The 576,716-nt window shown below is 40.6% G+C and overlaps 5 protein-coding genes across 15 annotated transcripts; 3 read left to right on the top strand and 2 right to left on the bottom strand.

The window, feature by feature from the left end:
* Positions 1-34,231: 34,231 nt before the first annotated feature.
* TECTB (tectorin beta) lies at positions 34,232-69,827 on the top strand. The gene is made up of 12 exons (XM_084635227.1): positions 34,232-34,255; positions 49,993-50,092; positions 52,055-52,245; positions 52,780-52,922; positions 53,026-53,098; positions 56,582-56,685; positions 56,773-56,856; positions 57,432-57,594; positions 59,208-59,277; positions 60,371-60,403; positions 60,870-60,991; positions 69,766-69,827. Exons 1-11 carry the CDS (start codon positions 34,235-34,237, stop codon positions 60,920-60,922), a joined length of 1,035 nt encoding a protein of 344 aa, XP_084491353.1. The 5' UTR covers positions 34,232-34,234; the 3' UTR covers positions 60,923-60,991; positions 69,766-69,827.
* On the bottom strand, positions 62,472-110,545 carry LOC311523264 (guanylate cyclase 2G-like; the record flags this gene model as incomplete). Its single annotated transcript, XM_084633034.1, has 22 exons — positions 62,472-64,910; positions 68,181-68,288; positions 69,736-69,827; positions 70,785-70,883; positions 72,763-72,937; positions 73,296-73,488; positions 74,369-74,509; positions 75,743-75,920; positions 77,260-77,415; positions 79,742-79,910; positions 83,433-83,588; positions 84,149-84,253; positions 85,156-85,239; positions 86,175-86,324; positions 87,605-87,768; positions 88,582-88,685; positions 91,027-91,162; positions 92,376-92,520; positions 93,074-93,259; positions 93,528-93,637; positions 99,934-100,282; positions 110,174-110,545. 21 exons carry the CDS (start codon positions 110,543-110,545, stop codon positions 68,205-68,207), a joined length of 3,348 nt encoding a protein of 1,115 aa, XP_084489160.1. The 3' UTR covers positions 62,472-64,910; positions 68,181-68,204.
* A 12,089-nt stretch (positions 110,546-122,634) lies between these two features.
* ACSL5 (acyl-CoA synthetase long chain family member 5) lies at positions 122,635-164,151 on the top strand. Of its 3 annotated transcripts, none has more exons than XM_084635280.1 (21): positions 122,635-122,770; positions 140,085-140,272; positions 141,024-141,132; positions 143,154-143,218; positions 143,319-143,420; positions 143,841-143,940; positions 145,356-145,534; positions 147,398-147,430; positions 147,711-147,762; positions 148,435-148,508; positions 149,221-149,298; positions 154,411-154,545; positions 155,171-155,305; positions 156,697-156,792; positions 158,052-158,124; positions 159,903-159,991; positions 160,078-160,194; positions 161,007-161,150; positions 162,403-162,504; positions 163,006-163,077; positions 163,516-164,151. In XM_084635280.1, exons 2-21 carry the CDS (start codon positions 140,117-140,119, stop codon positions 163,627-163,629), a joined length of 2,025 nt encoding a protein of 674 aa, XP_084491406.1. In that variant the 5' UTR covers positions 122,635-122,770; positions 140,085-140,116; the 3' UTR covers positions 163,630-164,151. The 3 variants fall into 3 exon arrangements, with proteins under 3 accessions (XP_084491406.1, XP_084491404.1, XP_084491405.1); XM_084635278.1 differs by having other exon boundaries at positions 163,489-164,151; XM_084635279.1 differs by lacking the exon at positions 122,635-122,770 and adding an exon at positions 123,880-124,015 and having other exon boundaries at positions 163,489-164,151.
* Positions 164,152-169,406: 5,255 nt separating this feature from the next.
* On the bottom strand, positions 169,407-188,879 carry ZDHHC6 (zDHHC palmitoyltransferase 6). The gene is made up of 11 exons (XM_084634876.1): positions 188,805-188,879; positions 187,462-187,948; positions 185,269-185,360; positions 181,973-182,132; positions 180,820-180,981; positions 179,151-179,204; positions 176,611-176,778; positions 171,887-171,928; positions 171,247-171,392; positions 171,114-171,157; positions 169,407-170,019 (listed from the first exon to the last, which is right to left on the bottom strand). Exons 2-11 carry the CDS (start codon positions 187,726-187,728, stop codon positions 169,916-169,918), a joined length of 1,239 nt encoding a protein of 412 aa, XP_084491002.1. The 5' UTR covers positions 187,729-187,948; positions 188,805-188,879; the 3' UTR covers positions 169,407-169,915.
* A 283-nt stretch (positions 188,880-189,162) lies between these two features.
* Positions 189,163-532,518, top strand: VTI1A (vesicle transport through interaction with t-SNAREs 1A; the record flags this gene model as incomplete). Of its 9 annotated transcripts, none has more annotated exons than XR_014712499.1 (9): positions 189,163-189,355; positions 199,156-199,214; positions 209,776-209,886; positions 262,873-262,950; positions 269,307-269,327; positions 274,128-274,212; positions 397,906-397,976; positions 454,675-454,775; positions 529,216-529,295. XR_014712499.1 is itself a non-coding variant. In XM_084635043.1 (9 exons), the coding sequence occupies exons 1-9, from the start codon at positions 189,262-189,264 to the stop codon at positions 529,307-529,309; spliced, it is 675 nt and encodes a 224-aa protein (XP_084491169.1). In that variant the 5' UTR covers positions 189,163-189,261. The 9 variants fall into 9 exon arrangements, 8 of the variants coding, with proteins under 8 accessions (XP_084491169.1, XP_084491173.1, XP_084491172.1 ...); XM_084635043.1 differs by lacking the exon at positions 454,675-454,775 and adding an exon at positions 402,842-402,903 and having other exon boundaries at positions 529,216-532,518; XM_084635047.1 differs by lacking the exon at positions 454,675-454,775 and adding an exon at positions 402,842-402,914 and having other exon boundaries at positions 529,216-529,300.
* Positions 532,519-576,716: the final 44,198 nt, after the last annotated feature.

Here is a 576,716-nt window from a genome sequence, read left to right as displayed (position 1 = left end):
CTGATCATGAAATGTCCCAGTTGCTCTGTTCTCCGAAGGTGAAAAAAATATCAAGCAAGAGTGAATATTGCTGTCATTTAAAAGTATTCCACTTCTGTTCCTTATGCCCAGTTCTCAGACCTACCATAACTAGTGCATTGAGGAGTCAATGTCACTGGCTTGTTTGCACATGGCCAGTCCAAAAGAGCAAATAGCTTTATGCACATACTCGTACTAATGCTTTAAAAGAAACTGATAAAAAGGCAAGTCTCTTTTCATCAAAACGGTAATCACCATAGCTTACAAGACACCCTAAGAGTCATACCCTATTGGGCAACCCTACATTTTTTTACATAATAAGGAAAGCTCACCTTGCAAAGATCAGTGTTGGGTTACATAATTTAATTGTATGGTGGGTGGTGGTGGGTTTTTTTTTTGTTTTTGTCCTTGAGGGAGAATATTCTTGTGGTGATGGATGTTTCAAATCCCCAAAACAATAGACACAGCACAAATCTACACTTCGAAAAATAGGCTCTTTATATGATCATGCAGTTTTTCAGGTGATGCCTTATTCATAAGTGATGAGAATATGACATTAACTAAAGCAGTCAAAATATTCTGTGCTACACCATATGTGTTTTAAACTCCTAGATTAACTCTGGCTGAATTTTTTTTAAGGATGTGCACAGCATCTTTAATTTAAAAGCATTATTCTATTCATTACTTAACATTATTTAAAGTTTTATTTGGCATCTAGGCCTCAATTCAGGAAAGCACTTAAACTAGGGGCAGCTTTTGTATCTGGATTCACGGCTTCCATAGAAATCAGGAAACAAAGGGTGCAAAACCAGGCAAACATACACTTCTCCCAGCCCGGTAGGGAAGGAGACCCTGGAGGGCAGAGAGTAGAGAACAAGCCCAGTTCTCATTCACCCTGCATCCAGGACAAGCATAGAATTGCAGAATCATAGGACTGGAATGGACCTCAAGAGGTCATCTAGTCCAGTCCCCTGCACTCATGGCAGGACTAGGTATTATCTAGACCATCCCGGACAGGTGTTTGTCTAACCTGCTCTTGAAAATATCTGATGATGGAGATTCCACAGCCTCCCTAGGCAATTTATTCCACTGCTTAACCACCCTGACAGGAAGTTTTTCCTAATGTCCAACCTAAACCACCCTTGATGCAATTTAAGCCCATTGCTTCTTGTCCTGTCCTCAGAGGTTAAGAAAAAGAATTTTTCTTCTTCCTCCTTGTAACAAACCTTTACATACTTGAAAACTGTTATCATGTCCCCTCTCAGTGTTCTCTCTTCCAGACTAAACAAACCCAGTTTCTTCAATCTTCCCTCATAGGTCATGTTATCTAGACTTTTAATCATTTTTGTTGCTCTTGTTTGGACTCTCTCCAATTTGTCCACATCTTTCCTGAAATGTGGTGTCCAGAACTGGACACAATACTCCAGTTGGGGCCTAATCAACGCAGAGTAGAGCAGAAGAATTACTTCTCTTGTCTTGCTTACAACATTCCTGCTAATACATCCCAGAAGGATATTTGCCTTTTTTGCACCAGCATTACACTGTTGACTCATATTTAGCTTGTGATCCACGATGACCCCCAGATCGCTTTCCGCAGTTCTCCTTCCTAGGCAGTCATTTCCCATTTTGTATGTGTGCAACTGATTGTTCCTTTCTAAATGGAGTACTTTGCATTTGTCCTTATTGAATTTCATCCTATTTACTTCAGACCATTTCGAATTTCAAACCTATCCTCCAAAGCACTTGCAACCCCTCCTAGCTTGGTATCATCCGCAAACTTTAGAAGTGTACTCTCTCTGCCATTATATAAACCATAGATGAAAATATTGAACAGAACCGGACCCAGAATTAATCCCTGCGGGACCCCACTCATTATGCCCTTCCTGCATGACTGTGAACCTGCTCTCTGGGAACTGATAACTGCTCTCTGGGAATGGTTTTCCAACCAGTTTTTCACTTACCTTTCAGTAGCTCCATCTAGGTTGCATTTCCCTAGTTTGTTTAAGAGAAGGTCATGTGGGACAGTATCAAAAGCTTGACTAAAGTCAAGACATACCACATCTATCACTTCTCCCCTATCCACAAGGCTTGTTACCCTGTCAAAGAAAGCTATCAGGTTGGTTTGAATGGCACTGAGACCCTGTGTGCCAGGCTGCAATGCCTGGAGCATGTATCCAGGCCCCAGGAGTAAGGAACAACCATTGTGGGGTGAGTACCGGGCCGACTTACTCTTCAGCAACACCCTTTTCCACACCAGGTTGGAATTAAGGTTTTAGTGTTGCAATGGAGGGCACTGCTGCCAATGATCAGTGCCCCTTCAGCAGTTTAGTGTAGTGCACCCATTGAATTGGGCATCTACATCCACCTAGACTTAAACACACTTGTAGACCCATTGATATCAGTGGGATATAGCACTTAAACACATGCTTTTACTGGATGGGGGGGCTTTCCTAAATGTGGGGTTTTGCCACAGGTTAGGCCTGGTCTAACACAGAGTGACCTGGACAAATTGGAGGATTGGGCCAAAAGAAATTGGCGGTTCAACAAGGACAAGTGCATGTAGGACAGAAGAATCCCATGCACTGCTAAAGGCTGGGGACCGACTGGCTAAGCAGCAGTTCCGCACAAAAGGACCTGGGGATTACAGTGGACGAAAAGCTGGATATGAGTGAACAGTGTGACCTTGTTGCCAAGAGGGCTAACGGCATATTGGGCTGCATTTTAGCAGGAGCATTGCCAGCAGATCAAGGGAAGTGCTTATTCCCTGCTATTCCCCACTGGTGAAGCCACATCTGGAGTACTGAGTCCAGTTCTGTCCCTCCCTCCCCCATTACAGAAAGCATGTGGACAAATTAGAAAGAGTCCAGCAGAGTGCAACAAAAATGATTAAGGGACTGGGGCACATGACTTATGAGGAGAGGCTGAGGGAACTTATTTAGTCTGCAGAAGAGAAGAGTGAGGGGGGATTTGATAGCAGCTTTCAACTACCTAAAGGTGGGTTCCAAAGAGGATGGAGCTCGGCTGTTCTCGGTGGTGGCAGATGTGAGAACAAGGTCTCAGGTTCCAGTGGAGGAGGTCTAGATTGGATATTAGGAAAAACTATTTCACTAGGAGGGTGGTGAAGCACTGGAATGGGTTGCCTAGGGAGGTGGTGGAATCTCCATTCTTAGAGGTTTTTAAGGCCTGGCTGGGATGATTTAGTTGGTATTGGTCCTGCTTTGAGCAGAGGATTGGACTAGATGACCTTCTGAGGTCTCTTCCAACCCTCATCTTCCATGATTCTATGAATTTTTATACTAGTAAACCTGTGTCATTTGGGGGGGGTGACTTTTTCCCCTCCTGATCTAGTTATACTGGTACAACAGTATTGATGCAATTATACTGGTATAAAGATGCCTTATATCTGTGTAGTTTATCTTCCTTCCCCACACTAGGGGGATTGTTCCACGTTAACTATACCAACATAGTTAAAGCAGTACAGCTTGTGTGTGTAGGCCTCGTCTCAGGGTATGTCTATCCTAAGAAATTAGGTCAATTTTATAGAAGTTGATTTTTAGAAATAGATTTTATATAGTCAATTGCGTATGACCACAGTAAGCGCATTAAGTTGGTGGAGTGCATCCTCAATACCATGGCTAGCATTGACTTACAGAGCGGTGCACTGTGGGTAGCTATCCCACAGTTCCCGCAGTCTCCGCTGCCCATTGGAATTCTGGGTTAAGCTCCCAATGGCTGATGGGGCAAAAACATTGTTGCAGGTGGTTTTGGGTACATGTCATCTGTCGCCCCTCTCTCCATGAAAGCAACGGCAGACAATCGTTTCGCACCTTTTTTCCATGCAGACACTATACCATGGCAAGCATGGAGCCCACTCAGCTCAGCTCACCGTCAGTGCTGCTGTTGTGTCCTGGGTGCTGCTGTCAGCAGACGGTGCAGTATGACTGTTAACTGTCATCATCCACCACTTCTGCTGCAACTCTGCTCTCCTGCCCTCCTGGTGCCATGAATCCACCTTGCAAGTCCTCTCGTTGTTCTGTATAAATATCTATTCTCGTGGCATCCACCACTTCTGCTGCAACTCTGCTCTTCTGCAGACACCATGCCACAACAAGCATGGAGCCCGCTCAGCTCACCGCTGCTGTTGTGAGCATTGTAAACACTTTGAGCATTATCCTGGAGTATATGCAGAACCAGGCTAAGAAACGCCAGCATGAGGACGATTTTGATGAAGACATGGGCACAGACGTTCCTGAAAGCATGGGCTGTGGCAATTGGGATGTCATGGTGGCAGTGTGGCTGGTTGATACAATGGAACACTGATTCTGGGCCCGGCAAACAAGCACAGACTGGTGGGACCGCATAGTGCTGCAGGTATGGGATGATTCACAGTGGCTGAGAAACTTTCGCATGCGTAAGGCCACTTTCCAGGAACTCTGAGTTGCTTCCCCCCACCTTGAAGCGCAGGAATACCAAGATGAGAGCTGCCCTGACAGTTGAGAAGTGAGTGGCGATAGCCCTGTGGAAGCTTGCCATGCCTGACTGCTACTGGTCAGTCGGGAATCAATTTGGAGTGGGCAAATCTACTGTGGGGGCTGCTGTGATCCAGGTAGCCAATGCAATCATTGACATTCTGTTATCAAGGATAGTGACTCTGGGAAATGTGCAGGTCACGGCGGATGCCTTTTCTGCAATGGGTTTCCCTAACTGTGGTGGGGCAATAGACGGAACGAATATCCCCATCTTGGCACCAGACCACTTTGCCAACCAGTACATAAACAAAAAGGGGTACTTCTCAATGGTGCTGCAAGCACTGGTGGATCACAAGGATCGTTTCACCAACATCAGTGTGGGATGGCTGGGAAAGGTGCATTACGTTCACATCTTTAGGAACTCTGGGCTGTTCGAGCAGCTGCAAGAAGGGACTTACTTTCCAGACCAGAAAATTACTGTTGGGGATGTTGAAATGCCAATTGTTATCCTTGGGGACCCAGAACACCCCTTGCTCCCAAGGCTCATGAAGCCATACACAGGCAGCCTGGACAGTAGTAAGGAGCAGTTCAACTATAGGCTGAGCAAGTGCAGAATGGTGGTAGAATGTGCCTTTGAATGTTTAAAAGCTCACTGGCACTGTTTGCTGACTCGGTCAGACCTCAGCGCAACCAACATTCCTATTGTTATTGCTGCTTGCTCTGTGCTCCATAATATCTGTGAGAGTAAGGGGGAAACGTTTATGGTGGGGCGGGAGGTTGAGGCAAATTGCCTAGCGTCCGATTTTGAGGAACCAGACACCAGGGCGATTAGAAGAGCACAGCAAGGCACGCTGCGCATCAGAGAAGCTTTGAAAACCAGTTTCATGACTGGCCAGGCTTCAGTGTGACAGTTGTGTGTGACAGTTCTCCTTGATGCAAACCCACCCCGTTTGTTGATTTTAATTTCCTGTAAGCCAACCACGCTCCCCCCTTTGAAATAAAGTAACTATTGTTTTGAAACCATGCGTTCTTTCTTTATTAATTAAAAAAAAGGGGAGATAATTGACAAGGTAGCCCAGGTGGGGAGGGGGAGGAGGGAAGGACAAGGCCACATTGCTTATTGTAGCCACACTACAAATCAAACCTAGCCTCTAACACTGAATGCCTACATGCATTCAGCTGTGCCCTATCAGTGCGGGACGACTGATATGTATGACATGTATGAGCTCAGAAAACATGTCATCATGAGTGCATTTTTTTCGCCTTCTAATCTGCGATAACCTCAGGGACGGAGATGATAGGGGGAACCTGGAATCATTTGCACTTGCAGGGGAGATAAAAAGGGAGAGTAAAATTTAAGATGGTACATTTCTGAGAACAAAAGGGAGAGTCTTTCACAGTGAATCAAGCAATTCACAGCAAACAGCACATGTGCTCTAGGTACAAGGTTGCATTTTGCCTTTTATATTGAGCGCCTGCTGGTATGGTGACACATCACACATGGCTGGGCAACAAAATTCGGTTTCCAGGCAGCCATGGTAAGGCAAAGGGTACGTGGGGTTGGCTTCTTATGCATAACATGTGGGAATGGTTTCAAACTGCAGCGCCATCCTTTCGCATAGCAAGCAATGGGTTGGGTTTCACATTTAAAAGGAGGGACTGCGGTTTTTGGGTGGATGTACAGCACACACCTCCTGCCACCCCACCGCATAGCTATTCTCCGGGATGATCCCTTTTAGACACGCTCAAACAGCCCAGCATGAATGGGGTCCTTTTACTGTTCCCTTACAAAAATTCCCTTATTTCAACCAGGTGACCATGAATGATATCACTCTCCTGAGGCTAACACAGAAAGCTATAGATCGAATATTGCTTGAATGTGACCAAAACCCAGGACCATACACTGCCATGCTTTGTGCTGCAATGATTCCAGAATATTTTCAGAGTACCTCCAGGAGAGCTTCATGGAGATGTCCCTGGAGGATTCTCAGACATGTGAACAGACTTTTCCAGTAGCTGTACTGGCTGCGAATGCATCCCAATTCTTCAGGACAAATCAAACATTAAACACTATTGCTTTTAAACCCTGTACTGTAGGGTTTAAAATGTGCACTCACCAGAGGTGCTTTCTCCAGCTTCAGGGTTGGGGATCCCGCCTTCGGAGGGTATTGGTTCCAGGGTGATTAAAAGGTCCTGGCTGCCGAAGAGAATGGATTCACCGCTTGCCTGCTGTGCATTCTCCTCCTCCTCCTCATCCACAAAATCTTCCTCCCTGTTGCGTGAGACTCCCCCCTTGTTGGTGTCCATGGACAGTGGTGGAGTAGTGGTAGGGTCCACTCCTAGAATGGCATGCAGCTGATCATAGAAGCGGCATGTGTGGGGCTCTGACCCAGAGTGACCGTTTGCCTCCTTTGTCTTTTGGTAGGCTTGCCTCAGCTCCTTAACTTTCACGCGGCACTGCATTTCTTCTTTTTGATTAGTTTCAGAGTAACAGCCGTGTTAGTCTGTATTCGCAAAAAGAAAAGGAGTACTTGTGGCACCTTAGAGACTAACCAATTTATTTGAGCATGAGCTTTCGTGAGCTACAGCTCACTTCATCGGATGCATACCGTGGAAACTGCAGCAGACGTTATATACACACAGAGATCATGAAACAATACCTCCTCCCACCCCACTGTCCTGCTGGTAATAGCTTATCTAAAGTGATCATCAAGTTGGGCCATTTCCAGCACAAATCCAGGTTTTCTCACCCTCCACCCCCCCACACACAAACTCACTCTCCTGCTGGTAATAGCCCATCCAAAGTGACAACTCTCCCTACAATGTGCATGATAATCAAGGTGGGCCATTTCCTGCACAAATCCAGGTTCTCTCACCCCCTCACTCCCCTCCAAAAACCACACACACAAACTCACTATCCTGCTGGTAATAGCTCATCCAAAGTGACCACTCTCCCCACAATGTGCATGACAATCAAGGTGGGCCACCTCCAGCACAAATCCAGGTTCTCTCACCCCTCACCACACACACACACACAAACTCACTCTCCCGCTGGCAACAGCCCATCCAAAGTGACCACTCTCCCCACAATGCGCATGGCAATCAAGGTGGGCCACGTCCAGCACAAATCCAGGCTCTCCCACACACCCCCTCTCGGGGACACACACACACACACACAAACCCACTCCCCCACCGGCAACAGCCCATCCAAACTGACTACCCTCCAAGTCCAAATCCAAGTTCAACCAGAACGTCTGGGGGGGGGGGGGGTAGGAAAAAACAAGGGGAAATAGGCCACCCTGCACAACGACCTAGCCACTCCCAGTCTCCACTCAAGCCCAAATCAACAGCATCCAATTTGCAAATGAACATCCAACCAGTGTTCCATCTCATACTGAACATGTACATGATGTCACAGGAAGAATGAGTAAGAAGGCAGGTTTGCAGTGCCTTCAATACATCAGTTATAGGTAGCTGTGTACTAACTGACAGTCCTATGTGACTAGATTTTAATTCATGGAAAAGGTGTGGAAAGCACTAGATGGGCAGCTATATCGCTGTATTTTAGAAACTTGAAGAAATAAATGTATGCATGTCTCATCAGATCCAGCCAGTGCTATTGAGTGCCTGATCCAGGCTCTGGGCAAGATTAGTGCATGGATAAGAGATAACTGGCTGAAGCTCAATCCATATAAAACAAAGGTGATGTTAGTGTTCGGGGAAAGAAACCAGAAGATGTGGCAAGGATTTTCTCTGCCCCTCTTAGTCTATGTAAGGTATTGTTATGGCCTCCATTACCTCACTATATGAGGACCTCACAATCTTTAGTGTATTTTTGCTCACAACACTCAAGGAAGGTAGGGCAATGCTATTATCCCCATTTTACAGATGTGAATGGAGGCACCACAAGACTAATGGTATGTCTCCATTGTGGAACCTATGTCGGCATAGCTAAGTCGGCATAACCCCCTAGTGTAGACGCAGCATACACTGACAAGGATTTTTTTCCTGTCAACACAGGAACACCACTGTCCCAAATGATATTAGCTACATCAACCGAAGCCCTCTTCCATCAACACAGTTGCGTCCACACAGGGGGTAGCGTTGGCATAGCTATGTCAGTCAGCAGTGTGGCGGTTCAATACAAGACAGGACACGGCTTTAGGCAAGCAAGCAGGCTGGTTTGCTGACTGGATTGCCCCTGTCAGCTTTTCCACCTCTCTTTTATTTCTCTCCCCCCTGCGCATTACATACTCCGACAGCAAAAGGCATCAACAAAGGAAATAATATGACTTTGATTAATATTCTTATTTACCAGCCTTTATCTACTACAATTCTTGTTCTCAGGCCTTGAGTCTAGTCCAAGGAAGCTTCCTACGGTTCATGTCCTTTAATTGACTTCCCAATGGTCCATGTTCCCATGGTCCATGTCCTTGAACAGAGCAAAATGTGTGCATCGCTCCTACACAACAGTCAGGGTGTGCCCTGACTGTTTCCAGGTGCATGAACGCTACATGAACCCTTCACAGCGGTATGGTTTCTTCACATCCCTAGCTGACATAGCTATGTCACCATAACTTTTAAGTGGAGACAAAGCCTTGGTAACTTTCCCATGGTTACACAGGAAGTCTGAGGCAGAGCAGGTAAATGAACTTGGGTTTCCTAAATCCCTAATCACTAAAGGGTGTGTACCAACCATTTCTAGCTGTATACTTTTATGGCCCCCATTCCATAGTATCTGGGAACCTCGCAAGTATTTAAAAATGGAAATGACAATAAACAATCATCAAAATTCCCGTCTGGGGGTATTGTTGAATCTCCAGATGATCACACAGCAGCAGTGTCTAGACAACCATTTTTCCTTTTTCATCTGGCCAGAAGATTGTGGCCATTACTTTTGCACACAGATCTTACTACTGTAAACTGTCTTTGTTGCCTCAAGATCAGACTATCACAATGTGTCCCCCAGGTATGTTGACACCGCCTGCAACAGTGAGTCTCTAAGCCTGAGTAGACAGACTCGGGCTTGTGCTACTGTTCTAAAAATAGCTGGGTAAATGTTGCAGCTCAGGCTGGAGCTCAGGATCTGAAGTCCAACCCCTTATCTTGGGTTCAGAGCCTGAGTTCTGGCCTGAACTGTTGCTAAAAGCACTGTCTACACCCCAGCTATTTTTGGAACGGTAGCACAAGCCCTGAAAGCCCAAGTCTGTCGAGATGTGCTTGGAGGCTCGCTGCCACTGGGTAGACATACCCTATAATGTGGCTACATCTTACAAACCAACCTGGAAACTGAAGATGGAACAGAGTGTGGCAATCTACTTGTTAAAATATGTATCTCACCAGAAGCACATGACACCAATTGTCCAGGATATGCATTAGCTGCCTATTGATTTCCATGTGGTTTATGGTGGTGTTTTGGACATATACCGGCTCAAGACCATCTCCTTGAGAGGCCATCTCAAAATACTTACATACTATAGTCAATTAATAAGATCAGAAATGTAAGTAGTGAGATGGCACAGGAACAAAAACATGTTTTACTCTCAACTGAGTGGTGCAAGTCCAAGCTGGCTGGAAGTAAAGGGTCTAGTGCATACAGTGATGCATAAAAAGACAGTGTGGCCTAATAGCTAGAGCATGAAACAGAGTCAGGGGTATGAGGTCTATTCCTGGCTCTCTTACTAATTCATATTGTGACCACTGGCAAGACACTTAGCCTCTGTATGCCTGGTTTACCACCGCTGAGAAAATAATGCCTTTTGTAAAGCATTCTATAATTCTTCTATGAAGGTTGCTATAAAATTGGGAAGTATTATTATGATTAATTATTACTTCTTGTGATGCATCCCAGCATAGGTCAGCAAAGTGTCCGTACATGGACACAAGTGTTTGTGGTAAAAAACTTGAGGTCTACAGTAATTTTTCAAAAAACGTTGAATGACTGAATGATATAACCCCCACAATGTCCATCACTAAGTATGGTAATTTTATCAAGTGTCCATCACGCAACATGGTGGTGCCGACCCCCACATCCCAGCGGTACCCAGCATTGTGAGGCACCTTGCTACCACCTGTCCTTAGCGTGAGGAAGCCTTGGTTGAGCCTGCCAAGATCAGCTTGCCATGGGCAACAGAAGCATTCCCCTCTTAGCCGATACAGGCTCCTTTGTCACTCTGCCTTTTAGCCATAGGCACACTCCAACCCCCAAACCCTTCAAGTGACCCTCTGGAGTGCTTAGCCCCTGCTTCACGGGACACCCACATTGTTTACAGATTTACTGCTCCCAAATAAATAGTACACTCCAGCTTACCAGTTACACCTCAGATCACCACTCCACTTAATGCAAAGCACTTAGATAAGTTTATAGTGAAAACAAGTAAAAGTTTATTTAATAAAGTATAGAGATGCAAATGATAGCAAGAAGAAATGTTGGAAACAAATGGTTATATATAAAATAAAATCATAACATGCATTCTAGAGGATAGACTTAGTTAACAAGATACTCTCATTGGTAATAAAGTATTACTCACCCACGCTTTTCAATGAGGCAGACTGTGATCCCTTTCTCACGAGACAGGCCACACTGTCTTCTTGTCCCCTAAGTGAAGGATACTTTGCCTCTCCTTGCATTCTCCTCCTGTACCATGTATTCTCCTTCTTTGATCTTAGTCAAAAACAAGGTACTCTCCGGCAGCATATGCCTTCCAATAGATTTTGTGATCTTGCAATTGATTTTGCTATCTTGATTAGCTGGTGGCTCTGGTTAGCAAATAGACTAACCTTATGAAGCATACAGTATACAATGACCAGACAGAGATAAGCATCTACCTCCCACTGCCTGACAGAACCTGTCTGAAGCACATCACCTCCTGGTGACCTGCCTTTAATGTCAACGTTTTAAGAACAAAATTTCTAGTATAGATACATAGCTTCTTATCCATGCAACAGTTTGCCATGATTATGACAACCAGTGGGCTACTGGCTTTCAGTAAAGCCACCGTTTGGTGAATTATTGTCCATAAACTTCACCCAGAGAGTCCTGTAAAACTCTATGCTTCCCTGTGCCCTCTGCCAGTTGGCACAAATAAGTTCCTGGGTTACACCACTAAAGTGGAGAAATACTTACTTTCTAGGGTGTGGTTGTGTCTAATTAATTGTTGTTTGTAAAAATCTTCAGGATAGTTGGATGAAAGTCTCTATAAAGGAGAAGTATGCAATACATTGAAAAATGTTTAACAAAACAAACACCATCATCATTAGAGGATATTGCTTCTCAGGATGATAGGGAACCCTACCCAAAAGACATGAGCAGGGTTGGGTTGCTTTAAACTAATCATAAATTTTCACTTGTTTGGCAATTCAAAGCCATGAATTTTGTGTGTAACGCCTTTTTCCCTACAGCTGTGGGTGCTCCAGGTATATTCTAGACTTATTTCTATTAATCCAACATCTTTCCTTCAGGCATTATACTTTAGTGCAGGGGTAGGCAACCTATGACACTGCCCGGATCCTGGCCTCCGGTCCGGGGGGCTCTGCTGCTGGCCTGGGGTCCCGGCCACCAGCCCAGCTCTGCAGCCGCCCCCAGCTGTGGCCCACTGGTCCTAGCCGGGGGCTCTGCAGTTGCCCCCAGCTGTGGCCCACTGGCCCCAGCCGGGGGCAGTGAGGGGTGCAGACAGGGGCAAGAGGGGGCGCAGCTCAGCACCCCCACCTTAAAAATTGTTCCAGTGCCACTGTACTGGGATATTTTTAAGTCCTGATTTGCAGCTTACATCACTATCACGCCACATGGAACAGCGCCCTGCGTTTGACGTTGAGATTAGAATGTACACGCAAGAACTGGAATCCGAATTTTCTGACAGATTTCAAGATTTCCAGCGATTTGGCCCAATTCATTCTTTTCTAATTAACCTGAAAAGTTCAATGAAACCGATTTGGATTTGTCTGTATTTCAGGGGATGGGTGTTGAAGATTTCGAATTGCGTCTCATTCAGTTAAAAAGCTCAGAAATGTGGGCATCAGTGTTTGGAGATCTGCGGAGTGCATGAGAGAGATCATGGGGCCTCTGTTCTGACCTGCTGGTCATCCTTGCCAGTGAAATTTAACTGTTTGAAGAAAACTGCATTTGCAAGCCTTTCAGCATTTGGATCCACATACCTGTGTGAACAGGTATTTTCACACAAGAAATCTGTCTTCTGTCCCTCTCAGAGCCGGTTAACAACTGATCACTCAGGAGCCTGTGTGCAGCTTAAAGTATCCAAATACGTGCCAGACATTGGAAAACTCAACAAGGAAAAGCAAGGGCAAGGATCACACTAAACTGATAAGATCTGCATTTTAATTTAATTTTAAATGAAGCTTCTTAAACATTTTAAAAACCTTATTTACTTTACATACAACAATAGTTTAGTTATATATTATAGACTTATAGAAAGAGACCTTCTAAAAACATTAACATATATTACTGGCACGCAAAACCTTAAATTAGAGTGAATAAATGAAGACTTGGCACACCTCTTCTGAAAGGTTGCCAACCCCTGCTTTAGTGCATTTCAAACAGTTTACTGATGCCAACATGTGTTCATTACTTGATGGATACAGTAGGCTATAATTTGGTTTAGTTCTGGACAAAATTTTAAAAAACCCCACACACACCTGCTCGCTTCTGTAGCCTTTTAATGAGAAAGCCAGCACTAGTTTTGGGATTCATAACCTATAACAATGGCTATTGATACCCAGACATTATTCTGTCACAGGACACATTACCAATAAAGATACTGATGGGAAAAGGAAATATGCTGTATGTAAACTCTAATGCTAAAGGCATTGTAAAAAGGATGAACATACCAGCTCCAAGTCCGTTATTACCAAGGACTTTTCTGCCCTTATCTGTTTGATTTAATTAAGCATGGCAATATCACACTGCATTTTGCTGTTCTATGCCAAATAGCCTGTCCTCTCTGCATATCCCCCCTCTTTGCATATCCCCCTGACCTGAGCACTTTCTTTTATAGGCCTTTTCTTCCTGTTGACTGGTTTGCAAGCGAACAATGTTGTCATTATTGTAGCAGCATCCCTGTAGCAACATAATTAAGGTTGTCTCACTGTGTCAAAGATACTATCTGAAGTGATTTAGACTTTCCAGTGTACATAAGGTCACAAGATTTGGATTGGCGCTGACTGAAAACATTTTTAGAAAAGTTCACACAGAATTGTTGACCAATGGGGACCTCAGAGTTGAATGATTTTATCCAGCATTCAAAATTTCACACTGAAATACCACAGCAGCCATTACCACACTGAAACACCACCGTATCACCATCACAGTCTAATCGGGACTGAGGCGATGTCTAAACCTGGAGCTGGAGGTGTAATGATGTATGCTAGCTCTCAACAATATAGTGTGATAAAATAGTGTAGCTGTGGTAGCAGTGAGCAGGAGCACAGAGCATCTGACCAGAGTATGTACCCATGGGGTCCGGGCGAGTTTGTACTCGAGGTAGCTAGCCCATACGGCTGCTCACCTCTGCCCAGGCTACCTCAGTGACACTACTATTTTTATCACACTCGCTCTCATCTAGCTAGTGTGAGGACCTTCACTTAAGCTGGGAGTCAGACCCTGAGCACCAGACATAGCCTAAGTCCCAGGCTCTATGCCCATAACAGGTATTTTACTGATTTGGTTCAGTTTTCCTAATACTTTTCCTGGCCTGTTTACAGGGAAGAACATTGTCTGCCAACTTATTTCTGTCACTTATGAGGACCACACTCCTTAATAGCTATGTATGAATTATGACTCATCAGGGTCACATATTATGTGAACAATAAATGATAGTGTCTTTCCTAAATGTGCTACACGCATGAGGTTGTTTAAAGTGAAGGGGTTGTTTACTAAAATATCTGGGTGTAACCCAGAAGGAACTGCAATGCTCTTGCAAGCAAACGATGTGAATCTGGTTCCTTTGGAAAACCTGACAAAAAATACTCTTTAACAGCAGAGTAGCTGTATGAATTCTATGCCTCTCCGGCATGGTGATGGCCCATAGACCTGTAGTGATATCTCATGGACCACAAAGCATCTGCCAAAGATTGAAGTGTTCACCAGGAAGGTTGAACCCTCTAACATACCGTGGGTAGAGCGTCCCATGTGAAAGCATGGCTTCCTCAAGTCCACACGACCAGTGCATCCCTGTCTGCAGCTTACTCCAAACTCTCCTCCGAGGCAGTGTGAATGCATAGAAATGAATGCCAAAAACTACTGATTTGCCCACTTCTCTTCTACAGTTCTGCACCCGTTGCACTCAACTCTATCTCCATGCCCTGAGGAGCTCCAGCCAGGCATAGTTTATATGGAAGATTTTCCAAGGGGTTGGAGAAAAGATGGATATAACTCCGCTTAAGAGGCCTCTTTTTCCATGGATAGATTTGTGAACAGTGGGTTTTCCTACTCATGCAATAAGCCTTTGGCAAAAAAGTCAGCATTTCACATGTGCAGTACAATATTTCCATTAAATTCAGTTACTGTGCAGGACTGCTTACTGCAGAATAATATAATTTACTCAGAGTAGTGAGAGAAGTCCCACTAAAAGACTTGCTGCATGAGAAGTGAGAATTATTCATGTAAGCAATGGTGCAGGACTGGGAATTAGTTACATAAGTGTAGTTTCACAATGCTGGAGTTTTTAATACTGGAGCTAAGTAGCTATGTATGTTTTGACTACACAGCTGTAGAAGTAGAGTGTTCAAGCATTTATAACTTTTTAATTGGTAAATGTTAATTTTCCAAACTTAGCACACACACAAAAACAAACAAATAAAAACCCAGTGCTCATTAAGGCTTACTTACATACTGTAGTGAATAGGATACCCTTTTAAATAGTTTGGGAGTCCACAGTTGGCCTCCTGGTTTTTTGTATGTTTACAAACAGCTAATAAACATGGTTATTTGGAAGCCAGCCTTGTCCATGAGGTTTCCTCACTCAATGTTGTGTAAAGAGCAAAGACCAAACACAGCCATTTTTAAAGTTATCAGATTTTAAAACCCGACAGAACCTAAGTATTATTTATATGATGATGTAATTTCTACTAACCAGTGGAAATCTAACTCTACGACCTCAAAAGCCAATCAAACAATCTATGGCCTCAATTTAGGCAGGCAGAGCACTTAAGCATATTATCATGGTTAAGTGCTTAGCTGAATAAGGATGGATTTAAGCACATGCCTGAAAGTAAACGTATGCTTATATTCATTGTTGAATTGGGGCCTATAAGGGGGAAAGTATCTTGCTACACTGACACACTTTATAGGACATACAACCAGGACACACTGAGTAAGCAGAAAATGAAACAACAAATGGGCCCCAACAATGCTCTCTGCAGTACTCATCTAAGCATAATTGTGCTTTCCCTTGTTTTACAATTTTTAGTCTGTTACAATATTATCACTGGGAGGTACTTGTTATTTGGGACAGTTACTGGCTGGTCCAGCAGGAGAGGAAAAAGTTAATGGATTTTCAAGGAGAACTAGTAGAGCAATCAATAACTGCCTGGATACACGGCTATGGCCACAGACACAACGGTAGTTCTGTTCCGTTCAACAAATGATGGACTTACGATGAACTGTGAATTCATAATGATCAATGAGTTAGGAGGTGGTGTTAGAAATATACCTGTGGAATTCCATAGGGTGGAGTTCTATAAAAGGTTTTAAATAACATGAGACTGGGATGGGCTCCTGGCTCCAAAACAAGTTTCATTAAAACCTTTACACTGTATCACAGCATATTCCAACATGCCTCATATGTAATAGAGATAGTCCAACAAGTACTGAGAGATCAAGTAAAAGCTGAACTGAACTGATTGGTAAATTGGATATTATTGCGTGGATTCAGGTATCATCATGGTATAGCTACCACAATAAAAGCAAATGAGTTAAGGGTTTGTATAGATCCAAGAGATTTGAATGAAGTCCTCAAATATTTGCCTACCCCATGAGAACAGCTGAGGAGGTGATGTCTAAACCTCGAGATACCAACGTATTTGCACCTCTGGATTCAAGCCAAGGGTTGTGTCAGCTCTGACTCAATACAGAGAGTGTGAAGCTCTACAGGGGAAATCCTGGCTTTATTGAAGTCAGTGGCAAAACTCCCATTGACTTCAAGCAGGCCAGGTCTCTACCTTACCCAAACTCCCCCTTTTGTCAATATAGTCTTAAGTATCTTCCTTTCAGGATGGTCTCAGCACTTGAGGTGGACCTAAGCATCAAATCCTGGATCTTTGGAGACCTGGCTCGGGTGGATATAATTATAGATGATCTGCTGATTTGTGATGAAAATGATCAACAAACAGCACAATTAGGAGTTGCATTGTGTTCTGTGACACCAAACGAAAGAACCTGACACTGAATGGAATCAAAATACCAGATGGACCTGAATGAAATCAGTTATGTGGGGACACACTTAGAGTATGTCTACACTTACCGTGGATTGACACTGCTGCGACTGATCCACCGGGGGGTCGATTTAGTGGGTCTAGTGAAGACCCACTAAATCGACCGCAGATTGCTCTCCCGTCAATTTCAGTACTGCACCAGAACGAGAAGCATAACGTTGTTAGGATATAAATATTCAGGCCTGTCTGTAAAGGCCTTTCATTTAGCTAGCTATAGAGGTGTAAAAGAAAGAATCAAAATCATTGTCTGCCTGTGTAAGGGCCTTCTCTCACTGTGACAGTCTGAGGCCCTGTTCCTAAGCTAAGGCCTTTGGCTGAGCAGAGGGAGCAGCCATAAATTGGGAAGCGAATGGTCACATCCTCACATTCCAACTAGTCACATTGAAATAAGGGGCTGTTAGAAAGGTGATCCGATCTATCACCTCCAGAGAAAGGGAAGAGCCTAGAAGATGTAAAAGGAAACTTACTTTGATGTTTGGTAAGATCTCACTTATCAATAGACACAGCTAGGAAACCCTTTTGTCTTTACAGATGTGGTTGTGAAATCCTCACTTCCGTATTGTTTTGTCATTATAGTTCCCACTTTGCTATTGTTTACTGGCATGGTCTCTGTCTGGTTCTGTGATTGTTTCTGACTGCTGTACAATTAATTTTGCTGAGTGTAAACTAAGGTGGTGGGATATAATTGGTTAGCTAATCATGTTACAGTATGTTAGGTAAATTTCAGTAGAATGATTGGTTAAGGTATACCTGAGAATATTACTATATAAATTAGGGGAAAACAAGAAGTAAGTTGGGATTCAAAAATAAGGAAAAGGGAACTTGGATTTAAGCTTGCTGGAAGTTCACCCCAATAAATATCAAATTGTTTGCACCTTTGGACTTCGGGTATTGTTCCTCTCCGTTCATGCGAGAAGGACCAGGGAAGTGAGAAGGTGAAGGAATAAGCCCTCTAACAAAGGTAAATTGACGGGAGAGTTTCTCCCGTTGACCCAGTGCAGCGTAGACACCGCAATAAGTCAACCTAAGCTATGTCAACTCCAGCTACGTGAATAACGTAGCTGGAAGTGCGTAACTTAGGTCGACTTAACCTTGTAGTGTACACCTGTCCTCAGTGACAACAGAGTTCAAGTAAACACACCAAGAAACAAAAACAAAACAAGCTCATAAGCAAATGTACAAATGGAAAAGCCCTGAAATAAGGAAGCTTTACTAACACATCTCAACAAATTCATTCCTAATTTATCCCAAGTGCACCACTTTGAGTATTATTTATTGTTTTATGACAGTAATGCCTAAGGACTCAACTAAGCTCAAGTCTCATAATGTTAGGAGCTGCACAAATACCTAGTAAAGAGCTCCCAATCTAAACAGGCAAGACAGACAGAGGGTGAGAAAGAAAATTGAGGCTCAGAATGCTGAAGTGACTTTCCTGTGGTTGCACAGCTGGTGATCAACACAGCTAGGAATAAAACCTGAATCTCATTACTCCCAGGCCAGGACTATTAGCCATTACCCTATGCTCCCTGTCCTAGAAGAGGGAAAAGAAAAGTCTTGGAGAATTAAAAAAAAGTTTTGTCATAGCACCACCTCTACTAAAATGTTTTTAAGATCTCAGCTGATGCAAGAACACATGAGTTGCTGGCTGCCCTTCTGCAAAATGATCTGACGGTGGCATAAGATTCTACTTCACTGACTGAATCACAACAGAACAGGATGATAAAGAAAAGCTAGTAATGGGATCTTATTGAAAATGGTTTCATAAATGATTTTATGGGGAGAAAACACTAGAAGCAGAGTTCATAAAACTTTGGAAGCTACGTTAATAGAAACCTTTGTGCAAATCACTGGGTAAATTTCATAAAACAACATTGACATTGCAAAAGCACTTGTTAAATACAATATACAGGCCTGGAAATAAGTTAATTATAGCAGGGATGCTTTCAAAGGTGCCTATAAATAGTGAATGCAAGATGCTGCAAGAACAGGAGGATGCTGTCAGTTGGCACACATGGCCTACAGCGCCCCTTCTGCCTTAGTGTTGCTTTATAGCACCCTGCTTCGGTTCCCTTCTTTGTGCTCCTTTAATAAACTCCAGGCAGGCTTTATTTTTGTCCAATAATGCCCCTCCCCTTTCTCCCAGAGTCTATTTTCCTGGAATAAAACACAAAACAAAACTCAGTCTTCTCCCACTTCAAGTCTGCTCTCTGCAGCTCTTCTCGCCACCCTCAGGAAGTTTTTCCTACTTCCCTGGAGTCTGCTCTTCCTGGCCCTCAGCCTTCTTCAGCCCTCTCTCTTTCACACCCAAACACCTTCCCTTACCTCACTGAGCTGAGAGAGAAGTCCACAGGTAGCAAATTTTTGCTGCCTGCAGGGATCTTTCTCAGTATCTGCACCTTTCTGCCATATTCCCTCTTTCATAAGACCCAGGTGCCTCAACTGGATAGCGTGGAATCAGTCTGGTACACTTCTTCTTCTTAAAGGGGCGAGTCACCCTGTGATAGATGTATATACAACACAAAGATTACCCAATTCCCAAAACAATGTTGGCCCAAGCTCAGAATGACTTAACCTTACAAGAGCTTGAGAGAGTAGCTCATGATGAAACTTTAATGTAAAAGCACAAATACCTCCACAAATACCTCTAACCACCAAATCTTGTTGAGATTATCAAGATGAAATTGCTGCACGTGATGGAATTATGTCATAATACCTACCACACAGCCTGAGCTCAGAAATGCAATGCATAATCCACTGTGGGTGTTGGGATGTGTAAAAACAGATCCCAAGATGTCCTGTTCTACCCAGTTTTCAATGTTGTCATCAAATATAATGCAGCCAAGGGTGATCATCTGCAATAAATACTGGAAACAGAGTGTTCAAGAACCACTGAAATCATGTGAGATTCCTGATCACCCTTGGAAGGCATGAGGTTTTGAAGGGAATGAGGGGCTCCAGGAGCAGGATGACTTTCTACCCTGTAACACATTGCCCTGCAGACCCACTATGTTCTCATCCTGCAGAGAGATAATGCAATTTAGCATTACTAAACAGCTGTAGGGGGAACACAACTATGGCAGCATGACTCTGGAAGCAATGGAACTATGGAGCAATGCTACTAGGGTAAGGGGTCTAGGCAAGAAGCCTGTTTCAGCAAAGAGTGGAAGGCCTCCCTGCTTCCCCCTACCGAATTCTCCGGAGCAGATAAGCTGGTAAGCGGAACACTCAGAGAAGGGAATCAGCGTGGGTAAAACTGAGACTACACACTTGTCGGTAGATACATTGTGCAGCTGTGTAAAACTCTGAAATGACACCCAGTTAAATGGTGTGGATCAAATGGAGGTGTTGCCTTTCATGTTTTGTTTGGTTTTGAATTGCCTGTAACAATATTATAATTACACTGTTAGTTTTATAAGTGATTATAAAATGAGTTTCATAGAAATGATTTACACTTCAAACTTGAAACAAGGGCACCGGTACCTCCTAATGAGGACACATCACTGGGTAAGTTTGTAAACAGGAAGAAAAAAAAAGGGGGGGGGATAATAACCAATTAAATATTTCATTTATAGCATGCACAGTATTAAATGTCTATTACTTTTTGAGGTGCCTAGTCTCTGATGGGAACCTACGGTGATGTATTTGTGATGGTTCACTGTGAGTCACCTTGTTAACCCCGCCTTCACTGTGAGGGAGAATTGTTTGCTTAGCTGGGTTTGCTAGCCTGGTTAGCCACTCAAGCACTCCCCTCTGGGCAATGGGCTTACTTTGCAGGTTAACCATAGGTGCACCCCAGTCCCTTTCCCTGCGATATCCAGCTCCTGACACTGACTACTCACAGAACTACTAGGCCTGCTGTTCTTAAAGGAACAGTACACATACCAGCTTGTACAATTCATCTCAGAACCAGCACTTTGCTTAGCAACAGCACAGCTATATTTATAGTGAAGCCAAGAATAAGTTTATCATCAAAGGCTAGAGATTCAGGACACAGTAAGTGAGGATATTGAAAACAAATGGTTACCCATAAAACAATCATAATACGCTTTCTAGAGACTAACTTTAACTATCAGGTTAGCCCCCCGTCTAAAGAAGTTTATCTCACCCGAAGTCCTCTGCAGCATTTTCAGCCAAGGTTGGCTGAGATCCTGTTTCAATGCTGTAAACGCATTGTCTGTTTACTTCCTAGGTGCAGAATGAGGGGGTGTCATCTTTTTCTCCGACATACACCCCCAAAGTTAATTGTCTGCACTCAGAAACAGGTAACCACCTGTGCATTGTTTTTCCTACGTACTGCTTCCCCATTAGTTTCACATCTCTTCACTGACTTCATATGTACATGGGCACCCTTTGTGCTGGCTTACAATGCTTAATTTACATCTAGATAGACGGAGGTGAATAAACATCTCGTCTGACAGAAAACCTGTTTTTTCACTTCTGCTGGTGAGTCATACCTTGATACAGACTAAGCCCATATTTTCAGTGTATATACACATAGCTCCTTACATAATATAGGTACATATATTTCACAATGATATTAATGACCAGCGTGACTGCAGCTTTCATTTAAGACCTCACTATACATTCTTTGATGAACCAGAATCAGGACAATCCCATAATGTCCTTGCCAGTTGGCATTAAGGAGTTCTTGCCACTCTTTACCACTCTTTCAAATGAAACAACTCCACTGACGTTTGCCAGCAGTCAGTTGGGCTTCCCATATTATTTCTTTTTTTCCTATTCGTGAGTACCCTTTTTTTTTCCTTCTCCTTTCACCATTTTTGAAAAATGGAGAAAACTCCACGCAAAGAACTATATCAACTATCTCAAAGTTAAGGTTGCCCTTGTCAGCAAGTCAGGAAAATGACAGAAAGCTTTCTGTCATACAAGACTAGCAGAGTGGTGACATTAGATGCAGCCAGCACCTGATGGTCGTAGAAGCTCTGCATAGCAAAATATAGGGCAAAAATTCCCCAAACAGAGAAAATTAGTCCGAAGTGCTTGTGCTGCCTCTCCTGATCACACGGGTTAGGCTCTGCCAAACAGGAAACCAGTGTGTGACTTGTGTAACTTGTGACTTATTACTGTGAGACTTGTGTGACCAATCTCAAGTTTGAAAAATTTCCTTCAGGATTCTGAAAAATTTTGCGACACTGAAAACAAACCTTTTCTTCTAGAAATTTTTTGCCCAGCTCTGATAAGGATGCCCATCATGGTGGGAGTGTAAGTTAAAGCAGGGAGCGGAGGCTGCTTTATTTTGCACTCCCCCATTAGTCACTTAGTGACTGTTTATGCCACCACTAGATTGCTATAGCAGATTTTGCCCCTTGAAAAGCTCTTGGATTGGCCACGCTGCCTTTTCCAGCCATGCCTCCCCCCTTCCTTACCAACCCTGTAGAGTGACTATAGGACATAGACTCCTGCTCAAGTTTCAGACTGGCACATCTTGAACTACTTTGGTACAGAGGTATTTTTTCTAACTCACACTCAAAATGCACTTGACACAATTATTTGCATCACCAATCAATTTAGGCTAGAGACGTTGTGCCAAATTCTGCTCTGAATTTCACTGCTGCGGTCCAGATTTACATAAGCAGAATTTGGTTCCCTAATTCTACATTTCCTGCATTTGGACTGCTTGATTTCTCAATTCTAAGCTTTTATGAAAGCTGGGTTTTTTGCACACAATAGAAATAAATAATATGTCAGATAAGAATTAAACAGGAAATATTTTAGAAACCTCACCCCACAACTCAAACCGAATCTAAACTAAATTTGGCTTTGAGATTAAACAAAGTTTTTTTTTAAAGTTTGATTAACTCCTTTTTTTCCCTTCCCCTTCCCACCCCTCTCTCACACACTTATTTTTCACTGTAACATAATTTTGATCCTATGGTTCCAACTGAAATGCTGCAAGAAGAGCTTGTCTTGTGGATTTCTGTCCAAGACCAGAAGCAGGAAGAACCAGAAAAATCTCACAAGAAAGCTTGTTTTCAGAAGATTTCCAGTTCATTTCTGTAGATCCAAGAAGTTCAGATAGTTCAGCTAACCATGTGGGGCTAATTAATTCCTAGTATATCTTCAACATCAATGGGTTACAGAAGGAATGAATCTTGGCAGATAAAGTTCTTGAGTGCTTTTCTGAATCAAGTTCCAAATCTTTATCCAGTCTCACACATCGTTAATTACAAGCCTTCCAAACAACAGAACCACCAGCATTTTTTGTGATTAAAACACCAACAACACTTCTAATGTAATATTACGTCCAATCTTGCATATCTTGTGCATCTAAAACATTCATTAATTTCAGCTGGAGTTTTGAATGAGCATAGAATTGGGCTAACTGTTTACTAAAAAATTCAACATATGTACATATAACACATAGACACACAATGACAAGAAGAAAAGCAAAAACACAATGGAAAAATTTCCTACAAATCAAAGGAACTCCTTGCAATCTTCATTTTATACATAAATATATGAAATTCATTCTAACTAAGAAGCACTGGAGAGAAAAGAAAAGCAAAATAAAGAAAGAGGGGAAGAACTGGTGTCTGGAATCTAAAGTCCTACTTCTGCAATTACACATTAATTTAAATATCTCCCTTTGTAAATTGTTCTTTATTTCCAGCATTTTCTTCCATTTCTCTCAAAAATATATCATTCAATCTACCAAAAAGATGCTAATTCCCCCATGCACTGAAAGCGATCTTTCCAAAGAGGTGGATTTGGACTCCACCATGTACACAGCTGCAAATGCATATTCATACGTAGAACAGCTCATGCAATTCACTTTTCGTTTGATTGTGATCATTCTTTTCCCCAGTTGAAATCAAGCGAGATATTTTCATGGCACATGTAATTCATCTCTGGACGTAAATAATATTATTACTCCAATACCTTTATAATTATAATGACTGAAAATAGTTCCTATACACCTGGTACTACCATGGCTATGCACCGAAACCAGCCACTGACACTATGGGAAGGTTGGATGATAATTTATATAGTTAGCCTGGATTTTTTTTTCTAAAACATTTCCTTGCACATGCACTCTCCAGAGTTCCCCTCCCACCTATCCTCCACCATCCCCCTCTGTCACACACCAGTTCATCCTGGTCCTGCCCTCCACTTTCCCCTCCATGCACATATGCAGTTTCCCCCACCTTCTTGCTCTCCCTGTTGAGTTGATGATGGAAGAGAGAATTTTTGAAAGGAAACATTTAGGATTAATGAAACTGAAAGTTTATCTGTCAGCACTGGCCAAGAAAATATTTTTTTCCAGAGAATTCCATGAAAAAATGCCTTTTAAAAATTCAGATATTTTTAAATTGGTTTCCATCCTGAAATGGTGAGGATGAGACGCTTGATGCCTGAAATCCAGGTCAGGTATTCAAGGCAGTGGAATAGTATAGTCAGAGTCACAGGCAAGAAGTTGATTTAGTGGCAGGTGTGGATGGATTTGAAGGGAGATAAGAGAGGAGGACTGTGTAGTACTGATAAGAAAAGATTTGGCATGGAGCAGGGCATTAGCAGTGGGAATGGAGGGGGAGGGCATGAGAGGTTTCAGGTATTAAATAACTAGAGCTGTCAGGATTTAACAAAAACCTGGACGTTGTAGCAGCGAGGAGAGGTGTGTTGGCTATTCACTCAGACAGCCTTATAACTGATGTATCAGCAGTGCTGGAAGAGGGAGGGAAAGTGTGGCATTTGCTCCTCCTCCGAGAGGAAACAACATTCCAGCCCTACTCATTGCTACCTGCCCTACTTAAGATTTGGAACAGGATTCTAAAAATCCTAGGATCTTGTGTCATTCAATTCCCCTCAGGGTCAATCTGCTCACTCGAAAAAAAAAATCCTTTTTCTTTAATATGACCGGAGTTTATTGGGACATATAATAAAGTGAAAGGGTTGTGTGATCCGGTCCACTGTTTGTTTGCTCCAACTAACATGACGCAACACTAAATAATAATCTGGATCACTTTGTGGTTAAGGCAGTCAGGGGCATGGGATCCATTCCCACCTTTACTACAGATTTCCCATGACCTTTGGCAGGTCACTTAGAGAACCTGAATCACAGAAAGACTATCTGTAAAATGGGTTAATAATATTTATCTAAAGGACAGTGGGTGTTTTGAGGCTGAATTAATTCATGTTTGTAAAGTGCTTTGAGAGTCTTAGATGAAACATGCTGTATATATGCAAAATAGTACGATATGCAAATCCAAAATCTGTCCACCTCCAGCTTCAAACCATCACAACACAAAATAAAAATAATTAGCTCTGAGGTGCAAATGTAACCCACACACCTCCTAGATGTGGTGTTCTGTCCCATCTAGTGAAACCGAGACCACTTAGAGACACACACGCACACAGATTAATGAGTCTGCTCTACAGCCTTAGCTAACAAGCAGATGGCTTTTAGCTCATGCGGAAAAGACTCATTCACTAAGCTCCACAGGCCCCATGTTCGATCCTGCCCGCCAATAATCGGGGTCTGTCGGTGTTACAAGTCAGGGCTCGTCTGGGATTTCAACTGGAAGTCATAAGACCGGCCATACGGGGTCAGACCAAAGGTCTATCTAACCCAGTATCCTGTCTTCTGACAGTGGCCAATGCCAGGTGCCCCAGAGGGAATGAACAGAACAAGTGATCTGTTGCCCATTCCCAGCTTCTGGCAAACAGAGGCTAGGGACACCATTCCTGCCCATCCTGGCTAATAGCCATTGTCATAAATATAAAGGGAAGGGTAAACCCCTTTGAAATCCCTCCTGGCCAGGGGAAAGCTCCTCTCACCTGTAAAGGGTTAAGAAGCTAAAGGTAACCTCGCTGGCACCTGACCAAAATGACCAATGAGGAGACAAAATACTTTCAAAAGCTGGGAGGAGGGAGAGAAACAAAGGGTCTGTGTGTCTGTCTTATACTGGTTTCTGCTGGGGATAGACCAGGAATGGAGTCTTAGAACTTTTAGTAAGTAATCTAGCTAGGTATGTGTTAGATTATGATTTCTTTAAATGGCTGAGAAAAGAATTGTGCTGCATAGAATAACTATTTCTGTCTGTGTATCTTTTTTGTAACTTAAGGTTTTGCCTAGAGGGATTCTCTATGTTTTGAAACTAATTACCCTGTAAGGTATCTACCATCCTGATTTTACAGGGGGGATTTCTTTATTTCTATTTACTTCTATTTTTATTAAAAGTCTTTTTGTAAGAAAACTGAATGCTTTTTCATTGTTCTCAGATCCAAGGGTTTGTGTCTGTGGTCACCTATGCAAATTGGTGAGGCTTTTTATCCAACATTTCTCAGGAAAGGGGGGGTGCAAGTGTTGGGAGGATTGTTCATTGTTCTTAAGATCCAAGGGTCTGGGTCTGTAGTCACCTAGGCAAATTGGGGAGGCTTTTTACCAAACCTTGTCCAGGAAGTGGGGTGCAAGGTTTTGGGAAGTATTTTGGGGGGAAAGACGCGTCCAAACAGCTCTTCCCCAGTAACCAGTATTAGTTTGGTGGTGGTAGCAGCCAATCCAAGGACAATGGGTGGAATATTTTGTACCTTGGGGAAGTTTTGACCTAAGCTGGTAAAGATAAGCTTAGGAGGTTTTTCATGCAGGTCCCCACATCTGTATCCTAGAGTTCAGAGTGGGGGAGGAACCTTGAAAGCCATTGATGGACCTATCCTCCATGAATGTATCTAGTTCTTTTTTTGAAGCCTGTTATAGTCTTGGCCTTCACAACATCCTCTGGCAAGGAGTTCCATAGGTTGACCATGCATTGTGTAAAAAAATACTTCCTTTTGTTTGTTTTAAACTTGCTGCCTATTAATTTCATTAATTACCCCTAGTTCTTGTGTTATGAGAAGAAGTAAATAACACTTCCTTTCTACTTTCTCCACACCCGTCATGATTTTATAGACCTCTATCATATCCCCCCTTAGTCGACTTTTTTCCAAGTTGAAAAGTCCCAGTCTTAATCTCTCCTCATATGGCGGCCGTTCCATACCCCTAATAATTTTTGTTGCCCCTTTCCAATTCCAATATATCTTTTTTGAGAGGGAACGATCACATCTGTGGATGTACCATGGATTTATATACGGGAAAGATGTGGGTGTACCATGGATTTATATAGAGGCAATATGATATTTTCTGTATTATTATCTATCCTTTTCTTAATGATTCCCAACATTCTTTGTTAGCTTTTTTGACTGCCGCTGCACATTGAGTGGACGTTTTCAGAGAACTAGCCACAATGACTCCAAGATCTCTTTCTTGAGTGGTAACAGCTAATTTAGACCCCATCATTTTATACGTATAGTTGAGATTATGTTTTCCAATGTGCATTACTTTGCATTTATCAACACTGAATTTCATCTGCCATTTTGTTGCCCAGTCACCCAGTTTTGAGAGATCCTTTTATAGCTCTACACAGTCTGCCTGGGACTTAACTATCTTTTATATCATCTGCAAATTTTGCCACTACACTGTTTACCCCCTTTTCCAGGTGTATATGTTGAATAGGACTGAGCCCAGTACAGACCCCTGGGGAACAACACTATTTACCTCTCTCCATTCTGAAAACTGACCATTTATTCCTACCCTTTGTTTCCTATCTTTTAACCAGTTACAAACCCATGAGAGAAACCAATCCCTCTTATCCCATGACTGCTTACTTTGCTTAATAACCTTTGGTGAGGGACCTTGCCGAAGGCTTTCTGAAAATCTAAATACACTATATCCAGTGGATCCCCCTTGTCCACATGCTTGTTGACTCCCTCAAAGAATTCTAGTAGATTGGTGAGGCGTGATTTCCCTTTACAAAAACCATGTTGAGTATTCCCCAAAAAATTATGTTCATCTATGTGTCTGACAATTTTGTTTTTTACTATAGTTTCAACCAGTTTGCCCGGTACTGAAGTCAGGCTTACTGGCCTGTTATTGCCAGGGTCACCTCTGGAGCCCTTTTTAAAAATTGGCATCATATTAGCTATCCTCCAGTCATTTTGTACAGAAGCTGATTTAAATGATAGGTTACAGACTACAGTTAAAAGAAAAGGAGTACTTGTGGCACCTTAGAGACTAACCAATTTATTTGAGCATAAGCTTTTGTGAGCTATAGCTCACTTCATCGGATGCATTCAGTGGAGTTTCCGATGAAGTGAGCTGTAGCTCACGAAAGCTTATGCTCAAATAAATTGGTTAGTCTCTAAGGTGCCACAAGTCCTTGTTAGGATATAGATATTCAGGCCTGTCTGCAAAGGCCTGTACTTTAAGAATTTAGGGGTATTCTTATCACTTGGCTAGTTCTAGAGGTATAAAAGAAGAATCAAAATCACTGTCTGCTGGTGTAAGGGCCTTCTCTTACTGTGACAGTCTGAGGCCCTGTTCTTAGGCTAAGGCCTTTGGCTAGGCAACAGAGGCAGCCATAAGCTAGAAAGCGAACAGTCACATCCTCACATTCCAAACTAGTCACATTGAAATAAGGTGCTATTGGGCTGTTAGGCACTATCAGGACAGGATTGTATTCCTATCACCTCCAGAGAAAGGGAAGTGCCTAGAAAATGTAAACGGAAACTTAGTTTGATAGCATCCTGTCTGGCAAGAACTCACTTATCAATAGCTGGGATGTGAAATCCTCACTTCTGTATTGTTTTGTCATTATAGTTCCCACTTTGCTATTGTTTGTCTGTATAATCTCTCTGGTTCTGTGATTGTTCCTGTCTGCTGTATAATTTAATTTTGCTGGGTGTAAACTAATTAAGGTGGTGGGATATAATTGGTTACATAATCATGTTACAATATGTTAGGATTGGTTAGTTAAATTTCAGGAAAATGATTGGTTAAGGTATAGCTAAGCAGAACTCAAGTTTTACTATATAATCTGTAGTCAATGAGGAAGTGACTGGGTGTGGGTGGGCGTGGGCATGGGCATGTGGGTGGGGGGATGGGAACAGGGAATGGGGGTGCGGAAATTGGAATCATGTTTTGCTAAAGAGGGGAAATGGGAATGGGGGTAAGGAAATTAGAATAATGTTGGGCTAAGGGCACGAATGGGAACAGGGACACAGGTGTAAGGCTCTGTGGTGTCAGAGCTGGGAAGGAGGATACTAAGGAAGGAAACTGGAGTCATGCTTGCTGGAAGTTAACCCCAATAAACATTGAATTGTTTGCACCTTTGGACTTCGGGTATTGTTGCTCTCTGTTCATGCGAGAAGGACCAGGCAAGAAAGTGGGTGAAGGAATAAGCCCTCTAACAGTCCTCCTTTTCTTTTTGCGAATACAGACTAACACGGCTGCTACTCTGAGACTACAGTTAGTAGTTCTGCAATTTCACATTTGAGTTCCTTCAGAACTCTTGGGTGAATACCATCTGGTTCTGGTGACTTATTGCTGTTTAATTTATCAATTTGTTCCAAAACCTCCTCTAATGATACCTCGATCTGGGACAGTTCCTCAGATTTGTCACCTAAAAAGAATGGCTCAGGTTTGGGAATCTCCCTCACATCCTCAACTGTGAAGACGGATGCAAATAATTAATTTAGTTTCTCTGCAATGGCCTTATTGTCCCTGAGTGCTCCTTTAGCATCGTGATCGTCCAGTGGCCCCACTGGTTGTTTAGCAGGCTTCCTGCTTCTGATATACTTAAAAAAAAATTGCTATTTCTTTCTGAGTCTTTGGCTAGATGTTCTTCAAATTCTTTTTTGGTCTTCCTAATAATATTTTTACACTCCTTCTACCAGCTGTTACAGTCTTTACCCTTGGGCCTTGAGACTAATCAGAGACAGAAGAAGTAGAGCAGTCCTTGGATGGTTGCCTCACTCCATTCCTTTTCTTTGCTGAAATTAAAAAGTAAGCATCTGGAATCAGCAGTTTGCAGTGTCGCTGTAGCCTTGTTGGTCCCAGGATATTGGAGAGACAAGGTAGGTGAGGTAATATCTTTTATTGGACCACCTTCTGTCGGTAAAAGAGACTATCTTTCGAGCTTACACGGACAAAGAGCTGTTCTGCAAACTAAACTTGGTTTCTCCTCCATCCAACTCAATTGGAATGGAGTGTTTGCAGGGAAAGTGTTCTACATAGCAAGGGTCTTAGAAAATGTAGTATTGGGAAATCTCACCTTTCCCTCTGAAGCTGAAATATTAAGCTGCAAGTGTTAAGGCAGGAAATTATTTTCCCATCCCAAAATATTTTTTGAGGAGGAGTTTTAACTTCAGCTCCCAGTTCCTGCAGACTGCCATTTTAGCTGTGGCGGGTGAAGCTCTTCTGTGAGGCTCTCCCAGTCACCAGACACAGTGAGAGTATCTGGCCTTACAGGAATCGACTCCTTGCGGGAGAGGCACCTCTTGGAGCAGGGAGAGCCAGGTATGCCCCTGGGTGGGGGGCTGTTATCTTCCAGCAGTGAGGAATGCAGAAAAAGGTCTTCTTTACTCCTCTTCTTCTCCCCCCCCGCCCTTTTGTTTTAAACTGAAAAAACTTTGAGCAGGGGTGGCCAACCTGTGACTCCGGAGCCCCGTGCGGCTCTTCAGAGGTTAATATGCTGCTCCTTGTCTAGGCACCGACTCCAGGGTTAGAGCTACAGGCGCCAACTTTCCGGTGTGCCGGGGGGTGCTCACTGCTCAACCCCTGGCTCTGCCCCCAATCTACCCCTTCCTGCCCTCTCCTCTGAGCCTGCCATGCCCTCGCTCCTCCTCCCCCCCCCCAAGCCTCCTGCACCACATGAAACAACTGATCAGGAGGTGCGGGGAGGGACAGGGAGGCGCTGATTAGCGGGGCAGCCGGTGGGTGGGAAGCGCTGGGAGCCGGGGGGTGTGCGGGAAGCTGATGCGGGGCTGCTGACATATTATTGTGGCTCTTTGGAAATGTACATTGGTAAATTCTGGCTCCTTCTCAAGCTCAGGTTGGCCACCCCGACTTAGAGTCTACTAAATGCCCAGGGGAAGGGAGGGAATGCCCCCAGACGGGGCAGGAAACTAACATTCTTTTCTCTCTCTCTCTCTTCTTTTTTATTTCTTTAATCCCAACAGAGTAAAACAAAGGAAACACTACTTATTAAGGAGAATAAAAGAAACAAAACCAGCTACTACTTATGCTACTGACGCAGATAAGCAAAGGATGACTGCTCCCTCCATGAGGCCAAAGGCAGTTGAGAAGGAAGGGGGGGTAGATAGCCTCAGGCAGACCACAATGGAGGGAGAGCACATGCGGGGACTCAGCAGACACTGCTGCCGAAACTCTCCAATTAGAGGCGCAGAGGAGCATATACACATATAGTGCCGCATCCACAGGGACACTCTCGAAGAAGCAGCCAGGGCTCCATGCTGAGAGGCCTGTGGTTTTCATGTTGCAGGCTGTCCCCGCATCATAGGCACAGGAATTAGGTGTGCAGGGGGTCCCAGCCCCTCGCCCCATGCCCAGGCACTCTGCTGCCAGCCCAGTCCCAGCTGCCAGCCCCACACCCGGGGGCTCCGCTGCTGGCCTGGGGTCCCAGCTGCTGGGCCCAAATCTGGCCACCGGCCCCACGTCCAGGGCTCCGCTCCTGGCCCCGACCTGGGGCTCCGCACCCTCCCCCAGCTGTGGCCCCAGCCTCGTCCACCTTACCCCTGTCTGCATTCCCCCCCCCAGTTCCCGGAGCCACAGCCCTGCTGGTGGTGAGTGGCACAGACTGGGGTAAGGGAGGGCGCAGCTCAGCACCCCCATGCTAAAAAACGTTCTAGAGCCACTGGCCTGCATTTGTATTCCTGAGCCCCTAGTTTCTCACCAGACTACATCCCCTCCTGCCACATCCCTCTCTTACTCCAGCGCTACTCGTCATCCTGCACAGGGCTCCCAGGCCATTGCAGTTCTGCTCGCTGCCTTCCACGGGAGGCAGGGGCTGGCAGTAAAATCAGGCGGCTAGTGAGTGGAACTTCTTTTCCTTGGGGAGAGGCACAGATCTGAGAGAACAAGAGGAAGAGCTCTGAGCTTGGCCTAGATCTTCTCCCTGCCCACACCAGCATTCCTCACAATGACACGACTTTTGTTCACGCTCTTGTGCCATTAGCTTGGTGAATGGCAGCCATCCACTCACAACCCACAGCCAGGGAAGAGGAATCTCTTCTGCACAGAGCAGCAGTTCGTTAGGCTAGTTTTTGCACTCGAGAGGATGATGTCCCATTAGGAGTAGCTCTTCACCTTACTTCTCCCCAGATTCCCAAGCCATGCAGAGTTCAGCTCCAACGCAGCAGCAGCTGCCGTAGCGGGCTTGTCTACAGTCACCTGGCAGACTTAGACATGGGCAGTAGACATGGCAGAAGCTGTAGTGCAGACAGGGCTCGTGCTTTTTCACATCAAAGCCTCAGCTTTGCCTACAATACAGCTTCAGCTGTTACCACCACTAATGCAGCGGCATGGGCTGTGAGTTACGACTATGAAGTTTGCCAGCATAGACGCTGGCAGAGGGGGGAAAGGTGGCTTTGCAGGTTGGCGGGGGGGGAGAGAAAGGGGTGTTTTGCATGTCGCCACCACTCGTCTGCACACCTTCAAACCAGGCAATAGAGGGAATCATGGACTCCTTAAGAAACTGAGATGTTTTAGTCATAGATTGCAGTAGCTCAAGCACAGAGTCCAATTAACTCTCATAACGAAACATTTCTAAAGTTCGCTCCGGGGCAGATTTTAACAGGAACCCTGGGGCAAAAATAAAAGTGACTAATCCCCTGAATTGACCCAGTACTCAAATCCATCACTACAAGCATTTCAGATTCAGTTAAGCTTGATAATGTTCCTACATTGTTCAAATCTTCACTGCTGACTCAATACAAAGATACCTGTCTAGCTTTCCCTTTAGCTATTAATTTTCACAGTGCTACCAGCTGCACTGAATTCTATGTTCCTGTGTTAATTATTTCAGATACCTGGGTCCAGATTCTAAACTGATGGCAATGGAGTTACTCTGGATCTACAACAGTGTAATTGAGGTTAGAATCTGATCTGTTACACTCTGTTACACTCCTTAAACTCCATGTATCCCTTGGAAATTAATCAGATTCTGTACCACTTAGGAATTTTAATGGAAGAAAAGAACTTTGATAAATTTCAGAGACGGTAAAACATTATCTCCTTGAGGCAGGGAGTGATAAGGAATGGCTTTGATGTGCAATAATTGAAAAAAAAAATACCGCTTAGATGACCACAATGTTCCCTTGCTCTCTTGGATTAAAATTACATTCTTTCTGCCACTAAAATGCCAGATCACATACTCTCTGCAGTTTCATCTCTGCCACTATGAAACAAAGCAAAAAGAGAGTAAGCGCTTACATTAAAATATAATACATATACATTTTCTTTTCTTTTTTTTTAATATAACCTGGTTACGCACGTGGGGCGACATTCTGTGCTGGTCTCGCAGGAGGAACAGCGCCAGTTGCAATTGAGATGAGGAAAGGGCAAAGGTGGCTCTAAACTAAACTTAGGTCACTCAAGGAGTGGGGAAATAAAACCACCTCTCAGCCTGAGCGACGTAAGTTTCACCAGTGTAAGTGGTGGTGTAAGCAGCACTATGTTGGTGGGAGAGCTTTGCTGAGGTGACAGAGATGGTCATTGTCAATTCAAGATTCTTTCAGGGCAGATCCAGGGGTAATCCCTGGGGATCTCTGCCTCACTTTAGAATCTCTAGCCCTGTGAGAATTAAAAACACCAAAGATTTGTGACTTGGACCACAGCCCCTGCACAAAAAAACAGAGCCTAAATTACCTATTGCAAGTTTAGGGCCAATCCAGTGCCAACAATAGGAGTTCACTGACCATTAGATCAGTCCCAACATGATCTCAACTCAACTTCATACAAAGCCATTTCTTGTTTGCATTGGTGTTGTACAAACATATTCTGGAGAAAGCCAGTCCTTGCTCACAAGAGCATACAGTCTAAAGGAGAAGCAAGGGATACAGCATACAAGCAAAGCAAAAGCTATTTATATTTCTAATGACCACCATTAAGTATGATGCATGATCTCAAAAGAAAGGGCACCAGCACTCAAAAGCCATTTAACAACTCTTCATAATGCATTTATCAGACCCTCGACAATAAGAGACTGTCTCCATTTGGGATGTTATCGACCTGCTGGAAATCACAAACGTTTAAAAAGTAGGACACTCGAAGGCTAATGGTTACAGTGTATTAATAAAAGTAGGTCTAAGAATGAACTAGTGGGATTATGTGGCTTGGAAAACATGAACACTGATTCTAATCAGCAACGGCTATTGATAAGAGTGCAAAGGTTCGAGTTTACATTTTATACGGGCGGTGATTTGAGAGGACAGCACTATAGATACTGATGGAAGATTGTTTGATAACAGTGAGTAACTGAATATTAACTGGAGGTATGAGAGAGTGGACTAAGGTCTGAGTGTAATAGGGAGACTTTACCCTTCTATAGCACAGCATGGCCAAACCCAAACTTTCAAAAAATCATGATTTTTGGAGCCTAACTTATGAGTGGCTTAAAAATCATGAGAGTTTTAAAAGAATGCATTTGGAGTCCTGTTATTTGCCTTCCAGCTTTTGAATCTTTAAGGTTCATGTTTTCTTGTGCAAGGGCTAGAAACTTACTTTTTAGAAACAAAAATTAAAGCTGAGATTCTGTTGGATGCTGAGGCCTTACAGGCTATAAGGGAAAACATCAAATGTTGCAAAACTCACAATAAATTGGTGAGAGTTTGCAACACTGGCTGGTAGAGACTTTCACTGAATCATCTTAGAGCAGGGGTGGCCAACATGTGGCTCTGGAGCCCCATGCGGCTCTTCAGAAGTTAATATGCGGCTCCTTGTATAGGCACTGACTCCGGGGCTGGAGCGACAGGAGCCAACTTTCCAATGTGCAGGGGGGTGCTCACTGCTCAATCCCTGGCTTTGCCGCAGGCCCTGCCCCACTCCACCCCTTCCTGCCCCCTCCCCTGAGCCTACCGTGCCCTCGCTCCTCTCCTTCCCCCCTCTCCCCGCAAGTCTCCTGCACACCATGAAACAGCTGATCAGGAGACACGGGAAGGGAGAAGGAGGTGCTGATTGGCGGGGCTGCCAGTGGGTGGGAGGAGCTGGGAGTGGGGTGGGGGGAGCTGATACGGGGCTGCTGATGTATTACTGTGGCTCTTTGGCAATGTACATGGGTAAATTCTGACTCCTTCTCAGGCTCAGGTTGGCCACCCCTGTCTTAGAGCACTGTGCATTAACTGGATTAGGCCTTGGGTTACCTCTTCAGCAGCAAGGCCCAACTTTTGAAAGACAACTTTGTTTAATCTTGGAATTCAGACTGTTTTGTGAGAGTCTCCTTCAGCACGCAGCGACCAGTCCAAGTCCTCAAACAGCAGCACACATGGGTGAGAGGCTCCTGTGAGGGCCCATTCCAAGCCACCCCCACACTACTTTGAAACAGGCAGCTCCCAGCTAACGTAGTTTACAAAGCTAATCACACACACACATATATACAGAGCAATAAAGTATTCAAACAAACTCAGTACTAAGAATCAGCAATATGGACCCATTTCTAAGACTCTCCCAAGGGCCCTCAGGCTTGCCGTCCGCACTCCAGCGCCACACACGCATAGAGCAGGTGTGCATGGTTATACCCACAGCATCATACCAGAGGGTCAACCTGAGGCACAAAAAGCTCAAAGGCGACATTTTCATACTTGGGTGGCAAAAGTTCAGCATCTAAATCTAGATAGAGGCACTGAAATAGATGTGCCCTGGCGGTCAGAGATGCTAAATAGGCACAGCTCCCACTCAAGTCACCAAGTCTAGTTCTATATCACCATATCCAAGATTGTAGGCTAGCCACCACTGGATAACATATGGGAGTGGGGAAGGTGGCTGTCTCCAGAGTGCCCCCCTTGCAGCAGGGGTGGCCGTGCCAGAATCCCTGCCTCAGTTTCCCTTTAGTCAGTCTTCAGCCTATTCTTGTTTTAGTGGCAATTTGCTGCCATAGACATGACTTGGCCTTCCTGCCAAGCTGCTAACAAAAGACCACCCATTCCAGGGGTCCACGTCCAAACCATACCCAGTGCAAAGTCTTCGCTCCACTCTCCAACTAGCGCCACCTTCCCAAGGAGTCTGTCTTTTCTGTTCTTGGGGCTCAGCTTTCACCATTCCTAGGCTCCTTTTCACCTCTCTCCTCAGTCCCGCCTGGGCTCCTTTGGGTTGCCCCCTGCTCTTTCCTGAACAGCCACTCCCCAGCCTTCCTGACTGGAATCTTCTACAGGCCTCTGTCTGCCTTGTACTCTCCTCTGGCTCCTCAGAGTCTTCTGCGCTCCTCTGCAGCCAGCTCCCCACTACTGGACTTCTTTCCTTTTAAGTCCGACCCTGTCCAGTTGTAGCCAGCAGAGCTAAATGAATAGAGCTGACTGGCCTCAAGGCCTCCTGGTCCTTAATGGCGCAGGCCACCCTGTTACAGCATCCAAAGGAACAGCGTGCACTGTGGTTTTCTCCTCCCTGCCGACTCAGATCAAAGCAGTGCTGTTGTGTGCCCATATTCCCAACATCAATGGTCCTGCTGACAGCTGTTTGCCTAGATTATACCTGCTCGGAGAACAAAATCTTCAGGAGAGAAAGCATAAATTCTCTGCCAGGTCAGGGTGTACATCCCCAAAAGCACAGACCAAGCCCAGCTATATTCCACCCCAGAATGTTCCTCCCTATGTAAGCAGTGTCAGGATGAGCTCCACCCTGACATCTGGTGGTGAGGTGTGGCAAGTTGTGGAAAAGAACTTCAGGGGCCGATCTCATTTGCATAGGCACACCCCACCCCGCCTAGAATGAGGCCATAGCTGCCCAAATGGTCACTTTGGCTGCTGTGGGATCCCCAGTGTCTCTATTATTGGGGCAGGAAGAATAAATTGTTATTACCCTGATTATGGGAACTGTGCTTGGAACTATACTTGGCCTTTTGTTATGATGGAGGGACTCACCATCAACTAAGTAGCACTTGCTAGGCAAGGGTCATGGGTTCCAAAACTCTGTGAATTGAGAGAGGTTGGGGACAAGTATTAATATTTGGTGGCATGAGCCCCTGGGTGAGGGCCTTACATGCTAATTGCACTTCCTCCTCTCTCCACTGTGGAATATCAGAGCTAATTTTGATTCTATTAGGAGTCTAGTTACAGGCTGCTGAGCTCACTTTGGGCTAATGGTGCACCAGCACGGAGGCTCCCCGACTACAAGCTGAATTCACCTAAGAGCTGAAATCACTGAGCATTGTGTTAAGTAGTGGGGGAGCCTGAAGATATATTGTGGAGCAGTTTGTGGGATGGCTGGAGTGCCTTGCAGACAGGCTGGTGGAGCAGTTCGGAGGACGGCGGGAGCTGCTTGTGGGATGTGGAGCGGAGCAGTTTGTGGACTGGCTGGTGGAGCAGCGGAGCCGAGCGAAGCAGTTCGTGGGGTGGCTGGCAGAGCGAAGGCCTATGGAGTTGTGGGGCGGTCAGCTTCAGATTATGTAAGGTGCCCCCTACCTCTCTCCCCCCCACCATCTCCACCCAGGTTGGGAGGTAAAGCTCACAGATAAACTTTCGAACTCTGGGGCTGCCCTGACCAGGGACAGACACTTTTGGGTCATTGGACTTTTGGGACTTTGGGTGATTTGGGGTTGCTGGACTCAAGAACCAAAGGGAAAGGACATGCCCCAATTTGCTTGGGGCGGTTTTTTTTTTTTTTTTTTTTGCTCATGGGTTGTGTTACGAATCCTGTTGGTGGTGTTTCCCCAACATAATGCCACATTGTTTCTCTCTGTTATTAAAAGTTTTTTTGCTACACTCAGACTATGTGCTTGCGAGAGGGGAAGTATTGCCTCTTGGAGGCGCCCAGAGGGGTGGTATATATTTGTCCCAGGTCACTGGGTGGGGGCTCGAGCCAGTTTGCATTGTGTTATTGGAATGAATCCCCTAGATATTGAACCTGGCCTTTGTTGCTGCCAACTCTGATGGGCAGAAGGGTTACACCTATATTCCCTCATGGGCTTTTCTGGGAGCCTGAATCAGAGCAGACATATCTGTGCCTTGCCCCCCTTACACTTGCGAGTTTTCGAGCCTGCGACAAGCAGGACATGGCAACCAGGATTCATCCTCTTACCTGTTGGGCTCCATTTGCTTTACAAATCTAATACAATCTCTGAGTTATGGCATATTCAAAGATAATCTAGGGCTTGCAGAAGTGCCTCCAGGAAACTGGTGAGGGAGCGGGACAGCAGAAGGAGAGTGAGGTTTCTATTATGTATTTATATTTCAACAGCACCCAGAGGCCCTGGCTGAGATCAGGGCTCAGTTGTACTAGGGTGCTGTACACACACAGAGAGTCTCTGCCCTGAAATGAAGACAAAGGGTGGGAGGGGAAACAGAGGCAACAAGGTAAAGTGACTTGCCGAAATTCACAAAGCAATTTAGGATCAGAGCAGACAACAGAACCAAGTTCTCCTAACTCCCACTCCAGTGTCCCATCCACTAGATCACACACCTTTCCTGGTATCTGTAGTAAGAGGGAAGAAGGGGGCAGGGGAATGGACACAAATAACAGCTATAGTGAGCCAAAGGGGAAGTCAGTCAGAGTTTTTGGTGCAGAAGGGATTCAGGCTCACAGCATTGACATGACTATAACAAACTGATAAATCTAGCTTTAACAAAATCACACTAATTTGCTACAGTTCTAGCACCGATATGCTCTTGTCATGATAAAAAAAAAGTAGGGCTGTCGATTAATCGCAGTTAACTCACGTGATTAACTCAAAAATTAATCACAATTAAGAAAATTAATTGTGATTAATCGCACTGTTATACAATAGAATACCACTTGAAATGTAGTAAATATTTTTGGATGCTTTTCTACATTTTCAAATGTATGGAATTCTATTACAATACCGAATACAACGTGTACAGTGCTCACTTTATATTATTATTTTGGATTATGACTATTTGCACTGTAAAAACAATAAACAAAAGAAATTGTATTTTCCAATTCACATCATACAAGTACCATAATGCAATCTCCTTATCGTGAAAGTGTAACTTACAAATGTAGACCTTTTTTTGTTACATAACTACACTCAAAAACAAAACAATGTAAAACTTTAGAGCCTACAAGTCCACTCAGTCCTACTTCTTGTTCAGCCAATCGCTAAGACAAACAAGCTTGTTTCGATTTATGGGACATAATGCTGCCCGCTTCTTATTTATGCTGTCACCTGAAAGTGAGAACAGGCATTTGCATGGCACTTTTGTAGCCAGCATTGCAAGGTATTTATGTGCCAGATATGCTAAATATTCATATGCCCCTTCAGCCACCATTCCAGAGGACATGCTTCCATGCTGATGATGCTCGTTAAAAAAAGAATGTATTAATTAAATTTGTGACTGAACTCCTTGGGGGAGAACTGTATGTCTCCTCTTCAGTTTTACCTGCATTCTGCCATATATGTCATGTTATAGCAGTCTCGGATGAAGACCCAGCACACATCCATTTTAAGAGCACTTTCACAGCAGATTTGACAAAACTCAAAGAAGATACCAATGTGAGATTTTTAAAAATAATAGCTATGGCACTCGACCCAAGGTTTAAGAATCTGGAGTGCCTTCTAAAATCTGAGAGGGACTAGGTGTGCTTTCAGACATCTTGAAAGAGCAACACTCAGATGTGGAAACTACAGAACCCAAACCACCAAAAAAGAAAATCAACCTTCTGCTGGTGGCATCTGACTCAGATGATGAAAATGAACATACGTCGGCCTCCACTGCTTTGGATCGTTATCGAGCAGAACCCCTCATTAGCATGGAGGAATGTCCTTTGGAATGGTGCTTGAAGCATGAAGGTACATAAGAATCTTTAGCACATCTGGCACATAAATATCTTGTGATGCCGGCTACAACAATGCCATGTGAACGTCTGTTCTCACTTTCAGGTGACATTGTAAACAAGAGGTTAGCAGCATTATCTCCTGCAAATTGTAACCAAACTCGTTTGTCTGAGCAATTGGCTGAAGTAGGACTGAGTGGACTTGTAGGCTCTAAAGTTTAAATTGTTTTATTTTTGAATGCAGTTTTTTTGTACCTAATTCTACATTTGTAAGTTCAACTTTCATGATAAAGAGATTGCACTACATTACCTGTATTAGGTGAATTGAAAAATACTATTTCTTTCATTTTTTACAGTGCAAACATTTGTAATAAAAATAACTATAAAGTGAGCACTGTACACTTTGTATTCTGTGTTGTAATTGAAATCAATGTATTTGAAAATGTAGAAAACATCCAAAAATATTTAAATAAATGGTATTCTATTACTGTTTAACAGCGCGATTAATTGCAACTAATTTTTTTAATTGGGTGATTAATTGCAATTAATTTTTTTAATTGCTTGACAGCACTGAAAAAATGGAAGTAAACAAGAAGTCCTGACATAATTTAATAACAGCCGTATACCTATTTTCCACAGCAAGATAAAATAATAGCTGTGGAAAGACTGATTTCTAAACCCTAAATCAATATCTGGATCATGATAAATTATTTGAGAACAGTTTGTGTTCCATCCTCCATCTGCCTCCTGTCATGATCAGTGGCTAGCGTACCTACCTCCTTTTCTATTTCTTATTCTATAACATGGGTATTTTGGTGGATTAGGATGATGTATAGATTGTATAATAAACTGGGATGTTGTCTTCAGCAGCTCTTAAAAATAAATTCAGCTCGTAAACTGGGAAAAAGTGCAAGAGTTCTTGTTCAGACCTGCTGGAAGATGTATGTTCACTTGCATTAGCCCACCCCCTGTGAAAGGGCTGGGAGCTTAAGTTCCACGTTAGTACTGGGGGTTTTGGCATGAAGCCTTGCAGGTCTGGAAAACCTGACTCTCCAGACACTAAAGAGTTAAAAATACAGTCCAAGACCTTCGAGAGAGAATAGATATTTTGACCACTTCAATTTTTGGAGTGACCAACTTGTGATATTAAAAAGGGGCTTGAATTTCAGTCAGTGCTGAGCATCTGTGCTCTGAAATCAGGTTCCTTTTCACACATCTCAGGTTAGGCACTCACAATCACTAGCCACATTTTTGGATCTGTACATTTTTTTGCATATGTAAAACACGTTTCTGAAATAGCTAAGCATATGCTGGTTTCTTTTTTGAAGACCTGGAGTGGTCTTTGTTCATTGTCTTCAGCCGTATATCAAATCAAATGCCATGTTTTAAGTCAGCTGGAATGATCAGACATTACAGGAAGGCCAAACGCTGTATTTCAGCCCCTTTCCAAAAGAACTAAGCAGAATCAGCTACAAAGTTACACTAGTTAGTACATTCGGTTTTTCCATTGGTGCGAACAGAAAAGAACTGTAGATTGGATGCTTTTGCAGCCCCCTCCCTCACCCCGGATGACTCCCATAGTGCTAATTTAGGCCACCAAATATGGGACACTTTGGGGAGTGTGTTCAGTGGAAAATGTGTCTGTCTTGTGTTTCTATCCTCCCCTAAGTGTCCAGGATGTGGCCACTTTAAGAAGCATCCTCTTTCACTAGACTGAAAATTCCCCAGCCCTGACTCTGAGCTACTCTGAGTTTTTACTGGGTACCCAGTTCTCTGTATTAGAACAGTGGATTTGGCATGCAGGCATTTTAAGCAATGGGGCACGAGGTAACAGCACTTTCATGTAAGCCTTTTAGTTTCTTTTGTCGCTACCACAGGTCTTGATCTTTTTGCAATGTAGAAGAATTTTTAGTGGAAGGGGAGGAAGGAGAGAGAATGGGTCCCTTGTGTCGTTCATTACTTTAACTGATTTTCTCAGGCTGGCAGCCAGCACTGGCCCCATAGCTATTGCTCCAGTAATGTTCTTTTTCTGGACAGTGTCCCCGTAGCACTGGAATGTTGCAGCAGATATGGGCAACAGCACTGTAATGCCTCTAACTCGGCATGCGATAGTATGAGACAATCCATCAAGCCTTTCAGAGGGAAATCTGTAGCAGTTGTCTTAGCCCATCTCTGCTCATTACGTTTCAGAAGAGAGTGAGGCTGCATTCCCCAACTTCTTGCTCTGCAGCAACACAGCTGGAGAAACAGTGAGATTGCAGTCCAGCAAATTTAAAAAAATATGAAAAGCCAGGTCCTTACCTGGTGTAACTCAGTGATAGCTTCCCTGGCATCAGAGGATCTGGCCCTAAATGTGCCTTTTAAAAAAAATTAATAGGAAACTTGCATTGAAACCTTATAGTTTAATGAAATGAAATCACCACCCAATGTGACAAGTTAGTAGAGCTGAGCAAATACTGGATTTTCCAGTCAGGGACCAAGTCAACAAAAAATTCAGTTCCGTTTGAACCAAAACCAATTTTTTCCAATATTTGTCATTGAGTCAAAACCTTTGTTTGAATCAACCAAAATAGTTTTAGTCAACTCAAAATGAGGAGCTGGGTTTTTTTAGTTTTTCATTTCAATTTAGGCATTCGGGGTGTTTTTCTCTTTTTTTGTGTGGTTTTTTTTAAACTGGCCAAATTTGGAAGTGAAATGACGTGTCAAAATGGAGAGTCAAAATGAAGCATTTCAAAACAAAAAAAACCCAAAACATTTCCAAATGGTCCAAACAAAACATTTTGTCTATTTTGAGAAAATATTTTTAGGGTTTTTTTCTTTTTGGCCAAAACTGATTTGCAAATATGGGTTGAATTTGACAAATATTTTGGAGTCCCCAAAAATGCATATTTTGACAAAAATTCTATTCGCTGAAAAAAATATCACCCAGCTCTACTAGTTAGAACTGAAAGGGTATGTCTACACTGCAACTAAAAACCCACGACTGGCCTGTACCACCTGACTTGGCCCTCAGGACTCGGGCTGAGGGACTTCTAATTGTGGTGCAGACATCTGGGCTCAGGCTGGAGCCTGGGCTCTACGACCCTGTGAGGTGGGAGAATCCCAGAACTCAGGCTGCAGCCCGAGCCTGAATATCTCCGCCGCAATTAAACAGCCCCATATCTCAAGCCCGCAAGCCTGAGTCAGCTGGCACGGGTCAGCTCCGGGTGTCCAACTGTAGTGTAGACATACCTGAAGAGTCCCAATGGAAACAAATTCCCAGGCAAAAACTTTGTAAGAGAAATTTTAAAAGAATATTCATTTAAATTAGATGATAAAACTGGGTATATACTACAAAAAAATCACATTTGTGAGCAGTCATTCTGGTTACCAATAGATGTTTACTTCTAGCATGTTCACACCACTTTTAATGGGTCATCATGAACATTCAGGTGAATGACTGGTTGATATAAATGTCTGGGGTATTTTTATTCTTCTCCTGTATTCACACACACGACACATCAGGGAATACCTGCATGAATTAGAGTAAATGCTTTCCATTATTCACCTGTCTAATTAGCTCAGCCATCCAATCAGGAAACGGAAACACCATCATGAGCTCAGGTGATCGACCAATCACACACCATGACTAACATTATGAAGAGCTGAAGCACTCAGTTCCCAAATACTCCATGAACTGAAATGTATTTACACTACCTGTTAACTGAACAATCATTAATAACAAATACATTCATACAAATCAGGGCTTGTTGCTGGATAATTCACAAGAAAAGAAAAGGTCTAACTTTCTGCGTAAACTAATGGATAATTGGATCATTGCTTTTAGAGGTTAATATACTTTGTACTTATGTAGATCTCCTGTCATCCAAGATCTCAAAGCAACATACGAAGTATGAAAATAAGCCTCACAACATCCCTACAGACTAACTACTCTCCTAAATAAGGACTACTAGGGTGAATAAAGATGACATGATCAGGCTGTCAGGCCCAGAACCTGCAAGGTATTGGCTTCCAACTCCTGTTGAAATCAATGGAAGTTAGGAGCTTAGATACCTTTGAGAATCTGGGCCTTAGTTTTTAATCAGTCATCTCTCTCTTAGGCAAAACTCCATGGAAATGAATAAGTACTTCAGTATTTGGCCCAATTTCTCTATAACGTGCTTTGAAACATAGTGCTCAAAACAACATCAATATGAAGTGGAATCTAGGGTTCGGGGTTATAGGCCCGATCTAATTCTCATTGAAATCAGATAGACCCTTTCCATTGACTCCAGTTAGAGTTAAATTAGGCCCCATAAGATCATTGCTTATAGATCTGAGCATCCATCAGCTTTATTCTCTTATCCAGTGTAATAAAAACCAGATGTCATAATATTCATCCCAGCATAGACTAGTTTCCATCATGTAACAGCCGGACAGTAAATGTTTGCTCAGCTCTCAGTCGAAGGGGGGACCAAAGCAAAAGAGACAAGCTGCCCTTTTAGGTTAGGTTCACAACAAAGCTTTCATTTACTCTTGGTTGAGATTTCTACTGATACGTACACTGTTAAAATGTTGCTTAAATTAAGGGGAGGGGCTGGGCAATGAGTCTCAGTGGTGTACTTTGCAATTTAATGAGCTTTTATTTTTTTTTAAATTACTCAGAGAAATACAAACCTCCCCCAGGTCTTAACCTTTTATCAGCCCAGGTATCAAACACCGGTTGGCCTAAGTACATTTTGTGCAGTCCTTGTTTCTTATGCAAATGGAAACATCTATAGACCAGTCTGCACTGTAGTCGAATTTGTTTCATGGACTTCATTCTGTTTTGTACTTTTCACCTAAAAGGAGTATCAGGTAGCTGGAGGCTTTTTCCCCCGCCATGAGGAGATTGTGGGAGATTTATTTTGTTCCTAAAATTATTGAGATAAATCCATCTGAGTGCAATTCCACTGAAGTCAGTTGGGTTACCCAAGGGGTGAATATTTTTCATCACCCTGCTTCAAAGAAAAAGCACTACTATGTAGTCAATCTTCATGTATTTTAAGTGTTTCTACTAATGCTATAGGATGATCAACCAAAAATATATATGCTACTGTCTTTGTCAGTCAGGGTGTTTGTATTATGTCCGTACCTACATAGCTCTTGATCAAATCGCAGTTAAACGCCTTGAGCCCAAATCCAACTCCACTGAAGTCAATGGAGTCACACTTTATCTACCACAGGGCTGAATTTGGTTCCTTGAGTCTGAAGAATTGGGATGGGCAGACTTGCAAGGACAAGCTTTCTCATGAGATCCTTCCTCTTGTGTTTGGGCTGCACGTATCCTGTCTCGTGATGTTTTGACACTTATGTTGATGTTTCCAGTCCTAAGCAAAACTAGGAAGTAGAGAATCACAAAAGCAATGACAACAATAAGTTAACCACTCTATCTCAATCTCTCTCTCTCTTTTTTTTTTTTTTTTTTTTTTGTTAAAACACACACCACAAATGTTCCATTTAATTTTGGATCAAGAAATGAGTAGATGTTTGAATTTGGGCTTTATAAAGTGACATATAGATCTGGATTTTCAATATCACTAATTCCAGGATTTTTGGTCTGGGCCCAGGCTCATCTGTAATTGGATTAAACCAGCTGACTCATGCTCTCTGTTCTTGTATAATGAACTATTCTTTAACTCAGTTGCAATGACAGTGGACTAGGGTGGAGTGGCCTGATCTTGCATGTCAATACATGTGTAAGTAATTTCATTTAAATCAATGGATAATTATTTACAGAATTGGGCCCATAAGGGCAAAAGGACCAGCCTATTTAATATACTCTGGTCTAGTCTTGCAATTGTTATCTGACTAAAGTTGCAGAGTCAGGCTTGTGGCTTATTGTTTGAAATAGGAAATAGGGAATTGTTAGGTCCAGTATTCCACTATTTTTACTTGAAATATCATGGGCTATATTGTACCCTCACATTATAATGAAATCAATGGGGAGTTCTGCTTAAAAATTCATAGCCTGAGATGGCCCCAACATTTTTACTATTAAGAAAATAGTGTTTATATTACTATAATTCCACATTAGAGAGACAAGGTCGGTAAGGTAGTATCTCTTATTGGACCTGTTTCTGTTGGCAAGGAAGACAATGTTTCGAGGTTACACAGAGCTGAAAATTAGGACTCAAACTCATCTCTCTCACCAACAGAAGTTGAGCCAATAAAAGATATTACCTCATCCAACTTGTTCCTCTAATATCCTGAAACCAACACAGCTACAATGCTGCATACTAGAATTCCACATAACTGATTGCTTATTTTTAGACCAAGTTCCCCTCCAATACACCCCAAGGACAAACTGTTTGTGATATTGGTGACTAACTCATCTCCTTAGGAATGAGAAGGAGGAAAAAATGGCAGGAGTAAAGAGAAGAGGGAGTTGCACATCGCATTAGAAATGTTAATACACATTAAAAACTTCCCTAATACTAACTCACCATGTAAGGAATTACTTTAGTTGTATACATTTTATTGGGAAAATCTAGGCTGGGTTTTTGTGGGGTTTTTTTTGGTAAGTTTTATGAAAAATTCAAAATGTGGAAGTTGTTTACATTTTGCAGAATTCAAAACAGAGCAATTTTTCCCCATTTTTACAAAATTGTTAATTGACATTTTTATTGATACCATTATCAAAACATGTAGCTTGCTGAAAATTAGGTTTTCAGACAGCTTAAATATTTCAATCAACATTTTGATAGCAGTTTCCAGTGGTTTCTGATACAAATCCTTGACAAAAAATTTGTAATTAAAAAAAGGCAGCAAGAGTTTTGCAAACAAATAAAAAGGATGGGGGGGGGTATTTTTTGAATAATTTTCATTTTGAATGAAAGGCCGTTTTTTTTTTATTTAGCTATTTTGCTTTTGAAAACTGTCAACCTGCTGTAGGCAAATCCTCACTGGACATCTGCACCCTCTGAAGTCCTCAAACACAATGAAAATGCCAACTTCCTGCTGTATAGCAGGCTAAGTTCCCTGTAAGCTGCGCGACTGCGCAGCAGGCTATCAAGGGCTGTGCAGGTGGGGAAAGGTGCCAATCCCCCCACCCAATCCAGCCCCACAGGAGCTGCTGGGGAAAGGAGCCCCTCCCCGACCCAAGCCCAGCCCCACAGGAGCTGCCACAGCCCAGGAGAGGCACCTCTCTGCCAGAAGTGCCACGGCCCAGCCCAGTCCAGCCCGGCCCAGCCCCACCAGAGCTGCCATGGCTGGGGAGAGGCACCTCTCACCTGGCCCCAAGCTGCTGCAGTGAGAGAGGGCTGGGGGGAGTCCTCTATCCCCACCACAGCCCCAGGGCAGCCTGGACCCCAAACCCCTCATCCCCAGCCACATCCCAGGGCCGCACCTCCCCGCACCCCAACCCACTGCCCCAGCCCTGAGCCCCCTCCCACACTCTGAACCCCTAGGCCTCACCCCTACCACACATCACCTCCATATTGGTGCACATAACAAAATTAATTCCGCCGACAGACAAAAGAAATTAGAGGGAACACTGGTAACAGGGATAGGTGGTGGGCTCTGCACCTCCTAGCATACAGCCTGGTGAAGGACAGAATGTGGATGAGCTACAATCATGATTATTGGGTCTCTGTATGATCTACTGTCTCAAAACACCATGTCATGGGGAAGCCATGGGTTATATGTGCCGCTACCCACATACATTTGCAGACACAGCTGGCCACAATGTATGGTGAATATAGGCCTTTTGATCTGGCTCTCCGCACAAGGGTGACTTTTACCCATTATGGACGCTTTTCTGGGATTAGGTGCAAAAGGCAAGTCCCACCTAAGGAAATATATTCCATCTTGGATTCATGTGAGCCTCTGCAAAAGGATAATAAAATCTACTGAAATATGAAAGAGCCTCAATGCTGGAAAATAATCTATTGAATATTGTCTCCTGTGTCTATCCGAGTGACATTAGAGGGTGGGATTTTCAAAAACACCCAAGCGAGCTAGGCCCTAACTCCCATAGATATTCAATAAGAGTTGGGCACACAGTGTCCGTGATGGGGATGTGGGCAGTCAGGCCTAGTGGTCAGAGCAGAGAGGTGCCCAAGCCAAGGATCACAGACAGAGGCAGAGCCAGGGTCAGAACTGAATTCAGCAGCCAGATGCCAGAGCCAAGGGTTAGACCCAAAGTCAGAGGTCAGGAATCAGAGCCAAGGGTTAGGCCTGGTCTACACTGGGGGAGGGAGGGGAGGAGAATAGATCTAAGTTACGCAACTTCAGCTACGTGACTAACGTAGCTGAAGTCGACGTACTTATATCTGCTCACCACGGTGTCTTCACTGCAGTAAGTCGACAGCTGCCGCTTCCCCCATCGACTCCGCCTGCGCCTCTCGCTCCGGTGGAGTACCGGAGTCAATGGGAGAGCGCTTGGCGGTTGATTTTTCGCATCTTCACTAGACGCTATAAATCGACCCCTGCTGGATCGATCACTCCGGAGGTAAGTGTAGACATGCCCTTAGACCGGGTTACCTCGTGTGAGGTAAGGCAAGAGCAGGGCTGGACCAGGCAGGCACAGGACCTATCATAACTGTGGGCAAATGCTTTGAGCAGCCAGTGAACTGCTGCTGCAACTGGTCTTAAGAGCCAGTCTGCTGATCCTTCCAGGTAATGGAACGAATCATGCAGCCTTCTAAAGGCTAGCTGCACTTATTAGATTGTCTGGAGAGTAGGTCTGCTGCAGGCCCTGCTTCCTGACACATAGTACCCTTGTGCTTGTTTGAAATTCCCACCCAATGGGCATTCAGTGTCTTTTAAGTAAGCAGATTTCAGCCAGCAGGCAACTGGCTTCCTGCCAATAAAAAAAAAGTCCACATACTATCTTCCAAGTTAAGATGTAAAACAAATTTGGTGCAACTTTCATACTGTTAGCAGAATTCTGTTTGAAGACCATAATAAATAGGTTTAAACCTCATTCAGATAGCATGAATAATGTCTACCCTAGAGCAGGGGAACTGAACTTTCCATTCAGTTACTTTGTACAATTCTTTTTGGCCATCCTACCCTATTGGATACTACTGGTTGATTGAGATTTAACCAAAGATGGGTCCCTTTCACAAGATGGCCTATATAAAGTGACGATAACGCCAGCTGGATTCATTTGAAAGAAGGACATCTTGGGAAGAGCAGATACACAGCTAACAGAATAAAACGGGGAGAATGAACACCTGAATCCTTTGCCTGTTCTTGTCTTGTAGGTATTATATTCCTTAAACTTCTAATGGGTGCATGTGATTTTTTTAAAGGAATTGTCACTTAGATATACAGTATAAACATTTAATATATTATTAGAAAAACAGGCTGATTGATTGAAAATGTTTTTTGTGTTGAAAATACTAATTCCAAGGAAAAAATTGTTTTTCTATCTGGGCACATTACTGGCTAAATGATACTTGTTATTTCTGTCTGCTGAGTGATCTGTGTAAGCTAGAGGAATTACCTAAAAAGTGTCTAGTATTGAAAAATACAAGTATTATGGCCCTGATCCTGCAAACTGTTCTGTGCTGGGACCATGCCTGCATCGGTGCAGAACAGCTTGAAGGTTTGAGGTCTGTGACTGAATTCGTAATACTATTAATTCACATTGCTATTTTGCAAACTCAGAGGCTAATATTAAAGGAGAAATCATATCATTCACTCAACAGCTTTGCATGAGAGAGTGAGATATATATTGCAGGATAACAACCATCCGGACTGAATATGGGAATAGTTTCTCTGTTTGGCTAATAAGTAAAGTGTATTTTTACTCACCTCTACACTTCTTCTTCTTCCTTCCAATTAGCTCTTCTCTCTCTTCTTCTGATTTCCTTGCTTGATTTTGTTTTTCCTGCTTCTCTTTTTTCCTTCAAATTCATTGTCTAATTTTGATTCATTCATGTTTGAAGCTCTTTTATTCTGTGACTTTTATAGGAACAAAAAAGAAATCCTTAGTAGTGACACAGATCCATTACTAGACTCAGATGCTGAAATGATCAATAATGATGCCAAAGAGGCAGACGTGCTCAGGAAATATTTCTGAGTGGCCATTGCAATCAAACTGGATGACGTCTCAATATCACAGAATGATTTTTCCAGCAGTGACTAAGGAGCATGTTAAACCACATCTACAAGTCTATAATTGCACTTGATGGAATTTCAGAGACATTTTCTCTTTTTTAAAAAAAATTAACATTTTAAAAAAATGCGTTAAGACCCAACAGCATTTTAAAAGGCAAACTCTGCTTTTGTTATCAGTGTATTCTTGGCCCTTTGGAAGACATGGTGATTGTTGCTATTTATCTGCTGGACATCTTGGTTCAAGCCTTTGCAGCCCCCTGCAATCCAAATAAAGCAGGTAAAATAACTTCAATTTATTTTTCTAAATAAAATCTTCTCTCACAGTTAAAGGAAGCCAAAGGGTTTCTGGTTAGGTAACAATGAAATATCTATCTTGAGGGATTTAAAGTTTTTAATTCTGGCACAGTTTTTATTGGTCTGACTTTAGTCTCAGCTAACACAGAAAACAAACTAAGGCCAAACTAAGGAGCGGTCACAGTGCATAAAATTAAACATGTGTGAATCTCTGCAGGATCAGGGCCTAAAAGAGTCCTGAAATTAGAAATGAATCTAAAGCATTCTAACATATCAAGGGCTACATCCTGCAAATCCTTGCCACATGAGCAGGCATTACTCATGTGAGTAGTTCCATTGACTCCAGTTGGACTACTGACGTGCATAAGGGTTTGTAGGGCTGAAACCTAACAAATATAACCAGGGTACTGTATTAGGGGGGTGAAAGTAACTTTCCGATCCTCCACTGAATTCTGCCTGGGAGCCCAACTGATTTAGTGCAGGACTGGGACCTTGGCTTGCAACTTTCAAAAATTAGAGAACATATATTAGAAATTTATCCAGGATCCCTTAAAATATGAAGTATCACTTTATCTGCATGTCCACTGTGCTTGTGTCAACAAAATGGATAAGCAGGAATCATTTCCATGAGCTATTGATGAATTTTAACAGTTGCTCATGAGTAAGGTGCTTTACTCATGTGAGTAGTCTGACTGAATTCAATAGGCATACTAATGCGTGCAAAGTTACTTGTGGGTGGGTGCAGGATCAGAGCGCAGTTACAAGGAGGATCAGGCTGGGAATTTTGAAAGTTCATTGATTTAAAAAAAGTGGAAATTATTAATGTCTCCACAGCTACATTCTCAATCCTGTCTTCCTTGAGCACCCACAACACAAAGCAAAGCCTGTGGCTATGCCGTGAATTCAAGATCAAGCCCTATGTATCCCATAAGCAGCAGTGTGCTTTGGGTTGGGGGGGATTTTTTTAAACAATATTTTGTTTCTGTAGCTAGCAGTCAAATTTCAATTTTCAGCCCACTAATGTTTAGGCTGCTTTTACTTTTTATGTATTCAAATTCATGCAACCTGTTTCCATGTAAATAAGAAGCACTATCACTGCAAGACCAAGTAAGCAACCCTATGCTGTGATGTGTAATATCTGTACTTCATGTCTGGGTCCAGCCTCTGTACTGACCGTTATTAAAAAGTTTGGTCTGTTTGTTTCATCTTTTGCAAACTGCATTTTGGCTTGGAAATTGTGACAATTATGTTTACATTGGCCCTGTATCGACAGCAATGGATATTAATATAAGAACTTTTAGTAATAGTATGGCCCAGATATAAAGCTGCTATGAATAGATGTACGTCTCCTGAAGACAACAAACACACTTGCCCTGGTTATTTTCAATGAAGTCAATAGTGATATGCTAAGTGACACCAGCTAAGGATCTGGGCCCATAACATTAACATGCGGTAATATGACAATTTTCCTTGTAGTACGATTTCACTTCATTTTTTCTTTGTTCTTTGATCAGCTGTTCTAATTGTAATAAAATTTACACAAAGGGTGAAATTCTGGCCCCTCTGAAGTCAAAGGCAAAACTCTCCCAGACCCCAATGGGGACAGACTTTCACCAAAAGAATTTTGATTATTATGGTTTGCTCTATAGATTTAGGCTGGTGGATTGGATTTTCAAAGAGACCTAAAGGGGTTTAGCCAGGCAAATAACAATAGATATCAAATTTAAATCCAATGGTATTCAAATGCCAAACTCCCATAGGCCCCAAACCTGCTTCCTTTAAAGTTAGTAGATAAACTTCCACTGACATCAGATCCTTAATCCAGTTTGAGATAAAGGTAGATCCAAATGTAAACTCCAGATGCAAACACTACCCACAAAGTTCAGATCTAGATCAGTCTTAGCAGGAGAATGGAACTTAGAATACCTGTATTTTTTCCTTTCAGACATCATTTTGGTGTATTGCTATCCTAAAACCATCATTACAAAAATTCCCGAATGTCCCTATGGATGGGAGGTTAATCAGTTGGCTCTTGGAGGCGTTTGCTACAATGGGGTTCATGATTCAGGATACTACCAATTCACGATTCCAGATTTATCGCCTCAAAACAAGTCCTACTGTGGAACTCAATCAGAGGTAAGTACATCATGAGCAAAAATTCGCTTCCCGTGCATTGGCAGCTACTTTGTACAGCATGGGCCCATTCCAAAGCCCACTGAAGTCAGTGGAAAGATTCCCATGACCATTAATGTTCTTTGGGTCAGGCTATACATGCTGTAACTGAGGCAGGCAGGATGTAAACTCAGACGATTTGTCAAAGGCTCTAGGGCTTTTCAATATCATGGATCATTGACACTTATGTTGGAAGTCAGACAGCCCTGCATCCCTGGCGCAGCCAAAACGCACATGGGATTAGGTCCACATTCAATTCATCTACATGTACATGTACTAACATTACCGTCTTCTCATTTACTTGTGTGCTCAGCTCTCGGCAACTGGGGCCTCAAGACTCTACTGTAACAGAAATGCATAAAGAACCAGAACAGATTGTTTTGCTGATCATTTATGTCACAAGAATGGCCTTTTCCTGTTTCAAACATCAGGCAGAGGTCCCTGTTTGCATCCAATTTTCACTGCCAGCATTTCTCTCATTGTCCCCCCCGACTGCAGTTTAAAAACCCTATCTATCACTTCTACAACTCCATCGTCTCCAACGACAGTTCGGTAATTGTGAAGAGCCAGCCTGTGAATTACTCATTCACCTGTACTTACCATGCAAACTACTTGGTCAACCAGGCTGCCTTCGACCAAAGGTAACTCCCCCAGGAGGAACAGACTCCCCCATTTTCAGCACAGGGCTGGCTCCATTATCAATAACATATGTTTCAGTCATACGAAATGTTCTCAATTTTCTAGAGTGGCGACAGTCCATGTGAAGAATGGGAGCTCCGGTTCATTTGAAAGTCAATTATCCCTCAACTTCTACTCTGTAAGTGCTCCTTCTCAGCCGGTATTTAGTCTGTCAGAGCCTGCACAATGGGGTGAGTCCACTCACTTCATGGGAGCCGTTCCATATTTCCACCAGCGTCCATGAGAAGGGAATCCAGCCATAAGAGCGCCTCTGTTTTGTACGGTATTGAGCACACTGTCACCACGCAGCAGATAATGAACATGGGATTTATGGGGGGGGGGATGTACTTATTTCTAATAAATTAATAAGGATCAATCTAGATGGAACAGAGTAGCTCATATACCATTTTTAAAACATGTAATGTCCCTTTGTGGCACAGATTTCGCTGACTAGAGGCGTGTTTCTCTCTTGCATGGTTACAGATTTGATGGTGTCAGAAGAAACAGCCAAACTTTGCTTTTAGGCTAAACAAAGAACTGTGTGAATCCACAGACACTGCTTCTATCCTCCAGTCTCACAAAATATAGAAGCCCCTTTCATTCCTCCTGAAATTTGCTTAGCTGTTCTCCGATGAGCTGGCTGCTTAGTGTTCCCCTGAGATCTTTAGTTCACACTGGATTTGATTTCCAATGTTTGCCCCATGCCAGCAAGATTTCCTTTTAAAGTTCTACCACCTTTTCGGGGGGGCGGGGGGGCACGCGGGAGTCTGTCTGCATTGGCAGAGCAGCAAACCAACCCCTGAATCTATTTCCAGAAAATCACAGTGTAAGTGGAGGGTAGCCCAGTAGCCTAGATTTTACATGAATAAAACACACTAGTAATGATATGGAGCCAAATCCTGAGGCCAGGCTATGGGGCGGCTTTGCATATGGATCCTCTACAGGGCTTGGATGGATGGAATCTTCCCCTATACCTACTGGATTTAGGGTACCAGTGGAATCTTCCCCATCCCCGCTGGTTTTAGGGAACCAACAACCAAAGGCTTTGGTCCCTGCTTATTTGTGGTGTGTGAATGATCTGTTAAATACCTCAATCCTGTTGCTAGTTCCTGGCTGAATGATGGGAGAATAACAAATGATGGAGAACGAACAAGCTATTTCCAATCTGTTCTTTAGCCAAGTTAATTATTTGAACTAAAATTCTTGAGGCTCCAAGGAGTCACAAACAGCCAATAGTACTCCTTGAGTACTCACAGACTACAAATAATGACCACTGTGAGTAAGTGTGGCGCTGACTCATGACATGTATGGGCAAAACATGGGTGAATCACTACTTTGTTAGGGCTGCTCAAAATGTTCTGAACAAAACATTTTCTCTTTAGAAAATGGGAAAAAGCTCAGTTTTGATGGAATTTTCCATCAGCAAAATAGCTGCCATGGTGCCTCAGTGGAGTTATAGTTCTGGGTCGCTCATGCCCCATTTGCCCAAGTGGGCCCAGCTTCCAAGCCAGACTCACTTTCTCATGAGACAGTGCAGTTTCTTTTTCACCCCGAATTCAAGATGAAAAGAAAAGGTCAAAATATCAAAATTTCCTGCAGGATGAAAATTGTTTTGCAATGAGCTCCATTCTTTGTACTATTCAAACAGCTCTAGTTTGGGGCATAATATTGCTTTATCGCTACAGGGATCCTTCCACCTCTGCTAATCGCTGTCACGGTGATGCCAAATGGCTCAGAGTGAAACTAAAAAGCATAAGGGGCTTGGGCTTTATAACCATTTGCATGCAACGACTTTGATTGCCCAAATGGCCATTTGTGCGCACAGACTCAGTAACCACAAGCCCACATAAACATTTTCACCTGCACAGTTTGGTGTCATAATGAAATAAACAAACTGGGGGAAGAAACTAATAGAAAAATCAACGTCAAGTGGTACAGGTCAGGAAAAGCAGCTTCAAAAGTGTAGCTCGTTGCAGGGTAAGGATTAATGACGCTCAAACCACTTGTGGCTTCAGCATGACTTAGAGATTCCTTCTGTTTCTTGACAGAGAGTGTCATAGTATCTATGCTGGCATCTTAAAAAAACATGTTGAGTTAGGCTTGTGGCTGCCTCATGCCTTCAAATATGTTAATCACCTCAGGCCAAAGATAACAAATACCTTCCCAGTGTTTTCAGGATGGTTAACATTACCTTGTGTTGTAAAAAAGGTTGTAGAAAATTCTGCTTTCTCCCAACAGAGGGCAGCAGGGAGCCTTACATTTCCCCTTCCAGGTCTTAAACCCGGAGGAATGTGCCAGGGCCCTCCAAACAGAAAGCACCTGCTGTTTTACAAAAAAACCCATGTCAATAGGTTGCTACTGGAACGAGGCCAATGCAGCAGATGTGGTGGAGCGAGTGTACTTGACACGAGGGGCAGGGGTGCGCACTTCAGCAGTTCACTGCAGGAGGGATTTTGCCTGACTCAGAATTCTTCCGGACGCTCCCGGGCCGCTCACACTGGAGTAGGAGTTCCCCCATCCTTTCAACGGAGGCAAAGTACATGTCTGCCTCCACCAGGACGCTATTAGCACTTTCAAGGGACTAGGTAGCAGCAGGAACTTTGTACCATGATGCGTTTCCTCAGCCACAGAGTCAGGCAGGATTAATTCCATCCCAGCCATAAGTATGGTGCTCTTATCCTTCATCCCTTGCCTCCTTCTCTTGGTCATCTCTGCAGGTAGTGAATCTTATAGACCCTGTGAGGATTGGTACATCCAGTTTCTGCATTCCCCGTCATCCATTCTTCCTTCTGCAACAAGGCTAAGCAGTTATAAATCAGTGTAAAGTTCTTAATGTCACAGACATCCCATGGTTGTTAGCCTAGGTACAGTCTTTAGGTTTAAGTTCAATACAGGCAGCCTATTGGATATTTCAAAGCTATGGCTACAAGAGACTGCTGTAATGTCTCTAGGCTTTTGTTGTCCAGAGGAATGTGAGAAAAACAGTGCTAGAGAATGAGAAAGTTAGGAAACAATTCAAGGGAAGAAACAGATGAAAGATGGTTCTGTGGAGCTTTGGGGCTGTGTATCTTTCTATCTAACCAGATAGACAACGCTTTGAACTGTACACCACACTTTCGTTTACACAGTTTCAGTCTCTTACTAGCTTTGTTTTACTACAGTGCAATGAGAAGCTGCAAGGCTCAGGGTCCCATGGAGACATGCTTTGTCTGGACATCAGCACGCAATCCTTGTCAGTTCAGCAAAACACATTTTGCAACTCAGACTGTCTTTTACAGAAGCCTCTTCTTTCTTGCTGGACATAAACATAAGGTAGCTGGCTAGCCCCTTTCCTGAGAAAAGGAAGATGGTTTCTTGAGCCCTCCTGCAACTCGACTTTACAATTTAAGCCTTAATCATGTCAATGACTGTTGTAATCTGACATTATGGGGGAAATGCTGTTAGCAAAGATGGATGGATATAGTGATATGTAAAGCTAATCGTGTCTGACCCCATATCAGAACACCCCTATCAAGGGAATCCAGACTTCTGAACTCCATTTTTCTGTGCTTGGCTTTATTACGTAATCACATGTCTTTGCTTTGGTGGTGTTATTAATGCACGCTGCTTCTTTCTCTCAAAGAATGCCAAGTTTTCAAGCAAAAAAGAAGCCCCCTTTGTCGTTGAAACCTCAGAAATTGGTTCAGATGTATTTGCTGGAGTAGAAGCCAAGGGGTTAAGTAAGAGGTATGAAAGGTATTGATTTACAACTGGGAACTGTCGCTGACAGATAGATTGTTGCTGATGTCAGTGTATTGGTTGGTTTCCTCACAGGTTTAAAGTAGTTCTGAACAACTGCTGGGCAACACCTTCATCTGAGTATTTCTACCAAATCCAGTGGCCACTGATCACAAAAGGGTAGGTAATTATATGAGTGAGGCCAAACGATGTGTTACATGGATGAGTTACGTGAATATCAAATTGGGTGTTTTTAGGTCATGTTTGTACTGGTTGGCAAAGCATGATATTAGTGTCTACAGTCATACAAAGTGTGCACAAGAGGGATTGGTCTTGCGGTTTGCGTAGAAGCCTAGCAGTAATGGTACTGAGGCACATAGTCCAGGACAGATTAATAGGTAATAGCTTGTTACCGAGAGGACTCTGTTGGGCCTCCAATGTTTGTAAAATCATCCAAGGATTCCAAAAGTAAGAGGGTTGCATGAAGAAGCTGTATCACATTCTGCTTTCACTGACACCCAAGCAACCCATGTATTCCCCTACATGTCATAATGGTGCAGCTGAAAGCAAAATGACTATCAAGATGGGCTCAAGAAGAGCGTTATGAATGCCTGTCTCACTCCAGTCTCAGGCAAAGGGAGTATCCTGATGCTGCTTTTCGGAGGAGGCTAAAGAAAGCAGAGCATCAGAAATCTAGGGCCGTTAGACCTTGCAGCTGTGTCTGTTCTCATGACACTTTTCAATGTGCAATTTAGGTGCGCAACGGACAACTCTATCTTAGTGCACGAAAATGGGAAAAACAGCCGGGCCACCTTCCAGTTCAATGCTTTCCGGTTCCAAAACATCCCCAAACTGTCCAAAGTCTGGCTGCACTGTGAGACACATGTCTGTGACAGTGAAAAGTTTTCCTGCCCTGTGGTAAGTCCTTCCGCTAAGGCTAAAAGATGGGCCCAAGCTACAAAATTCAGACTCACGGTCAACAGCCCCCAGTCAAGTGTTTGGAATCTGGGGGTCTGGTCTGTTTCTTTGCTCTCAAGAGAAGTTTCTTCATTGTGTAGTTATGTTCTGTCCACTAGAGGGAGCCAAAGCAATGCACTTGTAAGAGGAGTCAGCACATACTGTCCCTATATTGAGTAGGCTGATGTCTGCATTTCAAGTTTGATTAAATGGTTTGGGGCAAATTCAGTTTTGTTTTGTTTTTTAAATGGAAAAAGTTCAGTGAAAGATTTGTATAGAATTTTTTTCAGTATTTTTCACCAGCAATAGAGCTGAGTGAAAATAATTATCCCAGTTTTGAAAGAAACGGTAAAAGAAAATAAAAATCACAAGTGTTTTTCCAAAAATGTTCACTGTTTTTTCCACCCCGCTCTATGAAACTTTTGTCCCCCTGACCCATGACATGCAACTAAGGCCAGGAAACAGTCTCCTACCAGTCCTCCTGGGTGTCCCAGTTATCATCACATGGAGCCAGGAGTGAACAAAATCGTTTATGAAAATAAAGCAAACAAAGCCCCCTGAATCCCTGGGCCTGGAATGGAACCTGACAGAGAGCCACGCTGGTGGTTGCAGTACTTCCAAGTATTCCCATTATCACGCAAAAAGAAAAGGAGGACTTGTGGCACCTTAGAGACTAACCAATTTATTTGAGCATGGTTCAGCTGCCACAAATCTTCTGCAGCCAGCCTGAGGGTATAGGATGGGGATTGTCTCATTGGCATGCACAAAGAGCTCCAGGAGTCTAACAACTAGTGGAGCCCATTCCGACCAGGAAGGCCCACAGCCTGTCTGCTGCAGATAAGCTTGAACCAAGGTGGTGGCTCTGGGGTTACAAGCAATGTATTTTTCTGGAAACCAAAGTTACCATGTGCAGCTTGTGTAAAAATAAACAAGTTATGTGATCTGGAAGGGCCAAGGAACAGGCAAGATCACTCAGGCTGTAGTGCACTGGTTCCAAGACCAATAGTGACAGAAGGCATTATGCTACGTATCTGGCAGTCTATGAGGAATGAATTTGGTGGTTTCAGGCCACTCCCCAGTGGACAGGAATCTCAGCTGGCAATAACCATAGCAGTATCCTCAGTGACCACCTTGCAGAGCGGCCAAGTATTGAACACATGGGGATCAACCCTGCTTTCCCCTCTAGAGGGGGTTTCTCCAAGCTATTGTAGAGAGGGCAGGTTGGCCAAGTCTGTGGTTCAATACAAGACATGGGTTTTGATGGCAGCTGTCATTTCAGCACCTTAAAGTAGCAGCAAATTAATTTGAAGGTCATTTTTTAAGGACTGCTGCCTATAGCCCATTTGAATCCACTCTGGGATTCTCAGAAAATATGTAACAGGGATAGTCTTTGAAGCATGAGAGCTGGTCCTGCTCTACCCCTCCCAGGAGGGGTGCAAGGAGCTAGTAATTGGAGTCTATCAGGTTTCATTTTAAAATGCAAAATACAGGGACTGACCAAGATTTCATTTTCTAACAAAGGAAAACTTCAGGGTTTCTTTTTTTAAATAAATGACTCTGTCTGTTCTTTTGAGCCATGTGAAAAACGAAAACGACGCACCGAACAAACCGGAGGCGTTCTAGCAGCGGAATTTGCAGTACACAGTAAGTGTGAATGTTTTCTATTTGGAAAAGAATTTCTCTCTCTTACGAAGTGTCACATATGGGAACAGTCAGTCATTCTCCGAGCAGGGATGACAGTAAGAGGGAGAGGTACTGCTTCCATATACATTTATCCCTAGTCAGAGAATGGAGAAGATTAGCAGCAATTAAATAACGATCTTTAGACTTTGGTGGTTACTTGGAAGGGTTGAATTTTGCTACAACTGCTGTAGAAGGACCAGTTCCAAAGTCCCTCCATAGATAAAGCGACCGTTTAGTTCAACTACTATAATCCTGGAATACCCATGCAGCCTGGGTTAAGGGGCTCCAGGCAGGGATGTTGCACTGTGTGTGGAGGGGAGGGTTGGGGGGGGGGGGGAATCTCCCCTAAGTCTTCTGTATGCCAGTGAATCTGTGCTTCAGGTGTTTCTATGGATAAGGCTCTTTGGCTGGTGGATCTGCACAACTGTGGATCCACTTGCCGCTCCATCCAGTGATATCCCAACACACACACACACACACACACACACACACACACACACACACAGAGAAATGTAGCTCAAACCCATCATGTCCACCTATACCTACTTCTCCCTAGAGGAGGGCCCAGAAGTTAGCACTCTTAGGACTGTAGGATCCAGCCCTCACGTGCAAGTCTTTTCGTGTGGATTCTTTGAACACTATGGGCCTAATTCTCATTTACACTAGGGACCCTTTACACCACGGTGACAATTAAATCAACACCAACTTTACAGCCCCTTTATGCTACCTGAGCAGTATAAAGAAGCCTTTAGTGTAAATGAGAATTCTCCTCTCACTTACCCTGGTGTAACTTCACTGACTTCAGTGCTCTTGTTCCTATATGCACACTTACATCAATGTAAGCAAAAGGAGAATTAGGCACTGGAGATGGAAGGAGGATTAGTCCTGTTCAGCTTGAAATTCACAGAGATGTTAAAGCCGTGAGAGAAAATGCTTATCAAAATGTGACATATATAGCTGCATGTTATCTGTTCTGTTCCCCCAATCATACTGCTGGATTTTGCCTTCCTTTAAACAATGCCATCCAATTGTTCTCTTTTCTAATATTATACAGATGGAGGTTTATCCGGTTACTACAACTTCTCAGGTAAAGAGCAAAATAAGACACCAAAAATGCCCATCCCAGAAAGCAACTGTCCATATCGATCCCATATGCTTTTTTAAAAACTTGTAAATCTACTCAGAACAAATGGAGTTCCTACAGAAGAAAGAATTTTCAATATCGATTTTTATTTTGCAACATTTATGTGGTTTGTTTCCTTTTTTGGTACTTAGGGTACCTTGGACAGTGAAACTAGACCTGTCAATTGCACTTTCTTCTAGTGTCAGTTTCACTCTTATTTTCATGCTTAGAAAAAATGCCATGAAAACATTTCTATTCTTGTTCGGATTTGTAAAACACATTTCAAAAGCCTAACACACGGACCGAGTCACTTTAGGGAGCTCAGATGCCAACGTGATGGGCACAGGATCAGAACCTAAACAGAATTTAATTTAAGACGTTTGAAGATTTCAGCTGAGAACTTACCTTGCTCTCTGTGATTTCCTTGCAGCTATTCTCAGTCATCTAATCTTCCTGCTTGGAATCTGTGCTGTTTTACTGTGAGACACAACCCAGCTGCAGTTCTCAAATCATTCCCCTGCTCCCCCGCCAGCCCAAACACACTTTGTAACGGTACTTTACTACTTAAAACAGTGTTTATTTTACTAACGGGGGGTGGAGGGGGAACTGTATTGTTTTACAGGAAAAATAAATAAAACATGGCTTGATTTTTGTTTCTATAATAATGGGAAATAATGACACTGATCTTTCTTTTCCCAGCCTCTGCAGTTATTTTACAAAAGCGAACAGCAAGGGCTTACATGTGCTGTTCACTTCTCCCCTTTGAACGTGTGTGGTGTGAAACAGGGCTTGTTTCTAGTATGTAAGAAACACAGGGACATGTGAACTCAGCACTTCCCAAAGCTGAGCCCCCTTCAGAAACAAACGAACAAACAAAAAGCCCACCAGTTGTAGCCCCCTTCCACTGGGTCTTGCTAAAGACTTCCCCAGCTCAGTTAAGGACTCGATCCTGCAAGGTGCTGAGCAGTCAGCCATGATCCAGTGAAGCACTTTAAGCACAAGAGCTGTCCCATTGAAGTCATGAAGTTATTCATGTGCATAAGTCTCAGGATCAGGCCCAAATGCTCAGCACCATACAGGACTGAGCTCTCACACATCTCGTGCACCTCACCTCCTCTCCCTGCCCCTGTGTGTCCAGCAGGGGTCTGAGCACCACACAATGGGAAATGTTGCATTAACTTTTACCTAGACCTATGTTAGCCATAAAAACTGACTCGGTGGAGAAGCAGATCAATATAATCTAGCATGGCTCCATACGAACAGACACCACTGTTGTCAGCAAGGGTCACATGCGTGATCAGCAGCACAAAAGGCACAAATCCTCACCCCTTGAATGAGAGAAGTATTTAAAGTGCAAGCTTCTTGGGGCAGGGACTCTCTCTCACTATGGACAGACAGTCGGAAGGTGTGACGGCAGCACGTGTAGGCATACCCAAGTTAGATGTGATCAAGATAGCTCACTAGAAATATCAGTGGAGGGGCAGCATGGGGCCAGCCACTCCTACATATGGAGGGTTCCAGGCAGACTTATAACTGGGGGGCTATACTGCTATGTTGCTTTTTTTGAGCGAGCTAGCGCAAGCAAATCTAACTCCGGTTCGTTCAACTCCTGCTGTAAAAGTGCCTCATGACTACAGTGTTCAAACAGCATCTCGTACAATGGGGCCCTGATCTCCGTTGGGGCCCCAAGATACTATCACAATACAAATTATAATAGTAACAACAATTCTGAGCTGTCAGTAGGTGGATGGTAATTATCACCTCTGGGGATTCCCACTAGTGGGAGACATGACCATTTCCCAGGAGCGAGATGTGTTGAGCTGTAGAATGGTGTCTTATGGGAAGTGATGGAAGGTCCATTGGTTGACACATTTGAAACCAGATTGGACAAAACACTTGAAAATGTCCAGAAAGGAACATTCTTCCAGTGAGCAAGGAGCTGGATGGAGGATCTAACAGGTCTTTCCATCAAACTTTTATGTATTTATGATAAAAGAGACTAAAATGAATACACTAGGTATAATCAGTTTTTATTTGCCCCCATTAATCCCAGTGCCGGCACTACACATATCTATACATACAGTACAGTACAGAACATAGAACATGACTAAAACAAGAACATAGACAATACCAGACTGGATCAGATCTGAGATCCACCTAGTCCAGTATCCTGTCTCCAACAGTGGCTAGGACCAGATGCTTCACACAAAAGTGCAAAAAGCCTTGTGGCAGAGAGATGGGGTAATCTGCCTCACATGCCAGTTTTATCCTAATCCCGAATCAAGTTTGGTTTAAAGCCCAAGGCATCTGGTTCTATCTCCTTTCCAATGCACTTTGCATTAACTATCCTACCTCTGTCTGTTCTTTGTTAGCTAAGTAACCATGCTGCCCCTCTTTGAACCCTGCTAAATTCCTCTAATAGCTGCATTCTTTTCAAGCTACCATTTTAATGTGCTTGCCTTTTTTCCATTTCATTTATTGGGATCATTGCTACTGATGCTATAATATTCTGTTATGGTTCCTCCATTCTTCCTTCCCACTCCCTCCCAGCTGCACCCGTTTGATACATCTTGTCTGACTCTTTGGGGCAGGGGCAGTCATGAACTATGTAATCATACACAGCACCACCACAGTGAGGCCCCATGCCCTGGTTGAGGCCTCTAGGTGCTACCAGAATTATAGAATTAATAACAATAGTTGTTAATAATTCATTTGACGTTGCACATATAGTACTTAACCACTGTAAAAAAACTAACATACCATTTCTGTGTTAACCTATTACATAAACTATGGCAGCACATGAAAGTCAACACCGCTAAAGCTAATGCCGGGGGGAAACCCTGAAATAATTCCAGTAAAATACCTTTCAAACTTATTGTCCTCCTTTTTCCTTGCTAGAGTATTCAGAGATGATGCTGTATGTCTACAATTCTCAAATTCTGTATAGGTTCTCTCTCACTCTGGGCACTATTTGCGTAAATAGGTGTAAGGCATCTAATATAGGTAGTTTAATTTATAAGTAGCTTAAAGCAAGGATTCCTATTAGCTAAAATAAGTGACAAGCAGAATCCACTATGACGACCGCTGAGATAATAGTATCAGATCCGACTGTATTTAGCCTTTTGAGCCTAGAGTGCACAGTCTCCAGCCAAATTGTTCTAGCTAGGTTGGGTTTACATTAGGTGGATGGCTTTCCTCACTTAGGCCTGTTCCTATCAGTAAAACTGCCCACGAGAAGACATGTCAATGAGATTTTACTGCTTTGAGATATTTCCTAGACCCCAGCAGATCCTGTTGAACGTTTCAGAGATTCACAGAGCATCTTGACTCCACAAAAGTTTCACGTGGCTTTTTTCATTCTTTATTTGCTCACCTCCCCTAACATTAGCAACTCCTCCCAGCTGCTTTCTTGCCTAAAGCTTTCCGCCTGTCCATGCCAGAAGGGATTAACATGCTCATGTCATGAAATGTGAAGGTTAGACAGTATTGGCTCTGGGTCTACCCTGCACCTTCACCAAAGGCAGGTTCTTATGTCCATGTTGGTTATCTATTCCTGTATCAGATTGTCTGGTTCCACAACTCTTGCGTAGGAAGCCTGAACTGAGCTCCCTTGATAGGTTCATTAGCGCTGCTACTGATGATACAGCAGCTGTTATTTTGCACCACGGTGAGTCTCGCACCCATGTGTTCCCAGGAGCTGAGTGTGTCACAGAATTCCCATAGTCCCTGCCCGTTGTGGAACCAAGCGTCTAAGTGCCAAACCTCCCAGCTGATATTACACCGCTCCTGATTTAGCCCATGCAACTAGCTGCATGTGGTCATAACACAAGCTACGAAGTTTGGATCCTGATCCAAATGTGGATCGGTTGTTCCCCAAAGTTCAGAAGTGATTTGGGTTTGGGCTTGTGACTGGGTATACAACTCCTTAGGGGGTTTCAGCCAAATCAGTCCCCATCCCAAAGGGGGCAACTCAACCAGTCTGGAGCAGCACGTACAGGCTGCAGTGGTGACCCAGCTGCTATTCCCAGGGAATCCAGGAGCGTTCTGACCTACAAGGGAAAGACCTGAAACATTATTTAATGGGGCCTGTAATGCAGAGAAGGGAAACTGCACTTAACCTTCATTTTGCTCATCTCCATATTGTTCATGGTTGTTAATTTCCAACTTATTGCTATTTACATTGCTAGTATCTGAGGGTTCATTCTGGAATGTGGCTGGTTGCAAGAGATTTTAGCCCATTTTGTTCACAACAATCTATTTAGCTTCTACAAGAGATCACCTTCCAAGACAGGAGAAGACGGGGGTCTGCTGTGGTTGGTGGGGAAGAAAGATATTTGTCTAGTTCTGAAGATTTCCGCATTCATCAGTGCAGTGTTTGAACGATGATATTAGTCTTCCATTCATTCCATGTGGCAGTCAAATGGCCTCAGTTTGTATTGTGTTCAATAGTCCCAGCAACGAGATCCTCCTACTGCAACAAGAAGGTGATGGTGATCCAAAGTGTCAAGAACCTCAGGGAGAAGTGGCACAATATGATTCAATTTTCAATGCAGAGGAGATGAGGACTTCCTTTATATGGGTGACTGTAACAGGGTCAGGCCTGATCCAGCATGGGACCCTGCTGCTGACTCAGTTTCCCCTTCTTGAGTTTCTCAAAAACTGTGCCCAGCGAGTCTAATACTACCCCTTCTTGGGGTCTGGGTTTATTAAGACATCATCACAATTATAAAAAAGCAACAAGTATAGTAGCAGCTAAAACAAGTCTTTCTCCTGTCTCCCCACTCCAGTTTCTTAAGCCTCTCGCTGGGCTTCTTTCCAAAAACCCAGCTTCTCCTGCCTCGTGTTTCCTCAAGCCTCTTCCTTTTACAGCTGTTACATCTCTTAAGGTTTCTGCTCCTGCTGCTAACTGCAGGTTGCTCCAGCCAGGCCTTTTCCCTTCAGTGATGAGGGAAGCCCTTTTCCTTGGTATCTCCCCCTAGATCCCTGCAGGCCTCTCTCCCCAGATTCCTTTATATCAGAGGTTCGGACCTCAGCTCTCTCTCTCTCAGCTCCCCGCATCCCTTTGAGCAGGGCACCTCTGCCAGGTCCCCTCTGGGTTTGTCTGGAGAGCCCTCTCCCAGGTCTGTCTTTGCTCCTGGCCTCCCTTTCTCTGAGGGAGCAGGCTCTCTCTTATCAGAAGCCCTGCCAACGGGCTACCATCACATGATGCCTGGTCACCAGACCCAACCATTGGCTGAAGCCCAAACTCATCACCAGGGTCCTGAGGACAAGGCACAGGTGGGGCTGGGTCCAAATCCCTCAAAGGGCCAGCCCATCTTGTGACAGTGACTTTCTTTCAGAAGGATCCCAAAATGTTTTACAAATGGATTCAAAACCTGTAGCCCCAATTCTGCAGTCTGGGTGTGGGAGTTTTGTTCATTGAAGTTAAGAAAGGTTTGGCCACATGAGCACTTCAGGACTGGGCTCTTAACACATTATAAGAATTATTTCACCTCAGTGCGTTCTTGGTTTGAATGTGGCATATCAGTGCATAGCCACCTAGCCTAGGAATTTAAGCTGGTCCTAATTCTTCATTCCCTGAGCTGTACTCAGCTATCATGGAGATTAACAGCTGCAATGGCTCCCCCATTTCAGGGCTGCCTGTACGTGGTATAATGGGCCTACACCAGAAGAGGATTGGGTGTAGCAGAGCTCTTCCCTGCCCCATCTCACCCACATTCTCTCATTCCCCTTACTCTGGGTAGGAGGGGGACGCTGGCGTACACCAGTAGAGAATTCTCCTGAACAGGGCGGATTCTCCACTGGCACTCTCTAGTTTTACGGTCACTTGCAGCCATCGGCGCAACACAAAAGGGCCTTTGCAGACCAGAAAATCTGGCCCTTTGGGTTTTACATCTCAACCAAAAGGCAAAAATATCTTGAGAAGAAAAATGCCAGTCTCCAAATTCTTGATGTGCCACAGCACAGCGGTGCAAATGTTTCCTGATCTTTTTGCTTCCTAATTATATAAAGCTTTCAAAATGCATAACATGCTTTCTGTTTCCAGGATGTTTTTGGTGGGCTATGCATATTAATGCATCATCAGCTTACAAATGGTGAAAATGTTTCTCTCCCTTCTTAAAGACTACGCTGCATAGGATTGCAACACACTCTCTGTCTTGTCTTCTAATCAACTAGTAAAGGAACATAAATAGGAAGATACAAAACTTCATCTGCTTTGAAAGGGCATCTCCTGTGGGTAGAGATAGGATTTGCCAAGGTTTTAATGCAACAAGCCAAATAGTCCTCATATTGGGAAAGACTGTAGACCAAATGAATTGCTCATATAGAATCACAGAATCATAGAATATCAGGGTTGGAAGGGACCTCAGGAGGTCATCTAGTCCAACCCCCTGCTCAAAAGCAGGACCAATCCCCAATTAAATCATCCCAGCCAGGGCTTTGTCAAGCCTGACCTTAAAAACTTCTAAGGAAGGAGATTCCACCACCTCCCTAGACAACGCATTCCAGTGTTTCACCACCCTCCTAGTGAAAAAGTTTTTCCTAATATCTAACCTAAACCTCCCCCACTGCAACTTGAGACCATTACTCCTTGTCCTGTCCTGTACTATAGATCTTACTTATGTCATCTGTTTATGACAGAATTGAATTTTACCCAGTGAATATGCTATAACGTGGTGCAAAGACTAGTTTAATTCCCTCTATTTCTTATGTACCAAAGGTCATATCCTACCATTGCTTTTAAAGGAGAACATCCCATTGGCATGAATGGAGAGTTCTTCATGTGCACCTGTGACAACTGCCATTTTGGTCATGACCAGGGATTGAGCCAGGGAGCTCCAAAACCTTTACATCTTGAGTTTAAGTACTGTCTTATAATTGGGAGCTTTAAGAGACTCAGATGCTATGTGGATTGGCCATGTGGCGGTGGGCTGCGTAACACACACTAAACAGTTGGTTACACTTCTATGCCAGCATAGATCCCAAGTGGATTGAGTTTCAATTGAGTCTAGGAGTTAATGGGCAAGGAATAACCTGCTGTTTTCAGATTTAACAACCAAAACAGTGTGGCTTGAAAATGTTATTGTAAGTGATAATCCCATCTCATAGCCCAGGAATTGTTATTCACAATCCTCATGAACCACAATGCCATTATCCCGCCAGGCCTCTGTTGAACTCAGACTGTCATGCCGGAACTAGAGTATTTGGATAACACACAATAGGTTCAGATCCTGAGGTGATGCAGAACAGCATAATTCCACTGCAGTCAATGGTGCAACACTGATTTAAACCACCCGAGGAGTCAGGTTAATCACTCCAAAATCTCGTATATTTCAATAAGGATACTTCTGCACTGCATGTCTCCCGAAGCAGACAGACAAACACTTGCTTTGCTCAAGGCAGCATGCTAAAACTAGCAGTGTGGACAGCGTAGCACGGGCTAGCCACCCGAGTACGGACCTAGGGGTTCAGGTGGGCTTGTACTCTGGTGTCTAGCCCGGGATGTGCTGGTATTCTTAGCTTGCTAGCTCAAGCAGAACTAGTGCATGCCCGTCTATCTGGACGGGGAGGCATGCTCCCAACTGCAGCACAAACATACCTCCTAAGAGGCAAAGCCACAGCTAGTAGCTTCAGTAGACCCACATGTTAGATCACTCCTCCAGTCCTTGAACTGTATAACTGCAATTATCAGCATATGGATTTAACACCCTTCCCTACAGAAATCTAATCACTTTCTTACCTGCAATGTTTCCTTTAAACAGCCTCACAAATTGTCACTGAACTCTGGGAGAGACAAGTCAAAGCCAGCTTTTCCTTTTAACCAAAACGTTCTTTGCTCTCCTTTGCCCTGACAACAGAAAGAAGTGAAAGTGGAGTTGTACAAAGGAATCGGGGGGGGGGGGGAGAAGAAATGCATTGCTTGAAAGTAGAGCTGGCCCAAACTAGAAATGTCTGGATTGTGGGATAATTTGGTATTTCAGAATTTAGTTTTGTTCCAAATTTTTCAGTTTCCCCCAAACTGGAAATCTTGGGGAAAAAATTGTTTTAGAAACATCGACACGTAGCATTTTCAAAATGAAATAGGCTCCCTGGAACCATGGCCACCCCTAGGTGTTCTGTCACCCAGGACGGAAAATATTTTTGGTGTTCCCCATACTTAAAAGGTGCAATAAAAAAAACAAAAACAAAAAACAAAACAAAAAAAATCAAACCAACTCCCTCCCTGCCTCCAGGGATTTGGCACCCCCAAGTACAATGATCCAGTGCCCCTCAATATCGGTGCTCAGGGCAGATGTCCTGACTTCCCACCTCTAAGACCAGCCCTGCCTGAAACCATGACTGCTACTGACTGAAATTCCTACTGTGCTCATGAAATTGACACGAATGTCAATTTCAGTCAGCACCTGCCTGGACTGCTCTGGGGCAGGAGACCCCAGGCCTTCCAGATTCCCTGACCAGCTGGGTCGTAAGGTAGCCCACTTGGAAGCCCAGGGTCCCTGGCCCCAAGGCAGTCTGCATAGCAGAACTGACCCAGAGCCATAGACGCTGGAACTCAAACCATTTTTCTCAAATATTTCAGGTTTGAGAAATGGGTATTTTCCAATGAAACTGTTCCATCAGAAAACTTCTGGCAAGCTCTAACTGTAAGGTCTTTGGAGCAGGAAGCAACTCTTGATTATACTTTGGCACAGTGGCTAGCATGATGAGGCCACGGTCCCTTATTGGGGCCTCAAGGCACTCCAGCAACATAAGCAATAAAGAATAATAATATCAACATAGAGCATGACAAGGTAAAAACCATGCACAGGATCCAAGGATGTCAGATGCTGAAAGGGCTGTGGAAGCACAAAGACTTCACAGCATTGAGTCCTGTTTTTCTGGAATGCTTAATTCTAGTTTGCAAAGCACTGTCCTATGTTAGGCAGACGGTTATCATATACAAAATGATGGAAGTGTCTGATTTCAGTCACACCATAGTACTGAACACTTAGGGTGACCAGATGTTCTGATTTTATAGGGACAGTCCTGATTTTGGGGTCTTTTTCTTATATAGGCTCCTATGAGCCCCCATCCCCGTCCCAATTTTTCACATTTGCTGTCTGGTTACCCTATGAACACCTCTACATGTTTGTTGTTTTGTTTTTACACTGATGCATTAACATTAGTTCATACCCAGGAAAGCATATGTTCTGCATACATTGTACGAGTTCGAAAATTCCTCCATATGCTGTCTAGGATATTAGACCTACCTACTTGGCATGATAGGCTCCCTTCTGCACTCTTAATGTTCATACCTTTACTGTTATGGTCCCTCTTTCTTGTAGGTCATACCCACCGATGGATTGCAAGGCATTAGCAGTGGTTGCGGAGACATGGATTCGGAGAGCTACAGCAAAATAAATCTATTTACTTATTTTATAAATGTATATGACTGGCTGACTGGGGAGGATTAACCAGTTAAAGGGGCAGGATCAATCTGTTTAGAACTTAACGTTTATCTTCCTAAAGGTTGTGTTTCATTTTTGGCCCAAATCTTTCCTCCTGTTCAGAAGGGTTTGTAATTAAGATTCAGGCTTTAGTCTGACTCCATTTAAAATGAAGTCACGTGACAGAAACGGTCCCCAGGGCAAAAGCATGGTATTTATTATATAAACCTCAAACTTTCTCTTTTAATATTTGGTATCGTAACATCCATGGCTATCTAGGTCTTCACAGTTGTCACTACGCTGCACAATATGGTCATTCAGAGCTTCATGGCATCAGCAGAGAAATAAATGAGCAAGCAAAGACCTCTCCATGTAGCAGTATAGGGTCTATGATGCACAGCCATGTGTGTCTGAGGGCAGTAACACACACACAAAGCACCATGTTCATTTTACGTTCTTCAAAGATTGGACATCCCAGCTGGTTATGAAACGTGAAACATTGTCACTGTGGATAGCAACGGACAGAGCCATGAACTGGGACTCCAGAGACCTGGGTTCTATTCCTGGCTCTGGCACAGGCCAGTTGAGTGAGCTTGGGCAAGTCACTTCACCTCTCTGTCCCTCACTTTCCCCCACAGTAAAATAAGGATAATGATCCTGACCTCCTTTGTAAAGCGCTCTGAGATCTGCTGATGAAAAGCGCTTTGTCAGAACTAGTTGTTGTTATCTGACAACAATGATCTCAGATGTAAGAAACCCTCAGGGTTCATCAAACTGGATTATCAGAGCATTGCATGGCAAACGTTTGACACAAAAAAATGTCAATTAACAATGGGTTAAGTGTAACACTGCCTCTGTTTGTGGTTAAAAAAAATTCCATGCAGGATGACTGCAAACTCCTCGAAAATGGTACCTACGCAAACTGGTACTTTCCATTCTTGATGCCATATTAACAGTGTCTCCAAACAGGCAGTACCGTGGCATTGTGATTCCCACCACTCCTGCAACAACAGGTCCTAAAGTACAAAAAAGAAAGCACAAACCATGAAGCTATCAAGACAGAAGGTGTTATGCAAAGCAACTCTGCCCCACACTGGGGCTCCAAACTAGGCACTGGAGAAGGAGTTTAAATGAAGGAGTGTCATTGTCTCCAAGCATGGGCATGGGCAACTCCTAAATTCTAATCCCAGTTTTGATACCAACTTCCATTCTTGACTTGCGCAACTCATGACTTATTGTCTATGTTTCTGCGAACATGGCAATAATCCCTAGCTCGTCTGACTGTTGCTGTAAAAACTAATATGCATACAATTTCTAGCTCTGCCAGGGGCCCGCTGGGTGACCTTGGACTAATCACTTAATCTCGCTACGCATCTGCAAAATGGGGATAATAATACTGACCTCTTTTCTAAGGCTCTTTATGATCAATGGAGGGAAAAGAGCTAGGGATTATTAAAACAGCATAGAAATGCTTAGTTGTGTTATTAGAACTGAGACATGTATGAAGATCAAAACATTCAGACAATTATTTCTCAAAAGTTTGCAGTTGTCACTGAAACACCCTCAGAAAGGAACATAGATATTGTCATACTAGAGGAGATCCGTGGTCCATCTACAACAACATCCTGACTCCAACCGTACCAGATGCTTCAGAGAAAGTTTCAAAACGTTCTATAGCAGCAGGCAGTTGTGTAATAATCTGCCCATAAGGGAGATTTCTTCCTGACCTCTGTCAATTTGAGAACCTAGGCCTCCCACATCTCTGGTGACTGCCCTACACACACTGGGCTAAAAAGTTATAGGGGACGTGGCCTCCTCTTCCATTTTTGCAGATGAAACTTTTTCACACATTTGCGTCAAATTTTTGAATAAGTTTCATGTTGTCTGAAACTGCATTTTTCAGCAAATAAACTATTCATCCGAAAAATTTTGCCCAGCTGTAGAAATTAGATCACATTCACTCCAATGGCAGGTAACGTTATAGTTTTAGGCCAGTATTTGTGAGATGACCTTGGATACATGCATTATCTTTTCAGGAAGAGTCCGACCACTGAAATGCACGTCTAAATGATCTTGCTGGTATATGCTGCACTGAGCTTCTGTCAGCGTAGACGCCAAGCTGTGCCGGTATTACTTGGATAGGAAATGGAAAGCACCAGCTGAGAATGGAGGTGTCATTCCTTAGATGGGTACTAAAGCAGAAGCCCAACATGACTACAGTATAATCGTTGTACAGTGCTATGTAAACATTTTACATTTACACAGTGATTTACAAACACAGGAAAGAGCACTGTACGCACTTCTGAATGTCTGATATTAACGTTCTACACCTTTATAGAACCTTTCAACCAAGGATCTCCAAGCGCTTAAAAATAGAAACTAATTAATCTCCCCCGCACCCCGTGAGGATACTGAATGTTAATATTGCCAGCTTGCTGATGGGGAAACTGAGGGTACAGAGCAGTTCCGTAAGTAGCCACGGTCAGACAGCAAATCACGGCCGAGGTATAAAGAGAATCCAGAATTTCTAACTCCTTATCTCATGCGGTAACTGCTCAATATGTGCTACAGTGAATTAAGGATGAACCCCATACCCATACCCAAGATTAAACCTAACATTTGGCCACCAGTTCTCTAGTCTTTACTCAGGCAAAAATCCAAATTAAGGTGGGGAGGGGAATTTTGGCTGAATCGAGGGGAATTTTGGCTGAATTAGTACCGGAGAATAAGCCCCCTTAAAAAACACTCTCCAGTCTCATCTTAGCCTGATGCTTGACTCATCCTGAGGTGAATTACGAATTCATGCAAACATGTGAATTATCTACTTGTGGCTCAATTTGTATAGACCGAGAACAAATCTCAGTATCGGAAGCAGATGAGACTCATGCTACTTACCTGTGTTAATGCCAATCCGCAGCTTCAGCTTCTCATTGGGCATGTGCCCTATCTTGAAATGGATCATTGCACTAAGGAAGTGCAAAGACATTGTAGCAATTTCCTCAACGTGCTTCATTCCATTGGGGATGGGAAGGCCACTGGCAACCATGTAGGCATCTCCAATTGTTTCAACCTGTAGCAAGGAAAACAAAGCACTTAGGCAGCACGTTACGTGTCTGGGGCACAGGGCAAATAATAGCCAATATTAGAGACAGTGCAAACTAGTGAACTAAGCTTAAAACCGGGAGTTAAGATCTTCTACATTCTAGTCATGTTTCTGCCACTGACTGCACTCAACCATCAACAACTGGAACAGCAGCAAGTCAGTGATATTACTGGTTTTGGATGCAAGTGACTACAGAGAGGGGGCCTGACTCTGTGAGTGCTCTCTCTCCAGGAAACTTCCCTTGATTTTGATGGAAGTTCTGCAAACACACTGCTTGCAGCACTGGGCCCAGCAACTGTGCTGCCTGAGAAGCGGCATGTCTCACCTTGTATACGTCGTACGTTTTAATGATGTTATCGAACAGGCTGTACAGGTCATTCAGGAGATTAACCACATGCAGGGGGTTGCTGAGAGAACACAAACTGGTGAACCCAACAATATCTGAGAAGAAGATGGTCACGGAATCAAAACTCTCAGGCTCCACGGATTTCCCAGCAATGAGCTGCTCTCTGACGAAGCTGGGACAGGAGGAGAAAGCAATCATTTCCTTCATGTTTGTTTGCTTGCTCGCTCTCTCCCTCCACCTCAGAATAAATCCATTTGGCCTTAACGTCCTGCGTGTTTGGGAAATACACCAAATGGCCTATTTAAAGCACTTTGAAGGCTGCCTTAAAGATCCCCAAACCAGATTCAATCTGGATTTACACCAGCTTCCACTTTGGCAAAAGGTCCCCAAAATAAAGCATCTACTGGAGGGGAAGAGGGTGCAACAGAGAAAAGTGGCCACTTGCCAGAGAGGTGTGGGAGAGTGAAGGTCAGTGGAGCAAAAAGAAGTTGACGGCATTAAATGCATTTTAAAATGATGCTGCCTAGCATGGATTCAGGCTATACCTACAAAATATTTGTCAAGGATTAAGGAAGCTGGCGCGCTGAGACCACAACTTCTGTTGAACAGTTCAGTCTGATTGTTTCCTTCTGCTCCTCATGTTTGGTGTACCCAGCAGTAGTCCTTTGTCTTAGACTGTCAGCAATTTGGAGGAACAGTCTTTTTTTTTTATGTTTGTACAGCACCTAGCACAATGGGCTCCTGGTCCCTGACTGGAGCTTCTAGGCTCTATCACAATATAACGAATAATACTAATTAATTGCTTAATTACCATTCATTAGTTAGAACCCAAGGCTACAATGCACAAGTTTTTCAATAGAATGAGACCTTTTGTCCAAAGCTGTTGAGCATGTGATTGCCACATTCAGCTTCAGGAGACACTGTACTACCAGTGGTTCAGTGACTCCAGTACTTTGCAAAGCATTCCAAGACGCACTGAGTAGGAAAGGCTCTGTCTTGCACCAAATTCTATTGTCGACAAACTTATGAAAATACAAAAGCAGTTTGATTACCTGGGCAACATTGCTGACAAAAGTGTATCCGTCTTTTTCTTCTCTGCCACCAGCTGGGCTGTCCTTTCTTCCACCACATCCTCCAAGTGATTGGCATACTTTTCCAGTTTGTTTACCATGTTATCCAAGATGCTGATGTGGCTAATTGAATTGTTCAAACAAATATTGCTTTTAATTTACATAATAGCACTAAGTAATACAAAATATTGATGCTCTAGATGCTAGAGGGGATCTTTGATGGAAATGGATTCCACTTCCATTTCCATCAAAGATCCCCTCTAGCATCTAGAGTCCATGGGGCAGAAATGACTTCTGATACTTGGCTACTCCCCACTATGGGCCTTTCATCAGATCTCATCATTTAACTTGGATAAGAGCAATCCATGGAGACTAGACAACCTGCAGATAGTATTAGTACTGACCCAATGCCCCCGCATAGTCTTTGGGAGCACTGTGCTGCCAGAAGGGACAACCTCAAACCAAAGTCCCTTACAAGACTCAAAGTGGTAGCCTGGCATCCCGGCCACATTCTGCTGTGGACAATTACATACTGACTACTTAAAAATATGATCAATTTAAATATATTTTTGTCCGATTGGTTTTTTACATACTTATTACTGGTAACACTTAAGACACTGTAAGTGAAAAAGATTAGAGCATAAAATGCCTGTTTTTTTCAGTCTACTTTGGCAGTACTCTGCCTATCATTAGTTTCATGATTCCTCCTGTATAGCCCACAGTTTCCACCCTGTGGGTCTTTCACTCAAGAGAGGAAAGAAAAACATTTCACCATTAGGAAAAATGTCATTGCAAAAATGCAAACATTGACAGGGAGGAGCTACAGTACTTGGAAATAAATTTAAACTCTCTTCTAAAAACTGACTAGATTTCAAGTTAACTACATCCATTTAACCCCCCACCCCACCCCTCAACTGTGGTTTCAGGTGGACATTATTCATACCATCACAGAAATGTAGGACTGGAAGGGCTTTGAGAGATCATCTAGACCAGCCCTTTGTGATGAGAAATGACCAAGTAATCTAAACCGTCCCTGACAGGTGTTTGTCCAACTTCCTGTGACAGGATTCCAAAGCCTCTCTTGGAAGCCTATGCCAGATCTTTATTATCCTTATAGTCAGAAAGGTGAGATATTGGGAAAATCTAACTCTTTATCTTCCTGTTCTAAACTATCCTGCAGTGGTGCTGTGGGCTGTTAAACAGCTGCTACATCCTATCTCTGATGCAGCTGCATTTCAGCAGTGTGTGAGTAATCCATACATAATGGATGCCATCTATAAAACACTTTGGGAGCATGCTGGATGAAAAGCACAATGTATATCTGGTATCATTCTCAGACAGGTAAGAGAGACTCACCCTTCGGGGGTTGCATCTCTTAACTCTCTCTTCACAGAGGAGAACATTGGCCTTCTCCCTGGATCTTCATCCCAACAAGTTCTAAGCATTGCAATGATCCTTTCATTGCATTTCTCTGTTGACAGGGATGGCCGCAGTGGGACAGGCACAGTTGGGTCCCTGAGATGGTTTATTATCTCTGTATTTAGCAAATGTGATCAATCAGGATTTGAGTCTATTCATTATTTTAATATCCCTAACTTTGGAGCAAATTGTCCTAGTCCTTAATGCAGAAGTCAGAGGAGGAGGAAAAACAGCATGCATGGAGCTTCCTTTTCTCTTATGCACCTAACATAATGGTCAGAGCAAATCAGTCTTTCACCTGGACGAGCTTAGGGTCTGCTTCTTCTATGCAACCCATGCAGCTGGCCAGTTTCAAAGAAGGAAGCCTTTTGTACCATCCCCCAGGTGCAGTGTTCACATGCCCTGGAGCGCTGGGGGAAATTGTTCCTCCAAAGCTACAGGCTAAATCTGTCTCTATAGATGAATGCTTTCTCCACTCAGAGACAGGGATTTCAGAGTAACTAGGTACATGCCGTATTACTGCAGGCTGCTGAGTAGCTCCAGCATGTGAATGGTGTGGTGTTTTCATTGGTACTATGTTCAGCTGAGCAATTACTATACTTCACTTTGCTGTGATGCATTTAATTTGCACATAAAGTCAGATAAAAAGGAGCATAGAGCCCTATTATCTGAACAGAATAGACAGCGTGGAATTTATTCAGATCAATAGAAGGTCAAACAAGAGAGAGAGGTTTTCCTATGAGCAATGCACCTCAAGGAGATACTATCTGTGGACTATAGGAGTTTGTGGGAGAAGACAGCTGCTGCTGGATTTGAAGCAACACTAAACATAAAGCCACAGTTGTTGTTGTTTTTCTTATAAAGTGGGAAGCAATGAGAAATAGTGACAGGAAATCAGTACAGGGTTAGGAAACCAGCATGGAGCACTTGCTCGGATTAAGTTCTAAATTCTTATGATTTATTAGGTAAAATTGCAAAATCATTTAAAATATATAGGCAGTTAAGCCTGTGTGACTTTCCAAAGACCAAAGGTGTCTATCCTTAGCAAGCAGATAGTTAAGTGACACAATTATCTGCCTATACTCATTCATAATGTTCAATGTACAAAAAGTCTTTTGCTTCCAAAGGGTGCATCTACTCTGCAAATTAAAGGTGTGTTCCTAACTCAGAGCAGCTAACCCGCTCTGGCTAATCTGGGTTAAACTAACACAGAAGAGATGGCAGTGCAGGTTAAAGCCTGTACAGGAGTCTGGGGTTGAACTACCTGCTAACCTGAATTAGCTGTGTCTTCACTGCTATTTTAACCGCAGTTAGCTAACATGGGTCACAGCAAATCTGAATTTTAAAACACATTTTATTTGCAGTGAAGACATGCTACATTTAGGGTAACTCCAGGATACAAAAAGGTGCTCACAGAGGGAAGATCATCTGGAAATGTGAGGAACAAATTCTACCTTCTGCTTCCTTGTTCAGGTCTTGGAACGGACCATCCTCATTGTTATAAATCAGTTCCCTCATTATTATAGCAAAACTGTAGACATCCCCCTTTTGAGTCCCATGGAATGGAAATTCCCCCATCCTGAGCAGTTCTGGGGCTGTCCAATAGAGATCTACAAGGCAAAATAGGAAACAGCAAAGAAGCCTGTGCTCCAGCTGGGTCAAACTCATCATTGGCAAAGAAGAGGCTAGACAGCCTTTTAAAATCCTAATCACGCTATGGGATGGTTTGTGCTTTTATAGTGCCATCAAACTGAGGATTTCTCTGCTGCTTACAGGCACTCATTCATCCACACAACACCACTGCCTGGTAGCCAGCAGCAAGGGCACTCCTTCCTCCCCACCCCAGAAGTGGCAGTAAGATCCCCTTTGGGAGAATAGAGATAAAAAGCAGAGTGGCCTCCCAGCAGCTGGGAGGGGTAGGCCCACATGTGGAGTCGTCTGTCAGGGTCACAGTGTGCATAAATGAAGCAGACCTAGCTCCCTTGTGCTAGAACAGGGTCTCCCAGTTCAGCCAAGGAGGGGAGAGCAGCACCTGCAGCCATAAAGAGCCAGGCTGTCTGGAAGCAGGGGGGACAGGAGCAGCAGGAAGTTCCCTGGGAAAGGCTGCCAGAGCCCTCCAGGAGGCAAGGCAGTGGGAACACACTGGGAAGTGGGGGGCTCCAGGAAGAAAGCCAGGGGAGGTGGAGCTCTGTTAAAAGAGCACAGAAGGATCTTGCCACAGGCCCTGGAGCCCCACAGTCTGAGTAAGGCAAAGGTGGAAATCCCCTGGGAGCTGTAGCCCAGAGTGGGCTGAAGAACTATTTTGGGATTTGTTAGCCTACATCTGTGAAATAAAACTGTGCCTCGAAAGATATTAGATGGTGGTATTGGCATGACTCCTCACAGCTGTGGCCCTTGGAATAAGCACCCTATTCGGATGCATGGGGCTGTTAACACATCTCAGAGCGATTGTTTCAGCCACCTGGAGACTCTGGCAGACTTCACTACATCAGTTGCATTTGAGTCACATTTTCAAGCTTTTCTTTGCAACTATAAAGGCTAGAATTGGGTTGGGTTTTTTTTCTTTTCTTTTTTTATAAATAAAGGCAGCGATTTTCCTGTAATCAAATGATTCCAGAAGCTGGGGCTCTAGGCACAGGTCTAGAAGAACATAAGAACGGCCATACCGTGTCAGACCAAAGATTTGTATCCTGCCCAGTATCCTGTCTTCTGTCAGTGGCCAATGCCAGGTGCCCAGAGGGAATGAATAGAACAGGGCCTCATCAAGTGATCTATCCCCTGTCACCCATTCCCAGCTTCTGGCAAACAGAGGCTAGGGATACCATGCCCATCCATCCTGTCTAATAGCCATTGATGGACCTATCCTCCATGAATTTGTCTGGTTCTTTTGCGAACCCTGTTATAGTCTTGGGCTTCACAACATCCTCTGGCAAGGAGTTCCATAGGTTGACCATGCGTTGTGTGAAGAAATACTTCCTTTTGTTTGTTTTAAACCTGCTGCCTATTAATTATCCCTAGTTTTCATGTTATGAGGTGTAAAACAACACTTCCTTATTTACTTTCTCCACACCAGTTATGATTTTATAGACCTCAATCATATCCCACCTTAGTTGTCTTTTTTTCCAAGCTGAAGAGTCCCAATCTAATTAATCTCTCCTCATACAGAAGCTGTTCCATACCCCTAATAATTTTTGTTGCCCTTTTCTGAACCTCTTCCAATTCCAATATATCTTTTTCTTTTCTTTTTTTTTTTTTTTGAGATGGGGTGACCACATCTGCACACAGTATTCAAGATGTGGGCATACCATGGTTTTATATAGAGGCAATATGATATTTTCTGTCTTATCTATCCCTTTCTTAATGGTTCCCAACATTCTGTTAGCTTTTTTGACTGCCACTGCATATTGAGTGGATGTTTTCAGAGAACTATGCACAATGACTCCAAAATCTCTTTCTTGAATGGTAACAGATAATTTAGACCCCATCTTTTTATATGTATAGTTGGGATTATGTTTTCCAGTGTCCATTACTTTGCGTTTATCAACATTGACAAATGTCTGTAGCATTTATGCCTTAATTCATCCCCAGCTACAGACCAAGAATTATTCACCAAAATTATTCAACAAACATTTTCAAACAACAAATAAATTGGAGAAAATCATAAGCTGCTCAGAGACAATTATTGAGCAAAATAGAGACAAAAACTGATCATATGCATTATTTGCTGCTATTTCCTCATCCATATGCAGCATTACTGGAATAAAAAAAACCCTCTGTAATTTCCAAAAGCTGTGTTCCAATCACCAATATTCAAAGAGGTGTTGTAGATAAAATCCGTGTGAAGACCATTATGAAGAAAAGCATCCGCTAGAGGAATCCATGAATCGTTGTTTTGTTGCATCTCTCGTGCTTGTAATTCTTGTATAATCCTCTTACCTGCATAGTTGGTATTTTTCTCAGTAATTACTCTGTATTTCGTTCCATACTTAAACTCCCATAGCCCAAATCCACACAGTTTCACTTGCATGCGACTATCCACCAAACAGTTAGTAGGTTTCAGATTTCCATGGGAGTTCAATGGGCTTCTGTGAAGAAACAACATCCCCTACAAAAACAGGAACAGGGTGACTATAGAATGGTGGCTACAGAAGCACCAGGCAGAATAAAATACCACCAATGGAATGGCGGGATCTAGTTTTGGCTGTCAATGCAACAAACAGCAAGTGTAACCAGCTCTTGGCTCAGCTGGTTCTCATCAGAAACACCATCCCTAAATCTCATTGTATCTATGCAAGTCTTTTTTCCATTACATTGTCCAAGCTATCTGTAGCAATGGTCTGCTTTGGTCAAACCCATCCAGAAACCTACTAGTTATGCCCATACTTCGTCTGGAGAGCCACTTTCTCCTATCACTGCTGCTATTGTCCTCATTCCCTCCATTCACCTAGGGCATCTGGTCTTACGTTAGGCCCCAATCCTGGATATTATTTCCATATGGACAAATCCCTTTGCCCACATGGAATCTCTGACCTGTCTACCTAGAGAGCTTGGGTACTTAATATGGTCCCTGTGACAGACTGACAATATCATGCAATACCCTGGACAAACCTGATGGAATGAAGATAAACTTTCCTGAATTAAGTTAAACCTTATGGAGTTTTGTTTGATACTTTTGGGGTCCATTGTATTAAAAATGCAACGGTGTTACTGTGGAATTGTTTGTAACTCCTCTAGGGGATGATAATGTAGTTCCTCTGGTTATTGAAACCATCTGGTGGGGTCCACCTATATTAGTTCAAACTGGATCCTTCAGGGGCCAACAGACAAAGAAAAGATTTTTGGTTAAGTAGCCTGTTTTCAGACAGGCTCAGGACACCATTTCTGATAAAGCAAATAGACAGGACCCCTGCTCTAAGAAGAGCCCCAATTCTTAGAGAAGGATTGGAGGAACTTGGCTTGCTAAGGGCTCAGCCCCAAAAGAATGCATGCTTGTTCTGAGCTGAAGCTGTGATGAGCTTGGTACCGCAAGGAAACCCCTTGGGCACAGAGGTGCTGGAACGAGGGGCGTTGTCGCACCCCCTGGCTGGAAGTGGTTTCCATCATATACCATAATTTGGTTCAATGGCTCTCAGCACCCCCACTATCAAAATTGTTCCAGCCCCCCTGCTTGGACGGAGTAGTGAAGGACTGTCCTTACCAGAGCCCATGTTAGGGCTGGGGTGATCTCTGGTAAGCTGGTTAGCATGTGTGTAGGGTCTCGTATTGATTTTAATATGTTTTCTCTGTAATACTTTTTGCCTTGAGGCTCAAACAGGCTTACTTAGAAAGAGCTGTGTAGTAACATATAACTGTAGGCATTCGTACTGCTAACTGTCTCTGAAGACAAAGCAAGCAGGCCTGCTTGGGCAGTCTGTCTCTGCTGGGAATAATACTGTATAGTCATGGGACTGTGCAGGCTGGAAATACCCCAGTCAGGCAAGAGTGAGACTCCTCTCTCCGACCAAGAGAGGTCATGGGCATGGGAGCTGGAAACCTGACAGTGGGTGCCCTTGCTGGACCACTGAAGAGAAATACAGGTGCGGTTGCTCTGAAATGTGACACTCCCCATCACAACAGTATGTGAGCACCTCACATTCTTTATCGTATTTATCCTAACACCCTTGTGAGGTAAAGAAGTACTATTATCCCTATATGGATGGGGCACTGAGAAACAGAGACTTAATGCCTAAATACCTGTAAAAATCTGGGCCTGTGGCACTCAGCATTGCAATGCCCAGCTGGTTTAGGAACCTGTCTTGTTTTCAAAGGGGGTTAGGTGCTTAGAGCCTAAATACCATTGTAGGACTCTTAAGTGACTAAATCACTTTTGAAAACAAGACAGATTCCTAATCAGTTAGATATTGTGACACTGAGCACCACAACACCTTTAAAAATCTAGGTCTAGGTGTCTTGCCCAAGATCATATAAGAGAGTCTGTGACAGAGATAGGAAATGAACCTGTCTCTCCTACCTCCCAGACTTATGCCCTAATCATTGGACCAAAACTTTAGATTACAAATTCTTCAGGGAAGGCACTTATTCCTACTGTGTGTTTGTATAGTACCTAATACAATGGAGCCCCAATCCAGAGAGGCCTTTTTACACTGCTGTCACACAAACAAATCATTTTATTTAGCACTTTTCATTCATTCCTTATTGAAGAAGAAAATTCATGACTAGAATGGTGTGGCCTATTCCTTTGGATGTGGCAGCATAGCCATACTCTTTCCTGCCCGCCTTGGGATCATGAGCACCCCAGCAAGGGGACAGTTCCCTCACTTCCACAAACCAGACAAAGGAATGTAGCTAAATATTTGCCAGGGCCAGGTGAATAAAGCCAGCTTACAAAATGGCTACGTGAGTCATGGGCCACGCACTACAGGTCTTCAAGTAAATGACCAACAAGCATCCGAAAAAGAAGCAACCTTCTGTATCATTTGGTAATCTTTCCCCCTTTCTCCTCACTCCCATCTTGTGTCTTAATAACACACACAAACCAGAATCAGACTTTAACAACAAAATCAGAATGGTAAGAGCTGCAACTCAACATTGAATTCCCTCCCACCCCGCCCCTCATTTAGTAGCACCTATAAATTTTCAAGCAAGAATTTTTACTTTTGGAAAACAATTCTGTACAAATGAGAAGAGAAACATGTTAAAATAATGGTTTTGTGTATTATTTATTACTATTGTTCATATTGCAGTACTGTCTAGAAGCCTCAACCAGATTAGGCTTCCTTTGTGCTCAGTGTTGTACATAGTGAATACATAAGACCGGCCATATTGGGTCAGACCAAAGGTCCATCTAGCCCGGTATCCTGTCTTCTGACAGCGGCCAGTGCCAGGTGTCCCAGAGGGAATGAACAGAACAGGTAATTATCAAGTGATCCATTCCATCACCCATTCCCAGCTTCTGGCAAACAGAGGCTAGGGACACCATCCCTGTCCATCCTGGCTAGTAACCATTGATGTACCTATCCTCCATGAACTTATCTAGTTCTTTTTGAATGGCTGGTCCAGTCCTGAAGAGTTTACAACGTCAAACAATTTTCTCAAAACTTTAAAACTTTTTATGTTTTATTTTTAACTGTCTCCCCCCCCCCCTTTTTTTCCCCTATGTGTAATAAATGTTTAATTTGGGGTTTGTTTAATGGTGTAAGCATAGGTCACTGCAACAGAACTCCCAAATTAATAAAATAAATACACGCAATAAAATAAGGAAAGGAGTACTTGTGGCACCTTAGAGACCATGCCCGGTATGCATCCGATGAAGTGAGCTGTAGCTCACGAAAGCTCATGCTCAAATAAATTGGTTAGTCTCTAAGGTGCCACAAGTACTCCTTTTCTTTTTGCGAATACAGACTAACATGGCTGTTACTCTGAAATAAAATAAGGGTAATTTGCAATTACAACTTCCTCAACCCTCTATCAAATGCAAACCCAGCACTTCCATCTGGCTCCAACGGGATAGTGATTATTCTCATTTTTGTTTCTGACATGTTCAAAGTCCAGAGCAATAAGCATTTCTAGGCTCCATAACTTTTTTAATAAGGTTTTCTATTAGAAAACAACTCAATGTCATACTCACATTGACTATATCATAGGCAAAAGAGCATTTGAATATCCAATCCAATCCAATATCAGAGTTCCTTAAAATGTCCTGAAAAACAAAAACGTTCAAAATGACATTGGACTGAATCTCATCAGATGGAGATGCAGTGAGCACATGGAACTGAACTATTTGCTCTGTGAACGTTTATTGGAAACGAAAACTTATTTCCTAATACATGTGTACGGGTCTCCAAACCAGCAGTTGCTGAGTCTGTACATATCACTATTGGGCAAGTGGTAATTACAAACTTGATTCAATATTTACATACAAATTCTGTAGAGCTTTATTACACAATAAGCTGAGTAAATAAGATGTTTTTTGGTAAATAAGATGTCCTAATACTCACTGCCTCTGTGGCGTAATGTCTCTGGTTTTTTATTTTCTCCAGGGTGCTACTCTGCTTCTCATACCTGGTATTCACAAAATGGTTGCACATAAGAAAGAACTGAGCACTAAAGCAATGAAGACTCATAGGAGTAGGAAGGGACACATGCACTTGAAGTCGTAGCTATTAGATGCCAATAAAGTCCTGATATCAACAGAGCAAGAGTAGGCAGCAAAAAGAGCTAACAAACAAAAAGGAGGAAAAATCAGTCCTTGCTGACCTGGCAAGAGCTCAGAACAGCTCCTTTGCAAGCTCTCTTACAAGTCAACCCGAAGGCTATTGATGTAAATGATGCTGGTATTCTCACCTTCAGGCTTCCTTTCTTGCAGTACTCTGTAATAATACAGATATTTGGAATTTCAGTGCATATACCAAAGACGGCCACCAGATTCTCATGCCTCAACTCGCGCATCTGAAAGCAAAGAGGCCTTGTTAAACACATTTGTTTACATTACAGCCCCACCCCCAAGCTGTTCCTTAGCCATTGTTTATTACAAGAATCCTACAAGTTAGAAATGAAAAGGTCATTAGCTCATCCTTGTCCAAGCCTGGCTAGTTTAGGAATGTCTCTGCAATATATTTTCTATTCCTGAGACTAGTCTTGCTTCAGATGATTCAAGCATTTGAGCTTCCACCATTTCTGGGAGTCTATTCCAGCCCTCAGGAGTCTATTCTAGCCTGATAGATCACCACTATTAGGACAATGCCCATTATTTCAGCTTAATATCTTCTTCACAGCCCCTGAAAATACTCCATTGGACCACCCTAGACAATTCCTCTCCCTTCTTAATGTTTATACCTTTAAGATGGAGAAGGCAGTTATTTCCCTGATTTATCTTCACAGTATAAATATTTAGTTCTTTGCGGCCAGATTCTGACACTCTTACCCACATTGAATAGAACCTTGAACCATGATTAGAGCCGTTGAAATCAATAGGATTACTTCTGGAGCAAGATTAACACTCAACATGAGAAAAGGTATCACAATCTGGCCCAGGATCTCTCCTAAAAAGTCAGTCCCTCCTGTCAGTCAGCTAAGTCCTATTTGTTATTGCTCTTCTCCAGCTTGTCAATATCTTTTTAATGTAAAGGTGTGCAAAACCAAAATGCATGACACTGATGAAGCCTAAGTAGAATCCAATCTTCTCCCAGATTCAATACCAACAAAATACTGCAGGCTCTGGATGTGAATTTCAACTTGCTAAAGATAGCGGACCAATTGCCCGATTCAGCAGTACCTACAGTATGTTTGTAACATAATTTGCATTTCATTTCAGTCGGGCGTAGGAGGATCATGTTGAGGTTGAACCTTACCATCTGAACTTCATGAAGGACTGACTGTTTCCGAATCCAGGCATCTATTTGGTTATCTATATACCTGAGTGCAACAAGAGTTCCCTGAAACGAATATTCAGAAAGGTGGAATCCAACATACAGTACTTTAACATAGAAACTGTTTGGAAGAGATCTGCACAAAAAGGTTATGAAGGGACCTTTGAGAAAACATAGCATGTGCTTAGAAGTTTAGAACTCCCATATGTTAAAATGGTTAAAAGTATCCTTCCCTGTACAGACACGCAGCCATAAGAGATGACCAATATGAGCTTCACTGTACAAGGTACTGGATTACTAACTTGCCCAATGACAGACAAAGTTGAAATTGCCTGTTAAATCAAATTTTAAGGGTTCTGAAGGGAAAGATGCCAAATTTATATTGGGAAGCCAGCTGACTGTAACAAAGCATGGTAGTCAAGTGAAGACCCTGTGCTAACAGTCAAATTAACAATGGTTGTCACAGACGATACAGTCCAGAAGTGATTTTAATTTAGGTTCTCTTATATAACGTGCTGCACAATTATGTTAATCGATATAGCATATATTTTCAGAACAATTTTCTGCAGATGACATAATGTACTCATGTAGGAATTACCAAGAACTGCAATGCTGTCATAGGAAAAATACTATATTATATAGCCAGTAAGTTAAGACTGATAAGATACGTCATGCTTTTTGGAAGGCCAATTATACTACCCAAAAACTCTGACTCCATCTCTGTCAGAATTTCATATAGGACATTTCTGCAATCTGCCATTTTTGGCAAAGCAGAGTTGGACATTTATCAGCAACCTTAGTAAATTAGCACCATCAGTTTCACAGTCCTACCTGTGAATCCTGAGAACTACTGTGGCTTTTATTCTTTTGCCAACTTGTGCCCTATTTACCTGTAGGGAGCACCCAAAGCCGCACAAAGGAAACCGAAAAGGACACAGTTAACATAACAGAGCAGAAAGTACACCCACTGAAGCTCACCTAATCTCCCTTTGTAGTCGTACCTGGTAAAGACCTATTGTGGTATAAAATACGTCTTTCTCCTGCTTGTCCTTCAGCCCAGACCGCCAATTGCTTGAAAATATCAAACTGGACACAACACTTTCTTGTCCTTGAGACACTGGTGTGCTTGTTTCTGATAGCTCAAAACGATCCTTTAGGAGAAAACACAAGAGACGTGATACTGTTAAAAATTCATAAATAACCTAGGTAAATTTTGACAAACCTAAGACTTGCCGATATTGACAAAGACAAACTGATGAGGAAGAACCCCAGTAATGGGTTTTCCTACAGTGCCTACCATAAACGATAAAGACAAAACACAGGTAATGAAAAGCAAGTTGCCATCCAAACCTGATGTAGAAGGAAATCACATATGCTTGGGCTTCACTCCTATACAGAGGACCAGCACAAAGTATAGGACCCACATAAATAGAAATGGGCACAAAAATTTCATGAGAAAGCGTGTGGTTTTTTCACACAAAAAAATGCAGACTTGGGTTGATCAACACAATTCACAAATTCAGATCAATTTTGGCTAATTGTTCCAGTTGAAAAAAAATTCTGAAATGTCAAAACAGGTTCAGTTTGGGAATTTCTGAAATGAAACCTTTTGACTTTTCGTTTTGGAAAATGTTTCATTTTGGTATTTCTCTCAATTTTACTTTTAATAAAACCATGAAAACATTTTTAAAAACGATTTTTTTTTTTTTTACTTTTTCAGTTCTCTGAAAAAAATTGAAAACAATCATTTCCGATTAACCTGAAATGAATTTTTTAAATTTTTCGGTTCAGCCACTGAACTGAAAAAATCGGTGTTCAGAAAGCTCTATATTTAAAGCCTGCGGGTTATGTCCACCCTCAGGGTTGACATAGGACTAATATGAGCCCTCTCCAAACTATTCTCAACTAAGGTGTAAGTAGAACTGTTGGTGCTGAATATGCCTTGTGCTGCTCCTCTGGATAGCCGTGAATTTCACCCATTAGTGAGTAACATGCTGAGAAAATGTTTTAGAAATCATTGGGAAAAAGTGTTCCTGACCTAACACTGCCAGGCAAGGATCAACGACTAGTCAGATCAACGCAGTATAAGGACCCAGTCCTGTGCTGAGCATCTACTACTACAAAGGAATCACTCCAGATCCCATCATTGTGACCACAGGCATGGTTTGACCCATTAACTCCTTAGGCCCTGATACTGCAAATTACTCAGGTGAATGCCTAACTTCAGGCACAAGGCCTATTGATTTAAATAAGACTGCTTAAGAGCTTAAAGTAAGGACATGCTTATGTACTTTGCTGTAAGTAAATTTCTACAACTTCATGATAAAAGCATGGTTAATTGTTAACATGATCACAAACTTATGGATTCCTTCTCGCTTAGAGTATAATTTATAACTAGTGTGATCCCTGGTATTTCAAGGTCTTGCTTTACCTTATGATCTTGAAGCATACTAATATCATTGTAGTTTATTTTCCACCAGATGTCATCCATTTGCTTTTGCAGCTTCCTTTCCTGGATCTTTAAAAACACCATTATGCTGGCAGCTCCTGAGGCTGTTAACAACAGGACGACAATCAGAACGGTCACTGGTGTACCTGTTAAAGACATGATACAGATCATCCCCAGCTATATGGAGGTGGAGAAAAATCTTGATGGCACAACCAAACTGGTGATTTTTTTTCCAGGAGTGAGTGGTCACCTTGCTTCATATTGATATCATATGCTTGGTTGATCCTTGGCTCCAATCCAGGGGCTTTGCACCACTCAGGCAGCATAAAACAGCTGGAACACCAGTTTAATTGGCTCCTAGTGGAGAATCCAGTGGAATAATGCCCTCCTAACATTTCCTACATAGCCACCCTCCTTCTGACTTTCAGAGATGCGGATTACTCACTGCTCATACTGGATTCAACTGGAGATGTCGGTGCGCACCACCTGTGACAATCAGCCCTAAGTGTCACTAGTTGTGAACCCACCAATGATTAGCAGACACCTTTGAAAATATTAGCCTAAATGTTCAAAGAATGCTTAAATATGGATGTAGTACTGACACCTAAATAATAGCCTGATTGCCAGAAGTCCTGAGCACACAGTAGCTCTACTTATTTAAGCACATAAATATGGATTTAGGTATGTAAATTTAAGTATCCATTTTTGAAAATCTTGGCCTTAAGTCTTAGGCTCTCTTTGCCTCAATTTCCCTATAAAATGAGGGTGGTATACTGCAGACACACTCACAACGTTTCTCCTTTTCTGAGGTATCATGAAATTTCATTAATCAATGTTTGCAAAAAGCTTCTTTGATCTTTGAATGAAAGATGGTAAATAGCAGCAAAGTATTTCCTTTGTCTCTTTCCCCTTCCCATGTGCCCAAGAGCGCTGATCTCATGAAGTATGACCATACTCACTTATAACTGAAGTTTCACACTGTTCATTATAAAACCCACAGTACGGTCTGTCTTTGGGAGGAAAGCCAGCCAGCCAGCTGATGTAGGCAATTTCCATGGTTGGGCTATAGATGGAGATAGATAAATGTAAGTGCCCATTTCTACTGCCTGTCCTCCTTTCCTAAAGTTATTTTCCAGTGGGGAACACAAAACTGGCATCATTTCTAAAAGCTCATAAATACTAGAGCTGATTGGAAAATGTAATCCCCACCCCACCATAAATTTCTACCAGGAAAAAAAAAAATCCTTTTGAAATGTTTTGATCAAAAATTTCTGATTTTCTGCAGGGTTTTTTTTAAACACTTCCTTAACATTTCCCAACCTTTGTCTGTTAGAAAACTGTCAAAATGTTGAAAACAACACATTCAAAGAGAAACACTTTCAGCGCATAACAGTGCCCCTTATACTTTGTTGCTCTTATTCAGCTGCCAAAGGTTGGAAAAAAGGCAGAAAGTGTGTGCGTGGGGCGGGGCGGGGCGGTGCAACTACCAGTGAAATGAAAATTTAAAAAAAACCAAAATATTTTGTAAAAATTAAAAATTTTCATTGAAACCCTTTTTTCCAATGGGAAAGTGTTTCAGTGGAAATTATCCACCTGCCTGTAATCAATACCCTTTAAAAGAAAAAAACTTGCTAATTATCAACATGTGCCAATCTCAAACCTGCTAACGGACTCTCAGATACATTCAGTTAAGGTTGGCAATTGATTGCCTTTCAGCAGAGCCATTACTTTCAGGTGATACTGTCTGCTTGTGTAAGACATTTTCATGTTGACAAAGTGTGCCCTAATAGAAAAGGCAAGTGGAAACAAAGATGCATGTAACTTATGTGTGTGACCTGTATTACAGAAAAGAGGCCACTTTCATATGAGTTCAATATCAGAGCATATGCTGGTCATATACAATAAGACTAAAACACAAAACATATTCTACTTATATAAGGCTACCTCATTTGCTCTAACTAAGCTCTGCGAAGTTATATCTGCAGCAGTTCCAAGAACAGGGATTCTCAAACTGGGGGTCGTGACCCTTCAGGGGATCACAAGGTTATTACATGGGGGGTGTCAAGGTTCCTTCCCCACTCTGAACGCTAGGGTACAGATGTGGGGACCTGCATGAAAAACCTCCTAAGCTTATCTTTACCAGCTTAGGTCAAAACTTCCCCAAGGTACGAAATATTCCACCCTTTGTCCTTGGATTGGCCACTACCACCACCAAACAAATACTGGTTACTGGGGAAGAGCTGTTTGGAAACGTCTTTCCCCCCAAAATACTTCCCAAAACCTTGCACCCCACTTCCTGGACAAGGTTTGGTAAAAAGCCTCACCAATTTGCCTAGGTGACTACAGACCCAGACCCTTGGATCTTAAGAACAATGAACAATCCTCCCAACACTTGCACCCCCCCTTTCCTGGGAAATGTTGGATAAAAAGCCTCACCAATTTGCATAGGTGACCACAGACACAAACCCTTGGATCTGAGAACAATGAAAAAGCATTCAGTTTTCTTACAAGAAGACTTTTAATAGAAATAGAAGTAAATAGAAGTAAAGAAATCACCTCTGTAAAATCAGGATGGTAGATACCTTACAGGGTAATTAGATTCAAAACATAGAGAATCCCTCTAGGCAAAAACTTAAGTTACAAAAAAGATACACAGACAGAAATAGTTATTCTATTCAGCACAATTCTTTTCTCAGCCATTTAAAGAAATCATAATCTAACACGTACCTAACTAGATTACTTACTAAAAGTTCTAAGACTCCATTCCTGGTCTATCCCCAGCAGAAACAGCATATAGACAGACAGAGACCCTTTGTTTCTCTCCCTCCTCCCAGCTTTTGAAAGTATCTTGTCTCCTCATTGGTCATTTTGGTCAGATGCCAGCGAGGTTACCTTTAGCTTCTTAACCCTTTACAGGTGAGAGGAGCTTTCCCCTGGCCAGGAGGGATTTCAAAGGGGTTTATTCTTCCCTTTATATTTATGACAGGGGGTCATGAGCTGTTAGCTTCCACCCCCAAACCGCACTTTGCCTCCAGCATTTGTAATAGTGTTAAATACAAAAAAAGTGTTTTTAATTTATGGGGGGGGGGGGTTGCACTCATAGGTTTGCTGTGTGAAAGGGGTCACCAATACAAAAGTTTGAGAAACACTGTCCTAGAAGAATTAACTCTGTAAGGCAGTACTCTCAGAAAATCTTGTGTTAGCATCAGCCATTGGGCAGACATGTTCACAACCAGTGAATTTCACCCCCCGTGGAGAGGATCTGACAAGGCCTATGTAACACATAAGCCCAATATTAAGCAATATTCAAGGACTTGTGCTTGCACTCTGAACTGGGGTGACTTTTATCACCCATAAGCTACTTTCAATATTGTAGTTTCACTTAAAAATATGACCCGCAGTACCTGATTGTTTTTCTCTCGACATCATAATTAAGAACAGGAACAAACTGGGATGAATTCCCAGCTTTCTGCAGACCATATACAGAGTAATCCATCCACCTCTCACCTGATTCATCGATATACACCAGGCCAGTAACCCCTAGAAAGATAAAAGAGTACATAGCATACTCACTCAACACTGCTGGGCTTTTTCTGGTTCACGGTTAATTCCATGTTCCTTCTTTAGCACTAGTAGCTAACAGGCTGGAGCTGACATCCAGCGAAGCACAAACCAGGCACCCTCCAAGTGAGCTTGCCTGAACCATAGCATAGCCCTAAGGAGGAGGTCTGTGGGGCCCTGGAACCAAAGGGAAGAAGTGTAGGAGTTCAAGAACCTGGGGACTGGTGGCTGGAGAAGCCTGCTGGAATTGCAGTACTGCCCCATGAAGGAGGACTATGGAACCCTTTAAACCAAGGGGGAAGGAGTTGTCAGTTCAGGAGCAGGGCAGGACTTGTCTCTGGAAAGTCCTTCTGTGAGAAAGCCTTTCCAGAGAAGCCAGGGGCTGCAATGAGACTGGTAGAGTTGCCCAGCTCAGAGGGAACTGGAGGGGAACCAGGAACCTGATTTGCAACAAGAGTGAACTGGAGCTGAAGTTGTCCAGTGCCCAAGTAAGCTTCAAGGACCCGTTTTCAATAGAAGACAACACCCTGCTAACTATGGAGCTTGTCAATATTTTTCAAAGTTAAAAATTTCAAAGCAATTTGGGAAACAAACAGTTTATAAAGACAAGAAACAGTTCCAGCTAAAGCAGCTCTGGGTTTGTAGTGCCCACCTACACCCCTTCCTTACTCTCTTGGTATATAAACCCCAACACAATAATGCTTTGTTACCATTTCTGCAAAAAGGGGAACATGGGAAGTACACCTTGGCCAGCACTAAAACTCTTTGTTTGTTTGTTTGTTTGTTTGTTTGTTTTTAAATGACAGACGTGGGGGTTGCTAAGAGCTGGTGTTTTGCTAAGGCATAAAAAGAAAAGAAAAAGGAATGGTTACAAGCAAGCCACCATTTTAGCAAAAATAAAGTAGGATAATATTTCTAGTTCTCTGGATTGAGTTCTTCTGGATTTACACTCCAATAACTGAGAGCAGAATCCAACCTTACATACCTTTGAAAAACTTCTACAATTCATCAGTATTTAAAAAAAAATTTTTTTAAAAAAGGATTAATTTGAATTAAGATGTTACTTTGCACACTGCCCAGAGCAAATCAAGAATATCTTCTCTCTAAGACAATAAGAAGTGTGCTAACTCATGAGAGGCTTAGTTTAAGTCAGTTACATGTGATTGACAAAATCTCCACATCAGCAGCTTACCATACAAACGGGTTTTGTTGTAGCCTTTCAAAGTGTTGACAAGTGCTCGTCCATCTCCGATATCTTTCCCTTCTTTTAACATTTCCCTGATGGACAGGGCATAAAGCAGGACTGCATCATGCAGGTAGGCAGAGTAAGAACTCACCTGAAAAGTGCAAAATGGAAAAGCAATGTTTCAGCTTCAGAGATAAAGGACTTAGACAGAAGGGCCTTCTCCCGAGAGAATGAGTATAGGGTTTGCTTACAAAATTTCCATATAAACGTTATAGCACTGATACTAAACCTTGGGACAAAGTCAACAGTGAATTTCTGAGCCAAATTCAGCCCTGGAGTAAGCAGGTGCAATTTTCCATTGACTGCAATTGGAGCTGTGTCTACATACATACGAATTTGATCCTCTGTATAGAAAAGCAACCAGGATCACTGTCCAGATAGGGTGGCATGAGAGTGAAAGAAAACCTCTATAAAAATGGTTCAAGTCACCCTTCTACTTAACTGGCAATATCATCACCACCCACTGAAAATCAATAAATGGGTGACCCACATATGTTTCTGATCTCAGGCCACCTCATTCAAGTAAGTACTCCTGGTGGAATCCACAGAACTCCACATACAAGTTGCACAAGAGGGAGATGGCCCTTGGTATGACCTGAACCCAGTGGCCGCACGTGCAGCAATTAGAGAGGACCATATCAAACCTCTTCTTCTGAAGAAAGTGAGCTGTAAAATGGCTGTCCCTTCAGTTTTTCATGGACCTGCTTCAGAAAATCTGAATACATAGTGTATCCTCCATAAGGGCTGAGGGAAATCAGAAACACTGGCTGGTAGGCTTCAAGCACACTGCTGTTCTTCTCGCTGCTTAATGCCTCTTTCCAAAAATTGTCCTGAAAGAGAAAGATGAGGGTACAGTAAGTGGCTTAAAGTGATGGTGCTCTTAGTTCAAAGTGCAGTTATTGAGCTTGGGCTTGAACTGTGATCTGCTAGCACAAACTGTGGTGCAGAGTCAGGGCCATCGTTACCGTACGTTGGTTGATAAAGTTTTCTTGCTACAACATGTTCAGTGTCAATTCTCTGCTGGTGACAGGTTCCAGATAGACAAAAACAAGTGCTAATAAACCAACTTGGAGCAATACTCGCCAGGTTGCCACTGACCTCCAACTGCTGCAAAACGAAGAACACAAATTTCCCATTCAACAGCCCTAGATGTTTGGCCTCCAGCATAATAGACCTGGCATCTGAAGAGCTGCAGATTAAAACAATAACTGCAAGAGAAAAAGGTGTGTTTAGTTATTTGCTCCCCATCCATCCACCAAATTAAAAAAAAAATGGACAAGACAATCAGAGCTGCCAATCAACACTGGGATGATTTTTAAAAAGAAGAGTTAAATTACATGGCTCATGATTACACATTGATCATATTTATTGCTTTAACCAGCATGGACCAATGTCAATCAAAACTCTTTGTCATGGTCTTGTGTAAATGAAACATGCATGGCTCACTGAGGCTTTCAGTGGTAGCTAGAAAGTAAGGAACGAGGATCCTACACACTTTACCCACTACTTACTCATGTGAGTAGTCCCATTGAAGTCAATGTGATTTGTCATGTGAGAAAGGGTAACTGTTATGAATAAGAGTTGCCAGGGTCATAGGCATCTCTGTGCTTCACAGTAGAGAGGTAGAAATATCTGTAGTAATTTACTCCAGGGAAAAAAAGCAAATCTACGGGGAAGCTCAAAACACACTGAGTGGTACATTCCCATCAACAGACGCATGGCAGCAACCAAAGACAGCCAGGAAACCTCTGCAGACGTAGGTCACCGGCAAGTGGCAACTTGAGATAGTCAATACATTTCCTCACACAAAGTGTTTTTTTGGGTATGTTTGGGTATTTTTGTCAAGGGGGGTTTCAATAAAAAAAAATTTAAAATTGTGGAAAAAATTATCACAGACTTTTTTTTTTATTTGCACTATTTTAAAACAAAAATCCCTGAGAAGAAAAAAAAGAGCAATTTTTTTGTTCTGAAATTCTGGATTCCTGCCTCCACCACTACCCCCTCTCCCACCGTGACTTTCTGACCTTTAACTAACTTGTGTCAGTTGGAAAACAGTAACGAAATGTTCTCTCTGGCAGTAAAAGAAAGTAACAATTTCACTTCTAAGTGGTAACTGTAATAGTGTTACTTTTAAACATGAAAAGTTATCCCACCCCCCCCCCAAGCAACTCTCCCATAATTTCTTACTGTTTCCCAGTTGGAAAAAAGTGGAAAACAGCAAGAAAGTGAATGTTGGGGGAACCCTTACTCACAAAAACAGAATTTCCCAAGAGGGAAATTTCAAAAATATATTGTTCTTGTGCACATATTTTGCATGCAGGGGTTGGGGGGTCAGATTTCCAGCCACTCTAGCAAGGATATGTGTAGAAGTCCAGCAAGCAGATGCTACATAAGGAATACTCCCCATGTAAGAATATATACTTTCCAGATGGAGTTATTTGTATCACTGTGGTGCCCAATGGAAACAAACAGGTTGGGGTCAGATTACACTAACCCTTATAGTTCCATTGCATGCAAACATTTGCTAATGCTGATAGCCATCTACAACCTGAGTCCTACATATACACACAGATCACATCCCACTGTTGTCGGTGGGACTGGATGTTCGAGAGAAGCTCGGGGGCCTGACAATTCGAGCATCACACGAAGAGTCCTTTTCTCCTGAGTAGGTGAAAGTCAGCAGGTTGGGGCATGCGCCCTCCACAGGTTTCCTGTTTCCCTTCACATTGCTGACCCTCATGTCAATGAGTTGTCTGACCACAACCCCAATTCCTCCCGCTCTTTATGATGTACACATTATCTCTTCCCCCTCTGCACTGATTTGTATTGGCATGGCCCTAAACAGTCAGATGCACCTCTGTAACGGATCAGAGGAATTCTGCTCCTCTTCTGATCCTTTGCTCTTCAGAACAGTTCCTCTGACTTATGCTACGCATCTCCTATGCAGCTCAAAAAGGGGCAGTCGATTCTAGTCTGCCTTGTATTCTTCTCTTCTGAAGTGCTAACTTTGGTGTCATAGAATGGCACTTGTAGAAGGGATTTAGGTCACAGCCTATTGTATTGTCAGTTTCACATTTGGATATTTTCTATGTAGTAAGAGCAAAGTACTAATCTTCAGTAAGGAGAGCAAAATCCATAGGCTGCATCTTGTCATTGTCGTCTAGTTACAAAGGGAAAATCAGAACACTTTCAAGATGCTGTTGGTGCCAAAGAGAAAGTCAGCAGGAACCCTGTCAAAGATCAGCTTCTCATGAGCCTAAGAGTGAACGGAAATGACTCAGCTGGGGTCTGTCGCCAGCAATACAATTGTGCACCGCAATTATATTCAGCTTCGTAAGTTTTCTAATGTAACATGTTTATTTGAGTTAGTATCTTTCTTCATTTCTCCTTAAAGATGACGTGCTAATAAGGGAAAGGTGTGGAGGCTAAATATGAGGAAAGCTTTCTGTAATCATGCCTTTCAAAACACAAGCAGAAAAAAATTCTTATTGTAGCTGAAAGCAATAGGCACAACTTGCAGCTTGCTGCAGAGCTAAACCATGTGCTGTTGTGAAATCATTCTGATCTACCCAAGCATTTGCATATTGACATGCCAATGAGCACACAAGCATTTTGCTTCAGAATTCTGCACTGCCAAAGCAAATAGCTTTTAAACCGATGAGGTTTCTGTATAATACAGATCAAGAAGAACCTTGATCACATACTTCCAGGAATAAAACAAAGGTCTTCCATTGTTTTAGCGGAAATTTTTAAAACATTCTTTTTTCCCCCAAACTTTATGATGGTTTTCAACCAAAAAAATAAAAAGTTGTGTGATTTCAAAACCTGGTTTTAGTAAAATTTAGTTTTTGAAAACAAGAAGTTTATCAAAACCCAATATTTTTAATGAAAACCAAATTGTGTTTTGCTTTTTAACAGAAAATGTTGGGGGTTTTGTTGCTGTGGTTGTTGAAAATTTAAGAACATGTTGACAAACATTAAAATTGTTCACAAAAATATTTGAAAAAATTGGTTGATGAAATATTTTTGACCAGCTCTAGTTGACAGGTCAATTAATTTGTTTTGGACAGGTTGTCTTCTCCTCTCACCTGTGACCAGATTTGGAAAAGTTGTGTCCATAGGCAGAGTTTTCATGAATACAGAAAGCTGACCTGTGTAACTGTGCCACCAGGGAATACTGACACACATTGTCAGCAGCATGGTGGGAAGGACACATTGTCCATTGAATGGCAGGGAGAGAGCTCTCTCTATTTCTATGAGCAACTGGAGCTCCTTGTGTGATTCAAGTGCTTTATGTAATCCTATGGGCAAGTCCCTGCATGTGTACAGCCCAAACAATCAGGCTGAGCCCTGGGGAGAAGGATGCCCTAAGACCATGGAGTGGTAGAGTGTTCTGTGCACAGGGGACAGCATGGAAGAACATATGTGTGGAAGATGCAGACAAGCAGGTGAATGGGGTTGCTATCTGTCACGGATCCACAGGATCAGTGCTAAGGCCCCAGATTTGGGACAGTCTCACGAAGGAACTCTTTCAGTAAGCCAGCCCCTCGAGCGATCTCACACATCCTCCAGGGTAAGCTACATGGCTTCACCGCCTTCTGCAGCACTCCTGCTTCACACCCACAGCTCTGTTCAGCAAGTCCAACTGAAACATACCCCCATGGAGACTTGTACATTTTTTGGGGACTAATGCGCCTCTCCAAGCATGTGCCGTGACCCTCACACAGCATAGTCAAAAGAGTAGGGTTTATTAGTCATCTGGAACACAGCATAGGAAGTCCCTAGGTTAGCCTAGAGGAATGAAGGTTAAAGCACAGTCCATTCTGGTTAGCCCAAAGCCCAGCCAAGCCATAGAGAAACCCATTGTTCAAGCTTCATCTCTCCAACCTCCTCGATCAGAGCCCCAAGTGTGCCCCTGATTGCCTCTCTCAGCCCACACTTGAACTCCACCCAGTCCTTTGTTTTTGAGCTGGAAAATGCCATTCAGCCGCCCTGCTGAGAGGCGGGGAAGTTCATATCCCTCTGCCGCGTTGCTTGCTAGATGTCAATGACCAGGCAACTGGATCTGCCATTGTATTCTCAAGAGCTCCATTGATATGGAACCTAAACCCCAGACAATTAGGCACAATTCACACCTGCGTCTTAGCCTGGCCCAAGAGCAAACAGTCTCTTTCCACCCACCAGGAAACAATGCAACATACAGGGGAAACTGAGGCACAAACAGAAGTCATAAAAATATTACAAAAAATTCCCACTTTGTCACTGGTGAAGCAAAGGGGTGGGGGAGGAGAGGGACCCAGACAATGAGCTAAGAGATTGGCTAAGTAGGGTGGAATTCAGGAAATTTTGATATTTTGCCATTTGCTTTTATTCCAAATTGGGACAAAAAGTTGAAATCTCAAAACATTCTGTCGAACAAAAAGTTCCAAATGAACATTCTGATTTGGAAATGTCGAAGCATTTCAATCAATGCTCCTGAATTTAAACATTTCATTTCACTTTGTCAACTTGAAACAAACCCATTACATTTCTGTTTGGGTCTACACTAACCTCTGTGTCTGCCCCAGCTGTTGCAGTTCCTTATGAGTGTAGTAGTTCTAGATCTCTAATGACCCCAGTGATTCCCTGTCCTTGATGTGCCACGAGGGTATGGCAACAGGGAGGGACCATAATGTTATGGCAAATGTAGTCCAGGCAGGCAGCTGGGCTGACAGAGGACAACGGGGGCATGAGAGACCTGGAAATACAACTCCCTGGAGGCACTGGATTGGATTAAGACACAGATCAATGCTGACCCAGAATAAAATGTTTCTCTTGTTCATTTAGATGGAAAAATTTCATTTCAACAAAACCCAGCTTTCTTATGGGAAAACATTTTGTTTCAAATTTTTCAACCGGTTCTAGTCATTCCCCGTTCACAAGCCACATTTAACCCTTTGATTGCTGGAGAGAAATCTGTAGCTAAACCCTTTAGAAGTCAGTTTTAACGGGGACATACCAGCTGCCAAAGGGCTATTTTAGAAAAAGACTTTTAACGAACAAACGAGTTTATCTCACAAGTCTAGCTAACCAGACTTGCAAATTGTTGTTGGTCCATTTGCATGTTACACGTGGCTTTTAGATCCTTTTTCCTGCAGTAGTTGACAGTCACAGCAGTGCTATGCACTTCAAACTGAAATGAGATCAGTGTTGCATATGGGGAGTTCTTTTGTTTGCTGCTGTTATGTAGTTATGATTGAATTTATTTAAATTAACAAGGATGCTGAAATAAAGAATAAAAAGAGTTCTCCAGTTACATTAAAAACAAGTCAACATCTGAATCACTCTTCATATCCCTCTGGGGTGTGTCGCCTGTTTAGGAGTGTCGCCTATTCATAGACTGTATGGTGCGGAGCACAATGATGTCTATGCAAATCACAATGAACCCATTTAAGTCAGTGGTTTCCAGGTTCCACCCACACTAAGACACTCTTTCTGCAGTATTCTCACTCAGAGGGGAATGTTTCCTATTTATAGAGCCTTGCCTGCTTTACTCCACAGCTAGTGAGAACATATCAACCCCCTCTAAGTCACTCAAAGTTGACCTTTTGAATATAATAATTCTAAAATAATAATGCAGCATATACACCAAGAAGTAGTCAATTCAAGCTTCCTGCTAGAGTTTCTTTCCTTAAGCATAAAAATGAATAAGCCCCAGGCAACGCTGTGCATCTCATTTCCTCAGACCTACATATGTGAGAAAAGCTAAGGGCAAAATTCTGGTTCAGCCAGGTTGATTTGACAATCACATTCCACTCCCATAGCCTATTCCCATTGACATGTTATTACACAAATACGAGTCAAGCTATACTCTGTGGGGGAGGAGGGAGAGGGGTATGAGCATATTTTTGCTTTAATATGGCGGGCCATATTTTGCTCTCCAATTGAAGTCCACAGGTAACTAAGGCTATGTCTACACTGCACACTAAACCTGGGTCTTTGGGACCTAGACTTCTGTCTTTAATATTTCCAAGCCTGTGCTTGAGCATCCACATTGGATTGTAAACCTGGGTTTAAAATGGCTGGAGTCTGGTCTCACAGCCATGCTAATGCATCTACACTGTGCTACAAAGACTTTCTGACCTGGGTCTGCAGCTTGATATGCATTCACACTGCAAAATTACTGGACTTAAAGCGAAGTCTCAGAGGGACTCAGGATCTGAGCCACCCACACCCTCGGCAGGGTCTTAGGACCTTGGGGTTGAGTGCTTGATAACCCAAGTCAGACTGGTTTGTTTGTGGAAGGAAGGGAGTGGACTGAACCCTGAGTCAGAGCCTGGGCTTAGTATGCAATGTAGACATACCCTAATAGCCCACTGTGTTTAATAAAATTATACCAGATAAGCTTCCAGATTGATACAAGTAATGTGTTGTAGTAATTTTTCATTCATCTGTATTTGGCAAACTTCTACATGTAGTCCCTTTAAAGCCAGACAGTATAAAACACTTTTAAACTGGAACTTACTTCTGGCAACAGACAATATGTATTTGAGGTTTTCCCGATGGAGAGTTGGATCTTTTGTGTTGTATTTGACTTTAGCAGTGATAGTGATATTGACTTTGAGTTGGTTTTCGACAGACGTCCAGAGTTCATCCATTTTCTCCCAGGTGGAAGCATCAGATGAACCTCCAAATAATCCAACGTATTTCCAGCCAAAATACTGCAGACTTTTATGCAGAACTTCCCCTATTCTTTGCAGAGGGGAGACAAGTTTGACATAGGTGTCATATAGATCTGCATTGTCCAGCTTTGGACTCTGGCCACCAAATCCAAACCAGGGGATATTCCAATGAGAAGCCAGCAAACCAGTAATCTAGATGGCAACAAAAAGGGTTTTTTCAGACGTTGTTATTTAATACCAGTATTTAAAATGCAAAGGTTAGACTGATAAGTAGCAGTGAATTGTTTTGATTAATAAGATTTATTGGCATCTGCTTCTCCTCTCACACCAGTTTTACAGCCACTCCATTAATTTTAATTGAGTTATTCCTAATTTACACCAGTGTGAAATCAGAAATAGCCCCCATATTGTTATAGAACAATGATGCTGTATAGCTGAAGAACTAGCTTATCCTGTGTAAAGCCTAAGAATTGGGGTTTAATATTGTATGGACCAAATTAATCCCTGGTTAACTCCATTGACTTCAACATTCCAAATTCTTCCCTCACTCCTCAAATTAAGTGCTAAGAGCTCGACTCATGCCACAAAATGAGGATTCAGATCAAGATTTTGGACATCCTCATGTCTGTGGTTGTTTCAATACGGAGACTTAGTTTGATCTGTTACAAAAGGTAGGAATCATTTTCAAAATTCAGAACAACAAAAGATCAGTAATGACTATGCAAGTTACACAAATTCATACTGTGCTGGTTACTTACATAAACCATGCTGCATTGTTTCTGTTCAACACAGGCTATTTGAAATTAGCGCGTAGTCAGGATTGAAATTCACTTTTCTTGAAAATTCATAGTATTAAACCTCAAGTACTCGGAAGTTTTTAGAATGAAAACATGGAAGTATCAAAAACATGGTCAAATCAAAGTTCACTTTCAAATTCAAATGAGGACACAGAAATATTTCATGCTGCAGGCTCTATTCTGTGATAAGAATGATGTGAAAGAGAAAAGTTAGTGGTGCCAATTTGACATTTCATTAATGAAGTCTATTAAAGGAGTCCTGATGATATAGGGATCCCTGTAAAAGTCCAGATAGGTTTCTCTATTGCTAAGGTAACCCATACCATTGATAATCAGGGATAATAACAGGTTTCAGAGTAACAGCCGTGTTAGTCTTTATTCGCAAAAAGAAAAGGAGTACTTGTGGCACCTTAGAGACTAACCAATTTATTTGAGCATGAGCTTTCGTGAGCTACAGCTCACTTCATCGGATGCATACCGTGGAAACTGCAGCAGACTTTATATACACACAGAGAATATGAAACAATACCTCCTCCCACCCCACGGTCCTGCTGGTAATAGCTTATCTAAAGTGATCATCAGGTTGGGCCATTTCCAGCACAAATCCAGGTTTTCTCATTGTCACTTTGGATGGGCTATCACCAGCAGGAGAGTGAATTTGTGTGGGGGGGTGGAGGGTGAGAAAACCTGGATTTGTGCTGGAAATGGCCCAACCTGATGATCACTTTAGATAAGCTATTACCAGCAGGACCGTGGGGTGGGAGGAGGTATTGTTTCATATTCTCTGTGTGTATATAAAGTCTGCTGCAGTTTCCACGGTATGCATCCGATGAAGTGAGCTGTAGCTCACAAAAGCTCATGCTCAAATAAATTGGTTAGTCTCTAAGGTGCCACAAGTACTCCTTTTCTTTTTTCAGGGATAATACTTTCTCTAGTGAGCATCTCATATGATTCTGGCTGCCAGCAAAAGTCAGCCTGAAAGTTTTTCTGCTCTTCTCTCTACCCACAAAGTCAAACACACCTAACAAATAACATAAACACACATCCACAAGGGTAGCCTCCTTGTAGGCTTTATGAGTCACTTCTCAAACAGCATTTAGCATCACCTCATTGCTGAGCAGCTACTGTGGGTCTGTGATTAAAATTATTGGGCAACTGAAATTGTGTAGACCTCCGGCAGGGCAGGGATTCACTGCTGTTATATCTGAACTGGTTACATGGGATGAAATTCACTGGTGAACAGAGGAAAAGAAAAAGACCACCATGCCATATAAGTCCCACAGGCACCGGCTTTCTGCAAAAAAAGCACAAGCTTATTCAGTAGTTTACACTGAGTCATATGACAGGTTTCAGAGTAGCAGCCATGTTAGTCTGAATCCGCAAAAAGAACAGGAGTACTTGTGCCTTTGTCAGTCTCTAAGGTGCCACAAGTACTCCTGTTCTTTTTGAGTCATATGCCGTACCTTTACTGAACAGTGCTTATTTCCCATATCTTATCCCATGCATTCATGGCCATGTATCTCTTTAAATATTTTCCCCATTGACAAAAGGAATTTACATATTTGAAAGAGCTGGGGATCACGTAGAGCTGAGCACAATAAAAGGGAATTTTTTTTTTCCCTCCCACTGCTCCCGGAAGGATATTCACTCTGCATCTATTAAGACTCGATGTAAATATCACTATGGTCGCTTTGGTTAACGCTATGACAGAGTTCCTGCCAGAATTTCTTTGTAACCTACTTTCACACACTCCTAATTGGTTCTGAAACCCACTTTTAAATGTTTATTTATTATTTGTATTAGTACAGCACCCTAGTGACCCCAGCGAAGATCAGGACCTCACTGATCTCCCTTCGGGGGGAGGGATAGCTCAGTGGTTTGAGCATTGGCCTGCTAAACCCAGGATTGTGAGTTCAATCCTTGAAGTGGCCATTTAGGGAACTGGGGCAAAAATTGGGGATTGGTCCTGCTTTGAGCAGGGGGTTGGACTAGATGACCTCCTGAGGTCCCTTCCAACCCTGATAGTCTATGATTCTATATGCTAGGCATGGTACATACACACAGTAAGAGACAGTTCCTACCCTGAAGAGTTCACCATGTAATTGGATACAAGATGCAATGAGTGAGCGTGACGAACAGGAGGAAAATCGGGGAGAAGGAAAGACAAAAGTAATAAAATTGGAGCAGATGGTTCCATAGGTAACTACTAAACCATTTAGTGGCCGCAGATGGACCAGCTTTTCATACTTCATCTTAGCAAGGAGATGTATGTTCCAGTAACTCAGAAATGGCTGAACAAAAATACTCCACGCTTAGAAAGCCGTTCGTCTTCTATGAGGAATTTCTTTTAGGTTTGGGAATGGTTAGTCATGGAGAAATTAAAAATAAAACAATCATAAGTGGTTAAGCAAATACAATTGTTATAAGCAATTGCAAAATCACCTTTAAGCATGCTTTATAGGCGTCCATGATGAGGCCGATTGCACTCACACCATGCCCTCTGTGGTATGATGCAAAGGGGAGAGATGGCTCCTTTCATGGCTAACATTTTCTTATCCCACTGACAATCTTCCCTAGAAATCAGGTTACATTTTGGCCACGTCTAGACAAGGATTCCACCTTGGACCCAAAATCTAACCCACCACTTTCAATGCCAATAAAACCTTTCTTTGTGGTGTTTACAAGGAGGCATGAACACATATAGTGGAAATTAGGTTCAAACATAACTACACACACATTACTCAGAGTAGCAAGTGTGTGAAGGTACAGAACTGGTTGACAGACTGTTCCCCATTACAGCTGTATTTCTTTGTTTGAAAGCTCTGTGTGTAGGCTGGGTTAACAGTATAGAAGAGCAAACTATGCTTAGTGTCACAGGTATAACAGGTGTGTGAGTAAGCACACTGAGTAGTGAAGTGGAAGAGTGACGCTAACAACAGAGATTCAGGGAGATTACACGAACAAACAACTACGGATACTCTACTGAAAGTGGTCAATGACTGAAGATAAGCATTTTTGTGGTGAGCTGTGTCTTTTACAAACGGAAATCTACTTGCCGAGGGCTGCAGAGGTGAACATCAGGTAAAGGAACTTCTGAAAAGGGAGAATGTATATGAATCAGCTGGCCTGGGTGAAACAGCTTTTAGAGTGTAAAGGGAAACAGTGAATGAATTTACATTTGGATTTAATTTTGAAGCTCTATGGAGACACCAGAAGATTGGGGGAAAGCAAAACAACATACCAGCATTCAGCCAAAGTAAGAAGGGTGATCCTAGATCTAATTTAGATCTAATTTCTAAACATAGTAAAATATTGAAACAAATATGAAGAGAGAAAAATAATCACTAAATATCTAAAAGCAAAAGGTGCCAGAAACTATAAATAGTCTACATTCATAAGAAACTAATCTTGCCAGACAAGCTTGATTGGTTTTTCTCTATTTTTTTAAACACAGAATTGCAAAACTAGTAGCTAAAAGAAGCACAGTAGAGATGTTATATATCTGGATGTTAGTAAAACGTTTGCTAAAGAATCTTGAAAGAGCGTACTTGTTGGATCATATTAGAGAAGTTCTGTATTAAAATCACAAATGAGTTTGATTCCCCATAGTTTAAATTCCAGGGTATTACTAATTAAGAGATCTCTTGGCTTTTGGTACTGTTTCTCTCCCTCTATGTGTGAAACTTGCAAGCTGCTAACTGGTTTCAGAGTAACAGCCGTGTTAGTCTGTATTCGCAAAAAGAAAAGGAGTACTTGTGGCACCTTAGAGACTAACCATTTTATTTGGAAGTGAGCTGTAGCTCACGAAAGCTCATGCTCAAATAAATTGGTTAGTCTCTAAGGTGCCACAAGTACTCCTTTTCTTCAAGCTGTTAACTGTGTTAGTACATTCTAAGACAGAGTCTGTTCTCAAAGCAATTCTTTGTAACAACAACTACTCACACAGAGAGAGATTCAAAGCAATACTCTGTAACAACAGAAACAGCACCCAGAGACTCCCCGCCTTTTTGTTGTATTCATCTCGCTTTGTTACCAATTGAGATTAAAATAGAGATAGAGGATGTATGTGGATGGATGCTTGGTGTGGATAATAACTGAATGATCAGGGAGGTGCCAGCCTAAGAATCCAGTGTCCATCAGCTGAAGAAGGCGTCAAGTGGAAATAACCAGAGGACCCCCAGAGGGCAGACTGGAATCCACCCAACAGCCTCAAGAATGGGAGAACCAAAGAACAAGATAACATCTGGCAGCACGGAGCCGTCAGGAATGTGCCATCTGCTGATTGATTCAGCAACAACATGATGAAGCAATTCCCATAGACTGGCTTAGGAAGAAATTCCTATAAAAATGGACTCTAGAAAGTGAGAACTTTGGGGTCTGATTCTGCAAACCAACTTCCAGGAGCATCAGACAAGGTCCTGCTCCCTCCTCATGTCCAGGCCACCTGGCCAATGGCTTGGCATGAGCAACTCTAAGGCTGGTAACTATGATAACAACCTTGCAGAATCTGTGTGTGTGTGTGAATGAATGTGTGAATAAATATGAAATTGAATGGAATGTTATAGCTATAACTAACTGCTTACTATGATTCTTTCTGTATTCACAATAAACGTGGCATTTTGCCTTTTCCCCTTTAATAAGATCCTGCTGGTTTTTATTTTATTGGTATAACATACTCTGAAAAATCATTTAAATTGGTTTGGGTATCAGCACTGTTTTGGGATCACAGCTGGACGAAAGGTGGTAAAAGACAGTAGTTAAGGCATAGGATTTAGGAGAGCTGGGTTCTATTCCCAGCTCTGTTGTGGGACAATGGAAAAATCATTTCACATTTCTGGGACTCTATTTCCCCTTCCATTCCTGGGCTGTTTAAACTTGTTGGGATAGGGACTATCTCACACTGCATTTGTACAGCAGTTAGCACAATGAGGTCCTGATCTCAGTAATTAATATAAGTAATAAAGTCAAGGTAATTACAAAGAGCAGTGTAGGAAAGAATATGACTGGGTGCCATGGACAAGTCCTTTGCCCATTCGCATTCCATCCCTGCGAGCCTGGGGATGGAACCTCCATTATCTAATCCCGGCAGTTGCAAAAGATGCTGCCTTGAGCTGAATCCCCCAGGCCTGCCATGATGCCATCCCTGGAGCATGCTGCTATAAAGGAGTGGTAGGAATAGTGAGAAGGTCCAGTGCACTTCTGCACCCAGAATGTGACTAGAGTGTGAACACTAGAGTTCAACTGGCTGGCATGAATATTCTGTTATTAAAATCCACACTGATCGCGAGCAGATCACAACTTTCATGAATTTTTCTGTCACTTGAAACTATTTGCTGGATACTTTTTCACCACCGTATTTCAGCCTGCAAGCTTCATCCTGGCAGGGCTGCTTTGACCATCAAGCTATTTGGATTGGACGTGCAGGTCATATTGTATGGTTCTGGTCCCTGCGTAGATGGGTATGATTCCCTCGAGTCAGGTTTCCAGTGTGGATCCTTGCAATTGCAAATGTAACACTAACAGATCCTGGTCGTCGGCAGGCGGGATGGAACCTAAGACCTCTGTAGCTAAATGCATGAGCCTCTACTGCATGAGCTAAAAGCCACATAGCCTTTAGCTACGTCTGTAGCAGACTCATTAATCACTCTCTAAGTGGTCTGAGTGCCACTAAATGGGACAGAGCACCACACCCAGGAGGTGTGTGGGTTACACAAACACCGAATTTGTGTTCCAACATTCCTGCCAAGAAACTCACTCCTTAGCTCACACATGGCAAGCAAATGTGAAACTGCTGGGAGCACAGCCACGACAAATCCATTTAAGAATTCAAAGGCGCATTCATGAATAACCGTGTTCAGCATCCATTAGCTACCTCAGGAGTGTGTCACAGACAGTGAGGAAGGCAGGGAGATAGAGGAATGGGGGGGTGGAAGAGAGGAGCCTGTCTACGTTAGTAGTAGACTCACTGCTAACAGTGGGTGTCAGTGACAGGCAGAGCTGAAGCAGTGATGAGCAGAGCTTGCCTATAAGCGTAGGCCAGGACAAGCCAGGCTCAGCAGTGTTAGCCATGGTTAATACATGCTCAGAGCAGGGCTATGGTGTGTTATGGGGAGCTCTTGAGGACTTCTCTGAGGGCATTGGCGCGAAGGCTCCAGTATTATTTCCATCTAGGACACCAACCCCACTAAGGCCTGCCTGGAGAGAGAGTATGAACAGCACAGATCCAGAAGGGAGCTAATTAAGCTCTGACTTCCTTTTTATTAAAGAGAATTTTCACCATATCTCCTTGCCCACTCTTGGGGTCAATGTGCTACAGTGGAGAAGCCAAGGGTTACTTGCTCCTCGATATCTCAAGCCTTTGATGTCACAGAACTGCTGAGAAGGAAGCTCTTTCCCTATGGGCACCATGCTCCTCCCACGCCCCAATTCTCCAGCTTCGGCTCCCTCCCGGTTGTATTATTATTCGTTATTACAGGGGTGCCTAAGGGCGCCTGTCCAGGATCAGATCCACTTGTTGGACCCGTCTCTGCCCCAAAGAGCTCCCAGAGTACATTAAGGCAGGATGCAGGGGATGGATGAGACAAACAGAGAGATGGGGAAGTGAAAGACAAGCAAGCAAGTTTTTGTACATTAAGTGTAGATCTCTGCTCACCATCCACCTAGCCAGCTCCTCTGCAGCTCCTCATCTCCCTCTCCACCTGCCTCTTTCCCGTGGCTCTTGGTAGGGGCCATCTGCTCACTCACTACCCCTAACTGTGTGGGCCCTTCGCCCTGCACAAACCTCTGCCCTCCAATTGTCTTTACAGCTCTCCCTGGGACAGCCACCTCTCCTTTACATCCCCCAGCTCCTTCCCCATGGTGCTGCTCCCCGCAACCCTCCCTTGCACTCTAGCGCCCCTCCCACTGCACAGGAGCAAAACCCACCCCACTCGCATTTCCCCGTACACCCCCTCTCTCCCGATATCCAGGTCTGATTATTTGAAATATTTTGCAATGAGGGAATTGATATGGTCTGAAAAACACTTTCCCAGGTAAACAAGCCCTCGATTTATCACAGGAAGAGAGCAGGAATAGGCTTGAGAATGGGAAGCAGAAAAGGCAGGGTCAGGAAGGAAGGGGTCAGAAAGGATCGGGGAATCGGGATCAGAAGGAAAGGGGTGAGATCAGGGACTGGGAATGGGTGGCTGGATAGGAACTAGCAAAGTCAGGGAAGCTCTGATATGCCCCTGGGTCCAACTTCAATACAAACATGTCCCAAGCAGGTGGTGCCCCCTTGGAAACTGGCTGCTCCCTCAGTGGCCTCTAAGACAGCTGGCCCTAGAAGCATCTTTCTGAGACACCTGGGCTGCTGTCTCAAAGTCTGATCTCTGACCACTGCCTATGTAGCTGAGCCTTGGGAGCAAACGCTGTGGCCTCAGAGACAACAGGGGATCTCCCAGGCCAAGAGACATGAAGTTAACTGGTGTGAATGGGGAACTGGGGACAGCGAATTAAAGAAGAAGAAAAAAAGAGAGAAAAGAAGACAGGAAAGAGAGAGAAACTACAGAATAAAGTAGATCTGGTGGTATCTATACCAGGGCATAGCATGAGGGGCAGAGGGCCTTAATTAATCATCAATCACCAGCACAGGGAAATTACCCTGTTACATTGATGAATAGTCCCAAGGAGAGGAGCAGAAACACCATCAGTTGGTATATTTAAACCAGATGGGACAATGCACCAAATGGACAGGTCTAGGGAACAATCCTGCAGCAATGGCATGGAAAGTTGAACAAGAAAGACTATTCCAAACCCACTTCTATAATTAGAAGCAGAAACTGTGAGGGGTGGGGGGTAATCCCACAGTATAACAGATTCTGCTTATTGTGAACTTTGATATGGCAAAGCTCTATTTGTAGTCAAAGTCCCACATTGTTTTATTGCCATGCAATGTGCGAACTGTAGCTCTGACTATAGTGCAAACAAACCCGCACTTTCTCAGGAGGAAATGAACATCTCAAAAGAAAGCTAGTTCTGATGGGATTGGCAGGCCAAAGAGATTCAGATGAACCTTTGACCGTTTGGATTCCAATCCAAATAGAACAAAAACTCTGGGCCTTTTGCCTATCACTGCTTACAAGTCAGCCACCTTCTTAACATTCTTACTAAAAGGTCTTCAGTTGTTTCCAGCAGATTTTAAAAGAACAATTTTCACAACAACAACAAAAATCAATCCTGTTCAATGTCACTGAGGTTTGGCTTTTGACCCATGAAACTTACTGGTGTAAAACAAGAAGATTTGACTTACAGAAGTAATTCTATTAACTAGCCATAAGTAGCTTCGTAAGCAGAACAGCTGAGATTTTCAAAGCTGCCCGTAGAAACTGGCAAACAACCCCGGCAGGCAACTTTTTATAGCCTATGGGAATAATTTAATATGGGCATTTTAACAATAGACAGTAACTTATCATTCTTCTATCCTGAGATAAGTTGGGGGGGGGGAACTGTGTATAATAGCCTGGATATATCTGATAGACACAATGTCCTAGACTTAGAATAAGTGTTATTTATTAGGAAGTATCACTTTTATCCTTTCCATGATTTTCATTAACTTTCAGAACTGATAGTTGCCCCCTCCCCCCCCTCCAAGGAGCAAATATCTTAATTTTATTTGCAAAAAGAAAAGGAGTACTTGTGGCACCTTAGAGACTATTTGCTACAGCTCACTTCATCACAAAAGCTTATGCTCAAATAAATTTGTTAGTTTCTAAGGTGCCACAAGTACTCCTTTTCTTTTTGCGGATACAGACTAACACGGCTGCTACTCTGAAACCTGTCATTAATTTTATTTTTTCCCTTGATTTGTACACTGTGCCCTAAGATCTAAGCACACATGCAAACCAAAATACATTTTGGACTGACAGCACAACTAAATGTTCCCTGCCCATCAGAACTAACAACATTCTCCCCCTTAATTCATCCCTCCACAAAAGCCTGTGAAAGGAGATCAGCTTTGCAGAATGCTCTGAAAGCCAGCAATCTCAGGCTGTATCAGACCAAGGATGAGGAAAGCAAGTTCCAGAGTTGAGAAGAATTCAGGGGAAACATCTTCCCAGGAGCCACTTTCCACAAGCAGCTGTTAACTCAAGCACCAGGGCTAAATTCACATCTTTAAGGTAGCCCAGTTAGAGATTTATAGGTGAAACACAACTCCCTGAATTAGTCAACTCATAAGAAAAGCAGAAATATACACAGTACAAAGAGTGGCAAGGCTGGGAGAGAGAAAGTGGTGGGAAGTCATACCTACCTCAGCTGCTTCTGAGCAGACAGGTCCGAACAGGGCCAAAACGTTCTCCTCCTGAACCTGATGGATGAAAGCATTGACGGACTTCTTGGCATCACAGCCGCAATCAGCATAAACAAAATCCAAGGTGTAGTTACCCAGGTAAGATGGGTCTGTATTGACTTTATCAATGGCAATCTGGATAGCTGAGCCCAGCTTTCGGGCACTAAGTGGGTGGGAAGCATTCCAAGGAGCTTGAAATGCCACAATAAGCTGAGAAGTTTCCAGTCCACGATCTAAAGCATTAGCAAAGACCACAGCAATAAGTGTGATTGCGGTAGCACTGTGGAGAGGAATCAAATTCAGAATGAGCCTGCGTATGTAACAAGGACCCATTCTGAGATCCACGCCGACCCTTAACTAGCTGCACATCAGCAATATGGAAGATTTCACTTTCCTCCTGCTCTGAGTGCTGCTTATACTATTGGCTCCAATGACAGCACCAGCTCCTTTGCCTGTGACATGATTTTAATTAAACACTGCTAATTAACTGAACCCTTGCTCTCCAGAGCATTTTGCAATCTATCCTTTCAGCAGGGTCCTTACTGTGGACTTGATGCTGCAAGTCAAGTCTGCTCAAATATTTTACAGCTTTCCGTTTCATTGCATTTAGGAACATAACATAAGAACGGCCATCCTGGGTCAGACCAATGGTCCATCTAGCTCAGTATCCTATCTTCCAGTGCCAAGTGCTTCAGAGGGAATGAACAGAACAGGCAATCGTCAAGTGATCCATCCTGTCATACACTCCAAGCTTCTGGCAAACAGAGGCTAGGGACACTCAGAGCATGGGGTTGCATCCTTGACCATCCTGGCAAATAGCCAGTGATGGGCCTATCCTCCATGTACTTATCTAGTTCTTTTCAGAATCCTGGTATAGTTTTGGCCTTCGAAATATCCCCTAGCAATGAGTTCCACAGGTTAACTCTGCATGTTTGTTTTAAAAGGGACAGCATGGATCTCAGACTCAGTCCTTGTTATCCACTCAGGCTTATTCTGAATTTGATTCCTATCACAACACTACAGTAAAAACACATATTACTTTCTTTCACACTCTGGCCTAGTTAGAAAGCAAACAAATGTGTATGCCTCACATAATGTAATACTATATGTGAAAGAGAGTGGGACAGTACGTAACACTACCATCAACGTGTATACAGGCTTACTGAGTAACTGTGTATCGTCACCCTTGTTCTTCGTCACCTTAGTTTGTTGTGACAGCTGTTGTGTCATGTCAAATGCAGATTGTACCTTCTTTGAGGAGGAATTCTCTCTTTGGTTTGTGGAACACCTACCACCTCTTTGAGCACTCAATAAGTAATGAGGAATTTTACAAGCAAATGGAGTTGGCTGGGGGCAAGAATGGGGGAGGAGGGGAAATTCTCACAAATTTCCCTCCCTGCCTTCATTTTATGGTCAAAATTTCAACATGCATAGTCTTTTTCAAGCCGCTCTAGGAATCAATGAACATGCACCATTGGAGAAACCATTTATACCTAAAATGGAAGAGTTTCCATACAACACAGGTGAGACACCTGTGTAATTTGGGCACCCTTGTTTGCTAACAAGAAAATACTTTGTGTGTGTGTATTCTGCGCTAAGAGAGGGTGGCAATCGATTTGAGAAGTCTGAAGAGTAAAGTTCTCTACCTGGAACAGCTCAGGTGGTTGTGAAGTGCAAGCTTCCCCACCTGCACCAGCAGTGAACTAGAAGGCCCATTTCCAGGCATGAAAGGCTATGCCAGATGAAGCTGTAGACAGAACCTTTTCTTCTCTATGCCCATCACAGTGTGAGGCTGGAGGTTACATTTCTAGGAAGAGATACAAAATTAACATCCCCAAGGCCCGGTGGCAATTTTGCCGTTCAGCCCTATCTGTTCACTTTGAACATGAAAACTTGAAGAGATCAAGAGCCCATGGATAATCGGATATTATGCTGACAGGGGTCACACAAATACCTAGACAGAATGAGTTGCTTCTTTGCTTTCATAAGTGCATTCTGCCTTCCGGACTCTCACATTCTGCATTTTCTGCATACTACAGGACAGGCCCAACAAAGAAAATAACAGAACGCCACTAGCCATCACCTTCAACCCCCAACTAAAACCTCACCAACGCATCATTAAGGATCTACAACCTATCCTGAAGGACGACCCATCACTCTCACAAATCTTGGGAGACAGGCCAGTCCTTGCTTACAGACAGCCCCCAACCTGAAGCAAATATTCACCAGCAACGACACACCACACAACAAAAACACTAACCCAGGAACCTATCCTTGCAACAAAGCCCGTTGCCAACTGTGCCCACATATCTATTCAGGGGACACCATCACAGGGCCTAATAACATCAGCCACACTATCAGAGGCTCGTTCACCTGCACATCTACCAATGTGATATATGCCATCATGTGCCAGCAATGCCCCTCTACCATGTACATTGGTCAAACCAGACAGTCTCTATGCAAAAGAATAAATGGACACAAATCAGACATCAAGAATTATAACATTCAAAAACCAGTCGGAGAACACTTCAATCTCTCTGGTCACGCGATTACAGACCTAAAAGTGGCAATATTACAACAAAAAAACTTCAAAAACAGACTCCAAGGAGAGACTGCTGAATTGGAATTAATTTGCAAACTGGATTCAATTAACTTAGGCTTGAATAGAGACTGGGAGTGGTTGTGTCATTACACAAAGTAAAACTATTTCCCTGTGTTTATTTCCCCACCACCCCCCACCACTCCTCAGACGTTCCTGTTAACTGCTGGAAATGGCCCACCTTGATTATCACTACAAAAGGTTTTCTTTCCCCCCCACTCCCCCACCTCTGCTCTCCTGCTGGTAATAGCTCATCTTAAGTGATCACTCTCCTTACAGTGTGTATGATAACACCCATTTTTTCATGTTCTGTGTGTATATAAATCTCCTCCCTGTATTTTCCACTGAATGCATCCGATGAAGTGAGCTGTAGCTCACGAAAGCTCATGCTCAAATAAATTGGTTAGTCTCTAAGGTGCCACAAGGACTCCTTTTCTTTTTGTGAATACAGACTAACAGGGCTGCTACTCTGAAACCTTTCAGTACTCCTTTTCTTTTTTCTCAAACCTTTGGAGTTCTCGCCACTGCAGTCGCAAACTCTGGAATGGATTTGTAGGTCACAGGACTGGAGTCACATTATAGCTTTACTTGCTTCAGTGCATGAGACACACTTTTCACAAAGCAGCAGATCCTTGTGTAGCAGCTCAAGTGGTCATATATGCTTGCACATAATAAGGCTCTCCTATGCTTGTTTAAGCAACTGACACCATACAGAGACCCAAAACAGATTAGAACTGAAAAAGAAAATCTCTTATTCCAGTACAGGTTCACATAGAAAACTAATCAGGCTCAATCTTGGGAAAACTTCCTCACATACATCCCCAATGCCCTGCAGCAAGCTCAGTACAGCCTTGGGGCTTCTAACAGTAAATCACTATTCTCACATTGGCCACAGATAGCAATAAGCATAACAAAAATACCTACATCAGTACAACAACAAACTACTGTACAGATATCTGTTCTAGATGTGGCCATAAAACTTCTGAGGAAATATACAAGTTTGGTTTTGAACTTTGCTAATCCCATTTAAAACCACTCCATTTATTCACTACCCTTTCCCTCCTCCCACTCTATTGTTTTGAACATTGTTCCTTGCATCGCACAAATTTGTCAGCCACACAGTTTGCAAATATGGGCTTTACACACTGCTTTTAGAAAGCGATAAGCAGATGAGTTCCATCCAAAACTACAAGGTACAACTCACCAAGGATTCTTTTAACAGGTGGATCAGCGAGAGTAAAGCAATGTGTTTCTGTCTTTTTATTCCTTTGATAATAAAATCTATCTGGCTTCCCAAAAATCACTGCTCTTGTAAGAAAAACAAATTCTCCCTCAGTCAAACTTCAAAAAAGGGCCAATTTCATCCATGAAATCAATGGAGTTACACCAGCCGTGAATTTGGGCCCAATGTCTATTCTTCGGTTGGTGGCAACTAGATTAATGGGAACCCAGCTTGAAGAAACAGAAATTGCACAATTTCCAGGGTATTGGAAAGTCTTTGAAAGCTATTTTGGTGGCAACAATTGCATCCCTACAGAGTATGATATTGCACATAATAAATTCAGAAATCTCATAGATTGTTCGCCGGATGAATCAGGCAGGTGGGAATTGTTTAAACCATGTTCATTGGAATAACTGTCTTTTCAAATACTTTATAAAATCAACTCCTAATAAACATGACTTATAGGTTACCAGCCATGGGAAACATTAATTCCTCGAGTTAGAAATCAATCAATCTCCTTTTTCTTGTCATATGTTTCCCTAGACTGCAGCATATGCCTAGTATAGCCGAATACAGATTTTTCTATCCAAGAAAATTGTTTCTTTAAAGAGAGACAGGTAATTTGAGCCCAGGAAGCCTTATATGACTGCTCCTTTGCTTCACAACCAGTGAACGTGAACAAAGCCTGAATAATTCATGACTCTTAATGAAATAATTTTAAGGCATCTAAGTCTGGGGCTTAGGTCCCTTAAGTACCTTTGTAAATCCCTCCCTATGTGCCTAAAGATAAGCTTCTAAATCCACATTTAGGCATCTAAATACAAGTGACATCAGGGAGATTTGCTGCCAGCACCCCTGAAAGGAGGGTCAGTTTTATTTCAGTGCTTAAGTGTAGATTTAAAAGCCTGATTTTAGGCCTAAGGAATTAACTTCTTCATTTCTTGATTGCATGGCAAAGTAGCCTCAAAAAAAAAAAAATCTTTTGAAAGCAGTCCCCAGTGGTTACAGATTGGAGACAGTTTTGTGAGGATATAGGGACTGTTCCAAAGCTCTCTGAAATCAGTGGCCTCTGAATAAGGTCCCTGAATCTAAATCCCAAGAAGTGCTGGGCACTTGCAACTCTCGTTAGGCCAAATCTTGAACCTCATAGATTCTTTCCAGTCCTTACCCAGGCAAAACCCCGAATGATTCAATGTCAAGAGCTTAGCCTATGTAAGGACTAAAAAAAGAATACTTAAGTGGCAGTTATAAGCAGTTCTCAGGTTTTGGGTTCTGGCGAATACTGTAAATACCCTCTGTGTTTATAATGTATACACATTTGGGTAGTTATGGCAGGTTTCTCTGCTCACACCAATTTTACCATGTTGTAATTTTACTGACATCAGTGGAGCTATTTATTCAGTCCTTAAATCAGAGATGGACCCAAACCAAAGCCTCAGATCTAAACATCCCAGAAGTTTGGATCCAAATTTGGATCTTAACTTCAAGACTAGGCCTTGCTTTAGATGGGGCAAGCCTTGGTGTCGATGTGTATTATAATGGAGTATAATGGACATTTGTGCAAAAGTTAATGTCCTAGACAATTTACAGTGCTAAGACTTAGAAACATTCCAAATGGTCTTTAATCTTGCCTCATCGAAATATTACACATCAGATATTGCTCTCTTTGAATGCTAGCTTTTTTATCAGTGAATAGTCCCAAAGTCCAAAGCCACCCCTTGCTTCTACTTTAATTTTCAGTTGAGTGGTCAATAATCAAAGTCCCGTTCAAAAATTGTTTGCCTGCTCATGCTGGCCATGTCAGATTTCTTTCACATGCTGTATGCTTACAGCGGGGAAAGTTAAATATGCTAAAATATCCAGAACAGTATGGGGCCAAATTCTAAGCGGCACCTAACATGTAAAATGAGAGTTTTAGGTGCTCAGCACCTTTTAGGATTTGGTACCTGATTAGTGAGAGTCAAAAGGATCAAGGCAACACGACCAAGCCACATGTGAACACTCAACAAAAAGTAGAGATCAGTTAGCTTCAGAGGAATGGCCGAGACTTCTCAGGGTCAGCAGTGTTCATTCTCATTTGGAAACTGGGCACGCTGTAATCTTTACTAACTGCCGTAAAACAGGACTCGAGCACAGCTTTTTGGGGCCATTCACTTTCACCTGCCTCCATTACAGCATTAAGCTCTCCAGGAGGAGACGCCTGCGCAGTGTTTCTTTGCAATGAACATCAGTGGATCAAACAGCAACAGCGTCACTGAACTCCAGAGTGCACATTCTGCATGGCCGCATTGCTGTTTCTGCAAGTCACATGGGACACTGGAACCCATGCAACAGTTGCTAGTGTTGTGCTGTGAACTACATTCATTTGATGGAGATTAAGCAGAGTCCAAAATCTTTCATTCTTGGGATTCCCATTAGGGCCACAGAGATAACACAGTACGTTTTTCCTTGGGAAAAAGCTAGACAAATTCTGACCTTGGTTTTGCCAGGATAAGTCCAGGGGAACGCCGTCTATTTCCTGAATGAAATCAATGGAGTTACTCGGTCACACGGGTGTAACTAATTCTACGTCTACGCGACAAGCCAAGAGCGTGGGTCCGTGCTTTCAAACGCACTCTTGCGCTAGCTTGAGGAGAGCGAGCATAACTATAAATAGTTACTGCAGTAGTACAGGCAGCCAGCCATAGCAGCAAGTACAATCCCACCTGAACCCCGGCCCTGAGTACATACTCAGCTCAGCTAAACGGTGCCTCAACTGCCCATGCTACCGTGGCTACCCCACTATTCATGCTCATGTTACCCTGATAGACCCCGGGCAGCAGCCGTGGCTGGGGTCAAACCTGTGACCTCTGAAGCATAATTAAGGCTAAGATTTAGTCAAGGGTATTTTTAGCAAAAGCCACGGATAGGTCGTGGGCAATAAACAAAAATTCACGGCCCAGCGACCTGTCCATGACTTTTACTATAAATAAACTGACAAAAACTTAGCAGCTCCTGGGGCTCCGGGGCGCTGCTGCTCTGAGGGCCCCCGGAACACCGCTGGTCTGGGGCGCCCCAGGTGCCGACAGCTAGCCCCTGCCCGGGCGGCAGGGGCTGACGGCCCCCAACCCCCTGCTGCTTCAAAGCCCCAGGGACTGCTGCTCCGAAGGCCCTGGGGTCAGCCACACCATCCGCTGCAGCTGCGGAATTCACGGAGGTTGCGGAAAGTCAGGGAATCCGGGACTTCGGCGACCTCTGTGACAGAATCGCAGCCTTGAGCATAATGCATGAGCCTCCAATGCCTGAGCTGAAAGCAAGCTCACCAATTGCTAGCTGCCAGTAGAGGGGGACAGAGAGCCACACCAAGCAGGGAATCCGGGACTTCGGCGACCTCTGTGACAGAATCGCAGCCTTGAGCATAATGCCTGAGCTGAAAGCAAGCTCACCAATTGCTAGCTGCCAGTAGAGGGGGACAGAGAGCCACACCAAGCAGGGAATCCGGGACTTCGGCGACCTCTGTGACAGAATCGCAGCCTTGAGCATAATGCATGAGCCTCCAATGCCTGAGCTGAAAGCAAGCTCACCAATTGCTAGCTGCCAGTAGAGGGGGACAGAGAGCCACACCAAGCAGGCATGGCTTACAGTTGCACTAGCTCTCGTTCAGCTAGCAGGACTGTGTGTGTATGTAGGAATTACACACCTAGCTTGCAATGTAGTTGTAGCCTAAGCTCAGACTCTTTCTGGCAAGGCTGGCATTAGAGACTTTTCCGTTCCTGCATAGCGCCTCAGTCCTATGCCCTGTTCTGAAGCCTTCACTAGCCTCTCATGCTGCCCTGTAGAGCTATTTGCTGTGGTTCAAGCCATTGAGCCTACTTTACTGACACTTTTGATAGAAAACCTGCAGCATAACTCCACCGGAGCATAGCAGAGGGAGAGAATGGAAGACTCTCAATAGCACAGGGTCAATTCAGTGAATTCAGAAGTGGCATCTCCAGTCGTATACACTAGCATTGCTAATCGACAGCCAGATCAGAGCAGCACATCCAGGAAGCATACAAAGTGACTGTAAATATTCAAATATGTGTGCAGCCTAAACGACCTGGGCCGTTTAACGATATGTCTAACTTTTTATGTTTGATGTAGCAAACATAAAAAGATAGACGGATAGAAAGATATTACTGGTTATAAACTATTGGCACCGAATTAATGTTACTATGAATCAGGCAATTATCGCTTATTTAAGTGGATTACGGATTAGTCTTTTATTGTTTAATAGCCAATTGCATTTTAACAGATTGCACAAGACTAATAAAGAAAAGGCTAAAGCAATGTGCTTTCTTGCCTATTAAACATATATATAGGAGTGAGGGATTAAACTTCAGCCCTATGCACTAAGTAGAGATCTAAAGGTCATTACATCCTACCATCTTGGGCTGATTGCACAAGCTCATCAAGACAGCTGGTCAGGAAATTTTTGAAAAACGTGTTTTTTCATCAAAATATGCTGTTTCATCGAAACCAAAATGGTTTATGGAGACCTGCTGATTGCAACACCGTTTGCAACGCGAAGGTTTCTGTGGTCCAGGGTGGACTCTTCCGTAACTTCCAGAGACACAGACACAATTTGAAAAGCTTGATGTTTTTGATCTGACACCAATCATTCCGCACAATTCCATTTTGCAAAATATTTTGAAAGATTTTGTTTCCATTCCAATGTGGAAGTAAAAAAAAAAAAAGTCAAAATCTCAAAAATCAAAACCAGAGGAGTTGTCTGGCAGACAGTTCTACTCAGCAAGGATGGGACTGGGTCTGGAAGTACTTTCTTTCATAATACACATTTACAGTAAGAGCTCTACAGATGGATACATAGCCCATCGTCTGTACTACAGCCGGATGAATGCTGGAGGACATTCAGTTGGCTTTTTAGATGCAGTTTCCACAGTAGTGCTCTGACCCCTAGGTTCATGCTCCTCTGTCAGTCAAGCTATCAAATTTTACAGGCAGAAATTTCACAGAGGGCAAGTTCTAAAGTTGCTTCCACAAGTCTTGGACAAATTTTGAATTCTTATGCTCATTTAAATATTCAAGGTGGAATTGGTTCCTGTCAGGAAACATAAATAAAACTATGTGATTTATATCACCAATCACAACTAGCTGCCATAGGCTAAGTCACCTAGGCAACAACATTACCACTGGTCCGCATTCACAAAGCTGCCTAAACCCTCACCCCTACCCACAGCTAAAGAGCAGCTCAGAGCCCTAGCTCAGCCTAAAGCCTCAGAGGCCTTGAGAGATTCTCAAACTAGGCAGGGGAACACAGCAGGACCTGATCCTGTAAACATGCTCTGAGTGCACCTAAGACCTTGCACGTGTCAGACCCTGCAGCAAGAGGGTCAGATGAGGCCATCGATGGATGTGGTGGCTGCCCCACACTGGTACAGAAGACAGTTGTGGGAAACCTAGAACAAGTGTGAAAGAGGTATCAGGGGTGCGAGCAGGAGACAGAGGGACGGTTTCAGCTGCTAGTGCACAGGCTAGCTAAGCGCTGACCTGGCTTAGTGACCTAACTCCATGAGAGGGTTTGCACCTGACAATCCAGAGCAGAGGGAGTCTCCCATGCCCCTCTCCTTTCCCTGCCATTTCACGCCTGGTTACAGGGCTGAATTAAAGAATTTTGGAGCCCTCTGTACTATGGGAATTGGGGGTCCTCCTACCTTCCCTATCCTTGGGGTTGGGATCAGATCCTGCCCCAGGGGGCTGGGAGACCTTAGGGAGATTGGGCCAGGTAATAGCCTTAGGGGGGTGGGAGGCACTGGGGTTGTCCGATCCCCAGGGGATTGGGTCCTGCCTGTAACTTTGGGAGGCCCTGGAGGATGGGAGGGAGAGTGTTGGAGAGTGAGCCCACCCCACACGCAACCAACGTCAGCTCCAGTCCTGCGTGGCTAACCCAGTTCCCTGTTCTGGCCCTTTGGTTCTCACTGCAGCATGTAAGTGAGGCCCTGGCCCCATGACATCCCCACCCCCCCTTCCTGGCCTCTGGCTTTCCCCCATCCCAGTCATTGGGGTCCCCCTGAGATGGGGACCCTGTGCAAGTGCACATTGGTTAATCCAGGCCTGCCTGGCTTCCCCCTCAGATTGCTGGTTTTGAGGGTCCCTTCCTTAAGTATCTGTCTGTCTGTCTGTCCCAATGCATTGTATAGGGAGCCTGGGTGCTTACCTTGGGGCTGAGGATTCCCCTAGGGGATAGGCATGAGTAATGCCTAAATACCTTTGAGGATCTGGGACTAAGTGCCTAAGTCACATTTAAAAATGGGACTTAGAAACCTTAAGCACTTCTGAAAATGTTAGAGATAGTGCGTCTTAGGTCACTTGTTCAGTGCTTTAGAGTTCAGCTGTTGACCGGAGGACACAAGCACCAGCTGTGAGGCAACGTTCAATCAGGAGCAACGGCGCACACGTACAGTACACTTAATAACTCTGCACTGCAGAGTCTCAACTTAGAAGCATTTCAGTGTTTGCAGATATGTCCGTTTAAAGCTGCTTTCAAAAGGGAAACTGGCTGGATAATTGGTAACTGTTGAGTCAGTAATTCAACAAAACACTTGATCCATGCAAGGCCCAATCTGCCTGATTAAGGGATGACAAATCCACAGTTCAGAAATGCTTCGACTTCCTGGGCCATGTTAGTAGTGAATTTATCAATGGTGTAGGTTGATCATAAAACAAGTCTGAGCGGGTGTAAGGTCATAGTAGAGGAACGAAACTTGCATTGATTTGGCCCTCAATGGATGTACAAAGGCCAAAGGAAAAAGGGTGTTGAAGGAAAAGTAATTATCAAGAAAGTGTAAGATCAAGTGTGTGTATGTATGTATGTATGTATATATATGGGGTGGGGTGTAGGCATGGGTAGACTACTTTATCTTTTTGTTAGTACTTTTTCTGCTATGCTCTTCCCCTACACCTCACACCTCCATGTAAGATACTCTCAGTCCAGATCCTGAGCATAAATCAGTATACAGTAGCTCTAATGAAGTTGATGGAGCTACGCCAATTTACGCTGGCTGAAGATCCCTGGCTGTGCACCCCCATGAAATACCATATAACTCTGTCAGTTGCACATGGGGATATAAGAGGCAAAGTAGTGTTAAGTTATGCTATTATGCCACCACTGAATTTGGCCATAGACTGCTGTGAGAGTTGTACTTGCTTACATCAGGCTTGAATCTTACCCATATTTATTTCCTTTCTGCTCAAAAACTCCTATAATTTTCTCAATAGATTAACATACTACAGTGAGTGCAATTACATGAGAGAACTACCCTCATGCTGGGCAACAGTCACTCAACTTTTAGGAAAAGCCTCTCTAAGGTCTATCGTGGTATTTTGGATTAAGACTACCCAAGGCCTTAATGAAAAGGGTCAATATTGGTTCACTGGTTCACATTAAAAATAAAAGACATAGATGCACAAGGCTGCAGCCAGGCCTGAATCAACATGAAAACTGTACTATTGTAATTTGTAACGCTTCAAAAAACTCTGCTGCAATAATGGTTTAACAACTTACACACAACATTGTTGTTTCTGGAGCCAACCCCAAAATCACTGACTGAATGGGACACCTGCTTGAGTAAGGACTCGGGATTTGATCTGTAGTGTTTCAAGCTATTAGAGGTAAATCCTGAACCAGTTCTTGGCTTGAGTAACCAAACTGGGCTCTGACAAACGCACGGACATGGTGGTAGGCCCTTTCCCCAGGCTCTGAAGCAGTTACACAGAGGATATATCTATCTGTACGTAATGACCACCCATCACCATAATATCTGAGCACCTTACCATCACAGCACTCCTGGGAGGTAGGGCAGTGCTATTATCCCATTTTACAGGGAATCTACGGTAAACCAGGGAATTGAACGCAGGTGTCACTGGACCACGCTAACACTCTAAGCACTGAACTGTGCTTCCTATCTACAATCCAAGACTGACGTGACCCACTTACATAGCACCCCATGCTAGTGGGGAAAGATAAGGAACTCCACAAATCAGCAAGTCCTTGGACCCTACTGTGGCCATGGCGCCTCCATTCCTTGCGCACTGCTGAAGTGGGAGTCCCTAGGGACCAAACTCCCTGCCAAAGAAGTGCACTACCCCATTGATTAGCAAAACTGCACAGGTTCCACCGCAAAGGGAATCTACACCTCTGCTCAGGCAGGGGCAGGATTTGCCCCTCCCTGAAATGTCTTAGAAAGACTCTTCTCTAATGAGGTTGTAAAGGAGTAGGGTATTATAATCTGGTTGCCCTGATCACAAGCATGTAAGAGGGTCCCATTCTGAATCAAGCCTCTCTTATTACATATCCCAAGCACTCAAAACAAATGAAAGCCCTATATAAAGCATGAAGCTTTCTCTGGGCTGGTGTTAGCTTTTCAGGGTGTGCTGTTCCTTTGTAAAGCCATTGCGTAAGAATTGTATGTTTAACCTTTTGTCTAAATTGACATTTCTAACTGGCTGAAATTACTGCTCATAATTAATCAGGGACAATTACTGCCTTTGAACCTGTTGCAATGCCGGTTCAAAGGTTACTGAGGAGCGCTGTCAGCTGTTTATTAAAGCAGCACTGTTGATTATTTCAGATACAGTCCTGCCCCAGGAACAGTTTGTGAAAAGAACAAGCCTTATACATCCACTTGGAGCTGTACAGCAACCTGAGTAGGACATAAATCCCACACAATATATCGTGTCCCTCTCTTGGGAAAACAAGGTAAGCTCTGTAACATTCTTTCTCCTGATTGGAAATGATGATTTTAAATTCCTTTATGGAAGAATTTTAAAAGGGATATTAAAATAGTAACAGTCCCCTCCGTTCTCCCATGCAAATGCAAAGCTCCCATAACAACACGCAATATATGTTGTTAAAGGCGAGAGCTGAGTGATTACTGGGCTGTTTAGATTTCTGGGTTTATGAAAGGAGTAGTGCTGAGGTCAGAAGCAGCATGCAAGCCAATCCCAGGAATACTAAATGCCGGAGGGAGAGCTATCAAATAAGCTTCCCCTTACTGTTGCAGTCTTGAATGTGAAACCTGACTCTAGTCTGGGTTATAGCCACATTTTTATATGTTTGATGCCTTTATCCATTCAAAGGCATAGTGCATACCTTGCCACCATCCAGATCCAAGTTTACTCCTGACCTCCATGCAAACAAACTAGCATTCCTCCAATTCTGTTACTTAAGTGATCAGAAATGACAGATTTTGAAGTTAAGTGATTGACAAATCCATGGACTAGATTATCTGAAAAGATGTGTAGCGTCTAGTCCAAAGGGACCCTGATCTTTGACTGGGGTTCAGAGGTGCTATAATAGAAATAAATAATCCCTCAAATTTTTTTTTTTTTTTTGAGCATGATACAGTGTAAGGTGCCTTTCCAAACTGACAGTGGCACCAAGATGGTACGGAAACACAGCTTCCTGCAATAAATACTTCGCTTTTGCTGAGCACTGTGAATATGAAGATCTCAAAGAGTCTGACAAAGTATCATTATCCCCAATGAGCAAGGGGGAAACTGAGGGACAAAATGAAGCATTTTGCCAAAAATCAACTAGCAAATGAGAGGAGAACTTGGGTCTCCTGAGTCCGAGCCCACTGCATCACACTGCCATCTTTGAGCAATGGAATAACTGGTTTCAATAGCAAAACAAAGTCCTTGTGCCTATCTGTTTTTATACATACACAGCAGTGATAGGCACCATAGAGGAGACCCATTATGATCTATTTTCTTAAATATACAAACCAGAATGGATTTACACAACACGTGGTTGTTCCAAGTGCAAATGATTGACAAGGGCAGGGGAATTACTTAAACTTTATTTCCAAGAGACGAGACAGAGCTAAATCAACACATGCACACACCTCAGAACACTCACTAAAACTTAGGAAAGTCCTACTCCAGATCTGGAATCACCTCCGAACACTGGTGTGGCAACAGTACAGAGGGAACTGTGGACTAAGTGAGTATTTCTTGCTTATTTACATACTCTATTTGCTTTAGGTAAGTAGGTAACTTTGCCACCTTTGGACAATTGCCCTGTTTCCTTGTGTAAAAGCTCATCCTAACCACTCCTCCATCACAAACACTTCTACTGGGGGGAGGCAGTCAATTACACAGCTGTTCTCAGAACATAGTCTGCGCCACTGATTTGAATTACTTACAAGTGGGTGTAAGTACAGATGGGTTTTTTTTCATTTTAAGCCCATTAAGAAGGCAAGAGACTGAGATTTGTGTACTTGTGCTTCTGGTCCACTTTGTCCCTTTGAAAAAAGTTGTTAACTGGAGTCAGTGAAGCTTGTCCCTCCTTTTCTGAGAGCTGGATTTGGCTCAAACCATGTTTGTTTTTTAAGCTGGAAAGTCATCATGAAAAAATTAATATGAAGTCCCACAACATTCATATCACTTTCTTACTCATTTGCTTTTAATAAACACTCCATTTTCTGAATATAAACGCACCTGAAGTGGCATCCAGGAAACATCTAACATAGAAGGCCTGCTTTTCCTATTTGAGCATATATACCTGTGTACTGACTGAATTCGAAGGAGCAGCTAGTGCTGGGCAAAACTGAACATGGCCAAGTTTCATACACAAAACAAGCTACATTTGAGATACGCAACTATTCTTATACTAGAAATGGGGAAACAGAGGGGTTAAATTACTTGCTCAGTCACACAGCAAGTCCATGAGAGAGCCACTTCCCTGTTATGTGCTTTAATCACAAAACATCACCTCCCCCTTCCCCAACAGAAAGATTAATAATGGCCCACATCTGTGCTGATTTATATCTAGTTTAGCCCCATTGAAGTCAAGGAGTTTGTAGGAGATACATTTAGGGAAAGACTATGTACAAAGTTGGTGTATTAAGACAGTACTTACAACAGTGATTTCTTTTAAGTACCTTGAGCCAAATCCACAGCTGGTGAAAATGAATAGCACAGCTCTGAGTTCAGGATCTGATCTCTGGGCTTAAAGGAAGAGCACTAGGTGAAGTATAGCCACCAAACCTACAACAAACAGCTGTGCTGTTCCCTTACCTTTAGGAAGGGAAGGAGTGTCAGAGGTGTCTACAGGCCTTTAAGAAAAGAGAAACCCCAAGGATTTCTCACATGCAGAAAGGCACTAAGGGGAAGAAACCCAACTTCACTCTTTAAAATCTTAGGGTCCAATTAGCTACTACCTTATACCTTGCAAGGTTATTTATATTTGTGGGAACAGGGAAACGATCACCAGATCAGAATATTAGCACCCTACACAGGTGTAAGCAACCAAAAAAAAACCAACAGCAATAAGGAAAAATAATAGCATTGAGCAAAGGATATTCTAATAGAAAGGATTCTGTTTTTTAACCTCACAAACAGTAGAGAAACCCTATTGTATCAGCATACAACACTAGAAATACAGAAAATCCCTAATACTAAAAATACAACTGGGCTTTTATTAGCAAAAACAATCTCAGAAAGTAACAACTGCATCAAACTCTCAAGTTTTGACCTTTAAAGTCTTTCTTATCTTTCATCTAGTCCTTCAGAAAGGTACAAACTCAATCTCTTCCCTGTAATTATCTAGAAACCACTATGTTCTCCAGCCTAGGTTCACTCTTTTATAAGATCCTTTCCCAGCATGCTCTTCTGATTACTGGTTATTTAAACCTGGCAGAGACAAACAGTAGCTAGTCTTGAAGTATGTGTTATGGTGTTCTATAGGTGACTGTAACAAGTAGCTAGTGCTGTTCTTCTAGAGGTAAGTTTTAAAGTTTTTTTTGTTTTCCTACTTTCAGTTCTTGAGGTATTAGTACCTTTTTTCATTAGCAGTATTTTCTTTATAACTATATTAAAAGGTTTAATTTATAAGTAAAGTAAATATAAATTTATTTCCTTTACTATTAAAGGGTGAACTTCTACTTGTGGCTATGTGTAACTGTAAAAATATACTTTGCTCTAAAGAGCTACTATCCCTATGGATAAACTTAAGGGTGCTAAAAAGTGCACAGAATAGGTAAAAAGACCTTAATAACTCATGAGTCTAAATAACTGATACTTACACAAGGAACTGAGCAGTAGTAACTATAAGCAAGATGTTTAACCACTCTAATTTGGTTTCCCCACTAATAACACTTCTCTGCTTTCTCTCCCTTTCTACTTAAGGCATCAAATAAAAGGATTCAGAGTAACAGCTATGTTAGTCTCTATTCACAAAAAGAAAAGGAGTACTTTTAGCACCTTAAAGACTAACCAATTTATTTGAGCATAAGCTTTTGTGAGCTACAGCTCACTTCATTGGATACATACTGTGGAAAGTGTAGAAGATCTTTTTATATACACAAAGCATGAAAAAATACCTTCAAACCCCACACACACACTCACTCACACACTCTCCTGCTAGTAATAGCTAATCTAAAGTGATCACTCTCCTTACAATGTGCATGATAATCAAGGTGGGCCATTTCCAGTACAAATCCAGGGTTTAACAAGAAGGTCTGAGGGGGGGTAGGAAAAAACAAGGGGAAATAGGTTACCTTACATAATGACTTAGCCACTCCCACTCTCTATTCAAGCCTAAGTTAATTGTATCCAATTTGCAAATGAATTCCAATTTAACAGTTTCTCGCTGGAGTCTGGATTTGAAGTTTTTTGTTGTAATATTGCAACTTTCATGTCTTTAATTGCGTGACCAGAGAGACTGAAGTGTTCTCTGACTGATTTATGAATGTTATAATTCTTGACATCTGATTTGTGTCCATTTAGTCTTTTACATGGAGACTGTCCAGTTTGACCAATGTACATGGCAGAAGGGCATTACTGGCACATGATGGCATATAACATATTGGTGGATGTGCAGGTGAACAAGCCTCTGATAGTGTGGCTGATGTTATTAGGCCCTGTGATGGTGTCCCCTGAATAGATATGTGGGCACAGTTGGCAACGGGCTTTGTTGCAAGGATAGGTTCCTGGGTTAGTGGTTCTGTTGTGCGGTATGTGGTTGCTGGTGAGTACTTGCTTCAGGTTGGGGGGCTGTCTGTAGGCAAGGACTGGCCTGTCTCAAGATTTGTGAGTGTTGGGTCATCCTTCAGGATAGGTTGTAGATCCTTAATAATGCGTTGGGGGCTGAAGGTGACGGCTAGTGGTGTTCTGTTATTTTCTTTGTTGGGCCTGTCCTGTAGTAGGTGACTTCTGGGAACTCTTCTGGCTCTATCAGTCTGTTTCTTCACTTCCGCAGGTGGGTTTTGTAGTTGTAAGAATGCTTGATAGAGATCTTGTAGGTGTTTGTCTCTGTCTGAGGGGTTAGAGCAAATGCGGTTGTATCGCAGAGCTTGGCTGTAGACGATGATCGTGTGGTGTGGTCTGGGTGAAAGCTGGAGGCATGTAGGTAGGAATAGCGGTCAGTAGGTTTCCGGTATAGGGTGGTGGTTGTGACCATCGTTTATTAGCACTGTAGTGTCCAGGAAGTGGATCTCTTGTGTGGACTGGACCAGGCTGAGGTTGATGGTGGGATGGAAATTGTTGAAATCATGGTGGAATTCCTCAAGGGCTTCTTTTCCATGGGTCTGGATGATGAAGATGTCATCAATATAGCGCAAGTAGAGTAGGGGCATTAGGGGACGAGAGCTGAGGAAGCGTTGTTCTAAGTCAGCCATAAAAATGTTGGCATACTGTGGGGCCATGCGGGTACCCATAGTGCTGCAGATCTGAAGGTATACATTGTCCCCAAATGTCAAATAGTTATGGGTAAGGACAAAGTCACAAAGTTCAGCCACCAGGTTAGCCGTGACATCATCAGGGATAGTGTTGTTGTTGGCTTGTAGTCCATCTTTGTGTGGAATGTTGGTGTAGAGGGCTTCTACATCCATAGTGGCCAGGATGGTGTTATCAGGCAGATCACCGATGGATTGTAGTTTCCTCAGGAAGTCAGTAGCTTCTCGAAGGTAGCTGGGAGTGCTGGTAGCGTAGGGCCTGAGGAGGGAGACTACATAGCCAGACAATCCTGCTGTCAGGGTGCCAATGAGTCACTAGTGTACAAAAGGCCCTTTAATGTATTTAGAGTACTAAATATTAACTACCTATTGAATCTATTTACTTAATGTTGACAAGTAGGTGTAAGGATACTTATCACTACGTATTTTCCTGCTAATAGCTCATCTTAACTAATTAGCCAATTACAGTTTGTATAGTAACTTCTAACGTATCTATGTGTGTGTGTGTATATATCTTACTATATGTTCTAATCTATGCATCTGAAATGGGCTGTAGCCCATAAAAGCTTCTACTCACATAAATTTGTTAGTCTCTAAGGTGCGACAAGTACTCCTGTTCTTTTTGTGGATACAGGCTAACACTGCTGCGACCCTGATACCTTAAGAAGCTTGACTATCTAAAACTGGCTAAACAAGGCCTAATTAGTATATAGGTGACAACCAAGAAAGATAGTAAACTCCTTCTGACTAGGAACCTTAAAGGGAGATCACCTATATTGGTGATTACAGAATAGGACTGATCAGAAGACCTAGGTTTTGTTCCTGACATGTTTTGCTTGAGATTATATAAACAAATCTGTCTAGCCCCTCAGGTTTCTTTGTCTACATTATAACCATGTGAGTAAAGCACTTGTCATTGGTATAACACTGAGTCAAAAAGCTTTAGGACATCAGATTAAAAGGACCCTTAGCCTTATTTGAGCAATACTGCTTGGAGTTGTCTCAATTAGTCAAGGCCCAGAAATCACTGCCATCTAAAAGGTGAAGTGGTGTTCACAAACTTCAGAAAGGGAATACTCTCCTGAAGTTTTGATTTCTGCAGTAGAGAAGACAAATGAATGACCTTCAAAGAACATGAGTTATAGCTGAGAGCTGGCCACAAGGAGGGTGTGTTGTACCAAACTCTCCATTTTGAGAGTAAAATGACATATCTGAGAATAACTCATGCATTTCTGAATGCCTTGAAGGTTTCTTTCCCTGGTTGTAAGCTTACTAAACTGCTAGACAGGACCCTGAGGAAAGCAATCCATGTTAAACATGAGGATTCCTTCCCCTGCAGCCACCCACCCCACTACTCTTTTATGCTAGTGCAACTCCAAAAATGTCAGCTGTACTCTTCCTGACTTTCATGTGTGTGAGGAGAATTGGGGCCCCTCTCATCCTCGGAAAATATTTAATGCTTATGTTGTATTTCATGTGTCCAAAATGCCAAAGTAACTAATTTTCATATAACATCTAGGAGGATAACTTATTTACCCTATTTCACAGTTGGGAAAACTGAGCCAGTAGGCAAAATGACCTGCCTTTGATAGCAGATACAACTAGCAATTGTTCAATCACAGCCTTGTATTCCTCCAACCAAGCCACTCTGCTTCTTGCTTGTAGATTTCCTCTCTTCTATGTGACTGGCTGGATATTGAAAACCTAATAGGCCCAGTCAATCAGCTGAAGGAAAGTCTAATTTTCTGAAGCAGGACTGAGCCCTAAAAGGGCTTTAGGACATCAAAGGCAATTGGCAGTGAACTTACTTTGGAATGAGCACTACTGCTATCACTTGTAGGTGCAAATAACAGTGATGGGTACCCATGTAGGGCCACAATCCTTCTGTTCACCCTCTTCTCACCCTTTTCTAGGCATGCCAAATGGCCACCATGAGTAAAACTCCTATGGTGATAGAATCATAGACCTGGAAGGGACCTTGAGAGGTCACCTAGTCCAGTCCCTTGCACTCATGACAGGACTAAGTATTATCTAGACCATCCCTGACTGGTGTTTGTCTAACCTGCTCTTAAAAGTCTCCAATGATGGAGATTCCACAGCCTCACTAGGCAATTTATTCTAGTGCTTAACCACCCTGACAGTTTAGAAAATTTTCTAATGTCCAACCTAAACCTCCCTTGCTGCAATTTAAACCCATTGCTTCTTGTCCTCTCTTCAGAGGTTAAGAACAATTTTTCTTCCTCCTGAAAATTTATGTCCGCTCTCAGTCTTCTCTTCTCCAAAACCCAATTTTTTACAATCTTCCCTCATAGGTCATGTTTTCTAGAACTTTCATAATTTTTGTTGCACACTCTCTGGACTCTCTCCAGTTTGTCCACATCCTTCCTGAAATGTGGCACCCAGAACTGGACACAGTATTCCAGTTGGGGCCTGAGTAGAGCAGAAGAATTACTTCTCGAGTCTTGCTTATCACACTCCTGCTAATACATCCCAGAATGGTGTGTGTGGTGGGTGGCTTATTTTTTTTTGCACCAGCGTTACACTGACTCATATTTAGCTTGTGATCCACGATGCCCCCAGATCCCTCTCCATGGTACTCCTTCCTAGGCAGTCATTTCCCATTTTTTATGTGTGCAACTGATTGTTCCTTCCTAAGTACAATGCAGTACTTTGCATTTGTACTTATTGAATTTCATCCTATTTACTTCAGACCATTTCTCCAGTTTGTCCAGATCACTTTGAATTTTAATCCTATCCTCCAAAGCACTTGCAACCCCTCCCAGCTTGGTATCATCCACAGACTTTATAAGTGTACTCTATATGCCATTATCTAAATCAATTAAGATATTGAACAGAAACAGACCCAGAACCAACCCCTGTGGGACACACTTGTGCCCTTCCAGCATGACTCTGAACCACTGATAACTACTCTCTGGTTAGTCTCTAAGGTGCCACAAGTACTCCTTTTCTTCTCTGGGAACGGTTTTCCAACCAGTTTTGTACCTACCTAATAGCTCCATCTAGGATGCATTTCCCTGGCTTGTTTATGAGAAGGTCCTGCAGGACAGTATCAAAAGCTTTACTAAAATCAAGATATATCCCATATCTACCACTTCCCCCTAGCCACAAGGCTTGTTACCCTATCAAAGAAAGCTATCAGGTTGGTTTGACACTTTGTTTTTGACAAATCCATGCTGACTGTTACTTATCACCGTATTATCTACTAGATGTTTGCAAATTGATGGCAGCAACATCTCACTTTGCAAATGATCCGCATCTCACTGATATGTGCCCAATAACCTCTTAAAGGTGCCTATGAATTCAGTCCTGGTCTCTGACTTCCAACTGAAGAGAATATAATAAGAGGTTGTCCCATATACTGTATTGCATCCCCATTCCCTGTGGTGCCTATGCCACAGGAATCCACATATCCTCTGATCTTGTAGGCCATAGGGTTCACAGATTAACCCTTACCTCTACATGGCTAAAGATAACTCTGACCACCTGCATTGCCCTCTTCATTAGATTTTTTTTTCCCCCCTCCCTACTATATCTCCACCCCTCAGTGGTTTTTTCTCCTAATAGGATAAATCAACTCTAAGTCGAACTTTCAAATCCACAATGAGTAGAAGCATACAGCCTTATTTGCTTTAACTTTCCACAGAGCCTTTGGAAATCCTTTAAAAAAGGAGTAAGGTGCAATTAAAAAAAAAAAGTAACCTACAGCCTTGAGTACAGCAGTGCAACTGGTACCACTGTAATAAAACTGTTCTGATAAAAGGTAAGCCTTTGCACTCTGATTCTGGTGCACATTATCCCTGACCATTGATCAGGCTCAACAGTCCTGTGTACCTTGGTGGTCTATCACTCAGTTAAGCAAGACAACTAGCTGTGACCAGATTGAGGGGTACTGGCAATGCCAATTAAAGTGGAATTTGAGCAGCTGAAGCCAATGAGTTCCAGGTGCTCAATGTTGCAGGATGTGACCCTGCATTCATGACTGTCTCACACACATGATGTATCTACTCACATGCCCTTTTCTCTCTTGTGGGAGAACTGCCTCTACTGGACTCTAGGCTCACTACTAAGTAGAGGATTTGATTTCAATGCTATGTATTCCTGGTTGTCTTGGCATTTATGGCCCAGACTTGACCCTTGATACTCCATGGTCCAGATCCTGGCTGGAGCTGGGCAACTCCTCTGCTTCAGATCCGCAGATGATTAAGTGAATATGTAAGGAGAACTGATTCTCTCACTGTAAGGTGTGGGGGATGACCTCTGGACATTAGCAGTGTCTTCAAGAGTGACAGGCAGATGGATGAGGGGACTCTAAAGAGGCCACATACCCCTAAATTTTTATTCCTGGGGAGACTAGTCAGTTGGCTTGAAGATTCTCTTCTCCCAGCCATCCTGTGGATCAAACATCCCAGTGATGCAATCATTAGGTGGGCCACAAGGGATTTACAGCTTTCTGCTTCTGTAAAACACCTCCTAATCCCTATGTCTCTTCAAAAATCAAGATGGGGATGGGGGGGGGCACAATTTCACTCCTTCTCTAGTCTCTGATCTTTGTCCAGCATAGTTAATCTGGCTCTGCCTTGGACTGTTAGTGAAGGTGAGAAAGCAGTTGCTCAGTGAATCAATTCTTTACATTTTCTGTTTGAGTAGTAAATAACAGTTGAATCAGGTTAGAGTTCACTGACTAACCTAGATGTTGGCTCTCCGAGCAATTTAGACTCTAATGAAACTGCATGCACTTGGCATCTCAGGACACAGTGCTGAGATTGAGATTTCTTTGGTGATAAACCTGTTAAAGATCAATTTTTAAATGAACTTTAGCACACTTTTTCAGCATGGTGCCTTACTGATGACAATAGTTAGCAGGTGACTGTTGGGAGGAGGATCATGAAGGCAGTGAGCAGATGGCCTTGCTAGCTTCCCATCCAGATAAAATCTCTAACAGCCCACATTGGTCAGTACATGCTAGAGGGCAGAACCCCACAACAGGACCTGAAGAGTTGGCTTGTTTCTTCCCTATCAAGGGGCTGCCTGGGACCAATTTAGTCCCTTGTACTAGCTAGATAAGCCACTTGCTCTGGAGCAAGCTGGAGAGCAGGAAAGTGCTAATAGGCTCCAGTTTGCCCTGGAATGCCCCAGTGTCTGAAAACTAGGCTCAGAATGTGGATTGTATATCTAAAATGACTGTGGGCTGCAACAATTAGCTATCAGCCCCACCTATTTAACATTTCCTGATACTTCCTATTATAAGATGAAGCTTGGCAGTGTTTTAAGGAACTGAAAAATAACTATTTGAGCTGAAATCTTCCATGCCAGATGTCTGCCTGAAGCTGTTTTTTGGAAAGTATCAGCTAAAATCAACTTTCCTCAAGGATAAGGCTAGAGGAAAGTTTGTCCATATGAAACTCTGAATCCTTCTGTGGGAAGTTATTTCCTATATGCTCTGGAGCAGGGACTGCTCATTTAGCAGGAGGGGAGTGGTAATGGTAGGGACAGGAAGAGGCCTATCACATAAAAATATCATCAAATGTGACCAAGTTGTGAGCTTTTGGAGAAATTGCAGTTGGCACATGCTCAGATGCCACAGTTTAGGCTCTGAACAGAGCATGCTCCAGCTTGGGATTATGCAGGATTTTCCTCACTATTGCACTTGTGGGATGCTTCAGTCATGTTGGCTCTAGACACTGGAACTGAGATTCTGTCTGCATAACCTCCATAGTGTAGACAACCTACACCAACAGAAGGGGTTTTTTTCTGCCAATGTACACACCACCTCCCCAAGTGACCACAGCTATGTCAGCAGAAACATTTTTTCCACTGACATAGTTGTGTCTACGCTGGGGACGGTACATTGTAATAGCAATGTTACGGGTGTAGCTGTTTTCCACATGTACCTCAGCTAGGTGTAGGCAAGCCTCAGAGCAGGGGGCCTGTCTCTGCTTTCATTCATTGCCTCTTCCTCCCCATCCCTGATGAGCCTTCAGGCTCCAAGGAGGAAGAAGCTGCCTAAATTGAAAGTGGAGGGACAAGAGCTGAACCCAGAAGCAAAAGCATGGGATTAAATTGGGAAAAGGAGCCTGTGGGAAGGGGAAGACGTTAATTAGAGGCTGGGAAAGGATCCTGGGATTGCAAAGAACTGGGCTGAGGTGAGGCAGAGATCTGACAAGAACTAGGCTGGAGGGGGAAGAATGGGAACTGGCCCTGTGTGTGTGCGGGGGGGGGGGGGGAGGAGAAGACTTGGAGAAGGGGGACTGGGATGTGAGTATGGGAATGCTTGGGTGGGGGTGCAAGAGATGGAGCTGTGAGGGAACTTCAACTAGTGGGGCTAAGGGACAGTCATGAGAAGCTTGATTGGAGAGTGGGCTCCCTTGATGAGAATAGGGTTGGGGCAAGGAGCTATGGGTGGAAAAGACAAGACTGGTACAGGGCAGAAGGGGTCAAGTTTAGGGGAATGGACAGGCATTTGTTCCCACTAGACACTCTCCACAGCCTGGAATGAAATGTGTGAGAGTTCACCATTCCTTTGCTTTCAGCAAATGTCTATAAAACCCACTGGCCAAGTGTCTCATCCCCATATAGTGCTAGTCTAGAGGATGACTGCATACCAGTGCTACTATACAGTATTCCATTAGCTTAGCAGAAGTCTGTGTAGTGAGACTAAAGGTCCTAACCATGCTGATGGCCCATGTGGGTGTCAATATGATGTTGCAATGGAGTTTGACTTCCCTTAATGTGGTTTGTGTGTAACTTAATGTTTTCATGCTTCTTGTTAAGAAAACTAATAAAGTTGCAAAGTCCAATATCTGAAGGCTAAATGGCAAAATTAAGGTTGTCCATAATGTATGGTGATGCAACTGAAGACTGTAGCATAAGCACAAAGGGACTGAATTAAGGTTTTTGAAGTAAATTCCAGAATTAAGGCTGCCTGCATGCTCACAATCTAGGTGAGTAATGGGGTAAGAACATTCTCAACTACAACAACCAGAACATACAAAACAGCTTATTGGCAAAGTGAATTCTGGGCTTTTACCTTCCTCTGAAACCTTATTGGCCATGACCAGAGAAGGTGGATGCCAGTTGAGGTGGTCCAGATGTCTGACTTTCATACAAGATATGAATAACACATGTAAGAAATCAACTGCTCCCAAATAAGTGTCTTGGCATCCATACCAGCTGATCCTCTAACTTCCTTTTCTTGGATTAGGAATGGGACAGGGTTACCTGAACATCATATTGCCCACTTTGGGGGGTTATTTTAATCTCCCTTCCTACTTTGACTAATTTACAAGGAAGCATTAATCTCTTGGATTGAAATGGTAATTGTTGTATCTAGAACTACCACAGAACACCACTTACTCAGCTTTGCTAAATCCTGCAGTTGGCATGATCAAGCTGTCTCCTCAAAGGCAGAGGAGTGAATTAGACTAATGGGACACAGAAATAGAGGAGCAGTGTTGGGACATTGCGAACATGATGTACATATTTCTCCCTTTCCTGTACATGTAGCTATGATGTATGTTAATAGGAGTGAAGGTTGACCATTAAAGATGGTGAGACCTCAAAATGCATGTACATACATCCTTGGGTCAAACACTGACAGCCTCAAGACTTTTCCCTGAATAAATACCACTGTGGGAGTCCACTGGTCTGTTATCTCAATCACTTGGTCTTTGCAATCCTGTAATCTCCTGCCTCTAACCATAAGGCAACAGGACTAAATCCTGCTCTGTTAAAACCCATGTAAAGCCACTGGCTTCAGTAGGGTTGCCTAGTCATAAGCAAGAGCAGAAATTGTGCTACAACAAGACTAAAACCCAGAGTGCCCTAGTTGAAGTGAAGGTGTCTGAGAATGAACTGCCAAAAGGATTTAAAAGCTGTAAACCCCCCTCCCCCTCTTTTTTAAAATAGGGAACCAAATCAGTTCCTCTATAGGCCAAATTTTGCTCTGATTTACAAATCATGCAGGGGCCACCACTCCTGAAAAGGAGCACAGAACTTACTACTGTAAGGTGAAACTTTCAAAGGTGACCAGAGGTGCAGAGTAATCTGCTTAAGATGCATTGAACCTGGCTCCTCAAAGTGCTGAGCACTGACCACTAACTGAAACCAGTAGCAGCACAGGTGTTTGCCATGGGTGGAAAATCAGATGCCAGGTGTCTCAACGTATCTAAAATGGCACATAGCATTTCTGCTGCACATCTCAAGTGGCTAGTAAAACAACCTGGTGTAAACAAACAGAAGCTGGCTTCATATCTCAAACTGTATCTTAAATACATGGTTCAAAGAACCAGTCAATATGAACTATTTGTCCTAGGTCAGACTTGGTACTGGGAGTGTTCTGTTTCAAATATGCCCAGGGAATCCCCTACTTCCTGTCTGGAAAACCAGTGTAATGGAAATAAACTAAATGTGTATTTTGGACTAAAACATAAAAATGGCTAGGGATAGTAAATGTAACCTGAAGTCTGACAGCTTATGTTTATGACCCAAAATAAAGCATCAATTCCTGTTACCTGCCATGTGCTTCTTTCAGAAAAGCTTTAACAATCAACAGAACTGACTTAACAATCCTTTAGTTAAGGAAAGACTGCAGCTGTGGGCTCCTTCTAATTAGCCTTTGTGTTCACTGCTAAATAAGTCTGTACATGCAGGAGAACTAACACCTCAATTAGATGTGAACGAGGACACAATTATTTCCAGGCTGTAGAAATAAGAACATTGGGGCAAATTTATGCCTGGTGTGACCCAGCTAACATCCTTTGTTTAATGCCAAGGATGAGTTTCAACTACAGTAAAACCTCTGTTACAAACACCTCTGGAATGGAGGTTGTTTGTAACTCTGAACAAAACACTATGGTGGCTCTTTCAAAAGTTTACAACTGAACATTGACTTAATACAGCTTTGAAACTTTACTGTGCAGAAGAAATATTCTGCTTTCCCTTTATTTTTTTAATAGCTTGTTTAACACAGTACTGATTTGCTTTTTTTGTCTCTGCTGCTGCCTGATTGTGTATTTCCAGTTCCAAATGAGGTGTGGTTGACTGGTCAGTTTAACTCTAGTTTTTCTAACTGAGGTTCTACTGTACAATTTTAAGATGTCAGTTGCTTGTTTTCAAAATCTTTACTCTTTGCAAAAAGGAGCAATTCCTAAGCACAGCTGGTCAGAAAACTAACTTCTGACACTTGTCCCAAATAGGACAAAGTCAAAACACCTTGCAAAACCAAACCAAATGAAACACATCAGCCTTATTGGAGTAATTTGATATTATCCAGATAATGTGCTCTTGTCAGAAATGTACTTCTGTCCAATTTGATATTTCAGTAAAACTTGATAACTGGTCTGTCAATTTTTTGACCAGCTCTCAGACTAAATATTTGTATTATCATAGTAACTAGCAGCCCTAATCCTGGACCAGGGCTACACAAATGCAGGGGGAAAAGGGGATCCCTGCCCCAAAAAGCTTACAGTCGGAGTATAAGACACAGGCAGACTGCCTCAGGAAACAATGGGACAATATTACTCAGCATGATCAGCTCTGGTCTGAGCATCCCTGTAGCCTAACTGAAGTCAATATTATATTCATACTTAACAATTTCAAAGCCCTTGTTCTGTCCTAATTTTCACTTGATCGATCTCCAGTAGTTCATGTAACATCTGACCTTCTCCCCCCCCACACCCCCTACCCCAAAAAAGTGGGAGAAGCATGCTATTTTGGAGCCTTGTCCTCCCCACTTTCTTTCAGGAGCCTGCCCTTTCTCCTCCACTCGAGACATTTGAAAGCAGGTGGGCAAAAATAGCATGAAAAAGTGGACTTGGCACAAACTTGTGCCACGTGTACATTGTGATCTTTTACATTTTAAATAAGTTGGTTTGGGAGGCGGGGTTGTTGGTTCTGAAGCATGTTTCAGGAAATCCAAAAACTGACAATTATGGCACATCCTGCCCTGCTCATCCTTTACTAGTCTCCCCCCCCCCCCCACATAAGACTTGGCTAAAAGATACTAGTTCAGTTACTAAACAGAGTGAAGAAAATACATTTGGGGAAAGGAAACAATCCTGCCCATGATCAGAAAACATTAGCCACATAGAATGAGAAATAATACCTACTTGTTGGCAAAAACCATGGCATCCCCTCTATTTGAAGCTACCAGGAAAACAGCATTGTACTCTGGCACTATACAAAGACAAACATGGAAACTCAGAACTAGATCTAACATCCCAGTGATTAGTTGTGCTTAAATCCATGGTTATGGGCTGGCCCATCATAAAGATAGGCAGTACCAGCAAAATTCCAATTCAGATGTGGATCTCATACACCCAAACTCAGAACTTGGGGTATTCAGATCTAGTTTGCTGTTACACTTAAGAGGCACTGGAAGTCAGAATCCAGATCTAAGTTTGATGGGAACTGCAATAAGGGGTCTGGTTCAAGCTCATGGCTAAAATAATACTTGAGCAAAATGCCTAGTTCCAGGCAGCAAACTTGGTCAGCTCATTTTAAACACAACATGAAGTTAAGGGTTGAATCAAGAACAGGAACTAAATTCCTTATTCCCATTAGTCTTACCCCCAGGTCCATCCTTGTCAGGAGCTATGGATGCACCACATTCTGAATCACCTACAGAAAGCTGTCGAGACATAGCCTATGTCTACACTACTGTTGGATTGATGCACCAGGTGTTGATTTTTAGCAGGTCTTCACTCGACCTGCTAAAAAATCAATGGCAGAGTGCTCTCTGGTCAACCTAGCAGTTCACTGGGAACAAGAGGAGCATGGTGTAGAGACTGCAGTAAGTCGACTTAAGCTATGTCCACTCCAGCTACATTATTCACATAGCTGGAGTTGTGTAACTTAGGTTGGCTTACCACAGTAGTGTAGACATAGCCATAATCTACATAAGATGCATTTTTGTAATAGACCCCAAGATGAGAGTACCTAGCCTACACATAAGCAAAGAGCTGAAAAACTATCCTTTCTGCATCCTATATTAGAGGAAAGCTTCACCTATTTTACCATTTCAATAGCCTATATTTAGGGCAGTTCCACTTTCAGTTCTCTTCCCCCGGTACCATTTCTGAAACAGAACTCTGCCATATTTAGGGTTTTCTTGTGGTGGTTCCTCAGTCTTCCTGCTTCACTGATACTGTTTTTACAGAAAGCTTCTATGCTCTACAATGTGGGCATCATGCACTACTTATGCATGAAACAGGTGGCCAGATCTTGGCTACATGTGAGATCAAGATGTAGCTCCTTGGCATTTCAGAAGTGTACTAATTTACTAAACAAATACCTCAGTAACAATTCTTTTGTGGTTTTCAGGACAAGATTATATCAACAAAAATGACCAGACTTGGCATTTTTCCTGTAGAGGGAATAGATACTAACTGGACAGCTATTAAATGTTTCCCTTGTTTTTTAATGCAAAGATGAAATCCACAAGGCAGAGCAGTGACCATTTTAACCTAATGTAAGATGATAGGTGTTGGGGACAGAAAGGGATAAAACTTCTAAATCCATATAGCTGCTCAAGAATATCTGAGAACCTGCCCTTCCAATCTAAAATACCTTTTCTCAGTGATAGGGAAAAGGAGTCTTCATCTAGTCTCTGCCTCAACCCTCCCCCACTCCTAGCCATTTGCCTTCCTTGTCCCTACTTCCTTCTTAGCAGCTACCTTTTCTTCTTCTTTCTTAACATGCAAGAATGCTCTAGCAACCGGCATCAAAGGAAAAACCTACCTTTGACTTCTTCCCTTCCACTCGTGTGACTCCCATCTATCCTTAGTCCTTTTACCACTGAACTCCTTCAACAAGCAGCTTCCAGCTCTTGCCTTTCTTCCCCTCTCATTGTTCAGTCTAGTGCTTCTGCTAGATCACTGAAAGATTTTGGGGCAAGATCTGACTAAACTTCAAAGCCTCTAGCCCCTCCAAATCTTAACACTTCCACTTCTTTCAATAGTGGTAATCATGCAGTCCTAATGATACTACTTCTTCCTCTCAACCTCCTAGCTTCCCCCCCCCCCATTTAAAGTTCTTGATCTTCGTTCCTGAATGAGGAGTCTATTGGTGTTCACAGTGGGTGGAGTAGGCTTACTGGATGGGTGACTTGAGAACTAGACAGTGGACCTACAGCATTGCATAAGCATGGTGTCAATTACATACTGGATGAGGGGGTCTTCAAAGGCAACCCACTTAACTGATTCATAATACTTGGCACCCATAGCACCTGTCTAAACATCTTGCATTTTATTTTGTACTTAAAATTAGCCATTCACATTAATCAGAACACTCTGCTGAACCTTCTGTTTCTCTGCTCAGGTCCAACACCCTGGTGGTGCTGATCCAGCACCATGATTTGGATACTTCATTTCTTGTTTTCACCACTCCCAACACCAGCATTGATTGGCCTTATTACTCTTGGAGCTACAATTTTCTTATGGGTAATAACCAGACCAAAGACCATTACACCTCCCATTGACCTGAACAACCAGTCAATAGGAATTCAGGTAATGCTTACATTGATTAATAAGCAAAATGCTTAATTCTTTTTGACTTTCAATGGGATCTAGCCACAACTGAAAACTTTGCCATAGGTGAATGAGTTTTTTTTTTTAAAAAAAACCTGTTTTTGTTTTTATATGGGGGCTAACTAAAACAAAAGACTTAAATTAGGGGAATTTCTTTCAGTCCTCCAATCAGAGATCTGGCCAGACTTCTGATTTGATGCCTAAACTTTAGGGGAGTAGGAGCATGAAAGACCTTGGGTAAATCTCAAAACTCTCAATCCACTGTTCCTTTAATCTTAATAGGGGGTGTGCTGTTAGCTGTGACCAAACCAGCACCATTTTAGATTACTTGAGTGGTACCAGTGGCAATTACTCAATTTATTGATGAGTTCATTGAAATAGCTATCTGATAACATGTCCGTCCTGAGGCTAAAATAAGTGCAATATTTCAGAATCTACTAGTTGTGTAAACACCCTGGCTGTCTGATTATAAAGGAGGATGAAGTAAGTTTACCTGAACTTACAGTGGCTTTCTAGTGTTGGAGACTACAGTGGATGGATTAATCAGCAATGAACAAGCAGACGTTTGGGAGGAATTTAAACCCCCCTAACTGATCTTAGGCTTGTGTGTTAAAGCTCCCCCCAAGGGGTTTTGGGAGAGGTTTGGAGGAGGAAGTAGCTGCCTGTCACACACCTGACTTTCAGTTCACTGCTCTGCAACAACGCTTACAAACATGTGCTCTGACCCTAGGGAGGTGCCCGAAGAAGTACTTTCTTGCCAGAGAACAAGCTGCTTAGTTATTACTATGAGGATGCCAAAACTCTGTATGAGGCCTTCCAAAGAGGACTCCATGTGTCTGGTAAGTAGGATATTGTTCTTAATCATCTTGGTCATAAGAAGTAAATGTTTGTTCCAGCTACACAGACTTGAAGCCAGAAGGGATGTTGTTGTCTAGGCCCAGCTAAATTGTCCTCTCCTCTTCTGGACCTTCTCTAGGAGAGGGTTCTAACTGTGCATAGATTGAATTCAGTCTGAGGTCTGTGGCTCAAGATTGTGCTTTAAATACAGCACACCAGACATAAAAAGCCTGGCATAGTAACACATTAAATAAAGGAAAATCAGTAGACTTCCCAAGTCAAAGTATCCAAATAAACAGTATTGCATCTTTCCTAGCCCTTCAAATGGCTCTCAAGATACCAACACCTCTCTATAAACTTATTAGATCAGACCATCTCAGATCCTTTGATATCCTGCCAATGTAAAACTGCCTTCAATAGACTGGACAAAAGTCTTGTCTAGCCAGGCTAATTCCACAGTCCAAAGCAATGAAGATTCCATCACTTCTCTTGGAAACATTTGGCTGTGCTGTAAGAGATGAATCAAGGCTTTTCCTGATCAACAAAATCCTTTTTTAGATTCACCACTGGTGTCTGCTTTCAGGATACTTGGCCACTATTGGGGGGGGGGGGGGGGAGTGAAATTTTCTAGTGTTAATGCAGCCTATGGCTCATGAATAAAGCCTTGGGATAATACTATGCTAGGAAAGAATTTTTTTTGTTGCTGAACAAACTAGCCCATTGCACAAGGTACAAAAGCAGTGTAAACTATTCACATGCAATTGAGTTCTGGAAGAAAAGCCCTTCCAGTCACTTCAGTTTCTTAGCTAGCTGTGCACCTAGTTGAGTGGGAAATGCATAGTGCTCATTGAGGCTCAGGGCACGAGCCTACGGTTTCACATTAACCAACATGAGTGGGTGGAATTGCTTGTAGCTAACTGTGTGCAATCAAAAAGCCCTCTTTGTTTGAAGGTGACTTCCAGGTTTGCTAACTGAAGATCATATCCTAAGCTTAAATTTCAATGTCTCTCCATCCTAGTATAAAGGCAAGAACCTGAACTCTAAAACACAGAGGATGCCATTATTCTGAGGTCAAATATTGGATTTGACACTCAATTGGAAGAGTGCACCAATAGCTAGGTAGCACTTAGCATTCCATATAAGGTGACTCAGCTAGGGACTGCATTGCCAATTAAACACTGAAAGTTGTTTTGATTTTTAGCCAATTTTATCTGCAAATCCATGAACTGACTCTGACTTTGGAAAAAATGGGCAATGGCCGTAACTGCCTGTCAGGATGTCTCTTAAAATCTTGTGAAGGGCCAGCAGAGTTGGATGGTATTGTTGCAGCTACCTGACTGGGTGAAAAGATCTTAAAAAAAATAGTGAATGAGTGGCAAATGCTAATTTTTTTAATGCATTTAGTGTGTGTGGTGGGGGGGAGAGGCAGGGCAGGGGCAGCGTGCTGGTGTAGTTAAATGGGTGTTGGGAGACACAAAGAACAACTCCCAAAAAATTTGAAAAATCAAAGCTCAGAAAAGAGACATAATCACAGCCAGAAGCATTCAGAACTCTAATCAATAGTTGAACACTTGATCTGTCCTGAAGATAAATTTTGTCAGAGATGTTGCAAAAACTTCCACTAAAACTCCATTTTTCTCAAGTTTCTCTTGTACTTTCCTGAACATTGATACTCATCTCTATTTCTGGAGTCCACTGAGTACCTCAATTCTGGCTATGCTTGGGTAATTGCTACCCAACTCTCTTGCTCTCTAGACAAATAACTTTTCCAAGAAACATTCTTTATGGGGCGCACAAATTCTTGTTCTCCTTGATCATTTAGAAGATTGATCTCTTGTGCAGTCTCTTCTCAGGGTTAAAGATACTTGTCTAAATAAAGATTCTAGCAAAACACTTAACTACATAAGATTGAGCCAACAAAGCACTTACCATGTTTTACTGAAGACAGCCCAATAAATGAAGATAAGTTTTATATTAAAAACTGATGTAAATTTTCATAACAAACTTTCCCAACTTTTCTTAGGAAATGGACCATGTTTGGGGTATAGAAAACCAAAACAGCCATATCAGTGGTTGACTTACAAACAGGTTAGTTCCACTTATTTTATATACAGTCCAAAGAATGGATCAGCACCTTGTAGCAGTCTCCAGTGGTAATGAGCCAAAACTACTTCCTCTATTCCTGCAGGTGTCAGACAGAGCTGAATACCTGGGATCAGGGCTCTTGTTCAAAGGATGTAAACCATCACCAGACCAATTTATTGGCATCTTTGCTCAGAATAGACCAGAGGTAAGTGACAAGCAGAACCCTAGCTATGGGCAACTGTCCAGCACTCATGGAAGTCTAAATTCAGTGGAGTGCCCCCAATTTATTTAAACAGGGTTGGGGTTGGATTGGGCTCCAAGTGATGATCTGCGAACAGTAATCAGATCTCCTACTGGGCTTAGGCTGTCTTCCTTCCAATCGCCTTTTTGTATCTGTTCATTAGTGTCCAGGTGGCTGCCTAGGACTACCCATGAAGATCTGGGTTCTGGATGCCACAACAAGCAGTTCATATATAAATCTATACTAGATGTATATGTGTGAGGGGCTACTCTACAGGCTACTAAACTTGCTCTGGCAAAAGCATTTGAACAACCATACATCTCTGGTAACAAACTCAGGGTAGTTGCTTCTCTAACAGTGCTATTTCTTACTACTTTTGTGCAGTGGATCATTTCAGAATATGCCTGTTACACTTACTCAATGGTCGCTGTTCCACTCTATGACACTCTGGGGCCAGATGCCATTGCATTTATTATTAACAAAGGTAAAAACCTTATGTACTCTTCCTTTCCACTTTCACTGACCTAACAATGCTTCTCTTCTGCTTCAGGTTTCATAGCAGTTGTGGCTTTTCAGAACTGTTAGACCTACACTAGCTAACAAACCTAGACCTCTTCATTTCCAGCTCTGCAACTTGGCCCTAAACTCTCAGCACACTTGTAGCTACCACTACTTTCTCAATGCCTATCCTGTAAGATGACATGACCTGAGCAATAGGCCTACCACCACATTTCTTGGGAGAATTCTTGTACTAAGCTTTGGTGACTGTCCACTAGATTCTAAGGACTGGGAAGAGATTGGAAGGAACTGGGTCATCTGTATCTCACTTATTAATAAGACCCCCTACAAACTTTCTCCAACCAGAAAAAGCAAACCAGTGCAGTATCCTCATAATTTGAGGTGAGACTCTAAACAATTGAAACAAAGGGTAAAACAAAGGCCCAATCCTGCCAACACTTAAGTATGCACTTAATTTGGTTTGCCTGAGATCCTATGCGATTAATTGAAGACAAAATTGTCAACGTGATTAGATCCAAAGTTAGTAAAATGAATGAGTGCCCTCTTGTCTATTTCAAGTCTTCCCTTGGGTCACTGATTCTTCCACTGGTCTTTATCTTGCTTAGTTCCTTGTCAGAACTTTGTTAAAATTAACCAAAGGCAAGATTTGCTAAACAGAATCAGACCATCAGTCAACTTGTAAAATCTTTACAAATTAAATTACAAGCCAAGCTAACCTTAGCAACAGGTTCAGTCTTCTGGGACAACAGAGCTGTAATCTAATTAGATTCATTTGAGTCTGAACATGTCACTTGCTCATTAGTGTTCCATTACTGTCTTACCACAACATGCAATTACTAAAAACACATGTAAAAGGCTTCTGTAAATTCAGAGTATTTGAGGCCAATGCTCCTTGGGATATATGCTAGCTGGAAAGAAGCAAGTATTTACAGTGGGATATTCAGTCACTCAAAATGACCAATTCCCATCTTGGACTTAAGGAAAGAATTGATGGGCATTAAAACTTTATCCCCTGTTGAGAAGCTACACTTCTGTGTGTACAACTAAAATGTAAAGCCCTTTTTGGTGGGGCAGGGTGCAGTGGTTGACACTTGTATATTGTAAGTCAAATCCAGCCCTGGTATGACTCCATTAGTAGAGGCCCAGACTTGTAACCCTAGTAATTGAGTGCAGAGCATTTGTTAACTTCAACTATTGGCTTTGGCTGCAACCTTTCAAATGAGAACTTAACATGTTGAAAGATCTGAAGGACAGAACCTGAATTTCCTTTAACCTCTAATCAATCCATGGCTAATCTCAATAAGGGTCAGATCAGGGCTCCTATAATTTCAGCAGGAGTTGGATCAGGTTTCTGAAGTGTGGGCTCTTCCCTTCCTGTAGGTGACATCTCCATTGTGATCTGTGACAAACCTGAAAAGGCACAAGTCCTGCTTGAAAACTGTGAGCAAGGGAAGATCCCAGGTCTGAAGACCATCATTCTGATGGATCTCTTTGATGATGAGATCAAAGATAAAGGTGCCAAAGAAGGAGTTGAGATCCTGTCGCTTCAGGAAGCTGAGGTATGTGAATCCCTCACTGACAGCCTATCTGGTGACTTCAGGGAAAGGTCAATACAGCTACTTGGTAAGAGAAGGATTTTGCTTACTATATATGCTCATTCAAGGAGACTTGATTTGAAGCCAGAGTCAAATTTCACTGCTAGTCTGAGAGCTTCAGACTGAACATTCAATGGTATGAACAAACAATCTGAAGAGACAGCAATGTATTGACTAGGTCAATACTGACACTAGACATGTTTACTACACTGGTAACTGGAGTTTCCCTAGTTTTACACTCCATGGCTCTGTCATGTACCACCTATTAAGAAGCTGTAACTTAGTATTATCCTCTTTAGATACAACACTCCTCCTATTACAAACTCCTCTTTTTTGTGTTTTAAGTAGGCATACTTGGTATTCAAAATGTCTAGCTTTTTATACAATAGCAATGTTGGGGTTTATCTGTGCTCCCTTAAATAACAACATACAGACTTTTGAATAAGAAATTCAGTCAAATCAAACTGGTAAGCCTTGCAGAAACTCCTTTTTGAATGGACAGACTTTCTGCAGCTCTTGAACAATAGCCAACTAAGGTATGTCTGTACAACCTCTTGAGTTCCCTCATGCTCTCCAGAAATTAACTGGAAGCTCCTTCTGGAGAGAGCTAGCCCTGGAGATCTAAAGCACAAGATTCTAGAGCTGTAACTTGTAATATGCATGGGCTCAGCAAGTTTTACAGCCTAACACAAGCTGGCAGACTTGCTGGACCTCTTGGATAGGAATATTAAGAACCTAATGGCCATATTTGATAAAAACCAATGATCCATCTAGCCCTGTAGCCTGCCTTCTAACAGTGGCCATTGCCAGATGCTTCAGAGTGAATAAATAGAACAGGATGACTATCGAGTGGTCCGTTCCTGACATCTGGTAGCCAAAGACTTGGGGAAAATACAGAGCATAGGGTTATATCCCTGACCATCTTAGAAATAGCTAGCAATGGCTGTATCCTCCATGAGCATATCTAATTCTCTTGTACCCAGTTATACTCTTTGCCTTCACAACATCCCCTGGCAACAACTTTCACAGATTGACTGACTGCATCTTGAAATACTTCTGTATTTTTGTTTTTGTTAAACCTGCCTAACTTCACTGAATGACCAGAGTTCTTATGAGAAGGGATTATATAACCTTTCCACTCATTCATGATTTTTCTAGACCTCTATCCTATCCCTCTCTTCTAAACTGAATAGTCCCAGTCTTCATTTCTCCTCCTATAGAAGCTGTTCCATACTCTTAAATTTTGTTGCTGTTCTCTGTACTTTTCCAATTTGAATCCTTTTTTAATGGGGAAACCAGAACCACACCCAGTACTCAAGGTGTGGGTGTACCATGGATTTATATAGTGACCTATTTTCCATTGTATTATCGTTCCATTTTCTAGTGGTTCCTAACATTGTTAGCTTTTTTATGGCTGTTCTACATATGAGCAGATGTTTTTAGAGAACAATCCACAATGACTCCAAGATCTTTGAGTGGTAACAGCTAATTTAGACCCTGTTTTGTACATGCAATTAGAATTATTTTCTGCTATGCACTTAACATAGAATTTCATCTGACATGCTGTCACCCAGTTTAGTGAGATCTGCTGTAGCTCTTCACAGCCAGCTTTGTACTTAATTGTTTTGAGTATGTTGAAGAGGGCTCTGCAGTAATTGCTGTGGCAGTGCAGGGAAGGCCTAGCAATGAGTTTACACCTTGTCACCAGCAAAATGCATGCTGGCTAAACAATCACATGCCCCATCTGGCTTGTTTCACCTGCTTACATTGCATTTACTTTGATATTACAATGTGTTAAAGCTGTCTTTTTTATCTATCTTGACACAGGAGCTGGGCAGGAACAACTTAAGAGAACCTGTTGTAAGTTACTGAAATTTTTAATCTTTCTTTGATGAAAGCACTGCAAACCTGCCTCTCAAGAGGCCTCTCCACCATAACAATGAGTCAACAATGATCCTCTCCTTTCTACCTCAAACTTACAAAAATAAAAACCCAAGCAGGGCCTTGCTGGAAAAGGGAGAAAAGCTAGGGATTTGGCTACTGGCTTGTCCAAGCACCTTCCAGATATGACAGTAATGGGGAGAAGGATTTAAAAAAAATCTTGATTATGAAATTAATACTGCTTTTGTCATCTTTTTAGCCTCCTAAACCTGAGGATCTTAGTGTTGTCTGTTTCACCAGTGGAACCACAGGTAAGTAACAAGCAGAGTTCAGACACTAAAGTCTGTTTTGTCATTTCTGAATTTTTTCTTCCCTTGGATCAGGGGAGACTATTAAATCAAGAGGGGAATACTGGAAACTTCTCAAGACATGAAATGCAGAAAATATAGCTTCCTTCTGTGATGGTACTTGCAATCAAATGAGACCGTCTTGCTTTGTCATTCAGTAGTGAATAACTGCAGGAGGCTTCATACAATACACTAAAACCATAAAAATTGAAGCCATTATAGAGGGATAGCAGATATGAGCCAAAAACCTCCTTTTGTTACATCCATGCAACTCCACTCAAGTGAATAGCTTCACCAGTCTCAGAATCTGGCCTTCCATCTCAGGCATGTTATCCCTTAAACCTACAGCTCTCCCCTCCACTTTAAAACATGCCTAGCCAGAGACACTCCTAGACTGAACCTCAGGATTCTATAGGCCATGTTCTGGGCACACTTGCATTAGATGTAATTTATGTAGTGGTGATTTTCATCTCTGATCCAAAAGCTCTGTCTCATGACTACATAGTCATACCACAATCAATCTCCTGAGGGCTTGCAAATGTACAAGTGACTGAGCAAATGTAAACTGTAAAACTTGCCAGATCCCTAGTGGCTCTGGCTGCCATGAGTTTGTTCTTTCCCCATGATCTTTGGCAGGTAACCCAAAAGGAGCCATGCTCACACATGAAAACGTTGTTGCAAATACTGCTGCTTTCCTTAAAAGTACAGAGGTAAGTTGCTGCTTTCACATTTGCAGACTAACTTGGTGCTTATTCTTTTGGAGGGTCAGGCTTGAAGTGGCTGTAATGCAAGATCTCCTGTCTAAGCCACCCAGCTCCACAAAACTATATTCAAGTCCTCCTGAGTTGCCACAGTCAACTTAACAATAGCCTACACTGTGTTCAGGGCTTTGAAATGGACAAGTCTACACTGTAGACCAGCCTAAGACCACTAACCTCACTCATGTACAAAGCCAGAACATGAATGTATCTTTTACAGAAATTAGTAGTCAGTCCTAGGAATGGATCTGAGCCAGAACACAAGATCTGAAATATTTAAATCCTGGCTGCTCCTATGAGGATCTGAACTTCCCATCTTGGGCCTTTCCTAGGGCTTGTCTAACTTTCCTGAGTGTCCCTATATGGACATGCTCCTAGAAGGAACACAAGACACGCTTTCAAGAGTGCCTGACTTGGCTCCAAACCAGGCGGGGAAACCTACTTCTAGACAAGGACTGCAGATACCATAGGGGATAGAGGGAGTGTGGCTAACTTCAGTGGTATTTTTTTCCCCAAAGTTCTGACTCCAAACCTCTGAGTAGGATGGAGCAGGTGTAAAATTACCTGCTGTTTCAATACAGAAGTTAACAGAATTAACAGATATGTTTAACTGCTGTGGCATGACTATCCTCTCCTGCCTCAATGCTGTTCTGTTTCCCTGTAGACTACATTTGACTGCAAGACTTCAGACATCTCCGTGTCCTATCTTCCTCTGGCTCACATGTTTGAGAGAGTAGTACAGGTAAGAGTAAACCAAGCCCTTAATTTATGTATGTATTTCCTTATGTTCTACCAGATCATTACAGGAAGGACCTTGGTATAGCTGTTCTAGTCATGCAGCCAATCCTACAATAAATAGTACACTTAACTCAGTAGCACAGTTAGCTACTGATTTATGTGAGTGGCCAATACCAGATTGGCCCATAGGGCAACCTCTAAAACCATTATTTAGTGATATTAATAGTCATGTTCCAAGGCGCATACCAACCACTAAACAAATGTAACGAATGTTCTGATTAGCCATATAAACTCTTTTGAAACTTGCCAATAAAGGTTTGAACTAAATATTTTTGGCAACAAGTTCTGCAGGCTACATTACACATTATATAAACTTTCCTTTAATTTGCTAACGTGTTGCCTTTAGATCTAAAGGCATCAGGCCACCCAGTGAAGTTGGCCATTCTTGTACTCTTCTGAGAAGGTTAATAGCCTGCCAATTTACCTTCTCGACATCTCATGTAGTCTATATTGTGTCCTAACTTGTCTGCTTTCTAAAATCCTTCACTATTCAGCCAAACTGTCAGACAAACAAGTCTTTTCATTAGAAGATACTGCTGCCTGCTGCTTGTTTATAATCTCGCCTGAAAGTGAGGAACAGGCGATGGCCTGGCACAGCACTCTTGTAGCTAGTTTCACAAGATATTTACATGCCAGATGTGCTAAAGATTTATATGTCCCTTGATACTTCAACCACCATTCCAGAGGACATGTGTTCTGCTCAATAACAATCCAAAGCAGTGCAGACCAATGCATGTTCACTTTCATCTGCATCAGATGCCACCAGCAGAAGGCTGACTTTTCTCTTGATGGTTCTGTAGCTTCCACATCAGTGTTGGTCTTTTAAGACTTCTGAAAGCATGCTCCACACCTCATCCTACTCAGATTTTGGAAGGCACTTCCGAATGTTAAAACTTGGGTTGATTGCTATCTCTAGAAATCTCATGTTGGTATCTCGTTTGCATTTTTGTCACTTTCAGTGAAAGTGTTCTTAAAATGAACATGTGCTGGGTCATCTGAGACTCACATAACATGAAATACATGGCAGAATGCAGGTAAAACAGCAGCCATACAATTCTTGGCCAAAGAGGTTAGTCACCAATTTAATACATTATTTTTTACTGAGTTTCTTCAGCACAGAAGCATGTCCTCTGGGACAAAGGCTGAGGCATGTGAATTTTAGAACATCTGGCGCATAAATATCTTGCAACACCAGCTACAACAGTGTCATGCCAACACCTGTTCTCACTTTCAGGTGACATTGTAAATAAGTGGGCAGCATTATCTCCAGTAAATGTAAGCACACTTGTTCATCCAATTGCTACGAGAAACAAGAAGTAGGACTAAATGGACTCGTAGGTTTTTTGTTCCATAATGGCACTCAAAAAACAACCATGTAAAACTTCAGAGCCTAAATTTGTAAGTAGTGCAATCTCATTATCATGAAAGCACAACAGTACTTAGTACTTTTCAATTCAGCTCATACATCTTATCCTTTTTTACAGTGCAAATATTTGTAATCAAATATAAAGTGAGCACTGTAAACTTTTAATTGTTGTAATTAAAATCAATATATTTGAAAAGGGTAGGAAAATCCAAAAATATTTAATTTCAATTGGATTCTTTTGTTTTAACAGTGTGATTAATTTTTGAGTTAATGAGTTGAGTTACCTGCAATTAATTGACAACTCTAATCTAAATACATATGTGGACAGACAAACTGGTGCATTACTCAAACATACTATAAGCCCTCTGGATGAGTGAACACACAGACCTGTGAATATCTCAAATTGGTTTACAAAACCATTGCAGCACAGGTCAGGAGACTGATTTACCAGGGTATGATCCAAACTAATGTCACCTCTGTCCTGCAACCTTGGGTGCCTTACAATGCCTTGCTGAAGTAGCTCCCACATGGATTGCTCTCACACACACCCTTTCAGCATGCAACTATCTGCATAGTTGCAGTCTGCTAGCCCCACTTGGGTTACATTTTTTGCTATAAGAAAAGGAGTACTTGTGGCACCTTAGACTAACCAATTTATTTGAGCATGAGCTTTCGTGAGCTACAGATCACTTCATCGGATGCATCATGAGCATTTGAGCTCATGCTCAAATAAATGGGTTAGTCTCTAAGGTGCCACAAGTACTCCTTTTCTTTTTGCGAATACAGACTAACACAGCTGTTACTCTGAAACCTGTCATTTTTTGCTATACTAAACTAGTGGATTCAAGCAACACTTCTCACCACATGCTTTTAGCTATCTGAGCCCTGCTCTACACTAGGAGTTTAGGTCAAATTTAGCAGCATTAGATCGATTTAATCCTGTACCCATCCACACAATGAAGCCATTTTTGTTGACTTAAAGGGCTCTTAAAATCGATTCTTTTACTCCTCCCGACAAGGGGATTAGCACTGAAATCTACATCGCCTGGTCAAATTTGGGGTAGTGTGGACACAATTTGATGGTACTGGCCTCCAGGAGCTATCCCAGAGTGCTCCATTGTGACCGCTCTGGACAGCACTTTGAACTCAGATGCACTAGCCCAGTACACAAGAAAAGCACTAGGAACTTTTGAATTTCATTTCCTATTTGGCCAGTGTGGTGAACTTGGCAGCACAGGTGACCATGCAGTCCCCTCAGAATCATAAAGCCAATGTTTCTCTGCTCCCCCTGTCATCTCCATCCCTGAGGTTATCACAGATTAGAAGGAGGTGGGGGGAACACTTGCAATGACCTGTTTTCTGAGCTCATGCAGTCCTCCTGCACTGATAGGGCACAGCTTAATGCATGGAGGCATTCAGTGGCAGAGGCCAGGAAAGAATTGCTGTTTGCAGTACCGCATCTGCCATCAGCACCCAGGAGATGTACAGGGACAGTGAGCTGAGCAGGCTCCATGCTTGCCATGATATGGCAAGCGTGGCCACAGGCTGAGGAGGACCCTGGCAGCCAGGACCCCAGCTGGCAGAAGCCAGCAGCCAGAGCCACAGGCAGACTCTGCCCACTGCTGGTCTGGGGCTCCATTCGTTGGCCCCGCTCAGCCCACTGCCTGCCTGGGGTTGCAATCATCCAGGCAGACAGCAGGCTGAGCAGGGTTGGCAGACAGGACCCTGGAAAAAAGGCATGAAAGAATTGTCTGCCATTGTTTTCACAGAGGGAGGGAGGCAGGGGGGCCTGATGACATGTACCCAAAACCACCCCCAACAAAGCTTTTGCCCTATCAGGCATTGGGAGCTTAACCCAGAATTCCAATGGGCAGCAGAGACTGCAGGAACTGTGGGATACAGTGCACTGATCTGTAAGTTGATGCTAGCCAGGGTAGTGAGGATGCACTCTGCTGACTTAATGCACTTAGTGTGGACATACACAATCAACTGTGTAAAATCAACTTCTATAAAATTGACCTAATTTCATAGTGTAGACATACTGACAAAACTCTGTAGGTCAGGACCCCTTCCCTCAGAGTCCAACAAATGCACCTGAAGCAACAGGAAAAAGTAGTGTATGAGATGGGCAGGAAGAGGGGATGCCTTGACATGTTTGTCCCTCCTTTTTATAGTTTCAGTCCCCTCACTTGAAAAACATTTCCAGTTGGGCACAAGGAGATAACCAGTGGGGAACATCATTGCTCACCTGTTTCCCTTCCTGCTTGACACTTTTATTGCTGAAATGCAAATTTAAGCACGACACACATTCCTTTATTTTAGGACAGACCTGTTCGCCAACATCTGCTTGGGTGAGCCATGGCATTTGGAACAGGTGTTAACATCATACAGAGAAATCTTTGCCATACATATTTTATGTAAAGTTATGTTGTATCAGCAAATTGAGTTTTCAAATGATTACCTTACCAGGTGTACTTTGCACAAAAATATTACAACAGGTATGAATACTAGGGTCTAGTCCATCACACTGACTCTCCAACATTCACCTGCAACACCTTAATATCCCCAGAATATCAGGCCCAGAGCTCCTTATATCAAGGGCCTGATCCAATAGGGGTTGAATGTGAGCAAGATAAAGGAAGTAATGGGTTAGGGAGGAACTGGGGCTCTCCTATTCCTAAGGCACAGAAAAGCTCTTCAACCAGATGGCAAAAGAACTGCACTGATCCCACAGAACTTGATGCCAATCATCTTACTGATATCACTAAGATGGATTCAGTCTCATTTTTTTCACATTTCAATCAATTTTGAATGAAGTAAGCAGTAAATAGCCTTTTGTCAGAACTCTAGCTGACAAATGTAGCCCTGCTTGGTATCTGCTACCTCTGAAGGGATTGATGGTGGGAAATACCCACCAAAGCAACACTGTCACACCATTGCAAAGTGTAGGGCAGAGGACACTAAGAAAATACCTAAACAAATGACACTGTGAGAACATCCCTTAACACTAATTCCCCTGTAGAAGCAATAAATCCTCCCGGACTAGGTCCAGAAGCCCAAATGTACATTACATGTGGACCATATTGTAATATCCTTTCACAAAGTACACTCACTACCCAACTTCATCTTCTGTTAAATCCTTATTCTGAGCTACTTCAATGACCTTGAACAAGTCACTTGGCCTCTTTGTCTCCACTTCCCTATCTGTAAAATGGAAATTGCAAGCCTTTATCAATCTCAGGGATACTGAATCTTATTACTTCTAAAGAACACTGAATACAGGAAGCACTTAGAGCTAAGAAAACAGCAGTGAATGTAATATTCTTAAAGATCTTAATATCACTAGTCACTGTTTCTTCACTTGTTCCACTACAGTCTGGGCTCTCACAGTAGAAACTAAACCAAATGACATCCCTCTTGTAGGTCAACAGATAAAAGTAACTTGCCCATCCATAAAATGGGGATATGTTGAAGATTAAGTGATTTCATCCTTAGCTCCCAGGTCATACACAAGTACAAACGATAACAGTTTCACTCCTCCAAGGAAGTTGCATGCTACAAATAAGACAAGCCTGCATAGCCTTAGACTCTTGAATTGTTCTGAGACTTCTAGTCATGTGAGGCTGGGAATTCTTACCCCAAGCAAGGACTTGCAGGACTAAGCCCATTCTCTGTATGTTTCCTTTCTAGACTATAATGTACTCCAGCGGAGCAAGAGTGGGTTTCTTCCAAGGAGACATTAGACTACTAACAGATGACATGAAAACCTTGAAGCCAACTATGTTTCCAGCAGTACCAAGATTGCTCAACAGGATCTATGACCAGGTACTCAAAGCTGCAGCTTTCCTAGATGAATTTACACAAAGGGGGATATGCACTTAAATCTGCTTCCAACAGTTGCAAATTCACACAACTTAGCACTCACTGGAAACTTGGCTTTAAATGTACTGACTACCCACAAGTTGGAGGCAGAGGCTCTGATTAGAGGAGTGAGCATTGTCTTTGCCCCAGAGGCTATAATGGGGGGGCTTGGGGTCATGATTGTAGCTCCTAGATGCTTCAGTACTAGAAATACCTCATACTTCCCATGAAAATCAAATTAAATGTGGATCATCAACTAACACTCACAGCAGGAATGTCTGCTCTTAGTTAAAGCACAGACCCTGTTGGCAGTCTTTACTGTCATGGTGTACTATGCAGATTTCTGCACGGCCCAATCTCTACCACAAAGGCAGGCCCTCAAGGTCATGGCTGAGGTGTGACCACTGTACCAAGTGGCACCATTATATTTCCCAATGTCCATGCATCATCTAAATGGATGAAGATGGCACTGGACACTGAATCTAGCACCCTTCAAATTTTTAAAAATGTTTAATTTATCATGAGAGAACATGAGGGAAAATACCCTGGTGAGCTCATGAATAAACTCGTTTAAACATTTCACCTGCAGATACAAAGTGCTGCACAGAATCCATTGAAACGGGTTCTGTTAAGCTTTGCTATAGCCAGAAAACTGGATGAAGTGAAGAAGGGCATTCTCCGAAATGACAGCATCTGGGACAAAATGATCTTTAAGAAAGTCCAGGTATGTCTCAAAGGCATAAATTCAGAAACAACATTCACAGTAACCACTCCAGGCCCAAATAAGGTGATAGATGAGCTGGTGGAGATAAGCAGAGCCTAGAACAGCATGGTAAGCCACATAAGGCTCCCATCTGCTGTAAGGCTGTTTACCTTGGATCAGAGCTGAAAGCAAGAGTCTGACATGAGCTGAAGAGCCAAGCTGTCTTGTAGCAGACTTAGAACATCTGTAGATCAGGCCCAGAATGGGAAACATGTAACACTGAGGTGAATTACACACAAGGACTTCTAAAAACACTACACTATTTTATAGCAATAGTTTAAACAATGCAGAAAAACTATTAGACTTGCAGTGATTGACTTCATTGTACACACATGCATGAATGCAACTTTGAGTTGCTGTGTTCCAGTTGGATTGAAGTGTCCTGGGGGGGAGGAACACTCTGCACCTGTTTAGTCTGAAGGCAGAGTTGAGCTGAAACTGAACTTTCTGGAAGGTGGGACTTCTTCTCTCCTTGTCCTTAAAATCTAGAAGTTTCCAGTCCTTGGTGACTGCTCCTTGTGGTGGTGTTAGTGTAAGGTACAGTACACTAGATACTCTTCTGGCATCTAAGAATAGCCTAGTTCTTTGTTCAGAGTGAGCAGCCCCTGGATCAACAACCAAATTGGGGCAATAGCAGCATGGGTAGGGGAGGGAAATGAGAGCTGGAAGCGAAAGCAGGTGATGAAGGTAGAGATTTAATCCTTGAGTTATCACTGGCTGCCCATTTAAAATGGATAAATGACAAGCATTCCCCACCTCCAGCTTGGATTTTACTTGTAGCTACCTCAGGTGAGAGTGTAATTCTTGGCACTTTGAAAAGCACCCTGAGACCCTTGCCAAATTAGCTTGGGATGGGGGAGGGGAATGCTGATCGGACTTCAAGGCAGCCATGTCTAGCTTAGAAGTAACTTCAAAAGGTAGCCTCCATGTTCTAGAGCCAAGTGGGACAGAAAAGTGATGTCTCAACTCTTCCTTTGAGAAGCTTGATGCTTGCACCACTGATGCCTGTTAGATAGGAAGACCTGTTGGAATGTCTTGTGATCCTCTGCCTTCAGTGAATGGCACACAAGCCTTAGTCCATTTGCTGGAGCCATATTCAATTCTGTTCGAGAGGTGGTATCCTGCCTTTGGAGGGCTTATGTGGCATAGAAAATGACTAGCTGCTTGTGGCAATCCTCTCCATTAAGGAGAGGAGGAAGAAATCCAGAAAATGGGCATACCTTGAATGAAGTCACAGGTTCCCATACACAGCTTTAAAGTGAGATACCATTAAACATGCTGATTAGTCACAAACCCTTGACTCTTATAGATGGATCAGGCTCTGCTTTGACTACTCTAATCATTTCTTGCAGGAGACCATGGGTGGGCAGGTGCGTATAATGGTAACAGCAGCTGCCCCCATATCTCCCTCTGTCCTGACACTTCTCAGAGGAGCATTGGGATGTCAGGTAAGCCACCTTCTCTGAGACTACTGTCAAATCAAGTCTGAAGTTAGCAGAACACTTTAGATGGCACTTTCACTGACAAGTGACACTGGCCCAGACTGAGTAGTGGGGGATGATTTTTGTATGAAGTATGGACTTCTCCACATGCTGAGAAGACAAATGCAATAGCATTCCACACTGCAGAATAGTCTTCATTAAAAGACCTCACATCTAGAACAGACTCTCCATCATTGACTCTGGATCACACTAACACTCTTCTCCCCTATCTATGTACCTGCATTTTTCTAGCTGGATCCAACATCATACAATCTTTAGAGTTCAGTGCTATATAGAATAAGGGCCTCTTCCTGAATGAGTGGAGGATGAGGTAGCTTGGAAGGCTGATGCTGTCAGGCACTTCATATAGTCAAATCCAAAGACTAACTCCCTATCATAAAAAGCTTAGTCCAAATAGAAAGCAAAGGAGAGTGGAGAGGAGCAGTGATTCAGATGACTGAATTTAAAGCATCTCATAATGCCACAATCCTATAAAGACTTGTTGGTTTTTTTGTACATGTTTATCTCTGAAAATTAAGTTTGCAACCCCCCCCCACGCTGTAGCATTAGTATAGAAGGGGGAGAACATGAACCTTTTGTGGCACACTGTTTTTAGTGGCTTGTAGTTCTTCTCTCCAGAAGATGCTCCCTGCAATACAGCAGTCAATGTGCAGGGGAGTATAATGGGGTGCCAGGAGTCTTCTAGCAACTTGCCCTGTTGGCAAGTGTGTTCACTTTATGCAGGCTTCTCTGTGGCAGGAGTGCACCACTAGATCTATGCAGGATGTGGGTAGTGGGAATGGCTCTGGAGGGAACTGGGAAGGGACTCTGGACAGCTCAGCTCAGGGAGGAAACAGATTTGTTACCTTTTTCTTGCCCATAGGAAGAGTTTGGATGGGATCTCTACTCAAATCTGCACTTGGACCATTAATAGGGAGGCCTGCACTAGGAATTCTGCATTTATGTCAAGGGACTGGATGTAGGCTCAATCTTCTAACTCTGACCATACAAAAAAAGTAGGCTATTGGATCTAGGTGGTTTTTACAATAGCTGTACATAATATTAATTTACTTCTATTCCATATAAAGGATGGATAGGCCAGAAGTGGCCAAAGACTTCATATTGCCATGTAAAGTGCACCTTGACACTCTACCGATGGGCACAACTCTTGTGTGACAGCACAAGGACTCCAGCACTAAAAGGGTATTTGTTTCCATCTTATCCAGATTTTTGAAGCCTATGGTCAGACAGAATGTGCAGCTGGCTGCACCTTCACTGTGCCTGGAGACTGTACAACAGGTATGGCTGAGATTGAAAGTCTTCTCTGAAGCTGCCAAAGGCAGATGGCCTCACTTCCATGGAAAGTGGGCAACTAAATTGTCCTAGGAGCCTTTGAAAAGATCACCCTGCTAGACACAACTTAAATACTTTCAGCTTCTTGCTGCCCTGTAGTGTACACCACTTCTCAAACACCCGTTAGCACCAGTTAACCTTGCTTTCACTTTTCTATGAGGGCTGGCTAGCCTGAATAACATCTCTTCATGTGATGAACAGAACTTACTGACCAGGTGGCTTAATTGTATAGCTCTGTTGGGGGCAGAAGGATAGAAATGTGTTCTTTGGGCATATAAGGCTCTAAAGGACCAAAGCGCACGCACATCTTCCTTGCTCACGCTTCTCCCAGAATCTCTTCAGTATCTCTTCTGAAACACAATTGGAGGTCCTACCAAACTCCCAGCCATGAAAAAATGTCCCAAATGACACAATCTAGTCTCCCCTGCAAAATCTGGTCTTGTGTGCTTTTATCCTATACAGATTTCACAAGGGAGACCAGTGTTCCTCAAATTCGGGGGTTCTGTCCCAAAAGGGAGTTGTGGGGGGAGGGTTGCAAGGTTATTTTAGCAGGGTCACAATACTGCCACCCTGACTCTGGCCTTCAGAGCTAGGTGGCCAGAGCAGCAGCTGTTGACTGGGCACCCACCTCTGAAGGTAGCACCTTGCCAGCAGCAGCGCAGAAGTAAACTGTGGCAATACCATACTATACCATCCTTCCTTCTGCACTGCTGCTGGCAATGGCTCTACCGTCAGAGCTGGGTTCTCAGCCAGCAGCTGCCGTTCTCCAGCTGCCTAACTCTGAAGGCAGTGCTGCCACCAGCAGTACTGCAACCCCCCCCCCCAACAATAACCTTGTGACCACCCCCACAACTCCTTTTTGGGTCAGGCCCCCTACAATTACAACACTGAAATTTCAGATTTAAATAGCTGAAATCATGGAATTCATGATTTTTAAAATCCTATGACCATGAATGTGGTGGGGCCCTAAACATAATCCAGGGAGGCACTGTTACGTGTTCAGGTGTTTTTACACAACATATGGAATACTGAATCAACTTCCATTTTGTCTCTTCCTGGAGGAATGCAGAGCTGCTTTATTGTTGCTCATAATACCCAATATTTAGATTGGGTTAACTAAGCCTCAATACAACCCTTATTCAGGAAAAAGCTAGATCCAACTTGGATCACTTCATCACTGTGAATTGAAGCTACTAGGCAGAAATCCATTTACCAGCACACAGCAGCCAAGACTTAGGACAGGGGAAAATTTCAAATAGATGAGCAGGGGCAGGGCGGGAGGAGTTTACCCTAATTAGAAAAATGCCAGGACATGAGATGGAGGGAGCAAACTCACTTACACATGTCCTAGCATTTTAAACACTCAGTGGCAAGGACCAATGACTTGCATTTCAATAGATGCTATAGCTTCAGCATGAATAACCTGGCAGCTAAAATGCTCTTCACCTCTGATCAAGATCTGTTGGGTTTGTTCTTCCTGCAATGGTGAAGAAATCCCTAATCCAACCATTGCTTTCCTACCTTGTATAGTACACAGATTAGAAACTCCAAAGCAATATAGGGGGCCCTCAAAATCTCAATGCTTTGAATTCCAGACCCTCCAAGCAAAGTAGAAACTGACTTTAAATTGACACCCTCAAAATACCTTGAGGGTGCAAGGAAGTAACCTCTGGATTCTGCAAAAGGTTACAGACCTTACAAATCTGCCTAAATTTCTCCTGCAGGCCATGTTGGAGCCCCTCTACCCTGCAATATCATAAAACTAGAAGATGTGGCTGACATGAACTACTTCTCTTCCAATAATGAAGGAGAGGTAGGCAAACCTGTCTCTGGAGTGATTCTGTGTGGATTGGTGCAATGCTACATGTGATGACAAGTGCTCTTGTTTGTATGCTGTAGGTCTGCATTAAAGGACCAAATGTCTTCAAGGGTTACTTGAAGGATCCTGAGAAAACAGCTGAAGCTATTGACCAGGATGGCTGGCTTCACACTGGAGACATTGGGAAATGGATGCCAGTAAGTTGTCACTGGTTTAATTCCTGCTATAGGAGGAACACTTCCCTAGTTTGCAGAGGAATCTTTGGGAAGTGATTGTCCCTACTAAACTTGTAGTGAAGGCAAAAAGTATTGGACTGTCATAGGCTACATAATCCCAAATTGTTAAAGATAGGCCTAAGCATCTTTCTTTTGGATATGAACTCCAGTTAACTCTATTTAGTTAATCTGGGGGTTTTGCTTGGCATACTACAAAGATAATCTAGACATAGAACTGGTGTTTGGAGTTGGAGTCTGAGTCTTGGACTCTACACTCTGACATCTAAGTTAGAATCATCTAAGGACCACTTCTCACCACTATGCTTGGCACAATATGTGGTTAAATAAAGAGGCCAGTAATTGTTAAAGTTGCTGGGGTGAGGGTGGAGTGCCCAAGACCAATTAGCTCGGATAAGGGAGACTTCAAATAACACCTGTCAGGCCAGTAATTTAACTCAAGAACATGCCATTGCTTTCACAATGATCAGGCAAGGTGAGATCTTTTTATTAAGAGAATAAAGGTGCTGCCTAATCATGTCCTGAGATAATTACAAGAATAACTGAGGGGTTGGGGCTACAGAGAAACTGATTAACTTAACCAATTAGTACCTCTCAACTTCTCTGTGGGGTTGTGAAGATGCAGCTGTCTGAGACAAGCTGCATGATTCCATGCAACAAAAATGAAACCCATTACAGAAGGGAGTAGGTCTTCTTTTTAGAAGCAAGCTTTAATTTGGGGGAGAAGGAAGACTCCAAATACTAGGAAATACCCTAACATTAAAACATTACTGTAGAATGGAACTCTGAAGATCATTGACAGAAAGAAGAACATCTTTAAGCTAGCACAAGGAGAGTACATTGCACCAGAGAAGATTGAAAACATCTACATCAGAAGTGCTCCTGTAGCCCAAGTTTTTGTACATGGGGACAGTTTAAAGGTAAACTGCTTCTTTCCTGAGTGCTATACTCCCTAAATAGGAAACGAGTGCTCAGCCTTGAAGAATCAGGCCTTTTGAAGCATTACCTTGAGTACTTCAGACCCATCAATTGCTCTGAAGCTCATTCTGTGTACAAGCTGCAGCTTCCCCTCAAGAGCCTCTGGGTTTAGTATGTGGGTATAGCTGGCCTGTGATATACAGGAGGTCAGATTACTGGTGGACCCTTTTGGCTAAACAGGCTGTCTCTTGCTAGCCCTCCCTATTAGAGGGCAGGAATCTTCTCTTCAGCAGTGTTTGTCAGGATGCTGTCCCACAATTTTTGTGATCTCTAAGTAGGCTGGGAGGTGATGAGTGTGGGTTTTGAGTGATCAGAAGTTGCCTGAATATCACAGCAGTTGATAAAATTCCCATGTACTTCAATGGGAGCATTTAGACAAATGGTGAAACATCTTAAAAACCAGAGGGCAATCATCAAACTCTTAAGAAATAAGTGCCCAGAGCATAGGATGGATGGCTATAGACTCTAATTTGAAGCCGCCATTAAACTGTAGCTCATACTTAGAGTTTTGCATAATGTAAATAAGCTCTAACAGTAAGTAGTTGGTGTATATGTAACTCACCCTAGCCAGAGAACTCAGGCAATTGTATTATAGACTTAGACTTTAAGGCCAGAAGGGACCATCATGATCATCTAGTCAAACCTCCTGCACATCACAGGCCACCATTTCACCCACTCCTGCAATAAGGCCATAACCCAGGCTGAGTTACTGAAGTTTCCAAATCATGATTAAAGACTTCAAGTTACAGAGAATCTACCACTTACTCTGGTTAAAACCAGCCCATGCTGCAGAGGAAGGCCCCAAAAAACCAAACCCTGAGGGTTTCCATCAGTCTGACCTCAAAAGTTCTTCCTAACACCAAACGGGGTAATCAGTTATGCCCTGAGCATGTGGGCAAGACTTTTCCAGGTGTCTGGCAATGAATTATCTGCAGTAATTGCAACTGTTTAAAAAAAACAACTGATCTTAACTAGGCACTTCCTCTGATCCATGATGCATGTCTTCTTAGAAGGGAATCTGTCCATATCGGTGAGAGGCAAAGTGAGAACCCTAGAGTTCTGCAAAGTCTCTTTGGGTTGATTCTAGGTAGGACTCCTGTACAGAGTCCAACAGCTTAATGCAATCCTGTTCAACATTTAACTTTTGACACTTTCACATCATACATCTTGTTCCAAATGTGACTCTTTTTCCAGTCTTCTCTAGTGGGTGTAGTGGTTCCTGACCATGAAGTACTTGCAAAATTTGCAGCAAAACTTGGAATAAAAGGTTCATCTGAAGAAATTTACAAAAATTCAGTAAGTGACTCTTTATCTTAAGATTGTGTCTTCTGCAGCACAAGTATAATGCACCCAGAAGACAACAGTCCTGCAGAAACTACTTTAAGGTGGACTTAGGATTTTTCTTTAGTGTCTTTAGAGTTCTATAATTTAAGCTTCCATTTAAAATACTAGTTGCTAGTCTCAACCATTTGAGTGTCCCGGAGCAAGCACTGGGTTGAGGTGGCAAGCCCTGAGTTCTAATCTTAACACTGCCATTGCCACAGGGGCTTAGGAAGAGTAAGGCAGTGTAATGACTTCCAATCTGGCAAATGAGGATAATGCTCTACTGGCCTTCCTAGGGGTGTGGCTGATGTTTATAGGGCTCTGAACACAGCACTGAGTGGTAAGTATCCAACACCTCTAAGCATAACTTCACAAGAGGCCCGCTACCCCACCAAGAATTTAGAAAGGGAGGTAGCTTTAAACTTCTGCTTGCTGTGTTGTGTGAGGTCTGTTTTTCAACTTGGTGTATTCTAGGTATTGAAAAAAGCTATTTTAGAAGACATGGTCAAAGTAGGAAGAGAAGCTGGCCTTAAGTCCTTTGAACAAGTGAGTATTTATGAACTTTCTGTTAACAGGCATTAGCACAGGCACACAGTGGCTGCCAAAGGCCTGGGAAGTATGCATTGCTGTAGCTTATACTAGTCCTGAACCTCCTTAGTAAAGAACCTATCCAAATGGAAATTCAGTGGCTTTTCAAAAAGAAAATAAGTACTTGTCACCTTAGACTAACAAATTTATTGAAGCATAAGCTTTTGTGAGCTACAGCTCACTTCATCAGCTGCATTCAGTGGAAAATACAGTGGGGAGACTTATATACATAGAACTAACATGGCTGCTACTCTGAAACCTGTCAGTGGCTCTTCAGTTTATCATGGTACTGATGATCCCCTCAAATGCTGATCAACTAGCTGTCAGTGATGTGCTAGAAAATGTAAATGTCTGTCTTTCTACACTCAGGTAAAAGACATCTACATTCATCCACAGATGTTCACTATTGAACAGGGACTCCTGACTCCAACCCTGAAGGCGAAGAGAACAGAACTCTCTAAATACTTTCAGACTCAACTTGAAGCCCTCTATGCAAATATGCAGGAATAATAGGGTGGCATATCTAAACACCTTGAAATTTCTGTGGAATACCAAAGCACTCCCCAGGACAGTAAGTCACCTGCTGAGAAAGATTTGAACAGAGGAGCAAGAGGAATCTTAACAGGAAGATGATACGTTTATACTTGCCAATTTTATGCCATGGCTTGGACTTCATCATAATGATGACCGTAAGCTATTGTGTTCCAGTTTCCTCATCTCTGGAATAGGCACAAGACTCCAAGTAAGGTGGAAGCTCTTGCTTTCAGACTGAAGCACGCTGATCTCTAAAATGTGCTTATGAAGCAAATGGGCAGGTTCTACTAAGCTTCATTCTGTGTCAAAAAGTGGTGGTCACACTCCATGCCCTCCACTTATTAAACTGAAATTGTCATTGGCTGGAAGACTGACCTTCGTTCATAGTTCCTCCAGCACTTTCTTAAGCCTGAAATTATTCATATTCTGCTTCAGCTGCCTTCTGGTAACCACTGCTAATGTGAAGCAATAAATTTTAATTGCACATTCAAAAAACTATCCTGTAGGAGTGATCATTTCTGCAGTGTGTACTTGCCAAAATTCAGTCACTCAGACCACAGTGGTAGAATGTCTTTGCAGAATGCTTTGTTACACAGACATCTTAGCTCACATTATAGCTGACCTACTGGCTTCATGCTTGCATGCATACCACTGGGCTACAGGACAAACATGGGGTGATAAAAACTGAGACCTCTCTCCATCTGATAAGTTGAGTGAAGCTGTTTTCTGTTGTCCTTGCATATGGAATACTGAGTCAGTCCAATGTTAGTGCTGGAGATTCCAGCAGGAAGCTGTAGCCTTCAGGTAAGGCCACAAGAAGTGTCCTTTCAAAGCTCTCCAACTTAAAACTTAATCATAACATGAGGTAATATTAAGACAACTGTATGACTAAATCTGTCAAATTGTCTCCTAACCTACCAGGATAGGTTAAATAGGAAGAGAAGTGTGCAACATGAGAATTTTTTATTTTTCTAGTAGCTATCAGGTGAGAAGTGCCTCTCACTATTGTGCCCTTCTCTTCCATTATGATAATGGGAAGCAGCTGATCACAGATGGCAGGTGGGTGGGGCTGAGACAGCTAAGCAGAGATTTCTATAGAAGTCCCTCCCCACATAAAGCAAACACTCTGTAAAACAAGGAATTGGGGAACCTATCCAGTAGCCCCTTCCTTCCAAAAGGATGCTTCTGCAGAGGGAATGTAAACTTCATTTGTAAATCTTCCTGAGAAGGCTGAGACCAGGTCTACACTGGTATAACTACATTGCTCAAGGGTGTGAAATGTCCACACCTCTGACAGTTACACCAACCTAAGCCCCAGTATAGACAGTGCTATGTCAACATAGCTACTACCTCTTGTGGCAGTAGATTAGCTACACCTATGGGAAAGCTCTTCTATCCACATAGCACTTTAGTGATGATGCTACTATGGTAGTGCAGCTGTGTTGGTGCAGTGCTTAAATGTAGACCTGCCCTTACACTTTCCCAGTGCCCCAAGGAATTTCTGGGAATGGTTTCCTAGATGCCTACCCTACCAACTGTGGCAAAAATTAATCTTACCTGTAGTAAGCTGACACCAAGGGCCTTGGCTCTTTGGATGTATTGACATGAACTGGGCACAACTGGGGTGCATGGTCAATATGTATGCTCTCCTTTAGCATGAAAGGCATACCTGTTCATGCCACAACCTTCCAAAGGGGGTGCTAATGGTTAAACCAACAAAAGGATGGGCAACAACTTCCTGGGAATCATGGAACAGCTTCTAGAATTGGAATCTCCTTATTCCCAGCTTTTTTCCCCAAAAGAGACACCTCTCTACATTCTTTCAGAGGTGGTAGTGGCTAGTCTATATTGCAATAAACCTTCAGCAGTGAGTTTCAGAACCCAGGTCAACTGACTTAGGCTTATAGTTTACAGGGCTAAAAGTAGTAGTGAGGACAATCCAGGCTTGAGCCCAAGCCTGGACTCTGATTTCCCCCCACACTGGATTTCAAAGCAGGGGCTCCCTCCCAAGACAATGTCTACACTGCTGCTTTTAGCCACATAGCATAATCCCAGCTCTGAGCTGCACTACCATGTGGCTCTTTTTATAGGGGTATAGATGTACCCTAGAAGTCAAGCCAGTTTTGTCAAACACTCTGATTTAACCTAGACCCCTGATCAGGTGGTGAGTCTGATATGCCTGCTTAAAGGATACTGTTAAGGTTGCCACACTTCCATGGTGCTTGGTTGTCACTTACTGTCCCAGAGAAGCTCTAGTGTAGTTGAGATCACCAGGACTTTGCGGTGCTGGGGTTGTATGACAGTAACATCTAAAGATGGGCCCACTAGTGCTGCATAGTGGACAACTAAGTAGTCCCTGCCCTAAACACTTGCTGTTTTTTCTCCACCCCAGAAACATAACTTGCTCAATGAACTTCAGGGTGAGCTCTACCTCGATACCAGAATGCATTAGAGGCTAAGTACAGCTCATCATGGATTTTTCTGAACTTACACTAAGCAGCCTGGTTGCTGAAAGTGTTCCAGGTCTGGATGAGAGTCCCTGCTTCAAGAGTTCTGCTGGCTTCTGTATGTGCTGCCAAGTCTAAGTGCCTTCTGTACCAGAAGAGGATTGCCACTCTGTTTATATTAAACAGTCTTGAAAAATGACTAGTTCTTTGCCCAGGATGCTATTTGTTGTTATGCAGAAGATTTGACCTACTTATCCCTTCCAAAAGCAGGGAGTGACACTCATGCCTAGGGCCCCCCCAAATTCAGTCTGTTTTGGTCATAAGATTTTAAAAATGAAATTTGATGTCAGCTCTTTAAATCAGGGATTTCAGTGTTATAATTGTAGAGGTCCTGACCCACAAAGGAGCTGTGGGGGCAGTTACAAGGTTATTGTAGGGATTGTAGTACTGCTCCATTTACTTTGGTGGTGCTGCTGCTGGAGACAGCATTGCCTTCAGAGCTGGAGAGGAGCAGGTGATTGCCACAAGCCCAGTCTGAAAGCAGAGCCACCACTATCACCAGCATTGCAGAAGTGAGGATGGCATAGTATGGGCACTTAGCCAACAGCCACTGCTCTCTGGCTGCCCAGCTTTGAATAATGCAACTCCCTTTTGGGTCAGGATCACCAATTCTGAGAAACAATGGTTTCTCCCCACCACCCCCATTAAATCTATACAGTATAGGGTAAAAGCACATAAGACTAGATTTCAGTCCATGAGGTTTTTCATGGCTGTGAATTTGGCAGGGCCCTATTCATGCCTCAGGCACAAGCCTTATGTACCATGAGGTAGACTTTTCCAGAACAGAATTGCCTTCATGTTGCTTTCTGTCCCTTTGAAGTAGCCAGTATTGGCCACTGCCTGGCAGGACACTAGATTCCATAGACCACTGGTCCAATCCCACTGAGCCATGTTTGTGGTGTGATTTCTTCCCCCCAACACCGCTGGGAGCTGTTGAAGTGAACTAAAACAGCTACTCAATTTTGGAACCTTTTTATTTTCAAAATATTCTTTCCCTGTGAGTCTCCCTTACAAGTATGTAAGGGTCAAGAGTGAGAACTGCTTTAGCTTTCAGTATATTCCTACTGACAACCCAGAAAGGGATACAAAGATCTGAGAATTATTTAACTTTGCATTCCATCAGGTGCATGGTTCTATCTTCTCCGAAGGAATAGCTTGAAACCCACACAGGAGCTGAAGCAGTGAGGGTTGGTTGGCTCTGAACAGGCAGCCTGCAACGCTAACCCTTCCTCAAATAAGAGTTAGCAATTGTAATGTTAACAGAACTACTTGTGGGTTTACTTTGAACTGTTTGCACAAAAATCTCCTGAGTGTTCTTTGCAGTTCTAATTCTCAGGGTCCACACTGTCTTGCATTTCTAGTAGGTGGGTATTAACTCACATGTGGCTTCTTCAAAGATGCCTGACACACACTACCAAAACATATTCTATCCTGTACTCTGCAGGAATGCCAATGGGAAGTTAGGATACTGCAGCAAGTTGCTTCCATCTTAAAACAAGTTTTATCTAAGCAGGGAAAAAAACAAGCAAGTTGTTCCTACTGCCTATAAGGTCAAATTCTCTTCCTTCCTTCCATAGAACTCTTAACCTACTCCAAGAGTAGGTAACACTGAGATGAAGTTATGACCTGACTCTCTAGGAGTAGGTCATTGCAAAGGAAAAATACATAGTTGTAGTTACTATTTAACATCCCTTCAGTAAAGAAATTCATACTTGAAAACCAACCATGTTTTATGGTTTTTAAAGTCTTATTAGGATTTAGAGGATGGGTATCCTGTATGCATAGTTTCCTTTGGTGAAACTTGGACTGCCTACTCAGTTTTCATTTAAACAAATTCCTGGCCCTTAGAGTTGTACAGACCTTCATAAAAGGAACATTGAGTAAATGTAGGGAACTCTCTCTATAGGCAGAGATTTGAACAGTCCATTCAACTGACAAGTTCATAGCCTCCACAGATCCGCCCCCACAATGCTACAAAACTGAGCATCTTTTGATGCAATGAGACACTTTAGCCAAGACCTGCTGCTTCTCTAGGCAAAATTAACTGCATTCTTCCTGCATTAGTCCATGGAATCCTGTTTCTAGCTAGAGCCTAGGGCAGCTAGGAATGCAGGCTAGCTAAATGGGCTCAGAAAAAGACATTCAAGTGAGTCACTGCAACCAGCTACAACCATCTCAATTCTCTACTAACCATGAAAGAAGTCTCTGAGCTAGGGTGCCTGGCAAACATTGCAGAAATTAAGGCCCATCAAGCAGTTTGGCTCATGCCACTACACACCCTTATGTATAGTGTCATCAGAACCCCTCAAATGGTTGAAATCATTAAAGTAAAACCTAGCCAGAGTCAAAGGTGGGGAGGGTATATCACAGCAGTAGACAAGTATAGGAGTGCTCTTAAATTTGTTTCTATTATATAGTGGCCTGGCTGTCTACATATAGCTTTAACTCAGTGCTTCCTAACAGAGGACTATTGGGGATGATCCCAGAAGGAGATGATGGTTCAAACTGGTCTGAACTGCTTCTACTTAAGGGACTCAAGGGAGTCTAATGACACTCTCTCAGCTCTCACCCCCTGCCACTGATTTGACCAACAGCTCCCAGAACAGCCTCTAGGAGAACAAAAAACCCTTGCTGGCTTTAAAAGGATTCCCACTGGGTACAAAGGAGAACTCAGACAGTGGAATTTGGAGGTGTGTTCAGTAGCTAAGCCTACCTAGGCTATCATTATGGATTGTTAACACTTTAAAACATGGATCCTGCTTAGCATAAATCATTGAGGTTTTTTTTCCTAACCACTAAATAAAATCACTTTGTAGTAAGAAGGATGTTAATCACCAATCACAGGATCCCAAAACCTGTTGCCCTGCAGGCTGATAAACAGTTGATCTATACGGGGCAGCAGTCCCAGTCCCAGCCTAGGAGTGAAGGAATTATGAAATTCCACCCTGAGACAAGTAAGGGCACAAGGCCCGGCACCTGTAGTGGGTGCTCCGACCAGAGAGGAAACAGAGGTGCTGCTAACTCCATAACTGTCTCATTAATTAGGTGGACTTTGCTCCCTTACCAGAGTATACAGAGGACATTGATAAGTTAGTAGTGGAGAATGTTTCAATTCTTGATCTTCCTATCTCTAAAAGCTCCATCACTGTAAGTTCCTTTCAGATCCAGATCTTTTCCCATTTTTGCACCTGTAAATTGACCAGTGTGACATTTTAACCATTTAAATGCACAATCAGAATACACATCTACAGAATACACATTGTTTATTTGTGATTGACAAAAGTCACATTATTAAAAGTCACGGGTAGCAAATCATACTTGCATTGGAATTCAAAGTTTACTCTATAGCTTTTAGGGGGCACTTGGGACACACGGCCAAGTAATATACAAAGGAAAAGCGGCATGCATTAGCCACAGATACTGTTGTGGAAAAATTTAGAAATAAAAGGTCCCTCAGTCTGCAATTAAAAAAATCCTTCATTTAAACAGTAAAGAAAACACAATCAAATCTGTCCTAAGGTGGAAAAACCTTTGTATCTCAAAGGCATCCATGTGGAATGGCTTCTTCAGTTATAAAAACATTAATAAAAATATATGCAAACCATGGCACTAGGGTACCCTTTAATTATGAGAAAAAGAAGTCACTTTCACACCATATTTCCTGCATAAGTCTAAAGTAATATACAGAAGATTTCAAGTAAAGGACTGTGGTCTGAAAGGAACATTTCCATTTCTTCATAAAGATGACGAGATGGCTATCTATTTTTCTTCTCTCCATCCAATGGTTGATCCATTTCAGAGTCATACAGGCATTTTTCCACACATTTCCTTGGGAACCAGCCTCTGACTCTCATTCCAGCTGGTGGTAAGAAAAGATAAATCAATTAGCTATAATATAGCAATTACCAGAGATCCTCCTCTGTATTCATTCTAATGAATAAACATCATGTAATCCTCAAAATGCAGGACTTGACATTACTCACTCTGATGACTGGCTTAGGATCAGTGTTTGGAAAAGTTTACTGGAGTTACATGCCAAAGCATGTCTAGCCCTAGGCAGTCTCAAACCTTCCAAGAAAGGCACATATCATCATAACTTATCCTCATCTTTCCTTGTTTCCAGTCTGATTCAGAGCAGCCAACATTTGGAACTTAGACATTTCTATTCTGAAGCTGCTTTTCCATTATAAAGCATTAATTCCTAACTGTTTGAGATAGAAGCTGCTAAAAAAAGGCACTGGAATTTAAGTACAGATGGAGTTACGTATAGCAAGATGACAGTCAGAACTACCTCACTCTAAAATCTGATACAACTTGTTAGAAATTAATTTTCTGTAGAATTAAGACTGTTTATAGTTATGATGGTTCATAAGACATGGACTTAGAATCAGTCTTGATTCAGGGACACTAACAAGCTCCAGATGTTGGAGCAGTCTATTTGCATTCGGTATATATATATATTTTTAACTAAACTATTTATTTAGAAGGTTTACAAATCATTGCCCTCTAAATACCAGAAATAAAATGATAATCATGACAACAGTGAGGGTTTTTTTGTTCGGAGAAACATGCAGTGATATATTCATCAAATCTCTGTTTAATAGGGTTTTACCAAACTACAGAATGAGCCTCTTAATACCATCCAGGATATGTTTCTGTAGAATTTATTAAACTGAGTGAAACTACAGACTTTATTCCTTTATAAAACCTGGAGTACCTATCAGATGTTAATAGTCAAAAAAGTTGGATCGGTTTGCTGGGTGTTTTTTGCAGCTGAATGTACGTCAGTTCTATATTCTGAGGATTAATATTTACTATTTACCATATTTTCGTTAATGGAATTATCTAATTTATGGTTTTTATCCTTGCACAGTGCACCAACCTAGACTATACTGCTAAAACTATAACACCGATTTGCTTCTTGAAAAATAATTAAAAGTAATTGCTTTGTACCGTCAGCAGTTGAGTCAAGAACTTTGTCTCCATACATCCAGTGTCTGAAAAAGGTGCAAATATATTCATTAGACAGTAGGGCTAAGTCACACAAACTTCTCTCCATCAAGTTTAAATGTATAAAGCCACTAACTTTAAGCCTCTGGTGGCCAAAATCAGATCCCCCTTCCACAGTGCAATTCTTGGTTCTTCAGTGCATGGGGTTGTGAAGAATGTTTTAACACCTTTAGTCACAGGGCAGCAGGCACCACTGTAATCTTCTACTGCTCGGTACCGCACCTGCCAATTTAAAGAGATCACAGTCGTGTTGTAGTGCAGGAAGTCACTCCTTTGCTGTCAGTCTCACTTTTCCATTAGCCTTAATTTCATACTAAAATCAATTCAAGCATACTGAGAATCTGACGTGTAATGACAACTACTGTCACAGCCGCTCTGAAGTCTATGTTAACCGTTTAAAAAAAGAAGATTGGAGTCATCCTTATCTTGTATTGTCATGGATGCATTTGTGTGCCTTGGGTATATAGTACTTGACTCTCCTGCTTATCGAATATAATCTAGAGAGTAAGAATTTAGTGTAAAATGAGATCAATATTTGAATTAAATAGGATTGCAGCTTTCTGTTTCTGTGAGAAATCAAAATTTGTATTTCCAGAGTGTTAAACTGGATGGGTGGTATTAAAGCTCCATTTTACCAAGAACTAGTATGCCAGTAATAACTTACATTTATTAACATGGGAAACGTGTTAGACTCCAAGCAATACAGAAATACTTACACTTCTTACTCGCTTGTCTGCTTTTTGTTTCAATTGCTCTATCTGCAAAAGATTATAAACAGGACTTTAAGGCGGCATTTAGTATAAGAGCACTTACCAATTTTAAATACAAACTAAATAGTACCCTGAAATCTATTTCCTCCCATTTAAAGTCTATTTATGGACACTCTGCCTTAAAAGCTTTATCTGTGGGGTAAAGCTGGATTTAAGAGCTGAGACCTTCATGGACTTTCTTTTTCTCTATCACTATTGTGTCGAAGGGCCCGCTCCCATTCCCACTGAAATGAACAACAAAATCTCGTTGACTTCAGTGATGCCGGGTCACCAAATTGAACACCTCCTTTAGTTAGCACTATTGACATTTAGCCATCAAATAGTTAACCCATCCATTAGTTAACAGATTATAATAAATGTGCACAAGAACTAAAAAAGTCTGATCCCAAACCCATTTTCATTCACAATGCAGAAGATGACATTTACCGGTCCAAAAGGAAGCACACTTACTGAACAATCAAGAAGACTGGGCCTTGGCTTTAGTTTTAGCGTATACAAGGAACATAAGAATGGCCATACTGGGTCAGACCAAACGTCCATCTAGCCCAGTATCCTGTCTTCCGACAATGGCCAATTGCCAGGTGTCCCGGAGGAATGGACAGAATAGGTAATCATCAAGTGATCCATCCCCTGTCGCTCATTCCCAGCTTCTGGCAAACAGAGGCTAGGGACGCCATCCCTGCCCATCCTGGCTAATAGCCATTGATGGACCTATCCTCCATGAATTTATCTAGTTCTTTTTTGAACCCTGTTATAGTCTTGGCCTTCACAACATCCTCTGGCAAAGAGTTCAACAGGTTGACTGTGCATTGTGTGAAGAAAGACTTCCTTTTGTTTTAAACCTGCTGCCTATTAATTTCATTAATTACCCCTAGTTCTTGTGATATAAGGAGTAAATAACACTTCCTTATTTACTTTCTCCACACCAGTCATGATTTTAGAGACCTCAATCATATCCCACATAAGTAATCTTTCCCTGCCCCTCCCCCCCCCCCAAGCTGAAAAGTCCCAGTCTTACTAATCTCTCCTCATGCGGAAGCTGTTCCATACCCCTAATAATTTTTGTTGCCCTTTTCTGAACCTTTTCCAATTCCAATATATCTTTTTTGAGATGCGGCAACCACATCTGCATGTAGCATTCAAGATGTGAGCATACCATGGATTTATATAGAGGCCATATGATATTTTGTCTCATTATCTCTTTCTTAATGATTCCCAACATTCAGTTCACGTTTTTTGATTATGCGTATAATTGGGATTATGTTTTCCAATGTGCATTACTTTACATTTATCAACATTGAATTTCATCTGCCATTTTGTTGCCCAATCACCCAGTTTTGAGAGATCCTTTTGTAGGTCTTTGCAGTCTGCATGGAACTTAACTATCTTTAGTAGTTTTGTATCATTTGCAAATTTTGCGACTACACTGTTTACCCCTTTTCCCGGATTCTTCATGAATATGTTGAACAGGACTGGTCCCAGTACAGACCCCTGGGGGACAACACTATTTACCTCTCTCCATTCTGAAAACTGAGAATTTATTCCTACCCTTTGTTTTCTATCTTTTAACCAGTTACCAATCCATGAGAGGAACTTCCCTTTTATGCCATGACACCTTACTTTGCTTCAGAGCCTTTGGTAACGGACCTTGTTAAAGGCTTTCTGAAAATCTAAGTACACTATATCCACTGGATCCCCTCTGTCCACATGCTCGTTGACTCCCTCAAATTCTAGTAGATTCGTGAGGCACGATTTCCCTTTGCAAAAACCATGTTGAGTATTCCCCAACAAATGACGTTCATCTATGTGTTTGACCATTTTGTTTTTTACTATAGTTTCAACCAGTTTGCCCAGTACTGAAGTCAGGCTTACCGGCCTGTATTTGCTGGGATCAACTCTGGAGCCCTTTTTAAAAATTGGCATCACATTAGCTATCCTCCAGTCATTTGGTACAGAAGCTCATTTAAATGATAGGTTACAGACTACAGTTAGTAGTTCTACAATTTCACATTTGAGTTCCTTCAGAACTCTTGGGTGAATACCATCTGGTCCTGGTGACTTATTACTGTTTAGTTTATCGATTTCTTCCAAAATGTCCTCTAATGACACCTCAATCTGAGACAGTTCCTCAGATTTGTAACCTGAAAAGAATGGCTCAGGTTTGAGAATCAGCCATGAAGACCGATGCAAAGAATTAGTTTAGTTTCTCTGCAATGGCCTTATCATCCTTGAGTACTCCCTTTAGCATCTCGAACATCCACTGGTCCCACTGGTTGTTTAGCAGGCTTCCTGCTTCTGATGTACTTAAAAAAAAATTGCTATTACTTTTTGAGTCTTTGGCTAGATGTTCTTCAAATTCTTTTTTGGCCTTCCTAATTGTATTTTTACACTTCATTTGACAGAGTTTATGCTCCTTTCTATTGTCCTCACTTTTTAAAGGAGTTTCTATTCCATATAAGTTCTTATACCACACTCATCCCCACAGCATCTGAATATTTCCAGATTCTCACAATTAGATTACCAAAGGGATCCTTTGGATTGCATGCCTGCTTTATTTAATATACTCATTTTAAGCGCTCTCTCCCCTGTGACAAAGTTCCTCCTCTACCTTGGTGGGTCTTGCGCTTATTGGCGGATTTGCTCACCTTGGAGCTTCACGACAGCCCTCAGTTTGGCCGTTTTCGTGAACCCACAGTCCAGGTCAACTCCCCCTGTGTCTGATCAGGAGTTGGGAGGTTTGGGAGGAACCCGGGCCCGCCGTCTACTCCGGGTTCCAGCCCAGGGCCCTGTGGATTGCAGCTGTCTAGAGTGCCTCCTGGAACAGCTGTGTGACAGCTACAACTCCCTGGGCTACTTCCCCATGGCCTCCTCCCAACACCTTCTTTATCCTCACCATAGGACCTTCCTCCTGGTGTCTGATAATGCTTGTACTCAGTCCCCCAACAGTCTGCGTTCTCACTCTCAGCTCCTCGTGCCTCTTGCTCCCAGCTCCTCACACGCGCACCACAAACTGAAGTGAGCTCCTTTTTAAACCCAGGTGCCCTCATTAGCCTGCCTTAATTGATTCTAGCAGCTTCTTGATTGGCTGCAGGTGTTCTAATCAGCCTGTCTTAATTGTCTCCAGAAGGTTCCTGATTGTTCTGGAACCTTCCCTGTTACCTTACCCAGGGAAAAGGGACCTACTTAACCTGGGGCTAAATATATCTGCCTTCTATTATTCTCCTGTAGCCATCTGGCCTGACCCTGTCACACCCCCCAGGCTTAAAAACTGATCCATAGTGGGACATACTAGTTTGCAATTATAAGTACCACTTGCTTTACCTACACCTCTTGTAAGTAAATACTGGAGAGGTTAGCTTTTATTGTCAGTGTAGAGGCAAAGAAAGTGTTTAGTATCAAATAATAAAACCAGAGTAGCTCCTCAGGTAATTGTCACTTTTGATGGCTGTCTTAGCAGACACCAAGAACTTGAACTTCTGCCTAGAAGTCCCTTCATAACAGGGTAGAGGCACTTTAAAGGAGAGGTGCACAGGAAGTTTACACTGCTGATATCCATGCTATAACTATTTTAATGGATTAATACCGTCAGTGCCTGTCAATCCATTAGCATTCACAAGGACAAAATTTACAATTTATTCCATTATGTTAAAATGAGATGTCGATATTAAAATGTTGCAAAACAATTACTACATGATAGTTTTAGTAGTAGCAAAAAGAATAATTTATAGCTGTAAAGATAAGCCCGCAGTGAAAGAGTGAATTACATCCTTAGCAGATACTGCTTTCTAGGGCTGAGCAATTTAAAATACAGGGTAATTTAAATTAGGATAATAAGATATAAATGAATAGATGCTTCCTTAATCAGATTGTGAAATAAAATAAAAAACAACAAAAACACACTTTTGTTAAGTGAGGCTGAGTTAATCAAAAGTCTTATATAAAAGTGTGAAGTATGAAAATAAATGGTATATTATTCTGCACTGATAAATCTGTTATACTGTTTACAGCATATTTAAAGTTTGATCAAGGTATACAAGGCAAAAAGTTAAGGATTTATTTACCGAATACAGTAGTCATTTATAAGAAAAATAAAGGTCTTCTAAAACTTTTGATATATTTTTACACTAGACACCCTATTTCTATATCCATTCTCTCTGACCAAACAGTTCAATTGGAGACGCTGCAGAAATCTGAATAGGATGTACTGGAATTGTGAGGAAAAGTTACACACACAAGTTAGATGGGCAATGACGACTAAGCCAGCTGGAATGCTACATTTAACGTTTCTTGGAAGAAAACTGAGGGTAGGAAGAAAAAACTCATGCGCACCTTTTATTCATTTTTTCAGTAGGAACTCAATTTAAATGAAAAATAGAAACAGATTTAATCCATGCGAAATAAAGTCAAGTATAGCGACACTTAACAGCAAACATGAAGTCGTATGATGGGCATTTAAAGTTCTTAAACACAAAATTAACCATTTTGAATCTACTATATTACAGATGGGGGAGGATTTGACAGAGCTTATATTTCCACTGTATCTGTGATATAGTTAGCTTTGTGTGGGGTTATTTAAAAACAGATTCATAATGTGTGAAGTTAAGCAGACATCTGAGGGGGTGTGTGTGTGTACGTGGAAAATAGTGGCGAGATCTGAGAAGAATACTTACTGTCAAAGTATATTGATGACAGCTTTCTCTTACTGGCCATTCGAGGCCATCTCCCTCAGGAATCCCTGACCACGTAAACACTTGTTTGAAGTTCTTCCATTTACTTCCCATGTCATAAGGAAAAATAAAGATCTCTCCCGTTTTGTAATATTGGATTCTGTCTTTGGCCTGCACACAGAAAACACATACATGACATTAAAAAAAAAAAAAAAACCCCACCACACAACATGACTTAACAGCAAAAACTAAGTGTGCCAAGAGAAGGGTTGTACAGGCCCTACAGGGCCATAAGGCCAAAAATGTGAGAGAGACCGTGAAATCCTGCTAGAGTTTCCCTAGTTTGTGACATTTTATAGCCTCATATACAATAACTGTTGTATTTTGGAATGTGTTTTACTCTTTTATAGTATCCATACTGTCACCGGGTGCATGCATGCATATGGATGCGCGCGCACACACCCCTCCACACAGCATGGCAGTCGTGCAAGGAGGCTCTTGCCTCATTCCCTTCACAGATTCCCAGGAATAATCCACAGGGGCTTATGTCTGGTCACAAACCTGCTTTCTTTCCACAGTAAAGTCTCCTCCATCCCAGTCTCCCACTGAACATGAAAATGGCCATACTGGGTCAGACAAATAATCCATCTAGCCCAATATTCTGTCTTCTGACAGTGGCTAGAGCCTGATGCTTCAGAGGGAATGAACAGAACAGGGCATATATTGAGTGTTCCATCGGGTTGTCCAGTCCCAGCTCCTGGCAGTAGGGCACATTCCCACCTCCTGCCTGAGTCTGGCTCCAAGCCTCTCCATTAGGCACAGTTATTAGCCTGCTCCCAGGCTCTGCTCAGTCCCTCTGCATGCAGTCAGTGGGGTGCACAGGCCCCCTTCTTGGGCCTGTGTTCGTTGGACTCTCAGGCCGGTCCTCCAACAGGTTCCCCAGCTGCTTCCCTGCTGAGCCCTTTTCAGCAGCAGCTCTCCTCTCTTTTCTCCTGGTTGCAACCACTTCCCTTTTTGTAAGGCCCAGGCACCTTCCCTTAAGTTTAACTGGACAGCAGGTAATCAGTCAACGGTGCACGGGACCCTACACCCTCTCTTAAAGGGGCCAGTTACCCTATGACACCTAGCAATAGCGTCAGTTAGATACATCACTGATAAGCAAATATTTGGACCATAGTGTGAGCTAGTTTTAAAAAGGCTGATGTCTGGCTAATTTTCAAAACTTGGTGCAATGTGTTGCATAACTTAGAATTCATGGACTTTTCAGATTATATCATAACTTTCATGATGTGTGCGCAGTTTGGTATTATTTGAAATAATGTCCACACCTCTCAAATGATTTCACATACATGTACATTCTAAATTTTCTCTTTTATTATCTAACGACTTTTAATTCTTTAAGTAATAGTGACATCTAGTGGTAGTCACAGAAGGATAAAATATATTTAATACTGCACAGTTTGGGCAGTTTGAAATTTAAACACATTTCTGTGGGTGCATAGTTTTCAACAGGAACATATTACTACTTTATGAAAACTGTACAATCTGTACTTGCAGAGAGTCTTACCACTATGACTCTGTGTTTGCACACAGAAGCACACAGGCGGTTCTCTACTTCATTTTAATATGAAGCTGCCACACTTGGAGCCTCATTTTTTATTTGTACCGTGGTTGCGCTCCAAGACTCAAATTAGGATTAAGGCCCAATTGTGCTAGCTTCTGTGCAAACATGTAGGGCCTTATTGTGCTAGGTACTGTGGTAACACACAGTCTCTGTCCTAAGGGGCTTACAGTCCCATTTAAGACAAGAAATAACAAGTGAATGTGACAAACAAGAGGAGGTGGAAAGACGATGATAATAGGTCAGTTAGGTGCACAGTTTGGTGGTTCCAAGTACTTATGTTGTTTTTTAAAAAAAGCATCACCATCACTGACATCCTCAAATTTTAGCTGTTGTTAGTTGGCTGATTTCTTGTTAAGTGTTATAGAAAAAGTGGGTCTCATGGAGGGATTTAAAGGCGGTGAAGGTAATGGCCTTATGGATTAGTTTAGGGAGGGCATTCCATACTGAATGAAGTAGTCATAAAAGAAAGCACAAAAATACTTGTTTTAACTTATCTCCTAGATGAGGTCAAAAGTGGCCCCGATACCAGAATGCGTGAGGGCGTGTGACAACAAAGTGGCATGCCTGGATAAAGAGATAATTGAGGAAGGTCATCTTTAGTTCCAGATACAGAGCCACACGCTTCAGGTAGTGCAACTGTCCAAAGGGAAATAATTTATTTTCCAGGTTCATCTCCTACGCCCCAAATAAAAGGGGCATAGGAGGGTCTGTCTTCTATTTAGGTATGTTTCAGTGACTCTTGGGTCCAGCTGTGTTTTGTAGGCAAGCTTAAATCTGCGGTGACCTGAAACAATGTTTTACAGTGCAACAATACCTTGGTTTAAAGTCAGAGGCGCAAAATAATAAAAAAGAGATGAATATACTGTGCAGTAGTGTCATGATAGAATATACTGCAGGGTGTACGAGAATTAAAGCCTACCTTATCTTCAATCCATGATTCGATTGAAGTTTTATTCCTCAGAATGACTTTCATCTAAAAAAAGTAAAAGAATTAAAGGAAGTTGGCATGGACTACATCTAGGAAGTACATCAACCGGGCAAACAGTACTTCATTTAACTAACAGTCATTCCAACACCATCAGAAAATGTTTAGGTTAAAAGTTCATGGCAATTTATAAAATATTACAAATATCAACACTCAGCATGAATAAAATATTTTCTAATCCCATCCTTATAGGGTGGATGTGTGATTGTAGCATGGTAGTGAAGATGTGGTGGCATGGGCTAGCTGCCCGAGTATATGCCCGCTGGGAACCCTGGTACGTACTTGGGTTTCTAGCGCACATTGAAGCTTATGCCATCACATCTTCACTACCCTAGTAATCCATGTTATTCTAAAATTAGCTTGCATATGCCGACCCCAGCTCCAATCATACCTTCACTTGCAATGTAGACATACTCTTAAAAAGGTATATTGTGCATAATAGGGGAGGCCTAAAATGTAATACTTTGTACTTGTACCACTCCTATCAGAGGATCTTAAAGCACTTGAAAAACAAAAAATTAATCACCACAATACCCATTATTATCTTTATTTCAAGGATGGGGACACTGAGACAGAGAGAGGTTAACTGATTTACTTTTTTGGGAACAGAACCCAGGAATTCTGACTCCCAAATCCTCTCTACCCATTAGATTACACTCCCTAAATTCTTCAGTGAAAGAAAGAAAATGATAGAAGGAATGAGGGAGAAAATGAAGGAAATGAAACAGCACAAAAAGAAAAATTAAAAGAAGAGTTGCACACAAAGTTGGAAACATAGTTTTAATTTTAATGCTAAATTCTGTTCCTCCCCTTCCATTAGGAACCATTAAAAAAGGGATAGATAATAATACACTAAATATCATAACGCCAGTATATAAAGTCATGGTACACCCACACCTTGAATACTGTATGCAGGTCTGGCTGCCCCATCTCAAAAACTATATATAAGAAATGGAAAAGCTACAGGGAAGGGTAACAAAATCCTCTCTCCAGATGAGATTAAAGAGACTGGGACTATTCGTTTTAGAAAAGAGAAGAGTAAGGGGGGATATGATAGAGCTCTATAAAATCATGAATGGTGTGGAGAAAGCGAATAAGGAAGTGTTATTAACCCCATCACATAACACAAGAATCAGGAGTCATCAAATGAAATTAATAGGCAGCAGGTTAAAAGAAACAAAGGCAGTACTACTTCACAGAATGCACAGTCAATCTGTGGAACTCATTGCTAGGGGATGTTGTGAAGGCCAAAGCTATAACTGGTTCAAAAATGAATTAAATAATGGAGGATAATATAATGGAGGATAGGTCCATCAGTCGCTATTAGCCAAGATGGTCAGGGTTGCAACCTCATGCTCTGGATGTCCTTAAGCCTCTGACTGCCAGATGCTGGGCCTGGATGACAGGGGATGGATCACTTGATAATTGCCCTGTTTTGTTCACTTCCTTTGAAGCATGTTGCATTGGCCACTGCCAGAAGACAAGATACTGGGCTAGATGGACCATTAGTCTGACCGAGTATGATAATTCTTATGTTCATCAATTGCCACCCCAGTAAATCTTACAGCCTTTAGCTGTTTGTAACAAAAGCTGTTAAACTCACCTGGATAATAAACAACATACCAACTGCTATGGTTGTTCCTAATGCCAGTCCCAACGCGAATAAAGATGCAGCAAATGCAGACAATCCAAAAGGAATAATAGGAAGTGGGTCTCTTTTGGCTGCACTCATATCAATCTTTACAGAATTCCACCCAAAAGATATCTATTAATGGAAAATATGATTAAATTGCTGTTATTTTCCAATGCCTGAAACAAAACAAGTTACCAATAAGAAACCTGACTTCAAGCCTCTGCTAAGGTTTTTAATGCAGTAACAGTGATTCCTAAAAGACACATGTGTAGAGTTTCTCAAGTTTTTTCACACGTTTGTTCTTTGCCAGAAGTAGGTCTTTGTTAGATTAAAAGCTTATACTCTAGAGAACTACATACACTCACTATCCTGTGGACTCCATAGCAAGCTGGTCCTAAATTCTACAACAAATTCTCCAAATTCTGTGGCATACTAGTAGAAATTCTTTGATAACTTCAGATAAGTATTATGGTGTCCACACATTTTCTGTTTACAATATGGCACAGGTTTGCACCTATAGGTTTAAAAAAAACAACCTAAAATGATGAAGGGGGCAGGTCACACATCTACATGCTATTGCTTCAAGTTGTCTGCAAACTCAGCAGAGGTCCTTTTGCCAGTTACACTCAACTGGTATTTTCAAGCTTTTCTTCACAACCACGCAAGCTAGAAACAACTGTGTTTTAAAATGAAAGCTTAGAACTGGAAACATAATTCTGTGAAAAGGGAAGAATTCCATGGCAAATACTGCTTTTTTATTTGAACTTCTCTTGATTTAAATTAAATTGCTTTAGGTTATTTTCAGTCTTAGACTGTTCCTGAGATAATCAATCTAGTCTGTTCTTGAACACAAGGGAAAAATCTCCTGACTTCTGGCAACAGGTAGAAAAAAAGCAAAAGATGACTGACCTGGTCACCCTCCAAAGCATAAAGCAAAAAATGACCTGACTCCCAAAAGTGCTACCCAGAAGCTGTATCCAGTCAATAAAGAAACAAAGTGGGAGGAAAACACAGTGACTGTGAGGAATGACAGAAAAAAGGACAGATTACAGAGGGTTGGGGCACCTTTACTTCCACTGTTTACTTTAAACAATGCTTTGAACATTCAAATGTATTTTCTTACCCTGTTATAAAGCTGAGAGTACATGGTCATAACAAAAATGAAAGAAGCATGGATACATCCAAGTGGAGCTAAAAGGAGAAACAGAGTGAAGGATGCGTGATTCTGATACCCACAACAATTATTGATCCACGGACAATGATGGTCCATTTTCATCACACACCTAAGAATAAAAAAAATTTACTGTTATCATTCAAGAACTCTAATGATATTTCACTGGACTGTATATCAGAAGTACTTAAATAAAAAGCAAATTAAATTTCTGGCAATTCTCCCTCCATACATTAAAGCCTACTTGAGTTTCCTCTAAAACAGCCTAGAATCATAGAAATTAGAGAAGGTGAAGATTTAGTTGATCATCCAGCCCTCTGGTTTTCAATTTTTTAAAAGACAATCCATGAAACAATCTCCATCTTTCCCCCCGAGTCCTGACTCCCTGCTTTCCATGTGACAGCTCCAATTTTTGATTATGTGAAAAAGGTATTATTAGGAGAGTAAAAATGAAAATAAACCAATTTTAAAGCAATGGGTGTCGCTGTTCAATTGGATGCATTACTCTGTATCTTTAATTCCCCTCCCTAGGTGTGTACTAGATCTGTATGTTGCCTGCAGTGCCCACATTTCTAATCTGTCCAGGTCACTGCAGTTTGTTCCATCCTCATATGTACTGGCTGCTTCTCTAATTTTGATCATATTTGAATTTACACCAAACACCTGGATATGACAGTAAACAGCTAAAGGATGCATAGGTTCCCCCCCCCCACAATTTCTTTTTTGTTTTCATTTAAAGGTACAACTTTAATTATTAAATGATAACTAGTTTCACAATAATCAGTTTCTAACAGAGCACCTTTATGGCTTAGAACTCTTAAAAAAAACAAAAAGGATTTTTCAACTCCTCTGCAGATGTAGAAGCGTCTATAGGAGCCACACAGGACATCCCCAGGACACACAGGACATCCCCAGGCACTGCCCTTCCCAGTTCCTCTTTCTCTCTGTGCACGATCCCACTTGCTGTTTTTTTGCTTTCAGCTCTGCTGCTGGTAAATACCACGTTGCAGAGCCAATAGAGCCACCATCAACAAAATAGTGGACTATACAAATACCCAAAGTAAACAATCTGAAAAACCAGAGGGGAAAAACATTTTTCTTTAATCTCTTTCAGCTAGATTGTAAGCTTAATTGTAAGAACAGTAGGATATAAAATTTGCATATGGAAGTGTCATTTTCAAAATTACAGTGTCCCTTTAAGTTTAGTTTAAAAGCTTCTGGAAAACCCATACACACAAATTGCACCGATTTAAGTTAAATTAGTTTAAAACGCTCTTTAGTTAAATGAATATAAATCCTTGTGGGCATTCATATATCAGTTTAAAATGGGTTATATTGGTTTAGCTTGTGCCTACAGATACAAATTAAACTGCTATAAGAATGTCCATACATAAAGTTGCATCAGTTTAATGAAATACAATTATAAGTAAAAAGAACAGGAGTACTTGTGGCACCTTAGAGACTAACAAATTTATTTGAGCATAAGCTTTTGTGAGCTACAGCTCACTTCATTGGATGCAATGCTTTAACTCACTCAATGCTGTAGCTCACGAAAACTTATGTTCAAATAAATTTGTTAGTCTCTAAGGTGACACAAGCACTCCTTTTCTTTTTGCAAATACAGACTAACACGGCTGCTACTCTGAAACCTGTCATTATGCAAGACAATTATAAGTGTGATTTTTATATGTATCATTGAAACTTTGTGTGTAAACCAGGTTTCAGAGTGATGGACTGGGCTCTAACAGACCAATATACTTCAGCAGTGTAAAAAACAGGTTCTGATAATTAGTTTGAAAACCATGGTCAATTCTCTGCAGCTAGTCCCCTTACCTTAGAAAGGTTTAGAGTTTACTCACAAGCTATGAAAAAGTTAAGTATGCTCTACTGATTGTCTAAATTCTTCAAATATGTTCTTTTGTGAAAGCTCAACTGTTAAGCTTTAGATAAGCTATTACCAGCAGGAGAGTGGGGTGGGAGGAGGTATTGTTTCATGGTCTCTGTGTGTACATAATGTCTTCTGCAGTTTCCACGGTATGCATCCGATGAAGTGAGCTGTAGCTCACGAAAGCTCATGCTCAAATAAATTGGTTAGTCTCTAAGGTGCCACAAGTACTCCTTTTCTTTTTGCGAATACAGACTAACACGGCTGTTACTCTGATAACTGTTAACAGAACTTCATAGTTCAAGCGAATATTACTAAACTTCTGCCATCTCTTTCACAATCAATTGTTCTTGGAAAAAATAGTAACTTGTAGACAGGAGTCTAATTTTAAGTTTTTTAAAAGAGGAATCATATACTAATGTACATACAGTTATGTCCCTCAGTTTCAGACTCCTTACTTCCTGTAAAGCACACAATGATGGAGCTCAACACAGCCTTGATAAAATGGACTCAATTTAACGCAGCAAACGTTAATAGAAATAAATCTATGGGTATGCTGTAACTTCCTTCTTTTATGTTCTCAAATGGCTTTCAGATCAGGCACTGCTGAGTTAAACAAGTGAACTGTAAATACATACTGCACTGCAGATGGCTACAAGTATTTGTGCATCTTTCAAGCCACATTCCCATCCAGTGCAGCTATTTGTGCTCTGACAAAACTATTTAAATTTGAAACAAAGCAACTGAAAGATTTATGAAGTGGCAGTTCACTGTGACTCAGAAAGTTTATACAATGGGTTTATTATGCTGAACCAGCAGGTTTTTGGGTATGCTTACAAAAAAAATTAGCTCTTGTTTCCTGACAAAGATTTCACAAACTTCCAGCCCAAGACTCCCATTAAAGTGAACAGTTTATCCAGGTATAAAGATGGAAGAATTGGGCCCTCACTCAAATCAGCATTCCTGAAGTAAATGAAAAGTAGATGTTTGGGGTTTGTTTGAGGGTTGGGGGGGAGAGGCTCACCAGGAGATGAAAGTTTCCTAGATGCTTTTGCCCACCCACCCCACTATCCAAATACTTTCCAATTTAAAAAATTCTTAATGGGAACTAATATTCAAATTAAAAAAAATAAGCATATCTAAAGATGGCTGTTTTAACCATATATGCTCTCTATTGTCAGAACAGTAAGAGAAATTCATTTCCATTTTCAAACAGTGTATTTTGACATTGGAAACCAGCACACTGTTCTAAAAATGCACTACACACAGTGCAATACTCCAAACAGTAAACATGAATAACTCATCATTAAAATAATAAATTGCTTTAAGCCAAGAACAAAAAGGAACACAAGGAAGACTGTACCTGTTACATTTTCGGCAGTGGTGCGAACGTGGTGCCTTGTAAGACTGGCACACTTTACAGTACTGGACATACATGCAGTCCTGAGGTTTTTCCTTTAAGCATAAGAAGAGGCATATCAGAAACAAATACGTAATTCCACTAGCAGAATATGCCTTAGCACTTTCATACTGACTATGATGCGTCTGCGCTTTGCTTTGTCTGGGTGTGGCTGGTCTCCACCCTTTTTAAATGGTAGGTAGAAGGGTGTATGAGAGAAAGCAACAAAACTTTTGGCTACCATTCCAATTAACTCTTTGTTAATTGTAATGCTTTACAAAAGAAATAAGTTTCCGCCTGAAAAATGTAGGCCCTCACCCTGCAAATTACTCTGCACAAACAGGCTTCTGCGTAGGTCAACCTGTGTGCAACAATTGGCAGCGTTGAATCCTTAGAAATTTGCTTCTATTTATATCTCTGTTTTTCTCCCTCCTCTCTCAGCTCTGGACCAATCCGGACCCGGAAGGAGGTTAAAGCAGCCCTAGGGCTGCTCTAATTTATGCCAACTGGTAATGGCCTGTAATGGTATTTTATGCTACCAGTGATCAAGAGTGCAAGGAGTTCCAGCCAACCTCCCTGTCAACCCAAAATGCTCTCTAGAGATAGAGGAGGGGCCAGAAGGGGGATGGCATAAAGCCTGTGATTTCCCTATATAAAGTAGAATGCCCAGCTACCCTGTTAGGGCAGTTTTAGGATCCCCCTCCCTCACCTTTCTATTGAAAAGCACTGTAAAGCCAGAACCATGACCACCCCACGGGCACACTGGTGAATAAGATTCTGGCCCACTGCCTTCAAACGTTGTACCAAGGGTTGCCAAATTTGTAATATTTAAAAACTGAACGCTAGCCTTTCCCTGAGGCCCCGCCTTGCCTCTTCCCCCCGAGGCCCTACCCTCATTTGCTCCCCATTCCCCTCATCGCTCGCTGCTCTTCCCTTCTCTCCCACACCTATGTCCTGGTTGGGAGGAACTCACCTGCAAAGCGGAGGCTGGGAGCTGCAGCCACCCGACACAGGTACGAGGCAGCCCTGGCTAAGTAGGGGCTGGCGTGGGTGCTGACTTGGCACCTCCCCACCTGCAGTAACCGGATTTCAAGTGTCAGGTCCCCTTTTCGACTGGACTTCCCTGTTGAAAACAGGCCCCTGGCCACCCTAGTTGTACCTCTGCCCTTCGATTGTGTGTGAATACTTTTTCAATTAGCTTGAGGAGATTGTCAACTAAGAACAAAAGAAATGCAACCTCCTACCTTAGCTTATAGAAGTGTGTTGAACATATGGCCATGGAGCTGGATCCAGCCCACCTAATGTATTTATATGGCCCACATAACATATTCACATTCACCGGAATCTAACTTCTTCTTTTTTTAAAATTAAAGCTAATTTTTCTAATCTTCATGACTGCAGATAATCTTCCAAACGTAAATCAAGTGTAATAGATACAGTGACGTCTGCATGAGTGTGCAAACAGCCTGAAACAATGATTCAGAGAACACCACTGTTCCCTATTAATCTGATTGAAGTATCAACAATAAAGCCAACAACAACACTGCAGAGTCAACATGAATTATTTAACCACTCATCATTTTAGTAGATGGAATGGGGATAAAAGGTGGGACTGAAGCACACTGGATTGGAAACTGGGAGTTGCTGGAGCGAAGGAAATTCGGACACAAGAACAGAGAAGAGGGTAGAAACTGGAAAGCTGATGGCGAAGGAAGAGAAACAAAAGGCAGAGCTAGTAGATGCCCAAAGGACAGATTTTCTCACTGAGCAATATGACAAGAAAGTACTTACCAAAAAGACAAGAAATAATAATCAAATGTTTAATTACTACATAAAATCATATTCTCTTCCTTGATCTCTGTGGAAACCTCCTACTGACATCAGAGAATTTTCTGTAACATATTTTGGATACTATACGATCCTGAATTTATACACCAACGCATTTATTGTATTGAAATGGAATCCAGCCCTCTCCTTCCAATGAGTTTGACACTCCTGGCTTACAACATGCTACTTTCACAGAATTTCTTAATCTGTGCTGACAAGGCAAGCGAGGTTTGAGTTTAATTTCTGTATTGCCAGACTCCTAGCAAAGATTAATATTAAGATTTCATCATGAAAATTAACTATTAGTGAAAGTTTATTTTGTTTCCTTACCGGTTTCCATCCTAAAGGAACATATCCAGGGCCAATAAACATGGCATTGAAGTAATTGTAAAGAATCATGACAGTCCAGTTTATGAGCATGATGAAATTCACACTTCCTCCTGTTGTGTCCAAAGGCCAATACCACATAACAGCATCTATCATAGCCATAGTAGAACATATTGCTATCACACCAAGGGCTATGATGGGGCCCCAATGACAGAGTCTCTTCAGTTCCTGGAGATTCTCAAACCTGATTACTGAACACAGTGCACCCATTTTGAAGAAGAGTATTTTCCTATTTCAAATAATATTCAACGTTCCTATTTTTAACTACAGTTTTCCATTTGTCATAAGTTTTCATAACTCCAATAATGGTCATGCCTCCAAATACCAGACAGTTAGCTGTGATCTAGACATTTCTAATGTTTGGAAGAGTCATCAGTTGTAAGAGCTCTTCACATCCATCTCAAGAGGACAGTTTGGTTCTCTACGTGACCTAGAAACACAGAAATAGAATTTCAAAATAAATGAAAACAAAATGTGTTTTGTAAGTCAAGTGCAATGAAAGAATTCAATGCACAGCCCAGGGAGTTGTGTTGTCACTTAAACCAAGCTCCTATGAAATGATTACTTTCACATTGCTTTGACTTTATTGTGATATTAATGAGAGGGTACCTAGATCCTTGAATAGGTGTCTTTTATACTTTTAAAATCTAAATAAAATGCAATAATATCCGTTAAAATCATGAAACACCACATCAGTTATTTGGGATAACTGGAAGTTCTCACAAGAGAACGACATCACAGGATTAACAGCTCAGTGCACATACAGCAGGAGACCAGCAGCCACCGACAGCATTTCTCCTGAAGGGAAGCGGTCTCTGAAGAGCCAGAGAGGCAGTAACGGCGACAATAAGCAGCAGCATTCAGCAGGCCTTCAGCAGAGCCTGTCCTGCTCCCAGACCAGAGAGCTGGATTACCTTCTCCAGATGCTACGGTCAGACTATTGGGAGAAGACATCTGAGCACCCAACTCTGGCTCCCACATCCAATGGGGGCCCCAACCGCAGGGCCGGCCTGCCTGCCTGCCCGCCCCTGGGTTCCCCTCACACCCGCGAGCCCAGCGTTTCCCGCGAACCGCTATGAGCCCAGCCCAGCGCAGGGAGCCCACTGGGGCCTCCCCGCGCTCATTCCTGGACTCCCCCTATTGCCACCCCTCCCCCTCCAGCGCTGGATACCCCTTTGGCCTCCCCTCCCCCGCAGCAGGCTCCCCACCCCGAGCAGCCTTCCCCTCCCCCCGCAAGCCCCGGATCCCCTAGTCGCCTCTTTCCCCAGCCGCCTCCCGCTGCTCACCTCAGCCCCTCCGAAAGCTCTGGCCAAGCCATGCCCCGCTGAGCGCTTCCAAACACTTCCGGGGGCGCTCTCACTCGACCCGGAAGTAAGACTCTTCCTTTCCGCCCTCACTTCTTTTTTTTTTTCCGGCCCTGGCGGTTGCGCTCAGAAGTGGGTCCCCTGGGAAACTCTCCTGCCCATGTTGATTCCGGACGCAGTTCGTGGCCCCTGAGGGGAAGACTGTTCCCCGGGCCTGGGTCGGGGACGCGGCGGGCAAGCGGGAGGGGGATGGGCAGCTCCAGGGGAAGGCGGCATCGGGGCGGGGTCAGGGTCAGGGTCGGAACCATGGTCGGGGGTTGCCGATGCCGGGAGGGACGCTTTTGGCTGCGGCACAACGCGGAAGCCTCTTGGCCGAGAGCAGCTGAGGCCGGTTTCTCCCTCCCGCCGCCGTCTCCGGGCCTGGACCCCCGCCGCTACCATGTCCTCCGACTTCGAGGGCTACGAGCAGGACTTCGCGGTGCTGACAGCGGAGATCACGGGCAGGATCGGGAAGGTGCCCAAGCTGCTGGGCGGTGAGTGAGGGGGCTGGGTGCGCGGGGGGCAGGGAGTCGGGGACGGGGGGGCTGGGCGGGGAGTAGGGGAAGACTGGGGGCGGGGTGCTGGGGGTGGGCTGGCGTGTGCGTGAGGGGGGTCGGTGGGGAGGGACCCAGCTTCTTTCCAGCCCCCTATGGCAGGTGCCGGGCACGTATCCCGGACGCCTCGTTATCTGAGAGGGTCTGGGGTCCCTGCCCGGGTGAGGCACCGGCCGCCTTCCACCGCGCGGAGGGACGAGGGGTTCGTATCAGGACCTGCCCCAATATTGCATCGGAGCGTCCTCCTTTCTTTGTCAGACCGTAGCTAGTAAGGGACTGCTAAACATGAAACGTCTTCCCCTTTGGTGGGGGGAGGTCTGAGCAGCAGCAGATGCACTGGAGCGCTGCCTGCAGGCTCAGGAAGGGGACAGTAGCTCAGTTTGCACTCTGGTCACAAGTGGAAGGGTATTTTGGTAACCATGGATGCATAGATTTTTAAAAGCTAGCAGAAGGGTCCACTGAGAGCATATCGTTTGATCTTCTCCATAATGGGCCATAATTTTCTGGCTGATACAGAGTATGTTGTTTAAAAAGGCATTGCTCTGTGGTTGTACAGTATTTAACACAATAAGGCCCTAGTCTGTGATTGGATGCTATGTAGATACTACCACAGCACAAGAAATTGCTTTGATTTTTTGTAATTTCATAACATCATTGGAGACTGGCTGGATAAATACATTAATCTTCCTAGCATAATGTCAGTTGTTCAACTAAAAAGAATACAAAAAGATGAGGAGAGATACATGTGAGGTGGCGTGCTTCAGCAGGCTTTTGCGAAAGACTGCTAATGGCCCTCTCCCCCACTCTGAAAGCAAGAGGATGGGGGTGGCGGGTGTAGTCGTGCTGCTTCTGCATAATACAAATTTCCCTTTATATGGCAGAGCTCCTGAATCCTGCTGACCTCCTTGTTTCCTTCTGCTGCACGAGATGGACCTGCTAGAAGCTTCCCTTTGAATTGATTTGAATGGGAGAATTCTGGTTAATTTTTTCTCAGCGTTCAAGAATTTAGCAGATGTTGGGATACTATTGTTTCATTTAGAAGGATGACTCAACGAACAGTCCTTATTGTCAAAATACACAAGTGTCCCAGCTGGGAACTTAACAAAGGCTGTGTGGTATTATGGAACCAACAAGCCATAGGAACAAAAGACCTCTTGAGGAAAAAATATCTTCTGTGAAGGCAAATTGCGTTAAAAAAGCCCCAGAAAATTTGGATCAGGGAAGTGACTTCTAAATAGGTTTTCTGTGAAGCCCCAGCAGGTCTTAAGGAAATTAAGCTGATGGCGTCACATGTTTTATTAATGTTCCTTAGTGTCTGAGAACTCTGTTGCTCCTAGGATGTGAATCAAAAACATACTAATAGCAGTTTGGCTGCTTGAGCCAAAGGAGAATATCCCTGACTGATGATGCTTTTCTAGAGCTCTAGCATCTAGGTGCTAAAACCATTACATGCTTTCAACACTGTCTGTTGTCTGAGTTCTAATACTTTTGCCTGGCATGCTATATATTTGTAGGCAAACAGTCTCTCAACCTCTTCTTCAGTTTTCTTTGGGTGTGCTTTTTTCTTTTGTATTAAATGAAAGAGGAAATCCTGCTTGCCTTCTTTACTTGGGAATTGTAAGGATTAGTTATTTCAGGACTTGAAAAATTTGCTAGTTATGGGGGGAGGGAAGGGGAGGGGAGGGAAGGGCCTAACTTGTCATTTTTGGTAGGACTCAAACTTTTATTTAAAATCTTATTATTATTTTTTTTTTTAAGAATTGTACTACTTAAGCTTGTCCAGGCCACCTGGCCAGTAGCTTGGCATGAGCAACTCTAAGTGAAGACTACTTCCCACATATAAACTGGTTTTGCATTATTTTCCTGAGCCTACAGACAGACAGCACTCTTTCTTATAGATGTGATGCCTTTGCAAGGCTATGATGGTGTTAGGTACATCATAAGAATTTGAGAAAACAGAATAAGATGGGAGTAAAATGTGATTTAAAACATGTCTTACTAAGCAGATACAATCCTGAATACATTCAGGGAGCAGATTTCTTCTTTGTTCGCTTCTCAGGGTAAAACTTCATTTTAAAATGACTTTGTCATTTATATATTCTTTCTATTTGAACAACTGAACTTATTACCAGGAAGATTAATTATTTTTCCAGCCATTCACCAATGACATTATAAAATTACAAAAATCAAAGCAACTTCTGGTTCAAATTAAGATTTTCTTGGTGAAATATTACTGTTCACAATCTAAATTTAGTGATAGAGGATTAACATTATTAGAAAACCTATTGTAAAATCTTTAAGCATTTAGGGCTTTTATTAGTAAACAGTAATTAAGAAGTTAAAGAGCAAGCTGACTGGTGAAAGCCAATTGCTAACAAAAGTTAAATGGAGACCATTATATTGGTTGAGAAATGTCCCTAATCTAGTATATTTAATTTGTTTTGACATCACTTGCATTTTCCATGTAAATGTCTTGTGTGCATTGTGAAATCCTTATAATGGTGCTGATTGTCTCATTTCTGTGCACGCACACAGTTGATTTTTATCTGCATGTGGTTGGCAGTGGAGGCAATAGACATCTTGCCAGCATCATTTTCAAACCGAGTTTAAAAAAAAAATTATTTTTTTTCAAACTGCTGTCAGGCAGCACGAAGAAAGCACTGCTGAGGATGATGATTCTGACCATCATTAATGCAAACAGGGTGCTCCAGATGTATTGGAATTCATGCAGGCTTTGGAGGAGATGTCACCACAGGAACCACCATGATGTCGTGCGGATGCTGATGGAGGAGCAAGAGGATGAAACCTGGCCAATACTTCTACATGACCTTTTCCTGAATTGGCTTTCCTCAGTAGAGCACCACTTCTGGGCTCAGCCAGCCTGTACTGACTGGTGAGACAGGACACTCTTGCAGACTTGGGTTGACCAGCAGTGGCTGCAGAACTTTAGGATGCAGAGGCTGCTTTTCTGGAAACCTGCACAGACCTTATCCTCAGCTTGCAATGCTGGATCACCAATGACTTCCTCGGTGTGGAATGGCATGTGGCCATCACCATCTGGAAGCCTCAACACCCTGATTGCTGGTGGTCAGAAGCTGACCGATTTGGTGTTGATAAATCTACTGCTGGTGTGGTAGTCATGGAAGTGTATGCTGTTATTAAGAGGATGCTACTATCCTGGATAATGAACCTTGGAGATTATTTTTATTATTGATGACTTTGAACACTTGTGGTTTCCATATTGCATAAGGGCCATTGATGGGAGCCAATGCCTGACCCCACCACCAGGCATTGGAATTAATCAACAGATTATCCATGATTATACAAGGCCTTCTTGGTCATTATGGCAGGCTTGTTAACCATAACGTAGGATGGTTTGGAAAGTGCCACGGGGCCAGGATCTTTCGAAACTTCCCTGTTCTTTGTAATGAAATGAATTTTTTCTTCCAAAGCCACTATGGGCGTTAATGGTATTGTAATTCTATCTGTTATGCTGGGAGACCCACCTCACCCTTCGCTTCCATGGTTTGCTAATCCTTTTACTGGACACTTGAATAGCGAAAGGAGCTGCTTAACTATACCATGAGTAGCTGCAGAATGACTGGAGTATGCATTTGGAAGACCGAAAGGAGGGTGGAAGCGACTCATGACAAGGCTGGACGCTCGAGAGAAAGATCTGCCTTTTGTACAATGCACAACGGCTGTGAGAGCAAGGGAGAGCCTCTCCAAAGGGTAGGAAGTGGAGAGACTTCAGAACATTATGAACAGCTGGAATGGAAGGGAAACACTATCTATATGGGTTGCACTCGGAAGTCAGCACTATCTTGTATCGTGTGCACCAAACTAGACTGCTATCTTTACCTAAACTTCTCATTTTAATACTGCCTGATCAGTGCAAAGTGCTGTGTGAAATAAATAGGATTTTGCAGCTTCAATGCACGTACTACAGTAAGTTTAATAATGTTAGGTCCTGCAACTAGTGAGTGCTTGAGATGCCTTTTGTAACACTTGCAGCCACAATACCTTATAGAATCTACGCAATGTGAAATGACTAAGAACCTCTCTGATCTCAAATGCCCAGCCTACCTCGGTTAACTTCACATGTATTAAAATCTAACATAGCTCAAGGTCATGATCAAATTATGGTCTTAAGTGCGTTTTTGACTGGTATATTCCTTGCTATGTTTTTGGCTACAATAAAACTGCACTGGTGTAATGTGTTTTGTTTTTTGTTTGTTTTTTTTTTTCTTTGCTTGGTCACCATCTTGCTCAGCTCTAGAAGGACAGGCAGAGGTGGTTGAGGACTAGGGATTGGAAACATCAAGGTGCATGGGGAAGGGAAGTGATGGTGCCCTTTTCTGGAAGCACCAGATTAAATATATTTGTGTGGCAGACTGGGTGAGGGGAGGAGGTTACTTTTAATTCTCCAGCCTGGCACTGTTTTGGGCATGTTGTGGGGGCTAGAGAAAAGCAGAGTGAGCAGAGGACGGAAGATGTTGCCCAGAGGTGGAATGTGACTGCCCTTTGTTGTAAAATCCACCAGAACTAGTAATGTGCAACCAGTCCCTGGAAGAAAAAACTGGTTTAGAGGGGCTATAGGAACCCAGAGGACAGATAATTGTGATATAGCCCACTAAGGGTTTTTTTGGATGCGGTTCCCTACCCAGCATTGTCACTGTTTTTGTCTGGGTCTCATGAGGTATCTTATGCCCCAGTTATTTTACTATCTGAGCACCTCACAATCTCTTCAATGTATTTATCCTCACAACACCCCTGTGAAGTAGGAAAGTGATTTTTACAGATGGGGAACTGAGGCACAAAGTGACTTCGGGAACATTGACACAGCAAAAAAAAGACCTGTGGCAGTGAGTCTCAGAGCCTGGCTCAGCTGTCCTGAGCTGGGGCTGTAGGGCTAAAAATAGAAGTGTAGATGTTCAGGCTCATACCCTTCCCTTTATTGAGTTTCAGAGCTCAGGCTCTAGCTTGAGTCCAAACATCTACATAGCTCTTTTTAGCTCCACAGTCTGAGCCCGAGGACACTGACCTGGGCTCTTAGACTTGCTGCCCAGGTCTTTTTTTACAGTGTAGAGGATACCCTGAGTGACTTGCCCAAAGTCACGCAGGAAGTCTGTAGTGGAGCAGAAATTGAATCCAGGTCTTCTCAGTGGCAGGTGGACAGCCTTCCTCCTATCCATCCATGTCTCTGACTGGGTCATCACTGGCTTCTCCAGCTGGTTTTCAGGCAAACTGAAGAGATCTTGGCTGTCCGGTTCATTTGCTTCTGGTCAGGGTCTGTGGTTGGCTGTATGGCTTTTGAAAAGTTTCTGCCTCATCACAGATCATGGCAAACTGTCCAAAATTTACTGGGATTCTGTGATGGCATCTCAGGCAAAAATCACGTCCAGCTCCTTAGAGTATGCACATGTGCTAGGAATGTTACTGGAGGTCTGGTGTTTTGTCTTTGGTGACTTTGCAATTCTTTTGCAGCTTTTTGGCTTTCCCTGATGGTGTGGTCTGGGAACACCCCTTCTCCAGTATTTGCTCTAATGGTCGATCTTTGCTTTCTGGCAGCTACTGGAAAGATGAGACTGAATTTGCTTCTCTACCCCGAGGGCAAGTAATCCCTCTCCAGATGGGATCATGAGGAAGTGGTGTCTGTGGCCTTGACATGAGTGAATTGTAAACAAAGCGGGGGGGGAGGTGTCTCCAGTCAGGATGAACCTGGAGCAGTGGAAGGCGCACAGGTAACCAGATAGAGTAACAACCCAGATGTAAAGTAATGCAGAGTGAATGAATAGTAGGAGGGCTACCTGAAGTGATATAGTTCACTCAAACTGGGGATGCTTCCCCATGACCCTTGCAGTGGTATAACTCATTCTGAAATAGTTGTCACTTCCAAATTGGATTAATTATACGTAATGGGATAAAAATCAAGATGAAGTGAGAAAACATCATTTGTGAACACAAGGCAACTCACGCTGAAAAAACTAAAGCTATATGGTAAAAACTTTTTATTAACAAAAAGCCTCAGACATCGCTGTAAAGAGGAAATGTTGCAGTTACTCTAGTGTTGTGCTTTTTTATCAGCTATGTTAGACAGGACAATACCATTTTCTACAATTTTGAAAATAGAAGTGTTTTAGAATGAGCATGGGGAGGTGGGGAATCCTTGGAGTTTTGCCACTGGTTTAGCTGGATCTGGGTTGTCACTGCTTACTTGATTTTTGCCTAATGTTTGAGACTAGTTGAAAGTTAGAAAGGTCTTTTGCAGTGGGTGTTGTTTTTGAAGACTGGCTGGGCTATAGTGCTTTTTGGGGGATCTGGCAAGTTCACTTCTGTGAAGGAGACCCTGATGGCTTCTGTAGTTGACTGCATAGTTCTTAACTGTCTTTCACCCTTTTAAAATTTACTGATTTAACATTTTATTGTTCAGTTGGTATGCGGGCTTTGTGTGCATGTCTGTGTCGTGTTGTTGTGTCGTGGCTGACCCACGCAGAGATAATGGATTTATTAGTAATACTAGTAAGAGGATCATCTCCCTTAGCTCTGGTGTTAAAAGCCTCTTGCCTTTTCTTGAAGTGAGAGGATCCTGGTTTTAGTCCCAGTCCATGAGGACAGAATGCACCCCTGTATTCACACCCTATACACAATTGTCATAAACTTTGTACAAGGCATGTCACGTGAGGCATCATTTGAAAACTTGTAACACGCTAATCAGTAAGGCTACATTTTAGTCATGGGTATTTTTAGTAAGTCATGGACAGGTTACGGGCAGTAAACAAAAATTCAAAGCCTGTGTCCAAAGACCTGTCCATGACTTGTACTATACACCCCTGACTAAATCTTGGTGGGAGGGGCGGCCCAGGGGGGTACTGCGGGAATTTGGGTGGGTGGGGGTGGATCACAGGGGCCTCTGTGGGTACTCGGGGTGGGGGGCAGCAGCGACCCAGACAGTGGTGTGCGGCCCAGTACGCCTGCTGGTGCTGGGGGTCGGGGGCACAGTCAGCAGGGATGTCAGTCTCCCCGTCTGGCTCTGCGCCTCCCTGGAAGTGGCAATATTCCCCCTTCCTCAGCTCCTAGGTGAAGGCCCTGGCTTTGCAGCTCCAGTTGGCCAGGAATCATGGCCAACTGGAGCTGAGGGGGCTGGTGCCTGCAGGCGGAGGCAGTGTGCTGAGCCCCCTGGCTGCGCCCCCACCTAGGAGCCGTGGGATGTTGCTACTTCTGGGGAGCCCCTCTCCCCCACGAGATAAGTGCCTCTCTGAGCCCTCACTCCCTCCTGCGCCACATCCCTGAGAACCTTCCCACACCCAAACTCCTGTTGTTGTTGGGGAAGGGGGGGACACGGCGGCCCAAGACTGCCCCAACAGCGGCCGGTGTGGCTGACGCAGGGGCTTAGCCAGACCCACCGGCCACTGCAGAAGTCACGAAGGTCCCGGAAAGTCACAGAATCCATGACAAACTCAGTCTTACTAATCAGTAAAATGCATGTAGCACCATCATGTATAAAGTTATGAACTGTGATGTTGTATATAAGAAAGCTGACAATTTATATCACTGTTACATAATTTCCATAAATCTTATACAAAATGTATCATGTAAGATGTCAATGGAAAAGTTGTTTTGCTAAGCATGATTATACTGTTTATAGGCAAGTATCATCTTTGTATCTGATGTTTATGAATATTGGCTATGTGCTTGTATCTTAAACCTGTGTTTGTATTCCTGGATGACACCCTCTAGATAAATTTACATCATGTCTAGACAGCTATGTATTGATGGCCAATCAAGGACACTCAGCTTACACAATGGGCCATAGGAGAAACTCATCCTGCCCAGATAGCTCTGCCTGAGGATGCTTCAGACAGCAAGGGGCCAATGGCCACATACTGTGAATCAGCAAACGGTGATATGCTCATGTGACCCTGGACGCCATCTTGGGCCAGTAACTTTCTGCACACACAGTCTATGGGCTTCATTTGGGACCGTCCATTTCCATGCACATGGCAGAGGATATAAAAAGACACCTGAGACATCTCCATGTTGCCTCTTTTTCCTGCGCTAATTGTATGGTCTGTGGATTTACAACTAAAAGGAGCATCCTGAACTATAGACTGAAGACCTTCCTGTCTTTTGGAAGTTACCAGAAAGACTTTATAAGCCAGCAGTCTATTCCATCACTGCTTCAAACCTGATGTAAGGACTTCGCAATCATTTGTATGTATATGATCTGTTAACCATTTATAACTCCCTTCCTTCTTTTCTTTTATTAATAAATATTTAGTTGGCTTTCTGAGGGTTGACTGACAGCATCATATTTGGGTAAGATCTGTGATTCATATTGACCTGATGGTATGTGTGTGATCCTCTGGGATTAGTAAGAAACTCACATATGATGAATTAGGTTTTCAATATTAGACCTCTTTATCTGGATGGGAGCCAAAGGCTGGAATGTCTAAGGGGGACTGTGTTTGGCTTGTAGTTAACCGGTGTGTTACTGCAGAAGGTCTTTTGTTACTGGCTTGGTGAATCTAATTATATAATAAACCACCAGTTTTGACAATTGTCTGCCCTATTTCTTGCAGTCTGCCCTGAGTATGGCATTTGCACTGTGGCTCATCCCAGGCACCTGGTCACATGAACATCAGCTGAAATCATGACTGAAGTACGTTTCTCAGATACGTCTGGGGAGTGGTTAAACCTGTTCCTCAAAGACAAAGGACTGGCGCCCTAGCCAGGTGTCAACAAAGCTGATGGGCCGTTACTTACCAAGTGGCCATTCTTTGGCAAGAAAGGGAGAAAGGGGCAAAGAGATCTGCATCTTATCAATGAAACAGCATGGAGTCTCCTTCCTCCAGCAGACTGCCTGTCTCCTGATTCTCAGCTGGAAATGCTTTTCAGAGAGGGATTAAAAACTATAAAAAGGAAGGGCAAACACCTCAAGGCATTCCTCTCTCTCTCCTTGTCCATCTCCCTCATTGCACCTGAGGAGACAAAAGGAGCAGTTGAACTCTACAGGAGTATGGTCATTTAGTGCTGGAAACGTGATAAAAAACTTTGCTTGAATTTAATATACTGTAATTTGTTAAGTTAGGCACTAAAAAGCATTTTATCTTTATTTTCTTGTAATCATTTCTGAATTTTATGCCTCATTGCTTGTACTCAAAATCTATCTCTTTGTAGTTAATAAACTTGTTTTATTGTTTCATCTAATCCAGTATGTTTAAATTGAAGTATCTGGGTTACTCCATTTAGGGTAGTAAATTGCGTGTATATTATTACCTTAAAGGAATAATGGACTTCATATATTTGGACTGCTGGACAGTATATGACATACATTTCGGGGGGGGGGGGGAATCTGAGATTGGGCGTGTGTTGTGGTCACCCAGCAGGTGAGAGCCAGAGGGTAACCCAAGTGTGGTTGGCAGGCTGCAGCTACACACAGACACTCAGGGTGTGACTTGCATGCTGGAAGGCTGTTTGTGAGCGGTCCTGGTGGGAGCTAATACCAGCAATGTATTATAAGGCACTCAAGGTTTCAGGGCAGGAGTGACATAGCCCCTCACTAATCTGGATTGCACCACAGTATGTCACAATTTTATACACTAATTTTACACCAAAAAGGATCCTTTGTGTCAGATACTAAGAACTAGCACAGATAAGGTTTTTCTAAAATTGTATACATAACTTTTTTTTGCTGGGAAGAGCAAAATTTTATTTCTCTCTTCATAATTCTATTTTAGATGAGAAGAAGCAGATGGTTGCAAATGTGGAGAAACAGCTAGAAGAAGCAAGAGAGCTGGTACGTCACAGAATTTTGAATGTTATATGAAAATTCCTGTGGAACAAATAAATGAAAGTACCATTAATGTAATATTCAGCGTATACAGTATTCAGAAATAATGTCCTATCCATAGTAATGTGAGACTTTTATTAGAATATGAAACACAAGCAGAAATGTATCAAACAGTACAATCTTCTGTTAAGTAACATATTCTCTGTACCTTTGTAGTAGACTTTTAGTAGGGTTACCAATATCCGTATTTTCCCGGACATGTCCCCCTTTTTGGTTCTTAAATTGCCGTCTGGGAGGAATTTTTAAATATCTAGAAACGTCTGGGATTTTGCCATTATTATTTTTCCCCAAAGAAGAATTGATCAAGAAAGAGAGTGAATGTTGATCACTCGAGAGAGTGCCCGCTTTTCCCCCCGAGCTCCCAATGCTTGCACCACGAAACAGCTGTTTTGCACGGCTGGGTGGGAGGACGGGAAACGTGGCATGCTCAGGGGAGGAGGCAGGGCCGGGGCGGGGATTTGGGGAAGGGGTCCAATGGGGCAGAGAGGGGGCAGAGTTGGGGCGGGGACTTTGGGGAAGGGGTTGGAATGGGGGCGGGGAAGGCGTGGAGTTTGTGCGGGGTGCAAGCAAATCCTTCCCCACCCCAGGGTGGAGTGTCCTCTCTTTTGAATGTTCAAATGTGGTAAAGGGGCTTTGAGGTATGTTTTTAGAAATCTGTGTGTGGTAACGTTTTGTATTTCTGTAATGCCTTAGCATTGGAAGATCGTAAAGTGCTCTAGAAAGCCTAGTTAATATGACCTGCCTAATATGCTTGTGAAGTAGATATTGGGTAAATGGAGGCACGGAGCTGTTAAGTGAGATGCCTGATATCTTACTGGGATTTGGTGGTAGTACTGGATATTGATCCTAGAAGACATTGTCTAGATATTGGATATACTGAGACACCACATTCCAATAAACAGCTATGGGGTTTTATAGTATTCCCACGATCAACAGTCATATTTCTTATGATAAAAAATAATGCAGAAATTATAAGAAGGAAAAATATAAGTGCTAGAACAGGAAATAATGGATTTCAGATGGTAAATATCCAGATATGTGGCTTGGGTGTGCCCAGAATTTCAGGGCAGTTATTTATTGTATGTATTTATGCAGCAAGTTATGTAAGAGGAGTATGTGTGTGTGAGAGAGGAAATGCTGCTTGTAATAACATCCATGGATGGAAGGCAGTATAAGAGTGCAAATTCTTTTTCTAATGTTTGTTAGATTGATATCAACATGAGTAATGTCATATTAGCCTTTCATCAAAGCATTAACTTCTCGTAATATGTAGCATGATGAGAATTTCATCTGTGCACCTTGTGTGGGAGGTTTGGAGCACTTCAACTAAAGTATACAAGTCTTATTGCTTGTATTCTTGTTCTTTAGGCTAAGGGCTGGGTTCTACTTTTATTGTGCACATGTGATTCCTACTGACCTCACTGGATGGCCTGTACTTGCTTCTGGTGGCTGAAATGGGCCCTTATTCTCATGAATTCTCAAGCCAGGCAAAGTCAGGGAAGCTCCTAATTGTCTGAACTGTTTTTCCTCCTTCCTCCTCTTCCCAGTATAGCTAATAAGGCTCCCTGTTGAATCCTAGTAATTACTCAGGAAGGAGCTTCATAATAAATGGAAATAAATTTTGTTTTTTGCAAGTCCAGAAAACAAGCTTTCGGTTTCTCTTTGCCTAAATGTCTGGGGTGTAGTTTAAGTTGTGGCTGAGGGGACAATGAGATGTGGTATTCAATTGCACCTGCGATTGGTTTTTTCCACATGGTGAATAGCAGTTTGCTTGTGGGGGATTTGGGCTCCCTGTTACAATTGGATTATGAGTTTGATCTACTAGTTTCAAAAATATAGCCTGAGCATTAGGCTATGGAGCTGAATTTAGTGATTCCATTCCTAACCTTTCTAAGTAATTATGTCAGTGATCCTGTTACTGCTTGTTATGAGCACTAGTTGATGAGTTCTGTTTAAATTGTACACACTCCAGTGCTGGGACTGTGTCATATTCTTGTCATACATTTTATGATACTTTAGAAATGCTTTTTTACTCCTGAGCATGGGGATACAAGAGGGTGATATGGCCAAAGCAAATTCATGATGTTTGCTTACACAGCTGGAGCCCTTGTTTCACAGTCAGATCCCTCCTTTGGATAGAACCGTAGGCAGGAACTTGGGAGATTTGGGGTCAATACCTGACTCAGCCACAGACTTTCTGTGTAACCTTGGGAAAGTTACCTAATAGCTCTGTCTCGGTATCCTTATTCTGAAAGAGTGATACTATTATTTCCCTACCTCGCAGGTGTGTTCCAAAGATAAATTAAATGATTGCTAGGTGCTCTGATATTATGATGATTGGAGCAATGTAAGTATATAACAGACCTTCTCTTTTTTTCTCTCTCCCTCACAGTATTAGTACAAGGCAATTACATTGTAAGTGTTTTGGTGACAAATCATTCAAATTTTGGTTTTCTGTGCAAAGTAATTTTCTACCATCACTTGTTGAAATGAGCAGAAATGGACTTAATGGACTTATTTTTCTCCGTGCATCATAATACATACAAATTTGGATGATATTTTCCCTGAAGATTAAAAAGAAAATCCTCTTTTAACATTTTCATCCTAGTGATGATCTTAATTTAATGTACTTCATTTTTCTTTCACGCTTTTGTTTTTAGATCTCCTCACTAATGCTACTAGACAGGTGCTTAATGCAATTATTGGCTTTAAGCAATTACCGAACATGTCTGTGATTAATGCCAAGGCTTGGATTCAATAATCAATGTGAACAAAAACTGCTAATAACAGAACTGATTTTAAAAAGTTTCCTTTTAAACTAAGGGCTACCATAGAAAAACAAAACAAACCATTGCCCTAAATTGCTACCACTTGTAGTCTTGGTACATAGATTTGCTCAGTTGTACTGTCTGATCAAAGCACTATCGTTGGAAAAATGTTTCTTGTTTTAATTCACTTTATTTTGCTTCCTTCTTGGTAACAGAATTTGACAGTGCTTTTATTTATGCCATTTATGATGCCTAAGGGTTAATTGTGGTAACCAATATTTTCTGCCTTTTAGCTGGGTCAAAGTGCAATGCCAACTGATTGAATAGAGTTGGCTTTGGATAAGTAATTTCTTTCAGCCTCCTAGACTCCCTTAACAAGGGTGAGATCTAAAATAAATGATCTCTCAAGTAAAAGGTTATACTCTTAACTTTCTATCTGTAGGAATGCTATTTTGATGGTATTTATGCTTTCAAAAAAACACAGTAGTCCAGTTCTGATGCCATGCTTCAGGAAAGATGTGGGCACCGTAGAGTCTAGAGGACAGCAATAGAAATATGTTAGGTTTTCTAGAATTTTATTTTGAGGAAAGGTTAAAAATATTGGGCATGTTTAGTCTTGAGAAAAGAAGACTGAAGGGGGACCTGGTACATCTTCAAATATGTTAAGGGCTGTTTTAAAGAGCATTGTTATCAGTTCTTCTGTGTCTACTGAAAGTAGGACAAGAAGTAATGAATTTGAAGCAAGGGAGATTTAGGTTAGATCAGTGGTTTTCAACCTTTTTCACTTGTGGACCCATAAAAATTTTTGAATGGAGGTGTGGACCCTTTTGGGAAATTTTAGACGTAGTCTGCAGAGCTCCATGGGACTGTGGACTACAGATTGAAAACCACAGGGTTAGATATTAGGAAAAACTTCATAAAGATAGTTTAAGCTCTGGAATAGGCTTCCCATGGAGGTTGTGGAATCGCCATCACTGGAGGTTTTTAAGCACAGATTGGACAAACACCTGTCAGGGATGGTCTAATTTTACTTGATCCTGCCTCTGAGCAGAGGGTTAGATTTGACGACTTATCGGGTCCCTTCCAGCCCTGCATTTTTATGATTCTAGGGTACTTGAGAATTAAGAGGTTGTCTTTCTGAAGCACAAGAGATAGCATGTAGGTTAGCCCTCCGGTTATATATGCATCTACTTTCTGTGATGATAACCTGGCTGTATAGTACACAAATTTCACATTTAATAAAGTTGCATTTCAGAATGTGCTAAAGTAATTTTCTCATATTGTTAGAAAATAGTATTTGTGTGGCTTAGTTTTGTTTGCTCCAAACGCTTATTGTTTACCTCAGGTCTTTAGAATCCAAACAGTATTACAGTTCACATAAAATGCTGAAAAAAACCAGGCCTGAACAATTTGTTTGCGTAATTCTGTGCAACTAAGAGAGAAACTGCCACTAATGGAGCTGTAGGCCTCTGTGAAGTCTCTCTCGCTGCTGGCTTTGAGAAATCATTGTTCGCAGATAAGAAATTAACCTTTTATGCAGAAGGTATTATCCTCTCTGAGAATAAATTGGTTAACATTGGATAAGAATTTGTTGCTCAGTAAATGTCATAAAGGAATGACCTGCTGATCGTGACATTATGAAATGAAAAGGATAACTTTGGACCTAAATATAAATGTATATATTTATGACAACAACATCATGGTAAAAAAAATCTGGATATTTGACATTACTAGCACAGAGGACACTAGTGGATTTTCTTTTTTAAATGGCTATTTGAGGGACCTGCAATCATTACGTACTCTTTTGCCTGAAAAAAATTGGAAGGACACTAATATGATATTTGGTAATCTGTTATTCCAATAAATAGTCTAAAAGCAGTTGTTGAACTGTTCGGTAAGGAATCCCAAGTCCTCTTTGTGACTCTACTCCAGCACTAACCAACATGTGGAAGGCTTTTTGTAAGAACAGCAAGTAACTGAGAAGCCTTGGTTTTATCTATGCATCTTTGTCACTTACCACTATGGTACCTACCTGGTGTTAGGAGTAAGGCTCACTCATTTTGGATAGACTCTGGATTAACTTCCAATGTCAAGCATATTTTTGGTCTGTGGGTGAAGCTAAATGATCTAACGAGGAAAGCTCATGATGTAACGAGGAAGGGAGACATGTAAAAAGAAGCTCCTTTTGAACCTGCTGTGGGAGTATTTATTTGTATTTGTTTTTTTATTATGTTCAAATGCCAGATTCCACTTGTATGGGCTAATTCTGCTAGTAGTTATATCACCAGGTTGGCTTTATGAAGTATTAATACTACCATATCTGTACTTGCATAGGGTGCTGTCTGTCGCTGCGTTTTCATCAGGAATAAGTAGGCACTTTCCATGGCACATGCTACCAAGTAGTTTAATTTGCTTTAATAGCGCCAGTATTTGTCAAGTGTGTGTACTTAGTAGCAGAAAGCTGCAAAACATTCATGATTCTTTGAATATTGGGGTGCTTCTCTCCTTAAGCTGCATTGACTAGAGGAGAGCAGGTCTGCTGTTACCTGCAGGAGAAGGCAGCTGGTACACAGTACAAGGACAGACACCAAATAGAGCATATTATTGGATACCTATCATGTGCAAGTATGTGATTGTCATGAATTACTGCATTAGAAATCTGTTTTTTAAAAAAGTAGGAAAATTGGGTAAAATGTGTAACTCTTGCTCCTGGTTGAGATAAAGCATTTTGTTACCGGTTGTATTTTTAATTTGTTTCAGGGATTCTCAACCCATTTATTGTTATGGGCTGCATAAGCAGCTCTCTGTGTGTTATGTGGGCTGCATCCACACAATATATATACTACCTGTATGGCTGTGACGATGTCACATGGGCTGCAGCTGTGAGGTGATTGGGTCTCAAGCGGCTCCCGGGCTGAGAACCACGGATTTATTTGCTCACTGCATCCATCCTGTGGCATCCAATTCTTTCCCCAGTAAATCTGATATTTTGTTTGGGGCGGGGGGGAAACCTCCTCTATGCATAGTAAATTCTGAGAGAATCAGTCTGCACAGAGCTTTGGGAGAGGAGGCAGTGTATACTGGCCCTATAGCATACTTCAGTAATTTGCCCATTCTTTGTTCTTTTGCAGTTGACTATCAAGATATTCTAAAAACTAATAACTAAAGGACACATCACTTTTGATAGGCTAAGTTTTGTACCAGAAATGGGCAGGAGTGTTGTGCTGTATGGTCTTCTAAGCTTGCTGTGGTCTATTCCTAAGCTTTGTTCTTAGCCAATGAGGGTATGGGTAGGTTAAGTTGAAACATATATGAATCAAGAGATGTAGCTATATTTTCCTATTGTCTAAATTTATAATCTGTTCCTGATTATGAAATAAGAGTAGACAGTAATACTTCTGTTGTGGGAATGATTCTGAACAGCTGTCTCCACCATTGCACTGTAAGAACTGAAAGACTGTATCTCCCAGGATTACATGTTACCTACTTTTCCTTTAGCTTCCATTGCATTATGATTGAACAAGTAATAGTAGGGCAAAGATACTTTTTAAGTTTACCTTCAGTTTTCTTTTTTCATGCTTTTCAAGAAAAAATGTTGAAATCTATCATCACTCACCTTGATTGTATTTGAAAGACCAATATTTGTAAGCATGTATGCTGAAATCTGATTAAGCATGAAATGTGATTATATTTAATAGCTGCAGAATGAAATCTGTTTCTCTGTTATAGTGTGTATATATACTGCATGCCTCGAACGATATTCATGAAAAGTTACCAGCTGGGGGGGTGGAATCTGCTTGTCTACTCTCATGATGACAGCAAGGAAGAAACATCATTCTTTTTCACCGAAGCATGTAAACTTATGCAATGCTTATATATAGTTTGGGACAGCAAAACCATGTTGTTTGCATAAAGAAGGACCAATGCAGATTAATCCAAAATTTTGAGCAGGATATACTGTTCCCCCTCTAAAACTGCTGCAAGCTCATTTAATGTGAAAACTAAAGAAAGTGAGAGCCAATAAGCAACTCACAGACTCCCATAATGATGGAGATAGCTCAACTTTTCACCCTAACTGATCATATCTTTAACCCTGGCCATTGTTTGGCTATGGAGGGTTCTCAAAAGAGAGAGTAACTTAAAAACTATGCAAATCCTCACAAATTTATCCCAGAAACACTCTCTCTTAATGAAAAGGAGTACTTGTGGCACCTTAGAGACTAACCAATTTATTAGAGCATAAGCTTTCGTGAGCTACAGCTCACTTCATCAGATGCATATCGTGGAAACTGCAGCAGACTTTTTGCAGTTTCCACGATATGCATCTGATGAAGTGAGCTGTAGCTCACGAAAGCTTATGCTCTAATAAATTGGTTAGTCTCTAAGGTGCCACAAGTACTCCTTTTCTTTTTGCGAATACAGACTAACATGGCTGTTACTCTGAAATCTCTCTTAATGGAATCAAAATCTGATCTCAGATCAACAAAGGCTGAATAAAACTTCCCTTCTTGGAGGAACAAAGTTTATAAATTGGGTCAGAGAGGGCAAAATAACTGTTGGTAGAGCAGTCCTTCCTGAAATCGGCTTGTTCCTCAACAAATAAATTACAGCTCTTTCCAGTCCTCTAATCTCCACAGGAGATACTTGGTATGGATATTAAAAACCATGTCTAAAAGGTAAATAGGTCAATAATTTCTAGGGTCATTTGTCACCTTTGGTGGGGAAGTACAATCCCTATTTATTTTTATTAGTAAATAATTTTGCTAACGCAGGGGCCCATCAAACAGTATAGTCCTTACAGACTTCTGCTGGGATAAAATCGTCCCTTTATTATATTGGGTTTATCAAAATTCTGATTTCCATGGTGGAGACTGTCGGCCATTCTGGATAAGGATAGCAGGTGAGGTCCATCAAGGTAGACCAAACCAAAGGGTTAATAGATGGATTATTATTATACAAGGCAGAAAAATGTTTCACCCCAGACATGCTTTGGAAAGAACGCCCATTTTTTCCATTAGTCTTGTAGTAGACCATTGCTGCCATCATCCAAAATAGAGGAGATTTTGGTTTGTTTGTGGCAGTGAATTCACATTTCTTCCAAAGGACCTTTTGATGATCCAATTTTTTCTTATTCAGCATTTTTTTATAGTTGTTTCTAAGGATAACTAATGTCTTAATAGGATAAGAGGAACTATTATTTCTCACAGCCCTTGCAATCTGAAACTGTTTTTTGTAAACTGAAGCAATCCGAGTCATGACAGATTCTCTTATCTTCTAAAGGATAAAAGATCTTTTTTTTTTTTTTAAATGGTAGTCATCCTGTAATTTAACAATCTCAGTTTGTGTTTGTGCTCGAGAATTAAGATCCAAAAAGCTGATTCTTCAAAACTTGACACATCACTGGGTACGAGCTTCTCTCCGACTTGAGGCTTTACTACTACTGCAATCTAGTGCTTCTCATTAGATCTCAAATTGCTTCAATCTTTAATATATTTATCCACAGCATCTCTGCAAAGTTGGCAAATGTTAGAAACCCTATTTTTACGGATAGTGTCTATATTAATTCCCTAAGTGACTTGCCAATGGTGATATAAGAAGTCTTTTTAAAGCCTTTTGGTGGAGTAGGGAACTGAACTTGGTCTCCTAAGTCCTAGGTTTGTGCCCTAATCACTGTTCCAAATAACAGATTCCACTTAATATACCTTGAGTTACACTTTCAAAATTAGGAGTAAAACAATCTGTCAAAATCCCTTTGGGAAAACGTGGCTGAAGGGCAGAAATTCACCTCCAGGTGTTGATGATCACTGTCTGTAAAAGCCACTATAAAACTAGAGAAACGAGACCACCTTAAAATAGAAATTGCAATATAGTCAAACACATTGCCCCATCTAGAAGATGAGTGTAAAATGACCCTCCAGATCATTACCATCCCTACCATTCAAAGTCTCCAGGCAAAATCACTTAAAATTACAGAAAATTTACAGCCTGGAGTATTTCTTACCTTGTCCTTAGCATGTCTGGGGGAAGTGAAGATCACACCCTGTTAAATGAGGTACGGGAAAAACTAAAAATATTCCTTATCCCCAGAACTTGGTTGGTCATAAAAAATTCCCAAAAGAACAAAGATTGCTGATGAAAACTTTTCCATAAGCAAATCAATGAGAGATTCAAGCCCTACTCAGAAAGGCACTATAGAAAGGGTAGCTCAAAGGGGCAAATGTATATGCAGGGCTAATGGAGTACATTTATTTGGGAAAATAATACTAGAGGCTTGAAAATAGGGATTGCCTGGTGTTATTTACTAGTTATAACATTTAACTTAGAGATGAGCAGGGCAAGACCATTTGCAGGTTTACCCCTCTTTGCATGCTTAACACCCTCAATTCAAATACAGATTCAAAGCCCCGTGAATCGGACTCATACTTAGAAACCAAATTTCTTGGAGGAACACTAAATCAAACTGAGATAAACAGTTACTGAAATCCAAATCCTGGAAGTTACTTTTAAGGCGAGCCGTATTCCATACACAGCTTTGATAAATGTTTTGGTGGAACCCCTGTCAGGCCCATCTAGTCAATCCCCTTCCCTTTCTAGGGTCTCATTTGAAAATTTGTTATGAAAAACTGCACTATTGGTTTTGTGATTGGGCCTAAATGTCCCAGGATAGTGATCTTCAACTCTCCTGGATGGTACGTAGGACTTGAGTAAAAGGATCTGAGGTTGAGCAGAGAAACAGGTTACAGTGCAACAGAATTTGCTTGGTGGCCTGGTCGCTCTTTTTTGTTTGCTTATTTGTTAAAAGGAACAAAGATTCTTTCCAGTTGCATTTCATAGGTGTTTTCCCTTTGATCTTTTAAATCTGAGTATCTCTATAGTTGAGACGAGGTTTCACATGACAGATTTTCTTAGCTGTCCACTGAAACTGGTAGTATGCAAGCCATTTAAATTACAACCACTAACTTTCAGTTTTGGAAAGTTAGGCCTAAGACAAAGAATAATATAGAAGTAAAACTTGCTTTATATATTTCTTTCTTTCTTACCAGAAAACTATTTAGTGAAACTATGCTGACCAACTTCCCATTCAGTAGCATATGTGTTCTGAATAGATCAGGCTTGAATGGCTTTTAAATGACTATTTTGTAAACCCACTGATTAAATCAGGTGCCTTTCCTGTGGCATGTTACTGAAATCTCACCGGAAAGAGTTTTTTCTGTATAAATGCTTATCTGTCTCTTACCAAATTCTGCAAATACTAGGTTGGGACTTTACCAAAATGGAAGACATTTTTCTTCCCATGCCATACTGCCTGGCTGAGATCAGTGGAAAATGAGTAACTATTGTCCAGCATGCCTACCGCTATTATGGAAAGGTACAATTTTTTTCTGTGTTTTTTTTTTTCAAGTGAACTGAAAGCAGTATTTTAAAAAGCAGATAATGGATTCTTCACTGTAGCAAAATACCATTCCTAAACAGGCAGTAGCATACTAAGGAGGCTGCATAGTCCAATGGGTAGAGCAAATAATTAGTAACTACACCATTCCTGGGTTCTAATTACTTCTGATTCACTCTGACTTTGTGCCGTTTCCTTGAGCATCAGCAAGAAGGAGGAACAAGTAATCAGAAGATCATGCTGAAAGCTAGAGGCTGTCACTGAAATTTCATAAATAAATGTGAACAAAACAAGGATGTAGATGGACATAAAATAAACTTAAGTCTCTCTCCTGTTTTTCAATTACTAGCTTGAACAGATGGAACTTGAAGTTCGAGAAATTCCCGCCCAAAGCCGAGGAATGTATAGCAGCAGAATGAGGAGCTACAAACAAGAAATAGGAAAACTTGAAGCTGATTTTGTGAGTATATTTACGTATGATAAAGGATGGCATTTAAGACAAAAAGTATCTTAGTGTAACTGTGTTCAGAGTGAAGTAATCACTTTCTTCCATTTCCCCAACTTTCTTCAATCAACTCCACATGGGCAGACTTTGGGGGAGAGAACAGTCTTAACTCAGGCAAGGGTGAAAAGAGCTCTCCTCTCCCTGTCCACAAATGCAATAATATCTGTGCAGAGTTCTTATGTGGGAAAGAACCTCCCTAATTGTTTGCTAGTCTGCAGTCCCAGTTAAACTCTGCAGAACCCTTGCTCCTACCACTGTGTGTCCCCTGTCCCCCACCCAGTCTCTCTCTCTGTCCACACTCTTCTAGCCCCGCTTCTTGGCAAGGACTCAATAGCAGACCGTTGTAGTTATACTGTGAGAAGTCACTTAATTTTATAGGGTATTATAAACTTATGAGACTAGTACGAAGTATCATGTTACCAGTTATAAACTACACTTTTTAAATGAAATGAATCTCAACTTCACTTCATTACTCAATGTCCATGGTTTCTTTTCCTTTTATGTTTGGATGCTCATTGACTATTTTGCAAATCAGTTAGCCTCAGTGGATCTTTCAGGTACCAAATGCAAACTAGCATGGTTCTCCTGTCCGGGTGCTTGTGTTATGGCCTGCAAGCCACCAGTCCTGTTTCTTTTGACTTAGAAATAGTGAACGGACTTGTGTACACACAAAATTGCTTCTAAAAGGGCTGGCTGAACACTTCAAAGCCACCTGCTATTTCTTTCTGGGTGTACGTAATACATGTGACTCTATAGGATAAGCAGCTTAATGCTCCATTGCATCCCAAGGTTTGAGCACCAGGCTGACAGACAGTGCTATCTGTAGTTGAGGAGTGAACTTTACTATGTATGTTGAGAACCCTCTGTGTTCCCATGGAAACTCCTTGCCCCTTTCTCACCGCCTGCCATGCTCTAAACAGCTAAGAGAAGGGAGATTGGCTATGTCACCTTCACAGGGAGAAGAAAGGGAGAAACTGGAATTGAGTACAAGGTGAGGGCCCACTGAGAACAGACTGGGATCTTTATAATGATGAAACATGGTTGCTTGGGGGAAGAGAAGGAATTAGAGTGGGGGCCTATGACTAAGCAATAGAAAATAAGTGATGGAAGAGCCTGGGATGGGGATGAGGGAATACAAACAGCGCAGAGAGAGAGAAGAAAAGAGGGAATAGATCGAAGTGATGGAAAAAAACAAGCAGGAAATTTACCAGAAAAGTGGAGGAAAAGAGTAAAGGATGGAAAAGAGAATGAAAAAAGCAATAGTTATGATTAGAAGTATGTTAAGAGAGCTGAATGGTTCAGTTCACTGACACGCCACTATAGCTAAGGTGGCACAAGCATTTGCATTCTAATACTTGTTTTCAGACACTGATAACTTTCACAGGTTTTCACTTACTGGGCTGAGATTCTTTCAGTCTTGCTCTTTACCCAAAGGTGAAGTTTCAGGAAAGTTTATGTAACCAAGGTTTGGCTGTGCGTTCGAGGAGACAAGGGAGGAAAATGCGGCATAAATTCTCTTGGCTTTTTGAGCTGCTCTAATAGCATAGTGACTGGGGGGAAAACAGCTGAAAATTTTCATTGAAATGGAAATGCCTTTTGAATACTCTGGTGAAAATCATCTTGATTGAGTTGTGATCTGTTGGTTGTAAGCAAAGAGTTTACAGCCTAATAGGAGCGCTAGATGACATCTGGAAAATTCACTTTACTGCAGCTGAGGGTAAGTTTCTAACTGGGAACACTGTTGGCAGTTTATGAGCAGGATTGTCTTACAGACTCACTTCTTGAGGTTCACTGCTCTTCCAAAAGAAGCATGCACATGTAAGCTGACAGATTTAGACATCGTTCTTTATAAGGGAAACTCAACCTGGATCCCATTTACGTTGGCTACTCCTACCCTTCCTTACTGGGTGAGGGAAAGCGAAGCTGTAAGCGGGTATTTATCAATCAGCAGAATACCGGGGCTAGAGCCTAGTACTTCATTTTGGGACTAAACACAGGGGCTCAGAAGATTTTTGTCTGATTTTTAAACTGAGAGGACTTTAAACCAAAGCACGAGTCTGTCTTAATCAGTTCTCTTCCATGTTTTGTAATGTAATGATTATAGCTGTGGATGGCCCTCTCTTGGCCACTTACCTATGTAATTTAAGTAGAAGGATGTGAAAGCTGATTTAAGACTAATACTGTCTCTCCAAAGTGAATTGCATAAAGCATCTGGATCAGCACGTCTCTCAAACTTTAAAATGAATGACATAACTGGGACTGCAAGTTCAATTTTATACACTTTGTAATGAAAAAATCTATTCTGTCAACTTTTTTGTATGCCTGACAGAGTCCTGAAAACTTACCCCAGCTCAAGCAGTTATTGAAACCAACATTTTGGCAACATTCTTAAAACTTAAGAGCAGGATGCATTAATTCTGCAGACTGTTAGATCCTTTATTTATAAAGGAGAGGGCATTTAGGTTGAGTGATGGCAGACTATTTCCAGATGGAAAGTCCACTTGTATTTAGGTTGTGCTGGGCAAAGTGGCGAGAGACTGGGTTGACACTGGACTGTGAATGGTTTCCTTTACCTCATTGTGTGACATTGTCATATGGTCACTGGGCATCTTGATGATCGGATGATACTTCTTGTAAACATTCATAAATGTTCTACACTTGCTAAGTCTTGAAGTATATTTTGAAATTATATGAATCTTTTAACCTAGTGCAGTCACACTCTAAAAGGTGACTCTAAAAACAGCCTTGCAGGGTTTTGTTGATTGTGCCTCATAAGCTAACTTCCAGATCACATATGAACGGATCACAAATACATGTTGTTGTTTTTTTTTCTTGGTGCCAGCCTTGCTAGCTGAACCTGAGCTTTCAAAATCTGACTGTTCTTTTCTACACATCTCTGCAACAAAGATCATGCAGTCCGAACTAATCTTCCATATGCATCTGTGCAGTTTTAAATTCAGATTATGCCCCTAGCAATCCCTGTGCACCTTCACAGTTTTCAGTAGGATTGCACAAATGTAACGGATAGCTCTGTAGTTGCAATAAATGATGCCCGAGAAGGAACACCATCTAACTCACTCACTCTTTGCTGTGTTGGCTCTGCAGGACTAATGAAACTTAAAAACAATAACTTATTTTTGTCATTCAAGTAAGCAGATTCCATGGGACTCTGAATAGATACAGGGGCAGATGCAGATGGTATCGTTTTTTATTAGTCGCCTCTCACAGTTTAAGAAATTTCAGCCATTGAGGGTCTGATTCTGATATCATGACTTGAGTTGTACAGCACCTTATTCCTAAGGAATCCCATTAATTTCAAGTAAGTTCCTTACTTGTGTAGTAGGATACTATTCATCATGAGTAAGGACCTGAGAAGCTGGCCCATAAAAGGTCAAGCTATATTAAAGTTTCATACTAAAAATACCATCAATAAACTCTTACACTGCCCTTTTATGTGGATACAAGTAATGTAGGTAAACTTTAGTGTTAATAGCTCTTTTAAAATGAAATACATCCTAGTGAGTATCAGCTAGGAGTGAACCTTTATTGCTGTTGAATCTGTAATGCTAAAGGTAATGTAAAATATCACTACTTGTTTATATTGTGGAATGTGCTTGCAGCTTATAAGAAGTACTTGTGGCACCTTAGAGACTAACCAATTTATTTGAGCATAAGCTTTCGTGAGCTACAGCTCAGCATCTGATGAAGTGAGCTGTAGCTCACCAAAGCTTATACTCAAATAAATTGGTTAGTCTCTAAGGTGCCACAAGTACTCCTTTTCTTTCTGCGAATACAGACTAACACAACTGCTACTCTGAAACTTGCAGCTCATGTGTGCCATGGTAAGGCATAGCTTATCTAAAGGGCTCTATCTTGTGGCCAAATGTGGAGTTGCATGCTGCTTGTTTTTTGCTTTGCAGAAAATCTCTTAACTAAAGCCCTGGGGCCATCTCTTAAAGTAGCACTCAACTTGAAATCCACTCACTTACAAGTGGCTTCAGTTACTATATCTGCCTCTCAGTCCTTCTGCCACTGTCTTTGGTTTTCCAGTTGCATTTGTTAATGTTCTTTTTCTCTCCCTGCATGCTGTGTGAAGGACCCACCTGAATAGTGACAAGAGACTATGACTGGCTTTGTTATCAAATGCTCAGAAGTCTAAAAGTGGGAAAAAAAGTCTTTTTCTGTAAACTTTTGGTTACTGTTCTTAGATAGTAATACCTCAGAGAAAAATAGAGCATGCTTAATTAAAAAAAAACACTTTTCTCTGTTTGACAATATCCCTTTAAACACTGATTTTTATAGAACTGGCTGGCACAGATAATGGGATACTGACCCTTTTCATCTGAATCCATCCTAAATTGGTGTTGGCCGCAAGTTCTAATTCAGAATTAGCACTAACTGAAAATTATTATTAATTTATTTGTATTACTATAAAGTCTAGCAGCCCCAGTCATAGACCGGGACCCCATTGTGCTAGGTGCTGTTGCAAACAAAACAAAAAACCTCCTTCCAAAAGAGTGTACAGTCGGAGACAAGAGATAGCAGATAGACAGGGAAGTACAAGGAAACAAGGAGATATTGGTCAGCATGCTAGGTTGTTGTTCAGTTTCTAGCAAACAAGTATCCATGTTACAGAAATGAGTACCAAATAACCATTACTCAAAACTGGGCTGAACAGATCTATCTAAAACTGCCAGCATGCGTTCCAAAGAACAGCAGACGTAGGACGTTTGTCTACCATTATTCCCTCAGGATTGGATTGAGACAAAACTTTAATGGGGGCACTTTGGACTGTTGCCTCTATTGTTATATCTTTTCTGTGGCTAAACAGAGCAGGGTCACGAGGTTTTATTTCAGCATGTTCCAAAGGTAAACATAAATATTTTTTCCTCCACTCTAGGAAGTCTACGTATGTGCATGTTATGTAATTTTTATTTTTTACTTCCAGTCCACATTGCTTTCACATGTGCATTTTGCAATACTGGCTGCATGTACTGTGGAGAATTTTCTCACTGGAAAATACTTTCCTTCTGCGTGCAGTGCCAAAGTTGAGCTAGCCACCCCAAACTGCTCTATGACTGTTGGTGCCTTCATGAAATAAATCTTGCAGGTCTCCTTACTAAATGAGCTTCCCATTCAGCACCGAATAATGTGCAGAGCTACAAGATACCTCACCTAACTGAGAGGTACTTTAACTGGAAATTTAGTGGACAGTATTCTACATAAAGAACGCTTCTCTGTAGGAATATAAATAGTTGTTAGTGCCAGCTGTCCCAGTTCGGGTATTTGCGTAAATAAAAAACCCTACAACCACAGTTTACACAGATAAAGAGGGCACATAAGCTACATTTTTGTCTTGATCTATACGCTAATTTTCTTGTGTGCGCATACTCTGCTTGTACATACCATTTTACACATTCAAAGTACTGTGGAAGCATTCCAGTACATTTGTTTCTCAGTGTTTTTATCAATGGTCACTGTATAATATTAAAACATTGTATGTACTGTAGCTGATTGTTCCCACGGCACCCTTCATATGTCACTTGCTGTCTTGACTTAGATTATGAGCTCTTCGGGACAGGGACTCAATTTGTATGTTTCTGTAGAGTGCCCGGTACAATGGGGCCTTGACCCTGGTGGAGACTTCTGTACTGAAACACAAATCTGAAGTACAAAAAAATCAATACATGAAACAATAATCATTCCTTTAACGCCCCATAACTATTGCTGAAGTAAAAACGACAATAGAACACTTTGAATATCAAAGGAAACTTAAATGGAAGATATGTAGAGAAGAAGGTAGCATTGTGGACAAATACGTTATGCAAGGATTTTAACTGTTACAGTAAAAAAAACTATTTTGACGTTCTTGCACTATTGTAGCATAGCTACATTTTGGCCAATAGCTTGATTTTTTTTTTCCCCCAAACTTGTAACGGGGGGAAGTCTTTCCAATTGTGATGAATATTACAAAAACAGCTCCTATCAATAAGCTTTAAAAATACTTAAAAGGTTGTCAGCGAGGCCATATCAAGGAGGGTTATGTCAGCTGGAGTTAGCTTTTTGTCATGTGACTTTAGTAATAAAGTACCATTTGAATCCAGAAACATTGACCTGGACCATGGTAGTAAGTACACCAGTCGAATCCTGAGTTATCAGATACTACTTTCATGCTCCCACCCCTAGTCCACTCTTGTGCACCCTTACTGGCATCCATAGTACTATGTGGGAAACAAAAGAACATTTGCCAAACGGATTAGGTAGTGCCAGATATATGTGAGCCTGAATCCCCTTTCATTTTCTGGTTTAATTCAGATATCTAGGTGAACTCTTCTGCACCACCTTGTTGCTGATACATCATGTTTTCAATTGATTTGTAAAATAGCAAGACAGTGTTTTCTCTTGCGTATTTACAAATTGTGTTTTGAGCAGATGTAAAATAAAATGCAGCTTGGAGCTGCATCTACTTTTAAAAAAAGAATTAGTCAAACTTAAGCCCCATCTACAACAGGAAATTGACTGATTGCAAACAAGTTGTTTGACATTTCTGAAATCATTTTAATCTTGTTCTCACTAGTAATAGAACTGTTTTCAGCACAGGTTCAGAGGAGAATAGGTGCCGAAGGCAGTTTTACTGTTCATATGGACACGATGAAGCTGACCTGACAAATTTCAAACTCTCTTCTTAAACTGATTTTCTTCATTGTTTGGTAGCAATTAAACCATTTTCGGCCCTAATTCAGAGGAGCATATTACATTAAAACGTCTGTACTGGGTTCGTTTCTTACTATGAAAAGGTCTTGTTGCATGTCACCTGTCTTCAATCATTGTCAAACACGCTTTTCTTGGGGAGAAGAGAAGTTTATTTTAATCACTTTAAAGATGGGGATGAAATCTGGACTATTGACAGGTTTTTACTTACAAAATGACTTAGACTAAAGGTGAAAGAGGGCCATGTGGATTTATTACTGTGTTTGTGCATGTAGGGGACTCTCCACCCTTTGATCACCTCTTCTCATGCAAAAGGTTGAGAATGCCCCTGGTATATCACTGTATGCTCAACAAGTGCCCTGTGTGGAAGGAACAGAGGAATGGCCGTTCTCTTTATAACCATCCTCTGCAAAAATCTCCTATAGGAGCCATGTTGCTAGTTGGGGCCAGGAGCTGTGGTGGGATCAGCAGGGTACTGCATACTCTCCAGATTACTGAAGTTGTGTGGCCTTTCCTGTCTTTGTACTGTTAGTTGCTCCCCGTCCCCAAAATACTCGCTCTTACAGACACACTGTCAGGAAAATTCAAGAATCTCATGAGGTTTTTCCATACCTGTGTCCTCCTTTGTGGGTCTCTCATGTGGGAGGAGACTAGCCATGGATTCCCATTCAGTAAATTATATCAGTTTTAATATCAGTTAATTAGATATGACACACAGGGGTTGTGAGAAAGGGGAAGGAGATACAAAAGATTACTCTAGTGTTATCCAAGCCCCAAACTGAATTTTTAAAGGGAAGCTAAGCTGTAGAGTAACCTGGCTCAGTAGTAAAGCCTTAGGTACCTCTAGGGATCTGGAAAATCCACTCCCCTCTGCTTGCACTTTGAGAAAATTTATGGCGTGTGTGTGTGTGTGAGAGAGAGAGAGAGAGAGAGAGTGAGAATAATAGAGCGGCTGGATGGAATTATTTCTATGTGAAACTTACCAGTGATGATTCCCTCTTCTTAGAGAGAAGAGTGAAAAAGAAGAGTTAATATGCTTCATTTATAATCAGTCTAAGGGGTTATCATCATCTGAATTGAGATTCCTTAGGGACCAGTTCAATGAAACAGCTTTTATTTTTTGTTTTATAAACTTTAGGTATTATTTACAAAGATTTCTTCTGTGCTTGGTCAGTAAGCTATGTCTAGTAATATGATTCTTAACAGGGGTGATGGAGAGGGTTGGGGAGGAGGGGGACAAGTAAAACTGAAAGTAGAGAACTGGGGTTATTGCTCATCTGATGAAGGAATATTAATGCTCTCAACTAATTTCACCTTGATATTCTTGTACAGTTCTTAATAAGGCTATTCAAAGATGTACAAAAGTCTTCACTGTGCCAACATGCAGGCATCTTGTTCTGGAAGAACCATCTCTAGAGCCTTCAGTTTCCATGACATTATCATTTTTCAGTCTTGGAGGGTGTCAACAACTGTAATGCCAGTGTGGTGATGGTGATTAATGACTTTAATAAACCTCTGCCCCTCAGCAACTGGACTGACTCACTTATTTCAAATAAACCTATCATCAGATAGTGACTGAGGGATCCTGGTGACCTGTCTTGAATTTGAACTAGTGATCTAGAGATGAAAGGCATTGGGACCCACGACAGGCATTGTGTCTCCAATGAAACATCCAGTGCATCCCAGTTTTCTTTCTTTGCACCCACAAAAAAGATACTGCATCAGAGTAGGCCTAAAATCACTCAAATTTAGCATAAATTCCCTTGCAATGTAATTCAATGCCATTTAGTGGAAAATCAGTATGATTGTAATTTGGACTCTAGTGCAGAAGCCGTGTTGATTTCTGTCACCTGTCAATCTGCTCTGTTACTCAATGTATAAAGATGCCTGGATGTTGGCAATGACCGGACTTTCGTTCACACCATCCTACATTTTTGTTTTCCCATCCGTACATAATAGTATATGTGTTAAATCTTCCTTTGCTCAGCAAAGCTTCAAATCTTTTGCTTGCTCTTTGTTTGTTTGTTTGTTTGTTAGTTCACATTGGCAGAAATGGCATCCAATCTAGTTAATGTACTTCTAACCACCCACAAAGGTAACTTCATATAGAGGAAGTGTGATTCTGGTGGAGGAATGTGACTATAAAACTGACATCATGGCTTTAATATTTTATTCTCTCTCAGCAATTCCTTATCTGAGTGAAATGATACTCTTCTACCTGTAGCTCCAAAAAGAATCAAGCTGTTTTCTTTCTGCCTCTGATATCCTCACCAGTAATAAAGTTGGAACTTAGCTGTCAGTTATGATGATGCATGAGGCAGAACAGAATCTAGCTTGCTCTCCCATAGTCACATGGGCTCCCTGGTACTAATAAAAGTAGAAACTTTTTGTCTCAGGAAATGCTAGTAGCTGGCAAATTGAGCAAGAAATATCAGTTTTACATGGTCACTTTTCTGATTATATTCACGATGTTTAAAATTCCTTAATTAGGGTATCTCATTTGTGTTTGGCAACAGAATAAGGAGAGACATGAGCTACTGATATAGCTAAAGCTAAGGAGCAGATAATGTTTTGACATTAGAAGGATTAGTTACTGTATAGAGCTTTTTTAACTTCTCTTTTAGTTTGTTCAGTGACTGACATTAGATGGCACTGTTTGTTTGCAAAGCCACTGTTTTTTTTTTCTTTCCTTTTTTCTGTTTGGTAGTAACTGAAATTACTGTTTCATGAATAAAATATTTCTGGTGGGATTTGCATTTCTATATTGGCTGAAGATACTGTGTTGTATGTTTTATTAACCAGCCCAGTGCAACTGTCAGCCTATTAAAGAGATCCAATGGACCCTGTTTAGCTAAATAAACTAAATAAATCCAATTCGTCAAATTGTGTTCCTGGCTGTTTGTTTTCCATTCTTTTGATGTACAGTTTATTTTAAGTTAAAGTTGTGTAAGTTTAAAAATTAATGGGGAAAATAGAATTTAGTGTTTGGAACATGGAAAGACTAATTGCTATGGTCAAAAATAGCTTTGCTTTTAAGGTGAAGTTGCTCTTTGGCAAATGGTGAACTTTTTATTGATGACTGATTAACTGTCCCCTGGCAAAAATTGTTTTGATAAATAAATGGTGTATGGCCTCTTTTATCTGCTTGTTGAAGTCTATGTGGCTTTCATTAAACAAAACTTTAAATAGGAGCATAATAGTTACTTTTTAAAAAATCATGCATAAACAATTTTATTGCAAAATGTGTGGGGAGGATTAGTATTGATATGCTTCCCATCATATTTTAAGGAGGTATATTTTCTATGTTACTGAAATAACTATTGCATGATAGTAGTCATTTTACAAAGTAAATAATACTGACGCTACAAAAATGCTGTTGGACTATTTCTTTATATTGTATGTTGCGGTGGTGATACTACTATTGAGTATTGAAAATCTTTGTTCATTATACTCTACTATTTCAGAGCTGTTTTACTTAGCTTGTTTTTACAGCAGAATTTTGCTATAGATTCCTGTAAGGTGAAGTATATATTTTGTGCTAAAGCTGTTAACATATGGAGAATTATTCTATGAAGCCTCTTTAAAGATTGTTGTCAAAAAGCAAATATATTTCTAGTTTTGTTAGCATGAGAAGGGGGAGGAATGGTGATGAGTGGTAGCTATTTTCCTTTCTGGTGATTTCCCCAGTGCTGTTTTTGAGATGTTCAGTATTAACTTTTGCATGTTTTCCAGGAAACTGAACTTGCACAGTACCATGTATTGCATAGTTGTACTTCTGTATTCTTGTGTTACCAAAAACGGAACACTGGGTTTTAATACAACAAAACCCACGTTTCAGTTAAATTGCTTTTTTTAGTTTTCCAGATAAATCCATGATATAATGGAGTAAAAGCTTTTGCTAGGAACTAAATTGTATGCCTAAACTTTGTAGTGTTAAAGTTTGTCAACAGAAATCACGTGATCAGTAAATTCTGCTGTCTCTCTTTTTTCATTACTATACTGGAATATTGTCAAAGTTGCTGTTCACTTTAAAGAGAAATTTTACAGATATTTCTGAAAACGCTGTCAATATTGAGTGAAATACTATTTTTCTATACAGATGAATTCCTGAAATAAGTTTGAGTCAAATGCAAGTCTAAGTCATTCTATTTAATTGCTAAAACATACAAGTGTCAACTTGTTATCCCTTTGATGTAGCCAGCTGATTATGTATACAGCATTGATATGCCATATATGGCACAGAAGTAGAGGGTACTTTCCGCTATATTTTAGCGTTACATAATCTAGTAGAATTAGATGATGTGGACAATACCTTGAAATGGACATGTGTTTTTATTCATATGGGAATATGTCCTTGCTTTTCAGAATGAGATTGGTGAGGGCATGTGGGTTAGATTCGTTGTTCTCCTACTGATTATTCCTGATTTTTTTTTTTTTTTTGGACATACCTCTACTCATTGGGATCAGTAGGATCAGAGTTCCACTGTGCTAAGTGCTGGAAACAAACGCAGAACAAAATTATGGCCCCATGGAATTTACAGTCTGACATTGACTTGCAATGTGCACAGAGTTGGAGAATAACTGGCGACTTCAGGAAATTCAGTTTCAAAAATACATATTCTGTGTATTATGCGTACCTATTATGCGTACCTGCGTAACTTTTGTGTACATTGATAACAAGCAGACCAATAGACTTGGGCCTCTTTAATCCTTCATCTCCATTTTGTATTTGGTATCAGGGTAGCCATGCTGTGAAAATTAGGGGCATTCTAGCACTTGACAATCGTTGCGGTGGCCTCGCTCATAAACAAGGGGATGCTCAATACCAGAAAAAATTAGAAAGGGCAGAAGTGTAAAAGTAGACATTAAACAGCCTTTTCGCCAACGTAGATTAACAGGTCAAATCCAGACAGAGTTGGTTGAACAGGAAAACTGTTGCCATCTGATGGTTATTAATGCCTGATGTGAAATGAAGTTGGTGGCCTCAGTCCACTTCCCAGTGGACAGGTGTTCGCATCACATATGTGCCACTGTTGGCAAACTTGTCCTCTGTGTTATGGACTGGGACATAGACAATCTGGCTTACTAGTCAGAGCAGGAGTTGGGTCTAGTGGGCAGAGCAGGCGTCCAGGTTGCGGAACAAAGTCAAAGGGCAGCACCAGAGTCAACTGCCAATTACCAGAGCCAAGGGTCAAGCCAGAGTCGGAACCAGGAATCAAAGCTGCAGATCAGAGCTGAGATCAGATAGCAAATGCTGGATCCAAGGGTCAAGTCTGAGTCAGAATTCGGAGGCCAGGGTTGGAATCAGGGCTGGCAACTGATGATTGGAAGCAAGGCATAAGGGCAGGAGCTGGAGGAAAGGCAAGGATCAAGCACTCAGCATGAGCATGGTGGGAACAGGAGCGAAGGAAGGGGTGAGGCAGGAGCAGAGCAGGAATAAGAAATGTCTGGGTGCAGGAGGAGACCGGCATGAGCAAGGTCCAACTGAGCCACAACAGGAAATCACCATGTTGCTCAGATAAACTTTCTGTGCCACCTCCTGGCTTAAGAAGTGTAATTGGACCAATTGATGGAGCTCAGTGTTCCTCCAATCAGGGGTCCTGTGGGTAGCACCTTGGCTGAGGTTATAGTCCTTCTGGTTTCTCCGACCACCAGGTTTTAGCAGACATTGAGTGAAGGCCAGGATGCGAGTGGCTGTCTGGGGACTCCCAGGCCTGGGTTCAAGATCTGGGACATCACACTCTGCTACAGTGACTTGACCAAGTAGGATACCTCATTACTCACTCACCCCAGCCTTGGTCTCTTTTGGTCAGAGTGGAAACACATTATCTAGGCTGTAGGGAAAGGTTCTGTTCAGCTGCTACACTTGTTCTGTAGGGAGCCCAGTACAAAAGCCTGTTGAAGTCAAAGGAGACAGATTCCTATTGTGTTCAGGTGGGCGTTGATCAGATCCTACATAAATAGAAAACTACAGTATCTAAGGATGTCTGTATAGCACCTTTCAGACCCATCAATTCACGTGCACAAACCTTTGTTCTAGGTTTAAATCAACTATTTATGTGTGACCTTCAACAGCTGCCTGGGCTACATAACCAGACGGTAGAGAAGCCATTGGTTTTTGATTGATTCAGAAAAGTTGTTTTTTATATCTTGTTTTATTTTAAATTATGCATTAACAGAACTTCATTAATTTCTAATTGAGCAACTTTTAAAAATGAGGCAAATCAGTTAACACACATCAGAAGCTGCGGGCTTGCTTAAGTACTTACACTTTGCGTGTAAGCTTTTTGGGGCCCGAACCATCTTTTTGTTCTGTATTTGTACAGCACCTAGCACAATGGGGTCCTGATTCATGACTGAGGCTCCTAGGTTCTACAGTAATACAAATCACAAATAATAGATTAAAAAATATTTGTAGTCCCATGTGGTAAGAATAAGGTTGCCAAGTCCACAGGTTTCTTGTAACTGTGGGTATTTTTTTTCCTTCTCTGGTAATTATAGGTTAGTTTTGTTTTTATGGGTAACTATACATTAAACTATCATTTAAATTACCTGGGGCTTTATAAATTACATTTGCCAGCATCCCCAAAAGAGTAAAATATATTTTTTTCTAGGATTATGGTAGAGAAAGGTCAAGGTTAAATCGGGGTAGCTAATCTCACTTTTCTAGTCTAGACAGAATCTTAGTATTCCCTTTGTATTCTCCTCAGCGTTATACCTTTATAAGACTATCCTTTTTGGATCCTCACCTCAGCCCAGAACATTTGAGTGCACCTCTCTTCCTGCAAATACGGGATGCAGTTCAGACTTGTTCGTAAGGCTCTGAGACTTAGACCTACCTTTTCCATCCTTGATTATCATACACATTGTAAGGAGAGTGATCACTTTAGATAAGCTGTTACCAGCAGGAGAGTGGGGTGGGGGGAGAGAAAACCTTTTGAAGTGATAAACACCCATTTTTTCATGGTCTGTGTGTATATAAAAAATCCTCACTGCATTTTCCACTTTGTGCATCCGATGAAGTGAACCGTAGCTCACGAAAGCTTATGCTCAGATAAATTGGTTAGTCTCTAAGATGCCACAAGTACTCCTTTCCTTTTCCATCCTGTCACTAGATACTCAATCTTTATAGGAATCCTACTTTAAATAGATATTTTTAGGGCAGCAATAAGCAAAATCTCTTCGTATTTTCTCCCCACCCTCTTTTTTTCTTTCCGAATGTTAGATGTTTTGCCCCTCGAATAGGGCCACCCTTGAATTCCTTTTCTGTTTGTTCCATTATGGTGGGAAGAAGCCAAATGGAGCAAGCGAAAGGCCAAGAAGTGCTACTTTAGCATGGGGACCTTCCCAGGAGCCACAGAAGGAGTATTCTACCATAGCTGCTTCCTGCCTGCAGAGCCTTGCTCTGTCGTGGGGAGGGGATCATAGTTTTGATGTTTTCTTGGGGTCTTCTCATCCTTCCTGCATCTCACCAGCTCAGACTCTTCAGAAAACAACTCCATAAATGTGTTCAGCCTTTTTCAGCACTTCAGGCTCAGCAAGCAAAACCATCTTCACTGATTTCATTAGGGGCACATCAAAAAATCCCCCTGCCACCTCCCAGTCTCAATCCACGTGGAAAGGGAAAAGCTCAAAGATCCCATCCTCTGTTCTTAAACAGGTAATTGAGTAATTTTGTCAGGAATCTGGCATCCTTTAGATACCTTACCTTCTTCCCAAATGAAAGATTTGGACTCTGTTTGGGAGAGTCCCCTCCACTTCTTCTGTTTTGTTTTAGATGAGGTGCACCAGGGCTTAGGACCTCCTTTCATTGCCTCCTGCATTGGAATATAAAAACAAAAAAGAAGCAGCCCTTGTGAGATGACCACTGTCCCCACCAAAAAGCACAGAAAAATATCCCAAAAGCACTCCAGAACCTCAACTTTTTTCCTTCAAGCTTCCCTAAAGGAGAATGACTCTTGCCTTCAGATTGTAATACCAGCCAGAGAAACAGGACAGGTTCTCTCTCTGATCTGTTTCAAGTCTTCAGATTCAGCCAGGGAAAGATAAAGTACAGGCCATAAACGTTAGTGGATGTTTTTCTTAATTCCTTGGCTTGTTCAGTATTTCCAACACCAAGCATTCAGAAATCTTGAGTTCAGCCCAGTCAAAATCCTGACATGGGCTTAAAACTCATGATATTTTATAAATAATAATTTTTAGGTTCTCTTTTATTTTCCATCGGTATTTGAACTTTTAGCATTTGTGTTTTTGAGCTTTTCTCTACAACCCTGAGGGCTAGCGACATGCTTCTTCAAGAAAAACACCACATTTCATGAAACTTATAATAAAATCAGAAGAGTTGGCAAATTTGTGGCTGAAGTATATATTGTCTACTATAAAAATAAGTGTATGCCACTTTTCCTCATTTCAATAACTGGATTTTGAGAAAAATATCTCCTGTCTCGTTCGTATGTATGTATGTAAACAAACAACTGTGAGGAACTCTCCAGCATGACGTTATTGTGTGGAATATACAGATTTGCACGCCACTGATAATTATTGTCTTGGTAGAATCTGGAGTTTTAGGGTTTTTTTCAAGAGCTACCTGGTTAATGGCAAACAGTTTTGTGTTAGAGCTGTACCTTTATTAAATGAGTTTGCATTGTTCTCTTGGCTCTCAGGGATAATTCCATGTTTTCATGGTTTCACTTTTTAAAAATCTGAATCATGATTCTGTGTCTGCACATGTGCATTGATCATATATGCAAACATCTTTATAAACAGGACTTTATTGTCCCATCCCACTTCTGTAAACAACCACTTCTGTTGTCCCACTTCTGCAAACAGAGTGGACTTGGGTTGGGGAAGTGTGCCTGAGCAAGAAGACACAGGGCAGAAATACTGGTAGTATTTCCCCAATCTCCAGGGAAGGCTTTCCATAGGCATGCAGCTATGCACATGACAGGGAGACTATGTTGGACAGGCTACCACTTTCTACAGTATCTCACCATCCCCAATGCTACACAGTAGTATAAGATAGTGCTAACTTTGCCATGCTGTCTTGAGGACTAGAAGGGAGTGAAGATGGCCTTGCCTCTGAAGACCTCCCAAAATCTATAGGCTAAGGGGTCTGAACTCCTTCCATGCCAGTTCTGCAGCAGATGGTGATTAAAGCTATGGAGTCCATACCTGAGCTACTTCTATAGTCACTTGCTAATGAGGTTCTGCTTCCTTGGAACACTCCATTCTCTGGTCCCTCAACTGAGGAATAAAATGTTTTTTTGTGTTCCAGGCCCTTAAAACCAACCAACTTTGGATTGCCAGATGTCTTGTATTTTAAACAAAAGGTTTTTATTATTTTAATTGTAATCATAATAGAAAATTTCGTTTGAGAGCTACCCTCATTATTGTGAATTTTAGTTTGTTTTGTGGCCTGCTCATAGCAACCAGACAAATTACTAAAGAAAATCAGTGTTCAAATGCCTATCACATTGTCCTGATGCTGGCTGTTTTTAGTTGGAGACTGTGACAACATAGATGCTGGTCAAATATTTCCAGATAGAAGTTTGGTGACTTGCAGATATGACTGTTGTTGGTTTTTTGTTTTTTTGTTTTCATTTTGGTTAATTTTTCAGTTACCTGACAAGGACTGGCAAGAAAACAGAAATAGATGGGAAGGTGTATTGTATATCAAGTTTTTCTCACTTTTCTCACTTGTAATTTGAACAGCGGAAAAAAATCAGGTTTCCCACATTTCTAGTGTATTTCGGAAGTCACAGAATCCCAAAGTATCAGGGTTGGAAGGGACCTCAGGAGATCATCTAGCCCCACCCCTTGCTCAACGCAAGACCAATCATCCCAGCCAGGGTTTTGTCAAGCCAGACCTTAAAAACCTCGAAGGAAGGAGATTCCACCAGCTCCCTAGGTAATCCATTCCAGTGCTTCACCACCCTCCTAGTGAAATAGTGTTTCCTAATATCCAACCTAAACCTCCCCCACTGCAACTTGAGACCTTTACCCTTTGTTCTATCATCTGGTACCACTGAGAACAGTCTAGATCCATCCTCTTTGGAACCCCCTTTCAGGTAGTTGAAAGCAGCTATCAAATCCCCCCTCATTCTTCTCTTCTGCAGACTAAATAATCCCAGTTCCCTCAGCCTCTCCTCATAAGTCATGTGCTCCAGCCCCCTAATCATAGTGTTAATGTCTGGTTAGTCATGTATTGATTGTCCCCACTGTCCTTTTTTTATTTTTTTAATGCCACCTAACTGAACTGGTAAACATTCCTTGTTTCTTAAAGGGAAAAACAAACAAATCAAATTCTCTTTGGTGGTATCCTTGGCAAAGCTAGTGTATTCTGACAAATCAGTGTCCTTTATTTTGATATAAAGTTGCATTTGGAAGCTTTGAAATGCTTCAAAATATTTTGACATGTAGTAGCACTGAATGGGTTAGACTCAGTTGTAACTGTTCCATACAGCACATTTTATTGAGGTGTACGCATGGACCTGGTCAAGAAAAATGTTAGCTTTGATTATGCACTTACAAAGTGGACCATCCTAATACCAGCCTCCTTATCCAATATGTTTGTTCTCCTTTGAACTGATTCATTCTATTTGCCTTTGTTGACTCAACTCCAGATATGTTCCATATTTTAACCAGCTTTTGAAAGTGTTTCAACCGATAGGCTAAGGAGTTGACTCTTGCTTCGGGTATGCTTGGGTGTGTATTTATAAAGAGTTGCATTAGTACAACTAGAAGGTCTTTTGAGTGCCACAGGACTGTGTTATAGAGGAAAATGTATATTTTTGTTGCTTCAAGTCAGACTCACAGTCCACTCTGACGTAACCCTGCCATGTCTGGACATAAGCAAGAGTGGGCTGTCCGTCTGACATTACGAACAAAGAGCTGGCAGTACAGAAGCAATGTCACTGTGAGTTGAAATGCGCCAGACACCTGTCACAAAACAAGACAGTAAGAAATGTTTGTTCCACTGCCTAGTTGCAAAGCTGTATTCAGGCTAGATTGTACATCAGATTTAAACTAATATCCTCATTTAATGTGTCCCAGATAATTTCAGAAATGAAATCTTGTGTGTGTTTAAATATAAGAGAACTACTTTTGTGATCTTAATATTTTAAAAACCAGCCAAGGGTAACTATAATTCTTTAAGAATTTTAGAATCTGTCTCTAGATTGCACTGTTGGACAAATCTCTTAGAAAATAGCCAGGTGAAGAAAAACATATGACACGCTTATTGACAGACAAGAGCCAATAAACCCAATTGGATTCAGGAAGCTGAGAAACATTTTAATAACTTTTTGACATTTTCCTGTAGTCCTTATTTACCTTATCAATAGTTGTGGTGACATATGATTGTCAACTTTTTATATTAAACCGTACTAATAAATTAAACATGTTGTGTTTATACCTGATGAAAGCTGACGTTTTGGAAAGGTGTTAAAATATACTGACAGGTCTTGTTCATAAGCTCCTTTGGTATAAATATGTAGATGACATCTTTAGATATTGTTTGTACATAGGCTGATAGGCAGGAAGCGTTGACAACGTAACAAATGCAAATGTCAACCCCACAATTTAACCTTTCTGTGTAGGAAAAGATGTTAGTTTTAAGTTACATGTATCTTTTAACTTTATTTTCAAAGTTTTTTTTTTTGAGCCTGTTATCATTGCTGTTTCATGTGCCACTGAAAGCAGCAGTGCAATAAGAAAGATTTGCACTTAAGAGCTTTTCTCTGTGGTGTTCCTACTTAAATGACGACGGCTGAGAGTATGTTTTTTTTCTCTAATTCTTTTTATTTCTCGTGCTCATCTAGTATCTACTGAATCTCTCTGTAGCATCACCTGCTCATATTTGACTTGCCAAGCATACAATGCTTGTGAGGGTGGCTCAAGGGCAATACAATAATTTAAAAAAAAAAAAAATTCCATTCCTCATGTTAGAGCAGCTATTGTTACAGTAGCCATGTGGCCTTGGCTCCAAACCAGGACAGAGCTGCTTAATGTACAAAATATTACTCTCTTGCATGACTCGACCCCTCCCAAGTTGAAACCAGTGGTGCCACAAACCTAGCGTACATCCCCTATTTGACTCCCCCCCCCCCTTTTTTTTTTATTGTAAGGAAGCTCCATAGCTATCAAATCTTATGAAGAGCTGAGTACCTACAACTCCCAGTGAAATGCCCTCATGGTCCCTCTGAAATTGTCTAGACTACATTAGATAAGGATACTGGGGCATTGGCGCGTCTCAGGATCAGGCCTAAAGACTACACCACTATATACTTATATTACTAATAAGCCATTTTCAAAGGAAGGTATTTTGGCAGGTGTTTCCTACATCTTGCTCTCTCTACTCTTCCCATCCCCACTTCCCCCCAAAATAGTAGTTCCATAGCTTACGTATGTCAGCTCCATAAAACAGGAGTTTTCATTAGCTTATAGCTCTTGGGAGCTGCATGAGTCTGCCAAATCACTTATCAGACCTGCAAGCTCTCTTACACTCAGTGGCCTTATAGAACTATTTGGGCCAAATCCATAAAGCTGTTTGGAGCAATACTGTTACTGCAGTAGTTTGGGCCATGTGTATAGCTGAATCCATTCCATTGGCTAATGCATGTGTAATTTAGTGGTAACACAAGATCAGTTGCATGTCTCACTGGGATATTTCTTACGAGATTTGCATTGAAATCCTACGCACAACAGCTCTTCTCTTAAAATGTTAAACCTGTACTTGGTCCTGGTGCAAGTGGGCACAGCTCCCATTGATGTGTTCTGAATTTGGCCCATAATTTCTCATTTCATTTTTATAAAGTTAGGAACTTAGGGGTCTGGAGCAGCCCAGTTGCTTTGACTCTCACTATTTTGATGTTAGTGATCTTTTGGCGACCATCATGTCAGAACTAAAACACACATCCATCATGTTACTGCTTTTTCTCCAAAAATATTCTCCTCTTCACTCTTAAAATGTATCTGTCATGGTGGAAGTTCTAAGAGCTAGGAATGCTGAATAGGTTGAATATTAGCCCTATAATAACAAATGATCTAGTTGTAAATTAAGGATAAAAATGACTCCTCCTTTTTCCTTTTAGGGTAGTGTATGAGATAAACTGAGAGTTTGAAGAGGGAGGAGCTTGTTGTTAATTGTTTATGGTAGATGGAGTTCTGGAGGAAAATCTTGCCTGTTGTGTTGGAGATGAACGTTTTCTGGAGGTTTTTCTGTTGGTTTTGTTGTGTTGTATTATTTTATATAATGTAAAGGTTGGCCAAGAGTAGCAGATGGGACCTTTAAATGTTATGAATCTAAGTAAAATAAATAATAAAAATACCAGTATTGTTATCTAAATGCCTGTAGTAGTACTTGGTGAAACTCAAGAAAATGGAAGGTTGGTGTTGCCATATAAAAATAGACTTGAAAGACTTCATCTATACTAGAAATAGTTATGATTGTAGTTGAATAACTATTGTACTTGGTTTTGTAATAATCAACCAATTAATAGTCACGCTTTTATTACTGGAAACTTTGGTAGTGTGCGAACCAACAATAATTGTTTTAGTCATAATATACCTGTGCCTATAAACACAGACTCATATTGTATGTATTATGTACAAGATGTTTTCAGGTGTATTTTTCATTTTCTGAAAATGCTGCTTTTCCTTCTGTCAGTTGGATGGAAATGTACTCCCCTCTCCCCCCGAAACTGTCCAACATTCTATTCAGTATTTAGCAATTGATTGTAATGGAATGAATTCTATGATACTCAGACTTCAGTGGTTCAGGAGCCAAATTAGCAATTAATATTACCCAAAAGAGCTACAGTAGTGTAAAATCATTGTTTCATATTCTCTCTCTATAAATAAATTATTCTCACAGCAAATTGACTGACCAAGCATTCTACAATTGGTTAATAACATAGTAAGAGCATCCTGATTGGTTAATAACTTAAATTGGTTAATAATTAAATCACACAGTGTTTTAATATCATGTGCTGCAAAGAGTCCCAGGGGACACATTAAAGAGCCACTTGCATCTCCTGAGCCTCAGTGTGAGTACCACTGTTTTAGCGTGTATATATATATGATGTGTCTTGAATACCTGAATGCTCTTTGTTGAAACAATTACATATTTGAGAGCTGTCAAATTGTTGCATTCAGTTTTTGGGGGAGTGGGGAAGAATTAAGGTTACTTAATATACATTACAGCCATATTGTATTCAATTCTTATACTGTGTCCATCACCCTATTACGTGAGCAGCTTCCAGTGATACATTAAGCAGTGTGACTAGTATCTGTCACAGGGTTCCTTCTCCAAATCTATCTCTGGGTAGGAAATTTGAAAGAGGAGTGGGAGGGGGAAGGCGGCTTCTTTCAGATGCTGTTTAACAGTCTCTGTGTCATAGTCTCCTGAGTTAGCCAACTAAATGGCTCCATCAAGATGACTTATTTTATATTATATTTTAAACATAGGCTTGTATCAGAAGAATCACCCTAAACGTGACCATTTATTTGGAAAGATGTATTGCTTAATTTCTAAAGCACTGTTTAGGGATTTAGCGGTGTGATTTCTGTTGAATTCAGCGGGTGCTATGCTGCTCAAATTCTATGTACCTTTTTGGGAATTTATCCATAATTAATGTCCCTATTCTTTAATCTAATTTTATTTAGTGCTTTTACTGGACTGAGTATTACTTTTCCTTTTTTTTTCTAGGTTGGCTTTTTGTTGTATATTTACCACTGTACCAAATGTTTGTTTAAGCAGATGTAAGTGTAATGCATTTCCTGAAAGTTATTCATTGGGGAAATTTAAATGAAATTTTAAAATATCATTAAAAATGCAAACAATAAATTCTTTGATTTGCTGTAGGCATCTTTAGGTTGGAATGACTAGGAAAGGTTCTGGTTAATTAGAAGTAATTTGTTAGAAACCTGAATCCTTTTTTTTTTATTTCCTAGATTAAAACTCAGTTCCCAGCTGGATGCTTATAAGTGCAGGAAATGTAATTGTGAGATGATTAATTGCAAAAAGATGGATAATTGGAGTTCATATGATATGTCAAATATGGCTAAACCACAAGGTTTTGTGCATGTTGAAAGAGATCAGCTGAAACGTAGTTTGTGTAATACTGAGGAAGAGGTGTTCTTAGAGAATAATAATCACACATTGCTGCAAAAGGGATGGACAGAACTTGACTCCAAAATGTGACATCTCTCCCCCAGTACCCTCCTTCCTTGTGACTTCAGTTTTTAATTGCAGTGCTTTGGCTTTTGGTCTCCTCCCCTTTTGTTGCTGATAAGTAGATTGGAGGTTAGGGAAAGCAGTGAGAAACATACATCTAACACCACTGCTTAGAGGTGTATATTTCCCCTCTTTTTTTTTTTTTTTTCCCACTGCAGAGGGCTCAACTTGCTGTAGGATAACTGTTCCGAATGGACTTGTGAGTTTGTTTTGTGCCTTCTATTCCCATGAATCGTGTCTTATCTCTTGCCACCAAATCAGATTATTTTTCTTCCATTTATTTTGTAAATGGACTCATAACATTTCCTTTCTCTTTTCTGTGTGTTTTGTAGTTTGTCAAATATGCGACAATAGAAAGAAAGTAAAAGATGACACGTGTAGTTTACATTGTGCTAGTGGCATTTTAGTTTCATTATCCCTCCAAGATATTTAGCAAAATAGCTCCTAATGTTTTAAATTACTTCTGCTTTACTTTAAAACTGTTGAACGGTCTATTGTTTTATGAGCCACTATAATGCACTTCAAACCACATAGTGTGTTTCTATGCACTGTATTTTGGGATCATATAAAATGTTTGTTCCCTCCCTCCTCTCCCCCACAACCTCATAAACATTGTATCTTCATAAAGAGTTTCAAATTCTTGGAAATTCTGCTTTGCAAATTCAGTTAATGACCCAAATACAGCTTGTTTGTTGTGTATGAGTTATATTAAAATAACGCACTGTATGTGTATTGTCATTAATGATATGCTCATTTTGATAATGGAGCTGCAGTCTCTTAGTATGTAGTCCTTGGGGAGATGCTTCATTTTTTTTAAGTAAGTATTGTTCTGGCTCCTTTCCTTGATTGGCCCAGAAATAGCAATCAGCTGGGGAGCAGGATGACATGCCTCTTAGCAATCCCTTTTATCTTTGAGATGAGTATCAACATTGTATGCTTCCTAATGGAAGTGTAATTTAATGAAATCTATTGGGTAAACATACTTCAGATGTTCAAAGGAGGTGACAAAATTTTTGCTGGCAGCCAGGACCTGGCTGGTTTCCAGCTTGCCTTTAGCTGCTATGCATATAGCATTGAGAAAGGCACTTAAAATAGGAACACAAAGTATTGTCTCACTACCCCCCCCCCAATCCCCTGTTTATTTTCCTTAAATTTATTTTTGTGGTATTTGTGCTAGTGCCCTTTGACATATAACTTCTCCTGGTAAATGGGTATGTGAGATCAGTTTAAAAAAAATGTGAAAATCTGGAACATAGCATTGGACTCGGAGGGGTTCTTGGCACAAAATGTACTGCACATCATGTGTGTGTGCCGAGGGGGATGGGGGGGAATCTAGAGTGCCTTTATTCAGTAGTCCTGTGAAAGAGAACAAGTTTCTCTGCAGGCCAATGAAATTAAACATCCTGTTTTAAAGATTATGGTTCAACACTTGTGTTTCATCGATAGTAATTGCTGATTCAGAACTGTTCTTTATTACGTTTACAGTAGACAGCTGGGCATGGAAGGAAAGCTCCTCAGACCTCCACCTCTTCAGCTAGAACCAAGATAGCTCAAAGAGAGGCAGTTTCCCCAGTTATCATCATTCCCTCTCAATATCTCCCCCCTGTCCACATGGTAAAGTAGCCAGAAGGATTGCAAAATTGGAGCAGCAATATTGTCACTATAAGTGCATGTTAAACTGGACAGCCGATGGATCTTATTGCTCAGATGAGAATAGATTTGTAAATCAGAAGAAACATTTGAGGGGAAATACATTACTGTTCAGATATATTTGAATGTAATCAATGTGTATTTGAAACATGATTTTTTGTTAAGATGAAAGGTCTAGGGCAGAAACAACGAGGAGTCCGGTGGCACCTTAAAGACTAACAGATTTATTTGGGCATAGGCTTTTGTGGGTAAAAACCCACTTCTTCAGATGCAGGGTCTAGGGCAGGTAGTCTTTCGCTGAAGTCTTCCACAGTAGAGAGAATATGGAAACAAAGAACATGCATGTGAAAAGCAATTATGTTGCTAGTCACTTTGATGTTCCCTTTGCTATTCTTTCAGATATTTGTGCTTGGATCAGAGCTCTTTACTCCTAGCCCAGCTTCTTTTCCTGCTTCATCCTGTAATGAAATCCCAGACTCACGTTTGTGACATCATAGTCATGAGACTGTATGACATCATAAATTAACCATTATGATTTCAATGCAGTAACAAGAGTGAACTGTCTGGGCAGAAGAAAAACCCACATTTAGTAATAGGGAACTTATTTGATGTCATTTGGAATCCACACACAATGTTAATGGTTTGACTCCAGTTGAAACATCATAGATTCATGTGCCATTTAGTGGACTGTGGAAAGGGGAAGCGGCGGAATAAAATAGTAGGGTATCAAAAGCAACAGAATGAAATACCTAGAAACTAAGCCAAAAGGGAATAGAGAGGGTGTGAGAAATTGATGAAAAATTACAAATGCTTGCTTGTGTGTTATATAGTTCTATAATTATAAGCTATAATAGTTATGTACAAGTAAACTCTAAATTTATGAAACTCCTTTTATCCAGAAATGCCTTTGTTTCTCTGCTAGGTAGTAGGCTATCTTATTTCCTTACAGCTTTTACAAATGTTTTGTGGTCCCCAAGAATTATGTAAAATTAAATGGCGGGGAGGGGCCATGTCTGCATAATATGTATATACAGTACGGTGTAATGTTTTATATGGCATTTACACAAATCTGGCTTTTACCAGTTTTGTACTCTTACTATGGTTACTAGCACAGTCCTTTTTAAATTGCAAAAGTGCTTTATTTAATTTTGTACTTGATTCTCCTGGGAAAGTGTGTGTGGGGTGGGGTGGTGGGGCAGTAGAAGCAGGAAATGGTTTAAACTAGGGGAGAGTGAAAGGTATATGAACTTGAATGAATTTTGTGAACCCCAAAATAATGAAAGTGTTTGCTAAGCTTTGAACTTGACAAGGTTCACCCCATCGCTAGTTCAAACAATTTTTTCCAATATAAACTAATATAGCAAGAATATTGAAACATGTGTGAATGGAAAAATGGCATAAAATCTGTTACTTTTGAAATGATCCTGAATATGAAGTTGTTGGGGTGTTTTTAAGGTGGTTGTGTTGTCTCTATGAACAAATAAATACAATAGATATAAATAAGTTGGAGTGGTAGCTTGGCAGTGTGTCATATTGCCTACTAGAAAGGAGTGTGGGCCAGATAGTTTGGTTCTACACTGAAACCAGAATTACAACTCAAGCATGAAACTGGAAAAGCTGCAAAATAAATGATGGTATCCATTCCATTTAAGCAAAGAGTGTACTGTAGACGTTAGATAAAGGCCCTACGAGTTAGACCTTCTGGTTCTAGTCTCCCTCTACCATTGATCAGCTGTGAGTCCTTGGGCAAGTGATTTAACCTCTCTGCTACATTTCGGTGGTCTGATGATATTTACTAGCTTCACATTAATTATTTCTTCTAATGAAAGGCACTGTGTTTGAAGCATTTTCCAATTTTTTATTTGTCCAGAGGTCTCTTCTCCATTCAAACATTTGATCAGATAGTAGACAGTCTTATGGTTCTTCCCCTCCTCCTCCCCATCCTTGAATTCTATTCTTTATGTTAAGAAGGATCTTATTCTGTGATCGTGAGAACTCTGGGGAAGGGTTAAAATATTTATATGAACATAAAGAATAAGCATTGACTTTCAGATTCAAACTTCCAAAGTGTTGTCACAAGACAGAAGGGGAGAGGGGCTGGGAAATAACTTTTAAAAATGAGACATACCTTTGCCATCATCTCTTTAAGCTATTGTTACATTGTGAATATATAATTTTCTTGAATTGTAATTAGTATTCATAGCTAAAGATCAGAGCCATGTGTTCTAAACTTAGTTAATAACCTGAAGTTTACACATTTTAAGGCTAACAACTTGTTTTGTTTAATGAATTTTGAGAGGTGAAGTTGGAGGGATTTCTGTCTTGTTATTTTTTGGAATTTTAGTCCATGTTGCCTTTTTTTATGAAGGCATGTTTATGATTATCTTTTGTAAGGCACCCTGAGGCCCTGCCAGTAATAGTAATAAAAATGTAAACATATTTAATAGAGACATGAACCTTCCCAAAGCCAATGGGGCTTAAATAGCTGTGGGGGGTGGGGAGGGGGTTAAAGGATCGAACTGTAGATCCTGGAAGGATAACTGGAGCACTTGCAATGTGATCTTGGTTAGGACATGCTTTGGCAGATTATGACCTTTGAATGGGACTTGTATCACTCAAGTCCACATAAATCTATGGAAGCTAGGTTCAGATCCCTCCTAAAACAATACTTATTCCATGTAGTCCACAATGAGCGAGTTACCTTATTTTTAAAATCTACAAAATATGAGGATGATGACATCAAGATGTGTATGTGACAAAAATGGAGCTGAGATGTAATAAGCTAAGAATCCTAAAATGTAACAATGTTATGAATACTCTGTGACCTGGTAGGGAAAATTATTAAAATTGGCTTATAGACTTTCTGGGAAGAATGTATTGATCTAGTTTACTGGGTGGAGGTGTGCACGGTGGGAAGAACAAACAAGAAGGCAACACAATTGCTCTCCAGAGAAGCAACTTCCAACCAAACACTTGGGCTAGCAATTGTAAGACAATATGGCCTACTTCCAGGACCCAGGCCAAAATGACAGCTGTTTTTCCAGGCTGGGAACTAGAGATCTGAGTAAACTGTTAAAAAGCACTTTTCAAGAGAAAAATGGGGGTCAAATGTCAGAAGCTGTCAAAAGGGACAGGCTGGTACAGGGAGAAGGCATGTGAGAGTGGTAGATCTTTTCCCCAGATCTAGGGAACAGGGTAAGCCTTAGGGAGAGACAGGCAAGTATGTCGTCTGTTTTAAGATATTTTCTGGGAAATGTTTTGTTCTAATAAATATACTTTATGTAAAGTCGGCTGTTTGGTCTCTAATGACCATGGCCATTGCTCCCAGAGCGAACAGAACTGCAGGGTCTGAGCCTGTTATACCTGCTGAGGCAATCATGGTTAGTACCAGAGGAACGCCACCCAGGTCCCAGTCTGAGAGTGGGAGAACTGTGGGATTCCCCAGGGATTCTATCCCTGATGGATAGAGTCCTGAGATTTGATGGGTGTGTTTTGGGGTGGTGTGTGGTGTGTGCGTGCCCACTCAATGAAACCAGGAGGGTCCAGAGGGGCAGTTTTCCTGGTAACACTGACCATGCACATACTAACTTTCTGTAACCTTGTCAGTTGTAACATATACCCACCCTATTGTTTTATTACTTGTTGCATCCTATCTGAAACTAGTTTATATGATCTTCAGAGGCCATGCCATGGCTTTTATTTGGTCTCTAAAGCTTCTAATATATTTGGGCTCTGTATAATTCATATTAATAATTTGTTGAAAGCAGACCATAATGTATCTTGACTTTAATGTACAGTATTCTGTATCTGGTGGATGTGTTTGTTTTTAAAGACTACTGTTATCTACTTAAATTTGAGTACATGCCCTACTTAGATTTACAGGACAAAAGAGCATATTTGTAAGCAATGGGGTGCAATCTCATATATCATACATAAAATTTAAAAATACTTACTATTTTTGTGTGTGTTTCTGTGTGTATATTCTCTATTTGGATATGCTTTTCTTTTCATTTTAGGCAATAAAATATTCTGATGCACAGCTTCCCCAAAGATAGTAAGAAGTACAATTAATCATTTATCTGCTAGGTGTCAGCAAAGGTTATCTTTAAGACAAATAAAAAAGCTGTATGCATTTATACAGCAGATCTGGGAGCTGTGTGATTTTTAGATATTTTTGCAGGGTGGGAAGAAACTCCTTGGGACACATGCAGGGGAATGGATCCTATACTATGTCCAGAAGTGTCAGCTGTTCTTCATACACTACATTCTATTAATTCACTACATTATACATCTGTGTTGATGCCCGGAACTTTGATGGAGTTTTCTTTAATCAGGTAAAATTAATTAACAAGTTTGCTACCAATGGAGTGAAATAAATCTGTGGTATGTAGAGCCCACATGAGGACTTTGCATTGGGGTTATACTCCTTACAGGCTGACTGTAGACTTGTTTCTATGCCCTCTATGCACAGAAGGGAGTGCAATGCTTGCTCAGGTTGGTACTTACAGGAATTTGGGATAGGTTGGGGCCATGGAATAAGAGACCAGATCCCCTGGCACCAAGAACCTGGAGAAACTGCTTTGAGAAGCTGTTGTCACTTTTCCAGCCTATGAGCTGGAGTAGCGGCCATAAAATGATGTGTTGCAGCTGTTAATGGTGGTTAAACCCTGTCTGATTACTCAATCTCATTACTTAAGCTTTTTGTGCTGGAATGGTCACTAATTCTACAAATACTGTAAATAAAATTGGTTAAACAGTACACTAGGATTTCTGCAAATGATCATTTGGAATTTTACACAAATGAATTTCAGCTGTACACATGTACCTCTTCTGTTCACTTTCCATGAATATTCTAGAAAACCTACCTCTATTCATGCAAAAAGGTTAAGCTTGAACATTCAACAGATGCAAATTGCATACCTAATGACGAATAGTACAAATATAGAGCTATTGATTTTACACAACATGGTTTATTATATAAATCATCCAACAGGGACCAGGACATTATTACATGACCTATGTAACTCACAGCACACATTTTGAATAGTCAATAAATAATTTGTGAGATATCTGGGAACCTAAAATTACTTGCTGTAGGTATACATGGACAATTTTGTATTCTGTATGTAGACCTTTTGAACAGAAAGAATGATCATATTTTAAAATACATTTGTTACAAATTGTTCATGTAAGAATGGCCATACTGGGTCAGACCAATGGTCCATCTAGCCCAGTACCCGATCTTTGACAGTGACCAGTACCAGATGCTTCAGAGGTAGTGAACAGAACAGCGTAATTATCAAATTATCAGCGTAATCCATCCTCTGTCTTTCAGTCCCAGCATCTGACAGTCAGAGGGGAAAGAGTCATCTTTGTGTCTGATAATTCTGTTCTTTACTATAGTTTGAAGCAGTTTATCAGATCTTGTACCATTTGCATTACCACTCAATAAAAATACTCTGTGTGCAAATCAGAGAATACTACTAATTTTGACTATTAACTGTAGCGCCCCGATGTCTGAAATCTAGAACTATTTGAACTTGTATGGGTAGCATTTGTCTGTGTGTGGCGGTGGGGGGGAGAAGGACTGAAATAAAAAACTTTTAGTAAAATGTTGAATATGACTGGGTTTTCAGGCTGAATTATAAGTTCGGTGATTTTTTTTTTTTTTAATGTAACTGCACATATAACCTCACTCTCTTTGCCTTAGCTTTAGCATAGGCCATGTTGGCTATTGTTACTAAATTATTTGTAGTCCAGCCGTGCTCAAAGATCTTGATGAGGACTGGTGGCCCCATTGTGGTGGATGCTGTAGATACACACAAAAAAGAGGTGGTCCCTGCTCCAAAGAGCTTAGCACAGCAGAAGGTGACCTCTAGTAGGATCTGTTAGTAAAGAACAAAACCTACTTTTGTCTGTATGCAGCTTTATTGAAAAGGGATACTTTTAACCGTAGATGATTCTCCCTTCGTTATGTTACTTAAGGTACATCTACACTGTGAACTCGGGTTGCGATTCCCCTGCTTGCGTATGTATGGTCGAACTCGCGCCGCGTAGCCAGAGTAGCACAGGTGGTAGGGGCAGTACACACTGGGAGATTGCAGGCGGGTTTGTACTCAGCATGGCTCAGCTGTACCTCCGCTGCGGCTACCCGTACTGTTGTGGCAACACAACTCTTTAGGCTTGTGCTAGCTTGATCATAGCGACTTCAGCTCCTCTCCCCTTGAGCTGCAAAAGTTCTACGTTGCAGCCCTCACCGAATCGCACTGATAGGGAGAAGCGGGCCAGATGTATTGGATTTCTGATACTGCTACTACGCTACTATATGCACTGAATGATTTCTGGAGATGATTTCTGTGCATAACAGAGGATTTTAAAAACCGTTGTGGGCAATACATCAGGCTAGAATGTTCTTATACTCTTTGACTCTCTCAGAATCAGATCATCTTGTTTTTACAGGAAAGGCATATTGATGGTGGGAGCAGCTCGAGCTTGGAGGGCTCCACATACGTATGCATCCTTCAAGGCTTGGATTTGCAGGGGATTTCAACACACCAGCCTGGGCTGTTGAACTGCCAAAAAAACACATTTTGAAGAAAAATCTACAATTAAAAAATAAACTACACATGGAACATGGGTTGTACATATATATTAAAATAATAAATTTGAGTTGACCATGTCCTGTTAAAACAAATATACAAAGAATGCTTATGAGTAATGGCCATCTTTTTGGCACTCCACTGCTTATGGATGATTTCTAGTCCTTCATGACTTCTTTCAAAATTAACCTTCTGCAGTTGGATTGCCTGCACTACAGACGACCAATCTTGGCTGTTGGCTTAGCACAAGGACTCTAGCTTGACTGCCATTTATTTCTTCTAACTACGGTAGTTTAGTAGAGGGTTGGTGATATGTTAGTTAATTTACAGTGTTCATTTTCATGTTCTTTTCATTTGCACAAATAAAATCTGTTGCTTCTCGTAGATGTAATTTAATGTAATGTGTACATTTGCTTTCATGTATCCCTCTATACATTTTATGTGCAGTACATAGTATCAAAATATACGTATATCTTTTTATATAATTCATGTTGGCTATAGTGAGCTTTTGAAATGCAATATATTTGTTTTTGTTTAAATATTTGCTCCAGTTTCAATTTTTGGTTCCCCTTCATCTGAATTTCCATTCAGTCTGTAGGGGGCTCAAATCCATCATTAGCAATGCTATACTCAGTAGCTCTGTAATTTTTTGCTGCTCATGTTCAGAATACAGGGTTCTCCAAGGAAAAAATCAACTGCTGGTCTCCAACTACCTTTTTCTTAATGTTGGCCAGGTAACAATTGCTACACATGAATTTCTGAACTTTTCCAGGGGTGAAAAAATCTTGCATTTATTAATTCCCCATGTAGGAGATGTGCAACTTAAATCTAGATTTTTTTGTAAGTTGCTAATGATGCTAGGTTGTTAAAGTTTTATGCATTGTTTTCTGAGTTTCTAGCATAACAGGGATTTAACCAGAAAGAGCCTCATTCTGAGAGATGCTGAGTACCTATAACTCCCATTGAATCCGGCCTAGGGCTGGTGAAAGCTGTTTTTCACCTTTTCTCTCTGTCTAATTTAGCTTATTTATATACAATGAAGTGTCACAAAGGCTTATTAAGTCATTTATTCTATCTTTTCTGCCAAGCAAAATTGTTCCTATTTTTCTATATTGTTCCATATTTTCTAGTGCTTTTATTAAGTTTATTTTTATTATAAACCATTCACACATACAACTGTTAATATGGAGTTAGAGTTGTAGACCATGTGCCCTGCCCTGTTTCTCCTGTCTTTTCCAGTTGTGAGAGCTTAATTCCCCAAACTAAAACAAAGTCAAACAAGGACATGCTGAATTAAGGTCCTCTTATGTACCCCATTCTAGGAATTAGTGTTACAAAACCAAAACACAAACATTTGAAAACCAGGAAATGTGAATTAAGGTGACACTTCCCACACAATACAGCCTCTCCCCCAACATAACCCAAACCAAAACAGAAGAATCCTTGGGACTCTGTCATGGACCTTGAGGACTCTATCTTGGGGTTGAGGGTTGGGGAATGATGTAACACAGTGATACTGAACTTTCTCCATACGGTTACCATCTTCTACATGCCTTAACTGAGATCTGCTGCAGTCTCCTTCCTATTTTGCAATACGAGAAGGTCTGTATGGTCTCAATTCCCAGATTGAGAGCCCCTCTAATAAATCATCCATACCAAAATAACTCCTCTGAAAAGCTCCTCTGAGTAAAATACATCCAGTAAACTGGGCAAAAGCTGTGTACATGTAGTGGTGGTGGGGACGTGGATAAGAAGCTCATACAGCCAATTTCCAGTGAAGGTTTATGTGGCAGAACTGAAATGCTTACTGTCTGGGAAAGTAATTCCTATTGGAACACATGCAGAAATGACATTATATAGGTTCTGTGGTTTTGTTTTTTTTAACTATTTTATTCCTTTAGCATGCTGGAATACGGTTGGGACTATGCTGCTGTATTGTATTAAAGAAAACAATACTGCAAGCATAACAACATAGATGTCAAATGATTCATTCTTCCATTACTTACCAAATTGAGCAGTGGAGAAAACAGCCCTAATGATGGAGTTCAGAATAACTTTACTAGCATACAATTGTTTGTCATTTAAGAGTATTGGTTTTTTTTAGTATTTAATGCATTTACGATTTGTATTAAGTTAGAGGTAAGGTACAATGGCCATATACTCTCTTGAACGGCTTGAAACAGGAAAATTTTATTTTTACATAAAAGGTACTGTTGTTTTTTGACCCTGTAGCTTTGAAGTGCGTATATACATTAAATAATGTATACGTAGGAGTGAACCAACAGAACTTAACTTTGAGAGCAAAATCAAAAGAGGTGTGTGCAATTCTGGTTTGTTTTTTCTAGTGTGCATTTTAATTATTTACTAATAGTTTTTATTCTAGATTTTGTCATCTTCTTACATTAAAGTCTGTCTGATGGAGGGAACTTTCAAACATACGAGACGTAAACTGTTTATTTTTCATAAGCTTTTTTCATTATTTCTGTATCATTTCAATTATTGGAGATATTTGTGTTCGGCAATGGGCTTGCTCCCTTCTGTGGACTACTTGATTTTGCATTGTAACTTTGTTGGATTTGTGACATTACAATCATTTTGAAGGGAACAGATTGTGACATTCCAAAATCAGGATTGTGCCTTCACTGGTTCATCGGTCAGAAGGAGAAGCTGGGCTCTGAGTATATAAGCTCTTGCCCAAGTAAGAAAAGCCCTGGAATAATAACAAAAGGAATATTGAAAATAGCAGATAGACACTTAGGACTGGTCTACACTGAAAAACGTATATTGGTATATCTGTGTGTCTCGGGGGTGTGAAAAAACCACACTCCTGAGAGATGTAGCTATGGCATTTTAAAGATGGAAGAATTCTTCTGTTAACCTCTCGGGGTGGTGGATTAACTACAGCAATGGGAGAGCCTCTTCCATCGCGGTAGTGAGAGTCTACGTTGAAGTGGCACAGTTGCAGAGTTTTAAAAGTAGATGTACACTTATTTAGACAAATGTCATCCTAATTAGTTCCAAGATGAAATTTTCTTTAAGTACTATAATCCATAAAGAAGGAATAACTTCTAGTTCAAATAGTAACGTCTATATCTGGTAGCATACTACCAAGTTATAGAGAGAAAGTGGTTTTCCAGGTCCGTTCATGATTGGAGTGGTATGGAATGGAGAAAAAATAATAATGGTGTGATCAGAAGATTTCTTTGAAAAGATTTTGCTAAACCTGTGTGGTTTCTGGAGGAACAGAATCAGTTTTGTTCGTAGGGTGAGCTAACAAAATATATTGTATGTATGCAGTTACTTCTGTCTTTGCCCCCAAAAGTGCGTGCATCATCTCAGCAGTGCACTCATCTTCCACAGGGTCATTGCTTAGAAACATAGAGTTATTAGAAGCACAGCACACTAACGCACCATTTGGTCAATTGCAGAAGTTTGCTTTTGAACTTTAACTAGTCCCTTCTTGACTACTGTCTTAGCATTATTAATTATGTAATTAATCTTTAGTAATATCTTTTTGTGTGCTTTTATAAATGTATTTGTATTAAGAAGCAATATACTCCGCCTTTTCCCGTTGCTTCAGACCACAGAGCTGCTATACAGAATTAATTCCAAGAATACTTTTTCATCTTTTGTATAGTGTTCATACTTAGGAACTGTGATCTACAGTAATTCTTATTCATTTGGAATATAGTAATTTGTTCCTGTCAGCACAGGGGCTAGTTTGTTGTTTTAAATTGCTGACTTTTGTTTTTGTTGGCATGCTCCCCAATACAAATTGAACGGCTGACAAAAGTCTATTTGTTTGGGAGTTCAATCTTGATAGGTGCTCTCTGTTGCCGAACAGTACAATTTGGGGTCCCCAAGATAAAAGCTGACTGAATGCCAACATTGTAGCGGAGATTGTTCGTGCAGATAAGAAGTAATACGTATTCCTCAGGTCTGCAAATCAAAGAAAGGAGAAATATGTATGCACACCATTCTGTTTGAGATGGTGGACTAGTAGCTTCTTCATAATAACAATTGGGAATATCTAACCTATGAGAACAATAGAAAAGATATGAGAGATTTTCAATCTGAAATTAAAGAGAAATGTGAGAGATCTTAAAAAATACTGACTGCTTTCTGTCCTACCTTTTTCTCAGCATACGGTGGCTTCATTTAAGAAATTATTGTTCTGTTCTGACTTATAACTCTCTTTTTTGCCAGCTTCTTTTTGAGGGGCTTGTCATGAAACCTAAACCTGATTATGGATCTTTGGCAATGCCTTCCAGCCTGGTGCATAGAATGAGGCTGTGTACCATCCTTAGTGCCCTTCTATGGAACATCATTGTGGGACCTGCTGATAAGACTAAACAGGTACTCTGATGAGTTAGTGCCTACATCCTCTGGAGCTTGCTCTGATTCATAGTGAAAAATATGTTGTTGCTAAGGTCTCCTTTGAATAAAATACTAAGCTGAAATCTTTTCTGCCTGGTGGAGGTTAGATTTGCATGACATTGAAAATAATAAACCTTAATTGGTACCTCAGCCTTGTGGTCTGGCCAATACCTTCTCAGTAAAATAGGTTTTAATTCTAGGTTACCAATCTTGGGGTCTGCAGTTGTGGAATCAACAAAGTACCATGGCACTGCAGTGGCTACTTTGCATCCTGAAGTAAGAGTGCCTCTCACAAATCAGTTGCATATAACTTAGGCCATGTCTGCACTACAAACTTTGGCTGATGCAAGTTATGTAGGCGGAAAGCCACCAGAGTTAGTATATTGATTGTGTGCGTGCATATTGGTTGGTTCCTTTGCCACTGTGTGTACTAATCAGGGGTTCTTGTGTCAATGCACAGCAGGTGCACCATGGACAGATACACCAGTGTGCCATTTGCCCACATCCAGCACAATGTCTTTTAAGAAATTTTTCCAGTGCATAATGGGTCAGAAACTAAGGGTGCAGGGGATCAAGTTTCCATCATGCAACTTTTTCCATCTCATAATGCCACCTATATCCCATAGTTTTTTAAAAATCCCACAAACTTGTTCTGCCATCTCTGAAAAAGGCATGGAGCCTGCAGAGCTCTACACTATTGTCAGGAACGTTGCAAACACAGGGCAGTGTGGGGAAACTTCACCAATATCAGTGTAGGCTGGTCAGGGAGGTGCATGACACTTGCATCTTTAAGAACACAGGGCTGTTCAGAAAGCTGCCAACAGGAACAACACCAAGGAGAGATTCAACTACCAGCTCAGCAGGTGGAGAAAGACAGTTGAATATGCTTTTGGTAGATTGAAGGGGTGCTGACATGATGTACTGATAAGATTGGATCTCGTGAGAAAAGTATCCCAATGTTATAGCTGCCTGTTGTGTCCTACATAATATCTGAGGCAAAAGTTGCTGCCATGGTGGAGGGCAAAGGTGGAGCGGCTGCCTGAGTTTGAACAGCCAGGCACAAGGGCCATTAGAAGAGTTCAGCATGGAGCTATGCGGCTAAGGAAGGTATTGAAAGAACACTTTAACCATCCGCTACAGTGGTGTGATGGACTGTGCTTTACCTGACCCTGAAGTTTTGGGGTCTGTTAGGAATTGTGCAGTGCTTGCTGTACATTTATGAATACAACGCTCTTTTAATGAATCTAGGAATTATGAGGTGCTTGCTGATCACACACAATTATTACACTGTTTTTCACTGAACCTATGAGTCCTGAGGTCCTGCACAATTACAAATAGTGGGTGCTTTGAGTAGTGCGAGGCATTCTGTGGTATATGTTGTGAAGTAATAAATATAAGTAAATATTAATAATTAATAAACAATAAATATGTATTTCTTTAAAATAGAACTTGTGTACCCAAAACAGTGCAAAAATTGTATGCAATTTAAAAAAAACACATGCAATAACTTCTTAAATAAGCTAACAGAATAGAACTTTAAAATCAGAATGGTAGAAAATATTCCTCTCCATTTCAGTTTGGTTATACATATACCATCCGTTGCTCTCACATGCTTATTGCAACGTCAGCTTTGGAGTGGCTCTGCACAGCACCAGTCTCAGCCATGGCCTGTTGGAGCATGGGATGGGGAAGTAAGGAGGGAATTTTCAGTTGCTTGAATCAATAATATTTTGTCCCCTATTTCCATGGGTACAAGTACAGGGCAATGGCACTGAATACTGGCACTGTTTTCCACAGGCAGTGGTGATTTTAGCTGATATCTCACTCCTGAGGGTAACAAAGGTGCACAGAGAGCACAGCTGCTGGTGGTGTCCTAAAACCAGCTGGGCCTGTATGTCTCTAGCCTTTTTACTGTAATGGTGGATGCTGAAGTCACACCGGAGAGTGTCCTTTGTGGGCGAAGAAATAAGGCTGCCATCCCTAGAAACGTTTGGAAGAGGATTGCAGAATACCTTCCTCCAGGAACATTTAATTGATATCTCTTAGGGATGTCCATAGTACCCTCCTAACTACATAAAGAAAGTGCTTCACCTGGCAAACCTCCTGCCTAATCCTACAGGGGAATAAAAAACTGATACCTCTTCCTCTGTTGTACCTCTGCCTCCTCTTGTATGAGTAAAACAAAGAAAAGTCATCGATACCTGTGCCCTGCTAATTTGGGGATGGTCCGGACACCATCTTTGTTTGAACGCTGTAAGGAAAAATTCACTCACAAACCCAAGATTCCTTCCCCTTCACTGGGCTCTTGCATACTCAGCTGGTAGGATATGAGAGACTGCAGTGGAATCTCAAAAACATCCTGGCTTGGGGCGTAGCTGGATTTCCCTCCCACAACCGCAATTGTCCTCTTCACCTCTTCCTTCTCGCTGTTCATGTCTGGGCTCTGTGACTTGTGCTCCTCAAAGGTATCCACAGTAGTCTCTCGGCTGCTGATAGAGTATGGCATGCAGCTTGTAAAATCCGTAGGTTTGCAGCTCCATGCCAGATTGATTTTTGGCCTCCTTGGTCTTGTGGTACACCTGCTGGAGTTTCTTCACTTTCACACAGCACTGTTACTGATCCCTGTCATACCCCTTTGCCTGCATCCCCTGTCCAGTCTTTTTGTAGATGTCCATGTTTCAATGGCTTCCATAACTGTGCCTACGCAGCCTCTTCTGCCCACAGAACCAGGAGATCTATTACCTCCTGTCTTCTCCAAGCAGGAGTGTATTTAGTGTGTGGAGCCGACATGATCAGTTCAACAGTTGCGCCCAACAAGGGACAGATGCTAGGTGTGCTTGCCAAGCTCAGCAATCAGCAAAAGGCATTTCAAAAATGCACAGGAGTTTTTAAACGGGGCTGGGGATGGCTTCCAGTCTCCATGGCGCCTGGTTAGTGATTTCACAACTGTGACCAGAGCAGTCATTGTTGGGCATGAACAGCTGCTGGAGGCATGTTGTGGTTGACATAAGTCACGCAGTGTCTATGCTCTCACTGTGTTGACCTCAGTAGGTCAACCACAGTTGAAAGCCATTCAGGGAGTTGTTTTTGCTGCATCGCCATAATGGGGTGCTCATGTCAGCCAGAGACAAATTTGAGTAGCAGAAATAGGTTGATGCAAGGTGACTTAGGTTGACCCATCTTTGTAGGTAGAACAGGTCTTAGGCAACCACCCACATCTTCTCTCTGCCCAGGGATGGATCTCTTTTTCCACACAGTGGACATTTGTCAGGCACAGAGAACGCTCAAATCCTTCTAATTAGTCGGGGGTGGGGGGCCAGTTTCTCCCTCATCAAAGAATATACTTAAGCCTGAAGACCTCTTCCTGACTAATGGGAAGCTCATTGGACCATTGATACGAATACATTGCTTGTTACTTTGTGAAGTAATTTGGGAAAGGCGTATGATTTTTATATAGAAGTTTTATAAAGACAAATGTACTAGTTCATTACTTAATATCCATTTCTTTAGAAGTATTTCCTGAAAGATCTTAACCTTGATTCTTTCACTCTCTATAGATTTATGGACCCATTTGATCTAACTTCTATGATCATAAATTTATTTATGTCCTTCAAAATCTGGGTGGTTTCAGTAAATGAAAGCAAAGTCTCTCTTGTATGCTTTCATCACATGAAAGTGGATTATGTGATCTATTCTACATCAGCTGAAGTTGCATGTTTTCATTTGGTAGCTGACCTTTCAGTACAAGCACGTATTCTGTGTCTTGGTTTCTCTCATTTGTTGTTGAACTTGCCCCACCTCTGTCATGTAATGTTCTTTAAACAAAATGCTTCCGGCCTGCATTTTGATGTTCCATACATCTTTATACCAGGAGTGGTTTAATGGGTTTCCCAGCAAGCTGCTGCAGAGAAGCAGCCTGTAGGCATTTTCAGAGGTTCTCACTCTTGCAGTAACATCATGACTTAAGATATTTAGCTAAGTGTGTACATGTTCTTTTAAAAAACAAAACAAAAATCTCTAAACTTCATATTCTCCTCCAGCAATGTCACAAACTTTTACTCTATGGCCACTGTCTCCCGTTACTTTGGATGAGCCATTATTCCCTGCCCCCCTCCAATCCCCATTAATATGGCTGCCATTCTCCTAAAGCCAAATTAGGCTGTAGCTAATGGCCAACATGCTGAAATTTCAATGGCTCTGAAGCCAGACTGGGCTCACTTAAAATGGTTACCCCCATTCATCATGTACCAATTGATTAGTGTATGGGGGATGAAGGGAGAGGTACAGAGAGAGAGAGAGAGACCCAGGAATCTGGGGGAGCTAGTGGGAGACTGAAAGGGGATCAGTAGAATGTGAGGGAGGCTGGGGTAAGCGACAATGGAGTGAAAGGGGAGTGAAGAAAACATGAGGGCACATCTTGCTGTGAGAGAGAAGGGAGACGCAGGTGACTATAGAGGTAAATGGGTTAGTAGGGTGGGAGGTAGGTAAGTGGTGGAGAGGGAAAGAATGAGAGATCCACCACCTGAGGGATTAGCAGAGTGAAGAAAAATCAGTCTGTTGTGTGCATTTTATGGAACAACAAAAATATTTGTGTTCATTTTAAGGTTGAATTTTCAACCTGAAGTCGTTACAAACCAGTGTATTGTACTATTTTCTATTCAAATCTTATTATTTTAAATACAGTCTCTTGGTAATTTTTATTTTGCTTCTTAGGGTGAGGTTTTGTTTTTTTGTGACCCAAGGACCTCTTGATACCAATTGGAATAGGGCATGGGGTATATAAGGGTAACAGAGATCCCTTGGATCCAGGTCTGCCAAAGAATGTTATATAAGATCTCTAATGAAAGCCTATGGCACACTGGTCTTCATAATCATTGTGAAATGTATGTACAGAGAATATGTGAAGAGGGGTGTGTGTGTGTGTAAGAGATTCTTATTTCCCTCCACCTGATGACGTGCAAATTGAGTACTATATGGGTCACAATGCACACTCATTTACAGTCTGAGGAAAAGGCCCATCAATAGATTGAAAGGGCTGGAGGAAAAAATGAAAACAGCAGAGGTTATCCTGTTTAGAAGTAAGATAATGAACTTTTGAAACTATATCTGGGGTGCATGTGAATACCCAGGGATTACTTCAGTCTGTGAGGGCAAGCTGCCTGTAGGCTTGATCTTGTGAGACGGCTTCTCAGCCAAACTGGTTGAAAACACTAGGAAAAGGACTTGGGGTAAGTTGTCTTGTAAGAGATAAGGGGATGTTATTAAGTTAAGTTTAGGCTCTAAAAAGCATTATGATAGTTTTTATAAGTAACTATTTGTTTCCAAAAAGAATGAGGAGTACTTGTGGCACCTTAGAGACTGACAAATTTATTTGGGCATAAGCTTTCATGGGCTAAAACCCACTTCATCGGATGCATGCAGTGGAAAATACAGTAGGAAGATATATACACACAGAGAACATGAAAAAATGGGTGTTGCCATACACACTATAATGAGAGTGATCAATTAAGGTGATCTATTGTCAGCAGGAGAAAAAACCTCACTCTACATCACTTGTGTATCTGTTCTTTTATAAACTTATTCTTCTTTTATAAAATATATGTACTCTGTGCTAAGTAGTGGGGTGATCTGAAGTTGATTCTTGCAAACTATGCGCTATTCCTTTGAGAACAGCAAATCTGAAAGTTCTGTGATCCATCAGTGGGAGATTTCAGAGTAGCAGCTGTGTTAGTCTGTATTCTCAAAAAGAAAAGGAGGACTTGTGGCACCTGAGAGACTAACAAATTTATTTGAGCATAAGCTTTCGTGAGCTACAGCTCACTTCATCGGAGCTGTAGCTTATGCTCAAATAAATACATTTGTTAGTCTCTAAGGTGCCACAAATACTCCTTTTTTCTTTTTATCAGTGGAAGAGGGGCTGACTGTTCCAGAGGGAAGCTTGGAGGACTCGGGGGTTAGTGTTTATGCCTATCGCCAACCTGCGGAGGGCTGAAAGGTAGCTTGTGTTGCCAGAAGCTGGTGGTTTCAGGGAGCTGATCCACAGCAGGCACAGACAAGACTTCCTCATGCTAAGGGCAGGTAGTGGTTAGGTGTTTCACAACCCTGGATATCTCTGGGAAGTGTCAGAGTTATTTTGAAGTATGTGGGGTTGGCAGTACTACAATCACTGTATGCTTCCTGTCTGTCTCTATGTAGCACATAATTTTTATTTGGTGAAAAATGGTCTGGTAAAACATGTTCCTAAACTATGCTCTGCAAAACACTCGGTGGCGGTGCATGGAGAGCTGGTTGATCAGGTGGTACTAGCTGTTTTCCTTATTTGCCTTATACAGCTGAGAGGACCAGAGTAGATGTATCATATGGCTATCTGCATACTTTTGCATCTAAGCAATTGCTATGTTTGCTACAGGATTGTTACATGAGTGGGAGGGGAAAGGGTCTGTATGAACATTAATTGGGAATCATATAATCTATGATGATCTTTCTAATATTGAGAAATCCAAGCTACAAAGAACTTTCAGAACCCTGGTATTTAATTCATATGGCCCAGAAATGTCCAGTAGAAGAGATGTTACAATGTTCTGCGACACTGTTCATAGAAATGAATTTGGCTTGATGTTATGCCCATTACTTGTGACTTTCTTGGGAGTTTCATTTCAGTTTCATACGTGTAGTGGTTGGCATGCTAGTATGAATAGTTGAATTTAAAGAAAAAATCACAAACTCTGAGGAAAAGTATAAAGGGGACAGGGTTAAATCGATAAACTATAGGCAGTGGATTATTTACTGACTTTCATCTGATAGAGCATAAAGCAGGAACTGCCAGTCATCAGCTTGTGGAAAAAAAAAAGCTAGAAAAAGCCAAGTCTGAGCAATTGACCTAGTATTTTATCAAGTTAGCTATCGATTCAGCACAGCATGTATCTACTAGTTCTATCCCAGCAATGCCTGCCTGCAGCCTGGTATGTTGCCATAAAGGTGGGCATGTACTCCTCCTTCAATATGCTGTGAACTAGACAGCCTAATTTTGGCCATTAAACTGTTAACATTATTAAACACAAAGGAGTGTGTGTGTGTGTGTGTGTGTGTGTGTGTGTGTGTGTGTGTGTGTGTGAGAGAGAGAGAGACTGACCTCTGTTAATATAATCTGAGTGCTAATGTTAATAAGAAATTCTGGAAATTTAGAAATTAGTATTCAGATAGCAATGTTAACTTGGACACACGTAATTTTTTGTTTTTTTTGTTAACTGTTTTACTTAATGTTAGGGTGACCAGACAGCAATTGTGAAAAATTGGGTTGGGGTAATAGAAGCCCATATTAAAAAAAAAAAAAAAGCCCCAAATATCAGGACTGTCCCGATAAAATCGGGACATCTGGTCACCCTACTTAATATACTTACTGTTTTATACTCTAAAATTGTAGAATGTGCAAAGTGGCAGATGTATTGTTGAGCTTGCAACCTTTATGCTACATTAGACTTTTTTCCATTTAATTATTCTTTTTCAAACATAACTTTATTATACTTTCAATGGAGATATTAGAAATTTTTCTCCACTGTGCTAATGGGATGTTTGGTTTCTTTACTATTCAATGATATAAAGCAATATTAATAATGTTTAACTGAGATTTTCTTCTACCCAACATTGAGTAGCAAGAGTAAAACATCATATGACCAAAACAGTGATGATGATGATAATAACATTGGGGGACACTTAGAAGTAGCCAGAAGGATTCTTTTTAATATTTAACCTTTGGAAAGGCCCATTTTAAAGGCTTTAATATTTTAAATTAGGTCCTATCAGATGGTATAATTTTCACAGTACTTCCTCAAATCCTGTGGTGAGGACAAAAGTGCTATAGGATGTCAGTCATAGCCAAATCTGGAGAAAAGTGGGTGTTCCCTATGTGTTATGCAAGATTCCCTTGGTAATAAGAGAAGAGATCATTTTGACTCCCAATGATGTTTAGACAACAGATAAAATATGCACTCAACAGGGTTGAGATCTGTGACAGAGTCACAGTAACCGAAAAGTGCAAGATCGAGGTTTAAAAATCATGTAAAGACATCAGCTTTCAAGAGGTTCCTCTGCTGCTAGATTAAACTGCTATGTGTTCATGGCATAGGAGAGTAGAAAAAGAGGGGGAAAAAAATTCTAGCATTCACAGATAGCAGCCACTTCAGACCACTTACATGTAGACTTTCATTACAAACCCCTATTTCTTCAATACCCAATTATGAGAGCCCAGGCAAAGGATAATAAGCCACTAATCAACAGATGGAGGCAGGAAATAAAACTGACATCATTTCCCTTTCTGAAGGGGAATGACCTGGCTGAGCATATCAGCAGGTGTTCCAGTATCACTAGACACAAGAACTTGGATAGATAGCAGATGGCTATGCTAGCTGAAACTAGGGTTTGTATACATTTTTAGCTATTCTGATATCTTTTAACCCTTTACCATAGCAGCATTGGTTAGACAATTGGTTAGACTCCCCTGAAAAATATGTTTCTCCTTGCCCGTGCCACTTTAAGGAGCACTCTGTAAAGAGCAGTCTCAATACCCTTGACATCACCACTTCATTTAGAGGCTTACAGGAAAACAGCACCTTATTTTCACATTTCCATTTCATATGTCTGTCTAGTCCAGAGACTGGAATTTAGCTGGACTTTCCACAGCCCCACAGTAGTGTTCTCAGGGCAGACCAACAACCCAAAACCACCTTGAGAGCTATCTTATAAATGTACTCCAGCTAACATCTACTGGTGAGGTGGCTCAACGAAATCTAATGGTCAAGCATATCAAGAGATGGATTAAAAGGATCCAAATGGACATATGATCTCTGTTAGCAGGAAATCAGTGAACAAGAGTGGTGCAAACTTCATACCAAAATCAGGTTGAATTTCAAATTAAATGGGATCATGGAAACGCAATGAGATGACCCCAGAATATATCAGAGCTGCCTTCCACCACCTACTCAATAACCTTTCCCCAAAGAGGAGCAAGAGAGAGGTTGGTAGTTGGTGATATTGTCCGATTTTTTGGGGGGGTGGGGGAGGAGGGGAAGGGTATTTTTTTAGCAGGGGTCTATTGTAAGTATAGCAGAATAAAAACAGTTCTTTGAGATGTGTTGCTCATGTCCATTTTATGACCCACCCTCATATCCCTGTGTTGGAGTTAGTCAGCAAGAAGGAACTGAGAGGATGCGGGGCCAGAACAGAAAGTGCTTGGCACTAAAGCCACCCCAAAGGATACCACTGAAGTGGTAATTCTCCAGTAACCGTGCACGCACACACCTAACATGGAATGGACACGAGTAACATATCTCCAAGAACAACAGTTACGGAAAGGTTAGTAAATGTTTTTTCTGGGGCCCTCTGGAGAAACAAAGGAAGTCTAGTGATTGTATTTAGGCCCTGCTTACCAGGAGCACTTCTGAAGGATAACAGGTCACAGTAGACCCTCTCTCATAGACAAGAGATTTCACTTGATTACTTAATCAAGTTTGCCTCTGTGCTCTGGTGAAATTCTGTCATCCTGTCTTCTTGACAGGCCGCCTGAAAACCAGATTATTTGGAAAATGGTGATGCTTGTGGGCAGTTAGTGTGGTAGTCTGTCTCTTAACTTGAGAGAGAGGGTCAGAAATGTACACACTGAATATTTGTGTTCCCCAACACAGTGCAAGTTTGACCGGGCTTGTACCTTTCCACAGTGATCCAGGTTCTTCAGAAAATAGCACAGCTTCTGATGAAAGTCATCATTCTGGTTTTCACAGCTGTACTCACAATTGTCTGCCTATGGGACGGGCGACATTGATGTCTTCAGGCCTAAATCTCTCTGATTATTTGTGTGTCTGCTGTCATTGTCTTGAGCAGTCAGGCATAAAAAGGGGGGTGTTTTGGAACAGGTGCAAACAGCTGCTAACTCAGTACTTAGATTCTATGGTGAGAGGAACCTTAAAAATATCTGTTAATCATTAGGCTGCATGCATATATGTCTGCTTTCTGTCCAACTTGGTTTGAAGTGTTTTTCAGGGCATAGTGCAGAGATAGGCAGCTGTGACCCCTTAGATGACTCATCCTGGCCCTCTTAACTTTTCTCCAGAATGGTCTGGACAAGAATTTGAATGCAGGTTTACCTGTCACCTTTCTGTTCCTGGTGAGACAGGGTAGACCAGATCTCAAGAGAAAACTACTCAATAGCAGCAGCTGAGACGTACAAACTTAGTCCTCTGGGTGTTTAACGTGGCTCTAAATACCCTGACAAGATTTTCATTTAAATACATGACAAAAGTGAATGACATGCCACCTCAGTCAGATGTCTAGTTATTTACTGGAACAAAGTGACATTGTCAGTCGCTTTTTCTTCCTAAATTTGTCTTCTCCCCTTCAACCTCACTCAGTAGATGGTCTTTCCTTTCACCCAAAGTCGTCGGATGAAGTGTTTGCAGTAGATTATAGAATAGTTCCCCAAGGGAAGCAGTGGAAGACACATTGTATAAGATATTGAAACTAGATTGAAGTTCTAATGTCAGGAGGAATCCTCTGTTGGTAGAAAGGTGGTCTAGCTAGTATATTCTATGTCTAATTTCTATTTTGTGAAATTTTAATTTAGAAATGAACACTGTCAGAGAGGCCAAATACTCGTCAGAAGACTGTGAACAAAGGCCAGTGGTAATCAAAAATTAATAAGTCAGGAAGGTGTCTTGTGGCATGGGATTGGTGTTAACTTTGTTTTATTGTGACAGATTATTCACACCCTACACACTAGTGTAATAATCTTTGTCAACTGTGTGCCTTGCAAGGTATCATCTAAAAACTAATAATTTGCTAGTCAGGATTGTCCTGATAAAATACGTGTGGCAACATGGTATGTGAAGTTATGAGATATCCCTGTATGATGTTAAGAGTTTATGATCAAAACAGGTCCTGACTTGAAGTGTTTGGTCAGTAACTTTGCCGGAAGCACGTGATGAAATAGTTTGCTTCAATCTAATATTATTTTTTAGGCACTAGTAAGCTTTTTTAAAAAAAATCATTTCTGACTTTTATGCCTCAGTACTTGTACTCACTTAAAATCTCTCTCTTTGTCGTTAATAAACTTCTTTTATGGGTTTATCTAATCCACTCTTTAAATTGGTGTTTGGGTGATGCTGTTTAAGACAATAAACTGGTATACTGCTCCCTTCAAGGAGTAAGGGACTTAAATATTCGTACTGTCCAGGAGAGGTACAGAACCTACCTTTCTGGGCAGTTCAGGATATACATTTTGGGGCCACCCTGCAGTACAACCAAGGCTGGTGAGAACCAGAGCGTAACTGGCAAACTGCAGTTACACACAGACACTCAGGGTGTGGCTTGCATGCTGGAAGGCTGTTCATGAGCGGCCCAGGTGGGAGCTACTTCAGCAAGGCATTGTGAGGCACCCAAGGGTTGCGGGGCAGGATGACATATCCCCTCACTAGTCTCACTATCTCTACCCATTATGTCATGCTTTTTAAACACTTTTGTTTATATATTGGAAAGGGAACAAATAGCACGTGAATGAACTTTGCAGATGAAATTACATTGAGAGGTTTTCCTTTGTAAAATAGAGGAATTCTACAAAAGGGCATAGAATGGATAGAAACATAGGCAGAATTTTTTTAAAGAGATTTAACTTGGGAAAAATACAAATGAATACATCTGGGGAATAATAATCAGAAGTAATTTTCAATGGAAGGGAGACATCTGGACTGTGGGAATGCTTCAAGAGGCCTGGAGGTAATAGTCGATAGCTGATTAGATATGAGTTTGCAGTGCAAAAGGCAGGTGAGGTTTCAGGCCACATACAGAGAGACACCTCTTAGTTTAATAGTAATTTTCTATCTATCTAAACTCTGGTGAGATCACAGCTAGAATGCTTTGACCAGATTATGGCATCTGATTGAAGTTGTTGACAAACTGTTGTACAGCACTTATAAGAACCAACTACATGTCTAAAGAGACTGAAGGAATAGGCTTCTGATGAAGGATTAAAAGAATTAAATATACTTAACTTGCTTAAGCAATGCCTAAAATTGCGAGAGGGAGTGTGGTAACTTCAAAAACATCCAAAAGGTAAAAACACCAAGTAGAGAGGAGCTATTTAGCATGGTTTTTGGGGATACATATGTAATCAATAGTAATGCAGTGCCTTTCTTAGCTTTTTCATGTTTACATTTATATCCTTAATATTGTATCACATCATCTTTTTGTATGCAGTGTCCATTTGAATTAGAAGTAGTGATGATGAACTTTTGAGCACCATTTGTAAAGGATGCTTTTGGTCTGTGACCTTTGGTTTTGGGAAAGCCTTTTCTTTAGTAAGTTATTAACATTAGAAAGCAGAGTTCAGCTAAATGTTGGACTTTTTTTGTGAATACAAATGTTTCTTCACATTAGAAATCTGCTTCTGTTACTCCTAATGTGCACACAGAAACAATGAATTATAATTATCTCACAGGTGACCTGCATTCTTCCCTAATTATGTGTATAATCTAGTAGGTTGTTTTAACATTGGCCATCTTGGTGACATGCATAGTCCATTGGTCATGAGGTTTGTGGTAGAAGTTGTTGTTTTGTTGGCAGAAGCTGCATTTTTCACCAACAACATAATACAGAGTGTGTATTCTTATGGGGGGTTATCTTGACCTTCATGCCTGCTCTCACCCCATAATGAAGCTGAAAAAGTATCTGATTGTTGAAAAGAAAATTTATAGACCTGTGACTTCTGCGTAGAATGTGTGATGCTCTCTGTCTGCATTAACTTCACATTAACATTTTTACTGATGGTTTGATTTGGCTGTGCTCTTGTTGGAAGACATTTGATTTTGTGAAGTGGCAGTGTTCAAGTTATAGGTTGTAATCTTGTCTTCTGTAGTTTACCTGTAACAATTTGGGGGGAGGAGGGAGATTTGAAGTGTTTCAGGGATTGACTTTTGTCATCTAAACAATTCTGTTGGATTGATGCTTTCATTCACCTTAGTTTTTATTTGGGGAGGGGGAGTGATCAGAGCGGTTTATTTTCTATGGCTATAAAGCATATCATCTTTAAATTTTAACTTTTCTTTGAAAACAGTTGAAAGTCAGTTTTTTATTACATTCCAGATTAGCAATGTGGAATCAGTTTCTTGCCTTGTAGACAGAACTGATCAGAAGTTAGCTTTCTACACTTGGTTAAGCCCCTTTTGGATTGAGGTCTGAAATAGTTTGATAAAATGACCTCGTTGACATACAAATATAGAAGTTCAATTTGTTGCCTTCATGTGACCTGTTTTTGAGACCATCTGCTGAAAAATGTTTTTGAAGCAGTTAGGATAAGATCTGTTCATGACACTAAAGTTGAATGCATTTTCTTTAAAAGGTTGTCAATATGATTTAACTCTCCATAAAAAGACACTGTCCACTGAATACTTTAAAAGTAGACTAATTAAAAAAGCTCTGTTATTTCTGTGAGAGCACCTTTTAAATAGAGAGGCCAATTTTTCTCTCCTAAAAAAATCAGAAAACACGATTGAAGAGCTTTCTGCTTCACAGAGGATGCTTTAAGGAACTAAGGTTCCAATTCTGCAACATATAATGTGTGAGGATAGCAGTCTGCTCAAACATGGTACATTGCTGGATCAAGTCTTAGCTCTCCAACTTTACAGGGGCAACGTGAAACTGTCTATGTACAAAGTACATAAATATGTTTTTAAAAATAGAATTTCTCCCCACTAACTGTATTAAATTATAGTAATCTTAGATGTTCCTGATATTTACAGTAGGTGCAGTTTTCAGACAGAAATGTGATTTTTTTTCAAGTGGGCAGTGTTTCTTTAACCATCTGAAATACTCTAGAAAACCGTATATTGAAAAAGAAAAAAGTATTGGCAAAACTTTTTATTGTTTATAGATTTATCACATGATTTACCAAAAAAAAAAAAAAAATCCTTGTAACCATTCTGAAATACATCGAGGTGGAAAAGTACGGCTGGGCAAAAGGAATAACTGGGCTAGAGTGGGCCATTTGTCTGAAATATATCTAGCTTTGGGCGTCTGTAGACTAGTTCGATTAGTAATTGGGAGAAACGCTGTTCCTTAGTTTAGTTTTGAAAACATGCAATGCTCTGCATCAGTTATTTGGCTCACTGCTGAAAGTACATAGAAACGAGGAGCAGGGGCTAGTGGTTTCCCTTACCAACGTGAACATTGTGGATGAGTAATTAAAATATAGAATGTGGAAAAGTAGGCCGGAATTGACTAGAAATGAATAAGCATGCATTCTGTTGTACAGATGTTGGGAACAGATTATTTCGGGCACCTCTATCTAAATCTTATTGGATTACTATGTAAAATCAGTCATATGCCATGTAGATTGTTTCTCTTCCCATTGCTGTTTCCTTCTTTATTTTGTGATGTAGCTGTATAGGTAGTTATTTAGCAAAATATCCTGTCTGCCAGGTGTGGGAACTAGCTGATTGTATTGTAATACCAGATCATTACTTAATTCATATGCAACATAGCCTAGCATATGGAAAGCATTATAAATCTATTTACAGTGTGGCTGGTCTGATGATAACATTATATTACATTCCCAGGTGAGGCAATTTAAGCAATTGGTTTGCCATGTGTAGGCTATGGAAATTAGCTTCTAGTATGCTTTAGTAATAGACTAACTTCATTGTTATGCTCAGATTAGTATAACAGAATTCTTACACTTGGGTTGCATGTACCCTGCTTCACATGTAAAATCATACAGGGGGTGGTACTGCAGATCACAGTTCTTAATTAGTTTAAGCTGAGTTAATTCATTTTATTTCTAATTTTAACTGTGGCTGCCCATGAACACATTCAGTTCAGTAGGGAAATGTTAAGGCTTGGGTCAAGTAGACGGATTGTTTAAAGCCAAATTGCCAGACAGAACTGAGCAAGTGTATCTGTGTGAACAGGGCTTTAAGAAAATCATCCAATCAGTATGCAAAAATCTTGTTCATAAACCAAGTGAGATCTGCCTAGAATCAGAAATTATTCCTTGGCAGAAGGTCTGAGTACTGTAGTACATTTAAAGCAGCTACTGAAACTTTCTTTGTCTAGAAGTTCTTCTGGCTAGTACCTTAGGCCCTTTGTGTAACTGTGTGCATTATACTATACCGCTTATGATCTCTGAGCGTGTACAAGTATACCGATATACTCAGTAACGTTAAACACTTGTGCACAGAACTTAGCACATATACATACAAAATGCAAGGAAAACTTCTGCTGTATTTGACAAACCTTTGCAGAGAAAAACTGTACATAGAAGCTCTGAAACTCATATTGAGCTGCCCAGAAAATGCATTGGATTACAAACTCAGTAAAGCTTCTGTCTTTTCTAGAAACATACATATAAAGTACCAGTAGACAGTGGTAACTGACAACTAAGACTAAAAATGTTGACAATTTTTTGATTTGCCTGGTTAGCTTATGTATAGAAGTCATTAACTATTTATAAAATGCATTATGAATTGGGTTCCTTCAAACTGTAGCAGAATGTGTGACATTTCCAGCTCAAACTATCATGCTTGCATTTGGCTAAAGTACATATTTGTATACTGTTGATAGTTATGAAGAAAAAAAAATCTTAAAATATTTATAATCATCAGATTTGTATTAATCCGTTTTCTTGTTTTTAATTTTGATTAGTCAAATATAAGTATTAGCCAAATCACTACAATCATTATTTTTATTTTTTGTTAACGAAAATAAAGTATTGATGTTTTGTACAAATCCTGATAGAACAAATGAGCACTTTAGTTCCAAGGTCCTTTTATATTATTGATTCAGGTGGTGGTGAAACTGTGATTAAAAAGTAATATCAAATTATTTATTGATTAAGGCAAAGAGTTGCACCTAGTCGTAGTCAAAAGATTATTTCTTTCAGTACAACTGCTGATTTTCTGATCAGGCCAGATCATTGTAATAAAAGAACAATGGTACAGACATTATTAGCTGCACTTATATTGACATGAATGATAGGTATAGTGTCTTTTTGAGGGGGGGAAAAATAGAATGATTGCAAAAATGTTGCGATTCTTTGTCATAAAGCACACTTTTTCTCATACAGTCCCTTGTAAATTGGAACAATCACCACTTTAATCATTCAAATGAATTATGTGAAACCAAGAACTCCTCAAACTCTCTATAATTAGCCAAATGGTACACCTGACAACAAACTAATGGAGCATGATGTTTACCATTGCAAGGTAACAGTGAGAAATATGGTTAACATTACCAATGTCCATGGTGCTGCGCTGTTAGGTGATTGTGTAAGACTGTACACTTAGATTGCTGGACCTCATATGTAGAGATTGGATCTTAACCAAAAAAGATTAGATATTTATTGTAGTGTTGTAGCTGTGTTGGTCCCAGGATATTAGAGAGACAAGGTGGGTGAGGTAATATCTTTTACAGAAGTTGATCCAGTAAAAGATACTACCTCACCCACATTGTCTCTCTAGATATTTATTGACATATATTTGTAATTTCCTTCCTTGTTTGATGTGTATCAAGTAAAAATATGAAAATAATATAATTGAGCAATCTATGCCAATTTGTTGGCTTTTTGGTGAAAAAAGAGAAAAACAAAACCCATCTCCATATGATTTCTTGCATACTGTGGAGTGTTTTAGTCCCCCATAGTGATGAAATGAATAATTTAAACAGGCAGCTCTGATACCACAGCCTGTTTAAAGGTTCTCATTTCCTTTAATGCTGTAGACTACTTTTGCTTGGATAGTATGAAACTGCTGCGGCTGAGATCTCCAAGTAGGGAAAAAGAGATTTAGCGCAGTTCAGTTCTTGTAGTAGGTTCATGGTATGCTTTGTCCTTGCTATGTATAGTTGTAGTTTTAGTATATATTCTAGTATTAAACACGAGCAGTTGCACCACAAATTGGTAAGCATTATGATGATGATGATCGTGAAAGGGCAAACCTTAATCATAAAGGATAAACAGCTTAAAAGTGTTGCAAGTAAGCTGGGTGGTGCCCTGGCTCAGTTCATTGGTAGTCTTCTTCCCAGTGGTGACCTATTTTCATATTTTTATTTGGTCACAAATGCAATGAATTTCCCTGGGCTTAGTCTACTCTCTAGTGAACTGTCTGCATCCCAAACTGAGGCAAGTTTTTGGTACAGTTGGCAGCCAACTCAGGTAAGGTCTAGGATTGCTGTGTTTCATGAGTTGTTGCTACAGGTACTACTGTAGGTCGGAACTGGAGTGCTTTGGCAGAGCTGTGCAGGGAAGCTTCCACAGACAGTCTAGTTGTTGGAGTATTCGTTCTAGCCACTTCCTTTCATGTATATTAAAACTTGTCATATCCACGTTTAATTTAAAAAGCGATAAAACAATCAATTAAAATACCTTGTTCCCTTTCAGTGGTAAATGTAAAAAATTGAAGCAGGAAAGTAAAATGGTACTGTACAGTTCGCTGGCAGCCACAAAACTTTAAGGCTGAGCTCTATCTCTGAAATTCTAACACACCATGGTGCCTAAGTGACCTTGGGATGGTTGTTTGAACCTTTGTTTTCAACTGTTCATAACTTTCTTAAAAATATGCTAATTTGGAATCAATAGGGATGAATATTTAATGAGACAGTCTGGAGTTTGAAGACAGTACAAATCATGACATGGTCTCTTAGGCCCATATTTGGCTTTCTAATTTTACCAAGTTTTGATGTGTTTATATAAAGTGAAGCAAACTAACATTTCCCAATACTGTTGTCCCTCTTCTTCCCTCCCCTCCCTCCTCCCCTCCCCGCCCACATACCCAGCCCTCAGATTTCTTATGGTCTTTTTTCCCCATAGGCCTTTACAGTAACAGCAAAGAAAACCTTATTTATTTTCTAGATCTGTCATTTTAAATCCTTTTTGGCCAATGTACATTGTTAAAAAGTTATCTCTTTGATGTAGGAAAAGCTCGGCTTTCCCTTCCCTGTTTCATGACATTACTACTGTTTTAGTTCAAGAGTTCCCATTCCAGGTAATAAGATAGCTTCGGATAAATACATCAATGCCTCCATAAACACTTCTGCGGTAATATGTAAAATGTTCTAGTTCTCAAAACTTGAATTGCATACTGTATATCCATGTATTTTACTAGGCAAGTTTTGTAGATGAACGTGACTTTTTACAATCTCCTCAAATATGTTAATATTTTTCCAATAATATATGTTGAAATTCTGCAGTTAAGGAACTTTTCAGTAACTTTACTTGCAGATTTTTATCAAATAGGTATCCATTAGGGGGCTCTCGAGGTTTAAAATGATCAGCCTTGAGACCGATGGCTTCCAAGGTTTACTTCCTAACCCTTTTTTCTTTTTGTTTTACAGAAAAGGTCACGGATTGCCTACAGTGACGAGGTGCGGAATGAGCTCCTAGGGGATGATGGGAATTCCTCAGAGAACCAGGTAGGATGCTAATCAAGAAGCCCTAGTGGGTGGCTGGAGGGTGAAGGAGGTCACTGGCACACTGGGCTTCTCAAGCTGCTCCTTAACAGCATTAGCAACAACTCATGTGGAAATGATACTGTTTAATGCAAAGCTGGGGTCTTAATCAACTTCAAAATGTTTCTTGGAGATCTTACATTTAACCCTTTACCTTGTGATCACTGTCTGCTATCTTTAAAAAAAATCTTTTCTTCTCTTTTCTTTATTATTTAGTACTTAGGGAATAACTTGAAACGCACTGTTTGCTGACAAAGCCAGGGTCTTCACCTCAAACACATGTAAAAGGAATAAAAAAGTACATAATGCAGCTTTGATAATAATGCAGTATAATTAAATCAACACTGGCAGGCAAAACAAATGAAAGTGAGCTCTCAGAATTGAACAGTACCCCTCACTTTCCTTGTGTGCCTTCTTTTCTTAACCAGGTTTTCTATCCATGTTCCAAAAATGCAAGTTGCACCAGTAAAAGCCTGTAATTCTCTCTCACACATTGTATTAGCGTTTATAATGTTATATACTTCTTTTTATGAAAGGGTGCTTAATTACTATAAGCCCTCCTTGAGTTTTATCATGAAATTGTTATTCAGGGCACTATCATCATGATTCTTATAAGGTCATAAAAATGATAAAGGAAACACTATTTTCAGAGGGATCTAACCCACCTATTAATACTTCATCTGGGATTCAAACTTGTCTTCCAGGTTTTCTATCTGAAAACTGAATTTTATTTTAAATCAATTCCCTTGTCTTCCCTCACACCAAAATTAGCATGTGGTACTTTTAAATTAGAAGTTATTTTAAAGTTTACTTGAATAATAATTTTTTTTTGCTGTGGTAACTTTGACTTTACAAGTGAAGCTTGGTAAATGATTACTTAACAATAAATTCAATTATTTGGATATTGTAAATTGGGGAGAAATAAGGACCAAATTCTGGAGTTCTATTCAGTTCTGATTTCAGTATGAGTTTTGCCTCAGGAATAGCTGAGTTAAAACTAAGTTAAAGACTTCAGGATTTGTCCCTCAATGTCCAAAATATTGAGATTAAAAAGGTTGAGTACTGAGCAAGTACAATATCAGCAGAACAATATTAAAAGGATAATTGGTAATTTACATGATGGACTTAATACGTATATTGATGAAATCATATATTGTATTTAATATTAATGTATAATATAAAAAGAGTCTGTAATAGCTTTAGACACCTATTTAAAGAGGCAGATATACAAGGTGTGAGTTGAAAGTTGTTTTTTTTAAATACAAAAGAGTATGATTGTTTTAGGGAGAGAATTTTCATAATTTGCATGTCATCATCATAAGTTCAAACATATAAAGGTGTTAAGATAGAATTTGGGTTTTCACGTCTTTTAACAACACCACTGTTTTCACATTTTAAGAGAAATTTGTGTGAGATCAGACATAAAAAGGCAGGTATGATAAGAAGTTTTACTTATAACAGAATACCTAATGTGTGAGTGCGATATAAAATGTTGTTTTTGCTTTTTAAGGAAAGGCTGAATAACTGATTCACAGGAGCACTTTCTGTGAGATGTGATCTCTTTTTGAAACTGTCAGGGAGGAAAAAAAAATGGTCTCCCCTAAAAGAGTTATATAATAATGTAATTTTAAAATTATATGCCAGCGTGGGGTTTGTTTGTTTTTGATCTTTGAAATGACCACTTGTTACCTAGGGTAAAATGTGGAGTGGGGAGAACACTTGGTTCTCTTCAGAAATGTAAATCTGTATTTGCAACTCATGTCTTAAACTTGACACACTTTGTACCACCACCCAAAAAAAAATTTTTTTTTGTTTTCTTTTTTGACAAACTTTTTATAAGCATGAAACTCTGCTGTGAAACTGGCTTATTTCTTTTAAATACATGAAGACTAATGTTCACAAAGATCTTCCTCATATTTATTGGATTGCTCCAATTCTTTCTATCACTTTTTCATATGAAAATAGAATGATGATTATACTTGTTACAGCTAAGAAAATACTTAATCATAAGAGTATCATCTTGGGTACATGCATCTGGCTGGTTATCACACACACAAACGTTTTAGTCTAAAGTTTGACATACCTTTTGGTGCTGTTTTTTTAAATCAACCATAAATGTAAGTTTTGAGTATTTTTATGTGAATAATTAGCCAACTATGTAGAAGTATTTAATCCAATAACCCAAAAAGCTGTTGCCCTTTGTACTGATATAAAAAGCAGTTTATAAATATAAAACTTTACCTGTCCAACATAACATCCCAATATAACTGAAAACTATATGAAATATTAGGGGTATCTTTCTCATGTGCAAAAGTTTGTTTTAATGTTTGACAGAATAAGTCAGGTGGAAGGACTAACCCTCAGTGTAATCCAGGGTTTAGACTAATTAATTATTTGTTATGTTTGGATTAAATTGACTAAATGAAGTGCTGTTTGTCTTTTCCTGCAATATTCAAACCTAGTTTTTTCTTAATGATTAAATCAATGAAAAACAGGTGTTGTCTAAGAATTTCTGCTTTAGCAAACTAGAAATATTGGTAAAATCCATCACTGGAGGAGATAAATATCAGGGTAGGCTTGAGGGTTAGCCAGGTGAGGGAGAGAGAAACTTCTAAGCTTGTACAATTCTTTAGATGGAACATTGGCAGTCACATTAAACTTTTTTATAACTGTTTCTTGGAGAGGAAAGGCAAATGGAATTGAATATATTTATATATGATAGTGGATTAAGTTAACTGAAAATAAGATTGGGGAGAAAGTGAAGGATCAGTTGCCTGGTTAGTCTTTTGTTTATTCAACTGTTAGCTCTTTATTCATGTTTCAAAGATATAGTTGCAACGATATACACAACTTAGTTAGTGGATACACAGAATATGCCTGAGGTTATGCAGGTAAAGAAGTACACAGAATTCAGTCTCCAGTTGTTCCTCAAAACAGATCTGCATAGCAACAATTAATATTGCAAAACATTGCAGATGAGGGTGTCCTGGTCTTTTCCCCGCTTAAGAAATTATCATCATGTGTACAGACAACTATGTCTGAGAATATGGTCATGACTCCATGCTTATGCCAAGATACGGCTAGTGTATAATAGGTACAGTATATAAAAGCTGCTGGTGTTGTCAAAATATGTACAAATTCCAGCAATCAAAATTTCTTTTAAAATTAATATATCATTGTTTGGTATGGTAGATACAAGTGATGGCATGCTGTATTTAATGAAGTAATTGCTTGCTTTGTATACATTAATTTTCTCCTAATTTAAATCCAGTGAACATAATCAGATAAAAGCACTTCGAGTTATAAAAATATGAGACAAAAAAAACCAGCCACCCTATTGAGCATGTTTGGGGGTTATCGTTTTTTCCAGGACCGTTGTCTTAAGCAGGACTTTTACTTTCAAGACATATTTGTCATTCAGACTGGCAATATTTATCAAATTCCTTGAAAGACTTGAGCGCTTCAGTGCAGTGCTACAGTGCTTAAAGTTGTGACTTCCATTTATTAGTTATATAGTTGTTTTATGTGATGACTCCATATATTTTTAGAAAGCATCTATAGGGTTAAATAAGAAACCTTTTTATGCCAAAAATATAGCGTGCAGATATTTATAGCATTACCAATCTGTTTGTTTGAAATATAATACTATTGCCTTCCATTCCCAAACTAGATTTGCTAATATGTTAGAGTAAATACTTATTAGTTAACCAGAAGGTTAAATTAAGTGTGTGTGTGTGTGTGTTTTACATCACACACTGTATGTGTGATTTGTGGTTAAAAAAAAAAATGTTGTGGCTACTTAATTTCGGACTACAAAGTTCTGATAATATTAGATTTGGGCTTGCTGTGCATAAAGTATGTCAAACTTCAGTTACAGACCAGGGGGTGAAGTTGGTCAATTTAATTCCCCGAGATCTAAAGAAGGTTGGTATCATTTCATATAGCCCTGGCAGAGCAGATCATTACCAGACACAAATCTGTTCGTTACATGCCGAGGGTTTATAGCAAAATAGACAGACTGTCATCATAAGTTCAGAAAATTGCGTGTTCGACCCACGATAATGTGTAAAGGGCGTTTAATAGAGTTCAGCATTTATTCGTTATCTGTATGCGGACAGAGACAACAGTAGCGTTATCAGTTTTTTCAAAAAAACTTGGGTAGTTTTCTGTGTCACGTGACACGCCTCACAGATGCACACACACGCACACACACACACACACACTGCGGCGCCGTTTTGATTTTAGTCACAGCAGAAGGCTTAGCCACAAGAGATTCCGCTGGTTCAAACCAGCATAAACCAGATTTTTTTTCTTTTTTTTTTTTTTTTTAGCCTACAAAGGAACAGATTACCTCTTGTATCAATTCCGTATTGGGAGGGGAAAAAATCTTTGTTTCAAAAATATGCTGATTATCATAAACTAAAATGGTGGCAGTATATATTTAAATGCTGTTTACAACTGAGCAGCAAGCTTAATAAAAACACATACGTAAAAATTAAAAAGGCAATATGTTTCCTTCAAGTGCATTGTTAGATGGCAAAAAAATACATCTTTTGTTAATTTGAATGAATATCTCTCAGACAACATTTAAAAAAAAATCTCCCATTACCTAGCTTAGCTGCAAATCCTATGCAGAGCTTAAATTCAGCCATGCAGCACAAACAAGATAGAACATTTTTTGTTTGGAACCTATTGAAAAAACAAATGTGCAGCGTTTTGAAACTCTCTCTGATTATAGCAGGGTGGCATGCCCCAAATGGGCTCTATTGCAGGAGAGTAGTTTTAAACTTTGGCCCTTTAAGTATCATAGTCAACTGAAGAATGGTGACCTCAGAAAGAAAAGATAGCTATGTGATCAACTCCCAGATCATCTCTTTCTAAAGAGACGTAATGTTTGCCTTTTTGGGGAAGGAAGGGGGGGAAGATAGAGAGAGAGAGAGAGAGAGAGAGAGAGAGACTGATTTATGCTAGGCCAAGTACTTGATTTTAAGAAGTGGTTTGGTGGGTAAAGAGTGTGGTTTTCTTTATATCAAATTCTTGGAAGTTTCCTTTATCTTTCATTTTAAGTTACTGCAATTACCCTCCTAATTTATATGGTTAGTAACCTTTTGTCTCTTGTTTTTTGGTAATGGGTTGAAGTATAGGTTTAATTTTAGACCGACCATATGAAATACTAGGGAACCAATGGATTTTTATTTTTGGTCGTCTCTCTTGCTGGAGATTCTCAGTATTTGTAAACATTCTCATCTTATATAGAAGTTGAATATTAGTCTTGTGAAATTGTAAATGAAATATGAGCATAGACTGAGATTGTCACTGTCCAATTCAACTGGAATCGGTGAGAAAGCTCTGTTTTTTCATACAGACCATCCCTTTGCATACACTTATTGTGAGTAATTGTACTATTTTGTTCTAGTACAACAAACTAATGGATCGCTCTCCATTTTGAGAGATACATGTTACAGTGTAGTTGGTATACAAGCTAGTTGGGTTTTTTTAAATAGTCCTGCCAATACAATGGTATTAATAGTGTTAAAAAGGTAGATTGCAGTGAACTGGACTGATTTACGAACACACCTTTATTTAAAAATATATAAAATATAGTGATCCTGAATTAGAATGCATATGCAAAGTGGATTTTTTTTTAAATAAATCATGTTTCATGATAGCCATTATTCCATTTACCTATTATTAAATGTATTGTGCACTATATAAGTATTCTCTTACACTAACCCACATAAGCTGGGTTGTTTTTAACTGGAAAAAAGGTTGCTATAATAGGTTCAATAATAATAATGCATTTACATTCTGAATGAGAATTATATGAATTGGTGTACCAGTGACAAACTATAAAGATACTATAGTCTATTAATAAGTCAGATCTGTTAGTAAAATAAGAAACCAGTTGTCACAACTAAAAAAATACAGAAAACATTCTGAAAACTTGTATATACAAAACCACTTCAGCTGTACAATCTTAGAAGAGAGGAACAGTAAACTTGTTTTTTTCTTTATAATATAGACTTCTATGAAGTCATTCCCCTTTATTTCATGATGGTGTCTTAGATGTGGTTTAAAAGAGAATTTCACACTATTCTCTTTGTTTAATGTGACAGTGTGAGAAAGTGATCTTTATTCGTTCAAAAAACTCTGCATGTAGTCTATGTTTAGGTTCTTTTAATGTGTTTGTCTGTGATTTTTAAATGCTAAACATGTAAACAGATAAATTGTCAATGTTAATTCTGTATCCTGTCACACAACTGATCTTTCTTTCCTGCCATTTCTTTCCTTTTTATCTTTTTTGTGCGTTCATGTTGCAGTTGATAAAATTACGTGAAGAGGTGAGTACTTTCTTGCTTTTTGTTGTCTAGCTTTCCCTTTAAAGCTGAGTTTCCAAATCTGAAAGTAGATCTTTTTGTTATTGTTGCAGGGAAATCTACACAAAGCAAAAATATTGATTACATTGCTTAAAAATATTCACTGTTATGTGTTTCCTCTCCCCCCCACCCCCCTATACACTATACACTTACATGGGACTCCCTAGATCAAACCTTAGAAATTAAAATTCTTTGATAGCAGAGAGAATTTTTAAAGGCATTGGAAAAAGAAGGGAAAAAAAACTATGATTTGATCTGTTCGAATATCATGATCAGATCACGTGTAGTAGTAATCTTGTTTGCATCACAAAATCTTTGATGGGGTAAATACTTTTGTACATTGGTATTGTAAATGTAAGCATTGCTTTGATGAAAACCTATATTGTAACACTATCAAACATATGTAATACTTCACTGTGCAATGAATTTAGTTTAGAGCAATTGAAATACCTATTGTATGAACTCACTGCATACACAGTGAAAATGTAGTACAAGTAGACCTGAACACACAGATCAATATTTATTATTTATTTGTGTGTATGTGGTAGATCTGTAGGTGTAACACGAAAGATCAGTATTCTGAAGTACCTGTCCTTTCACTTAGGAAATGGCTCATAAATATTTAGAGCCAGAAGTCTAAGTTTTTTATGGTCAGTTACTGAAATTTTATTGTGTATTTTCTAAAGATGCTGTCCACTGTAGTGTGTTGTTGGGGTGTGCGTGTGTGTGTGTGTGTGTGCGGGGGGGGGGGCATGTGCAAAAGCAGGTACTTGCACTGCTTTTATTATTTTTTTCTAATTACTACCAAGAAGGGTTTAGGAGAGTCATAGTTGCTAGCAGGCCAAATTTCTGAGTAGACTCCTAGAGAGAGCTCCTACTAAACACAGTATTGACATTTTCGTATGGTATGTTAGTCTTGTCTTTATTACCTTCTGACTGAACAACACGATGATGATGATGAACTGACAAATCAATAATGGACATTACACTCTGGAAAAAGTATTTATCGTAAGTTCTAGGTGCGATGATGGGAGAGAACTGGGAACTAACCAAATCAATAGCAACAAAGGGGAGTTCTTGATTTAACAAGGCTTTAATTTTTTTTAAAGAATCTTTCACCAGTGTCCTAGTCACACTGCTTGTCTCTCCTTCCCAGTCCAAAATGGATCTAGTTGATAATGAGAAGAAAAAGAAAGCTTAAAAACAAAGTAAATATATGAGACAAAGTGAAAGCCCTACCTAGTTCCCCTCCTTAATATTTTCTTTATAGTCCCTGTATTTAAACAGATAAGAACGTTGTTGCAAGGATTCTAATAATGTGATTTCTGACTATTAAGACCAGAAATGACTTGTAGCAAAGGATAGTTCTTTAGACTCACACTTGCCGAGCCCTTTCATGGAAGCACGTAGACGTGCATATGTGTGTAGATTTAGAGAAGGCTGCAATAGGAGCATTTTGCTAACAAATCATGTTTTTTTTAATAAACAAGGTTACTGACCATTTGCAAGATACTTTCAAAATTGAATGCAGACTATGAGCACAACTGCCACTTAAATAGTACATTTTGTATAATAATAGTGATGAACATTAAAACAACCACATTCCAACAAATTAGGTAATTCAGCATTTGTTGCACAAGGCCATGCCTTTGTCTTTAATCAAATCTTTGAGACTTTAAATCCTTTTGTATAGCAACCTAATGAATCACGTTGTATGACATACGAGTAATTTCTTCATCTTTCATTATTTTGTAAGTTTTATCAGTTACCTTTTTTGTCATCTCACTGCATGTTCTGGGAGCCACCAAAGTATATATCCAATTAAAGAATTATAATTCTGGATAGACTGTGATTGAATTGACAGAGAAATAATTTAAAATGTATTAAGTTTGTGTTCTATCTATACAATAGGTTATAATTGTGGTTGTATTTTATGTTGAGTGCGAAATGCACATTGGAATCTAAATGAAGCATTGACTCAGGAATGGTTCTAAACTAGTCACATAGTAAAACATCAAGGCTTCCCTAATTATAGTTCTCCTTAGGAGGTATGAACTGATTTTAAAAAAAAATTGTGATTTGCCATACTGTTTGTTAATAAAAAGTACACTTCCTCTCATTCCAAGGCTCTCTTCTAACACACATGCAGTACACAGAATTCTATGGAGGCTGTGTTGCTCTGTCTTTTTAGTGTCTGAAATCTCAGTTTGAATCCAGCCCACATGGAATGATTAAATCTCTAGTGATAGCATGCCACTTTGCAAAACTTCCTCATATAACTCCAGATGGAGGCTCTTTCTGAAGCTACAAGACAGACCTTACTACCCACCTTACAAAGGGTAGGGGATAGTGTGAGAGAATGAGTTTGGGGAGGGGTGGGAAGGAGTTGAAAGCATCAGCTGCTACTGTAGTTCATTGCCTTTCATGACCAAAAGGACGGTATTCATGCAAAACCAAACACAGAATGTAAATAACACCATCCCTTAGAACAAAAATTAGATTTTATTGTAGAATGACTTAGGTGCAAAGGTTTTGAAATCAGAGGTAAAACGCAGCACTGAGTTCATGTTAGCTCTGAATTCACAATACTCTAGTGTTCTAATTGCTTAGAGTAGGGCTCGGCTGGACTCGGGTGTCTTGCATTGCTTTTTCAGTATAATTTTTTCTTATCAACTGTATACAAACACACACTAAAATACTCGCATTTTTGATTGGATAAGTGAGTTGAATTATAACAGCATACAATGTGAATTCTGATTTCCTCCTCACATGCACACTTCATCAGATCAAAAAAGCTTTTCAATTTTAAGCATATGACAACACTAAATAACTCTCCTGTGATTAGAAGGTGCTGTGGGTTGTGCTGAGTCCTGGAGACTGTAACTACAGTATTTGAAGTGTCTCTTCTTAACTTTTCGAATTCTCATCTTTTAAACCCCGAAGTATCTCTGCTGATCCTATAATCTCAGCTTTCCTTTCTTAAGGAAAATATTTTTGACACATTATTATACAGATATGGCTCATTCTTTTTAAAGTTTAAACTAACATAAATTGAGTCTCAATACAATTTTTTTTTTACAAATTGCATTGTAAGCAGATACATTTCTTTAAACAGGGTGTATGAGCCATAGAGAAAAAGAGGCTGCTATTATGAAAAGCTACCTTTTTAAAAAAAAAAAAATTACATAAAATTAACACTAATTATTTAGATTGGCCAGGAGTCCTAAGAACACGCACCACTCTAGCTGCCATTATGATTTCAATTAGAACACTGTAACTTATGTTTTTAAATGTTAAGTGCTTGTGCTTCTTTTTTTTTTCTTGGTGGCCTGCCCACCATGAACGTAAAGGCTTTTGTGCAATTTACGCTTAACCTATCCACTGTGTATTAGACGACTCTATTAATTATTATAGACTGTTATTGCAGCTTTCCTGACCTTCACTTTGGGTCCTATCTGTGCTGATCTAAATGCATTGTTTTAATGATTTAAAAAAAAAATTCAAGGCAAGCTTTGATGTGGCTTTAGCTGCCTCGATCGTCTGGCCGCATCTCAGAGATGTGTCACCTATGCCGGGAGGGAATAGGAAAATCACGTTTTGAATGGTAATGATAACATACTAATCACTTCCTTTCTTTGAAGATAGAAGCGAGATATTCTGTCAGCATCCCTGGCTGCTAGAGCTTGGAGGCATTGGTCTAGGTGTATTAGCTTAAGTGTGCATGTCAATACAGCTTGCATCTCCCAAGATCCATAGGGGCTCATTAGAGCAAGGTAGATCGTTTCGGTAGACAGCCACTCAGATAATATGTATGGCACCTCCTTTTTATTATTATCATCAGAAAGCATTCCTTCGATATTTTTTTTAATGACGTCTGTCAACAAGGCAAAGTTGTAGGAGTTGTTTTTGACACATACCAAAATTGTTTTTTGGGGTGAAGGAAGGGTTGGTGAAAGCAGGAGTCTGATTAGTTTATACATATTTTTGACAGCTTGACTAGAACTAGTTTAGTATTAGTACTCTAAAAAGAGAGTGGTTTATGGGTGGACCATAAAATAGTGAAAACAATCATTTCACCTTTGCACTATCACTAATTATTGTAAAAATGTGTACAGTGTTATATTTTTGCTGGAGTTCATAAAAAAAAATCTCTTTATGTACATAAACAAGCATGTACCTTTTTAAAGGGTTTTGGTATATATCTTTAGCTATAGACACCAGTGTTTTGTTGCTGTATGTGTTTATATCAAGCAGTCCTAAAGATATATCTGCTGTTTACTATTCTGTAAGAGTAGAATTTTGTTTTTATACAGTAGTACTTTCCATAGTAATACAGACAATGTAGAAATATACTCCACTGAAAATTGTTAATATTAAAAATTACCACCTGCAATAATAATGATGATTTGTGAAATTATTGTTCAGTAGAAAATGTGGATGCTTATGTATGATAAAATGGGGAATAAATCTTGAAGTTGATCTTCAGGCAGTGCCCATATATAACAGAAGCACTAGATTTGATCAGCGTGCTCATGTAATAACAATGAAGCACATATTCACTCTTTCAAAACAAAATGATTGGTACACATAATTATGATTGATCACAGAACCTGCCTCTCCCAATGGTGCTTGTAATAGGCTATTCTGTGAAATATCTGTAGATATTTTTATGTTTTGGCATATGAAAGCATAATTAAAAAAAGTGTCGGGGGGGAGAACATTGTAGACTGCAGTCTGATTTTTTTTTTTTTTTTTCTTTTTCAGAGGGCACATCTGCTCGATAACACAGAGAGGCTGGAAAGGTCATCTCGGAGACTAGAGGCTGGATACCAAATAGCAGTGGAAACCGGTAAGAATTCTGAGAGTGAGCAAATTGTCTTGCTTATGCACAGCAGTCTTCACAACACATGACATTTCAGGGAAACTTCAAAGGCGAAGCAGAGACAGCAGCCCGAGATGTGGTTTACATATTGGGGAGACAATTGGGAGCTTATTTGCACTTATCTTTTTTCAAGTTAAAAGGCATGACATCTACTGAAAACAGTTCCTGAGGTTTAAAAGTATACATCTGAAAAGAGATGGAATACTTTGTCTAAATTCTACATTTGTCTTAATGTGCAGTTACATATTGTCAGTTTACCCACCCGCAATGATTGCTAGCACACACTGTAGACTCTAGTTGTTTTCGTCTTTTACTTTTATTGATATATGTAAAAATTATTTTAATAAATCTTAAATAAATTTTAATAAATATTAACTAGAGACTAATAAATAATAAGGTTGCCAACTCAACTTTCTTGAAATTGATTCTGCAACAGATTGTTCAGGTTTTTTTATATAATGTAGGTAGCAGATTGTACTTTATTTTGTTCAATTTTTACAGATTCAAAGGAAAGAAGGCTAAATCAAAGCTTAACTTATTATTTTTATTACTGATAGTAACTCTTTTCAATTGGTACTTTCAAAATGGCTTCATTAAATTATACCTATCAGTGTTTTAACAACAACGCAACAATAACTAAGCCCCCAGAGTCTAATCTTCTTAATTTATGAATACATTTATGCAAAATTATGGAAAGTTTCATGTCTATTTATATTTTAAAAGTAAAATAATTTTCTGGGAGACGATTCTAATTAATTGATATATGCTGGTATCCTACAGAATCCAGTATGTATTATTTAAAAGGTAAACTAAGTTTAACCCTTGTAAAGGTAAATACTGTTGTGTTGTTATTGTAAATAACATATAATTAATATGTCCACATTTAAATTATTCTGGACTTAGTGACATGAAAAATAATGTAAAAGAAGTTGGCAACATACCATATGTGAAAGGGAAAATTAAGTAATTACTCATGAAGAGGTCAGAAAAATGGAAATGAACACCATATCAGTAAAGGTAGCTTTGCTGTAAGTTCTCAGAACGTCCTAGCAGTGACCACAACTCTTGTTGAGAAGGACTGTTTTAATGAGTTAAAAATTCAGCTCTCTGCTTTGTTATCCTATCATGTTTTTTCCCAACCAAAGGCTATGTAGAATTGCTGTCTCTCAGTTACAGGTGAAAGTAGTTTATTCCTTCCTCCCACCCTTTGGAATATGGTATCTTAAAAAGAGCCATCCTGTTAACTTCCATTACCTATGTCTCCATGGCCATCTCTGATATGTATATATGAGTATGGGCCAGGTCCTCAACTGTTGTAAACTGATAATTTCATTGACTTCCCTGGACTTACACCAACTGACACCCGCTGTCCCTATATATCCCTCTCTGTGATCTAAGGTGCAGTTTTTGTTTTATAAGCTGCACAGGCATTTTCACTTGGAAGTATTAGCATCACTGGAATGCAATTTTCTTCTGCAACTTGTTGTGGGAAGAAGATTAGTAAATTTTCCCAGTGTTGACTATGAGGATTTTGGGAAATAATAAAATTATATTAATTCAGTACAATATAAGAGTTAACTTTTTACACACATGTGGAGCTGTGGTATAATCATTCTGTGTAGTGTTGCCACAAAAGTACAAAATCTCCATTTTTGAACCCCGATTATCACTAAATTGGCTTTCAGACCTAGATCTCCCATGATGATGAAAGGAGAAGGTGACAACCATTAGATGTCCAGTGTATTATGTTTTTTTAATATGTATGAAGCCCTTTCTAATTAAGTCAGATTACTTTCACTTCTGAAATACTCAGTAGTTCAAATCCATTTTAGGACTCTCTATAAAATATTTTTGTTATATTCATTGGCAGTTCATAGCATTAAAAAACCCCAAAATATATTATACTGTATTAAACCTCCTGTGATCTGCTAAGGATTAATCTGAGATCGCATAGCAAATTTCATACAGGGTGCTTATTGCCACATGTTAAATCAACTGCCATAAATTGGAAGTTTTTTGTCATTTGTCTCTTTAAATTGTTTACCTCTCCAGTCATTCATGTATTTGGGAATACAGGCCAAGAAATATTGGGTGTAACTTCCTTCTGACTTCCATCTTTCAGTGGGTAAGCACCTAAGGGTACTGGATCCTCAACAGGAGGCAACATACATCACCTTAGCTAGGATCCAATCTGAAATCAACTGTTAGGACTTCAGAATTTACAGGTTGTGACCTATGGAAATTAAATATATGGGGAGACCTTCTGAATGATTAAGGATTAAATTTGCCATATTCCAGGTGGCCCCAATGGCACCCCATGACCAATTAACTTTAGTAAAGCCAAAGGTAGTGTGGATCACTAGTACTGGGATGCATTTCACCGTAAATATTAATAGGGATTCATTCCTAACTTAACAAGTGTTGGAGTGTTGATGTAGTAGCACAGCAATTGTACATTCAGTCCAAGCTCTATTTAATTGCTTCTTAGTCATTTAAATGTGTTGAGCTGTACTTCACATGATTCAAACTACACACAGGTCTCATGTCATATGATTTTTGCAAAGAAACCATTTCTTATATGGATTATGTTCTTGATGGCCTCAGTGTTGTCTGTAATAATTAGGATGAGACATAATAATGGCTGACAGACTTGTAAATTCTACTTGCCCCCGGCAAGGATATTTTTTCTGTTGATCAATGGGGAAAAAAATGATTTGCACCTTTTTTTCCCCCCATTGTTGTTCGCCATCCTGGTAAAGAGGAGACAAGCAGGTAGATTCTTCCTATGGATTGGCGGGAGACTTTTTTTCCAATTTTGAATGGAATACATTTTATAACTCCTTAGGGTCAAATTTTAGTTGCATCCTAACTGAATTCTAGAGTTTCCTGCTCTTCCCTGTAGAAATTATATAATTTGGGAGTGTATCTCTCTCTATCCAACTTTATATATAACTTTTGCAAGCAGGATAGCTTCTCTGGATGTGCAAAAGTTCAAAATGCCTTGTTTAATTCATCTTCAGAAAAGTAATTGGAGTGCAAGTAGTCAGTAATGTGTTGTGTCAGTGGGGGGAAAAAAAAGAACTAGCTCAAACCTCGTGTGAGGCCATCGTGGTTGGATAGCTTTCAGCAAGACCTTCCTGACTGCTAAATGCTTTCTGAAAGAGAATACTGAAATTAATATCTAGACTAGGGCTGTCCATTAATCAGTTAACTCATGTGATTAACTCAAAAAAATTAATTGCAATTAAAAAAATTGCAATTAATCACACTGTTAAACAATAGAATACCCGTTGAAATTTAGTAAATATTTTTTAATGTTTTTCTACATTTCCAAATGTATTGATTTCTGTTACAACATAGAATACAAAGTGTACAGTGCTCACTTTATATTATTTTTATTACAAATATTTGCACTGTAAAAATGATAAAAGAAATAGTATTTTTCAATTCACATCATACAAGTACTGTAGTGCAATCTCTTTATCGTGACAGTGTAATTTACAAATGTAGGGTTTTTTGTTACATTATTGCACTCAACAACAAAACAATTTAAAACTTTAGAGCCTACAAGTCCACTCAGTCCTACTTCTTGTTCAGCTAATCACTAAGACAAACAAGTTTGTTTACATTTATGGGAGATACTGCTGTCTGCTTCTTATTTACAATGTCCCCTGAAACTGAGAATAGACGTTCGCATGGCACTTTTGTAGCCAGAGTTCAAGGTATTTACGTGCCAGATGTGCTAAACATTTGTTTGCCTTTTCGTGCTTTGGCCACCATTCCAGAGGACATGCTTCCATGCTGATGACGCTCATTAAAAACAATAATACATTCATTAAATTTGTGACTGAACTCCTTGTGGGAGAATTGTATGTCTCTTGTTCTGTTTTACCTGCATTCTGCCATATACACCTCTACCCCGATGTAACGCAGTCTGATATAACATGAATTCAGATATAATGCGGTAAAGCAGCGCTCTGGGGGGCGGGGCTGCATGCTCTGGGGGATCAGCACATTAGCCTGTCTGGCTCTCACACGCTGCTCTGAGTGGTGTGTTAAGGGTGACGGGCCAGGGCCAAGGGAAATAGGTGTCAATTCAGATCTTCGGGGCAGTGCAGCGGGGTGGGGGGTGGTTCATGGCTGGAAGTTCAGGCCCCAGCCTGGGTGCCTGCGGCTCGAGGGAACGGGTCGGTGCTGCAGCCCCGGCTCCACGCCTCCCACACCCTGGACAGGGGCTGCTGCGTGCTCCCTCGGCTGGGCGGTTTTGCTGTTGCCGCCGCCGCTTCATTTGGCTCCTGCCTCCTTCCCGTGCCCCCCACCTGAGCACCTCTGCCCCTACTAACAAAAATGATTTAGTTCGCAAGTTTACAACCACTTTTATCCTAAAGGAATAAAAATATCTTTCCTTGTAAAATTTCAAAGCACATTGTTTCTTTTACACTCTAATCCCTCTACCCCGATATAACGCGGTTTCACTTATAACGTGGTAAGATTTTTTGGCTCCTGAGGACCGCGTTATATCGGGGTAGAAGTGTATATCGTGTTATAGCAGTCTCGAATGATGACCCAGCACACGTGCATTTTAAGAACACTGTCACAGCAGATTTGACAAAACGCAAAGAAGGTATCAATGTGAGATTTTTAAAAATAGCTACGGCACTCAACCCAAGGTTTAAGAATCTGAAGTGCCGTCCAAAATCTGATCAGGATGGGATGTGGAGCTTGCTTTCAGAAGTCTTTAAAGAGCAACACTCAGATGTGGAAACTACAGAACCCAACCCGCCCTTCCCCCCCCCCCCCCCAAAAAAAAAAAAAAAAGAATCAACCTTCTGCTGGTGGCTTCTGCCTCAGATGATGAAAATGAACATGTGTCGGTCCACATTGCTTTGGATTGTTATTGAACAGAATCTGTCATCAGCATGGACGCATGTCCTCTGGAATGGTGGTTGAAGCATTAAGGGACATATGAATCTTTAGCGCATCTGGCACATAAATTTCTTGCTACACCAGCTACAACAGTGCCATGCAAGCGCCTGTTCTCACTTTCAGGTGACATTGTAAACAAGAAGCTGGCAGCATTATCTCCTGTAAATTGTAACCAGAATTGTTTGTCTGAGCGATTGGCTGAAGTAGGACTGAGTGAAGTAGGTGGTGTGAAAGTTTTACATTGTTTTTTATTTTTGAATGCAGTTTTTTTTGTACATAATTCTACATTTGTAAGTTCAACTTTCATGATTGCACTACAATACCCATATTAGGTGAACTGAAAAATACTATTCTTTTGTTTTTTACAATGCAAATATTTGTAATAAAAATAAATGTAAAGTGAGAATTGTACGCTTTGTATTCTGTTTGTAATTGAAATCAATATATTTGAAAATGTAGAAAATATCCAAAAATATTTAAATAAATGGTATTCTATTATTGTTTAACAGCGCGATTAATTGCGATTAATTTTTTTAATTGCTCGACAGCTCTAATCTAGACCTCACCATGTATCATGTTTCAGAGTAACAGCCGTGTTAGTCTGTATCCATAAAAAGAAAAGGAGGACTTGTGGCACCTTAGAGACTAACAAATTTATTAGAGCATAAGCTTTCGTGAGCTACAGCTTACTTCATGTATGCATCCGATGAGGTGAGCTGTAGCTCACGAAAACTTATGCTCTAATAAATTTGTTAGTCTCTAAGGTGCCACAAGTCCTCCTGTTCTTTTTACCATGTATCATGAAAATCTACAGAGCAAGTACAACCACTAAATGCTATCCAAATTCATATGATGAAACGGTGTTAAAGATATCAGTAAGTGGTTTCCTTTTCTTCCTGAGCCTGAGGTTCTTTCACAAAACTCCGTAGATGTGATTTCTGTGAACCATAACCCCTCTCTACATCAGTGCACTTTCTGAGTTTCTCTCCATGAATGGTGATTACTGAATGTATTGGTATGTCTCTGGATGCATCTCAAGTCCTCTGAGCTATTAAAGGTTTATACTCTAAGTGAAAGAGATTTATTCGTTGTAGTGAATCTCAAAACTTTGGACCATTTTCATATCTCCTACTCACAAAGAAACTTACTATAAAGAATAATCTGTCCATGGCGAAGCTCCATCTGAATCTAGGTTTCAGACCTTACTTACATTAGAAGTTTGCAGTACTATTTAATGTTTGGAAATCCAAAGGACACATAATGCAAATATAGTTGACAAGTGTTCTGGACTTTCATGAGCCTGTAAAATATAAATCTGTATGATCATGACCAGGAACGTCAATTCCATCTCGAAGTGCATTGCCAGCGAGTACACTTCCTAGTGGTCTGGTTTTATAAAAGGTGAGGGTGATCATTTAAAACTCTGGTTAAAACATAAAATCAGTAGTTTCACAGTGTCGGGTTGCCCTCATTGTTTTGATTCATTCATTTGTGTTAGCTATATTTGTTAGCGACTGATTTAGCCTATACTGAATGAGAATGTGTAGAGCTAGAATTATGTACTATACCAATTCTTCTAGGGTTACGCTCTGAATGTAGCATTGAAGTTCTGCTTTATCACTGACTTGCCATACTAAGAAGACCAGAATTTCTCTTTCTGTTTCCTTAGATCAGTGATTACTAAACTGTGGTCAGTGGATTGCTAGCAGTTCATGGAAAGCTAGGTGGTTATATGGTTCTAACTTTCCCCTTTTACCTCCTAAAGCATATTTAAAAATAATAAAAATATATGAAATACTTTCTAAGGGTTATTTTCTATGTAAACAATTTTTGTAGTAAGCAAAGGAGTGTTACATAATCCTAAATGGGAAGAGAGGTAGTCCACGGAATTATGAGTGAGTGAGGGTCCACAGAAACTTTTCCTAAGATGTGGCCTTCCTATGTAACTGTTTCAGATGCATTAGAGGCCAGCCTGCAATAATTCATTTCCATATGAATTTGGAAGGGCAATCATAAAAAGCACATCCTTCTTCTGTTACAAAATGTTCTTTCCTGGTGTGTGAGTAAATCAAGGTTTTGACCTGTCTTTGTTTCAAATACCATTCCCAAAGTCAAAGCCCAGCATCTTCTCCTACTCTTCTGTTATCTTCTCTCAATTGTAGGATGTGTTTCAAGGTGTGCCATCGGTCCTGTAAATAGGGTCATACTATTAATGGTTGAGATTTTGCAAGCAATACAGGACATTTAAACACACATCTTCCATTCAAATGAATAGAATGTTTATAGAGAGCTGCTGTTGGCATTACAACCTGTGTGTCATGAATGTGTATCTGAACAAGGTACTATCTTAAACTAACTGCAGTGGATCTCTTTGCAGTTGTGACTGGCTGAGTTTGAACTATTCAGTGATGTGATGTGCCCATCAGTGCACGATGTTATCTGACAACTTTGGACTACTACTCCTTTCCTGGTGAACCATGAATCCCTGTCCTCATGGACCTTCTTCCTCCAGAGTTCTGAAGTGGTTCTGCTCTCAAAGTATATTTTTAGTGCGGTAAATTAGATGTATGTGAGTAAAAGTAAAACATGTGGTATCACAGAAGTTAAAGCTGAAAATCTCCAGCTACACTGAGTCCATCCCATTGCAAATGCAGGGTTTAGGTAGAGCATGCATTAAACATCACTGTGATCAAACACTTTAAGCCAGACGAAAATAAAGTGTGGTCACTCAGTATAGGAAAGATTTAAATTGTTATAACACCCATTTTTAATCACACATCCTAACAGTTATACAGGTAAGGCTAAATTTTCAGCCTCATTTAAATGGGCTTCTACTTTTATGGATGCACAATTTTGTTGGAGCCATTAAGATCACTTAGGCATCCACGCATCTGATTTGTGTTCAGGTTCACAAATATCTAAATGAAATTAATTATTGCAAATGTAAAAATGAAAGCCAGGTTTTGAAAATCTGGCCCCCAATTTCCAATTCCTCGTGCTAAAAACCTACTCCTGTCCCAGATATTTACACTTAATATCCACCTATTTCATCTCTAATGAATTATTCAGACATGTGTACGTGAATACTATATGTAAAACCTTTCATTAGTAAAACGGGGCTTCTGAGTTATGGTGCATAAACCAATATCTCCTTCTCAGGTGTTTCTTTGATATCCCTGAAGAACATCTTTCTACTGAAATCTTAATCCAAAGTTTCTACAGTGAAATGAGTTTTTATGCAGCTCTCAGTCACTGTTAGAAAGAGCTTTTTCATGATCCCTGTTTCTTCTACTCAGAGGGGTATTTCATGTTTCATATATACATTTTCTTTGCAGGCTGATTTCTATTAAAATCTGTTTATTGTGTAAGAAATTGATTTGGAAACGATATATTTCATTTCTAAAACTTTAAGCTCTCTGCCTCCATCCAGATTCTAGGTGAGAGTGAGGTGGTGATGAGATATCCTCTCTGCGAGTATCGGGCCTCAGCCTCATGTACTGTGGAAAGCAGAGTAAGACTTCTCAGGATAAAGCTATTACCCAGAGGAGATGTGTTTTACCTAGTAACAGCCAAGAGTAGCAGCAGCAGGGTAGGAATTGACTCAGCTGTGCCCCTTGCCTTCTGTTCCCCAATATCTTCTCAGCCTCTTGCTGCTGATTGTCAAGAAAATGCTTTTCTACAACTTTGGCTCTAGACATTTCCTTTCTTTTTGCTAATTGGCTGCCTGCCCCAGTCACCTCCCACCCTCTCCCAGTTTCTCTGCTGCCATCCCCACTCCCCCTACCTTCAGTGCTCCCCTCCTCCCTACTCTGCTTGTTCTTCACTTTCCTCCTCTTTTCTCCAATTCTCTTACTTCGCCCAATGAAGTTCTTTCCCTTCCTTTTGCCCATTCTTTACTCCTGCGTGCCCCCTTCCCACTTGCCGCCGTCTGTACTTGTTCCTGGACTCCAATAAAAATAGATAGAAAGAAATGTACTTATATTTAAAAAGTGGAAGAAACTTTTGTATTCATTAAGTACCCTGGTTGCTTTGTTTTGAGGCAGAGACCTTGATTACAATTTTGAGTCCATTGAAGTCAGTGACAAAACTCCCATCGACTTATGTGGGGCCATGATTTCACATCAGTGGGACTGTGATCTTGATAGGGGCCTACTTCAATCTAAATATGCAGTACTGGAGACTGAGCCATTAGAGAATCTTTGAATGCTTGTTGTTTGAAAAAGTCTATTCACAAGTTTCTCTGATATTTTTTTTTCCTGCAGTAGCATTATTCAGAGGATGAAATCCGCTGTTTTCTTTACCATGTAAAAGTGATGCTTCTCAGGATGGCAGTATTTCACATACATTGAAAGCTTAGCCATCTTTTGGGTACACTGCTTCAGCTGTTTAACATCTCATAGCAGATCTAAAGCCCACTCAAGTCAATGCTTATCTTTCCTTTGACTTCAGTAGATTTTGAATTGGGCCATTAATGCAAAAAGTGAAGGATATCAGACCCAAAGTGATAGTCCAAAGAAAATTTTATATGGAAAAAAGTAACTATCCAAATTTGGCCAGGATCCCAGGGCTAGTGTCTTATGTGATGCATGAAGTGCTATAGATATGTTAATGTCCCCAGTTGTTCAGGACCTCAACATTGTGGAACTTGTAGTAGGATGGTTCCAACAGAGCCATGCTAAGGATTGGATCTGGTTGAATTATTTTTAAAAAATGACATCAGTTTAACACTTTTTTTACCTGAGTAAATAACTATCCGTTATTCATGAAGATTTGCTGAATGATTTGGGCAATTAATTTTCAGGCTAAGGCCAGTCACCTGAAGTGTGTGGTATTGTTTCTTTTTCCTTGATAGGGTGAATAAAACATTTTAAACAGGAGAAGAGAAACTTGTGAATAATGTACTTCCAGTGTGAATTTCTGGATGAATAATCATTCATGATGAAATCTGCAAAATTTTCATGATCATTTTTACAAATAACTGGCATTTATCAGAATACTCATGAGTTATGAACTGCTGATTCATAGCTAGCTGAACCCAGCATATATTGTGTTTGTTAAAAAATTATTTTTAAGGCATTGATCTGTTCTGTTGTGGAGACTGATTTAGTACTGGCTTATAAGGAATAGGGTCTCCTCCTGAATCACCAAAACACTAACTGTAGCACCTTGCTTTTCCTTGGTGGACTTCAAAACCTGTTTGCTAATAGTATTTGCAAAGACTGCAGGTTCCATGATGAACCACCGTCAGTGGTGATGCATTGTAATTTATTCTGTGGGTGTTCATGGCAAAGCTCTTGAAGTAACTGGTTAAATTAGAAATATTATTTTTGGTTAAAACTATTGAATAACTTCATTTTCCTACAACAGCATTGTTAACTTTTAAAATGGTTTATATTCTAATCTGCTTGTAATAATTTATATTATATGCTTAAGAGGTCTCAGCTGAGAATATGGGCCCATTATGCTAAGGCTATATGTACCAATAGTAAATACAGTTCCTGGCCTTAATCTAACAAAGACAAACAGAGGCAGGCGGAGAAACAATAATAAATTACTGTCCATTATTACTGCTAGTGATCTGAGATCCCCTTTCCAAAACAAAAGTAATGCTAGAGAGGCTGCTCCCATTTTTTCCTTACTCTTTAGTATTGCACTAGATTTATTAACCACCAATCTCAAATATAAGTGGGTGGTGGTGGTGGGAAGGGGAGTAGCAGACACCAGGATTTCACTTACTGAATACAATTTGTCTTTAAATGCAGATGTTCTACTGCACTCATTCATTCACTAATGATTCCCAACCTTCTACCAGTCACCTACTGTACTAGATCAACAGCTCTTGCAGGTACAAAGTAAACTGGAGGAGAATCTAAAGTGATGAGCGTAACAGTGGAGAAATTTAACTTACAGTGGTCTCAACAACTCCTTTAATCAGTTTACATGAGTTAAGCATCACTCATTCCACTAGAAAAAAAAAACAAAATAAAAACAAACAACTTACCTTAGCATGTTGTAGAGGACTTACCGAAAAAAACAATCTCGTCAGGAAATTTGAAGTAATGGGGAATAACTGAACTTGTCTTTCATGGGTAGAATCCAAATCCTGAAAAGGACAGTTGTCCCTAGACTCCACTCTTGTCGGCATGATTTTCCCCACCATAAAGACCTCAGTGTAGACTTTCAGTAACTGAATGAACTGTTCATGAATTTTGTTTGCCTTCTTGTGGAGGACAGTCATCTGTAACCTTTAAAAGATCATGACAGAATAGTGTACTAAATCTGTCTGACCTGCAACGGTATTAATTATCCTTCAATCTGTGAGATTTAGCTATGTGGTTTCCTGGTACACAGAACACTTAGGTCAAGACTTAAAAGGGGGAGCCTAAAGTTAGGCTCCTAAATCCTTTTTTAGAACACCTATATAAGTGGCCCGACGGAGCTTCCAGCAGCTTCTATTGACTTCTTTGGGGTTGCTCACATGTTTAAGTGCTTTGCTGCAGTGGGGTATTTGAGAATGGTCTCTCATCTCATCCTATTATTTTTGAAGGTCTCACAGCTCTTGCCCTATACAAAAAAGTTTGTTGAGATACTGAAAAGATCCACATCATCCCTCAGTGAAGGAGCAATAATAAGATTTTAACATCTACCTATAGAATAGGGTTAAACTCAACAGTCTTGATGAATAGCAGTCTAGACATGTTCTCCCATGACACTGTCATAGCATAAGGAACCCCTTTGGAATTACTGAAGGACCACATTTTACAAGCTAGTGTGCAGTGGCATTCCCTCCTTTTCTCACTCTGCCTTATTCTTCTGTGTTACTGCCTTGTCTTATTCTCTTTATATTCTTTGTTTCCCTCCTGTTCCTCTTCCTTCTCAGTTTTTATTGCATACAGATCAAAAAAATGTTAGCTGATTACATTGCACTCCAGTGGGTGATGCTCTCATTGTTAATTTGTCTTTTTTAATCTAAATAATGATAAACCCTTTGGACCAAGCTGTAACGTTAAATGATTCTATTTCACATTTTCCACCCAATGTTATGCTTGCACATGTCAAGTGGAATCTTTGTATGGACTTTATGCAGTCTGCTCTTTCTATAAATTTGTATTGTGTTTTTGGTAACGTCACCAGCACAATCTTGGTGGGGAGACTGAGGCCCTTTGCAGAAATGGGCATCTCCAATTTACTCACTATAAAGCCCTTTTAAGCACTTGTGTTGATCAGAAGCTACCTCTTTAAGCATTTTGCAGATAACCAAAGACTTGTGTTTTTCCCATCAACATAAAAAGATAAATTTTCTCAGTGAGTTTACATTATTTTGCTTTTATATTACAACACATTTATCTCACTACCATAGTATGGGCCCATTTTATGCAATGTACATAAGCACATGCCTAACTTTAAACTTATGAATAGTTTAATTGACTTAATAGAACTGCTCACATGTTTTAAATGTTTTGCTGAATTAAGGAAGTGATTTATCAGGCTGGAATTTGGGGACATGTGAAGGCATCTGTATTCCATTGCAACTTTATTATACCTAAATAAAATAAGAGAAGGCAAAGCAAGAGACAAAATTCCAGTTTTCTTTCAGATACAGAGAAACACTTTTAAACTTGTGACCTTGTTACATTGCACTCATATACCTTTCCTAGGGTAGGTTGGTTGGTTGGTTTTTAATTTTTTTAAATCAAGTTTGGTTTCTCTTTGAGTTTGATTATTAGTCCTGAGATGTTTTCCCTTTAGCTGGTGTTTATGTGTTTAATAGATTTTTCTTAAGTGGGTACCGTGGAATTTTCACAGCATTAGATCTTGTTGGACTGTACTTTGTGTACAACTTACATTAAGTGGAAAACTTGATAGGCTTAAACATTTTTTAAAAATCTTGCTGGTTTTTGTACTTTTCTTTCACCTCTACTTCCTGTTGGGCGGACAGTGTTTTCCTCCATTTGCACAAAAGAACAAAGTTTAACATTAAAACATTGTTTGTACTGAAGAACATGCTTTTCCAAGTAAAGTCAATATCATAAGGGCTCTTGTGGTGGATCATCATTCAAGTACAGTACTTTGGTGCCCTTTTACATCTTGAGTCTCAGAGTCCAAGCCATGGTTACATAAATACCTGTTTTTTGATGGGGGCAGTGGGAATGCCCTAAACCCAGACAGAGAAATTGATCTTTGAAAAACTGTACGCTTAATAGAGAAACGGCAGAGTGGCTTGTAATGTCACCCTTACTTCTCTAGTGTTCACTTCTGTGCTAGTCCAACTAGAGTACATATTCAGAATCTTGTAGCGTCATCTTATGAAGTTAACATTTTTCCACATCTGCAAGAAACATTTACTTTGTCATAGTCCCTGATGTTTGTAATGCAAAAGAGGGAGTCTTAAAATATCAACTGTTTTCCAACATTCAAGTTTGTCCGATCGATAATGAATTTAGTGAAATTTAATTTTTAGTCAGGATTGAAGTACATATGGTCATATTCTCAGTTGGTGTAAATCAGCATATCTCCATTAAAGTCTGAAGCTATGCTGATATGCACCAGGTAAAGATCGAGTCCATAATTTCTGAAAGTAAATCCATTTTTCTATTTTTTTTTTAAACTGAAAAGCTTTGCTACTTTCTTGTAGGTTCATGCTTAGGCTGTCTGTCATTTAAATGAGTGAGACTCAGCAGCTAGACTAATGGTGATAGGACGAGCTTGCCAGATAAGAATGTGCATCAAATTTGTATATTTTCAACTGGATGATGATAAGCCTGAATATCAATATCATCAATAGGTAACTGGTATGTTTGCATTTTTTCTGAAATCACACAGTTCATATGTTGCATTTTGCTAAGTAAAACTTTGGGAAAAGTCTTCTCTGGGCTGGTCTCAACTCTGATGCCATTCCCCCTCTCCCACCCCCACCCCCCATATGGAGCACCTGTAGACTACAGAGATTTTTGGTTTTTATTTTAATTTTGTTCCTTTTTAGCTTCCTTACAGAATATGGAAAGATATACCCTTCTAGTACTATAAATTTACAACTTGGTGAGACGAAGATTGTGTTCTTTATTTTTGTTACTCATTCAGATACTGTAGTTCATTATTTTTATTACATTTGCCTGATCTTGAAAATATAAACACATTTTCACTTATATGAACACCTCTTCCCTAAGCCACCATGTTTAATGTCCAGAATGCCATCTTCAGAAATCTTTGTCCAGTAACCTGGTTATTTTTACTTTTATTTTACATGCTACGTGCAATTGTCATTGACATTGTTAAAATAATGGTGACTGCCATCTCGCTAGGTTACTCCCATTAGTTTAACAATGTACAGTGTGGAAGCAAATCAATGATTTTTAACAAAGGAAAGAATCAGGTTTATTTTTTAAATCAGGATTTATTAAAATTAAGTACTGATACATTCTTTTAAAAAATAAATCTGTTTAAAATTAAATTGCTAATTATGATGATTATGTTAAAGCCTACACTGTACTGTTATCTACTAAAATCATTTAAATTAAAAAATATTGCTACATCAATGAGCCCTTCTTAAATTTTAATGAGTCAAGGATTTCTGCAGGGGGAAAACATCTTTATCTTTTAAGATCAGATCAAGCTTTATATTATGTCATAATGTCATGTACCACTTACATAAGTATCTATATTATTTTCAGACTGAACAGTGGAATGAATGCTGGTATTTACATTTTTCCAAATGTAAGTACTTTCTCAGTTTCTGTTGTGCAGAAAAGCTTTTGCTCTAATTACCTTTGGTTTCAATATTTTTTTTCTTTACATGGACTAATTCATTTAAGTTGAGAAACCGAATGGAAGCTGAAAAAGCAGAAAAGCTTGTTTTCCACTTGCAATATGTGAATAAAAACTGAGTGGGAGAGGTTGAGATCTACTATTTCTAAAGTCTTGAAGAACATGAGCCAGATTTTCAAACCTATTTAGGCACCTATAGCTGAAATAGGTGCCTACGGGGATTTTCAAAAGCGCCTGAGCAAGTTAGATGCCTAACTCACATTGATTTCAATTCCCAAAGTTTAAATTAATTCCCAAAGTTTCTGTTTTCTTCAGTGAGTATTGGGATAAGTCCTAAGAGCCTAATTCTGCCTTTGAATGCATTCAGAACTTAAGAAGAAGATCCTTCTGGATGTTGGTGAACAGAATTTGATGGGTTTTTATTCACTTTCTCTAACCTCTGTATTAGTATATCTGATTTAATTTGCAGAATCTATTGTATTGTGCTTGGTTTCCTACATGGGAAAAATATGAAAGTCCAAGTCCATATGTGACTATTTCCTTAAACTTGGATTTTGTTTTACCTTGGAGATGATATTTGTCTCAGAATTTGTTGTGATGTTAGGATGACAAGTGAACTCTTCAGAGCACTTACTTTTGAAACCAGTTTTGAAATAACATCACAAACCTGGCAAATAACAATAGTACAATGTTTATAATTGAAATTTTTCTTATTGTATCGACACTTTGGAGACATAAAGCTCAGAATTGAAAAGTTGAAAATGTATATTCTCTACATTAGTAACACTAGACTTATCCAGGCCTTTATTTCAATTGTTGAAAGCTATTAGAAAAGAGTCCTTGTAACCCTATTTTAACTTTTATAGCTTCCTTTTTTTGTATCTTAGCAAAATATACTGTTTTCTTATCTCTAAAGATTAAATATGCCCATTTTAGCTATGTGATTTTTATATATGGATAGGAAATAGAAGTCAGTATCCAGATTTGTTGACCCTTGAGATCTAATATTGACCTCGGCAAGTATTAACTTCCCAGGTCGATAAATGCTGTTATTGACCTCAAAGAAAAGTCAATATCTGCTTGTTAATTTGCAAACTATGACTGCAAAAAAATGTTACACATTTTGTTCTTCATTATCACCCTATTTATATCTGTTTTTTTTAACGTCTTCAGTATTTTCACCTAGAGATCATCATGTCAAAACATTTCAGTCCCAGTTGTTAGAAGTTTGGGGAGACAGGCATTGTACATTATGGAATAATTGATGAGTAGTACATGTTATTTCCTGTATCTCATAAAAATAATATCCAGAACAGTTGTAGATCTGTGCTGTTTTTCTCTTTGGGCAGTCCATTCACTTCATTTCATTTTCTGTGATGCACTTCATCAAAACATTGCACAAAAGTACTACATTTTAGTTGCCAAAAGAACATTTCTGCATGAATATATGAGGGATGAAAGAGTGACTAACAGAAATAAGGAGACTGAAAATGATTACTATAAAAAGTAGTAATTAATGTACAGTAGATTTGATCTATTTGCATAGGTATGACAGGTTTCCAGGCAAGAATTTGTTCTGCAGCTGGTTGGAAAAAACAAGATGACTATAAAAAGTATTATTAAATGACGAAATATTGGTAGAGAGTTGGTATTTTGCATCATTGGTAAATGAACATTGAAATGTCAGGTTTTACGTAGCTTGAAATGTCTGAAAAATGCCTATTGCTGAAATTCAAATGTCATAACTCTACTTCTGTACGTATATCACTTTGATATTTAAACTTAAAAACCTAATACATGATTTAATATTACTTTGGCCTTGTTATGATCTAACTGCCAAAAGAGGCAAGGAGTCTGATTTCCCTCCACCCCCTCCCCAACCCCTTCTGGTCACACAAGACAAAGCATAAATCTGTCAGCCTTTTGCAGTCATTAATTCTGTCTGATACGTGTGCGATGGTCTTGGCGAATTGAATGTTGTGTTTAAGAAACGTTCCCCTATTAAACGACAATGTTAAAAATATTGAATTGCAAAAATAAAGTTATAGTTTACTTGTTATAATAAATGTGGTAGCTGCATTTATGCTGATGATTTAATAGTATTAAACCTGCATCTCTCATCTTGGGAACTCAAAGCTTTTTACAAACATTCATTAGTGTACATCACACCCCTGTGAGGTAAGGTTGGTACTGTTATATCTTCTTTATAGATAGGGAGCCTCAGACATACAGAAGTTAAGGGCCAGACTGAGGCAAATCAGATCAATCGGTGATGTGTAGAATCATGATTCTCTGGTGTATCTGGAAAAGAGTGTGTGCTGCTCCCTACCACATAGAACAAACCTCCATGCATGGAAGGGGGCAGGAGTGATAGGCACTCACTCTCCACAACATCATCCCCTTCCCCCTGCCCCCACAATACATTGTGCTCCAGCTGTGCCCTCAATATCACCCCTGTTTTGGGGATTGAGAGGAACAGTGTAGGTGCCAGCTGTGATGGCTCTTTGCCCAATGAGGACTTTTCCACACTAGCGGAATCCTCAGCAGAGAGAGATCTACTTATTTACCGTGGGAGCAGGGCAAAGGGGGTAAAGTGGGGCTCACGGTAGAGCCTCAGAAATCCTAATATCCAGTCCCCTGTTCTGACTACTCCCTTCATTTGTAGTATATATTGTAATATAGTTTAGCTTTCCAATATATGTAACTGTCAGCAAAGCTACTGATTTCCATAACTGAAGCTGCTTAGGTAGTCACACTAATTGTCAGTGTGACATAAACCAGTAATGGTATGGGATGAGATACCATGCTTAAGCACATCGTGAATTACTTGTACTCTCCAGAATTTGCATTATTAATGGCATTTACCCCTGACTTTCTATTTCAGAAAAAAGGCACTCTGCAATTAAAATATTAAATATTTGACTACTATCAAATGAATCTGTTTTAGGTTTACTAAACTAGAAATATGCAGCACCATTAAGGTCATAATTTATAATGTGTACCTTTAGTACTTTTTCATTTTTCTGTATTAGGAGATTAGGGAAAAGTAAGCTCTGTAAATTAAGTTTTATTGCAAAATTATCTTCAGATGTACAGCAGTGAAGATGATATTGAGTGATAGCACTAGAGTGGATTTTGTATAAAGCAATTATAGCTTGAAAACCACAATCTGAATGAAAATATTGCTCAAGGTTTTCTGTAATCTAGTATTTAATACAGAAACCTTCCTTTGGAAAGTGCTTAAATTACCTCTGTTTAACAGAAGACGGCATGCCTAAAGCGTTAATGCATATTGTTGACTGAAAAATGCTTTACTGAAGCCTAGTTTCAGTGATCATCCTGTAACAAGTCTGAAAGGTACATATAAGCACACAGGTTTTTCCCCCCTTGGGTGTATTCTGTACTTAGACTATTGCCATGGTTTCCAAAAGGTATTGCTTTATGTTTATTCAATCACTGGAATTTGTAATTTGCAGATTGTTTTAGGTAGGTGAACTTGGATGCTGTGAAATTTTTGCATTATAGAAACAGAGATACTCAGGGTGGGGAAAAACATACTTCTTACACAGTATAAAGAAATAACGTATGTAGAAGTGCATATTATGTTTACAGATTACAGTTCAGGAGTTGAAAAGGTAATGGATTTAATATAATATTTTACTTTAACTTCACAAGAGTTGCTCAATTCTGCCCCTAGTGCATGGAATTTACAGAGATGCACTAATTGTGCATATATCACTTGTCCCTGTCTGTCACCTTTGTCCAAACTAGTATATGTTCAGGAGTCTCTAAATAAGTGTCAGAAACATTTTCCCAACTGAAACGATCAAATGAAGTCTATTAATTAGTGTGCAACACTGGACTTCTTTGTATATTGTGTAAGGTATTTTGCATACATCTTCCATTAGTGCTAATAGGAGGGGCTTGTATTAAACTCCTCCCCAAGCGTCTGTGGAGAATATATCCCTAAATGTTTCCTCGATTAAACCTTTAGAGAAATGTCTGTGTAAAGCAGTCACTTTGAAATAGACAGAATAGGATGTTAAGAAGAGTCTTTATTAATCAGAAATAAGTAATTTACCCTCACAGTTTCATTTTTGATAAATAGTACATGGATGTGTACTCAACTAAATCTCCAATAATGCCATCATCAATCAAGACAATTGAGTCAAGTGGTTACCGGTTTCCATCTTTTCAGATTGATCAAATTGAAATAGCCCATTAGGAATTGATTTAAACCAGCTTAGATAAGCAGAGTCTTAGTCCTGATCCTTGAGGTTTTGGCTACTAAAAGTTCACTTGGAGCTGTGCATATACCACCTCCACAGGCCATCACCTTTATTAGTGTGGAGATAAGCTGATTAGATCTTGTCAATCAAAGGTGCCAAAAAATATCTCAATTGAGAGAGTCTCTCCCTCTACCCCCCCCCCCTTTTTTTTTAAATCATTGAAGCAGGCAACAAAGAGAGAGATGTGTGGTATGCATCCCCATGGTTGTCACCATGCAGGGTGCAAGGGTCCTGTGATGATGTGATGACTATATTAAAGACTACATCAATTTGTTTTAAAGTGTTTTGATTTTTTATGGTGGCATTAAGAGAGAGAACATTGTGGTTGCAGCTTTACTAGAAAGCAAAGAGTTCTAGAAGAAAAAAAAATTGTTTCTTTGAAGCCTACCGGGGCTTTGAGTCTTGCTGTGCCAATGGGCGCTCAAGTGCTCCCGTAACTGGCATACACTGATCCACCACCAGCTTAGGAACTATTCTTCTTTCAAAATTATTCATTGATATAAAAGGAAAAGATGCATGAATTTTTAATCTTTGCAGAAGTAATTTTAAATATTAGTCTAATGTAGCCTTTTAAACTGTTATATGATGAAGATTTGGTTGGGCAAACAATGAGCATTGTATACTGATGATAATCTGGAAAATTATAATGTAAGATAAGGTCAGTTTTGAATAGTATACAGTGAACATCCAGAAATTAATCCATGCACTTATTTAATAAATATATACAGGTATTTGTATCTCCTCTTTCTAGACAGATAAGCCAGATAAATGGAACATCAACTATAAAAATGTCATACTGCAGTGTTTCAGCTTGAGCCTTCATCATACAGTTAGTAAAAGATGGTATAGAGGAATAACTGGGCTTTTGTTCTTCACATTTGAAGTTTGCTCACACTAGGCCTCCCTCATACTTCAAATGCAAACAACAGAAGCCCATCCTTTTCTTCCATCACCCTACACTCACCACCCAATGAAGGCTGGGGCCGCAGTGCTACAGAACTACATTGCCACAGTGGATTATCTCTTTATCAGCTATTCTTCACGCCACTGTATCAATTTTCCACTAACCAATCAGAAACTCCTATTAGAAAAGATTGTTTTGCTATTTCTTCCAGATAAATATATTTATAGCTGCATAGATCCACAGAGGCATCTTGTGTGCTGCACGTCATAGGGATGAAGGGAGCTACGTTCTCCTTGCAGGGGGTTTGAAGTGTATCCTTCTGGTGAATACTGCTGTTTGGGGGTACCCCATGAATTCTAGTATTCAGTGGGAGGGACTCTGAAGATCTTCATTATTCAGTTTGGCGCAGTTATTCACTTTGATATACCTCCATTTTATGTTGCAAGCTGAAACACTCTATATTTGCATAGTCATGAAGGATCCTCTGCTCTAATCTCACTCCCAATCCTATCTAGTCATTGTCTCAGGGTCCCATTATCAGTATGCATACTCCGAGGAGACTGGTGGCTAAATTTAGCAGAAACAAAATAATGTGGCAGTAAGCTGTAGGTTTTTTAGATGGAGAGTGGAGAGCAGCTTTTAAAAACAAAGTTTTTATAATGAGGCTCTCTTTGGGCCGGGGGGGGGGGGCGCAGGGTAAAATGGTGCTATGTCTTTTATTTATTTATTTAATTTATTTATTTATTGGAATCCACTAAGTGTTTACCATTTGCTGACCTGTATTTTTTTCCTTCCATACTATGCTGTGAAGTATGTGCATCTTGCAGTTAGAATCTATTAAAAATGGATGTGTGTTAAGGAATTGTTCTTGAAGTTATAGCAGACCACTAATCAAATGGCACATATTCTCAAACTACTTTGTATATTAAAATCACTGACTCATTGTTAAAAATCTTCTGATTTTGGTGGCTAAGAAGAAACTTTCTCAGAGTTCTAGTTTGCCTCTTAGTGATCAGGGTTACCTTCATTCACTATATTTCTCCTCAGATCGTTTTTTGTTTCTAAGGTGAAAATCTTTGTAACCTCTGCCATTTGCTTTGCACCAAGTCTACTGGTTGCACTGAATTCTTGTCTATTGTAAATATGAGGCAATGGTATTAAGAACTGTGGTGGTTATAATCAATCGTAATCTAGTATTTCAAGATCAGGTGGCTAGCATTATCATGACTCAAATACATAATTTGAAAGTCACTAAACATATGATGCATGTCTTTTGAAATTATACGTAGCGTACACTGTAATAAGGGACGATATATGGGAAAGAACTAAGTTTTGTATCCCCTGTGAAGAGATTGCTAGATAACATTTTTATCCATTCTTTCAATCAAATAGCAAATGAAGGGTTTGACAGTCTTCTTTGGTGATTGAGTTTTTTGCAGTCTTAGGCTGTTACAGTGTGCTCTTTGTGCTTGAATTCTAGTTTAAAGCGTAAATATAGAGTATAGAAAATGTAATATATAGAAAGATAGTATAGTTGAATAAGCAGTTTAAAAAAATTCTTAAATGTTTTTGTTCCAGTGCTGTGGCCACTACTGAAATTGCTATTTTAAGTTTGTAGCACATGTATACTGGAGCTCAGAATGACTGTGCCTAATCTGAACTGTGTATGTTCCCAGAAACCATTGTATACTGCTCCTAAACACCTTCCCAGTGTTATAGATCACTAACAGAATAGTTTGTATGCTAGAGAACTCTCACAGTGGAAATGTAATTTTTTACTTGTGGTGTCTTAAAGGTACAATCCCTTAAATGACTTTTAAGAGTGTACCATGTTGAATGGAGCTGTGTGGGGATTACATAATGATGACTAAGGCTCAGTTGAAGATGAATGTTTCATAAATAAAAGCTGGTGGTTTTTTCTTCTTTCTTTCTTAGGTAAACAAGAAATCTTTTAAGCTTATTGCATCATTATTGACTACTTTAAAATATCTTCATTAATTCATTCTTTTCCAGTCACATTTGGTTCTCATTTCTTGAGGAAGATGACTTTTGTCTCACTGCTTTTATCACTGAATGCTTTGCAGTCAGTTAGCTAACACATTTTAAGAAAACTTTTTCAAGTACCAGAATCAAAAATAAAGAATTAAAATGTTCAGTGCACTCTGTTTTCAAAAAGTCCTCCAAGCCAAGTCATCATAATAATATTCACTGGCTATGAAGACACTGATTAGTATACAGAAGTACACTGTATGTGACACTAGCGGCCAGGTTAAAGGTATCCCCTGTGAACGATCAAAACACAGTAGCAAAGATGTTTTAGTATTAAAAAAAAAAATCAATATTTGTTTTATGTTCTTCCTTGGAGCATTAGTACATCTCAAGCGTTAGAGGGCCATAAGCGTCTGTTTTTCCCTGTTTACCCCACAGCTTATCAGTTTTCCAAGCAAGGGAGAAATATAAGTGCACACTGGAAAGTAAACTTAGTATTGCCTAAGCTTTCTTTTCATAAGGCTCTTGTTTTTAACAAGCTTGCCAGAAAATGTAACTTCAAAAAAGTAAAAATTTGTGGGTTTTTTTTAAAATATTATCAATGTTGTGAAGGGTACTACAGCTCTTCTGCTTTTGTAATAACATTCTGATGCCTTTTTGATCTCTATGGTTTTATCTTTCCAATCTCATGTTTTGGGGATTCTTATATACTCATTAATATGAACTGAAACCCAATCACTTTAAGGCAGGGGGGAGTCGGAGGGAAGATTTTTCTTAAATAAATAAATAAATAAACAGAGAGAGAGAGAGAATCTTTTCCTATTTCTTCCCTGAGGCTGAACTGTTTATCACTCCATCCTCATTCGATAGAAGTGAATTTTATAATAATTTTTTTCCTAATCGGGCTCTGTCAGTGAGGTGTCTTATCGTGGGGAGGAAAATGACACCGATCCTATCGAAAAACAGAGACGATGTCACTGTGTCCCCAATCACAGCTACTCAGCTTCCATATCTACCTTCTCCACAAACACCAAGCACTGCTTTTTTCATAAGAACATCAAAACCCCACAAAGTCATTAAAATTGCACCCGCGTAGAGTTGCAGGGATCAGCCGCACTAGCGCAAAATGGGATGTGGGAAAACAGACTCTCTAAATGTGCTAATTCCATTGTCACGTGTTTACGGCTTAATTTTAATCAGTTAAAAAAGCCACACATTGCAATAAATTGGCATTATCTTCTGTGACACCAGAGGACACAGTTGGTTCAAGGATTTAGAGGGTCGCTGGCAACAGTATATAGTGTTACAGACAAAGTATTTTTACGCTTGAACTACGGTAACTAAGGTGCAATCCCCAGTTAAGACTGCAAACAAAGACTATAACCCGCACAGTACTAAGTTCAACATGCAGACCACCTTCAGCTTTGAGACAGTTTAGAATACTAAACTGAATATTGCTTGAGAACATTTTCTAATTTAATGGTTAAAGGTAATTCACTGGCCAGTATTTTAGCAGAAGCAGAATCAACACAACAGTGAATATGAATACTCTTATATAATGTAAAGATCTATTCCAAAAGTTCTATTGCTGTATACGCTTTCCGTTTCTAAAGTGAACTGGATTGTTTACATTTTGTTGTTGGATTTGTATATCTAAAATTTTACATTGCAATTTCTATTCCTGTATTCAAGGAAATGTAGGTAAACGAGAGCCAACAGTACTCAAAATGTGGTGATATCTTCTAATGCTGATACTTATAGTGAAAGGTTTATAGGAAGTTTAAGTTTTCTAATTAGATGGTATCACAGGTCACACGAGATTTGTATATGGTACGCTTTTCTGGTTCCCCATCCCCTTTTCTCTCTCTCCCTCGTCCCCCCGCCCCCTTTGGGCTTGTTCATTCTACTTAGTCACTTGAATATGGCTGATTAAAATGTTGGTTGTATATAATATGGGAATTATTTTCTCTGGAGCAGTGTGATCGAACTAATACATACATCTTGATATTCTCTCTATTAAAAACTATATAAAAAAGAAGGTTGTCTAAATGTTTTTCATAGATTAACCACACATTAGAATGTATGAGACCAATGCAGTTTTAAAACAAGCAAACAAAAAGCAACTGAAGGAGCAGTCAGAGTAGAAATTTAACTTTCACTGTACAAACATGCCTGTCAGGATGTGAGTGTATCTGTAGCAGAACAAAAATATCTATTTGAAATACGTTAGAGAGCACTGCTAAATAAATATACAAAGCCATTACTGCAAAAATATGGGTGCATTTAATATAGGATGCAATATATCTGTCTGCAGTTTCCACAGTAGATATTTTGGCTTGGCAAGTTTCATGCCAAGCATTTAGCGTATAATTTCCAGACATTGTAAACCATATAAGCTTTTCAAAAATAACCATTAAAATGGCTAAAGACACTACTAAATACAATCTATAATAAACTGTTTTGCATAATAAAATAATGACAAACTGGTATCTGACTTCTTTGCACATAAAGGAATTAGTTCATTTTGATTATTTGGAAATGGTTTCTTATAGTATGAACTTGCAAAACCTTTATAGACTGAAACAGGAGCTAAATTAGCTGTTACCAACTAAAACTTTTTTAAATTGTTTGTTGATATTACACAAAAGTTATACTAACAAAGAAAACATAGGATCCTTAAATATAGAAAAGCAAAAAATACTAATTTTTTTACAAAGCAATCTCTAATTAACCTTTAACATTTTACATACACAAAAAGTGATACCCTCAAACATATTAACAATATCATCTTCTGAACTAAAAGAGTTAAACATTTGTAGTGATTGTAATTTTCTTATTGATTTGGATTTACATGATGCAGAGTTACGTGTTTAAACAGCTTGAATAGATTTGCAGGGTCATTTTATTGGAATAATGGGGGAGGCAGGATTGAGTGCAAATTTAAAACACTGCTCTCTTCTGTGTCTGGATTAGCAGCTAGCTCTGCATGACAGAAAAAGGCTTCTTTATGTCAGTTTACTTAGCTTTATAGAGGCTATTATTACTTTGTTTCATAAAACAAAATATAGAAAATTATAAAGCTTTAGTTGAGACTATCTTCACTCAATAATTTTTATTGATATGTGTTCATATCACTATGGGAAGAAAAATATATTTTATTTTCAAAAGTATTATACCATATTGCTATATTTCAAGATTTGTCAAATTAGCTTCCGTAGAGAACAGTTGCTTTTAGCAAATGTATTACTTTGCTTATAAATGTTCCCAACTGAGGCCCCTAAGGTTGTTGAACTCGCTTGTGGTTAAACCTGGTTGTAGCGAGGTTTGGGACATCCACTTTTGCTAAACTAATTGTAATTGATCAGGTTTTAAATGCATTATAATTATAGCCTGTTTTTAGAGACCTGAGCTGAAGCATGTTTTAAAGCCTTGTAACACAGTTTTGCACAGTCCACGCTTGGCAGACCCCACTTTTGTAACCCACTTTAAGACTTTATACTTTGTCTAATATGGTAATGAAAACAGAAAAGGGAAATATAATTAAAGATACTGCCTTTCTGTGAAGACAAACACAAAAATGGGAAGGAGGAGCACTGCAGGAGAGAATACCCAATATAAATTTTAAATGTGGAGAGCTAAAAACTGCCCAAGTATATGAAAACTCTGAAATATTTACATTCCGTAGCATGTCTTTAAAAAAAAGAAAAGGGTTGGGGGGGAGAGGGAGGAAGCTAGCCATTGTTTCAGGTCAGCTTTACAAAATGATATCAACATAAACAATGCTTATGTATTAAATTCTGTGTAGAGTTGTTTTGCTTTTATTTTTATTCTTGATAACTTCATAAATCTGCACATATGTGAACACATTGATATAGTAAGATGTAAAATAGACTTTCATTTATATAGCTGATCACTTTTTTCAAATTCTTTAGTATGTTTAACATTCTAGTTGCAACATACAGAGAGCACTGTCATTTGTAAAACTGCAAATGTTGGTGTGTTATACTTTTCTACACATAGGCTGCGCCATTGAGCCACCATCAAATAAAACTCTTTTCTTACTTGATATTGTGTAATGGGTGGAACTGAAGATGTACTTAAGAGAACTGGATATCAGCACTTTTTTGTGTTTGTTACCATAATGGAATTTGGGGGGAATGCAGCATGTTTTTAAGTACCTAATTGTAACTTTAGTCAGTGTCTTATAAGTTTGACCCTATTAAGGTTTTCTGTAGCTGTAAATATGCTTTAGTTATTTTTTTAATACACTGCTTATATCACTGTTGTTGGTCTTTTGAAATGTATATCAATTTCCTATTAAACATTAATCCATATACCAAGGATATTAATAATAAATTTACAGAAAAAATATCTGGTTGCATTGGACTAGGAGTTCTGAATACAGTGTTAATCACATAAAAAGTAGTTTAAAGGTGTTTATGCTGAACAGGCTTTAAACTTGATTCATTTTAAAAGGTATCCGTAGCTATAGTTAAAGTATGTTTCAAAAGGTGTCAAGATAGTTTATATATGTATATATGGTTTTAATATATTTATGGTTTTAATTTAGGTATTGAATTTTACCCATACAGTAACTGTAAGATCAACCAATTAACCTCTATATCTGTGAAAGGGATTTGAGAAGTCAAAGTGAATATTATTACTGCTCATCTAATGAAAGATGTAAAATGTTCTATAAATCTAGGCAAAAGCTTATTCTGTTCTTAATTTGTAATACACGTTAGTACTGTATTTGCATAAACACTAGCCACTTCGGAGGGGGGCCTGCGAATAGTGTTTTCTATATTTTGCATTTCCTGGATTTTGGTGTCTTAAATGTTTGATATTTTTAATTTTTGGCAGTACATGTCATATATAAGCACGTGTATGAAATTATAAATCACTTGGTGAAGTGAAGACATTAGAAAAAGAATGAATTACCTTCTTTAATAGAACTATTATTGCTTCTGTTGATAAAAGATTAGTGTGATGAACTCCGTATTCTGTAGATTTGAGTATGCTACACTGTTAAAGCCTCTGTTTATTTTTGTTTTGTAAACCTCTCTTTAGGAACATTTGTGTTTTTCTTTTTAGGTATGCAGATACTGCTTTCCTATTTTTCAGATATTGTGTATATATCCACACATGCAAATATGTATATGTATTTATATCAATCTTCCAGAAACAGATTTTTCGGGGGGAAAATGTGCTGGTTTTAAAATTATCACTACTTGCATGTTTGATATCTTTCTGCCTTGCATCATTATGGATTACTTTTCTTTCTTGCCTTTGTGGGTTCAGCATCTAGTTTTATTAAAATATAAACCCCATTTGGACCTGACAAGATCACTTCTGTCTAGCAATATACATCTATAAACAGTCATTTTCAAATATTTTTATATTAATTTCACATCCTAATAATATAATTTAACTTTATCTAATGTGATTCTAGCCAGGTATTATTTTACCATTTTTATAAGTTCATATGTAGTGAAGTTGTAGTTTTTCATTACCAAGGTATAAAATGTTATTCTGAAAATGTGCTGTTACTTCAACATGTATGAACTTAACTTAGTTAGGAAACATATGTCTGTGATCACCAAAAAGACATAGTAGAACTTACAATATAAGTAGTAACAGAGAGAATCATTAGGTTGAAGTGTATTTACCTTTTAGAAAATAACTGCAAAGTACTCAGAAACGTCTCTATTTTGATGATAAATTAGATAATACTGTTGGTAAACATGGTGGGATGGGATGTGATAAGAAGGTTTTATCTTTCTTATGCCTATTGAGCTGTGGTTAAGAAATCTGTCTGGGTAGTAGGCTACATCAAATCCCTGGCTAGAGTGTAACTAACTCATGTTTTTCTCTAGTACAGCCAGATTATTCTGTAAATGCTCTGATACTGTGGTGGTACCTACATGGATGGCAGGGTGGGAGGGCAGAACACAATTGGTCAGTCCAGATGCAATGGAAAATCTTTCTCTGCCAGTCGAGCTATGGATGCTTGGTACAGTAGATGTACAACACATGTGACAGATGAAGTACACACAAAAAAAATCAATATAAAAACCTTAAATGCTTCCTTTCTAAAGCATGGAAAACATAGAATAAATTTGTTAGTCCTTAATGTGCCACAAGAACTCCTTTTCTTTTTATATACTATAGAAGACTATTCAGAATATATTTCATACAGATGTGTAGGATGGGCATTCTATTACAGTAATAGTGTAAAACTAACAGTTGCCTTTCACTAATAAAGAGACTTCACAACTCTTATTTGTAGTGCTTGGATATTTTAAAAGTTAGGCTTAGTTGTCCTTATAGAAGCAGTGTTTGAAATGTTTATAACTGAATGTTCAACATAGTCCTACTGGTTGGCTGAGATGTTTTCTTCTATTGAAGACACTGTCTATAGCTCATAGGTAGTGAGAGTTAAGAATATTTTATATATATAAACTTCTCACCATTGGTTCTTGTTCTACCTTTCTCCAATAGACTAAACAGTCCTTTAGTACCTCATATTTTCTCACCAGAAAATACACTGTAATCAAGTCTTCTCTCGCTTGTCTCTTTGATAAACTAAACAGAGTGAATTCCTTAAATCTCTAACGGTATGATATTTTTTCACCACTTGAATCATTTTTGTGACTCTTCCCTGCACCCTCTCCAATTTCTCAACATCCTTTTCAATATGGAATAAGAAAAAAAAAAAGTAAAAGGCTTCCTAATTCAGATGACTTATTTTAATTCTGGGGAGTATGATTTGTGCATAATTCACAAAGAGTGTACAAGGTATTATGAGGCAGCATCTGTGTTGCTCTTACGTTGTGATATTTTGTGAAGCATAAGAACATGTCACAGCAATTCTGTTTTCTATTCTTTGATCACTGGAGGTGTCTTTGCTTCACTGTAGAAAGTGCACAAATGAACAAAGTTACCTACAGCACCAGATACACTAGATTTTCCTTGTCTCAAATGCACAGAGGTGTCCACAAATGCCACAGAAGCAGCTCTGGGCTAAAAGTCTTTGTATCTTCCAGGCTTCTCCCATAAGAGCCTGGAAACTGCAACACAACCCGTCTGCTGCTTTTTTGCCACAGTGAAGAATTCTTCACAGCAGCTCTGGTCTGCACATGAGGACTTAAGCCACTGACCCGTAAGTTATGTCAACAGACTTCCAGTCTCTACTGTTCACTCTTTCTTCCCTCCACACCAGCAGTTCATAACTGGATTACGGGGTTTGGATTAAGAAAAGGAGTACTTGTGGCACCTTAGAGACTAACCAATTTAATTGAGCATGAGCTTTGGATTGGGGCTGGAACTCTGAATCCCAAGTACAGATGAGATGAACTACCATGAACACCAGTGACTTGATGGTTCTTTTTTTATGGTGATTTGATGGTTCTTTTTTTTTTTTGTATGGAGGAGGTACACTTCCCCATTCCCTGAGTTTATTACTGAGTATCCCCATCATGGGGAACGTCAGAACTCTAAGCTTAAATTCTCCATCTCTCAACAAGTCAGAGAGACTGACTCTGGTGTGGTCAGTGCTGGGTGACATTGAGTTGATTTTCCTACTAGCAACACATGGGAACATATCTCACTTGAAAGGCCTGAGAGCTTGGATTGTTACCTGAAGCCCCTTATAGGGGATTGGATAGTTTCCCATCCCATTGTAAAACACCTCAAGACACTTTCTCTGGTGCTGACAATCGGTGCTTAATTTCTAATGAAAGAGGTGTCTGGGCTCAAGCAGTTAAATGCTGGGTTTCAAGCAATTTAAAAAAAAAATTCATAACTGATATGGCAAGCCCAGAGGTGCCAGGGCTATGAACTGCCAACCCTAGAGGAGCCAGGACTCAGCCCCGGCAAGCCCTGGCAGAAATTGAGCTCCGCTGATAATATATTGACAACGCTTGTTTCCGTATAGAGGCACCAGTCAGAATTCCATAGTCCATGAGCTCCATTTTGAATTTAGCAGAGGGACTCAACCTCTTTGTCATGTATGAAAAATACGGTGTATCCTCCCCAAACTTATGGCACTTATTACAGAATGAATGATGCACCACTTCCCCTCTCCAAGAGGGAAGGACTATGGTGGGTCATGGGAGATATAGTCTGACTGGGGATCCTTTCCAGCCTATAGAGAAGATGGGAGTATGAGGCATCCGAACTACAGCTCCCATTAGGCACCTCAGCAGCATTTACCAGATAAAAATATTTTGGGTTTTGACCAAAAAAAAAAATGGTATGCAAATTTTTGCCCAAAATCTTGATATTTTTCTCTGGAAAATGTAGATGAATTTTTTTTTCATGTTCCTCAATTTTCCACAGGAAATTCCCTTTCTTCCTGCCCTCAATTTTTTGACATGCCCTAATTGTGTCATTAGCGAACTCAACTAATCACCACCCCATTAGTAAGGGTAATCATGATGGTATAGTTATTGCATGGCATCACTATCGAGCAGAGATTAAGGTTGTTTGGGGTGCCTCCTTTGTGATCTTTAGTTTTAGCAGTTACATGAGGTAATTAGTTTTATTTTTTATTGTAGTTCATGTGCCCACAGTATGCAAAGCCACATAAAATGTCAATGGAAACAGGCAGCTCCTAGCCTGCTTGGGGGTATCACTAAGGGCCATGTGTGGGCAGTGGGGCCTTGTGGTTGGAGAAAGGGGATGAGAAAAAGGAGACAGGGGTTCCAGCCATGGCTGTAATGTAACTTCCTATCAGAAACTTGAAGAGATAACAACCTTTCAGCCTCAGTTTTTCTATTTGTAAGGGCCAGCTCTTGCTTCCCTTTCTCACCTGAGCTGTGAGAACTTCAGTGAGGCTACTTACGTGTAAAAGGTGAGTCAGATTTGTCCCCATAATGGGGATAATACTTCACTATCCTCAAAGGAGTAGTGTGAGGCTTTGTCATTGAAAGTTTTGTGAGCTGTTTTGATTTCATTGGATGGAAAATATTTGTATGACTGTTTTTTCTTTTTTCCCTGTGGAAAATATTCCATATTTTCCTGGTGCAAAATAGCAGATTTCAAGGGGCAACATTACATTAATAAACAAATACATTGTAATGGCCAGTGGCAACCACACAATGCTTCTGTAATGTGATAGAATGTTTCCGCGCATACCTGAAGAAACAAATCTCCTGGCTCTTGATATCTAGTATTTTCTTGGGAGGGAAGGGGGGCTAGAAGGGGCAAGGAGTCCCCTTTTCTCCTTTCTTCTTGAGGTTTTCAACTCCCAAGCTTCTGAATGGTTTAGCTTCCATCAAACTAGTGAAATTAGGAGCCTGCCTTGTAGACTTGACCACAGAAATAAACAGGTGAGGGAAAATAAAACTTGAGAAGGTGGGTTCTGGTGAATCTAGTTCCTCTGTTGTGCTTTATACAAGAGTCAAGTCTCCTTTTGCCTTATTCACGTTTTCTTTTTCTACTCACTCTACTGCTCTCAAAGACAGTTCCAAAACTCTTTCTTGCAATAACTGCTATAACTCTGGATATTCTTGTTATACATCTGATATCCAATCTTTCTAATTCTTACTACCTTTCTGAAGTCAATTTCTATCTCAGCATTGAGACCAGTTGGGACATTCAACCTCACAGTCCCTACGTGTTTTAAGCATCTGGGGCAAAGTGATCTCAGTTGAGAGGCCTTAGCTTTAGATGTCACTTCCCACTTGGACCAAGAGAGCCAAGTCTGATCTTCAGAGCTTGTTTTTAGACCTGTCAGTTTATCCAGGCCCTTTTTTGGGGAGTGAGTTGAATGAGGAAGTTTTTTAAGGGCTGTGGTGTGTTTTTATTAATTCTTCTTATTATTATTTTATTTGAGTGATAACATTGGCATTATGTGAAGTTGGATTTATTTTGTATTTTTAAATTTTAGATACGATGGTTAGATGACGAGGGTCTGTTTTACCAACATATGACTCCGGTTTTATGCTAGTGAATGGAATTACATTGGTGTAAAACTGGCATAATGTGGTGGTGAATCAGGCCCTGCAACATGAAAAACAGCAAAGGCTTATGGATATCTTTTTCCTTATTATTTTTTTTTAAATGAATGCTCTTGGGCATTTCTAGAGAACTCACTCACTGAATGTTTGCCAGAAAGATTGTTTTGAGGGAATTGTATAACCAGAATTCTGTTAATTTTATAAATTAAAGTGAAATTCAGGGCCTGATTTAAATTAATCTATTCATAGAATTCACACCTCAGAATGCTATATTTCTCTCATCACATTCTGTCTTGCAAGGGATCTCACATGAATGTGTGTTCTTGAATATCCTTTATCCTGGAATACATAGGCACAATTGGGTGAGTTAAGGGCAGAGTAACAGCCACATCTTTGAATTGGGTTGTATTTCTCAGTTTGTTAGACTCATCTGTTCTCTTTAATCACTATATTATTTAATATATTTGTGTGTGTATGCGCGTATCTATTCACTGTATCAGGAATACGATACTGTTTAGTTCTGTTATCCTAAATGCTTTTGTTCATAGCTGCATTCCATGCAGTTGTCTTTCAGTACCACGTATTTGCTAACCATTCATGCGCGTTGCAGTATTCACACGTAGATTATGTAAAATTTTTTAAAAATGCATTAAGGCTTTGGATGCTCTGAATAGATTATTACAATTTCCCTATCGTGGTAATGGCACCTGTTAGAGGTGTGATACAAAAGGCAGTGACAGGCAGTGTAATTTAGTAATTGTAGCCATTGTACTGTCTAGCTGGTCAGTTCACCAGGCAAGTACAAAGAAACCAGTGTTAAAGCTGAGCAGGGGTGGGTAAGCTTAATAGAGAGAGCTAGTTGTGTACTGAAAGAGACTTTTGGTGGAGGGGTAGCTCCCAGGGGGCAACTTAGAATGATGTGAAATGAATGAACAAAAGTACAAAAGAAAAAAAGGAGGGGGAGGGGTTCAGGTTTTCATGTTTCAATTCTTAAAGTGACAGATGAGCTCTGTTGATGAGCATTGCTTTTTCCAGTTGCCGAAATAAAGTTTTAGAAATATTTAGTGGGAGTTGATTTGTTGTACAGTATCCACAGGAACTAAAGTAAACATTGAGGTTCTCTCTTTCGTGCTGAATATCAGAACTGGACTTGGCAACATGAATCTGATCTCAAATCATGATAAGGGAGTAACAAGAACAGAATATTAAGATTCACAAGATCTTTGGAGGCCATTCCTAATAGTCTTAAATGCCCACACTGGACAATGTAGACATATGTACACGTACTTCTGAGCATTCATTTGGTTGGTAGCCTGCAAAATGCCAGTGTTTGAAGGGTTAAGTGGGCTCTAAGAGTATGTCTACACTGCGATTAAATACCCGTGGCTGGCCCGTGTCAGCTGGCTTGAGCTAAGGGGTTGTTTAATTTCTTTGGTCTCAGGCTGGAGCCCCACCTCTGGGACCCTCCACTCTTGCAGGGTCCAAGAGCCTGGGCATCAGCCCGAAAATCTGCACCACAATTAAACTGCCCGTTAGCCTGAGCCCTGTGAGCCTCAGTCAGCTGACATAGGCCAGATGTGGGTGTTTACTTGCAGTGTAGACATAACCTGAGTGTTTCCTGGCAATTACTGAGAATGTCTAGAATTCATAAAGCTGGTCTTATCTTCTAAAGCATTCACAATTGCCTCTACCAATGTCCATAAGGATATTGGGGTAAAAAAGTAAAATAGTAGGTAGGGGGCAAAGCTATAGGCATAATTATTTTACTGGTTTTCATAATTTTTTATTTGGATTGTACATTCTTTGGGGGACAATCTTGCATATCTTGTACAGAGCTGAGTGTATTGTAGTGGTTAGTAAATAAGGAATTATGCAATCTTGGATAGCTCATGCAGGCCAAAGAAGAGCCTGAAGTAAACCTGTAACTTCAGAAGACTGCAAAAATTAACTCCTCTTTCCTCTAATCTGAATTCCCATTTGATCAATAGACTGTGTACTCACTAAGGGAGGTTAAATATACTAATTTTAAGAGGTAAAAGTATATCACACAGTCAAAGTCCATTATAAACTTTTTATGTCCGATTCCAAAGTACTGTATTATTTCCACTGAGATTGTCCTTTGCATTTTGTCCAGCAGTTTCAGCTTCTCCATGGAAAATAATGATCTCCTCTCACACAAACACCTAATTATTGAACAAAATGTTGCAAAAAAACGAAAAACCTCCTAGAGTTTCATAATGTCATATTAGAAAACAATAGTTAGGAAAGATAAGCATTGGGCAAAGCACTGAAACATTTTAAACTCTATTAAAGCCAGATTGACCCATTAAAAGCTATAACAGAACAAGGAAACGATCTGAAGATACCAAAGGTCCACTCAGCAGGAAATTTATGCTGGCAAATACTGATTCACATTTGCTATATAGACTTGCAGACAACAGTATGCGTCCCATTTAAACGGATTACGTGTGCCATTTACCTATTGTTTAGAGATTGGAATGTGGTGTTCTCAATATGTTTCTTGGCAGTTATCCCAATTAAGTGGACAAGTCCCTCTGTTTAGAGGCAATTAAAGGGTTGTTAATGTACTGGTTGGAATAGTGATTTTTTTTCACTGAATTTAGAAAATTGTCTTATATTGTTAGTTATTTATCCAGAGCTTTTATACGTCAGCATTAAAATAAAAATATCCCTTTTTCTGCCAATATGTCAGCCAGTACGTTTTTAACAGGGTCAATTGTCCTCTTAAACTTGTGCCAGTCTGCTTCAAAGATAGGATGTTATGGGTTACCAAATAATTTGTAATTAGAATGTGAAAATAAGTATTAATAAATGGGTCCTCTCCATGGTCCAATGTGCAGAAAAATACCATGCGGTATTCAAGTTTAGTGGCTTTCCCAGGTACTTTGCCAGCAGGGGTTAAGAACACAGTAGAGACGTAGTGCTATGGAAGAACTGGGTATTATTATTACTGTTCAGCTTACTGTATCAGTATCTGGCGCAATTCATGTCATACTAGACATGCAGAAACTACGCACTCCTAGCTCCCCGTCCATCATTTAGAGTGGCATTGGAAAAAGCTATATCCAGCCCTCCTTAGCCAGTGGAGTCCTTTGGAGGGTTGGAGGGAAGTAGAAAGAGCAATCTTGAGGGATCCTTCCAATAAAATAACATTTAAAGAAATGGTAAAAGAAGGTTGTATAAAATTAGAGTATGACATGAACAAAACAAATGAGGCAGGGTATTCACATACTTTCTGCATGAATCAGAATTAATTGTAGAGTAAATTAATTATAAAATGCCGTTTTGTTCTGCTTATTAAAAGGATCAAATAATATGATTGCTGCTATTGGGTAATTTTAGCAGTGGTTCTCAAACTGTTGGTTGCTCCCCCAGAGTGGGCCACAACCCCATATTAATGGGGTCGCCAGGGCCAGCGTTAAACTTGCTGGGGGCCAAGGTGGAAAGCTGAAGCCCGAGCCCCACCACACAGGTTGAAGCTGAAGCAGCGAGGCTCTGGCTTCGGCTTTCTGTCCTGGGCCTCAGCAAGTCTAACGCTGGCTCTGCTGAGGCCCCAGCCCAGCCACGTGGGGCTGAAGCTTGTGCAACTTAGCTTCCCGGGGGCCCCTGTAGTGTAGAGCCCCAGACAGTTGCCCTGCTTGCCCCCTCCTAATGGGTCTTGTAATTTTTGTTGTCAGAAGGGGGTCACAGTGCAATGAAGTTTGAGAACTGCTGGTCTCAAGCCTGACCTGGAAAACAGTTACCACGAGTAGTCCTAATAACTCTGAGAATTTTCAAAGGAGTAACTGATGAATTGGGTAATGTTTGCAGAATCATTCCACTAGAGGATAATTGCTCAATTTGTGTGTGTGTGGGGGGGGGGGACGACAATTAAAAGGCCAGGGTTTTCAATAATCCAATAACCGATCATTAATAAATAGCCACTAATTAATTAGCGGTCAAGAACTGATATGTGTATATCTTTTCCAGTTTATATTTAAATGGCTTACATTTACCAGATTAATCAGAATGATTGAATATATTCAAAGATTAGGCAGCACATAATAGAAAGAGGTACAATAGTTACCATGCAGCTCTGAGAGAGCCAGCTCCTTGCAGCATGACAGCCTCCTTCAAGTTCTGTCAGGGCTCTGATTAGACCTTATTATAGGTCCGTTGTTTGGTTCCTCTCTTCATATACAAACTTAACCTTATTTTTAGCACATTCCAAACTTCCCATCATATTTCATAAACTTCCAATAGCAAGATCAGCATCTGGCACTTACTCTGTTAGTCTAGAAGGTGCCACAGGATTCTCTGCCGCTTTTACAGTTCCAGACTAACACGGCTACCCCTCTGATACTTGACACTTATTCATTGTGTCTGTACGTAGTGTACTCCACGCCTGTACTGCTCCCTTTTGTCAAGGGGTGTGATGCTGCAAGGGTTCTCCAGCGAGCCATCTGCCTCTTACCGTGTCTTCTGTGGCTTGGCCCTCTGTCCAAGTTACATAAAGTTCAGTCCCCTGCTGGGGTAACACAAAAGTCCAACTGAAAGTTCACAAAATGTCCCAACACAAAAGAGCCTTTGGCCTCCCTCCTGGGCTATTCCCTGGCCTGTTCTTTGGGCTCAGACTTCAGCCCCATCATAGGTTTAATATTCCTTTTGTTGGGCTTGCATACTCCTTCCTCAAGGGCTGGTAGGAGAATCCATGCCCACCCTCTGTTCTGTGTTCCAGCTCAGGAGCCGTGTATTAAAAGGCCAGGGTCTTTTTTTTCAGATGTGTTCCTGAGCAGCTTCCTATTGCTCAGCCCCTTGTGCTGCTTCCCCTCAGCCTGTGCGTAACGCCACCTCCCGTTAGTTCTCAGGCCTCTGGTTTCTCCCTGGGTCCTTACAGCTCCTCCTTTCTCTGCTGAATTAACCACTCTTGCCACACTCGGGCTCCACTGAAGTGTCTTTCCCTGACCCTACCTCAGGGCCTCCTTCACAGAAGCCTAACCTGCTCTCCATGACTCCTTCTGCCTGGCTTCTTGCCTGCCAGGGCTCCCCTGCAACAGGAGCTGGATCTGCTCTTTGTGTGTCTCTCTCCATAGGAGAGTCCTGTCTCCTCTTCAATCTCCCCCTCTGTTAAGTTCCCTTAGCTTCCTTATAAAGGCCAGCTGCCTAATGATCCTTACCTAGCACCACCTCCTCTGGCCAGTAAGCAATCTGTCAATCACAAGTGCACTAATTGTCTCTTAATGCCTGTTTAACAGGTGACGGGAGTAAGCCCCATCACAGTGCCATTTATATAGAGGTATAAATACAATACATTTGTCATATTAATATCCATCAGTCTTGTGGTGAGTGCATTCCTTGCAAAATCACTTACAGAGATAAATAGAACACAGTGTTAAAGGTCATTTTATATATTTTGCAAACTGGCATTTTTCACATCCTACAATTTAGCCGCATCCTCAAAGCATCTTGGGAGTTTGGTTCACCATCAGGCCTTAGGCCTAACATAAATTTGGCTTACCAATCAACAATAAAAACCTTGCTTCAGATCTACAGACCTTAAATTCTGCTGCCACTCACTGTATCAAGATTGCTTACCATTGTATGTGCTATTCAGTGTTTAAGAAAGCGGTCTCTAGCTACATGGTTTCTCTTTCCTTCTGAAAGAAAATATTCCCAGATTAGTAAAGCCACTGTAATGGATGTTGAAACATAGTACTTTGAATAGAGATGTGATGTCTGCTTAAGAACAGAAGTTGGCAATGAGGTCTATTTCCTAAAGAAAGTTAGAAGACTGTACCTCTGTAAAATAAGAGTTTTTGCAGTTCATCATTGTACTGGTGTCTTTGAAAGACAAATGGTTAGTTAAAATATTGTGCATAAAAATTACGGTATAAGATATAAAAGAATGTCTTTTGAATGGACAAGAAATTGGATCAAAGGTGACACACCTTAGCTTGAGTGTAACCTTTACTTCTGGTGAAACCACTAGGGCTTCCTAAGGGCTTGAAGGCCAAGGGATGTGGCTACAGGCCTCCATGTGGCCACACCAGGCCTTTTTGGAGTTAGGTTCAGTGTTTGTGTACAGTGTTTAAAGGGTAATAGCGCTAAACACTGCCCTCACAAACCACGGTAATTACTTCTACTGCTGAAAAAACCCAGAACATGAACAAAAATATCATAGAAAAGCTATTTCTAACACTACTGCTGCTCTTTATGGCTAAGTGGCAGCCATCATTTTCCCCCTAAATTACGTGTTCTTGTTTCAAGCATTTAGATGAAGCAAAACAGATTTTTGTGGCCGCATTATTGCTCATAGCCAAAAGAGCATTCAAGGAAGTACTGTATTTCTCCTAAATTGCCTTTTATTCAGGACTTTTTGAGTTGTTTATCTTCTTTCCTTCTCCTAACAAATCAAGTAGCCACTGACCTCATTTTTTGATATAACTGCTGTAATAATTTCAGTAAAATAAGACTTAGCATAGCCATTAATTTTTAATTTTTGGTGGCTTGTTAAAATAATTAAATATGTAGTTGTAGATTTCTGTTTTGTTTAAAACCACCCAAGGATAACTGTTTTTCCACTTTGACTGTAAAAATGCTGTTTGTTTTCCTCATATATTAAGATACATGATTGAAATAATTTGACTAAGTAGTAATGTTTGGTTTACATGTTCTCTGTCACTTATGCTGCTAGTTAGTCCTAGGCAAAAATTATCTGAATAGTAACATGAATTCATTTCAAGGACACTTGCATCACTTTTTATTCATTTTCCATGAACATTCCATCTAGTGATCATTTGTTGGCTAGAATGTTCGGAGAGGAGGATGTGCCATGAATACTCATGCAGATATGTATTAGCATGAGTTAGCTGCCCCAGAAGCAGGGTGTGACCTTCTAGAAAACTCTCTGAAGTCATCCAATCAAGGAGCAAAATCCCTACAATGTGACTTAGGTGACTAGTCACACAATGCAAAGAGTGAAATATGAAGCAGTAATCAAAACAAATTGTTCATGGGCAATTCATGGGCGCTCAAATGATTTTTTGAAAAAACAAACAGTAAAAATGAAGATCTGATTGTGGATTCATGAACAGAAGAATGGGCTAAATTAGTCAAATTTTGCTGTGGAAAAGTTCATTCTGCTGTGTTTCCAATATAAGGCTGTTTTCAACTTGTGCATAAGAAATAGGAAGTATAAGTATTGGCTTGTAACTTACTTTTTTAATTCAGCAGTTGCATTAGTTAAAGCAATTACTGTTTTGTCCTGTCATATATTCTTGAAAAATTTTATATATAAAACTTGTGGGACTTGTCTATATTAGGGATTTTGAACCAGTGTAGTTACACCCAGGCAATTGATCTGCACTAGCAGTTTGTAGGAATGTGGCCCTGTAAGTGAGAAATCCCTATTTAGACCAGCCCAAGGTGTTATACGCTTCAGTGTATTAATGGAAGTAGTTCACACTCCTCTTAAGCAAATCTTTTCCTACATCTCTACAACCCTAGATCTTACAACAAAATCAGTGCAGTTCTGCTGAGCATGGAGTTGGGGCAGCATTTGAGGAGGGGATGTATATGTATGTACCACTTGCAAGCTCTGTGAAACCTGCGTCCATAGCGAATCACTGGGTGCAACTGTGTAGCTGAAATCAGAAGGCAGATCCTGCAGGTCCACTAACAGTTCTATCCCATGTATATGGCTCTTAGATTATTCCATTTGGGGGCTGGAGTAGTAACCATGGAGTGGCCTGGAATTAAGGAGAATAGGGCATCTGTTTTAACCCAATCCCATAGGAATTTACCAGCATACAGCCTGGCTGATTCCTTTCCCTCTTCCTCTAACGAAAGTAAGAATGAAAAACATTCCCTCTTCACTTCTAGCCACTGACAATCTAAGTGGCAGGGTCCGTGTGCTCCCGTGAGGCTTAGAGCAAGCAAATCAGCAGGGGTAAAGTCCAATGTCAGCTACTTCAAGCAGACTCTGCTGGCTCCAGTTTGTGTTAAATACGTAAACTGGACCTAGTCTAGTTCTTTCAGCTGCACTCTCGCTCTGGCACACTAGAGGGTTTCAGGAGTGTTTCATCGACAACTCAGCTCTGTTATTTGCAATTTTCCTATTTATATCTGGAAAAAGAATCAGAGGTGGTGGTGGTTGTTTATTATTTATTTATTATTTTCTCATTTTGGAGGCTGAAGTAGCTGGCCTCTTTGTTTTAGGCAAATATTGAATGTTGTAAAGTAGTTTTTGGGCCCCTTTGTGAAGTGCAACAGAAAGCCACGGCTACACTGACATCATCAAAGAAAAAAATTGAGCTAATTTTGAGTTTTGAGCTAAAAAGTTAGTGAAGCTTTTAAAAGAGCTTTACCTCAACTACTGAAATGGATTTTAACTTGCAGTAAACCAAAATGAGTGTTTAAACCTTTCCACATTTTGATTTTTTTTAATAGAAACTGAAACTTTAAAGTAGCATGAGAGTAAGCAAAGTACTTAGCAATGCAAGCTGGGGAAGCGATCCAGAGAGGGAGCAATGCAGAGCCAACCCGAAATAGATGCAAAAGCCCAATTAAACTAGACTGATGCCAAGAATTTATGATGAATCTATTTTTCCTTTGTTTTCTATTTAATTGTCACCTGCAAATGTCTGATTTCTAACTATTTAATATGAAATGAATAAAAAATGTTACTGACCTCTGCAGTAATACGCTCCAGGGAGTGTCCTCTTGGAATATTGCCATTTCTGAAGCCATTGAAGTTGTTCCTCATAAAGTTTGTATTTCTCAGTGTGCTCAGTGCAGGACAGTATCCCAAGAAAGAACTGCATAGCTCTGATAATGGTACCTGGGAGAATGCTTGCAGGCATGCATTGCAACATTAACATTAATGGGTCTTTGCATGTAACAAAAACTAAACCCAATAGTATATTTTCAGAATCAGGGCCACAATCATCTACTCACAATCAGCATTGTGCCATTTATTGTATTTTCTCATATACATACAGAAGATGTGTTAGCTGTGATGCTCCCAGCAGTGGCACAAAAGCAAAAGTATCAGCCTCAGGACAGACTGTTAAAAACCAGGACATGAACCCAAAATTGGTTGCAAATTCTAAACTTAGATTTCACCAACCGACTGTACCAAATGCTTACCCCCTGAGGCACTTTAACAGCCTTAACATGGAATCATAGAATCATAGAATATCAGGGTTGGAAGGGACCTCAGGAGATCATCTAGTCCAACCCCCTGCTCAAAGCAGGACCAATCCCCAATTAAATCATCCCAACCAGGGCTTTGTCAAGCCTGACCTTAAAAACTAAGGAAGGAGATTCTACCACCTCCCTAGGTAACGCATTCCAGTGTTTCACCACCTTCCTTGTGAAAAAGTTTTTGCTAATATCCAACCTAAACCTCCCCCACTGCAACTTGAGACCATTACTCCTTGTCCTGTCCTCTTCCACCACTGAGAATAGTCTAGAACCATCCTCTCTGGAACCACCTCTCAGGTAGTTGAAAGCAGCTATCAAATCCTCCCTCATTCTTCTCTTCTGCAGACTAAACAATCTCAGTTCCCTCAGCCTCTCCTCATAAGTCATGTGTTCCAGACCCCTAATCATTTTTGTTGCCCTTCGCTGGACTCTCTCCAATTTATCCACATCTTTCTTGTAGTGTGGGGCCCAAAACTGGACACAGTACTCCAGATGAGGCCTCACCAATGTCGAATAGAGGGGGACGATCACGTCCCTCGATCTGCTGGCTATGCCCCTACTTATACATCCCAAAATGCCATTGGCCTTCTTGGCAACAAGGGCACACTGCTGACTCATATCCAGCTTCTCGTCCACTGTCACCCCTAGGTCCTTTTCCGCAGAACTGCTGCCTAGCCATTCGGTCCCTAGTCTGTAGCTGTGCATTGGGTTCTTCCGTCCTAAGTGCAGGACCCTGCACTTATCCTTATTGAACCTCATCAGACTTCTTTTGGCCCAATCCTCCAATTTGTCCAGGTCCCTCTGTATCCTATCCCTGCCCTCCAGCGTATCTACCACTCCTCCCAGTTTAGTATCATCCGCAAATTTGCTGAGAGTGCAATCCACACCATCCTCCAGATCATTTATGAAGATATTGAACAAAACCGGCCCCAGGACCGACCCCTGGGGCACTCTGCTTGATACTGGCTGCCAACTAGACATGGAGCCATTGATCACTACCCGTTGAGCCCAACAATCTAGCCAACTTTCTACCCACCTTATAGTGCATTCATCCAGCCCATACTTCTTTAACTTGCTGACAAGAATACTGTGGGAGACAGTGTCAAAAGCTTTGCTAAAGTCAAGAAACAATACATCCACTGCTTTCCCTTCATCCACAGAACCAGTAATCTCATCATAGAAGGCGATTAGATTAGTCAGGCATGACCTTCCCTTGGTGAATCCATGCTGACTGTTCCTGATCACTTTCCTCTCATGTAAGTGCTTCAGGATTGATTCTTTGAGGACCTGCTCCATGATTTTTCCGGGGACTGAGGTGAGGCTGACTGGCCTGTAGTTCCCAGGATCCTCCTTCTTCCCTTTTTTAAAGATTCGCACTACGTTAGCCTTTTTCCAGTCATCCGGGACTTCCCCCATTCGACACGAGTTTTCAAAGATAATGGCCAATGGCTCTGCAATCACAGCCGCCAATTCCTTTAGCACTCTCAGGTGCAACTCGTCCGGCCCCATGGACTTGTGCACGTCCAGCTTTTCTAAATAGTCCCTAACCACCTCTTTCTCCACAGAGGGCTGGCCATCTATTCCCCATGTTGTGATGCCCAGCGCAGCAGTCTGGGAGCTGACCTTGTTCGTGAAGACAGAGGCAAAAAAAGCATTGAGTACATTAGCTTTTTCCACATCCTCTGTCACTAGGTTGCCTCCCTCATACATTAAGGGGCCAACACTTTGCTTGGCTTTCTTCTTGTTGCCAACATACCTGAAGAAACCCTGTATGGAGTCACATACAGTCTTCTTTGGGTACTCCAGTCTATCTTGCCAACCAGGTGTGTGTATCTCTGTGATAGATGTCCCCTTACATCAAGAATCACAGCAATATTCAGGTTACTCCTAATCCCAAAAGACCAGTCACTTAGTCACCAGTCAGTTGTGCTTTAGGTCTCCTATAAAAGACGACGTTTGTAGCCAATCCTACAGTAAACTATATGAAGATTTATTAAAGAGAAAAAGGAAATTGGAGAATTATTTACAAGGTTAAAACAAGCAAACATAAACACACAAATGAGTTATAGTCTTATGTTTCACAGGGTAATATAGGCTTCTATAATCAGCAAGCCCTATTTGTCCTTTAGGATTAGCCTAGGCTGAGCAGCTGGGGATCTCTTACTTATGCCTAGAATACATAGAGATCCTTAGTTCATTTGGTTTGGGATTTTTAATCTCCCTTCTGCCATGTGCTCTGAGCTTCAGACTCAACTGATGGGAGGAATCCATTTGCATGACTCATCTTCGTGGGAAGGAGAGCAGAACAACCATAAGAGTCGCTTAGTCCTTTTGTTGACGGTTTCTCAGTCCAGATGTAGGGAGTTTCCAGTTGTAAGAGCTAACTATAGCCCATCTGGTATCAATAGGTCTCCTCTTTTGAAAGGGTCATAACAATTTCTGTAGAAGAGCAGCTCTTCGCACTAATTAATGTCCCTCTCCTATATGGCAATTCATACAGTCACAGTGTCTCAAATATTACAGTATTGAACACAGCCATTACAAGTAAGATTAATGCCGCAACTCAAAGCATTCAATAGAGTCTAAACACTTTCTTATCATTCTATTACCTATTTTAGCAATAATAACCCACAAGAGAGCCAAACAGCTTCCAGCATGTATCTGTTAGTGTCCAGTGGGGACAAGGGGACCTTGGCATGAGTTGGTATTTGATCTGTCAGCATCATATTAACATGTAAATGGTATGCTGTATTGACAGAGATTGAAGGAAGGTGGGTCTTTTAGAAAGAGAATAAATAATTGAGGGATTCCAGGCTATGTCCCCCTCTGTTGCCTCAGTGTTGCGGGCAGCAGGTAGAGGGGAGTGGAGATCTGTGGGAGAGAAGATATTGGTTTCAGTGTTACTTGTTTTCATGGCTCTAGATTCTTTACGCAGGCTGTCATTGTGTAGGACCTAAATACATTTTAATACATGCTCAACGCGTTCTTTTAACTAGCTGTATTAGCTTCCGTGCATGTCAGCACCATGCACACTTAATCATGCTACACCTTCATTCAGGACTTCACTTAGGTCTCTTATTTTCCATAACACCTTCTACTCCTTTACAGAACACAGCTTTAGCCAATGAGTAAAGAATTTGATTCTGCCTAAAACAAACGGACAAGACTTCTGTCATCACTTAGTCTGTGTATTTTTCTCCTTGGCTCTTTTGTGTCCTCCTTTTCAGAATTCAGGATGATTCTTTCACTAGGCTTTTGTTAAAAGAAGCCTTACTAAAAGGCATGATAATGCCTCAGATACCGATGAAATTTAATAAAAATAAATAATCTTTGACAAAAGTAACTGTGCTTAGATGTGTAACAATTGCAACATTTTTGGCAAAATGTATTGATTGAAATTTCTTTTAAGCTCCTATTGTTTATTATTATTATTATTACATATTTGTATTATAGTAGCAAGAGGTTCCAAACAAAATCAGGGCTCCATTGTGTAAGGGTCTGTGCAAATACATGTTAAGATTTAGTCTACGCTCCAAAGAGCTTACCATCTCAGTAGACAAGGCAGACAAAGGGTAGGAGAGAAGGGCTTTTACAGATGATTTAAAAATATACAAGAGCAGAAGCCCAGAAATCCAGTATGTAGTGACATGCTCCATAATACTTCACATCTGACTCCTCTGAATCCTTCAACCAATTTTCTCAACACAAAGCCATATAAATAGACAAATCTTGCTGCAAGCCCTAATGGACAACACATCCTAGCTCTGTTGGTCCAAGGAGGGAGTTAGTTTGATATAGGACCTATCAATGGTCTGTCATTAGTCCCTTTCTCTTTGAATCCGTGGGATGCTACCAGCCTTTTGCCGTTCACAACTGCAGTGGTATTGCACAGAGAAAGTGGTGGTCTCTCAGTTAGCCAACTCAAATAATTTGGGTCAACATCAGCATCTTGAACTTGACTCAGAAACCATTCGGCAATCTGTAAAGGTTATGGAGAGCTCTTCTAATAGCTTTCTGCATGAAGGAATGCTGAATAAATGGGCAGTTGCATTCTGAACTTACTTAAATTTCCAAAATATAAGACAGGTAGTCCCTAGTAGAGCCCAGTCGCCTGAACTCAAAGGGACAAATCCATTGGTAGATGATGAGAGGTCTACATGGAAATAAACACCATTGGCAGATTCAGTAAATAGCAACAATACAATAATAGAAAAATAGAATCTTCAAAGATTCACAAAATTCAAGAAACATCAGACTTTTGCCCAAAAGTGAACCAATTTCTATTGCGTGCTCCCTGCTTATTTTGAAGCAAAACAATATAACATAAAAATAGAATATACAGTGTGTATACATTACAAACTTATAATATTAGGCCTGAAATAAGATAACTTTATCATCAGGTAAACACCATGATTTTGGCCTATATCTGCTTAAATTTGCAGTACTAGTCATCACAAATAGTTGGTCTCATGCACAAGTTGGCTGGATTTGTGGTTTAGCATGGAAACCTCCAGATCTGCCAGAGCACCCAGCCACTCGTCTACCATTTATGCTGTGAAAATGGGTTGTTTCAAACTGGGTTGAAAATTGTTTTTTGTTTTTTTTTGCTAGTGTAGACAGATCCAAAGTGTACTATATAAAAAGGGCATAACTACTGTTAGCTCACTATTTATATATTCAGGCACCACCTCTATGGCTCTAACCCTATAAACCTAATGCAAATAACTGAAGATACGTCACAAGCTAACAAAAACTTATAACAAGGATAAGGCTTACTCCTGCTGTTCTCATTAGCTCCCATTAGCCCCCAAAACTCCCGTTAGCCTCTGTTGGAATTTTGCGTCTCATAATTTTGCACTCTGTGTATGTAATACACACACACACACACCCCCCACATATGAAAGGTTGTATCCTTTTTCAAGATGTACTAGTGCCACAGTTTACTGCTTTCTTGTCTGTTGGGAAAAAATGAGAAGTGCAAGTATTCTCTTAAAATAACAAAGTTCTTCAGATTTTGCTCCTCTGCCTAGCTGCATATTAGCTGTAGACCTCTCTGCTCTATCGGATATAGTGTCATCCACTTCCTCCTCCAATTTAAATTTGGAAAAAAGGCTGTGTAGCATAATTAACCATAGGCCACGTAGAACATTGCCAGAAAGCCTCATATCATCTTTCGAGTTTATTTTTTTACACTGGCAAACTTCTTCCTTTGCTTCCAAAGCATTTATTTGAAACCCAAATAAATCCTATTTTCTTTGCTTGAAACTCAATCTGTCTGCCAATCTGGCAGTTTTAAATAAATTATTCTGTATTTTGAGGGCTTAGCATGCTATCAGTTCTGGGTTGTGTGATAGATTGTCTCTTTCCTTGTGGAGGCCTTGTTGCTGAAATCTTTATTTCATTTGCTCTATCTTTAGATTAGGACCTAAATAATCCTTAGTTTAACTGGGTGCTTTTAAAAACATAAATGTGATCCTGTAAAAATTGCACTTCCACTTTGGCAGATCTGCTCCCTCTATGTATTTTGAGTTTCCTGATTACTTTGCTAACAAAATAAGTTAGCACTACTCTTTACTTTTAAAATCAGTACAGACTCAACATTTCTATAGGAGAGTGAGCTAGATTCTACTCTTATACAGTAAAAGCTGTTATCTGGCACTTTTCCAACCAGAAAGCTCTATAAACAGGCATTTCTGATATTCATTGAAAGTCCGGTTTATAGTACGATCAATGCTCCTCGGCGGATTAGTTACCAGGGGTTCCATGCACTGCCCCTCCCTCCATGCCCCAACCATGGGGACCACGGCCAATAGGAGCTGGCTGGCGGTGGTGCCTGCAGGCAAAGGCAGCAAGCAGAGCTGACTGGCCCCTCCCTCTAGAAGCATTGATCTTGACCAATGGAGCTGTGGGGGGGCGGCACTTGCGGCACAGACGCCTGGCCGTGGGGGCAGCACACAGAGCCGCCTGGCTGTGCCTCTCTGGACATGCCACCGCTTGCGGAGAGCTACCTGAGGTGAGTTCTGTCCGAAACACCTCCAGAACCCCAAACCCCTGCCCCAAGCCCCATCCTGCGAGCCCTCTCCCACACCCAAACTCCCGCCAGAGTCTGTGCCCCTCATCCACTCCCATGTCCCAACCCGCAGCCCTGAGCCCCCTCCTGCACCCAAACTCCCTCCCTCTTAGTTAACCGGAATTTTTGACTTACCAACCCCCCACATTCGCCCAACATGCCAGATAACAAAGTTTTTACTGTATTTTCAGGATCTTTATTCATTTTGACAATTAATGGCCAGAGAAGAGCCTGGCTTGTGTTGTAGGACTGGCAATATAGAAGTTGTGTTTTTTTTTTTCCAGCTCCTCCTAACTTAATAACTTTAGTTTGGAGTTGCAGAGGCAATAAATGTGGTATAATATTGTGGGGGTAGCCTCATTTTGAGCATTGTGACATAAATATAACCATATTGTCATGCTGAATGAATAAATAAATAAGATAATTGTAACATAACCCACCAAATGATATAGTTGTTATCTTATAGAATCCGTGTAGGACTGGAAGGGACCTGGAGAGGACTTAAAGTCCAGTCCCCTGCGCTCAAGACAGGACTAATTATCTAGATCATCCATGGCAGGTGTTCCGTCTAATCTGCTTTTAAAAATCTCCAGTGATGGAGATTCCACATCCTCCCTAGGCAATTTATTCCAATGCTTAACCACCCTGACAGTTAGGAAGTTTTTCCTAATGCCCAATTTAAGCCCATTGCTGCTTCTCCTATCTTCAGAAGTTAGAAAACAATTTTTCTCCCTCTTCCTTGTAACAACCATTTATCTTGCTTACACTGTATGCACTGTCAAATGGTGAAAATTAGTAGCATGCCACCTCCCATTGATCATCATTTTTGCTTTGCAAAGGGCAGAGATTGCTCAAAGAGAGTGAGTTGGTTTCTCATACTGCTGCTGCTCCATTAAAACTTAAGTATGCCTCCTCACCAATGTGCCTGTTCCCCACTGAATGCCACTGAAGGGGAGGTTTGAGGTCACCCCCAAACAAGTCTCTCAAACAGTAAGAAAATACTGGGACAGACAGGACAGACCTTTTAAAGCTCATTTTGAAAGATAAAGGGTGACATTAGGAAAGTCTGGATTTCTGGTTTCTTGGAAACTGCAGCATGTGCTTCCAAAAAGATGATGATTTATATTTTTCTTCCTTTTTATAGACTTAATGTGTACAGTGATTGAAGAGCAAAACCTTAATGTTAGGGTGCTATTTAAGTACAGATTTCTAGTGTTCATGAAACAGTATTTTTGTACACAGAGAAGTAAACTCAGTCACTGAACATAACTTCTTGTTCCACTTCGACACATTTATTGTACTGTGTGTCGGAGCCATCCCAGATGCTCTGCCAAGCACGCTTCGTGGTGTGGTACCAGACAGGAGACCAGAGTTCAAGTGCAATTAAGCATCATCACATGGTTATATTGTTGAGGAAATGAGTCAAAGGTATGAGGGAGCCAGGGAAAGTGGCTATCTAGAATGACAAGGTATGTGGAAACCATTCATCTTCCTTGACCTAGCCTCTTTCACTTAAACCTCTCTCTTGCTCTGTTATACATTTAAATGAGACAGGGAAAAGGCCAGGAACCTTGAAACAAAAAAATAAATTAAAAGTACCCAACTTCTCAAATGCCAGTGCCATGCTCACTGTATGAATAAGTTATTCGCAGTGGTGTTGTATATGTTTTGGTCCCAGGATATGAGAGAGACAAGGTGAGGTAATATGTTCTATTGGACCAGCTTCTGAGACCTGAAGTAGGGCTCTGTGGAGCTCAAAAGCTTATCTTTTTCATGAACAAAAGTTAGTACAATAACAGATATTACCTCACCCACCTTGTATCTCCCGTAGGAATAAGTGGCATTTTCCTGTAACTGAAATTCCTTAAATTCACCATAGTAAACATGTATTGGATGAAGAGACCTACTGCAGCCAGACACAATGGCATGACTGCACAGAACTGATTCCAAAAATGGTCATTTTTAAACTTTAGTCCTTTTATTCACTAATCAATCACAAATGAGCAAGATAGAATGCCGTAAAATGGGAACATCAGACTATTGCATGATTATGTCTTCATCCTCTTCCTCCTTCATAACTTTCAAGGAGCATACTCACTGGCCATCCCCCTTCCTCAGAGTAGGGAGTGATGCAAGGCAGTTCATAAGTTACTCTAACCCTAAGGCTGGAGCAGCACCCACAGAGCAGGAGCATGACTGCACAGAACTGATTCCAAAAATGGTCATTTTTAAACTTTAGTCCTTTTATTCACTAATCAATCACAAATGAGCAAGATAGAATGCCGTAAAATGGGACCATCAGACTATTGCATGATTATGTCTTCATCCTCTTCCTCCTTCATAACTTTCAAGGAGCATACTCACTGGCCATCCCCCTTCCTCAGAGTAGGGAGTGATGCAAGGCAGTTCATAAGTTACTCTAACCCTAAGGCTGGAGCAGCACCCACAGAGCAGGAGCTGAGCCACCATGCTACAGCCGGAGAATAGGAAGAGTACCTAGCCCAAGTCCGCTGAAGGGTTTCCCATCATGTAGCTTGGCTGCTTGGGCTATGCACATGGGGCTATTGAATTCAAGGACAAAATTCACATTGACTTAAATGGTCCAGGATCAGATCCATGGCCTATTAATGGGGATACTAGTTCTGTTAATTGTATTAAAGGTATCACATAATTAAGAGTGTCCTGTTTTGTCAGAATTTTGTCTTAAATTGTAAACACAAGGCTTGAGGCCTACTGGAAGAACACAATGCTAAGTACTGCAACTAGTTACTAGCTTTTAGTGGTTGTCTAGGGCCTGATATTGCCACACTCACTCACCTCAAATAGTGCCTGGCTTCACAAGGAGTTCCGTTGAAGTCTCATACTCATTGTGTGCAAGGTGTCAGAATCGAGGCCTAATGATTTAATTGCCTCCTTCAAAGGGATAAGACCCAGATTCTTGGTGCATTTACATTGAATAGCACCCAAATTCATCAGTAATCCCACTGAATTAATGGTGCTACTTGTGGAGTAAGATGGCACTCACTCTGAGCTCAGAAAAGTGATGTAAATTTGTCCAAACTTTACATTGTAGCAGTGGAAGCATGGATTGACAAACCTGGGTAACGCAATAGTATATATTTGGAAGAGGGTATTTTAACAAATATTAAAATAATACTATTTCACTGTTTTGGGGAGAGGAGAGCTGTAGTGTAAGATATGGGAGTATCATTTTCAGTTACACTTGGAGACTACATTTTGGAATTCCCAGAGGAGGATCACTGGTGTGATGTCTAACATATAGTGACACAGGTGATGTCTAAATTAAACATTCATGCTCCTTCACATGGCTATTTACTGAAATATTAATGTTGGAATATATTTTATTCTTTTTTATGATTAAAGTTTGCACAAAATATGCATGTTTGTTTATGCCCCTGAGATTAGGGTCAATGTTATGATGTGAAAGGCAACAGATTATGTGTTACTTTGGTTTAACAATTATATATTTATTTAATAAATTCAGTGGGTTTAAAAGTACAGTAATGTTTTCATAAAACACAATGTTTCACAAAACACAAAACCCTTGTTTCTTTAAATCTTATATTTCTATAAAATGATATGGGTAAAGGAAAGTAATGGGGATATGAAATGAGTTATACAAAATGTAATAGGATGATTTCATCCTGCTGTCTGTCATAAGTTTATGGAGAATTATTTGTTCTGTAAAGGTAAAAAGCAACAATGTTGACACTTTCTCATAAGCTTCACAATGCTGCACTGTACAAGTTTCAAAAGCTTTTGAAACTTGTACAGTGCAGCATTGTGGTTGAGCATCATTGTTTGTTTTGTGTTTGTTTTCTGTGAGTTTGACACCATAACAATTCCTGGCTCTCCCTGTGCTCAAGGCCCCCATCTGACACAATGGAGGAAAAATTTCATAGCTTTCTCTGACTCTGTGATGTTGTACCGAAGTCTGTAACTCCGTATTGTTGGTTCATTGGAGGTCCAGTTTCTCTCCTACTCCCTCAATTAACAAACCTGAGACACAGGTCATGTCTTGAAAAAAAAATATTTAAATTGCAATTTTACAGAAACAGAAAAATAATGAAATAATTCTATATGCAAAACTTAATATCAGAAACTCGATACAGATCTTCACCAGCCAGACTTTTTACCTCAGTGTAACATGAAAGTTTATGATGACTTTTAAGGGGCAAAAAGCCTCTGTTGCATCTCTTTTTTCTCCCAGCTCAGGTGAGCCCAAAAGATATGAGTGAAGTGTGTGAGACCCTTTCGAATATAAACCATGGGCTTCTGCACTCTGTCTTAAACCTCAGCTTGCACTTGAGAGGATCATGTCCAGACTAAGATGATTACTTCCTTTTGTTCTGTCCCTTCATTAGCAAAACAAAACCATGTTACTTTTCAAATACCTGTTTTGGGTGGTTGCATTGTTTTTGTAGCCATGTTGGTCCCAAGATATCAATGAGGCATGATGGGTGAGGTAATATCTTTTACTGCATCTTCTTCAGATCTATTTTGGATGGTTTGTTTCTAAATATCCATGGGAGCTAATCAGTGTTGCCTAGGAATATCCATTTCAGTCCTCAATATCCATCCCAAGCCAGTCCCCTATTTCTTTTTCCTCACCATGACTTGCATACATGGTGGTGGTTGTTTGGTGCAGCTAATGAGTCTAAAAACATCTTTTAAGTACTTCATTATCATGCAAATGGAAGTAGGCCAATTGCAGACAGCCTAGCTCTGGATAGATGAAGTATATCTGTAAGAAACATACATCAATTATTTAAATCCTCAGTATTTATACCATAAGTAAAATTCATATTGGGCAAGCCAGACACTTAGATAAACTTATATAACTCTGTACTTAATATGTCTAACATAGTTTGCTGAGTCCTCTACATATGTTGCTATCCTTATAGTTGGTAAGTAGAGATGTACATTCTGTTTAAACATTGATAACCTCATTTAGTGGTTGAAGCATCAGGTTTGAAATAATTAGGTTTGGGTTCTGTGCTGCAGTCAAAGACAGCACAGAAAAGCTAAGGTGGAAGTAGTATACCAAAGATGGTATAAAGCTCATTTTTGCAGCCCCTTTTCTGGGTGGCGTGTGTGCCAGTCCTGTCCCCTTGCGTAAATTAGAACAACCCAAAAGCTGCTTAAAGTTATGCTGGATACCAGCAGCATTAGGCAGCCATTATGGGAGCTGGGAATCGGCCATGTGGAAGAGAGCACGCGCTACGTCCCCTAAGTTGACATTATCCTCCCATGGCTGGCTATTGATAAGTTTAGGGATGTTCTGAATTGGCAGTATGACTCAAAGCAGCCACATCACAGCGTAGCATCTGGGCCTTAGGCTCTTTGTAGCTATAAGTTCTATTAGCTGAGTGCAAATTAAACATCTAAATGAAGATAAAAATTATACACAATGGAAGTGAGATGTTATGTGCTTTAGTGAGAAAACATTACTGTTTGGTATGTCAGTTCTTACTAACTTATCAATTTATTGGATAATATTGCTTTCACAGTAGCATGCTTGAAATACTTTCAATAAATTCTAGTTTTAAGAAAATTGCTTATTTCTAAACTCTCTGCAGAAATAATTATGTAATAACAAATTACATGAGTGACACATTCTTTACCTATAGCAAGTGCAGTAAGTGAAAATACTCCTTGAATTTTTAGCATGTTCATAGTTTTGGTGTATTTTTAAAAATTTAAATAGCCCATGGAGATTTGTAGTTGAGGTTATCTTTTGGTTTCTATTAATTAATTATGATATATTTTACCTCCATGTGGTTTGTCATTATGGGTCCTGTAAACTCGAACATGCTATGGGAAAAATTACTTGTTTAATCTGGCTGGGACCTTGTGGCATTTAATTGTAAGCATAAGTGTGACAGAATAAATCCAAATGAATTCGGACAGTGATTAACAAGGCGCTCCTTGATATGGTAATGAGATTAAAAAACTGGTGCCTAAGTGTTTCTAAGGATTTAATTAACATTTGTGCAACTAAATAATTTTAGTGCCTAATTGTTTGCTTGTTGTTACCATACTTCTACTGCATTGACAGAATATAACCTATGAGCATACATATAATACAGCATGACCATAAATAATATACAGAGTGAACATATACAGAGAGAGATCTTTATGGAAGATTTATGCTTCATTGGTTAAGAAATACTTTACTACAGGATTATACGTTAACATGCACTAAGAATTTATTTTTATTGTTTGCTGTTTTTCAAGAACTCAAAAGTGTGTGAGGTAACCACTAACAAATGGTAACACAGTCCTTCAAAGATGTGTTTAACTTTACTACCATGGGTAGTCTCATTGTTTTTGTGTGTAAGTATTTGCAGCATTGGGGCGTAAATCTGACATAGCACAGCAAATGAAGGTCATAAAATGATAGTGGGGAGAAAGAGAAAGAAATCACAATGGTGACACAGTTACTCAATGAGATATACACACACAGCTTGATGATCATTTTTAATTGTGTGGTGGTGATTATTACCTTTCCTCCATCCTGACATCTCATAAAATTGGGGATTGGTCCTGCTTTGAGCAGGGGGTTGGACTAGATGATCTCCTGAGGTCACTTCCAACCATGATATCCTATGATTCTATGGTCAATACAACAGAGGTGAGGGATTTAAAGAACATAATTTTAAAGAAAACTGTCCTGTCGTTGTGCATCATGGTGTTTGCTGGCTAGCTGCTGACCTCCCAATTCAATGCTTTATTTAGATAGATGTAAAAGTCTTTGGAAAACTTTGGGATGAAAGGCTCTAAATAAATGTAAGATACTAGGTCACACAGAAAGTCACTTTGCTGAGAGCAGAGTGCTACATGAGGGAATGCAGTAACTATTCTTCTTAGGGCATGTCTAAGCTGCAATAAAACACCTTTCGTTGGCCTGTGTGAGCTGGCTTGGGCTGTGGGGCTATAAAATTGCTTTGTAGATGTCCAGGTTCAGGCTGGAGCCTGGGTTCTGGGACATGCACGTGCGCACGCACACACACACATGCGTGTGCTCTCTTGCACTCTCTTGCGGTGTGTGTGTGTATTACACTAATAATATATGTGTGTGTATGTGTGTATATATATATATATATATATGTATGTATGTAATGTGATCTAGGAACAGATTCTATTTCGGACCGCCCACTGGCCTCCTTTTGATTTCAGTGGGAGATTAAGGTGTAGGAATGATGATGGGTTTTGGCCCATAGGCAAAGTCTTGTGTGCTTCCTGAGAAGCACTAAATTCTGTGGCAAGGTTCCCTTAGTTTATGTGACAGGTTTCAGACTCTTGGCCATATTGGTCTGTATCAGCAAAAAGAACAAGGAGTACTTGTGGCACCTTACAGACTACAATTTTTTTTTTCTCCTGCTGATAATAGCTCACCTTAACTGATCACTCTCATTATAGTGTGTATGGCAACACCCATTTTTTCGTGTGTGTGTGTGTATATATATCTATCTTCCTACTGTATTTTCCACTGCATGCATCCAATGAAGTGGGGTTTATCCCACGAAAGCTTATGCTCAAATAAATGTGCTAGTCCCTAAGGTACCACAAGTACTCCTCGTTCTTTTAGTTTATGTGGTGGTCTAGTGCAGCAAATTCAATTCAGCAAGTTAATAAAAGTAGGCTTTTACAGAACTAAATATGAAAATGAATTATTCCTTCAGGCCAGTAACTCCTCAGCATTGTTCATTTAGAAATTAAATCTTACTCCATCCACCCAGTTTCAGTTTCCAATTTGCCACAAAACTCCCTCACTGAATTTTCTTAAGTGCAGACGGAGAGTTTGCTTGTGCACTATGTAGGAGGCATCTGGGGCTGTAGTACCCAAACAGGTGGTATTCAGATGGTGGGATGAGTGCATTAGCTGGATGATATGCTGACATAACCACTTCACTGCTGATAAACAGTAATGGTATTTAAATGGTCCACCTTTAGGTATCAGACTGAACAACTCCATTGAGTTGACATGAGAAGATCACAAACATTACTTCAGGCAGTTTGCAGGCCCAAGAACATAAATAATACTCTTCCAGCTTGCATTTTTGTTTCATGTTTGAAAATATTTTTTTCACATCCATGAGGGCTAGAAACACGATTTAGAAAATAAATGCTTAGAATTTGGAGCACTGTTCTACATCAAGCGGTAGATTCCCCCATCAAATTCTGCTACTATGGAATCATGGAATGCAGAGCCTTGCTCACAGATACGTAACTCCAATTAGAATAAATGTTTTTTATTGGGAGTCATAAGAAAAAAGGGTTATGAATTACCTAGACCTCAGGGTTTCTTAATAGCTTGTGGGAATTATCTACTGCCAATTTTAGAGCATCTGTCTATCTGTCTTAACCACATGTAGACTTACTGGCAGATCTACTCAGATCAGTGGTGTAATTATTTACTTCATAAAGAGAAAACAGGTTTGCATTACAATGACCTTACAGTAACTTTCAGTTTTATGTGGAGAAAAATAAGCACTTGTCATTTCCTTGTTATTCTGAGGTCGAAGCCTTTACCACAAAGATTTTAATATTTGCTATGTTCTCTGAACTCTCACCATTTAAAAATAATTATTTCTTTCAGCAGATCTTTCTACTGCACCAAGTCTGACCGGTTAATTTTAGAGACAATTTTTACAGAACACCTCCTCTTTTCTATTCACATCTTCTTGGTATTACATGACACTAATGTGAAATGCATAGGAAGTGTTTACTGTCGTAAGTATTTTTACTGTCAGCCTAGTAAGATTGGAGTATCAGAAAATGTAACATCCTTCACTTTTATTATTTTCCTACTATTATGCCGTCCTTAGAAGTCAAGTATTTTTAGCATTATAAAAAGTTAATGTAATGATGCCTAAAAGAATGATAGCCTTAATTATACTCCTGTATGGAGACCTGGATGCAGGTATTGGTCTAATGTAGTCCACGAGGTTTCTAGTTATTGGTTTCGTTTTGTTTTGTTAAAAAAGGTTGAGCTTTTGTTTTGTTTTGTGGTCCAAAGGTCCCTAGTAGTGTGGTAGGGAAGATGGGTTTTTTTAATAAATCAAACAATACTTATTTTGTGTTCTTCGCTAGTGTATCTGGTATGGATAACAAATATCCAGTTGCTTTTTTACATGCTGCTTAACCCTAATAGTGACTGTGGGGTCCTGAGTGCAGTCAAAGGGCATTAAAAAGAGATTAAGCATTAACTTGACCACTGCAAGAAAAGGAAGCAATTCTAGCACAATAGCTCAGAACTAATGGCCTGGTGAAGCAGGCTTTAGAAATGATTAACTTTTGAAGTATATTTGTAAAGCATGAATTATATCAGTTCAATTTCTAATTTTATTTTAACCGACCACCCCCAGAGCTGGACACCAATTGGAATTTCTGTCCTTGGGAAACTCAGATTTTTTGTGTTTTGTCCCAAATCAGGATGAAAAGTCGAAATATCTAAATGTTTCATGGAACAGAAAGCTCTAAAAAATTTTGATTTGGACATATCCTAATAGTTACTGTGGGATCCTGCGTGCAGTCAAAGGGAAAAAGAAATTTCATTTCAACATTTCCAATTGAAATAAAATATTTCATTGTTCCCTGAATCAAAATATTTAATTTGATTTGGTGCAATATTAATTTGTATCCTACTGAGTTGCTGCAGTTCCTCTTGGAAGTTGCAGACATATGCCCCCGTTCTTCTCAGTGGGCTGGGTTCCCTGACCATAATATGTTTCCCATGGTGCACCATGGTCATGTAACTCCCATGAATCTTCCCCATCAGTTAAACTAGATGGGAGATTGTGGTGCATCATGTGAGATGTAGTTCATCCAGGAAGCCTGCTCCATAGAGAAGAATGAAAATAGGGGCTTGAGGTAACCGAACTACAACTCCCATGAGTCATTGTGGCAGCTCAGGCAAACATAGATTAATGTCAGGCTGACCCAAAATAAAACATGTTTTATTTGGTTTGGCAAGCTGAAATGTTTCAATTTGGATTGACGTGGTTTGAAACAAAATATTATGTTTTGGTTTTCCCAATAGAAAATCAAAAGATTTTGGCAAAATTTTGCAGAAACCTCATTTTCCATTGAAAAACCATTTCAACAGAAAATTCCCAACCGTCTCTACCCACCACTTAGATTTAAGTACAGTATTTTTAATCACATGTTTTAGATATTTAAACCATCTTTTAAACCAGTGTTTGGTGAGAACCATATGTTTGGTGTTTAAATTGATCTCTCCAGGTCTGTGTAATATAGAGATATAACTTTTCATAGCACCTTTCATCCATTATCTAAAAGCAATTTGCAAACATCGATCCCAGTCCTAAATGATGATGTGTGCAGGCAGACTGCTGTGTCATTGTAGAACCCCACCCCATGCTAAGGTAGTAGTTTGGCTTGGCAGATCATAGTACAGGACCATAAGCTTCACAATACTCCTTTGAGTTAAATGAGCAGTAATATACTGATTTTACAAGTGGGTAAACAGGGGCACTGAAGTGGTTAAGAATTGCAGAGTGTCAGAAATTGAACTGATCCACTGCCCAGTTTCCTGGTGTAATCTTTTGACGTGTTTATTTTGTCTCCAAACAGAAATAAAGTTATACGTATGTACTTTAATGACCAGTGTCATGCATATGTATCGTGGTTTTACTTGCAAAAGCACTATTGTAAATGGTGCAGCCTTTTATCCATGTACAGAGTTCAGGAAAAGCTACTGGTGCTGGCTAAATTTGCATATCTAGGGGTTTTTTTCTCCTTAACGATGATGGCAAGATCTTTTTTTCCAAAAGTTTTTTTTTTTAATCAGCAAGCTGAGTTAATATTTCTGAAATCCATAAGGAGAAAATCCATAATAATTACACAGTCTGAACTTAAGAGATTTCCAAATAATATATAAAAGTAGTAGAAGTAAAATGCATATGCAGTCATTCATAAATTTACTTAAGTGTATGATCTCTTTTTGGTCTACATAATCCTTATATTACTGTTTAATAAAATGACAAGTGCTAAATAACCTATTAATAGAATTTGTTTTTTTCAGCCCTCTTAGTTTGTTAATGATCAAATAGGTATTTTAATGTTGGAAAGTTGATGTCCTGCCAGGGTCTCTAGATAAATAATTGTCATTCAAGAGGATAGCTTTCTGTTTTGCCATTGTGTTCTAATCCTAAGAACAGTGAGCAACACTGTGCATGATCTGAGAAGTGGTACATTCTGATTGTGGTGTCCCAGGGTTTTAGTTACATAACCTGGAATTCCTGCAGCTACAGCCATGAACGCCGCTTTGTACATTTAGGCGTTTCGGTATTTTAGGTTAAGAAGTGCATGAAACTCAGTAAAGCTGGGTGTCACTCTGCCTGGAGTGGCTCATGCCTAAGGATATGATTTAGTCACGGAAGTCGCGGAAGTCATGAAATCTGTGACTTCAGCGGTGGGGAGCTGCAGGGTCGCCCACTGAGCTGGAAGTTGAGGGGTATCCCATGGGAGGTAGGGTACCCCGCAGCTCCTGGTGGTGGGGGAACCTTTAAGCTCCTGGCTGCTGGGGGTGGCAGGGGAACCCTCGAGCTGGCAGATGGTAGCGTGGGAACCCCTGAGCTCATGGGGGACAGCAGGGGAACCCTTGAGCTCCCAGCCACCGCAGGCAGCAGAGGAACCCCCAAGCTCGCAGACAGCAGGGGAACACCTGCTCCTGGCCAGCGGTGGGCTCCAGAGCTGCAAGCTGCAGGTGGTGGGGGTACCCCGCAGCTCCCAGCCCCCATGGGCAGCAGGGGACTCCTGGTGCTGGAGGTGGCAGGGGTACCCCGCAGCCCCCAGCTGCTGCAAGTGCCTTCTAGCCCCTGCACAGCTGCCCCCCTTCAGGTGGTGTGGGGACCCACAGAGCCCCATTTTGTCCCAGGGATGGATTTACTTTTTAGTAAAAGTCAGGTACAGGTCATGGCTTTCGTGAATTTTTCTGTTTTGCCCGTGACCTGTCCATGATTCTACTAAAAATATCTGTGACAAAATCTTGGCACTCTTGGTCATGAGGAAGGCTAACTTCAGCACAGACTGTCAAAAACAGGGCAGGCAACCCCAAACTGTTGGTATAGTCTATAATTCGATTTCATGAACACAGTAACAAATGTGCAAAAAGAAAAGAAGTACTTGTGGCACCTTAGAGACTAACCAATTTATTTAAGCATAAGCTTTCGTTACCTACAGCTCACTTCATCGGATGCATACTGTGGAAAGTGTAGAAGATCTTTTTATACACACAAAGCATGAAAAAATACCTCCCCGCACCCCACTCTCCTGCTGGTAATAGCTTATCTAAAGTGATCACTCTCCTTACAATGTGTATGATAATCAAGGTGGGCCATTTCCAGCTCAAATCCAGGGTTTAACAAGAACATCTGAGGGCGGGGGGGGGGGAGGTAGGAAAAAACAAGGGGAAATAGGTTACCTTGCATAATGACTTAGCCACTCCCAGTCTCCATTCAAGCCTAAGTTAATTGTATCCAATTTGCAAATGAATTCCAATTCAACAGTTTCTCGCTGGAGTCTGGATTTGAAGTTTTTTTGTTGTGATATCGCAACTTTCATGTCTGTAATTGCGTGACCGGAGAGATTGAAGTGTTCTCCGACTGGTTTATGAATGTTATAATTCTTGACATCTGATTTGTGTCCATTTATTCTTTTACGTAGAGACTGTCCAGTTTGACCAATGTACATGGCAGAGGGGCATTGCTGGCACATGACGGCATATATCATATTGGTGGATGTGCAGGTGAACGAGCCTCTGATAGTGTGGCTGATGTTATTAGGCCCTGTGATGGTGTCCCCTGAATAGATATGTGGGCACAGTTGGCAATGGGCTTTGTTGCAAGGATAGGTTCCTGGGTTAGTGGTTCTGTTGTGTGGTATGTGGTTGCTGGTGAGTATTTGCTTCAGGTTGGGGGGCTGTCTGTAGGCAAGGACTGGCCTGTCTCCCAAGATTTGTGAGAGTGTTGGGTCATCCTTCAGGATAGGTTGTAGATCCTTAATAATGCTTTGGAGGGGTTTTAGTTGGGGGCTGAAGGTGACGGCTAGTGGCGTTCTGTTATTTTCTTTGTTAGGCCTGTCCTGTAGTAGGTGACTTCTGGGAACTCTTCTGGCTCTATCAATCTGTTTCTTCACTTCCGCAGGTGGGTATTATAGTTGTAAGAATGCTTGATAGGTGTTTGTCTCTGTCAGAGGGGTTGGAGTAAATGCGGTTGTATCGCAGAGCTTGGCTGTAGACGATGGATCGTGTGGTGTGGTCAGGGTGAAAGCTGGAGGCATGTAGGTAGGAATGGCGGTCAGTAGGTTTCCGGTATAGGGTGGTGTTTATGTGACCATTGTTTATTAGCACTGTAGTGTCCAGGAAGTGGATCTCTTGTGTGGACTGGACCAGGCTGAGGTTGATGGTGGGATAGAAATTGTTGAAATCATGGTGGAATTCCTCAAGGGCTTCTTTTCCATGGGTCCAGATGATGAAGATGTCATCAATATAGCGCAAGTAGAGTAGGGGCGTTAAGGGATGAGAGCTGAGGAAGCGTTGTTCTAAGTCAGCCATAAAATTGTTGGCATACTGTCGGGCCATGCGGGTACCCATAGCAGTGCCACTGATCTGAAGGTATACATTGTCCCCAAATGTAAAATGGTTATGGTTAAGGACAAAGTCACAAAGTTCAGCCACCAGGTTAGCCATGATATTATCGGGGATAGTGTTCTTGACGGCTTGTAGTCCATCTTTGTGTAGAATGTTGGTGTAGAGGGCTTCTACATCCATAGTGGCCAGGATGGTGTTATCAGGAAGATCACCGATGGATTGTAGTTTCCTCAGGAAGTCAGTGGTGTCTCGAAGGTAGCTGGGAGTGCTGGTAGCGTAGGGCCTGAGGAGGGAGTCTACATAGCCAGACAATCCTGCTGTGAGGGTGCCAATGCCTGAGATGATGGGGTGCCCAGGATTTCCAGGTTTATGGATCTTGGGTAGTAGACAGAATCTCCCAGGTCAGGGTTCCAGGGGTGTGTCTGTGCGGATTTGATCTTGTGCTTTTTCAGGGAGTTTCTTGAGCAAATGCTGTAGTTTCTTTTGGTAACTCTCAGTGGGATCAGAGGGTAATGGCTTGTAGAAAGTGGTGTTGGAGAGGGGCCGAGCAGCGTCTTGTTCATATTCCGACCTATTCATGATGACAATAGCACCTCCTTTGTCAGCCTTTTTGATTATGATGTCAGAGTTGTTTCTGAGGCTGTGGATGGCATTGTGCTCCGCACGGCTGAGGTTATGGGGCAAGTAATGCTGCTTTTCCACAATTCACACACAAAATCAGATGTCAAGAATTATAACGTTCATAAACCAGTCGGAGAACACTTCAATCTCTCTGGTCACGCGATTACAGACATGAAAGTTGCGATATTACAACAAAAGAACTTCAAATCCAGACGCCAGCAAGAAACTGTTGAATTGGAATTCATTTGCAAATTGGATACAATTAATTTAGGCTTGAATAGAGACTGGGAGTGGCTAAGTCATTATGCAAGGTAACCTATTTCCCCTTGTTTTTTCCTACCTCCCACCCCCCCCCCGCCCTCAGACGTTCTTGTTAAACCCTGGATTTGAGCTGGAAATGGCCCACCTTGATTATCATACACATTGTAAGGAGAGTGATCACTTTAGATAAGCTATTACCAGCAGGAGAGTGGGGTGTGGGGAGGTATTTTTTCATGCTTTGTGTGTATAAAAAGATCTTCTACACTTTCCACAGTATGCATCCGATGAAGTGTGCTGTAGCTCACGAAAGCTTATGCTCAAATAAATTGGTTAGTCTCTAAGGTGCCACAAGTACTCCTTTTCTTTTTGTGAATACAGACAAACACGGCTGTTACTCTGAAACCAGTAACAAATGTGAACTCCTGGATGTCTAGATCAGTCTTACCTAGCAGTCACAGACACTCCGCTTAGGCTCTACTGTCTATCTTGCCACCAAGGCAAGCTGGATTTAGTGATAAATGGTCACTTACACCAAAAATCACAAAATATTTAGGTTCCTTCCAGTCCCAAGAGCCCAGTCACTTACCCCAGATCAATTGGTACCCTAGAGTCAGATCTAATACCAAAGACAATGCCTGTAACCAATCGTGTAATAAACTATCTAAAGGCGGGGGTGGGGGGATGAGTTATTTACAGGTTAAAGCAAGCAAGCATATACACATAAATGAGTTACAATCTGTGGTTACTAAAGATGACAGAGATGTGGTAATCTGTTAATTCAAAACGTCTTTCAGGGCGGACCAAAGGGTAACCCCTGAGGATCTCTGCCTCAATTTATTATCTCTCACCCTATGAGAGTTCAAACAGCAGAGATGAAAAATCTTCATGTCAGCTATTTTTATTTTCCTCTTCCAGCATTCAAACCATTGGAATGAGGCCTTCTACATGTACTTCACAGGTGGATGGGGCAATTAACAAAGCCTTTGTCTTATGATGGCCCAGTTAATGTTTGGTAGCCTTCCTGGATAGGCGGGGGCAGGGACAATTCCTTGGTTCACAAGTTCAGAGCAAACATTTTCAAAGTTATAAAGCAAAACGTACATATTTCCTTTATACCCTGGAATACAGATATGACACATGAGATTAATGTATGCAGCAACTCAGAAGCATTTAATAGAGTCTAAACACTGAGTGCATTCTTATAAGAATAATACCTATTTTGAACAAAACTAACATATAGGTGAGCTGGTTTGGTTTCCAGCTATGAGTTTGTCGGTTCTTTGCTAACGCCTACGGCCTTGGCCAAAGCTGGCACTTGGTTTACCAGCATCACACTGGGGTGATAAGGGAAGTTGATGTTTTCTTTTTTGGTTATAGGAAACACAGGTCATCTTGGGTGAAGGATCTAGGACTTTTTGTGTAGTGTTTAAGACTAATAAGTAAACATTTATCTTGGAATGGTGATGTGATGTCATGATATTTCATTGTAGGCATAGGGGAAAAGTAATGAACTGCAATCTGTTGGTGTTCTCGGGACAGTTGGCCTTCACATGGCCCAGCTCATTTCATTTAAAACATCGCCCAGTTGACTGGTCACTGGGGCGAGGTGGGTTGCTGGAGACTATAAGGTGTCCAGGGTTTTCCTTGGGATGTAGGTGGGGCCTTGGGCTGCCCCCGGTGATAGGGTGTTGTCTCGGGTTGCCCCTTCTGATACTCACTCCAACTGCTACTAGTTTTTTTCTTTTCTGCCACCTCCACCCATTTGGCTCCAATCTTCCCCGCCTCGATTACAGTTTTGGGCTTCCCATCTAGGATGTACCTTTCTATTTCCTCAGGAACACCTTTTAAGAACTGCTCCATTTGCATTAGGAAGGGCAAATCTTCTGGAGATTTAACGCTTGCTCCTGATATCCAGGCATCTCAATTTTTCACAGTGTGGTTGGCGTGTCGGGTAAACGACACGTCTGGTTTCTACCTTAGGGCTCTGAACTGTCGACAGGAATGCTCAGGTGTTAGCCGCATTCTGACTCTTGCCTGGGTTTTAAACAGTTCATAAGTGTTCATGTGTTCCTTAGGCATTTCAGTCACCACCTCTGCTAAGGGTCCACTGAGCTGCGGCCTCAGCTCTACCATGATTGGTCTGCAGAGATGCTGTACCCAAGGCAGGCCCTTTCGAAGTTTTCTAAGAAGGCCTCGGTATCATCGCCTGCCTTGTAGGTGCGGATCTTTCTGGGATGGGAAACTGTACCTGGAGAAGGATTGCTAGGGTTGGTTGGTATATTCTGCTGAGCCCTTTCCTTCTCCATCTCCAGTGCATGCTTCCTCTCTTTTTCTTTCTCCTCCATAGCTCTCTTGTGGGCAGCTTTCTCTGCCTCCACCCTGGCTTTTTCCGCCTCCACCTCCAAGTGCCTTAAGGCCATCTGTCTATCATGCTCTTTTCGTTTCTCTTCAGCTTTGAATCTGGCCAGCTCTAGTTTATTAGCTGCTTCACTGGTAGTCGTTTTCCTGCTTTCTTGTGCTTAACTCTAACTATACCCGAGAGTTGGGGGGGAGGGAAAAAACTTGTGAATTTCCTTGCAGGAGGTTAACTACCCTGCCTTTAGGTAGAGAAAACTCCAGCTCAAAAAAGAAAAATCCCATTGTAAAAAAAACTAACATCTCTGTCTCCAGGCAAATAGACAGAAAATCCTCTAGCTGCTCTCAGCTTAAAAAAAAAAAAAAAAAAACCTCTTCAGGTCTGTGCTTTTGGTTCAAAATGATCTCTGATTCAAAATGATCCCACCGCTCTGCCACCATGTCAGGGTTCCTTCCCCACTCTGAACTCTAGGGTACAGATGTGGGGAACTGCATGAAAGACCCCCTAAGCTTATTCTTACCAGCTTAGGTTAAAAACTTCCCCAAAGTACAAACTTTGCTTTATCCTTGAACAGTATGCTGTTACCACCAAGTGTTTTAAACAAAGAACGGGGAAAGAGACCACTTGGAGACGTCTTCCCCCAAACTATCCCCCCAAGCCCTACGCACCCCCTTTCCTAGGGAGGCTTGAGAATAATATCCTAACCAATTGGTTACAAAATCATTAAAGACCCAAACCCCTGGATCTTGGAACAATGGAAAAATCAGCCAGGTTCTTAAAAGAAGGATTTTATTTAAAAAAAAAGAAAAAAGGTAAAAATCATCCCTGTAAAATCAGGATGGAAAATACTTTACAGGGTATTCAGATTCAAAACACAGAGGATCCCCCTCTGGGCAAACCTTAAAGTTACAGAAAACAGGAATAAACCTCCCTCTTAACACAGGGGAAATTCACATAAAACAAAAGATAAACTAATCTGCCTTGCCTGGCTTACCTATACTGGTTGCAATATTGGAGACTCAGATTAGGATGGGTTGGAGAAGATGGATTTCTGTCTGGCCTCTCTCAGTCCCAAGAGAGAACAACCACGTAAACAAAGAGCACAAACAAAAGCCTACCCTCCCCCCGTCTGCCCGCAAGATTTGAAAGTATCTCGTCCCCTTATTGGTCCTTTGGGTCAGGTGGGGTTAGCTGAGCTTCTTAACCCTTTACAAGTAACAGGATGTTGCCTCTGGCCAGGAGGGATTTTATAGCACTGTATACAGAAAGGTGGTTACCCTTCCCTTTATATTTATGACAGCTGTATATAAAATGGGGAGAGACTTGGGTGTGCCAGTTACAGTTAGCAAGGATGTTCTGAGTATATTACCTTATTAGACACACTTTTTTTAACCACAGGATACAGTGGATGGTCAGCACTCTTTACAGCTATTGCTTAGTGATCTGCCAGCTATTCTGACAGTGATAAAATTTTATTGTAGGTGACTTAATCATGGACTCTTGATAAGAATGAGAATAACAATAGAATGTGGTCTATGACCTTGTCCTGTCAGTGCAGATAAGCAAGACTACACAATCAGATTTAAAACAAATGAAAGTTTCTGTCAGTAGTCTTGGGGCTGATTTCTAAAACTTCCTTGACATGAGTATTGAGACGAGAAAGCTTCAGAAACTTTCCTTACAAAAGTACTGAAACATGAAGTTATTTTCATCCCAGCTATTTGTATTAAGAGTGGGGTCCCATCCTGGAGACAATGGCAGGTGCTAATCTTCAACAACAACAAAAAACAATAGTTGAAGAATGTTGCTGAGCTTTGTTGCAAGCCCACTGGTGCCAACAATAGACAGATGCATTCTGTGTGCTGAGCTACTCAGGAATTGTTAGATTTGTGTACAATGTTTATTTTCTGGTCTACTTCATTACTCTTCATTTTATTCATTATTATGTCACTGAGCGGTAACTTGTTAAAAGATTAAAAGTTCCATTTGGTTGCTCATGCTTAAGGTATGCAAATGCCTTACAACCCTGACAGTAATTTACTAACCTATTCTGGCAATTTGCACGGAGAGAGCTTCTATATATATATAGTTTATAACTGTATAATTTTATTAGAAACCTCAAAACAATGCAGTTAGCTCTTAAAATAATGGGCCTGATCCTGAGGTCCTGATGCACACACAAATCCCATTCATTTCTGTGGGATTGACCAGTTTTGTAGGGGACTGTAGGACTGATCGGAAGAGAAAAGTGTTGTTTAAAAGGTAGAAGCAAATATCAAAGGATTTGAATCCGGTCAGAATTTGGCCCAGATCTATATTTGTCCTTTTTATCAAATTATTCCACATTGGCACTCTAACACATTTGTTATTTGTAGAGAGGTTTACAGGTATTGCTTATGAACACCAAAAGGCTGCTTTTTTATATTAAGTTACTGTATCCCCATATCTATTATTGACTCTCACAGTTTAAGTCTTGCCATTATAGGCAGCAGTTTTGTGAGCACTAAATTTGGAGACTCCTATCTTAAAAACCAAAATCGGGTGTAAAGAATTTGTGGTATAAGTCTCCATCTCCTTGGAGAAGGGACATTTCCTCCACAGGGCAAAACCATACCCAACTTTACACAAAATAGGATAATAATAAGACAGCAGCTTTTTCTAAGTTAAATTGCAGACTTAGCCATAGAAGCCGATTGCTAAAATTCATAAAATGAGTTTATACAGCTTGTTTGCCTTTATAGAGACTCCAGGTGATCTCCTCTTCTCCCAAGTCACAAGAAATCACTTTATCACTTTAAACTGCTTATAGACATAGGTCACATCTATTAAGATATAACGCAGATTACAGAAACAAGAGTTAGAACTGCTTAATTTTGGCCCTTCGGACTTTGCAAAGTGTTACAAGGATAGAGTAAAGCTTTTTTTCTCTTTAATTTTTCTTGTAACTAAACATGGTAATGTCAGCCTTCAGATATAGGATGAAATCCTTCTATATTAATTCTATTTTTATTGCAGTAATTGGAGGGATGGGCAGTGAGTTTGGAAAAAAGGAAATAAAAACGAAAAAACATTGGCCAAACACTACAGAGAAATGAAAGGCATAGAAATAACATTTTTATTTCGAGGGGAAAAGACTCCTGGAGTATATACAATGAAGAGGTAAACAGTAATAAAATGTTTTACACAGATTGTTTCTTCTGAAAGTGGTAAGATGATTCAAATGGTATACATTGTATTTAATTTGACCTCACATTATTAAATAATCAAAATTGCCCAGTTTCCAAAATGAAACTGTAATAAAGTTGTTTATAATAAGTTCTACACCATTTCAAAAAAGGTCAATAAAAGAAAATAAGTTAAAAGGCATTTTAATAGCATCTTTTTTTTTCTTTCAGGCAATATTGGATAAAAATATATGTTCCAATAAACAGGACAACAGACTAAATCTCTATTGAAAATAGGCAGGTTTCTCAGAGTAGCAGCCGTGTTAGTCTGTATTAGCAAAAAGAAAAGGAGTACTTGTGGCACCTTTGAGACTAACCCATTTATTTGAGCATAAACTTTCATGAGCTACAGCTCACTTCATCGGATTGTAGCTCACAAAAGCTTATGCTCAAATAAATTGGTTAGTCTCTAAGGTGCCACAAGTACTCCTTTTCTTTTCGCACTTAAGATGAGCTATTACCAGCAGGAGAGCTGGCTGCGGGTGGGGGGGACTTTTGTAGTGATAATCAAGGTGAGCCATTTCCAGCAGTTAACAGGAACCTCTGAGGAACAGAGGGGGATGGGGGAGGGGGAAATAAACATAGGGTAATAGTTTTACTTTGTGTAATGACCCATCCACTCCCAGTCTCCATTCAAGCCTAAGTTAATTGTATCCAATTTGCAAATGAATTCCAATTCAGCAGTCTCCCATTGGAGTCTGTTTTTGAAGTCTTTTTGTTGTAATATTGCAACCTTTAGGTCTCTAATCGAGTGACCAGAGAGATTGAAGTGTTCTCCGACTGGTTTATGAATGTTATAATTCTTGACATCTGATTTGTGTCCATTTACTCTTTTACGTAGAGACTGTCCAGTTTGACCAATGTACATGGCAGAGGGCATTGCTGGCACATCATGGCATATATCACATTGGTAGATGTGCAGGTGAACGAGCCTCTGATAGTGTGGCTGATCTGATTAGGCCCTATGATGGTGTCCCCTGAATAGATATGTGGACACAGTTGGCAACGGGCTTTGTTGCAAGGATAGGTTCCTGGATTAGTGGTTCTGTTGTGTGGTGTGTGGTTGCTGGTGAGTATTTGCTTCAGGTTGGGGGGGCTGTCTGTAAGCAAGGACTGGCCTGTCTCCCAAGATTTGTGAGAGTGATGGGTCGTCCTTCAGGATAGGTTGTAGATCCTTGATGATGCGGTTGGTGAGGTTTTAGTTGGGGGCTGAAGGTGACGGCTAGTGGCGTTCTGTTATTTTCTTTGTTAGGCCTGTCCTGTAGTAGATGACTTCTGGGTACTCTTTTGGCTCTGTCAATTTGTTTCTTCACTTCCGCAGGTGGGTATTGTAGTTGTAAGAATGCTTGATAGAGATCTTGTGTTTGTCTCTGTCTGAGGGATTGAAAATAGACTTACTCTCTAAGTAAGGGTTTGGGTACATATATGGGGAAGGTGTGGGGGAAACTATTCCTTTCTGTGCTGCACCCGTAATCAGGGTAAGGCTACAACACGTTTTATGGGCACAAAATGCACCACACAAAGATGGCATTTTTACTAAGGGCATGTCTACTTGTCTGAAATAAATTACTTGTGGCTGGCCTGTGTCAGCTGACTCCAGCTCGCAGGGCTCAGGCTGTGGGGCTATAAAATTGCAGTGTAGATGTTCAGGCTCAGGCTGGAGCTCAGGCTGTGGGATCTTCTGCGACCCAGCTCAAGCCTGGACATCTATAATGCAGTTTTATAGCCTCACAGCCTGAACTCTGCGAGCCCAAGTCAGCTGATGTGGGCCAACTATATTGAGATGATCAAACCGCAGTTGTTTTATTCCAGTGTAGACATAGTCTAAGGAAAGTCAAGACAAATTAACTAAAGATGTGACGTTTACAGCATAGCGACTTAAAGCCACTTTTATTTCTGAATAAGAGCATCTACACAGGGGTATAATACACTTTAACTTCACAACTTTAGGTAATTCATCTTAACTTTCCTAAGTGCCCTCATGTAGACATGCCCTGAGTAGGCAAATCCTTGGCTCTGAATACCAAATCAAAGCTAAGTTTCCTGTGTATGTTTCACAGGATGTTGGAAATGTATGATGGCATTTTCTATTGCACTTGACAAATTAGGTAAATTATTTTTGGGGTACAGTGGTAAACATTAAAGAAGCAGCAGTTCAGAGTCATTTGTACCCAGTTAAGCTGCATGAAGTGGAGAGAGGTGAATATGAGTTAGTTTAGAGCCATATTATCCCCTCTTCCTTGATTAAGGATGTGATGAAGAGTGGATATGTGCAATGGCACTGAAAGGGGGAGTGACAGCACAATGGCAGGATTTTCTGTGGGGGAAAAGTGGAGCCTTTTCCCTAGCCTTGCTGAAGCCCCTCCATGGGGCTCTGCACAGGAGGAAGGGATGGTCACACTCTAATTGGGAATGGTTCCTGCCCTTTGAAAACTTCTGTGACTTTACCTCGCAAACTAATTGTGACCATGAGGTGATAGCAGAATCAGCTCCCTATCTCTGAGGACTTGTAAAACAAGATTGGGCAAAGTTCTAAGGGTGAAATCCTAGCTCCATTGAAGTCAATGGTAAAACTCCCATTGACTTCAGTGAAACCACTCAAAGAGCTTCTGTAAGGAACAATCCTGCACAGATCAGTGGGGTTCGCTGAATCACCTACCAGGGCTTTTCCATCTCTGTATTCTGTGATTCCCTGATTATGCATAAATGCTAACAAACAAAACAAACAAAAAAATTACCCCTGCACAAAATAAACACTAAAGGTAAAGAAGAGATATGCATGAAGGAAAGCTAAACTACAGAAAGGGGGAGCCCTGGGGGTGGGGGGGGGGGCGGAAGGGGGCTAGAAAAACAATTACATGAAGTCCAACCAGCCCATAACTGAATCATGATTTGAAATTCCTGATTGGGTAGATTCCAACATGTCACTTTTTTATTTTATTTCTTCTGTGTTCCTGCCATTGATTCTTTACTGCTGAGATTTCATCCAAAAAAATGTTTGAATTTTATCCAAAACATTTCAACATTGACATATAAATGTTTGGCTGACCATCTATTTCCCATATCTTATTTTCAGGCAGTTCATGGGACAGATTCAGGAAAACATTAAGCATATGTTGTCTTGATCAGGGGTCTCAAAGTGAATACAGAGTTTCTCAGACAGAGTGAACCTTATAGAAATAAGCAGCTATTTGAGATTATTTTTTAAACAAACAGCAATAGAAAAATACAAAACAAATGCCTTGAGCTTAATTTCTGATGGTTTTCCTATCTGTCCTGTTTATTTCTTGTTTTTCTTCAATTAATAACTGAATAAACGTGTTTTTCTTACGTATAGTTTTGTTCATCTTATCACCCTCTTTTCTCTGCCACTTTCTCTCCTCATTCTTTTATACAGATACGTGCACATATGGATGTACTGGCTTTTAGTTGTCTAACTTAAAATTGATTAGAACACATTAATTTTTAAATATGTGTCACATATCTTTTAACCAAGCACTAAAAGGTTGAGAAGGCTTCATGGTGTAAAGTTTGATCCAAAGCTAAGTGAGAAGAATTTTAAAAATATGGGCTGCCCTTCATTAGCCCTCATGATATCTCCTGACAGGCAGTGTGTGCTTATGTTGCCATGCCAGGCCAGGGCAAGACCAGCTGCCATGCACCATTTACCCTCTGTCAGCAGCTTCAGTCAGAGCCTGGGCAATAGTGTACACACGAGTCTGTCATGCGTCAGCATCAATTAGGCTCACTTTGCTGCACTTGGGAAAAGCAACAGCCCTACTGTTAACCATTTTTGTTCTTTTTTTCTTCGTTCAACTGTTCTAGCAAACTGATTTGGCCAAAGTGTTTTCATAGTAATTCTTGCAAATAGTAATCCTGATTTGTTTTGAAGTAACGCATTAATTCAGATGAACTGATTTTACTGTGGGAAATCAGATCTCTTGGCACATACTTCATTGTTTAAAGGGGAGAAGTTATATACAATTAGTGCTGTTTATACCAACGCCAATTTTTTCCTCCTTCAATCGTTGTAGAAAAGTGTCCCCCCTTCACCCCACCCACATACTAATAGTTAATGGCTGAGACTTTAAATTTATCATCAGGACAGCAACTTGAAATGTCATCAAAATCTTATTCTCTGCCTTCAAGTATGTTATTTACTCAAAACATTTTCAATTGTAACTGTTCTTTTTTTAAGGGTAGTGCTAAAATTTGCCAGACTTCATGAGAAACCATGTGTGGTCAATATCTATATTTGACTCGCTACTTTGTGGTTTACCATAAGATGGAGGCGGTGGAGAATGAGAAGACCACCCATGGTGTGTTCCCGTCAGGTGATATGTTGACCAATCGAATCTTGCTGATGTGAAATGATTGTTAAGAGGACATCTTCTCCTAAAAGAATTCCCAAGGGCCCCCCAAGTTACAACTTCTTCCTCTGTATAAGAATAGAACACCCATGACTATTTACGCAATAAGAGAGCTACTGTGCACTTTAATGGATAGTTAGAAATATTGTCACAGCTCTGTATCCATGAGGGATTTATAGAGACTGGGCCTGGTCAGTTTGTAAAATCATGATAGCCCAAGAGACTGTTGTCAGATGTTGGTAACAAGACAGTGTTTGAAAGGAATCAAAACAATATAAATCCTATGAGATGTGTGGCAGCAGGAAGGGTTCTAATGGAGAGGAAGACAGGGTCGACCACCACAAAAGAGAACAAGGAGAAGAAAGTGGTTTTTTCCCTTTCATGCACACAGCACCAGCAGGGGTAAGCAGGTTTATAAAAAGAAAATCATCGGTGGATCAATCCAGTGTAACAGATGGAGCGTACAGATATTGTGTATCAGATTGCCATTAGCCTGTGGCAAACAAATACATTGTTGCAACTGTTTGCTGCAAAACTTTTTTTTTAAACACCCATAATTACCAAGAGTTGAAAAGAGCTGTGGGTTAATGATTCCCTAACAATAATTGTGGGGAGTTTTGTGGATAGTAACTTCCCCAAGGAATACATTAGCAGGAGATGTAAAGCCATTGAGCATCTTGAATGGAAGGTTTTGGATCCCCTGAAATAACTGTCTATAGCAGCTCAGGTTGGGAGAGGAAATTTTCCTAAACAAGAGAAATGGGACCAGATTGTCAGCTGCTGTAAATTAACATAACTGCAATGAAGTCAGTGTTAATACACGAGTTCATGCCAGCTGAAGATCTTTCTTTAGAAAAGCATCTAGGAAGGTTCAGGTATAGTGAGAGCCATGAGGTGAAAAATGTACAGAATATGAATTAATCTCTCCCTACTATTATTACTTTCTTTAATTGGATGTCAAATTTTGAAAAGTTTTGACGTTCAGAGAAACTTCAGTCTGCATGAGAATGAGAGGTACCTAGCTCAATCTCTTCTTCAGTGATTGAATATGGTAAAGCTGGTGCTCTCATCTAGAGTGTCTGTGTTTGGATGGGTCTTCTAGGTTTCAAAGTGATTAACATCATATGGACATGCTTTTAACAAGGTCATGGGTCACAGTTCATTTTTGAAACGACGTTTGTAAATTAGATTCTTTTGGCCCAGTAAATATAAGTTTAGGAACTGGGAGATTAGGGACTTGTCTGCAAAGTGCATTAGAGGAGCATGATTTGTGAATTTGCCCCACATAGATAACAGGACTATGTTAACGTGAACAAGATACCTTTTAGAGCATGCCACCAGGGTTTGCATGGGGCAGTTAGAGCGTAGCACCTTAGTTCGCTTTGTTGTGCCTTGGGACGAGCCCTGAGACACTCAGGATTTTGACACGTGAACCTTGGTCAGACATGTCCAGAAAGGCTAGAAGCCCAAATCTTTTGCTTAAAAAGTTTATCACAGGACAGATGAGAGAGAACTAAGTGGAAAATAATTGGTCAGATCTGAAAAAAACCTGAAAAGCATGGGTCTCTTCCTAACAGGTAGTATAGAGGCTTACGTCTGAGCATCATGGCAGAATAACCCAAAAAGGAGATAGTCTCAGCTCACCTGAAAGATGAACACTTGAGTCTGGGTAAATATAATACATGTAAATTCATTTATTTTAAGACAAAGGTCTCTTTTTGAAAGATTCAGCTTATGACACAAGCACATGTCATAGTGGGTCAATTCCCAGCTGTAGGAGGAATGTGATGTGTTAGGTCTATAATCTTCTTATGGGTGGGGAAGATTTAGAGTTAAAACTGGAACCAGCTTCATAATCTTTCAGTGTTTTGAACTATCCTTTTGTGCTGACTCTGTGGTCCACAAGGACAGGTAAGAAGCTCGCATGCATATGCCTTGAGCGTGCCAACTTCAAACAAACACAAGAAAATGGCTCAAAGCTAGTGATGGACAGACTCCTGAGGATTTAGAGCTTCAGTCTGGAGAAGTATCTGCAAATGAAGATACTGGACTGCTTTTATATTTGGACTAGAGATCAGTATGATAATCATGCAGTAACAGACTTTTTAAAGGAATATTTTCAGTATTTCTTTGTTCCAGTAGGGTTAGAAATACCATGAGGATTCTTTAACTACTATTATTTTGATGATAAGGTATTTCACTTTCCATCTGAGCCAAAACGAGGAATTACAACCAGATTATGTTCTCATCTGCTGTGATGATTTGTTTTGCTTGTCTATTCTATTCAAACTGGCTTCCCCATCCTTTTTTTTTTTTTAATTATTGTTAAAATACTTACAAGAAAGCTGAGCCAGAGGAAGGGTGGGCCTCTGGTTAAGACACTGGACTAGGACTTAGGGAGCTGGGTTAAATTTCCAGAATTCATCTGTGGCCTTGGCCAAGTCACCTTATCTTTCTATGCCTCTGTTCCCCTTGCTTAATTAGTAAGTTTTGTGTATGTGTTTGTGCATGTAGCACAGTGGAGCCCTGATCCCTGATCTAATTGCTCTCGTTGCTACTGCAATACATATAATAGTAATAATCAAAGTCACTCTCAAGTATGTTTGAATAGGTCAGTATGTGCACCGGGCAACAGTAATGATTTCACTCTAGAAGCTAGTAACCTTGGAATACAGTCAATCAAAGGGACACCAGACTACCTAGCTAGCTCTAGACATTAATAGTAGTTACATTTCCTGAACTTCAGGTTAAGATTTGTATTCACAACTTTTTCACCTTTACAGATTTACTAAGCTCCCAAGAAAGAACTGGCAAAAGCAGAATTAGGGGAAAATATTTATATATTGTGACAGGGTCAAGCCAGATGGCTACAGGAGAGTGATAGAAGGCAGATATATTAGCCCCAGGTTAAGTAGGTCCCTTTTTCCTGGGTAAGGTAACAGGGAAGATTCCAGAACAATCAGGAACTTTCTGGAAACCATTAAGACAGACCGGCTGATTAGAACACCTGCAGCCAATCAAGAAGCTGCCAGAATCAATTAAGACAGGCAGGCTAATCAGGGCACCTGGGTTTAAAAAGGAGCTCACTTCAATTTGTGGTGTGCGTGCGAGGAGCTGGGAGCAAGAGGTGCAAGAAGCTAGAGTGAGAAGGCATACTGCTGGAACACTGAGAAGTACAAGCATTATCTCTCTTGTGATGAGAATAAAGAAGGTGCTGGGAGGAGGCCCTGGGGAAGTAGCCCAGGGAGTTGTGGCTGTCACGCAGCTGTTGTAGGAACCACTGTAGACAGCTGCAATCCACAGGGCCCTGGGCTGGAACCTGGAGTAGAGGGCGGGCCTGGGTTCCCCCCATCCCTCCATTCCCCCAACTCCATACTTGATACTGGAGGAGTTGACCTGGACTGTGGGTTCCACCAGAGGGGAAGGTCTCTGGCCTGTTCCCCGATCCACTAGGTGGATCAGCAGAGACTGCGGGGATTGTTGTTCTTCCTTTTCCCCATGCTAGACAGTGATGAGGCTAACTGAGTAAATGGCAGATTTGAGCCACGAAAGTGGCCAAACTGAGGGCTGCCATGAACCTATGAGGCGAGCAAATCCGCCAATAAGCTCAGGACCCACCAAGGCAGAGGAGGAACTTTTTCACAACATTTTAATCAACAGTGTGTCATAATGACTCTTGCAGTATTACAATGTTTTGCAGAATTCACTAGTTCTTAACTCATTGCCACAAAATCCCAATATTTTCTCAGAACTTGAACTGCTTTATACAAATATTGGATTTAGAATAATCTCCTATTTGAAGGGTTCTCTTCCCAGTGCTTTTTTAAAATCTCATTTCTGATTCTGAAAATCATAAAAGGAAAGTCAAAATACCGTTTTCATCCTTGCTTCCCCCCAAATGGTTCTTCTCTTTCTGGGTCTCCTTTCTTCACATGGCAACCCTGTAATTCCAGCTCCACAAGAATCCAGTGCCTTGGAAGCTTCCTAATCCACCTTTGCTCATTTCGTCAGCTACAGTATGACCTCCGAGTAAGGAGAAATAGACACACATCTCTTTCCCTCTTATTTGCTCATTAAGTAACCTACACCTTCTTTTGCACCAAAAGAGTGGAAATAAGTAAACACTTTTGGGCTGTTCAAACATCTCTTTCCCTGTTGCCTCAGGGAGGAGATTGGGAGGAAATCATAAAGTATAACTTGCCCCTGCTTATTAAAGAATGTCTGAGAACCAGAGACGGGTGCATTGTGTAACAAATCAGTAGCCACCTAGTACTGAAGAGTTCTGACAATGCTTCACACCGTGGCCAATCAGAGATTCACTGCAACAGGATGGAGCGGATTCAAATCATCCTGGCTCAGAAGAACAGACCCCAACAGTGAACTAAATGAGAATCTCCCTTAGCTGTTAATAGCGCAGGGGCTATGACCCACATTTGAGCACTTCAAAGTCAATCCAGTAGAAGATTCTGGCACACATACAAAGCCACTAGCCGGTTAATTATTATGTCAGAAGAGCTTTGTATTATGGAAACAATAGTGAAGAATAATCGCTAAGGTTTGGGATGAACAAATACCAATATTTAAAGGAGGATGAAACTGGGTAGTCCTTGAATAAAGCAGTCCTGAAACTAACTGACTGACTGAAGAGTCAGAGATAAAAAATATTGAGGCTTTAGGAACATGTTCATAGAACCATAGAAATTAGAGATGGAAAAGACCTATTAGGTCACATACTCCATCCCTCTCACAATGAAGAATTCTCTCTAAAGGACTTTTTCTCGGGTTTTCACAGTTCTTTTGGTCACAGAGAACGACTAAATAATGAGCTGATTGCACATGAAATAAAGGAAAGTAAGAAAGCCAAAGTACTAGTAATAGGAGCCTTTAATTACCCAGACAAAGGCTGGCTTGAATCCACTGGAGGAAATAAAACTGTATACAGTATTTTGTGGATTGAGTGCATATATTTAATTAAAAATGTGTATTGTTTAGCAACTAAAAGGGAGAGGAATCCTATTAGATTTAGAATTAATAGGTATTGAGAGATGGGATGTTGGACACACTGGTTTGAATATTTAGTATTACATAGATTAAAATAGAAGAGAATATAATAAACAGGTTTCTTTTTGTAGTGGTTGACAAAGTCATATTTAGATTCTTATGTCCAGTCCTGCTTCCATGTTTTCAGATGCAGCGTATTGCGTCTGCAATGAATTGTGGTCATAGATATTAGTAGCTAGATAGCTAAATTTCACACCTGTTTGCCTCTCACATATCAGATATTTAGTTATCTAGGAATATTTTGATCTAATTATTGGCAATAGAAAATTGCATGTACGAAGCAAATGGCTTAGGTGAAGATTGGGTCCTTAATGAATGACTGAAGTACTTACTGTACTCTGAAATATCAATGAAATATTAATTTTAAACCCCCTGTGGTTCCAAGGCTCTTCAGCTTGAAATAAAAGTGGAATTGAAGAGGTTGGGTTGGAAAGGAGCAAAAGGAGCAACTTTGGAATGTTCAACAGTGATTTTGTGGTACAGGCTGTGCAAAATCAAATAGGGTGAGAGATTGGAAGAGAGAGAACTTTTAAAGGAACTGCCCCAGGATCAAAGTAACACATCAGTGACCTAGACAACAACTTTGTGGGTGTCAGTGTTCCCACCCCACTTTTGAGTCTTGAGTGGTGCACAGTTCAGCTTGACTTGAGTATTGGGGCCATAGCATGGAGTAAATGATCCCAAGGGAGTAACTACTTAGCACTGACATAGCATTTTCCATCTTTGGAAACATTAGCCAGTTAATCCTCGCTTCATTCCTGTAAAGTAGGGAATTAATTAATACCCCATTTTACAAAAGGGGAAACAGATTCAGAGAGGTGAAGTGAATTGTTCAAGGCACTGAAAGGTCCAGTATTAGAACTCAGGAGTTCTTAGCAACCAGTCCTGTGCCATAAGAACATGCCTTTCTCTTTTATACCCCACAAATAACTGAGCTATAAGTGGAAGATTTATACAGTAATTCGTCAGGCAGGTTCTGTACAAAGGTATTTGTTTCAATATTCACAATAAATTACAGGTCATATCTGAACGATGGGAGTGAAAATTTTCTTACAGTGATAAATGAAATATTAAACAACTTGAAATCATGCTGGCATCAATAGTTAAAAAGTTAAGAACAATTAAAATTTGCCAAAGCACCAGTTGCAGATGAATTACATTCCCTTTTCCCATATCTTCAAATGGACGCAACCTGTGGGCAGAAAAGGAATGATCATTTCTATAAATCTGGTGGGGGTTTTTTATGTCATTTCAGAGCTTGTGGACAAAAAAAGGACAGTGGATCCAATTTATCTCTAGGGCAGAAGAGACATTGTAAGAGACAATGTGGCCTGGAACAAGGAGGAGGGCCAGGAGGATCAGGGGTTCCAATCTGTTCCAAGCCACTGCCACTATGTGACCCAGGGCAGGACACTTGACTTCCTTGTGCCCCTGTCAATCCATCTGGAAAATTGGGTAACAAAAGCAGCACCTCCTTGAAAACCAGATGGTGCATCTGAGTTGAACTCTCCGAGGTAAACAAATTACAAAACATTGATAGATGCCACACTCTGACAAAGACTGGTCTACGGAGTCAGTAAGGAAGAGCAGGCACTTAGCAGCTGACTGTTCTGGGAGCTTGAAGTAGTGATTTGACTGAGAAGTCATGAGCAAAGTAGGAGATCATGGAATGGATGCAAAAATTGGCTTTATGATAGTAACTAAAAAGTTAGTAGGAGAAGAGAGTTAGGAGTTTATGCTGCTATAGACCTGATCAGAACGTAAAAGACGTAAATTTAGTAGTATCCATCTACCCCCACGAGGGAAATTCAAAAGTGCTAAAAAGCCCTCTAAAATATTGGGAAATATCATTCATATCCAGATCATATATTGGACTGAAATCTCTGAATCTTACGTTAAATAGTTGGTATAGGTCGTATCCTGCAGTTTTGGGGGTTCTTCAATTCCCAGTATTGGGCCTTTATTGAGCAATTAGTTGTATTCCCCATTTATTTAAGAATGGCCTGGATCCTGGGTCCAAAATCTCAGGAATATGATTTAAGTAAGGATAGATTATAAAAGCCAGTAGAGTCAGAACATAAGATTTGAAATAAACCTAAAGTTACAGGTTCAAACTGGCAGGACTAGACTGAGCCCATCGCATCAGCTATTAGAGATAAGGTTGCTCAGTCCTATTCCCTGCAATACAGAATTGTTCCCTACAGCACAATTTCTAGCATTTTCATAGTATTTTGTGAATTTTATGTATTTTATTGCTTAGAAATTTGATTTAAAAATCAGGCAAAAATAATTTTAGGAGGTTTGGGTTAAAAAATGAAGTCTTCATTTTTAAACTTAAAATCCTTGAGTGTGGCTTAGTCAATAAGGCACTTAGGGGATATGCGTTCAATTTCTGACTCTGCCACTGTTTTACTCGGTGACCTTGGCCAAGACACTTCACCTTGTGTTTTCATTTCCACATAAAATGGACATAATGATACTAATCTCCTTTTAAAGAGCATTGAGATCTATGGATGAAAAGTGCTATATAAAAGCTAGGTTCAAAGCAAAATTTATTTTTTTAATCAGTCATACTTCCCTGGAATGAACTGATGTGCATTCTTATGTGCACTTTCAATGTATGTTCCATCTTGTTGCTTTGTTGACTCATCTGCATGTGACAGACAGAGAAAGGAACATGCTACATCAATACTGCTGAAGGCTGGTTCACACTAACAAATTAATCAACCTAGCTATGTCATTCAGGACTCCAAAAAATTTCACCTCCACAGGGCTATGGTTCAGTAGATCTAACCCCCCCCCCCCCCCAGTGTAAGAATTCTTCTGTTGACCTTGTTACCACCTCTTGGAGAGGTGGGTTAACAACATAATATGCTACTGGGCTTCACTGGCACAACTGCACAGCCATAGTATAGACATACCCTTAGCATCATGAAGCTGCAAAATTCCCTGTATTGAGAAAGAAAAAAGAACTTTGTCCATCATGCCAGTATTTTTATGACTGCTTCTTCCAAATTTACACATAAGGCCTGATCTTGAGAGGTCTTGAGGTCTCAGTTCAGACAAGCACTCAAGTGTGTGCTCACATCCATCTCTCTTTGGCAAAGCACTTTAGCACATGCCTAAATCTTATTAAAGTCAATGGGATTTAAACACCCTAGAAATGCTGTTCCATAGCAGAGCGACACTTCCGTGTATTTTAAATAATCATTCCTGAGTAAACTGCCCTGATACTCTTATTTGAGATGGGAAGAGGTAAGCTCTGGGATTTCAAGGGGCCTAAAAAATTCTCATCTGGATAAGATGCCGAGTTAACTTAAAATATTAAGGATCCTGAAGTGGCTCATCACATTGTAGCTTATCTGGGACTGATAAGACTTAGAGAAGTTCACTGGGAGAAAAATAAATCTAGGAAGTGTTTTTAGTAAATCATTGATAGCGACAGCTAGCTTGTTGAAAATCCTTAAATTTAGGACCCGCTAGCATTCATTCTTTTGGAAGATGTGGTGCTGTGGTGAAAGTGGAAAACGTTTTGATCACTTGTGAGACTCTAGTCATCCAAAATACTATCCCAAGAGATGTACAGAAAAATGCAAAGTTAACTGGCCCAGGTGAGGAAACTGGCATTTTTTTTCTGATTCTTATGATCACATTATTAAAGAGGAGGGAGGATTTTTCAGAATTTTTCATGCCAGCTGTGAGATTTGGGTCTAAAATATGCCTTTGTATGCTATGATATATAGACTTATTTGTTTTGATTGCCTGATGAAGTGTATATGTTTAATTAAAACATATTGTACTATTGAAGGATCCAGAGGAGTAGAAGGAGACTGAAAAGTCAGTGGCAAGGTAGTAACTGAATTGAGTTCAATTAAATTTTAGATTTTGTTGTAAAGGAAAATATATGATTGTGTTGTTCCTAACTTGCACAGAGACTTTACTTATTCATTATTATAAGAACACCTCTGGCTTGTTCATTTGTGATAGTGTTACAGTTTCCCTTACCTCCGCATTCAAGATTATGACCTCAGTTCGGCATAGAAAAAGTGGAAAGATGGTTTTGTGCTCAAGGCAGTGAATTAAGACTCAAGAAATCTGGGTTCAGTTCCTGGCTCTGCCATAGACTTCCTGTGTGTAACCTTGGGCAAGTTACTTGATCTCTTATTATCCCCATTCTACAGATAGGGATACTAAAACGTCTTATCTCTGTTTTGTGTGGCTTGTCTCTAGGTTGTTTTCTTTCTGGGTCTGACTCTTACCATGTTTATATAGAGCACCTAAGAAAATGTGGCCCTGATATTGCTTGGAGCCTTTAGGTGCTTTCATTATAACAATAATTGTAAAAATGCAGCCATGGAGAATATTTAGTATATTAGAGAAAAGTTCCCTCATTATGAGTGACGCTTTATAAATTATGGTCAAGGATCACTTTTACTTTTCTATCAGCCAAGAATAGAAGGTAGAAGATTGCACAGAAGGCCATATTCCAAATAGATTGTGAAAGAGCTATCCAAGTCATTCATAAAGTGGTTGAGGGAAGGATTTGATACCTTCAATATGCATTTTAATATTGAAGATGAGTTGCTTTTACTTAGGAGTAATGTCGGGTAATGCATCTTGCTAAATTTGTTTTAATTGGCAATAATTAAGGACCACTGTTGACGTAAATTGTCTGTCTGCCAAAGAACTAAATAAATTATCATTGTTTGTCTTTCACCCCATTTATGGAATACATAACTGCCTAAAGTAAAATATATTAACACAGCAGTTATCAAACTATGGTTGGTAGAGCACTAGCCCTTCTCCTTGTTTCTTTCTGCTAAAATAGATTATTTTCCTAACATTCCTCTTCTAGGTTGCTACAGGGCTGTCATGAAGTTGCAAATTGGAGGGCAGGTGGTCCGGGCAATTGCAAATGAAAAGGTGTCAACAAGAAAATCTCTGTTTATTAAGATGTGGTCCCCCCTAAGAAATAGTGTGAGAACCCCCTGTATTAACCCATTAAGATGCAGACCCTGTGAAAGGGGCTTGGATGCTCACTCATTTTGCCCACAGTGATTTTACTGATGCAAGCATATCTTTTTTGTAATAGAGTTCTGAATATGAATACAAGTCTTATTGTGTGTTATCAGAAGGATCAGTGAAATATTAGTAAAAAAGCAATTAAGTACAAAAATGGATTTGAAATGTCTTTAAAGCACTGTAGGGATGACCATTTAAACCCCAAATAGCAAAAGAAATAATTGTTGAGGACACAGAAATCTTCTACAGTGTGGGCCTGGCAATATAAGATGGTGTTTGAACACATTATATTCTCTTATACTGTTTGTTTTTATTATTAAGCACTGACAGTGTGCTTGACACTGAACAAGAATGAAAACATTTAAGATTTACGTTGTGAGGCAACAGTGTGGCCTGGTGGACGGGACACTGGACTGAGAGTTATTAGATATGGCCTTTATTCTTGGCTCTAACTAATTCACTGTGAGGTTTTAGGCAAGTCACCTAAACTCTGTGTCTCAGGACTAGTCTACACTAGGAGTTGAGGTTGAATTTAGCAGCGTTACCTCGATTTAACCCTGCACCCGTCCACACGACGAAGCCCTTTTTTTCAACTTAAAGGGTTCTTAAAATCGATTTCTTTACTCCAACGCCGACAAGGGGATTAGCCCTGAAATCAGCCTTGCCGGGTCGAATTTGGGGTAGTGTGGATGCAATTTGACGGTATTGGCCTCCGGGAGCTATCCCAGAGTTCTCAATTGTGACTGCTCTGGACCGTGCTCTCAACTCAGATGCACTGGCCAGGTAGACACGAAAAAGCCCGCAAACTTTTGAATCTCATTTCCTGTTTGGCCAGCGTGGTGAGCTCACCTGCACAGGTCACCATGCAGAGCCCATCAGCACAGGAAACCATGCAGTCCCAGAATCGCCAAAGAGCTCCAGCATGGACCGAACAGGAAGTATGGGATCTGATCGCTGTATAGGGAGACGAATCCATGCTGGCAGAACTTCGTTTGAAAAGACAAAATGCCAAAATATTTGAAAAAATCTCCAGTGGCATGAAGGACAGAGGCTATAACAGGGACCCGCAGCAGTGCCACCTGAAAATTAAGGCGCTCAGGCTAGCCTACCAAAAAACCAGAGAGGCAAACGGCCGCTCCGGTTCAGAGCCCCAGACATGCCACTTCTATGATGAGCTGCATGCCATTCTAGGGGGTGCAGCCACCGCTACCCCAACCCTGTGCTTTGACTCCATCCAAGGAGTGGGAGGCAACATGGAAGTGGGTTTTGGGGGCGAGGAAGATAGCTCACAACAAGGAAGCGGAGAAACCGGTTTCCCCAACAGCCAGGATCTGTTTATCACCCTGGACCTGGAGCCAGTATTCCCCGAACCCACCCAAGGTGGACTCCTGGACCCTGAAGCCGGAGAAGGGACTTCTGGTGAGTGTACCTTTGTAAATATTATACATGGTTTAAAAGCAAGCGTGTTTAATGATTAGTTTGCCCTGGAATTCGCAGTCAGTACCACTACTGGAAAAGTCTGTTAACATGTCTGGGCATGGAGCGGAAATCCTTCAGGGACATCTCCATAAAGCTCTCCTGGATGTACTCCCAAAGCCTTTGCAAAAGGTTTCTGGGGAGAGCAGCGTTATTCCATCCTCCATGGTAGGACACTTTACCACGCCAGGCCAGTAGCATGTAGTTGGGAATCATTGCACAACAAAGCATTGAAGCATATGGTCCCAATGTTTGCTGGCATTCAAACAACATCCGTTCTTTATCTCTCTGTGTTACCCTCAGGAGAGTGATATCATTCATGGTCACCTGGTTGAAATAGGGTGGTTTTACTAAGCGGACATTCAGAGGTGCCCGTTCCTGCTGGGCTGTTTGCCTGTGGCTGAACAGAAATCTTCCCCGCTGTTAGCCACGCAGTAGGGGAAGGGATGAAACCATCATCCCAGAGAATTGGTTGTGGATGGGTGTGGGTGTGTGTTGGGGGAGGGGGCGGGTTAGCTGGGTTTCTGCTGCACGTGAACCTGGAAATTGCAGCCCCTCCTTTTAAATTGCCAACCCATTTTAAATGACCAATCCAATGGCTACTTCGTATGGGAAATGAGGGTGCTGCTGTTTGAAACCATACACGCATGTTATGAAGGTTAAAGAAGCCAAAAGACTGTGGCTTACCATGGCTACCTGCAAGCCGAATTCTGTTGCCCAGCCCTACATGAGTGATCTCTCACATCAAACCGGCATACCCTCAGTAAGAGGCAAAATGCGACCTTGTAATGAAAGCACATGTGCTATGTAATGTTAACAGCAAGGTTTACAGTGAAAGAGTGTACCCATTGTTCTATAAAATGTGTCTTTTTAACTACCACTCTCCCTTTTTTTTCCTCAACCAGCTGCATATGTTTCTCCTTCCCAGAGGCTAGCGAAGAGTAGAAGGCAAAAAAAAACCACATCACAATGAAATGTTCTCTGACCTCATGCTGTCCTCAGACACTGACAGAGCACAGCAAGATTCGTGGAGGCAGACAATCTCAGAGTGCAGGAAAACACAATATGACCACGAGGAGAGGTGGCGGGCTGAAAGAAGGCAGGAGTCAGTTCTCAGGCTTCTGGTGGATCAAACTCATATGCTCCAGTGTATGGTTGAGCTTCAGGAAAGGCAGCAGGACCACAGACCGCCACTACAGCCCCTGTGTAACCAACCGCCCTCCTCCCCAAGTTCCATAGCCTCCTCACCCAGACACCCAAGAACACGGTGGGGGGGCCTCCGGCCACCCAGCCACTCCACCCCAGAGGATTGCCCAAGCAACAGAAGGCTGGCATTCAATAAGTTTTAAAGTGCTGTGTGACCTTGTCCTTCCCTCCTCCACCACCCCACCCGGTGTTTCCTTCCTCCACCACCCTTCCCAGGCTACCTTGGCAGTTATCCCCCTGTTTGTGTGATGAATAAATAATGCATGAATGTGAAGCAACAATGACTTTATTGCCTCTGCAAGTGGTGATCGAAGGGGAGAGAGTAGGGTGCCTACCTTACAGGAAAGTAGAGTGAACCCGGGGTGGGGCGGGGGGGTTTCCATCAAGGAGAAACAAACAGAACTCTCACACTGTAGCCTGGGCAGTCATGAAACTGGTTTTCAAAGCTTCTCTGATGCGCACCATGCCCTCCTGTACTCTTCTAACTGCCCTGGTGTCTGGCTGCACGTAATCAGCGGCCAGGCGATTTGCCTCAACCTCCCACCCCGCCATAAACGTCTCCCCCTTACTCTCACAGATATTGTGGAGTGCACAGCAAGCAGTAATAACAATGGGAATAGTGGTTTCACTGAGGTCTATACAACTCAATAAACTGTGCCAGCGCGCTTTTAAACACCCAAATGCACATCCTACCACCATTCTGTACTTGCTCAGCCTATAGTTGAACTACTCCTGACTACTGTCCAGGCTGCCTGTGTATGGCTTCATGAGCCATGGCATTAAGGGCAGGCTGGGTCCCCAAGGATAACTAGGCATTTCAACATCCCCAACGGTTATTTTCTGGTCTGGAAAGTAAGTCCCTTGCTGCAGTTTTGAAACAGAACAGAGTTCCTGAAGAAACGAGCATCATGTACCTTTCCCGGCCATCCCACGTTGATGTTGGTGAAACGTCCCTTGTGATCCACCAGTTCTTGCAGCACCATTGAAAAGTACCCCTTTCGGTTTATATACTCGCTGCCTTGGTCCTCCAGTGCCAAGATAGGGATATTGGTCCCATCTATGGCCCCACCACAGTTAGGGAATCCCATTGCAGCAAAGCCATCCACTATGACCTGCACATTTCCCAGAGTCACTACCCTTGATATCAGTAGCTCAGTGATTGCGTTGGCTACTTGCATCACAGCAGCCCCCACAGTAGATTTACCCACTCCAAATTGATTCCCGACTGACCGGTAGCTGTCTGGCGTTGCAAGCTTCCACAAGGCTATCGCCACTCGCTTTTCAACTGTGAGGGCTGCTCTCATCTTGGATTTCTTGCGCTTCATGGCAGGGGAAAGCAAGTCACAAAGTTCCATGAAAGTGCCCTTACACATGCAAAAGTTTCGCAGCCTCTGGGAATCATCCCAGACCTGCAACACTGTGCAGTTCCACCAGTCTGTGCTTGTTTCCCGGGCCCAGAATCGGCATTCCATGCCATGGACCTGCCCAATTGACACCATGATGTGCACTTTGCAGGGGCCCGTACTTTGTGAGAAGTCTATGTCCATGTCCTCATCACTTTCGTCACCACGCTGCAGTCGCCACCTCGCCTGGTTTTGCTTTTGTTGCAGGTTATGGTTCTGCATATCCTTCTGGATAATGCGCACGGTGTTTATAGTGCTCATAATTGCCGTGGTGATCTGAGTGGGCTCCATGTTCCCAGTGCTATGGCGTCTGCTCTGCAAAAAGGCGCAAAACGATTGTCTGCCATTGCTCTGACGGAGGGAGGGGTGACTGACAACATGGCTTGGAGGGTTGGCTTACAGGGAATTAAAATCAACAAAGGGGGTGGTTTTGCATCAAGAAGACACAGAATGACCCCCTCAAGGATGGAACTCAAAACACTGGGTTTAGCAGGCCGTTGATTTCATGGAGGAAAGGAGGGGGGAGAAAACGAATACAAAACAACTCTGGTCTATTTCTTGTTTTGATCCACCTCATCTATTTTTATACATCTTAGGCTGGCAGCAGACGGTGCAGTACAACTGTTAGCCATCGTCATCTCCTGGGTGCTCGGCAGAAGATGGTGCCGTACAATTGCCAGCAGGAATGAATCTCCATGAGACGAAAGTTAAAAAGGAAAATGACCTGGCTGAGTCACTCCCATGTCTGCCCAGGTGCCCCTGACCGATCTCACCAAGGTCGGCTAAAAGAGCACCCAGGAGTACAGCAACGATGTCTACCAGGCATATTGCACTGTCTGCTGCCAAAAGGCAATGAGCTGCTGCTGTGTAGCAATGCAGTACCACGTCTGCCAGCACCGAGGAGACATACAGTGAGCTGAGCGGGCTCCATGCTTGCCGTGGTATGGCGTCTGCATAGGTAACCCAGGAAAAAAGGCGTGAAATGATTGTCTGCTGTTGCTTTCACGGAGGGAGGGAGGGGCCTGATGATATGTACCTAGAACCACCCATGACAATGTTTTTGCCCCATCAGGCATTGGGATTTCAACCCAGAATTCAAATGGGCGGCGGAGACTAAAGGAACTGTGGGATAGCTACTCACAGTGCAACCCTCCAGAAGTTGACGGTTGCCTTGGTACTGTGGATGCACTCCGCCGACTAAATGCACTTAGAGCATTTGTGTGGGCACACACACAATGGACTGTGTAAAAACACTTCCTAAAAAACTGACTTCTGTAAATTCGATCTAATTTCGTAGTGTAGACATACCCTCAGTCTTCCCATCTGCAAAATGGAAATAAATATACTTGCCTTCCTGTGGAAAGCTCTTTGAAGTTCTTGGATGAAAAGCACTGTACAGTGAATGAAAACTAGAAAGATAGGGGTGTTGTTTGTTGTTATTTATTAAAGATTAAGTATATTCAGCCATGATCCAGCAAAGTGCTTAAGTCCCATTGGTGGCAATGAGACTTCTGCACATGTTGAAATTAAAGAACTTGCTTAACTGCTTTGTTGAGTCAAGGCCTTTGTCGCTAACTGTGCTTAAACACAGCAGAGTGAGTTCCAGGCACAGTAAGATCACTATTTTTCTGAGACTGCTTTATCCTACCTCCAAAGATTTCTGGCCTTAGTGGCTTTAAATTCATAGTATTAATGTTACTATAAATACAAAAGGAATGCATTAAAATAACTTACTTTAAGAAGGAAGAGGTTGTGGATTGAAGGGTACTGGAATAAACAATTGGGGCAAAATTTCTTTACAGAAACATGGAACACTTACCAAAAGCAGCAATAGATGCAAGGAATGCCTGGCATTTCAAAACCAGAATGGGTGAATATTTGGAGGAGGAAATGAAAGGGTATAATCACTAGCTAAAGTGATGGGATAATACAGTCTATGGGCTGAGTGTTGTCTTTAACCAGTCATTTGGTTCCATTTTTTTATTTTGCTCTTAGAATTAATAAAGGCGCTTTGAGATGGTTTGTGTGGTCTGAGGCTTTTCACTGGTCCATAAGTACTATTATGTTCAAATAATGTATCTATTTTGGGGGTGAAAAAACAGCATTGTGTTGCACGCAAAGGAAAACTTAAAAATACTAAGTTAACAATATTATTAAAAGCAGGTTCGGAAGTTGGTTAGGAAAACTGAGCTATTTAAGAATGAATTCTAACCTAAGGTCTCTAAAATGTCAGTTACAGTCACTTGAGTGCATGGGCATGCTGAGCTTGTTGTTCATAGAGTTAATGAGCAATTTCATAACATGCTGTATATCACTTTAAAAGAGACATGATAAATTGCCACTAATGATATTTTGTGTATAAATTGGAGCTGTTTCTGCACTGCATTTAGTGGTAGTGATTGGGTGGTACACCTGGAAAGACTTGTATTTTAATGGGCCCTTTTTAGCACTTTTGCACCTTGTATGTGTTCTGGATTACGTATGATTGATGACTTTGAACGTATGGGTGTGAGAGAGATGTAGTTCTTAATGCTTTTAAACCATTTGTTTTCCAGTCCATAAAAGGCTCTTGTGTTTTTGGGTAACGGTTTATCCTTCTCAAGTAGACATACGTACGGTTCTGGGACTTCGCCTGTTAACACTATAAATCCAGCATGCTTACAGGAGGGAGGTTCAGTTAGAGTGCTCTTAATAGAAGAGTGTCATTTTCATGCTAGTAATGAGAGTCAGAGTAATAAGTAGATAGTTTTGTAAAGGGATAATTCGATGTCTACAGTAGTTAAAATAAACATTTTTGGCAGTAGACTGCTTTCTTTCTGGGGATTCTTTTAGCCATCCTTCTGACTGACTGCCTCTCCTATCAGATCCAATCAGCACCTGAATCACCCAAAGGGATTGCTTTGAATTGCATAAGGCATTCTCTCCCTGTCCTGGCCCAGGGCATAGGAGACCAGGTCTGGAAATCAAACCCACATATCCCATGTGGCAGTGTAGAGCACTGCAGTTGTATTTTTCTCAGTTCTAACCTTTGGGATTCCTACTACTTAGAGGGAACCTCACAAGAGTTAGGAGAATTTATCACACAAGTTTTTAGTGAGAATTTTTAGTGGGTTTTTAAAGCTTCTGTTTATGTTTAAAGTCTAATGATTTTAAGTATTTCTTATTTTGGAAGAAACTGGTTCTTATGAAAGTGACACACTAAAACTGGCCAGAACTAGGAACAGTGTTGGCAAGTTCTGCATAGGCTTTTCCTACAGCTCTGTCCTGCACTCCTGTGCCCCTCTGTCTTTCCAGTCCTGTGTCAACTTTTCAGCAGAGATTAGCAGGATTATTGGCGGATTTGCTCACCTTGGAGCTTCGCGGCAGCCCTCAGCTTGGCCGTTTTTCTAAATTCACAGTCCAGGTCGACGCCTCCTGTGTCTGACCAGGAGTTGGGAGGTTTGGGGGGAACCCGGGCCCGCCCTCTACTCTGGGTTCCAGCCCAGGGCCCTGTGGATTGCAGCTGTCTAGAGTGCCTCCTGGAACCGCGGTTGCGACAGCTACAACTTCCTGGGCTACTTCCCCATGGCCTCCTCCCAACCCCTTCTTTATCCTCACCATAGGACCTTCCTCCTGGTGTCTGATAATGCTTGTATGCCTCAGTCCTCCAACAGTCTGCGTTCTCACTCTCAGGTCCTAGTGCCTCTTGCTCCCAGCTCCTCACACACACACCACAAACTGGAGTGAGCTCCTTTTTAAACCCAGGTGCCCTCATTAGCCTGCCTTAATTGATTCTAGCAGCTTCTTGATTGGCTGCAGGTGTTCTAATCAGCCTGTCTTAATTGTCTCCAGAACGTTCCTGATTGTTCTGGAACCTTCCTGGTTACCTTACCCAGGGAAAAAGGACCTACTTAGCCTGGGGCTAATATATCTGCCTTCCGTTACTCTCCTACAGCCATCTGGCCCGACCCTGTCACATTCTGTATCATCTGAAAAGAACCAGATACAGTATATAACAAATGTGACATGTACCATTATATTGTCTGACTCAGGTCAGTCTCAGCAGTGATATAATTGCTCTTTTTCTGTATGTGTATATATTGCCTCCACACATGGATACCACAGCCCCCTGCCAGAGTGATGCATGAACTTGGGGAAGATAGGGGTTCTTCTGCCTAACTTGCTTATGCAGTTGCACTGTGAATAAATAATGAAAGAATCATTGGGCCAGAGAGAGAGCAAGCATAAGAATAACTTCTGTAACCTTGTAGTTAGAGCACTCACCAGGAACGTGGGAGACCCATGATCCAGTCCCCCTGCTCCAACTAATTTTTAAAATGATATATTCACAGTGGTATAGCATCAATAGGAGATGCTGAGGAAGCCTCACATCCAAAATCCCATAGCCCAGTGGTTAGGTGAGGAACTGTCTCACATTGAGGTGTCAGTAAAGTGGATATTGGAGCACACTGATTAATTAAACAGTAATGAGTTATCAGGACCAAACGGTATTCACCCAAGAGTTCTGAAGGAACTCATATGTGAAATTGCAGTATGTAACCTATCACTTAAAACAGCCTCCTTACCAGATGACTGGAAGATAGCGAATGTGATGCCTATTTTTACAAAAGGCTCCACAAGCAATCCTGGCAATTACAAGCTAGTAAGCTTAATTTCAGTACCAGGCAAATTGATTGAAACTATAGTAAAGAACAGAATTATCAGACATAGATGAATACGATATGCTGGGAAAGGGTCAACACGGCTTTTGTAAGAGGAAAATCACCAATCTATTAGAATCTTTGAGGGTGTCAGCAAACATGTGGAAAGGGTGATCCAAGTTAATACAGTAGTGTACTTGGACTTTCAGAAAGCCGTTGACAAGGTCCCTCCCCAAAGACTCTTAAGCAAACTAAGGAGTCATGGGATAAGGAGGAAGATCCTCTCATGGATCAGTAACTGGTAAAAAGATAGGAAACAAAGACTAAGAATAAATGGTCAGTTTTCACAGTGGAGAGTGCGTAATCGTGAGGTCCCCCAAGGATTTGTACTGTGATCTATGCTGTTCAACATTTTCATAAATGGTCTGGAAAAAGGTGTAAACAGTGAAGTAGCAAAGTTTACAGACAATACAAAGCAAACTGCAACGAGTTACAAAGAGATCTCACAAAACTGAGTGACTGGGCAACAAAATGGCAGATGAAATTCAGTTTTGATAAATGCAAAGTAATGAACATTGGAAAACATAATCCCAACTATACATACAAAATGATAGGGTCTAAATTAGCTGTTACCACTCAAGAAAGAGATCTTGGCATCATTATGAATAGTTCTCTGAAATTATCTGCTCAGTGTGCAGCAGCAGTCAAAAAAGCTAACAATGTTAGGCACCGTTAGGAAGGAGAGAAATAAGAATATAATGCCGTTTTATAAGTCCATGTTACTCCCACACTTGGAATACTGCATGCATTTCTGGTTGCTCCATTTCAAAAAAGATGTATTAGAATTGGAAAAAAGTACAGAGAAGGGCAACAAAAATGATGAAGTGTATGGAAGAGCAAATCCATCCCTCAGAGATTAAGTGGCTTGCTTACGGGCACAAAGGAAGCCTATGGCAGATCTGGGAATTGAATCCAGATCATCAGGTTTATAGTGGAGCATCTTAACAACAAGAGCTGCTCCTACGGGAAGTAGACGTGAAGCTAATTCCCACAATTATTTAACCTCTTCATTGCAAAAATATTTTAAACCAAGATCAGTTGGATTGAAAATATACAATAGGTATTAATTTTATATCCCATTTGCTAAAAAGCTGGAGTTATAAATGCAAAAATGAACATCTGAAGAGGCTTATTCTGCCAATATTTACAACTTTCTAATATTTTGAATATATTTAAAATGTGAGGCTACTACTCGTTTAGATTTAACAGCACAATGTAGTGGTTGTCATAACTTTAGTCTTTCCCCGTTACACAATAGATTCAGGTACGGGGGGGTGGCAGAATTACCTATATATGGAATACTAGCTCATAGAATACTAGCTCCTATGGCTTGCTGCTTTGCATTTTAAGAAACAAAGCAGCCATTGTTAATGGTTTGAAAATAATGTAATTTTGCTGTTTTGTTTAATGAAATATTAAAATTGTGTGAGACAACAACCCTGCTAGGCTTCCTGTACCATATCTTTTGTGGGATTATCGTGAACTAGTCATAATGTGACTACATTTTTTGAGCAGATTATTTATTATTGACAACCCCTTGAGTTTATCATCCAAATATGAAGCTACTGTTGTATAATAAAATACTTAATACCCTCCGGTTTTCTGTAAATTTTTCTTGTTGTTTTCATTCTAAATACATTCTTGTACCCTGGTACTTCTACCTCAAAACCAAAGAACAGATATTTCTAGTAATTAAAATAAAATAAATTTCTATTTTGTCTCATTGATTTTAAATAATTGATAACATGTAATGGTCTGTCTCTGCTGAAATAGATACAACCACACAGCCAGGATAAGTGTATCAGAGTGTCTTGGTTTTGCTTTCATCTTCCTTAATCATGCAGTCCTCAGACACATCCTGTACAGATATCAGACGTGCAGCGCTGGTTTCATAATACAGATGTGTATCTGTACCAGTGCCATGAGTTTTCTACAGACTTGCCAGAGCAAAATTGCAAAATACTCTTTCTGTGCCTGAAATGTGCCCTTACTATTAAGGCCAACCCCTGTTTTGTAGGAAAAAAGAATCTGTTTCTTTAGAGCAGTGGAGTGGTGGGTGCAAGGAATGGGCAGAATGTATCTGAAGTGAGAGTTATTCTCTTTTGTGATGTTTTCTGGGAGTGCAGTGAGATGACTGTTACTCGTTTACTGAAAAAGGTTTGTCAGAAAAATTGTTTTTTAAGGCACTTGCATAAAAAGGGCTACCTTAAATACACTATGGAAATTTAACTATTGACTTCTACAAGAGAAGAGTTAGGCCAAGGCAGATTGCTCTGAAAACCCTACCCTATATATTTGAAATCTAAGTATTATAAATAACACTCTTCCTTTCTGTTTCAGATGGGTGCAGCAATTTGGCATAAAGTAGTTTTATATTTTCCTGAATTTTAATTTTCCTAACCACTTTTTAGTATGTCAGTTTTTGTCTCGCCCTCTCATGTTAAACATTTTGAGATACATTTGTATGGAAAGAAAGCATGTTCATCTGTGTAGCTATTTATACGGTCCCCCATCTCCATAGTATTTTAGCTCCTCACCAACACCAGTGAATTTATCTTTAACGCTTCTGAGGTAGAAAGTATTATTATCCCAATTTTCAGATGGGAAACTGAGCAGAGAGAGAGAGACTTACCCAATGTCACACTGCAAGTATTTTGCAGAGCCAAGATTTGAACTCCGATCTTCTGAGTCCCAGTCCAATGCCTTAAGTACAAAGCTGTCAGAACAAAACAATACAAGAGTAGATCAGATATTTCCCCAAGACATTTTTCAACACCTAACTTAGGCACTGCCAGAAATTTTAGCCTTTTTTTATCTGGGTATATAACTTGCAATGCAGCTCTTATATAAAGATTGCACCAGGCAGTTACATGATGTTTGTAAAAATGTATTTAATTGCATGGACCCATCATTTATGCTGACTCTTTGTTATGTTTTTTCCGCTTGGGACAGGTAAACTGGAAAATTGATTCAAGTTTATTAAATAATAATTTTCTTTGCTGTCTGGTAAAAAAGGGTTCCTTTTTTCCTTCTTTTAATTCTTGGTGCCTTGTCATGGGAGAGTCTCATAGCTATGACAGCCAAACTCAGGCTCAGATAGAAAGCTTTGTGGGGCTTTTTCTATTGAGGAGGGGCAGGAGCTGCTGAAAATGCTTAAAATGGAACCAAAACAGTGTCATACACCAGGGGAATGGATTGCTGGAGGAAGTACCATATCCCTCCTTTTCTTCTGCAAGTGAAAACAATGGTGTTGTTGCATTGCTTTAATAAACAGAATATATGTAATTATAAGAGTTGAAATCCCCCTTTTTCAGTACATTTAAGCATTACTCAAAGGTGAGTTTTTTCCATCTTTTTCATACATTTCTCATGAACTATTGCAGCTGGCCATTTCACTTGGCCTTTTGATTCCATAATCATATTCTGTGTTAGTAAATAAAGTCTCTAATTCCCATCTCTGACTATCCCCGTTGAATCTGTATCTTCTATTCAGACCATGCGAGGATTCAACTTTTTAAAACAAAAATCTATTTTATTCCAGTAGAGGGGAGTAAGGCCTATGTGTAATAAAGAAGCAACTTTATTTTTGCTTAAAGGTTTTTTGAAAATTCCCACTTAGCTCCCTATTGATCAAAGGATAGAGGTTTAGTCAGCATGATGGCTTAGAGGGATAAGATCTTAGGACTGTGAGATAGAATCTTGCCTCTGACTGACTTTATTGTGTAGGCAGTGGGGGATTCCTCCTAGTGATTGTTTATATATAGTGTTTGAGATGAAGCAGAAGCAAAGAAAAAAATTTTTTTAGAGTGAAACGGACGGTACTGATTTGAATCAAGGATTGTTAAGACAGGCTCAGTAACCGTTTGTACGTGTGTTGCTGCAAATGTACCTCAGGCCTACCTAACAACACCACCTTTTCCTACCTAATACCACCTTCTGTTCTTGTGGTTGGAATTCTCTGTACAGACATTGCCAAACATGCCCCAAATCTGGTGCATTTGAGATGTAGCCAAATGTTCACTAGGGACTAGAACAGAGACCACCAGTGACCAGACCGGAGTCATGAGTTTAACCTGCTGTTTGCATTATCTTGGGGCCTGATAGTAGTTCTTGAAGGAGCTCTGGTACTTTGGCAAAACTCTTACCCAATAGCCCTTTTGCCTCAGTGATACTGGGGTTGGGGGGAGAGCAGATCTTCTGAAACACTTGACTTTCTTAGAAGCGCTATTCATATCTCTCAAGTGCCACCATACTGCATTGAAGTGAGTTGATTGGTCACAGAGTCACTATCTGCAGTGGCATAAGAAGCATCTTTTTTTAATCTGGACAGACAAAACTGAGAGGGAAAGGAGAGAGGCAAGAAGGTGAGGTAAGAGCAAAAATATAGGAGAGAGTAGAAACAGCAGTGAGTGTGGGGAGCAAGAAAAGGGGTGACTAAAGACCACCAGGAACTATGGAGAAAGAAAAGGAAAGAATATTGGTATGTTCTTCTGATGGGAAGAAGACATCAGAACATGGCAGGAGTCATATGACCTAAAGTAGGTGAAAAAGTAAAAGGCAAGAAAAGTTTGGGTTTTTTTCCCCTCCTTCATTAAAATTTTCCAGATTGCTTCTAGGTTTCATCTTTACTGATAAACTTGTACCAGTTTAGCCGTTTAAAATCTGTCTGGTTAAACTGGTGCAAACCCATAATATTGATGCACTTAAACCAATTTACCTCTGTTTTAAATTGGCTCAGTTTAATCCACAAGTTAAATCAATTTAAGTGAGGGTTAAACCAGGTTAAATATGTCTAAATATGGGTTTGCGCCACTTTGACTATGAAGATTTAATTAATCTCATTAACTTTTCTAGCATAGATCAGACTTTGGTTTTCAAAACTTCCCTCGTGAGGGTCTTTGGAACTCTGTCTCCCTCCTTAAATTCCTCTTTGTTTCTGTGCACCATGCATACTTCAAAACCTCCTATAACTGTGTGTGTGTTCCTCCCCTCTTGGCATCTTCTCCACGCTCTTAGCCTATTTTTAATCTAAATTAAGAACTGGCTATAAAACAAATTAAACTCAGGTTTACATATACACCTTCAATGGTGTAGAAACTGTGGATACATATTGGGAATCAGACCCCTGGAAACTAAGTCCCCCGCTCCATTCTGGCAACTTAATTTTCACAGTTCCCAAAGTCCATCTGAATCCAGATTTCTAAAGGTGAAGGCTCGTGCCTTTGGTCAGTAGGCCACCCATAACTCCACCTTCCCAATGCAGTGATTTCTAAAAAGAAGCTGTCCTAGAATAGGTTTCAGAGTAGCAGCCATGTTAGTCTGTATTCGCAAAAAGAAAAGGAGTACTAGTGGCACCCTCGAGACGAACCAATTTATTTGAGCATAAGCTTTCATGAGCTACAGCTCGCTTCATTGGATGCATCCGATGAAGCGAGCTGTAGCTCATGAAAGCTTATGCTCAAATAAATTGGTTAGTCTCTAAGGTGCCACTAGTACTCTTTTCTTTTTGTCCTAGAATAGTAAACAGAATGACCTAGAGATATATATCTAGGTATCAGTCTGAGCAAAGCAAGTTCACAGGAGCCTCTGGCAACCTCACCTGAGTGACTGTGGCTGAAGTTATTTGGAAGTGTAGAATTATGGTTGAATTTTCTTCATAATAACCACATCCTGAAATCATTTGAACAGATGCTGTTTTAAAGACATGAGTATCATAACTTATATTTATCGTGGACATCCTTCCCCACGTGACAGCTTATTCTAGATGCTTGCCAGTTTGCAAGACATTCTGGTGATTTTTTTGTTGTTGTTTGCCATCTCAAAGCACAGGACATTAATATTATCTCACATAATTCTGTATCCTTGAAAAAGCTTATTGAATTAAGTTTAAGTAGCTTTGAAGTGCATTGTATTAAAATTTCAAAGTTTATATTATTGTGGAATTGTATTAACTTCTGTAGGGGAGAGACACGACCAGCGTAAACCCTAGAAAGTGTTACGAGCTTCGAAGAACTATTTTAAGCAAAGTGCCAGACAACTTGAAACTTTTGGAACAAATAGATTTGAGCGTGTTTCCTAGGAAATACTTGGGAGGAGGTGAATGCAAATTCTCACCTCTGGACTCAAGCTTTTGAAGCTAACCCTGAGGAGAAGTTGTCTGCTGATTACTTGTTCCCTATCACATTTTCTGCTGATTTACCTATTCCCAGAATATGAAGAGCAAAGCCCCAAGCTGCATAAAGGTTCATGGGTGTGCTTGTTTTGAATTTAACAGCTATTATGAATTTAAAACCCCAGAAAAACCCCTTCGTGGGGTTTGAAGGACTGTTCACCTGCCAGAGCCCTTGTTGGAGTTGAGATGATCTCTGGTATGCATATTAGCATACTACCAGGTTCTTTTGTTGTTTTTAATATGTTTTTTTCTGTAATGCTTTTATCTTAAGAATAAATGTGCTTGCTTAGAAAGGTGTGTGTGGTAATCTGTAGCTATAGGCAATTACTCTGTTTATAGGCTCTGAGGAGAAAACCAAGCAGGTCTGCTGAGGCAATCTGACTTGCTGGGGAGCTCACAGTGTAGACAGGGAACTGTGCAATCTGGACAAATTCCGGTCAGGAGGGAGAGACAGGAGGGAAGACTAAGGAGCCAGGAGCCTAGAGCTCTGCCCTTGCCCGCCTATGAGGGCAAAAATATAGGTGGAGTTGCCTAGAACAGTGACATCTGCCCCAAACAGTTCTTTAACTTTTTTTTTTCAAGCCTTTAAGCAAGAAATTAGAAAGCAGAGTGTGCCAACATGGATTTGGTTAACATCACGATCTCTCTGTCCTCCATTCGGCCTTTTTGTCTACAAGGTTCCTTCAAGTCTTTGAATATTTTACTCTGTCTTGTGAAAGAGCTTAGCACTTTATTTGCCCTTGAGCGTACAGCATATGTTCATTGCAGAGGCATCTGCATGACCCTGTGGAGATCTTCTCTATGACTTGTCTCTTTCACGACCCCCTCTGTGCTCAGATAAAATATTCCCAGAAACAGAATATTGCACCAATGTGATATAAGGCCTGCAGCTTCCGTCTAGTGTGGAGCTGACTACAGTCAGGTTATGAAATGTGATCCGTATTTTTAGTTTATATTTCCTCTCTCCCCGTGCTTGTCAAATCACTTGGAAATTTGGAATTGTTTGCATCAAGTTCATCACTTGCTTTTCTTTTTGTAACTAAGGGCTTGTCTACACGAACCCTTAGTTTGTGGCAAGCTACCCCGCACTAGCCTGCTGTGCACTAAGTGTCCATGTAGACCCTGCTGCCATCCACTGGAAGTTCCCTAATGTGCTTTAATCTATTCCTCTTTCAAAGCAGGGTATATCAAAGTGCATTGCAGAACTTCTGGTGTGCAGCAGCAGGGTCTACATGGACTTGTAGTATGCAGCAGGCTAGATTTACCAACCAAACCAAGTGTTCATGTGGACAAGCCCTGAGAGCCATCCCTCCAATAACTTAAAAGATATTAAGCCTGTTTGTATTTAGAAAAGAAGTTTTCTTATTACTCAGATATTTTGTGTGGCCTGATATCATCATTCTTATTACTCTGTAGAACACTGTCTCTACTGCTTTTCACAGCCATGGTGAGCCATACTAGATTCAGTATAGGTGAGACTCCCATTTACCGATGACTTTTAGATTTATATTCATGTAGCAATGTAACTCAGCATGCTGTTTGCCTTTCTCATAGCAGTCATCCCTTAGCTTGAGACTTTTCTGAACCAGAACACTTAAATCTCTTTTCAATCATTATGCCTCTGCACACTTTCATTTAATGTCTTTGCTTTCTTTTGGAGTCTTTGCTCTTAGATTTTTTTTTATCCTGAATTTACCTGCACTGAATTGCATTTGCCATGATACTTGAATACTTCCAAATTACTTTTCCCCTGCCTGTGTTTGACTGCTAGGGTGATGCCATGCAGGGAGATGGGTGTTGTGCTTCTCAGGCCATCTGTCAGATGCACAGAACACTTGAAGAATGAAGCACCTTGAGTTTTTCCTCCCTCTCTGCAAGTGTGTATATTTTAAGCGTTTGTAGATCACCCATCACCTTAGTATCTAAATGCTGTCGAGTGACACCCTCCACCTCCTTTTCTCCCAGCCAAAACACTGAACAGCATTGACCATCTTAGCAGAAGACTACTATCACCATCTTTAGCTGCAGGGGAAGATTGTTGTGACATGAAGCCTACTGAGGAGAGAACATAAAGGGGAAAGTGAGGGTAATCCCAGATCCTTGGAGGACAGACTATATTTCCAAATGACTACACCCAATCAGCTTTGTTCAGATTATTTAGTGTAAATGTTGACCTGAAAATACTTTCTGAAATCATGTCAGATGGAATTACTTATGCATAAGCTTTTTTTAAAACAACAAAACAGTTTGTGTGCTGTTTACAGGATTTATAGGAGCCATCTATTTCAGAGTGCTGTTTACTTTTATGATGTTTATCCTTCGCCCACTGAGGGGTGTGAACATCATTGGTTTTTACAGTGTGCCGAGCAGCTACCTAAAGCTATTTTTACATTGATTTATTTTTCCATTTCAGTTTATACAAAGTTTTCCTTCAAGGATCCCTAAGAGCTATAAAAACAATGTAGCATAATTTGAGGTTTCAAAAATCACAAATTTAAAAAAAAAACAAAAAACTATTTTTTTATTTTACTGATGAATTAAAATTATGCAAGATTAATAGTAAATTTAACTGTTTAAGAAAGAAAGTATGAATGGTTTCAGATATTTCTTTGTCCATCACTTTTCTCTTCCATATTTTAATTAGTGAGACAATGTAAAAAATAAAGTAAAACTGGCATGTTAGTTCAGTCTTGAGTAAATTAAAAGTCTGAACTCTTGAAATAACTTTTTTGATTTGGATATTATTAAGCACATGGCATGTGTGCATCATATTACTTTAGTATTTGATAATGTGTTCATATATTAATTATTTTTAATTAATATATAATTTTCTCTTCCCCCCCCCCAGCCATTTAGTAATACCTGCAATTCTCTGTTGTGACAAAGGTATTTTCAAGCTAATGCTTTATATATTTTGTACATTTATAACTCCCTATATTCTTTGAAAAATCTGAGTTTTGTTTATATTTTTTAAAATGTAAACAATAAATTGGCATTTGCTAACCCAGAACCAATATACTAAGACTGAGCCTTCAGTTGAAGGACACTTTACTTAATAAAATAATCAAATACAAGTGTCTTAAGAAGCAAACTTAAATTCTGCATACAAGAATAGAGATGTCTGGTTGGTTTGAATTACCCTCTGACCTTCACAGTTAAAATAAAAATTATGTTCTTTGTTTGGTGAAGCATTCGCAGCCATCCTTGAGATTACAGAGATGTGCTTGCTGAGGGAAAGTTCCTTGTGTATTATGCTGTTTACCTAAGGGTTATATTCAAGATGCTGGGCTGATTATTGAAAAATGCCTTATAGTAACTCCCAGCTTAAGCTGATCAATATTAGTGCAAAGCTTTACATAGGAGGGAGCTTTTAAGCATTGAGAGCCTCCAAGATAACAGGGAATGAAAAAATAATTCTTAACAAATATGTTGAAGGGTTCAAAAGAGGAGAAGAATGTCTTCTGTCTGTGCAAAGAAAATTAAATTGCAGAACAAAAATCATTTGAATTTAATATTACAAAAGTGAAGGTGTATATTTCCGGGGGGTGGGAGGAATGTAGAGAGAAGCTAAGTATAGCTATATATACATCATCCTACCTTGAAAAGTGTACTCTTACTACAACACTCTCTTTGAGACTCTTGATATATGGTTCTGTATTGAACTTTTACTTCCTGCTTTCTGAATTGCTTTGAGCCTTAAACTGTCTCATTCTTACTCCCAGATCGCAGAGGTACTGATTTTCTTTAGCACCAGAAACTGAAACTTCACATCCTTTGGCACGTTTAAGGGAATATAGTAACATGACTTAGTGATATTGCTGTGATCTTCTCTTAGCCCCCCAAAATTATGATTTATTTCTCTCCTCAAGGTTTAATTATTAAATGGCATATGTTTCCAAGATGTGATTCTTATTCCTAGAACTTTGCCAACATTCAAATGAATAATCACATTTTCAGGTGCAATGACTGCATGTGCTGCCAACTTGGAGATTCCTCCATTTGAAAAACACCATTTGTTTCTTATTTGTTTTTTGAAAGTGTGAGGAATGGAGAAAAGAAATGCAATGACACATGAGAAGGTTTGGTTTTGTTTGTTTGGTTTTGGGGTTGTTTTTTTGCCTATACTAAAAATTCAGGGAAATCCTGTAGAATATGCTATGTTAGAACAGAGAGCTAGGAGTCAGAAGAGCTAGGAACCATTCCCGACACTACCACTGATTCTCTGTGTGACTTTGAGCGTAATAATAAGTAACCTCCCAATGCCTCAGTTTCTCTCTGTAAACTAGGGATAATAATGGCCCACCAGTGGGTATGTCCTTTGAAATCCTTGAGTAAAAACTGCTATAAGCATATAAATATCTATTGTATTTGCAATAATCTTGTCCAGAACAGTGCTAGATTTGATTTTCAGCAATTGAATTAAGGCCCAGTATGTTTTTTTATGAAAGGCAGCATGATTCCTTTTTCATGAAACACTGAATATTTTGGATGTATCAAACATTATCATCATGACTTTCAATCCCACTTTTTTTTTTTTCTAAGATTCATACTATAGGTTGAGATAATTATCATCTGGCCTGTTCAAAGTAGTAGTAGTTTCCAAAAAAAAATGCTGTGGAAAAATGCATTTCAGATGAGACAAAATTGCAAGATGTTGTTAGTCTAATTACCCTATATTAAAAAATCTACTGATAGAACAACTGATATGGGAGATTAAAAAACCCAACCTAAATATTTTGGAAATGACTATAAGAAGTTATATATTCTAAAGAACTGTGGCAAAAAGGTGGTTATAAACAGTTGAATTTAACTGGAGACTTCTCAGATTGCTATAGTCAATTTGTGTATCAAATGAACCTGCATTTTAATAAAATAAAAATAATTTTAACTAAAGGTGAAAAGGGAGTGCTCCTTCCCATTCAGTTTTCAGAGTAGCAGCCGTGTTGGTCTGTATTCACAAAAAGAAAAGGAGTACTAGTGGCACCTTAGAGACTAACCAATTTATTTGAGCATAAGCTTTCGTGAGCTACAGCTCACTTCATCGGATGCATTCAGTGGAAAAGCATCCAATGAAGTGAGCTGTAGCTCACAAAAGCTTATGCTCAAATAAATTGGTTAGTCTCTAAGGTGCCACTAGTACTCCTTTTCTTTTTCCCATTCAGTGTGAGTAATATCTAGTGTATCTAAGTGTATATTTTGTGAATAGCCTCTTGTTCTGTCACAGACTGTGGTGAAGAAATATGTGGGAGGTAGCACACTTGTAAGCTGCAATATAGGTTTTACACTGGGGACCTGATTTTCAAACATATGTCTGCTCAGACCCCCAGTGTCAGCATTTGTTATTATCCAAAGATAACAAATTAGTCTCCAAACATCAGTTGGGTCACTCTTCTGTATTTGTATGGCATTTTCCCCCAAAATTTTGTCATATTTTGCAGAATTAATCATTCCACTATCCATATCACAGTGTTCCCGGTAATAATAATAATAGCACTTTTATACTGCTTTAGTTTCCAAAATACATTACAAAATTAGTAAATCCTTATACCTTCCCTTGAGTTAAATAAATAAATGATTGTCCTAATTTATAGCTAAGAAAGTAAGGCAGGGAAGTTAAGTAACATAGAAGTCAGTTGCTGGGATAGGATTTAAAATTCCTGATAGAAAAAGAAAAGTTTAACTTCACTTATCTTTTTCACAATTTTTACATTACATTTTTTTGAAAATTTTCATATAAAAAACTTCTTTGAAATTCTTGTTTCATTTTAGTAAGGAATATCCCACTCTTTTAATTTCCTCCCCTCCTTTGTGTGTGAGGTGGGGTGGGGAGGGAAGGATAGAGAACAAATTAGCACAAAAGACATTTTCTTTTTTCAGGTTTCAAAGTAACAGCCGTGTTAGTCTGTATTCGCAAAAAGAAAAGGAGTACTTGTGGCACCTTAGAGACTAACCAATTTATTAGAGCATAAGCTTTTGTGAGCTACAGCTCACTTCATCAGATGCATATCGTGGAAACTGCAGCAGACTTTATATATACTTTTTGTAGTGGAATTTTTTTTTCAGAACAAAAAAGTGAGATTGTGACATTCCCCCACCCCATTCCAAAACAAAACAAAAATTAAAAATGTTGAATTTTTTGTCAAAATTTGTTCTTCTAATTTATTTGGAAAATGGAAAAATTTGCCAAAGTTTTCTATGAGAAAAATTTTGTCATCGAAATTCCAGTGTTTGAAGAAAAAAAGTACTAATGGAAAAAATGTAGAGTACCTCTAATTTCTGGTTCCCACACCAGTGCTTAATCTCCTAAACCACACAGCAGATCAAACTAGACTCTAGTCTACACTGCAAACATATGTCGTTATAACTTCGTTGCTCAGGGGTGTGGAAAATCTACACTTTCAAGTGACGTAGTTATACGGCGCTAATCCCTGGTGCAGACAGTGCTATGTTAACGGGAGGGCTTCTCCAGTCAACATAGCTACAGTCTCTCAGGGAGGTGGAATACCTATGCTGACAGGAGAAGCTCTTCAGTTGGCATAGGTAGCCTCTTCACTCGGTGCTACAGCAGCAGTGCTGTATGCGTAGACACACCCAGAGCATGAGAGGAGGAAAGTGCATAATCAAATACCTTTTGGAGCCAGGGCTGCTTTTTTCTGGTAAGAAATCGAACTACTCATAAACACAGTTATCAGATACATCCCAGATGTAACCGGTTAAGTCACTGGAGCAACAACCCACCGGAACAACCGTTAGGATAAGACTACCAAATAAAACTCACCTATTTTTCCTGATAATCTTCTTCACATTATCGCTCTCTTTTACTGCTGCCCATCAGCACAGAACTGGAGTGCCTTCAATGTAAAGCCAGTAGCAATAAAAAAGTCCGTAGTAGACTTCATGGAGTTTTTGGCACTTTTCCCTGAATTCTGGTAAATTATTTGGTCTTGATGTATCCATTTTTGATCGTGTTCCTTACCCCATATTTAATGGCAAATCTCTGTAGGGTTAATATCACGGTTGTTAATTATAAATGTGATGTATATAAGTCTCATTCTTTCATGACTGATTTGTTTTTAACGGAAGAACGTAGTGATGTTTGTTTTTTCCATAGCATTATATGTGTTCATGGCGCTTTATAGAGCATGCTGTATGTGCATACTACGTATCACTAATAACATGGATGTTATAGCCTTCAGTCACTCGGTTGTTGTTTAAACATGGTTTTAACAGCTGTAAGTTATTCAAATGGATCAAGTTATTGGCCTTTGCCAGGGATTGCTTGCTACATGTCAAAATGACTTCATGACATTTCCAAGGAACATACACTGTATAGCAAATTTCTTTAAGCGCTTGCGCATAGTCTCCCATTAGAGACACATGGATAAAGCATCTTGAATTAGCTAAGTATTTGCTGCCCTTAAAATATATACTTTGTGTCCAGCTGCTTCCAGAACCAAAGAGTAAATACTCTCCCATTTCTGCAAAAGAAAGAGCCAGAAAGGGCCCTTTATTGTGTCATGGAGTACTGTGCTTGGTTTGAAATCCTGCCCATCCTCTCCAGCATGATTTAGTCTTCTATCCAGAAAAGAATGAGGCACCCGCTCTGAATACCATGTGGAAATTGATTGATGAGTGGCCTACAGAGCTCCAGCTCCTTTATTTTTAGGAACACTGTATGTCTAATTGGCGCTATTAAATCATTACAGTATATAATAGATGGAACTTCTGACTAAATCAACAAACTATATTTTAATGAAGAGAAGAGTTTTTAAATGAGAAAGGATACAGCGTTATTTGTGTATTTGTGTGGGGTGGGATGTGTGTTGTTGACTGCAGTATGTGGAGAGGGTTGGAAACAGCCAGCGTTCTATACATTTAGATCTTAAAAATATATTGGCTTTTCAAATACCAAATCGTGAAGATGAACCATTCAAAGTATGATTTTTTTTAAATCTCCCAGGTGTGTGGACCTGTTAGACTCGCAGATTGTGCTCAGTTCATTTCTCTTTTAATCCATAGAGATATGCATATTTTCAAAGATCATCCTGCCGTACTTCCAACAAATTAGTGTTACTCTAAGCCTATCACATTCTGCCACAGCACACCCAGGTTCACTTTTCCTGCTTTGTTTCTCACTCCATGGTATAGCCCAATCACTTCTTGATTATTCTCTAACCTTCGCTTCCATCTTTTTTCATAGCACAAAATCTGGCCTCAACGTGTTCTCTGATCATTCTTTAGGTTTAATAATACTTGTTATAGGGTTTTCAGATACTTAATATTTGAAAAGGGTTCCGGGGAAAAAGCTGGTGTATAAGTACTGTTGTTATGGTCTAGCAGAATGAAAATGGCATTAGAAGTCAGGAAGTCGTAAATTCTAATCCAGGCCCTGGTACTGACTTTGTGTGGATTTAGGTACCTCACATCACCTCTCTGCTTCAGTGTCTCCATTGTAAAATGGGAATAAAGTCTCCCCAGGGTGCTGTGAAGATTCACTTATTAATATCTGTGCAGCATTTTCACAATGTTTAAGGTGAAGAAGAACCACAATAATCATTTAGCCGTATAACTCAGGCCATAGAAATTTACCCAGTGATTCTTGGGATGGACGGAACTATTCTTTCCTACTACAGAAGTGAGTAAAGTAAAAACCAGTAGTAACTTTAAAGAAGTACATGGAGTTACACTGGTATAAAATTGGTACTAATGAGGAGAATCAGGCCTATCAAGTGCCATTTACGAGTTGAATATATTTCATAGCAATCTCCCATTCTTTTCTCAAATGTTGCCTTTGGATGCTGACTTTCACACTTCACAGTTAAGCAGTAGGCCACATCACTGCCTATTCCAGCTTGTTTATGTATATACTTTGACTCCTTTTCTCCCAAATAGTCTTCATACATCAGTACTGTACATTAGAAATATGTCAAAAATGTCCATGATGGGATGTAAATAAATACAATAGACAATGTGATGTTAATAATTAAAACTCGAAACAATACTATTTTTTTAAAATTGCAAAACACATCCTCAAGGAATCAAAACTAGTATTTCAGCACCACACAAACATGGCATATGAAGTGCAGTAAATGCAGTATTCATAAACATACATGCTCTGTGTGACTTGTGTCATGAGGGGTTCTGTAGACCTTCATTTGCAACAAATAAACTTAAAATGATATAAAAAATGTGCCAGCAAGGGAGAGATCCTATTTTTAATTTCTCCATGTACATAACAGCTGAAATTGGAAACATGGCTGGCTCCCTGTTTGTCAAGAATGGAAAACATTGATGTTTGCCATAATAATAATTTTGACTTTAGTAAATTATTCCCTTGTGACAACAGGATTTACATTCTATTTGCTGATAGCCTTCTAAATGATAGCATTTGTTTTAAGAAGGTAAAATGTGTCAGTAATACAGTACACATATAAATCACTATTCTGCACCTGCATTGTATTAAGCCAAGCGCTGGTAATTCCTGTTTATGAAGGAAATACAGCTGGATTCTGTGCTGATTATTTATTTATTTCATTCCGTGCATTTCTAAATACCAAGCACTGTAATCTTCAGGTACCTGGATGTAGCCAAGATTCCCATTTATTTCAGGTGGAATTCTGGTTGTTAAGTGTACATGGGGACAAAGAAAAGTAAAACAAAACAAAACTGGCAGTATTGTCAAAGTGAGACTTGCATGGTGAGTTAAAAGCAGTGATTTCCAGAAAGTAGAAGGTACTATGTCCCCTTCTTGAGTAGCATTATTTATTTATTTATTTATTTGTACAGTTGTAGCACCTTAGTACCCCATTGTGCTAGCCGCTGTACAAGCACAGAACAAAAAGACAGTCCCTGCCTCAAAGAGCTTACAATCCGAGTATAAGACAACAGATGGCTACAGACAAACAGATGGGGAATACAAGGAAACAGTGAGATGGGTGCTGGTCAGCATGATAGATAATGATCTTGACACACCAGTGGCCTAGCTATTGTCAAGTTTTTTGTAGTTATCGTGGCAAAGGAGAGTTTGGAGGAGGGATATGGAGGAGGCACGTGAATTAGCTTTATGGGTGTTTACAAGGAGCTTCTTCCAACATGACGGGGCAGCACAAGAGCTTGTCTGTTGAAGGTGAAGCATGAAGATGCTTGTCTGAAAATATAGCAAGTGGACAGTGGTGGCTTGTGTCATTGCAAATCAGAGACCAGCATTGATATCTCAACAGTGAAGGAGAGGTTAGGGATAGGCCATGGAAGGGTCTTGCAAGTGAAGATAAGTGGCTTATGTTTGAGCCAATAGAGAAGAGGGAGCCAGTGGGGAGGGAGAGAGAAAGAGAGGGATGACATGGTCAGTGAAACAGGCTAGGAAAATAATTTTTGCAGCAGCATCCTGAATGGATATGAACACGATAAGAGTGCATTTTTCAAGGCCAGAGAGAAGGAAGTTTCAATAACCAAGATCTGAGAGGAGAGCCTGGATGAGAGTTTTAGCTGCGTGAGTGGATATTTTTGAGGTATTATGCAGAAGGAATCTGCAAGTTTTAACACAGCCTGGATATGAGGATCTAGAGAGAGGTCAGAATGGAAGATGATGCCAGGGTTCCGAGCTTAAGTGACAGGCAGGATGATGGTAATGTCCAGAGTGATTGAGAAAGGAGATAGAGAGGAGGATGTTTCAGCCCATGTTGAGCTTGAGCTGATGACTAGACATCTTCTAATGCCAGAAAGACAAACCAATATTTCAGTTTTAACAGAATGAAACAGGTGTGGAATAGCGTGGTGAATCTACAAATCGTCAGCATAGACACGGCAGTTTAATTTATGTTTGTGGATGAGGTTACCTGGAGATAAAGTACAGAGGGAGAAGAGAAGGGGAGCAAGGTCAGAGCTCATGGAACTCCCATGGAAAGTGGGAGGATGGATTAGAAGGAGGATCCTCCAAAAGATATACTGAAGAATGACTACAGAGATTGGAGGAGAATAGGGAGAACAGAGTCATGGAAGCCAAGGAGGACAAGATTGCAATAAAAAGAGCATGGTGAATAATATCTAAGGAGCCTGTGGTCACGTGTTAACTGGCAGCACTTGCTAACCTCTCTCTCACACACACTGGTAGGGATTAAAGCCATCTTCTCCGGAAGAACAAGGGTCCTTACTGTACCCTCACCAACAATATAAAGAACCTCGCTCACTCCCCTGGGTATGGCAGAGCAGCTATCTTTCACTGTCAGCAGAAAGGAGGTGGAACTCTGGTTTTATGGGAGGTTGGTTTCAGAACATTGCTCAGTGCTTAGGTTGACTCTAGTTTGAGTATTGGGGTTGGGAATAAATTTTTCATCACACACTATAGTTGAACAGTAGGTTTGGGTTGAAGGGTACATGTCCAAGAATTGTAGGGTACTTCACACAGAAATGACCAGATAACAGCATTAGTATTGTATTTGGGTACTTGCCTGTTTCGGTAGAAGTTTCATTTCTTGGCCCATTCAGGCTACAAAGCCCATGGCCACAGTTATTCATGCCATGACTTGCTAGATAAGATTCCCTGGAAGTAGGATGGTTTCTTTTCCCTAATATTGGGCAAACGCTAGAAGACAGAGGGTGCTAAGAGGGCTGGATCAGGGACACTGTGAAAAGAAGCTTTTATAGCCACCAAGACCTCTCTTTAGCAAATAGGTTATATCTATTTCCGTGTGGTTATGGTTTTGGCATTGTGGTTGATTTCCACATCTCGTTGGTTTACAGATCTTCAGGTTTTATGATTATTATTGGGGGCGGGAAGGTTTTGGAGCTGCAGCAAGTCATTGAACTTAGCTTTTTCCATTAAAATATACAACCTGAACCCTGTAACTAAATATAATATACTTTACACTCACACAATGCCTTCTAATCGAGCCTTCCAATGCACTTTACAACTTTTCAACAACCCTGTGAAATAAGAAAGACTTATTCTTCCCATTTTACGACTGGGTAATTGAGATAGAGAAGGGCTAAGTGACTTGCCTGAGGAAGTCTGTGGCACAGATGGAAACAGATCTAGCTCCATGTGTTCCTCTCGCTATGCTGTTTATTTTTGTGCAATCCAAAGTGCCATCAGCAATTCCTAAGTTAACACTTGTAACATTACTGTCCTCTATGAAGGACGCTGGGGTTTTTCCTTCTATCATATTATATTAAAAAAAACTAAGTAGAATATTTTTTCTTAAGTGGGGGGGGGAGAGATCTAATTGTCATTTTAAACAGGTTCTTTAAAATCCCATCATTTTACCCACAATAATCCAAGAATATTTAATAAGTCTTAAAATATTCATAACACCGGGAGATCGTTACTCTTGAGACCTTTGTACAAAGAAGCGAAGTGTGTTACAAATATGGCAAAAGCCTCTTTATTTCTTATTTCCTACTATGATTATATGAAGAAAGAAAAATATTCTGTTTTTTCTCCACTTGCAGTCTGCATCCTATTGTTATCTATTGTGGGCCAAAATGGTCCCTAACGTATCTGTTGAAGCCAAAGGAATTACATCAGGAATGAATTTCACTGAGCATATTGTGACAAGGTCGGGCCGGATGGCTACAGGAGAGTAATAGAAGGCAGATATATTAGCCCCAGGTTAAGTAGGTCCCTTTTCCCTGGGTAAGGTAACAGGGAAGGTTCCAGAACAATCAGGAACGTTCTGGAGACAATTAAGACAAACAGGCTGATTAGAACACCTGCAGCCAATCAAGAAGCTGCTAGAATCAATTAAGGCAGGCTAATGAGGGCACCTGGGTTTAAAAAGGAACTCACTTCAGTTTGTGGTACGCGTGTAAGGAGCGGGGAGCAAGAGGCGCTAGGAGCTGAGAGTGAGAACACATACTGTTGGAGGACTGAGGAGTACAAGCATTATCAGACACCAAGAGGAAGGTCCTATGGTGAGGATAAAGAAGGGGTTAGGAGGAGGCCATGGGGAAGTAGCCCAGGGAGTTGAAGCTGTCGCACCGCTGTTCCAGGAGGCACTCTAGAAGGCTGCAATCCACTGGGCCCTGGGCTGGAACCCGGAGTAGAGGGCAGGTCTGGGTTCCCCCCAAATCTCCCAACTCCTGATCAGACACAGGAGGAGTTGACCTGGACTGTGGGTTCACGAAAACTGCCAAGCTGAGGGCTGCCGTGAAGCTCCAAGGCGAGCAAATCCACCAATAAGCGCAAACCCACCAAGGCAGAGGAGGAACTTTGTCACAATATTTAAGTAAAACCCTAGTAATTGCTGTTTTGTCTACAACTGCCAGTGCAATCCTTTAGAAAACAAAAAGGGAACTTTCTTTTGCATCACATATGTTATATAGTTATATAAACACCAGTGCCAAGTTTTCATACGACAAGTAATTGTTGAGTATTACTAATTGCTTAGTTACTGCAGTGATGAGTGCTATAGACAAAACTAAAGATAGATATATAAAAACTGAATTAGAAAAGTAGCATAAACATGAGACACAATTGCACGCTGCTATTCATCAATATGTAGATAGGAAAAAAGACTTTTTATTATGTAACGTTTAGACAGCTGGTACTGTAAATGAATCATCTCTAAAGTAAAAATGAGGTTACCGTAGATGACCACAAACCCATATAAGTTGTGTTGAATATGACTATAACAAAAAGTAGTTAAAATGTCCTCTGCTTTCAGGTCATGATGGTTGTCATTTGATTAAATAAGAGTGCATTCCGTTTGATGTCTTGTCTTTATTATTCACGGGCACATCTGTGTATATGTCTTATCTTTGTATGAAGTGCTGCTGGCAACCAAGTATTCATACAGGTTCCTATTTGCACACCTGCAACACACATGTAGTTTATGTGTCGTGTGCAGTTTTAATCATTCCTCTTAATTGTGGTACATTCACCAGATTGGGGGAAAACATCATTCAGGTACAAAAAGAAACTGCTTAGTGTTTGAAGGAATTTGATAATTTTGCTGTGGTTCCTAGCTTGGCAGGTGGTAATAATGCCTATGCCAGCACTGTCAAAATATGAAAATTAAAGTGACGATGGGTTTTAATGAAATCCATTTGACAAATATAATTAAGGTGTTTTAATATGAAGCCCTGTAATAAAGACTACCGGTGGACTCCCTGAGGTCCTGACTAATTGTGTAGATTGCTTTTAAGCTTTGAATAGTTTTATTGGATAATGAACTGTTAAGAAGTGTTAGATCTTTCTTAAGCAGAATTTGGTTTGAAAAAGAAGAGGAGAGACAGGCCTGAGGTGTGGCATTTTAAACATAATTAGAAGAAAGATTTAAGTTAACATCTTTGATCTTGCTGTCAGTTTTTGATTAGAGCTGTAAATGCTTTAATCAAGTGTAGTGTAGTCATTATATTTCTAACTGTTTTTAAACTGTGAAATTACTGAGACACTGACATCAGTTTAACACATTTTGAAAATTTGCAGCAAAGTTGTGTTTGTAAACTGGGTGTTTATATTAAAATGTCAGGCTGCAGTGATTTACCAATTTAATGATAATTGCATAATTATAATATTTTGTGGTGAACAAATAGTTTGGTAATTTTTTCTAAGATGAAGTGTAATGTGTTGTAGTTGATGAGAACACGCTACTTATTTTTTGTTTTAAAATCTTACCATTTTTTCAACTGAAAACATATTCCAAATTAGAATTTATTGTATTGGATATATGTAGACCATAAAATACATTTCATTCTGTCATTATGTCCTCTATATTTCACTAGAAAAATATGTATATCTGTAGATATATTTAGAAAATGGTGCTGAAGACTTAAATAGCCAAAATGGCAATAATAATCTCTGGGCATTTTACCATCTTCAGTGGATTTAATATATTTGTAACTAACTTGATTGTTCCCAGTTGGAGGCAGTGTGTTCCCCTGCTTTGAGTCTAGTTGTGGGAGTCAGCCATCCTGGGTTCTGTACCTGGTTCAGACATTGTCTCATTGTGGGCCTGATCATTTTGAGGTGCTGAGCATGAACGAAAATCAGTGTACTCCACGCCTTGCCAGGTCAGGTTGTGTTTCTCTAAGTAGCCACACAATGCAGCAAAACAAAATGTATCAACCTCAAAGGAATATAACTATTTATATGGTTTGATACTATAAAGCATATATATGAGGAACAACCAGAACAATTATTGACGACACTGGATCACTAGAATTTACTGCCAGCCAGGCATGCAATCGTCATACCACTCCATCACTGTTAGAGCACAACCAACAAAATAACAACCTCCTTCCTCATTCTGACCCATTCTGAGTGTGCATGGGGAAAAGAGGACTTTTATTGCATGTCCTGGAAGTTGACAGATATGAATTCTGGTGGACCAGGAGAATGGGAGATGTGTTTTAGTCTACTTGAGCGTCCCTCACAGAGAATGGCCTGCTGGCAGTTGTTTCTCTTTTATTTAATGGCATTGTAACTGAAGAGGTGTGGGACAAAGAGAGAGGCTGTCTCTCAAATAACCCTTACCCAAAACGATTTTAGGGCTTCAAAAGGGAAAGTCAACACCTTGAATTGCCACCGGAAGCCTGCACGCAGCCAGTGCAGCTCAACAATCATGAGCGATACATCTGTAGACTGAAACTGCTGATTAATAAGCAGGCTGCTCCAATAAGCGGGACAAGCTGGAACTTCTAAATGGAGCCAAAGTGTAGCCCCAACTACAGCTCATCTAATCTTGAGATAACAAAGGTCTGGATAAGCATTGCCAGCTAGCATCAGAAGAAAGCAGTCACACTTGTCTTATTAGACACCTATTGAAAAAAGCACCATTTAAAACAGCTGCCACATGAGCATGTAGCAGCAATGTGGATCTGACAAGATCCCTAAGGGTATGACTACACAGCTCAGGTAGACATACAAACACTCACTCTGCTTGAGTTTAGCACATTACGAATACAATGTGGTTGTAGTACAGTACCTCCGATGGTGGCTCAGGCTAGCTGCTGGAGTATAGGCCCACCCAACCGCACCACAGCCAAACTACTATTTTTAAATCCATGAGCTGGAGCAAAGCTAATGGGTGTGTTTACACCAAAGCTGGGAATCACACTTCGCACTGCTGTGTAGACGTACTCTAAAATGCAAATCTTAGCAACAGCAGGTGCCAAAAATCAATTAGCAAAGGGCTGATAGAACTCTAGCCGCACAGCTCTTAGACCCCATGTGAAGGCTTAAGATGTTGTTCCTAAAATTTGATTCTACTCTGAAAAGTGGCATTATGGAGGAGTCTATATTTGCATCTCAGAACAATATTTGCATCTCAGTTTTCCAGAACAAATGTTAACAGTAAAAGGAGATTCTATCCTCCCTTATGGCCACTCAGTAAAAGATTTAAGGATGGCAATTTTACAACAGAAAAGCTTCAAAAACAGACTCCAACAAGAAACTGCTGAGTTTGAATTAATATGCAAACTAGATACCATGAACTTGGGTTTGAATAGAGACTGGGAGTGGCTGGGTCATTACACATATTGAATCTATTTCCCTGTGTTAAGTATAGTCACACCTTCTTGTCAACTGTCTAAATGGGCCATCTTGGTTATCACTACAAAAGTTTTTTTTCTCCTGCTGATAATAGCTCGTCTTAATTATTTAGCCTCTTACAGTTTGTATGGCAACTTCCACCTTCTCCGTATGTGTGTGTGTGTATGTGTATATATATATATCTTCTTACCATATGTTCCATTCGATGCATCCGATGAAGTGGGCTGTAGCCCACGAAAGCTTATGCTCTAATAAATTTGTTAGTCTCTAAGGTGCCACAAGTACTCCTGTCCACAGATATGTTACTCCTATTGAACTCACTAATAGTATTTGCTTATTTACAGACTAATTATTTTTCAACTAGTTGTACTACATCACTGATTTAATTATACATTTCTATTTATCTTTGATACCTTTGGCCCCTATTACCATAGTATCTGAGTGCCTCCCAATTTTTTAATGTGTATTTATCCTCACAACACCCCTGTGAGGTAGGGCAGAACTTTTATCTCCATTTCACAGCTGGGAAACTGAGGAAAGAGAGGCTTAGTGACTCACCCAAGGTCACACTGGAAATCTATGGAAGAGCAGAGAATAGAACCTACATCTCCACAGTCCTGTTGTAGCAGCCTAATTCCTGGACCATCTATCATCTGTAATCCTAATCCTTCCATTTGCAAATGGCGGCGTCACATTTCCAGACACAGGGCGCTGATGGATGGAAGGGACATCCTTCTGATTTCTGAGCAAAAGCCACTCTCATGGGTAAAATGGCATGTATTAGACAACACAGATTTTTTCCAGTTGTAAAATACATGCTGAATACACTAACATTATGTTGAAGTTTTAAAAAATTGCCACCTTCTTGAAGTTATAAAAAAATTGCCTCTTACATTTTCACATGGAGCTGAAGGTTCATGAATAATTTTGAAGTCATTTTGCCTCCACTTTTAAAAGATTTTTCTTTCTGGTAAAAATCTCTTTTACTCAGCAGTCTTCAAAAAAAAATACAAACAAAAAAAACACACACCTCAGTACTTTGAGACTCAAACTTTGCATGCAGTTTGTATATATGGCATTTTGTTTTCAAGAAAGAGTTTAGTGGGTATGGGGAAGTGGGGAATCTATTGAAAGGAATAGCTAATAAACATTTCCTCAGCCTTGCTAACATATGCCGTTGTGTTAGCGTTTTGCCATGTTGGTAATTTATACCTATTAAACCTTTGTTTTGTCTATTACTGATTCCCGGGCTTTTGTTTGCCCTTATTGTCAGTAACAAGCATTTCATTTTTATATGGGGGAAAATGGTCTCAGTTACTTCTACTGTACTCAGAAAGGAGAATGGGATTTGCAAATGATAAATGGGGAAGTTGACTAGCTAACTAATAAAGATTTGTCTTAATCAAGTATGATTTGTCAGAACAGGAGCGCACGGGGGTCAGGGCACATGCAATGAATAATACAGCATTCACAGGAGAAAAGGACCAGGCAAAAGGCCTCATAAATATGCTGTGATTACGCGCCGCTAATTCGTATTCAAAGAGTGAGTTCACTGAAGCTAGCTCCTAGGTTGCTGAGCTATTCACTTGCCTTGTGGTCTCTCCAATGTATAAGAAAAGTTTTTGTTTAATTTTCTTTTTTATCACATGTAGTTTTTAGCATGGCTTTATTTTTGCACAGAATAAATATCAACAGGTTTTGGTTTGAAACATAATTTACAATAATAATTTACAATGTGATTAATTAATAATCCTTTTGTTTTGTTTTGTTCAAAAGTCCAGCATCTTATTTTTCATTTAAATATGAATGTGGGTGCAGCAAGAAATATATTCTCCTTTCACATTCAATATGTATTGCTGAGGAGTGTAAGTCCAGTTAAAAAAGCTCTCTTTACCTATGGAAGTAGTAAAGATCAAACATGCAGAGAATGCTTGCTTGTGTTCCCAGCATTCCTGACTTTCTAATAAGGCTCTAGATTCAGATTACGCAGGATAAATCTTTAATATATCAGTATGAGTCTTTTAATATAACGGTATGAGGGTAAATCTGAATAAACCTAAATATCTTGATACTTGATTTTGGATTTGTTTTTTAAGAGCTCTTTTTGCTTCAAGGAGCCATTTATGGGTCTGAAATAACATAAGATATAGTCTTCGCTTGACTTTTCCTCTGTCCAGAAATAGAAACACTAGGAAAAGACCAGTTCTTATTATTTGAGCCTCATAAATGGTTCCTTTAATAATTAAAAAAGCACACAATGAATATCAATGCAGACAAAGTACCTGAAACTCAAATATTTGTGGGCCATGTTGTTTTCACTTAGCATTATTTGGATGTTGCGTATTTGGATATGCATTAAAAATCTCTCTCCCATGCCTTAACTTTAAAATGTGTCTTGTCTTTCTAAGATGCTTCTGCCCTTTTAATAGGGTAACTGACTTTGATTTCTGCTTGCCGGTGGGCCTACTGGGCCTAACCTATTTTGCATTAAATTTTATGTGCCTTGAGTTGTGTTTATTACATTGAAGATAACTGAGCTGCAGAGGTTGAGTCAGCCTTATGATTTTCAGAGCCTCAAGCTGCCAGATGCAGGAATTGGCATATGAGTTGCCTGGCCTCCAGTCACACCTGTTTTAAGTCTTTGCAGGCTGCAATACTCAGGGTCCAAAATAATTGCTTGCATTGCCTGTTACTTCATATAAAGTTGTTGAATAAAGGAACGTGGAGTTTGAATTTACCAGTTTGAATTCAACCCAGGTGAGACGTAGCCAGAATTCATTGTCATCTCATGGCTGCTTGCATGGGTGAAATTAGAGGATAGTCTAGAGGATAGGTGTCCTCGGCACAGACTAAATGTGATCAGAATTGTGACTATTTTGCCACCTTTGAGGCAGTCTGAGCGGAGAAATCAAGAATTGAATGAACTGCTCTTTCAGCCCAAGAGGTAGTGCAGTCTGGAAGGTACCTTAATAGAGCAGTATGCACTGCCTGAACTGTACCTGTTGTCTGGATAAAGAGAGGACGACAGAGTTTCTAACATGGTTAGGTCAGTCCCTTCCACTAAGAATAATAGAAAGGAAAAATAAGTGAGAAAAAAAATATTGTGACTTGATTCCAACTTCACTTAAGTTAGAGATTGTAAATGGGGTAGCAGGATATTTATTTGTCTTATTGCACTGAGCAAGGTACTTTTCTGAACAGTTGCTCCAAGAGGGGAGGAGAACATTTGAAAGGAAGATTTTGGAGCAGATGAATATTACTGAACTAGCATCTAGCCAGAACAACGGCTGGACTTCAGTATAGGTAAGCCCAGAGTCGAATCAAAGCCTGCCACCTCCTGTGAACGATGCCATGAGGATGTTAGCAAGCGAGCTAAGATAGATGTGTGATGGAAGTAGACAGAAAAAATTATCAGTTAGTGAGAAATGTGTACTTTTTATGTCAGTAGATTGATGTACGTTAGAATTTTAGAAAAGGTAAGAAATGTGTACTTTTTATGCCCGTAGATTGATGTATGTTAGAATTTTAGAAAAGGTAAGAAGCCCTAGAAAAAGAAGAGGCTACTAGAGGTGAAGTTACCAGGCCTGTGTCATGTCATCTCTCTTCCTCCTCCCTTCTCACCCGCCATTTTCTATTACTTCTCATTCAGATGTTTACCCACTCCCGAAAGAGTGAGCGGGAGGAGAGGAAGCGTTGGTTTTAAACTGCTACAGTTCACTCCTAAAGGTATTGATGTTGTCTGGCCTCTTTCTCATGTACCTTTTCTTCCATATTTCCATATTCTCCGTTGTAGAAAGCAGTAAGTCTGAATTTTTTGTTTCCCTGATCTCGAGATGAAAATACCATGTTTTTTGCTGTTGACCAATAAAGTGGATTTTATGAACTTTCATCTTAATTCATGGTACCGTTTTTATTTTAAAGAGGTTTGCATTTTTAAGGTGGATTGGGAATTGGGTTGGGACTTTTTTTTATTTTTGTTTTGCTTTCACAGCGAGACCAACCAGGCAGCTTCTTTTACCCTGTCTTGTAACTGAAATCATGAAAGCACAAAACATTGTGGTTGTCCTTTTCATACCTTAGCAAAGGTGATATTAAGTATCCTTTCTAAGATATACTCTAACCGGTGCCCTGTTGTATATAATAACAATTGGACTTCTGTTTTTTCCTGTATGTACCCATCAGCATCCCATTTACTGCAGATACTTAGTCATTTGAATAGCATAACTTTCTCATTTCACTATGCTGCATTCTTTTAATGTTTTACAAATATTCTCTCTATTGACTTATAACCATTACCTGTAATCCTTGATTTATCAATAATAATCTGTTTGTCATCTAATGACCTAAAGATCAAAATGACTCTGTCTCTAATTGTTATCTCTTCTAATTAAATATATCTCATTAGAGATTATATATAAATATATATTAATGAAATATATATTTCACTAGAAGATATATAGATGTATATAAACTGCAAACTTGTACATTTATAAGGACTTCTACTTATGTAACCATACTTAAAGATGTCAGCACTTTTTTTTATTAACTTTCTGCTATCCGGTACCTTTTCACTCAACCCTGAACTCTTTTGCCTCCTACAGTATATTTTCCAAGTCTGTAAAATTGCTTGCTGTCACCTCTGAAACACTGCTCACATATAATATTTTGTAGCATGACTTTTTGCAGAAATTCTTATTGATGTTTTCGTATCCTGTAATTCCCTCCCTTTAATACTCCCAAAGTCCAAATTCTCCCAATTTTAACATGACCAAAATGTGACAACCATACCATAACAGGGTTGCTGCCACTTGAGCAGTCCCTTATGGCAAGAATTCCCTTTGCAGCAACCTCCCTCTGTTCTACCTCTTCAGGGCCCCTTGCAGGTCCCGCACAGCCTTTCTTATTAGTCCAACCACCCTCCATTTGAGTCTGGTTTAATGCCCAAAACCATTCCAAACAGTCCATTACTGCAATTCAGAGGTTCAACTTATCTCTGGCTCTTCTGGCATCCACATGGAGTTCTTCGCTGCTCTACCCAGGGTCACTTCTTATAGCTGTGTCCCCTAGAATTGAACTCTCTGGCTTCCTTCTCTTTTCAGTGTCTCCCCTTTTTCTGAGGGAGAATGCATTCTATATACTGCCCTGTTCCAGAGAGAACTTCTCCTGATCGGCTGAAAGAAGAAGGGAGCTCTGATCTTGTACCCTTTAAAGGAATGGTTCATGGGGTTTTGCCTCCATCCAACTGCTAATTCCCAGGGATTGCTTCCTCTTTTCTGCTACAGAGCCATTTCCTGAGCCTTTGTGGATTCCAAACCCCTGAAACAAATTCTTCTGGACCTTCTGCTCTTAAAGGACCAGTATTCCCCATTTTGCAGACCTTGAAAGAAAATGCCCCCAGACTCAAAGATCTTAACTGGGTTTCTGCCATTTCAGTAGCCCCTATAAATAATCCCTATTTCAGGTTTCAGAGTAGCAGCCGTGTTAGTCTGTATTCCCAAGAAGAAAAGGAGTACTTGTGGCACCTTAGCGACTAACAAATTTAGAAAGCTTATGCTCAGATAAATTTGTTAGTCTCTAAGGTGCCACAAGTACTCCTTTTCTTTATCCCTATTTCAGGATCTTTCACGGATTTGATACATGCTTCTTTTTAAGTCCTGATTCCAGAAATCATCTGTATTTAAGAAGGCCACTTAAGCATGTGCTTAGGTGCTTTCCTGAAATGGGGCCTTAGACTTCCCCACCCTACTATCTCTTCCCTCTTCCTCTCCACCATAGGTGGCAGCTTTTATACTTCTCTGCCCTAACCATCTGATCAGCTTTTTTAATTCTTTAACATTATCTTTACATCCCACTCTGTGGTCAGTCTGTCTCCCTCTCTCACCTCTGTATGTCTAGTAAGTCTGTGTATTTGTATGTAGAACACAAATGTAAAGTCTTTTTGAACAAGCCATCTAGCGTTCTCCCCATAATTTGGTCACGCCTATCATCAGCCCTTTTACCACATCAAGACGTGTGCTGCGTTTTACTGATAAGTGCAGGAATATACCACACACAGGGGTGACATTTTGATATGAAAGATACTGTGTAAAACATACATTGTCTTTTATATTATAAATCTCCATTTTAGTAAGGTTGGAAATAGCTGATTTAAGAGGTTATTTCTATATAAGTTGCATCCTTGGAAAATACGTACAAGTCATATGTATGCACAGCTCTCTTTCTCATGCACACACCCACAAAACTGCAATAACTGATGTCCTATCCATCTTGTTTTGTTCTTTTTAATGCTGATGTAATATCATGCATCAGGCACATCACACAATTTTTCCTTGCTTGTTTTCTTTGGTTTCAAACCACTTAAGCATTTATTTACCTTACAGGCTAGACTGATTTTGAAAGAGCCTCTCTAATCACTCAAGTCAATAATACACATTTTTAAAGAATGACTAATGTATTTACCCAAGAGACCAGTATAGCTGTGAATGAGCCTTTCCAGTCTGTTGGATAAATAAATATGCATTTTATAAATTCCATGGAACGATTCTTGGTTTTTCTTTATGCATGAAAAAGAAAATAGACTCCAGCAGAAAAAAAAGTATTAAACCTGTGATGTAGATTCGCTGTTAAAGGGATGTTTTCAAATATCCGTGTATGTTTTTTCATTTTTATTTTTTTGCTTTTCATTCTCTCAATATCCTGTTAGACCCTTGTAAGTATAAATACTTTTCCTGCAGATTTTTCCTTTCTTTATTTGGTAACTGCTTCCCACCCCTATTTTTGAATGGGGTTTCCATGAACATGACTATTCATTTCACAACTTCAACCATATCCTATCACAGCATCTTTATTTATGCATCTGATCACGTGCAAAACTTTGGGAAGTGATATCATCTTCTTGCTTGCACAACCTGCCCATATAGAGCTAAACATCATTTGAGAAGGCCACACCAAAAAAGAGTGGTACTGTCAAATTGCTCATTGATGAAGAGATTGGTTTCCCCCACCTGATTTTAACAGCTTCAAGGCAAAATTAAATGTGTGGCCTGGGAAGCCTGATACTTGTTGTCCTTTTAAGCCTGATGCTCAATTATGACTTTGTCTTTGTGCGGGATTGTAGTTTTTTATTATTATTATTATTATTCATTATCTCATTCTTAAGCTATGCTGTGATGTTTGTTCTTGCCTTGTGTCAATTAGAACATGAATTATAGTGGTATAAATGGTTTTTACGCCTTTGCTTCGGGATGTTTTAGCTGTAATTTTTAGAACATAATTTTATGTCACTTTCAGAAACTCACTTGGCCTAGGTTAATTTTAACATTATGATGATTTATTTGCGCTACAGCAGCATCTACTGATTGCTTTTGGGTATCCGCGTCCTGGCACTGCCCATGTACGTGTATGCACACCCCTCCCCCCCAAAAAATAGTTTAAGATCTAAAGAGCTTACAGTCTTGACATAAGGCTCCATGAATACAGCACATTTACAATATCTGACAACTCTTTGGTTCTAGTCTTGGTCCTAAATGCCTGCATGTGAACCACAACATACTTTATAAACCTGGCCACTTCGTGTAATTACACTTTGTGTAATTTGTGTAGCCTAGTAACTGATTCAACAAGATAAGTAGTCTGAAAGAATCTAAACTGCAATCCTGGATTAAATGAATACATTTGATTTTTAAGATTGGTGAAAGTTTGAACTGGCAGGAAAACATCAGGGACATGAGGAATATAATGTAATATGATAGTAAACATAAGGCAATAGTATCAAAGTGGTAAAATGTTCTATTTAAGAGCTTAACTCTGCCGCTTCCCTGCCCATGGAAGTCTTGGAGCAAAGTGAAGAGGTGCCTTATATCATTTACCTGTGTGCATTTCTCTACATTATTGATCTTGCATCTGCAAAAGTCTCATGATTTTAGTGAACGTTCTGAGAGTGGAAGAGCTGTACTATAGGATGCTTAGATCAGGGGTTCAATTTATGATGCTCAAACTGATAGCCAGAATTCTAGCGTCACCTCCGTTAGGTCTCGTATTTCAACTTATGCTGTTATTTTTGCCCAAAAAGGGCAAAAGATCATCAAATGCAGTGCATATAGAGTAAAACAACTCCTGTAAAATTGATGATCCATCCAGTTATATATCTGTGGAGATTGTTGGAAAGGAAATGCAGCTCTCTCAGTTCTCGGACCCCTGTGCCAGTTTGAACTTCATGGCTGAAGGTTTAATCCCTAAGTATCATATCAACAATTCATTTTGTGATATTCTGGCTGACATGCTCTCCTTCCTTATTTATTGATGTCTTCAGTCATCAGCAATGAAAGGAAAATACACTATTTTGTCAAAGTGATGGTGGATTACCCTCAGTTACAGTTGATCCTGTTGTCATGTTGATGGTTAGAAAATTAAACTAAATCCTTATAAAAAGCTAAGAATGTGAACATACCACTGATAGGAAGAAAAAGATTTGAACAAATACAGTAACTTTCTTAAGTTGGCATATAAAAATATATAGCTGCATCCTTCAAAGATATTTTTGAGTTTTGTTTGTGAAATACCAGACCATTTTAGCCAATGTGCTTTTTATTTCTTCCTTTGAAAGAAAATCTTCTCCTGACTCTTCTTTTTACTTACACACACACACACACCAAATTTTGAATAATAAATATTTCCAGTTGACACTAGTTTGCTGGAATTTGGCTGATTGTTTTACTTTACTTTTGAAATAAAATATATTTTTCTTAAAAAATACAGTGAATATATGTATCCTTTTATGTATTCCAAGACTTTAAATGCTTTAACAGTGATTGATAATAAGCACATTATAGTTTCATCCAGAGGGTTATGAGACATACATGCAGATGAGTCTTGAGTCACTTTTCCTACTCTACCATCTGTACAGCTGTGCTCCACCTTACAGCTTTTTAACTCAGTAACCACATATCTTACCACGTTTCACCTTTGGGAGGCATTGTATATACAGCTAAAAGTAAAGAGCTGCAAGCCAGCAGGGACAAGATAGCATAATGGGGATGTCAATTTGTGGTCAGATATCTGAGGAAATATTTATCTTACTTGTACTGTACTTGGCAACGGATCCAGCAATATAGACTGTAATGAATATTTTTGGTCTTTAGCTGACAGAATATATATCACTGTGCACTGAAATTATTATTAAGGGGGGAGAGAAGAATGTCCAGGATTTCTTTGCCTCATATTTAAAAAAAAAAAAAAGTTTAAGGCAGCTTAAAGTTGGATCATGTCCTGAAAATTTAAAATTGTAAGTATTGCTATGTTAATATATAACTGATTTTTTTTTTCTGATTCAGTCTCTTTCTACAATTGTAAGAATTAAATGTCAAGATCTTGCTTATTCATAATTCAGTAACATAGCAATAGCAATATGTTGCTTTTGTTATTTAAAGAAGTATGCAGTATACTTCATTTGGGTACTCTTTTTTTGGCACTGGTAGGCTGAGCAGCCTAAAGGAATGTGCATAGAACTGGAAGTCAGAAACTTCTGTTTATGTCAGACTTGCTATGTGGCCTGAGGCAAATTGTATCCATTTCCCCTTCTGTAAAATGGTGATCATATAATTTACTTTCTTCCCTCAGGGGGATGTAGTGAGGATTAATTAATGTTTGTATAACACTCTGAAGATGGAAATCTCTTCTATATACGAGGTGGTATTATTTTCTTATACATGCATATCTGTAATAGCTATTTCAGGTTAACATATGAGATTAAAGTTCTTTCAAAAGGAAAGTCCTGTCCTTGTTCACAGCCTTCGTGTTATGTCTTGAAGCCTGAATTTTCCCCTAATTTTGCAATTATTTAATCCAGCATCGGCTATGGAAGCAACCAGCCAAACTGTAAACAAGAGATGATGCCAACCAATTGATTAATGTGACTGTTATCAGAAATACTAAGAGACCCAGCAGAACACATCTCCAAGCTTGCCAGAAATGCTAGGCCACCAGTGGACCGAAGAAGAACACCAGTTGTGTGAGGAGGAAGGGTTAACACTAAAATAACAGAATTTCATTTTAGTAGCAGGTGGAGTTAGGAGTGCAGGGAGAAAGGCCTTCCACTAATGTCTGTTGTTTCAGAATCTCCATAACTGTGCTGGTATCTCTTAGTAAAAATTTCCTGATATTTCCCAGCAAGGGAAGCAGAAGGGGAGAGACAAAGGTTAAGAACATGTGAGAAGTATGAACTCCCACCCTGCAGAACAAGTATGAAATTCTTTTTGCCAATGTTGTGTAGACCAAAGGTTAACATGAATCCCTATAGCCTAAACTATCTCATTAGATTGTCAATATGACAACTTCTAGTTTGATTGTTACTTCTTCATGTGTATGATATTTAAGACATTTAAAGCTTGTTAGTGATTTTGTCGTTGAATTTAGGTGGAGTGATTAGGCTCTCTTATGTTACAGTGCTGTTTTTCTTTAAATATATTTATTAGAATTTAACCTGGCATGTTGGGGGCTTACAGAGAAAAGCTGTATTTTTCAGGATTTATATTTTGATTTTTTTTAATGCAGAGCAGATTGGACAGGAAATGTTGGAAAACCTGAGCCAAGACAGAGAGAAGATCCAGCGTTCTCGGGAAAGGGTAAGTTTGACTATAAAGAATTGCTGGTCTCGGGTTTTGTGTGCTTTGGGCAAGTTCACTTTGCAAGCAGAAATAATCCAGTACATTGATTAAAGTCTTAAATAAGTCAATTATTATATCATGATATGTAATCACCACCCATCAATACTTATTAAAAAGTAAAAGCCTAATAGGGGCTTGATCCTGCAAACTCTGAGTAGTACAAGTTGTCCCATTAAAGTCAATGGGTCTGCATTTGCAAGGAAGAAATTGGCCCAATCCTGCAATCAGACCTGATCAGTGTGTGTCTTGGAATTTTTTCAAGGCCAATTTTTTCTGTTTCTTCCTGTTCCTGCCTGGAGCAAGGTTAAGAAGGAATGAAATTTTCCTAGAAAGCTGACTGGTGAGCCTCCAGTCATACGCCATCCAAAGACCTGTTGTCAGAAATGGAAGACCTCAAATTCCTAGTACTCAGTCCCATTATACGCCTCTTAGTTACTGTTTTCAGGTCTCCATTAGATCCATATAAGAGCATATGTCTGTGGCATGAAGTCCACTTGAAGGTTGTGATCTTAGCTCACATCTCTATGTATCCCATTTTCTAAATTGTTGTTAAAAGACCAAAGATGGAGACCATTGTCCCTCAGTGGCCAATACCTCTGCACTGCACATACAGAGGCATCATGTTACAGAGTAGGGAGATAATAAACTATTTCTGTAGAACTCAGGTATGACTGCACCAGACTGGAATGTTGCATTCAGTTCTTAGCCCCTCATTATTGAGAAAATATTGACTAATTGGTTGAATTTACTAAGAGTAAAGTTTAAATGAGTTAGATGTATGGATAGAGATATATAGCTTGGCTAAACATTAAAGATATTATAATAGTTTCCCTCTGTTTGAAAAATGCAAACTCCTTAGATGGCAAGGAATGCATTAATTTAAGACTGATATGGGACATAACTAAAAATATTTGGAATGATCTAAGAAATTAAAGATGTAGGTTTCAGAGTAACAGCCGTGTTAGTCTGTATTCACAAAAAGAAAAGGAGTACTTTTAAGAGACTAACCAATTTATTTGAGATGTAGGTTGCATATCAGGAAGCATATCCCACAAAGAGATTTACTAGACTCCCAAGGAAATGGTGGAAACCACATTGCAGGAGTCACTTAATTTACCAAGAGTGAACAGGGTTCTGAAGAAAAATGGGTTTCAGGGATTAATACAAAATTATCAGTAAAACTGACAAGATTTTCTAATTCCCACCGTACCACTCAACTCCATCAGTCCCAACACCTTGTTTATTTCCTTCTCCCTGCTTTCTCTTACTATTTAAAATAAACAATTTTTAAAAACTTTTGCACTTGTATAAATTTTCATTTCCTGATTTCAAAGCACCTTCCAAAGGAAAGTACTGTATACCAATTTTGCCAAAGGTCACACAGGAAGTCTGTCAAACCTTAACCACAGGATCATCCTTCCCAATTTCACAGAAAAAGTTAACATAGGTTTTTTTTTCCCAGTGTATCCCAAATCTGTAACAGATTATTCAATATATGACCAAGACCTATTATTTGAATGTCCATTTTTATCTTCACTTGCCAGCCATGCTTGAGGTTTTAGGTTTGTACATCAACAGCTAATGACATTGCAATCGGCTAAAACAGAATTCTCTGGCTTGACATAGCTGGGATTTTTTGTCATCGGTTGTTGCACTCATCGCTGAGCTCATGTATTAGCAGGGAAATGGAGGAAGAGCTATCTTGGAAATATTTTGTTTTAGAATAAGTGTATTTATGATTTGAAAATCTGTATGTTGGGTTTTTTGCCAGAGCAGAATAGAAGAGGTTGTGTTTTTATTGCTCCCTTAGGCTGTTTGCCTATTTGGTCTAACTTTTCTTCTGCTTGTTTTTACCTTAGGAATACCAGGTCCTGACTTTTGCTTGAGAACTTTGTCAAACCTGGATAGTGGCAATCTAAGAATCGCTACCCTGCGCAGTAATTTTACCTTTCAGGTTTGACAAACTCCTCCAGCAAAAAGAGGGAAGTTAGGAACTCATATTTAAAGGTAAAAAGCCGAAAACTTCTTTTTATCACAAAAGAAAGGAAGGAAAACAACATATTACCTTCCCCCTCTGACCCACTGTGTTTGAGCCTATCATTACACGTAATAAAAGAGCAACAGGAAGGCGTTTGCTTACAGTTCACCTCTGGCATAGATAAAAACTTGGTTTTGTAATGAGCTTTTAAAAAATTGCAGCAGGTATGTTTTTCTGTTGCATGTGTCATACTGGTTTAATCTGGTTTTCCAGAAGTTGAATCAGCTAGACTTTACCTTATGCATCATAAAGCACCCATGACATGGCCTTCCCAGAACAAAGCACACAACCTATCACCTCATGGTTCTTGGTTACAAAGCATTGGGACAAACTTCAGGCTTTTCATCCAAACTGGGGGATGGGAGTGTCAATTATTCCTATCCTTCTACTTTGTTCTTCTTTAGTAGCATTTAATTAAATAATATAACCACAAAATAATTCTGTAAAATATTATAAAAGACATTCATCACTAAAGGCCCTATCTGGCAGACATTTACTACTAAGTGTGGTGAATGCAACTACTCACAGTGGTTAGCATTAAACATGATAGTAAATATTTGCAAGATCAGAAAATGGAAGCTGTTCTTAATGCACTTTATGTACTAGGTATTCAGGTACTAGGTACTGTTGTATGTAACTTATGATGGCGAAAATTCTTCATTATCTGGAGATTCCCGCTTACAGTTGCCCTTTTACTTTTTATGGATTTATAACGCAGAATATGTTCGGTCTCCCAAATCGAAGTCTCTGATTGCAGTAAGGCATTGATTGCCCTACCTGCTGAATCATCAGGCAACCCATTAAATCTGAATTTATAATGAAGTAGTAAATGTTGGATGAAGTGAGGTAAAATTTAGAAAATAAATATATACCTGTCTCCTTCATGAACTCTCCAGACAAATCCCCTCTCTTGTGGTTAACTCTCACTCTGCCACATGAGCCGTGGAGGCATTCCAAGCAGCCTATGGGAGGTGCAAGCTTCTGATATAAAGACTTAAGTCATCTAGAAGTGAGGGTATAAAGATTCCCCACCAACAGTCCCTCAGTTCTATTTTTGCACCTGCTTAAGCAGGTTGTAGAACAGTCCTCTCTCATCAACTTGGGAAAAAAAAAACAACCCTAACATTTTCTGGTTTTCCTTTCACCTTCCCTTTAGATTTCAGTTTCACTGTGTGTCTGTGCATGTGTGTATCTATAGTGTTTTTATTCTCATTCCCCTTCAGAGAAAATTGTTGTAGTTTACAATGCATTTCAAAGAAGGGCTTGCTAGAGTTGTTAGGTTTTGCTGAGCTTTATTCCTGACTTTGCTGTGAGTGCAGAAAAGCTAAATTAGGAGACAGGACTCGATGACTGAGGAGGTTTCTTCACATCTGATGTCCGATACTGAAATTTAAGATATGTGCTTTTTACAATGGTAAAATAACCAGGATTAACCAGCAAATTCGTCTGTCTGTGAAGAAGACAGTAGAGCTGTGTAAATAGCTGAGTTTTTGATTCACTGGCAGTTCCAAAAATTGAAGAAAAAAAAAATACTAGTTTCGGGTCATCCTGAAACCTACATTTTTTGGCATTTTCGGTGAATAGAAAATTGCGAAAAGCAAAAACCGTTTTGGGTCCTACTTGATGTTTTGTTCAACCCATCACCAATGATGTTTTGTTCAACCCAAAACGAAAGGTTTGTTTTGATTTTAGGCATTTTTAACCACTTTCTTAAAAAACCAAAGGAAACCTGGTGCTAGATTCCCAAGGGGACCTAGGCACTGTTCACAAAACCAAGGAGGAGAAGGCCCCCAAGGTAGTGCCCCACTTCTTATATCCAGTAGACCAATGCTTGGGACACTTAGCTGCAATGTGGAAGAACTAGCTCTGAATCCCCTCTCTGAGCACAGACTGGTAAAAATACTTAAATATTTATTAGGCCAGAGAGATAGTGAGAATCGCTCTATAGCCTCCCTTTTCTTGAACTGAAAACTGCTTTTAAATCCGGCATTTGCCTAAAATGCCGTGTTTACTATAGAGCTCTGTAACAAGAAAGTTAATTAAGTTCATTTGGATATGTAGTGTTGCTGAGCACTGTTAAACCACTACCTTTTTTTGACCAAAGGGGTGGGCAAAGTTGTTATAATATAATTATAATTAAATATATTTAATCTCATATACACCTATATATAGTAGTTTGCACAATCTGTAAATTGTTTTGGGATCTGTTTCAATTAAAGTTGCTATAAACTGTAAGATTAGTTCCTACTTTCATATTTAAAATAGGTAAAACTTTGCTGTAGAAGCACTATGGAAATATTTTAAGGATATATTTTCCACTGTATCAATCATATGACATTGTTCTGTGATATTGTTTTTGCTTCAGATTGCTTTGTCTGGAGCATCTATGAAAACAACTGAAGGAACAGTATGTGAAAAAAACAAGAATAGCTAACCCTTTGGGTATCTCCTCATCCCTTGGTACCCTCATTTAACTCCCAGTAACATTCATAGGACACACACACACACAGAGACACAATGGAAAATATAGATGCTAATCTGTAATGCCTTTTATTCCTCAGATCTTTATTCATAGAGCCTTTCCTTTTTGTTACATCCACTGTTGAATCTTTCACAGATTCCATCTTTATGTAAGGAAAAAAAATCTACACTTAAATTTCAGAGCTTTACTAGAATTGAATGCGAGCTAAAATTGAGGAAGATTAAACCAATGTACAATAGAACTCTGCTGTTTGTACTTAATGGAGGGCATGTGGGTTTTTTAATATAACCCTCTTCTCCGCAGCTTAGAGAAACAGATGCAAACTTGGGAAAGAGCTCCAGGATCCTAACCGGAATGTTGCGAAGGTAAGGACAAGGTAGGGATACCTCTGTCTCTATCGGCTTTATTATTTTTAATTATATCTCAGCATTTGGCTAACTTGCATGGTTTTTTCCTCACAATCCAGTAGAATCTCTTGAAACTAAATATTGATGTTGGCACAAGCATTCACTGAGGAAAAATCAGATGAGAGGGACGTTTTTACCATAGGAGTTTTGCGCAAACTATGAAAAAAATTTAGGTTGGCTGTAAAATAGTTTTCCATTGTGTAACACCGACAGACCCTGGTTGTTGGCAGGCGGGATTGAACCTGGGACCGCTGAAGCTTAGCATTTAAGCTTCTACTGCATGAGCTAAAAGCTAGACGGCCCTTAGCCAACGCTGTAGCAGACTCATCAATCTGTAGCTGGGCTAGGTGTCACCAGAGGGGGACAGAGCGCCAAACAGGCATAAGTACAATTGCATCAGAGGTGTGGCCCCTTTCCTGAACCATTTGTCGGTTTTCATCCTATTCTAAAAATAGGCTGTTTAATGGAGATACAGCACCCATTATTTCTGGATATGCAGTCAGGTGTTTTAACCTGTTAGTTTAAATTTGATTTTTTTATATTTATAATACAACTTATACTCAGAGCATAATTTAAAATAATTAATTCTAATTTGAACATACTAGAGAGAGACACTTTTAAAAACATTGTGTTTTGAGCATGCTTCTCTTGTGTGGTGTAATATTATGGAAATGTAGCCCTGGGATTTAAAGTGAAGTGTGAAGAAAAAAAATGGCAACATCCTAAAAATCTATCTGGGATTTTAGGGAGGATGAGAAAGATATTCAGTGATTTCCAACCACCTTGAATTTAAATCAATACCTTTACCAGAAAGCTTGTTTTAGCCATTGGAATCCCTGGACATAGAGTTATCTATTCAGCAAAGCTGTACACTTGTAGCATTGTGCTGTCTGTATTTCTTGACTTATAGTTGGCTCCATAAAGAATAGTCACCCGAATTATAGGTGGCATTGGACATGCTAGGACTGATACTTTTAAGAAATAGGTTATTTATAAAATATTCTGCAAAAAATTGGTATGAGTTGGCCCTTCCTAAGTTGCTCTTCACAACATGCAAGCCTTTTGTAGTGTGTATTTGTTTAAGCCAATTTGCTTTAAAAAAAATTAAAATCCTAAATTTTAGCGAAGTCAGCGATTTATCGCGAGCCTCGGAAAATATTGGCAAAGGGAATTTATAAGTTGTTCTTCAGTGCAAGCTTTATCTCTTCATAAGTCTCCTTCAGAAAATAGCTTTCTTAGTTCCTTCTATACCCAGCTGACAAAGGTTAAGATAACTGCACTTCGTGCCTCCATTTCACAGACTTCTCATATTTCCAACTCTGAACCATAACATACAAAATTCTGTGATTAAGACTAATATGTAAATGACACAACCTAAATTCAAAATCCATGGAGAAACAAAGTGGCAATTGAAAGAGATGCTTCAGTGCTTGTAGACAATATTAAAAAAAAACAAACCCATAGCCTCCCCAGGAAGGGCCCTGCGACATGAGCTGTAACGAATATTCTGCATATGTCTCCATTTTGTCAAATCTCATTAAAGGGGCTTCTTGCTTTATGTCAATTGAGCTGTCCAAAAATCATTCATCATTTTTAGTGTAAAAAAAAATCATGCAGTTATTTAAATAATATCATATTAATGTTAAAGTTCAGCTGTCATTTAATAGTATGGCTTAATCAGACATAACATTTAGGAAAAATAGTTTTTTCAGGCTTTACTTGGCTTTCAGGTTGGCAGATTCAAATAAGGATTTATGGGTTTCTAAACCAATGTATTTTTTCCATGTTTATGCTTGATGTACCTCAGCCTGGTTTTTTACAGGACTCTGTAGTCTGTTATTTTCAATAAAATAAAGTATCTGCTCACATTGTGTTTGAATACATTTGCAAGTAATTTAAAGATGCTGGAACAAAAACATATGCTGTAACCTTTGACTTTGTTTTGTGTTTGGGAATCACAGTTTAGAGTCCTAGTTTATAAGTGTTCCATAAACCAAATGAAAAATATGACCTTTGTGAAATATACTCGAGGCTCTGTTTTCTGACAAATGGATTATGTAGTCAAACACTAAAAAGACATGTTTTTCGTATGTCAGAAGGGCAGTGGATTTTCTCTTTCTTTGTTTAAAAGAAAAAAAAAGCCTAACTGAATCACCCATCTGGTTAAAAGGTTAAGGTTTAGGCCAAGCAAATCGGGTATATCTGTGCAATTCATACAGATGAGCATAAAGATTTGCCATTGTGGAGGCAATTGATACAGTGGGAGACGCTCTTAAAATTTCCTCAGGACGTTATTAGCAAACAGGTAGTATCCAGGAGTGATATAATGTTTTATGACTATACTGACAAAACTGTCTAGCAGTATCCCAGCCTCGGCAGCTTCTAAATGTTGTTTAGGCATTGAGGAGCAATCGCAAGAGATAGAAACAGGAAGTCAGCAAAGAACAACGTCAGGTGCAGGTGTAGGAAAATAATTGCCATAGCTTGGCAGTTGGGTCCTAATACTGCTTACTCCACTAAGTACCACACAGACATTCGTTGAATTTCTGGAACCAATAAAGAGCAGTGATGGATGGCCATATTTCACAATTATCATATAGAAAAGATCTTGTTAAGTTGAACACTGTAGTTGCTGCTATCGTGTATGAATCCGCTGTTACTCTTTGAAGTTGTATGCCTGCCTTAGTGGTTACAAATGTGATGTATTGAGTGTAACTGTTCATAGCTGGGAAAGGCCAACCATTCTCTTTTGTGAGCATGGTCAAATATAGTAAGGAATTACATATTTAGGGAGACTTATGAACCTGAATGCAGAATATGCTCCAGACTGATGGTAAATACTTTTCAGCTATATAGAAACCTTTCATTAAAGGCGAGTAAACATTATCCCTATTTTACAGCGGAGGACTGAAATGGACATAGGTTAAGTGACTTTTCATAGCTCACACAGTGAATCAAGTGGCAGAATAGGAATCGAAAACCTTATCCCAGTTTGCTGCTCTAACCACTACAGGAAATGGCTGCCTCATATGAATCAGAATTCATTACCTACTGCTAATTTGGCACGAATACCTGCATGTGGGAAGAGAGATCTAGGATAAACATTTAAAAACTGTCTCTTCATTTAAACTAGAATGTAATCCATTTTCATTTCCAAATATACAGGTATTTTCAATATCCTGAAAAGAACATAGACTGAGACTGCATCTAAAATGGCATAGTGTATTCAGGACAGTTCATTATTAGGAAGATATCAGCAAACTGATAGGAATTTGCAAAGATCAATCAAAATGACTATGGGACTATTTAATTATTCATTTTGGTTGTCACTTATCCATAGCTCTCGGCACCACCCAAAATTTAATACAATGATAAATCTAAAATGTTCAATACATAACATTAGGCCAGCAAAATTCCAGTTATAGTTTCCAACTAACAGTTTCTTACATAAGATAATGCAACTTTTCCAAATCATATAACAAGGCCCCATCTGAATCATCCATCCTTCCGCCTCCACCCCTTCCATGATCTTAGCAGGTCATAGTTTGTTGGACAGATTGAGGGGAAGGTATAAATCCCACCACACATTCTGAGAGCCCTTCATTTTCATAAACATAATTTCCCTGCCTTTCTTTTGTCCATGATCAAGCTCAATAGCCATGAAAAGCTTTAACAAAGATTTAGGATAACCTCTTGGGAGAGTCTCCAAGCCCACACACAGCCTAATGGGAAACAAACGTAATCAAACATTAACCAAATAAATATTCCAGGTGTGAATGTCTCAACAGCAGATACTCTTGGCACCAACTCTTCCTCTAAGTTCATTTATTTCAGGAGATGTAGAATCCAAGAACTTTTTTGACATCATCATTATTAAGAAAAGTATCTAGTACCCTCCAAAATGACACATTGTTTTCCCTTGCAGAACATCATGATTTCTGACCCTATGACTCTACCTTCTAATAATTCAGAGTTTCATCTTCTGAGTTGTTATATGAGATGCGCTGGAAAACTCATGAACGTATCTGCCCACATAAACGAACCTTTTTTAAAATATAATTTTAAACAGGATACAGTCATTAGCTCCAGCTGATGGAAATGAGTCAAGAAGTATACAAGTCTCAGGTGATAAATTATCAGAATTTCCAACATCTGTATGAATTGCCACCACTAGTAAAACCATGAATAAGAAGTATTCCATCCCAGTAGTAAAGGTGGTTGCATTTCTTCTTTAAGATTGTTCCCAGCAATATCTGGCTATAACTGCCCAGATCTCCAATAGCCAAACTTTTGTCTACCCTTGGAACTCCAAAGTTTTTTAGTCTTATTTTTCAACGTTTCAAAATTTCATTATATTTAATAAGTGCCCTGGAAACCCCCTTGAGAATCTGCACCTCAGTTTGTGAATAAAATGTGCTGTTTATACAAATTGCTTTTGTTCCTGGCAGTTTTCAGATATTTCAATTGTTGCAAAGAGGCCTAGTCTTTATTTATGAGATGAATCCAGCTTTAAGGAAGTTGCCTCCCCCGTCTGACATGTGTGCCCCCTCTACAGAATGATTGGGCTGAATGACTAGAGATAGGGTGACCAGATGTCCTGATTTTATAGGGACAGTCCCGGTTTTGGGGTCTTTTTGTTGTATAGGCTCTTATTCCCCCCCCGACCTAGTGTCCCGATTTTTCACACTTGCTGTCTGGTCACCCTAACTGGGGAGCAATGGATCCACCAGGCTCTTTTGCTTACTCTTTTGCTCTTTGAGACTCGAAAAATTAATTATGGTCTTCCTTGGCTGCCTAGCCCACATCACCACTCTCACAAATAGCAAGAGAGACCATTCAAATAGAAACAACTGTGTAAGTAGTTCCTCGTTTACCCACCTTTCCTTGTTTCCATCCCAAAAGTCTTTCACAATCAAACTTTCTTTAGAGCAAGAGCCTTTCTCACTGTCAGTGTAACGCCTGTGTGATTTGATTCTGCAGTAATTCTGATGGAAGCTTTTATGATCTCAAATGCACTGTGATAGTTTAATGTAATATTACGTCTGTCTTTATAACCCTCATTTTTATGCTTTTGGAGAAGTTTTCCTTTCCAGCAGAAATTTTGCATGCTTTGCAGTGGCAATTTTGTTTTTGAAGTTTGAGTAGAATCTGTTTCATCAGTTTTCTAGTGCAGAAAAAAAAAATCCCACTTCAAGGTGCTGTTCTACTCTGAAAAATGATTTGAAATGGTACATTCTTGTGCAAAAGTCTGCTTCCAGTCATGTATCTAGACTCACCTCTGTTTACTCCAGTGATTTATGCTTTGATTCAGCACAGCACTTAAGCACATGCTTAACTGTACGCATGTGAGCATTCCCCTTAACTTGAAGTGAAAGTGGGAGCTAGGGAAAGAGTTTTAACACTTGGTCCTTTCCTTGGGCAGCTATGCACTGCCCCATACTCATGGCTTGCTGCAAAGTGACAACCTAGCCTATAGTGTTTATATTAAATGTATGTCATAAAATACACAGGATGTGTAACATGGGCTTTTAATGTTACTGTGAGAACATTACTTTTTTTTTCATTTCCTGAATTTCAACATTTGTAATTTAAATGTTACACTAATGTAAATGTTTGTATTGTAATATTAAATTACTCCTTTGTGATCATGAAATATGCCGTCTTATACAAATAAAACTGAAAAACTATGTGGCACAACTTATCACAAGATAGTCCTTGAATAATGAACATATTATTGCCCCATGTTATGCCAGAACAAATCTGAGAACTAATTGCTACTGGTCATTCTAGTCATTTTTCCCCATTTTAACAGGCAGTCTTATTCCTTTGTTGAAGTGATAGGGAAACATCTGGAAATCTTAAATGTAATGTCAGCATAATTCCTAAGGGTAAACATACTTCATTATTACGAATTCCAACCAGAAAACATGTAAACTTTTGAGACTTGTCAAATAAAGGGGTAAAGTTATCCTAAGGATAGAGACGTGTATCAGCAGTACTAAAAAGAAAGAATTTTAAAAAATCAGTGTACTTTTCACTGGGTTTCGTGTTCTTATTTCAGATATGAAATGTTCTCTTATATATTTTTCAAGATGCATTTCTTGTAATTAATGAGCAGTTAACAGCCAGTTTTCAGGTCTTGCCACACTTCCTACAGACAGTATTCTGCATGTGTGGAAATGATAAAAAGCTCTTTGAAAATCATATTCTGCTTTTACTTAGCACAATAAACACTTCCTCTGAGCCCATCTTGGAAGTCAGGGTGCTTTTCTTGCATGGTGCTGTGCAAATTTCATGCCCTTTGATAGCAGTAGGCACTGAAGATTGTCTGTAGTATGCAGGAAATGCTCAGCACCCCTCAGAATCAGGCCATATATGACAATTTCAGCAGTGCAAGCCATGCCCTGAGGGTCAGTGTGTGCCAGAGTGTCCTTTGCAAAACCCCAATTTTTAGAGGTTAGTAATGCAGGGATAAAAATTTAATCTGAGGTTGAAATGAGGCAAACAAGATCTTAAAGAGAAAGGTAATTGATCTTTTCATTTTAATATTTTCAATACACAGGATAGAAAAAGCTATGCATCTCCACCGCTGAAATCTCGTTATGTTTATGCCACGTCTTAGGCCTGTCACTCACTTATTCAGGCAGAAGTGTGGAGATCACATGCTGGACTTCTGTTTTATTTTTCAGTTTATTTTGCAAGACTTTTTCCCTGTGTCCAATTGACCCCCCTGAGCCCATCATGGACAATACTCTCAACAACCTTCGTAGGATAGTTCCCCCTTTTCTATTTTATGGGCAATGGCCTTTGTTCCCTCTTCTCCATTCCCCCTTTTATACCCCCCGGAATTACTATCTCACTTGGTCCATTCCTGTTCTCCCACAGCGCTCCCACCCACTCCCATGAACTTTGTCCATCTGAACAGCTGGAAATGGCATTGTCAAAAAACATAAATGTGCTTTGGATAAAGAGCAGGGTCTTAATGGATACTACTAGATCATTCTAGACTACATATACCAAGAATAGTTAAATAGGTTAAATAGCATTTGATTCCTCTAGTTGCACTGTGTTTGAGATATGCTAACTATCACTAAGAGATCAGAGCTTAAAAGAAGACAGTAAAGTTTATAATATTTTGTTATGGGAGTGAAGCAAAAGGCATTTCACAGTCAGCAACGACATGCCATAGCCAAAATAAGCATCATGTGCCATAAGTGTAACATCACAGCTCATGCCAGCAAATTGGTGCAGCGCTCTCTCGCGGTGGGCACGCTTAGTTTCTGTTCAGCTGAGTTCTCTCAGATGTGGTGGTGTTGTGAAGCAATAAATGAGAATATTTTAAATGTTCATCAGATTGTTTATGCTGTGAGGGCGAAGTAGGAAAACCACTAGCATAAGCTGGAAGTGGAAATTGTTGTAATTGGACACAACTCTTCTGGAGTCAGCAATGTTGTACCGGTTAAGGCCAGCACTGAATTGAGGAACATGTTGTTTTAACACAACGGATACTGCCACAGAACAACATGTACCTACGGTTATACTTATTGTATACCAGGCAGTGTATTTAAGACGTTTGTTTATAAACACAAAGTCCTGCTGAGATAATCACAGCTGCATGAAATCCTGCCTTATCACAGCTTACGCTTTGGTCTTCAAGTTAGTTGAAAGATGAGCAAAATCGTATGTAGATAGATATCATCTCTGTGACTGCTTCTAAAGAGGCTCATGTGTTCTACCATGAGTGTGAAATAACTGGTGCTCAGAAAATATGTTTTTTTGTTTGGCTGGTTTTTTTTTGCACTTCTCTGAGTCTGAAGGATATAAATATTTGGTGCACAAAGCTTAATTGTAACCTCCACTTTTCATTGTCAGCCTTATTTGTGGGATTTTTGGAGCATAGATGCAGAAGAAATCCAGAGTTGTCCTAATATGCAACTTTTAGAAGCTCAGATGTTGCCAAACTACAGTTTAATGCACAGACTGCTGCGAACTTTGCAAACTATTTAATTTGTTGGTGTTATGCATTTGTATATCTGAGCTCAGGAATTTGCTTAAGTTGAAACACAATGAGTAAGAATTTTGAATTTCCATTGTTTGAAACCTTAGTATGAAGAGGGGAGTGAGACAGAAAATAGGAAATGGACCAAAATTTGAAAGGTGAAATCTGTTAGATATTTTAAATCTTTAAAAAAAGGTATGCCGTGTTGTTGCAGCCACGTCGGTCCTACGATATTAGAGAGACAAAGTGGGTGAGGGAGTATCTTTTATTGGACCGACTTCTGTTGGTGAGAGAGAAAAGCTTCCGAGCTTACACAGAGCTCTTCTGCTCTCATTAAAAAACAAACAAAAACCCCTTACCTATCTTCTCTCTTAAAAAAAAAAAAAGGTGGAAAGAAAGGGAGGAAAATATATTGTCAAGAATTACAACTGTTTTTCTTATGAAGCCATTTGTCTACATTGCAGACTGTTCTGCTTATTTTGGAAACAAGTGGAAGGGGATAGGGATGCTGTTTAGTAGGCAGAAGACAACCGTATGGACATTGTTGAGTTCCATCATTTGAAGGAGCTGTTTTAGACATTATGGGTGTGATATCCAAACATGCGGAGCATTCCTCTTAATCTGTTCCCACTGAAGTCATTGGAAGTTTTATATTGACTTCAGTAGAAGCAGAGTTAAGCCAGAATTAGACTCTGGTTCTGATCACACACTGGTTTAAAGGACCGACTCCACTAGAAACAGTGTAATCTTCACACTGATGCAAAGTTGGTGTGAGATCAGAGTCTTGCCCTTATTACCTAGCATTTAAGAGCTAGGAGGAGGTATGGGGTGCTGGCTCCAGAAGGGGACTCAGGGCTGGGGGTTGGGGTGCAGGAGGACTGTGGGCTTCTGCCAGCTGACACTTTTCTTGGGCAGCTCCCAGTTGGCAGCGCAGCAGGGCTAAGGCAGTCTCTCTGCCTGCCCTGACCCCACGCTGCTCCCGGAAGCAGCCAGCAGGCCCCTGCGGCCTCTGGGGGGAGGCTGCACATGGCTCTGTACTGCCCCTCCCTGCAGGCACTGCTCACACAGCCCCCATTGGCTGCAGTTCCCCGTTTCTGGCCAATGGAAGCTGCAGGGGAAATGTTTGCAGACGGGAGCAGTGAGCGGAGACCCCGCCCACCGTGGGGGGGCGCTGGCCACTTCTGGGAGCCTGCCTTAGCCCCGCTGTGCCACCAGACTTTTAGCAGCCAGAGATCATGATCGATTGGCAGAGGCTCCAGGATCAACCAGATGATCTTGATCTACCGGTTGGTGACCACTGATTTAGAGTATAGAGTTTTCACTTGAGTCAGTTAGGAGAGAAAAATGGTGTATTTTTCTAAAGCTAGGGCCTAATCCTGCCAGCTTTACTCACATGAGCAGTTCTTACACAGGTATTCTTATTGCTGTCAATGGGACTACTCTTGGATAAGGATTACTCATTTCAGCAGGGATTTGCAGACTCAAGTGGTGACACTCCTCGATGAAATCAACAACCAAGCAAAACTTGATCAGTTGGAAAAAGCTGGTTGCAGATAAGATAGTAGTACTGTTATGGTGGAACTTATGTCCTTGAGCAGAATGTGTAGATATATTGGACTGGACCTTTGAATCATGGGGAAGAAATGTTCACACATTACTAACCTGCCAACCAGCTGTCTGAAGAATAACAAAGCCCTGAATTAGAAAATGGGGTCTTATAGTGTGAGATTGTTTAGTCTGCTTAGTGGTCAGGGGTATGAGGGTTTGATTATTTTTCCTGTGTCTTAGACATTTTCCACCTTACTGTGGACGATTCGGTTCAGATCAAGAAGGCCTATAAAAGTCACAGCAGGATTTAACTTTGAGGTACCTGGGAGAACTTCTTTAAATTTCACTCCTACAGTTTAAACTACTGTTGAAAATACGTTCTCCATAATACTGCTGTAAATCTATTGAAATCAATTGAGTTACTCCAGATTTACACAAGGATAATGAGAAAACGATTTAATCAAAGGAGCAAATCTTGCAACATGCTTGTCTGAGACAAACTCAAATTGTAAGCAGTAATACTCCTTTTCTCCTATAATTGGGTTCACTAACTCAGGTAAAAAAGTGGCCTTGTCTTCCAGGAGATTCTTAATTCTATTTTTTGAGACAGCTGAGAAATAGGGGAAGCAATATGAATAGTTTATACTTTTGTATCTGGAAACACTAGGGGTCAGACCCTCAGCTGGTGTAAATCATCAGTTTGAAGTCGGGTGCCCACAGATTTACACCAGCTCAGGGTCTGACTCATTTTTTTAAGTAATTGATTTATAAACATGGTTTTGGTTTCGTGTCGCATTTTACTTGGAATTTTATACAATTACATGTGCTAAAGAGTTGTGTCTGTACACAGTGGCTCATAATTGGTATTCCTATGCTCCAGCTGAGGAAAATAGTAAAGGAGTTTTTCAGTGACCTGTGTGCATTCTGCAAATATTTATTTACTGTGTTGTGAATGCTAACATGGTTCACCCTGAGGATCTCTCTATGTAGCGTTTATCGTCTATGCAGCGTTTATCATCAGCTTTTGTTTAATTTGCACTTGGTAATATTAAAACAAATTGCATTATCATCCCAAGAAGGGCACTTTAAACATTTGGATTGGATTTTCAATGAAGTGTGACTTAAAGCACCTTCCAGCACTGGACAGTTAAGTCTTCACCTTGCCCTATGCAGAGGATCACTTAAGAATGGAACATCTATGGCCAAATTCTTTCCTTGGCTTGCACTGCTCTGCTTAGACATAATTTGAACTGAAAGCCTGTTTGCATATCCTTCATTAATGATCTGGATGATGAGATGGATGCTCCCTCAGCAAGTTTGCGGGTGACACTAAGCTGGGGGGAGAGGTAGATACGCTGGAGGGTAGGGATAGGGTCCAGAGTGATCTGGATAAATTGGAGGATTGGGCCAAAAGAAATCTGATGGGGTTTAACAAGGACAAATGAAGATCTCTGTACTTAGGATGGAAGAATCCCAGGCACTCCTACAGGCTGAGGACCGACTGGCTAAGCGGCAGTGCTGCAGAAAAGGACCTGTGGATGAGAAGCTGGATATGAGTCAACAGTGTGCCCTTGTTGCCAAGAAGGCTAATGGCATATTGGCCTGCATTAGTAGGAGCATTGCCAGCAGATTGAGGGAAGTGATTATTCCCCTCTATTCGGCACTGTGAGGCCACTTGTGGAGTATTGAGGTCAGTTTTGGGCTCCCCACTACAGAAAGGATGTGATCAAATTGGATAGAGCCCAGAGGAGGGCAATGAAAATGATTAGGGGGCTGGGGCACATGACTTACGATGAGCGGCTGAGGGAACTGGGGTTATTTAGTCTGCAGAAGAGAAGAGTGAGGGGGGATTTGATAGCAGCCTTCAACTACCTGAAGGGGGGTTCCAAAGAGGATGGAGCTAGGCTGTTTTCAGTGGTGGCAGATGACCAAACAAGAAGCAATTGTCTCAAGTTGCAGTGAGGAGGTCTAGGTTGGATATCAGGAAAAACTATTTCACTAGGAGGGTGGTGAAGCACTGGAATGGGTTACCTAGGGAGGTGGTGGAACCTCCATCCTCAGAGGTTTTTAAGGCCTGGCTTGACAAAGCCCTGGCTGGGATGATTTAGTTGTGATTGGTCCTGCTTTGAGCAGGGGGTTGGACGAGGAGACCTCCTGAGGTCTCTTCCAACCCCAGTCTTCTATGATTCTAGATTGATATGCTTGTTTTTGAGCAAGTAGGCGGTACATTTAGAAATCTGCAAAGCACTGTGCCCACTTATGATGATGTAGAAATAATAAATTTAAACAGGGGAGGCTGTTTTAAAAATGTGGTTCTCAACCTGCCTTGTCATGCCTTCGATATTGGAAGGCATATGGTTCACTTTATCCATACAGGGAAACTACTTTGCTGTTTTCAGTCACCGCTATATTTTTTAAATGTAGTTTTAAGTGTGAGTGGTACACGTGTTGATTGTGAAGGTACAATTTTTTCAGTACAGCCTTAAGCTAATTACTATTAGTGGCAGTGGGGGCTTGTACCTCATTTGTGAGCAGCTATTTATAATACTGTACCAGTAAAAAGCAATGCTTTACATTGCCATTTTACCACACTATTACACCATTGTGTTTTAATCCACCATAGGTGAAGGAAGAACTTTAGCCATCTGTTTTATTTAATGATATAATCAGTAAACAGTATATGCACTTCACGCATTTGGCCATAAAGACGGCCCATATGTTTGGACTGAAAGTTTACATTGTAAATTGGTATATTCACATATCAGCTTGTTTCTAGTTTAAAAGGCTTGCTGTGTTCACAAGATGGTACAAAGCAAGCTCAGTAACAGCTCATACCCAGTGCAGGTGGTGAAGCTAGTTGCCATGTAGATCAAAAGTCAAACAACTGTGACTCTTCCTCTGAAATGACAGTTAGTGAGACAAGGCTGGTCTTATTCCCATAAACAAGAAAGACTTATAGATAGACATACATCATGAACTTATGAGAACAAAAGGGGGTTTCATAATCACCCAGCATCAGAAAGCCCATTACTGCAAACTATTGGAACATAAGCCTTTGAAATACAACAAACATTTTATTTTATTAGATAAAATTTAAAGAAGAGGTTCAGAATTATTAAATTGCCCAGAGCAGTGGTTTTCAAACTTTTTTTCTGGTGACCCAGTTGAAGAAAATTATAGATGTTCACGACCCAACTGGAGCTGGGGATGAGGGGTTTGGGGTCTGGGAGGGGCTCAGGGCTGGGGCACAGGGTTGAGATGTGGGGATGAGGGCTGTGGGGTGGGGCCAGGAATGTGGGCTTCAAGGTGTGGGAGGACTTTCTAGGCTGGGGCCGGGAGGTTGGGTGTGGGAGGGGGTCAGGGCTCTGGGCTGGGGGTGCAGGCTCTGGAGTGGGAATGGGGATGAGGGGTTTGGGGTGAAGGAGGGGACTCTGGGTTTGTGTGGGGGCTCAGGGCTGGGGTAGGGGATTGGGGCATGGGCTTACCTGCAGCAGCTCCTGGTCAGGGGCACAGCAGGGGTACTAAGGCAGGCTTCCTGCCTTTCCTGGCACTGCGGACCACGCTGCACCCCGGAAGTGGCCAGCAGCAGGTCTGGCTCCTAGGCGGAGGTGTGCAAGCACCTCCGTGCAGCTGTCACCCGCAGGCACCGCCCCCCTCCTCCCCAGCTCCCATTGGCCAGGACCCAGCCAATGAAAGTGCGGAGCCAGTACTCGGGGTGGGGGCAGCGCACGGAGCTCTGTGACACCCGCCCCCCCCCCCAGGAGCCGGACATGCTGCTGGCGGCTTCTGGGGCGCGGGGTCACAACAGGCAGGGACGAGCCTGCCTTAGCCGGGCAGCACCGCCAGCAGGACTTTTAATGGCTCAGTCGGTAGTGCTGACCGAGCCACCGAGATCCAGTGCCTTACATTCCGCGACCCAGTACTGGGTCTCAATCCACAGTTTGAAAACCACTGTACTAGAGAGTATTTGTGCCACTGAAGTGGTTGCTGATTTAAGAATCCTTGAGACCGGAAGTAGCCCTCTTTCGCAATCAGTTGAATTTTATTTTCAGCAATGTGTAAACAAAACCCATTGCTTATACCAAATAGAGTGGCTGAGTGTTAGACTCTGACATTATAATCAAAGGGGCTGACAAAGGAGGTGCTGTCATAATGAACAGGTCAAACTATGAACAGGAGGCTGCAAGGCAACTCTCCAACACCACATTCTACAGGCTGCTATCCTCTGATCCCACTGAGGAGTACCAAAAGAAACTACACCGTCTCCTCAAGAAACTCCCCGGTACAGCACAGGAATAAATCTACACAGACCACATCCCCAGAGCCCCAACCAGGGGTATTCTATCTGCTATTCAAGATCCATAGACCTGGAAACCCTGGATGCCCCATCATCTCAGGCATCAGCACTCTTACAGCAGGAATATTTGACTATTTGGACTGTCTCCTCAGACCCTATGCTACCAGCACTCCTAGCTATCTTTGAGACACCACTGACTTCCTAAAAAAGAAAAGGAGTACTTGTGGCACCTTAGAAACTAACCAATTTATTTGAGCATAAGCTTTCGTGAGCTACAGCTCACTTCATCGGATGCATAAAGTGGAAAATGCAGTGATAAATTGGTTAGTCTCTAAGGTGTGCCACAAGTACTCCTTTTCTTTTTGTGAATACAGACTAACACAGCTACTACTCTGAAACCTGTCACCGACTTCCTGAGGAAACTACAATGCATTGGTCATCTTCCTGAAAACACCATCCTGGCCACCATGGATGTAGATGCTCTTTACATCAATATTCCACGTCAGGATGGACTACAAGCGGTCAAGAATAGTATCCTTGGTGAGGCCACAGCACACTTGGTGGCTGAGCTTTGTGACTTTGTCCTCACCCCCAACCATTTCAGATTTGGGGACAACTGATACCTTCAAGTCAGTGGCACTGCTATGGGTCCCCGCATGGCCCCACAGTATGCCAGTATGCCACAGTATGCCATGAATTTCAATGACCTGTTTCACTGAATCTGTGCATAGGATGAACCAAATATCTTTAAGGTTCTTATTAACCTTGGGCTGATCCTGCTTACACTGAAATACCTGACAGGATTCCAATTGATTCTTTTTATTTTTTTATTATTATTATTATTTTAATTATTTGTGAGGATTTGTGCCTGGTCTCCAGTGTGAAAATTTGACTGGCTGTAAGCAGTGAACAGTTAATCAAAAGAAGTGACTCGAGCTGGTGGAGAATGAGTGAGGTTTCAAGGCCCAAAGGATCAAGGCTGACAGTCAAAATGATTAACACAACCCAGCTGCTTAACAAATATTGTTGTTTAATAAAGATGGAGCAGAATTATACGCCATCATCTTACCATACTTTGGGGCAATCTGTTACAAAAGGAACCGGCTACCTTGTAGGTTTCACTGTATTTTACACTAATTAAATTATTTACATACATATAAAGAAGCCAAAGGTGAAAGCTACCTTACTACATGAGAGATTGAGATTTCATTTTTGCTTTCTATTTTTTATGTGTCTGTACTGACAGGTACTACATACATCCTCAATAACAAAATTTCTTTTAATTAAAAAAAAAGTGTTCGCATTCTATTCTGTATGGCTAACGTGAAGGCATAGCTCTTTAGGTCTTTTAATCTGTTTCAAGGCCAAGCTATTTATATGAGGGTGGTTTGCCAGCGGGGGGGGGGGGGGTAGTTCTTTTTTTCCTCTCCATATTTGTAGAGGGAAAAAAGGATATTTTATTTATTCACTAGATTCTTTATGTTGCCTCGAATTGCAGGGATAAAGTATTTTCAAGCTTATGGATGAAGAGAAGATAAAAGGTCTCATTTTATGAGCCATTATATACGCTTTCTAAGTACAGTTTTCTCGTGGCTAAAATATTTAAAATAACACACTAGTCCAGTGTTACTCATGTAGGCTTTTTGTATCCATATTTCATATAAGGTAGATGCTACACTTATGCATGTTTGTGTGCGTTTGATAGCATGTTACCTTCCAATTTTTAACTTTAGCTTTTTTTTTATTTTTAGTCTTGTAACACTGTTACTCAGTTTTTCTCCTGAACTGGAAAGAAGAATCAAGAAACTGGCTCACTTGTCTTGTAAGAGAAAGGATGGTCTCATGGTTAAGGAACTGGGACTAAGGAGATCTAGGTTGAAATCCTGTGTAACCTTGGGCACATCATTTCCTTGTGCCTCAGCATCCCATCTGTAAAATGAGAATGCTACGACTTCCTGATCTCAGAAGTACATTGTGAGGAAGAAAATTCATTAATCTCTGAATGGTTCTCACGTCCCTAAGCGATGAGCCCAACAGTAGATTTTATAAATGAACAAACTAAATGGCAGTGTTGCCGACTCTGGTGCGAGGTTAGGACTGAGATGGATGTAAAAGAGGGTGAGAGAGAAACATAGAAAGAATTTAGACAAGGGTCTTTGTTTCAGACTTGCTGTTGGAAGGGGCTGTGGTACAACAATCAGTCTCTGAGCATGTTGCTGCTAATGTAGGATTTAGATTGGAGGAGGTGCTAGATCCATGGTGCACTTTCAGCCTGTCAGATTACCTTGTACAGGGGCTGCTATTGGTAAAAATTCCGGCTCCACTGGCCTTTAACATGTCAGTTTGGGACATAAGGATGGATGACAATATTTGTGTGGGTTCAACCAATATATAGCTAATCCATACCGTCAGAAACGGCATCTTTCTAATTGCTCTGAACTGTGATGTAATATTACTGATTGCTATTAAACAGCAATTGCATTTCAAAAGTGAGCTATAATTTGTACAAATGTTTGTACAGTGTTTGAGGATCCTTGAAGATGAAAGAAAATGGATCGAGGCAACATACTATTACTTACCACATAATACTGGAGTGGCTTTAACTCCATGGGCCTAGGTGCTCAGGGGAGATGTGGAGGTGACCCTTTTGGACTCAAGGACAAAAGGATTTATGACCGTTCTATTTTGCAAAGAGCACCGCTGTTGCAGTCATCCAGCTTGTATGGGGAATATATATATATATAAAACAGACATTTTTCAGAATGAATGATTATTGATCCTCATTGCCCCGTTTGGACTTGGGAGGGTTCTGTAGAGAACCTGCTCTCACATAGCTGACGGTGAATACCACCAAAAAAATCTCTTAGACCCCCTTCCCACCAGCACTGACTTGACCTGAAAAAGTAGAAACTGAATACAGGTTTCCCACAACAATTAGAAAAATAGCTGGGAGGGTAATTGAATGAATCTAAATTTCCCCAAGTAGCATGCACAATAACATTGTGGTTTGCAAAACTTTTGTTGTTTCTTTTGCAATCCAAACCTGTCCTTTAATATAAACACGTTCCAGATGTGTACTCATTTCACAGCTGGGTACGCCTGAAAAATGTTGTATCGTGAGCCTGTTCTTTAGCCATCACTCCATATGGAGCCTGGAAGAGGGCTCACATAGTCGTCGCTGCTGGCGGAAATGAGGGTAACATTGCAGTCTCGATGAGGTTTTTGTGAAGAGTTTTTATGGAACACCTCTCGCGCTGGTGCACTTTGCTGGTCATATTTTAACAGTGGCCTTTGAATTATTGATGATTTATTAAAGTAGTACCAGCAAGCCATGGGGAAAAACAAAATCCCACATGCCAGAGGACTCCTCTTGAGGCATCTAAGTGATCAAATGAGATGAGCCATTTATCATTCTTCAAGAGGGAATTGTTCATGAGCTGTGTTGTTCCTTCATAGCTGGCCAACGTTCTCTTTGGAATAAGACGGAGTATGTTGTTTGTGTGTGCGTCGTCTTGCTTGTCTGCGAAGCACCTAGGACATTGTCAGCATGCTTTATAAATAATATACCTATATATATGCAAACACATTATCCACATTACCCATGGCAATATTTTAATAAACTTTGTTTTACTTTACACACACACTTTGTATATAAACCATACCAGCAGTGTCCTAGGTGTTTTGCAGACCAGGAGATAGGCTCCCTGCCCCAAAGATGGTGCAATAGAAATAGACTATATATACGTGAGGTATGGGATGCTGTGTATGTTGAAAGAAAAAGACAATGCTTCAGAACATTGATCAGCTTCTGTTTTAGGCACTGGTTGTGTGTGTTTAAAATTCTATTCACTGAAATGAATGGAAATGCTTGTCGCAAGTGCTCATCCTCTGAAACTGAAAGGAGGAGCAGGTGCACAAGATATCAGAGAAGTGCTCTGTTTGATAAATATAGAGAGCTACTCATACTGGAGTTTCTATTTTGTCCTCTTGCTCATTTGACATAATTCAATACAGTTTTTATGGAAAAAAATATTACTATGTTTGACCTGTATAATATAGATTGGGTTGGGAAGCCTATTAAATCTGGCCCTCTTCTCTAAACTGTAAGTTCTAAGATCAGTTTGAGTTTGGGACCCTCTGTAGCCTGCTTTCTTTGATCCATGATCTGAGAATATGTAATCATCCTCTGAAGAGTTGGATTCCATTGTGACAAGGAAGGAGAGGGGTGGCCCTGAAGAACACATCTTCAGATGGAAAGCCACCCCAATCACTATTCTGTGGTTTTCATCACTCTTTCAGGGGTCTCTTTGTTCTGTGTTGTTACTTATTTGGTTTTTCTTTTATTTCAATATTAATTTTTGTTAGCATTTTTTGGTAAAACCACCTGCAGAATAATCTTTTTCTTTTTGTATATTGCTATGTTTCTCTAGAGGCTATTGCACAGGCATGAAACATAATCCTAGAAATCTTTCTTACTGGGTGAAGCTTGAGATAAATATCGTTGTATGTTTAGTAGGAGTGGGTCTCTACATATTGACCATGTGTGTCTAAATGATGAGTAATACTTAAAAGCGATGATGGTCTCAAAACATTCCTTAGATGATTATTAGATTGTTTTACATTACATTATTACATTATTCCATTATTCCTTACATTATTCCAACTGGAAAGTTATGTAAAGATTTGTTTTACATCTCACCAATGAGCAGTTTTTATTTTTTGACCGTCAGCCACCTGGGTCAGTGAAACAAGTTTATTCACTTTCATTTTAAAGTGAGTTTCACTTTCCAGTTCTCATGCATGGTAAGCACAATGCTTTTGTGTTTGGGTTCCCGGAACCATAGGGGAATATATAAATAAGAAGAAGAAAAAAGAAAGCCCGTACAATTATATTTCAAAACACCTCTGAAAATATTTTGTCACCTGTTGTTTTATCTTCACCACCTCCCATTTTAAAAATACATGAATGCTGGGCTTATATTACTTGACAGTGACCTGTTAATAAACTAGTTTGTTTGTTAAAAGAAAAAATCCAGCCAGCCTTAATATAAATTGCTTGTCGCATAGTGAGAGTAGTTTGTACATATTCCATCGCAGTAGCCATTCATGTTAGCATTTGCCAAAAGTTACCACACATAAGTGATATCTGAGATATCAGAGATTTTTCTGTATACATAGAAAAGGAAATTACTACCACACCTCAGATTCCACTGTGTAGTAACCTTTTGACAAATGTTGACTTTTTAAATGGTGACCACTCTCCTCAGGTGAGTTGTTGTTTAGTTGTTTTTTCTCATCTGTTTTTTTTCATACAAAATTAAAGACATTTCAAGTCATGAACAGGTGTTGGGGGTCACAACCAACCTGCCCTTCCCACATTGCTAAACTATAGACAGATCTCAACTCGGTGGGAGGGGAGGAAATGGAAAGGGATGTGGAAAGGGTCATGAAGCACCAAGGTAGGGCAGTTGAACTATGAGGCTAAGGAAATATCTTCATCCACCAGAATGCTAGTAGTGTTAAAACCCTTCTATCATACCTTTCAAAGTAGTGGTTTCAGATACTAGTAACACTGGAACTTTTCTCGAACGCTCTTTCCCTCCCAACCATATTTTTACAATTAAATACTGAACGAGAATTTTTTTTCCTCTTACATTTTCTTAATGTGTATCAGCTGATTTCTCTGCTGTTGTCTTGTTTGGGGGACAGAGACAAGCCTTCCTTCAAGAAAGACCATTACAACATTGTTGTTGATTTCTTTGTAGAAAACTGTCCGTGTGATAAGGCGAACTCTCTGACTGCTTTCTGGGGAAAAAGGAAATGCAAATGTTTTAATTGAAGGCAAAATCCTGCTCTCAGCTGCCCGGGTTAATGAAAGAAAAGAGAGGGCAGAGGAAACCTGCTTCTCTTGCCACACACCCAGTATAACAGGATTGCAGTGTTGCTTGCAGGGATGCTAGGAAGGGCCCCAGATTTCAACCCCAGACAATGTACCACAGTCCCAAGGGGACATGACTTGCCTGCTTGGGGCGTGGCTCAGCCCCCAGACTCCAACACTTTTGCTGAGGTTAGCAGCATGCTCTAAAACAGATGTATAATGCTCCTTTGGGGGCAGCACTAAAATATGTTCCTCCACTGTAGTTCCCTTCTTTCCCCTTGCTGCCCTGGGCCCTTTTGCATTGCCCCCAGTAGGCGGGGTCATGTTCCTACCACAAGACTTGCACCTTCTCCATCCCCTTTCTACAGCTTCATTCAGTCAGGGCAGGGTTTGGTTTTAGTTTCTTTCAATTTCAGATTTATTTATTTTTACTGGCTAACACTTTTTGAGATCACCATTAATTAGAACTGCAGTGTGGCTATATAAATAAAGTGACCTCTTTACTGCCTTATCCTTACAAAATAGGGCCATCATTTGTAATAGCTTAATACAAATTCACAATAGCACTTTGTTCTCTTTCGCATCACTTGCCAGACTACTACTGTTCTGGCCGCTGCTGTATCAGCTAGTTTTGCCACAACACTCATGGATGCCAATATTTTTAATATAATATGAAACACACATTTCCAAACAGCCCAGAGAGACATCTGATTATTAAATCCCTTGACTGTCATCTGGATTTTTGCATCCATTCAGATTTCAAAACTGAACAAGTTGACAGTATCAAGATTAAAAGAAAAATGGAAAATACTCATTTAAAGTAAAAGTATCCAAGAAAACTCTCCCCCTGAAGCAGACTTCTTTATTCTGCATGCACATGGAACAACAGAAAAAAGCCAGGGGTACGTGAAGGCAATAGGCTAGAGTCTATAATTGTGGTCATTAGTAGTTTGCTCAGCTTTAGTGTTATACTCTTTTTATAACCAATAATAATAAATGCGACTTGTTTTTAGGCTTCTCGTTCTCTGCTGTTTAGAAGAACTAAAAGGTTGGAAGCTGGAGAAACATTTCTTTTAATACGTTGCATGCATTATGCTTCTCGGAATGGTATTTAGTGTTATTGTTAATGATTGAAACATTAGCATTTAATTGTGTAAAGTACTTAAAGTCCAATATTGCTACTTCTTTGGCTGAGTCCATTAATACTCAAGCATCTGTGAGAAATACATTGAAGCTGAAAGAAAAGGAGGGCACCTTAGAGACTAACAAATTTATTTGAGCATAAGCTTTCGTGAGCTACAGCTCACTGTCATTGAAGTTGAAGAAGGCCATACATGTTCCAGCTATAAAGAGCACCTAATGCTTTTTTCCCCCCAAAGCCTTTAACAAATTAATTTAAAAAATACCATGGTGAGGTGAATAGATAAGAGGCTTTCTTGGTTCAGTTGTGTTTGGTTTTGCTTTTCTCCTGTAATTGCTGGGGTGGTTTTGCTCATAAAGAGGGAACTGATGCCAAGAAGAAGAGGTAATTGCATAGTTCTGTTTTAGGATATTGTGAAACTTCTCAAGTTGACTTAAATAAAATACATCATCATCATTTCTCCATTGAGGGATGTTTATTGTGTATAATTCCTCCGTACACAGTTTGGCATAGTTGGCAGTCCTACTGAAGATATCTCCAGAACTGAATAAACATGGTAGGGGAGCTCGCACAATGGTGCCTGTATTTTGTACTTGATTCCGACTGCCACTATCAGGCTCTCAAGTAAATAATCACTATAATTTTCACCATCACATATGAAATAGGAAAAGATCAAATTGAGCACTGTACTTTCAGTTACCCTTGTCTTGCATTTGGTTCCAGGCAGAGAGACTCTTGCATCTGCACAAATTCGTACTGGGGTTCTAACATGTGCAAGGGTCTCTCCTCTGCATAGACGGCTGTATGTGCATGTGCCTTCCCTTGATATCAGTAGGAGTTACTCATACATGAAGACTAAAATAGACCCAGAAACCTTGTATGTTTTTCAGTCACTGTCAAATTATGATGCAAAATCTTCTCTCTTTGTAACTTTTCAGGGCATTGCTTTTTATGTAATTACATAGTGCCTTTTTAGCACCAAAGAGCCCAGCACTTTCTGGGGCTTTTTTACCCTTTTGTTACAGGACCCTTTGATTATAAAATCATTAACTATGAAAGATGCGACTACATAGTCAAAAAAAAATGCTGTTTCCACTAGTGATGGGCCCAAAACTGCTGTTCTGGATACCTCCCACCTTTGGAATTTGCATCCAAATCTGAATTTTGGAGGGGCCATGCCAAAATCTGAGATGGAAACATCACCAAACTTATAAGTATTCCAAATCTATATTCATATTTTGAAGAATAAATATATCTCTACTCTCTGGGGACTTAGTAAGTCAATTTCCAATGGAAGGAAGAGCTTATTTAATTTAAACTAAAATAAAAGGTATGGTGCCTCATTAAATATTTATTTAATGTGTTAATGAGTGCAGCACAGAACAGAAGCAACATGAGCAGAGGCAACACAATCTTTCCCCCCATACTAACTTGTTTTATCCCTGATCTGGGAGACAAAACCAACTCTAGAAATGAGAAGTTAGCTCAGACTCCAGACCCACTCAGCCCTGGGCCTCTGCTGATTCTGCATCTCATGGAATCATTTCAAATCATACAGTAGCTTTCATTCTAAACCCTTATGTGTAGTTGACACTACCGTTTAGGCTGACAAAGCTACGTTTTAAGACAAACCACAGGAAATGGCTTGGAGAGGTGGAGAATATTAAGAAAATATTGTAGTGCTACCTCAGAAATAAAATTAAACATGAGTGACTCTGTTCTGTACAATGTTTAAAGCAGAGGTTTTGATAATTTTATAAAAATACATTAGTTATTGGACACAGATGTGCTTCAAAACGTACAGTTGTTTGTCGTAATAACAAAATGTGACATTTGTCATAACAAACTCCTTCAGGCAAGGGTAGTTTAAGCGCTTATAAACAAAGCACTCCCCCCCGTGTGCTTGAACAAATTATATCCCCTTGATACCACTATTTTCTGTGTGAGCTTTGAGAGTGGAAAGTATTCAAGTCATTGTTTACTGTGGAATTTGTTTTAGCTGGGAAGTCAGGTCACAGCCACAAAATCAGAAATAGTTCTTTTAATGCTAATGGACTGTATTTACTCTGGTATGTAGAGAATGGCAACAACAAATCATTAATATGAGAGATTGATAGTGCTATTCAAAATCTTTCATATATGCTCCATGACCCTCTGTTGCAAGATGAGGAAGAACAGTCCTTAACTTTAGTTGTTTGTTCTCTTGTCAGCTTTTTTTCCCCTTGAAAAACAGAAGATTAAACTTTTTTTTAAAAATCCCTGCATTGTATAAAGAACAGTTGAACAAGACACAAATTAATAGTTCATAGTTGGTGTCAGCTTTTTACCAAAAGTAAAAACGCGCCATACGTTCAGGGTAAGGAGTGGTTGTGGAAAGCAATAACTGAAAAAAATAACTGCTTTAAGGCCCAGTCTAAAAACTTTGCTGGTAAAGCAATGTCCATTAGGGGTGTGATTTTTTTTTCCACCCAATAAATCTATACCAGCTAAAGCCTGTCTGCGGCAGAAATACCGGCATAAAAGTGCTTTTGCTGATATAGTTTATTTTGTTAGGCCTGCTGGTGTAAGAGACACTGGCAAAAACACTTTTTACTGGTACGCTACAGTAGGAGGGTTGGCGATTAAAGCTGTACTGGCTCACCTATACTAGCAAATCTTTTGTAGTGCAGACTACGCTTCCAAATCTACTATTTTTGCATTCAAAGCCGTTTTCCATTCATTCCAATGGTTATTAATTGTCATCACTATAGCTTTCTAATGTGTTCTTAACTGCTCTGGCTTTGTTGCACTGTAATTACCTTGAATTTATTAATCTGCATTTCATCTTTCAGCCATATTTTGAGAAATGCTAATCAATCTATATTGTAACACATACCCTTGCATGAAAAGAAAGGCATTTATTTACTGTTCCTTGTGTTTAGTGGTTTTCCTGTCTATAGCTCAAGCACAAAAACCAATGTGCTTTCTAGCTTTTTAAAAGAAGAGAAAAATAAATATTCCCTTGGATTTATTTTCTGCTTATTTACACAAATATGTTTATAGTGAAATATGTTTTCTCTGATAAATTAAGAGTCTGTATACCCAGATTCTATAGATCTTTATAGCCATTTTTTAATTAATATAAATTTGGATCCTGGACTCAGTATTATTAGCTCATGCGATTACATAGTTATATATGTTTCAGAGTAACAGCCGTGTTAGTCTGTATCCGCAAAAAGAAAAGGAGTACTTGTGGCACCTTAGAGACTAACCCATTTATTTGAGCATGAGCTTTCGTGAGCTACAGCTCACTTCATCGGATGCATACCGTGGAAACTGCAGCAGACTTTATATACACACAGAGAATATGAAACAATACCTCCTCCCACCCCACTGTCCTGCTGGTAATAGCTTATCTAAAGTGATCATCAGGTTGGGCCATTTCCAGCACAAATCCAGGTTTTCTCACCCTCCACCCCCCCACACAAATTCACTCTCCTGCTGGTGATAGCCCATCCAAAGTGACAACTCTTTACACAATGTGCATGATAATCAAGTTGGGCCATTTCCTGCACGAATCCAGGTTCTCTCACCCCCTCACCCCCCTCCCAAAAACCACACACACAAACTCACTCTCCTGCTGGTAATAGCTCATCCAAACTGACCACTCTTCAAGTTTAAATCCAAGTTAAACCAGAAAATCTGGGGGGGCGGGGGCGGTAGGAAAAAACAAGGGGAAATAGGCTACCTTGCATAATGACTTAGCCACTCCCAGTCTCTATTTAAGCCTAAATTAATAGTATCCAATTTGCAAATGAATTCCAATTCAGCAGTTTCTCGCTGGATTCTGGATTTGAAGTTTTTTTGTTTTAAGATAGCGACCTTCATGTCTGTGATTGCGTGACCAGAGAGATCGAAGTGTTCTCCGACTGGTTTATGAATGTTATAATTCTTGACATCTGATTTGTGTCCATTTATTCTTTTATGTAGAGACTGTCCAGTTTGACCAATGTAAATGGCAGAGGGGCATTGCTGGCACATGATGGCATATATCACATTGGTGGATGTGCAGGTGAACGAGCCTCTGATAGTGTGGCTGATGTTATTAGGCCCTGTGATGGTGTCCCCTGAATAGATATGTGGGCACAGTTGGCAACGGGCTTTGTTGCAAGGATAAGTTCCTGGGTTAGTGGTTCTGTTGTGTGGTATGTGGTTGTTGGTGAGTATTTGCTTCAGGTTGCGGGGCTGTCTGTAGGCAAGGACTGGCCTGTCTCCCAAGATTTGTGAGAGTGTTGGGTCATCCTTTAGGATAGGTTGTAGATCCTTAATAATGCGTTGGAGGGGTTTTAGTTGGGGGCTGAAGGTGACGGCTAGTGGCGTTCTGTTATTTTCTTTGTTAGGCCTGTCCTGTAGTAGGTAACTTCTGGGAACTCTTCTGGCTCTATCAATGTGTTTCTTTACTTCCGCAGGTGGGTATTGTAGTTGTAAGAAAGCTTGACAGAGATCTTGTAGGTGTTTGTCTCTGTCTGAGGGGTTGGAGCAAATGCGGTTGTATCGCAGAGCTTGGCTGTAGACAATGGATCGTGTGGTGTGGTCAGGGTGAAAGCTGGAGGCATGCAGGTAGGAATAGCGGTCAGTAGGTTTCCGGTATAGGGTGGTGTTTATGTGACCATTGTTTATTAGCACTGTAGTGTCCAGGAAGTGGATCTCTTGTGTGGACTGGACCAGGCTGAGGTTGGTGGTGGGATGGAAATTGTTGAAATCATGGTGGAATTCCTCAAGGGCTTCTTTTCCATGGGTCCAGATGATGAAGATGTCATCAATATAGCGCAAGTAGAGTAGGGGCTTTAGGGGACGAGAGCTGAGGAAGCGTTGTTCTAAATCAGCCATAAAAATGTTGGCATACTGTGGGGCCATGCGGGTACCCATAGCAGTGCCGCTGATCTGAAGGTATACATTGTCCCCAAATGTGAAATAGTTATGGGTAAGGACAAAGTCACAAAGTTCAGCCACCAGGTTAGCCGTGACATTATCGGGGATAGTGTTCCTGACGGCTTGTAGTCCATCTTTGTGTGGAATGTTGGTGTAGAGGGCTTCTACATCCATAGTGGCCAGGATGGTGTTATCAGGAAGATCACCGATGGATTGAAGTTTCCTCAGGAAGTCAGTGGTGTCTTGAAGGTAGCTGGGAGTGCTGGTAGCGTAGGGCCTGAGGAGGGAGTCTACATAGCCAGACAATCCTGCTGTCAGGGTGCCAATGCCTGAGATGATGGGGCGTCCAGGATTTCCAGGTTTATGGATCTTGGGTAGTAGATAGAATATCCCAGGTCGGGGTTCCAGGGGTGTGTCTGTGCGGATTTGATCTTGTGCTTTTTCAGGAAGTTTCTTGAGCAAATGCTGTAGTTGCTTTTGGTAACTCTCAGTGGGATCATAGGGTAATGGCTTGTAGAAACTCGTGTTGGAGAGCTGCCGAGCAGCCTCTTGTTCATATTCCGACCTATTCATGATGACAACAGCACCTCCTTTGTCAGCCTTTTTGATTATGATGTCAGAGTTGTTTCTGAGGCTGTGGATGGCATTGCGTTCCGCATGGCTGAGGTTATGGGGCAAGTGATGCTGCTTTTCCACAATTTCAGCCCGTGCACGTCGGCGGAAGCACTCTATGTAGAAGTCCAGTCTGCTGTTTCGACCTTCAGGAGGAGTCCACCTAGAATCCCTCTTTCTGTAGTGTTGGTAGGGAGACCTCTGTGGATTAGTATGTTGTCCAGAGGTATTTTGGAAATATTCCTTGAGTCGGAGACGTCGAAAATAGGATTCTACATGAGCTTTTCATGTAAACTTTATTCTTGTTGTATATACACTTTGGGGTGAGAAAGGAGTCTGATGATTTTGTACTGAAACTCACTGCCTCAGCTGTGTTCAGTAAGTGGAATCAGAAAGGGTAGAAATACATTCCAGGTCCCAGTTTCACTCTTGTGTAAACCCCTCTCTCTCTCCAGAGAGGGAACATTAAGAGGGTAAGAACAATAGTGCTGTCAAGATACCATTAGTGAGGTGATTACTGGATATGTTGCATAGTCTAGCATCCATTATCTGGACTGTGATATCCTCCAGATATTTGGTATGCCCACTGATTTTGTAAACTGTGTGCCTACAGACTGGGTACTGTTTACCAAGATTACACTTACTGTCAGCCATTTTGCTCAGCTCACCTTTGCTTGGTTATAATGTAATGCAATAGAAGGTTGGCATGTTCTTATTTTAATAAAAAAAAGTTATAACTTTGACTTCAATGGGAGTAAAATTAGACCAGTCCTGAGTGCTTTTTAAAACCCCACATTAAAATTCTCTGGATCCAGGACACAGTACAATGTACTGGCATTAAATCTAACTACACTAGAACAATAATTTACTCTGCTAATTAGTTTGTTACCACAAAACCCATTACTATCAATACTGATCTTGAAAATCTTTTTAAAACTAAAAACTAGACTATGATCTGCTAAATAAAATAGATACCCCTCTTATTCTGGTAGGATACAGAAAATTGGGTAGAGGTTTTAAGTGCATTTGGCAGACTGGTCTCTCTAGAGCTATTAGTCAAGATGGTCTATGCTCTGGGTGTCCCTATACCTCCAAATCCCAGAAGCTGGGACTGGATGAGAGGAGATGGATCATTCAGAATTGCCCTATTCTGTTCATGCCCTCTGAAGCATCTGTCGCTGGCCACCATCGGAAGACAGGGTACTGGGCTAGATGGACCATTGCTCTGACCCAGTATGGCCATTCTTGTGTACCATTAACACCTGTTTTTCTATCAAAAACTATTTCAGATAGAAGTATGACATTATGATGAAGGTGAAATTATAGTATGTGGTGTGGAGGTTTAAAGCTGTATTTTGATTTTGAGTGTCTCTGTTTTGGGAACCTTAAATTATCTCATGCTGGTGTCTCAAAAAACATGTTACTCAAAATTAATGGGCCACTTTGGAGCATTAGGCCTTAATGTTTTTTCCGTGTAGCTCTGGAGATTTAGACTCAAATACAGCTTCGATCACAAGTAAAATGAATTGTCTAATACCTTGCTCAAATGCATCCTTTATAAGTTTAGTTTAAAAAAAAAATTGCCTGCACATGCTCAATACATATTTTTCAAAGGTTTATACAACTTGATGAAGCCAAAATAAATTTTCTCCAAGACAAGCAAAGGCTTTTCTTCTCAGTGATGGCTATTTCCATGCCCTATTTCAGGTTTCATCCTCTAACCATTTCAGCTTCAAATGTCTAGAGCAACAACAGCAAAAGTCACAGCATTTTTTTAATGGGAAAAACTCTGTTTTTTTTTTAACTCTTTGCATACTCAAAAAAGCTGATCTCCTTTTCCTCAGACTTAACAAAAAAAAAAAATCTGGCAAAAACCAAGAATGGGAAATTTCAGCCTGAAAGATGGAAATATCAGAAAGCTGTGAGCAACTAACTATTAGTAGGAGGTTAAAATGGAAAGAATTACACATCCATTACGGTAGTGGCTGCTATTGCTGTAATATGATGACTTTCAACTGAAGGACTCAAATCATCTCAAAAACTATTCCATGTTCAAGACTCTATGTTCTGACTCTCACAGCCTCAGTAACATGGAAGATACGTCTACACTGCACACCTCTTTCAGTGGCATGAAGAGTACATATACGCGACACGTCCCCCTTGCACAGGTATAAGTAACAGTATTGATGTGAGGCACTACTTAGTTGAGTAAAGACGTGCCTGAACCCTGGGGATGAGTACCTGTATGTACTCTGCACTACACTGCTCTCTACTGCCCAAGCAGCACCTCCCCCATCTACACTGCTGTTTTTAGCCGTGTAGTGTCCTGCAGTTGCCTACCCACTACTGGAGTCTTTCCTCACCTCAAGGAAAGACTTGGGCAGTTCCCTGCTACCGGAGACTTTCCCTTTGTCAGGGAGTAGCCAGAGCCTTTCCCTGCTGAAGAGTAAAACTCTGGAAGAGGACAAAGGCTCTGGCAGGGGGGAGTCATTGGGGAAAGGCTCCAACAGCTCCCCACTGCCGAGCCTTTCACTGTAGTCTAGCTACATATACCATACATGCTGCCTCAAGTGGCGTGCAGTGTAGACGTAGCCTAGGCGTGGTAGCTGGAGGCATTCCGTCCACTGAGTACAAGGGCAAGCATTTTATCTCAGGTGGCTCTGGAGGGAGCATGCTCAGGTGTGGCACTTTATTCCTCCTCCAAAGAGGTGGATGATAGTACCAATGCCGTGTACAAAAATCATGAGTCAAGGCCCCAAAAAATCAGATTTAAGAAAAATAATAATGTTCTGTCCTTTTTGTTTGCTTCTCATTTGGTGCCTTTAGCACTCACATTTTCATGCTTTTTTTCACAACCATGAGGTTTAGAAAATTAGTTGTGCTTGTTTTAAATTAATATTGAGCTTCTCAAGCAATCACAAGACTTCTGGAGCGGGTGCTTTTAAGAAAAATACCAAATATCACAAGGCTTGTAATAAAATTGCATGAGATGGCAACATTGCGTCTTCAAGAGCCAGCCTCATGGCACAATAGGAGAAGAGAGGGAAATGCACACACTTGTGCCTCCAACCAATTGGCCCATTCTCCATTTGGGTCTAGAGTGCATTCAGCCGTGCTTGTCATACCCCATTTTCTGGCGTTTAGGAAATGCTTACTTCAGTATTCTGGCTTCCTAATATGTGACTCTGATGGAGCAGGAGAAAAGCAGCTCCTTCCATTCTCCCACTACATCACCTCCTAGAGGAAGCCATAATTTGACTCTGTAAATTTAAACAATATGAAGATTATTTATTCTCAGGGTACCCACATGAGGAAATTCTAAAACAACAGTCTTCGTCCTCTGTTATGTTTCAGAGTAACAGCCATGTTAGTCTGTATTCGCAAAATGAAAAGGAGTACTTGTGGCACCTTAGAGACTAACCAATTTATTTGCGCATGAGCTTTCGTGAGTTACAGCTCACTTCATCCTCTGTTATATAACCTACAAGTAGTTGAAGAAGAAAATGGTATACCTGGGGCAAAACAAGGCTTTCTGAAGGGAGCTTTTACTTGAAAGTTTTTCTCTTTATAATATCAGTTTTCCAGAGATGCAGATGTGCACAATAATCCTAGGGGGATATTGGTATTTTGCCTCTAGGATTGTAAGAGTCCTGTTCCCAAAGCCAAGATATGCAAGGAGCCAAATTGTATTTGAAACTTTAGAAAAGACACATATGGAAGCTCATGGAGTATTGCATTGCAAATCATATATTAAAGAGAGACATGACTCCTGAGCTGCAAAATGAATGGCACGCAGATAGGGAAAGGAGTTCTATATAAAAAATATCCTTAACCACTTGTTTAACTCATTAATCTGCCATTTACTAGGCGTATTTGCACCAGGACAGCCTTTCTGTGATCATTTTTGACAAGCACACAAATGCTTCAGACCCTTTCACCTCTTAGATAACTGTGTAACAATGGCAAAGCAAATATTGATAGTGAGCAATGCTCCTATGAGTTTGTGTGCTGAACAGCTGCCACTTTCCACCCCTGAGCTTGCTGCATATCTGTGCTGAATGAAGTGATTCCTGGCTACAGTTTTGTAAAGGGCTTTGCATTCCTTTGGGATGAAAGGGAATAGCTAAATGTGAGATTTTGGCCCAGTCGGGCTCCCATAGAATTGAATGGGATTTTCACCATTGCCATGACAGTACTGTTACTTACTAACCTGAGCACGTTCCAACGGTTTTGAATGTACCACAAGACCTATTCCAATATTGTGTTTTACCTAAAACAACATTTAGGGTTTTTTTTCAGCCCCTTGCCTCTGAGGATTTGAAAATGCTTTTCAAATCTTTATTTCTGGCACAGGGAGTATTATTACCTCCATGTTAACATTTGAGGAAATGAGACATCGAGAGGTGAAGTGACATACTTAGGGAGAAAATAAGGAACAAAAATGTACCCACAGTCACAGAGGAAACTATGGTAGAACCAAGACAAGAGCCCAGGTATCCTGACTCTTAATTCCTATACCTTAGCCACAAAATAGCTTTTCCTCTCATACTGTCTTTCCTTACTCACCATCCCAATCCTAGCATGTGTTGCCAAAACACTCTAGCAAATGTGATAACCCAGGTCTTCTGAGGCCATGACAGAAAACATCATACACCGCCATCTCTGAGACGATGGAAGGTGGTCTATAATGTACATTCCCTAATAGTCTCAGATTGTTGTTTCAACCTAAATTCTCTATTCCTTTAAGAAGGGGTACTTGCAGCCTTGAAAATAATGTTGTAAAGAGTATGCCTCAAACGTGCCTTTTGCATGTGGCTCCGCTGTTACAGTTCAGAAGCCTAAAAGGTGTTGTTCCCTTCTAAGTAACTACAATATTTTCTGTAAGAGGTCAGGTTCATTTAGCTACAGTTGTGAGGAACAACATCTGAAACTGTAACTACAGACCAATAGGCTGAACTATTTTCTCATTTTGAAAGACACATTTTGGATTAATATTTTGCATAGCATAATTAACCCCAACACATTTTAAAAGCTGAAAAAAAATTATAATAAACATCTGCATGGTTGTAATTGTCATAAAGCAGGTCAGTATGACTTAAACAGGCATGGTATTTATCTTCTGACTACAGTATATTGTTAATGGTAATCCATTAAATGGGCCAGTCTTTAGCACACTTCATGTGGGTATATAAAAGGCCTAAGATCCATGTGTATCTGCTATGAGGGGAGGAAAAGTGAGTAAAACCAAAGGTAAGTCCTCAAATGTTGATTCTCCTTTTCCATGCATGGTATGGAGAAAACCTCCACAGAGATTGGAAATATAGATGTCAGGGATGAAGCCTTTGTACATTGCAAAGATTCATCTAGCCTCAGTTTGACAAAGGAAGAGAATCATCAGGCCTTGTCACTGTTCCCCAAAGCTCTTAAGCACATGCTTAATTGTAAGCACATGAGTAGACTATGGAGGTCAATGGAATTACTCACATGGTTAAAATTGTTCTGCTGGGTTGGAGTCTGTTCCCTTTAAACACAATATACACACACAGTAGCAGGACACAGCTGTGAGGCATCCCTGGGAATTACTTGTTGTGTGGAAGTGAGGATAGTCTGCAGCAGAGCCCTTTTACTGAGGCTGTGCTAGCTTCCTGGCTACTGGGCCCTCTGTACGTATGCATGTGAAAAGGCATTGGGTGGTTATTGCCACTTGAAAGACCCAGAAGGGCTCATCAGCTGGCAAAAGGGTCCAGAAGGGAGCCACTGTAGATGTTACTGTTGGAATGATCTCTATCGTATCTTTGTTCTCTGGGATGATATGATAGCAGAGCAGTAAACTGCTGAAGGATTGCGCGGGTTGCCTAGCCCTGCTGGATACAATGATATATCAGCTGTCTCTCGTGTCTGAAGTTTGCCTCTTTGTTAAAAGTAAAATCTCTTTAAACATCACCCTTTTTGAAACAGTTCTTCAACATTCAAAGCAAATGATCTTCGGGATGATGATGATCGTTAGACTTTCAATGAACTATCATACTTGGAATCTAGAAACTAGTTCATAGTTAATCAGTTAAGTTAATTAGAAATAAGATTCAAGTTAGGGCAATTAGACAATTGCTACATTACTCAAACTGACTAATGATGTTTCACTGATCTTTGACAGAAGATAATACAGTGGATGAAGTGTATGGTTTAAGAATAAGTTATTCCAGTTTTAGTTAGTTGAAGAGTGACTTTACCAAAATTGTTAATGGACATTATTCAAGATGTGCTGTGTAATTCTTTTCCAATTACTGTTAAGGTCTTGAAGGGCCAGCCTTAGCTTTTTATTAATATGTTCACTTTATTAATGTAGTTTTTATGTATGCATAGTGTGACCATCTGGCACATCTCATGATGTTGCATAATTATGGTCTTTTTAATTTGTTTTACCTGGATCTACTCAGTGTTGCTTAAAATTCAGAAGTATTTCATAGCTTAATAACTTAATAACTCATTAGAAAGCCGTGCCATGTACTTGAGGTTACCTCAAAGGCTATCCATATTTAACAATAAACTTGAGATAATTCCTTGACTACTTGACTGTCATTGACCAGTTTAAATATTTAAGGTTGTGGTTTGACCTTTTGCCTAACATTTAAACCAGGTGTTGAAAAGGAAATAAGGATTGTATACAAAATTGGGGTTGCTTTAAAATTTATTTGGCTTTTTAAACAATTATATCCACTACTTTTGCTGCTAGTAATCAAATATAGAAGTATAATTTATGAAATATACATTTTAAAATATTTTATTATATTAACTTCTTAATTAAACTGGAAATTTGCTCTCTGTTTTAAATCTGATTTTTTTCTTCCTTACTAAAAATCCCCAAGAAAGTTGCTCATTCCTTCAAATTTTGTATACATCACGTGTGGCCAACAAATAATATTTTGCCTGACTTATGTGTTGATACATGAGGTTTTTAAAACATGAGACTCAGAAAAAGTTTGTTGATCGTGATTTGCAGATCCTTCAAGCACTTTTTTGGCCGCTTCTCAAAAATGGCTCATTTTAGATGTTTCATACAGGGTTGGCAATATCTTGTGCACAGGTCCAATTTGGAGACAGAGCAAGGCATATTAAAAAGTTGTAGGCCAAGTAGATGCTTCAGAATATTCCATTGGGTTCTGGTGGATTTTTAAAGGGCACCAAATGATTGGTGCAGACCTAAGTCTTTGTACTAAAAGATTGTGTCTGTTGCCTTTGTTTTTGCACAGATAATTTTCAGAGGATAACCACATCCTACAGAGGATTGCCATAGTATATTTTTTTCTGAGGAAAATTAAGGAAGATGGCAGCCCACCATTCTCATCAGCTGGTGCTCTTCCCCTTTTCCCTTGCTCCAATAGCCTGGAGAGTACTTTGGTGGTGGTACACAATATGTTTCTTTAAATCAGTGAAACAATAGGTAGTTTCCAAACCTTTTCCAGCTGAAGTCAAGGGCAGTTTTGCCATTGGCTTCAATAGAAGCGTGTCTGGGCCTAAACAGTGTGCGGTCCTGAGAATAAAATATGAATGCTTTAGTCAGTTTTATGACATCAACTTAAGCTGTCCTAATGAATCTGCAAGAGTTGCATAGCTATCCATGGCCATCCTGTTTGATTCAGTTCTCTTGGGCGTGTACATGTGCCTCGGAGTCCCTACTATTAAAATGAGGATAATACTGAGCCAGCATTCTGCAGTCCTTGGATGAAAGGTGCGATGTGCAAAGAGGTGATTTTTATTTATTATTAGATATTAAATAAAATTACAGACTTAAATTAAAACTGTTTCTTAAAAGAGCTCAGTTATGAGGTACCCATGCAGAAAGTTAAAGGGTCAGAGGGCAGGCAGGGGCCGAGAGTGGGAGGAGCCTTAACAGTGGCCACTATCTGACTGGCACAGCTTACTTCCCCAGAGAAGCACAAGAGAAGGAAGAACTGATTTGTAACTATGAGACAGTCCCTGTACTATGCACTGCCATTTACTCAGTGCTTGTATTAATTCCACAAGCTAGCCTTGTGTGAAGGTCAATGAAAACAGTGGCTTCATTGTTAGAGGGGATCATAAGAAGAGTTTCATGGGACTAAACTTTTTAGAGATGCAGTTTAAAAACTTACTTGAAAGAAAACTTTCTAGTCATTCCGGTATCTTCATTCAATGGAGTCAGCTTGCTTTAAGCAGTTCCCTATTTTTAAAAGCTTTCTTTTTTTAACTCCTCTTTTGTTCAGGTTGGAGTGATACATACATTTTCTGTAGTGGTATTTGCATTTCATTATAACTTCGTCCACTAATTGAGAATAAAGAAAAGGAGGACTTGTGGCACCTTAGAGACTAACCAATTTATTTGAGCATAAGCTTTCGTGAGCTACGGCTCACTTCATCGGAAACTCCACTGAATGCATCCGATGAAGTGAGCTGTAGCTCACGAAAGCTCATGCTCAAATAAATTGGTTAGTCTCTAAGGTGCCACAAGTATTCTTTTTCTTTTTGCGAATACAGACTAACACGGCTGCTACTCTGAAACCTGTAATTGAGAATAGTATTTCAGAAGCGACATGTTCACTGTGTTGCGTGTGCACAGAGACCCCTATGAATCCGACTGTATCTTGTACAAGCTGTTGCTTTGTCCAGGGTTTATTAAATCAATGTCATTTTTCTAGAAATGAAATCTTTAACAGTGAAAGTATGTTTTTCAGGCTGGTCATTGTATGTGGCATTGGTTTTTGTGTCTCGCGGGATTTTTCTTCTCAAATCAGGAGTTTAGTGCATGCCCCACTATCCTGTCAGTGCGGAGTGGAGAAAGTTGGCCAGAAAGTTGCACTCATTCTTTCTCAGACAGTATCAGAAGCCATTGGGGATGTGATGTTTATGCCCCAGAGAGGAAACTGTTGAACCACTTAAAGTTTTGTAACTCATGATAGCTAAAATGCTTAAGGCTGCCCTTGAGTATTTGCTTCCAATACTATTATTTCTGCTGTAAAGGTTTGTACATCATATGTAATCAGGATCAGGATGTATTATGAAGTGGTGTTAGGGGTCTGGTTATGTTATGCATTTGCAAATTCTTATAAAATTTGAGAGACCTCCAAGGAAAGCTTTGGGGCTCCTTAATTCTGTAGTAGTACACTCTGGCTTTCTGAGGCTTTTGAAGACTCAGTGTGTTTAGCACTGGGTTTTTCCCCCTGACATTTTTATTTTAGTTCACATTCTTGATTGCTTTTTTTTCTTACTTTTAGTAAGGTGAGCACATGTTGTTTTCAGAACTGGTTTGCTCCCAAAGACCATTTCTGCTAGGTTTTGTTTGAAAAACGTTTGTTCTTTGCAAGAAATCTGGTAATCTTTTAAGAGGCAGCTAATGAACTAGAGGCAGGAGTTGCTACATTTCTGCAAGGTCAAAGATCTTGCATCTGAGATTTTTAAATCAACAACTTTCACCATAACTAATGGAACTTCTTTGGGAAAGTAACTACTCCTATATATATAGCAGCTATAATCAAGTCAAAAACCTTAGTTATGACACGGTTAAAAAGTGTAGTGCAGGTGATACCTAATCTTGTCCTAACTTTGGAGTAGTCCTGGATCTGGAACACAGTTACCTCTATCTATGCTACAACTTTTAATCATGTTTTAATCAGTTCCAAGAGCAACCAGGTTTTAGCCAGACACCCTGGCTCAGTGGCAGAATCAAATCCATATTCTGATTCTGGCACCTTATAGCACCTTACTCCACAATAGCCTCATTGACTTAATTTGGACTACTTATAAAGTAAGATAGTATTCAATGTGCTTGTGTGGAAATGTACTGGAATGTGGCTGTATATGGAACTTTATCTAGCAACAACATACGGCGCAGCTAATTGTATCTATGGAAACAGCTACACACTACAAGACTCCTTCCTTTAGACAACTATAATGTCTAATTTAACTTTATCCATGTGTTTCTTACCATCACAAAGTCCTCATTACTCTAAGAAACCACAGCAGCTTTTGGTAGCATGCTAATAATAAACATACTATGGAATTTTACAGTATAGTGGCTATAATCCAGGTTTTGAAAAAAACATTTAACAATAAAAAAAAATCACATCTGTATTTGATGTTAACGCAACTAAAAATAGTGTCCCCATTTTACAAATGGGCAAACTGAGGCACAGAGAGGCTAACTGATCTCTTCCATGCCTACCAAATAACTAATAGATTGATGAATGGGACTCCGGAGCTGATACAGAGAATCTTGATCGAACACAGCCTCCCTAAATCGTACTAACTTAAAGTTATTTTGATGCTTCCAGAAAGAATATAGAGGCAATTTCTTTATGCAAGATAGAGGGATATTGTTGCTCTAATATTCCAAATTTATGGTGAGAAAAGTATACATTTGTATTCTAATAAAGGAAAACAATGGATACAAATTCTTATGCGTTTTTATACGAAAGTTCTCCTTAAAGATTTGTGTTCATTATTTTTTAGTTATTTTACTTTATTGCTATCAAACCCAATTTAGGAATAGCCAATTATGATGGTTACATAGGGTTAAGTTAACCAACAGCATGCTAATTAAAACAAATATCTTGTTCCAGGGTCATATGAATGTGGATTTTTTTTTTTTTTTTACTAACCTGTCAAAGTGCTTTTGTCAGATAAAATAAGAAATCTATTGTTGAACCAATGACCTTCCTGCATACTACTCCAGAATACATTAGCATTAAGTATTTCACCTTGCAGACAATAAATTACAAAAAAGGCTCTTTAAAGTGGGGATGGTAGGGGAAGAATGATGGAGCTAGGTGAGACAGTGAGATAATGCCTCAGTTTCAGCCTAGTTTCTACATTGCAAAACTAAACACTGAGGCCCTGTTTTTGAATCCTTTGCTTAGAAGAGGTTGTGGACCAGAACACGAGTGATTTTTGCAGCTCTAGGTGAGGGGCCTTGATGGAGCTATATGAGGAAGCATTTACAGTAACTGGCTAATGTTCTGCCCTTTACTTTCACGAGATTTAAAAATATTCAATTTCACAAGTCAACTTTTTTTAAAAAAATAATAAAAAGAAGTCTGATGTGTTAACCTTGATGCAGAAAGAAGATAAGTGTTATAAACATCTCCTTGGGAAATACACAGCCCTTGTGACTCTTCCTATCTCCCTAGCATACTTTTACATTTCCACTCTATCATCTAACTTTAAGTGGTGCCTTGGTAGTGATTTGCCAATACTATTAATGAGTTCCATGGCTTTGGTAAATAAGAGATCAAATTGACTTTACCCATTTATGTTAAAAATTGAGCTAATTGAGCAGTATCAGTGTCATCTAAATCTGACACTTAATGCAGCCCTGAACAGATTTTTATAAGGTTGCTGCTCAAATTGATAGCTGATGCATTGTAATATACAAAACCCAGAGTCTGCTTGAGTTGTTTATCTTAAATTTGGCTGTAAACTATGAAAGTCCATTTCAACCACGTAATTGCCTTTTAGTGTCCTTTACCATCAGCTGTAAAATGTCAAACAAACATTAGCAACCGCAGCAATGGGTACGTTTTATGAGCATGTGGTAGACTTCTTCACCCCAGTAAAGTTTATTTAGGAATCAAAAGTTGATAACATTTTCTCTTTGTGTCAGGCAGTATCAGCCTGATAACTATCCTGAAGTAAAATATGGAGGGTTTCCCTTAGTTTTACATTACCCTGGACGTTACCATCTTGCCATATTCTAGCTAGGCTTATAAAATAACTATTCACATAAACTACGTTAACATTAAAAAAGAGATGGCTGAAGGGGTATTTACACACAAAATTAAAGAAACATGTATAATGGTTAATAGGAAAAAAATACCATTCTCCTGTGGAATTTAATTGTGGAATTGTACTTAAAGTCCTATGGAATTTAATAGGGAGTCCTGTGCCAAAGGGGTTCTATAGAAATTGTTCTAAAATTTAATAGAGATTTGTGTACTTTCTGTAAGTTTTGAAGCATTCCCAAGGATTCAGTAACAGGTATATAATTTTCTATTAAATCCTATAGGATGATCCAAAATAATCTATTAAAATCCAAAGGATCTCTCCATAAGGGAAATTAATAATACTTGTCACTTATCTCATCATTTTAATCTATGGACCTTAAAGCATTTTACAGAGGAAGATAAGTGTCATTACCCCTATTTTTCTGACATGGAAACGATTACTTGAGAGGTTAACTGACTAGACCAACGGAAAATCACACATGAAATCAGTTGCCTGAGCCAGGAATTAGAATCCAGATCTCTTTATTCCCAATCCTGTTTTCCCTCTGTGCTCCCTACCTACTGGATTGTGCTTCCAGTAAGAGAATACAAGTCTGTTTGCATATCAGAGGGGACAGGAATGTTGCCATGCATTAATATGCACAATCAGGAGTTTACATGGGAGTCTGTGTACATGGAGTAATTTAGCTCTGTGTAAACAAGTTCTCTGTTGATTCTGACAGCTAATGTACACTCCGCAATATTAGTGTTAGTACTTAAATGTTTTAGCATGTTGGTTTTCTTTCTATACTAGAGTGTTTTATTAATAGCTTTCACGTGTAAACAGTCACCTCTAATGTTTCGATGCTATGCATGCTATACCTTCAAAAGGATTCTGGTTTTGTTATAGTAGTTAATACTGGCTTATAAGAGCTATTCCATGGAATAACCTTGTGCTAATTCAAGCATTATTATTGCCTGTGTAACAAGTGGCACCAAGTCATTCAAAAATAAATCTGAACAAATTAAGAAAAGATCAGTACTAGATGGTGTCAAAGCTTATGAAAATATTGTAACACTGTAAACTAAACTGCCGAGTTCAGCCACAGCTCTTTGAAGAGCTGTAGGAAGCAGCATGAATGATCCCAGGGAAGACTGTCTATGAATGGCTGGATGTGGGGTCTTGCCAGTATAAAGCCTCTCACTTTGTGATATCAACTCCTCCCTCCCCCAGGCTTTGTGTGACCCACTCTATTTCCAACTTACCTTGCTCCAAAGCAGTGCAGTTTTCATAATAGGATAAATATATAATTATGGTGATTTTAAATTCAGTGGTCCTGATTCTCCACTGTGATCGATCTGATTTCCATGAGCACAGTGGAATAACAGTCCATCTCAAAAGCAAATGGTATAAGCACCAAAGCAGTTTGGTTAGTAGGTGTCATGCTGCAGCATCGTGAGTGAGCATCGTGAGAAGTCCAATTCTCAGGCAATAGTCCTTGCCACAGCTAATGCTGCCGTAAAGCGCAGGGCCAAAAGATGAAGCCAGCACACTACTGGTGCTTGTGGCCTCCTGCACTTTCCTTTTCGCTTTTTGCTTTCCTCTCTCTCAACCATCTCTGTTCATCCTCTTTGATTCCCTCATTCAGCACAGACCGCCGGGTACCCTTTTGCTCCCAGCTTGTGCTGTCGATGTTGAACGTTTTCAGGTCCCTCTTGCAAATGTATTGAAACCTGAGCCTAGGTTGGCCGAGGAGATCCTTCAGAATGTGTCTATCATCCATGCAGTGTACATGACCAAACCAGTGGAGATGTCTGTGTTTGACAATAGTGATTCGAGTTGATCATTTTGCTTTCTCATGTAGTTCGATGTCAGGAACTTTGGTTTCTCACTTGATATTTAGAATACAGCACAGACAGTGGGTGTTGAAGGTGTTTAGCCTTCTCTCATGCCTGCTGTAGGTGGTCCAGGTCTTGCTTACATACAGCAGCATGCTCAAAATGCACATCTGGTAGAGCCAGATCTTGGTGTCTAGCGTCAGTTTCCTGTTATACCGCATGCACTTGGTCAGTAGGCCGAATATGGTGACTGCCTTCCCGATGTGAGAATTAAGCTTGTCATCTAGAGATAAGTTACCTGATACAGTTGAGCCTAGATAGAAGAACTTGTGCATAACTACAAGCATGGTGTTAGCTATTAAAACTTCTGGTGCGGTCAGCACACCTTGTCATAATCACTGGCTTTAGATTTATGGTTACTCCAAATTCATCACAAGCTACTGCAAAGCTATCATAAAGTTGCTGGAGCTCCTCTTCAGTGTGTCCAATGAGCACTGAGGTTCTCATCTCAGTAGGTGTTTGACTTGGCTTTCTGCACTTAGACGTGCTGTGTTGAGTTTTCCATCTGATCTTGTATGGCGATGTACGTCCATGTTAGAGAAAGCATGATAAAGCAGCAGAGAGAAGAATATACCAAAGAATGTTGATGCCAAAACACATTCCTGTTTGGCACCACTGTGATTTCAGAACTGTCAGTTGATCACCATAATACCAGACTGTCACCTTCATGCCATCGTGGAACCATCAAATCAGACTGATGAGGATTGGGAGCAACCAATTTTCTCTAGCAATTGGAAAGAGAAGAGTGCCCATGAAATCAGGGGAGTTAATTCATCAAAAGACTGATGTAACAAAGTGGAGAACTGGGACTTGTATTTGAGCTACCTTGTCTTTTCTCTTTCTGCATGTGGGTGAATATTCTGAATTTAACCATAAAAAATCTTAAGATTAAAGATAAGGCTTTGACTTTAAGTCCATCCTATTGTATGTTGAGATTGCACAGTTCTGAGAGAAAATGTTCTGCAATACCAAAGCTCAGTCAGGTAGTCTGAGGACATAGGTTTCAGCCGTAACTAAGAATTTCCTTCCTTTCTTGGGTTTTAGACCTTTATCATTAATATTTATCTTTCTGTGGTTTTTATACTGTCGTTGATCATGATAATATTATGGTACAAATTAAATTCTGCTTCCACCTAATTTTTCCTGTATCTCATTTGCTTTTTTCCTTTATGGCTTATGAAGTGTCACAGCTCAGTAGTACCAATTATTATTTTTTTCCCATTTAATGGGCAGTTTTAATGTTCTAGGAGAATCCGTTTTCTTAACATGATGGTATTTTTAAGCTGCTGCATACCATCTAAATACTTATTACTTGTCCTGCAGTCTTTGAACACATCTAGCTATACTGTTCTAGCATTGTCGAAAATACAGTTCATAGAATATCAGGGTTGGAAGGGACCTCTGGAGGTCATCGAGTCCAACCCCCTGCTCAAAGCAAGACCAATCCCCAATTTTTGCCCCAGATCCCTAAATGGCCCCCTCAAGAATTGAACTCACAACCCTGGGTTTAGCAGGCCAATGCTCAAACCACTGAGCTATCCCTCCCCAATCTGTAGCGAAAGCAAGCACTTATGATTACATGGATGGCTTCAGTTTTAAACCTTTATTTTTCCTGTGTTTTGTTCTAGTTAGATAACCTTTCTAGGGATACTTTAACACCTGAAAAGCTTCCATAAAGTCAGAAGTTACTCACAGTCACATTCTGTGAAATATGCCAACTAGGTAAATGTTTTGTATATTTCAGTGCACTAAGCGGTTTTCATCTGACCATAACGTTTTCTTCAGACTAAAACTTGACATTAGGCGAGTCTGAGATGTGCATTTGTATAAAAATCTATTGGTTCATTTTACGTTAAATTTGTCTTTAAACTGAGCGTGAGTACATGGATAAAGGTTCTAGGTTATTCATCAAAGCTGGAGCCCAATGCAAGCCTTTTGCCCCAATTTACTAGGTCATGAAATTCACCCCCGTGCAGACAATCAGCCCAAGGCCTATGCACCAATCAAGTTCTGTTCACTCTGGGATGAATTTTGCACCAGATCTATGTAGCCGGTCACATCATAATATTTTACTAACCTTCAGCAAGACTTGATTATAATCTAATAACCTGGGTCAAATTCCAAAATAATAATTAAATCTTTTTTGAAGTGATGTTTCCTATTTGTTTTATAAAATATGTTTTGGTTTGCAATTAAGAGTGTTGGGAATACATGGTGGGAAACTGAGTCACAAGTCCACCCAATTTAGGCTTAATCAATTTTTGCCTTTATTTAGACATTTTCAAACAGAATTATTGCCACTTGTAGAGTCTGACCATATATTTATGCCAGATGATAAATAGATAAAATGGATTAAGTAGGGGCCCAAGTTGCCACATTCTGGGGTACCACGAAGTTCTCCTGTACTTCATGATGGTAGTCACTGCCTCTGATCCCTGGTCTGGTCCTTCTGTTTTGTTCCTTTAGTTTCTGGGTCAAGTATTTTCTCCATTCTGGGTTCCCCTCCACTTGGATTCTTATACATTTTCACATTACATAATCATTAACTTTTATCCAATCAGCATTAAGTATTTGTTTTATGTAACCCGTAATAGTATGCATGCGCAAGGTTCAGTTTACACTTTTGCTGTTTTCATGTCATGTATTCGTCGTCTTGCCCTTATTTTTCTCAATAGAATAGACTTTTAACATTACAAGTTTGTGTATTTATTATACTGATTCACTTTTCCTTTTACTTAAAGTCTTCCAATGTAACATATTCCATGAAACATCACCTTGGTCCTAAAAACAGTAGCATTATTTAAGCAAATCTTTGAAAGGGCCGGGGGGGGGGGAGAGAGGGAAACCTGTCAAAACAACATTCATGCCAAACAAAGTTAAGCTAAGGCATTAGCCTAAGGGTTACCTCATAGGAACTCATTCACTACCCCATAATTATAAGCTATTAAAGTAACAAAACCCTTATTTTTACCATTAGCAGTTCTTCATCTTTATATTTCAGTATCATAAATCAGTATATATGTATTATCATACCCTTTAATTTTTATCTGAACAGAGAAATTATAAGGAACATGGTTCCCTGCTAATGTCAACAATTTTTTCTTCTTCAGACATGGATTTTTAGGGGACTTTTTACTCAAAGTCCAACATCATAGACTTTAAGGCCAGAAGGGATCATCATCATTATGTTTGTAAATTATTAAAAGGACCTTGTCAATACTTTTGTCTGTTGCATTTTTAGGTGGTTTTTATTTTAATTTCATTTGTGATATTTAATTGTATTTAATTGTTCCCCAACAAGGGCTTGTACATACTTTCACAATGAGGGATTGTTGGTTGAATAGGACTCTGTCATTTAAAAACAAATGAGTTATTTAATTTAGAATAGCAGCCCTTAGGCTTGCGCAGTAATTTACTTTCAACAAAAATGTCATTAGCATTTTCACGCCATAGATTTCCTGCATATCTCATCGTCATACGCATGTTAGACAGCATATTATGTTTTCAGGGGGCAAATTCTTGTTGATTCAACAGACTGAAGGAGTTGTTACTACAGTGCCAAATGTCACATGTCTGCAATTTCAGAGGGGTTTTTTAATTGCCTATTTTATTTATTTATTTATGTATTTATTGTTTAGGGAGGGAGAAAGCATTATGTCAGAGAGGTGGTCCTAGCTTGAATTTTCTGGTGTTTGAGCATCTAAGTCACTCTAAAAACTATTTTTACTTAATTTCTGTGTGGAAAATGTAGCATATTTTTACAGTGCTTATGAATTCTATCAAACCATGCTGAAATGGTAACATAGTCTCTGCATAGAAGGTATACAAGGAGTTCTATTACAAAAGATACGTACCGTCCTTTGAAGTACCATTTTAGTTGTTGATCTAGTTGTAATTTACTTTCGTTATACCCAGAACGAAGACAGAGAAGCAGATGGTGCTATCTAGTAGTTAAAGTATGGGATTGGATGTAGCAATTCTACTTGCCTTTTATTCCCAGCCCTGCCACTGATTTCACTCTGTGACTTACTTTCTCTCTACATCAGTTTCCGCATCTGTAAAGTATGAGTAACTCGTTACTCTAGGAGGATAACCATAGTGTAGGTAGGGGGGTTGTTAAGTTGCATAGAGATGTCATAACCATTCCTACTTAATCCCTCCTCCCAAAAGGTGGCTTAAGGTATATGTGTAGGTAAAAGAGGCAATACAGGGCTTCCCTGCAACCTGGCAATCTCCCTGTGCCTTCTCAGACCTTTAGGGCCACTGGCCGCTGGCATAATTTAGAGTAACTCTCATGCTGCTCTAATTCATGCCAGGGCATCAGACCAGTGCAAAGCTGGGCCAAGACCAGGGTAGCTTAAAGCTATCTTTGCACGCTCACTCACCAGTTTGCACTGTGTGTGCTCCTTTGTTGCACCCAAGTATCAAAATCAAAGCATATACAAAATGCAGAGAAACTGATAGTGACCATAAAATAATGTGGATTTTTTTTTTAATTAGTACCAACAGAGCACCACCACCACTATATGACATACTGCAGTGGTAGTTTCAGGGGTTGGGGAACCATTACAAGTCGTCATCATTGTCTTTTTTTTTTCCTTGTGTAGTTTTTTGGGGATGGACAGAGCTTTAGTGAAAATTGATCATTGTGTGAACACTTTAATAATGTTTCCAAAGAATTAAAAGGAAAGTCATTAGTATTTGTTTCTTCCCCAGAGAGTTTGTGTTCGTCATCACCATCTTCCACGTGCATTCCACCACGTTGTCTCTTTCAGTGTCTACACTCATTTTTCCACCGAAATATTTAACTACAGCAGGGGTGTGGGGCAGACTCCACTGGCTCTTGTGATGCTCTCTTGTTGCTCTGGTGGCAGGGGATGCTTAATTACCAAATAGTTGAATGCCTCCTATTGCTAAACTGGCAACAGCCAGTATCAAAAATGTAAACTGCTTGCTTGCTACTGAGTAGTCAGAAATGCAGCAGCATCTGAGGGCCGATAAGCTTTGGTGGTTGGCCACATGGTGAATTTTTGAAAACTGTGGGCTTTTCGGGCATGCTCTCGAAAACAAAATCCATGATTAGCAACAGTGTGTTAGAAAACCACTGTCTGTACTGAAATCCCTTTTGTTTTTACATCAGCAATTGAGCTCCTGAAAGCTTGTCCATTTTCAATTTCTTTGTAGCCATCACCTATGACAAATTCTTCTTCTGTGTTTTACCCTTGGTCTATTGGACTAACACAATTACCCACTCCTGAATAAATTTGCCATATTGGAATATGGCATCATTTTTCAGACAGTGAAACATCTCTTTCTTGCATTGGCCACACAAATTAAATCTTTATGGTCACATGTGTTGTATTCATAATGTATCGTATTTCTCAGGTGAAATATCAGTCAATTCTGCTATTTTAGCTAATGAGTTCAAGTAGTGTTTTAACTTGTAAAATGTAATAATCCAGAGAACTTCAGCTAATAACTAACGAAGCCACTACTTTAATATTTTAGTCCAACCCCTACAATATTAGGAGTGATGGTTTTTAATAGTAGGACAGTGACTCTAGTTTGAGAGTACTGAGCAGTTTGAACAGCCTGATTTTAAAAAAAAAAATCTCCAAAGTCACAAGCAATCTTTGTAATCTTTATGATGGGGAATAGGTAAAATACAATGTGCCGGATCATGGCCACCTGTGAAAAGAGCCCAGACCATGTGATGATTCTGGCAGAAGTGGCGTCCTTTGGCTCTGGAGATGCTCTGCTGCTACTTTGACTCTTTCCTCTTCACATTTTTGGATAACTGCAGTATGATTTCCACTGTTAACATGCAATCTGTGCCACACCGCAGTTGGGGGTAGTGGGAGGGAGGGAAATGGCCCAGTATTTAGAGCATGGCATATTATTATACCCATCTCACATGTTGATGCATCTCCTCTTTATCTGTTCTATCATATTTGGCTATAGATCTGAGAGTGAGATCACATTTGTACCTAAATGGCTATAGAACGAAGGGCAAGATCACACATGTATAGAATCACAAATGCTGCAGAAACACATTACTGGTCTGTGTTTAGCATAAGAATTTGAACGTGCCAAATTGCATTTCAGGTAGAAAGGGCATAGACTACTATTCATTTACTCCTTGCAGCAGATGACTAATATTTACAAGTACTTTTAAGGTTACAAGTATTTTTACAGTTACTTACAGACAAACATAACCTTTTAGCCTAAGGCTGCTGACGGCACAGAACTATAAAATTAAAACAATGTAGTACTTCTGTTCCATTAGTTTTGAGTTACAGGCTTCTCTATTAGTCATTTGAAATTTGCCAATTATGAAAGAGAAGACAGTTAAATCATTATGCTGTTCATTGTTTTGGTCTTAAGCAGTTTTGTGTAGGTTCTCTTAATAATTAAGGGCTTTACTGAGCACAGAAGATTCCAGACAATCTCCCTGAAATTAAATTGACAGATAAAGAAACTCCTCTGTAGTAACTGCATGATCCCACCTAGTAAAAATCCCTGTATATTTTGTTCCATATACGTGCTGCTGCTAATTCTATTGTGGTTGAAAAGTTATGGATCCCCTCTTTTTCTTTATTTAAGTTAATCTTTGTAACTTGACTCCAGGCACTCGGCTGGCCACCAAGAAATATGGTCAGACTTTATATTTAATAGTATGGTAGCACTTTGAATCCCCAGCTAAGATTGGGGCCTCGTTGTGCTAGGCATTGTATAAACACATGGTAAGAGGCAGTCTCTACCCAGAGAAGTTGATCAGCTGTGTAGAGAAGACTGAGAAAGTAGTAGCATTATCCCTATTTTACACAACTGAGGCACAGAGAGATTAAATAACTTGCCCTGGGTAATACAGGAAGTCTGTAACAGAGCTTGGAATTGAACTTTGATCTCCTGAGTCCAGTGCCTTAATCACAAGACCATCCTTCTTCTCAGAGCTTTTAAGGCCAGAATGGAACATCATGATCATCTAGACTGACCTCCTGCACATGGCAGGCCATAGAACCTTGTCCATCCACCCCCACAATAAACCCATAACCACTGGCTGAGTTACTGAAGTCCTCAAATCATGATTTAAAGACTTCAAGTTACAGAAAATCCACCATTTATACTAGTTTAAACCTGCAAGTGACGCATAACCCATGCTGCAGAGGAAGGCTAAAAAATCCTGTGGTCTTTGCAGTTCTGACCTGGGGAAAAATTCCTTCCTGAAAATGCCTAGCACAAATGTGGCGAGCAGTCAGCTCTTGAGCATGTGAGCAAGACCCACCAGCCAGACACCTGGGAAAGAATACACTGTAGTAACTCAGAGCTCTCCCCATCTAGTGTCCCATCACTGGCTGTTGGAGATATTTGCTAGTAGCAGTCACAGATCGTCTACCTGCCATTGTAGGCAGTCTCATCATTTCACTCCATAAACTTATCAAGCTCAATCTTGAAGCCGGTTGAGTTTTTTCTCCCACTACTCCCCGAGGAAGGTTTGTTCCAGAACTTCACTCCTCTGATAGTTAGACGCTTTCATCTAATTTCAAGCCTAAACTTATTGATGGCAGTTTGTATCCATTTATTCTTGTATCAACATTGGCACTTAACTTAAATAACTCCTCGCCCTCCCTGGTATTTATCTTTCTAATATATTTATAGAAAGCAATCGTATCTCCTCTCAGCCTTCATTTGGTTAGGCCAAACCAGCCAAGCTCTTTTATTCTCTTCTCATAGGGTAGGTTTTTCATTCCTCTGATCATCCTAGTAGCCCTCTCTGCACTTGTTCCAGTTTGAATTCACCTTTCTTAAACATGGGGGACTAGAACTGCACACAGTATTCCAGATGAGGTCTCACCAATGCTTTGTATAATGGTACTAACATTTCCCTATCTCTACTGGAAATACCTCACCTGAAGCATCCTAGGACTGCATTAGCCTTTTTCATGTCTGCATCACTTTGGTAGCTCATGGTCATCCTGTAATCAACCAATACACTCTGAAATCTGAACAAAAAATAAGAATGCTCATTCAAATTAAACACAGCAAAATCTCTGAAATGCATAATGAGTACAACTTCTGCTTTCTGAGCTTTCTTTGAAGGCATTACACTATCTGTTGTGAATGCCTTCTAAAACTGATCCACAGCACGCACAATCGTAATGTGCCTTTGGATAACGTATTAAACCCAGAGATTTTATACCTCACACGTGTTACTAGGATTTAATCATATAGTGATCTCCAGAGAGGTGGTGATTTTAGATTCCATACTTGCTACTTTATCACTTATATACTAAGATGTAGTTTGTCTTATCTCCCAGCTCATTGAAATTTGTGGGTTGAAGAAGCCTCTTCATGTTGCTTATGTAGTTCAATATTGTGACAGGGTTGATATCGTTAATGAAGAATCTAATTTCAAAAATGGATTGCATTTTTGCATGGAAAATAATGAAAATTATGCTTTAAAACATCTTGTAGAAGTAACAGATTGCCCAATCCAGGAAAACTATGTGTGTTGATTTCTTCTGGAGAGGGGAAAAACCTTGGAGAGACATTTTAAATGTCAGTTCCAGTTCAAAAGTTATACAAGCAAATACTCTTGACCAAGGTGTTGAATATAAAGTTTGATATGCATAAAGCTAAATAATCGGAAATAACCTGGATTTGTGCAGGAAATGGCCCAACTTGATTATCATGCACATTGTGTAAAGAGTTGTCACTTTGGATGGGCTATCACCAGCAGGAGAGTGAATTTGTGTGGGGGGGTGGAGGGTGAGAAAACCTGGATTTGTGCTGGAAATGGCCCACCTGATGATCACTTTAGATAAGCTATTACCAGCAGGACAGTGGGGTGGGAGGAGGTATTTTTTCATATTCTCTGTGTATAAATAAAGCCTGCTGCAGTTTCCACAGCATGCATCCGATGAAGTGAGCTGTAGCTCACGAAAGCTCATGCTCAAATAAATGGGTTAGTCTCTAAGGTGCCACAAGTACTCCTTTTCTTTTTGCGAATACAGACTAACACGGCTGTTACTCTGAAACCTACCATGAATAAGACATTCATTTATTTACTCTGTGCTTATTGTTAGCACTAATAATGCATTTCAGCATATTGAAATTGCTAGATAATTCTTTTGTGACTTTTATGCTGGATATTGTTATTTAAATGAACCCGTAGACCATACTGTAATGAAGAAATGCATGTTTTGCCTAACTCTGTTATCAACCAACATTCCAGCAAAATGAGAATTTTTGCCTCCATTCATTCAGAAGGGAAACTGGAGGTCACTGATTTCAATATGGACCTTTTTTAAGCTTTTCAACAGCGAATAATTATGAGCCGCTGCTTCTGAAATTACCTGTATTCACTGTAGGGAAGAAGAAACTTTTATCTTTTGTAATGAAATACACTTGCTCATTCAAACTTTGTAAGACTTTCTTAACATGGTAGTTTTATTGTGCTGATTTAGTGTTAGGTGGAGTAATAAAAGAAACCCATTTTTAAATATACAGATACTCTTGTTTATTCAATTTTACTTTTCTTGAATTTTGGATCCATCATGTAGAATAATACAGAGGCACAAATTTTGTGTTTAGCGATGGTATAAATAAACTTATCAGTACAAATTGCTGTTTACTAAGACAAATGTTACTTCAGTTGTAGTTTCAAATTCATTTTGTACTTTCATTTGAAGAAGGAGGTTTGAAACTGTTTTGGTCATGCTAATTTTTCTATATTAAGTTTAAAAAAGATTTTCTTTCTTATTATAGTTCAAAACGACATAGAAGAGAGGGCTTGAAAATATGGCTAGCAGCAATGGGCTTTGGGCTTCTCTCTTTGTTCCTAACAAAAAACAAACAGGTTGGCAATATTCATCAGTGTAAAGAAATGGTAAACTCATTATCTGGGGAGTAAATTTTTTTTTCAATGATATACAATAATTTGTTAATTATTGTCAGAAAAAAGCATGCAGTTTTACTTCTGAAAATGTATGTTCTGGTTAATGAGAAACATTACCCCGCAGCTTCTGTGGGATTTCTTGCATTTGTTTAAAAAAAATACAATCCACTTAGTAGGAATTTTAGTTAAGGGCTAACTTGAATGGTGTCCCAGGATAATAGACTGATATTAGACAAATGCTAAGGGGAAGCAGTGAGGTTTACTTTTGAAGGGCAAATATTGGTTTTGTGGCAAAGTTCTATTACAATAATTTCATTTCTATTGTACTGAATGACACATCTAGATTTCAGATGGATGTTTTAATTGAGTAGTTGGTTACTGTATTTTGCTTACTCTGTAACTTTCACTCCATGCATCTGAAGAAGTTTTTACCCACGAAAGCTTATGCCCAAATAAATCTCTTAGTCTTTAAGGTGCCATCGGACTCCTTGTTGTTTTTGTGGATACAGACTAACACGGCTACCCTTTGATACTTGTATTTTGGCTGAGACAGATGCTCAGTACCTTTCAGGAAGCTTGCACCTTTATATGGTTCAGGTAGTCAAAAAGTACATGAATCTGTCTTGTACAGCACCACACACATTGTTAATGCTTAAAATATGATAAACAGCTCATCCATAAAATACAACATTTTTAAATGAACTATAGTTTTATTAATAAGATTATTTCTGGTTAACTAAATACTATACTTATCTGTCCATGAAGCCAGTCAGAGTTCAGCTACACTGCTCTGTTATTTCTCCTACAGACTGGGAAGAGCCAGACAGAGAGATTAGGGAGGGGAGGGGAATGGTGAGATGGAGAAAGTGCTTATGTTGTTGTTTATGTTTTTAAATATCTATGTGGCACCCAGATACTCTGGTGATAGGAATTATATAAATAGGTGGGTAAGCAGATACTAGTGCAGTGTACAACTGTCACTCTACTGAGGTAATATTTATCTGACCACATTTGTGTGCATGTTACTCATCTGTAAATATGGGTCATATATCCAGTAATCTGAGTGGATGGCACAGATTTCATTGTGTATAATTATTTAGTAAGTTCCCATTGTTCTACCCATGTACTCACATCTCTGAGTCAGTGTAATGCCAGCACAAGCAAATGGATCATTCAAGAAACCATCTTAATCGTACGATTAAAAACAATAAATATGGGGGGGAACTATTAAGTCATCATGTCTATTCAGCTTAGTCTACCTCTATTTTAAACGGTCCCAAGATAGGGGGTTTCCATCTCCTTGCCTTGGGAGACTCTTCCGTAATCAAATAGATTTTTTTTTGTATGTATGCGAAGTGCTGTCAGTGTAGGAAGTGCCATATCCAAATTCAATATTTTTTCACAATGTAAAGTTTTCTTAACTTCATCGCATTGCTCCTAATTATATCTTTGTTTTACCAGCTTGTATAATTCCTGTCAAATACTTGTATACATTTATCATGTCATCCTTAGTTGTCTTTCAGCAAAGGTGCATTATATATATGTAATCTGACATTTTCTTACAAATCTGTCCTTAATTATGTTTGTTGCTATTGCCTTCATCCCCTCTAATTTGTCTGCAATTTTGTGTTACCCATAACCAGTGCCCTGAAATGAACTATAATATTCCTAGTGTGGCCCTGGCAAGATTATGTCAAGGGCATTTCACTACCATGATACGAGTCCCTGAGTATGCAGCCCAAAGTCATGTCTAATTTTTGTGCTGTATCACATTGCAAATTCATATCTAATTTGTTCTCCTTCATTCCCAGGCTAGCATGGGCAGGGATTGGTCAAGCTGTGGAGATTGACTTCAGGACCTGGGAAGAGGGCACTTTCCCTTGCATTGTTAGGGACCAATTTGTTTGGCCAGGTGAGAAAGGAGGTTGATGAGATCCAAAGGAAGTCATAGCCTTTGGCGGGAAGAATGCTTGTCCAAGCACAAGGTGTGAAGGAAAATTGGAAGTCCCTGGGCTTCCAATTGAGAGTCGCAGTATGCTCTCTCATCCATGCAAAAGAGTGTATGCATCTCTTCTCTTAGCTATATACAGCTATTGAGCCAGCGTCATTCCGGGTTCACAACTCATGTGTCCCATTGAGCATTTATAAGGGTGTCAAAAAAATTCTTCAATCTTTTCCAAACTTTTTATTTTGCATTTATTATAGCAGAAACATGAGCTGCCATTATAGCTAAAGCATCCCCATTTGAATCAGCTGTTTTCAGTCACTGGGTGACTTTCTGAGACTTACAAACTTTAGGCTAAACTTGTCAAGGCCAGCACTACCCAGAGGTAGTTGTTTTTTAAATGATCTAAGTGAAAACAAATAAGTGAAAACACTTCTCTCATTTATTTTATAATAAGAAAATTGGAGTAAAATTAACTTTGCTAATTATAAAAATAATCCTGCACCTTTTCTTTTGTATTATTATCTTGTGTTGAAAATAATTTAGTTGTTACATTATTGTGAAAATGTATCCGCTGTTTTGTTAAATTAGAACTAATTATTTACAGGTTGCCCAGAATATTTTGGAAATGTCTTGCTGTATTAAAGTGTGTTGCTTTATGTCCCCACACTGCACAGGTTCTCTCATTCAGTTCTGAAAAGGGAGATGGTAAATCCTCAAGTATTTTTCCAATGGTATGTGCTATGGCAGCAGTTCTCAAACTTTAGCAACCCAAGACCCCATTTTAATTTAAAATTTTTCATGGACCCCCCCCCCCCCACGCCGGCTTCTAATTTTCCTTGGGGATGCTCAACTCCCCACTCAGCTCCAGGCCTTGCCCCCACTCCACCACTTCCCCCCAAGATCCCACCCCCACCCCACCTCTTCACGTGTCCCTGCTCTACCCCATCCTTCCTCTTCCCCGCCTGTTTCCACCCCCTACCCTGAGCACACCCCATCCCCACTCCTCCCCCTCCCTCCCAGCTCCTCCTGCACGCCACTGAACAGCTGCTCCGCAGCATGCAGGAGGCACTGGGAGGGCGGAGACGGAGTTGCTCAGCAGGGCAATGGCCCCGGACATGACTCGCGGACCCCTGGAGTACCCGTGTGGACCCCTATGGGGTCCACAGACCCCAGTTTGAGAACCACTGTGCTATGGGATTCTTTTTTAAGAAAACATGTGCCTGTCCTCAGAGAATTATATCCTGGAAAAATATGAAAAACCTTATAACGTGCCATATTTGGGGGGTTACATTATTATCTCCTTATTTCAGTTATCTGTTGTTGAATCAAAGGCAGCAATAAAATAATTTGAACTTACCAATTAGTGCAATAGCAACATGTTGCTGTGGTGTGTGGGAGACCTGGGGTTTAGCTTGACCTCAGAACTTCTGCTCTCCGTGCCACTGGAGACCAGTGTGGTGGCCTGTGTTTCTGTGAGAAAGAGCACAAACTGCACCGCTGTTCCCGGGGCCTCTTCCAACTGCTCTTCTTAGAGCTACTACCCAGGTCACCTCCCTTAATTCTGCAGTTTCTGCCTTCCACGCAAAAGGAAAGAGGTGTCTGGGCCAGCTTATAAAGAAAGAAAGAAACAGAAAGGGCTGGAGTTGCCATGCTGAATTAAGAAGTGCACAGTAAACAATCTTTGCCAGTGTGGCTTTATTATAGCATATACTCAAGAAGATTTTATAATCTATTTTCAAAGGTGAAAGAAGATTCCAATATTATATTTACAGGGTGCTCTAATCACTGCTTTAATGTAACAATTAGCCTAATTGTGAACAATTTGATCTGTTTAGCACACAAATTATACTGTCAACCACCAGCTATAATTTTGTAAATTGGTGGAATATTCCTATAAAAATGCACAAAAGATTGTAAATACTGAATAAGTTCATTGTCTTAGCAACCAATTTGGGAGGGGGGAGGCACCTTTCTTTTTTCCTTTTTCTTTTAGAAATACTTTGTGGTTCACCAATGCAGACATTGCGTATTTTTGTATCCCCATGCAGTCACCATGTTAATAGTTGTTTGCTAGTTGTGGTCAGTTGATTTAAAATAGCTGACAAGCTGGTATTATAGGTCCCAATAGATTATTCTCATATCAAATGGTAGTATTGTTGCTTCAGACCAAATCCCCATTCATGACAGAGTTCATTATAGCTCTTTAATTTATGATAACATGTGAAAGGATGAGCCTGAGACGATATAAACGAAGACTCAGTTTCTTAAACTTTCCCAAGCCACACATCATCCAGTTCCTATTTTACGCTAGTTGTTTAACATCTATGTTGTTGCAAAAGGATGCATTGCTTCAGTAAGATTGCTTTTGTGGATAAATGTAACATTGGAAAAAATAATCCCAACTATACATACAATATGATGGGAGCTAATTTAGCTATAACTAATCAGGAGAAAGATCTTGAAGTCATCGTGGATAGTTCTCTGAAGACATCCACGCAGCGTGCAGTGGCAGTCAAAAAAGCAAACAGGATGTTAGGAATCATTTAAAAAGGGATAGAGAATAAGACGGAGAATATCTTATTGCCCTTATATAAATCCATGGTACACCCACATCTTGAGTACTGCGTACAGATGTGGTCCCCTCATCTCAAAAAAAGATATACTGGCATTAGAAAAGGTTCAGAGAAGGGCAACAAAAATGATTAGGGGTTTGTAACGGGTCTCATATGAGAAGAGATTAAAGAGGCTAGGACTTTTCAGCTTGGAAAAGAGGAGACTAAGGGGGGATATGATAGAGGTCTATAAAATCATGAGTGGTGTGGAGAAAGTGATAAGGAAAAGTTACTTGTTCCCATAATATAAGAACTAGGGGCCACCAAATGAAATTAATGGGCAGCCGGTTTAAAACAAATAAAAGGAAGTTCTTCACACAGCGCACAGTCAATCTGTGGAACTCCTTGCCTGAGGAGGTTGTGAAGGCTAGGACTATAACAGGGTTTAAAAGAGAACTGCATAAATTCATGGACGTTAAGTCCATTAATGGCTATTAGCCAGGATGGGAAAGGAATGGTGTCCCTAGCCTCTGTTCATCAGAGGGTAGAGATGGATGGCAGGAGATCACTATTAAATTCACTCCCTCTGGGGCACCTGGCATTGGCCACTTTCAGTAGATAGGATACTGGGCCTTTGGTCTGACCCAGTATGGCCATTCTTATGTTCTTATGTTTATTGTTGTTGTTATTATTTATTATTATTATATATATTTGAGGGAGTTAGTCTAAAATATGTTTTATTCAGTATATTATGATGTCACAAAAGGCCTACCCCATTCATTGACTCACTGGGCCTTGGGAACACTCTGGAAGTAATAATGCTCTCAAACCATACAATAAGAGAGCACCTCATTTACCGTTCAGCAACCCTTCACTCCCAGGTTTTGGCTAATACAACTCTCACCAGATCATGATGTTGTTTTCTGTATCTACCCCTTTCTGGCCAGAATGGAGGGGCACCACAATGGAGGGTCTCTGGAGAACTGAAAAGGGGGAAATGGGGCTGTTAGCCATTAAGCCAGACATCGAGTCAGGATTCTGAGTTTCCCTCCTGGGGTCTGCCCCAGCTCAGAATGTGCTCCCTGTGACTCAATTTATCATTTTTAAAATGGTGATATTAGCTTCAGTTGTGAAGATTAAGATTTTTAAAGTGTGTGGTGATTCTTTGAAGAAAGAAACAATGGGTGACCAAGACTGCTTCTTCACAGGACCTGAATAACCCTGTTCAGTGTTGGCCCTGAAGTGAAGTGGACTTCACATGCGCACTGCAGATCTTCTGGAACAGTGGCTGCCACTGCTCTGTACCGCTCATGTTCAGGCTTCAGCCATTGGCTCTGTGAAGTCATGTAGCTTGTGAATCCTTCGTAATGCATCTACACATTCATACCATGCTTGTCACCACAGCATCTGAGCCTAAGAAAATTATCTCATGCACCTCTGTCAGGGCTCCAACACCCATGCATCAGCTTCTCCAAAGCCAGCATATATCTCCCCTCTTCAATGCATTGGTTTACAGAGGTGCGGTCCCACCATGGGGCTTAAGTAGAGCCAGAGAAAAGGGGGGAAAGGAACTTGTTACCATCTGTATTCACCATATTTGAATAAATGTAAATTACTGAAAAAGAAAATATCATTTCTGCAGGCCAGTGAGAAAATCTAATCATGTATATTTCTGAAAATACACAAATTGCTTCCATGAAGAATTTAGAATAAAAGATGTGATGAGTTATAAGCAGTCACTAACGTTTGTTGAACATTCTACTTGTTATTAGTGTTTCATGTACTTCTGGTTCAAGCATTTTGTGGGAAAAGAGGGGAATAAATGGGGTAACACTAAACAGATGGTCCTGTATGGGGAATTTCTAAAGCCTTTTGTGTACTATATGTCTATGATAACAAATCACACAGTGTCAGCTTGTGAGAAATGATTATACATTTTGAAGAAGAAAAGCTCTTGCAGTCCTAGTCAGTTGGATGTCAGGGTTTCAAGTTTGAGAATTTCACGTGGAAAGGAGAATGCTTACAAGTGAGGTGAAAGTAGAAGAAATAATTGTTTAAAGACAGGGTTGTTTTTAAGTTCTCAAAAGATGGTTTATCTTAGTCTTGACCATAAATGTATCTATCTCCACCACATTCTGTGCAATATTGGTGTTATTTTATCTTTGACATCTGTATGAAATATTAAGGAAGGTGAAACTACACTCAAAAAAGGAATTAGTGGGAATAAAGCTGTCTAGTAGCCTGGTGAAAAAACAAGAATCTACATAACTTTTAGTTGTTTCATTGTTCTGTTCTTGAAGTAAAAACATTTTCAGAAAGGAAGGCACAGAACTTGCTGCTTTCTTCCATGTGTAGTTTCTAAAAGAAGCTATCCCTTTGTCTGAAAGCTCTGAAATTCATAAACTCACTGCTAATATCTAGCTACAGCTACCTAATATATGATGTTTCTAGGACATCCATCAAGGTAGTTTCTAAGGTCCTCAGTATCTTTTGTAACCAGATAGATCAACAAATTGCTAATGGGTTACATAACCTTTCATCTCCAGGTCAATAATTCAGATCAGACTCAGAATGGTCACGGCTTGAAATCATTGCTATCCAAAGGCTGTTTGGCAGGTTGAGTTGGTGGTCTCAGTCTAGTTCTTAGCAGACAGGGTGAGACACTGGTCATGTAGGGCAGTCTAGGTATGGAGACTGAACTACTCTTACTTATAGAGAGGTGTTTCTTGAAAATGGACTGGAGGAATCATCCGTGGGACAGCTTCTGAGCTTGCAGCTCCCACTATAGATGGGTTCTGTGCATATAGGAGATACTTTCAGGTCTGCCAGTCAGGAAGCTTTCACCCGCATTGCATTCACTTGTGGAGGTGATGGGGACATAGTCTGAAGTGTATACATAAAGAGCTCTTACTTCACAGAAAATAGTAGAAGTGCATTAGGAGGGTTTTCTCACAAATTTTCATTTGGAGCTAATATTTTTCTTTCATGGTAACTCAGCAGATGCATATTAATATTGACTCAGTGGCTGTAAAGTGGATGTTTCCTTCAAATCTGAAATTCTGTGCTGTGGCAGGCTGCCGGGTGGGGTCCAAACAGATGCACCCAGTCTCAAAACTGAGCCTTAAATGTACACAGCAGAGCTGCTGGGTTTTGGTTGCAGGGTCATGTGAAAGGGAGTTATGTGTTTAAAACCTCAACTGTGAAAATGTGTCTTTGGAAGATGTGTCTTTTGTTTTGTTTTGTTTTGTTCATGTCAATATGAAGAATAAGAATCTTGAGGTAGAAATTTAATTAAAGTCTTATGAGTTATAACATTTTGGACTCTGTTATGTGAAGGGACCTGCTTAGCTGCCTCTTTTTAAGACACAGTTGAGAAGGAGTGCATCCGTTGGAAATCACCTCCTGTTACTTAGTAGCAAAAGAAATTTCACCTTTGACAATTTTACAAATACAAACTGTAGTTTTATTCTGCACAGCATCTTCAATATTAACTGCATCCCATAGCAAAAGACAGCATTAAATACAGTTGGAGATTTTTTGTTTTTAAGCAAAGGAAGAGAGCAATCAAGAGGCATAAGCCAGGGAGGAAAGGTTTTCTGCTGAAATTCACAGCGAGACTGAAAGCTGATGGGCTATGAGAGAGCTGTTCACGTGGCAAAAAGCTGCAGAGAAGGTGCTGTCATTAAAAGCAGTGAAATAATGTACAAGGGAGGAGAAGTTCTTGTAGTAGTTGAGCCTCGAGAAACTTCAGATGATTCAACAGTTTGCCTCTGAAGAGAACATGGTACACCAGGACTCTACATGGCTACACTTCAAGGTCCTGGTTTCGATCTTCGAAGCCCAGATGGTATCAGGGACCGCATTTCTCTGTGTGTGACCCTGAGGAACAGCTGCGGTCAGTCCCCACGGTTGAGGTTCCCAGTGGGTCAAGGACGCAAGGCTCTCTCTATGGCTGACATCTGCCTTTGGAATGCCATTGCACAAGATATTGGACTGACGCTGGACCTTACTCCCTTTACAGAATAACATCAGGCATACCGCTTCAAAACCCTTGTGTTGTCACGTCAGAAGAAAGAACAAGAAAAGAAATCAATGTATGCAGATGAATTTACACACACCCTCTTCTACACCAGCTGTATTTGAGAGAGAGGAGCAGAATATGTTCCCGTGGACCAAGTTTGTGGTTTGCTTTAAATTTTTTGAGCTCCAGTACCAAAGAGGTGCGAAACAGATAGCTGGTTGTAAGAATAGATGCATTGTATGTAACAGTAAACAGTTACACGCTTCCTGTTATCATTCGAGATGACCGCACACAGCCCGTTTGTGTCTTTTCTTTGCTCGTTTATTTCAGAGTGATACAAACATACCTAACTCATGAACATAAGTATTACACCACCTAATGTAAATGCTGTACTTTCAGTATGCAGGCAGAGAGGGGCTACATGATAGCTTGGGACTGATAGGACTTTTTGTCTTCTCGAGCAAATAGACTGATAAACCTACAAAACAGGACAGCCTCTTGTCCTCCCATATGCTTAAAGAAGGAGCAATACTTAAACATTTTAAAATGCAAAAGGACTCCCTGAAACACTACTTGGAAAAGAAAACCTTTTTTGCTCAGGAGCTTTATAATGTCCTGTTATTTTAGATTGTGCAGATTTTTCCTTTTTGTAATTAAACAGCAATTTTATTCTAGTGGGCAGGGAGCAGATTTAAAAATTTTAAAGGGGCATTTTCTGTTTAATACTGTGCATAATGAACTACATTATATCTTTCATGCACATATACGTGTTTATGTGCACATATGTATGTGTATATCTGTGACTCTGTGTGTGTGTGTATGTGAGATACGCTATTTCCTGCAAATTTTGCTTATGATGGTAGACCCTCAGCGTGTGTTGCTATATCCTTATTGTGATGTTTTCTTGAAATATACATTTAAAAATAGGGCGAGAGAGACCCTGTTTTGATTGTCACATTTACCTTGCAATATATTTAGACTGGAGCTGAGGGAGTCACTAAAACAGGTACCTGAAACCTCCTGAAAGTGATTTAGTATGAGAGTTGACACAAAGCCAGCGGGTCTGTATTATCACTTCCTGTTAACTGACTAATGCATTGAGCTGTTTTGACATGTGACCTGTTGATGTTGGCAGCTCATCTCTTCTCAGTCTATTATAACACCCGCTCTCCTCCCTAATTATCACAGCCTGCACCGTGGTCTTCTTTCCCCCAACCCCCCCTCCACATTCCACTCAGCCTATCCCAGGCTTATTGCCATTATTTGCAGCTGCCTCTAAGTATTTCCTCCTGAGGAGAGATCCCATATGTCTGTGAGAGGTCTAGGTGACCAGGTTCTGAAGCTCACTGCTCCAGCTGGAAAGCCCCTGTGAGATACCTCACCACAGTGCAACAAGACAGTTCAAGGCAAATGACAGTAACTCCGTTGTGCACTCAAAATGTATATAATAACAGATTCACAGTAGAGTTAAAACAAAATAAGGATTTGATTTAGGAAAAAAAAAACACCTGGATAAAATGCAGTTCAGTATTTTTTATAAAAATGTAATAAGCAGTACCTTAGCTGAGGAGCAGGCCAAGAACAGAGTATTAAGTTAATATTTTCCAAACATTTTATGTTTCTGGTAGCAGCCACCAAGTAGTGGGCTCTGTACAAAATCCGAAAAAGGCACAGTCCCTGGCCTGAAGAGATTTCACTCTCAATTTTGCCTCCAAATGGAGAATGCAAGTTGTCTAGATTAAATGCAGTTTAACTATCTGGTGTAGCAATCCAAAGTGAAATCTCGATAGATGTTGATTTAGGCCCTGATCCTACAAACACTTGCACGTGTGCACAACTTTAAGCGTATGACTAGTCCCATAGAATCAACTACTCAAAGTTAAGTGTTTTCAGGAGCAGCGCGTAGTGATCTGGTTTGGCAAATATAAGCATAATGTGTTTAATACATAACCCCGTTACTTTTGTAGATGCTGAACTCCCTCCCCCCGCCCACCACCACATGGCTCAGATAAAATTGTTTAATGTTTATCTCTGTAGATTAAATTTTAAAATTACAGGTTTGTTTATGTATGGTGAGAACTGTTGGTTGGGATATATTGAAGGAAAATTGTTCCCTTCTATTAGCTGGTGATATAGCACTATATTTAGTGTGGTTAAGAAGAAAAAGACATGTAGTCTATAAAGCGGAGTTGTGTGTTACAGTCACTATGCAGGGGCACACACACACACACACACACACACACACACACAAAAAAAGCTTCCATTCACTGCAGTGGAAGTTTTTCCTGTGTAGTTGGTAGGGTCAGGCCATTAATCAGCTGTAGTATCTCACAAGTGAATGCTGAGAAGCCACCTTCTGTGCTGGAGGTTGAATGTCACACACATTTTGTATAGGGTTGGATCTGTAACTACAGTAGTGCAAACCTCCAACGTAAATGTGCTGCTCCACCGTAATAAGGAGCTTGCACCAATTCATCTGCCAAGGAACAGAGATTGTAGCGAAATGCTAGACACACCGAAATTTGCTGTAAGCTGTGTTTTTCCTGCTGAATCTATTAAAACTAAAGACTTAATCATTTTATTTTACTTGTTATAGCCTGTGTAACTGCAAACTCCAATCAATTACATATAGATAGTTAAATATACAATTTGTTTTGAATGTGTACATTAAAGAACTCCAGGTTTTTCCTGGTAAATAATGTTACAGTTAGTTCCATGCTGGGTATATAATGACTATGTATGTGTCAGATCTAGGATTTATTTCCAAACTGGAAAAGTAAATCCAACCCAAAATAAGCATGTCCTTTGAAATCTAGACACTTTATGCCTTCCATCACATCAGGTGACAATGTGAGACATCAAATAAGACGATGGCACATAAGGTGACAGTAAATGAAAGATAAATTAAAGCAATACATTTTTGGATAGACTTCCCTATTAATTTTGGTAGATAAGAATTTACTTTTAATTGCTGGCACATTCATTTTATCAGCTACATTTCCTAATTCGTATTATTACAGATAATTACCAACATATATTTATTCTTAAAACTTTATTTGTTCATTTAGAAGCTAGATTTCAGCCTTTATCTTTGTAGGTAGATGATCCAAGACAGTATTATGTAAATGGCTTAATTAATTGGTACCCTTCAGTTGAAACAGCAATTTACAAAGGGAGTAATCCTTTTCGAGTGGCATAAGCTGTTTAAAAATGGCAAAAAAACAATGCCTTGCTCAGGCACCTTGTCACACAATTAAAAGTTATTTGACAGAAGTAACTATAATAAAGCACAGGGCCCCTTCCCAAATATATTTTTCAATGTAATTAAAATAGCATCAACTTGAAGACTATGCAGTAACTGTGCTTAAAATTTACATTATTTTGAGACTTAATTATGTAAAATTACAAAACTTTCTGATAAATGATGCAACATGTTGATGGCAAAAATATGATCCCGGTGGCCTACTTATTAAGTTTGCAATATTTCTAGAACAATTAGCTTTCTATGTTCCATGCTCTGCTTGAGGCTACCTTTGGAAACTTCTACTGTAGTAAAGCTATTGTAGATTGTGTCAGCAAAACACCTCACAAAGATCATTCTACACAAGGGGTGATGGTGTCAGTAATGGGCACTCTCCTCCTTTTCAGCAAGAACGCTTTAGTATTTTACTTTATAGCCTTCTAATAGAGGAATTGTATTCATTTATTTTTTCTGATATTTACACAGCAAGGATTTTTAAGCTTGTTAATAAAACGTCCTAAATAAACAGAGAGAGAGAGAGAATGTTTTTGTGTGTAAAAAACAGAGGCAATATTTCCCTGAGGTGACTGCCTGGTATCTGAATGCCTTACAAGTTTTAAAGTTAAAATAAGAATGTTTCTCTCCTTTCCTCAACCCTTAGCAATTGGAGAGCATTATATTAATTATTACTAATTATTATTTTTCTCTTTGTTCTAAAGGTGGCAAGGTTTTGTCATCATTCTAAAATCAGAATTGAATTCCATTCTTGGCCCAGCTGGTGAGCTAGCTCTGTCTCCTGAGCTGACAAACCTCACCCTTGTGGCTGATTGATCCAGTGGAATGTAGCTCCTCTGGGAGATTGCGGTGACATGAGAGAAGGTCCATCGAGTAGCGTGGGTCAATCCCTTAGAGAGTTTTGAACGTCAGGACAGAGAACTTGACTCGGACTCTTCAAACGGCAGCTAGCACTGGTACAGTTATTAGCAATAGAAATTGCTGTGAGCACATCACCATGTGCTAAGAACTGTAGCAACTAAAGCTTTTCTAGTTTTTGGCAGCCTCTTTCCTAGATATGAGTTGCAATAATCAAGCTTTGAGGTCACAAATGTGTGGACCATTGTGGTCAGTAGCTGAGATACTAACAAATGTCTCTATTTTTTAATTACTATTTAAAAAAAAAACATTTTGTACTGGAGGATGGTCAACACTGTTCCCATCTTTTTTAAAAGGTAATAGGATGACCCCTGGAATTATGGACGGGGAGGCACCCTCAGTATAAAGAAAAATAGCTGAGAGGATGATTAAAGATCGCGTTACAAATCACCTATATGTGGATAATAAGATGGGGACAAACCAGTGCGGGTTTCTGTAACCTGTCAGAATTCTTTGAAATAGTTAACAAATAATGGATAAAGGAGAGCCAGTGGGTGTAATTTATTTAAACTTTCAAAAGGTTTTGGATAAAGTCCTTTAAAGGAGGCAATTAAGAAATCTTGCTAACAATGGGGATGTTAAGGCTTGTCACGATTTTAAAACTGATTTAAAGTCAAAGTTTAAAGTAGGATTACATGGACAGTTCTTACTCCAGGAAGGGGGCAATAATGGGGTTTTTGGAGTAAGTTGTAGGACTAGTAGCTAGACTTCATTTATTTTTATCTTGTGACAGGGTTGGGCCAGATGGCTACAGGAGAGTGATAGAAGGCAGATATATTGGCTCCAGGTTAAGTAGGTCCCTTTTCCCTGGGTAAGATAACAGGGAAGGTTCCAGAACAATCAGGAACTTTCTGGAAACAATTAAGGCAGACAGGCTGATTAGAACACCTGCAGCCATCAAGAAGCTGCTAGAATCAATTAAGGCAGGCTAATCAGGGCACCTGGGTTTAAAAAGGAGCTCACTTCAGTTTGTGGTGTGCATGTGAGGAGCTGGGAGCAAGAGGCACTAGGAGCTGAGAGTAAGAAGGTGTACTGCTGGAAACTGAGGAGTACAAGCATTATCAGACACCAGGAGGAAGGTCCTATGGTGAGGATAAAGAAGGTGTTGGGAGGAGGCCATGGGGAAGTAGCCCAGGGAGTTGTAGCTGTCACACAGCTGTTCCAGGAGGCACTCTAGACAGCTGCAATCCACAGGGCCCTGGGCTGGAACCCGGAGTAGACGGCGGGCCCAGGTTCCTCCCAAACCTCCCAACTCCTGATCAGACACAGGGGGAGTTGACCTGGACTGTGGGTTCACGAAAACGGCCAAACTTAGGGCTGCCGTGAGTCTCTGAGGTGAGCAAATCCGCCAATAAGTGCAAGACCCACCAGAGGAGGAACTTTGTCACAATATATAAAGATAAACTATATAAAAATAATTAAATTGCTATTGTGCATAGAATATCATTAGATAATATTCCCTACAGAATATATATATTCCCTAAGTTTGGCCCTTAACAGGGCCAAATATATATATTCCCTAAGCAGCCCTAAGTTTGGCCGTTTTCGTGAACCCACAGTCCAGGTCAACTCCCCCTGTGTCTGATCAGGAGTTGGGAGGTTTGGGAGGAACCCAGGCCCGCCGTCTACTCCGGGTTCCAGCCCAGGGCCCTGTGGATTGCAGCTGTCTAGAGTGCCTCCTGGAACAGCTGTGTGACAGCTACAACTCCCTGGGCTACTTCCCCCTGGCCTCCTCCCAACACCTTCTTTATCCTCACCATAGGACCTTCCTCCTGGTGTCTGATAATGCTTGTACTTGTATATATATACTGCAGTTCAGCATTATGATCCTATGCCATCTAGACCTTTCCACTGCTGTCATGCCACATGGTTAAACAAAGACTAAAAGAAAGAGTAAAACCTCCCCCAAAAGTATGTTCATCCATTGAGAAGTATCAACCATGTATTCATGTCAGGCAAATTCAAAGTTAACTAAGGTCTGCCTGGTACTTGATAACTCCAAATCACATTTATCATGTTAGTCAGACTACCCCCTAAATTTTTGCACCTTGAATTGAGTAATTTCCTCAAACAGGACAAAGCGATAAGGAATTAAACTAAATGCAATGGACATATATAAGTACAGCAGCAGTGACTGATATTTGGGTTGTTAATTTCTTTGATCTTCTGTTGAATTTAAACTTGCCTACAGTGGTTTACCAGTTTCAATTAGTATACAAAACAAACTTTGCTTATTTTCTGAGATTATGTTCTTCATTATACATCACTGGAGTTTTATATGTGGTTGCCAAAAAATCTTCTTTTGACAAATTCCACAGGAGGCATTTTGAGATTATATGATTGAGTTGATTGAGTTTTGGCCAAATCCTGTACACTTTTATCACTGAAGACTAAAATACAGATGCTGTGCTACACCAAAATATATGGAATTTGCTTTGGCCCTGAAAATTCATGTCACATTTTAAAACAACCAATTTGGGTACAATTTGAGTTAAGTGGCAAGTAAACAATGCAAATGAAACTGTTTTGTTAGCTAGAAAGTAATTGAAAATCTGCAACTAATTATACATTGGCAAAACGTTAGTCTCCAAGAAGCTGAAAGGAATGTTTTGCTGATATACTTTTTAGTTGTATTCAAAATTAGCTTGTTGTACACAGTCCATACAAAAGTTAGACTTTACAAAATATTGTAACTTACCTCATAAAAAATGTAACAAGCATTAATTCACAGTTTGGGTTTCATAAGAAAAACTCTATCTTAAGTCATGTGATCTTTTCATTTCACGTATTAATAATTACGGCCCGGAGTGTCAACATTTGTTTCCAGATTTCCCCAGAATTTGACTTCCATTGTTTTGTTTTGTTTTCAAATGGGCATCTGAAATCATTTTATTCACATTAATTCAACTGTACAATACTTTTGTAAGGTAGAGAGAAGTATTGTTACATACAAAAAGAGACTCCTTGCTTGTGGTTGATTGAAAAGTCAGGTGATACGTTTTGAAGTTTCTATTGTTAACCTTCCCATAGGTCTGCAGTACTAGTAACCAGTCAGAGCACACATGTGAATTGCTGTACTGAAGTATCCAGACTGTATCCAAAACTACCTCTGTATCTGTGTGTGCACGTGCAGATGTCATGTTCTAGTGAACATAAAGTTTCATTGATGAAGAATCATTAGAAACCATGGTGATAGGGCCAAACAGATATGTGAGGAAAAAAATAGAAGAGATAAATATTGACCAAGATGAGTATTTAATACTTTGTGGTTTAACATACCTTGATGTTCACCTAAAGGAGGTCCCTGGTCATGAGCTGAAGCCAAGAATTATACCATGCAGCTTGGGAATGGAGGGGAGGGACAACTGTGTCCTTAGGTCACCGTCACAGCTCCCTGATCCTGGGGACATCTGGGCACCTGTCCAGTCTCTATATTAGGTCTTCTCTTATTCTTCCTCATAAGAATGTGGGGAGGGATAGTTCAGTGGTTTGAGCATTGGCCTGCTAAACCCAGGGTTGTGAGTTCAATCCTTGAGGGAACCATTTAGGGATCTGGGGCAAAAATTGGGGATTGGTCCTGCTTTGAACAGGGGGTTGGACTAGATGACCTCCTGAGGTCCCTTCCAACTCTGATATTCTATGATTCTAAGAATGTCCATGTAGGGCCAGACTAATGGTCCATCTAGCCCGGTATCCTGTCTCTGACAGAGGCCCGTTCCAGAGGCTTCAAAGGCCGTGAAGAGAACAGGACAATTATCAAGTGATCCATCCCCTGTCATCCAGTCCCAGCATCTGGCAGTCAGAAGCTTAGGGGCACCCAGAACTTGGGATGCATCCCTGACCATCTTAGCTAACAGCCATTGATGGACATATCCTCCATGAACTGATCTAATTCTTTTATGAACTTTTGGCCAGGGGTTCTCAAACTGGGGGTTTGGACCCCTCAGGGGATCGCGAGGTTATTACATGGGGAGTCGCGAGCTGTCAGCCTCCACCCTAAACCCTGCTTTGCCTCCAGCATTTATAATGGTGTTAAATATATTTAAAAGTGTTTTTAATTTATGGGGGGAGGTCACAGTCAGAGGTTTGCTATGTGAAAGGGGTCACCAGTATAAAAGTTTGAGAACTACTGCTTTTGGCCTTCCCAGCATCCCCTGACAATGAGTTCCACAGGTTGACTGTGCATTATGTGAAGAAGTACTTCCTTTTTTGTTTTAAACCTGCTGCCCATTAATTTCATTGGGTGACTCCTAGTTCTTGTGTTACTTGAAGGGGTAATAACACTTTTTCTGCACACCACTCCTGATTTTATAGACCTCTATCATGTCCCCACCCCCTCTATAGTGACCTCTATCATATCCCTCCTACAAGTTAGAGCAGTATGAAGGCTTTTTAGTCTTGTGCCTATGACCAGTCGCTAGAAGATCAAAATTCTTTCCTGCTACTGGAACTGAATATCCTCAAGCTAAATCATTTTGTAGGATTCACAACCAATTTCATCGTTATCTAGCAGACCATAAATGTTGAGAGGACTTCAGAGGGCAACACACCCTAGTTACTTAAGACTCACAGTATCCTTTTGGGGAAGATGATATTGCTCCATTATACAAGTGGGGAAACTAAGGGTATGTTTGCAATGTGATAAAACACCTGTGGCTGGCCTGGGTCAGCTGACTTGGGCTTACGGAGCCTAGGCTGCAGAGCTCAGGCTGGAGGCCAGGCTCTGAGACTCCGTGAGGGGGGAAGAGTCCCTGAGACTGAGTGCCAGTCCAAGCCCAAATGTCTACACTGCAATTTTATAGCCTTAAGTCAGCTGATCCAAGCCAGCCACTGGTGTTTTATTGCAGCGTATACATACTGTTAGGCTAGGAGAAGTTACATTATTTTCTTAGTCAAATAGGGAACCAGTGACAGAGCCAGGAAGAGAACACAGAGCTTCTGTTTCACTATACTGTGCTCCAGCCAGTAGGTCACGATCTCTCCCTTTGGGATCTTGTTAGCTACCCAAAGTCTGTCCATGTTTCACTGCTATGCTCTGGTCTTTACAGGTGCTTGGCCAAAGGAGAATTTCACTGTTGAATTTCAGATATAACCTTTGACAGGTTTCAGAGTAGCAGCCGTGTTAGTCTGTATCCTCAAAAAGAAAAGGAGGACTTGTGGCACCTAGAGACTAACACATTTATTTCAGCATAAGCTTTTGTGAGCTACAGCTCACTTCAAAGCTTATGCTCAAATAAATGTGTTAGTCTCTAGGTGCCACAAGTCCTCCTTTTCTTTTTGTAGATATAACCTTGTAACTTCCACTGTCTGGATGATACAGTGAAGCAGTTACCATAATATCACGTTTGAACATACCAGTGGGCAATGTACGGGGGACCTCTTGGATTTATGATATACGTGGTAGAAATGGATCAAACCTGTGGCTGTTTCAGTGTGGGTCTATGTATGACTCTTAAAAACCTGTTGCCTCCCAATCTTCATCTGCTTGTTCCAGCCTTTAGTGGCAGAAAGGACAAGAATACCCTGGATGTTCACTTGCAAAGACCGATCCATCAGATCTACCGCATCCAAACCACCCTTTCCTTCCACTTATCTTTTCCCAGAAATAAATAAATGGAAATACCATTGGACTGCAGCAATGCACTTTACCATCTGTTCTCTGCTCTCTTAAACAGAGACTGAAGAGTGAGCAAAAATAGAACCAAAATGTGGAATGTGTCATGTAAAATCTTTGCTTTGTCCAAAATAACTTTTTCGGGGGCGGAAGGCAGGGCGTGGGTGGGCAGGAAGGCACCTTCATTCTTGATGCTAAAGAGAAACCTCTGTGTCTGCAGATACTGGAAAAACAGTAAAAACCCAACCTTCCACACAAACTTCCTCGTGGCTGGATTTTACTAAAACTAGTCAAGCCATTTACAACGCACACTTTGCTTCTCTACAAAAGAAAAAGGACACTAAACTTTCTAAACTACTACATGCTACAAGGGGCCACAGCAATGGTTCCCTCAACCCACCTAGCAATATTGTTAACCTATCCAACTATACTCTCAGCCCAGCAGAAGCAGCTGTTCTATCTCGGGGCCTCTCCTTCTGCCCCTCCACCCCCACGAACATGATACAGTTCTGTGGTGACCTAGAATCCTATTTTTGACGTCTCCGACTCAAGGAATATTTCCAAAATACCTCTGAACAACATACTAATCCACAGAGATCTCCCTACCAACACTACAGAAAGAGGGATTCTAGGTGGACTCCTCCTGAAGGTCGAAACAGCAGACTGGACTTCTACATAGAGTGCTTCCGCCGACGTGCACGGGCTGAAATTGTGGAAAAGCAGCATCACTTGCCCCATAACCTCAGCCATGCGGAACGCAATGCCATCCACAGCCTCAGAAACAACTCTGACATCATAATCAAAAAGGCTGACAAAGGAGGTGCTGTTGTCATCATGAATAGGTCGGAATATGAACAAGAGGCTGCTCGGCAGCTCTCCAACACGAGTTTCTACAAGCCATTACCCTATGATCCCACTGAGAGTTACCAAAAGCAACTACAGCATTTGCTCAAGAAACTTCCTGAAAAAGCACAAGATCAAATCCGCACAGACACACCCCTGGAACCCCGACCTGGGATATTCTATCTACTACCCAAGATCCATAAACCTGGAAATCCTGGACGCCCCATCATCTCAGGCATTGGCACCCTGACAGCAGGATTGTCTGGCTATGTAGACTCCCTCCTCAGGCCCTACGCTACCAGCACTCCCAGCTACCTTCGAGACACCACTGACTTCCTGAGGAAACTTCAATCCATCGGTGATCTTCCTGATAACACCATCCTGGCCACTATGGATGTAGAAGCCCTCTACACCAACATTCCACACAAAGATGGACTACAAGCCGTCAAGAACACTATCCCCGATAATGTCACGGCTAACCTGGTGGCTGAACTTTGTGACTTTGTCCTTACCCATAACTATTTCACATTTGGGGACAATGTATACCTTCAGATCAGCGGCACTGCTATGGGTACCCGCATGGCCCCACAGTATGCCAACATTTTTATGGCTGATTTAGAACAACGCTTCCTCAGCTCTCGTCGCCTAAAGCCCCTACTCTACTTGCGCTATATTGATGACATCTTCATCATCTGGACCCATGGAAAAGAAGCCCTTGAGGAATTCCACCATGATTTCAACAATTTCTATCCCACCATCAACCTCAGCCTGGTCCAGTCCACACAAGAGATCCACTTCCTGGACACTACAGTGCTAATAAACAATGGTCACATAAACACCACCCTATACCGGAAACCTACTGACCGCTATTCCTACCTGCATGCCTCCAGCTTTCACCCTGACCACACCACACGATCCATCGTCTACAGCCAAGCTCTGCGATACAACCGCATTTGCTCCAACCCCTCAGACAGAGACAAACACCTACAAGATCTCTGTCAAGCTTTCTTACAACTACAATACCCACCTGCAGAAGTGAAGAAACAGATTGATAGAGCCAGAAGAGTTCCCAGAAGTTACCTACTACAGGACAGGCCTAACAAAGAAAATAACAGAACGCCACTAGCCGTCACCTTCAGCCCCCAACTAAAACCCCTCCAACGCATTATTAAGGATCTACAACCTATCCTAAAGGATGACCCAACACTCTCACAAATCTTGGGAGACAGGCCAGTCCTTGCCTACAGACAGCCCCGCAACCTGAAGCAAATACTCACCAACAACGACATACCACACAACAGAACCACTAACCCAGGAACTTATACTCACCAACAACCACATACCACACAACAGAACTACTAACCCAGGAACTTATCCTTGCAACAAAGCCCGTTGCCAACTGTGCCCACATATCTATTCAGGGGACACCATCACAGGGCCTAATAACATCAGCCACACTATCAGAGGCTCGTTCACCTGCACATCCACCAATGTGATATATGCCATCATGTGCCAGCAATGCCCCTCTACCATTTACATTGGTCAAACTGGACAGTCTCTACGTAAAAGAATAAATGGACACAAATCAGATGTCAAGAATTATAACATTCATAAACCAGTCGGAGAACACTTCGATCTCTCTGGTCACGCAATCACAGAGATGAAGGTCGCTATCTTAAAACAAAAAAACTTCAAATCCAGACTCCAGCAAGAAACTGCTGAATTGGAATTCATTTGCAAATTGGATACGATTAATTTAGGCTTAAATAGAGACTGGGAGTGGCTAAGTCATTATGCAAGGTAGCCTTTTTCCCCTTGTTTTTTCCTAACCCCCCCCCCCAGATGTTCTGGTTTAACTTGGATTTAAACTTGGAGAGTGGTCAGTTTGGATGAGCTATTACCAGCAGGAGAGTGAGTTTGTGTGTGTATGGGGTTGGGGGGGTGAGAGAACCTGGATTTGTGCAGGAAATGGCCCAACTTGATTATCATGCACATTGTGTGGAGAGTGGTCACTTTGGATGGGCTATCACCAGCAGGAGAGTGAATTTGTGTTGGGGGGTGGAGGGTGAGAAAACCTGGATTTGTGCTGGAAATGGCCCAACCTGATGATCACTTTAGATAAGCTATTACCAGCAGGACAGTGGGGTGGGAGGAGGTATTGTTTCATATTCCCTGTGTGTATATAAAGTCTGCTGCAGTTTCCACGGTATGCATCCGATGAAGTGAGCTGTAGCTCACGAAAGCTCATGCTCAAATAAATTAGTTAGTCTCTAAGGTGCCACAAGTACTCCTTTTCTTTTTGCAAATACAGACTAACACGGCTGTTACTCTGAAACCTGGAAAAACAGATTGACTGTGCCATTGCAAAGGTCACTAATTACTTCAGGGTGATCTATGGAAGTTCAAGTGGCCCATGGGCTGTTATAATGTAATTTAGATGGACACATTCTAATGTTCCTTTAAGAATGCATTAGTTGCTGTTTGAAAAAGGAAAGAACTGGCACATACTTTGCCTGACCCCTTTTGCATGTTGGTGCCCATACACCCTGGGAAGTTTCATGAGTGCTAACTAAAGTCTATGGGATAGTTGTGGTGCCTTTACTCTCACCAGTGAGGCTACTTGTGTGAGTAAATGCTGCCCAATGTGAGAGCCAAAGTTTAGCCCTGTGCAGGGAAGTTACCCACAGTGTGTCACATAAACAGACACACTTCAATAAAGGATACTTTACAGAAACAACAGTAAAAGTAAGACAGCCTTCCAATTCTACAATTCCTGTTTCAAGACAGTCCAAACAAGCAACTCTTAGGGGAGTAGCTCCATTCATATACTGTTGAAGCGACTCTTCTGAGTAAAGGTTAAAGGATCAAGTCCATAATTATTAAGCTAAAAAAAATGATTCTGCATCCAGAGTATTATAATAAAAAGTTAACATGGGTCATGGGATAGCAGGGAATTGGGGGTTAAAACATCAGGGGAATGGAGAATAAGAGTTATTGAATCCAGACTGAAATAGATCTTTAAGCACAAATCACCATATAAAAGTTTAAGGGCTTGATCCTGCCTTTGGGCTATGCTGGTACATATTGTTACATATCTTGTAAAATCAGCTACTGTTACAAGTTATGTGGCACTGTTCACCCGCATAACTAAAGACTCAGCTCTGGGTTTTTATAGCCTTTATTTTTAAATACTATAAATACTGCACTACGTGGCTTTAAAGAATGTTGAACAGATGCAGCTCCATTGTCTGAAATCTCCTTCCCATCTACGATCAAAATAAGTAGTAGAAGTGTTGCATCTTTCGATAAAGGCTTCTTACAGGGCTGTTTAGTGAATAAAGCTGAATAGAAGGTTTCATTGTTGCTGCTGCAGGTTTTGAGTTTATTTGTACATGGTGTGTACTGTATGCTACATAATAATGAAAAGCTATACGCTCTGAGCTGCTAGTTGACTACACAGTCTGTGTGATTGCAGATTGTTTGAATAACAGTGGACTATTGAAACTCTATCCAGATGTGCGTGTTGCTAACTATGGGAATAACCACAAAGGAGGATTCTCTCTTTTGTTGCCATTTCCAAACCCTTTAAAAAGTGGGAAAGTGAAAAGCATGGAGGCACCAAATGGAGAGTAGCTGGTCACACTGGAGACGAAGACTTTCCATAATTAATTCCAAGCAAACAAAACTTTTATCCCCGCAGGATGCACTTTTAGAGAGTAAATGGATGCAACTTAAGCAATGTCTCCCTAAGGGCCAGATTCTGATACCACTTCTCATGCTGGTTATTGCCTTACTCCAAAAGTAGTAGCCTTGTTGACTTCAATGGGAGTCCATGCAGAATAAGGCACTATTCAGTGCAAGCAATATATTGGGATAGAATGAACTGTTATCAATTGACTGACACATGTTGTGCTAAATATTAAAGCTGTTATGGGTTAGTGGCAGGAGGAAGGTATATTTTTATTTTTTCCAGAATTTAATTAGTTTCCATTTAACAAGCTAGAGCATTGAACAGAAGGGCCTGTTTTAACAGGCTGATTTCAGTTTGATGGAATCTGTGTTTCCAGGATAAGTTTGTTCTCTCTCTCTCTCCTACATTATCATTGTCTCATGCTTTGATTGGACTCTTTGTCCTCTGTCCTCAATACAATCCTTAATCCCCCTCTTCACTAGCTTCATGGTCACAAGTTGCCACGGTTCACAGAGACCCTGATACAGATGAAGCAAAAGGGCTGAGCACGAGTGGCAGACGTTTTGTGCTGCATCCAACCAATTGCAAGATGTAAATGAGTGGAGTGAAGACAGGTCGTTGAATGACCCTAGCTGCTTATTTCCTTGCATTTACAGCTGGTGTTGGGGGGTGATGCCATCTAGCAACCTTCTCTCAAAGTCAGTGAGGATTTTTGGGAGAATGGGGGTAAGAATTAAATGACAGAGAGACTACTTAGAATCAAACCATCCCATATGCCTTCAAGGGAGGTGAGTGAGGACATCTGAATTCAGCCTTAGCCCCACTTTTTGCACTATTTAATGTAAAGAAAAATGTTAAATTTCCTCCTGAGTGATTAATAGCCAAGTGTGGTGACATACAGGAACTGTGAGTCTGACCTTCAAGATAAAGGGTAACTGCTATTTTAAGTTGATTACACAATTTTCTCCGAATAAGTTGACAAGCAGTGTGCACAGTTGCTGTGACTTCTGACCTTGCAAATGCACACTTCTAAATGATTTGCCTATTCATCTGAAACAAGCCCTGCTTTAAATGTGACGTACTTTAAATAAACTCCAAATAGCCTTATGTGGGGTTGGAGTTCCAACAGTAGTCATCTGTTCAAATTGTCTGATTTGCTAGGGGATCAAGAAGTGTAAAATATTCTGAACCTGAATCCTAACTTTTAGATAAATTTCACACATTTAATAGGCTTAAGAAAAAAGCTAACATTTTTCCCCTCGTTCTATAGACACAAATCCTAATTATTATAGTGGTGCAAACCTTGTCATTCCCTATTCAACTGATTGTACTTTTCCCCTGAAGTTGAGTGTATGAAATAAATTAGAACTACTCCACATAAAGTATTCATAGAGTATTTGTGTAGATACATAAACAACTTGTGATGGCCCCAGGTATCATGATTTGTGCCTGCTACATACCTTTCCTTTATCAAGTTTCAAAGTCTACTGCAGAATGTAATCATTGGCATTCCCTTAGACCTGGAAAAAGAGAGAGAGGTTTTACATTCATCTCAATCAGTGTGGTCCTTTGCTATACATGCAAAATGAGCAAGAGCTTTTCTCTCACCTTAGTTTGGGTATTTATGTTCCCTGTTGAGATGAAATGCTTGTTGGTAACAAATTTGTGAGGGGAGGATCACAGAAAAGTGTTTTAAATGCCAGCAGCACTGTACAATGAGGTGATATAAGCTCACCCAAAATAAAATCTGAAAAAGGCAAGTAAATAATAATAATAATAGAGGCCAAATGGGCTGCAGCAGGAGCTAAGAAAATTAATATACCTCAAGGTTGAGGATGGGGAAAGGGTGGAAAGAGAGAAATATTCCTTCATCCAAAAACTAAACCAAGGCTCATTGCTCTGGATCAGTTCTGGGCAGAAGTCAGTTCCAGAAAGTGATCTAGGCCATCTCTAGGCCTTCTCTTTCATTAGGGAGCTATAATCAGCCCTTCCCACTGTTTCAGTGGAGAAACACTGTAGAATGACTTAGAGAAACAAAATCTGTAACGTGGTTTAATCCAATGTTTCCCCCTTCCTCAGGGAGATTTGGACAGTCTTTCCAACCCCCCAAGTGGTCCAACCATCTGTGAAACAAGACTTGGTTTCCCCTTGCCTCACAGGCTGGCTGAAGTCTGAAGAAATGTCTTCGTCCTAACAGGGCAGCCTCTCCTGCAGCTTCTTACCCTTTATATCACCTCCCTATGTGTGTGACACTTCCAGCAGGTATTTCAGTGGCTGGGTCAGGGCCAAATATAGCCCATTGCCATAATAGTCCCTTGACCACGTTCTGCCTGATCTCGTGTGAACAAAAAAGTCCATGCACAGGCATTGTAAAACTCAATCCAGTCCCTCCTGTAAGTCAAATTCCCCAGAAATGCCCCAACGATGAGGGTGTCAGAGCATCCTCTTTCCTGGGAAAGGCAGTAATCAGGATTTGTTTCCATTATTTCCCTTCACTTGCTTTGGAAAGGAAAGTGTTTGATGAACAAGTGAGTGCACTCCATCCACTGGTGAGGCAGCTTAATGAGCCAGAACTCTGAACGTTCCATCCCGTTCGATTCTAGGCTATATGGGCCCCAAAATGATGAGGTAGATTTCTTGCCGACTGCGGAGTTATGTTGGGATCTCAACAAAACTGGGTGACCGGGCAACAAAATTAAATTCAATGTTGATAAATGCAAAGTAATGCACATTGGAAAATGTAATCCCAACTCTACGTACGAAATGATGGGGTGAAAATTACCTGTTATGACTCAAGAAAGAGAGATCTTGAGGTCACCATGGATCATTCTCTGAAAACATGCACTCAATGTGCAGCAGCAGTCAAAAAAGTGAACACTGTTCGGAACCATTAGGAAACTGATAGATAATGAGACAGAAAATATCATAATGCCTCCATTGTACACCCACACCTTGAATACGGATTGCAGTTCTGGTCGCCTCATCTCAAAATAGATATATTAGAATTGGCAAAGGTACAGAGAACGGCAACAAAACTGATTAGGGATATGGAACAACTTCCATATGAGAAGAGATTAAAAAGACTGGGACTGTTCAACTTAGAAATGAGATGACTGAGAGGGGACATGACAGAGGTCTATAAAGTCATGAGTGGTGTAGAGAAAGTGAATAGGAAAGTATTATTTTCCCCTTCACATAACACAACAACCAGGGGTCACCCAGTGAAATTAATAGGCAACAGTTTTAAAACAAACATAAGGAAGTACTTCTTCATACAATGCACAGTCAACGTGGGAGATCTGTCAGAGGATGTTGTGAAAGCTGAAAGTATAACTTGGTTCAGAAAAGAATTAGGTAAGTTCATGGAGGATAGGTCCATCAAGGGCTATTAGCCAGGATGGTCAGAGATACAAGCCCTGGGTATACCTAAACCTCTGGCTGCCAGAAGCTGGGACTGCATGACAGGGGATGGATCACTCAATAATTGCCCTGTGAAGCATCTGGCACCAGCCACTGTCAGAAGACATGATATTGAGCTAGACCAGTGGTCTGACCTAGGATTGCCAACTTTCTAATCTAACACCCTTGCCCCACCCCTGCCCTGAGGTTCCGCCCCTTCTCTGAGGTCCTGCCCCCTGCTTACTCCATGCCCCCCTCACTCCATCGCGTGCTCTTCCCCCACCCTCACTCACTTTGACCAGGCTGGGGCAGGGGGTTGGGGTGTGGGTGGGGTTGAGGGCTGGAGCACAGGGTTGGGATGAGGGCTCCAGGATGGAGTTAGGGTGCAGAAGGCGGTTCCAACCTGGGGCAGGAGCGGGGCTAGGGCGCATGAGGAGTTTTGGGGTGTGGGCTCTGGCCGGGTGGTGCTTACCTCAGGTGGTTCCTGGTCCAAGGTGTAGCAAAGCTAAGGCAGGCTCCCTGCAGCGCTCGGAAGTGGCCAGCATATCCGACTCCTAGGCGGAGGAGCCAGAGGCCTCTGCCTGTGCCTGCAGGCACCTCCCCCGCAGCTCTCATTGGCCGCTCCAGAACTGGCACTCAGAGTGGGGGCAGCATGAGGATCCCCTGCGGCCACCTTGCGCCTAGGAGCCAGACATCCTGGCCGTTTCTGGGAGCCGTGCGGAGCCAGGGCAGACAGGGAATCTGCCTTAGCCCCGCTGCAATTCTGACCGGACTTTCAGCAGCCTGATCAGCAGTGCTGACCGGAGCTGCCAGGGTCCCTTTTCAAACAGGGATTCCGGTCCAAAACCGGACACCTGGCAACCCTAGTCTGACCCATTATTGACATTCTTATGTTCTTAATTACAAACACTACCCTTTGCAGAAACAAATCATTATGAGTAATTTTTTTCCTCTGCTCTTTGTATGAACAAAACATTTTTTTTTAAAGTATGCAATTTAAATGCTGCCTATTGCTCCCAGAAGGGAGGCAGATGAAAAGAGATCTTCGTGGGATGCAGCATGCAGTACAGTATGTACAGTAGGATAGCTTGTCCTTTTTCTGTGATAAGCACTACAGTGAAGTCTACTGTCATTTGTGTGTACATGTGATTTTCTGTCTAAAACAGAATGAGTGTGTTTGCTAAATGGCTAGTGAAGTGCCCAGCAAGCATACTTACTCCAGGAGAGTGATAGGATAAGGGAAGTGGCAGAAACAGAGATAGGAAAGGAGATTTTTGCACTAACAAGTGTGAGCTGATAAGCCCGACCTGCATGGGAAATGTAGAGAATCCTAAGTGCGCTTGTCAGGCCAAAATTAGCTATGCCCATTTGTTTTCAGCTACATTATGCTATGAAGAAACCCTTCTTTATTTTCTCATTTGTGGAGGAAAAGTCCTGGCTCATGGAATTCCTCTTGTTCTCAGCAAGCTATTTCTCTTATGGATAAATAACTTTTCTAACCTGGCCATCCATACCCAAGAATTAAAAGATTAGTTTCAGGGAAGAATGGAAAAGTGTCACGTAAAGGTTTTATTGGCCACATGGGTGAGTTATGCAGGTCATCCAAATTGAGTACTTAATCATTTCAGACACATTGTTCAACACAACTGACTTACACTCAGTGGGTAGCAGGGAGTGGAGGGAATACATACATACTTCTTTCCTAAGTATGCATGGTTAGGATAAATTCTGATTGTTTTCTTTCCTTCTCAGTGTGTGTATGCCAGTGCCTGGTGTGTGTTAGGCACTTGAGAGCAAGGTGTGATGGCTGTATGGTGCACCAAGAAATAAAGTGTATATGTTTTAAAAAAAAAAAAAAAAAGAACTGGATACTTGCCAGTATATAAAGTCATGTATAAGGAGTCAGCATGGCCTTGTGGTTAGAGCAGTGAGCAAGGAGTTAGGTAGCCTGTGTTCTGTTCAGCAGCATTTTGGACAGACTAAAGAGGCAAAAGGCCCTACTGGAGAAGTCTAAGGGCTTGTCCACATTACCCGCTGGATTGACGGGCAATGATCGAGCCAGCGGGGGTCAATTTATCTCATCTAGTCTAGACGCGATAAATCGACCGCCAAGAGCTCTCTCATCGACTCGGTTACTCCACCAGGGCGAGAGGCACAGGCAGAGTCGACGGGACCGTGTCAGCCGTCGACTTACTACAGTAAGTATATCTAAATACATCGACTTCGGCTACATTATTCACATAGCTGAAGTTGCGTAACTTAGATCGATTTCCCCCTCCCCCACCCATCCCAGTGTAGATGAGGCCTAAGGCAATAAAGGTGAGAAATAACTAGGGACAGATAGATAAGGCTTTTTTTCCAGTAGGATCAGTGGCTATGACGGTCACAGAGAGTGGTTGCCTGTTGTGTGTGGCACCATTTTCTTCTGTCTGTAGAGCTGTAGCAAACTATGGCTACAGTTACTTTGCTGAATAGGGTCTTGGAAAAGATCTCGCTGTAAACGCACAAAGCATGGCTTTGTGTCCAAAAGTGGTGTGTCAACACAGTGTGTCTGATTTCCATAACTCTTCAACCTCCTAAACTCCAGCCAAGGCAACTACTGGTAACCATGTTACATTTCTCACTTTTTTTGTCTTGATTCCAACAATCAACACACACCTCTTCTCATGCTGAAAAGATCTCTGACAGAATTGCGCCACACTGGCAAAAATAATCTCTGTTGGTTGCATTATTAAATATGATGGAAAATAGCTCCCAGAAAATACCTTGGCATATCTTGGGAGGCTGGTTTTAATTCTGACCCATGCTAAAGTGATTACGGGCCTGATCCAAAATTCAGTGGAGTCAGTGGAAAGGCTCCAACGGATTGCTGTGGGCTTTGGATCAAGGCCTAAAAGCAGAGGAATAATTCAGTGGTGCAACCTCACTAGTGGGAGCCAGGAATTCTGCATTCTAACCCCATTTTTGGTGCTGACTCCCTGTAGCATTAGCCAAATCACTTAACATCTCTGTGTTTCTGTCTCCCTGTCTACAATATAGGGATGATGACTTTCCTGCCTCACAAAGAGTTGTGGCAATTAGTTGCTTAATGTTCCCAATGCACTTTGCAGGTGAAAAGTGAAATGTGCCCTAACACGCTTTCCCCCACCCACTTTTTGGGCACATAGTCCTCTTTTGTGTTTACACGTGTGCACTTCCTCTTCAGGGTCTATAATAGCTGTTACTCAGGATGTCCAACGTAGGACACAAAAGAACTATGCTTCAAGGAACACCTGTGCGTTTGGTCCTGCATGTGTCATGGGCCTAGGACATGCCCAGAATTTCTGCCTCCTCTCCTTCAGGTCCTGGGGATTTATGGCCCTGAACCAGGAGAATCTGGTACATCAGTGACACAGCCTGGAGTAGGAGTGCTTGCCCCAGTGGCTGTAAAACATTTAAGGCCTTCAAGTTATCTCGTGCCAGGCCCCTGAGTAAAATTACAAATATTTATTGGGGTAGTTAAGATCAGCTGTTAGTTCATCATGTGGTATCCCCACACACCCTCAGTTGACACACACACGTGCAGCCTAAGATCACCTACTCCATGTTCAAATGGCCTTTCAAAAGCATGGTGGAGGACGTTTTCCATTCCCCTGTGTGGTTAAGTTGGGTCATTTGGACCTACCCTCTCTTGAACACACTGGGGTAGAAACTAAGTGAGTGCCCATGGGGACACACAAAACTCAGCTGGCCCTGCGTAGTTGCAAGGGCAGATTGCATGGCAAATCCCATGCAAGGCAAAATCAAGAAGCACCATTATCAGGAAAACAGTGTCTTCTTATATTGTTCTCCACAAGTGGTGTGTGCTTTAGAAAACTGCATCTGAGATATAGAAAACTATGGTGGTAGAGATCTCTCTCTTTGGGAAGACGCCAAGTTTCTTTTTTTGCGTATTTTAATATAGAACTTTTTGGATTGTTTTTCGTTCTATAATTTACAGCCTGTAGTTTGCTTAGTCCGTGGCTCCTTTTACATATATGCTGTAAGCTGTTGGCACAAGAGACAATTTCTAGAGAACTGATTTTCTCTGACAAATTAATGCATGTAAGAGAGATTTTATTTTTCCTAGTCATGAGATGTGCCTGAACAATTGGGTCCAAAAAGGGCCCTCCAAACTTAAGCAAGTCAGAATTCAGAGTCGTATGGCACTGACTGTCCTGATTCAAGGCTAATAAATTTATTAAATGATGCTTTTGCCAAAGTGATATTTACATTCTAGACTACAGGAAGAAAAAGCAGCCAAAAATGATTGCTCTTTTTTTGGACAGCCAGAAAGATACTAGTGCTTTAGTGTTTGGAAGCGTGCTGTAAGAATTGGTGTAATCCTGTCTGGGACAGGGCAACCTGATCACAGCATGTAACAATGAATTTGTGGCATGTGAAGCAAAAAAGTGTTTTGGATCGTTACCTCCTAAATCGGTGAGAGGGAGGGTAAAAAAACAAGGACAAAGCTAGAAGAGAAGTTGTATTTTTTCCTATCCAAATGTCTATTTCAGTAATAACAGTAATAACCTCCAGCACCCTTGTGGGATCTTCTATTGAAGGTTCCCAATATGCTTTGCAAACATTCATTAAGCCTTGCAGCAACTTAATTTGGTTGGTAATACCCATTTTACAGATGGGGAAACTGAGGCATAGAGTGACGACAGTGACTTGCTCACAGTCACAAAGGGGGTCACTGTCAGAATCATAACGAAAACCCAGTTCCAGGTTCTATTCGCTATAAACAGGGGTCCTCAATTTTGTTCGTACCGTGGAGCACATCTTAATGAAGAGCTTGCTTGGCATACACCTCCCCTTCCATTTGCTTATGTGGAAAAGTTACTATTATGAAAGTAGTAACTTTTAATGGAATTTAGCAACTGGAAATGAGAGGGAAAAGCGAGCACCACGAGAGCACTCAGCTCTTCACAGACCAGCAGTAGATGCTCTGTGGACCATCAACTAGTACTCCATTGACTACAGCTTGGAAGCCTTCACTCTAGGCAATTCTATCTCCCAGTAGGTTATGTCCAGCAGCGTGGCAGACTGCCACGTTCAGCTGGTGATATGAAAGGAAATTAGAGATCATCAAACCATTTATGTTTTGTAGGTCTACACTACGGAATAAGGTCGAATTTATAGAAGTCGGTTTTTTAGAAATCGGTTTTATATATTCGAGTGTGTGTGTCCCCACAGAAAATGCTCTAAGTGCATTAAGTGCATTAACTCGGCGGAGCGCTTCCACAGTACCGAGGCTAGAGTCGACTTCCGGATCGTTGCACTGTGGGTAGCTATCCCACAGTTCCCGCAGTCTCCGCTGCCCATTGGAATTCTGGGTTGAGATCCCAATGCCTGATGGGGCTAAAACATTGTCGCGGGTGGTTCTCGGTACATATCGTCAGGCCCCTGTTCCCTCCCTCCCTCCGTGAAAGCAAGGGCAGACAATCGTTTTGCACCTTTTTTCCTGAGTTACCTGTGCAGACGCCATACCACGGCAAGCATGGAGCCCGCTCAGGTAACCGTCACCCTATGTCTCCTGGGTGCTGGCAGACGCAGTACGGCATTGCTACACAGTAGCAGCAACCCCTTGCCTTGTGGCAGCAGACGGTACAATACGACTGGTAGCCGTCATCGTCATGTCCGAGGTGCTCCTGGCCACGTCGGCTGGGAGCGCCTGGGCAGACATGGGCGCAGGGACTAAATTTGGAGTTTTGCTAGCAATAAAGTGCCTCACTTTATCAAAGAGCCAAGACTCTGTGTTTTGTTTGGCTAATACAGAAGTCCAGGGAAGGCAACCGTCCTAACCCTAGACGGGAGGGGAACCCTTTTTCCCTAACAGAGTGACTTGACCAGGTCATTCTCTTTAGTCCTGCAGTCAGTCCTATTGAACCGTCTTATGGTGAGCGGGCAGGCGATACGGACTGCTAGCAGTCGTACTGTACCATCTTCTGCCGAGCAGCCATGAGATGTGGATGGCATGCAGTCCTTCTGCACCGTCTGCTGCCAGCCAAAGATGTAAAAGATAGATGGAGTGGATCAAAACAAGAAATAGACCAGATTTGTTTTGTACTCATTTGCCTCCTCCCCTGTCTAGGGGACTCATTCCTCTAGGTCACACTGCAGTCACTCACAGAGAAGGTGCAGCGAGGTAAATCTAGCCATGTATCAATCAGAGGCCAGGCTAACCTCCTTGTTCCAATAAGAACGATAACTTAGGTGCACCATTTCTTATTGGAACCCTCCGTGAAGTCCTGCCTGAAATACTCCTTGATGTAAAGACACCCCCTTTGTTGATTTTAGCTCCCTGAAGCCAACCCTGTAAGCCGTGTCGTCAGTCGCCCCTCTCTCCGTCAGAGCAACGGCAGACAATCGTTCCGCGCCTTTTTTCTGTGCGAACGCCATACCAAGGCAAGCATGGAGGCCGCTCAGCTCACTTTGGCAATTAGGAGCACATTAAACACCACACGCATTATCCAGCAGTATATGCAGCACCAGAACCTGGCAAAGCGATACCGGGCGAGGAGGCGACGTCAGCGCGGTCACGTGAGTGATCAGGACATGGACACAGATTTCTCTGAAAGCATGGGCCCTGCCAATGCATGCATCATGGTGCTAATGGGGCAGGTTCATGCTGTGGAACGCCGATTCTGGGCTCGGGAAACAAGCACAGACTGGTGGGACCGCATAGTGTTGCAGGTCTGGGACGATTCCCAGTGGCTGCGAAACTTTTGCATGCGTAAGGGCACTTTCATGGAACTTTGTGACTTGCTTTCACCTGCCCTGAGGTGCATGAATACCAAGATGAGAGCAGCCCTCACAGTTGAGAAGCGAGTGGCGATAGCCCTGTGGAAGCTTGCAACGCCAGACAGCTACCGGTCAGTTGGGAATCAATTTGGAGTTGGCAAATCTACTGTGGGGGCTGCTGTGATGCAAGTAGCCCACGCAATCAAAGATCTGCTGATATCAAGGGTAGTGACCCTGGGAAATGTGCAGGTCATAGTGGATGGCTTTGCTGCAATGGGATTCCCTAACTGTGGTGGGGCTATAGACGGAACCCATATCCCTATCTTGGCACCGGAGCACCAAGCCGCCGAGTACATAAACCGCAAGGGGTACTTTTCGATAGTGCTGCAAGCTCTGGTGGATCACAAGGGACGTTTCACCAACATCAACGTGGGATGGCCGGGAAAGGTGCATGATGCTCGCATCTTCAGGAACTCTGGTCTGTTTCAAAAGCTGCAGGAAGGGACTTTATTCCCAGACCAGAAAATAACTGTTGGGGATGTTGAAATGCCTATATGTATCCTTGGGGACCCAGCCTACCCCTTAATGCCATGGCTCATGAAGCCGTACACAGGCAGCCTGGACAGTAGTCAGGAGCTGTTCAACTACAGGCTGAGCAAGTGCAGAATGGTGGTAGAATGTGCATTTGGACGTTTAAAGGTGCGCTGGCGCAGTTTACTGACTCGCTTAGACCTCAGCGAAACCAATATTCCCACTGTTATTACTGCTTGCTGTGTGCTCCACAATATCTGTGAGAGTAAGGGGGAGACGTTTATGGCGGGGTGGGAGGTTGAGGCAAATCGCCTGGCTGCTGGTTACGCGCAGCCAGACACCAGGGCGGTTAGAAGAGCACAGGAGGGCGCGGTACGCATCAGAGAAGCTTTGAAAACCAGTTTCATGACTGGCCAGGCTACGGTGTGAAAGTTCTGTTTGTTTCTCCTTGATGAAACCCCCCGCCCCTTGGTTCACTCTACTTCCCTGTAAGCTAACCACCCGCCCCTCCTCCCTTCAATCACCGCTTGCAGAGGCAATAAAGTCATTGTTGCTTCACATTCATGCATTCTTTATTCATTCATCACACAAATAGGGGGATGACTACCAAGGTAGCCCAGGAGGGGTGGTGGAGGAGGGAAGGAAAATGCCACACAGCACTTTAAGCACAGCACTTTAAAAGTTTACAACTTTAAAATTTATTGAATGACAGCCTTCTTTTTTTTGGGCAATCCTCTGTGGCTGGTTGGCCGGAGGCCCCCCCCACCGCGTTCTTGGGCGTCTGGGTGTGGAGGCTATGGAACTTGGGGAGGAGGGCGGTTGGTTACAGAGGGGCTGCAGTGGCAGTCTGTGCTCCAGCTGCCTTTGCTGCAGCTCAACCATACACTGGAGCATACTGGTTTGGTCCTGCAGCAGCCTCAGCATTGAATCCTGCCTCCTCTCATCATGCTGCCGCCACATTTGAGCTTCAGCCCTGTATTCAGCCCGCCACTTACTCTCTTCAGTCCGCCACCTCTCCTCCCGGTCATTTTGTGCTTTCCTGCACTCTGACATTATTTGCCTCCACGCATTCGTCTGTGCTCTGTCAGTGTGGGAGGACAGCATGAGCTTGGAGAACATTTCATCGCGAGTGCATTTTTTTTTCTTTCTAAGCTTCACTAGCCTCTGGGAAGGAGGAGATCCTGTGATCATTGAAACACATGCAGCTGGTGGAGGAAAAAAAAAGGGACAGCGGTATTTAAAAAGACACATTTTATAAAACAGTGGCTACACTCTTTCAGGGTAAACCTTGCTGTTAACATTACATACATAGCACATGTGCTTTTGTTACAAGATCGCATTTTGTCTCCTCCCACCGCGTGACTACCCCCTCAACCTTCCCCCCTCCCTGTGGCTAACAGCGGGGAACATTTCTGTTTAGCCACAGGCAAACAGCCCAGCAGGAATGGGCTCCTCTGAGTGTCCCCTGAAGAAAAGCACTCTATTTCAACCAGGTGACCATGAATTAGATCTCACTCTCCTGAGGATAACACAGAGAGATAAAGAACGGATGTTGTTTGAATGCCAGCAAACATACACTGCAATGCTTTGTTCTACAATGATTCCTGAGTACGTGTTACTGGCCTGGAGTGGTAAAGTGTCCTACCATGAAGGACGCAATAAGGCTGCCCTCCCCAGAAACCTTTTGCAAAGGCTTTAGGACTACATCTAGGAGAACCGCAAATGCCAGGGCAAAGTAATCCTTTCACATGCTTGCTTTTAAACCATGTATAGTATTTTAAAAGGTACACTCACCAGAGGTCCCTTCTCCGCCTGCTGGGTCCAGGAGGCAGCCTTGGGTGGGTTCGGGGGGTACTGGCTCCAGGTCTAGGGTGAGAAACAGTTCCTGGCTGTCGGGAAAACCGGTTTCTCCGCTTGCTTGCTGTGAGCTATCTACAACCTCCTCCTCATCATCATCTTCTTCGTCCCCAAAACCTGCTTCTGTATTGCCTCCATCTCCATTGAAGGAGTCAAACAACACGGCTGGGGTAGTGGTGGCCGAACCCCCTAAAATGGCATGCAGCTCACCATAGAAGCGGCATGTTTGGGGCTCTGACCCAGAGCGGCTGTTCGCCTCTCTGGTTTTCTGGTAGGCTTGCCTCAGCTCCTTCAGTTTCACGCGGCACTGCTTCGGGTCCCTGTTATGGCCTCTGTCCTTCATGCCCTGGGAAATTTTGACAAAGGTTTTGGCATTTCGAAAACTGGAACGGAGTTCTGATAGCACGGATTCCTCTCCCCAAACAGCGATCAGATCCCGTACCTCCCGTTCGGTCCATGCTGGAGCTCTTTTGCGATTCTGGGACTCCATCATGGTCACCTGTGCTGATGAGCTCTGCATGGTCACCTGCAGCTTTCCACGCTGGCCAAACAGGAAATGAGATTCAAAAGTTCGCCGTTCTTTTCCTGTCTACCTGGCCAGTGCATCTGAGTTGAGAGTGCTGTCCAGAGCGGTCATAATGGAGCACTCTGGGATAGCTCCCGGAGGCCAATACCATCGAATTGTGTCCACAGTACCCCAAATTCGAGCCAGCAACGTCGATTTAAGCGCTAATCCACTTGTCAGGGGTGGAGTAAGGAAATCGATTTTAAGAGCCCTTTAAGTCGAAATAAAGGGCTTCATTGTGTGGACGGGTGCAGGTTTACATCGATTTAACGCTGCTAAATTCGACCTAAAGTCCTAGCGTAGACCAGGGCTATGAAGGAATAAGCAGGACGGTTCCTAAGCCCTTTTTTGGACATAGCCTACAATATTATAAATTAAAAGTTGTGTTTTCCTGCACTGTATTTGGAGTAGGTGTAATATTTCAGGAGGGAAAAGGGTCTATGCAGGGATCTCAGTGAAATTTTTGTTATTTTTTCATTTAGTTTTTATTTCACTCATCCCTGGATTTAAAACTTCTGGATTATGTACTGCCAGAAGCAGGAAAGTAGTAAAATGCAGTGAGAAATGTGGTGTGCATGGCTCTGGGGAATGTTTACTATACATGTAAGTAGACATATGATCCTCCTTTATTGTTATTCATTTAAAAGTACAGTGCACATGACTTAAAGTAGACATGCGAATAGAGGAAGAAGGGATATTTATAGTGGACAAATTCCAAAGACCAAAGCTGCCTGCTTATTTAAATTCTGTTGTATTGTTAGGGCACTCTTCTGACATAATTCTCTATTGTTTCTGCCATTATCGCTTGCTTTTTGCAGGACATAGTGTCAGGAAATTCCTGTCTGGCACTTACAAGGTGTTTCTAAAAGGAGAAACAAAAGAGTCAAGAGTATGCAGGGAGCAGGAGGAAGCAGCAAAGAGGAGTGGCAGCAGTGGGAAGGAATCTGAGATAGTTGCAAGGGACAGGCAGAGAAGATTACAGCTGTCCCAAGAGAAGGGCCAAAGAGTGCCGATCACAGACAGAAACTCTGCTCTCTCCCTACAGTTTTAACTGTCAAAGGTGAATCCCACCTTAAGAGACTCAGGAAATGGTTGAAGGATGACAAAGATGAAGTGAGGGGAGGAGCAGGTGGATTTCCAACCCAAGGTCACATTCAGTGGAGAATCTTGACCATCCTCGCAGGAAAGGGGCCCAATATGAAACAAGAGCAGGCTCTTGAAACAAAGCGGTGTGGGAGGAGAGACTGTTCAATGTGCAATTAAATATTTCTGAAAGCAGGATCAAGAGTGGTAACAGTTGGTTTGGAGTTAAGAATTTTTTGTGGCCCTGTGAATTGCAGAACTGACATCAGTGCCTCCCCCTTATACCAATAAGCTGGATATGATGGACAAACCATCCCTTCGCGGACTAGCTCGACATAAGAAGATTATGCTGTACTATCATTTGTTAATAACAATGTTGTTTTCTGTCATATAATTAGAAAATACATCTTGCTTTGCCTCTAAGCAGTGTAGCCTTATTACATTTGCACATCTTTTTATAATATTTCAAGTGTAGTGACCAGATAACATTAATGAATATATTAGATAGGCAGGCACTTTTAAAGGAAAATAATAAACATATTTGTATATTAAAAAGTTAATTCAGTCTGGAGCCAAACAGGTAATTTTCCCTTCAGCATTTTTTCACTCAGCTAAGACAGGTTGGACTAGGAGTGCAGTCACCCTGTCTACAGAGCTTGGCTTGGCTTGCATACCAGGGGCGAATTTTCTTCAGAGACAGACAGCAAGATGATCTGATTGGCTTCGTTCCAGAGCATGCTCACAAAGGCTCCTTTGATGAAGGGCTTCTTGGTAAGCACTGTACCAAAAGCTGCCTGCCACCCTCCTTTCAAAGATACCCATTTACAGTAATTCTGGATTTAAAAAAAAGAAAAGTGAAATTGGAGTTTACCAACAAGAATAATTATGCTGGTCAGCTTAAAGAGGCGGGGGAAAGGGGCAAGTTACTAAGTAAACTGCTGGATGTTAGAGTAGCTGGTTGGCAACAATAAGGAATGTGTAATTAGGCTTATTAAAGCATCATCATTTTACTTATCAATCTTTTCCCAAACAGGGTGGGGTGAAGCAGCATATATTAAAATATGGTTGCTTTTACTGATAAGGAGCAATAACTACCTGTTTGACTTTCTGAACAGCACAAAAGTGTATCCAGCTGGTGACAGCATACTTGATTAGTTGACTTATCTCCCTCTTGTACTAGAGCTAGTGATTAATAGGACTTCGTTATTCCTTCCACATAATCAGTTGGTGTAACATGCACAAGCAGTATCAGTCCACAGTCTCCAATTTTGCTGTCTTCTTTGCTTTGTCTCAGTTGGTATCCAGATGTGGTCTCCCAGTTATTTGTCATTTCTAGTGTCCTTCATTTGTTCCCTTGGTTGGCTTCCAGATCAGTATTTACCAATGCTTCCACACCCTAGGGATAAAGTGAACTAGCATATCAGAGCCATCATTTTGTCAATCTGTGTACGGTCTGTGTTTCTCAGCCATCATGTTGTGATTTGGGGGGAACTACTACACACGCTCACCTACACTAATCAGAAACTGTGGTTTACATAGGAAACAATGACAACCTGAAGTAATATTAATGAGGCTGGTTGATTTGAGCTGCCTCTAATTCCCATAGTACTGGAGCCCCTGACCCATCTGGTATCGCTCTAAGTTGCTTGGGGACAGGTTGGGGTTAGGGTATTGCAAGGTATTTGGGAGTCACCTGAGCAGCCTCTCCCAGCAGGGCCATTGGACAAATTTCAAAGCTCTCGACCTCTGTCAGAAGGCAAGAGCAACTGCAACACCACTATCTGGCCTTCAGCTGCTTCCTCCGATTCAGGGGTGCAGCCTGGACACCCTGTTCATGTGAGGGATGAATCAAGTCCCTTTTCGCCTAGTAACACGGAAGGCAGGACATGTCACCACTATCTACTGTAAGGTTACTGCAGGTGGTGTACAGGAACAGTGCTTCGCATTTAGATAGCACCTTGCATCCCAGGATCTCAAAGCATTGTAATTATGAATTAAGCCTCACTGTGTCACTTTGAATGAGTGTGTTATCCTCATTTTACAGATGGAGAACAGAGATGTAAAATGACTTGCTCACAGCCACATTGGAAATCTGTGGCAGATGTAGAATAGGACCAGATTTCCTGATTTTTCACAAGATCAGCTTTCCCTAATGTGACCTCCCCTCTATGGCTTTCTGGGTTCTTTATGGTATTGTATTGTTTAAGTTGGATCTCGCTATTTTTAGCTCCAGAGGTTTTTTTTGTGGAATGATCTGTCCTAGAAGTCTATTTTTCCCTTACAATTTTAGTCCATTGCTAATGTTTTCTTCTATATCGCAATTCCATATACAGTTTTGTGTGGATGCTTGTTTTTTAAGTGGTTCATTCTCTCATATGTATATGATTGACTTTTCTGTATTTCATTAACAGTACATGATCAGTTTTTAAAAATCACTGAAATTTTTAATTCAAAGAAAGAAGGGAAGGGAGGAAAAAAAGACAAGCTGGAGGAAATACGGAAGAGGAGTAGCAGCAATAACATCACTAGTACAAACATGTCCATTATATTGCTGTACGGGAATGGAAGTCAGCTGAAACTTTAATTCTTGGTTTGATCAAGGTTGTGTAAAAACTGACCCCAGAGGACTTCCAATAGAGAAACCAGTTTTATATATTACATATGAGCTGTAGTTGAAGCCAAATGTTCATTCCTCTAAAATTGTGTAGGTAGATTACTTTCTTTCCAGCATTGAAGTATCATGTTTGTAGCTGCTAATAAACTTAATAAAATCCATTTCTTACTTCCCCCACTGTACTGACTTCAGCAGCATCAGAGAGCCAACTTAGCCATGGTGTCCTGAAAATTCATTTTTCAAAAAACAGGCAAATGATGAGTATGAATAAGAACCTGTAAAAAGAAACTATATATGATGGTCAGTCAGTTGTGTTGCTCTGATCAAAAGTGTAACACCCTCCATTTCTCCATCACACCGTAGCAAATGAAAGCATGTGCAGATTGGTTTAAAACAAAAATAGTTGCTCCCAATTAAAAATAACTTCTACCCCAACAAGCTCCCTACTTTTCCTGATTTCCTAAAATCAAAAAATACTTTTTCATATAATGCACAATTAGTCTGTGGAACTCAGTGACGTGGGACTGGCATTTATTTCGATAAGAACATCCAGAGTTGTCACAGTTAACATTAACAAAAAGAGTATTGGAAAGGAGATAAAACCCCTTCCTTTCAGTGATTAAGCCAGTCTGTAACTATTAGAGATTAGGGTGAGACCTTCATATGGAGCAGATTACCCCTCTGCCTACTGGGGGTTTCTTGCACCTTTCTCTGAAGCATCAGGGGCTGCCGCCTCAGTCAGAGACAGCAAACTGGACTAGACGTATCATGAATCTGATCCAGTCTAGCGAGTCCTAGTTATCTCTTGATGTCTCTGGATCTCACATATTCCAGGTGTTTACTAACTGAGAGGCTCCTCAGAATGCTGTGAGTGGTCTTTAGTCACAGCAAAGCCTGAAGCACATGAGATTTTAATTCAGCAGCTGGCCAGCGAAGGCTGCCAGGCGAGTGAAACCCCAGAATGGAAGTGTGGCCTTGTAGTTAAGGCTCCGGACTGCGACTCAGAACATCAAAGGTAAATTCCCTGCTCTGCCATGGATTTCCTCTGTGACTATGGGCAAGTCACTTCATCTCTCAGTGCCTCTGTACCCTGTCTGTAAAAAGGTACCTCCCTACTTCACAGGGATGCTGTGGGAATAGATTGCTAAATATTTGTGACACGCTCAGGTACTATGGTGATTGGAACTTTAAATGGACAATGGACTTGTCAGAAAATCAGAAAAGCTACGGGGTACCTCTTCAGATTCAAGGAGAGCAGGGGACTTGAAAGAGTGTGAGTTAGTTGAGTGGAAAAAGAGACATATGAGCTCCGGGATGGGGGACAGAGTAGGTGGTTTTCAGGGAGGAAGTATGAGAAGTGTTCAGGTGGATGGAAGGAAGCAGGTTCTTCTTGGGACAGTGGAGCCAGGGATGCACTGCCTGGAAAGAAAATGAGAAGGCTTCTGAAGGTTACACGAAGAATCTGAACCAAATCATTGATCCTTTCAAGGTTAATCCATCACTACCCCTGGTTAGACTTTATTTTCCTCAAAGATCCATAATCCTTGTTCTAAAGAGCTCCTGACCCAGTGGACTCTTGTTGAGTTAATAACACTCCTACTGAAGACAACAGACTTGCTAAAACTTGTATTCTGCCTGTGGTGAATGGAGCCTGTCGTGAATAGAATAAATTGTCAAACAGTCCCAGTCATTTTTCCTGATTTATGTGTGGATTGGTGAGGAGTGTGGGGAGGGAGGGTCTGAAATTTTATCGGCACCGTTTTCCCACTTCTTCCTAAGACCCTAGAAAGGACTTGTAGTGGGCTCCATGCCTAGGGTGAGTGGGACTGTGGGTGGAATGTACTTAGTCTCCCCCACACACACACAACTCCCAAACATTCCCACAGGAAATTCCTTACACAAAGTAATCCAGCAACAGACAGTGTTCCCTCTTCCACAGAACCTCTCCCTGCTGCAGGAACCCCCCACCCCACCACACACACGTACTTAATGAGGCGTTCCAGAGGCAGCTATGTGGGATTTCCCTGAAAACTAGGTGTTGATCAGGTTGCAGTGAGCCCTTGAATTTGTGTGGAGAGGCTCAGTGCAAATAGCCCAAAGACCCATGAGATTTTTAGGGCTGGACCTTCAGCTTTTGTGGATTCCTGTGGTGGATTCCTACCCCTCACCTTTAGCAGAAGAATAATACAATACCTAGGGCATGGCTACACTTGCAGATGTAGAACGCTGTGAGTTAAACACGCCTTCGTAGAGCGCAGTAGGGAAAGCGCTGCAGTCTGTCCACACTGACAGCTGCAGGCACACTGGCGTGGCCACATTTGCTGCACTTGCAGCGGCATTGGGAGCAGTGCATTGTGGGCAGCTATCCCACAGAGCACCTCTTCCCATTCTGGCGCTGTGGCTTGTGGGAAGGGGGCAGGGAGTGCGAGGCATTCTGGGTCCTGTTCCAACACCCCATGATGCATCAGTTCACATCCCAGCATTCCCTTTGCTTCCGTCCACATTTGGCGCCATCTTTCAACGGTTTTGTACCGCGCACTCTGTCTTTACTTTTGGTCTGCTGGAATGGAGCCCGAACTGCTGAGGAATATGCTGATGGGTCTCGCCAGCACGTCACGTTTGGCAGTCGAGTTATTCCTTAAGATCCAAAGTGACAGTGAGGACTCCGATGATGATATCAACTTGAGTAACACAAACGACACAAGTTTGCTTGTGGCATTCACAGACATCTCACCACTGTGGAATGCCGCTTTTGGGCTCAGGAAACAAGCACTGAGTGGTAGGATCACATCGTCATGCAAGTCTGGGATGACGAGCAGTGGCTGCAGAACTTTCAGATGAGAAAAGCCACTTTCATGGGACTGTGTGAGGAGCTCGCCCCCACCCTGCGGTGCAAGGACACAAGATTGGGAGCTGCCCTGATGGTGAAGAAGAGGGTGGCTATTGCAATCTGGAAGCTGGCAACTCCACACAGTAACTGATCGATCGCTATGGGGAAGTCAACAGTCGGAATTGTGTTGATGCAAGTTTGCAGGGCCATTAATTGCATCCTGCTCAGAAGAACCGTGACTCTGGGTAACGTGCATGACATTGTGGCTGGCTTAGCACAAATGGGTTTCTCTAACTGAAGAGGGGCGATAGATGGGACGCATATTCCAGTTCTGGCCCCAGCCCACCTAGCCTCCGAGTATGTTAATCGGAAGGTCTATTTCCCTATGGTTCTCCAGGAGCTTATGGATCACCGTGGGCGTTTCATTGACATTAACGCAGACTGGCCCGAAAAGGTGCATGACGCACACATCTTTCATAACACTGGCCTGTTCAGGAAGCTGCAAGCCGGGACTTTTTTCCCAGACCAGAAGATCACCGTAAGGGAAGCCAAAATGCCATTGTGATCCTTGGAGACCCCGCTTACCCTTTGATGCCATGGCTCATGAAACCCTACACAGGGAGCCTTGAAATCAGCAAGGAGCAGTTCAACAATAGGCTGAGCCAGTGCAGAATGACTGTGGAGTGTGCTTTTGGCCGTTTAAAGGGTCGCTGGTGCTCTCTGTATGGGGAGCTGGACCTGGCCGATAACAGCATCCCCACGGTTATATCGACATGCTGTACGCTCCATAAAATTTGTGAAGGGAAGGGTTAAAGATTCACTCAGACATGGAACTCGGAGGTTCAACACCTGGAGGCTGAATTTGAACAGCCAGAGAGCAAGGCTATTAGAGGGGCTCAGCGCGGGGCTGCAAGGATTAGGGATGCCTTGAGGGAGCACTTTGAGGCTAAAAGCCAACAGTAATGTCTGGTGTGGTGCCCTGCACGGGAGTGAAGTGCAGTAGGAATCTGTGTTTGCTATGTACAATACTTGCAGTGCCTGTTGCTTTCCTGGGCGAAGGTTTCTTTTACATTATGCAATAATAAAGAATGTTTTCAAAGCTAAAAAATCAATTTATTGAAAAGAAACACAACACAATTGCTTGGGAAACACAAAGGGCAATGGGGTGGGGTGGGGAACGGTACAATCACAGATTTTCATATGTCCTGTCTGGAGTGCTGTGCAATGCGTGCTGCACTTCAGGATGGCTATACTGCATGGTGATGGGGGTTTAGTGCAGTGGGTAAGGATTGTAGTTTTCAGGGCTGGGTGGCAAAGCTACAGGTGTTGGAGGCAGCGGGTGGTGGTAAGAACCCGGATGTTGGAGAAAGTGGTTTGGAGGTGACTGGTGGCACAAGGGAAAGAGTTTTGGGACAAGGGCTGCAGGGTGGGGGCGGGCGCAGTTGTGCTCCGCCTGCATGGCTACGAGTGCCTGGATCGAGTCTGCTTGGCGCTCTCTGATGCTTATCAGCCACTCAGTGCTTTGGTGCCGGCGATCCACATTCTACTGGCGGATCCTCCTTTCACTCTCCCACCACTCCTGCACTTTTTTATTTTCATTAGTTGAATGCAGCATGTCCTCTTTGCTTCTACGTGGCCTCTTCCTGATTCTTTGCAGCCTCTCTGCCGTTGATAACATGGACGGCTGAGATCTCAAGGTTGCATCTGTAAAGGCAAAATGAAACACTTAACAGAGGCAGCATTTTTCACACCAGACAGAGCAATGATTCTCCCATACTTAAGGGCAAGCACAGTCTACACGATAGCATAATTTGCGTGTCCCAAAGTGAGCGCACATAATCCATGGGAGCCCAAAAATGGTGAGTAAGCCCAGGGTCAAGTGTGACTGACTGACTGTTTCACCACTGTACTGTCCTTTGGATTTCTGTGCCTTGGTGAGAGCCAATAGCGGCAGGGGGCCCCTATACTGAACACTGTCCCCACATTTTCCACAGGAGATTGTCCTGGAAGTTATCTCGCTGCTGAGGGTGACCAGGGAAGCAAGGGAGGGTCTTCTACTGCAATGTGGTTTCCACCCTGGCTCATCTGCACCTTGCCTGTTTGCAGCAATGGTCCCCTCCGCCCCTCACGGCACAGTGGCACAGACAAGTTATCCTTACTGGGACGAGGACAACAGTGGCTCTCCCGAAAAACCTGCGCAAGCGCATTGCTCAAGTTCAGGCTGAGACCTTTGAAGGGATCACTGAGGCCGATAACCACGATGTGAGAGAACACATCAACACCGTATTCCGCATCTAGGCACGCATGCAGCCCTAACCCTCCTCACCCCAAGAGCCCGCACCGAATAACTTTCTTCCCAAAATAAAAGCTGCTTACCGGGAACCTCCTCTGATGTTTGTCCTTCCCCAAGCACTGGCCGCCGCGACTGGCTACCTTCCTCCTGGCTTGAGAACAGCTCCTGGCTGCATGCATCTAGGGATTCCGGGGTGTCTTCTTCCGCCGGTGCACCCTCGCTCCCGCTTTGCTGCTGCTCCTCCTCCTCCTGCCTTGTTGCACTGGCCTCTGAGGTGTCCATGGTGGCATTTGGCATGGAGGTGGGGTCGCCCCCAAGTATCGCGTCCAGCTCTTTGTAAAAGCAGCAGGTCGCGGGGGCAGCACCAGAGCAGCTGTTTGCCTTGCGGGTGTTGCGGTAGGCATTCCACAGCTCCTTCAGTTTAACCCTGCACGGCAGTGTGTCCCGGTCATGGCCCCTTTCCAGCATGGCCCTTGATATCTGCCCGTAGATATCATAATTCCTCGGGCTGGAGCACAGCTGGGACTGGACAGCTTCCTCCCGCCAAACACTGATGAGGTCCAGCACCTCGCCATTGCTCCATACTAGGGGATTGCCTGGTGCGTGGAGGCATGGTCACCTGGAAAGATTCGTTGAGAGCACTCCACGCCTGGCTGAGCAAACAGGAAGGGGATTTTCAAAATTCCCAGAGAATTTAAAGGGTGGGTCTGATGGTCACCTGAGGGCAGGGCAGTAGAGTTCAAAGTGATGACCAGAGTGGCTAGAACAGACATTGTGGGATACTTCTGGAGGCCGATCACAGCGCAATAAAAGACCAGGGCATTCCACACTGGTGCTGCAGCACTGCAGCGGTGGCGCAGCAAACGTTATTCCTCTCACCGAGGTGGAGTACCAGCAGCACTGTAGCCACGGAGACAGAGCGCTCTACGTGCCTTGCCAGTGTGGCCGAGCAGTGAGCTATGGCACCTGAGGCTCTATTGTGCTGTAACTCGCAAGTGGAGCCAATCCCCTAGTTCTGTATAAGTAGATAGCAGCACTTTACAAAGAGTTTGGTATCTTTATCCCCATTTTGCAAATGGAGAAACTGAGGCACAGAAAGGTGAAGTGACTTGCGCAAGGTCACCAAGCAGGCCAGAAGTAGAGCTGGGAATAGAACCCAGTCAATCCCAGTCCAGTGTTCTAGCCGCTTGGCCACACTGCCTCCCCTCCAAGAAGTTGGAGGAAACTTGGTAAGGGTGAACCTTCTAAGCAATCACTTTGCATGCAGAGTATTAAGGCCCCCTCCAGTGTGTTTTCAGCAGGAAAAGGGAAAAAATCCCTCGAAAAGACTAATTCTAGCACAAAAGTGAAAGTATTTTACATTTCCTCAACTGATCAAAATAAAATGGAGGGCTTTGTGAACCTACAGTGTGGAAGATGACTGGGTATCAGTATTCCTGCCAGTGCAGAATTTTATTTGCTGAAGAAAATGCTCTGACATCATTCCTTTTTAAGGGTTAATTCTCTCTCCAAGTTTCTAATTCAGTCTTTTTTGCCTGGATAAATATGAATTGTTTCCATTTCAGAATAATAGTAAATTATTTCAGAGAAGGACAGTCATGGTCACTTTTTGTACATCATTTTCATTTATTTTGTGTAGCTCTTCTTTGGCATGGAGAAAATCAGGATGCCATCAATGTGTGTTATATTTAGTCTGTGTGTGTGAGAGAGAGAAAATGGAAACTGCTCTTCATCATTCAGGAACAATAAAATTAAATATATCAGAATCTAATGCAAACCTTTTAAATTGGCTTCTGGTTCTTTCTTTGTGTGTGTGTGTGTGTGTGTGTCTTGCTCTCTGAAGAATCTGTTGGCCTGAAGTTATGTAACTCTCTAATGAGGTACAGTAGTTGTGGGGATCTTTGCTATCCTGCAAAATGAAAGACTAGAAAATTACAACACAGAACTCATGTTTGCTAAAGTGATCAACCTTAAGTGGTGTGCCAAGTTATCTTGGAGTATAATCAGCATAGCCTATTTGAATAGAGCTGTCTTTAAAATAGAAGATCTGCTAGTAAGATTTGTTTTCATTTAGGCCTTACTCTCAGCTATAGGATTACACTGAGGCCTATATATCTTCAGGCTTTTGTACAAACAAGCAGTTTAAACAAAACTACCATTATTATACTGACTTAGGGGGAGAGAAAAGCCTTGTTTGGTTTCTTAAGATCATGTGTGAGACAAATAAAGCCTTCCTTTAAATGTAAGTTTTGTCTTATTTAGTATAATAGCATAGTTTTTAAAAAAAATACAAAGCCCAACATTATTCTTCATGCCAATTCAATTTGTCACCTTTGGGTTTAAACCCAGATGTAATCTTGCAGGCTAGTAAAATGAGTTCTGTTCCATGCAGCTAAGCTACAAGACAGTTGATATCACTATATTTATCACCATTGGGGTAGATATAATCAATTTTCTTCTTGCTATAAGAGCTGACCTTACACTTCCTTTTCCTACCTTCTATTCAGTGGCCTCATTAAACTCTTTTCAGTGTGCTGATTTATTGCAGTCATGGACAACTTTGTGCTCTGTGTTGCACCCCCGAACTTAAATAGCTGTTCTTTTATATTAGTTTTACTGACCACACTAGGTTTTTTTTTACTATTTAAAAGTTTCCTGTAAATAACATAGGATATGAAAGTTCTGAGCTCAGTTGGCAACCTGAATTCTAATGAGGGGTGGCCAATCACTTATGGTATGGATGCCAGGGGTTTTATTTCATATGGCTGCAAGGAGTCCACACATGTTCTCGTGAGTTCACAGAAGATAATGCAACCAATCATGTTGCATTTGGAGTTCCAGATTCAGCTGGGAGGTTTAAATTGTTGTGTGACTGAATAAGGTGTGAAAAGTGGGATTGGATGGCGCACCTGAATGGAATTAGCCTGGGATTTTTTTTATTTTTTTTTAATGAAACTCAGATAGTAAAGTTGAAACAGGAAAAAGATTAGGGAACTTGCTTAGAATTGGCACAGAAACAATGAAGTTTAGCTATTCTTAAACTGACTTTGAATTAGGTTGGATCACCTTCCATCCTGGGTCAAATCTTAAAAGGGGCCCCTGAAATGCTTGTTTGGAGAATTTGCGTGCACAGCTATTTGTATTTGCACATTGATAGTTGGATGCACTGATTTTTACATGCACATGCAGATTGACACACAGGAACACTCTAGAAGCCCTTTAGAAATACGGCCCTGTGCCTCAACATTTTATTAGTACCACATGTAAAGACATTTTACATGTCTGCTAACACATTAGAGTATTAAAACTGCCACAGACTGACCTTAGTTAATTAAAACTGACTGATTAAAAATATCTAATTTCTTTTCGCTGTCTTTGCTATTTGTTTACTGTTGACATTTGTCTGTGTTTGGGCAGTGACAGTGGACAAGTCTGTTTCACCTATGTTCTTAGTAAAATTCACTCTCAGGTTCTTAAGCACCAACACAGTGCTACAATATTTGGATTGCAAATCTTGCTAGAGCATGTTTGTTTACCTAGAAATGTTTTCTTTTCTTTTAAATTTCACCCAAACATATTTTTTCCAGCTTTTTTTGTATTGTTTTCACTTTTATACTTAATTTTCGGTCAAATTTGATCATGTCCCTTAAAATGGGTTCCAGATTTATTTAAATTATTGTAGCTGTCTTGTGTCAGAATAGTTGCAGAATACTTACAGTACAGAAGAGAAAATTCATTAGATCAATCTGTCTGTTAAGGAAATTAATCAATTTGCAAGTAACATCTAGCTTAATTCTGTCATTTAAAGTAGGCTTTGAGTTTCCTTTCCCATATTACATGGAGACTCAAAGGTAAAGTAATTTCCATTGGAAGAGGCTGATTCACTTGCCCCCTTGCTGTGCAGTAGAGGTCGTTTAGACACAGCGCTTAGAAAGCAGCTGCGTTTCTTGTGCCAGTGTCTCATTTTCCACATATGTAATAGATCAAAACATTTAGATTGAGTTGATCCACTTTATCATGACGAAAGAATTTTGGAGCAACACAAGTAAATAACAGCCTTAGTTGGAGAGAGGATGAGTTTTCACAGATTCTGAGAAGCAATTGGTAGGGACCACCCCAATTAATATAGGACAAAAAACATAGAACTGCTTTCTTTGTTTTTTTCAACTCCAATTAGCTGCAGAACGTTTGATAGAATGAATGAATCATTGAGGGCTTAGTTCCATAGAATGTTACCATTTACCTTCAGCAGTAGTCTGGTTTACAAGAATGTTTCTCTTTTGTTACACCTTCCCAGACACTGTGGACAGAACAACATTCCCTGCTTGTAATTTGACCTGTGTATTCCAGAGCCAGGGTTGTTCAGCATTATCACCTTAAGAGCTAGATAAGATTAAGTTAGATAGCAGACATTCTAGATTAGAAAACCAGTCAGAGGAGGTATGCAAGTTTTAAAGCCTTTACCCAAATTGCATTTAAGTAGGATGGTATTTTAAGAAGCTTAAATTAAAATTGATTATTTCAGCTCCTCTAGGTTTTCCTTTATACAATTTTCAGACAAGAGTTTGCTTTTTTTAAATCTGTTCTGAAGCATTCCTCCATCATTTGGCTGTCTGTAATAAACTGGGATTGCTTGGCCAACTTTGTAGAAGGCGAAAGCCAGAGAAATAAAATGATGATGCTCTGGCAAACGTAGACCCGTTGGTACAAGGGTTGTTGGCTACCGCTGCCTACCCCCTGTGGTGGCCACCATTCTTTCAGAGTTCCAAAACATCATGTCAGAAGGCAGCATTTCCAGGAAAAATAATAATACAGAGTAGTAAGTAATACACTGATTAGTTGACAGAGTGATATAATTTATTGAAAATTCTACCTTCCAGTAGCAGTATTTCTGGGAATTACTGTACTTACTCATGTATAAGCTGAAAAACTGTGATACTTAGGGAAAGAAGATTCATGTTATTATTTGATTATTAATTAATTATTGTTATGATGCCCAAAAGTGAGGCAGACATTTTACAGCACCAGTGCGGAGATGTGCGTCAAGGAGTTTTTACATGTGATGCAATGAGCAGTGGTAATAGCAGACAATAGGGAAGCGAGAGAATGAGAAAGGAAGCAAACGGCACCAAGATCCTGCAGTTTCTCAGTCTAGACTTGATGATGCATTCATTTTTTAAACTAATTATCCATGTCTTATTTCTCATGGGAGTTATGGAAGAAGAGAGTCTTGCCTAAGAATTTGAATTAAGTAGTTTATTGCTTGGTGGGTGAGAACCGGGAAGGACATAGGGTGCCAGAGTAGAAGCTACCGAGATATTTATGGGAAAAGCCAGGCACCGAGGCATCATTGTCATAGCAAAGAGGGTGAGATGTGACACAATAAGGGATGAGGTCAGAAATGTTGGCAAGTTTGGGATTATGCAGGGCTATGAAGGCAAGGATGATGAAGTTTAAACTTGATGCAATAGGGGAAACGGGAGATATCCTCGAGATATCATTACAGAAAAGGACATTAGAAATTCTTCAGTGCATGTATGGTAAGACCCCTCCTTTCGTTTGTCATCTGGATTTTGTCGGGGACTCTATCAAGTGCTATGCAGAATTGTAGTGCTATGCAATAGTCTTTTGCACTCCTGGAGGCATCTTTCATGTGAGAATCTCCAGGTATGTTAATTAAATTTTGACAGCACCCTTTGAAGTAGGTAGTTGAGAGATACATATAAGGATCCCTTCTGATCTGCAGCAGATCTTTTAAAAGAGCACAGGAACACTATGCACGACTTTAAGACAAGTGTTAAGGAGGATACAATGTTCAATGGAAATTGGAGTGGGAATTTGGGTCGGCAGGATGTAATTACCTGTGCTGGAATTTGATTATAATGTCCTTACTCTTATCAAGAGATCTTTAAATGGCTCACAATTGGTCAAGAGCTCAGTTTTACATCTCATCAGAAAAACAGCATTTCCAGTATTTCCCTAACAACACGATGGAACATTGGTGCAGTACTGACTCAGAAGGAAAGGTGCCAGCGAAAGATTCAACACCACCACTTTCTGTAGCTCCTAGGTGTTCTTTGCCAGTCTTCCTTCAACATCATGCTTAGCTTGCAAAGTCTGCTGGTATCACAGCACATGGCATTCATGGCTGTGAGACGCTCCCAGTCTTTATTTCTATTGCCAGGTAATGAATTTCAGTACCCAGAGGTGAAGAGACTTGAACTGCATTCCCCTGAAGTAATTTTCACAAGTGCTATCATGGTTCAAGTTAATAAATGAGACTTAAACCAGTATATTTTAAAAAGGGATTTTACAGCTAGTTCAAGAGTAGTTTTGTATGTTAAGCTCTTGCTTCCTGTAATGACCAAAATTTTCACTGAGCAGAGGTAGGTGATAAGATGAACTTCCCAGCTATAATTACTGTTTAAAAAAAAAAACAAAAAAACACCTGAATCCTTGGAATAGCAAAATATTCTGATTTTTGCATTCATTTAAAAAAAAAATCCCATCTTAAAGCATGTAAAATATACATTTTCAGAATCAGAAGACTGATTGCTTTTAAATGTAAAAGCAATCTATATTAGTGCATCATTTAGTCTGAAAAGGCAAAAACACCAACATCTGAAAATTCAAAGTTATGGTTCCCGCGTCCACAGGAATTTGAGTATTGTGGCAACCATCCATGTCAAAAGATGATGGTGTGAGCACCAAAGCAGTTCAGCTGCTGTGTGTGTCGTACTGCGGCATCATAAGTGGCTAAAAAGTCCTATTCTTAATGGACAGTCCTTGCCACAAGTAATACAGGCATAAGGCGCAGGCATAAGCCCTTGAGACCTGCTGAGCTTTCCTCTCTCAGCCGCCTCTCTACAGCCTCTTTGACTCCCTGATACAGCACAGCTCTCCTGTGTTACTATCTGCATGTTCCCAGCTTGCAGTTTCAATGTTGAAAGTTAAGTTCCTCTTGCAATCGTCCTTGAACCTAAGCCTAGGTCACCCAGTGTCCTTATGCATGTGTAGTAAAGTGCATTAATGGCATTATTGTATACGTTCTTAACTTCGTCTCGGCCTTCGCTGTATCTGCAATGTGGTTAACATAGTACAATGACTGCATATTCAGAAGCACAATGGAAGAGATAGGACACAGGAAGGATCATAAGTATAATGCAGGACCCAAAAATCATGGCTTTATTTCACAGGGCTTGTGCAAATAACTTCTGCCCTGTTGGCACCAGACAGTGGAATATGATCATCTTAGAGGGGTGGGCAAACTTTTTGGCCTGAGGGCCACATAGGGGAATAGAAATTGTATGGTGGACCATGAATGCTCACAGAAGTGGGGTTAGGGTGCAGGAGGGGGTGAGGGCTCTAGTTGGGCATGTGGGCTCTGTGGTGGGGCTAGGGATGAAGAGTTAGGGGTGTAGGAGGGTGCTTTGGGCTGGACCCAAGAGGTTTGGAGGGCGGAAGAGGGATCAGGGCTGGGGCAGGGAGAGGCTCAGGGGTGCAGGCTCCGAGCGGCTCTTACTTCAACGTCTCCCGGAAGCAGTGGCACATCCCTTCTCCTGCTCCTACGCGGAGGCACGGCCAGACATCTCTGCATGCTGCCCTATCCGCAAGCACTGCCCCTGCAGCTCCTATTGGAGCACCAGAGGGGGCCATTGGCACACGTAGGAGCCGGAGCAGGGCCATGCCACGGCTTCCAGGAGCCGTGTGGTGCGGCCCCCGACCCAGCACCTCAGCTGGAGTGCTGAAACGGGGCAAGCTCCAGACCCCACTCCCCATCGGGAGCTCAGGGGCCATCTTAAAATGGCTCACGGGCTGGATCTGGTTCACGGGCTATAGTTTGCCCACCCCTGTCTTAGATGGTGCACTGCCAATGACTTGAGCTATCGCCTTCCAGTTATGCTATTTTAAATTAATTCTCAGTCCCAGGGTTTCCAAAGTAGTTTGTGATTTTGCTGGGTCTCAGATGGAGACATCTTTAAAAGGTCTAATTTTCAGAGGGTGGATGCTGAGCTATTTCTGGGTTAGCAACCAAAATCGCCTTACTTTTGAAAACTTGGCCCGTGTTCTAAATCAACTTAGGCGAGTATACATTCCTCACTAAGTGACTGTGTATATATGAATGTTGAAGTTATAAATCAAAGCCATTTTTGAGATATTAAAATGCAAAACAGTATTTGAAATATTTCTAATCCAACCATCGGGAAAACCCTTTATTTCAGTGCTCAGCTAACATGAAAATAGTGAAATAAACTGCACTCGGTTTTCCTTTAAAAAAAAAAAAAAAAGGGGGAAAGGACTTTGAGGCTGTAAAAATAATAATATCAAATAAATGTTAAGGCAAAGGAGTATATTTCCAGAACATTATAAGTACCTGGTCTAAAAACTCAAAATGCTTTCTCAGCCACAACTATGGTATCAAGGGTTTACAAAAGTTTTTATACTGAATTCTTAAGGAATTAGGTTGAAAATGTGTGTGCATGTTTTCACAAAGGAAAACAATGAGGTTTTGTCTCAGGGCTTTGAGTGTGTACCTGGATCAGTGTCCTGTGTTTGTAGTTAGTGTTCCTGAAATTGTCATTGATGGGCGATCACTGAAAAAAATTAAGCTCAGGACGGAAGAAGAGGTGCTACAGAAATCTTAGAGACAATGAGGAAAGAAGACAGCAACAGAAATAGAAAACAGCGGTGGGAGTTCTTAATGCAATGGTAGTACTTAAAAGCAGGAGTAAAGGACTATCATAATATCTGAGTTCAAAATGTTTCACAGACATTAACCAATTCTTTGTTGTTTTAAGCCTAATTCAGTAAATTACCAAATCAGTGTTATTTTCTTTGGATGTGGGTCCCAATTCCTTCCCATCATGTTTGCTTGAACCGAGAGGCCTGTCTGGTAGGGTTGCCAATTTTGGTTAGATGTATTCCTGGAGGTTTCATCACGTGACATAATCTTTAAAGAGAAATCTTTAATTCCTGGACACTCCAGGAGAATCCTGGAGAGTTGGCAACCCTACTTGTTATGGCAGCCTTAGAACAGTGTGGTAGAGATTTAGTCTTCCACCCCCCACGCTCCCCCCCCCCGGGTAAAATGAAGTTTTTTGGAAGTTTCAACTTCTTTTGGAAGTTGTGAGGCACAGTTTTTTGAGGCAAGCCCTGTGGCCCAAGTTTTCCCTCCCCAAAATGTAAAAGCTGCAGCCAACCAGACGAAGCATTTGTCTTTACCAAAAGGTTATATACACTCACAATCATATCCCTTAACTGCACTGTAAGTGTCAAGTGCCCGAACAGCTGGCTAGCTGACCTTAGTTTGTTGCTTCCTGTAAATGCTGTGACCCTCATTAGGAAAGCTGACTGCTTCTAGAAAGTACCACCGGGGCAACAAATAAGTTCTAAGAGCCTATTGATCTGTTACATTTGTTTTCAACGTGCAAAAAAGAAGATTCTTCTGTTCCTTGACTGGCACCCAGCTCTTGCTACAGTAGGTTCAGAGTGTCTCAGGACAGTATGATCTGGGGCAGCTCAGAGCTGAGTCTGCAGAATATTTGCTTATTACAGGAGGAACTGAAAGAACCTGTAATTCACTAGTGACCGACCTCTTACTACTTGAACAACTGACTGATTTCCCCCACCCACCCCTCGTTTTTGTTTTAATCACAAGCAGGATTCAATTCCCCACCACAGAGGAAGGGTCTGGTAATACAAACGCATAATAATCAACATTTACTGAGATAAAATGCACTGTAAACACAAAATGCCCAACATTTTGAGGGTTGGGTTGCTTTTTAAATCAAACTTGGAATAATGAAATGGCCGCCTTGGTAATATGAATGTAAATTTTTGCACATTGAGTAATTGGAAAAATATATATGTGGCCAATCCCAGGCAAAAGGCTGTTTTTGATTTTAATCAGACCTCTGATATTTTTTGTAATGAAAGCATAAAGGTGATTTTTCTGTTGCTCTACCTCTGACTCCTTAAATCATGATAAACATGCATTATGATCTTCTTAAAAGAATAAGAACATTCCTTGTTAATTAATTTATACAGCTGTCAGTACAGCTTTCTCTGTTATTCATACTCTAAGTGTTTGACTGCCATAGATTTTCTTGCAGTTCCTGGCAAAGCTCCAGTGAAAGCCTGGGATTTATTAGGCTGACTTGGTGCAAAGTCTATTGATTGTGGCCTCGAGGGTAATAACTAAATAGAGCTGGAGCAACAAGTCAATAACACCATTGTTGCTACAGACTCCATTCACTTGAGGAGTTAGATTGTTTTACAGTGGCAAAGAGTAATCATGAGCAGATCAGCATGTTCGACAGGCTCTGCACCATGTTAGTGGTGTGGACTGTTTTAAAGCTTTCAGCAAGATCACTGGAGAATCAGGGTGGGGTACAGGGATTAAGAACCCTGTAAACTCCTTCGTTATGGCTAAAAGGTTTCAGCTTTAGTTTTAACGGCTAACAACTAAAGAGAGTTCTGTGTCTGTATTGGTGTTATCTAATGTTAAAATCCCCTGCCGATCAATCCAGAATGGCATGATAGAATTGTGTGTTTAATTTTGGATTGGAATCTGTATGCTGTCTGTGTGTGTATATGTATGTAAAAAGAAAAGGAGTACTTGTGGCACTTCATCAGATGCTCATTATGCATCTGATGAAGTGAGCTGTAGCTCACGAAAGCTTATGCTCTAATAAATTGGTTAGTCTCTAAGGTGCCACAAGTACTCCTTTTCTTTTTGCGAATACAGACTAACACGGCTGTTACTCTGAAACCTGTCTATATGTATGTAGGCATGCTAGCATTAATATAATCTAAATGAGATTCTAGATAATGCATACCTCTCTTCTATGAAGGAATATTTCCTGGTTAGGGCTAGAAAGGGGACTTCTATTTATTTATCTCAAAATGAGGAAATACTTATGTGTATTGCTTCTCTAATCCTCCCATATGTTTATTTACTTTTAGAATTCCTTGTCTTTTGCAGAATTGTATACAAAACAAGTAGAGGAGGTATGTTTATTTCCAGAGAGTTTTATCATTTATTTGATAACCTTTGACAATGAGCATTGTATTAAAGAGCATACCAGTTTGTCTTTGAAAAGTCAAAAACTGTGAAGATACCATATCCTGTCAGCTGTCCTGATAGACTCATATCTAACTCCAACAGTGGCCAGTACCAAATGCTTCTGAAGAAGGTGGATGAGTTTCTTCCTTACCCCCCACTTAATGGCTGGCTTTTGTCTTGAAGTGTGAAAGTTGACACTTAGTGTAATAAGAATGATTTTATAGTAAAAAAAATCTTTTTGGTAAATGTAAAGTTAAGTTGATGAAGTTTTGTAAAACAATCTTGATATAGTTACCATATTCCAGGGGTCTGTGTATTCTGCAGTCATACAGAATCTGCCCTTCACAGCAGAGTTGTGTTTCAGAATCAGAGCTTTCCTTAAAAACAAAAAAACCTGTTTCTAGCTTCATGGTTACAAAGATAATGCTCCAGATAGGAGCGGAGTGTAAACTGGTGCAGTCGAGTCTGATTTGTGAATCCGCATACAGTTTAAAACTACAATATAATGCGACAGCTACAAAAGAGATATGACCTGGTCAGATTCATTTTAATGGATTGTAATGGCTGAAACCTCATGGTGATTGTGTAATTATCAGTATTAACTATTTCACTGCTGCTCATGTTAGTCATCTACCCAATTTGTTTGTCTCACAATCCTAAGTAGCCTCCCATGCCATCTTGCTGCCAAAGGCCTCAAATATTCCCTAGAAACTGCCAAAATCTTTTCTTTGGTAGTTTCTGCAATGCAGTTCTGCCTTGTCAATACACTAATCTGCAGCATATTGAAAACTAGAAACAAAAGAGTAGAGTTTAAAACAAATTGAATTTAATATCAATACAGGTATAAATAAGTGACCAAATGACTTTTCTGATTGTATTCGTCATTTTCATTCAATAAAAACCTCCAGTTTTGATTTTCCTTGAAGCTGCTGCACCTGAATGCTGCGGAATTCAGGGTCCTTGCTGCAGAATTTAGGTGCAACTAACCAATATGTTCACATTGCCTTGACAATACTTACTTATCTTTGCATTTAAACAGGCCAGCTTTCCTGTTAGCTCATGGCCACTGACTGTAAACTGCTCTGGTGTTGGAAAGCTGTAGGATCTTGCTAGCAATCTCCCCCCTGGGGTGTTAGAATTCCTTTAATGGTATAGAACTGACACAACTGGCTGCTGGCAGCCAAGTGTAGGACTGCTGTAATTTTCTTGGGAGGCTGGGCAAATCCCAGAATAGGAGTACGCAAAGGTGTCATGAAACCACCTTTGCATGCCCCACTTTTGAGTTCTGTGCAGTTTGTCCAAATCTGAGAATTGAGCCCAGTATGCCAAAAGTAGGAGGAGTCAGTCAGGAAATGTAACCAGAGAAATTGATGCAGGCCTGGTGCAGTCTTTTCAGGGTCTTCTACATTTCGTAAATTATCAAGATAATTCCTCCTTATTCCCACAGATTCAGAAATGCAACAAGTAGTGTAGTAATCTATGTTGTTGCATCTTGCATCCATTTTATCTTTTACATAATTAATGTATGCAGTGTACACAATTATTTTCCTTGTCCTTGTTCTCCTAATTGATGGTTTGAGTGCTTGTTTGCTTGTTTGTTTTTTAGTGCTTATGAAAGTGAGGAACTAATAAAACAGGAAGGAAATAGACATAATCTGGTAACGCACTGTGCCAGTTTCCAAACACAGTTCTACAAAATCAGTTCCGAATCTGCAACACTCTCTGCTAGTTAGATCGTTGGCCTCTTTCAAACATATTGAAATGAGAACAAAGATTTGGTGTTATTTTTTGTGTGTGTGGAGAATCTAGATTCATATGAGACCTTGACACTTATTCTAAACTGGATTTGAATCCAAATCTCCAGAGACTAAAAGTTGCTCTGCTCAACCTATGGATGGAAATTGTTTCCCAAATGTAGAGTATTTGCTATATTTCCAGTATAACATCTTTGCTGGTTTACTCCTTTTTTTTTTAAACCTTTTATTTTTCAAGGAACCATAGACCTTGACTGATGTGTAGCTTTGGTCAGTAGCTGAGGGGAGTGAACAAAGTTAAAAACAAAAACACCACCCCTCAAGAGTCCGTTCCTCCTAGGGCTCACTGTTAGCTTCCTTTGGAAAAAAAGGGTACATAGCAAGCACATAATCTACATTCTGTCAGGATATTTTAAAGAGACGTTATAGTAAAGAAATAGTAAGTAGAAACAAATATGAGCAATTCTGGGACCTTTCGTACTGCTGCACAATCTCAAGTGTAGCTTTCTCTCAGACATGGTTTGAATGAAGAAATTCTGGCTAGTCTACTTGTGTTCAGTTCTGTGATCCGAGCGATTTTTGACACATCAAACTGACCTAAAACTTAATTAGCTTTGCTATAGGAAGTCAATATGCAAGAGAGGTTCTAGAAAAGTCTAACGCTTTTTCACTTTAAAAAAAATGTGGTTTTTTTTCTGGATAATTGTAATATTTGTAGAGGAGTATATGAGAAACAGTGCACAAGCCCCACTTGCTGAATATTTCAGTCAGAAGAAGGAGAGAAGAAACTTCCAGAAAATGTGCAGCTCATGTTTGTTTTGAGTAATATGCCTCCTGTATCATCCTGAGTTTTATAGGAGTGTGATAGGAGTTTTATAGCAGGCACCCTCCCCCTTGACCTGAAGGGATTAAGGCAGGCCAGAGGGGTCAATTAGCCTATTAAGTGGCAAACGGGCGGGGTGGTGGAGGGGGGAATTACGGCTGAGAGAAAATCCCTAATTAGGAGCATAGGCCCCGACTTCTGCTGGTGCTGATGGGTGCTCAACCCCCCTCTGCCCCTGGCCCAGCACCAACTCCACCCCTGCCCTGCCCCATTCGACTCCTTCCCCAAAACCCCACCCCATACCCGCCTCTTCCCCGCATCCTCCCCTGAGCGTGCCACGTTCCCTCTCCTCCCCCTCCCTCCTGGAGCTTATGCCATGAAACAGCTGTTTTGCGGCGGCAAGCACTGGGAGGTAGGCAGAGGAGCGGGGACGCAGCGCGCTCAGGGGACGAGGCAGAGGTGAGGTGAGACGGGGGGGGGGGCAGGGAGCTTGGCTGCCAGTGGATGCAGAGCACTGACTAATTTTTCCCTGTGGGTGCTCCAGCCCCTGTGCAGGAACAGGCAAGTCTTCCAGACAGCCAGGGAGTAGGCAGCAGGTAGGAGCTGCTGGGAAAGGCTGCAGTCACTCCCTGGGAGGAGTAAAGCTGGCAGACCCAGAGAAGGAAGGGAGAGCCAGATGGTTAGGAAAGCGCCCAGGGAAATGCAGCAAGGTATGGAGTGCTACAGACCTTGGCTGCAGTCTAGAGAGTCCCTGGACTAGAACCCAGAGTAGAGAGCGCACCCAGATTCTGCTGCCAGCCACTGCAGGAGTGGCAGTGTGAGGCAACAAAAGACTGCCAGAGAGCAGAAACCTTGATACACTCTCACCCGGATTCAGGTTCAGGGAAGCTGAAATCTCAGGAGCTGTTCTTGTAAACCCAAAGTTGCAAAAATCTTGCAAATTCAGTGGATCTATTCTTCTGCTGTTTTGAAATGCAGATAATCTCACAGGATTAAACTGTGCTTGTAAGATCTTAAATGGTAACCAGAAAATAGGTTTCTCCTGATTTTGGATCTAATTTGGATCTACGTGTAGAATCCACAAATTCAAAAAGGCTTCAAGTGTATGGTTTTAATTTTGGCCCATCTCTAATCTGTAGTGTGCTTCGCAGAACATTCCAAACTCAGATCACAAACTCAGTACTTACCAGATCTGTACAAATACTGCAAAAACCATTCCAGGAAAATTTGTTCAAATTTTTAAACAGATTTTTTTCAGCCATGTTCTCACCCTTTTTTTTATGTTCTTCACTTTCCCTGAAGATTTTATCAAAATAATTGCCTGTTGAGATATATTTATTAAAAGTGCATTGATTTTCTGATCCTTTACAGTTTCCAGAAATGATCTATTGCAAACAATGAACCCATAGCCCTAATGAAGTTCTGATTCTTCTTTAACATTTGTTTAATTGAAGCTAAAACAAAAAAAATATATAGTATAATATTTTAAGAGCAACTGTGTAGCACCTTTCCAAGTTTGCATGCCTGTCAGCGAGATGTAATCCTGTAAGTGTGAATGAATGACTCCATTTCCAGTTTGCGTTTCCGTTTCCATTGCAAAAATAGCAGTGGGCACACTATACTTCCAGAATAGATACCTTTCTAAAGCTTTATAAATCACACGCCAATAAAAAGTAACCTGAGGTTATTTCTTTATTAAAAATTCTCTTTATGGTTGGTGCTAAATAAAAAAGCAGGGATTAAAATAACAGGGATTAATTTATAATTCTTTTCCAAGTATGTAGGTTGTATTTTGTAAGGATATAAAGTTATATATAGAATTTCTCAACTCCTAAAGTTTTCATGGCCATAGTCAGCGTGAAATGCCAACGCTTTAGCCATCCTCATGCCATGGCTGCATCTCATCGTGACAGAGGTGCATTCCCAGGTTCTTGTGCTTAACTTTGGGGTTTGTGCATTTTTTGGTTACACTGGGCAAAAAAAAATTCAAGTGTTTAAGTGATTTAGGAGCCCATGTCCCACTTTCAAAATTTACATTGGAGACAGTATCTGTTTTCACACCCTGTCCTAAAGAGAACATCGTGTTGCTGTGCAGTATTCAACAGCTGCTACATCCTATCCCAGAGTAGATGAAGCAATTCCATGTGTACACTTATCAAGTCCTACTCTGGCTTTGACTATGACCCAATAGCAATCAATGGTATCCAAGTGTCATAATTTGGCTTGTAGTTGGGGTGTAATTCACATCCCTTACTTGCACTAAATAGCATTCACTTGAGCAGTTTCAGTGACAGGATTGCAGAATCAGGCCCCTAAGGATACTTGGGAATTAAAGGAATTCTATAACTGTAAGGTATTATTATGATTACTACTCTGGAGAATGCAGAGTTATTGAAGACGGCAAAATAAATTACAGAGTTAAATGTATAAATAAACCAGGAAACAACTGATGTTTTTTGCATAGTAGTAATCTTCATAATCACTTCATTTGCAGTTATTTTATTTTAAACTTTAGGCAGAATTTTGAAGCATAACTCAGTGGAGATTTTTGCTGTAATCTATAGAGTTTAATGAAAGCTAATTGGAGGACAAATTCTAATCTAATTAAAATGTGACCGCATAAAGCAGAAAGGATAAATGAGGGGAAATGTTCTATAGGGCATAGTTTTCAAACAATGATTATTCTGAATACTAAGTCAGATGAAGCTTTTGTACATGATGATCGTGGATGTTGCCAGCAATAAAACAACCTTGAGATATTTTAAATGAAAGTTTTAATATATTTTGTTTTAAAAGTGGACACTTAAATCACAACTGTGTAAGGGCTTTAAAAAAGCGACACACACATTCTCATCTAAAAACATAACAAGTAAGTTAGCCAAAGGTATACATTCCATCTAAGTTCTCATGATCAGCAGATGCAAATGTTCGCAGTGTGCAGAAGAGTTATGAGCCCTAATGAGATTTCAATACTGAGCAAACAATAAAAATTTATGCATTGCATAGTTTTAGTGGCCTTTGGCTTCATGGATAGTGTTACACCCTTTCAACAGCTTTGGTAATATAATATCCATCTGCTTTGGAAGTAAGAAAAATTTTAGGGGTGAACTGAAATTGTGAAAAATAATTTGATTAATTACTTTGTCAGGTTCCTGCATTTCCATGGTATAATTGCCTATAGTAATCGTAACTCTTGTGCAGATACATAGGTTCTAGTTATGTTCTGACACAAGCTTTGAAAGATTCAGGTGAAAGATAGGTTTTCCAGCATTTGAGACAGACTATTTCCTGTTCTATACGTATCCAGAGCACTCCCAAACAAACCCCCTAGCAAGAACATTCCTGTCACAGTCCGGTAAAGGAGAGAGTTGAAAAGCTGCACTTTCGCTATGAACTGTCATGTGTTACAATAAAAGAGGTTGAATACATACACAAAAAGAAACACACAATAGTCATTAAAATAAATGTAAGCAGTGGGGGATGGGGATACCCTAGAATCAGTGAATTAAACTGATACTGTTTGAAAATAAGCTTGACCATCTCAAACTTCAAATCCTTTTTTGGTTTAGTTTTTAATAATTCAGAACCTTCAGCTTAATGGTTTCCTGCATTACACTGTATAAATATTAAAAAGTTTGCATGGGATTAATAACAGATTCTCTGCATACGTGTCACAGCACACATCTGCAGCAAATCTGCTAGCATATTTCTTATACTAGTTTTACTTTGGGGCCATAAAGTAATTCCTGTTTTGTGAATGAGAATAAACCTATTATGCACTAGGTTAGCTACACCCAGTTTCTACTCTTCAGGGGGAAAAAGCTGCTTATTTGATATGGCATCTCAAATTTCAGTGTTCTGAAGTGAGTTTAAGCCTCTGATAGATTTGCTTGAGCAAGCTGTTGGATATTGCCTTCACTATTTCTTGATTTTACTTATCCCAGAGAGTACTGACAAACTTCTGGGCAGCAGCAAACTAAGGGAGCTTAATTATAAAGTGTAATGTTTTACTGCTAAATTCGTTAATGAGGCAACATGCAAAAACTGAAATATTTACCCATGTTTTCTCTTAAAATAGTATCAAATGTTTTTTATTCTTTTTAAAAGAAGCAGCTTTCAGTGATGCAGTTTTGCAGCTCACAAAAGCCCTTTTTCCCATCCACAAATAGCTAGCTTTCTCTTTGCCTCAAGGGAATTGTGCATAGCTCAAGTAAAGTTTAAAAAAAATAAGAGATCGTTTCCCAGTTTTAATTCAAACACGATGCATATACACACTCTCTCTCTCTCTCTCTCTCAAAAGGAAGATCCAGAAGTGTTACACCGACCTGCCCTCTGAAAGTTCTATTGACCTGAAGTTTACTAAACAAATAAATGAGGAAAGCAACATCTGTTTCACATCCCTGGCACAAGTTCTGACCTTGAGATGTAAAGCCTGACTCAATCTTGAGGTGGTGTAACTCCACTGAGTTACTGTTGATTTACAACGGTGTAACACTGAGCAGAATCAGGCCCATAAAATGGATTTAAAACATAATGTGAGACTTTGTATGTTTATATTCTTTAAAAGATATAGGACCTGATCCAAAGCCCATTGACTTCAGTGGCCTATGGATCAAACCCTCAGCCTCCATAAGCTATTTAATTTTTTTCTTATTGGTATACATGCTTTTCTTTCTCTTGGAGTATTATTTTTCATAAAGTTAAATTTCTGTCCAATAGGTTTTTGTTGTGTATGACAGCTTTCATAGAAACTGGCTCTAAAACAATGTTTTGCAATTAAACCATGCATTTAGATCTACTGATGAAAAGTGCTATGCAAGAGCTAGGTAGTATTATTATTTATTATTTATGAAGTGAAATATAATAGCAAAGAGAGAGAGAAACTAAAAGGGAGAAAAGATGTTGTTAGGTTGTGATTTGAAAAGAGTCAAGGAAGTAGTAAGCTACAGGAAGGCTTTTCCAAAAGGCAGGAGCTGCACAGAAGAAGACTCTTGCACCCCAAAGTGACATGTTTGTGTGAAGTGGCTTTAAAAAGGCAGTTCTATCCATTTGTGATTTTTTTCATCTCTGTTAGTGAGAGACAAAATTGGGCCATTTCATCCCTGGCGTAACTGCACTTACTTCAATGGAGTTACATTAGATTTAATTATATGTTTATTTCCGATATTTTATTCAACCACTAGATGTCTCTGTATGCTATATATAGTTCCAGAGAGGATGAAGCCCCTGGTAAACAAGGGAGACAAAACTGGAACTTAAACTGTGTGGAAATCTATTTCTTTTGCGTCTGTAGTTGTAACTGTGTTCTTTAATAAGCATCTATTGTTTAAAGAGAACTCTGATTCGATACATTGTCATATCAGAGAAAAACCTACAGAGATTGAATGTTCCTGATTTTAAAAAAAAAAAAAAAAGCCCATTTGTTTCTCTACAGCTGTTTAAGACAGACTGTGATTTCATATGTCATGAAACTAGAGCCAAAATATATTCATCGTTGCTAGGTGGGTACATCAGGCAGTCATTGGAATTTGAAATGGGCACCTCTTTCATTGTTTTCAGCATAGAAGTAATACATACAATATAATATCACGACAAGTGATTTTTTCAATTAAGTGACTGTTGACGATTTAGTGTTTAATTCTCTCCTTCATAACCCAGCGCGCAGCGCTGTCTGTCTAAGAAAGCCAGCAGCTGTACATGAACAAGTACAATAACGGATTTACCAGCACTGTAAAAAACTGGGTATCAGATGTCAAGTTGAGTGGATTTTTTTTTTTTTTAAACAATCAGCTGAGGAGTGGGCCTGGGTGCAGAAATCTATTTCATGATTCTGTTTATCAGTCAGTCCTCTGACGGACCGAGGGAGCTGCACCTGTGACCAGTTTTTTGTAGAGCTCTCTGAAGAAAAATGCAAAAGTAATCAGCACATGTTTGCCTTTCATTTATCTCTGTCATCTGGGAATAAGATACAGATAGTATCAGGAGCAATGAAAGGTACATTCTGATATTATTTTCAGTTTTTTGTCTAGACAGAGAGGAGCAACCACTTGTATCTCTGGAACACATACCAAAATAAAAAAAAAAAAAAAGCCTACATTCTAGGCTGAAGGCCAGAGGGGGTAGTAAGCTGTCTATATTTAAAAAAAAGAAAAAAAAAAGTTAAAAACCACCAGCTACTCATCAGGTGATTGGAGACTGTGGTTGTAAAAATGTGCTGCAGGCAGAAGTTCTGAAAAATCCCAGAAAGTGTTGAAAACATCTCTAAACAAGGTATTTTTCTCCTGCACCTTTCTTGCTAAAGGTCCCAATAGCTGCCAAGAAAAGGAGTGAGAATGTTAGCTGCCAAATAAAAAATTTATGATCGTGTTTGGCAAAGGACTGTATTGCTGCTTGTTTTATACATTTCCACAAGACTCTTGTGGGGCTGTTGGGCACATACAACTCGCTGATCACTGTGCTTTATCTGTGCTGTAATAAAGAAAAATCAACTCAAATGAAGTAGAATTAAACAATATGACTTTTTTTCATTGAATAACCCCCTATAAATGTTTACTATGGCAAGAATATCATTTAATATAATACAACATTCCCCATAGAAAAATGTTTTTTAAAACCTTTATCTGACCATTACTTGTTAATTGAGTAATTTTCTTAGTAAAAATATGTGAATCTTTCAGTTAAAAATGTATTGCTTTTGCAATTGTGCTTGTTATACATTGGAGTCTGGGCCAATAAACTGCCTGTTAAACTATAAAGGGGCCCATTCACTAAAGCTTGTGAATGCCATTTATGTTTGAAAAACAAGGAAAAGAATATGCTGGAATTTCATTGCTCACTAATATCAATTAGGGTTTTGGACTGTGTCATTAAATTAAAGTTGTGGGAGAAAAATATTTCAGTGTATTCAGTGGAAAAAATATTTTTAATTAGGGCTGTCAAGCAATTAAAAAAATGAATCTCGATTAACCGCACGATTAAAAAAATAATCGCAATTAATTGCGCTGTTAAACAATAATAGAATACTGTACCATTTATTTAAATATTTTTGGGTGTTTTCTACATTTTCAAATATATTGATTTCATTTACAACACAGTATACAAAGTGCATGGTGCTGACTCCATATTTATTTTTTATTTAATATATTTGCACTGTAAAAAACAAAATAGTATTTTCAATTCACCTAATACGAGTACTGTGGTGCAATCTCTTTATCATGAAAGTTGAACTTACAAATGTAGAATTATGTACAAAAAAAATAACTGCATTCAAAAACAAAACAATATAAAACTTTAGAGCCTACAAGTCCATTCAGTCCTACTTCTTGTTCAGCCAATCGCTCAGACAAACAAGTTTGGTTACAATTTGCAGGAGATAATACTGCCCATTTCTTGTTTACAATGTCACCTCAAAGTGAGAACAGGCATTCGCATGGCATTGTTGTAGCCGACATTGCAAGATATTTATGTGCCAGATGCTGTAAAGATTCCTATGTCCTTTCATGCTTCAGCCACCATTCCAGAGGACATGTGTCCATGCTGATGATGGGTTCTGTTCGACAAAAAGCCAAAGCAGAGTGGATCTATATATGTCCAATTTCATTATCTGAGTCAGATGCCACCAGCAGAAGGTTGATTTTCTTTTTAGGTGGTTTGGGTTCTGTAGTTTCTGCATTGGAGTGTTACTCTTTTAAGACTTCCGAAAGCATGCTCCACACCTTGTCCCTCTCAGGTTTTGAATGGCACTTCAGATTCTTAAACCTTGGGTCGAGTGCTTTAGCTATTTTTAGAAATCTCACATGGGTACTTTCTTTGCATTTTGTCAAATCTGCGGTGAAAGTGTTCTTTAAAAGAACATGTGCTGGGTCATCATCTGAGACTGCTATAACATGAAATATATGAGAGAATGCAGGTAAAACAGAGCAGGAGACATACAATTCTCCCCCAAGAAGTTCAGTCACAAATTTAACTAACGCATTATTTTTTTAATGAGCATCATCAGCATGGAAGCATGTCCTTTGGAATGGTGGCCAAAGCATGAAGGGACATATGAATGTTTAGCATATTTGGCACATAAATACCTTGCTACAGAAGTGCCATGTGAATGCCTATTCTGACTTTCAGGTGACATTGTAAATAACAAACAGACAGCAGTATCTCCTGTAAATGTAAACAAACTTGTTTGTCTTAGCGATTGGCTGAACAAGAAGTAGGACTGAGTGGACTTGTAGGCTCTGAAGTTTTACATTTGGTTTGTTTTTGAGTGCAGTTATGTAACCAAAAAAAAATCTACATTTGTAAGTTACACTTTCACAATAAAGAGACTTCACTACAGCACTTGTATGAGGTGAATTGAAAAATGCTATTTCTTTTGTTTATCATTTTTACAGTGCAAATGTTTGTAATAAAAATAATAATATAAAGTGAGCACTGTGCACTTTGTATTCTGTGTTGTAATAGAAATCAATATATTTGAAAATGTAGAAAAACATCCACAAATGTTTAACAAATTTCAATTGGTATTCTATTAACAGTGCGATTAATCATGATTAATTTTTTTAAGTGCGATTAATTTTTTTGTTAATCACATGAGTTAACTGCGATTAATTGACAGCACTATTTTTAATACGTTAGCACATTGACAGTAATATTAAGTTGGCTGATGGTGAAGTAAAACCCTTAAAAAGTACTTTGCCTGTATGAAGAAACAAAATTATCTGTCCCTGTCTTTTCAAAACAGTTATCAGATTATGCTCCCAACTGATAATTAGTGCTGCTTAACACAGATCTTGTCATTCTGTTGTCTCAAAACTATAGATTGTTTATGCTTTCTCATTACCATGTATTTATGGAGGCATGAGGCTTGGAACACAAGGACTGCTCTTTTCATGTGCCCCATAGGTGGCAGTATACCTCAGGGGTGGGGCCAAGATCTCTCCTACCGCCCATGCAGGTCGAGTATGCTGCCTCCTTTGAATGGATTGGGCAGTGGTAACCCTGCCTTTGGTGCTCCTTGAGCTCCCCCTGGGGCAGCACAGTTCCACACCACACTAACACAGACCCATGTCTTCAAGGCACAGTTGAACCCCATACCATAGCAATTATTCAATAGCAGCCAACAGTACTACAAATGCTATGTGCCTATATGTTTATATACTTCATGGTGTTTGATGTAAAGTACTAAAGACAGCCCAACATTAAGAGGATTATTTCAGACAGCATTAGGAGTTAATTTACAGAAGATTAGCTCTAAATCAGGCAGATATCATAAGCAAATTATCATCCATATGAGAGATACAGAGTCAAAATGTGTGGTAAGGAATGGGGGTTAGCATCTCCTAGAACACTGAGCAGTCTGGTAGATTCTTTGTTAGTTTCCTTTCTTAAGGTGTTACATTATTTCTCTATACACACTCCTTATTGATGTTGTTTATTGGCAATGTAACAGTTTAACTCCATGTACCTCTCATCTGATTAATATTATATACTTCGTGCTGTCCTTCCATTGAGTAGTGTTTTGTTTGACCCTACAAATGATATCTCCATGGTGTGTGATCGTTCTAAATCGGTAGTATACATCTTGACTTCAGTATGACATACTTAATCCTTTATTTTTTTTCTGTTAAAGTGAGTTACATTTTAATGCCAAACTCATAAAAATGGAATGAATAAAATGGCAGATATTAGAATTGAGATTACAACTGCTTAAAAAATTGGTTCCGTAACGTTTAAGCTTATACATTTCAAATTTGTTTTTTATCCGCAGCAGGGATGGTTATTTTGTACTCACAAGCAAATTCTGTCCTTCAGACTGCAGTCCAGCAGGCATGAACAACAAACCAATCCCAATCTGCTCACCCAGTTTCCACTTGAAAATTAGTTGAAGAGATTGTAAAATGGACTGGACCACATGCCTAAATCTTTTTGAGTTGCACTTGAGATTCTGAAAGTTTTGAAGTTTCAGGAATGGGTTGCTCTAACTTCTGAAATGTGTGTGTTTTACTCTCTGAAAGGCATTCAACTGATTAGTCTTCAGTGTGACTCTGAACATATTTTTTTAATGGGGAAGGAAGTCTGGACAGAGTTCTGCATTTTATTCCTTTCCTGATGGACCAAATACCTTTAGGCAGGGTTGGCCTGAGGTCATAAATGCCTCCCTGTGAACAATGAAAAAGGAACCTTCACACCCTCCACAAGATCATAAAAACTATGGAAAAGCCCAGTTTCCATTTAGGGGTCCCTCTGGTTGCAAGATCTGCAGGTGCTCTTGAACTTTGACTTCATCTGCTGTGGTTTCATGAAGTGCATGGGCACCTGGTATGGTTATTAAACTGAGGTGTCTGAGATAACAAAGTAGAGGCTTTTCTACTCCCCTAATAGAAATGCTGTAACATGCTGAAAAGAAAACACTCTAATAGTGGTGAGTATCTCCTGTCAACTAATTTGATAGTTCTCTATCAGGTAAACCATTTGTGAATACATCGATCCTTTTTATTTTTCACTGTTCTGTCTTAGCTATTCCCAGGATTTCTCTGAAACAGTTGAGCAAAAATTGATTTTTATTTGTTCCACTGGCCTTGTGGAAAATTAGCTTATGAACTGGTTTTTATAGGGAGACTCAAAGCACAGCACAGGTTGAAAAATAAGCCTATAGCAGTCAGAATCGTTGTCTGAAATGTCTTCAGACTGGAAGGCTGAATTTATTGCACAAAACAAGTCCTGGCAATGTGGAGGTGCGCAGTCCTGCTCATTATCACTGGAAAAGGGGAAACCAAAAAGCACAGTAAAAAATTAAATTTTAATAATGCTAGTGATATTTTCTAAATCCTTCCTGACAGAAAGATTCTCATTATTTTTATCTGTCTCAGAGTAGGCTCTTTTAATGCCATCTCACAAATGGCCTTAGCCATGATTGTTTTCTTTTCTTTTAAAGCATTTGGGGAAAAAAAATGAATATATGCTTTTCTATCATTCAAGAAGTGCCATGAAGTGGTAACATTTTGGATAGCACATTTTCAGGAACAATTGCTGAGATGCCTTCAGGTTTTTACAAAAGAGGTCAACATTATTAAGACAATTGTAGTCAACTTCCCATATGAAAAGACACCCAGTCAAATGTAGTGTGAAAAGGGGGAAATACTATAAACTAAGTAATGCCCAATCTCCAATTTAATCACATCTAAAAGCTATAGATTAAAATTGAATCAAGTCAAAGGATATTACATATTTTCTTTCTTGCTTCCTTCCACTTAATATATATTTCTAGACTAATCTTAATTGTTCTCAACTCTGGTATAGTACAAGTTTTCTTTTTTAAAACATGTATTTTCATTTTCTTGAATATGCATAGAATGTAAATGAAACCACACTTATAACAATAACCAGTACACAATCATATATGTTCTTGTCAGGCTTTTTAGCTGCATACAAGCTCCTGCTAGAGTAACAATTGCTTTATTTGTAAGTGTTTTTGTTCATTAACTGTTTGGAAACCAGGATTATATATACCCAGCAGTCTAGAAAACACCAATGTTTTAAAGGCATATCCATCCATCCATCCATCTTAGAGCTATTTCTAAGGTTCCTATCAGGATACCATCTAAGAAACATGGTAGTGTAGCTTGCAGGTACACTTTTGACATACTCTTGTTGGCACTTTGCCATACTGGCTTAAGAAAAAAAAAGTGTGAGACTAAAGGATATACACTTTTAAATGGAGGGGTGCACTCAACATTTTTAATAGCGTGGCCTTACAGTCAGTTACTCAAAACCCGTCTTCCTGAGAAACTTTTTCAGAGTCACGTCTCCCACAGATTCTCTTGTATTAGTCCTTACTGCTCGCCGAGGCAGTGCCGGCTCCAACCAGGCTCTAACAATCATACCTCCGAGGGACTGGTTCCATGGCTTTTTCTCCCCGACACCAACTGGTGTGTGACCTTAATGCATTGCTGTTGAACAGCACAAGAGAGGAGTGCCTTTCATTTGAGTTAATTTGATTTCATTTGCATCATGGCCTGGAATTTTTCAAAGTCAGTTTCCTTGGATTTAACATGTCTTTGTTGATGGTAGTTTTGTATTCTGAATTTTTAATCTGTGAAAGGTGATAAAGATGACCCAAACAAGGGGTTACGGGGAAGAGATTAATGGGATGCTGATCCTTTCACCTCCAGGTTGCCATGTTGCATAGAGTCTTCTCTAGCAGTGGCCAGAAGAGAAGTTGTTCCCTTCTGAGCACTGTATGGTCTGTGTAAAATGAGTTGTTCTCACTTCAGTTCCAGATGACCCTGGCCCAGAAACCCCCACTACCACTGCCATCCTGTTGACATAAACAGGCTATTTTGTTAATGATCTCAGCATGGAGTGAATGGACATGGAAACAATAGGGTTGAGGCACATTGGTGGAGCAGTGCGAAGAAGCAATGCTCTGTCTCAGCCAGTCGGTACATGTTGAACAGAGGAAGAGTATTCTCTATTCCAAAGGTTTATCAATCTGACACCTTTAACTTTTGCATGTTTTCAAAAACAGATGCATAAATGAAATCTCCTTCACTAACAGGAAAACTAGGGCTGTTCTAACTGCTTCCTTCATATCTGAGAGACAAGGTGGGTGAAGTAATATCTTGTATTGGACCGACTTGTTTTGGTGAAAGAAGAAGCTTTTAGACTACATGGAGCTCTTCAGGTCTTTGTAGTTGGCCCTTTGGCCTTTATATCTTCATTTATGCCACTCCATGTGCTCCAACTCACGTATCGAGCAACTGCCCTTTCTTCAAGTCACTCCCAATGTCTGTCTTCCCCAAGGCCATTCAGCAAAGCTCTCTTCTGGATATGTCCACTGAGTTTGCATGGTGACCCGGCATATTATCTGTGATTGCCCATGTCTGAATTATATTATAAGGTCCTCGGGACAAAGATATTTATCTGCTGTACCAGGCAGTATCCCAGCAGTCAATGAATATTGGGTACTTAAAGTCTTACTGTCTGATTTGCATGCCCCAATGTTTGCATGTAGGAAGCATAGCTATTGGTCACCTTTAATTAGGTACCCAAAAACTTAATGGCAAAGTAGTCAACGTAGCCATATAAAATGTGTTCCAATATATGAAGAGGGGATCCTTCCATCCAGAAAACATATCGGATGCACTTCAAGTTAAATCTTAAATGCATGAATTATCATGAAATGCTGTGAGACAGGGCATAATTATATGCCCTGAGTTTGTCATCAGTCTATCTGTGTTCTTGAGGATACTGGTTTTTAAGGCTTTTCTTTCAAGATACAGCCCTGTGTTGTAATGAATGTGTGCTAGCTGATCCCCAAAGCTGTTTATATATATATTTTTTTAACTTGTAGCAGTGTCAGAGATGAACTTCTGCTGGAACTTTTTTGCGGTGTTTGTTTTGTAGTCTTCATTATTTCAGGTTAGGCACACACAATTCTTTATGTATCCAGAGTCTGCACTCGCTCATTTGTGTTCCATATTTTGTAATCCGTTACCCATGATTGCTAATTTTCATGACAATTGTTATTGTACCATCAGTGCTTAGTGGCAAGGCATCATTATTCAGTGCTGGTCAATCAGGCAGTAAGGCATGTGGAAGACATCTGGCTGAACCCATATAGATTTCATGCACTCCCCTGCTAATGAATCCCGTTTTATAAAAAGGTTTAAACACAGTTGGCATCCTTCATGTAAGGTTTGCAATAGCTTATTTTGGAGCTGCTTTGTGTTTATACAGAGCGGATCTAAATATGTCACAAACAGAGTTAGAGCTATTGTGTGTGTGTTTGTGTAGCTATACAGGAGAGAATTTTTTTAAATGTATAAAGCAATACAATTTGTGTCATGGTGGGACCATGGTGTACTGATGTGCAGAAGGCGGCAGTGTTTGGAAATGGATGGTAGGGCTTGTTCGCCAGACCAGCGGATATTGGGTGCATCTCAGAGGTGATCCTCTCGACCTCTAGGATGGAAAGCTGACTATGTCGTTCATCAACTCACAGAACAAAGTTGGCATTGGCTCCAAAGGGAGCCTCTAGGAGGCTTTTCGCTCAGAGGTTAGGCGTTGTGACCAAACACAGGGGAAAGGTCAGGCCTTTCAAAACAGAGGAGTGGGAAACTTGGCAGAAGTGGGCGCACTGTAAGTGTAAATATTTTAGCTTGGTTTGTTCAGCATGAGGTTCCTACCTTCCTGTAAACATCCCCCAGCAATTTACTGTCCCATTAAACTGTAGCTGATAATTTCTCTGTCATTTCAAACCCAAATGTTTGGAACTGGTCCCACTTCCACTTGATGGGACGTTTGTTGAACAAAAAGTAGAATCATTGCACGTACCACGTGTTCTTATAGTTTCAAATATGAATGAAACCACAGAAGTTAGCTCTTAACTCACTCAAATATGCAGATCTATAGCAATGAATTCAGCCCATGAGCTACATCAAGTAAATGGTTAATTCATCGAGTATAACAGCACTGTGATTCATAATGTAAACTTGAGGAATCCTTGATGTTTCAATCACACATTCCTCTTAATTTGGCCATGCATTCTTTTAAAACTACAGTGCGCTTACTTAATAAAATGCAGCATGCAAATGCACAAGTTTTTGCCTTCAGGCATTTTAGGCATGGATGCTTCAGTGGGTGTCTTCTTTCAAGTGTATATTCTTTCTTAAATTATTTACCCTGTAAACATGCTTTGCATTTTCAAAGGCGGCTCTGGGCTCCTCATTCAGTAGATTTAGTTGCGTGTAAGGTAATAGAGATAAAAGTTAGCATATCAATTTTGCCATGCTAATTTATTAGCCTTTTGGCTTTTTGGCAGCAGATGTTGAGCCCCATTTTCCCCCCTTTGGTAGTATTGTTCACTCCCCCACCTTAAATTCCTTGCTGTGTTGCCTACAGCAATACCCACTGGCAGTGTCTGGCTGTGACAGTACAGTAGGCTCCTCTACAGATGGGTCCTGCCAATGCCAACCATTGTTCTACCACTGTGAGCTGGCATGACTACGTGGTATCACTCAAACCCCCCTTTCCACTTGATTTTTTCTTTACTCTGAAGGACTGCCCTTGCTTATTGACTCTGAAACGTGCTGACGCCCAGACGTTGTGTTCTCAGTCTGAGCCACAGTGACCGGATCCAGACTTCAGCATGTTCCCTGTTCTCTAACCCCTCCACAATGTTGTCCTGTTGCTGCAACACCTCTTCATCCATTTTCTGTGCAGCCCTGTCCTCCTGGTACTCTGCATTTGGTTGAATTTTGTTTGTGCATTTGAAAGTAAAACAGTCGAACCCAGCATTTAAAAAAATATATATAAAATGACTCTTTAACTGTAGACTTGGCTAGTAAAACTATATAATGCTTCAGTGGAGGAGTCTTTTGATAACATCCATCCTATTTGATGATTAAATTGTTCCTCTTAACTTTTTTTTTTTTTGCTGCACTGAGCAGAGTAATTCAGATTCCTAGAAATTGAACTTTGATATGTATTTCCTAGACTCACACTTAAACTGAACCTTTAATTATCAGATAGATACAGGTGGCTGCATGTATAGCTGAGTGTCCTTGTGAGGAGGATTTTAGAGACATGGGTGCAGATTAAGTAATCTTGCAATCAGGTGTGCAGCTGGAGAATCAGAAATAAGACTTTGGGAAGGATCATTTTATTTATTTATTTATCTCAGCCTGAAATGATGAAACAAAATTAATTAGGCCAGATACAAGTAGATGATTTAAGCATTCAGTATGTTATGTATGCATTTGCCTAACTATGCGTTAGATTAAGCAAGTTTCACCCACAGTTAATCCTTTGTAAATTAGCATTATGGATGCCTTGGAGCCCTCGTCCCACAAATAAAATGGTTGTCAACCCAGCTGTACTGTATATTACTTAAGGCAGAATTTTTTAAGAGTTTTCATGCTTTTAATCTATTTCACTGCTGAGTTTCAATTTTGCTGAGTTTCTTTTCAGGACTGATGAGGGTGACTGAGTAAATACATATTCTGGTTTTCATGCATCCACTTGGGCAAATCGTTTGTTATCAGGTGTTTTGGAGAGAATGTCACACCGCCATAAAGGGAAGCTGTGCGTTCAGGTGTTACATTGAACTGCAAACCAGGGAGAACCTTAATTAGCTTTATTTTGTTAGACTGTTACATGTTTTTTTAAGAGTGAGAATCCCCCCTCTCCCCTGCCCCACCATCCCTTTGGCAGAGTAAATATTGCCTGTTAAGTTTGAATTAGCTGTCATTGCAAAAGAATTAATGCTGTGTTTGAGCCTTTCTAGTGAGGAAGGGAAAAATAAACAAGACAGATCTTCGTTCAGCTTTAAGTGATAAATGAGGACAAAGCAGGCCATTCATCTCCTGCTAGGAAAGTGGACACAAGCAGTAAAGCAGTTTTGCGGAAGATGTGTCAGCAAATGTGATCATTTTGTAACCTGTCAGGAGGATAGAGAGCTAGTCCTTTTAGAGTGTCACAGGGGAGTGTGTTTGTCTGATGTGACAGTTTTCATCCATCCATTTGCTTTTTTTTTTTTTTTAAAGTGGGGGTGAGTAAGGAGGGAGCTGAAGTTGATTAAACTTGCATCCTTATATATTTATACATTTCAGTACATACTCTATGTATATCCACTCAGGCTCAAACAAAAACCATTTAGCAAGGAAAACTCCCTCTACTCTCTGGACTCTCCTCTTACCTATCACATTTTTACTTTAACAAACTGCATTGCCACCCCCTTTGAAATTTGGGCACCAGAGTGAGTTTAACATATCGCAAAGCATGCTGTACCTCTTCTTAGTGCATGTTTCTTCTTTGGCTGGCTGGACATTTATTTTCTTTTTGCAGTTGTTGACCCAGCAAAAGAAACTAAAATGAACAGGGTGGTTGGGGTTTTTCCTCCTTCACTATTTATAGCCCATTCAGATGATGTGTTACATCCAAGTATGTTTTGCAAAAGTTCCTGCTGCGTGAGGGGCTTCTGGAAATATTGTGCTTCCGTAGAAAGGGGAAACAATATTGTGAAATATTTAAAATCCAAGCCTTATGCCAGATGGATCCAAATTATAGTCTCCATTGTTAAATTTACAAATATATGTATATTTGTGTGTATTATGTATATAAAATTGAGCACTTAATTTCAAGTAGAATCTAAAATGATGCAATTTCTGTTTTTACAAGAGGGGTTGTTCCCAACAAATGTTTGAATGATATTAGGTGTTTGTTCTTCTGGCATCTTTTTTATTATTACTGATTTCCATCTTTTTACTACACGGTAAATGTAACATTTGCCTATTACCGTAAGTGAATGTATGCTACAGAGACAGATGAGGCTTTTATAACATAAGCTTCACAGTTTGACACTTGCTTCTTTATATCATCCTTTTCTTCAAAACTATCTTTTATTCTTCTCCCTTGGTATTTTGGTACAAGTAAGTACCTCACTGACATATGTTTCCTTGGAATCTTGTACCTTAATGGCAAAATCCCCTGAAAATAAGCAAATTGTTCAGGAAACGAGAGAGAGAGAGAGAGAAAGAAACATCGCAAAGGTTACATATTGGTTTAAGAGTCATTAGTGTATTTTTTATTACAGACCACCCTGCCCTGCTTGGATTATATCACGATTTATTATTTAATTGTTTAAACAAGTTAAAAGTGAATTGTAACATGCTGTGTGATTAAATTATTAATTTGTTTAGATTAAGAACTGGTTCTAACAGCTGCATCAGGAAATACTTAGAAACATTAGAACTTGAGAGGGAAAAATAAAAGCATTCCAGAATATGCAGTAGTCTTTATAGGTGCTTCGCTGAAGTTGTGGGCAAATGTTTTATCTCCAAGATACATGATTGAGGTAGGTCCACCTTTTTATTGTTTTACAAATATTCTTTCGTTTTACTGTATTTTTTCTTTTTCTTTTCTGTTTTTTTCAGGATCATCCAAAACCGGATTTTGATAGTTATCTTGGCAATCATCATCTTCTTCACCATCCTGATGGCTATTTATTTTTCTGTCAAGAGACACTGATATCTTGGTTCTTCACTAAACAGCAACAAACTGCTTGTTCTGAGTAATTAAGACAAAGTGGTCACATGAATCACTCTCGCACTGACAGAATCTCCCTGTCTTTGCCGCTGTTCAACTCAGGTGCAAGTAGTGTAAAAATATCTTGTATTATTGATTGCATGTGGATTCATTTTTTCCCTTGTTTTTTTCCTGAAAATGAATGTTTTTGGAATCTTCGTATATGGGTTTTAATATAAAAATCATAACTAAGCAGAATTAATGTGTGTCAAATTTCACACCAGGTGATTCATTTGTAAGTTGCAAGAGTTTGGGGCTGGGGGAAGTGTCTCCACACTTTTCTTTTCTTGTCTTGTGTTGGGTATATAAATATCTAGCAGTATCTGATCTTCTGTGACATCAAAGAATATGAGTAAAGCAGAAACCAAATGATGTAGAAAGTGAAGCTGTCCCATGTGAGCCATTCCTGTTCATAAGTGTCCATAATAAATGTTAAGTAGTTAATTTTAAAAAAGACATCACCTCATGTCAGAGGGTGTTTAATACCTGATGTGAACCTACTACTATATCTGACACAATTTTGCACATCAACTTTCTTTACTATTAGAAACATTTCCATTTGCACCAAGACCCAACTATGATATGTGCATTACTTGCTCAATGTTTAATAGTGACCATGGCACATAGTATTGAATCAGCTTTGCATTGTTCCAATGCTAAGATATGTTCTGGTAAAAAAACAACCAGTAGTCTATTTTAAAGATGTGTAAAAATACTTATCTGTTATTTTCCAGCTGCAAAGAGAACCTAGATCAATATTTCAGTAACAAATACAATAGGATTACATTAAATGCAAACAGAATTAAGGATTTTAAGTATGGGTATGAAAATGAGTTCATGTGCAGAAAACAGTTTTAATGAATTGAATTCAAACTTATCACTGACTTTTTAAATAGAAAGTGTGAAAATGTTAATTTATACTAACAAATGTTGTTCACTGATATATTGTATAAAAGCTTCATCTAATAGGAGATTAGTGTGTAAATGGGATGTGTGTTTCCATCCTGTTGGCTTTGTCTCTTTGGCAGAGGCATCTAGTTCCTTTTGTTTATAAACATGTTCATAGCTCTAGCAAAGGTAGTTTTCTGGTTATGCAGTAAAAGATTTTGCATGATCACATTTTAACTCATTATATGTAATCCATTACAAATTTTATGAATCTAGAGAGTTTGTGAGCCCTTGAACCTAAGCCATAAAATATTTTAGGAGGAGATTTTCAAAGGAACAAAGGGCAGTTTAGGTACCCAACCCCTTTGGAAGTTAATGGGAGTAGAGCTCTTAACTTCCTTTTGTGCCTTTGGAAACTCAGAGATTCTGCCTTTGGACATATCTGTGAAGACACCGTTGATTCCCATATTATCCCTGCTCAAACAGCTGAGAGCAGAATTTGGCCTGAAACATGTTGACTGTCTTTTCTACATAGAAACAAATAACTTGGTTGAAACACCCTTGATTTTACCAACATAAATAAGCCTGTCAAAGCACAGTAACAATATGAACAATGGAAAGATTCACCAGAGAAATAGTACTTATTGAAACCGGTCAGGGCATGCATGTAGTCAGATAAATCATTTAGTGCTGTGTGAGGAGAACTTCAGCCTTTATCTTCTAGTAATGGTGTGAAACTAAGTTCATGTGACATGGGACATGGACAGGGGGTGAAGGGGAAAACTGGCCATCATTAATGGGTATTTATTCAAGGAGGTGGGAGGTGCATATTTCCATAAATCTTTTATCTGAATGACAAACTACTGTAAATCTAAAACAAACAAGAAGCAAATATTAAACTCCTTCCACTTACTGGACATTCCTGGTATTGATGAAGTGAGCTGTAGCCCACGAAAGCTTATGCTCAAATAAATTTGTTAGTGTCTAAGGTGCCACAAGTCCTCCTGTTCTTTTTGCGGATACAGACTAACATGGCTGCTCCTCTGACACCTGGTATTGTTTCAGTGATTATTGTGGTGGGAATCTGTTCAAAGCTACTTAAATGAGGCCTGCGACTGGGCTGCGCACTCCATTTAGGCACCTGCTGGTATCACCAAAAATGCTCAGTGGTAATTGGATCCCACAGCCTCAGTATAAATTTGGAGTTTGGGATCTCATCAGTTATCCCCATTGGGAAAGGAACAAGAGACAAAGAAAATACCAGACTAGCTTTACTCCAGATGAGCGTGACTCACTGCACTTTTCATGCCACCGTCTCATGCATACGGCCCCGACACCTGCTTAACGATGTAAATATAAACGAATGCACAAGTGTCTTGGGATCAGTATGTTATGGTCCTCAAAATATGGTCCCATTGGTCGTTTTTACATTTTCACCTGCTCTGGAAATGAACAGGTTGAGCACGTTTATTTCTGTGGACGTTTTGTGACTTGGATTAAGAGCGTAGTTGGAACTAGTCAGCTGCACAGTGGGTTGGTGCTATAATACATGAGAAGCAAAATACCCACCGGTAGAGTAACCCTTTCCCCCCGCCAGGTTCAGACTTCCCCTGAACCACTTTTGTCACGTCTTTAGTGGATCTATGTGTGAATCTAAGTACTTACAAATGTAAATCTCAGAGAGTAAAACGTTCTTAATGTTTCAAGTCTTTGTCGAAAATGACAAATTAAAACACATGCATGCTGCTGTGAGTAAAATTCATACTCACTAAAGAGTTCCACTAGCGGAATCGATAAACTAAGTCTATGCTGATCCAAAATCAAAAGCAATTTAATTAAAGACGCTTAAGTTTTAAAGAGTTTTAAATGCTATACGTTTTGGGAAAAATATCAGAAAATGTAGCATGACTGACGTCAGTTCCCATCTCTGGGATGGAAGGCCATTTGCTATTCTGTTTAAGGCAGGCTGGATTGTCTTATTTTGGAGCCAGCTTGGTGGGGGGTTTTCTTTGCTGCTGCTTCAGAGCACTGAGCTTCAAAGGCTGAAATTAATGGTGAACAAAATTGTGCGGCTCTGACCATCCCATGCGGGGCAAACCCATTGAGGGTTATCATTAAGTAAAGAAATAAAGGGGGAAAAAACCTGCCAGTTCCAAAAAAACCCTCATCAGATAATGACCTCTGTGATTGGGTTTTCATTACCAAACAGCATCCAGAGATTGTGTGCCCCGTAGAAAAAAAAAAGGAAAGAGAAAGAAAGAAAGAAATAGCAACACTCTCTCTCTCTTTTTTTTTTTTTTTGCACATCTTTTCTTTAAACCTGTCAGATCATTTCAGTATTTCAAATCCGAGGAAAACAGCCTGCCTGCTGCTGTATTTGAAGTTGTAATGGTGTCAAAAAGTCACGACTGACTGACAGCCGTCAGTCCCAGAGGAGCTCATTAAATCATAAAAACTTGACAAGGAAATAATTGAGCATCACTGGCAACTTGGCGCCTATTTAGACGTTTTTATTTTCTTTCATTATTAGTCCCCACCATTACGTTCATTAACAAATTGCATTAAACAACTGTTAAGGGCTAATGATTTGTTTATCGCTTTTTTATTATTATTATTATTTAAACATTAGCTGCGTCATGTGGTACCTCAGCAGCCTCATGCTATCATCTGACTGAATATTTTTCCACTCGGAGCTCTGGGTACTGTTGGAATATGAAATAGATTATTCATTACCCTCCTCTTTGCCACTGATTTGGTTTCATGTAGCGTCTTCCACAGAGAAAGATGAAAACTTGTCAAAAATAGGTTATATCTTATTCTAAGGGCAACAATAGCAGCAGGTACAGGTACACTTTAATATTTAATTAAGGTTGATGTTAACCCCTTTAAATGACTTTAGCTGTGAGTTATATTCAAGTGCAGAAGAGAAAAATAATTGTACTTAATTTGCAACCTGTACAGCAGGCAGTTCATCTTGGAGTTACTAGCAAATCTATAGAATAATTTTAAATAATGAAATTTCCAATCATAAATATTTATGTCCACCTTTTTTGACATAATCACAAATTAACAACTTTTTGTACACACCCACATACAAATAATTCTTGTCCTTTTTTTTGTTTTGAAATGCACCATTCAAATTTCAAGATCTGGACAGGACTTTCTTTGGGGGAAGGAGCTATACAGGAATTACCAATAAGGAAATTGTTGACTGTGGTCATAACTTACATAGTTGCGATTCTAGCCTGTCAACAGCCTATAATCTGCTTGGAGATTTTTTTATGGAATATGTAGTTTGGAGAATTTGGGTTCAAGAAGCTAAAAGTTAGTGTTACTTTTTATAGGAAAAATATTTATTTTTATTTGTGTGTGTAGTTTCAGTTTTTGATGGTAAATAATCCTATTATGGTAGGAAGAAAATTCAAACTTTATAAATATATGTATAATTTCAGGATGGTAAAATCTATCACTGAAATAGTCAAAAGCAAAATACATGTTGTGCTTTCTTTGGTTTATAATAACCCATCTTTGTTCTCTTCTTATTCTATACATTTGAATGCACAGTGTGGTTAGAGATACGGTATAGTATTTGAAGTGCATTCCTGTCCAGGTGTTGTCGCAGAGATGGTGATATAAGAAGTGGTGGTACTTCATGAGATATCACCCAGTAAAGCCATTCTATTCAGTGAAGTTAGTCTGGCACTTTGCACTAACTCAGATAATAATTGTCATCTCCATAGTCATATGAGGCTAGGGAAACACCAGATGAATATTTTACCACCAAGTCACTGGCTTTTGGTCATCATTACAAGCCCTAAAGAGCTGTATCTGTCCCACCACCAATAGGCATCTTTGGTTCTGTTCAAAGGACTCTCCATTTGTGTTCATGTGAATATAAACTTATGTGACATATGTGCATATGCAACACATATGCACATGCTTAGACTAAATATAGCAGGAAACAAACATGCACGTTGAGGGAGAAACACTTTATCATCCTGAAGTGATGTATTTTATTTGTCACACATAAATAATTAAGGCATCTACAGGGGGAAAAAAACTATATACTGTGATACAGTGAACTTGTGCACTCAGTCATTCCCTTCATCCAAACAACTGCCTTTGGCATGAATAACAGCTTGGCTGATATGAAGCACTGTATTGATCTGTTGCTCAAGAAAGTCCACTGATATTTCCTTGGACTTTTCCTGGAGGTATGGCCATAAAAGCTCAGCAATGTTGGGATCCGTTGCTTCTATCTCCATCTCTTCCCAGATGAGTTCAATAGGGGACAGATCCAGAGAGAGCGGTCAACTCTCAATCTGTGCTGCTCTCTCTCTCTCTCTCTCTCTCACACACACACACACACACACTCACACACAGCGTTACCTTTTTCTGTTTGAAAAACTGCTTAGGAATCAAAGTCAATGTCATATTGCATGACCAAAAAAGTATCCATAGGTGGAGGGGCATCTCTGGAAAACTTTGTGATAGTCCACTTTGCCCAGAGCACCTATAATTTTGTCTAAACCTCTGACTGTAAAGCCATTGTGCTGATATGGCCTCTACTGCAATGTAAACCGGAAATGTGAACTCCCATGTCATCAACAGGAGGTTCCCCTTCACCACCCATCTCTCCCTGTTTTCAGCTCTGTGGAGATTTACTTAGTTTAATTCTGAGATCCTACGTGGGATAGCATGAGTTCTAGCCAGATTTTTGTAAACTTTGCTTTCTCATTCCAAGAGATTCAGGTACTTACGACCCTCCATGATTAGCTGGATACCCACTCTACAATACAGGGATGCTAGGAAGGGGAAGGTTTATATATTTAAAATAAAAAGTGTCTTCATAACAATTTCAAAAAGCCGAGCTAAAAATTGTACGGGGGAGAAGGGGGGTTTCACTGCTTTCTTGTACGCAAGATGTTCACATGATAAGCCCTGCTTCTGCATGTCAATGGTGTTCTGAGTGCCATTGTAGCTACCTTTGCTTTGGCCCAAGTACAAGCCCTTGCTATTTTGTTGGTTTCCGCCATTCAGCCCCTTCACCTGTTCAATCACCCTATTGTCTAGTAAAAGTTACTATGACTGCTGAATGGATTAATTAAACTCTATGACTGTCACCACAGCGAGCAACGTAATAGCAGCACAAATGCACTCCGGCTGTATTTGTTGCCTGTATTTATTTATTTCTATGGATTCTTTGCACTGAGAGAGCCTGTAGAAGCCCCATTGGAGGGATTGAACTCTGCTGTGCTAGATACTGTCCACGCACACACACATCAGTATGACACTCTATTGCCTCGCACCTCTAAGTGATTGTAAAATGTCACCATTCTGATCTGGTAGCATAGGACACTCACAAGTATACCTGGTTATGTGAGGTGTTGGCAGTGGAGAATCAGCCATATATTACTGAGATAATTATAGTCTCACCTAGCAGCCAGGTAAAGGGTGTATGCAACAAGTTCAGAGTGCTCCAAGAGAGAACAAAGGGTCCTTTTGAATGTGGGTGTCTCCCACTCAAGTGCACCTTCAATACCCAACTGGGGCACAGCATGTGATCAGGTGATGTAAATGCCGAGAAGGGTGTGCCCATGAAAACTTTGTACCTCTCTCTGCACCTGTGCATCTCTTCAGAGTTGAACTCATTTGTTTTACTTAGCAATATTTATATTAGCAGTATTTACTCTGGTGAATGCTATAAAATGGGAAGGTTAAAACAAGAAATGGTGCCATAAGCAAGGGACCATTCACTGCAGTGGAAAAGCAGAACTCTCTATGGGGGAAGGGTAAATCCCATAAAAACCAGTTAGGTCCTTTATTTCAGAAATATCCTAAAAAAACCTACCTTCGGGAAGTCAGATGGTTGGACCCGGTCATCCACATTTTCAGGAGTGCCTTCTGATTTTGGGTTCAGAGTACCTGCCTTGAGATTCCATAGACCTGATTTCTAAAGATGAACACTTGTCTTGTACCCATTACCTTAGGTTGCACTGCAGCTTCTCAGCACCTCTGAAAATCAGGGTCTAGGTATCTCAGGTTGGGCAGCCAAAATTAATGGACACTTTTGAAAATTTGGATTATGATCTACCTGACCTGTATACGGGATGGACTGTGTCTACTGCTAGTGCTGAGGGAGGTTCTGATGTTCTAGTTCTGACTCTGCTACTGACATATCGTGTGACCATGGGCAAGTCACAAAGTCTACTCTTTGCCTCAGTTTATCCATCTGTTGTTATAGTACTTACCTACCTCACAGGGGTATTCTGAAGCTTAATGTGTTTGTAAAGTGCTTTGGGATCCTTGGATGAAACGTGCTATGTAAGTGCAAAGTGTATATATTCTACCTTATTACACATAGGATGGTCATGCTTGAAATAAATATCAAACAAGAATTGGTAAAAGCCTAATGGATTCCATTCTACTGGTTTTTAACAGCTTTTTTAGTATTGAAAAGATCTGGAGACTCAAAGATAGATGTTCTTTCTGAGCTTGTATGTTGTTTCCTCTATCTTGAAGCGTTTTAATACATGGATTGAAACTTGTCTGCTCTGCCTGTAGTTTCTTAGAACCTCTCTGGAAACTCAAGAATTAATTGTCACAGATATCTCTACACCAGGCAGAAGGTTGTTTTTGCTCTGTTCTAGCAAAGGAAGCACACTAGTGTTTCTCACACACATGGCATCAGAACTCTACTCCTGCCCTGAAAATACCAGGTCCCACACTTAGGGTAGAATTCTTTCTCTATACAGAGAACCTCAGCACAAACCCCTTGTACCACTTAAATCCCAGTGAAGACGTCAAAATAGGGCCTAAGTGGCACTATAAGTAGGTATTATGTTAATCCTCTGGATTGGATAATATTCCCATTAAAGAAGAGACATAAAATAGAGAATGTGACAAATTAGCACAGGAATGGTTCAGTTGTTTGTTCCTCTTTTGATACAGCCAAACCTTGACGTACTTTCTCCCATTAAGATCAGGGGGAGTTTTGACTGGGCAAAACAGAGTAAGGACTTTCATGATCTGGTCTGTAGATAAATTCTAAATTTTGGACTATCACTTAAATTGTCCTTCCTCTTGCCGCTGCAATAGAGGAAACCAGATCCGCTGAAAGTTATTTTCATAGATTCCAAGACCAGAAGGGACTATTGTGATCATGTAGTCTGACCTCCTGTAAAACGCAGGCCAGAGAACTCCCCCAAAATACACTATGAATGATGGCGTCAACAATTTGGATCTTAAACTGGCTGTTGCGAGTGTGAGCATGTGTGCTTTTCTGAAATCTTCTGTACTTATTTTAGCTGTCCTTGCTACATCTGCTAAGAATATGAAATTCAGCTATTGGTTAAGGTAAAAAATAGCTAAGTGCACAAATTCATTTGTATTAACAGTATTGTTTACCTTGTACTGTTTGTCTTGTACTTGCCTTCAATCCACAGCTCTGTTTATCTCCAGCTTGATAAATATGAGGTGCCATGCTCCTGCCACCAAACATCAACTCCAGGCACCCTAAAGCTGTGCTAGGTATATAGGAAAACACAATGAAATATTGAAGGGGTTCCTGTTTACTTGTGTTGGAGGTGAATTATGAAAGAGTAGAGTGAGGGTCACATTTTAGCTACAAGGCCATGAAGATGACTCCATTACCCTCAGTTTACGCAGCCTTTTATTTCACTTTTTAATAATATTTTGCATATTAAAATTTGTATAGACAGCCAGAAGAGAGCAGTATATACACAATACATGCCCCAATAGAGAGGGTTAGGAATCATTGGTTCAGTTATTTGGGACTGGGAACAGAAGATAAGGTGTCCTTTCCCCTTTTTTACACTTTGTTTTAAAGGTCTCTCGAGTAATTCCACTGCATTTACCACCACAAAAGAGAGTGCATGAGCAATACAGCTGGGTGTGATCTGTTCTGATATAAAATTCAGAAGCATTTGCTGAGGCAGATTGGGGATTTTTTTGAATGGGACTTCTGGGTTCACATTAGCCAATCCAACCTTTTGTTTCCCTGGTCCAAGTTTAAAAAAAAAAAAGTCCACTGTTTCCCCAGACAGGTTTGGATTCTCTTTTAAAGTTTTATCATACTGCTCCTCCAGATGGTATGGGTGTGGGTGTGTGTGTATATATATATATACACATCTAAAATATGGACAGATTTTTCAAAAGCCACTGGTGATCTTAGATTCATCAATTCTTGAGCTGCCTGACTACAAACACATTCAATATTTTCAGAAAGTGCCTTTTGAAAATCATGCACCTTTAAGGTGTGTCAGTTAATTTACCCGGAATTTAAGGTACCCAAATTTGTTTGTCATGTGTGAAACCCTTGGAAATACACACATGCGCACAGGCCAAATTTACATGCCTTTGTGTAATTCCATTCAAGTCAGTGATGGTGAACAAGAGATATGATTTTGGTCGATAGTGTATGTGTATTCTATACAGTATGTGTGAGTAGTCCACACACACCCAGGATGGCCAAGCACTTTGATTTACACTTCAGAGTAAGTAATTTGAACCAATACTTCATATGTCACATTCTGTATGTAAGCTGTATAATGCCTATAACTTTAATGTCTATTTTGTTAATGTTACCACCTTCAAAATTATTTGACACAAATGTCAAGGTTGCTGTAAAATGGTATAACTGTAATTATTTCAGTATACAATGGAAGTTAGAGGAAGCCTATGGTTTGGATTTGAAGTGCTCTACTTCTAAAAGAATATACTTTTAAAAAAAAAAGTTTTCTTTTTAAGGTTCTTTTCCTTCCCCCAGCTAAACTTTCCTCAATTTATTTGTTAGCTATTATAGCTGTTCTGTAGTTAGATTTTAATCAGCCCTAGTACACAGTAATGTGAAACACTGAAAGAGCTACTAATTAATCGCCTTTCTGTATGTAACAGAGAGATAAATATCCATCCCGGAGGAATTGTAATTTCATGGTTTCTAATGATGGTTAGATTACATTATCTGGATCACTTAGGCTGCGGGTGTCATAAGAAATGCTCAAAGTTTAAAAATGCAGTTTAAAATTTTTTACTTTGTAAACCTGAGAAAGTAATGCAGTGTTAGCATGTCAGGTTCATATTTTAGTTAAATACCCCTTTGTTCCTCAGACTGGATGGATTCAGATGACAGTGACAAGTTCAGTTCTTTTCCATTTCACATGCTCCCTCCACTATCAAAACAACATTTTGCAAATCATCATCAGGCTTTTGCCGATTGAATGTCAAAGGAATCTGTTTAGTTTCAGGGCAATGCTGCACTTCGGTGAGCTAATTTATTTTTGGATGTCCATTTCCATTGCATATTGTCCGCTAATTCATTTACATACTGTGTGTACAGGTAATGCATTTGCATCATCTATCTTGAACTAAACATTAATTGGACTTGTAGAGTATATTGCTTGGCGAATCAAATAAAATATTGCATTCCAAAAGCTTACTATAAAGTGTTGTTATTACTACATGTCTCGTTTACCCTCTCTGATTCAGTTGGAGCCAATAGAAATCTCCAGAACTGCACATACTCCTCATCTGTGACTGTGACACTTTTAAATTCAGAAGTTCCATGGACATTTAAACAAAGACCCCACTTTATCATTTGTGGATGTTGGAATAGCTAATAGTTGCATATTCTAAACTTATGCTTATTCATATTTAAAAGGCTGAGATTGCTTTGAACCATTGTGTCGGGGGGGGAAATTAATTGTTTCTGAATGAGAATGATCCTCCTTTTCCACATGAATTATGTGTACAGCAAGGTTATCAATAATGTTCATTTCCAACCTTTATCGTTGATGGCTTCTCAGTAGGCAAAAAAGTTGTCAAGGTTCCAGGACTCCAACCCTTTTCTGCTTCAGTTGTAAACCAGAGGAAGGAGGGACCCCAGAGAACCAGGGTGAGATAAGGAAATGTAATATATATTTTCAAGAGTGCATTTGTCATCAATTAGCTAAAATTGCTTCTGAACGTGTCTAATTTAGTGACCAAGATATGGTACTATCTTCATAGGGAACTCCAGAACTTCAGAAGGTTTTCCTCTTGTTTGAATGCACAGCACAATGAATTTGTACCCACTGAGCGTTCACCACTTACATTTCAAAACCTACAGCACACTAAACGTGAAACTTTTGTTCAAATTTCAAGGATTTTGATAGCCCAAGTGAATAGACACAACCTATTGATTTTTCCCTTACAATGACTCTTGGATAACCTATTTTCTCATTTATTTTTAACGACAGCTCATGAGATTTTACAGCAATTCTGCCCAACCTCCTAATATCAAAATCCCTCCTTGACCCTGAAAATTGTAATTCTGCTATAGATCACAGCTGCTGAATATTACCTTTTACTAAGCTGGTTAAATAAAATATGTCCAAATCGCTAGATCCCACAGGCCACGGCTGCAATTCTAATTATACTGGGTCTGTATTTTCTGCTGTACCGTATAGCAAAGCACAGCTCTCTCTGAGTCCACACCAAAGTGTGGGAATCCAGAATATTGGTTCTAGTTTTGAATAATAATAAAAAAAAGTTATACTGCTCTTCAGTGATTTTTCCCTTTAAAAACTTTTACAAGGGACCCAAACTCTTTTGATGTGTTCCATACAATAAAATGCCAGGTATACCTGGAGGATGGAGCCATGTGACTAGAATTTTCTTGTGACTCGAGAAATAGGTCCATTTGATGTGAACCAGTTTCAAAAATCAAAAAAGGCTCGTGTATCTCTTACTTGGGTTGCTCGTGCTTCACAATGGTTTGGAAAAACCAAGGTGAAGAAACTAAATTTGGCCACAGGCACATCCTTTCCCCCCCCACCACCACCACCCCCCTGCTGCTTTTACAAAGAGCAATCACATGCTCCCCACTGGAATTTATGCTATTATAGAATTTACATAGGGAAGAAATTTATCAGATTATGTGTTCCCTGGAGAACCTTATCTATTAGTGAATCATTTATAGCCTGGCCTTCTGGGCACAGTGCAAAGACCATCTTGGTTTCTTCCCCACCATCACCATCTCTGGTGTTTGGAGAGCAGGTTGACTGAGGGTGTAGTTTGGGAAGGAAAGATATGGGAATTTAGTGAAGGACATGGGACTCTTTGGTTTCATGGGCAGATGTGATGGTAGCTTGGATATTCAAGTATGTATTTATGTATATGGATGGTTATCTCATGTATATGGATGATTATCTCATGCACCTACAGCTACATTACAATAAATAAAGAGCCTTCTTCATCAGAAGTGATGTTTCTGCTGGAAATACCTTCTGGAGCCTTATGATAAATGACATTCATGATCTGCAACAATTCTTCAATGAGCCCATGGAAGGTAGTCTCCATTTTGGCTTTCTGCCTTCACTCCTGTGTACAGACGGAGAGATGGTTTTAAATTCTCGTCCTGCTAGTATGGCAGCAAAAGGAGTGTGGCGTTTTGCTCTTTCCCTAGAAGGGAAGCATGAGAGTGGAACTGGCAAAACCAGCTCCTTTAGGGCCTGGGCCTCAAAGGTTCTGAGTACCTGGGACTCCCTTTGACTTCAGTGGCAGTTAAGGGCACTCAGCACCTCCCAAGATTACAGCCACAATATGAATAACCTTCCACTCATACCCAGACTTCCCTTCTTCTGAAAACTTCCCTACCTGCCTATCGCCTTATGATCATTGTCTTAGATATTTCTAGTCCACCATTCACTGAAACACCTAGGCATAATTACAGGCTGTCCATAATGGATCCTCCCCATTCTTATATGCAACCACTTTAACTTCAGGAGGGTGGTTAGGTGGGTTAGTTTCTTTCAATGATTCTTCAGCTTCTGGTATTTTAGGAAACGTTCTTCATTGTGATGTGAAAACTGCCAAGCTCTCGCTCATTCTGATCTCTGCTAGTAAGGAGTTCCTCAGTCAAAGACCATCCACTGAGAACATCCTGCAGTATTCCTGGGGAGTTGCAGTTGTCTCTGTGGGTCACAAAAGGAGAGCTGTTCTCTGAACTACCTACGCCTTCCCCACTGAGGGCGTTAAAGATTAAAACCGGGATCTAAAGAAATCTGTCTACAAGGAGGCCTCTGCCAGTGCGTGACGTGGACAATGCCAGTCCCACAGAGTCTAGGTTTAGAACAAGTTTCATGGTATTGCCCTCAAATTTTAGCACTTCTTGTTTTTACTCCTCCTTTTTTCAGTTAATACTTTCCTACTTTATCCATAGGCATCCTGGGTGTCCATTCCTTTGTGTAGCCCTTCTGTGTATTATGACACTCAGGAAAAAGTAGAGGGATTGTTTCCAGGCTTCATTTTTACAGCTCACTCCACCCCCCACAAATATAAATAAAACAATGGCTGGTGCGTGATAGGACATGGAGCTAAAATCTGTGGGGTGAATTTTCAGCACAACGTACAGGAAATTAGATGCACAGTTACTGCTGTTAACAGAGCTTGGATATGTAACTCCCTGCACAGCAGGCTGAAAATCCTCTCCATGCATGTTTAATGGAGTTTGGGTTACTACATTCCTGGGGTTGGGTCCCTTTCCTAATGTCTACTGTCCTGTATGAAACACAGGAACTGCTGAATGTATTTTGCTATTAAAAGACTATTCACTTGATCTGGATTCTTTCTCTAATGCCACACAACTTCTCTCCTAACTCAGCAGTTCCTTAACCTTTGCATTTCTCCACAGGTTTTGTTTTGTTCTTTTAAATATATTTCATGTACTCTGTGAATTGTCAATTTATGTAATTGTTATATCGAGACCACAAATACTGCAGTGATGGATGCTTTAGAAGTGTGTGTTTCTAATAATACAGAAAATATATTTCCTAAATATTAATACATAAATGTTGCTAACACAGAATAAATAAACAAACAACATCCAGAGGAAAATGAATAGTATATGCCATTTCACGAATCTTGTGTCTATTTTAAACATCTCGCTCCTCTGGAGGTGGTTAGTGTGTTTTTAAACTCCAGTCCTAAATGAACTAGATGGGGCTGTGAATCTGGGATTGTCTTATGCTTCCATGCTACTTAATCAGCCTTATGTACAGTAATTGTTTTCCTTTCCCCTGACTAAAGAGCCTTATTGCACGCTACAAGGATCAGTTCAAATGGACTTTAATTACCTTCAATAAAAAATAAATTACTCATCTAAACTAACAGTTTTGCAACAAAAAGGAGCTCAAATTTCAGCTGTGCAGTGTCATTGATTTTTTTTTTCTTCCTATCCAAGGTAACACTTGAATCTCCAGCTCTCAGCAAGGTCTGTACGACTAAAACAAGGTGCTGTAAACTGAGACTCGAAAAACCAAAGTAAAAACACACACATCAAATGTAAAAAAAACCAAAACAAAACATCAAATACATATACAAGTTTCTAAAAGGTTTCAATCATTTTAAAATTGCACATGATTACTCTCCAGCTTCCCCAAATGCTTTCATCTGAAGGGGTGGGGGGAAAGTGTAGCTTTTTCCAATTTTAAAAGCATTGTTAGGGCATGCCTACTAGATTTGGCTAACTCTGTATGTTTTGATACATGTGGTATGGTTGATTGTCTTCTCCTTAGCATAGATCTTGAAACTGTAAATACATTTTTTGAAGTAAAACAGCCACTTGATAACTGCTTAATGAAGTATCACACTAGCTGTTTTGAATGCAAAAAAAAATGTTTAGAAGTACCCTGTGGTGTTGCTTTTAGTGAAAATGGGCTTTTATTTTTAAACTTTTGCTATATTTGGAAACAAGTAGTCCCAGGGGAAATGATACCAATACTAATGGGGAACATCTTATCTTTCATGTGGGCTTTTTTCTTTTTTTAAGATTAAGGTTTCTTTGTTAGTATCTCAGTAGCAAGGTTCTCCACACAATCTGAGACAGAAAATCAAAATATGCCTTAGAGCAATAATATTTTAATAAGTATCAAATGTCTTCAATGAGATAAAAGTATTTTAATAGCATATCTGTGTGTGTGTGTGTGTGTGTGTGTGTGTAAAGTCAGAATTTAGTTTAAACATCTTTACATGCATTCCCAAAATATTGAAGAGGAATTATTTTTTAATTCAGGTGGGGAAAAAATTACAGATTTTTGGGTCACTAAAATGCCACGTGCTACTAAAAATATTGCGAAAAACTTATCTTCACTGTTTGTTTCAACTCTCTGGTCTCTTGATTTAAAACACTCTAGTGCCACCCAATGATGTGGAGGGTTCAGTGTTTAAAAGTTTGGATGTTGCGCTGAACCTTCTTGCTTGAGAAATCAGCCTAGAACTCTGCGGAGCAGAGCCGTTTCCATGAGATTTTCAATCCTCTTCTTCTGTAACCCACACTAGCACCATATGTGTCTTTGTCCTTTTCTAGTGACGGGTGGTCTTAAGAGGGGAGGAGCCTATTACAGCTACTGGCTAATGCAATTACTGCTCCAGCAAAAGTGGTAGAAGTTTCTGCTTTTAGTGCTGAATGTCATGAGTTCAAGCCCCACCCGTGGCCAAGGAAAGAGTAATTAAGGCAGTGGCTATGCTATGAGCTAGGGGTATGATTCCCAGCTCAGGTAGACATAGGTGTGCTATCTCTTCTCTGAACTAACACGCGAAGAATAGTGGCGTAGCGTGTGCAGCAGCCGCACAGGCCAGCTGCCCCCAGTGCAAACATGCCTGAACTCTGTGGGCCCAGACTCGGGGTAGCCAACATATGCTGTTGCTGACTGTGCTACTGTGGCTACTCTACTATTTTTAGCATGCTAGCTCAGTGCGAGTGAGCACAAGCGTGTGTATGCAAGCTGGGAATCACACCCCTCGCCCATAGTGTAGACATACCTGGAGACTCAAGTGCCTTTGTGCCAACTCTCTCACCCAATCCCAGGGCTCTTTTAGAGGAGAATGGGGTTATCCATACGTAATCTGGAGTCTGGCCTCGAAATACCAATGATATCATCGAGCTCTGGCGCATGTGTCGGTCATCTGTTGACGAGTGCAGTGCTCGCTTCCCTGCTGTGGCCTGCAAACTAAAGTCCTGATGGTCTGATTCTCCTCTCCCACGAGTGTCAGTCAGGAGTAACTCCGGTGAAGTCAACGTAAGTGTCAGTGAGAGGAGTGTCAAGCTGAGTCTGTGCACTCGCATCCCAATTCAGAACAGTTGTAAGCATGTCCACCTCCCATGAAGTCTCTGGGACAAATTCACCGGGGATTTAAATGCTGTTGTATGTCACACATAGGGTGTGAGTGGGAAACCGCTGCTAGCTGTAAAATGCTGTAACTTGCACCTTGGCATTCACTGAATGTGGAATACAAGTGTGACATGCTGAAGGGATGTTGCAGGCAAGTCAGATTGTAAGGAAGGATGTGTGGTGGAGCAGCCTTACAGTTTATTGTTCCTTTTCCTCTCCAGCCCCACCTTGCCTTCTCTGTATAAATTACACTGGCATGGAATGCCAACCCAGTGCAAGTTGCACTATTTTACTTCTGCACCCAGGAGAACGCCCTTACTTCTTTCAGAGTAGCAGCCGTGTTAGTCTGTATTCGCAAAAAGAAAAGGAGTACTTGTGGCACCTTAGAGACTAACCCATTTATTTGAGCATAAGTCTTTGTGAGCTACAGCTCACTTCATCGGATGCATAAAGTGGAAAATACCCTTACTTCTCTCTCTCTCTCTCTGCTTTGCTATCCTCTTGTGAAATCCACGCACACACTGGCCACCAGTTTCAAAATCTGAGCTCTTCACAGTTTTATGGACTGCACACAAAAAGTACATTTCACTAGTTAGGGATCCTCTTGGTTCAGCAGTCCTGCTGCCCCCACTACCTTCGAATGTTTCGAATCCAAAGTGCACACGTCCCGTGAAATATTAACATAGGAGCGATGCCACCATCCGTCTAAAGGTAAATGTTGATGTAAGAAAATCAAGTTTGGTTTGTTTATTTTATATAGAGATTGGTTTGAACCTTAAATCTCCAGATCCAAATCTGGTGCTAATTTGACTTGTGAACTCATGTTTGCTAATAAAAAAAAAAAAAATCTACATTTTAGTATTGCAAGAAAAATACTTTGAAAGCCTTTTAAGCATCTTTCTCTCTCATTAATTTATTTAATCCTCTGATCTTCCCTTCTTTTAAGTTGTTTATTGTTTTTAAACAGAGACAAGTGAACTGTAAAGCTTTGTCACTTAAAACAAAGATTTAAAAACTGTATAAGATCCCAAATAATTGACTGTGTAGACTTAAACATTACAAATAAATATAAAGCAAACATGTTTCAAGTGAATTCCTCCACTTGTGTAGGAGGCAGTATGGTTAGAGTGACTAGGAGTCGGGATTCCTGGGGTTCCGTTCTGCACTCTGCCACACACAAACTGGGGACCATAACGGAGGTTACCTACCGCATACAATTTTTATGACACTAATTTTATGATGTTTTAAAAATGCTTCAAGACACTCAAACGAGAGACATTCTAGCGGTAGAAAGTTGGATCAAATACAGATTGGGTGGAAGTTCCACATTTTGCCCATTATTTTCAAAGTCTGGAGTTTAATCAAGATTTTCAAAAGTGTCTGGTGGGAAACTCATCTTCTGTGTATCTGAGTCTGATTCCTCTGTTACTTTATTCAGTGAAAGGTGTCAATCTGCCCAGAACTGTTATCTTTTTCTTGTGCTGTGGTTTTTGTTCTTCTTCTTAAAATATTTGAAAAGTGAGCAGAAAAAAAGTTCGATTTTTACCGTGTCTCTTACACATCTTAGTGTAGATAACTCAGAAAAATGATTGCCTTTCTTTCTTCAATATTTTTCATGATACCCATTTAATGCATAACTCTACAAAAGCCCAGTGTCTATTGGAAAATATATATAGTATACATGAAATCAGAGAAAAAAACAATAATTTCTACCACTTCTTTTGTTGAAGAATTGCCACTTTTAGGTCTGTAATCGAGTGACCAAAGAGATTGAAGTGTTCTCTGACTGGTTTTTGAATGTTATAATTCTTGATGTCGTATTTGTGTCCATTTATTCTTTTACGTAGAGACTGTCCAGTTTGGCCAATGTACACAGCAGAGGGGCATTGCTGGCACATGATGGCATATATCACATTGGTAGATGTGCAGGTGAATGAGCCTCTGATAGTGTGGCTGATGTGATTAGGCCCTATGATGGTGTCCCCTGAACAGATATGTGGACACACTTGGCAACAGGCTTTGTTGCAAGGATAGGTTCCTGGGTTAGTGGTTTTGTTTTGTGGTGTGTGGTTGCTGGTGAGTATTTGCTTCAGGCCAGGGGTCTGTCTGTAAGCAAGGACTGGCCTGTCTCCCAAGATCTGTGAGAGTGATGGGTGATCAGGATAGGTTGTAGATCCTTGATGATGCGTTGGAGAGGTTTTAGTTGGGGGCTGAAGGTGATGGCTAGTGGCGTTCTGTTATTTTCTTTGTTGGACCTGTCCTGTAGTAGGTAACTTCCGGGTACTCTTCTGGCTCTGTTTCTTCACTTCAGCAGGTGGGTATTGTAGCTGTAAGAACGCTTGATAGAGATCTTGTAGGTGTTTGTCTCTGTCTGAGGGGTTGGAGCAAATGCGGTTGTATCGTAGAGCTTGGCTGTAGATAATGGATCGTGTGGTGTGGTCTCTGGAGGCATTTAGGTAGGCATAGCAGTCAGTAGGTTTCCAGTATAGGGTGGTGTTTATGTGACCATCGCTTATTAGGACCATAGTGTCCAGGAAGTGGAACTTTTGTGTGGACTGGTCCAGGCTGAGGTTGATGGTGGGATGGAAATTGTTGAAATCATGGTGGAATTCCTCAAGGGCTTCTTTTCCATGGGTCCAGATGATAAAGATGTCATCAATGTAGCGCAAGTAGAGCAGGGGCATTAGGGGACGAGAGCTGAGGAAGCGTTGTTCTAAGTCAGCCATAAAAATGTTGGCATACTGTGGGGCCATGCGGGTACCCATAGCAGTGCCGCTGATTTGAAGGTATACATTGTCCCCAAATGTGAAATAGTTATGGGTGAGGACAAAGACACAAAGTTCAGCCACCAGGTTTGCCATGATATTTTGGGTATACTATTCACGACGGCTTGTAGTCCATCTTTGTGTGGAATGTTGGTGTAGAGGGCTTCTACATCCATAGTGGCTAGGATGGTGTTTTCAGGAAGATCACCGGTGGACTGTAGTTTCCTCAGGAAGTCAGTGGTGTCTCGAAGATTGCTGAGAGTGCTGGTAGCATAGGGCCTGAGGAGGGAGTCTACATAGCCAGACAATCCTGCTGTCAGTGTGTCAATGCCTGAGATGATGTGGCATCCAGGATTTCCAGGTTTATGGATCTTGGGTAGCAGATAGAATACCCCTAGTCGGGGTTCCAGGGGTGTGTCTCTGCGGATTTGTTCTTGTGCTTTTTCAGGGAATTTCTTGAGCAAATGGTGTAGTTTATTTTGGTAACCCTTCCTTCATCTTCCTTGTCTCAGTTGTCACGATCTGGGTGGAAAATGTCTTCTCCACCCTTAGTCTCTAATATCCTGAGACTGACATGGCTACACTGCATACATTCTCCGCCCTCAGTTTAGTGATTAGTGTAAATCACTGCACAATCACCATAATGAAGTATCTAACCCCATTTATATCCTGAGATACCACTACGGTCAAATTCACCCCTATTGAAGTCAACGGAGTTTCAATAGGGATTAATTTAACCCAAACTAATTTGGTGAGTTCTGCTCCTGGGAAAGGGGGCGGGTGTAGAAACTACTCAAAGCTTTGTTCCTCCCCAGAGTTAAGAAAATAGAATTTCACCCTTCCTAAGGGTGTGCCTTTGTTTTGCTGTTACTCCTCTGTTTGAATAGACTCTTCCCCGTGTCTTTCTGGTCCTCTTTCAGGTATTTATGCAATAAGATCTGGCAAATTCCATAGGCTTAAGCTCTTGGATCAGTGTAATTGTTCTCCAGAATTTGTGCATACCTCGTACAATGGAGTTGCACCCCAGAAGGACTGACTATGGCATTTATCCAGAGTTGATGTGTACTTTGCAGATTGGCGAGTGGGTGTAATGGAGTGTAAACTGATGTAATGCTGAGGTGTTGTGAGGGTGGTGGGCGGGGGAAGGGATAGGAATGTGTGAGGTCTATTTCAACTAACTCCTTCTGACACCCTTCTGATTAGTTGCTTTGCCTGCTACTCTTTCGTCCATCTCCTAGATGAGTAAGTTGCATCAGTTTAGAATCTGTTTGGTTTGTCTGTCTGTCTGAGAGACAAGGTAGGTGAGGTAATATTCTTTATTAGACCAACTGTCTGTTGGTGGAAGGTAGAAACTTTTGAGCTACACAGAGCTCTTCTTCAGAGCTGGGGAAGGAAACAGAGTGTCTAAGCTAAATACAAGTTGGGACTTGAGATAGATTGTTAAGCAGACGGGGTAAGGCATGTTGGAGGCAGTCATTTGAAACGGGCAATAAAGGGTCGCAGGCAGTGTGGTGTGTTACAAATTGTGAAATGAGCCATAAAACCAGTGTCCCTGTTAAGTCCATGGTTTCTGATGTCTAACAGAGTTATGAATTTGAGTTCCCAGGTTCACCTTTTGAAGGTCTTGTGCAGGTTTCCTTTGAGGACAAGTTTTGAAAGATGAGATATGGAGTGTTCGCTTTATGTCTGTCTGTCTGTCTGTTTTACTCCGTCACCATCATGGTAATATCTGAGTACCTTCCAGATAATAGCAATGGTCTAATCCCTAGTGAACTGCATGACATCTCTGCCTCTTTGTGGTTTGGTTATGGTTAGTTAAGTTTTTATGTTTCATTTTGGGGACCAACAGGGGTGTCAACATTGTGAGAGTCACCTTTAATTTACACCACTTTACACATCACCTTTGACTTTCACCCATAGTATTCTCATTATGGGCTCAACTCATGCCATCCCTCAACCCTTAGGAGTTTTGGGGGGCATCTTAATGCCAAGGATATTCTAACCCAATAGTTCTCAAACTTTTGTATGGGTGACCCCTTTCACATAGCAAGCCTCTGAGTATGACCCCCTTATAAATTAAAAACACTTTTTTATATATTTAACACCATTATAAATGCTGGATGCAAAGCAGGATTTGGGGTGGAGGCTGACAGCTTGCGACCCCCCATGTAATAACCTTGCTACCCCCTGAAGGGTTCCGACCCCCGTTTGAGAACCCCTGGTCTAACCCATGACCTGGACATCATTTCTGAATTGCCATACAGAGCATGCTGTCTTATTCGGTGATGTGAAAATAAGGAGCAGCAGCACAAACAACCAATTAATTCAGTAATAAGAGCAGAAGTGTGTGTTTGTTAATTGCTCTGAGCCCACACCCCAATAATGGCCTTTTTGATAGTATGGTGCCAAAATACACGCACATACAAATTCAATGCATGCTGTTCAATGTGTTTAGGATCCATCTATAAAGAAGAAGGGGCCTCTCCATTTCTGTAAAAAGAAAAGGAGGACTTGTGGCACCTTAGAGACTAACAAATTTATTAGAGCATGAGCTTTTGTGAGCTACTGCTCACTTCATCGGATGCATGATGAAACCTCCATTTCTGTAGTCCACCTGCTTTTCAGTAGAACAACACTGACAGTGTGGGCCACTGGACTGGGAGTAAGAAAACCCAGCTGCTGTAAGATCTGTGTGCTTTCACGTCTCTGTGTCTCTCTTTATCCTTTATCCTCCATTCCGTCTGCCTTGTCTATTTAGATTGTAAGCTGTTTGGAACAGAGACTGCCTCTGACTATGTACTAGCAGGGATCTTAGCACAAGGGGGTCTCTGTTGAGGAGCTACTGCCTCTGTGTGTGTGTGAGAGAGAGAGAGAGAGATGCAGAATAAACAGGTATAATCACCTTTAAAGCACATATGATCTGAGTTGTTTAAAATCTGAGCTTTAAACCCCTGCAACAGATGACAAATTTAACATAAAAACAGAGTGAAATCACTGGCAGACACTTGCCAGTTTGACCATTTAGGAGTCTGAGTGGATATTGATTTGAGGCGAATATTCTAAAGTTTGCGTTACCCTTTGAAAAGTACTAATGTAGTTCTTGTCACTTTAAATTAACTTTAGATAAGAGGGACTGACAGAAACATGAAGATGTGTGAACTATATTTGACTGATATTCTGTCAAATATTGCATGGGGTTATGATCCACAACTTTTCCCATCTGCTGCTCAAACCTGAATCCTTGAATTCACAATGGATTAATTACCATATTTTGTTCTGATTTCACTTAGTAGTATAAAAGACTGTGAATGTTAAATGTACTCTTAGAAATGGAAGGCAGGTGAGGGTGAGTTAAATGGTGGCTTCTTTAACCATTTTTATACCCATATATATATTTTATACCCCAAAATACTTGAGCTCCCAGAAATCCACAAGAATTGCTCAATACTCAGAATTTCATTCAGCTTCCTTTCTGTAGAGGTGTCCCCCCCCCAAAAAAACCAAAAAACAATAATTTCTCCTTATGCAGCACCTCCCATCTGGGAATCTCAAAGCATTGAATGGGCATTATTAATTTATTATGTCCACCTCTGCAACATATAGTTTTGTTGATCCCATGTTGCAGATGGATACACTCTGCCATGGAGAAGTAGAGGGTCAAATTTTCCAGAGTTGCCACATTTTTGGGTGACCAATGGAAGAAATATAGCATCTGATTATCAGATGTGCTGAGCGTTTGCATCTCCCAGTTACTTCAATTGGAGATGAGACTCCTCAGGGCCCAGGCTGTAGGCTTCTAAAGCAGGACATCCCAAAATGGAGGCACCCAGAATTAGAAGCCTCTTTTGAAAATGTGGGCCTAAGCATCTTGTCCAAGGTCTTACAATCTATTTCCCCATGTTACGTATCCTCGCACCTTCTTGTCAACTGTCTAAATGGGCCATCTTGATTATCACTACAAAAGTTTTTTTCTCCTGCTGATAATAGCTCATCTTAATTAATTAGCCTCTCACAGTTTGTATGGCAACTTCCTCATTCTCTGTATGTATATATATATCTTCTTACTATATGTTCCATTCTATACATCCAATGAAGTGGGCTGTAGACCACAAAAGCTTATGCTCTAATAAATTTAGGTGCCACAAGTACTCCTGTTCTTAAGGAGTCAGTGGTGGAATTGAGAGCAGAGCTCAAGAGTCTTGACTCAGAGTCCTTTCCTCTCACTTGCCTTCTGACTGTGGCAAATAATATAATGTATAGATGAAGCCTTGGAGAAGTGTATACTTGTAGCAGCCACTTTATTTACTTGGTGTTGTCTGCAAAGCATATAGATGTATAGCCAATTGATCAAATCCACAACATCCAAAACTCTGCTCTTTCTTAAGAGGATGTTGTATACAGCAAGGGCATCAGTGAGTTTCGCTAATTTTGCAACACATTGTAGTTTCTGGTCAAAGGAAAATGGATTCATCATGGCTTTGTGGATTTGTAGCATTGATACCTGATAGAGTCATTTCTCCCTTGATGCTATCCACTAGACCTCTAACATGGAGCTGTATATGGAGAAAGCTCATCTTTATGTCTTGCAATTTGTTGTTGAATTTCATACTCCCTTGCTGGCAAGGGAGGGGAGTTTTCTGGGAGACAACCAAGCTTATCGGAAGTTGTGGTGTTTAGATGTTGCTTGTAATGATTAGAATTGGGAGCACTGGCTGTTGGGAGTCTGAAAGGACAGGAAACAGGAAGGAGGAGGGAGGAGTTGAGAGGCGGGGAGAGAACTACAGAGGGTGCAGCAGCAGCTTGGTTAAGAGGTCTCCACTTTGAAAATCAAGTCCTGTTGAAGCTTGTTAGTACCTTGCCTGGTTGATACAACAGAAGTGTCAGTAGATGAAGATGGACCTCATAAGATGGAGGACAAAAATTAGAGAGAGGTGATGTAAGATCCTCTTCCACAAGAAATTATGCAAGGTTTTGTGCTGTTTCATAACAAGTTAATGAAGGGTGAGTGACTCACATTTATTTGTTAGAGTTCTTCTCTCCAGCTTCTAAGATTTCTTTAAGATTAATATTGCCATTCTCTGGTCCCAGACTATATTTCTGTGTTCAGATAACTTTCCTCAGAGATGTCCACAACCATTTTTCCTTCTCATTTTTTTCTTGTCAGTGGACTCTTGTGTTCTTTTTTGTATTCCATTTTTCTCCTTCCTCCACACTTCAAGGCCTGATTTTGGTATTTGTCTCCTCTGTTTTCTTTCTTTGATCATCAGGTGGGGAAGAAAGCACTGCAGTATAAATAACTATAACTGCCTTATTGGTGCGAGAGGGAAGTCACTTCCCAGGAGGTATAAGACATTTGCTTTTATATTTGGTCTTCTTTCATTCTGTTGGGGGAATCTGTGGAAATATTGACTGGCTCCATCAGAAAAAAGGTGACTAAGACATTCCAGCAGCAGGAAACCTTGGATAACTATTTAGGGTATGATTTTAAAATGCACTCAGTATTGGCTTAGCTCTGCTCCCATTGACGTCAGTCCTGTTGTCCTCAGTGGAAGGAGAGTTAGGGCAAGGCCGAATGCTTTTGAAAACCCCAGACTTAAACTCTATAACAAAAAAGATGGGGAAAAAACTGCAATGCTAGGTACATCTTCCTATCTTCATTGCGCCCAACCTATCATCAGACCCAGTTCTTCAATTTTTGTTCATTTTGAGTAGCATTTACTCACATGAGTAGTTTCATATTTACATTGGTAAGTACCACTCAGCGTGGACAATGGTGCAGCATCGGGCTCCTGTTTAGGAAATCTATTCAGAAGGGAAGAGGTCTGATGTTTCTTTAAAGCAGGGGTAGTCAATAGGCGGACCGCAGGCCAAATTCAGACTGCCAGATGCTTTTGAATGGACCCCAAAATATTTTTATTTACTTATTATCATTATTGTTATTATTTTTGTGTTGTTTTCTCTAGAATTGGGACCTTGACTATACCTTGACCAAGAAATTTGGAACTTGATAAAAAATAATTGATTACCCCTGCTTTGGAGCATCTCATTAAGCATCATAAAGATTAGTGAGAGATAGATGGATGCCCTTGCTCCAAAGACAGCAAAAATAGAAGGATCTGTTGAAATTTTTCATAGTGAATTACAATCCATTACTGAAAATCAAGAAAAAGGTCAATCTGAGTTGGAGAGTCTGGAATCATTCTTTGGGTCTTTACCCAATATTCCATTGCTTGTAAGGATGCATGTATTAAAGCTAAGGTACTTTTGCTGTTACTGGAAAATATTTTTATTTAAAATCTGGTCCATGGATTTGCTTAGAATGAAATAGTCTGAATTCCACGTCCACCTATAGAGAATCTGGATTTATCTCAGGAAGCAGAAAGAAGAAAAGCAACATCTGATCTCTGCTGTAAACTGCCATCTTTATGTAGCTGATAAAGGACAGCTTCTACAGACCATGATGATGATATATTTAAGAAGTTGCATACATGCATTTCCTGATGAACAGAAGGCAGCTCAGCTCAGAAGATATTTATATGAATTACTTAAGCAAGAGGGATTCTTATATTGGTGCTATGGCATCCAAATTTTGTCCTGCAAACCTTCAGGGCATTTTGCAGAGGGTAATGGTAACTCTGTGTGTGCGTGTGTGTAATGAAGTCAAAAGGTTCTCAGAAACTAAGAATGAGTTCACTGTGATTACTTGGATACAAAGTAATGCATGTACTTAAGAATTTGCAGGATTGGTCCCTAACTTATGTTATTATTTTTATTGCAGTGGTGCCCACGAGCCTTAGTTATGGGTCAGGACCCCATTGTGTGAAGTGTTCTACAAACAAAGAACAAAGACAAACTCTGCACTAAGAGCTAACAGTCTAAACTGAGGTCTAACTCCTCAACCTCCTAAGAGGAGGAGGAATTTCTGACAGATTTTGCAGATGTAGGAATCTCAAAACTTTCCTATTTTCTGTAATTTTAGTTGATTACTTGTACTTGGTTTCAACTAATTTTGGAGGGGTCCCATATATTTATATTCTTTTTTGACCCATGAATTCCACAAACAGGTAGCATGAGGGAATGACACCCACTGTTTAGGTCACATCCGATGAAGTTAGCTGTAGCTCATGAAAGCTTATGCTCAAATAAATTGGTTAGTCTCTAAGATGCCACAAGTACTCCTTTTCTTTTTGTTCAGGTTAAGTTAATTTGTGAGATATTTATTCTCTTCTGTCATTTGAGGACTATGTATGATCCTTTGTTCCACTTGTTTGAAAAAAATGCATTCATCTAACTGTCCTTTTGTCCTAAAAACTATTGTTTGTATCAATTTTTCAAATGTATAAATAAAATATCTTTAGAAAAAAACACATGTTGCGAAATGTCAGTTTCTGAGCACAAGATATCACAGGAAACAAAAGGTTATCATGAACGTAGCAAACCTATCTGTGGCCAAGCAATGATCAGCTAGCATCAGTGGTAAGCTACAAAGTAGCATGCTGGTCTATTCCTAGAAGAGGATACTGCTGCAAACACCAAAGATTTTGGAGAGGAGGTTCCAGAAACTGTGTCATCTTCCCTTCACAAATTTGATGTACCTGCTGACAAAAGAGAAACTGGAAAAAATGGGGAGCAACAATAAAATCTTATGGCATGATCCAGTTCTCAGTGACTTCAGTGGGCTTTGGATCAGGCCCTAACTGGCCAGGAGGATAGACAATAGGCTGATTCCTTGCCTTCCAAGATATGGAATTTCCTCTTTACATTCCTATCTCCCATCTCAGTACACACCAAGTACTCACAGTGTAGTACTCTCCCATAGTGCTCTAGTGCTCATGCCGAATTACTGGGCAGTGATAATTCACACCAAACACTCATTTAAATTTCACGATCACATAAACCTCATTAAAACTATTTTGATTGTAGGCGGCTTTGCACTGGAAACATGAAAATATGAGTTTTCTGTGTTGTTCTTTATATTAAGGTTTGCAGCTAATAGTCAAATTGTTTTGATTTAAATTTACATAACACTTGCATAACAAAAATCACAACATCTCCTCTTCGCTACGGTTTATAGCTAACTTTGTCCGTGTAGTCCTGATCCCTCCTTCCAATATGGAGGGTGCAGCCATACCCCACATCTTTACAGAATAGGGTGACCAGACAGCAAATGTGAAAAATTGGGACGGGGTGGGGGTTCATAGGAGCCTGTATAAGAAAAAGACCCAAAAATCGGGACTGTCCCTATAAAATCGGGATGTCTGGTCACCCTATTACAGAATAACAGGTGACTCTACACGTTCTCACCTTCTGAAGAGGTCTAGAGGATCCCTTCTGGCCTTAAAATTCTACAATTGTGAAAACGGACATTTTGTCAAAATTTTGTGGGAAAGAGAAATTTAAGGGCCACAAAAGGACTGTTATGAGTGACATAAAATATAGTCGATATTTTTCAACGGTCTACAAGACAGCTTTATCAATATTATTCAGGAGACCTCTCCAGTGAAGTCAAAGGCCTAAGGGGAGCTTATGACTAGAACTGGGCAAATAACAGATTTTTTCAGTTCACTAGCAATTTAAAAAAAGTTTGGGGTTGAACTGAAAAAGAATTTTTTTTTAAAAATTTTTAGCATATCAAAAGGTCAGAAAAAAAATGTTCTCGCAGGGTCAAACAAAACCTCCTGAGCACGTCTTAATGTTTTAAAAAAATAAAATTAAATTAAAGGAAATTTCAAAATGAAAAGTTGTTTCAAATTAAAAATGGACACATTTCATTTAAAAAATGTCAACATTTATTCTGGTGGTGGGGTTTGACTGAAACAATTGGGCAAAATCTACACACATTCTCTCAATGTTTGTATTGCCCAATCTGCATTTTTGCCAAAAAAAAGTTTCGGTCATAAAGGTTCACAAGACTCTACTTGTGATGCATTATACCTCACTGGGAGACATTCCGTATGCCGTAGAACTGCACAGGCTTGATTTTTAAGATAATACAGAATTGTTGAGCCATCTGCAGCAATCACACAAAGGTTTATAGATGGGCCAAAACCGAAACTCATGTCCAGAATGCCCGCAGGCTTTGGAGGAGTTTCAATTCAAAATCAAGCAGGGTGTTAATTTTGCAAATGGTCTCTACACAACAAGCCAAAGCCTCAGATCCCAAAATCCCTGGAAGTTTGGGAGGAGGGTATTCAGAGTCTGAACCCAGCTCTGGATGTGAATTTTGTACTAGGTCTATGCTCTATAAAAGTCTTAGGCATATTGGAACATCTATGAAATTAGGGGTGGGGCTGAGATCTGAATCCAAATTTTGCAGCTTTGGCTCACCTCACAATGGTGGTTCGTGGTGTATGCACCTATGTATCCAATCGGGTATTACCTTTCTGTTTTTTGCATGCTGTACTTTTAAATGCCTGCTACAGGGTCAGCTGTGAGGCAGATGCCATTCTCAGTTCACATGTGAATGAAATAACGCATGTTTTGTGCTCTTCAGGAACTGGAAAACAAATCATATATGGGGGAATCTGGTCATGAGCGGCAGATGGTGCTAAGTCTCGCAAAAGGAGGCCCCAGCGGTCAGCTGCATTATACGCGGAGTATGTATGGTGTGGCACTTGCAGCAGCAGCTCGGGGTGTCTTATGGTGCCTGACACTGGTGTAGCTAGGTTCCTACACCAGCAGCATTCCTGCAGCACGTGGGCTAAAACAGCCACGTGGCACAGGGGCAGGGATTCTAGCCTTTCAGGGGATATATCCCAGTGAGTCCCCAGCCACAGAAGTTAGGATTCAGGGGTCCCTACAGCTGTGGTCCCACCTCATTGCCTCTGACCCTGTGTCTCTCGACCTCACAATGTCAGAAATTGGGGGAGTTGGATGGGAAGGGAACGGTTCTGAGCCGGGAGGGTGAGGGTGGGTGTGTTCTGAGCTGGGGAAGGCAGCCCAGAGGGGCCTTTTCCAAGCTGGGAGGTGGGTTCTAAGCTTGAGGGAACAGGTAGGAGTGGGAGGCGTTGTAGGGGTAGGGAAGGAGAGGAGGTCAGGGGAGTGAAAAGTGTTGAGTGGTTGGGCAGGGGTCACGGGGGAGGGGTTTCTCCACCTGGTAGGTGTGAGAAAGTGGGATTGGGCAAGAGGGGGTCTCTGAATGAGGAAGTATGGGCTGGCAGTAGCTGAGCGGATTTGTACGAGTTCTGAGCTGGGATGAAGGAAAGAGGGGTGGAGTGAATTGTCTGGAGGAAGGTGTTTGGGTGGTGGAGTTGGGAGGGTAACAGCTAGATTGGGGAGGGGATAGAGGGAGGCAGATAGAGAAGAGTCTGTGAGTGTAAGAAAACAGGAAAGGGCACACGGAGGGAAAAATACAGGTTGCTTCTATACAGCCCTTTACTGCAAAGTATCTGAGCTTTTCACTCTGAAAGGGAATCTTCTCTTGCCACTGCCTCCATGACCTACCTCATCCCCACCCCACCCACACACTGTGTCCTCCTTTCTCTGCGTCCCAATGTCTTGCTTTGAAAGTCCGGTTACCCTGCAGGAAGGGGATAGGAAAGGATGGTGAGAGGAGATCTATTGTGCTTTGCTGCCCCACCATTTAAGTTGGGCATTAGCCACTCCTGATTATGTGCACACTGCATTTCCTCTATTAGTTATGCTGTTTGGAGCCTGCAGTTTCAGACAAAGGTTTTGTACTTGTTCCATGTTAATCTTAGTTAATGGTCTGTTCTGTTGGGTACAGGCACGGCTAAAAATCCCAGCCTGTTCCAGATGTCCAAAACAAAGCATATGGTTGACAAGAAACAATGCAAATAGAGACCAATATGCGTCTGCCGGTCTGCCTAATCTATCTATCTACCTTTGTACTTGTATAGTTTCCATTACCATAATATCTGAGTACCTTTATAAGTTGAACACAGACCATGTTTAGCAAAAGCATGAATATGGAAACCCTGCCCACCAACACAGTTGCCAAGACAAATATGGGTCATATCCTGCCACCGTTCAATGCACGGAATTCCTATTAAGAGTCAATGGGAGTTTTTGCCTAAAAATCAATGGAAAGATTTGACCTTTTTCAAAACAGAGCCATCTATGGTGTAAATTGTACTGCCTCTGTTGGGCACAAAAGATAAAACCCACATTTCTCGAGCTATTCTCTTCTGCTAGCATGCCCTTTGGAGTATACCTTTCTCACCCCACTAGCATCTAACTAGCATCCCAAATGGTTTTCAGTAAAAGTGCTGTAAAAATGTAAAAGCTGGCAGTGCCTGGCTTTTCAGTCACTTATAAATATTATCACTGATTATTCACACCTGAGCTCACGGCGTGGTATATTTTTTTACTATCTGAAAGAAATTCAGAAATAAAATAACTGTGTTATTAAATGTGGGGGGTTAACATCATTATATCTAAAGGTAAAAGCCCTGTCTGAAATCACCACAGAGGGATGGATGTTGACTGAAAGCAGCTGCCGGTTCAGCCGGTGGTTTAGGATGTTCTATTGCTTAGCTACTAAACAAATCCCCTTTTGCCCTGCACTGCCTCCAGCAAGCCCTTAGCCTTCCCCACTCTGTCTTCCCCACACAGTTTCTCTATTTTTCCTCATAATCTCAGACCTGATTCTCTTTTTCCCATTCTTCTGAATGTTGAAGTCATGACCTTTGTGGTTTATAGGCCACAAGAGACTGAGCTAAATGTGTTAGCACAGAGTCAAAACAAGTAATAGCTGGCCAATTAAATTAATAATCCATATTGTTACAATGTTTAACCACGGCTGTTTCCTCAGTGGTCTGTTTAAATCACAGCCAAGTCCTGACCTATTAAAATGAATAACTGGAATTATGAGAAACTCCATTTAATAAACACAGCAAGGAATGCAACACAATTGGATATGAAATATTTATTACCATTTTAAGCAGCAGCAGCTTGTTGAAATTTAAGACCGGATTAATGAAGGAGTTTTAATTTCTGGGTGAGAGTGGAAAACTTAAACCTGGAACATTTCCTTGATTTTGTGGTGTGGACGAGATTCGAGATGGGAGCACAAGATTCACAATTTCCCCTGTAGAGCTCTCCAGCCTCGCAGGACTCAGGAGGAGATCAAAGCAAGCAGGCTCCAGACAAGTGGCTCAAGTGGCTTCAAAAACCCAGGGGAATAAGGGCTAGAGCACTAGATATGAGCCGTCTTGGACTTTAAAATTAAAACTCCTGCCAACTGCTATCCTATGGAGAGTGATATTAATGGGAAGGCCGGTGCAGATCCACTGACAGCAGCCTATGTGTGTGTGCAATTTTTACATTATACCACGGCCACAAAAATGCTCTTCTCTCTGAAATGTGTCAGACCTCAAAACATTTTGTGGGTGAAAACATTTTAAAACTGTTATATTTCAAACAGTCTATCTATTCATTAAAGCAAGAAAACTCCAAGAGATAGAGATTTGTATTCATGTTTCAATGCATTGCATGTCATTCTCCACCCAAAACAACAACAAAAAAAAACCCAAAATAAATTTTCTTTAAAATACAAATGGAAATGTTATGAGGGTCTGAAAATGAGCGATTGTCCAAGCTAGAATATTTTCCTTTGTTTCCTACTGCACCCAATGTAATAACATTGAAAAGATTAATATTATGCAAAACCCAGTACAACAGAGCCATTATGCAGTACCACGTCAAGGAGTTACGTAATAATCACTCTCTGCCGTACACCCACCTGGCGCATCATCCCGATAATGATGTATTCTTTCAGACATCTGGGCAATGATGGTTCCACACCACAAATTGGCACAATCCATCAGAAATGCTGTGAAGCAGTAAACCACTAACCTAATTTGAGAAAATACAGAGTTCTACCAGCGCTTCCGAAGGGTCTCATTTTAGTGCACGCTCTGACGACTTCAGGATCCATATGCTTTTTTTTTTTCTTTTAAGTGTATTAGTCCCAGTGAAGGGTACCAGATTGACAGCAGCAGAGACAGAAGACTCCTGCTTAAACACAGAACAAATACAGCATGAACAGAAGCGGGGCAAGTTATTCCATGCTGCACCAACCAAACATGGAGGAACCACGTCTCGGGATAATTCAGTTTCCACACCCTTTTAGTCCCTCTGGTAAGACTGTCAAGCATGTCACTTACGCTGGTAGGTTCTGGGACATCCACTATGAAGTCAATTACAACATAAAGCACTGAACAATAGTCCAAGTGAGATCATTGGGTTGCAACAGCCAATTGGTCATCTCACATGCCAGATCTCTCAGGACTTTATCCCATCTTCTTCCCTGGTCAAACTGTAAGTCTGGTAGGGTAGAGTATGAGACATTTGGATTGGAGTATGATATGATTGCTGCTCATCTTCAGCTCCTATCTTTGCACTGACTACACAGTCTGCTGTTTCTGTGCTTTCCCACAGCCAGTTGAGATCAGGTCCGTTGAGCTAGGTGCTGTGCAAACACCTATTAAGAGACATCCCCTGCCTTAAAGAGTTTACAAACCAGGTAGACAAGCCAGTCAAAGGGTCGGAGCAAGGAAGTACAGCAGAATCCCTATATTCTGAACTAATTGGAGATTGAGGAGCTCATAAGCTCAGAAAGTTCATAAAACCGAACATCTCAAAATTACAGTAGGTTTGGTGCATAAATTGCAATATGGTGCCCTGCATCCCTGTCTTCTGCTCCTCCGAACCACACAAAGTGATTTCCAGTGCACTGAAGGCACTGGACTGTGAAGGTCTGTTGTCTTGTTCTTCATCAACATCACTTTTGTTATGGAATTTTTTTCCATTGGGAAAATTGGTTCATATACTGAGTTGTTCGTAAGATTAGTGTTTATAAAATGGAGGCTAAGCTATATTATTATCACGGTTTTACAGATGGGGACCTGAGAGTGAGAGAGTAGGTGACTTGCTCGTGATCACACAGGGAGTAAATGGCAGAGTCTGGCGCTGAACCCAGATTTCCTCAGTCCTAGTCTAGTGCCTTAACCACAACTATTAATTACCTTAAAATACTGATGCTTTCTCCCCATTCCCTTTTTAACTCTTAACAGATTTTCAGTACCTTGGATCTACAATCCTGAAATACTTCCTCACCTGAAAGAGTTAAACTGGTCCTTTGGAAATACTCTAAGCAAGAGAAATCCTTTCCCACCTGTCTCTTGCCCACTCACCCATCCACGTACCTACTACATATGGATCAATATGGGAAGATTATCACTCTTTTCATAATTTTAATAACCATTAACTGACTTGGTGCACCATTCATCTTAAGGCACATTGCAAACTCATTCATGTAGATCCTGTCCCAATGCCCTTTCAAGTCAATGGGAGTCTTTCCACTGATTTGTATAGGCTTTGGATCAGACCTACATAGAAGCCTTTTCACATGACACTAATATGCAGCCACAACTGGGGTGAAACATTGCAGCCGTTCCATAGCATACAGCAACGCCACATAACAGTTCATATCAGGGAGAGAAGAATGCTATATTCCAGCTGAAACAGCAAATAGAATTTTAGGCAGGCAGAACACAGCTGGAAATTGGCCAGGTTCAACGACCGCATTCTTGTGAGAAGTGATCGGGTACGTTAGTTTTATGGTACATCACATTTAAAAGACAACACTTATAGTAGCTCCTACCACCAGGCTTAACTGCTTGATGAGCTCTAATTTTAAAGTAAAGTCACCTCTCTATGCAATAAGTGATTTCTTATCCAAACTCAGTCTCTGCTAGTGGATCACAGATCAGTGAGGTGTTCTGCTATACCTATGTTTTATTAGGTCTGGCTTACGTTCTTTTATAAAGTTTAATTTCTCCTCCTTTCTATACAAGCTTGTGTCAGTTGCTTGAGCATTTTTGTGTGTGTGGTTTTCTTTTAAACTCTGTAAAACTTTATATTAAAGAAAAATTTCAATATCATACCTATCCTACACTATTTTAATTGTAGGGCTCTGAGAATGAGCCAATTTAAAAGAAAAGAAAAAAGCTTGTACGTGAATCATGATTACATGTGTACATAAGTTTACTAGGCCCTCAATTAGGCACTTAATTATGCTAAACAGTCACTTGCACATTTAAAAATAGATTGCCCTTCCTCCAGACCAACTCATTTTTTAGAGGGGAGGAGGCAGGGTCTTGATAGTGGATGATGAATTTTTGTGACAAACTTTGGGATGAAAGATGCAAGTGCAAAGTATCATTATTCTTGTTTTATTTCTGTGCTTTCCTTTGGACATATAGGACCACTTTCTGGAAAGGAGTATCAGATGTTCCTGCTGTTAACACTAAGATACCTGCCATGTGCTTACTCAGGGAAGAAAACACCTGCTCTATTCCATCCCATCTGAAAAGGCACAGGTCTGAGGGTGTGATCTACACACATAAGCAGTCATCTCTACCAAGCTGTGTTCCTGCTCCACAGCATCTTTCTGCCCCTAAATTTTCTATTCCTATTCTTGCCCTGAATAGATTCAGGTGGATGGAGGGGTTGGTGTCAGCCTTCTTATTACCTATTTTATTTGATAGTGTTATTTTATTTTGACCACTTTAACAGGAGGTGCAACTATTCTCACAGCAGTGGCAAAATTTAGCCCCGAAGGTTTTTTTAAAGCTCTTATTTAAGGTTACAATAGATGTTCCAGTTGGGGCTAATAGAATTAGGCCCCTTTGAAAACTCTAACCCCTACTCTTAACCGTCACCTGTTGTAAACATCCCAATGCAAGTGCCATTGATTGCCTACTTTTAGGATATGCTGAGTCTCCAGCTTTAGGCATACAACAATGAGGCATCTTCAGGAAAATGTAGTATGCAGTGTAATGTTAATGTAGTCTTTTGTACCTAAACAGTATGTACATTCTGGAATGAATAGCGATGTGAGAGCGAGAGAGAAAGAGATGTGTGCATCTATCACAGAAGTATTTTAGCCATATAATCACCAGGTATAACCAAGGCCAACTTCACAGCTGGTGTTACTTGCACAATTCTGGCACTAGAAGCAAATTTTGGTTCAGAGAGTGGGCATGCGACTAAGTGGAGTCAATGGTGAACTTGACTCCAAAAGTGGAACCCGTTACACACTATTAACTAAATGCTGAATTCAATGATACCAGCATGTCCTTGCAACCTAGATTCACAGGTTACGGGAATCCTTTGAAAATATATTTAGCCCACCCAGGTGCTTTGAATTGTAGAGACCTAAAATTATAGTTCTTTTTGATATCTCTCCCCTTTTTGGGTGGTTTATTCGTTTTGCTTTTTTCTCTCTCTTTAGTCTTTATCATATTTAGTGGTGTTTCCTCCTCTCCCTGTGCTCTTCTTCTAACCTCCCACCACAAAGGGGGAGGAGAGTAATTTAAAATTTTTAAATCTAGACATAAAATATAAGCGATTTTACCCTTTGAGTGAGTTTTTAAGACTCCTTTTTTTGCATAACTTCTCTGACATCTGGGTTTCCTTATACTCCTCCTTCCCAGGCCTCTCTGCTATGAGAGCAAGCCTATGTACCCAGAAGTAAAGCCATCTCCACACTAGCACTATACATGGGTTGCGCGTCCTGCTATGCAAATTTTAATCCAGGCTAGAAGCAAGTTAGAGAATGAAGTGTACCCAATTGGTCAGTTTGTTATAGGTCCTCCTCTGTGCTTAATCCACAGAGAATATGACTCTGTGCTAGAGGTTTGGCTCATTAGCTCTGTAGCCCCTCATTTTCCCTTAGCTTTGCAGGTCCCTGAGTCAATTCCTGGTGTCTGCCGGGATGGTGGCCCTCACATGAGGATGGACAAAATCATTTTGGCTAATTTCAAATGCACTCAAGCAACATAGGTTGGAAAACTTGGCTTGACCTCAGTTGACTTTTTCTCTTGGGAGAGACCGGCAGAGTGGTGTACAGAGAGAATAAACCCTAATGGAAAAATTAGGTTGAAAAATGGAGAGCAGAATCTAGGCAGAGCAATATAAACACATACAGAGAGAGGGTGAGAGGAATCCAGTGAAGAGAGATGAGGAAAAATGGAGCAGAGCACGGGTATTGAAAAAACTAATACAACAGCACCATGAAAAGTGGGACAGGAGAGGTCAAGAAAGAGATTCTAATTCTAATGAGAATACTCTACTATCACTTAGCATTTGTATTGCACATCATAGTCATTATCAAATTAAATCTTGCAACACACCAGTAAGCAACTAAGCATTATGAGCCCATTTAAAAGACAGAGAATCTGAGACCCAGTGAGATGAAAAGGGCTTCCCACAGCAAGTCAGTGGAAGAGCCAGGATTAGAACATAGGACCTTTATATTCCCCATGTGCCCGCTCATTTCTTCAAACCCTGCTCCCTCCCAGTAGCCATAAAACTCACAAGGCTTTGGGGAGTATTCTACTCATAATACAGGTCATAGTCTTCCATTCAGCTGGAAATGAGAAGTGTCCGATGGCGTCTTTCAGGGAAAATAAATGTGTGACCTCTGCCAAGTTTTGTGAATTTAAAATATGGTTTGAGAGCGTCTCACGAGGAGTTTGCCTATCCCAATACAGAGCCTTCTTCATACACCATTGATGGGAGCATGGAGATGTAGCATCAAGCAAGGTTTGCACGAGATACAGAGCTCTACATCAGCAGTAGCTGGGTGCTCATCTATACTAGGACTCCAAATGCTGGCAACAACAATGGCGTGAAACAGTGTCCGCAATGGTGAGAAATTTCCCCTGTCTAGACAGGGATGCTGAGATCCTTCTCCCTGATCACATTTGCAGTGCGGAAATTGGACCACATTAAGACTTGATCTAAAACCCATTGAATACAATAGAGAGACTCCCACTGACGTCAGTGGGCATTGGGATTAGGGCCGACTAACACTGCACTCAGATTTATTCCAGGGTGATGGCATCCATACAAATAAACAAATAGATGGTTTTGGTACTGCTTTCAAAACCTGTTTAGCTTTAGGTGCTACAGATTGGGGGTGAGTAGTGTGGAAACCTGAACTCTGTCCTTGACTTTCAGGTTCCCCACTTTCCCTTCCCCCCCTCAGCAAAGCAAAGTTCACCTGTTTTGATTTAGATACAAAATGTTTCAGAGTTCTAATTAATGACGGGGGTAGGGGAGCTGTTTGATGTTAACAAATTTATGAATCTAATGAAAACATAAAAGGCAGGTAGCATCAAAAAAAAAAAAAAGAAAAATAAGAAACAACAACAAACCCATAAGGAAAAATGCAATCAGAAATAAATAACATAGTGGGATTTAATTCTGCCTTTTAATTTGCCATTCTTCTTCTTTAGAGTCTGATAATATAGATGTTGTTTTTTTAAATGGAAGTAATATGACATTCTATTTAATTTCCTCCAGAACAAGACAATCTGGCTCACCAAATATAGCCTGACAAAGAAAAATAGGAATTTACTGATCAAAGATCAAAGTGTGCAGCGCTCCACCTTAAATCCCTCCTGCCCTATTAGACCCTCCCTTTAGTCGAGACAGAGAAACAAATTTCTCTCACATCAATGATGCCTCCATAATCAATTTCAAATAGCCCTTTGCATAGGGATGCAAATCTTAGCTTTCTCTTAATAAAGCATTTTAGAAGATGGATGTACTGATCTGATATTATTAAACGAAAAGTGGTCTCTTTTTAATCTAGAGATGCAGGGGCGTTCGTAACAGAGTGCATCAAAGGCCTGGTCTCTTTCTCTTCCTAATTATCAATAGTGTTTTATAATCTTATTAATATTGATACACAGTATACTGAAGATCTGTTAACGTATAATGTATGTGGAGGATAATTAACGAGATCCGAGTCAGATCAATCGCCTATTTGACAGCAAACGGTGTGTGGCTTATAAATTATACATGTGCTAGGTATGGCTAGAAATGTTTAAAGTTTCAGTCCAATCCTTCCAGTACAGCACTGGGGAAACTGATGAACTTAAAGGCACAGTCCCTTGCCTGTTAGGTTTATACTGTACACTCAGAGGAATAACTCTTATTTAAAAATCAAAGAGTTCCATTAACTGTCAAGATCTCATAGCAGCACAGAAAACACACCTTCCCCTTGTGAAGTGCTGCAAAACAAAAGGTAAGATCTTGTAAGAAAAAGGATGATTAATAAAAGTGAGGTAATTTTCCTTTTGATTTCTGAGAGGAAGTAGCACACAGGATGTTCCAAATGACAGAACTGATCCCGCATCTTTGCACTGGCATTTAACAAGGTTAGACTTGCTAGTGCAGTAAATACAAGTAATAATCCGAATTAATATTGCATGTTTTGGTAGGTGTGAGAGCATGAAAGTTTTCTGCAGATTATTGTACACTCCCCAAAGCAGACTCTGTGTGATGAGATGATGGGATGGAAATAAAACTTTCCTTTTTTTTGTTGTTACAGAGCTGATGATAAGCATGGGGCTGAGAAGAAAGGAGATGTCAAGTTTAATAAAAATAACATATTATTATTAATAATAATTTACCTCAGGGATACAACCTAATGCAGTAATGACTACTCAAAACAGTGAAACTTCTGCAACATTGTGAAAATGGTTCTGATTTCCTCTGCTCTTCCACAGCAGATGTTGGGACAAACTCACGTTTGACCCTGTGTGACATACCTAGCTTGCATACCTATCCACTGGAATGAAGCAAGGCCCTAGTGTTTTATACAGGAGTCATGGAGTCAGATTAAGCCATTAGAATGTGAATTCCTTGCTGGGGAATAGTGCCTATTGATGTCAATGGGAATTTTGCCTGATAAAGATATGGAAATTGCCATTCTGGATCCAACTAGTGGTCCATCTAGTCCAGTATCCTGCCTCTGACAGGGGCCTGTACCTGATGTTTCAGAGGAAGGCGCAAGAACCCCACAGTAGGCGGCTGTGGGGTAATCCCCTCTGCCACTTTCCAAAGGTCTCATTCTAATAGTTAGAGATTGGTTTAAACCGTGACATATGAGGTTTGATCTCCTTTCCAATATTCTCTTTGGTAGCATAAACCATTATAAGGTTATTCCTGTTATCCATACAAACTTCTAATCCCTGTTGGAATGTTGCTAAATGATTGGCCTAGTGACATCCAGGACAGTGAGCGCAGGCGGTCAGAACACCTGCTGACGAAAGATCTGGGCGTGTGAGAGCACAGGGCTTTAAATCGCACAGCATCCCAAAGGAAATTCAATGCACTTTACACAGGCTACCTTAAAACCAGTTTACCCTGTTTACTTTTAATTAATTTTTTAAGTGTGTATGTGTTTGTGTTAATGCAACCTTTGGCTGCCTAACAGTGGAGAGAGACAGCCCGGAATGGCCATCAGTAACAGTGCCATGAAGCCAGTGAATGGTGGCATGACAGAGGATGCGTTCACTGACACCCCCTGGTACTGGTGCTGCAGGGCCATTTCAGTCATTCAAATGATTTGGTCCATCTGCAGCGTGGAGGTTAAAATCTTTGCTCTATTGTGGTAGTGGGGAAAATGAAGCAGGGTTCAAGTCAATTATTGAAATCATAATATCATGTACTTCCCCCTCCCCGAGTGTTTCAAACGGCTGAACCAACGTGAATGAATTAAGACTCACAACCCCCACAGAAGGGTAAGGAGGTTTCAGCAAGGAAGGTTGAGGTTGGACATTAGGAAAAACTTCAGAGTCAGAGTGTCAGAGTGGTGAAGCACTGGAATAAATTGCCTAGGGACATTGTGGAATCTCCATCACTGGAGATTTTTAAGAGCAGGTTAGACAAACACCTGTCAGGGATGGTCTAGATAATACTTAGTCCTGCCATGAGTGCAGGGGACTGGACTAGATGACCTCTCACAATCCCTTCCACTCCTTTATGATTCTAAGACCAGAGTTTTCAATAAAGGCCAAAATTTCCAAAACTAGACCCAAAACACAAGGCACCTCAAATCAGTGTCAGCATTAACACACGTGACTTCCCCCCCAGTCATATGGTCAGTCAATTACTGAGTCAGGAATACAACCCAGGTCTCCTGACCCTACAGTCTTATGTTGTAACCACTGGAGTATGCTTCCTCTTCTCTTTTAACTATTTTGTCTTTGCCTCATGCAGCTAATTCATGTCATGCCACTTGCAGTTAGGGTGACGAGACAGCAAATGTGAAAAATCGGGACGGGGGGGGTAATAGGAGCATATATAAGAAAAAGACCCAAATACCAGGACTATCCCTAGAAAATCGGGATCTAAAAATGTTTAAGACTGCTCAGATTAACAAGGAGCATTGCATTCTGGGACCTGTAGTCTCCATTGCTCACAGCTTCATATTAAGGTGACAGCCGCCACCACAATCCGTTCCATTTCATAGTGTTTAAGTGTGGCCCCAAGGCTCCTGGCAAGTTGCCAGTGTGGCAGTGGATTGGGTAAAGTTTAGGCACCCTGGCATTCCCATTCCCTGGAGTCATCTATTCCCCACTTCCCTGTAACTCATCAAGTTTAATATGGGAGTCTGCAACTCTGACTCCATAACTGTGGAAAATGCCTCAAGTGTCCACTGACCAAGGGAAGAGATTTTAGGGCCAAACTGGTCCCCTGCGGAACTGCTTTTCTTCCCTGCCCTGCCCCTCCCTCTCTCCCATTTACCCTTCTTTTGTTTGCTCTAAATTGCTGCTTAATGCTCATTACCAGGTCATTAAGCGGTAATGAGCGAAGAAAAGGAGGAGACTGAATGGAAGGAGACAGAAAGAAGAAAAGGGGGAGTGAAGTGGAGACAGGAGAGAGAAGGAAGATAGGGAGGGGAGAGCCATTTAAGCCTGGGCTGTACACAAAGTTGCACCGGTTTAACTGGATTTATGGGACTTGGAAAAGGGGTCAAGGTTAGGTAGCTGATGTTAGCTAAACCCAATATAAACTTGGCTACTTTCCTAAGTCAGGACAAGACTTCAAGGTGCAATGTGAAACAGGTTTATTTAAACCGGTGCAAATTTGTATGCAGATGCTCTGAAATGGATAGCAGGGGACTGGATTTGATGACTCAGGAGATCCCTTCCAGTCCTATGTCCCTAAATCATTTGAACCCTGATTTATACTGGTTCAGCTTGTTCCACTGTAGATAGCAGTTTTAGGTGAAAGCTGAACTAATGTAAGCCGGGTTTAAACTGATGTAACTGCCGGTTTACATCCGTATACATAAAGCAGTTTTTAAATCAATGTAACAGTGCAATTTCTGTGTATATACTTTAATTTGATTGTTTACTGTATTAAGCTAAATTGAAATAATACTGTCTATCCAGGTTTTCATTTAAATCGGTTCATTTAGGTTAAACTGGTGCAACTATCCTGTGTTAGACAAGCCCTCAGAGAATTTTTGTAAATCTCTTAACATCAAAAAGTTTCCCTTCCCGAAAGAAACATTATTTTTTAATGTGAGAAGTTTAATTGGGAGTCAGTAAAGCAGAGTTGAGCCCCACTTAACTCTGCTTAGGTGTCAGAGTAGCAGCCGTGTTAGTCTGTATTCGCAAAAAGAAAAGGAGTACTTGTGGCACCTTAGAGACTAACCAATTTATTTGAGCATAAGCTTTCGATGCATGCATCCGATGAAGTGAGCTGTAGCCCATGAAAGCTTATGCTCAAATAAATTGGTTAGTCTCTAAGGTGCCACAAGTCCTCCTTTTCTTTCTGCTTAGGTGATATCCTAAAATAAAATTAAACAGGTAGTTGGTTGGTTTTTAGATTTCAAAGTTTCCTGGAGTCCTTGGACACAGTTTCTTTACACCTCCTTAGGCTCAAGCATGACACTTGCAAGTTAACCAAGCCCAGACATGTTTTTAGCGAGCTTTGGCCTCTCGTGAAGTCATTGGGTATGTCTACACGCATTTCAGATCTAGCAGAAGTGAACATCCCAGCCTGGGTTGACAGACTTGGGCAAGGGGCACTCACGTTCTAAAAATCGCTGTGTAGACAGCATTGTGAAGTTGCTGCTTGAGCTGGGAGGTTTCCTCCCAATTGGTCCAATATGCTGTGTAGTCGATATATCCATTGGTGTTCAAACAGGACTCAGGCTTTACAGAGAAGTGGCACATCTGCTTTTCCCTGGCTGTCCCCTTTCTTACGGTATTTCCGGCTCCACATCCTACACATGCTGTTGGTGGAATTACAAGTACTAAGTTCCTTCTTAAGGAGACACACTGTAATCATTTCAACTTGGTGGACCACTTATCAGATCTGGTACAGCAAATACTGTGTGTGTGATTAAAAGCCATTACCTTCCCAGCATATTTTAATAACTTCAGGATCTCATTTATTAAGTAAGACTAGAATTTTCAAAAGAGCTCAGCTCTCAGTTAGGCACCAAAATGAATGGGTAGATTTTCCAAAGTGCTCAGCACATTGGATGCTTATTGGGTGCTGAGTTCTTTTGGGGCCCGTCTGTCTCATAATGGGAACTATTGAATGTCGAACACTGTAGAAAACCTGACCCTTATTTAGGTGCCTAAAGGGGGGCTGTATGCAGTGTTGTTGTAGCCGTGTTGGTCCCAAGAGATTAGAGAGACAAGGTGGGTGAGGTGTAATATGTTTCATTGGACCAACATCTGGTGAGAAAGACAAGCTTGTGCACTTACACAGGGGAGCTGAAAATATGGTCCCAGTTGTGGGTGTTGAGCACTTGAAAACCTGTCCTTGAGCTCTTTTGAAAATCTGATCCAAATGGAGCAAAAGGAAGGATATCAAGTCAGATGGGCCTAATCTCAACATTGGTCAACTATGTTCATAAGGAAGTTGGGATTTTGTTCCTTTGCAGTTGGCTGTGGCTTTGAGGACAGACCGACTACATTATTTATTCAGACTGAGGCAGAATGAAAAAGAATGGCTGTCATTCATTCTAAGCACCCTCAACAGAACTTAGGATACAGCTATCTAAAGTTGCCTTCCTTAGGCCTAAACTGCAGCAGTTCCACCCCACCAACAAAACAGGCAAATTAAAAATTAGAATAACCCTCCTTTTTGAACCACTTACCACCCTTATAACTCCCACCCCCTTTTCAAACACCTGAGGGGAAACAGTGAGCTTGAAGCATGCCCTGGAGGTCATCATGTATGTATGTTAATATGCAAACAGTCACTGCACGGTACTAATCCACCCACCCCAACATTAGCGTACACAGCCCGGACATCTCTCCCACCTTCAAGGCAGAGGTTGTAACAGTCAGTGCTCAAGTGAGGTCACCTATTACTAAAACTTCATTACTCCCTTGGCATGTTCTCTAGAAAACATACTAGTCTATTATGACCATGGCTAATTAATGAACACAGTATGTTTACTAACACAGGCTACTGTCCCCAAAAAGTACTTTGTTCATTTATTTGCCATTTTAAGTAATTATATTTCTTACCAGCTATTTATTTGCAATTACTCATTTGGCCGTTAGTGAATTTCTGCTGCTCTGTGTGTGTGCGTGCGTGAGTGTGCAACACACATGATTCACAAACAGTAAAATCTCACAAATGACCAAATGACTCATTACAAATAGATATTTTTCTTTTGCAAATTAGATAGCGAGCAATAAATAAATCATCTATACAGAAATGTACTTAAACGCCATAAATACCCATGTGATAAATAATGTTATCATGTACCTTTGACCTCCTCACTTTCTATTCACTAAGGTCTGATCCTGCTCCTCTAATTCAATAGCAAAACTCCCATTGTCTTCACTGATGCAGGCTTGAGCTTTAATTCATGTCCCCAGAATTTATTCAAACATTCTAAACCTCTGAGCTTCAAAAGCTGCCATCCACCCAAAGTGCAGAATTTGCCTGCGAGAACCACACCTGTCCAAGGCTCAAAGTTCACTCCTAGGTCACTGGCAACTTTTCTATACATTCAAAATCAAGTTGTGGGATGGTATTTTCAAAATAATTTAGGCAGATGGGGCCACACTGAATTCCAGTGGGACTTCTGCTTATAAGTCATGTAGGTGCTTTTGAAGATCTGACCTCATGACTTTAAAGTCCAATATCTCACACCTCTGCAAGGCTAGGAATGGGAGTCTTATACCATTGAAAAGGAATTGTCCAGAGGTGAAATTGTAGCCACACTGAAGTCAAAGACAAAACTACAGTTGACTGCAGTAAGCTAGGCTTTCATCCCAAGTGTCCAAATGGTACACAGCAAGGATACTAACCCTGGAAGATACTGAGATAACAGATTTAAAGATTGAAAATTTTCAGACCTGCCTGGGAGATTTAGAGACACAACTCCCACTCATTTTCTATGGGAATTGTGCAGCTAAATGCCTTAGGCAGCTTTGAAAATCTCAGCCTAAATTCGTAACACTTTTATCTACAAGCAAGCTATTTTAGATCACTTTTCAGAGGTTTTATAGTTCCCTCTGAGCCCAGTAAAGTCTTGTTCATGGTAACTCAGGCACCTGGCTTTACAAATAGAGGGATTAAAAAAAAGTCTCTCTCAATTTTTTTAAAGCACACTTAATACACACGTAACACACAAAAATACAAAATGGTGGAGGGTGGTGTAAGGACTTTATCAGCACTCATTTGATATGAGCTGCATTACTCACACATAGCTTCACCACTCCTAAGTGCAATGCCAAACTCAAAGCCATGCTGCTAAAACCTATACCACAGCATCATGTATTTCACCTATATATTATGTACGTAGACACTACGTGTGTGGGGACAAGATCCAAGTGATGAATTGTGGACCCTGTGATAAATAAAATTTAGCACAGGGTTTTGCAATTTCTTATGCACCTTTGAACACCTCTCTTGCACTCTGCTGACTAATCCAGGCAGAGGTCTGGTCTACACAGCAAACTGATGTCATCATAACTTCAGTAGTAAAGTCAATAGTGTGAGTAAGTGTTTTCAGGCCTAACATTTGCAAACCTCCAAACAGCTTCAAACACCTCATTTCCAAACCATCCTCCCAGAGACATGTCTCCTACTTTCCATCCCACATGGAATTTTCACAGCTCCTCCCTTATCTGATGCCTAGAATAGGCAATATTTAGGCCTAGATCAGTGATGGGTTTAAGGTCCAATAGGCATGATCCTGCAGGGTTTTGCACAGGAGGTTTACGTTGTCAGAAAGGGAAGATACCTGACTTTCCGATGGGACTTGCAGCACTTGCTTCTAGAACCTGGAAAGGCTCAAAATCTGGACCAAAAAACTGCAGCGTTATTATGCACAGTAAAATAATTTTAGGGTATTGTTAAGAGCCTTCTAAATTGCCAAATTGTAACGTTATTCTCCGTCTAAAGCCAATACAGTTGTACTGATAGCCCTCAGGCAGCCCTGCTTTATGAGTGGAAAGAGATGGAAAAAAGTCAATATTAACAACAAAAATCCAAACCCCTCTCTCCAGCATCTTGATGTGTCATAAGAGCTTATTGACTCTTGTTTGGGATGACCAGTATAGCTCGGGAGTAAAGCAGTCATCCCAAACTCATGTCAATAAATAAATCCTTATTATTGCATGAGACTCTGTGGGCTTGAACCTACAAAGTCCAGCAAAGCACTTAAGCATGAGCTTAACTTTAAGCAAGTGAGTAGTCATTTTGAAAGCAGTGAGACCACTGCTTTAAGTGCTTTGCTTGATTGGGTCCAGAGGGCTCAGCACCATGCAGGCTTGACCCTTTATACAGGTCTAGACATGATACACAAAGTGATCCAGAAAAATTACTACAGAAGGGAAAAGAAATTGAAGCAAATATTTCCCTGTCCTGCCATACAGTTTGACTCTGAAACACCACAGAATCCTACAAGTTCTGAATATGGCTTATAAATTAATAGAGTTCAGTTAATCAACATATGTCACAGCATGTAGAAAAATATGTGGTTTACACACACATACCGAATTGGTTATGACTCTGCAACCCATTTAGCTGACACATTGCCACCGTCTTTCCAGGCGAACTGCCCTCCTCATCAAATGTTATAATTCAGAGCTTCTCCAGAGCAGGTCAAAAAACCTGCACTGTTTCTTTAGGTAAAAGTTTATGCTAATACAATGAGAGAGAGTCAGCACTGGGAGAGCTCTTAAATGGCATTGTCATATAAAGTTTTAATAGCAGTCAGAAATGCAAGAAAGGAGCTGATATGCTAGTGGTAAGGTGACTTCCTTTAACCTGTGATTTTTGGGGCGTGGGGGCGAGGTTGAGTTTATAGGCTAGTAAAATCAGGATCCAGAGACGTTGCCAAGAAGTAACACTAAAACCTTTGCATTGTGTTAATAAACAACTCCCTTTGAAGCTAATAGTTTTTCTTCAGTCTGGAAACAGCAAGATAATATTCTACCTGAATGGCAAAAGTCCACTTTCCTTTTTGTTCATTATTTGAATGAGAACACCTGTTTAAATGAGCAAAGTGCTTTAAAACTACTTCTGCAATGTTTTTTGCTAAGAGGTGCTAAGACACAGAATCACGGTCTCTCATTTTGTACCATTCTGGATGCATTAGTGAAAGAGTGGGTGGCAAGCCGGTGTCATTCTTGACACATTTACTTCAGATTTTCTTTCTGGTCTCTTTTTTTAAATGTTAGTTTGTTGTACACTGCCCTAAAGGTTTTGTCGGAAAAACTGGGTAACAAACAGCATGACTACTGAAAAACAGAGGAGTAACTCTGGGCTACAAAACAATTCAAAAACATCAAATAAGCAAACAAACAAAACACCTGAGGTTTTTTACATCATGCTGGAATTCCTCCCACCAGTAGTATTCAAGACTCCAGTTCTGTACTGCTTCCGGCTCCAATAACTGATACTCAAACAGGCTTCCAAATAGGTTCTTCTCCTTTAAGTACAGCTATGGTTGACTTCCTTTGTATTTCTGATATATACAGCAGTACTTGCTCGCTGTTTTACCAAATCCAATGGGTTTCTGCAGTTTTGGTTCAAGTCTGAGCGTCCTGTTCCGTCAGTCTTGTGCTCCTGATTTATCTCCTATCAATCCTCAGATCTGTTGTTAAACATTCATTAAAATGAAGTAGTAACATTGGCTTAATCAGCAGTTCACTGAGTTACCTTGAACCCAGTGCTTCAGTTCATCCCAGCGTAAAAAGAGGGACAATGGGTGAAATCCTGGCTCCGTAAAAGTCAATGGCAAATCTCCCATTAACTTCAATGAGTCCAAGATTTCACACAATATTCCTGACCTATCAAGTAAAGCTTGTGAATTGTGAAGCTTAATTAATCCATGTCTGTAAAATGCTTTTAAGTCCTTAAGTGTAAATGCGCTAGAGAGATTTAGCTAATAACGTCATAGAACATTGGTTCAACATTATGAGAATCTGCATTTCTGATATTGTTCCCCCTAATGGTCATTCTTTCTCTCTTAACTGCTTGACTGAGGCTGAATGTTCCTGGTATGTCCAAATGGAAAGCACTCAGTGTACCAGGTACAGTACATCCTGATACTTCTCTGGAATGTTAATGGATGGACCTTGGCTCATGGACAGTCTAGTACACATTTTTTTAAAAGAACCATATTCAGCGTACTTACTGTATCATCCATCATGCACTGGATCATGTCTCCTGCAATCAGGGGTGCAACGGCTTAGAGGTATGAGCAATCATCTTGAA

This window comes from Lepidochelys olivacea (genome assembly GCF_965140295.1).
Source record: "Lepidochelys olivacea isolate rLepOli2 genome assembly, chromosome: 7".
In the NCBI taxonomy this organism is placed as follows: Eukaryota; Metazoa; Chordata; order Testudines; family Cheloniidae; genus Lepidochelys; species Lepidochelys olivacea.
Note: the sequence above shows the minus strand (reverse complement) of the source record. Positions and strands in the feature narration are given on the sequence as shown.

What these genes read in the sequence shown, in the direction of transcription:
- ACSL5 (XM_084635278.1), top strand. Translation starts at nt 140,117, where the DNA reads ATGATTTGGATACTTCATTTCTTGTTTTCACCACTCCCAACACCAGCA. An exon ending in AGTGGTTGACTTACAAACAG is followed by an intron (nt 143,219 to 143,318) that starts GTTAGTTCCACT and finishes CTATTCCTGCAG; the next exon opens with GTGTCAGACAGAGCTGAATA. An exon ending in CTTTCCTTAAAAGTACAGAG is followed by an intron (nt 148,509 to 149,220) that starts GTAAGTTGCTGC and finishes GTTTCCCTGTAG; the next exon opens with ACTACATTTGACTGCAAGAC.
- ZDHHC6 (XM_084634876.1), bottom strand. Translation starts at nt 187,728, where the DNA reads ATGGGTGCACTGTGTTCAGTAATCAGGTTTGAGAATCTCCAGGAACTG. An exon ending in ACTCTCAGCTTTATAACAGG is followed by an intron (nt 180,982 to 181,972) that starts GTAAGAAAATAC and finishes TTCCATTAATAG; the next exon opens with ATATCTTTTGGGTGGAATTC. An exon ending in AATCATGGATTGAAGATAAG is followed by an intron (nt 176,779 to 179,150) that starts GTAGGCTTTAAT and finishes TTCTGTGTGCAG; the next exon opens with GCCAAAGACAGAATCCAATA.
- TECTB (XM_084635227.1), top strand. Translation starts at nt 34,235, where the DNA reads ATGGAAGATTGTTTGATAACA. An exon ending in GCCAAGGGGTTAAGTAAGAG is followed by an intron (nt 56,686 to 56,772) that starts GTATGAAAGGTA and finishes GTTTCCTCACAG; the next exon opens with GTTTAAAGTAGTTCTGAACA. An exon ending in AAAAGTTTTCCTGCCCTGTG is followed by an intron (nt 57,595 to 59,207) that starts GTAAGTCCTTCC and finishes TGTTCTTTTGAG; the next exon opens with CCATGTGAAAAACGAAAACG.